Source organism: Aotus nancymaae, unplaced genomic scaffold (genome assembly GCF_030222135.1).
Source record: "Aotus nancymaae isolate 86718 unplaced genomic scaffold, 86718_ANA_hifiasm-v0.15.2.pri h1tg000036l, whole genome shotgun sequence".
Lineage (NCBI taxonomy): Eukaryota > Metazoa > Chordata > Mammalia > Primates > Aotidae > Aotus > Aotus nancymaae.
Window position 1 is genome coordinate 63,593,430 of NW_026988450.1, and position 576,716 is coordinate 64,170,145.

Sequence of the window (576,716 nt, forward strand, 5' to 3'; positions counted from 1 at the left end):
TCATGTTCTCTAGTTTGCTTCAGTCTCTTTTTTTTTTTTTTTTTTTTTTGAGGCGGAGTTTCGCTCTTGTTACCCAGGCTGGAGTGCAATGGCCCTATCTTGGCTCACTGTAACCTCCACCTCCTGGGTTCAGGCAATTCTCCTGCCTCAGCCTCCTGAGTAGCTGGGATTACAGGCACGCGCCACCATGCCCAGCTAATTTTTTGTATTTTTAGTAGAGACGGGGTTTCACCATGTTGACCAGGATGGTCTCGATCTCTTGACCTCGTGATCCACCTGCCTCGGCCTCCCAAAGTGCTGGGATTACAGGCATGAGCCACCGCGCCCGGTCCGCTTTAGTCTCTTTTCACAGCAATTTGGCAATATACAAGAAAATAAAAATTCTAAATAAAAACTAACTTCTACCTTGATTCTAAATGCTTTTGATATTTATTCTAAAGATATAATTTCACAAAATTGTGGGAAAATAGTTTAAAATATTCTATTATGGCATATTTTAATATGAAGACAAAAATAGAAATAATACCATAGTAATCTGTACCGATCCATACAATCTACAACACATTCATACAACTGAGAAACAAATAAGGTAGACCTTACACATGCTGATGCAGAATGATCATACTATGTTGTTACAGAATCCATTTATTAAATCATCAAATAACTAATGAAGTGCCTTTTCTAAAAACCGGGATACAATAGTAAAAAACAAAGTTCCTAACCTATAAGAGGTATACACAGACCATAAAAAAAAACACATCAGATAGTGTAAGTGCTTTGGAGAATCATAAAGAGCTTAAGGAAAGTGGAGAAGAAAGGTGACAACACATAAACCAGGGTAAACTAGGTTAAAATCTGATAACAAACCCCAAAATCTTTTTTTGTATAAAGCAGAATGAATACCATTCACTCACACCCTCATCCAGTGATTTTTATGTGGAGAGCTATATTTTTATGTAGTAATCACTCAGGGATCCACGTGGTGTTGTCTCTAACAGGTGTCAAGCCACAAGGGGTCATGGAGAATCACCCACTAACTTTTAAATGCTTCCATTTTTTAATCTAGCTTGTTACAATATCAATCACAGCTCCTGTTTACATTGTATTGGTCAAAGGAAGTCACCTGGCCTTACCCGACTCTTAGAGTGGAAATGTAATTACCCTGTCCCCCACACCCTGTGCCAGAACAGAGAGGGAGATCCCAATATGAGTGAAGGGGGCTGATGTCTATACAGGCTTGTACTGCCATTAATCAAGTCCCTGCTGGAAAGGTGACATCTGCACTCTGATGAGAAGGCAATGAGAGAATTTGCTCTGTGGACATTTGAAGGAAGAGTACTCTGAGCAGATAAAACAGCAGGGCATAGATGTGAAGGAATTATGCCTGGCCTATTTCAGGAAATTACGAAGGCTGGGCTGACTGAGAGAAGTTGTGGGATAATAATAAAGATATTAGGATAATGCCACGGAAGTTGTAGAAATTCAAGCACGGAGAGCTCCTGGGCTGCTTACTCTAAGGATTTGGCTTTAACTCTGAGGGGGTAAACACAAGTAAACAACGGGATCTGTCATGTTTTTAAAAGATCATTCTGCCTGCTTTGAGGAGAAGAAACTGGGGGTGGGGAGCAAAGTGGAAGCAAGGAAACAAATTGGAAAACAATTGCAATAATTCACAAGCAATGATGGTTTGGGATGGGATGAAGGCAGAAGAGGATTGGAAGTGGTCAGAGTCTGTATATATACTAAGCTACCATACGCAATGGAGAAAAAGTAAAAAAACAAGGTAGTAAATAATATATACAATATAACACCATTTGTGTAACACAGGAAAAGAATTATTGACAATGGTTTTGTCTAGAAAACGACTGGTACTGGGAATAAGGGGAGGTGGTAGGAGACATTTACTTTTATTATGCTGTTTCAAAAAATACTATTTTTTGCCATAAGCATATATATGCTTTTAAGAACTAACAGTAAACAAACTAGAAAATGTAGCTCTTGAATGTACATATTGTCAAAAACAAAAAATTTCAAAATTATTATGAACTACAAGTTAAATATTGAATACTGAATATTTGAATATAGTATTTCAATATTCAAATTATATTCATATGATCTTGATGCAAGAGAAGAGTGCATTCAAGTTATTAAGAACTATAACATAAATTATCTAATTGTATCTTTTCAACAACTCACAAACACCTATATAAATTGTATGCATTAGAGATTGATTCATTCTTTCATGCTTCACGATGCTTTACACTTTATGTATTTAACTGTATGCCTGGATCACATTAGGGTCTGAAGGGAAAACTAGATGAAAGAAGAAAACAAATGTAGCAACTAAATGTAAGTATACACAATTCATGTTATTGCTGTTTTTAAAAATTAAAAGGTGTAGGATGTTGAATCATGTGAACAGGAGTAAAACTGTTTACAAACTCAGAAGCAACTGGTATACGATATTCAGCATTTAAAATTCATATTGGTTGGGTCTTCAAACTACAGACAGATATGAAAATCTTAAAAAAAAAAAAAAACTTTTCACAGAGAACCACAATGACAATTAAAAGATTAGGAGGTAATGTTTATAAGTAAATGCTACAAAAGGGGCTTATTTGGCCTTCCAAAGAGTATGTGAAGACTGATTTAATACTGATCCTTAGAGTAACTAAGAATTCTAAAGGTCCTGGCTAAGTATTCTCTGCCTCAACCTGGAAGAGAAAATAAGGAAATGGTTTGAAACTATAACACCAAGCTAGACATGAGTAATGAGTGAGGACATTAGACACTGGAGTGAAGTCATGGCAATACTTCCTCAAGGGAAGGAGATCAATTTTCATATGCCTAAATACTTCCTAAATCCCCTTCATCCTTCTGATTCTTTCTCTGGAAAAAGGGATTCCTTGACCTGGAATCCATCCCTATGCCAAATAGCCTTCAAGGTCAGGAAGCTCTCTAGTATAATTCACCTAAATAGATCCGGCTTCAACTTGAATCCATTTCCTCTTGCTCTCTTTTTGGTGGAAAGAAAGAAGCATTTGTCATGGAGCTCCATTTCAGAGCATTTCCAATAATTCAAAACAGTAATTTTGTGTTCTGGCTTGTCTTTCTTCATGCTAAATGATTTCTATTGCTTCAATATTTCACAAATTTTGCTCACTTTTTAATCTAGTTTATTACAATATCAATCACAGCTCCTCAATTTATAGTATGCATTGCAGTGAAAATCTTTTAGAATCTGTTCTTCATCTCTCTTTTATGCAATGGAACAAGCTTTGATTAAGAATCTGCATCTCTAGGTCTCTATTATATCAAAAGATGCATACGGGCACGATATTTTTAAGCCTTGAAAGCAGAATGATTTGTTCATCTGAATATTCAGCTTCATTCCTCCACAACAAAGGGGTCAGATCTTGTATTGGATTGTCTCTTCTACTTTCCAAAATTTAAATGTTTGTGTTCCTGGGTATACTAGTCAAAAATATTTTTGCTACAAATGCCAAAAATCCAATGTGAACTAGCATAGAACAAAAGGAGAATTTATGTAACCAAGTCACAGAGGCAGGAGTTGGAGCTGAGCCTTAATTAGAACACAAAATCAAACATGACCAAGATTTTCTTCCTCATAGTCTCTTGATTCTGCTTCTCTTTGGACTCCACTTTCAATTTTTCTTCTGACTGACCATGTAATAAAAATTTTCACTTGTAAATATCAGTTACATTTGCCTCCTCATTTCTACTTTTAACTCAACAACCACCAATCTGTTCTTTATCATGTCTTATTCAGATTAACACAAGTTTCTCCTAGGATGTTTCCCCTGTCCTCGGCTTCTTTCCTCTGAATCCATTTACAGTGTAAATTATATCATGCCACTTCTCTGGTTATAAACCTCCAAAAGCTCTTATTCTTTGTCTGGTGTATAAAACTCTAAAACTCTGCAATGTTCAAGACCTTTAATGATTGGCACCCTTTGGATTTCACTAGCTCCAGCTTTTCCTCACAATTTAACTATTCTGAACTACTCTCAATTTTCTCCGTATGCAATGAATTAGCATTTCAATCTAGGCGATTCTCTCTGCTTTGTCTACTAGGTGGTATTTTAAAATCATCCTTCCAGATGCAACTTAAGTGGGATACCTTGTTTTAATGCCTCTAGTCATAGTTAATCACTACGGTGACAGGGGGATAGTATAGTGCAGCGATTAGCACCATTATATAGTTTATTTTCCAATTATTTGTTTGCCTGTTTTTCTTCCTTGCTGGGGTATATATTCTTTGGGGAGGCAAAGTTTCTATCTTTTTCGATTCTCAACTTGCACCTCACTTATAAGCTGATTCCTCAGCATCTTCACTTCATAAATGTGATAGTGATAATAGTACCTTCTCCATAGGATAGTTCTGAGGACTAAATAATTAATAAAAAGTGCTTAAAATACAAAATACCTAGCACGGAATACATCCGACGAATATCGGTTGTTGTTTTGTTGTTATTTTATTTTTACCATTGTTGCCTGGTTCATAGTTATACTCAATAAATGTTGGATAAATAAAGGAATGATTAGATCTGTGTAAGACAGAACAAATGAATAAATACATCAGGTGACCTCTAAATCTCTAATAATACTACTTCCTAAGTTACAAAATTTTCCTGAAGCTTTTAATGAATGTTAGCAGCTGGTCACACCCAAAATGCATTATTAATAGAGAGATAATAGATGATGTGTGAAAACAGAGTAGGTAATGCCACTTGGGTCTACGTGGGCATAACAAGGAGCTCTTCAAGCACAGTTGCACCATCTGTCAGGAGAGGCTGATGGCTCCCATCACAACCCTCCACAGGGCAGATTCCCCAGTGTCCCTTTAGAGAATCTGTTCTCCATTAAGTTCAAGACATACCGGAAAGGAAAACTGACATTCCAACTAGATAGGCCAGGCAATCGCATCCCCTTCTTGCATCCTCTTCTCCCCGTAACATTCTCCGTTCTATATTTCATCAGTACTCAGGGAAAAAATAACTTGCTTCTTTTTTTTTTTGAGACAGGGTCTCATTCTGTCACCCAGCCTGAAGTGCAATGGTGCAATCATAGCTCACTGCAGTCATGAACTCCTGGGCTCAAGCAATCCTCCTACCTCGGCCTCCCAAGCTGGGACTAGAGGTGTGCACCACACACTTGGCTAATAATTTCTCATTTTTGTAGATATGAAGTCTTGCTATATTGCCCAGGCTACTCTCAAACTCCTAGCCTCAAACAGTTGCTATCTCAGTCTCCCCAAGAGCTGGGATTGCAGGTGTGAGCCACCACACTGAGACTAATTTATCCTTTTTAAAGAAGCATATACACCAGTCTTTCCTCACTAAATGCTGCATTGAAGTGGACTATGCAACTTAGTCTTTATAATAATCCTAGGAGTTAGTTTATCAGTAACAAATTATCAACTAAAAAACTAATAAGCCAAATCTGTGCCCTTTACACTTTGTTGTGTTATTTTTCAAAAGTGAACTTGTAATTAAACAGAGGAAGCCTGGGTGTGGTGGCTCACACCTGTAATCCCAGCACTTTAGGAGGCTGAGGCGGGCAGATCACTTGACGTCAGGAGTTCAAGACCAGCCTGGCCAACATGGCGAGACCCCATCTCCACTAAAAATACAAAAATCATCCAGACAATAGTGGTGCTCACCTGTAATCTCAGATACTCAGGAGGCTGAGGCACAATAATTGCTTGGACTGGGGAGGCGAAAGTTGTAGTGAGCTGAGACCATGACCACTGCTCTCCAGCCTGGGTGACAGAGAGAGACTCTATCTCAAAAATGAACGGAAGGGAAGGGGAGGGGAGGGGAGGGAAGGGGAGGGGAGGGGAGTGAAGGGAAGGGAAGGGACATTGGAAATACAGATGGCATTCATCTTATGTGTCTTATATGTTTTTCCATTTTTGGAATCAGAGAGATAGACTAAGAAAATGTAAACTGTGTTTGGAAATAAATAAATATGAGAAAGAAAGGGGATAGAGAAAAAAAATTGTCAAGAAAGAGCAATAAAATTTAGACTTCAGAATAAAGGCAATGTGACTTACCTTTAATCATTCTTACCTAATTTCCATGCCTTTCTAATGATCCTCTATGTAAAGCCGTAGATTTAAGAATCATATAATGTATTTTCATCTCTGCCAATGGTTGTATGAGTTTGGGTAAATTAATTATCCTCTCTGAACCTCATCTACCTAATCTTTAAAAAGAATAAAATTATATGCTTCTTAAGATTGCTTGGTGCAAGAATGAAATTAGATCACTTACAGAATCCATAGAGTCCAAGTTCCAGCAGAGAGTTTGTGGTGTGCATGTGTCTGAAGAGAGAAAGAGACAGAGAAACAGAGGGGAAAAAATGTGTGTGTATATGTATTTCCTCCTTTTTCTCATAAATTTTCAGGACCTATCCATTTCATCACTAAGAAGAGAGGAAATAGCGATATACATATGTTATAAATCTTGTGGCTTGTGTGCTGGAAAATATCTTCAAGATAATTTAGTCCTGTGTCCTTATTTTACAGAGTCAAAGTCCTTAGAAAGTTAATCTTACCAGTCTAAATATATGTTTTATCTTCTTTCATGAACAACTACGAAAAATCAGGAAACTTCGCTTTCTTCTCAAAGATGATTAAGAATAAACAAATTCAACTGTAGATATCACAGTTATTTAATATATATACACCCCCATAGACCTTATATAAGAACAAGCTATAATAAGCTAAATGGCAAATGAGAACAGAGTCCCATCCCATCATTTCTCCCACTAATAAGGAGAACACCTCAGCTTGCAACGAAATCATAGTGGCAGATGTAATTCTCAGAGTTGAGTGCCTGGGGCACAAAATGAAGCAAGCAGATGAGGCTCTGTCCGAGGCTCTCTCCCATTTTTCTGTCATTAGTCTTGCCCTTAATGAATTGTTTGTGGTGGTCTCCTACCCTTGGTCCCAATATTGGTCTCATGTTACTATGTGGCTTCCCAGATGGGAACTTGAAATGGATATTTCTGTCCTGATACCTTTTTATCCTGTGAGACTACAGCTTCTTTATTTTATGGAGTTGAATTGCCTTAGACATTGAGGAAAGATAATAGCCATGATATAATCAATGACTAAGTAGAATTCCTGACATAGTCATAGAAATATGACTTACATAATAGAAATTCTTCCTGATCTTAAAACTGCCAATCATTTCTAACACACAGACCTCTAATAACACTTCCAAGAAAAGTGGAAAGTATTGATGTTTTCCTCTAAAAACTATTTTAAAGATTTAACTATTTTAAAGATAATAATAATAATTTCCCCCAAATAGTTATTTATTTGGGGGAAAAGATTTAAAGTTTATTGTAAGTAGATTTTTACATTTTTAAAAATCTCTTCCCTTTCAGTATTATGGTAGAAAGAACACTAATTTGGAAATGAGGTGATCTAAGTTTTAGTCACAGCTGTGCTATAGCCAACTTTGTGCCTTATGAAAAGCATTTAACTTTTTTTGTCTGTAAAATGAAGAGCAATCCAATCAAATGTTATCCAAAGTAATTTCACTGTAGGCATTCCACTCTCAAGTTGGATTATAAACCTGAGGGCCGAATTCTAATTTGATCTTGAGAAGTTCTTCAAAAATCTAGATCCTTCCACTCCACTTAAATAAAAAAAGATAACTCACACTGGTTGTTATCATAATTATTCCCTGCGTTCTTATAAAACAGCTATTGTCCATATAATAAAAGCACAGAGGGAGACTGGGGTGAGGAGAAAGGAGACTTGGACTACCTTGAGAAAAACACAATAGAGGAGGTGATACTCTCTCCTCTGTTGGTCAGAAGTAAGCATGGCACAGATTCAGGGACTACCCCTATCATGACTCTGTTCTGAGAGAACATACTAGATGTATGCCCCAGGAGGCCTAATGGGACACCAAGTGATAGCACAGCCTAGTAAGGTTGTGTGTCATATTCAGTGGAGTTTAATTGCCAAAGGGAGAAATAAAAACCTGGGCCCAGGCCACAGGATAGAACAGCAGAGACTTGAGCTATTGTTGCTTCTCTAACTGCTTGCCCAAGCCCACCCTTGACCTCCACAGGATGCTGCCCAGTCTGAGGCAAAGGTAGACACAGCCCCTGAGAGAAAGCAGAGCTGGGACTCAGGAGAAAGCATGAGGGCATGCGGCTGGCCACAGCCATGACTGTTTTGTTCCTTAGCTTTCTTTCTACGTTGTGTTTTGATTTTGTTATTACCACCACAAAAAGCCTTAATATTTACTGACTTTGCTTCTGATAAATTTATTTTTTTCTTTAGAAAATTATCTCTTCTCTAAGCCTCATTTTATAACCCTCTCCTCAAATTTTCTTAATCCTTCAATAATTTCTCACTCTCAACCACAATAACAAAACTGTATTTTATTTTCCACGCTCCCCTTATAAATGACCAGATTCAAACTTAGACCAGAAAAGTAAGTTTCTGCTCCTTACCATCCATCAGGCTTGGCAATGTCACCCCCAACACTGAACAGAATGAGGCAACCTGGCCTTAAAGATGTGGGTTTTCAGAGACAGTGGTGTTAAATTCCAAACTGTGCCCTGATATTCAAGAGCTCATGAAGTTCACCCAACCTCTGTGAGTCATAGCTTACACACCTCTTAAAGTTGAACAATAAATCTCCAGTTTGGAGGATTTTAATAAATGTTTAACTTGATAATTTTAATAGACAACACAGTGCCTGGTACATAGTAAAGGTTTAAAAAATGATACTTAATTTTAATGCTTTAGCTACTGTTATTAATATACTATGTGAAATTAAAAAGCCAAAAAATGCATGAAATGATGCAAGAAATGAATATGTGTATTTATTTATTATCTTCAAGGCATTTAAAATCAAGTAATGATGTAATTTAAAAAAAAAATTATTTCTTATTTACATTGCTAGATGAAGTTAATTTGAGAAAGAATAAACTGTTTTTACAAATTCTAAATAATATCTCACACCAGGAATAATGTCTGACAATAGTAAGTGCTCAATAAATATTTGAATAAATGAACAAATGTCTCTCTTTATAAACTTTCTCTGAAATCAGGAGACACTAAAAGATTCCCACATTTACTCTCTTTTCTTATGAGTCATTACCTAGACTACATCCCACAAGTCTAACAAGACTTTCTGATCAGCAGCTCTGTTCTTTACACTCTATTTACTCTCACTCGTTTCCTAACTGCGGAAAGTGCAGCTTTCAAGTAGGGAAACTGATTATCTTCTCTGACTGTTCACTTTGGTCTCTGCCAGGAGATTAGGGTGATTAGGTGTCCTTGAAGTACAGTAAACTGGTCATGAAAGAGGTAATGGTGCCTCTCCTTTGGACAAAATGGCCCATATTAGCACTTTCATGTCCAATCATCGGTGTTCATTTTAAAAGGAACATTAAATAAAAAAGAATAAAGTACTAAGTGGAATTCGATATTCTAGACTGGATTCTGGGCTAGAAAAAAAGGATATTCATGGAAAATCTGGTGAAACCTTAATGCAGCCTGTAATTTAGTCAATAATATTGTGTTAATGTTAATTTCTTAGGTTGGACAAATGGACAATGGTTATGTGAGATGTTAGCGTTAGCTGGAGCTGAATGAAGGCCATACAGTACATATGCCATCTTTGCAACTTTTAGGCAAGTCTAAAATTATTCCAACATTTTAAAAGTTTATTTAAAATTATCAAGGAGAAAATCCAAGATGCTGGCCCCTTAGTTGTGATATGGTGACAGCAGCTACATTACATTAAGGAACCACACAGGTTGGTGACAAGTAAAACAGAGCATAGAATTGTGGGTAATCATAATTACAGCAAACACATATAGGGCTTGCATATAGCGATCAAAGTGATTTATCTATATTAATCCATTTTTTAATGTGCTACTATTATTTCTATAAGAAATAATACTATAAGAAATAATAGTAGCACATTAAAAAAGAAGAAGCAATGTTAGAGATGACCTCAGTTTTCATTCCAGCTGTACTATTAGGTTGGTGCAAACATAACTGCAGTTTTTGCATTGTTGAAATTTGCTGTTTGATATTGGAATACATTCTTAAATAAATGTGGTTATGGTATACATCATTTTAATGTGCATTTCTCGCTTTTTGGTTTTTTGCTAATGACTTATGACTTACTGTTTATTTTATATTTACTTTAGACTACGGAAATGATGTTGCACAAAAAAACAAATTTGAGTGATTTTCTTTTTTGTGTTCAAAATGGGTCATAAAATAACAGAGACAATTCACAACATCAGTAATGCATTCTGACCGGAAAATGCTAATGAATGTACAGTGCAGTGGTGGCTCAAGAAGTTTTGCAAAGGAGACGAGAGCCTTGAAGATGAGGAGCATAGGATCATGGTGACCAGTCATCGAAAGTTGACAACGGCCATTTGAGAGCCATCATAGAAGTTGATCCTCTTACAACTACCACAAGAAGTTGCTGAAGACCTCAATGTCGTCCATTCTACGGTTGTTTGACATTTGAAGCAAATTGGAAAGGTGAAAAACTTGATAAATGAGGGCCTCATGAGCAGGGTGAAAAGTTTAAAAAGTCATTGTTTTGAAGTGTCATCTTCTCTTATTCTACACTGCAACAACAAGCCATTTCTCAATCAGACTGTGATGTGTGTTGATAAGTGGATTTTATACAACAACCAGCAATGACCAGCTCAGTGACTGGACCAAGAAGAAGTTCCAAAGCACATCCCAAAGCCAAACTTGCATCAAAAACAGGTCCTGGTCACTGTTTGGTGGTCTGTGGCTGGTCTGATCCACTACAGCTTTCTGAATCCCAACAAAACCATTACATCTGAGAAGTATGCTCAGCAAATCGATGAGATGCACTGAAAACTGCAACACCTGCAGCCAGCAATGGTCAACAGAAAGGGCTCAATTCTTCTCCATGACAACACCCAACCACACATCACACAACCAACACTTCAAAAGTTGAACAAATTGGGTTATGAAATTTTGCATCATCCACCATATTCACCTGACCTCTCGCCAATTGACTACCACTTTGTCAAGCATCTAGACAATGTTTTGTGGGGAAAACGCTTCCACAACCAGCAGGATACAAAAAATGCTTTCCAGAGTTCTATGAATCCTGAAGCACTGATTTTTTCACTACACAAATAAACAAACTTATTTATTGTTGGCAATAATGTGTTTATTGTGATGGCTCCTGTTTTTATTAATAAAGATGTTTGAGCCTAGTTATAATGATTTAAAATTCATGGTCTAAAACTACAGTTACTTTTGCACAAACCTAATATACAGTAACTAGCTGTGAAAACTTCAGCAATCCATTAAATTTTTTAAGCCACAGATTTCTTGTCTTTAAAAAGATGGTGGTGATTACCTCCAAGTGTGTTTTAAAGTAATCATTCTACAACTCTAAGGCATAATACAAGTGATACATGATTAGAATACTCTCTCCTCCCATCTTCCCCTGAAAAACATCCTAGGAAAATACAACCAACCAGCCATTTCTGCCAAAATGGGTTGCTGTGGGAGCACCATTAACATAGGCATTCTGTTAATTAATCTAGTTTAAAAGCTAAGTAATTTAATTTTTAAAAATATGTCTAACAAGTCATCTAGTATTTTATAGAATATTAAAAATGAATCGATTGTAACTAAATAGATAATGTTTAAATCGGCCGGTCACGGTGGCTCTCCCAGCACTTTGGGAGGCCGAGGCGGGTGGATCACGAGGTCAAGAGATGGAGACCATCCTGGTCAACATGGTGAAACCCCGTCTCTAATAAAAATACAAAAAATTAACTGGGCATAGTGGCGCATGCCTGTAATCCCAGCTACTCAGGAGGCTGAGGCAGGAGAATTGCCTGAACCCAGGAGTCGGAGGTTGCAGTGAGCCGAGATCGCGCCATTGCACTCCAGCCTGGGTAACAAGAGCGAAACTCTGTCTCAAAAAAAAAAATGTCTAACAAGTCATCTAGTATTTTATAGAATATTAAAAATGAAGCAATTGTAACTAAATAGATAAGGTAAATTAATTTCTAGATAAAACTAAGTGAAACATTCTGAACATCTAACTATGCTAGACAGAAAATAAAAGCCTGGGAAACAAAGGTGAATCATATGTGATTTCTGCCATCAATATTTGGAAAATGCTTACAGTTGGGGTGGCATGTGCTTAAAAGATAATAACAATAAAATGTGATAAGTGAGACTGAAAAGGGACTGAAGAAGGACCATCTAACTGAGGCAAAAGAGAAATGGAGAATGAGAAACATTTCTTCAGGTGGAGAAGAAGAAAATAAGATTCTAGAAAAAGAGAATTGTGCATGCAAAGAAAAGACTGGGAAATGGTGAAGGATCTTGAGAAGTTGGTGTGTCATTTGAATGAAAGGAAATTAAGATGGTTGGGTGTCGGGAGCATGGGGAAGTCATCAATATAAATTCAGCACCATTGGTAAATACCAAGAGAGAGAATCAGATGAGGGCTGTAAGCAGGAAGCCACTTTGATGAGATCTGATTTTGAAGAATGGCATTCATACTGTTGTACACTGACCTAATCAGGTCACATCTGGAGTATTAGGTTCAATTACAAGTGTTCCATTTTGAGAAGAGCACTAACAAATAGAAACACATGCCAAGAGGCTACCAGGATGGCAAATGAACTGAAAACCCTCTTTAATAGCTAATTTCTGCTAGTGTAGCCAAGAGCTACATCTTGCACTTGACTATCTCCCACACAATTTTGCACAAATCTAATATTAACTCCATTCCTGAGAATGTGGGTTTTAGTTTGTAAATGGGGATGCAGAAGCTTGGGGCAGGTGCAGGTGTGTGAGAGAAGAAAGAGGAAACTGGAGAAGGGAGAGGGCTGCAATAGCATCTTTACTCCACCAGTCTCATGCATTAGTATACATCCACTATGGAAAAAGAGGAAGAAGCTCATAGAACTATTGAGGGGACTTACTGAGATGACAGCGAGTAGCTTCTGGCATCTGAAGGTAACTTAAGGCAGAAAGCTGAGAAAGATGATCCTTACCTTCCCTTGGCATTGTGCATAGCACTGCTTGATCTTGTTTATTTGTTTGTTTATTTGTTTGTTGTAAGGTCTAAAAATCCTGGTAGCATCTGGTATATACTTTTGACATAACTTTGGGCTTTTCATATCGAGCAGTGATAACAGATATAAACAAGTAGACAAGTAGGAATACAAGTAGAGCTGAGGCCCATGGTTGTACTGCTTAAAAACTTCAAACTCCTTTTGCAGACCTCCAAATAGAACCGAAGGCAATTTGAGGATGAGGACCAAAGTCTGTGCCTTCACAGGTCAAAAAAAAATAATCCATAGACAACGAATTACTCATCGAATGTGGCTCACCCTAAAAGAGGGTAGACCAAAAGAAGATGATGAAATCCTGTTATGAAGAATAAAATACTAAAGGAGTGGGACTGAGACGATTGAAAAAATTAATACCGAGGCAGGTTTCAGCTGAACACAAAATAAAAACAAACCAAAACTTGAATCTGTTCCACATTTAACACTGGAACAAACTACCTTAGAAATAAATATCGTCACTGGAGGTATTCAAGGAAGAGCTAGCTGACTGTCTGGGAGAAGAGAGAAGATCTTGGGTCTTGGAGCCTGTCTGGATTTTATTCTGGTCTGCAATGCACTTGTTGTGTGATCTTTAGCACATCACTTCATCTCTGAGACTTGCATGGTTTATCTGCAGGCACGGATTATACCTACCTTTTAGTTGTTTTCAGAATTAGAGTTACATTTTATAAAGTATCTAAAACAGTGCCAGATACATAGCAGGTGTGCAATCAAAGGGAGCTGCTAGTCTCTTTATCACATAATTATGGGAGTCAATTCAAAGGATGAATTAGATAATGACTATTTAAGTCAGCTTGACTTGCCATTACAAAATATCATAGACTTGGTAACTTAAACAACAGAAATTTGTTTTCTCACAGTTCTGGAGGCTGGAAGTTCCAGATCAAACTACTAGCATGGTTAGGCTCTGGTGATGGGATTTTTTGGCTTGCAGTTGGCAGCCTTCTTGCTGTGTCTTCCTGTGGTCGTTCTGAGAGTCTGCAGTAGGGGAGAGAGAGAATAGAAGGGAGAGGAAGAGAGTGATGTAGAATTCATTTCCTCTTCTTACAAAGCCACCAATCCTATCAGATTAGAGCCCCACACATATGACTTCATTTAGTTTTAGTTACCTTCTAAAAGCCCTATCTTTAAGTACAGTCATATTAGGGATGTGGAGCTTCAGCATATGAAGTTTAGGGGGACACAACATAGTCCCCACTAAGAACTTTCCCTAAATTTTCAAAAGCACTCTATAATTGGCAAACACTTTATTCCACTTAATTCCATGGCTTCATGCCTACTCTTGCCAGTGTTACCCCCTACCTCTACCTTTCCAGTTCCCAATCATCACAGGCTTTTACACATCACTCGCCAAGGAAGTCATCTCTGAAGCTCTAGGCTAAATCAGACATGCTCATTAAGCATTCACATAACACTCTCTATGTTCGTTTGGGCCCTTCATAAATTGGATTAAACATTTCGAATCTTTTCTAAATGCTTCCTTTCACTAGTAGTGCTCTCTGCTCCATTAGGATAGAGACAGATTTTGCCTTTTTCCACCTCTGTACTGGCTGAAGTAACATAGTTCTGGCATACAATACATTTACCATAAGTATTAATTAATTAACTAAAATTATTAAGTTGGTGCAAAAGTAATTGTGGTTTTGCCATTGAAAGTAACGGCAAAAACTGCAATTTTGCACCAACCTAATTTGAGAAGCTCTTTGCTTACCTCTACCCCTAGCAATCATTGTTCCTGATACATACTTGAAACCTGTCCATTCAAACTTTATCCACTAAAATTAATTTAGTGCTTCCGTGTTCACTTTGTCCATACTAATGATATAACATTTGACTAAAATAAAGCATAACTGTCTTCACATAAACTTGCTAACACTGATGCCAGGATCTCAAAGTTTTTATTCTCAGCAATTATACAAACTGATAAAAAAGATGGATAGAAATACATTCAATACAGAGTAAGGTATGTTAGCTTTGCTAGTATCTTGCTCCCTATAACACTGGTCATAAAAGTGCAAGAACTTTCTAGAGTCTGAGACACAGATCTAAGAAACTAGTCCCACTAGTCCCTCAGGATGCTCATGACACAGTGTAATAACCCCTCATAAACCACTTAAATTCTTGTTTCTAATCCAGAAACTAGAGTGGACAACTTGGGACCTTCTGACAAATACCAAATGTGAGTTTTCCAGTGACAATCCATACACTAAATATTAGTACACTCTGTTCCTCTTATTTGTACATTAAAAATATAAACTACATCTTTGTGGTGGAAATTCAACATTTTGGAAACCACTGCTCTCCAAACCTTTTTGGTTATCCACCACATAACTAAAAATACTTTAAATGTATTCCTCCTATATTTGTGGGTTGGTAGGCTTACATTGCTTAAATATATACAACTATACCACTGTTACATATGCTATAAAATATGCATAAAATATACACCAAATGAAATTGAGACAAGTATTAAATTAACAGCATTTATGAATACTTTGTATTATTGATACATTAATCATGCCATATGAAATTAGTACATAATTAATGAAAAAAGTTATTCCTTTAATAAACACAGTAACTATTCTTTTTGATATGAATTTTAATGTCTGTCAGAGCTTAAAAAGAAATCTTATAAGGTCAAGTATATACATATTGAAGGTATGTATAGTTAGCCATTTTTTATTCTCACCTACATATATTCAAATATTTAGGTTTTAATTTGGCTGGAAAAGCTCAATCTTCTCATATAAAAAATTAACTTATCCAAATTAATACAAACATGTTGAATGTTTATTTTTAATACAGAGATTTTAAAATTATTAAAGCAACTGGAAGATATTTTTAAGTTTTTGTAAAAATTATATGTCTAAGTTTTTAAGTGTGCAAATATGAGACTTTTTTTATAGGTAACTCACCCAAACGTTATTTGGCAACAACTTCTACACAATTCTAGGCATGCTTTTACAAAATATACTGTCCATAGCATATCTGTTTTACTTTGTTTTAAATTTTTTTCATATTAACACCTTAAATGAAAATAATAAGTATGCATAAATTTTCTTGACCTTCTGTGTTGCATGCTATGAAAATCTTTTAGTCATTACAGTAAACAATACTTTGGGGATCTCATCTTTTGTAAAAGAATGTATAAATGATGTTTAAGTTCATGAATCCTTTTCAATATATGGCATGGCAGCAGCATTTCACTAGTATTCATTATTTCTTTTAGTGAGAGTGTTGCCCAACTTCAGGTGGACACATGGACATACAGCTAAAATTAAAATTTCTCATTTTCCTTGCAGCTGGGTATGGTGTGGGAGGCCAGAATATGCTACCCCAGTATATACTTCTTTGACATATGCTAAGTTGGTAATTTGACAACTAAAGATAGAAATATCTGAAAAGCTGTCGTTTTGATTAAAAAAAAATTACATCTACCTGTCTCACTAAGATAAATAATAGATGCAAGTTAAAGCTTTCTGTTAGGCCCCTTTATCTACCTAGAGACAAATAAACTTTTGAGTTTGCCCCCAAACATCTTTAACTTCTTAGGTAAAGTTCGGAGAAGTCACCAATTCTTCTGATGGCTAGTACCTAAGAGGTTTTTTATAACATGACAACCTTGGCACACCAAGCATTTCCTCCCCTCACCTTTCTATAAATAGCTGACACCATGCCACCCTCCAGGAACGCCTACATCGCTATCACTTTCTGAACAGTATAACAACTTCATTTATCTGGTCATTGAGTCTCAGGTTTTGTGTGGATCCCATGCACACATGTGCATATAACAATGTGTATGCCTTTTCTGTTAATCCATCTACTCTCAGTTCGTTTTACAGACTCAAAAGTTCGGAAAGGAGGGAAGAAAAATTTTCTTCACCGTATAGCTTTGGTGAGCCAAGAGAACAAATCACTCTACTCATTGGGAGACTGCAGATGGGATCCTGGGAAAACTGACAATAATAATTTAAAAAAAAAAAAAAAGCAAAGAAAGATAAACATTTTTGCTGAGGCCTCACATCCCTACCTGCAGTGCCTGGTTGCGGTGGGTGGTAAGAGTGTCTTCTTCTTGTCTTTTATCTTTCCAAATCTGTATTAACAGAAGGAAGTGTGTATGTAAACTAGTTCTTATACTTGTTGGAATCACTTTGGAAATAAATAAATTAGTTATATTTAAAGTAAAAAATGTTAGAGAGTTCTTATCGTAACTATCTGATCTATTGGTACATATGGAAAATCAATCTTAAACAAAAAACACTTCAACCTGAATCTCCAGGACTTTCTCAGTCTCCTAGAGATGTAAATCTTGCCATGTTTTTGAAATGTAAACATTCAGGGAGTTAACTAGACAGTCACTATACCTAATTGAACAGAAATCAGACTTAAGGCAGACTTAAAGTCTTCTGAACCCACCATCCATTCCTTTCCTCACTAAACTGCTTTAACTCAAAAGAGAAGCATTTGATTTTAGGAATTAGTTAGAAATATTTGTTTTGAATTTGTATGCTTCTTGTCTTTTGGGATACCCATTTATTAGTAATCTTTTTCCTCCCATGAACAGCTTTTGTTTCCTATTTTTATCATTTTATTTTCTATCAGTGGCATATGGATTATTGAACCTTCATGTGTAGGCACCCAACTGAAAGGTTGGGAACCCCAAGAATATGACCAGACAGAAATGCAAGTTGCACCCCATTTGTGAATAGCATATTGATGGTTGTTTTAGCTTTTCTTTCTTTTTCCCTGTCTTTGGCAGCTGTCTGGATTTTGAAAGCGCTGAGTTTTATTTTGCTTCCTCTTTAGAGACTTGGTTAAAGTCATAAAGTTTATTTGCTTTTGTCTCATGTATGCTTATTTATTTTGATCTCAAATCACTTGTAGGCATATTTTTTATATAAAACTTAGGTTTCTATTTATATTGCAATAGGAACATGTTATTTTGTTTAGCCTTTTCTCTTAAGCATAACGGAACCATATACTCTGAATAAAAGAAAAGAATTAATTAAAACATTTAAAAAGCAAACAGCTTCTAGTACAGATTAGAGAAATCTTTTGATTTGCATCATAACTGGAAATCCGCTCCCTGGTATAAAAGAGCAAATTAAAGATGATAGTGTTGGATGTATGGGTCAGCTTCTATATATCATTCAGGTTGCCACACAGTTTTTAGGGGAATTAAAAGCAACTGGCTTTGTCTTACAAATTAAATCTTTCCAAAAACAGAAATGTTTCTTTGAAAGAAATTTAAAGCCTACCTGTTCTTGCTAACCTCTAAACTGCAGTTATTTATCTCAGAATGTCTGAAAATACTGTAAAAAATCAAAGCATTAGAAAAGAGACTGCCCTGCCCTTAAGAAATGGGGGACAAAAAATTGAATAGTGATTACACAAGACTTCTAACACCCAAATATGTCCCTCAAAAGTCATTTTTGGAAAAACTTGTATTCTTTCTCTGTGCCTTTGAGATGAAAATTTTCTAACCAGTCTTACCTGAGAAACCACCCCATTTAAAATGCAATTTTGAGGGAAATTATTCTCAGAAGAAAAAAAAAGTTTAATACTGCTGTTTGCCCTTACTAAAAATATGATAAGATTTTTTTGTTATTATTTAAAGAAAAGAGCTCTATGATCTATGGTCAGAATTTGGCTTAATAAAAATTAAAAGCTGATATTGACACTGTGTGTGTGTGTGTGTGTGTGTGTGTGTGTGTGTAAGGTCTTTGTTGTATGTTTTAGATCCTGTTTTCTCTATAGGAACTTATCAGTTAACAGAATTCTTCCATGTTTGTGTATGTTTACACATGTATATGTGTACATGTATGAAATATGTTGTGACTAAATGGTATAAAATCCCTTGAAGGAATTTAGATAAATGAGCCCTCATAAAATTAAATCCTAAAACAACTAAAAATATAGATACTAACTTAAATACTTTTCAAATTCATGTGAATTGGGTAACTCTTTAATGAAGAAGAGTAGGTTAATATCATTGGTTTAATAAAGACAATTAAGTCTTCTGATTTATCAGTAAAATACTCATGTATTTAATTTTAAGGTTCTTACACATGTTATAAAAATCATTAGCAGGATTACAACTGACTTCATCTATTGTCTTATTGCATTTTAACGAGAAAAAGAAAACTAATATATAAATATATAATAAAATTAATATATAATATATAATAAAACTCAATAAAAGTGGGATGACAGCTTATAAATGCATTTTTTAACAATAAATACATTTTGTAACATGTTTGCTTAAATAGGTTTCCCAGATCCCTTTGATAACTACACCTTTAGAAATTTGCTAAGTCAAAATAAATGATGGATAGTCATTGAATATCCAGATAATTTCCAAATTAGATAAAATATTGAAACATTAATTGCTAAACACGTTTATTTACTTTTGGCTTCTTAAATTTTATAAAAGACAAAATATATTTGGTTCTGTAAGTATATAAGTCCTGGCCCACATTTAAAAATTATACAATAATTCAGCATATAGCTTTATAACTTATAAAATATATAAGTTGGTGCTTGACCACTCAAATTGCTTATTTTTTAAGGTTTTCAATAGAAATTAAGTTTACTAAAAGTTTTAATTATCACATGTAATTAAAATTACTAAAAATAAAGGAAACAATTCTGTATTCAAAGCATGGAAGGAAAGTAAGATGGGGTTTTGGTTAAAAAAGTTATGAAGAAAACATGAGGATGTTTGTTCTTGTTGAGTAAAAAGCAATTTCGTCCATTTTAAAGGATATTTAAAGGTTGTTTCAGAATGAATTTAAAAAGTGAAATTGTTAAAACTGAATGGATAGGTTGTAAAAGGTATATGAAAGATGAATCTTATAAAAAGAATTTAAGTTTGATTAAGTTGACTAAGATTTAAAAATTTTTTTTATGTTTTCTTGTAATGAGCCTTAGTATCAAAAGAACACTAATATAAAACTAGAATTAGGCCTTCTCTTTTAAACAAGATTTTTGTTTATTATTGATAGGAGATGATAAAAAAAATTTTGTTTGCCTTTTCAGAGAACTGCAAAAAGAAAAAAAAAGGACTGAGAAACAGATTCTGTGTAACTTACCCTGTCTTTTGATTACTTGGAAAAACTGATTCTCTCCTTTATCAAAGAGAAAAGATTTTTTGTTTTGTTTTGTTTTTGTTTTTTAAAACTATATAATTTTCCATGTGTTTATTTTTAAAATGTTTTAATTCTCACTCTGATTAAATGAATGACTTATTTTCCAGTAACTTGTGATTCTATTTTGATCAAGTGTTTAGAACTTTATTTCTGACAAACTTCTCAAAATCAAAATTAAGGTTTATTTGATCTCCAATTACCTTTTGGGTATTCTGAAAGGACCCCTAGAAGTTCAAAAGAGAGATATTAAGCCAATTAGGTCTATTTAATATAAGTTAAATGGGAAGCACTGTAAAATTGGAAATGATATTTAACATTCTTTGAGTTATATTTATATGGGTATATTATTGTTATGAGTGACCCAAAATTGTATGAAATTTCTAGAATTCTAAATTTTATCAGTTATAATTTTGGTTATTTTGTTAAAATGGTGTATGTAACAAAAATAACCACTTTTTTGTCAATGGCTATTTATAGTAAACTCTCATCTGATTTTTAGCAATGGCCATTCTAAGTTTTTGTTATCTATAGATAATGGCATTGACTCATCTATAAAAATCTTCTGCAATTAGCTACAGTGAAAAATTCCTTCTTCAAAAAATTTGTGGAAAGGACTCTAGCAGGTACTCTGAAACACTTCCTGATGACTTTAAATTATATTATTAGACTGGATTTCTAAAACTCTAATAATAATCTTTTAAGAATGTACTCATAAAACTGCTAACCTAAAATCTACTTTTATGAGTCCAAAATTTGTATTAGAGAAATAATTAATAAGAAGAAATAAAAATTAATTATATGGAACTGAACTGATGAAGGACTACTTTTTATGACTTTTGTTTGAAACACTGGTGCTTCTTTTAGGGTTGCATTTTCTAGATTTTAGGAAAGTTTTTTTCTCTTAAGCTTTTTTTGGCTTGCAGAAGTCTGGTAACATATACTTTTGCAAAAAGAATTGAAACATTTCTATTTTTCTCCCAGCCTAATCTCTCCAAAATGTGGAAACTATTCATGACTATTCTTACTTTATGGCAATATTTTAATCCACATAAGTTCAGTAAGAATCTCTTCCCTTAGTAATAGGACAATTGGAAACACTGGTTATATTACCAAGATTGGGACTGGAATGTGATATTCTTAGATATGACCAGACAGCTTTGAGAAACAGAGATTGACTTTATGAAGCCAATAAAAGCCCTTGGAAAACTCTCCTGGTGTCTTGAATACATGCTTTTCTTACAGGGTTCCCAGCCTTGCAGTAAAGAATGTCACTTCCCAGCAGTTCCAGGAACCTCAGAGTGTTTTAGAAACCTCAAGAAGATAGGAATTTACCTAAGGTAATACAGGTAAAACCAGATGGCAAATTCTTGGCTTAGTTTCATAGCAATGAATGTCTTTTAAAGGCCTAATCTGAGATTCCTTACGATAAATTCCAGCAAAACAAATTTTAGAAGAACCTGTATAGTTAATTATCATTCTTGTGACACTTTACACAAACTATCAGGCCACGTTTAATGAGACTAAACTCATTTTGCAAATAAATTCATCTTATTGTGATTATCTTTTGCAAAAACTGGTATGACTGGAAAGAGAAAAATTAGGTTTCAGAAGAAAACTATAGTACAATCATTATTATGTTTTAACCGTGTTCATTGATTTTGAGATTTTTCTTTACCTGAAATTTGGACTGCATTCTAAATATTTTCCGGCTCTAAGTCTCCAAACTAATTTTACCAAATTTTCTCCCATTATTCTGAGTTGGAATCACAAAAATTAAAGTCTTGAAAGCAGGAAACTGGTCAACGTGATAAATACACTCAGAGATTACTATGTCAGCTACATTTAAACTGCAAATCAGGAAAATCTGTCTGATTGCCATTGTCTGCTTCTGTTTTCACTGAAGATGCTTTGAGCCAACATCTAGAAATAGCTGGCTGCCCTTCAAACTCAAATATTAGTTTTTAGACTGCTCCAAGCATCAACCTTTGTTTTTATTTTGTTTCCTTAGAAATGTCTCTTATTAAATACCTGTTTTATTGTATCATATGGAGGCCTAACTGGGGCCCACCTGCAACACCAGTTCTCAAATGAGACACAACTGTTTAACTGAACTGACCTGTTCTCAGGGCAGAACTAACTTAATTATCAGGACTACAAGCCTCTGATATGGATTTTAACATGGGAAACTTTCTGAAAATAAAGTTTCAAAAGGAAAATTCTGGAAGGCCAGAATATATTTATTTGACATATTTTGAGTTGGAAACCCAGAGAATTGAAAATAGGAATAGCTCTGAAAAACTGTCCTGTTGTAAAGAAAATTTACATGTTTCTACCTTACTAAGGTAAATAGTGGATGCAAGCAGAGGTTTCTTTTAGAGCTTAATTTATCTGTCTAAGGATAGATGATGTTCTGACATCTCCCCAAAGCTAACATTGCCACCCATTCTGATGACTTTTATCTAAGAGATTTCATAACAAGACAGCTTTGCTTACCATGCGTTTCCTCGGCTCACCTTTCTATAATCTTTTGCCACCACCCCCCAGAAGCTCCAAGCCCTTATTCCTTTCTGTAGGTTTTAAAAACTTCATTTATTTGACTGTTCCTTAAGTCTCACATTTTGGGTGTCTCTTGTGCCCACGTTTGCATGTAATAAATTTGTATGCATTTTTCTCCTGTTAATCTCCCTATTGTCCATTTATTTTATGAAGTCAAATTATCAAAATTTCAAAAGGAAGTGAAGAAAAATTCTTTTTGCCCCTACATGGCCATAGAAATAAATTCTGACAAATGGGAGGTGAGCTTAAGTGAAATAGGATACTTTCTGATTGTATTGTCCTGTTCTTCAGATACTCTCCCTTTAATGGCTGGAAGTACTAATTTTTTATCACACAAATGAGAGAAACAGCTTGGAGAAGGCAGTGGCACAAGACATAAACAGGCCGTCTTCACCATCATTAAATTGCCATTCTAGCTAGTCCTGACTGCACATTTGGATCATTCTTTGAGGAAGAGGAAAACAGAAACAAGAGTTCTAACATGCTTTCTGCTTTACAATGTATCATCTTCATCAAATGTACTTTGGAGGACATTTTTTGGAGCAATTCCACTTTTTAGGAATATAAATATTAAACAACTGGAAAAAAAGCAGAGAGAGATCAAACAGGTTCGTCAGAAAGAGGGAGCTAGGGAACTAATTTTCTTTTTTAATTTCTTTTTGTTCTACTTTTTTAAACTTTATTTTTCCTGTTAATTTTGCCTCAAAGCTTAATTCCAAACCATTTAATTTGTTGGAGAATGGCTTTTTATTTTTTTTATGAAAACATACACAGCCTCTACCAAAACACTGCCTTGTAAATATATCATTCATGTATTATTTGAAGAATAATCTATTTAATATTTGTATTAACCAGTGTTCTCCAGAAAAACAGAACCAATAGGATAAAGACAGATAAGACAGGACTTACAGTATGCACTAGCACACATAATTATGGAAGCTGTACTGTCCCACAATATATCATCTGCAAGTTGGATACCCAAGGAAGCTGCCAGTGTAATTTAGTCTGAGCTCTATAGGACCCTACTTCTGGAGAGTAAAGTGGTCCTAAGAAGACAATCTTTAAGAACTAATGTTCTAATATAATCTCCTCTGTCCACACACAAGGCAGTGAGACTCAGACCCTTACATGAGAGATAAGCATCTGGCCACATGTTACCACATCAAACTCAGAGCCTACACCAAAATCCAACGCTCTTTGATCCTATTTATCAAAGCTGAGCTGGAAAGAAAAGGAATATTTTTTCTAGCACACTTAAGCGTCTAATCTTTATTTGATGTGAAATGTAGGGAAGATATGGTGGCAGGCGATAAAGGGGAGAGAAGAATTCTTAAAACATTTTTTTACTATAGGCCTCAAAGTGGTCGAACGTCATATAAGACATATTGTCAGAGGCATGTGAACCAGAGCAATGCCATCTTGAATAGGGGCTAGGTAAAATAAGGTTGAAACCTACTGGGCTGCGTTCCTAGACAGTTAAAGCATTCTAGGTCATAAGGTGAAATAGAAGATTGGCACAAGATACAGGTCATAAAGACCTTGCTGATAAGATAGGTTGCCATAAAAAAGCTGGCTAAAACCCACCAAAACCATATTGGCCACAAGAGTGACCTCTGGTTGTCCTCACTGCTACATTCCCACCAGCAACATGACAGTTTACAAATGCATGGTCATGTCAGGAAGTTACCCTATATGGTCTAAAAAGGGGAGACATGAATAATCCACCCCTGGTTTAGCATAAAATCAAGAAACCACCATAGAAATGGGCAACCAGCAGCCCTCAGGGCTGCTCTGTTTGTGGAGTAGCCATTCTTTTATTTCTTTACTTTCTTGATAAACTTGCTTTGACTTTACTCTTTGAAATCGCCCTGAATTATTTCTTGCATGAGATCCAAGAACCCTCTCTTGGGGTCTAGATTGGGGTCCCTTTCCTGTAACAATATGAAATTCTTTTTTAAATGGAAGGATTCTACAGGTAAGCAGAGTTAATAGCAAAAGCAGCCTCCTAAGACTAAAGCTTCTTTATTCCTTAATCTCCATCTTCCAGAAAAGAATGTTTTAAGAAAAGACATAATCCTTTCAAAAGAAATAAATCATAAGTTAAATAAACACAGAGAATTATGCAGCTCCCCTTTATCTGAAGGTGAGAGCACACCAGTCCAGTTGAAGGAGTGCAATTATAGCTTGATGGTCTAGGACACACTCTATGCACTCAATCATAAATCAAAGTTAATCTCCAAAGGAGATATGCTTAACTCTATCTATAAAAGTAAGGCCTCATGCTTGTTTATCACTTCCTAAGGAGAAGGACATCCAGACCTTGGGTGAACTCTCCCATATTTGAGTCAATCCAGGATGTTCTTGAGATATATGCTTATTATGCCACATTCCTACAGAATCTTGTAACATACAGGACCAAACTTACCTAAGGAGCATGCTAATAAATCCATATAAATCTTGGGAAAGCAAACTGGTGAAACACAATCATAGTTCCCATTGGTAAATTATGGTGACTCCCTTGAAATTCCATTTCTTTCCTGAACCAACAGGTTTTATGGAAATAGAGAGTGTGACAGGCTGTCAGAACTAAAAAAAAACAAACTAGCATCTCAACAAAGAGATCAAGACATCACTCTGATCACAATAGTCAGTGCTGGACCGGGCGCGGTGGCTCACGTCTGTAATCCCAGCACTTTGGGAGGCCGAGGCGGGTGGATCACGAGGTCAAGAGATCAAGACCATCCTGGTCAACATAATGAAACCCCGTCTCTACTAAAAATACAAAAAATTAGCTGGGCATGGTGGCGCATGCCTGTAATCCCAGCTACTCAGGAGGCTGAGGCAAGAGAATTGCCTGAACCCAGGAGGCGGAGGTTGCGGTGAGCCGAGATCGCGCCATTGCACTCCAGCCTGGGTAACAAGAGCAAAACCCCATCTCAAAAAAAAAAAAAAAAATTGTCAGTGCTATGGCTTATATGCCCCCTCCAAAACTCGTGTTGGAATTTCATCGTCAATGTGCTTGTAATGCAATATGGATCTTTAAGAGGTGACTGGATCGTGAAGCCTCTGCTCTCATGAATGGATTAATCCATTCCTGGATTAATTTGATGATACTACTTGATTGATTTGATGATTAATCCATTAATGGATTAATGGATTAACAGGATAATGGGTTACCATGGGAGTTATCATTATTGGGAGAAGAATTGGTGGCTTTACAAGAAAAGGAAGAGAGACCTAAGCTACCATGTTAGCACACTCAACCTCCTCCCATGTGATTCCCTGCATTACCCTGGGACCTTTCAGAGAGTTCCCACCAGCAAGAAAGCTCTCAACAGATATGACCTCTTGCCCTTGGACTTCTCAACCTCCATAACTATAAGAAATAAATTATTTTTCTTTTTTTTTTTGAGACAGAGGTTGCCAGGCTGGAGTACAGTGATGCGATCTCAGTTCACTGCAACCTCCGCATCCTGTGTTCAATCTATTCTTCTGCCTCAGCTTCCCAAGTAACTGGGATTACAGGTGTGCACCACCACACCCAGCTAATTTTTGTATTTTTAGTAGAGACAGGGTTTCACCATGTTGGCCAAGGATAGTCTCGATCTCTTGATTGCAGGTGTGCGCCACCACGCCCGGCCTAAATTCCTTTTCTATATAAACTACCCAGTTTCCTGTATTTTGTTATATGCTACAGAAAAGAGACTGACAGTCAGTGTTTAGCAACCTCACTGGGTATACTAATGAAGAATATTTAAAGAAACCATTGATAACTGGATAAACACATGATAGCCAATTAAATTGAAACTTGGGTAATTAACAAGAAAAAATTCCAGAAAGGTTTAGAAAGTTAAATTTTCCCTGGAAAAAACAATTGTGGAATATGCTTTAGAACTTTAGAATATCCTTGAACAAAAACTCTTGTATTCCTATCTTCTCTAAAATATATTATCTTACTTCTGTTTTGCCTTCATAACCCTGATCATAATCTGAAATAAATATTTATGTTTCATGTTTCACTTGCCTGTTGGTGTTTTATTTGTTTTGTTTTTTTGCTTGTTGGTTTTTTGTCTTCCACCCACTCATAGAACACAAACTCTGAGAATATGGGCTATATTCTCAGGATGTAAAACAATGCCTGCCACATGTAGGATATTGATAATTATTTGTTAAATGCACAAGTGTATAAACCCAAGATCAATTTCTCTTCTGTTCAACTTTTCTTTCTGTCTTCAAAATTTCACATGAATGCCTCTCTTTGGCGGACACTAAACAGGAACCATATGAGGAAGGACTCTAAGAATGCAGTTGCTTATTTCTCCTCTGCCTAAGAACATGTTGGTGGCAAACCAAAGTTGAAAATAGATAATCTGTCATGGTGTGGGAGGTTGAAATCTGGGTCTCACCACAGGCTCCTTTAGTGCTACCTCACCAAGATAGCTGTAAGAAGTTTCCTAGTATCTCCCAAGGTCCATTGAACATAAATGCAAAATCCCTATTCTGCCCTAAGAAAAGGCTCTGAAAGTTTCCAAAACAGAAGTTCCCCTAGACAGGCATTATAATAAAACTGGTACTAAATTTTACTGAGCAGAAACCAAAAGTAAAACACAGTAGGGCAGAACAAAGGAGGGTTGTTGTTGTTGTTGTTGAATTGTTTCTCTAGTGTTTAATGAGCACCACTCGTGATGTCAGAACCAGCAGAAAAGGAGTCTGGTGTGAGCTACATGCAGGTGTGTAAGCAGCTAATGGAAGTGACAGCTAAGATGATATATAACCAGAGTGTTGAAAAATGAATTATCCATGCAGTTTAAATGGGCCAAATGATATATTGGAACACCATGTGGTTTAACACAAAGCATGGCATTCAAGATGGAAGATCCAAATCCTAACTGGCTCTAACACAGACCACTTTTACAAGACTGAATGAGTCATTTAAACCACACCATGCTGTGGTTTCTCCCTCAGTCAAATCAGTGTAGCAAAATGTATTGCCCAGTCACAACACAGGATGTTGCAAGGAAACAAGGGAGGTAACAACAAACACAGCCTATTCTGAATACTGCAAGGTGCATGCACTGTGCCAATAATGACCCTCGTGTGATTGTCAAGGCAGGATTGTTGTAAAATTAATTTTTCAAACTGAAAATCTCACTTTCTTAAACTGCTGTAATACATACAAAGTATTAATGTTTATTGCCATAATTCTGCAGTTTCTCCCTTTGTATGAATTTATATAATATACCACAAACATTTAAAATTGAAAATTCCATTTCAGTTATGCTAACTGTTGCCAATAACTCACGATATTTTGCCATAACTGAAAGATCTCCTCAGGCCAGAAATATATGCATCCTTGTCCCTGTATTTACAATCTTATATTTAGACCTTGCCAACAGGCCGGTTAGGTTGCTCCAAATCAAATAAACTTTGAAGCCCACACACTAAGTATTAGATCATTACTGAGCAGGAGGTACAAAGGATGGAGGTGCAAACAAAACTCAGGGCAGAAGGGAATCACAGACATGAATTAGACACAGAGGCAATTATGGCATAATGAAAAAAGACGTGGAGTCAAAATAGCTGACTTTAAATACCTGCTCTGTCACTTATGGTATGACATTGGTCAAACTTTAGAACAAGATTTTGGACCTCATCTATAAAATTAGAATACTAGATTATGCCAAGTGAACAAAGGTAAGGAGACATGCATTAATCAATTCACTCACTGAGTGCCTATAAAAACACAAGCTTTACAGCCACATTGCATAAAGTTTTAATTTACCTCTAACCTTAACTGTGTTACCCTGGACAAGATTGTTAACCTCTCTGTGTCTCAGTTTCTTATGTTTAAAATGAGAACATTACCTTAGAGGAATTTTTTTGAGGACTAAATGAGTTAATTTGTGTAAAACAATCTGAGCGGTATGTAGCATATAGTACCATTATCATTAGTAGTATGTGCCAAAGAAAACAAAGATCAAGGAAAGCCACGTCCCAATGGAGTCACTATGCATATCAAATGACCTCCCAAGATCTCTTACAGATTCATGATTCCCTTACAATTAGTTTCGCTTTCTTTTCTTTTCTTATCACCAAGGAAGTTTCATAAAAATTGACTCTTTATCGCAGATAGACTTGTTGGCTTTATAAAGTTTCCTTCCCCTTAAAAGTTCTCACCAGTGACTGTGACATTAATTCTTTCTGACAATTGCTTTATCACAGAGAATAAACCACCATGGGAACCCTGAGCAACAGCAACATTGGGTACACAAAACTTAAAACAGTTTTCATAACCTTTTTAGAAATCAGACAAGAGGAGGCAAACAGGATGAAAATTTCGTTTTATTCTTTCCATGAATCTGCTCTTTGTTGAAGAATCTCATAGGTGAGAAACTAAACAAGGTTTAATGAACTCTAAATTAAAGATACTTTGAAAATGCTGTTATGGTAAATTTCCTAAGCCGACATTTCATAGTAATGACTCTTGTCTTAGTCCACTTGGGCTACTAACAAAATGTTATGATAACAAAAATATCATAAACTGGATGGCTTATAAACAACAAATTTTTTTTTAAGCTCTGGTGATTGGGAAGTCCAAGATCAAGGAGCCAGTGGTTTCAGAGTTTGATGCGAGCTCTCTTCCTTACAGGTGGTGCCTTCTGACTGTGTCATCTCATGGCAAAAGGGGCAAAAGAAGCTTCCTTGGGCCTCTGTTATAAGAGCACTTATCACATTTATGAGAGTTCTGCTGTGGTGACCTAATCACCTCTCAAAGGCTCTACTTCTTAACACCCAAGTGAGGGAGTAGGTCTCAACATAAAATTTGCAGGGACACAAGCATTCAGATCACAGTTACTAAAGCATTTACCCTCTTCTCACATGTCTAGCCTGCCAAGTACACTCTTTTCCCTCAGCAAACTTCCTTATGAAAGCCCATGTTTTCATGAAAGGAACACAGGGGTCATTAAGAAACTATTTTAGGCAGTAGAGATGGTAAGGAATCCTTGGAAAAGTTTCTTTCTTTTAATAAAAGCAGCTCCAGAAACGTTTCTTTTCTAATAGAGAAACGGCTTGAGTAGCCAGGTGGGCAAGTTTTGAAATACAAATACCAGCAATTAGAAACTGGTTCTATCCAATATGGTGATTCCCACCCTCTTTTCCTTGTCACCACTGTGCCAAGCATCATGGCCGCCTCCAGATAACTCCACATGTGCAGGACAACATGGGGACCTGCATTTGCATATTAAAAGACTAGGGTGGGAGGGCCAGTTTTCTCACAGGCTATGTGGATGACATACCTTGTCAAACCAATCCTCTGAGCCCTTTGCAAATCAGACACTGCCTCCTCCATCCTCCTACTATAACCCGCTGTTTTTCATGGCACTGCTGAGGGAAGGGGGGTTCTCCCTGCTCAGAACACCCATCCCTCTGTATGGGGAGCTTTTTCCTTCTTTCTTGCCTATTAAACTCTTCATTTCTTAAAACCACTCCACATGTGTCCCTGTCATTTATCTAGTCGGTGCAAGACAAAAGACCCTGATGTTCTTCCAGTTATTGGAGCTGTATCAAAATGCATACTCCATTGGCCTCCTGTCACCAAATCTACCAATTTACTTTCATCACTTTCCCATTTTCCCTTTGTTTTTGCATATCATTGTTACTTTAAGGGAAGATTTGTCTTCACTCAGGTGAAGTCTGTGTAATAAATCTCATCCAGCCTCACCTGCTATAGTTCGTATTTAATTATCTCCATCCTTTTCTGTAGCTACACTGCCCCTTTCCACTGGTTTCTCCACTTCAACATGTTATAGTAGGTAGGTAGTCAGACACGAGCAGGGCAGGAGAGAGCCCAGTCCTACCAGGAATGTCAGGCGTCCATCAGGTGATGGTCAGGCAGTTGTTAAACTGTATCTCTAAAATAATAATTGGTTGCAACTGGCTCTAGGGAAAGGCAATCTCCCAATACATAGAAAAATCCCAAAACTAGTGACCAGCAGCTTCTCAATAAGAGCTCAGGAGTTGGGTGAGTGGACTCAGGCATACACACAGAGAGGCAAAATGGTGGAGTTCAACTGGCATTTGACCTTTCTCTAGGAAGACTAGACTGATAAGGGAAGAACACCTCCAGTGAGCATGCGTACAACCCTAGTGCACACACTGCGCATGCTCCCCTTCCAAGTGCTAGCCGGCCAAAACTGCACATGTGCACAGACCAATACAAGGGAAGCAGCATGGGAGAAGAGATGCAGGACTCCAGAAGTATGCCAACGTATAAAACCCCAAGTCATAGGTCAAACCATGCACTTGATATCTCGAGTCACGCATTTGGCCCTCTTCCAAATGTACCCTGCTTCCTTTATTCCTGCTCTATAGCTTTTTAATAAACTTTCACTCCTACTGTAAAGCTTGCTTCAGTCCCTCCTTCTGCCTTATGCACCCTCAATAGCACTTCCTCTTTCTTCTGAGAAGACATGAATTGAGGTTGCTGCAGATCTGTATGGATTAGCTGCCAGTAACAAATGTACAAACTTAATAAAGCTTCCACCTGGCAAAACTTGAAAGAAAACAAGAAAAACAAAAAAGAAAATCCTCCCCTCAGACATCCATCTAGCTTCAACTTTATCTTCTCATATTCTTAAATGCCGTAATTTTCAAAGAAGTTATCTACAATTGCCATCTCCCTTTCTTCACTTCTCCTTTTCTCTTTAACTCATTCAAAGCAAGTTTCTATTTCATTGAAACTATTCTTGCTGAGATATTCAATAATCATCTATATCTCTAAGTACAGCTGACTCAGTTTTTTTCTTGCTTGACCTGGCAATAGCATTTGACTTTTCTAACCACTTCCTCCTTTAAAAAAATAACAAAACACTTTTCACTCAGTGTCAGCACACCACACCCTCCTGCTTTTTCACCTACATCTTTAGCTGTCTTGCCAAGATCTCTTTGTTGGCTCCTCTTCATCTACCCATTTCCTAAAGCTTGAAATTCATCAGCACTGTCCCCAAAACATCATGCTCCTCTTTCTCCACACACCTCCCCAAATTATCTCTCATATATCCATGTTTATAATAAATCTCACCTCTACTCTAGATTAACCTTGTCTAACCTTCAGACCCATATGGTCAAATATGTCCTCCACATTTCTACCTGCAATATCTCACAGCCATCTCAGGAAAGTTTTCTAAGACTAGTCATATCATCTCATTGACAGAAGTGCCCAAGCTAGTACTTGGATAGTAAGCTTTGAGTCTTCCCTCGTACTCACTCTTCACGTCCAATTTCTATTTAAAGCATTTTGATCTCTTCATTTCTCAAGGAAAACATCATATCCTAAAAAGAGCTTTTCTTACATCCAGAGATATGATTACCTATCTTCCCTTCCCCTACACTATATGGTCCCATAGATTTCCCTTCTTCTCCAACCCTGTTATATATAAATCTAAATTATCACTTTCTTCTACTCATGTTTTACATTTACCTTAATAAAGTATTCAATATCTGTCTTCCCCACTAAGCAACTTAAACATTTGAATGAGTAGATGATTCAGCAGATGCATGGAAAGAAAAGGAAGGAATGAAGGAAGGAAGGAAGGAAAGAAGAGAAAGAAGGGAGATAAGTAGATTTGAAAATCTTTAAAATTAAAATAATAATTTATGAATTTAAGATAATTTAAGGGAATAAAATTTTATAAGAAAATAGAAAAATGAAAGAAAGAAGAAAAAGGGAAAGAATTTAGAAAAAAACTCAGAGGCACACTAAAATTAGAGAATAGACCTAGAAAACTTGGGACTGAGGATTGTGGTCATCTAAAAGAGTTTAAATAAAATGCCCAGGGAGGTGTGTGATTTAATGCAGTGAGTAGCCCATTGGTCACTAATCATATTATTGTAAGAAACTTTCATAATTATTCTGTGTCTTAGTTACTTTATCTGTAACATTGGGTCAATAACAGCATCAACCTCAGAAGACTATTATAAAAATTACATGATACTGATTGGTACAATTTCATATAGATAATATCTTGGGAAAATGCAGAGTATTAGCCACCATTCATGTTTTTGGCTTAAGTGAGAGGGTTTCATGAACAGCTGCCTTCACAAGTCTACTCAGACCATCTGAACTTCCCTTTGCAGGTAATCACTTTTTCAAAAGTGCAGAAAATGGACTATCTATACCCAAAATAGATAATTCGGCCTGAAACACACACACACACACACACACACACACACACACACACACAATTTCAACTAATAGTGCTCTACAAATATATCTTGGAAATTAATGCCTCTGTGAGTTTGCTCACTCTTTTGCCTTCGTTTAGATATGTGTCAGGGTTCCCCAGAGAAACAGAACTAAGTGGATGGATAGTTTATATCTAAATCTACATTTATATCCATATCCCTTTATCTATCTATCTATCTATCTATCTATCTATCTATCTATCTATCTATCTAGAAAAATAGCTAGCTAGCTAGCTAGCTAGATAGATAGATAGATAGATAGATAGATAGATAGATAGATAAAGGGATATGGGTATAGATGTAGATTTAGAAATAGATATATATATCTCCCTCGGAAGAGATTAATCTTAAGGCATAATAAATTAGACTTTCTGTAACATAATATAAATAACTTTATATACCTCACACGATTATGAAGACTGAAAAATCCCAATATCTGCAGTCTGCAAGCTGGGGACCCAGGAAAGCCAGTGCTCTAGTTTGAAGGCCTGAGAGCTGGAGAACACATGGTATAGACTTTTGTTTGGGTCTGAAGACCTAAGATCCAGGTGCCAAGGGCAGAGAATGATGTCCCAGCTGAACAGTAATGCAGAGTTAATTCAAAATTCCTTCATGTACTTTGTTATATTTGCACGCTCAGCAGATTGGATGATACCTGCTCACCTTGCAGAAACAATCTGCTTTACTCAGTTTACCAATTCAAATGTGAATCTCCTCTGGAAACCCTCTCATGCACACACTCAGACATGATGTTTAACCAGTTATCTGGACATCTTTTGGCCCAGTCAAGTTGACCAATAAAATTAATCATCTCAGTCTAGAACTACTGCCCTTCTGTTGTCATCTGCTCCATTTCTCACACTTGGCCATGCAACATTGCTCACCTCATACAACATTATCCACCTCTTCTTTGTAGCTCCCAAAGCCCTTTGTTTCAACTCAAATCTAGTACACAGCCTGGGATTCAAATCTGCATTGCTGGGGTGATCTTTTCTTATTCATCATTGATTTTGTATAATTGAATAAAGAGTTAGATATAAAAGTGCTTTATTTATGTTTATTGATTAAAATTGAAACATTGAAAAATATGTAACTTGGTCATTAGTATGAAAACCAAAAATAAATATTTTAGTCTATTTTTCAAAAAGTTGGTTGAACTGTCATTAAATTTCCTTAATTCTCATAAGAGAATATTTGTGGGCCAAGTGTGATATTATATATCCTCTAAAGAAAAAATATACATTATTCTCTACTAGAAAATGGGAGAAAAGTAATAATTAAAGATTAATGGTGGCTAATGTGAAAAACTTAAAAACCTCTGACACTTATTTATAATTTTTAAAAAATAAAAAAAATAAAGAATATGACAATTCCCCTAGGCTTTTTCTTAAAAGACATAATGTGAAGTATTTGAAGCAACTCTGCATAAATTCAGGGAAAACACTGTCTTCATATATAATATTAATAGCCTAATGATGTTAGAAATAATTTAGTGCTGCCTTGAGCTAGGATGAGAACATAAAGTCTTCTGAGACTGATATTGGGCCTACTGATAAGAAATCATATAGGGAGTCTGACTCTATTCCTCTTTGTCAGGAATTTAGAGAATATTGCTAACTTTGTTCAAAGTAATCATGTTCATATGATTTTGGTTGAGCTCCAAATATGTATTAGGTAATACTATAAAATGTCAGTTATACAGAGAATATATGAAGCAGCCCCTTTTCTCAAAGAGTTTTCTGTCTGAATGGGGAGACATACAAGTAAAGCTACAAAAATATACCAAATTGTAAGAATCATCGACATTATGAAGAAACTTCATCAACTAATGGGCAAAATAACCAGCTAGCATCATAATTACAGGATTAAATTTACACACAAAAATATTGACCTTAAATGTAAATGGGCTAAATGCCCCAATTAAAAGACACAGACTGGCAAATTGGATAGAGTCAAGACCCATCATTGTGCTGTATTCAGGAGACCCATCTCATGTGCAAAGACACACATAGGCTCAAAATAAAGGGATGGAGGAATATTTACCAAGCAAATGGAAAGCAAAAAAAGCAGGGGTTGCAATTCTAGTCTCTGATAAAACAGACTTTAAGCCCACAAAGATCAAAAAAGACAAAGAAAGGCATTACATAATGGTAAAGGGATCAAGGCAACAAGAAGAACTAACTCTCCTAAATATATATGCACCCAAAACAGGACAACCCAGATTCATAAGAAAGTTCTTAGAGACCTACAAAGAGACTTAGACTCCTATAGTGGGAGATTTTAACACCCCACTTTCAATATTGGATAGATCAATGAGACCAAAAATTAATAAGGATATTTAGAACTTGAACTCAGCTCTGGACCAAGCAGACCTAATAGACATCTACAGAATGCTCCACCCCAAATCAAAAGAATATACATTGTTCTCCACACTATATAGCACTTATTCTAAAATTGACCACATAGTTGGAAGTAAAATAGTCCTTCAAATGCAAAAGAATGGAAATTATAATGAACAGTCTCTTAGACCACAGTGCAATCAAATTAGAACTCAGGATTAAGAAACTCACTCAAAGCCGTACAACTACGTGGAAACTGAACAACCTGCTCGTGAATGACCACTGTGTAAGTAATGAAATTAAGGCAAAAATCAAGAAGTTCTTTGAAACCAGTAAGAACAAAGACACAATGTACCAGAATCTCTGGGACACAGCTAAAGCAGTCTTTAGAGGGAAATTTATAGCACTAAATGCCCACAGAAGAAAGCAGAAAAGATCTAAAATCGACATCCTAACATCCAATTAAAAGAACTAGAGAAGCAAAAGCAAACAAATTCAAAAACTAGCAGAAGACAGGTAATATCTAAGATCAGAGCAGAACTGAAAGAGATAGAGATATGAAAAATCCTTCAAAAAATCAATGAATCCAGGAGCCGATTTTTTGAAAAGATTAACAAAATAGATAGATTGCTAGCCAGACTAATAAAGAAGAAAAGAGAAGAATCAAATAGACACAATAAATAATGATAAAGAGGATATCACCACTGATCACACAGAAATTCAAACTACCATCAGAGAATACTGTAAATACCTCTACCCAAATAAACCAGAAAATCTAGAAGAAATGGATAAATTCCTGGACACATACACCCTCCCAAGACTAAACCAGGAAGAAGTTGAATCTCTGAATAGACCAATAACAAGTTCTGAAATTGAGGCAGTAATTCATAGCCTACCAACAAAAATAAGCCCAAGACCAGACAGATTCACATCTGAATGTTACCAGAGGTACAAAGAGGAGCTGGTACCATTCCTTCTGAAACTATTCCCAACAATAGAAAAAGAAGGACTCCTCCCTAACTCATTTTATGAGGTCAGCATCATCCTGATACCCAAACCTGGCAGAGACACATCAGAAAAAGAAAATTTCAGGCCAATATCCCTGTTGAACATTGATGTGAAAATCCTCAATAAAATACTGGCAAACCAAATCCAGCAGCACATCAAAATGCTTATCCACCATGGTCAAGTCAGCTTCATCCCTGGGATGAAAGGCTGGTTCAACATACGCAAATCAATAAATGTAATCCATCACATAAATAGAACCAAAGACAAAAACCACATGATTATCTCAATAGATGCAGAAAAGGCATTCAATAAAATTCAATACCCTTCGTGGTAAAAACTCTCCATAAACTAGGTATTGATGGAACCTATCTCAAAAATAGTGGGAGCTATTTATACCCACAGCCAATATTATACTGAACAGGCAAAAATTGGAAGCATTCTTTTTGAAAACTGGCACTAGACGAGGGTGCCCTCTCTTACCACTCCTATTCAACATTGTATTGGAAGTTCTGGTCAGGGCAATCAGGCAAGAGAAAGAAATAAAGCGTATTCAGATACAAAGAGAGAAAGTCAAATTTTCTCTGTTTGCAGATGACATGGTTGTATATTTAGAAAACCCCATTGTCTCAGCCCCAAATCTCCTTAAGCTGATAGACAACTTCTCAAGATAGAAAATCAGTGTGTAAAAATCATAAGCATTCCTATATACCAGTAACAGACAGACAGCCAAATCATGAGTGAACTCCCATTCACAATTGCTACAAAGAGAATAAAATACCTCGGAATACAACTTACAAGGGATATGAAGGACTTCTTCAAGGAGAACTACAAACCACTTCTCAAGGAAATAAGAGAGGATACAAACAAATGGAAAAATATTCCATGCTCATGGATAGGAAGAATCACTATCATGAAAATGGCCATATTTTGCAAAGTAATTTATAGATTCAATGCTATCCCCATCAAACTACCATTGACTTTGTTCACAAAACTAGAAAAAACTATTTTAAACTTCATATGGAACCAAAAAAGAACTCATATAGCCAAGACAATCCTAAGCAAAAAGACCAAAGCTGGAGGCATCATGCTACCTAACTTTAAACTATACTACAAGGCTACAGTAACCAAAGCAGCATGGTACTGGTACCAAAACAGAGATATAGACCAATGGATCAGAACAGAGGCCTCAGAAATAGTGCCACACATCAACAACCATCTGATCTTCGACAAACCTCACAAAAACAAGCAATGAGGAAAATATTCCCTATTTAATAAATGGTGTTGGGAAAACTGGCTAGTCATATGCAGAAAACTGAAACTGGACCCATTCCTTACTCCTTATACTCAAATTAACTCAAGATTAAAGATATAAATTTAAGACCTAAAACTATAAAAACTCTAGAAGAAAACCTAGGCAATACCATTCAGGACATAGGCATGGGCAAAGACTTCATGATTAAAACACCAAAAGCAATGGCAACAAAAGCCAAAATTGACAAATGGGATCCAATTTAAGTAAAGAGCTTCTGCATAGCAAAAGAAACTATCATCAGAGTGAACAGGCAACCTACAGAATCAGAGAATTTTTTGCAATCTGACAAAGGAATCTACAAAGAATTTAAATGAATTTACAAGAAAAAACTCCATCAAAAAGTGGATAAAGGATATGAACAGACACTTCTCAAAAGAAGATATTTATGCATCCAACAAACGTGAAAAAAAGCTCATCATCACTGGTCATTAATGCAGTGCATTTTGAAATGCAAATCAAAACCACAATGAGATGTCATCTCACACCAGAAAGAATGGCAATCATTAAAAAGTCAGGAAACAACAGATGTTGTAGTGTATATGGAGAAATAGGACCACTTTTACACTGTTGGTGGGAGTATAAATTATTTCAACCACTGTGAAGACACTGTGATTCCTCAAGGATCTAGAATCAGAAATACCACTTGACCCAGCAATTCTACTACTGGGTATATACCCAAAGAATTACAAATCATTCTATTCTAAAGACACATGCACACATACATTTATTGTAGCACTGTTCACAATAGCAAAGACTTGGAACCAACCCAAATGCCCATCAATGATAGTCTGGATAATGAAACTGTAGCACATATGCACCATGGAATACTATGCAACCATAAAAAAGGATGAGTTCACATCCTTTGCAGGGACGTGGATGAAGCTAGAAACCATCATTCTCAGCTAACTAACACAGGAACAGAAAACCAAACACCACATGTTTTCACTCATAAGTGGATGCAATGAGAACACATGGACACAGGGAGGGGAATATCACACACCAGGGCCTGTGAGGGTTGAGGAGCTAGGGGAGGGATAGCATTAGGAGAAATACCTAATGCAGATGATGGGTTGATGTGTGCAGCAAACCACCATGGCACATGTATACCTATGTAACAAACCTAGACATTCTGGACATGTATCCCAGAACTTAAAATATAGTAAATAACAATAATAAAAGAAATAACTTCAATAGACTTGTTTTTATGAGTAACAAAGAAACAACATAGATAAGGAAGAATAAAGAATGCTAAGCATGAATGATTCAGGAAAACTCCATGAGAAAAGTGGTTGAACCAAGTGTTAGTATTTGTTTAAAAGTTTCATTTATTTGTTATCAAACATATTTTAATTGTTGACACATTGAACATCATAGAATCAAATAACACCTATAATCTAATACCACCACCTAGAGTTACACACAATAGAATTTTAGACTTCTTCCCATTATTTTTCCAACTACTTTTCCTTTATGTCATTAATACTATATCTTATACTGTGCTTTTTGACAGTGTATGTAACCAGTACTTCAAATAATTGTGTGAACTTGAAACTTTTTAGTAAACTCTAAATTTTTTTATAAACATAATTTTTATGGAATCATCATATGAATTAATATTTTATGGTATACTAGACCACCTTATAATGTTGCAGTTTTTTTATTGATTTTGGTATTCTAAATATAATTATTATGAAAATAATTCTAAGAAAGTTGTCTTCATAAACCTCTTTCCTCATTTAAAAGGATAATTTGGTATAGAATTCACAGAAGAAAGAATTTTGTTTAATCAACAGAATTTTTATTGAATAATCATAGTTCAACACTTACATGATGACAAAATAAGCATTTTAGGCCCCAGCAAGAGAATGTACAAAAGCATATAATCTTGGCACACAATAGTGGATTTAAGATCCACAAGCACATTATCTTGCTGTTCCATAAAGGTAAGTTAGGTGATGAGGCAAAGCTGAAGAAGTAGGTAGAAAGCAGATTATGAATACGCTTTTACACCATGATCAGTAACTTATCTTTTATTCTGAAGGCAATGAAAATTTCATAAATGTTTGTTCAATGTAATTGATTTACCCACTTAGAAAGAGTTTGCTTCCTTAAATAAGACTAGTAATGAAATTGCTAGCAAGAGTCCCACTGAAGATATTCTTTCTTCAGGAAGTTTACCATATCTTCAAAGCTGAAATTAGAGGAAGCCCTCATAGCCTATTCATTCAGGTCTTCTAAATGGTTAGTAAATCCAAAAAAATTATAGCAACAAATACTTTTTTCAGATTTAGCACAAATATTGAGTGTTAATTTATTTTAAGAGTTAGACAAATTCTTCAGTTAAAAACTTTTGGTTAAAGCCAAAGCCTCTTCTTTGATGAGATCCCTTGATTAGAGTTCTACCTCCTGATCTTTTGCATAAACCACACCCATAATTTATAATATAGGACACTAAGTTTTTCAAGATGAAGCAAAATGTTTGATATGCAAAACACTCTAAATGCAGTTTCCATCATTGAAAATGTTTGTAAAGCATATTTTTTTGGATATTTCCAATTCTCAAAAATTTTATGGCTAATTCAGTAGGAATATTTTTCTTAGCAACTCATATATAAAATCTTCTAAAAAATGCATTAATCTTAGATTTTATTGTAAAAATGTTTCATTTCACATTCATGTCATTAGGTTACTTAATACTTAATGCTTTGAGTAGTCATATTAGTTAGTAAAACTGGCTTAATAAAGGTTGGAAACAACTACAACCAATTCTTGATAAGAATCAACACCAATGGAGGAAAGAGAATGGCCACTGCACGTGGACATCAGTCAGTATGCCTTACACAGGGAATACAGGGCATTGCTAACCCAGGCAAGCCTCTTCAGTGGAATTCTTCCAAGGAAGTTACCAATAAGATTTCTCTTTTCTCCAAACTTCCAAAGCCCTTTATCTGAAACTCTCATCACTGTCTATGCAAATATGTGATTATTTAGGTACATGACTTTTTCCCCTTGACAAATCAATTTCTGGTATGTTTTTGTGTCCAGCATATGGAAACTTTCATTACATTTTTATCTTATTGTTGGTAAAGCCAAAAAGGTTGAACCAAGTCCACATGGACTTTGAAAAATATAAATATTGTTCAAATTGATAAAGACTTTTCTATGTATCCTATTACTACCTTGTGGGGAATTCCCCACATATGCTTTAGTCATTTAAACTCTTCTATGCAATAAAAGTTTATAAACTACAGATTGTTATGGTTGAGTAGTGACTTTATATTGTTTATTTATTTATTTATTTATTTATTTTTTATTGCATTTTAGGTTTTGGGGTACATGTGAAAAACATGCAAGGTTGTTGCATAGGTGCATACGTGGCAGTGTGATTTGCTGCCTCCCTCCCCTTCACCTATATCTGGCATTTCTCCCCAGGCTATCCCTCCCCAACTCCCCACCACCCCGCTGTCTCCCCGCCAACAGACCCCCATGTATAGTGCTCCCCTCCCTGTGTCCATGTGTTCTCCTTGTTCAACACCCGCCTATGAGTGAGAACATGTGGTGTTTGATTTTGTGTTCTTGTGTCAGTTTGCTGAGAATGATGGTTTCCAGGTTCATCCATGTCCCTACAAAGGACCTGAACTCCTCGTTTTTAATGGCTGCATAATATTCCATGGTGTACATGTGCCACATTTTTCCTGTCCAGTCTATCATCGATGGGCATTTGGGTTGGTTCCAGGTCTTTGCTATTGTAAATTGTGCTGCAATGAACATTCGTGTGCATGTGTCCTTATAGTAGAACGATTTATAATCCTTTGGATATATACCCAGTAATGGGATTGCTGGGTCAAATGGAATTTCTATTTCTAGGTCCTTGAGGAATCACCACACTGTTTTCCACAGTGGTTGAACTAATTTACACTCCCACTAACAGTGTAAAAGTGCTCCTAATTCTCCACATCCTCTCCAGCATCTGTTTTCTCCAGATTTTTTAATGATCGCCATTCTAACTGGCATGAGATGGTATCTCAATGTAGTTTTGATTTGCATTTCTCTAATGACCAGTGATGATGAGCATTTTTTCATATGTTTGTTGGCCTCATGTATGTCTTCTTTTGTAAAGTATCTGTTCATATCCTTCGCCCATTTTTTAATGGGCTTGTTTGGTTTTTTCTTGTAAATCTTTTTTAGTTCATTGTAAATTCTGGATATCAGCCCTTTGTCAGACAGGTAGGCTCCAAAAATTTTTTCCCATTCTGTTGGTTGCCGATTCACTCTATTGACTGTTTCTTTTGCCGTGCAGAAGCTGTGGAGTTTGATTAGGTCCCATTTGTCTATTTTGGCTTTTGTTGCCAATGCTTTTGGTGTTTTGGTCATAAAGTCCTTGCCTACGCCTATGTCCTGAATGGTTTTGCCTAGGTTTCCTTCTAGTGTTTTTATGGTGTTAGGTCTTATGTTTAAGTCTTTAATCCATCTGGAGTCAATTTTAGTGTAAGGTGTCAGGAAAGGGTCGAGTTTCTGCTTTCTGCATATGGCTAGCCGGTTTTCCCAACACCACTTATTGAACAGGGAATCCTTTCCCCATTGCTTGTTTTTTTCAGGTTTGTCAAAGATCAGGTGGTTGTAGATATGTTGTGTTGCCTCCGACGCCTCTGTTCTGTTCCATTGGTCTGTATCTCTGTTTTGGTACCAGTACCATGCTGTTTTGATTACTGTAGCCTTGTAGTAGAGTTTGATGTCCGGTAGTGTGATGCCTCCCGCTTTGTTCTTTTTGCTTAGAATTGACTTGGCTATGCAGGCTCTCTTTTGGTTCCATATGAAGTTTAAGGTGGTTTTTTCCAGTTCTGTGAGGAAGGTCACTGGTAGCTTGATGGGGATAGCATTGAATCTGTAAATTACTTTGGGCAGTATGGCCATTTTCATGATATTAATTCTTCCTAACCATGAACATGGAATGTTTCTCCATCTGTTTGTGTCCTCTCTTATTTCGTTGAGCAGTGATTTGTAGTTCTCCTTGAAGAGGTCCTTTACATTCCTTGTTAGTTGTATTCCTAGGTATTTTATTCTCTTTGTAGCAATTGTGAATGGCAGCTCGTTCTTGATTTGGCTCTCTTTAAGTCTGTTATTGGTGTATAGGAATGCTTGTGATTTTTGCACATTGATTTTGTATCCTGAGACTTTGCTGAAGTTGCTTATTAGTTTCAGGAGATTTTGGGCTGAGGCGATAGGGTCTTCTAGATATACAATCATGTCGTCTGCAAATAGAGACAATTTGACTTCCTCCTTTCCTAATCGAATACCCTTTATTTCTTTTTCTGGCCTGATTGCTCTGGCTAGAACTTCCAGTACTATATTGAATAGGAGTGGTGAGAGAGGGCATCCTTGTCTAGTGCCAGATTTCAAAGGGAATGCTTCCAGTTTTTGCCCATTCAGTATGATATTGGCTGTCAGTTTGTCATAAATAGCTTTTATTATTTTGAGATACATTCCGTCGATACCTAGTTTATTGAGAGTTTTTAGCATAAAGGGCTGTTGAATTTTGTCGAAGGCCTTCTCTGCATCAATTGAGATAATCATGTGGTTTTTGTTTTTGGTTCTGTTTATGTGGTGAATTACATTTATAGACTTGTGTATCTTGAATCAGCCTTGCATCCCCGGGATGAATCCTACTTGATCATGGTGGATAAGCTTTTTGATGTGCTGTTGTACTTTATACTGTTTTTAAGAAAAAAATGTAATCATCACAAAAGAGATAATACAGAAAATGTTCCAAGAGAATTGAGACCAGACAGTCTTTTGTTGGTTATTGTCCCTTTACAAACTCCTGCCATACATAACCTTAAGCCTCCTGCTCTGACTCCTAAGAGCTACTGCAGTCAATCTGTCTAGCTCTACAAGCCAGAGAGATTTGCATAACAGGAGGTGCCATAAGAGGATTGGGGTACAAAAGGAGACAGTGGCCAGGGAATTTTGACCCCATCTCCCACTCTACCTCTGCAACAAAGTTTTAGCAGTGGCTGTCCCTGAACAACTCTATCTCCTGTGTGGCAGCCTGGTTCCAAGAGGTTAGCCCCCAGAGGACTCCCAGAAAATGATGCTCTCTCCTTGTCCCATCAGATTTAGGTTACTAGTGGCTTCCTTAGGGGTCTTGACATCCCTCATTGCTTCTCTTAATCCCACCCATACTTCTGTAAATAACCCCTCAACCAATTTTCTTCAAGATTTCAACTGAGTATGTATTCGGTTTTCTGCCAGGACCCCTACTGATACTACCTCCAAATATTAGTCTATAAATCTCTGCATTAAGCTTCTGTTTCTCAAAGAAACTCAAGAGTTCTTACTTCTTTCTACTTAATTTGCATTGCCTTTATGTCTAGATGAGAACCTAGAGGTAAAAGCAGTCTAGGCATTTAATACAACTTGAAAAATAATTTCACAGTACTTTAAAAAATGTAGCCTGATCTACCCTTTGACCCAGAAGTTCCACTACTTAAATTCTATCATTTAGTAATACTGGCCCAGGTATTTAATGACACATCTCAGGGGTTCATGAGAACCAGGTAGATGCTATAAATGAATAAAGGCAGCTACATGTAATGTGATAGGAAAAGCAGAGACAGTATCAAGTGAAATGAGTATTAATTTATAAATGCAGCTGGTTATACACTGTTAAAACAGAGCTTTGGCAATGCAAAAACCAGACACATAGCCATTGATCTTTAGGGTTTTTTTGGAGAAGCCAAAACTCTGGATTTTCATCTAAATTGCCTTGAATTACAAATGTTGACTCTAATTTTTTTAAAACAATGTGGAATCCAAACCAGTTGAACCTGTAGTTTTGATCTGGTTTTCAGAGGCCAGTTTTTATCTTTGAAGGATGAATAAGAATATTATTGGCTGCATTATCTGTAATAGCAAATATTTAGAAACAAACTCAATGGCAGTCATAAGACAGATTTTATGATTCATATCTTCTATGTATGAAGATATGCTACATATCTTTAATTGTATGCCACAATTAAAAGAATAAGGCAGATATGTATGCATGAACCCAAAAAAAAGGATATACTATATACATTTGAGTTATTTTTAAACCAATTTCAAAAATAACATAAAAATGATTATCTATTATTTAAAAGGATTTGTGTAGTGAAATTGTGTGTGATGAATAGCAAATACTTGAAAAAATACACATCAGACTTCTGACAGTGCTTTAAAAATAGTTGGTGGGAATAGTAACAATGGAGGAGTATTTACCCTCATCTTTTTTGTTTTCATTTGTTGTGTTTGTATCTGTTATCATTGAGTTTTTGTTTGTTTGTTTTCTTTTGTTTTGAGACAAGATTGAGCAACATAGTGAGATATGTTGCCTAGCCTGGGCCCAAGTGATGCTTCCACCTCAGCCTCCTGAGCAGCTGCAATTACAGGCACACACCACCATACCTGGCTCTTTTACTTTTGATTAGTTTTCCCTAGAGTTATAATATATGTGTAATTAAAATAAATATAATATTTTGCCACAAAATAGATTTAGAAAGTTTTATTCTATTATGAACTAAAGTAATAAGAAATACTCTATAGTCACTAGATATGGGTTATTAAGTTCTGCTAGGCATGTTTCTAAGCGATGTGCATGTATGAACTCCGTAAAGCTGAGAGGTGGCTACTATTATGTTCCTCATTTACTGTGGGGAAAACCAAGAGGTTAAGTGACTTGCCCAATGTCACACAGCTAGTAAATGATTGAGCTAGTACACAAATTATTAGTTTAGCTCAAAAACCCACACACTTAGCCTCAACAACACTACCTAAATGCTGCAGTGAAACACCAGTAATTCAAGAATGATTAAATATGAAATTAGTTAATGTTGCTTGTTTTTATTCATAAATTATATAAACTGAATTATCAAAAAACTCTGAATATTTTATTCAAGCTAAAATTGCTCTTTTTTATTGGGAAGCAAACAACCCACAAAGACTTTTCCATATCTCTTCTGTGTAAGTTTCTACCAAGGCTGAAGAATTTATAGATTTACCTCTATCCAAAATAAAATAGCCAATAACTGTCACTTAAATGCTCAGCCAAAGAAGAAACACTTCAGTTTCCAGGATGCCTTGGAATGGATGCCAAAATCATGATTTAGAGAGAGATTGAGGTCACTTTATTTTCTGAGGATGAAAGTATAGTTGACCTTGTAAACTCAAAGAATAATAAAGTAGATCAAAGTATCTTGAAGACATGCCTCATAATATCGAATGTTTCTCTTAAGTGTGACCACAATAGACATGTTCTACAAAGAATCACCCACTGTTTGGCTATATGGGCTTGGTACACAAGCAATACGTTAGAATATGCTAAAGTGACTTTAGAATTTCCCCTTTATGAGTTCCCACACCTTGTTCAGCTTTATACAGCATTAGACAAGGCAGAATAAATGAGTTCTGACAAGAAGAAAGATTATAATTTTGCCATTAGTACTTACTAGAGAATAATGGCATAATTGTGCCAAAAGAGATCCCTGTGGTCTATGGTTAATTCAATATTTAAATTATACACATTTACCAACAAGTGAAACATGCCATACTTTCCTTCAGTCCTCAAGTATTCATAGTTATCACCCTAATTCAGTCAATCAAACATAGTATCTTATCTGCAGGGCATTTTCAAGGCATCAAAACAAATTACTCTTTGTTCTCACTTTCGCTTTTGCTTTTTGCTTTGCTAAAAAGATAAATAGATATATTGCATATTCCTTTATCTGGGAAATTCTAAAGTTGTTAAAATGGATTCTTAAGTGCCTTAAGCATAAGGAAAAAGAATGTGTAAAAACTTAACTCATCACCAAAATATCAATTTTAAATTATTATGTATTATTTTAAATTGAATACATGACAAATAAGAGAAGAGACACTTCTGTGCTTAATTCTGCTGAATAACCTGAATTCATTCAAGAGATAAAATGGAGTTACCAAGTTAAGACCGACAAAGAGAAAACAGTTTGAGAGAAAATCCAGCTCACTTGTTAATTCTTTTCTGTCTGCCTCTTTCCCATGTGGTCATTCATACTGAGTCACAAAACACAAAGCCATTTTCCAGAGGTAAGAGTATAACGGATGGAAGACAGGCATAAAATTATCAATTCTATGATAAAATCCTTACCTATCCCAAGGACTAGAGCTGATAGATTGCAAAGGAACAACGTAAGAAAAAAAGAAACAGACCAAGACCAAGAGGTAGATACCTACCTCCCCAGAGAAGCCATATTACACTTGCAAACCAAGACAAAAGCTACAGATAAATGGGAATAAAATATTCTAGAATATTTAACTCAAGGATTCTACATACCAGATTTAGCACTTTCTTAGCAAATCCAACTGAACATTAGAGGCCCCAGAGGTTTCTTCCGGATTAAGAATTCCAGGGATTAATGTAAATGATGATCTCTTTACATTCTATACCAACAGTTCTTAGAATGTTGAAAAAGTGGTGGAATCATGTGTCTTCTTTAGGATGTTTTAACTACTATAGACCATTGTCCCCAGAAAAAATGTACACTGCAGTTAACTACAATTTCATACTAACTGCTAAAGTCTACCCATAATCCTGCCATGTTGGGAACCACTACCCCAGATAGGTGTGAAAGATATAACAAACAAAACAAAAATCTACATTTATACTTTAGGTTTTTGTTTTGTTTTGGGTTTTGTTTGTTTTTTGAGATGGAGTCTTGTTCTGTTGCCCAGGCTGGAGTGCAGTGGCACAATCTCAGCACACTGCAACCTCTGGCTCCTTGGTTCAAGTGATTCTCCTGCCTCAGTTTTCTGAGTAGCTGGGACTACAGGAACCTGCCACCAGGCCTGGCTAATTTTTTTTTCTTTTAGTGGAGACAGGCTTTCACCATATTGGCCAGGCTGGTCTCGAACTCCTGACCTCATGATCCACTTCCCTCACTGTCCCAAAGTGCTAGGATTACAGGCGTGAGCCACTGTGCCCAGCCCATTTATAGTTTTAATCATGACTTAAATGCAAACAACTGCTAAATCTATTACATATATTATATATACATATATATATACATACACACACACATATATATGTGTATATATATATGTGTGTGTGTGTGTGTGTGTGTGTGTATAATTGCACTTTAGGTTCTGGGGTACATGTGCAGAACATGCAAGATTGTTGCATAGGTCCACATATGGCAATGTGGTTTACTGCCTCCATCCCCGTCACCTATATCTGGCATTTCTCCCCATGTTATCCCTCCTCAACTCCCTACCCTCTACTGTCCCTCCCCTAGTCCCTCCCAACAGACCCCAGTGTGTGATACTCCCCTCCCTGTGCCCATGTGTTCTCACTGTTCAACACCCGGCTATGAGTGAGAACATGTGGTGTTGGATTCTCTGTTTTTGTGTCAGTTTGCTGAGAATTATGGTTGCCAGATTCATCCCTGTCCCTACAAAGGACACAAACTCATCATTTTTTATGGCTGCATAGTATTCCATGGTGTATATATGCCACATTTTCCTTGTCCAGTTTATCATCAAGGGGCATTTGGTTTGGTTTCAGGTCTTTGCTATTGTAAACAATGCAGCAATGAACATACATGTGCATGTGTCCTTATAATAAAACTATTTATAATCCTTTGGATATATACCCAGTAATGAGATTGCTGGGTCAAATGGAATGTCTATTTCTATGTCCTTGAGGAATCACCACACTGTCTTCCACAATGGTTGAACTAATTTACACTCCCACTAACAGTGTAAAGGTGTTCCTATTTCTCCACATCCTCTCCAGCATCTGTTGTCTCCAGATTTTTTAATGATCACCATTCTAACTGACGTGAGATGGTATCTCAATGTGGTTTTGATTTGCATTTCTCTAATGACCAGTGATGATGAGCATTTTTTCATATGTTTGTTGGCCTCATATATGTCTTCTTTTGAAAAGTGTCTCTTCATATCCTTTGCCCACTTTTGAATGGGTTTGTTTGTTTCTTTCTTGTAAATCTGTCTTAGTTCTTTGTATATTCTGGATATTAGCCCTTTGTCAGATGGGTAGATTGCAAAAATTTTTTCCCATTCTGTTGGTTGCTGGTTCACTCTAATGATTTTTTCTTTTGCTGTGCAGAAGCTCTGGAGTTTAATTAGGTCCCATTTGTCTATTTTGGCTTTTGTTGCTGATGCTTTCGGTGTTTTAGTCATGAAGTTGCCTATGCCTATGTCCTGAATGGTTTTGCCTATGTTTTCTTCTAGGGTTTTTATGGTATTAGGTCTTATGTTTAAGTCTTTAATCCATCTGTAGTTAATTTTAGTGTAAGGTGTCAGGAAGGGGTCCAGTTTCTGCTTTCTGCACATGGCTAGCCAGTTTTCCCAACACCATTTGTTAAACAGGGAATCCTTTCCCCATTGCTTGTTTTTGTCAGGTTTGTCAAAGATCAGATGGTTATAGATGTGTGGCATTGCCTCCAAGGCCTCTGTTCTGTTCTATTGGTCTGTATCTTTGTTTTAGTACCAGTACCATGCTGTTTTGATCACTGTAGCCTTGTATTATAGTTTGAAGTCAGGTAGGGTGATGCCCCCAGCTTTGTTCTTTTTGCTTAGAATTGACTTGGCTATGTGGACTCTCTTTTGGTTCCATATGAAGTTTAAGGTGCTTTTTTCCAGTTCTGTGAAGAGGTTCATAAGTAGCTTGATGGGGATAACATTGAATCTATAAATTACTTTGGGCAGTATGGCCATTTTCACAATGTTGATTCTTCCCAACCATGAGCATGGAATATTTTTCTCTCTGTGTCTTCTCTTATTTCCTTGAGCAGTGGTTTGTAGTTCTTCTTGAAGAGGTCCTTTACATCCTTCGTTAGTTGTATTCCTAGGTATTTTATTCTCTTTGTAGCAATTGTGAATGGCAGTTCATTCTTGACTTGGTACTCTTTAAATCTGTCGTTGGTGTATAGGAATGATTGTGATTTTTGCACATTGATTTTGTATCCTGAGACTTTGCTAAATTTGCTTTTCAGTTTCAGGAGATTTTGGGCTGAGATGATGGAGGTGTTCTATATATATAATCATGTTGTCTGCAAATAGAGACAATTTGACTTCCTCCTTTCCTAATTGAATACCCTTTATTTCTTTTTCTTGCTTGATTGCCCTGGCTAGAATTTCCAATACTATATTGAATAGGAGTGGTGAGAGAGGGCATCCTTGTCTAGTGCCAGATTTCAAAGGGAATGCTTCCAGTTTTTGTCCATTCAGTATGATATTGGTTGTGGGTTTGTCATACATAGCTTTTATTATTTTGAGATACATTCTGTCAATACCTAGTTTATTGAGAGTTTTTAGTATAAAGGGCTGCTGAATTTTGCCAAAGGCCTTCTCTGCCTCTATTGAAATAATCATGGTTTTTGTCTTTGGTTCTGTTTATGTGGTGAATTACGTTTATAGACTTGCATATGTTGAACCAGCCTTGCATCCCAGAGATGAAGCCTACTTGATCGTGATGGATAAGCTTTTTGATGTGCTGTTGTAATCAGTTTTCCAGTATTTTATTGAAGATTTTTGCATCTATGTTCATCATGGATTATGGCCTGAAGTTTTCTCTTCTTGTTGAGTCTCTGCCAGGTTTTGTTATCAGGATGATGTTGGTCTCATAAAATGATTAGGGAAGAATTCCCTCTTTTTAGATTGTTTGGAATAGTTTCAGAAGGAGTGGTACCAGCTCGTCTTTGTATGTCTGGTATAATTCAGCTGTGAACCCATCTAAATCTATTACTTTAACCTCACTCCTGAGGTCCAGAAACATATTACTATCAGTTGCTTTTTAGACATTCAAACTAGAATCCCATGGTAGCTGGGTCTAAGTTGTGTAAACTATTTAGAAGTAGGGACTTAATATACCCAGGCTTGAATCTCAACTCCATGATCAATAATATTTCTGATTTCTCATGATAATTGTATATATTTTATTTGGTTGTAATGAGAACTAATGTGCTTGTATATGTGAAACACTTGGCACAATATCTAGCATAAAGTTAATGCCAAATAAATGTTACATTGATCACCTTCCTTATTAACAGTAACACAATATCCATATTAATGATATTAATATGAGTATTAGTAATATCAATTCAATATTTATAAAATAGAACTCTTCATGTATTCTCTAAAACCAGATACCCAAATATTTCTCTATCTTCCATCTACTCTCTCTTCTTGAAATCCTCTTTCCAACATATTTTGTTATTAATTCCTACTTTTTAAAAACAATTCTGGTTTAATATTACTACCTTTAGAAAGATTTTCATAACACTCATTTCACTAAATCAGGCAGAAATACTTATTGTTTTCTGTGCTCCATCCGCTGAATACCCATAACATACATGACCTACATCCAATGCAATAACTGCCATAAAATATTCTAATAGTTAGACCTCTATATCTATGAGAAATCATTAGTAACTGTGTCTCATTTAGCTCAGCAAGCCTAGGGTAATCACAGTGCCTAGCATATACTAAGTACTCTCAAAGATGTATTGAGTATATCCAGATAAAATCAAGAACACTTTTTTTTTTTTAACTGTTACGCAGGCTGGAATGCAGTGATGCTGTCACGGCTCAGCTCACTGCAGCCTCAACCTCCCAGGCTAAAGCGATCCTCCCACCTCAATCTCCCATATTGCTGAGATTACAGGTACAAGTCACTATGCCAAGCCAAGGACACAATTTTTGATAGTAAATAAAATATAACCTAACAATCATCCTCCTTAACCCCAATAGTAGTTCTGAGTGGGAAAATAATTTTAAAAAATTTGCTGAGAATTCCTGAGAATGGAAACATCAGAACTTTATCATTGATATATTATTTCAGTGAAAAGCAGTCACATCCAAAAATATCAAAGTGGCCCTGCCCTTTCATTAGTCATGTAACTAAGGCATTTTGCTTACAATGGCCAATTGCGTGTAAGACATGAACCACTAACAAAGTGCCGAGACAAGGGATTAAATTTATGGTCACTAACTCTCTTAATTTCTTAATGTTTGTATTCATCTAAAGATGTGTTTTCCCAAAAACAGCTCTTACATTTTTTAGAGTTTTCTATTCACAAAAGCCACATGAATCCATATTTATGATAACATATAACTCTCACATTAACATCGCTGTTGTACCCTACACATTCAAAGAGAGTGTGCCTAAATGCATAATTCATTGACATCAATTTATAGGCAAAAATATAAAATCTCTAAGAAAATGCTTTATAATGTATCTCTAACTTCCTGGCATTTGACAAAATTAAGTTACAGAATTTAACCAAAGGGGAAAATATTTCTAAATTGAATCTATTTTTGATATACTGGTTTAAAATTTGAAACTGCCAACATATTCTGTTTACTCCCTTGGCATCTGTTGCATCTGCCAACTGGTGGCCAAAAATTAGAGCAGACTTGACTAATTAGAAGGGTCCCCATCTGGTAGCTGAACTTCTTGTTTATGCTTCCTTTACATTCTAAGTACAGAGATTCGAACCAGAACTTTTGTGGTTTTAGCAGAGGAGGCTCTCTCTGGCTAGCTCACTAGCTATTGTCCTGCTGAGCTCAACTTGGCACAGATGGAAGTGTTTTCTATATTTTATGGCCTCTGTCCCTGTGTTCCCTTTGGGATGAATCATCGTCTTTGCCACAGGAGTTTCCATTGTCTCTCTAAACACTTTTTTCATTCATTTTTTTTTCTCTGTAGGCCCGGATCTAAGACTATGAGTACTTTATTGAGAAATAAAAACTTCCAAAAGAATTCATGATTTGGCAAAGTCAATACTACCCTCATAAGAATAAAACTGGAGAAAAGAATTAAAGTGAAATATTCTAGTGTAGTTTATTTCTTCATGGTTTTTCTTTAATCTTTGTGAGTATAGCTTCAGAAAAAAGCAAGCTCCTGGCAGCATCAGGCAACACATACATTTGTAGGCTTTGGATAAAGACTTCTGTGGAAATTATGGCCCTGCCTGTCATTAAGTGTGTGTCCCTCAGAAAATTGACCTAGCCTTGCTAAACCTCAGTTTCCTCACATGCAAATTTAGAACAATATTTTAATTGATATTTCAAACAATTATGAGGATTAATAATAAATTATGTGCAACATACTTAGCACCAATACTGGCATAAAGATAACTGGCCATAAGAACCTCTACAATTGTTGAGAATGAGGCAAAAATTATTTTTAAAAGGTTATAGTAATAGTCTTTTCAGATGCAATGTACCTTGTACCAATTAGTTGTTTTGAAGCTTAGATATCTTTCTATATTTTTAAAGTTTCTCTTAGAGGGATTTTGATTTCCGTGAGTACATTCCTGCCAATATTAGAGGAAGATTAGCAACATGACGGGTGGCTGAAGGAGGCAACCATGAGATGAGCTTTTTATAAAGGGAGACAGAAGTACTCTCTTCACTTTATCATCTTTTCGTCTATTTTCCAATGTTAATTTTTTCACTAGGCAAGTAAGAAGTGATAGTAAATTTGAAAAAGAACCTACTTGGAGAGTTTCATGGAGTTATTCAACATCTTTTGAACACCTATTTTGTGCCAGCCTGTTTCAGCCTGGGAATACAAAGAAGAATAAGACATGGTCTCTATTTTCAAAGAGTTTACAGTGTGTGTGGAGGGGAGAGGGGGAAGCCAGGTATATGATAAATAAATACGTTTTTGTACAAATAACCCACACCTGTGTTATAGCATCTGGGAACTCTTCTGAGAGTAGTGACTACTGAGATGAATTCTAAAGAACTCATAACAGTTAGAGGACCTTCATATAATGAACAAAAGGTATTAAAGTAAAAAAAAAAAAAAAGCATTGTGAGCTGTTATGGAGTAGAGTTGAGAAAGAAGATGTTCTGGGTTAATATAAGTAGTTTAGAATTGCTGGAACCTAATGTGCATGACTGGCAACATAGAAGGCAAAGATGAAAGTGGTGGCAGTGACCTACTGCAGAAGGCTTCTATAGGGGTTCAATGGCAGTGAGCAGCTATTGAAAGCTTTAAAATAGTGAAGCGGCAAATACAGGTTTTCATTTTAAATGACTCTCAGCAGCATAGAGGAGGACCAATCTGAAGAAGTACTCAAGATGAATTTTCTGCAACTCGGGCATTGGCTAAGGAAAAACAACCTCAATTAGGGCAGTCAGGGCCTGAATAGAGTAGTGAGGACAGACCTCAGGAAAGGATTGTGAAACAGGGAGATCTTGCTGTTCTAAGAATGTTAATGTTGGATATAGCATAATAAATCTGGTACAACCACAGGAGCAAATGAGACCAAGACTTGGAAGAAAGAAATGTGTTACATCCACAAGTCCCAGAAGGAAGGTCACCACATGACATGCAGGGCTATGAGAGAAACACCAGTGTCCATCAGGAGTCAGGTCAGAGTTTACGTCCTGGCCTTTGCTGGATTTCCCTTAAGAAAGGCAACATAGGGCAAGGTGAACAGTGTAGGATTGACTGGTTTGAATAATTTCAGCAGACTCTAAACTGTAGGACTGGTTTCTAGTACTCTGGTGCCTGGTCCTAGAAATGATCAAGGCAGAGGAACATTGCCCCCTGGGTGTACAGGTCAGACAGAGGAAATAAGGCTTCAAACTGGTTAGTTTGCATTTCAAAGCCTTTGTGCCAGCTGACCTTTTGCTACTCTAAAAACTGGCTAGTAACCAAGATTCTCTCTTTGCCCAAGTTTGAGGCAGGCTCCTCTGAAGCTTTTCTTGTCTAGGCCTCAATCTTGGTCTATAAAGACTCAAACAAGACACTAACATAGCTTCTGACAGCATAAAGCCACATCCCTAGGATAACTCTACCTTCTTGAAGTGCCTGCTTGAGAAAACACAAGACTGCCAAAATAATTTGCAGTTTGTTTTCACCAACATAACACCTTCAGATAAGACTCTGGTCTCCCATTCTCTGTGTTAACTTCAGTAAGTGCCAGTTCGCAAACCCAGGGACCAACCCCTTCTTCTTGCTTTTGTAATATTTTTTTCACTTTTCTGACTCTGTTGCACCCCATTTGCTTGCCGCCCTGTTCTCTCATTCTCCATTTAAAACATTCGGTCACTTCTGTACAAAATGAAGTCGAGTTCAGTTCACGTTGGCTTTTTTTCCCTATTGCCAAAGTATATTACTGATTAAAATCTGTCCTTATCACTTTAACTAGTGTTTGGCTTTGTTTATATATGACAGTCATCCTGGAAGGGGCAGTGTAAAAGGTTTTTTAAGATGACAAAACATCACAATATGTAGAAAACAAAAAATATATACAATATACTTGGCGACTAATCAGATATGGAGCATGTGTCAGTGTGGTGAGGGTGGCACCTTCATTTGTAAGTGGGTAACTGGGGATAGTGACACCACACACAAAACTAGAGAACAGTGGAAGAGATACCAGGCTAAGTGGAAAGATGAAGAATTTAGTTGAATTTGAAGTGCCTATTGCACATGGTGGCACAAGATAAAGGGCAGGGGGCACGTTCTAAGCCTATTGGTTACCATTAAAACCATGTGAATGAATGAGAATATCCTGAAAATGCACAGAAAGAGAGGAGTACTTCAAGAATAAAAATCTGGGGAAAAATTCACTTTTAATGAACAAAAAGAGGAAAAAGCCCACAAAGATGACAGAGAAGCAACAATGAGAAAGGAGAGTCAAGAGAGGGTAGAATCATGGAAGCCAAAGACATAAAGCATTAGAAGAAGAACAGTAGTGACACATGCATGCATAGCGGAGATCCCGTGACATATCACTAAAATGTATGGTGATAACTGGATTTTGGAGTCAGGCAGCTCAAGTTCAAGTTTCACTTTCACAATTTACCATTTGTGTGACTTTGGGCAAGTTGTTCTAAGACTGTTATATTCCGTTTCCAAGTCCATAAAAACAATGCAATATATATTCCTCTGAGATTTGTTGAAAGGGCAAAATTAAACAATGCTAGTAAAGCATCTAACACATTGCTGGGTAGATAATTCCTCCAACAAGGGAATCTATTTTGATGGAGTTTCCCCCACCCTTGAAAATGTTAGTACTATCAAATGATCTCATAGTTTAAATATCTAATCAACAAATCAGCAGTATGATCTCTGCAAGCTCATTATTTTAATATGAGTACTGTGTGTTAATCATTCCCCAAACACCTGGTATGTACTTTCACATATGTATTAATGAATGAAGCATAATTAAAAAGGCAATTTGCAGTCAATTTTTATAATCACAGGTCTAATACTTCATCAATCTGTGTAATATCTTTAGATACAATGGAGGTTAAAGAATTGCAATTATGCTTTAATGGATCTTTGATGGAGGATTTATCACATAATATGCAACATATTTAGACACTTAGGAAAGTTTGGCTCTAAAGTGAAAACAATTGCTCCCTTGCCTGCCCAAATCCTCTGTTCTCTTGCCCAAAAATTTAGGCACAAACTACCTGTCACAGATGCTCTAAAAGAAATCAAACAGAGAAACATGAGACATACCAGAACCAAAAAGGAACATAGCACACAACAAAGGCACAAATACAATTTGAGTGTTAACCAGATCAAATGCATTTTCCTACGTCCTGTAAAGTTCCCATAAAGAGACTGCCCAGGAGAAATATTCCCTCTAGTAGCAGAGACACGACACATCAAAATAAAGAGGAAGAAATCACATCAGCATAAGCCCTTTAGAAAATGCTTCATGAAGAAGATTTTATTAGGTATTAAATATTAAATAAAGAAAAAACCTTGTAAGAAGTAATTTGTTCAAGAATATATGTTGTATGTCTGTGTGTCTGGCATTATTTTTAAGGTTGAAGACTTAGAGGCAAAAAAATCTTTCTTAGAGGCAATGGGTTGTCTGCTAAGCAGCAGCTGAGTCAGTTGGGAGAAAACAGCAACCCATGCAAGAATCAGAATCTTTCAAAATATGAATATTTTATGTCGGTAAAATAACTCGTTTAATAGCATTACAATTGATATAATTGGTATGTTTCTTACTATTTCACCGTCAGCCACCTGTATACAATTTGTCAAAGTAAATGAGTAATAGATGGCCTAAGAGACTAACTTACACTGTGACCCCTATTGTTCTACTTAATTAGCCTGGATCATCATTAATTTATGTGGGAAACAATAGCAGAATACATTAAACATAGTCATATGGAGAGGATGTGGAGAAATAGGAACACTTTTACACTGTTGGTGGGAGTGTAAATTAGTTCAACCATTGTGGAAGACAGTGTGATGCTGTTTGATAACCTTTTAAGCCATAGTAGAATTTCTTTCAAGATTGGAGTCCAGCCTCTCAAATCCTGCTTTATCAACTATGCCGACATAATATTCAAAATTTTTTCCTGTCATTTTAACAATGTTTAAGCCTCTTCACGAGGAGTAGATTTTATCTCAAGAAACGACATACTTTGTTCATCCATGAGAAGCTACTCCTCTCTTTTCCTTTCTGTCTTGCTGCTTCTAGAAGGAGCTCTGAAAGTCATAGCAATTCCTTAGAAATCCTACCTAGACTTTGTATAGTGCCCCTTCTCCACTATCTCAGAATGAGCTGTTTGCCCTGGGCCTTGGTATATCATCCTCTTTTTTGTTTATCAAAATATCAACATTATTTACCTCTAGTAGTATTTCCTGCCATTATTTGTTGCTGGATTACATCACTTCTCCTTTTTGCTTCCTTAGCCCTTTCAAAACTTGTGTAACCAATTTTCTATACTAAATTCTCTCTGAAACACTGAGTGGTTTATGTTTTTCCGACTGGACCTTGGCTGAGGCACTTGAGTATTAAACAGTCCTCCTCAATCTTCCACTGGCTTGCCAGGAATGTAGAAACTCAAAAACGTCCTTCCATACAAGAATCCACAAGTCCTTTGTCATATATGTATGTGTATCAGACACACACACACACACACACACACACACACACATACAGAGTTTAAGGAACATTCTCAGAAAAGCAGATCTTAATGTAATTCTTTTTATGTAAAAATGTACATGTATACACATGCACACACACACAGACACACACAGATGTCCATGTGGAGCAGCGCATTAATGACAATTATCTTATGGTAAAGAACATTAACAGTTTTATTCTCATTTTTTATATGAAAACATGTATTTTAATTTGATCACTTTGCAAAGCTACTTATATTTTGTTTTTAATTACCTCTCACAGTCTTGAGTGTGAAAGCTACTTTTATTTTGGGAAAAAAAAACCTCTTTTGAGCACATGAATATATATTAAAACACTTTATATCATTAATTTGATTATATTAATTGTATATAACAATAGAACTAATAGATGGTAAAATACTAGATACAACGTAAAATAATGTGAACTACAATATGCCTTTCTCAAAATAGAGACAATAATGTTAATTAAATAATTTTTTTATTTAAAAGTCCATTTTATTACATTATTTTTCACATTGTCTTTTTTTAATTAAAGGATATGCTTTCATAACTCTGGTCTGATCAGTTCTAATCTGAGTCATCCTTGCATCCATTAATCTGATACCAACTGAATTTACACAATAAACAAACAAAAGACTGAATTGAAAGAAAAGAAAGCACCAAATATAACATTGGTAATTATTTCTTCCAGACACCTGTTTTTACTGAACAGCAGGATACTGCCTGACTCCAAAGAATGTCTAAAAGGAGGAATAAAGCAATTTTCACAGAAAAGTTAAAGATTGAGCGACTCCATTTTGTTGGTTTGTGTTATAAACTTAATGCTATTTAAAAGAAATTTTTATAGTGTGTTAATAACAGTAATAAAAAAGAGAAAAAATGACAACATACAGCTATGTTATAACAAGCAGATGGTGGCTGGAGATGGGCTGTTATCCAAATGTTCCCATTCTTTTTCAGTTTATGATCAGAAAAAGGAATAAACATTTGTGTTCCTCCAGTCTGCCATAATATTCCAGCTAAAGTTATAGAGCCTCAATGTTTTACTAGATGAAAAGTCCATACAATCATTATTTATATTCTAAACTTGAACTTGCTAGTCCAAACCATGAGTGGTGATTTAGAAACTTTAGGAACATTATTTTTTGGAATTATAGGCAATAATTAGAATGTTTCCATTGGAAAAGACCATCCAACAATTTACCATCATAATTTAACAAAGACGTACTTCATTTCCCCAAATTTTCTCCCATTGTAACTTGTTTCAGTGAACAACATAATGGAATATACCAGTCAAACACACTAGTGTACATATTTGCAATCTAGGTTTTGGGGGTTTTTTTGGTGACGTGAATTAACACTGATCTTTAAAATCCATGTGGAGACATCGTTAGGTAAATATACGCTGTACATCAAATAGAGTCACCTCAGTCATAGGGATTCCATGATCTGTGCTTACCAATTGGTCTTATGCCATACAACTCAACCTCTTTTCTAATTATTTTCACACCTAGGTTTATTACGTTCTTGATATCTCATTGTATTAGACTATTCCAAGAAATCGGTGGCATAGAATAAATTGTCTTTTCCATCAATGTATCATCATTTTAGAAAATGTACCTGAATTACACATACCCTTTTTTGTCATCAATAGGTCTAAAGTCCTCATGGCCCTAAGAAACCAATACTGTTCACAGGGTCTTATATAATTTCACACTGATGTATAAATGACTGCTATGCATATAACTATTACAGCTTTGGGTGCAGTTAAGCCTTAAGTCAGTCGCTTCTATGTCTATTGCACTGTGTCAGCTCAAACCCTGACAAGTTCTCATCTGGCCTCCAACAACAGCCTCTGAGACAATCTTCCTTTCTGCACAGACTGGTGTACCTTTAATCCAAGCCAGAATATACTTGTGCAATATTTTTTTTTAAAATAATTTTTATACTGTTATTCCCTCTGCCTCAAAAAGTTCACCACTCAGTTCTTGATAAAATCTATCAGCTAACCTTTCTCTAATATTCTGACATTAACTTCTACTATACAACTCTTACATCTTATATTTTAACCTTACTAAGTCACTAACAGTTTCTATACACTTGACAATGTTACATGCTGCTATGTTTTATTCAGATTTTGTTTGTTTGTTTTTTGTTTTGCTTTGTCTGGCTGAAATGAATTCCACGCTGATTCATCTATTGAAATCCTAATGCTCTTCAAGACTTAGCTCCGCAATGAGCTCCTCTCTGAAGCCTGTCTTGGTCCTTGTTTCAGAATAGCCATTCCCTCCTTAATGACCCTTATGTATACCTGTGTTTGTCTCTTTCACACATTAGACTGTAAGCCCCTTAAGGGCAGTAACTATGCATAAATCTTATTTGTCTTTCTATCCCTTACAACTGAGCATTGTAAGTGCTTTACACATATGTGTTAATTGAAGAAGCTGAAATAACGTAGTTGCAATTTTTAAATTTCAAACATCATTAAGCCAAATAGGAAATACTTTTGGGGATGGAACTTACACACTTGAAGCCATATATGTATGCAACTGCTTAATCATAAGGCTAATATACAGATAATCCATATTCCTTACATGGATACTACAATAAACAATTGCTGGGTACTTTCCCAACATATATTTACCTCCTTCTCCCTGTATTAATAATTCTCTGATTTCCCTAGCTTTGTGGTTTGAATGGGATAATTCATGCCTATTTATTAATAAAGTAAGCCTTGTTTCCATTCTTTATAAAATAAAACTTCATTCCCAGCCACGGTAATTGGTTTAGATGCAATCACATGGCACAAGTCAAGCCTGTCAAAGCCAGTGAAACTCAGTTCTGGGATTTGGTGCGAATTACCAGAGAGGTAAATTTGTGTTTCCTTATAGATGTGTAGATATAAGTAAGGAAACACATATCCCAAGGAAGTAAAGGCAATAATTCTGTGGCATGGAGAAAATAGCATGCTTTGGAATAGTGTCAGCTCTGAGAAACTAGAGCCAAATACAGGGATCTTGGTAATACAAATGAACTTTGGATCAAGCTTCCTGTTCCCAGGAAGTTTATTACAAGCCAATTTTTTAAATTTGTTTTATCATATTTTTATTTTTTAGAGAATCTGCTGTTTATAGAAAAATCGCAATGAAAGTACAGTGAGATCCCTATATTCCCTCATCCCCTCAACCCCAAATTTCCCTATTATTAACATTTTTCGTAAGTGTGGTACATTTGATATAATTAGTGAACTAACAAAAATGTCTTATTGTTAACAAAAGTCCATAGTTTACATTAGGGCTCATTCTTTGTGTCGTATATTTCTAGTTCTGACAAATGGATAATGCCATGGGCCTACCATTACAGTACTTTTCACTACCCTAAAAATCCTGTAAGCTCCAATCCTATTGTTCACCCCTTTCTCTTTGCAAGCCTCTGGCAATCATTGATCTTCTTACTGTCTCTATAGTTTTGCCTTTCTACAATATTATTAAGATCAAAGAACATGTAGCTTTTTCAGATTGGCTGTTTTCACTTATCAACATATATTAATGTTTCTTCCATGTTTTTTCTTCACTGAATAGCACATTTTATTTTAAAATTGAACAATATTTTATTGTTTGGATTTACCACAGTTTGTTTATTCATTTCTCTATTGAAAAGCAACTTGATACTTCCAAATTACGGCATTATGAATAAAGCTCTTAAACATTTATCTGAAGGTTTTTGTGCAGACTAAGTTTTCAGCACATTTGGGTAAATATCTAGGAGTGCAATTGCTGAATCATATAGTAAACAGACACTTAGCTTGTAAAAAAGCTGCCAAACTGTTTTCCAAAATCACTGTGCCATTTTGCATTTCCACTAACAATGAATGAAATTTCATGTTACTTCTTATCCTTGCCAACATTTGTTTCCTTTAGTTTTCAAGGCAGCCCTCATGTGATTTTTTGGTTACTTGTAACCGATCAAATCCTAACTAACTGAGAAATCCAGAAGTATGAATCAAAAGTGGAAAAACACATAAGTATAATATAGAGACCCAAGTCCACTGCATCTGGATTAGAATTCTAGTTCTTTTATTTATTAAATGTAGAATTTTAACAAGTTGGTTAGTATCTCTGGATCTCAGTTTTCTTGGGGGTATACAAAATAGAAGGAAATATTCTTCCCAATGCCACCATAAACCCTAACACAAATGGCAACCTAAATACTCAGTGTATTAAAAAAGAAAGTCAAGTGTTAGATCCCCTTGAGAATTTAAAAAAATGCAAATGAGGAGAAATAGAGGTGTATTATTAAATCTTCCTTTTGAATAAAACTCAGATCAATTTAATTTCCTCTTTACATTCTTTGCCTGTGTCAAAAATATTTGAAAGAAAACTAAGCCCTAAGTCTCAGACTTAATCTTGCTTTCAAAACAGCAGATCTGAAACTCTAGGACTTGTTTGCTTGCCTCTACCCTATTCACTCCCAGACACTTACTTTGCTATGTAATTAAGCATAAAAAATACCAGTTTTGTGCCCCTAGCTGTTGATACATAAACAGTAGTGTAACCACTTTTAAGTGAAGAAACATAAGTGAAAATAAGCTAATGTTAACTTTTTTTTTAACAAAATAGATTTCCTCTGCCCAATACAGAAATCCACGAAGAGACATGTTACTCTTACCTCAATATTTTCTGTTCACCTCTTCCCATACTTGTGTAAATATTTTCTTCCTTTCAATCTTTTTATTCTTCAGAAAACAGATCTTCACTCAAATAATCTCTTGGCTCTGTCATAGAGTCCCTATCCTTAAAGCTTTCTTGTACATTCTCTGATGTTTCTTAGGCCAAATATAAGAGTAATGTGGATAAAGTATTAAAATCTTTTAATATGTATCCCAATTCTTTATTTTGCTTGAGGAAGGCCTTTAGCAGACAAATCAATCAAAATTCAGCCATCTACTATGTGACTCTTTTTGCCAAGTGCATTGCAGAAATTCCTGAGAAACTACAAAGAATTGTAGAAGTGAAAAATCTCCAGCTTTCTTTCAGTATCGTTTTCAGAGTTTATTTTTTCTTAAGAATTCCGTAAGCTCCAGTAAACTCTTTAGACTAGTCTAGATAATTATTGATTTCTCATGCTTTTCTATTTATAAAAAGCTTATTTTTCCCTTTTTTGTTTTTTCTTTCTTTTCTCTGCTAAACATTATTTATGACAATTAATAAAGTTTATAATTATAAAAATTGGTCAAAATCTAGATCATAAAAGCTACAAAAATAATAGTAATAAAACATGACACAACTATAAATCATTTCACTTTGATAATTTATAGGTTGTGCTCATCTAAGCAACTAATATACGTATTGAAATGTATCAACAAATAGTGACTACCCAAGATGTGCCAGAAACTGCTGCATTAGATATGAGGGGTACCAAGTCAAATGGAGCCTATATTCTTATTTTTTATTTATTTATTTATTTTTAAGATGGAGTCTTGCTCTGTTGCCCAGGCTGGAGGGCAGTGACACAATCTCAGCTCACTGAAACATCTGCCTCCTGGGTTCAAGCAATTCTGCTGCCTCAGCCTCCTGAGTGGTGCAGATTACTGGCATGCACCACCACACTGGGCTGATTTTTGTATTTTTAGTAGAGACGGGGTTTCACCATGTTGGTCAGGCTGGTCTCAAACTCCCGACCTCCTGATCCACCTACCTTGGCCTCCCAAAGTCCTGAGATCACAGGCATGAGCCATCGTGCCAGGCCTAAGTGGAGTCTATTTTCTCAAGAAACTTACAGTCTAGTAGAATGTGATGGGAATATAAACAAGCACAATGATATGTTATGTACACTGATTCAGTCAGTATCTAACCAGAAAACCAAAAATCGCATTAAGTACAATAGGAAGAATTTAATGCAAGGAGATATTAGATGGCTGATAGGAGAAGTATAAGCCAAAGAACAATCAGCTAAAGCAAAGATTAAAAACAGTAGTAAGTCAGTTCATTGCTGAAAGGACAAAGAGGTCAGAATTGTCTAGCAGAAACTAGAATCATGGCAGACCAGCTAAGTGAGAGCTGGAGCCATGGAGGTGACAGAGTTCCTGCAGGAAAAACAGTCTGTGGAAGAGAAGGGGAAAATATCTTGGACCTCTAGATCTTTCCTTTTGAATCATCAGTCAGTGTGTTGTATTTGCAAACTGACAAAATTCAACTGACAATCAGCTAACATGATAGCTTGAGAAATCTACCCTACAGCAGTCAAGCTCCCAACGACACAGAGCAGACTAGGAGAAAGACATGAAATAGGTCAGCGGACCAACAGGCTAGACATTTTGTATTATGATAAAATCTGAGCAACATAGGGTGAGGGCATAAAAGAATTGATTAATTCTGGGGTGAGAAAGGAGAAACATCTGTATATTCTTTATAGTAATAGGAAAGACAGAGGAAAAGAAGGGAAGAAAGATAGTGAGTCGGGGAGAGAAAGACAAAGAAGAGCCAAAAATTAAAGCCATTTCATCTTCAACCTTATTTTCCAGAAGAAAAAGAGGTTACAATTTAGTGTCTACTTTCTGTTAGTAACAATAGAAATATTTCAGATACTAAGATGTAAATTGGTGCAGATAAAACATTTCTACAAGGGTAGCAGATCACTGCTACTGGTAGAAGAATGCCACTGTCATAGAGAACCTTCTTTTCTATCCAGTGTCCTAATTGTCATGACCGAAGACAGGATACTAAGAGCCTAAATCATAACAGGGGAATTTAAATATTTACCTTTCAGGCTTCAGGGGACTCCAAAAATGGTAGTGATCAACATCTAAAACAGAAATTTTCATTTTAAGTATTTATTAAAGCATTCTGAATTCAATCCTAAAAGAAACTCCAGTGTCAAATCTTTTACATATCATAATTTACTTCATTCCCAAAACCTGGCAGGAGTCAATAAAACAAGAAAAATGTTGGGGGTCATGAGATGTAATAGAAACTAAATGAAGCAGAGTCCAAAAGCTTACAAAACCACAATGAAACAAGATTGCTAAGAGTCTGAGCCTATTCAGCACAAAGCACAATAGCAAAGAATAAATTGAAAATCAATAACCTCAAATGCTGAAATTGCCTACGAACTTTGAACATTGATATTTATCTTTTCTTTTTAAAGCAATGCATAACAGGGTCATGAAGTCTTATGAAACCCACAACATAGGAAATTTTATTTCCCCTAATGACCTGCTGTATCTTATTTTGCCTTATGCCAAACATCACATGGCCATACACATTTCTTGATGTGAGAACTATGCCCCTGAAAAGACTGGAACTAAAGGCTGTAGCACACTTACAATTCTATGTGTTTTTAATTTCATGTATGTCTTCCAATTTTTTTCAAAATGTGCCTGTTAGCAACAGTAACACAAATCGGTACTTTCAATCTCCCAAATCTACTGCTATGCCTTCCTCTGTATTTGCCTTCTAGCAGAAAACAAAGCAAAGCAAAACAAAAATCCTCAAAAAAACTAATGAGTCACATCATTAAAAATACAATTTACTTGAGGCCGGCAGATCTTTTACTAAGAAAAGAAAAACATTCCATGATTTAATCCTAAATCTCTGGATTTCAATATTTCCTGCTTTGAATTTAGGTTGTCTCTCAAAATTGTCAAAAGCTATACAGTCTCTCTGATGGCCCCAATGACCATTTAGAAAGTATTTTCCCTACCCAGTGAACAGGAAATAGCATATTGATATTATCACTGTGTCTGCAAATAGAATAACTCCAGGACTATCTTTGGGGGATAGGGAAGGTATGCCAGGGAAGTGATTGCCTTGATTAGACTCTCATTTTTGTTCAGCAGTTGCTCAAGAAAAAATGTAAGATATTTCTAAAGATTACTCTGTACACCCTACAGTAGGTGAAAAACTGTAAAAGAAGCTTTTGCTAAATAACCTATAAATCCTTTCTCTAAAAGGACTCAGAAATGAGGTTCACTATAGACAAGTATTTTGCTTCAACAAGAGAGAATAATTGTAATGTACTTAATTTAGAGGTTGTGTGGTTGCCTACTTGACTGACCATTCCAATCTACTTTATACCAGCATGGTTCCTATGATTCAAATAGTTTGCCAGAGAGCTACTGAAGGCTTAAAAAAAAGTCAGAGAGGAAAAGTTCTAACCTTTCTCAGAGTCTCTTCCTTTCATGACACTCATCATTCCCATTTGTATTTGTTTTTACCCAAAGAGCTGGCCAATTTCTGTGAAAAACAGAGATACTATGAAAAGATGTAGGAAGAGAAGAGGACAGAATTTGAAAAGATCATCTGTTTCAATCCTTCAGACTGGTGAATGTCCAAGTCATCCAGAACAGGTATCTAGTTTCTTGAAGACCTCTGGGAGGGAAGGAATGGGAGAGAAAGGAGAGACTTATTGAGTGTCTAATGAATGTAATCTCAACATCTGCAATATCCCGTGATACTATATTCCATCGCCTTCATATTAAACAATTTATTCCTTGTGCTTAGTTTTAATCTTTCTTCCTTTATTTTTACTAACATTTATTGTATTTTTTTTGTCCAAAATCATAAAGAATAGCTGTTTGGCAAACCTCCTTAATTTACCATATTTGTACAGATAAAGATCATAATCAAAATACCCTTTGGACTTTACTAAGCTCACCACTCAGTCTCCTTAGTCATTCTTACTACAATATATTTTTACCATTTTAAGCATCTTCCGATTTCCCATTTTTGCTCACCTTCTTTTAATATTGAAAAGTCAAATTAAATTAAAAAAGTACTTTATAGCCTGTTTTATTCTTTTCTCTACATAAAATCAGGTAGACTTATTTCCACAATGTCCTTAAGCTGACTTATTCAGAATCTACTCAAACAAGCTCCAGATCCTTTTGTTTTTTGTTTTTATGCACAGATCGTCCTTCCTTGAACTTTATTTATGTTGACATTTTGTCCCTAAGCAAACTGAGCTATATTGTGGTTATAGCCAGGGGATGTAAGGAAATAAAGACAACAGATTTTAGAAAATCACATTGAGATTTTATACCAGTTTCCTCTTGCCCCAAATTTTAAGAGCAAGTTTCAAAACTTTTTTCAATCAATTTTGATAAATTTGCTCAGTTTTTTTTGTTTTAATGTCTCACTGATAAAAGATAAAATTTTAACATAGTCAACAAATTACTCAGCTGAGAGCTTTAAGATAATGAGGATTTACAAACAAATAAATGAATTTAAAAGAGTTGATTGATCAAAATTCATATCATATATAAAATCTGAAAATATTATGGTAACCAAGTTAAACTTTAGTATTTAGATGCAAGAATGAGAGAGAGAGAGAGAGAGAAAGAGAGAACGAACTAGCTCCTCTTAGCTGCTAGGTAGTTTTCAATGTCTGCATCCGGAACGTGTCTATATCCAAGAGAGATGATAAAAGACTCACCCTTAGATCAAAACTAAATGAATATCTTCCTGTGTGCCTGTACATGCCTCAATGAAATATAGTCTTTCTGAGATATGTATCAATTTGCAAGTATGTCCAATATTTATATAATAGTCACAAAGTCATAATTACATTAATTTAAAATGAAAACCTATTTGAATTATTTCCAGCCTGAAAACAGAGATATCACTCAACTTTTTCTCATAAAACCAAAATATATCGACTTTTCACAGATTGTTTGGAATGTATTGGTACCTCACTCAGCAAACTGCAGGACCTCAAACTTTCCTCTTCCTTTGACATAGACATTCCTCTGGTCTCAAAAGACAGATCAAAACTTCAGACATTTTTGAGTCAGTCTCTTCCTTCATTCCACATGGTTGATTATCATCAAGCATGTCAAAGTTTAACTTAAACAGTTTCTTATTCAATACTTCCTCTTTTCTCCAACAGCCAATACATATGCTGTACCTTCCTCATCTTAAAAGTCTGCCAGTTATTTTAAACTATTCTCAGGTGAATTCCATGACATTGAACGATCTTCTTTTTGCTATGAGAATGATATAACTTAAATACTTCTTTCCTAGCTTCACATTTTGTTAAAAATCTTTTCAACTTCTGTATTATTTAGGACCTCGGGTTACAAATTATAGAAAATTCAATAATGTAAAAAAAAACTGGTCACATGACCACACATAGCCACTAGGAAGGCTGGAACATGTCATGTACATGGACATCCACGTATACAGCTAAAACCAGTGACCCTGCACATCACTGAAAAGATGGAGACACTGGATACTGCCAACAATTAGCAGTCTCTGCATAGCAACACAAAAATACCTTGTGTTATTTACACATCTCTGGTAAAAGCATTGTTAAATAGAAATAATTATAGTATGATTAGTCCAAAACTTAAAAAAAAAAATACTATCTCCTGACAAGGCTTAAAATTCAGCCAAGATGCCCCCTAGCCAGCCTTTGGAGGAAAAAAAAATTAAGTGGTTAACTATTAGGAATTCTGGTCCCTCAATTTATATTCAATAAAAGTAGCACTGCTTTCTATTTTGCCTATATATATGTATAAATATATGCATATATAATATATAAAATATACACATATATAAAAATATATTTTTATTTTATACTACACAGGTTAATAATAATCATTTTCTCATCTTGAGATAAATGTTCTTCTTGACAAGCTCATCTCCATTACTTGAACAATTATTTTTTAAAGACAAATTGTACCGAAAGCCAAAGATTAAAACACTTCTTAGATATTATTGTGTAAGAGAGAAAGAAAGTAGAAAAAAATAGCCTGCTATGTACGCAAGACAAATTTTCTTAGAGAACAATGTGATTTACAGATACATACACTAGAATGATAGCAAAGAGTAACTTTGGTCTGCACTTAATGTTAGATACCAATATTTTTACCTTCCTGAAGAGTATTTATGACTTCCTATCAAGGCTTAAGTACCACTGGGAGAAAGAATGGTATTCTTTGAATTCCTTAAGCTTTCTCCACACCCATCCACTTAGTTTTTACCCTTGTCTACTACATGTTTCTTGGTATTCAGAATCTTAGAACATTTTCAATAGACAGAAATCTGACCTCTGAGGTCTAACACACAGTTGTAATTTCAATTCTGAGTGAACACCCACTCAATCCCTTTGACAGTAATCCTTGACAAAGCTTTTATACATAGGGTGAAATCTCCCAAGGCTAGAACTTTTAGAACTTTTTCTTGGCAGAGAAACATCAAGGAGATGGAATATGCTTTTTAAAAAGGACCTTTTTTTTTTTTTAATTTGTACACATTAAAGTCATCTTATCAAGGTGCTTCTTAAAAGTTTGGCCTACAATATCCAAAGGATAGAAAGTGCATGTCCCTATGAGATTTTGCTCCAATGAAATTTATTAAAGGATTTTGTGTGGTTTACACCTTCAGAAATAGCCAAAAGACTCCAGCACTCATATTCACACTCTGCCTCCAATGACCTTAATTTTCCATTTCCTTTATCAGAATTTAGGTGCAGAATCTCTATCCCTATAAAATCTTCACTCATTCTTTTTCTAATTTTACTCCTTCATTTGTGTTTATCCTGTTTTCCCATTCTCAAAATTTATATTATTCCTAACTGTGTTTATTTTACATTTTATTTATCAAAGCACCCATTAAATTCTAGGTACATGTAAAACATTATAAAGCAACCATTGAATTCTTCTAGTTATGTTGCCTCACATATTAACACTATGTGAGGTCACAAGGCATTTATTCTGGCCAAATCTAGGACCCATTTTTCTATACTAACTTTTATTTTATTTGTTCTATTTTTTTTCTAATTTGGGGATTCCATAATAAAAATTTACTCTTTTTCTCTATGTAGTTCCTCATTACTCATTTCCTTACTCTCATTCCCAAATCTGTAAATGGGTAGTCTTTTCAGTTTAAAAATCTGTTTGGAAATGTATTACATAGTGTGACTAATTTAGGCAACATACTGAATTTATTTAGCTCCCTCCAAAGAAAGCTATTTCTTTTTAGTAAACTGCCTATATTTGACAAGGTTCCTACTTTTCTCAAATAATGGAGAGGTAAAACAATAGGTAAGGCAGAGTCTCAAGGGCTGAGGACAGCATCTCAGCATCCCAAGGTAAAATCAACAAAAAAAAAATGGGGTGGGAGGGGTTGGTTCGCTCTTCTGTAATCCTGCATCTCCTTGCCGGAGACCCAACCTCTCAACCTTTTCACAGGGTTCAAAGGTATATGAATTGGAGCAGTTCAAAAGTAGTGAAAACTAATTAAATACCCAAATAACATTTCAAAAAGTTGAGATCAAAGATATGGAACTGGAACTACTATTGTTAGAAAACATAGTTTTTCTTTTTAAAAAAGGGGCAAATAAATTACACAAAGTAAAATTGAATTATCCGCCCTTGTTATAAACAAAAAAATTTAGGGAAAATAAAAAGATTAACTGGCAAGTTAACCGAGTGAAATGATTTGGAAAATTCTGGAAATTTTGTTTAAGAAGGTAACATTAGAGTGATTATATTTAATGTCTGGGATACTTTTAAAAGTATAAAAGCACATTGTTAATAATTAAGGTGAAATGACAGGTATAAATTGTGACTGACCCCAAACGAATTAAGACATATGATCATCCTTTAAAAATTACAAATAAACTTTATACACTTAGATATAAATTAGTCCCATAATTCCACAACTATTTTTTAACAAAAAAAAATATTGGCAGATGGCTGGGCACAGTGGCTCACACCTGTAATCCCAGTACTTTGGGAGGCCAAGGAGGATGGATCACTTGAGTGCAGGAGTTCAAGACCAGCCTGGGCAACATGGCGAAATCCCAAAAAGTCCCCAAAAAATAAAAATAAAAGGCTGACAGATCCCCAGATGCTATAAACAAACTAGAAAGAAACAAATAAAGATAAATTACCAAGAGACTACGTGTGTATAAAAAGCATGAAAATCTGGACAGAAGCACCACCCCTATAAAGAATAAACTAGCAGTATCCTAGAAGAGAAAAAACAAATGAACTGGACAAAAGAACTATCTTAATTTCTCACTCAGTTCAAAATGAAAATTGAAGTTAAGTTTAAACAAATTCTATTCCAAGTTAATACTTTTAAATTAAAAATAAAAGTAGGAGCTGATCACCTAAGGGTATTGGTTATCTGTATGATAGTTTATCATTAGCAATGATCAAAACTTTTATGGCATGAACCCTAGGCAAAAGAGACTCAAATATCACATCAACTATTTCATACCTGGTTAGATTTACATGCTTCTTATATATGAACACACACATAATTTATCAACAGACTTAAGGAATTTTTCCTATTAACTAAAAGGGAGAAGAATAGGTAAAGAGAAAAAAATGCTTCTTCTAAATATTTATAACCTAACTCATTTATTCGATGACTGTTTTGACATGACAATAGGCTAGACTTGTCCTCAGAATATTTAGGTCTAATTCTTTGGAACAAACATCAGCCAAATTCCTCTATAAAGACAGACCTATAAAGGTTGTAAGAATCAAAGAACTCTAGAATAAAGAAAAAATAATAATGGCTTTTAAATCTATAAATATAGAATAATCTATATATAATATATATATGATATATACAATATATATAAAATATATCTATATATAAATATATAATATATATTAAATATATAATATAATATAATATAAATTTATATTTTATAAATACATATAATATAAATATATAATATAATATAAATTTATATTTTATAAATATAATATAAATTTATATTTTATATAAATATAATAATATATATTAAATATAAATATAATAATCTATCAAGAAAACATTTAACCATATATTAAACTATATTTGGATCACCAATAATAAATGGATATTTTAAATTTAATGTACTACTCATATTTTCTCTGTTTAGAAAGTCTTATAAAATAAAACTATATTATTCATTTTATTACAATTGGAACAAAAATCAAATATTTAACATGGCACTCTTACAAGTTATTTCTACATTCAAGACTGCTCCAGTTTAAATAATCTCTCTTGTGTTTAGAAAGCGATAAGCAAATATTTCATTCTGTAATAAACAAATTAATGTTTATGGAAAAAAAATTTATAAATCTAGGTTCCCTATATCTCCCAACTTAATTTTTGAATTAAGCAAAACTAAAGTGTTCCTTATTTTATACTGTAAATGCCTTTCAGCAAACACTGAATTCAAAGTTTCCTATATGAAATTATAGATTTTTCTTTTCACACAGATAAAGCCAGAGTGTCTTATTTTTCACTGAAATAAGGAAACAAAACATGTCCCATTTTCTTTATCATAATCAGCATCAATCAGTGAAGTCATTATTTCCTTCACCAGAAAAAAAAAAAAAAATCATAAATCAACTCTAACAGAAAGTAGGGTAAAGCTATGGAGTTGGGTGTTTTTCTTAAAGATCAATACACTGACCAGAAGGTCTGAATGATTTTTTTTTTTTCTGAATCCCTGTGATGTTGAAATCAAATATAAGCCATTTCATAATGTTTTAATGCAAATAAATTGGCCACTTTTTTTGTTTTTATGCAAATAATTGAATTTAGGATCTTGTGAAATAAAAATTATTTTTTATATTTTGTTTTGACTTGTTTCCATACTGACATCTATCTTCATTTTGTGCTTCCACAGCTCTGAGATGCATGGGAATGAGAAGCCTCCTCCCTCCACACTTCCCTGCTGTGGTTTGTTTAAAACTTCCCTCATCATTTACTACTAACAAAAGTGTGGTGAGACCAAACACTGTTTGGTGGGACTATTAATTCGTTTGAGGCTATAATTTTTGTTCCAGTAACTAACACTTCATTAAGTTGAAAATCTTTCATTATGAAAGAAAATATTCACAAAGAATTTAGCCAATGAATGGAAAATTACTGTTTCCAACCAGTTTGATTCAGACTAAATGTAAAACTTGTTAATAAAATTGGTTTATGTTTTGAATTTCTTAAATTTTTTAATCATAAGAGAATAAAGACGGAAGTTATTTTCATAAGCTTTTATGTTTACCACAGAGAAGCACAAATGGCATATAAAAATATTTAATTACTCTTTAAAATGTCTTAGCATCTATTTCACTGGAACTGAATGCAAACATATGTTTTGTTTTCTTTCTTTCTTTTTTTTAACGTATTATATCCTGGACTTAATGCTACCATTAAAGCATAGAAATTCAACCTTGCTTCATTTCTTTCATGCATTCAACAACTATTTACCAAGCACACATTTTGGTCAAAGCATTGAACTAGAAATATTAAGGTAAACAAAATTGACATCCATTCTTCCCTGGGGAACTAACACTTTAAATAGAGAAATTACATCAGTCAAGGTTATTTTATTACAATCATGATAAGTGGCATGAAGGTGAAGTTATGCAGTGCTAAGTATGCTTCTCCAAAGAAATATCACTTAAATGTATAAATGGAGAATAAGCAAGTCTGGCTTAGGTAAAAGAGGAAGAATAGAAAATTAATAAGCATAGATACCCTGAGGGGAGAAACAGCATGACTTATTTGTGAAATTTGGAGCATAAAAAGAAGAAAACTACTGAAGCTAGAACACAAAGAACCAAGTGGGACTGAGTATTGACTGTAGAATAGGGGGTCTAGAGGCAAACCTTGGCTCAATAATTACTTCCAGGTTATGTGACCTTGAGCAACTTCAATTTCCTTATTTACAGGAAGGGATAATAATATCAACTCTGTCATTGTTAACATCCTCTTTAAGGATTAAAGCGTTAACACACTTAAAATCTGATGATGGTGTCAGGCACATAGGAAATACTGTAGAAATGTTAGCTCTTTTTATTATAAGGTTGATATAATCTAAATGAGAATCTAAATATATATGTTATTTATTGCACATTTTCTTCTCTGAACTATATCCTCAGTTATAGAATAGGATGAGAAAAGAATTCTTTGTTTACCACAGCAGATGTTGAACCCTTTAAAGAGGTGGGCATCACAGCCGAAGCACCTCGGTACATTTTCAAAATGCCTTTTGCAAAGACCTGTCAAACTGCACTCCCAGGAAATTCAGCTTTTGTTTTTGTTGTGGTGGTCATCATCATCGTTATTAGTAGTAGTTTTAGTTTTGCTTTAACAATGTTAAATCTTTGGGGGATCATTGTTTTCTCTATCTACAAAGTCTAGAATTAAGGTTTACTATTATTGCCAGACTCTTGTATAGTAATAATTCTTTTAGATTAAAGTAAATGTAGTCATATGATGTGAACATAGGTTCTATTAAAAAAGAACAATACTATGTAAACATATGCATGTGTCTTTGACTCAAATTATAAAGCTTCAGTGTTAATTTTTATGGATTTTCTTCTTTCCTTCCTGCTTTCCTTCCTTATGTCCTTTCTTCCATTCCTCCTACTTAATGTCTACTGTTTTATTCATTCCTTACTATGTAGAAATCATAAGCTATACCCCTCCTGTTTCTTTTGCATTTTTTTGGCCATGAAAGTGTAATTAGACTTATTTTGTTGATCAGTTAATTTTTCTTTCATGTTTGTCTATGAAGGCTGTAACATGTAGGGTCTTTTAAATGTAGAAGGATTAGCAAAACCCTTCATTTTAATGTCATTTGTTACATGCAGGAGATGATTCCAGCCCTGTTTTCTGACCTGAGGTCATAAAATTTTCACATATAACCTATAAATGCAGAATTTACTACAGAGACCAGCAAACCAACTGATAGTGATGTTGTTAGTCCAAGTATTTATCTGACATTCCTAGTGCAACAGAAATTCAGACTCTGGACAAATCCCTCTATGCTTTCTTGGAAAGATTCCCAGCTTTACTGATGTTCACTCAGGAAGAGATTCAGGATTTTTCTAAATTTATCTGAAAATGAAACCACTCAGGGGAGTGACTACAATCCATTTATAGTTTGGCTCTATGTGAACATCTATCTTGAAATTTGCCTACAATTATGAAAGACTAAAAGTATTCACTACTGAAGCCCAAACTAATACTTGTCTTATTTGGTTTCCAAATTCTGTGTTAGGGCTTTCAAATGTTCATTAAAGGCTTCCAAAACCTTATAGTTCCTCAGTTATCTTAATGTTAAAATATGAGATCCTTTTTTAAATTATAGAAAACATTATGAACTATCTCATTCCTAAGTTTGTTCTGTGTTTTTTTCTGATTATAATATTAATAATAGATAATTATAAAAAAATAAGGTATCAGTAACATACATCCGTCATTATCCATTTTTAGGAAGATTCATTGCAAATGTTTCAGCCTATTTTTTTCTGTTTCTAAAATAATTTAAATACAAGTGAATTTTTTCATATAAACACCAGAAAAAAATAGTATTTATTCATTGAAAATTAAGCCTACCATCTATATTCAACTACCTTCCCCAGTAGAACACATTGACTTTTTCTTAATCTTTGTAGCATTTTAAAATATAAAGAAGAGAATTTCCTTTACAGATGCCACTATTTCCAAGGCAGTGTATTTTTCTAGTTTGAAAAAGCACAATCGGTAAGCTACTCATTAAAATCCATAACCCTCTTTAGACAGTAGGAGAGAAAGATGCCTCAAGCTGAACAAAGAAATAAGGCAGTTTTTTTTTTGTTTTTCTGGATTACTGCATTTACAAAACAAACAAACAAAAACCATAAAAGAGTCAATAAGCTCCCCTTGACTTCTGTTGTTGTTGTTATTATTGTTGTTGTTGAGGCGGAGTTTTGCTCTTTTTGCCCAGGCTGAAGTGCAATGGCCCGATCTCGGCCCACAGCAACCTCCACATCCCAGATTCAAGCGTTTCTCCTGCTTCAGCCTTCCTGAATAGCTGGGATTGCAGGTATGCACCATCACACGAGGCTAATTGTGTAGTTTTAGTAGAGACAAGGTTTCTCCATTTTAGTGAGACTGGTCTCCAACTCCCAACCTCAGGTGATCAGCCTTCCTCGGCCTCCCAAAGTGCTCATGACAGCCAGTCAGCTTGCCCAGCCAGCTCTCCTTGAATTATTACTCTGCTTGATTTTTTGCTCTGCCAAGAAATGTTTCCATCTTGGTTAAATTACATGTCATGATTCTGGTGGGTTTTTGTTTTTGTTTAGTAAAATCGCACACCAAGTAACTGTGGTTAAATGTGGGTTCATCTGTTCAGAGAGTTTTACAAACACCTACAAATATCTGAAGTACATTAACTGTGACTATAATTGTTTAGTGAAGAAATAGCATTTCTGTTTGTCATATATGGAAATATGACCACATCCAGATAAAGGTTAATGTTGTCTCCTTTCCAAAATGCACAATTGATTTCACCGTAAGGGGCTGTGTCTACAAAAAGCACACTTAAATAAAAAGAATGACAAAGTTACTTTGGGGTTATTTAGTAATTTTGGAACTCCCCTGCTTTACTCATAGGAAGAGTAAATTTTGTAAAAACAAAGTGCGGAGTCAAGAAATTATATTTTACGTCCTTTTCTAGTCTTTATCTTAGTTTAACCAGAGGCAGAAATAATTGCTAAAAAAAGTTGTTTTTATTTTTGTCTTCTTCCATTGATGCTCATGGATCATAAAATAGATAAACAGTTGGATATTGCTATTACTCCAAATAACTATTGAAACCTAATGACTCTACGGCCTTGACAATTATTGACTAACAATCTTGAATTTGTTTAGGACCTCACTCAATTTCCATATGATTTCTGCTTTAGTACCAGGAGCATACTAGCCAAACAGTCAATATTGTCAGTACCAATGTTGTAGCCAAGTTCTAAAATCATGGAGTGCAGACTTGAGGTGGGTGTAAGAGAGAGTTTCCATTGGAAGGTAGAGAGGGAAAATCCATTGAAATAAGTCACATGTTGCATATATTTTCCTATGGGACTAACATTTTGACCATCATTGCTTAGATTCTCTCATACCTACCACATCTTTGTCATCTCTTTATGTGAAATATTAAATTTTATATTCATATCATGTAGACTAGCACTCTACACATTGGGCTGTGTGGTACAAAATCACTCATTCAGGAATGAGGAGAAAATAGTAAAACCTCTATTTATATTAATCTTTGTCTAAAAACTAAAGAAAAATAAGTCTTAATATTTACTATGTGACTAACATTGGCACAAGTATGCAATATATAAATAAATATACATTTATGAGGAATATGTATTTAAGTATCTTTACTATAGAGGCAAAAATTAGGGTGTGAGAGCATTCATCCCTACCAGTAGCTAATACAGCTCTGTTACAAAATGCACTTGGGAAAATGAGCAAAAACTCTCCCTGCCCCACCCTCACTAGCCTTCCACAAAGGAGGAAGCTTATTTCTAGTGAATTGATCATAAAACAAGGCATACTTCTATAAGGGGCTTCTCATAAGAGAGACTATTTTATGCCTGACTGAGGAGTTTTCTGGCTGTGTTTCTACAAGGACTTTTATGATAGTCTCCAAAATGTCCCCACCTCCTAAGATTCATGAGTTTGTGTAGTCCTCATTTACACAGAAAAGGGCTGACCTGTGCAACCCATATGATATTGAATAAATCATAGTGCACAACTTCCAAAAGGTAATAAAAGACATTGTGATTTCCATTTTGCTCCCTTGGATCATTTGCTCTGGGAAAGCTGGTTGCCATGTTACAGATATGCTCCAGTAGCCCTGGTGTGAGGAAATAAGACTTCCTGGAACATCCAGCAAGGAACTGAGGCCTCCCAGCCACAGCAAGCCAGTAACTGACACCTCCTGCCAACAGCTCTGTGAGTGAGCCATCTTGGAAGCAAATCCACCAGCCTCAGTCAGGTCTTCTGATGACTGTGGACCAGGCCAGCAGCTTGACTATAGCTTTAAGAAAGACACTGAGCCAGACCATCTGGCTTAGCTACTCCTGAATTAGTAACCCACAGAAATTCTAAGCTAATATGAGTTTACTGCTTTTAGCTGCTAAGTTTTGCAGTTGTTTTTCAGCAATATATAATTAATGTATTTTATTCAATAATTGCTACTCGAACACAGAATTCGAACATAAATGCCAAAACGCTGTACACACCAAATTAAAATAATGATAAAAATAAATACCCTCCTCTGACATTTAACATTGGGATGTCCCTAAAAAGTTGAGAAGGAAAACCAATGAATAAGGAGAGATGATTCTTTCTACTTAATACAATGGAATCTCAAAGAACAGAACACAAATTATCAAAGTAGGTTTAATGTCTGTTTACTCTCCCAAATTTTGCCAAAATCTTTAGTTAATAAGATTCTCCCTAATTCTAATGTCTCACAAAGACATATAATACACCAGTTTTGCTCTATCAGTCAGTGAGAATAATAAGATTTCATTTCTACTTCTCTGAAAGCTATGCACACTGCCAATTTTTCACATTTTAATCTCATTTTGAAGCTTGAGGAAAGACTGCTACTGCTACATGACTGTGTTAATCCTGTATTCCCACAGCAGTTAAATGTATTGTTTAATCAATAGGGATCTCGTACAATCTAAGAACATTTTTCAATTAATTTTTCAGATATGTTTTTAATCCTCTCTCAACAGACCAAATGATTCTTGAAAAAAGGATGATAGGTCTTGCTTTTCTGTTGTTCCCAGAGTGACTAGAAATATGTTCTGCATACAGTAAGGGTCCAATCAATAAAAGTGGTTAAGGAATGGAGCAAAACAAACAACAGCAGACTTCAGTAAGGAATGATACATAATACAGTTCAAATAAAGTAAATTAGCACAGATTAAATCATTTTGTGGGTCAAATCATGAATGCCCCAGCATAATGCATCGTAAATATTTCAGTCAGCTCCATATTGACGCTACAGTGTCAGAATGAGTCTTCTACAGATTAAACCATTATAATCAAGGTTCGTAGCTATAACAAACAGCAGTTTGTATTTTCAATAGGAGATTCAAAAAATATAAGTTCAATTTTATTTAGTATCATTAAAAACATTGAGCATTTAGTACCGGCATATTTGGATGGTATCTTGCTTACATTTGAATGACTAAGCTTGTCTGTGCAGTTTCTGTAGGAGAACAACTGTGTCCACATGAGGCCCACAGGTTTGATTGCACAATTGATCCACAGATATTTAGATCAGATATTTTCCAATGGGTCCCATTTATTGCTGGCCTGACACCTATAATGTGGTTAGAAAGTATCAATTTGGCCAATCCATTCTTGTTTCACAATCCTGAATTTATTAAACAAGGGATTATACACACTAGTTTGTGTGATTATCATGCTAGGCCATAGGAAGACTCATGAGAAAGAGAGAAAGCGAATTGATAATGGGAAAGAATAACACAGCAGACTCACTCAGAAAAGGAGAGGCAGGAGAGTCCTTGAGACTCTGAGACATGAGTCTTAGTTCTTTATATTTTTGGTTTCATTTCACGTTAAAGTTGACTGTACCTCAGTAACTATTCCTCCACTTTATAATAACTCTTTTAACCTGAGCAACTCTGAGTGGTTTTTTTATTCCTTCTTCCAATAAAAAGCTTCGGCTATGATATTCCTTTAGTTTAAATATAGGGATACATAGAAATATTACATTAGTAAAATAGCATCAATGAAGATGAATAAAAAGCTGCTTTAGAAGAATAAAAATGAAATAAACAACCTACTTTAACCTATTATTCTTGTCAAAAAAAAAAACTTTTCTATGGTAATCTCATTTACCATCATGTATTCAACAACTATATATGTATATGTATAGATGATTCTTAATTTTAATCTTCAATTCACATCCCTCTCCTAAGAAATTCAGGTTGTCTCCTCAACCCATCTACCCAAATGTCTAACAGCATTTTACATTTAACAGGTAAAAATGTACATTTATCATTCCCCTTTAATTAATTCTATTTCAGTATTTTCTATCTCAGGTGATGTCACTATCTTACCCAAACTGAAATCTAAAATCCACTGACTTCTTTGACTCCCTATTTCAGTCTTCTCCCTAGCCTCATATACCTAATATTTCAAGACTTGCCAGTTGACTTCCTTAACATTTCTGCAAAAACACATTCTTTATTTACAGTATTACTGCTCTAGGCTATCAGTTCTCCTCTGATGCAGTCAAAGCAGAGTGAAATATACTCACTTACCTATATTTTCTTGTACATAAAATTAGAAACCAAGTCAGCTTTTCTCCTCCCTCCAAATAAAGCTGAGAACCGAAGGTATTATGTGTTATTTTCTCCTCATTGTTGCTCCCAAACCATTTTGTTACTCCTTTTCTCTCCTAAATCAACCACTGATTGCACCATGATGAATGTCCTGTCATGTCATTACATTGTTTACCACTACTCATTTTTCTATCAGCTAACTCCTAAGCCTTTCCCTTTATTTCTCATGGGTTCTACTGGTTGACCACAACCTGACACAGCTTCTTTCTTACATTTTGGTGATTTAAAAGTTCACATACAAGATCTTCCCAATACTTTAGTGTTAAATTTTTATCTAATTATTTTATTCAGCACATATCAACCTTACATTACCAGAAACAGCATATCCTTCATCTGAATTTTAAAATCCCACTTTCTGATCATCTCTTTTATTCTTCATTCACATCATCTGGTTACCAATTCTAAAAATCCTTTGCCAACACTAGGACACTCCATCAATCCTACCAATATTTCACGCTCCTCATTCCCCCTCCCCTCTTTTCCATTTTTCCAGCTTAGATTGTATTGCACATCATTATAACTACCTCTTGGTATATGCTCTAAATTCCTTAGTTTTTCTCTCCTACCTTCTCACTGGCCTTGCAGAATCCAAAATCCTATATAAATAAAATGGGGTTTTTTTTGTGTGTATGTGTGCAGTTATTTTTCTTAAGCCAGAGAAAATTTATTACTTTTATTTAAAAAAAAATAGTGTGGTACTAGTATGAAATACACTTATTTATTTATTCTGTGCTATGACTGAGTAGCACAATGTGGTGAGGTAAAATGCACACATGCATTAAACACAAGTGGGCCCTTAAGGCTATATGGAAATTTGTTTATTTTTCCCTAACCCATTAAACCTCCTACTTTCCTAGATAACTATTTCATACTTTGTCCTGTTTCCTTAAATCTTCTACACATCCTTCCCACTTCTCACTCTCCACTTGGGCACCATGTACCTCTACAGCTCTGCAACTGCCCCATGTCTTTGCTCTCCTGTATCGCCAAACTCCTCAAAAGAGTGGTCTCATAATCCCTGCCTCTAATTTAGCCACCTATTTTCTCAACTGACTTCAATCAGGTTTCCAACACTGTGAGTTCACCATCTCAATATCCCCAACCTACCCGATGCTAAATCCAGATGTGAATTCCCAATGTGTATCTCATTTGACCTGTTGGCAGTATTTGCGCCCTTGCCTTCTTGAAACCTCATTATCCTGTGTTTTGGGGGACTTCATATTGTCCTGGTTCTCCATCACCTCAGACTTTATTACCGGCTTGGATTTATTCTATTCTCTTACACCACACTTTTCATTGCCAATTTCTAAACAGCAAGTTCCCCGAAAATCTGTCTTTGGACCTCTCCTTTACCTATAATCACTCCCAATGTGGGATTTTATTTGTGTCACTATTTTATATACTTTTTACATGCTGGTTACTCCCAAATCTGTATCTCCAGGCTTGACATACATCCTTAAGTCTATACTTAAATAATCATTTATTTGTTCAACATGAACACCTCAAACTCAATGCATAGAATGAATCTTTCCCATAATCCCTGAAAAATACTATTCTATTTGGATTATTTTTCATAAAAGTAAATAAATTACATTTATCCTGTTCTTAGGTGAAAATGTTGGGAATATTTATTAACTCCTGTCATTTTATCTCACTCTATCTCCAAGCTATCTTCAAATTCTGTTTTTGCAAAATCTAGAATACATTCAAAATTGGATCATAGGCTCCTAGATGGTGTTCTATACATCGTCCTTTGCTACCCACAGTTTATCTTCCACTCAGCAACTGGAGATAATCTTTAAAAAATTAATTCATAACACATCTACTTCAAAACCTTTTGAATGCTTTCTCTTTTCATTAGGAATAAAACTGGAAATTCTGGAGTATCCTACAATACCAACATAATTAATGTCTCCCCCTATGACATCTGTGACTTTTTAATGTACCAACATACTCCCACCTCAGAGCTTTGGTACTTGCTGTTACCTTTACTCATAAGGTTCTTCTCCCACTGATTTGCAATACTCACTCACTCTCTCTCATTTGTTTCTGCTGGCTTAAATAACAGAGGAGATCTCTAACCACCTGATCTAAAAGAACAAATTTTGCTTTAGGCATTCCTCATTTTACTTTTCCTTGTTTCAGTCCCTAAAACTTATCAGAATTTGACACATTATATGGTTTTTATTTGTCAATTTTCTATCTCCTCAAAATCAAATACAAATTTCAAAAGCACAGGAAAATTATTTGTTAGTTGCAGTATCTTATATCCATTATAGTATCTGGTCTATATTAAGCAATGAATGAGTATGTGCTAAATTGAATAATAAGTGAATGAACTGACTCAAGAACAGCACAGCTGTTCAGATTTTGCCCTAAGCAGAAATTTTGCCTATGGATCCAACAATATTTTAATGCAGTAAATATCTTTAAAATTATATATACAATGAATACATTAGAAGTTTCTATACCTTTTTTATAAAGTCTTTTAACTAGACCAATACCCTAAGTAAAAATAATTCTACAAGGGCCAATAAAACATATGCTAGGGACACACTTCTCTCATGATCTTGCTTAATTCAAAGACTAATTTAGAGTTCTAGAAAAATAAAACACAACACATGAGTATTACAATTTATTGTAAAAACAACTTAGAAAATATTGGCTGGCTGTGAGTTTGAGGATATAGTACTTCCTGACAGGAACCTAGGAGATAAGAACATGCTGCACCAATCAGTCAAGCACAAGTAGTTTTGTTCTTCTCTTGTGAAAGTTGAGTAACTTTTTTTTTGTTTTGATGGAGTTTCACTCTTGTTGCCCAGGCTGGAGTGCAGTGGCGTGATCTCAAGTAACTGCAACCTCCACTTCCCAAGTTCAAGCGATTCTCCTGCCTCAGCTTCCAAGTAGCTAAGATTACAGGCATGTGCCATCATACCTGGCTAATTTTTTTTTTTTTTTTTGTGTAGAAGATTCAGTGTTTAAATAAAAGGACACTCATTTTTTTCCCAGATGTGAGCCAGGGGATCATTCATGGACAAGGTCAAATTTCCCCAAACAATTAATATGAATCTATTCCAATAAATGTGAATTACCTAATCCTTGAAATTCCAGATCATGAAAAAATGCAATAATCTGAACATGAAAAAGTTAAAGCAATATTAATGTTGACCATTGATAATGAGAAACATGAAACAAAAGTCTTTATCATGGGACCTTATGTTAAAATGTTTACAAAATGAGCTTCTCCTTGAGTTGCTTTACTATCAAGATTATAAGCCATAAAACGATAGAAAGATGGAGAATCTCTACAAGTAGTATGAGATGAGTTTGGGAAGTTAAACTATTCTTTCTACTAGTTACTCGTCAGCAGAATTGGCTTTTTAAGAGCTCTCTTTGTTCAGAAAAAAAAGACATGTTATTTTATTTATTTATTTTTGCCTTTTTTGGTTCTGCTTTTATCTTCACCATTTCAATCAAATGAATCACTACCAGAACCTATCCATGGACACACCAAAACTATAAATGAGGTAATAAAGAAGTAAACTTTTATGTATAGACTAAAGGGGAATAAGTTCATATTAAAATAGGCAGAGAAAAGCATAAATTTGACTTTAATATGTCACCTTGAATTAATAATAAAAATATAAGTTAACATCTGTACTTACTAAATGCCTGGAATTGTGCTAAGCAGTTTTCAAATATTTTTATTTTAATCTAATAAAAGGGTCAGTAGACAGGTAAGGACATTGAGGCTCAGATATTTTAAGTAAATTGTCCCAAGTTACAGAGTTAATAAATGATGAAGCCAGTTCCTGAACTCACACTGGCAGTCTGTAAAACTGAGGCTTCTAACCAGGACAATCTGCAGTCACCATCTTGAGGTGAGCATGGATGTAAGCAAGGAAATTAAATAAAACTGTATGAAAGCAATGGGGGAAAATTCAATAGCTATCTACATAAAGTCAGTATCCAACGACTGGAAAATTATTTGTATTGTAACTTATACAAAGGAGATAAATCAGGATAAAACCTCAAGGTAATGTCAAAGACAACAGTGATTGAATAATATCCTCAGAGAGCAGCTGTGATGGTGATTTATTAGTTCTGACCAAGTCATCTTATCAAAGACATAGACAAGAACATCCATTTGGAGCAGAGGATAAAAAGTACAAAAAGATTTAGAGATAGATTTTCAGGGAAACTGATGCTTCAAGGATAAGAAGCATTTTGCAGCAAGTCAAGAGAAGAAAATGCATAACAGAGAAAAAAGAAAACCAGGGCAAATGTATGGTCTAATGAAGAAAATAATCCAGCAACTTCAGGAAATCAGTAGTGAGAATGGTGGCAGAGGAAGGGTTTCTGAAGAGAAATAATGTCAGCTAGAAGGCTAACTTAGCTTCTGAACAAAAGTTCCACATCTGTAAAATAATTACTATAGATAGAACCTTGCAAACCTAATCCTAGATTTAAAGTAGAGAAATTATATCATTTGTCCAAAGTGTCAAAGAAGTCTCTAAGTACATGCAAAGTGACTTGACCCTGGATAGGTTCTAGTAGTGATTCATTTGATTGAAATGGTGAAGATAAAAGCAGAACCCAAAAAAACAAAAAAACAAAAAAAAAAAAAAAAAAAAAAGGATAAGAGAAAAACAGGAAATGACACTGGCAAGCCTATCACTTTTGGGCCTAAAGGAGAACTGCATGATTAAAAGACAGAGTTAGAATTCTTTTTGTTTGTTCGTTTTAATCTTCATGAGATCTGGGTAAAACCAGACAATTCCATTTGAAGACAGACTTTTAAAAGCATGACTTGTGGTCAGTCTTTTCTGACCTAAAATCTTCAAGTTTTTTGAAATTCATTATTAATTGCTAACTATAATTCATCCAGTCAATTAACTTCAGCTTTGAAATTGTCATGACACAGGGGGCCCACCACACATCAGGGTGGAACCTCTGTACCATGACTGATGGAAAAGAACAAATAGCTGGAATTAGGAAAGTATTTAACAATCCAAAATGGCTTTGGTCACAAAAAGATAGCTTTATATGCCAAAATCTGGCTTCATTTGGGTTAATGCTAATAATGAAGTCTTCTGTACTGCAGAAAGTAAAGTGGTAAGATGTTTCAATCTATTCTACTAAGAGGAGCTACATTGACTAAACAATCATGGTTTGATTAATAGAAAGGGATTATCTTGTTATAATGGGAGGACTGGCAACAGACCTATTAGTGACACTGTAATCATACCCACTGATTATATCAACATTACTTGCCTCATTTAGAATGACTACAAGAAATAGGTGGAACTGAGCTTGCAGAAGACAGAAGGTTCTGAATATAGTATAAGCAGCATTATTAACAGTTACATCTTATTTTTTCTTCTCTTGTTATTTAATTCTGACTTTATTATTATATTTTTAATATCTGTGATTAGTCTTTGCAGGTAATTGGTGAGTTCTCAAGAAGGAACAACATAATTCACAGACCATTATAGCTAAGCCATAGCACCTACCCATTAATTGGTGCTCAAACAATGTTGAGTAATTCAAAAAACATAAAGATTATGAAGATACAAACTATAATTATTAAAGAGTGACATCAGCAAGATAGTGAAATAGGAAGGACCAGATCCTTCTTTCTCCAATGGTGACACTAACACTAACTTAACAGCAATGCACAGACCAAATCCCTTTGTAAAAAGTTTAGACACCAGTTAAGAGGCTCACACACCCCAAGTAAGTACTAAATCAGCTAGCTATGTCAAAGCCCAGGGAAAAATGTATGGCAACCTGCCAGCATAGCCTGTTTCTTAATACAAATCCACATAATCAAGAGGAAATTTTCAGCTCTCAGCTTCTTCCTGGGCAAGGAAAGACAAGACTGATGATACATCCAACATTTTGAATCTTAGGGTGGTCTGCCCAGGATTAGTTTCTGTCTCACCTACCTTGGAGCACTAATGGAACCTAGCATACTTAGATCCCAAGGGCCATAAAAAACATCTGCATAGCATGCTGTTGCTCCACAGGACTGGTGGTACAGCAAACAGAGGCAAATACAACCTCTCCACCAAGGAAAGTGAAGAATGGAGAATGTATCCAATGCTCCAGGTTTTATTTGGAGGAAGGGGGAGTTTGCTCAAGGGACTAGATTCATTTTCACCCATCCAGAGTGTAGGCAGTACCTGGCATACTCTAGATGCCTGGGAGCCACTGAAAACTAAAACGAGCTGAGTAATATGCTGCTTCTTCAGAGAATTCATGGTACAGCAGATAGACACCAAAGAGCAAAAGGTTATGAGCTCATCCACCAAAAAAAAAAAAAAAAAGAAAGAAAAGAAAACTGGTGAATCTTTCTAATTGGGAATTTACATGCCCAAGTGCAGAGAAGACATATCCACTAACAGATTTGAGAAGCAAGACTTTCTAGCAGAGCTGACTAAGGAAGGTTTTTTTCTTGTATGAAGCTAGCCTGTAAAAACTAAGAGAGAAGGATGTATTTGTAAAATGAATGAATGCTAATACAAAGTTACACAGAGCATAAAGAAACAGGGAGAGACAGCCCAACCAAAGAAACAAAATAAATCTCCAGAAAACAACCCTGAGGAAATAGAAATATATGAATTCAAATATTCATATAAAAAGACTAAGTTAGAGCATAGTGGCTCATGCGTATAATCCCAGCATTTTTGGAAGTTGATATGGGAGGATCACTTGAGCCTAGGAAATCGAGGCTACAGTAAGCTATGATCACACAAATGCACTCCAGCTCAGGTGACAGTCAGAACTTGTCTCTTAAAAAACAAAAAGAAAGAAAAAAGAAAACAGAAACAGAAAAAGAATTCAAACTAATTGCCATAAACATATGTAATAAGCTCAGGAAAAGTGGTTGATAAAATAAGAATTTCAATAAGAGATGATAGAAAAAATTTTAAAACAACTAAACAGAAATTTAGAAGCAGAAGAATACAGTAACTGAACTGAAAATTTCACTGAAAGGATTCAACAACAGACAATAAAGCATAAGAAATAATCAGTGACCTCAACTACAGCTTTATCCAGTCAGAGAAAAAAATAAAAAATTAAAAGAGTAAAGAAAGCCTAGAAATTTATGGCACACCATAAAACAAAATAATATACATATTATGAGGTCTTAGAAAAAGAAGAAGGGGAAAAAAGGAAGAAAGTTTATTTAGGCCAGGAATGGTGGCTCACCTGTAATCACAACACTTTGAAAGGACAAAGTGGGTAGATCACCTTAGAGCCGGAGTTAGAGACCAGCCTGTCCAACATGGTAAAACCCTGTCTCTAATAAAAATACAAAAATTAACCAGGTGTGGTGGTGGGCTCCTCTAGTCCCAGCTACTCAGGAGGCTGAGGTAGGAAAATCACTTGAACCCAGGAGGCAGAGATTGCAATAAGCCAAGATTGCACCACTTCACTCCAGCCTGGGTGATAGAGTGAGACTCCATCTGAAAAAGAAAAAGAAAGAAAGAATGAAAGAAAGAAAGCTTTTAAAAGATATAATGTCTGAAAACTTCCAGATCTGGAGAAGAAAATGGACATCCAGATTAAAGAAGCCCAATGTTCTCAACTAGGATGAATCCAGAGAAATCCACACTGAATGTCATTGTGATCAAATGGTCAAATGCAAGGACATAATTTTCAAAGCAACACAGTAAAGTGACTTTTCTTGTACAAGTGAAACTCTGTAAGACTATTAGTTTCTCAGCCGAAAACTTGCACAATAGGAAACTAAACAACATATTCAAAGTTCTAAAAAAATAAAACTGCTAACCAAGAAAACTCATCCAGCAAAAATGTCTTTCAATAATGAATCAGAGATTAAAACTTTCCCAGAAAGCCAAAAGCTGAGGGACCTCATCACTACTAGAGTTATCTTGCAAGAAATACAAAAGAAAGCCTGTCAAGAGAAAATGAAAAGATGCTACCAGCAACATGAAAGCATATGAAAGTATAAAGCTCACTGTGAGAGGTAAATGTATAAATACATAATCTTGTAAAACCATAATAGTGATGAATAAATTATTTTTAGTTCTGGCAGAGAAGTCAAAAGACAAAAGTATAAAACATAGCTATAGTTATAAAATATGCTAATGGCTACATAATATAAAAATATGGACTTTGGGACTGCAATAATATAAAGTACGGGAAAGGATAAGCATGTAGAGTTTTTATAAATAATTGAAATTGAGTTGCTATCAAAATAGATTGTTATGAGTATAAGATATATATCCCATGATATCCACAAAGAAAATGTCTATAAGAAATAAAATAAAATGGGAAAGAAACAAAAGCATGTCACTATGTTAAAAATTAATGAAACATAAAGATAGTAAGAGAGAAAAATAAATGAGGTGCAAGACAAAACAAATTTAAGTGGTAATTGTAAGTCCTTTCTTATTAAAAATAACTTTAAATGTATGGATTAAATTCCCTAACTACAAAACATAGAATGGCTGAATAAATTTTTTTAAAAAAAGAAACTGCAACTATATGCTGCCTACAATGGTCAAGACTAATGTTGGAGTTAAGAACACACATAGGCTAAAAGTATAAGCATACAAAAAATATTCCATGCAAATGGTATTCAAAAGAGAACAGGGGTGGCCATACTTATGTCAGACAAAATAGACTTTAAGTAAAAACCTCTCCTAAGTAACAAAGGACATTCCATAATGATAAAAGAATCAAAGATATAACAGTAATAAATATGTATAAATCCAATATCAAGCAGCTAAATAAATGAAGCAAACATTGACAAAACTGAAGGAAGAATTAGATAGCAATACAGTAATAGAAACAGATTTCAGCACCCCATTGGATATTGGATATCCCCTATTGGATATTCCCCATGTATAGAACATCCTGATAGAAGACTGATAAGGAAACAGAAGACCTGAAAAACACCATAGACCAAATAGATCCAAATAGACCTAGCCAACACACACAGAACATTCCACCCAATAGCAGAATAATATACAATCTTCTCATTTGCACATAGAACATTCTCCATGATACATCTCATGATTGGTCTTAAAAGAAGTCTAACAAATTTAAGAAGATTGAAATCATACCGTGTATCTTTTGATTTCTTGAATGAAAGAAGAAGCAAAAGAGAAACTGAAAATTTTATGATACATAAAATTTAACACTCTTAAACAACCAATGAGTCAAAGAAAAGAATCAAGCAGGAAATTAAAAAATAACTTGACATTAATAAAATTTAAACATAAATTCTAAAACTCGTGAGATATGGCCAAAGCAATATTCAGAGTAGTTTACAGGAACAAACACCTAATTAAAAATGAACAACAATCTCAAATAAACAACCTAAATTTACATCTCAGGAACCTAAAAAAGAACAAATTAAGCTCAAAATTGGCAGAAGGAAATAAAGATTAGTGCCTAAATGAATAAATTGGAGAATAGAAAAAAATGTAAAGTCAATGAAACTGAGTTGGTTTTTTGAAAAGGTTAACAAAATTGACTAACCTTTAAATAAGCTAAAAAAATGACATGACTCAATTAAATTTAATTAAAAAGGAAAGGGAAGACATTACAACTGCTGCCACAAAAATCAAAAGGATTGAAAGAAACTCTGTGAACCCGTATATGCCAACAAATTTAATAACCTAGAAGAAATAACTGCATTTACGAAAGCATACAACCGACCAAACTGAAGAATGAGAAAATAGAAAATCTTGACAGACACATAACTAGTAAGTTACTAAATCAGTAATCAAAAACCTCTCAATATGGAATACCTCAGGACTAGATGGTTTCCCTGGTGAATACTACCAAACATTGAAAAGAGAATTTATTCTGATCCTTCTCAAATAATTTTCAAAATTAAAGAGAAGTGTATTAATCTGTTCTCCCATTACTAAAAGGAACTACTCGAGACTGTGTAATATATGCAGAAGAGAGATTTAATTGACTCAGTTAGTTCCACCGGCTATACAAAAAGCATGCTGGGGAGGCTTCAATAAGCTTCCAAACATGGAAGAAGGCAAAGGTGAAGCAGGCACATCTTCTCATTGGGGAGTAGGAGAGAAAGAGCCAAGGAAGAAGTGCTACACACTTTTAAACAACCAGATCTCATAAGAACTCACTCCCTCTCATGAGAACAGCAAGGGGGAAATCCATCTCCGTGATCCAATCACCTCTCACCAGGCCTCTCCTCCAACATTGAGGATTACAATTCAGCATGAGATTTGGGCAGGGACACAAATCCAAACCATATCAGGAAGGAATGCTTTTAAATTTATTATGAATCAATATTACCCTTATACCAAAGCTAGATAAGGACACCACAGGAAAGAAAACTGCAGATCAATATAACTGATGAACGTAGATGCAGAAATCCTCAACAAGATACTGGCAAACTGAATTTAACATCACATTAAAAGAATGATACACCATGTTCAACCGGAATTTATTCTTGCTGTAAGGTGGTTTCAACATATGAAAATCCGTCTGTGTGATACACCACATTAACCAAACAAAAGATAAAAAGCACACAATTACTTCAATAGGTTCAGGAAATGAGTATCACAAATTCAACACCTTTTGTGATAAAAAATATCCAACCAACTAGTAACAGAAAGAAATTACATCAACATAATAAAGGCCATATATGAAAACTCACAGAAAACAACATACTTAATGGTGAAAATTTAAATGGCTTTCCTCTGAGATCAAAAGCAAAAGAAGGTGACCACTCTTGCCATTTTTATTCAACGTAACACTGAAAGTCTTAGCTACAGCAACCGGGCAAACAAAAGAAATGAAAAAGCATCCATATCAGAAAGGAAAATGTAACGTTATCTTGATTCACAGATGACATTATCTTATACACAGAAAACCCTACAGTTTCTACAAAAAAAGGACTAATTTAAAAATTCAATTAGCAGGATACAAAATCAACTTATAAAAATCAGTGTTTTTCCACCAAATGCAAGTAATACAAAGATGAAATTTATAAAATAATCTCATTTAAAATAGTATAAAAATATGAATAAACTTAACTAAAGAGATGAAAGACTTGTACACAAAAAATTATACATTGCTGAAATAAACTGAGAAGACACATATATGACAAGACATTCCATGTTCCTAAACTGGAAAACTTAATATTGTTAATATGTCCATGTTATCTAAAGTGAATTACAGAAATTCCTGTATGCAATTCCTATCAAAATCCCAAAGACTATTTTTATATAAATAAAAAAGAGTTCTAAAATTCATATAAAACCACAAAGAATCCCAAGTAGTCAAAACATTCTTGGTAAAGAAGAACAGATCTGGAATCCTCATACTGTCTTATTGCAAAACATTGCAAAACTACTGTAATCAAAACCATATAGCACTATATTGGTCCGTTCTCACTTTGCTAAAATTACCCAAGACTGGGTAATTTTTAAAGAATAGAGGTTCAATTGACTCACAGTTTGACATGGCTAGGAAGGCCTCAGGAGACTTAACAATTATGGTGGAAGGCAAATGGAAAGAAAGGTAGCTTCTTCATATGCTGAGCAAAAGCGGGAAAGACCCTTATCAAATCTCATGAGAACTCACTCACTATCATGAGAATAGAATGGGGGTAATCACCCCATGATCCAATTACCTCCCACCACATCCCTCCCATGACACATAGAGATTATGGAAACTACAATTCAAGATGAGATTTGGGTGGTGACACAGCCAAACCACATCAAGTACCAACATATAGACAGACATATAGACTAACAGAATATAGAGCCCAGAAATAAATGTAGAGAAACACACAATGTAAAAATGAAAATCTATTCAAAAAATTATGCTGAAAAACTGAATACTGGCAAAAAAATCAACTTGACTATTATTCACACCACAGACAAAAATCAACTCAAAATTGATCAGACACTTAAATGTGAAAAATAAAACTATAAAATCCTAGAAGAAAACATGGGGAAAACTTCATGAAATTGGTCTTGGAATGAATTCTTAGATTTGACACCAAAATCACAGGCAACTAAAGTAAAGATAGACAAGTGGGACTACATCTAACTCAAAAAGTTTGCATAGCAAAAGAAATAGTCAACAGTGTGGAAAGACAAATTCCAGAATGGGAAAAATATTTACAAAGTCATCTATCTGATAAGTAGCTATTATTCAAAACAGGAAAGGAACTCCTACAACTGAACAGCAAAAATCCAATTGAAAAATGGGCAAAATACTTGAATTGATATTTCTCCAAAAAGACATACAAATGATCAACAAGCATATGAAGAGATGTTCAACATCACTAATTATTAGAGCAATGCAAATAGAAACCACGGATAAGACATCACCTCACATTTTGGGGATAGTTGTTTCAGACAAAAAAAAACAAGAAAACTGTGAGGACTGGAAAACTCAGAATTCTTGTGAGTTATTGGTGGAATGCAAAACAGAAACGATATTATAAAAAAAAAAAAAAATGAAGTTTCTTTAGAAATCAAAAACAGAATTACCATATGATCCAGCAATTCTAATACTGGGTATTTATCCAAAAATATTAAAATCAGGATCTTAAAGAGATGTTTGCACTCCCATGTTCATTGCATCATTATTATTGATAGCTAAGAGCTAGAAACAACCTATATGTCCATAGATGGATGAATGAATAAAAAAAGTGGTATATACATAACAATGGAATATTATTCAGCCAGAGAAAAAGAAGTAAATCTTATCATAGGCTACAACATGGATAACCCTTAAGGGTATTATGTTAAGTGAAATAGGCACAGAAAGACAAATATTTTATGATTCCACTTATATGCAATATCTAAAGTAGTCAAAGTCATAGAAGCACAAAGTAGAATGATGACTGTCAGGGACTGGGAGGAGGGAGATATGGGAATTTACTGTTCAATGGGTATAAAGTTTAAGTCATGCAAGATAAAATAGTTCTAGAGATCTCCTATACAACATTGTACCTGTAGTTAATAATATACTATATACTTTGGGATATTGTGATACAGTAAGAAATACATCTTTGGTCTCTGTCCCTGCTTCCTTACACACAGCTCCTAAGATCTTTGGAATCTCTCAAATAATAAATGTATTTTTGGATGCTAAGGGATAACTGATGGCTGGGGACTCCAAGATAGCTTCAGGATGGGAGGACTGGTTGGCAGGAGAATCAACCATATAATTAGAGGGTTGGAATTTTGAACCTCATCCCTTGACTACCTAGGAAGGTTGAGGAGCTGAAGGTTGAGTCAATCACTATGGCCAATGATTTAATCAGTGATGCCTATGTAATGAAGTTGCTATAGAAATTCAAAAGGACAGAGTTCAAGAGTTTCCAGACATCTGAACAACCTCAAAGTTTGTCTGCCCAGAGGAGGCATGGAAGCTTCTAGACCCATCTTCCAAACCTTCACCCTATGCATCTCTTCCTTCTGGTTCTTCATTTATATCCTATGTCATATCTGTTATAATAAATGGGTAAACATAAGTAAAGTGTTTCCCTGAGTTCTGTGAGCCACCCTAGCAAATTAACCTTACTCAAGGAGGGGGACATGGTAAGCCCAATTTATAGCCAGTTAAATGTACAGGTCACAAACCTTGAGATTGGCATCTGAAATGGTGAAATAGGGCAGGGGTGGGGGAAAGTTTTGTGGGACTGAGCCCTTAACCTGTGGGATTTGATGCTGTCTCCAGGTAGATAGTATAAGAATTAAATGATAGGGCACCCAGCTGGAGTCCATTGGAGGCTCTGGTGTCAGAAGTGTTGTGTTGAATGGTTGTGTAAAAGTAGAAAAAGTGCTGTTTTGTTTTTCAATTTTGTATTAATTTACAATTTTGCTAAAAGGGTAGATCTCATGTTACATGGTTTTTACCATAATAATAAAAAGGATTAAAAATCATAAGAAGAATGAATGTTATTGAAACAATAAAATTAAAACAAAGAAAACAACAACTTATACAAATGATTGAATTACCTTCAGGAAGTGGGTATTGGAAAATGTAATTCAGGTGAAAAATATAAATAAGTCCAAGAAGTATTTCAGCAAATTAGCCAATAATAACCTCAGATGAAATTAATAAACATCAGACTTTTAAAAAATCATTTGAAGTTAACATCATAGTGGATAATGTGCTCTCTTAAAAATAAAAAAGTTCCCTGATGAACCTGACCTCTGCGTAATTCAGCAAGTTTTATAGCAAGGTCACTTAAACAAGCTAAAGAAAAAGCCAGAAAGGATAATACTGACACTAACGGAGATGAAGTAAAGAAATCTTTCCAGCATTTGAAAAGTTTTGTGCTCAAAAGTGCTGATGACACAGCGGGAATCAAACCTCTGTCCCTGAAGCTAAGGTCTGGTTAATATTTCATGGAATCACTGCTCTTCAGAAGTAACCAAATTAATTCAGTGGCTGCACTGAGATCTGAGAGCACACAACTTCCTCACACACACACTTTACAGAGCCCTGGCTTCCTGGGAAAGCTGCTGGAGTTCTGTCAACACAGGGGAGTTACCAGTGGAAGATCCTGTAATGTCATGCTGGTAGTAAACAAGAGTAGGGAACATACTTTGTAGAACATCCCCAGGAAAACTAATACATCCCACATGAACTCCAGAATCCTGCCAATGGTAGAATTTCAACTTTTCATATTACTTATTTGTTAGCTTGATTTAGCAGCAGATTCCACTTTTTGAATAAAGTTCTATTTGGAAATCCAGTATATCTAACTGGAAAAAGTAGATCTAAGCTGAATGAAATGGGCCAGGGAGGATAGAGCTCTGCTTATCCTCCTTGGATCTCATGTCCTCATCGTGGCTCCTACATTTTTGCTGAGTTCCAGGGCTTTATAGAACACAATTTAAAAAAGAATACATACTAACCACTTATATGAATCTTTCAACGAAGTTTTGGAGATTTAGAATCCAAATTAATAAATATTTTCACATAAATGAAATCAAAGCTAGATAATATTCACCATAATTTTTAAGAAAAGACACTATTCCTAATTGTCAACCAACCTGTTATGTAGCTGACAAAAAATTGTGGACTACAATATATGGAAAAGTTAATTTAACTATTTAAATTTATTCAACGAATATTTAATAGCATCTCTGATCCACTTGGCACAGATTAATCCTGGGAATATATAGCTTGTAGAGCCCAGACTTCATCAGATTTTATGTACAAAATTGGGTCACATTTATTAAATATCTTTTAAATCTAAACACTTTTGCACCCACCAGTTTGATTCGCAGAAGTCCACTTATTTTCTAGAAGATTCTCTCAGATATTGCTAGAAATTCCTTGTGATGTTTTCATGGTGACTTCTTAGCATATCTATCTGGTCGTCTTTGTCTTCCTGCCAGTGTGGTGAAAACTCACATGCAGTGCTGAAGGCTTCAAATCACAAAACAGACTACAAACACACACACACACACACACACACACACAACCAGTGTTGATTCAATGAGCATAGTCTATGATGCTACTGAGGATAGGATACACCTTTTATTGTTGGAGTTGCCAAAGCATTCTGAGCATACATGATCTTGATCCCCAATGGTCCACAGGGATGTGCCTTCTCTCATTGGCTTTATCCAAAGCTAATTACACAGGCAATTATGAATCCAAAAGGTGAGGGCTAAAGTGTGCCTGGCTTTTATTTTGCACTTAATCAGAAGGGTGACTGTAGCAGTGAACCCTGGCCCCTACTAAAGGACCAGGTGCTGGGAGATGAAATGGAGGCTCACCCTCACATGCCTGCTTTTACCTGGCTTAGGCTCCCTCTGTGCCTGTACTAAGCACATGAGAAATGATTTCATATAGAAGGGAGGAGAAACATGAAAGAGGAGGCAAGAGGAATTACAAATACAAAGAAGAAAAAAATGGAGAAAAGAGAAGTGTATAGGAGATTTTGCAATAGTTAAGCTGAGAAACAATAAAAATCTAAAGCTAGCAGTGGAAGGAATTGAGAAGCAGCTAAAATCTGGGTAAAACCTTGAGATATAACACAGTTCAACTGAAAAGAGCATGCAGTTCATAAGCAAAATTTGTCATTGTGATTATGTGTTACTGAGTTACGTGATGTAGTAAAGATGATGAGAAAGACTTTTTGTTTATTTGTTTTTGTTTTTTTTAGAGAGAAAGCTGAGGTTTTTATGAATCCAAGGAGAAGGTTTTTCTGAAAGGGTATTATGAACTGTGGAGTTGATGACTTTCAGTGATTTTGTGGCTATAAAACCAACTCAGGTTCCTTGGAGCGAGCCCGGCTACTCCAAGAGCCATATGTGGACTAGCAGCATCTGGGAATTTGTTTAAATGCTGAATTTCAGGCCACACCTTCTGAATAGAGCATATTATAGTTTGAGATACACTGCCATAGAGGATTAGAAAGGCAGGAATGCTTTAAAATATATGTGTCCCCTCCAGAAACATGCAAAGAGAATCACAAACGGAAAGCTCAGGTTCGTATAACCCACAGGAAAACCCAGCTCAGGAAAAACGAATGAAACATCTGCTAAATGCAGTATAAAAATATCTTCCTAACTAGACAGAGTTCCATAACATTCAGCACTAAAGTACAATTTAATAAAGGTTTAAATGCAAAATGTGAGAGATTGATGTGCAATGAGATAAATAGAGAAGTATATTCACAAAGGTAGCATTAACTTGGGCAAAATGAGCGTAAGAGAACTCATGACCAGCCACTGTAGCCGCAAAACTGCACTAGACCCCATTACTACCAAGAAGAAGGAAACTCAGAAATGACAACTGGATTTTTTAAAAAAAGAGATCCAGAAATTTGCCTCTGATTACTGGGTTGTTAATTCCTTATGAAAATAGTTCTATAATTAAAAATTGGCATCTGTATAATAAATAATATAATTAGCTACTGATATATGTAAGTAAACTGCTAAGTAAATCTGTGTGTCATTTACCTTCTGGGGATCCTTTGAATTATTATTTTTTTATTCCAAAGGAGGAACCCAATTCATGTGTAGAATTTGGCTAAGTCCCATATTTATTGCTCCTAAAGCAGCATTTCTTAACCCAACGTCCCTAGATAGATCACCTGCAGAATCATGTGAGAGTGCTTTTTAAAAATCAGTCTCCTAGAATCAACTCCAGATAATGATTCATAATCTCTGTGGACCAAGCCTAATAATAGACATACTTAATAAAATGCCTAGGTGATCTTCATTCATTCATTCATTTCAAATATTACACGGTGTCTGGCATTGTACAATAAACAAGATAAATACTTAATCATTGTGATGCAGGAAATAAAGGAGCATTCGTTCTGCTGTAAAGTGATTGGGAGATCAGGAATGCCTCTCTGAGGAGATGAGCACTAGCTCCTCAGCCCAGATGCAGAGAGGACCCACTTCAGTAGTAGCATCTGGCAAGTCCCAAAGGATCAGGTGCTGCCTCTGTGGAGTCCCAGAAGCTGGAGTGGTACATTCAGTGATATAGGAGTCAGCCCCAGACATTGTCAGTATCAGGAGTCATCACTAAATCATCTGGAACTGGAAAGAACAGGGCAAAGCTAGAGGGCATCCAAAATGACTCATGGCTAAGCACACAGCACGCTCCATTAAGATGCTTAGAACTCTTTCAGGGAAATACAGAGGTAAATAATCTATAGAGCAGGAAGAAAAGGAACAGGAGAAATATGATTGGTTGGTGAGTTGATTATGATGCTATTGTTTCCACCCCTTCACTTTTCTTCACTGGCTCTCTGTCCATTCTCCTCACTCAAATGCATCCTCTGACACATGGATTTTTAGGAACACTGAAAATAGCTTCTTAAAGATCATGTAATTTTAGGGTAGGAGTGGGCTGTGAGACACCATATCTAAATACCTGGGGATTAAGTTTGTAGATTTAGGTCAGCTTTGTATCTCTAGTGAATAGAAACATTTAGTCATAAAATAGCAGCCTTCCCTTGCTAACAGGAGCAGGAAAACCATAGGGAAGTTTTGTCGATGTTTGTATCTGTGGCTGCCTAACTAGGAAAAACACTCATGATAAGCACTTTAGGAATGTTCAATACTATTTACTGGGGAAGTCCATACTGTTACAAATTTATATACGTGGGGGCCAAGGCTCTTGGATCCCTGAAGTTTCACTGAAAAATCACTGTCATGAGGCAGATTAATAGGCATACAAATTCATTTGATGTGTGTAGATGGGAGCCTTAAGAATGAAGACCCAAAGATACAGGGAAAAATGTCCTTTTTTATGATTAGGTTTAACAAATTACAGATAGCTGTGGAGAAATATGATTGGACAAAAAGGGTATAGCCTAACGTTAACCAACGGAGTGGAGAAAGCCAGCAAGGCCTGTCTGTCTAGATTCTGGTCTCTCTGTGCAGTCTTCCTTTCTTCTGGGTGTGGGGCAGAATCCTCTCCAGAATGGGGATCTTATGACCTGTAGTCAAACAAGGTAGGTCAGATAATGTCTTTATGGTCCATTTTTACACAGATAAGGCAGAGGGTAAGTTAGAGTAGGATTTTTAGGTTTTATGGCTGGCTTTTGGAAAAGAGATTCTGGTTTGTGTGACCCACCTTAGGAAAGAAGGATTCTAGTTTCTATGTGTATTACTCAGAATCTATATTAGTCAGGGTTCTCTAAAGGGACAGAACTAATAGGATAGATGAATATACGAAGGGCAGTTTATTAGGAGAATTGACTCACACTCACACGATCACAAGGTGAAATCCCACAATAGGCCTTCTGCAAGATGAGGAGAAAAGAAGCCAGTCACACTTCCAAAACCTCGAAAGTAAGCAAGCCGGTAGTGCAGCCTTCAGTCTGTAACCAAAGGCCAAGAGCCCTGGCAAACCACTGGCATAAGTCCAGAAGTCTAAAAGCTGAAGAACTTGGAGCCCAGTGCTCAAGAGCAGGAAGCATCTAGCACAGGAGAAAGTTGGAGGCCAGAAGGTGTAGCCAGTCCAGCCCTTCCACATTCTTTTGCCTGCTTTTATTGTAGCCACACTGGCAGCTGATTTAATGGTGCCCACACAGATTGATGGTGGGTCTACCTCTCCCAGTCCACTGACTCAAATGTTAATCTCCTTTGACAACACCCTCACAGACACACTCAGGAACAATACTTTGCATCCTTCAGTCCAATCAAGTTGACGCTCAATATTAACCATCACACTATAGCTAGCCTTAGGGGAAAATGGACCTGAGAGATGGAGGGCAGAAGGTCAGAGAATAACTTTTGCTTCTGAGGCTGCTGCTGAGTCTTTCCTTCTGGGGTACTGTTTTCTGAGCTCCAACATATACAATCTAGAGCTACTTGAAAAAGTGTCAAAATATATACCTGAGCTCTCCAAAATCACTTTATACTCAAAAAGTAAAGGCATGTTCAAATGGTAAATATTTAAAAATGCATATTTTTCTTAAAATTTTATTTTAGTCAATCAATGCATTGTTGGAAGAAACCATTTACTCAGAATTGGAGCATAGGTAATACATGAGTCACAGTGCCTAGCACCAGAGGGCAAGAAATTTTGTAAAAGGGGATAATGTGAATTATCTATACAGAGAGTACATAACAAAAGCAAAATCACATGAATCAGTGAATTAGCTTTCTATCTCCTTAGTGCTATAATGGGAATAAGGTAAGCCAGGGACAAATGGGGAATATGGTTCTAGAAGTAGATGGAATTTGTTAGAAAAGATGATGAGTGAAGATGAAGAAAGAACAAGTTCAGTAATGATATAAAATAACTATTAAATGTTCAAGATGACTATGAAACAGGATAAGGAGGTTAAAATGTCATTCTAAATATAAAGAATCCTGCAATAAAGGAAGCATAACATTTTCATGAAATATATTAGAAAGAAACAAATAAAAATTCTGATAGCTGGCAAAAGTGGTATTTGAAATGCAGTACAACAGAAAAATGAGAGGATTTTAGTCTGCAGAGAGTAAGATTACATACTAATCTTACATATTATTATTAAGAGAGTGAAAAAATAATCCAAAAATGATTGAGAAAGATTATACCTCTTGCACTGACACCCAAGTAAGATTATATAATGATATTCTATTGAATATAAGATAATTCTATTTAGCAACCTGGAAAGAAACCTATAAATGTCCAAAACTGTTTAATAATTTTTTACAAAGACATTTTAAATGCATGTTGGGTATCAAAAATACAACAAAAAAGTGACAATAGTAGCAAATATGTGCATTTTAGTCATCAAATGAGCCAGTAGCTAAATAAATTCAATTTTGTCACTATGAAACATATGACTGAAAAGTGAATGAACCAGAGGATTTTATATACATATATATGTGCACACAAGTGTGTGTGTGTGTTCATTGACTTAATTTGAAAAAGATTAAATTATAATTATGTAAGAATTGAGTACTGAAAATAACAAAGAGCCTACATATCTGAAAATATTTAGTACTTATTTAAAATTGCAGGTCTAGATATTTCTTTCTTTCAAAGACATAGGTATTGCCGTTATTCATATGTAATTGGCTAGTGTGTTTTAAAACACATATGAACTTGAAAGTCTTGACTACATAGCTACAGAAATTACATGAATTAAACAAAACACAATGGGCAAAACTCTAAATCAAATACATAGAAACGTTTTATTGTATTAAACCTTAGACTTGGGACAATGGGTAGCTTTCTGAGAACACTACTTTCAACATTCTAGAACCATTTATAGCAAAAAATAATAATGATGTAATAATTAAATGGATTCAAGACACTCTTCTTGGAACAGTTTATATAGAACAGAGAGCAAGTGGAGTTATAGTCAAACAAGAGATAAAAAACTTCTGATACATTCCTCATGGCTAGAGCTATGGCTTAAGTTTGATGATCTGGAACAAGTATCTATTAGCCCCTGTTAAAATTTCTTTCCCTGGTGTGTTGTTATTATTAAACCATGAAAAGTAAAGACCTTAGCAATACACATTTCTTGTTAAAACAGAAGCTCTAAGAGGACAAGATTTTTATTGTTGTCGTTGTTGTTAACAACTCAGTGGTTAAAAGAGTGACTAGCACTCAGTGCTCAATAAGTTTACAGTGCGTGGAAACAGATGAGGAGTCAGATCAAGGTTTTATTCAGCCTAAAATATTAAGCATAACAGTGATACTATCAGTTATCCATGAATTTATTTATATTTTCTCTTACTATTATGTTTACATTTTCAGTCTTCTTCACTAAAGTTTCCTGTTTAAGTTACTACTTCCTTTCATTTATTCTACATGTGTATCTTTTGTACAACAAGAAGTACCTTTTGTGCAGTAATGTCAAGGATGAAGCAGCAAGAAAGATTACTAGCAATCATAGTTCCTCCTAGTCTTTAAAGTCCCTGGAGTTTCCTTCAACTTCTTCACTAACTTCTTGGATAGCACCTCTCTACCTATGGTTACAAGAGATGCACTAACTCCTACCCTCCTATCCATCAATGGGAACTAATTCTTCCCCACATGATCCGAGTATACCCCACCCCAGGCCAACTGAATCTTCCTGGAGTCTTTGCAGAAGTCCCAAGGCATTTTTTTCTTTTCTTTTTTGAGACACAGTCTTGCTCTGTCACCCAGGCTAGAGTGCAGTGGCTGGATCTCAGCTCACTGCAACATCCACCTCCCGGGTTCAAGCAATTCTCCTGCCTCACCCTCCCGAGTAGCTGGGACTACAGGCGTGCACCACCAAGCCCAGCTAATTTTTGTATTTTTAGTAAAGATGGGGTTTTACCATGTCGGCCAGGCTGGTCTTGAACTCCCGACCTGGTGATTCGCCTTGGCCTCCCAAAGTGTTGGGATTACAGGCATGAGCCACTGTGCCCGGTCAAGCATTTCATTTTTAAAATTCCTGCAGGTTATGCTGTGCATCCAAAGTGGAGAAGTGCTGCTTCATTTGACTTATGTTTCTCAAACCTTAGTGTGCACATCAATCACCAGGAATCTTTTAAAACTGCAAATGGTAATCCAGTAGGTCTGAATTAAGGGTCTGAAATTCTACATTTTAAACAAGCTCCAGGTTATTCTGATGGCTGCTGGTATGAACCATATTTAGAGTAACAAAGTATGCTTTAAATTTATTGGGGAAAGGGAAATCCTTTTTACTCCCCATTATTATAGTTCATAAAGGTAGTAATCTTTTTTTTTTTAACCTTATACCTACACACTGCTACTCCAGCCCTCTTCGTATATTTGGTCTAGTAGACCCTGATGGTGCTTTTGTCTTGGAGTCCAGCTCTAAAAAAATTATTTTCACTTGTCTGAGGGAAGGAAGGGAATAATATTCCAACTCTCTCAGAAGATAAGAGCAAATATTTATCTATCACAAATGCTCAGAAAAAAATTTAGAAAGTCAATTTTCCATGTTGAAACAATCAAGCAGTCCCTTCTCAGCCATAGTTTGTTAATTTGAAGGTTCTATCCTACATTCTATAAGATATAGTCAAGAAAAGAAGTCACTGGAGAGAGAAAAAACTTGAGAGAGTATATCATATATTGTTTTGAAGAAACCCATATATCTACTTATAGTAAAACATACTTCTTTGATCTATGTCTTTCCCTCTACAGTCATTTTTGAAGTAAGTTTATAACGTCTTAACTCTGAAGAAAAACAGTTAAAGAGGTTTTTTTTAAAAAAAAAAACAAAAAAAACAGCAAAGCCTAAATCCCACCTAGAATTGATTCAGTCCCTTGGGGTGAGATCCAGGCATCTGTGTTCTCTAAGTTCCCCGCTGATGCACACAGAGTGTGGGTTGCAAATCACTGAAATAGGTGGAGATGAAGGATGTACTGAGGATCTCTGGGTCACTTATTTTGAGGCCTCCAAAAGGAATTGGTAACAGAGATTGAAGAGTAGTAGTCTAATATGGTTTGGCTGTGTCCCCACCCAATTCTCATCTCTAATTGTAATCTCCATAATCCCCACATGTTGAGGGAGGGACCTGGTGGGAGGTGATTGGATCATGTGTGCAGTTCTCCCATGCTGTTCTCATGATAGTGAGTGAGTTCTCACAAGTTCTTACGGTTTTATAAGTGTTTAACGGTTCCTCCTTCACACTCTCTCTCCTGCCACCATGTAAGACGTGCCTGCTTCCTCTTCTGGCATGATTGTAAGTTTCCTGAGGCCTCCCCAACCATGTGGAGGAGAGGAGTCATGCCATGTGACTGTGAGTTAGTTATACTTCTTTTTTTTTTTTATGAATTACCCAGCCTTGGGCAGTTCTTTTTGACACTGTAAGAACAGACTAATACATAGTCAAAGTTCAAAAGATACTGAAAATGCTTCAGATAAAACTCAACACTCAATTATGAATTAAAACAAAAAACTAATAAGCAAAAAATGAAAGGGAAATTCCTCTAACCTGATTAAATATTCTATCAAAAATCTGCAGCAAATACTGTATCTAATGATGAAATTTTAGAAGTATGCTCTTTAAAATAAAAGCATATTAATGTGAGCCTGTTGCCACCAGTGTATTAACATTGTGCTGAAGTTCCTAGCTAAAGAGGAGAGCAAGAAAGAACAAGAAGAAGAAGAATCAGAAAAGAAAACAGAGACTCATATTATGTGCAGACAATATAATTATGCATAAGGACAATCTTAGAATATTTAGCAAGAACATTTTTAAAATAATAAGGTACTTCAGAAGAGTTTCTAGATGTGAACAACCTTCTAAAAAAATAGCCTTTCTATTCAGCAATAATAACAATAATTACAAAATTTTACAAAAATCTGAAAAAATACAAAAGTATGGTAAATTTTAGTACTAGATAAGGGAATACAGTTCAGTAGTTTGAACAATGAACCTCTGCTATATGTATCAACATGAACAAATCACAAAAATATAATTTTTAAAAGTTTCATAATAAAGCATTCAGAATAATACATTTATATTTATTAAAGTTTCCAGCAAATAAATTAATAGTAGATATCATTTGTTAATAGGTATGTAGCACCAGTAATAAAGGTGAGTGAGAACGACAGTATGTTTGAATAAATTAATAGTAGATATCATTTGTTAATAGGTATGTAACACCAGTAATAAAGGTGAGTGAGAATGACAGTATGTTTGAATAAATTAATAGTAGATATCATTTGTTAATAGGTATGTAACACCAGTAATAAAGGTGAGTGAGAACAACAGTATGTTTGACCTTCCATATCCATGGGTTATGCATCTGTGAATTCAACCAATTAGATATTGAAAATATTTGAGGATAAAAAGGAATAGCTAGGTCCATATTAAACATGTAGAGACTTTTTTCTTTTCATTATTCCATAAACAATACAACAACAATTTACATAACACTTACATTGTATTAGGTATTATGAGGAATCTATAGATGATTTAAAGTATATGGGAAAATGTGCACAGGTTATATGTAAATACAGAATTTTATATCAAGTACTTGAGCATCTCTAGATTTTGGTATATTCTGAGGGTCCTGGAACCAATCTCCTATGGATACCAAGAGACTACTGTTGAAACAGCAACCTCAAAATAATTATTGCCTTATGTAAGGGAGGGGAATGAAATAGGAGAGAATAAGAAAGGAAGTTTTAAATCATATTTGTAATACTTTATTTCTTAAAAATGCAAAGTAATAGAAAATCAAAATGTCTTTACTATGAATGTTTACATTACCTATGCTATTTTATATGCATGGTGTTTGTTATGATAAGAAAAATTTGCAGAATGTTGAGAGATGTGTGAAGATAACCATGATCATAGAACATCATGGAATGTGAGAAAGGAAGATTTTATGCAAAGTCTATACTGTCAAGGGGGCCGTTTGATTGGTGGTTCACAAATTCACTAATTTACTAATAGTCATGTAAATAAAGTGGATAAAACTTTAAAAATTCGTATCAGATAGACTTGAGTTTGAATTTTTATTTGGCCTCAGTAGTTGTGTGGACTTGGTTAATCTTAACTTCACTAAGTTTCCATATTTTCATCTCTAAATGCAAGTAATAGTAGCCCTTTCTAGTAGGATTATTTTGAAGATAACATACTTAAAAAAATGTATTATAAATATTGGTGACCTATTCATTTGCTCTACATCTTTGGGCCAGAAGGAGCTGATTTAGTGAAATATCTTTCCAAGAATAATAATATCAATTCAATTGGGATCCCTCTGTGCTTCCAAATAATTTAACAATATCATTAAGAAAGCAGAGTGTGGGAGAAAGACCTTGGAGTCAGATAATGGGGCTTCATGTTCAGACTTCTCCACCTTAATGACTTAATCTCCTGTTTTCTTTCCAAGTCTTAAAAAAAAAGAGATAATAAAACAATTTTTACCAACTTGTTGTTAGTACTGAATGAGATAAAGGATGCAAGAATGATGAGAACAAAACTCACCATAAAAGAGTTGTTTCATAAATGTTCCTTGTCTTTAGAAAGACGAGAATAATAGAAAATGTGAGAATAAGTCACCAGACGTGTAATCAAATGCCTAAGTGGGTGTACAGATAAGCATTCTAGGAAGAAAGAGGGCGCAATGTGTAAGAGTGTAATATCCACTACCTTTTTTATGGTAGGATTATTCCAAAGGTGTAATACTTCTCAAGTCTAGGCAAAACTGCTCGTTTAAGGAAGTGACAACATGAAATCTTCCTGTATCTCTCAAAGAAGTTCTTGAATTTTTGGCTCATTACTCCTGAGAACCTTCTTCATCAATCTTCTGAAACATGATCCCTTGAGGCTTTATTCTCATATCTTATCTAATTCAACAAACTAGTTCTGTTATCTTTTCCTATTTTAATCTGGAGCTTTCAAGACATATTTGCCTAAATTTTCATGCATCATTTGTAAAGAAGAAAATTATTAAATAAGACTCAGCTGCAGACTGTGCCTTGGTGCACGATTAGTCTGAATCCTCTGAAAAGCTGAGATAACCTCTGCAAGAGAGGCTTATCTAGCTTGTTTTTACAAATCGAAAACAAGGTGCTGAACAAGGGTTTATCTCAACCAGAAGAGCTACTTGAACAATTTAGATAACTTTCTATTTGCCAACCAACTTTCTGTTATCAGGAAATACTATAGCAAGAGGCTGACCGTGTAAAATATGTGGAAATTTTCAGCATGCATTTATATTCCTGCTTGAAAGATGATGTTGTTTAAACAACAGACAAGTGTTGAAATGCTATTAAAAGTGTACAAAGTAACTGCGAGTCAAAAAAGCCGGAGCAAACTGTCACAGATAGGCTCATATATCAATAGCACTGTGACTTTTTGTTTGCTTTTATCACAACTTGGTGTACCTGACAGGATATGGGACCGTTACCATGTTCCTCCTTCCTTTGAAAAGGTGTGTTTTGGAGTCATGTGCCTGATGATAGTCTATAGACAGAGCTTTCTATACAGCGTTGTTTCTAGAAATCTCCAAAACTTCAGAATACAATTAGGTCAAGATCAAAAGCATCCTACAAAATTTGAGGAGGCAGAGAAGGACAGAAATTTCAAAGCCTTCAAAGGAAAAAAACAAACATCCTACCAAGAGTATTTTGCAAATGAAACTAATTTTCAGCAATGGAATTGATCACAAAAATAAAAGTGGTCTATCCCACAAAGAGAAAGGTAGATGGCAAATGCTGTTTCCTGTGCCACACTTTGGCAAGTGGAATCTTGCAGTGTTAGGGAAATATCACAAAAGAATATTACACCATTCAAGAGAGAAATGTTGAGAAAAGAGGACGAAAGCCTGACAGTGGGAGGAAGCAGATGCATTTGGATGGAACTCGGCAGGAAGTTTAATAACGTTACCTCAGACCTGGCATCTATTGAACCATAGACTTAATCTAGCAATTAATGGAACATTCTAACAGTCACAGGAACAAGAAATTGGAAGAAATTCTGAAAAATAAAAATAAACTGTAAAGAAACTTCTGTATGTGGCAAACTGCAGATAGACCAGCTATGCATCTGATGGATTCTTATTATGCAAAGTGAAACAGTTCCATATAAAACAACACTTTTTTGAAATCAGCTGGCAATGAATTTGGAAAATAAAGATGAACCTCTTGATTTGACTATATTTATGAAATAAGATTGACAAAAAATGGAGAAAAGGTATAAAGTACTGGGGCAGAAAATAGCTAAACCATTTACAAATTGAAAGTTTGGGATAAATGAAACTTTTAGGGAAACAAATGTATACAACTGTGAGACTCATGATATTTATGAAAGAATTTCCATCTATGAGAAGTCATGCTAAGTGTCCTAAGCAGGATACAAATTTTTAGCTTGAGTTCACTCCTAGAATTCACATGTATTTCAGAAACAGAGTATGGACCAGAAGGAAGTGTATAATCTTAAACAGATTACTTCAGGTTCTGAGACCCAATTTCACTATCATAAAATGGAAATGATATTGATTTCCTGAGGTTGTTGGGATGATTGAACAAGTATATTGATAAAGAATTTAGTACTTTCCTGGTGTATAGCAGATGCTCAATAACTAGGTAACTGCAGTTATTATTAATACTATCATCACCTTTATTAGGACCTTAACTCACTGTATCCTAAGATCTGGGACGCAGGGGATTTTGCCTGAGTTTCAAGGGAAGGACCTATAATTAAACAGATAAGTCTTTCTTTTCTAAAGAAAATTAGCCTAGTTCAGTGTCAACAGTACGAATGCTTACATATCAACAGGATATAGTGCCATGAAGTGGGAAGCATACCGAACCAGGGAAAGACTGGTTAGGATGCCATGACACCAAAGTAATCTAAAGAAGTCTCTAGACATAACATTCAACATAACTGACTTACTTGCTGAGAGAATTCTTCCCTTTTTTAGTTTGTTGAGGACCTGATTAACACAAGGACCAAGTATCAATGGATGCTAAGATTGCTTCCATTTTAACACCTCTCTAACACTTACTAATCTCTTAAACAAAGAAAAGATCAGACTTCAGGTCTAGATTCCTTCAGGTAAGCATCTTCACCTAAAACTTAATAACACTGTTTGTTTTTACAGTATTCATTCTTTTTGTTCCTTTTATACATTTTTAATTGATACCTAATACATGTATATATTTATTAGGTATGTGTGATATTTTGATGCATTCATGCAATGTGTAATGATCAAATCAGGGATTTAGGATATCTATCACCCGTATCATCTGTCATTTATTTGTGTTAGGAACCTTTCAACTCCTCCTTTAGCTATTTTGTAATATTTAATAAATTAACTTGTAGTCACCCTACTGTGCTATCAAAAACTGAAACTGACCCCTTCTATCTCACTATATGTTTGTACCCATCAACCAACCTCTCTTTATCATCCCCACCCCCGCTCTTTGCAACCTCTGGTTATTCTACTCTTTACCTCCATGAGATCAATTTTTTTTGCTTCTACATATTCATGAGAACATACACAATATTTATATTTCTGTGCCTGGCTTATTTCACTTAACATTCAACCTCCAGTTTCATCCATGTTGCTGCCAAGGGCAAGATTTTCTTTTTATGGCTGAATAATATCCACTGTGTGTATATATACCACATTTCCTTTATCTGTTCATCCACCAGTACTGAGGTTGATTTCTTAACTATTACAGTATTCATTTTTATAAATGTCTTTTATATCTAACAATATATGGTATTTTCAATTAAGGTAATTAAAGAAAACAAAATAATATTCTACCCAAAATATACTTCTTTTGAAATATTCTGGGATGGCTATTCAGAGGGCCTATAGACAAGTATAGCCCTGAAAAGCTGCCTCACGTGGAAGAGATTGGCATCTGTAGAGAAAAATCTATAAGGTAAAGTAAATTAGCCAAACTTTCTCTGAGCTCTTCCCCGTTATCCAGATTTAGGAAAAATTCACTCAACCACAGGCTACCATCAATGCTTTCTGAAAACTGCTACCTATAAGATTTTATCTACGTAGAGAGAACAACTTTACCCCAGGCCTTCCTTTCTCTAGACCTCTCATAAGCTCTCTTTTCACAATCCAATCCCCTATTCTTTCTGTAACCTCAAAATGGTGTAAAAGTATTTAATCATTTCTTTGTGTTTCATATTTTCTATGACTCCGATACATGCATGTAAACATTAAGAAATTTTCTGTCCCTTTTCTCCTATTAATCTGCCTTTTGTCAGTTTATTTTCAGTGAGCCTTCATAGGATGAAGGGTAAGTTTTTCCTTGGCCCCTGCATAGTAATAAAGAATGTGATTTTAAAATACATATATGTATATACAAATGTGAACATGTGTAAGGAAAAATATTAAGTAAATCATTGTTCACCTTGTTATTCATTGTATGTTCTTGATGAAGTTGCTTGAACTTTCTAAGTCCTACTTCCTTATTTATAATATGAGATCATTGTATTTATTTCCTCAGGCTTTAAAAGAATTAATCTAATCATGTATGTGAAGTGTGTAACAGAATGTTCTAGCCCATAGTAATACAGGCTCAGTAAATACTGGCTACGATTTTAGAGAATGCCAATCCTTGAGAAAGTGTGCTCATTATTCTGTGAAACCAATCTTCATATTTAACAGTCTGGTTATCCAAATTATCTTCTACTAAAAAAGAAGTAAGGTGACACTTTTATTAAAAAAAAAAAGACAAAACACATACATACAGAGTTCTTAATTATTTCACTCCTAATAACTGATAGAAATGCTTTAAGAATAATGGCAAGACTGTTCAGTATATCGGAAAAGAGGAATACATAGCTATATGAGATTGATTGAGAACTAAATAAACACCAGGTATCCCAGAAATCATGTGATATTCTTCTGGGGTATGCACAGGTTGAAGAAAGTAGAGATATGAATTTAAACATTGAAGATAAACGAAAACAGAGAATAAAAGAAATATTACCAAATGACTTATTTTAAAGTGTTATACAACTTAGGGTTTTTGGTTACAAGCAACAGAAACTGACTTTAACTAATGTAAGCAAGGTTACATTTTTTGACTCATAACAGGGAAAGGCTAAAGAACCAGAATTGGAAATGAGCAGGAACAAAGGAAGCTCAGGGGCATGAAATGGGAATAGAATCAAATCAGGGTAGGGCTGCCTAGGATGTTATTATTTGGAAAGTATATTCCAACTCCATTTTCAGTGTTCTTTTCCTTCTGTTAAAATTTCATATTTTAGAAAAAAAGAATTTTCTTAGCATAGCTCATGGCAGATATCACTTTGGTGTTTCCAAGAAACACCAAAACACTTACAACATTAGAACCCCATTAGCACGGACTCACTAGGAGAAGCTCATGGTAATGTATGTATCAGGGAAAAAAATAATTTTAATAAAGGAAATCAAAGTTCTGGTGAAATGGAAAAACAGATGCTAAGCCGCCAAAGAAAACAAAGAACCGCAGCAAGAAGGATGAGGTCCAGGCCAAAGTCATTTCATCATCAAGACTAGCTTTCCAATAGCCACAGTTCTTGGCTTATATTGAATGCCTAAATACAAATCAAAGACTATGGTGCTATGGAGAAAGAATGGCCCTCTCACTTTTCCCGGACATCTTTGGTTTGCTCTTTAAGATCTTCCCTTGCTTTTCTCCAACCCTGGTCTCACTAAAATAATAATTCTGCATATTAGAAAGCAAAAAGTTAAAGGAAAATTATTAAGGATAATACACTGTGACTGAACTCCATTGACACTAATGATACAAATAGCAGTCATATTTTAACATGCTGAAGTTTGCTTGTTCCCTATTTAAATGGATTTTAATGGGGTGGGCAGGAGGGGAAGAAATGAAGAAGGACATGGGCACATTATCTTGGAAGAATACCTGCCAAAGGGACACTAGACCAATAAAATGAGAGGTAGAGATGCTCAGACAAACTTCAGAGAACTTGAGGGTCCATTGTAGTGGATGGAAATAACTAAAACAATGAACAGAAATGTACCACAATGTACTGTTGCTCTGTAATAGGTAACGCAATCTCAGATGATCAATGAGATTTGGAGGGAGATTAGTTTTGTTTTTTTTTTTAACTGTCAAACTCACTGTGATGAAATTTTATGTGGCTAAGATTTCTTATAAAAAGTCTCACTATAAACAACTTCATGTAATTTTAAAATTATTTTTAATTTAAATTTCAGTAACTGTCATAAACACTGTTGATTATTAGGTAGACTAATTCTGCTAATCTCTCAAATGACATTGGCTAGAGAAGGGAAGACAAGGAGGGGAGGTTAAGCCAGGAGTTCTCAATGACAGGAGCCATGGAGGGGGCGGGTTGTATTAGTCCATTTTCACGCTGCTGATAAACACACACCCAAAACTGAGTAATTTATAAAGAAAAAGAGGTTTGGCCGGGCGCGGTGGCTCAAGCCTGTAATCCCAGCACTTCGGGAGGCCGAGGCGGGTGGATCACGAGGTCAAGAGATCGAGACCATCCTGGTCAACATGGTGAAACCCCGTCTCTACTAAAAATACAAAAAAAAATTAGCTGGGCATAGTGGTGCGTGCCTGTAATCCCAGCTACTCAGGAGGCTGAGGTAGGAGAATTGCCTGAACCCAGGAGGTGGAGGTTGCGGTGAGCCGAGATCGCGCCATTGCACTCCAGCCTGGGTAACAAGAGCGAAACTCCGTCTCAAAAAAAAAAAAAGAAAAGAAAAAGAAAAAGAGGTTTAATAAACTCACAGTTCCACATGGCTGAGGAGGCCTCACAGTTATGGCTGAAGGTGAAAGGCATGTCTTACATGGCAGCAGACAAGAGAGAATGAGAATCAAGCAAAAGGGGTTTCCCTTTAAAAAAAAAAAAAATCAGAACTTGTGAGACTTATTTGCTAGTATGAGAATAGTATGGGAGAAACTATCCCCATGACTCAATTATCTCCTACTGGATTCTTCCCACAACATGTGGGAACTATGGGAGCTACAATTCAAGATGAGATTTGAGTGGGAACACAGCCAAGCCATATCACAGGTCTACCCTAAGCTTTGTGAGGAGACCCACATGCTTTCTGCCTCATTATTTAAAGTTACAAATCAAGCTAACAAGCTGACAAATTAAATATGTTTATCTTTATTAAACATATTACCAACTTCTTACCAACTCACAGAATTGATTCAAACTTAGAATGATTGGATTCCTCGGAGTTCCATATCAAAACATTAAGGTGCTGGTGGATAAAATTCCTGCTTTTTCTCTCTGCTTTCTCCCTTCTTCTTATCACCCCAACACCATCCCAAATGATAAAGGGCCTCATGTACGTGTATGTTGTCATGGAGTGAATTTTTATGTCCCTCTACCCCAAATTTATATGTAGAAGCCCTATCATCCAGTATTTGGAGTAAGGAAGTAATTGATATCAAATGAGGTCATGAGACTGTGACCCTGATCCAATAGGATTAGTGTCTTTATAAGAAGAGACACCAGGATGTACACTCTCTGTCTCTGAGCAAGCACTAAGGAAAGGCCATGTGAGGGCATAATGAGACAGCAGAGATCTGCATGCTAGAAATAAAGGTCTACAAGAAATCTAATTGGCTAGATCTTGATCTTGTACTTTCAGCCTCCAGAACTATGAGGAAATACATTTCTGTTGTTTAAGCCACCCAATCTATTTTCTTACATCAGCACAAGTAAGCTAACAAGTATGTGGACACCCCACACTGTACATCCACGCACTGTCCACACTTTCTGCTAACAGTCACCCTTTGGTTACCTCTTGCACACAGAAGTGTGGATAGTGAAGACACAGGATGCCATCAAGAAGATGACCTAGGCAGAGAACCATGCAGGCCCTTAGTACTTAAACATGGTCTGGAAGAGTAGACACAGGCTTTAGGTAGGCATTTACCCTTGACTCCAAAGAATCCTCACCCTACAAAGGAGAGTATGGTTAAAGCAGGTTCAGAAGAACATCTCAAAAATGTGGGCTTAATTCTTAGGCCTTATGCCCAGAGACTCAAATTTTATAGATCTGTGATGCCTCAGGGAACTTGATGTTTTCTATTCAGAATTTCTGGTGATTCTGATGAGACTTCCCCACTAGAAAACACTGTTCTAAAGAGGAAATGTTGTGTACTGGTTAAATGCATGGCTAAATGTGGTTAATTATATTCTGATCTAAAATACCTGACTTTGAATGCTTTCTCTATTGGGCAGTAGCCATGGAATTCCACACAAATTATTTAACTAATTTATGCCTAATTTCTTCACTGTAAAATGAGATAAATATAAGTATTTAATTCTTATGGTTGTTTGAAGATTAAATAAGTAAGTATATATTAAACATTTATAAATATGTTAGATACGGAATACAAAAATCTAAAAATTAGTTAACATTTACTTGTATTTAAAATAATCATGGAATGAGTGTGAAAGGAAAAAAACATATTTATCAAATCAATTCATATATTTTGCCAATACTGGATAGGTAAAGATACTTAAACTACTGTCTGATGTAAAGTTTTTAACATATGTGAAACTTAAAATCTTCAATATGTTCTTCCTATATTCATTATCTTTCTCCTTCATTAACTCTCATAATTGAAACTTGATTTTGAATATAAAATGAAATTGAGCTGCCAAAGGGATGAAGCTGTTGTCTCTGCCTAGTGTGAAAGTCATTCTGCTATGTAAACTCCTATTAGTAAAAGTGCAAAGTCCATGTACACCTTGAAAGGTCTCCCACTTGTAGGATTATCGAAATGTCCTGTCAAAGTATACTTCACTGCAAATTTCCAGCTTACTAAATTCCTAATGATTTTTCCCCCATGGAAAAGACATGCTTATTCTTACAGACTAAGAAAATGCTTATTCAGAACACAGAACTAAAAAAAGCATGCAGGCTAATGAAATAATATTTCAGATCTCACATTTCCATGTGGCAGAACAGGAATAGAAAGAAATCCTACTAAAGCTGGTACTGACATTCCCAGATGTGCAGCCATTAACACATGCTAAAACAGGCTTTTTAAAGAGTCTATGCATTTTTCTCCAAAGAAACATAAAATACCATTCTCTAAAACAGTCCATAATCCTCTGTCTTCCTTAACTTAGGAGTTATCAAAGCAGCAAGCAATTTTCTGGAACATTGCCACTGTCATGAATGTCATAAGTGGAAAAGAAGGAAGACAATGTAAATCAGCATGATATTTTTATTTCTGTTTTTTTTTTATTTTTTTACTTTTAGTCCTTACAGACCCATGCAATATTGATTTAAGGTAGGATTAGTCCACAGCAGTCTATGCATCATTGAAGGGTTTACTTGAAAGCCTGTTTATTCATTACTGTTTACTGCCACCCAACATATCTTTTGGGGATGAGTATAGGACTCTGCCAAAAAGCTAGGTTGAGAGCAAGCTGTATAAATCCACTCTCCAGCAGTACTGGTAAAGCATTAAATGCATCCCCTACCTGGACCAGGGGCACATGCTGGGCTGGAAATGGCTCTTTTGGGAGGTATTGAAGAATGTGATGTCATACAACTTCTCAAAATGTAGTAAAATGAAGTCCAGACATTATCATAATAATTTACATTACCTAGAGTCAGAAGCCATTGATTATTCACAGGAGAATGAAGCCACAAGAACTGTCCCATAAAGCCTTAGTACTCAGCCATACTTACTCATAAATGCTGAATGCAAGATAAGTTTTGATTCCAATTGTGATAAACAATAATTAAAAATACAAAACCATGTTTCTTAGGAGATTCTTTGACAAGGTTTCTGAGCTCATCATTCACTCTTCCAGACTACACTGGGTACATAAATAATTATGTGTAAATGTGAAAATGTGGAAATTTTCCAATATGTTTACATTAGGCATAAAAATATGTCTTATTCGTCATTGTATCCCAACTCCTTAGTGCATTAACTGGTCCATAATAGGCTTTTAATTAAACATTGAACTGAAATAGGATAAACTTCTACTCAATTGTCAAAGAAGCCATACATTTTTGGGGAAAACACTAACTCTTGCCTCTATTCTAATTTTCATCAAACTAGTTTTACCACAGGACACTGTCAATAAATTCCTCAAGTGGAAAGTTACAAGAAGGAATGTGGTAGACTGATTTCATTAATGCTTCCCCTCCAACTGCCCATTTCTGTGTGTCTGTCTTTTGTCATATAAAATTGTAATCTCCCAGGTTCTGACTCAGTGCCTGGTCATGTGACTGTCTTTTGCTAAATAAATGTTTATTTTTGGCTGCCACCAATTATTTGTAATAGTTTGTTATGCAGCATTATCTGACAGAGGAAGCTAGTTTAGTCTTTTTATATTTTGTCTGTGCACTAAGTCTTCTAGAAGGTAGAATTTGCCTTTTTGCTCTAAATTAGGAGAAGTAGGAATTTGGCATCTACTCTACTGAAATTATTCTTGGTCTCCATCTTTTTGGTAAAGTACTACGTAATACGTGTTATACTCTACTTTTCCCTCTTTAGTATTCAGTGTCACATCATCATTTTTTTCTCCCAAAATGCCCGTGATGCTGCTAATAAAAACCACACACACACACACACACACACACACACACACACACACACACACACACAGAGGCATCCCACAAGACAGTGAACATGAAGTAGGACATTGGTATGATCTGAATGTGTCCATCAAGGTCCATGCATTGGAAAATTAATTTCCAATGCAATAATATTAGAATGTGAGGCCTACTTGGAGTTCTTTAGGTCACAAGGGCTCTGCCCTCATGAATGAATAATGCTGCTATGAAAAGGGCCTGCTGGAGAGAGTTTGCTTTCTTCTGCTCTTCTGTCATATAAGAACACAACACTCATCTCCTTTTGGCCCTTCCATCTTCCACCATGTGAGGATGCCATAAGAAGGCACTCACCAGATGGTGGCACCTTGATCTTGGACTTCCCAGCTGACAAACCCTACAACCACTTTATTCATTTTTGTCTTTATTCATCCAAAATGCAGAAGTCTATGATGTACAAGATCCTGTTATGGTCAGAGGAGATACATCAATAAACTAGACAGATATAATCTCTGCCCTCAGAGACAGAAATTAAAGAAATAATGCCACAAAATAATAGAATTGATTCATGATTTAATATAATGAATAGAAAGTTTTAAATTAGAGACTAGCAGGAAGTTTGTTTGAGAAAGTAAAATATGAGACTTAAGGAACGAAAAGTTGTTAGGCACAGGTGCTGGACTGTACTCCGACAACTTGGTTAAGATGGGAAATCCATTTTCAAAACCTTTTTTTTTCTGAATAGTACTGGATTAGAATTGTGGCCTGAGATTTGGAAGGCCGAAGTGAAGCAGCAGTCATACTTTTTGAAGATGGTTATAGGCAAATGCAATGGTAGACAGATGCTTGTGTGTCTGGCATGTTTCACAATCTCCATCTCCTTCAGTCTACATCTAGCTCTTTTAGTTAACTACTAACACTGCCCATTGATCATAGCTACAGACCAACTATCATGTGTTTAGCTGTAGACCCAGCCAGGTTATAGCTACACAAAGCCAACAGCTTCGCATAATCCCCTCTACAAGTTCCCCCTTAATGGTCCTAAGCTGCTGAATATTCTTGGCTTCTCAGATTGGTTATGACTCCTTCTCTGCCTCCAATTTCTCCTTATAGACCTCACTGCCCCATTTCCTGTCACAATTAAGTCAAAATTCCTATAATAAAATCACTATGCCATAATGTTCATAGTCACTCTGTACCTCTGATTGAACCCTGATTGGCATGCCAGGTAATGGTGTGAGCAGGCAAATGAAGATTCTAGGCAGAATAATAAAGATTCTCTTTTATATAATAAAGGTAGTAAGAAAATCCTGAATATTTGAAGTAGATTGATATAAGATATTCTTTTTTTTTCCTTAAGTAGCATTTGCATTGATTTCAAAAGCTAATAATATTTTTTCTTTTTTATTTGAACTTTTATTTTAGATATAGGGGCTACAAGTGCAGATTTGGTACATAGGAATGTTTTGTGATGTTAAGGTTTAGAGTACAGGTCCTGTCACCCATGTAGTGAGCATAGTATCCAATACGTAGTTTTTTAACCTCCCCTTCTCCACCCCATGCTAGTCCACAGTGTCTATTGTTCTTATATATATGTCCATGTGTGCTCAATGTTTACTCCCACTTACAGGTGAGAGCATGTGATATTTGGATTGCTGCCTCCACATTAATTTTCTTAGGATTATGACCTCCAGCTCCGTCTATGTTGCTGCAAAGAACGTGATTTCATTATTTTTTATGACTGTGTATTATTTTGTAGTATATTTGTACTACATTTTTTTAATCCAATCTACCATTGATGGACAGCTGCATTGATTCCATGTCTTTGCTACTGTGAATAGTGCAACAATGAACATACAAGTGCATGTGTCTTTCTGGTAGAATAATTTATTTTCTTTTGGGTATATGCCAGTAATTCTGTGAAGCATGACATGGGTCATTTGGCAGGACTAGCATTGAATCTGTAAACTGCTTTGAGAAGTATGGCCTTTTTTACTTCATTCATTCTTGCAATCCATGATCATGGAATGTTTTTCCATTGATTTATGTCATCTCTGATTTCTATCAACAGTGATTTTTAGCTCTTCTTATAGATGTCTTTAACCTTCTTAGTTAGCTGTATTCTTAAGTACTTTGATTTCTTTGTGGCTATTGTAAGTGATTTTCCTTAAGTTTAAAAAATATTTCTCTAGATACTGAGTGGAGAAATGACTAGAAAGAAGGAAGAAAGAAAGCAGGTATCTATATGAGATATATTTGATTGAGCTACAGAAGGTAGTGGAGGTGGGGAAAAGTCATATCAAGAGTTACACTAGCCAAATTTGATCATTTGATATTGCAGTGAAATACTGATATATTAATTATAAAGTTAAACACCATAATTATATATTATATATAATTATAGTGTTCAAGCATAATTTCACTACATTTATTGCCTGGACATTTCTAAAAGAGGAAAATACTTGTGACTACTGTTTTTGCATGCCTTTTAGTAATACATATAGTACAAAAAATAAAAGTTTTATTAAATCACCACAGGTAATGATAATAAAACAATAGCATTGATAATAAAGTTGGCCTTCCATATCTGTGGGTTCTGCATCTGTGGATTAAACCAACTGTGGATTGAAAATATTTGGAAAAAAATAGCTGGCCCAAGAAACCACATTTTCCTCCTTGGCATCAGGGCCTGTGATGAGAGGCACTACTATGAATGTCTCTGACATTGCCAGGAGACATTTTCCTTATGGTCTTGGGGATTAACTTTAGGCACCTTGCTATTTATGCAAATTTCTGTAGCCTGCTTGAATTTCTTCCCAGAAAAATGGGTTTTTCTTTTCTTTTCAATCGTCAGGTCACAAATTTCCAAACTTTTATGCTCTGCTTCCCTTGTAAAACCAAATGCCTTTAACAGTACCCAGGTCACCTCTTGAATGCTTTGTTACTTAGAAATTTCTTCTACCAGATACCCTAATCACCTTTCTTAAGTTCAAAGTTCCACAAATCTCTATGGTGGGGGCAAAATGTTGCCCGTCTCTTTGCTAAAACATAACAAGAGACACCTTTACTCCAGTTCCCAACAAGTTCCTCATCTCCGAGATCACCTCAGCCTGGATGTTATTATCCATAGCACTAACAGCATTTGGGGCAAAGCCATTCAACAAGTCTATAGCAAGTTTCAAACTTTTCTGCATTTTCCTGTCTTCTTCTGAGCCCTCCAACTGTTGCAATCTCTTACTGTTACCCAATCCCAAAGCTACTTCCACATTTTTGAGTATCTTTTCATCAGTGCCCCACTGCTGGTACCAGTTTACTGTAGTAGTCATTTTCATTATGCTGATAAAGACATACTCGAGACTGGGAAGAGAAAGAGGTTTAATTTGATTTACAGTTCCTCATAGCTGGGGAGGCCTCAGTATCATGGCAGGAAGCAAAAGGCACTTCTTACACAGTGGTGGCAAGAGAAAATGAGGAGGAAGCAAAAGCAGAAACCCCTGAAAAACCCAACAGATTTCACAAGATTTATTCACTATCATGAGAATAGCATGGGAAAACCGACCCCCATGATTCAATTACCTCCTCCTGGGTCCCTCAATTCTGGAAGATACAATTCAAGTTGGAATTTGGGTGGTTACACAGCCAAACCATATTAGATGGCCTTCTTCAGTACCTTCCTATTCTATATTAACTTACTTACTACTCCTCAAATCAAGAGGTGACTATTTTTTCACCTCCCACTAAATTTAAGTTGGCCTAGTTACTTGCTTTGGTTAATAGAATACAACAGAAGTGAAGCTATGTCTTTCCCTTCTTAAAAACCAGATGCCAGGTAGAAAGTCCACTACCATGAGACTACTATGCTGTAAGAAAGCTCAATCCAGGTTTGTGAAGAAGCCACATGGAGAGAGAGAAGCAGAGAGAGATAAAGAGAGGCTCAGTTCAGCCAGCCCCTAGAAATCCTTGCTAAGACTCCAGACATGTGAGTGGCAAAGCTATCTTGGACATTCCAGCCATACAGAAGAACTGCCTAGATGAACCCAACTCAAACACAGGATTATAAGAAATAATAAACTACTATTGTTTAAAGACGCTAATTTTGGTGGTGGCTCTTTACTGAGAATAGAAAAGTCATAAAATTTGTATTTATATAATTTAATTTATGCAACAACCCCAGGAACAATTAGTATAATTATTCTTAGTGCACAGATAAGAAAACTGAGGCACTAAACATTTAAGTTAGCAAATGGTAGAGTAAGAATTTGAATCAAGGTGTCTGGCTCCAGAGTCCCCCCTCTTAACTTCCATATGTAATTGATATCAATAATGCATTCATGTGACCTGGACAAAACATTTACAGAGATTATAATGCTATTTTCCAGGGTGTGCCACTCACACGTTATTCTTTGTGAATGTTTTCCTGGATTTGTGTACCTATCTGCTCTGCACGCGCTCAACACAAAGCTATTTCTAAGGTTTTTAGCTATGAGACCCATTGAAAATATACAAATAAAAAGAAAATCTAAAGGTACACTTTGCTCTAAAATCATCTGGGATTGGTTTTTTGGCTGTGTCAATAAGAATTCGTCAGAGTACAAAAAGTGTAGGAAGCAGTGAATTTTTTCTGACCAATGTAACTGCTGAAGTGGAATTTTACTTTTATGCCCTAAGGAAAACACTTAGATTTTATAGCTCCAGAGGCTGTTTAATGGTGTTACATATGGAACGTCAAGATGTCCATGATTTATGTACTGTAGGAAAAGCTTTTCCAGTTTAACTGAATCTCAAGTTATTCTTTCCACCAAAAGCAACAAGGGTGTAAAATCACCCTGTTAGTGTCACAGCCTGGCAAAGAAATACATTGAGTAAGTAGAGACATGATTCATCCTACCTTCAACCTTTTTAAGGTAAAATCTTATTTTTGACTGTTATTTATACCTATACAAACGATTCTTTCTGGTGTTTTTGTTTGTTTGTTTGTTTAACTTTCAATAGTCTGTCATATGTTTGGCCTCCCGAGAAGTCTCAAAATATGTATCAGTGGGATCATTCCTCCTCTTCATTCAGTTATTCTAAAACACAAAGACATTTTGTCTGAAATTAAAGTAGTAATGTATTCGGTTTGGACAAGGGTTCATCTTCAAATAGCTGTGATCTAAAAACGAGTACTGCCATTGATTTTGTTTTTAATAGCCATCACTTCCCCCTGACTTCCCCTGGGAAAGGATTTGAAAGAACTTGAGATTTTCCACTTACATTAGATTGAACCATTCAACTCAGCTCTGTTTTTGTGTCTTAAAGCCATCTTGGGGATTACTTTCATGCTATATTAAAATGCTCACTATTAAAACAATGGGTTAGCTTTTTACATTATGACAGCCATACTATGTTTAATAAATATTTATTAATATTTCCATCTTAGGGAAATCTCAGCATGTAAAAGAAAATAAAAGCTAGGTATACAAAGACTCTTCTGAAATACTAGTTTGGTAAAAGTTTATTGCATTGGGATCTAAATGTCCCATGCATGACTAACAAATTTAATACTCACAACTCCATATCTGATATTGAAAAAGTTAAGCAAAAAGAACTTTTAGAAACAAAGAAGTTAGAGGTAGGTAATATATCCCTATATTGCAATATTTGTGAATCTGGTGGTTTAAAATAATCATAAAAGGGAAAAATATTAATGTTTGCTTTAGGGTCTTAAAGTGAATCATCTGAAACTAATTTTTGAAAGAGAACTTAAGGATTGACTTAAGGATTGAGCTGTTCTTGCAATCTTAATGCCTCTATTTTCTGTTATAAGTACATTTTTTTTACTTAATAAACCGCTATAACCTCCAAATGGTACACCAAATGCCCAGAATAGGCCTTTGTTGGAGAGATATGCGTGTGCTTGGATTTGTTAGGTTGGATGTTGGCAGGGCTTGTTTGCTCTTTCCGTTCTAGGAATTCTGCCATTCTGGATGTTCTTATCTAAGTTTCACCAAAATTTTTCTGTGAAACCCTAAACAAGTAGGTTAATATGTTTACATTCTAGTTATTCAAAAAGGAAGAAAAATAACCTAGTTCACAGTGATAATTACAGGAATTACCCAAAGAAATTATTTTCCAGCAATCTGAAAAATGCAAACCAAATTAGTTCCTACTGAGTATTCTGAGATTTTCTGAACATTTAACTCTGCAGAGCAACTAAGTTCTGATTTGGTCAATTGGTAAAACTGAAGTAACTTATATTTCTCATAATGTAGTTTATCCACCAATAGCATTAGGCCAATCACCAAGTACAGAAATTACTAATATTAAGAGTGTGTTATTGAGAGCAACACATGACAAATACTACTGTCAAAATTGTTCATCCATCTATGGCATTTTATTGTCATTTAATTTATGTATAACTCCATTGCTATCATTGTTGCATTTTTTCCACTGTTCTATTTTTTTCCAATTAAAAAAAAAACAATTTGTACGTACTTGAAATTACTATTTCAGTTACTATTTCAGTTACTAGGACTGTGATTACTACTTCAGTTACTCTGAAATTTAATTCTAAATGTGTGCACATAATATAATAGCCATCACTTACTGAATTAAAGCAGGTTTTCTGCATTTATGACATCTCACAATTCTCCCCTGTAAAGACATTCCTACAAGTACAAGGTCAAAACTTAAGAAGTTATCCTCCTTTTAGGACAATAGCTTTAGTATTATTCTCATCCTGCATTTATCTTGCAGGTAGAAATTTTTAATATGTCTCATCACACATTCATATTTTTTTCAGGTTTTCCTTTTTAAAAATGTTTGTGCATTTTCTCTTTTAAGAAACTATTCATATTGCCACACAGTAATTAAACCTCTATATATATATGAACACATAAGGTTGGGAATTATTTTTCCTAGGCCTCATGAAGTCCCAGCAGGACTTATTCTATTATTCTATTGTTAATGAATAAGTAGCACAATGAGATCAAGAAAAACTTAAAATGTGTATGTTGAAATAAGTTGCTGTTAGAAGAGCCCAAATCATGCTTTACAAAAAGCTGACTACTAATTTGTATAGATGTCAGTAGAATCCCAGAGGCTCTATGAAAATCCCCACAGTGCTTTCTGAGACAGAGATTTAAGTATAGCAATTATTGCATTGTTTGTGGTTACAGTGCAGTTAACCTCCCTTATGTACCCTGAGGCATAGATAGAAATTTGACATAGCAAAAGATTTTAATGATTTTCTTCCTTTCTTACCTAATATATTTACCTTGATAACTTTATCTGACAAGGTTTTTTTAAGTATAGAAAAGGTGTAACATTCAACATCTTTAAGAATTTTTTCAATATGGGTAATACTTAACAAGAATGATGACAACTATCACAGCAACCAATGAAAATGGATTTTGTCTATATGTAACTCATGAAAATGAGTTGAATATCAGCCTTGGCACAGATTCACAGTGTCAAAGAAATTTCCAGAAACCTGAAAATTTCAGTTCTTTATTCCTTGTGTCTTTGCCTGTAAGTGCATTCCTGATCTCTAGAGCTTAAAGAACTAGATAAAGCATAAACATATACATACATACATACATACATAGACTTAAACGGATCAAGGAGGTTAAAAGACAATAAAGAGTTACTAAGGTCTGAAGGGAGGGTAAATTGAGGACTAAAGGAAGAAAGCTGATTTGGAATCACTTTTGTCCTAAAAGGATTTGTGGGTCCAGGGAAATTACAATATTTGTTTTGCTCAACTTCACAAGTAAAAGGAGACAGCAATTAAAGCCTGGCATGTACAAGGTGGGAAGCTGAATAGGAAACTCAGCCAGGTGGACTGCATTCTGAAGGTATGGGTGACCCAGAAATAATAGATCTTATCGGCATTTACATTCAGATTTTAATCTCCTGTGTTGTTCACAGAAATTTTAAACCTTGAAAATGGATTAAGGCAGTACTAGGAATAGTAACCACAGTCTCCTAGCAAAAATGTTAGGAACACTGCTAAAAACTGACCATGTACTGAGTCATAAAACAAGTACCAACAAATATAAACAATTGAAAAATCATATAGATTATGTTCTCAGGCTATGGTTCAGTTAAGCTAGAAATTGCTGAAAAGGAATGAACAAAATAATTTTTTTAATTAAAAAAAGCTGAAAATGCCAATAAGCTTAGAAATAAAGAAATAAACTTATAAATAACCTGTGGGTAGAGAAGAAATTATAACTAAAATTAAAAAACATTTAAAATGGAAAAATAATGAAAATACTATATATCAAACATGTAGGATTTAGGCACAGAAGTATTTAGAGGACTATATATTGCCAAATGAATATATTAGAGGAGAAGTATAAAATTGCTAAGAATCATCTCAAAGAGAGAAAAAAAGAATAGCAGAGAAAATTCAAAAATTAGGATGAAATAAAAATAAAAGTAAAAATTCCTGAATTAGAAAATCACACAGTAGAAATATTCAACAAAGACAATTTTTTAAATTTCATAGATAAGGATCGTCACAATAGAACTAAATAAAGATATAATGAATTGCTTTCAGTCAAGATGTTACAAATTTGAAAAAATAAATAAATAGTTTAAAATCTCAACAAATTTAAGTTTTTTTCTAAAAAAGAAAATCTTGAATAGTCTTTTAAGTTTTAAAGTGACTGAATCAGTAGCATAACATCACTTTACTAAAAAAGAAAACTACCTGCTTTGACTCAGCATTTTCTATTTGGCACAATGATATTCTCTCATTTTTTAATCTCTCACATTCCTCAATGTTTCAATGTCTCTGAGTAATGTAGGGTGCCTTATCTTAGATGTACTTCTCTTTTCTCACATCCCGTAAGTGCCTACATTCTATTATGTCTATCGTTTAAGTCATCCTTAGATCTTCCCACTTCTCTTTTTTCTAACAGATCACTGCTTTTATCCTCATCCAAGCAACCATCCTCACTGCTCTCCTGGATGACTGCAGGGGTTCCTGTACAGCCTCTCTGTCTCATTCTCAAACAAAGTGATACTTCTATAATCAGAATGGTATTTCTAAAACAAAAATTTTATGGTGTCTCTTCCTTGATTTTCAAAAAAAAAAAAGTAGTACGAAAAGACAACAACAAAAAGCTTATCATCTTTCCATTTTCCAAGGGATGTAAAACATCTTTAACCTGTTTTTCAAAGATTTTAGGAATACCCTTTACTCCATTCGTTGTTCCATCTTCATCTCTCACAATTGTTCTCCTTAACTCTAAGTTTTAAACACAACATATTTTAACTTTTCTTAACAACCATGATTTCTCTTGCCTGTGGATACTTGTGTGTTCTGTTATTTATGACTGTAGCTCTCTTCTCCCATGCACTCCTTTTCAATTGAATAATACTTAGTTATCTTTTAAATCTTAGTTTCAGCTTTACTTCGAGAATCTTTCATTTACTTTCTAAGTGGGTTAGAGGTATTTCCCGTATGTTCATATAACATATTCTAACTTCCATCATAGAACTTCATAGAATGTGTTAAAAGTATATTTTCCTACTGTTGTGTATTTTCCCACTTGATGGTAATCTCAAAAAGGTTAAAATTATATCTAGCTAATATCATAATCTCAGTATTTACTAGTACATGAAAAGATTGAATCACAAGTAAAATCTAGCTAAAAAGAAAAGGATCATCACAAATATTGCAAGATATAAAATATTGTACTTTTGCTGATAGTGCAAATGTTCATATAGGAAACCTACAGAACTCCAGTTAAAACAAAAAAAGTCCTCTGAGAATTAACAAGAGACATGGCATGGCAGGTACATATTTCTTTGCAAAAATTGTCACTAGCTTTTCTCTATATGGACAATAAACAGAAACAAAAATGAGAAAGATATTTCATTAACCATATTAAAAAACAGAATATTTATAAGAGTCTTAAGTCTAAATGTTTAACTAAAAAATTCTTTATAAAGAAAAAAATAATAAAAGCTGAATCCATGGAAAGACATACCATGTTCTTAGATGAGTACACTTCATATGAATTAAATTCGGTTTTCTCAAAATTAACATATATTCAATGCAATTCTAATCAGAATGCTAATATTATTTTAAATGTTTAAATGAAGGCAATTATACTCAAATTCATTTGGAAAATCAAACGACTGAAAATGCCAAAATATTTTGAGAAAAACCATTTAAGAGGGACTATTACCACCAGAAACCATAATATGCTGTAACAACACTAAAAAAAGAAAGGAGTCAAGTGGTATTTGAAAGAAATGGGCAAATAAATCAATGCAAAGTAATAGAAAATGCCAAAATAGTTCTCTTACATATGATAGTGTAATATATGGCAAAGGTATATCTTAATTCAATGCTTTATTTAATCTAGTATATATTATTGTTGTAACTGGCTTAAACATCTGGAAGAAAAAAATGTTGCATCTTCATCTCACATTATATGAAAAAATTAATCACAGATGGATTAAGAAAAAATTTTTTAAGTTTTAAAATCAATGCCTTCTAGTAAACATTAATAACAAAGTAAGGCTTGGACATACCATCTGATGAAAAAACCCAGGAGTTATTAAAAATATATATATAGGCCTATTTGACTCTAAAGAATATGACACATTTGAGTACAAGACCTATCAGAGACACTGAAGTCCTGACGACTTACTTCCCCCAAGCCTGCTCCCTCCCTGTCCTTCCTCACCTCAGTTGATGGCCACCTCATATTTTCATTTGCTCTGGGCAAAAGCCTTAGAGTCATACTTGACTCTTCTTTCACATCTATCTTCAATAAGTCAGAAAATACAATTCCCTCTACTCCTGAAACAGATACACCTGGCTTCTGATCGTTCCATTCCCACTGCTTTCTCCCTGCTGTAAACCATCATCCTCTGAGGCCTACACTGCTCCAACAGCCACATGCAGGCCTCTCCCCTTATGCTATTATGGTTCTTTCTCATGAGGCCCCTGACATTATCCTTTTTAAAAATTTTATTTACTTTATTTTTTTTTTGAAACAGATTATCACTCTGTTGCCCAGACTGGAGTTCAATGGTATAATCTCAGCTCACTGCAACCTCTGCCTCCTGGGTTCAAGCAATTCTCCTGCCTCAGTCTCCCTAGTAGCTGGGATTACAGGTGCGCACCACCACACCTGTCTAATATTTATATTTTTAGTAGAGATAGGTTTTCACCATGTTGCAGAATGGTCTCAAACTCCTGAACTCAGGTGATATAACTGCTTTGGCCTCTCAAAGTGCTGGGATTACAGACCTGAAATTATCCTCTTAAAACACAATTTATATCTCATCATTTCTCTACTGTTTAAACCTTGCAATAACTGCCCATTTCTCTCAACATAAAAACCAACGTCCTTACCGTCACCCCCCTCAACCTGGCCCCACACTCATTCTTTCTCTAAGCTCATCCACTATCCTCAGCCTTGGTTCATTAATCACAGTAGCGATTCCTCAGGTTTCTCCAACACAGCAGGCCTGGTGCCCCTCTCACCTGCAACGGTCTTCCTCTATCATCCACAGGGCTTACTCTCACCAGTCTTTTAAATTACAGGTTACTTTCTCAGGGAGGCCTACCACCCTATTTAAAATAGCAATCGCTTCCCAGTCTCCTTCTTCCTGCTCTATTCTCTTTTTTCTCTTTTTCAACTTTCTCTTTTCCCTAGAACTTGTCACCTTTTGTATACCCTGTAATTAAATGATTTGTTATGTTAATCGTTTTTGTTTCCTCCCCTCTCCTCTCACTAAAATGTGAGCTCCTTTAGGGCATGGATCTTGTCTGTTTTGTAAACTGATGTCTCTAGAACTAAAGAACAATTAGGAGCTACCACAATTTAGGAGCACAAGATAAGTAATTTTTGACCGGATGAATGAAGAAATGAAAGCTGTATAATATAATAAAGTCAATGGACAATAACTTTAAGTAAATTTATCTACAGTGCAGATGACTGTCAAGTAAGTGATGTTTATGTAGTTTGACCTGATAATGCCATAAATATATGTGTAATATATGTGTACGAGTGTGTGTGTGTGTATCTAGCTATAAACAGAGAGAATGAGAGAAAAACAATGAGAGAAAAACAACATGGTGATATGTGATTATTATTTCTTTCATCTTTTTCTTTTCTTTTTCTTAATTTTCTTAAATTAGCATGCAACATTTCTAACTAGGGAAATATATATATTAACTTTTTAAATAACCCAGTTGAACATTATCTTCACTAACAATGCTTATTTGATCTCTCACTCAGATATAAATTCTTGTTTTTTCCAACCCATAGCATACCTCCAGGTATTTAAACCACAACTGTGACTTTTGTTGACCCAACCTTAGAGACTGTTAACTCCTGAAGAAAAATAGGTAAGCTTTCATTATTTTTGTGAGTCCATGGTATTCTCTACAGGACTTCACTACATAAAGCAAGCCTCTGTCTCTTGATAACATGTTTTACTTCTCTGGCTTTTTTTTTTTTTTTTTTTTTTTTTTGCAATGTGGTTTTTTCTTAATTTTGCAATGTCACTTAATAATAAATATTTTTTATAAATATCCTAATTCTGATCATTGTGTACTCATAAAAACCTATATTTTCATGTCTTCTCATTATTGTATAAGTGAGGTTTTATGGGTATTTTTTGTGTCAAATAAATCTCTAATTGCCACAATTTGATTTTTATAACAAAAGTAATACATATTCATTTTAGGGGAAAAGAAAACACATTCCACTTTGAAGGGAAAAATATCACTGTTAACATTTTTATATATGTTCATTCACATTTTCCTTTCATACCTATTCACTACAAAATTAAAGTAATAAACCTGATTCTCTACCAACAACATGGATTAGTAAATTTTCCTACATCAATTAATACATGTCTACCATATCCTTTTAATGGCTGTATAGTCTTCTATATTATGTTGAACATTAATGTTTTGTCTACTTTTTACTCTTCTGAGCAATGTGTATATCTTTACATCTAAATCCTTATATGTATTTTTACTTTAGAATCGATTTCCACAAATGAAAGTATTGATTCCAATGGGTAAGAATATATTTTTCCTGCTTAGTTGCTTGTTATTTAAAAGTATTACAGCCTATGATCAATGCCCTCATTTTTCCACCAGTATATTGATAACACATCCTGGTGATTTTTCAACATCTTTGTGGTCTAATTGGAGGTTCATTAACATTTTACTATTTAGATAATCCTTAGAATGAACAACATTGTCTTTTTTAATTACTTGAAGTCTAGTTGAAGCAAGTCAGAAAATATCACAAATAGTTTCAACAATTAAATACGGCACATTCATATGAAAGAGGTGGTAGTTCCATATTAAGAAGAACTTTGAAATAAATCACAATTATGTGGTGCTGTAAATGTATCCACTAAGTGTAGGAGCACAATTAAGAGTCTAATTATAAGGGAAAATGCAATCACATCCCAAGTAGGAGCCTAAGCCACAAACCTGTTCCTACTTGCGCCATTGTGTTCAAGAAACCCTGAGGCTCTTCTATTTCAATGATTTAAGGAGTTTCCACAATTTGCCCCAGTTTTATCTCACTCCTCTCTCTTTAATGCCCCACCTGTCTGATCCTTTCTGTCTCATTATCTTCATTAAATTCCCTTTATAAACTTTCTTGTTTTTTTTTAGACCATATCTCCACCTAGATTGCCCACCCAACTCGCATCAGTCAAACCCTGATAAAAAATATCATCCAAAATTTGATACCTTCTCTAGGATAACTCTCACATTAAGAAACAAGTGGTTAATGAAATAGTCCTACTGTCAACCAACTTGTCTTTCAAAGGTCACAATTAAGCAAAATCCTTTCTTCTGTTTAGCTTATAAACACAAGGCTTCACCTTCAAAAGCTCCATGAAAATGTAGAAGACATAAAATGCACAGAAGCAAATGTTTCCCACTTTATTTTTAGCCAGTGCAAAAACCTATAAACTCGGAAACGTTAGGTGTCAATTTGGGGAGGAGGTGTACATGTTTAATGTTCACAGTCAGATAATTTCAAGCAACCAGTGGATATTATTTTCATACTCCAGTAAAGCATATGAGGGTTTTTGTTGTTGTTTAGAAGATGATAGAGTTGGTGGACAAAGATAATTTAATCACTTAAATCTATTTAACTCCGCTCAACTCTTTCCCTTTTTATGCTAATATCAAGTGATGTAGCCAGTAGCAAAGACTCAATCTTAAAATATCCTTCCAGTTCTCTGGTATAACATGACATGCCTTTTTCTTTTGGCTGCTCAATGTCATTGTTGTCACTTAATTTCTAGTAAAGGGCAAAAACAAAGTTACAGAAGACAGTTACTTTCTACATAGAAACAAAACTTTTCAAATGTCCTCTGATGTGATGTTTTTTTCGCTAGCACTGTTTGCTGACCCATGGCCTTTCCAATAAATTTGGGGTATCTATTTGTTTAGACTAATGGTAGAAGTGAATTAAATATTTAAAATTAAATTAGTGTTCATGAGAATTCCAACGAGGCTCTAGAAACTCATTGCCATTGTAACAGTCTAATATAAAGTACATTAATTTGTAAGCGCCAAACATCTAAGAGAGAAAGAACTGAATTTTTGAATTCCAAGAAAATCTGATTTGGAAGGCAGTCATAGTTATACTATAAGCTATGATAGAAAGAATTCGAATATAACTTCGAGGTATTTATTTTTTACCACAGAGGAAGATGAAATCCTTTGCTGGAATTCTTCATTTATTTTTTTCTTTTGGAGAAAGCTGGAGGGAGGAGAAAAGAGTAGAGAGATTTAGCTATAGGAATGGGTTTCAGAGGTGGAACTCCATCAAGAAAAAAATTCTGTAATGAGTTGGGAATCATAAAAGAAAATGCCAATAGAAACCCCCTAAGTAGTCTGAGGATACAGGAATAGAGGGGAATTTTGATCCATTTTTCAATGGAGCTTTGGGAAGAAGCAGAGACTAGTAGCAGAGAGCTGACTTCAAATAATAGGATCCTATAGAGAGAAAGTAGATAGGAAACCAAAATCTGTTACCCTCCTAAGGGATAGAGTTGTCACATGGTCACTAAAGGCAAAATTGGAGGAAGGTGTATTGCGGTGGCAACCACCAGGCTATAACTATGGCAATAGGAAAGAACTGGAAAGACACAAGCCTCAGGAAACTTCAGAAGCAGAAGCAGCTAAAACAGAGTCTCTCAAAGACCAGGCAGAGTAAGCTTACCTCAAACACCTCCAGCAGAGGCTGTTGACAACCAGGGAGGAACCAGAGGTCTGGTCCTCAAAACAATTTGTATATCTGCCACTAAAAGAATTTTTAAAGGTTGCTTATACTCTTGCTCAAGTTTAAATTGGCATCCATAATTTTCTATTCTAGTTTTACATAGTTGTAAAATGTGTCATTTCTACTGTGCTATAAATATTGAATTTTAAAATAAATCTGTTACATTGCTCTTTTAAATGAATCAAATGCAATCTAAATACCATACAGATTTGATATCTGCCGTAATCCATCTATAAAACATGTATAAACTAGCAAGCTCCTCTTTATCAATCAGAAATTTTAGAATAGAGCATCCTTTTTTTGAACTTACATCTTCATTTTATTTTAACCTTAGAATTTAATGTGATGTAATATTATGCTTGAAAGCACTTTGTTAATCGATGTATGATACTTCATTATAATAAAATATGCATATAAATTGAAATTTTATGTTTTATTTTGACTTCTTGAGATAATGAACCTGTAAGTAAAAAAGAATAGAAAGTGTTAGCAATAGAAACCCAGTTAAATTAGGGTATTGCTATATAATGGAATACTATGCAGCTTTAAAAACCCATAATAATTATATCTATGTCTCACTATATATTAATATAGAACATATCTTGAGGTATGTCAAGAGAAAAAGAAACTATAGAACAATGTGTGAGAAGAGACAGTAAAGTTGTAATTTATAAGCAAAAGCTTGATTTTATAAGTAAATTTCTGAAACACTAAAATATTATAATAGTCTCTTTTCACACCACTATAAAGAACTACCTGAGACTGGGTAATTTATAAAAGAAACAAAGTCTAATCCACTCAAAGTTCCACATCACTGGGGAAGCCCCAGGAAACTTACAATCATGGCAGAAGACAAAGGGAAGCAAGGCATGTCTTACAGGGTGGAGGGGGGACAGCGAGCGAGGTAACTGCCAAACACTTTAAACCATCAGATCTCATGAGAACTCACTCAGTATCACAAGAACATCATGGGAAACTGCCTCACCTCCCACCAAGTCCCTCCCTCGACATGTGGGGATTACAATTCAAGGTGAGATTTGGGTGGGACACAGAGCCAGACCATATAAAATGTCAACAGTCATCACATTTTGGTGGTAGGGTTAGAAGTAGGTGGATAAGGCAAGAGCAGGAGAAAAATGTTCACTAAATAACAATTTATAAAGCTTGAGTTTTGAAATCTGAACGTTTTTATATGTGTTTGCATGTAATTATTACTAATATACCATGAAAAACATTTTGAAAATTATAAATAACTGTAAAGGTGCATCTCAATGAAAACGCATCACTTAAGATAAAATATGCAGAATTTTTCCCCAAGTGAATATTACTTACCACTAAAATGTAGGCAGAATAATTCTATTCCAGTCTTATTTTTAATGATATGGTTTCTTTGCTAAGAAACTTCTCTGTATTACAAGTAGAGAGGAAAAGAAGAAATTTTGTATAGCTATTTCATTGTTTGTATTTTTTATTTCTTTCCAAGTTTTATCCCAGAAATCTTATGACTATCATAAAAATTAATTTTAATTATGTATCAGATGACAATTAAATTACCTCCTCCCTGTACTTTGTTTAAAGCTAATAACTGGATACCATCTGATTCAGAAAATGATTTGTTACCTGGTTACCAGAATCACGTACTTTTCCATTTTATAGAAGCACATAAAAATGTTATAAAAACTTATCAAAAGACTATTAATGATACCTGTTTTTTTACTTTAATTGTATTTTAAAATTAAAACAAATTTAAATAAAAATAAAATTATTGTTAATATCAATAACTTCATCTCTATAACATTTTAATTAAGTAACTTCAACTTTTCTCACATTTTAAATGTCTTTTTTATTAATCTGGCTATGGAAAATTTATTTAATTTACTTATGTGTCTGCCAAATGATTTAATCGGAAAGGCCAATCTTTATTATCAGACTCATTAGCCTAATATGATTACTTTCTACTGGAGAAACATCTAACTTGCTATTCTTTTTCAGACAAGCATACATATTCTCATGACAATGAGCCACTTCTGGCTTCTAATTCTAAGATAGATAGATAAGGGACAAACCCTGCCAGAGCTTTGTCATCTGGATGAAATGAGTCACATGGCATTGGGCATTTCTTACCAAAGCTTTCTTTGTGTTGCAGTTACTGTATTCTCATTCAGGAGCAATGCATTCTTTGATAATAGTCAAGGAATGGAACAGGCAGAGCTTTGAATCAATAAAAAAATCATCACTCCCTCTGCCTCGCCCTGTGTTTTCTCAATTCAGAGCATCCCCATACAGACCAAAGTACATTGTTTGTCCACTCTGCACTCTTTTCATATAAACATATAAGACAGAACCCAATAAAAATACAGCACCCAAAAAGAAAAGAAAAGAAAACACAAAAATATAGGTGATCTGGTTAAAGCATGAGTTCAAAGTTCACTCATCTGGCCCCCTTTTTACTCTTCAGATCTGCTCTGAGCCTCCTTCACTGAGACTTTGGGTTACACAGGACAAAATATTCAAAACATTGAACTACACTGATTTTATTATGGATCTTAAAATCAAACTTGCAGCAACATTAACATTTAGAACAAAGTTGAGAACCTGAAAAAAAAAAAAAACTTTTTAAAAAATTTTCTGAAGCAACAGGTTCAGCACCAAGAGAGACAGAGAGTCAGGCAGCCTAGGTTTGAATTGTAGCTTGGGCATTTATGAGTGATATAGATAACTAGAATAGTAAATATATTTAGCAAGTTACTGAACCTCCATGAATCTCAGTTAAGCCCTCTATGATCACCTCGTTTACAGAATTATTAGAAAAACTAGCAATAGTAGATGCCAAGTACCTGATGTGTTCTGTGTAGCTGATACATAGTAGAGGCTCAGCCAAAAAAATCTGTGGAGTTTCATAAACTCATGAACTTTTAATTAAAGTTAATTTTAGCAAATCTCTCTTCTGCATATCTCTTCAACAAACATAGCACACTTTTTAAAGCCTATTTAATACCCTTATCTTTGGGACAGAGGAGGGAAAAACACCTAAGTGTGGATTTTTGGATAATCCAACAATGAAAATAATCCCAAGAAAGATGACTTGGGTCCAAAGAGAGGGGAGTGTTCTATCATTTTTACAGACTTTTAACACTGCATCTGATACATCAGAACACTGAGTTTGATGCTACATGCGAGAAAGAGGTGGATGGCCACAGGGAATCATGCTGCAGCAAAAGTGAATTCTGATAATCCAGAATGAAAAAGAATGACTACTATAATGCATAACAAAGGGTCATCATATTTCAAAACAGGCAAAAGATTGAACTAGTTTCAACATTTTGCATTTAAGAAATAAAGTAAATTATCTTACAAAATGCTATCATCAAAAGCACTTCATTTTTATAAGCTTTGGCACTTAAGGTTTTCAGTTTCTCCTCCAGAAAATCCATTTATGGGTTTATACATTTGCCGAAAAGTGATAGGTGGCATTGTAGTATAGTGCTGAAAAGCTGATGTCCTGAAAGCACATTGCCTGATTTCAAATACAGTCAGTAGTTGAGTTTAAGCCCTACCTATATCCATCCTTAAGTATGTGACTTTGGACAAGTTTCTCTTAACCCTGCAAAGGCTTTTACCAATCTGTGCAATGGAATTAATATTGATAAGTAATTCACAGTTTTGCTGTGAGAAATAAATGAGCTGATACAGGTAAAAGGTTTTAGTACACTTTCTGGAACAGTAAAGATTCAACAAATATAGGCTATTATTAGTCTTAGTGTGACCACTACTACTGCTGCTACATGTAATGCTAATACCAGCAATGCCACTATCACTACAGTAAAACTACAGTATAATCACTACTGTAGGACTACAGCTATAGTGGCATTATTGCTAGTATTAGCATTACATGTAGGTATTTCAATTTCAATAATTTCAAACATTTTACTAGTGGTTCCCCAACTAATGGGTTTCCCCAACTAATAGTGGGGAACTAATAGTGGTTCCCCAACTCTAATACAATTTTCTTTGTAATAGGGTCCATTTATCACTTTTTAAAAAAACCTGTCAAAATTTCTAGCAGAGTTCTGAACTTGTAGTAGGCATCTTGTAAACATTTATTGACTGACTGATACAGTAACATTATAGTTTGGTAAATGTGAATTCATTTACATTTTAACTCAACACTTAAAGAAAACACCCAGCTTCACATTTGATATCTCCATTTACTCAATTCTGTGTTGCAAACAGCTAATTAGGGATGATATGGCACTGTTTGAGTTTTGGCAGACTATAATCTGTGGGTTTTAAAACAAACAACTGCCTAATTCATCTATGCTGATCTACATGCCAAGAAAATATATGCAAATTAAAGAATATTATTTAATTGAAGAAAATCAGAAGAATGGACTTGCCTAATAGTGACTTTTGAAGTCAAAATTTTAACTTACAGAAATGGTTTTACTGATGTCTTCATTTTATGGTAAGCTTTATTTATATCATAAATACTAAAAAAGCGGTATTTTCCACCAAGGATATTCATAGGTATAGCATTAGCCAAATAAACATGTCATTAGTTGTGGTAATGTGCTCAACATTTTTCAAAGTAATATGGAACAAAAGCATTTCTGTCAAAAAATGTGAATTCTGATGTCTAAGCAAATGCCAATCTCACTGTACAAATTGTCAACGGAAAGCACTGTCTGTCTGTAAAGAGATTCAGAAGTAATCAATATATGGTTTCTAAATTACAATTTTTTCCTCTCATTTTCACTCAATACAATTAAAATTAGGGAGTTTCTGATATATTCCCTAATTTTAAGCAATTGGTACAATACAAAGTAACATACCTGTTCATAGATTTCTACATTACACAAAAATATGGTACATCATTATGTGTGTGTGTGCGTGTGTGTATACAGACCAGATATAACTAGCATAGTTAGATCCATGTAAATTATCTCTTAAAATCTATATTCAAGGGCACCAAGAAATAATATAGTTAAAATTACATAAATGGAATTAGATGACGTTAATGTTAGATAGATCATTAGACAGGTCGAGAGAGAGAAAGAAAGAGAAATTATTATTCATAATAGTCCACTTCTTCATGTCCTCTCTTCACCCTCCCTATGTTCCTTAAACTTTTTTATCCTTCTGAATACGCTATGAAGCAATAAATAATCAGCCATATAAATACAGGTTTTGATTGTGTTAATTTTATTTTATAAATAAAATAGCCCCAGATAATCTAGCTTAGATTTTTTTTAAAACAAAAGTACAAAAAGTAGAAAAGAAATTAATAAATCAGAAAGAGTTGTGAAACGGACTGGAATCTGCTTTTGATAAGCTAAAATGGATTATTTGAAGCAGTGGTAGATATTTATTGTCACTCAAATATGTATTCCATTCTTCTTTACTTGATCTGTTTAAGTCAGTAAATGTATTTTTAAAAACTAGCTAAATTTTAGTCTTCTTTGCAGCTAGGCTAGGAAAAGCCAAGTCCTGATCAATGAGATGTCAGTGGGAGAAGACAGATAAGCAGGCAGGAGCACCCAGGAAAGAAAAAAGGCAAAGAAGAAACTCAACTGATGTATCCCTTTTCCCTGTTGACCATATTGTTCCTCCTGCCTAACATGAAGCTGAAGGAATAGCAGCCATCATGACACCACAGCATGATCAGCATAAAGATGGATGCTGCATGGTAAGACTGGCTAATGCCTATTAATATATATATATATATATATATATATATATATATATATATATATATATATATTAGAAGGTTCTTTGTGAAGAAAACAGAGCCTTTTATAATAAAAAAAATGTATATTTAATAGACATTAGCCAGTCTAATTATGCAGCATCCCTCTAAATAGGTTACTTGGATACCATGTGCTCCTTCCCTCCCAAAAAGATATATCCCCCCAAAAAGATATAAATTCAGAGAGCCTTCTGTGGATGGGAGACTAAGAACAAATACATTTTAGGATGCCAAAGGCCTGCATGAAATACAATATGATCGGATTACAAGAGTCAGGAAAAATCACCTAGAAATGAGTTGTTCTCTCTGAAAATGCTAAACTCAATTTTGTAAGCCATAGTATGCTGGCAAAAAGCATAATCCACTTTTGCTTGTTTAAGTAGAAATGACTTTATCATAGCATATTAAGTGGCTTATAGAATTGTTGGGAAGGGTGAAGACATAAAATTGAATTTGAATTTTCAGAATGACCTTAAAACTACACCACAAATATGAGCCACTGATATTGAGTTCCAATCCATAATGTCCACTGGGGATAGAACTCAAGTGAGATAAAAATTTAAGGTACATTCACCGTAAAGATTGTGGAAGTCCCACCCGGTAAGCTCTCCTTTAAATTTTGTAGTCTAGGTTCCTCATTTCCTTCAACCTAGTTCCAATCCTAACATCTGTGAAACTAACAGAATGAGAACGACTAGATTTAGAGCAGACACAAATAACAGCATTAGAAAATAAAATTAAAAATGGCTAAGACAGTCTCAATGTTGGGTTTGGGATGAGGGATGGGAGACCCTTCTAAGTGTTCAATATTTTTCAAGATTGCTCAAAATGTCTGTTTTTTAAAAGTAAATGTTATTGTGTATATTTGAGGTTCACAACATGATGTTATGGGAGATATACGGATAACAAATGGTTACTAGAGTGAAGCAATTAACGTATCTATCACCTCACATGGTTACTTTGTATATGTGTGTTTGTGTGTATGTGTGTGTGACAAGGCCAGCAAAAATCTACTTATTTAACAAAAATTTATAATACAATATAATTTTATTAACTATAGTCCTCATGTTATATTATAGCATTACTTCTAATATCCAAGATATGGAAACAACCTAAGTGTCTGTCGGCAGAAAAATAGGTTAAGAAAATGTGTGATGTGTGTGTCTGGCGGGGAGTGAGGGAATGAAACATATGGAATATTATTCAACCTTTATTTGTTGTTTTTTTTTTTTTTTTTTTTTAGAGATGGGATCTCACTATATTGCCCAGGCTGGTCTCAAGCTTCTGAGCTCAAGAGATCCTCTCACCTTGGCTTCTCAAAGTGCTGGGATTACAGGCCAGCACTGTGAGCCACTGTGCCCTGCCAATTTGACCTTTAAAAAAGAGGTTCTACCATTTGCCACAACATGGATGGACCTAGAGAAAATTCTAAGTGAAATAAGTCAGACACAGAAAAAAAATACATTGCATGATCTCACTTATGGAGTGAGAGTGGGAGGAGGAAATGGAGAGATGTAGTTCAAAGGACACAGAGTAGAATATGTATAATATGAGTAAACCTGCAGATCTAATATTCAATGTGATTTTAAAGGAAAAGGTTTGACTACTTTAATCAGTGCCACTGAAGTAACTCAGGCTGTGTGTAACAAAAGCTCCTGATGACCTGCATCACAGCTTCTCGGTGTACAGGGCCAAGCCGCTGCTGTTGTGCATGACTCCATATGATCTCAGACTCACCTGGAGCAGAAGGCTTCTCACCTCAAATATGTGCCATGTATTTCTTGCCCCAGGACATTCTCTAAAGCCCCAGGAGCCGTAATGCAGCCTTAAGTGCAAGGAGCTAACCACCTCAGGGCATTCTTCTACTAAGCAGAAAAAGTAGCTGGTGTATAAATGTTCCAGCCAGAACTTCTGGAACTATCTGTGATAGAGAACCAGATTCCTTTCTCCTTATCTCCCACCCTTCTTTGTAATATGAAAAGATAACAAGAGTCAGGAAGAATCACCTAGAAATGACTTGTTCTTTCTGAAAATTTCCCTCCCTCCCTCCTTCCCTCCTTCCCTCCTTCCCTCCTTCCCTCCTTCCCTCCTTCCCTCTTTCCCTCCTTCCTTCCTTCCTTCCTTCCTTCCAGTTTTTACCACTATTGAACCAATACTATCACTTATGTAAAAGCACACACTTAAGTGATGCAACAATGTCAAATTGCTATAAGAAATTCTAAACGCCAACTCACTTTCTGAACCTGATCTTGTCATGACTGGTGATAAACGTTCTAGGAACAGACACTGGTCCACAGAGTACGCTCTAAGAAGCACTGCTTTCACCTTTGTCCTTCAGGACAGCAATTCAGGAAGGCATTCTGTACATTTCTCAGGAGATTCTGGCCAAAAGAAACATTGCTTCCCACATCAGTGATCTTCATACACATTCTTATTTTGACTTTGCCTCCTTCCGCGCCTCACTCTTACAGCTCTCTCGCTCTTGCTTCCTGTATGCCCTCCCCCAAATAAGCAACCTTACAAAAATAAGGTTCTTGGCTCTGGCTCTGCATTTTAGGAACCCAGACAAAAACACCAAGATGGCTACAGTTCTGGGATCAGGAGACTGATGTGGGGAAAACTTGTAAAATAGAGATAGTGCATCCATGTAATAAGAGGAACAAAAACTACAAATAGTCTCCAAAGTAGTAGGAGAAAGGCTGTTCATCACATTCATCACTTCTAAAATGAAGGAAACAAATTATTGACCCTTTCTGGGACTTCTCCAGTCTCTTGAGAGTTAGACCAAGATATGTGTTTTTTTAATCTGTTATTTCTTATTATTCTCTATTTTTATGTGGAACAGTATGGATAAAAATCAGGTTAGACGTATTTACCACAAGAACATGAAAAATCTCATTAAAACCTATAGATCTTGTCATTAATTTATGTTTCTAAACCTCTATGCATAAATTCTCTCATATGATAAAGAGTTTGATCTTAGAATATACTTGATATACATCTAAGACTAAAATAGATTCCAAGTAAAGCATTTGGTAAATTACCTAGCATAAATTAGGTATTAATAAATAATTATCATTTTCTCTCTCATGATCGTCTTTTTCCACTCATAATATTCCTGCCATAGTGTTTTTCTCCCTGTTTCTCAGCCCCCAGGTTATTTCCTGGTTCTGTACCTGCCTAGAATATTCTTACCTTCTAACATCTTACACTCCCCATTAGTGCTAAGTTAAAGTATGCTCATCCTTAAGTAAGCATACTTGTGATTTTTTCAAGGAAGTATTTTTGACACCTTAATCTAAGTATACCATTATGGGCTCCCATTCTTCCCTATACTTTTTCTATAACACTTATGCAATTGCAATTCAAAACCTATTTTATTATGTTTTTCTGATTGTCATTCTGTTCTCCATTGTTTATATAGAAGGACCTTGTTCAGTACTTCTTTCTGCCTCATTTAAAGGCATATAATAGATACCCACACATACGCACTGTGTAGACAGATGTTAACATTGGGTTTTTTCTGTCTCCATTTTATTTGAGGCTACATAATGCCTAGAACAAAATACCATTGGAAGTAAGCCCACCTATAAATGTAATTTGCTAGGTTACCTAAACAGAACTTGCAAAGGTAGTGTTCAAAGAGAAATTTGTGACTCTTGCTCAACAGCCATATGAAAAATCTAAATGGAATATCAGAAGAGATCAGGATGTGGGAAAGAGTTGCTCCTTCTCAGCTTAAGAAGAAGCTGTAAGAAGAGCTTCAAGAATACCCCTGAAATGATTGAAAAGTGTTCCATAAAGTTTGAGGCACACAAGACTGTGGTCTGAAACACACCAGAGAAATCAAACTGCAAGAAGTTGTGGCTACCAGACTGGGCTGTGTTGGGAGTGTGAATAAATGACTATTTCTTGCAGGACAGAGGGAGAACTCTAAGTTGAGATCCAGGATGGAATCATGTTTCCATTCTTTACAAAAGGACTTCCTAGAGTGGTTATGTGACCCTAACAAAAAGGGGAGGTCCCTGATATGCAGGGCATGGCACCTAACTAGAGGAGATAAATAATCCACATCACAAGAGGTTTGGGTAAATGTTCCAGTGGGAAATGTCTGAGGAGGCAATTAGAGTGTTTTATAAGCTGATAATTTCAATGAAATTTTTCCTCTCTCTGGCATCTTCTTCCTACCCTTGCCTAACCTCTAATCCTAGAAGAAACAAATAGTCTAGTGGTGAGAGGTTGGAAGAGGAAAGAGGAGAAGCTAAAATGGGAAGCCTCTCTTTCCAAAAACATTGCAGGTTCCAGCCTGAGGCAGATCCTAGTTGAGGAAACATTAATTTCCTATTAAGTTCAGGTTTCTAATTTTATGTTGGAGTGAAAACAATAGTTACAAAATGTCAAAAGGATTTTTTATTATGTGAAAGTGACTAGAAATGTCACAAATGTATCTCAAAATTTTATTCAGGATATGAGAAAGAAGGAGTCTGACAGAATGGGCTTTAACAGTTCTGGTGGGGTGAAGAGGGAGATGTTCTTTTCCTCGGAGTTTCTTTAAAGTTACACTCTATAGTGATGTATTCTTTTAACAGAATGGTTACCTTTGAATAAATGATAGACTGAGCATAAATAGTTCTATTATCAAATGTACATTTTAACAATTTATTGATGAATAGAGGTACTTCCTGGGATTTTAAATGGCAATTAGCTTTTCCTTTGTGCTTTAACATCATGTAGAAAAGTTAACTTAATTGATTATTTTTTGTGTGTTATAAAAGATAATCGACTGCTATATTTACTCCACTAATGACACTGAAAATTTGCAAGGCAGTAAAATGTATGCTTATAAGCAGAATTAATAACTTGACTATCTAACTTTTGCCTAGTTTATTATCCATGGCATACCACATAGATCTAGAAAAATATTGTAAGCTTCATTAAAGTTTTAAACAATTATGAAATAGCAATACCCACCACATAGTTTAAATATTTCATGAAATATCTTTAAGCACCTCTTTATAATTTACAGAACAGATTGTAAAATCATTACAGATGTGCATTAATAATTAATGTGTAATATTATCTCCTTATAAATATATATTATAGATGCATTAAAATCTTTGCTTGCAAGGTGAATAATAAAGTTTCTTTTATGACTGCTACATACATCATAGTTTTGTTGTAAACTTCTGTTTCACACTTAGCTTTCCAAGCCAGATTATTGCTATATCACATTAATTTAAAATTGTGACAACTACACTTTGGATTATACAGATAATTTCTCTGCAGTATTACTTGCTAGCACTATTCACAAATTTTCAAGTTTTCCTTCCAGATATATAGCAAGATTTCATTTTCCTGCTTCCTTTTAGAATAACCACACTCCTGTGACTTTAGTTGCCCCAGAAAGTGGAATCAGTATATTACTTCCAAGTGGAAGCTTTAGAGTACTGTGATCTTAGAAGCAAATTTCAAGCTATAACTCCTGTCAACCTGGAACTGGGAACTTAGAATTCATGCCCATTCACTTGAGTCATATAGCAAGCATGAAAAATAAATGCTCTTGTATTTAGACACAGCAATTTGGACTTTTTTTTTTCTACAGCATAATCTATATTAAGAGGTGGCAAACATTTTCTGTAAACATCCAGATAGTAAGAATTTTAATCTTTGCAGGCTATAATGTCTCCATTGCATAACTCAACGCTGCCACTGTAAAGTGAATGCAGTTCTAGAAGGAAAAAAGTAAGGGAATCAGCATTACTGTGTTCCAGTAGAATTTTATTTACAAAAGCAATTTAAGGTAGTGAGTCAGGATTTGTCTGTGAGGCCCTCGTTTGCCAATCCCTGGTCTAGCTTATTCTGACATGGTCACATAATGGAGTGATGGGAAGTTCATGAAGTTAAAATACAAATCATGTATTTTAATTTATTATCCTGATGTTTTATATTTTACAATTTAAGCTGATACTTCAAAGAAGTTTTAAGGTTCTTTGTGGTTTTCATTTTCCTTGTATTTTATAAACAGTATTTATGTTTAAATGAGATAAAATATAAACATGTTTTTACATCCTTGAATTGAAATATTCAAATATTTCTCCTTTTTGCTTAGTCTAAATATAAATATCTTGACAAGATTTGGGTAACATTCTTTCAAATTTCCACTATTCAATTATAGGAAAATAAACTATTGCAATATGTCAGTGTTTAATATGGTTGGATGAAGATACGAACTTGTTTGAATAGAATTACCAAAAAACAAAAAATATCACCACCCAACAAAAAGTATCTCCATTCTAAAACTCAGTGGTGTTATACAGGTGAGAATATGGCTAGAAATATCAAGGGTAGGTTTATTTCACTTATTTAAACATATAGCTATAAACTAAGCTGAGTCCTGCAAAGAAAGCAGCATTTTTCTCTACATGTAGGTTTCTTTACACATAAATTGCCAGATTTAAAGTTGGAGATTAATGCAGTGTTGGGATTCCTTTGGGACCTGTCCTATGGTATATATTAACATTTTAACACATAATAATACATCTGCATATATTCACACTTATACATGGCCTTCACACACAAACACAAGTATATATAGTAAAATGGCTAAAAAGGAGAATATTTGAGAAAGTATAATTTCTATCCAAGGGAGTCATAATAAGTGATTTCACTAAAAAAAAAATAAATAAATAACATCTAAATTTTTCTTATTCTTTGTAACTTACAATGATTTTTTGTTTTGTTTTGTTTTATGTTGGGACAGAGTCTTGCTCTGTGCCCAAGCTGGAGTGCAGTGGCATGATCACAGCTCACTGCAATCTTGCCCACCAGGCTCAAGCAATCCTCCTACCTTAGTCTCCCAAGTAGCTGAGACTACAGGCGTGCATCATCATGCTTGGTTAATTTTTTATTTTTTGTTGACATGTGATCTCCCTAATTGAGGGAGGTTGACTTGAACCAGGTTGGTTTGAACTCCTGGGCTCAAGTGATCCTCCTGCCTTGGTCTCTAAAAGTGCTGGGATTACTGGCATGAACCATGACACCCAGCCTACAGTTGTTTTTATTTTAATAAAATGTATTCATATTCCTCATTCTTTTTTCGGGGAAACCATCAAAATTTAAAATAAATAAAGTAAATACGGTAAAGTGTATGTGAAGTATTTGAGAGTTAATGTAATAAATAATTACATATTTTGGTGAACATACTACTTTGGGCTGTTAGCTATTATACCTGTAAGTCATTATATTTTATTCTACACATTTCAATGAATGAATTTTTGAAAAGGCAAGTTGTGTTAATTCCTTTGGCTCCATTACTTTTTTTCATAAAAAGTCTTTCAGTCTTGGAATTATTAGCATAGTAGATTCTTATACTATTAAAGGTGTTGCTAAATTGTCTGGCTTACAAGAATACTCATTTAATTAAATTTTTTTCCCATTCATATATGCTTGTTAAAATTAGGTCAAATTATACACTAAATACATTCCAAAGTTTTTAATTTTCATTCTGGTAGTTGTAAGTAGAGCTTAACAAAAGCATCTCAAAGCATTGAACTTTCTTCAGCATCGTGTGTGTGTGTGTGTGTGTGTGTGTGAATGAAACCCTCTAAGAATGTAAATTATGCACTTGCTCTGATTTTCCAGATTCACTCTGAAAGAAATATTTAGAGTTTGGTACTAAAATCATCAACATTGTGGATTTTAATGGAAATGTTGCCAAGCCTTTCATGTACTGCTCTAAATAATTAAAGATATTAAAATTCTTGGTTTGGTTTTTACCATGTAGATACATTTATTCTACTAACAAGCAGAACATTGTATACCACAGCCCAAATTAACAAAATGCAAAGAATGTCATCTCAGCAGGACCCCTGGAACATGAAATAGATTTCCATTGATGGAATTTTTGTTACAGCTCATTTGGGTTCTCTCTATATGCTGTAGTAGTAACATTTATGTGCCCAATTCTCTGGCTTAATCTTATGATTTTTCTGTATAGCAGGGAAAACATTCTACAAATAAGCTCTTTGTATGAATTACTGTTGTTTTATTTTCTTTTGAAACTTTTCCCCCACGGGCTTGTTTTGTAATTAAAATAAAGTTACTTACAGGGAGGTCTTGAGATTTTGCCCTGAAATTTATATTTTAGAAAAATGTCTTTGTTTCTAAGTAGTTGAGAAATCTTGATGACTTGGATTTATATAATTATGTCTTCATTAGAGTTATTAATTTACTTAAATATAACCTTCTAGATGGAAAAGATAATATTATGAAAAACTATTATATGTATTCATTTTTAAACTCCATGTTCAAATCTATAAAATATCTGCTGACTCTCTGCTGTTAAAAAGAGTTAGTTCTCCTATGCTTCCTGTTACTTTTCTTCCTAATAGTTCCCGTTTTTATTAATTATATTTTAAAATACAATATAAGATATTCACGTGTTTATATTATATAAGTGAAGGGTTATCACTTCACTTCAGTTACCACAATTTCCAAAATTCCATTTTAGCTACTACTTAAATTAATTCAACAAACTCCACTAGGTCAATTTGTATGGCTTCTCCTTTTCTATATTCCTTATTTGACTCATCTCTTAGTTAACAGATTTTGTTGTCAAGTAGTTCTTTAAAAGAAACATACATAGGATCCTTCTAATCCTTCCAAACTTGAAGCCATTTACTTCTTACCCTTTGTGCCTGAGATGCAACAAATGGAAAATTACTGAGGGAAATTTATCACCCCTGAAAAATTTATATATGATGCTCTGATATTATCTGGTATTAAGTGTTTCTGTGTATTTTTGGTAAGTCTAAGTTTATCCTGTTGACCTATTTTGCTTCATTTTGTTTTCCCCATGTAATTCTTTCTTCATTGTTAAAGTTGAATAGTTTTTCTGGCCTCCTTTTCACCTACAGATTCAAGTATTCCTTCATTTCAAGAATATTTCCTTAAGCAAAATTTTATTGTTATCTCTTCTATTTGTTCTGCTGTCTTCCTTATCAATTATAGCTTCTAATTTCTCTTCTATATCTTTATCTTCTCTATTACTGTTTGTGTATCTTCCTTAATGTAAGTTTTTTTATGTGATTTATCTTGTTGATCTTCAGTTGTGAAAGATGTATTTTATCACATCCAATATTTTATTCCAGCATTATTTATGTTTCTCTTTCATTTCTTTTCTGAGTTTTGCTACCATTTTCTCTTTTCTTTTCTTATTTGATTTTTTTTAATCGTGTTAACTTCATCTTTGAACTCCTGTAACCCCTGTTTGAGCTGTTAATTTGAGGTAAATCATATCATCTACAATTGATTTAAGAACATAGAATAGGGCTGGGCGCAGTGGCTCACGCCTGTAATCCCAGCACTTTGGGAGGCTGAGGCAGGCAGATCATGAGGTCAAGAGATCCAGACCATCCTGGCCAACATGGCGAAACCCCGTCTCTACTAAAAAATACAAAAATTAGCTGGGTGTGGTGGCGCACGCCTGTAGTCCCAGCTACTCAGGAGGCTGAAGCAGGAGAATTGCTTGGACCTGGGAGGCAGAGGTTGCAGTGAGCTGAGATCGAGCCACTGCACTCCAGCTTGGGGCCTGGTGACAGAGCAAGACTCTGTCTAAAAACAACAACAACAACAACAACAACAAAATAGAGTATTTCTTACCAGAATGTTCCTTTTATTCCTTGGATAAATTGTTTTATAATTTATGTGTTTACTTCTTATTTGTCTTCTCCACCTTTTCCTTATTTTTTTCTTCTTAAAAATTTTGATGCTTTGCAATTTATTGGGTGGCACCCAGTAAGAACTACTCTAGGTATTTCTAACAGCAGATTTCAGTACAAATGTGTTAGAAGAACAAAAGAAGTGAGTAGATGGGAGATCGCAATGCTACACAGAGATCACTAACTGGAGGAAATCATTCACACCTATAGGACTGAAGAGGCAAATAGGAGATAACTGTATTACCTACAGCCCATAAGTGTGCACACCACTGAAGCTGCTGGAGCAACAGTTCTGCACTGCTGTGACTGGAGCTCCCACTGTTGCTGTCAGTCACTGACCGAAGTTGCCCACCACGGTAGTTTTGCAAACCCCTTCACTGAAGGAGGAACTAGTCACCTGCAAAATAATATTTGCCAGAACAAAAATAATAGGAAAAATTATACTTATTTCTTCTTGTCTTTTCATTTCCTGTCAACATCTCTTATTGGAAGATCTTAACTGGAACCCAGCTGACAGAAATTTATGAGTTTCTAGTCATTGGAAATACAAGGGAGAGTTTAGAAGGGCAAAGGATGACTGAGATCCAAAAAGCAACAACTGGCATATACGGTATCCATACATAATTCCAGTGCTTGTTCTTTCTGATTAATGCATATGTTTTATGAGCATAATGTGAGGTGAAGTAAGAGATTATAGGCAGGTGTACATTGTAGCCATGAGGTAGGATTTCAGGATTTTCCTTTTGGAACATTTTCTCACCAAAGCTACTCTTTCTCTTTCTCCTATATATTTCTTCTGATTTTTTCCTTCAAAGTGGTTAGTGTCTTTCAATTAGGATCGCTTCAGTCACAAGCATTTTTGTTTGAAATTTGATCATGACTCCCTCCCTCTCCCTTCCTCGTTTTCCTTCTACAAAAAGGCTGTCATTGTGGCCAGGAAACTAGTGTTTACTAAATATCTATATACTTCCCCACAACCCCAGTCTCCCTTGCAAGATAGGATAAAAGCCACGTGGCTTTTTATGGAGACTGAATTGTGAACAGAAGTGATATGTCTCACTTGCCCTGGAAGACCCACTCCCGATGGCAAAGATAAAAGTGGAAAAGAGTTGTCTGAGCTGTGCCAAACTTTATACAAGCAAAACAATTAAGTCACTGATGTCACTGATACTTGTGTACTTTTCAATATGAATTGCCTTGACTAGTCAGAAACGTTAGAGGGGACACGATGGGTTCATACCACATAATTTCTCTTCTAGCGCCATCATTTATTTTATTCCATAGGCTCCAACTGGGTTTGACAGGAATAATTTTTGCTTATCTCATGAGTCACTCACAGCCCTGGATTTCATTAGTCAAATACATACATACATATATTTTTTTTCAGACAATTTTAGGAAAATATATTTCCTACTCTAGGTTTGAGAAAGATGTGTCAAATTTTAGCAACTTCCTTCTTTTACATTCAAATTTAATAGCATTATATTATGCAATTATACATTCCATGTTTTGTTTTGGAATTTAAACTATATCCTTGTATCATTCAAATATCCCTTTATCCATTTGAATATTTTGTTTGTTTAGAGAAATATTTTTAGTGAATGTAAAAGATAATTTTTTTCTCCACTATTTATAACTCTCTTCTGCAAGTCCTTCTGAAACTTTTCATGCAGTATGGCATATAATGGACCATATCAGTTCTCACAAATGGCTTTCTTTTCCCCTTTCCCTTTCCACTCTTTCCCAATATAAGCCTCATATCCCAATGAGGCTAGATAAACATAAACATTGCATTCACCCAAAATTATGATAAAATTATGCATAATAGTTGAAACAGTTATTTGAGCACATGAATAAACAATAAATACACTTCAAAAATTGGGGTAAAATATATTTCTAACATAAACTTTCCTTCTGATCTTAAGAGTATTCAAATCTACTATGTTCGTAAACTATTTTGATAGGACATATGCTCACTGCTCAGAATCTAACAGTACTTTTGACTTCTAGCTCCTAGTTCCTTTTTTAAATATATAAACACTATTTTTTGGTAGCTTTTAACAAAATATGCAGAGAGAAAAAAAAGACACTAGGTCTCTATGAAGAATTTAACAATAAATAATAACTGTAAACAGGTAAGAGTTGTTTGAGCAACATTTCTCCTCTAGATAAAGCGAGTCTCATTTAAACAAATTGTAACTTTTTTTTTTTTTCAACAGTTCATTGCTCTATCAATGTTAGGTAATTACATTTCTTTTTTCTTCTTTTTTTTTTTAATGAGAGAAAGAAAGAGAAAGAAAAAGGGGAAGAGAGAACAGGATTCTTGCTCTATTGCCCGGGCTGGAATGCAATCTAAAAATTGATATTAAAAACCTCTTTTATGCCGATAATTGTGCTTAACAACAGAGACAGGAAGGAATAAGGGAAGAAAATAACAAACAAACAGCCAACCAATATTTCATTTAAGTCTGTGAGATGCTATGCAAATGCTGAAGAGTGATTTACTTCCAATTATGTAGTCACTTTCAAAATAGGTGTAATATGATACTGAGAAAAATGTATGTTCTGTGGATCTGGGGTGGAGAATTCTATAAATATTCACTAAGTTTACTTATTCCAGGTCTAAGTTCAAATCATAGATGTCCCTATTAATTTTCTATGTCGTTGATCCATCGAATATTAACAATGTGGTGTCAAAACCTCCTGCTATTATTGTGCGGGAGTCCAGGTCTCTTTATAAGTCATTAAGAACTTGTCTTATGTATCTGGGTGCTCCTGTATGGGGTGCATATATATTTATAATCATTAACTCCTGTTATTGTATTGATCCATTTACCATTATGTAATGTCCTTCTTTGTTTCTTTTAGTCTTTGTTACTATTAAAGTCTATTTTGTGAGAGACGAAAGTTACAACTCCTGTTTTTTTTTTTTTTCCTCTCCATTTAATTGGTGAATCTTCCTCCCTCCCTTTGTTTTGAGTCTTTGTATGTCGTTGCGTGTGAAATAGATCTGGATACAGCATACCAATGGGTTTTGACTTTTTATTCAATTTATCTATCTGTTTCTTTGATTGGGGCATTTAATCCATTTAAATTTAGAATTAATATTAATATTTGTGAGTTCAGTATTGTCATTTAATGCTAGCTGGCTATTTTGCCCATTAGTTGATGTAGATTCTTCATTATAGAGATACTCTTTATGTTTTGGTAAGTTTTTGGGATGACTAATACTGGTTCCTTTCTGTTTGTAGTGCTTCTTTTAGAAGCTCTTGTAAAGCAGGCCTGGTGGTGATGAAATCTCTGAGTGCTTGCTTGTTTGTGAAAAATTTTATTTTTCCTTCGCTTATGAAGCTTAGTTTGGCAGGATATGAGATTCTGGGTTGAAAATTCTTTTCTTTGAGGATATTGAGTATTGACCCCTACTCTCTTCTTGTTTGTAGGGTTTCTGGTGAGAGGTCTGCTGTGAGTCTGATAGGCTTCCCTTTATAGGTAACGTGACCTTTCTCTCTAGCTGCCCTTAGAATTTTCTCCTTTATTTCAACCCTGGTGAATCTAGAGATTATGTGTCTTGGAGTTGCTCTACTTGAGGAATATCTTTGTGGTGTTCTCTGTATTACCTGGAGTTGAGTATTGTCCTGCCTTACTAGATTAGGAAAGTTTTCCTGAATAATATCCTGAAGAATATTTTCCAACCTGGATTCATTCTCTTCATGACATTCAGGTATACCTATCAATCGTAAATCAGGTCTTTTCACATAGTCCCATATTTCTTGGAGACTTTGCTCATTCCTTTTTACTCTTTCTTCTCTAATCTTGTCTTCTCCTCATTTTATTTCATTAAGTTGGTCTTCGACCTCTGATATCCTTCCTTCTGCTTGATCAATTCAACTGTTAAAACCTGTGCATACTTCACGAAGTTCTCATATTGTGTTCTTCAGTTCCATTAATTCACTTATATTCTTCTCTAAGTTGTCAATTCTCATTAGCATTTCATCAAACCTTTTTTCAAGGTTCTTAGTTTCTTTACATTGAGCTAGAACATGTTGTTTTGGTTCACTAAAGTTCCTTATTATCCACTTTCTGAAGCCTAAATCTGTTATTGGAACACACTCCTTCTCCATCAGGCCTTGTCCTCTTGTTGATGAGGAACTGTGATCACCTGTAGAAGGAGAGGCATTCTGATCTTGGGTATTCTCAGCCTTTTTACACTGGTTTTTTCCCATCATTGTAAGTTCATCTACCTGTCCTCTTTTTAATTGCCTACTTTCAAATTACGTCTCTAGGTGGACATCCAACTTGTTGATTCCCAGCTCCGAAATCTGAGCAACCCACTGCGCCAGCCAAAACAGCGGCATTAAGATACGTGGTGCTTTTCTGTCTGGGAATCTCCGGTCTGGCTTCCCTCTTGAGTCCCTTCTTCAATCAGGTAAATGGCAACTCTGCCTTCCCGGACCTCCAAACATCAATCAAAAGGGTACACAGTCCTGTTTACTCTGCAGCAAGAACTGCCGCGCCGGGGTACCGGCAAAACTGCGACGCCGGCCACAAGAGTCACCCTGGCGACCCGTGGGGCTCCTCGGCTGGGAATCTTCCTGTCCATGGGTAACAAAAATTCGTCTGAAGGTGTGGCATCCTCTCGTTCTGTGTGCTTTCTCTGGGAGCTACAATCCTGAGCTGCTAGTGATCAGCCATCTTGGATCTCTCTGGTAATTACATTTCTAGTGTACTGTAATTCTGTAATTTTTTTCAGTTTTTGTAGAGATTGGATAAAAGATTAAGAGCAGGATGGAAACCTAATAAAACAAGACTTATTAAGAACAAACATGAATATATTACTTAGGGAAACTTGCTTTGGCTTGTTCACATCTCATTTAGTACTTTTTACACTAAATATTAAATATTTAAACTCCCACCACTACCACTAACAGACATCCTCATATATTTTTATCCTCAGCTAAGATTATCTCTATCTGTTTTTCGAGCACCCACTACAGGACAACATCAATGAGACAGGCTTCCAAAATGTTCACTTTTTCTCGGCCCAGATTTCTTTATCAACATCACCACCTTGTAATTCATCCTGCTCCTACTATTGTTATTACTGTTACTTCTTTTACTGTTATATTGCTACTTACTACTACTCCTATTGTTATAAAAATTATTTGATGAATTTAGCAAAAGCTGTTTTGGTGAAATGATGGAATAGAACCCAAACCACAGTGGATAGAAGACAGCTAAAAATTGAGAAAATGGTGAACACAAGTAAAAAATCATTCTTTTGAGAAGACTGGCTGAAAAGGAGAAAAGAGTTATGATGAGCAGCAGCTATGAGGTCCTGTGTGATTGGCTTGTGATTATTTTTAAAAGAAAAGATACTTGAGCAGGTTTAAAAATGAGAAGTAGGTTGGGCATGGTGGCTCACACCTGTCATCCCAGCACTTAGGGAGGCCTAGGTGGACAGCTCACTTGAGACCAGGAGTTTGAGACCCACCTGGCCAAGAGAGTTAAATCCCGTCCCTATTAAAAATATAACAGCTAGCTGGGTGTGGTGGCAGGTGCCTGTAATCCCAACTACTTGGGAGGCTGAGGCATGAGAATAGCTTGAACCTGGGAGGTGAAGGTTGCAGTGAGCCGATACTGGGCCACTGCCCTCCAGTCTGGACTACAAAGAGAGACTCCCAGGAGAAAAAAAAAAAAAAAAAAGAAGAGAGAGAAAGATTCCCTTGAAAAAGGGAAGGTGAATATATAGAAGAGAGAAGGGAAGAATAAAAGGTAAAGCTTCTGAAAAGGTAGGAATAAGATGAATCTGATGCTGGGGAGAAGGAATTATCATTAGACAGAAAAAGTGAAAGCTCTGTTTTTTTCTAGCTAGGAGAAGGAAAGAATCAATGCAAATGTAGCAATTCTTTAATTTGGCAGAGGTGAGTGGGAGGATTTCCTACAGGAGGTTATCTGCTGAAAGTGATAAGGTGGAGGCAGTGCTTCGGGTGTTTAAGGAGGATGAACAAGGTACATAAATGGCCATCAAAAGGAGCTAGGCAGCAGAGATCAAAGAGAATAGCCAAGGAGTATCAAAAACCCATTTGAATGCAGTGATTGCAAATTAGCAGTGGAACAAAGGTAGCCTCTGATGCAGTCTTCTCCAGGACTGCTAGTGTACCAGCACTGAGAACCAGGTGTTAGGAAGAATGGGTTTTACTAAGAGGTGTAAAGTAAATAAAAAGGTATTTTTGTAATGACAAAGGATTGTTAAAATGAGAGTATAAAACCTGAGCTGCATAATGAGAAAAATGAAGAAATGATTGGGAAAACTAGAGAGATTAACACACTACATACTCTGAAGAGGTGGATATAACTAACGTTACAGAATAGTGCATTCCTGATTATCTTAATTAAATAGAAAATGATATAGTGTATGAAGAATGAGACTGGATATATAACTTGGACCATCTTTCTAAGGTGCAGGCTATCTATTTTTATAAAAGAGTTATTTGTTTGAGAGTGAAATTCACAATTTCACACCGAAGTTTTCATTTGTTTTTGTAAGGAGAAGGCATTAAGAATTGTTTTTTAAATGTACTAAAATACATAGTCTCAAATACACATTTCCTAAACAAAAACATACAGTTATTTGCTGAAATAATTACAAGTTCAAGTTGGGTGGCCTGATGCTTTTCATCTGAAAGTTCCAACCAGCTCTGATTCTGTACATCAAATGACATTTGGTATGGGTATATAAACATATATATGGATAACTAATTAACATTATTTATGAAGCCACAATAGTATGCATTCTTTCATAATAAAAGGCACAATTCACTGTTTTATAAAAGAACAAAAATAAACACAAGGGAGACATTTATCCCCAAGTTTAACTTCCTTGTATAATTTGAAAATATCCAAGATTACTTTTGTTTTGTTTCTAAATGCCCATGGGCTTCTGAAATACAGTTAATAACAGTTTTCTGAAAAGTGATTACATTCCTTTAATGGTAATACATGATGCAAGAAAATATCAAATGGAGGTTGCACTATCATAATTTATGAACAGATCATGAAAATATTTAAGATTGTTTGATGGTTTGATAAACTTACTTTTAAAAGTGACTAAGATCTATTCTAAGTTAAATATATTAGCTGTGTTAAAAAGAAGACCTGAGATGGGATAATAAAAATGAGCGATTTCTAGGTATGTTATGAGACAATTTTACTTTGTAATCTATCAGGTACTCCTTACTCAAACATCTGGAAAAGCAGCCTAGAAAATTCAACCATAAAGTATTTTGTCTTCCATCAATAGAATGTCTTTGTCCATTAATTTCTGAAGTGATTTCCACACCCATGGAATTTTTGAAAGTAGCAATACATAAAGCAAATCAATGAAATGCTGGATACATGTAAAAATCTTTGCTGGACCAGTTAGCTTTTTTATAATCTGCTAACATCTGAGAGTGTTCAGCAAATATGTAGCTTATGCCTCTGTTCAATGAACTGGTCTTCACTCAATAATTTGTTTATTTAATGGAAGTCTATTGTTCTTCCTAGGAAACGTAATTTATTAAAATACTATTTGTTGAGTCTAGCAAAGCGCCAACCCTCTCTGGACATTAGCCAGTTAGCAGTAATGCATGCAACTGGAGAAAATTGATAGAATCACATACGTACAGCATTACTGTTGGAAGAAACTTTAGAGATTCTTGGGCTCAACCCATTTATTTTACATAAGAGGAAATTGAAACCTAGAAGAAGTGGCTTGCCAACGTTTGTACAAGTACTTATAAGCTGGACTAGGACCAGAGCTCAAATCTTGGACTCTACATCCAATAATCTATTTTCCAGCTGATGAACATAGCAGAAAGATGGATATCATTTTTTCAACATATTAGCTCTATGCAGTCTAATAAAGATAGGTTAGTAGCCTCTTCACATATCGGAGAACAAAACTAGGTAATTAGAAGTAGCACTACAATAAAGCTTGTTATTTTTTTCCATTTTTGATGACATCATAGTATCATAAATAAAGAATATAAATTTACAAACTTAAATTCAAATTCATGTAAAACTATTTTTTTATTCTTTAGTCCTTAGGCTATTCAAGGCAATCTAACTACTGAGATTATAAATAGACACAATGGCAAGAAAAGTGTAATGGTTTAAATTACATTAAAGTATTTCACATTGACAAATATGATACATTTTTATTTTCTGGCTTGAGCAGTCGTGAATATAATATCAACTCCATTACACCCATAGGTATTAAGATGAATTGAGAATGTGCTATATCTCTATTAATAGAGTAAATAAGCAAGATTTTAACTTTACAGTCTGTTGTTACATGTCTTTAAAAAAAATTTCAAATTTATTTTTTATAAAATTTATTTTTATATATATATAAAAATTTAATTTATATATATTTAAAAAAAATATATTTCACAAATAAGAGTAGGAAAATATTTATGACAACCTATATGTCCTACTTTCACAACTTTAAGTACAAATGAGGTCTCATTTTATATACTAGTGTAATTAAAAGAATTAAGACATCATCCTAGAATAACTTTTGATTCTTGTTGTTACATTTCCTGTGAAGCATTTAACAATTAACTGGAGATGCTTACTAAGTTCTGGTCATTGTCAGTGTGTAGAGAGAAAACCAGAAAATCTGGCCACCAGTTCCATATGTTACTGCTGTTGTTAATGTGGCTGCCACATGGTGTCTCCATTGAAAACAGGAGCTGCTGTAGCCCAGACATTCTTGCCTACTGCTGGCAAAGTCTGGGCACATTACACAAACATCAGTGCATCAATTTACTGCAGGCTCTGTCCTCTGCTGGACAATTTAATGTGACCTGAGCACAACTCATTGCCCAAAACCTAATAGCTCAGAGAAGTCACTTTCCACTGAAAAATAAAACAACAACAAAAAAGACTGGGTGTCTGAGGAACATACCATTATCACACTCTATTACAGTATTTTCTCAGTGAGCAAATTTTCCAGATGAGCATAATTTGTTTTCTTCCAGCAACCTGTAGGCCTAACCTGCTAATATTAGGGCCCTTGCAGTTTATCTTAAGACCTATCCACAAGGTCAGCATGGCTGAAAAAGACAAAATCTTAATTTCAAGCTCGATACATCCCTGGAGGTAGCATCTCCTCACAAGAAGCTAGGCTTTGGGGTTAAACACATGACATCAAGACAGGGCCCTCCCTGGTCCTCTTCCCTGCCGACTACACTTACTCATTACTTTTTCATCCCTCCAGCCTACTTGGAGATATAATTCCCATGCCTATTTCTTCTCTCTCCCAAATCATTTTATTTCTCTCTTATTGGATCATTCATAACAGTATGCAAATACAATGTTTCAATCACATTTCTTTTCTTCCCTTCACCCTGCTTCCCACGTCATTTAAGTATCAATTCATTGGTGCTCCTTCATGGCAAAAAGAGTAGTAGATTCAAGACATCACCAAGCAAAGTGTTCTCTATGGTGGCTTAATGTCTATGTTGCTCCTGTGTTTTAAGTGGTTGCCATTTTTAACAGCAGTTTTGCTTTCTTTTTTTTTAATTGTACTTTAGGTTCTGGGGTGCACGTGCAGATCATGCAGGATTGTTGCATAGGTACATACATGGCAATGTGGTTTGCTGCCTCCATCCCCTGTCACCTACATCTGGTATTACTCCCCATGTTACCCTCCCTAACCTCACCACCTACCCAATGTCCCTCCCTTGCCCCCCTCAACAGACCCCAGCGTTTGATGCTCCCCTCCCTGTGTCCATGTGTTCTCATTGTTCAACACCCATCTATGAGTGAGAACATGCAGTGTCTGATTTTCTGTTCTTTTGTCAGTTTGCTGAGAATTACGGTTTCCAGATTCATACATGTCCCTACAAAGGACATGAACTCATCGTTTTTTATGGCTGCATAATATTCCACAGTGTCTATCTGCCACATTTTCCTTCTCCGGTCTATTGTCTTTGGATGTTTAGGCTGGTTCCAGGTCTTTGCTATCGTAAACAGTGCTGCTATGAACATACGTGTGAATGTGTCTTTATAATAGAATGATTTACAATCCTTTGGGAATATACCCAGTAAGGGGATTGCTGGGTCAAATGGAATGTCTATTTCTAGGTCCTTGAGGAAGCGCCACACTGTCTTCCACAATGGTTGAACTAGTTTACACTCCCACCAACAGTGTAAAAGTGTTCCAATTTCTCCACATCCTCTCCAGCATCTGTTGTCTCCAGATTTTTTAATGATCGTCATTCTAACTGGCTTGAGGTGGTATCTCAATGTGGTTTTGATCTGCATTTCTCTAATGACCAGTGATGATGAGCATTTTTTCATATGTTTGTTGGCCTCATATATAAGACATATATATACACTTTTGAAAAGTGTCTGTAAATATCCTTCTCCTACTTTCGAATGGGTTCGTTAGTTTTTTTCTTGTAAATCTGTTTTAGTTCTACGTAGATTCTGGATATTAGCCCTTTGTCAGATGGGTAGATTGCAAAAATGTTTTCCCATTCTGTTTGTTCCTGGTTTGCTCCGATGATTGTTTCTTTTGCTGTACAGAAGCTCTGGAGTTTAATTAGGTCCCATTGTCTATTTTGGCTTCTGTTGCCAATGCTTTTGGTGTTTTAGTCATGAAGTCCTTGCCTATGCCTATGTCCTGAATGGCTTTGCCTAGGTTTTCTCCTGGGATTTTTATGGTGTTAGGTCTTATGTTTAAGTCTTTAATCCATCTGGAGTTAATTTTAGTGTGAGGTGTCAGGAAGGGGTCCAGTTTCTGCTTTCTGCACACTGCTAGCCAGTTTTCCCAACACCATTTAGTAAACAGGGAATCCTTTCCCCATTGCTTGTTTTTGTCAGGTTTGTCAAATATCAGATGGTTGTAGATGTGTGGCATTGCCTCCAAGGCCTCTGTTCTGTTCCATTAGTCTATATCTCTGTTTTGGTACCAGTACCATGCTGTTTTGATCACTGTAGCTTTGTAGTGTTGTTTGAAATCAGGTAGTGTGATGCCTCCAGCTTTGTTCTTTTTGCTTAACAATTGTCTTGGCTATGTGGGCCCTCTTTTGGTTCCATATGAAGTTTAAGGTAGTTTTTTTCCAGCTCTGTAAAGAAGGTTATTGGTGGATTGATGGGGATGGCATTGAATCTATAAATTACTTTGGGCAGTATGGCCATTTTCATGATATTGATTCTTCCTAAGCATGAGCATGGAATGTTTTTCCATCTGTTTGTGTCCTCTCTTATTTCTTTGAGCAGTGGTTTGTAGTTCTCCTTGAAGAGGTCCTTTTCATCCTTTGTTAGTTGTATTCCTAGTTATTTTATTCTCTTTGTAGCAGTTGTGAATGGGAGTTCGCTCATGATTTGGCTCTCAGTTAGTCTGTTATTGGTGTATAGAAATGCTTGTGATTTCTGAACATTGATTTTGTATCCTGAGACTTTGCTGAAGTTGTTTATCAGTTGAAGGAGATTTCGGGCTGAGATGATAGGGTCTTCGAAATATACCATCATGTAGTGTGCAAATAGAGACAATTTGACTTCCTCTTTTCCTAATTGCATATGCTTTATTTTTTTTTTTTCTTGCCTAATTGCTCTGGCTAGAACTTCCATTACTATATTGGATAGGAGTGGTGACAGAGGGCATCGTTGTCTAGTGCCGGATTTCAAAGGGAATGCTTCCAGTTTTTGCCCATTCAGTAGGATATTGGCTGTAGTTTTGAAAAAAAATCAGTCCTATATATTATTGATAGCCATTGGTGAATTCTGAGCAAGGAGATTAATAAAGAGATTTGCCTACTATCCAGATGTACAAGACCTCCATGGACATTCGGTATCACCTCTTGCCCAACGCCCACCATGGAACCATTTAACCACTATAAAAAATGCCCAGAATAAGTCCAACGGCACAACTTATTAAACAAAAATGGACATATTTTGCATACAATTTCATTGGGAAGAACAAAAATAATTTTCTTCATGCAGTAGAAACCTGATGAATATTTCACATTAAATATCTCTATTCTCCTGGACACGGTGGCTCACACCTGTAATCCTAGCACTTTGGGAGGCCAAGGTGGGTGGATTGCCCTAGCTCAGGAGTTCAAGACCAGCCTGGGCAACATGGTGAAACCCCGTCTCTACTAAAATACAAAAAATTAGCAGGGCACGGTGCCATGTGCCTGTAATCCCAACTACTTGGAAGGCTGATTCACAAGAATTGCTTGAACCTGGGAGGCAGATGTTGCAGTGAGTCCATATCATGCCACTGCACTCCAGCCTGGGCCACAGAGTGGGACTCTGTCTCCAAATAAATAAATAATTATCTGTATTCTGCTCTACCATTTTCTCATTCTTCTTCTTTCTATTTTCCTGGTTTTCAAAAACAAGTCTCCTCTATCTTCTGAACAATTTAAGTTTTTAGCCTCAACTTGCACAGCCCATTCAGAAAAACAAAAGCCTGGTCGCTTCTTTCTTTTTTCTTTTTTTTTCAATCACTTTCCTTATTGGGAAAGCAATTTATAAAATTATTCAACCCTCTTAGAATAATGGGTTCTAAATGGTGAAAATTTCAAATATATTTTTATATGCATTAGAAGCATCAGAATAACATTCATTAATTTCATGAATATGTCTTGAGTACCTACTATGCTATATGCCAGCCTATCTTATTTCATAGCTACTAAACTGGTTATATGTCTTGCCATTACTAGCTCTCCAAGTTTTAAGAATGTATTCATAAAAGTGAAAGAAATCATAAAAATACACATTTTTTTTTGCAATTATGGAAGCATTGTATGGCAATTTTTTTTTTTTTTTTTTTTTTTTTTTTTGAGACTGAGTCTCACTCTGTCATCCAGGCTGGAGTACAGTGGCACAATCTTGGCTCACCACAACCTTCAGCTTGCAGGTTCACGTGATTCACCTGCCTCGGCCTCGTGAGTAGCTGGGATTACAGGCATGTGCCACTATGCCTGGCTAATTTTTTTGTAGTTTTAGTAGAAACAGGGTTTCACCATGTTGACCAGGCTGGCCTTAAACTCCTGACCTCAGGTGATTTGCCTGTCTCAGCCTCCCAAAGTGCTAGGATTACAGGCGTGAGCCACCATACTCAGCCTGTATTGTGATTTTCTGAAAAAGCTTTTTCAAAGAATAGTCTTGGCCTTTGCAAATTTTATTTTTATCTTTTTATGTTGAAACTTCCATTGTCTAATGCACTTCTACTATCCTGCCTAGAGCTGGGAAATGAAATGGATATCCTTCTTGCCCTGTAATTCTGTCAGACAAGTAACAGACTTCTCCATTAGTTATATACAGCCTCACCAAACCACTTTTTTAGAAAAATAATTTATTTCTGCACATTGGGAAAATTATCAAATAAAGCAATTTCTATTTATATAATTCTTATAATTATTTTACATTTCCAAAGTACAGCTTTGTAAGCATAGCAAAGTGAATATTTCTATCTAATTTTATCTTCTCAACCAAGGACAGGTGGTTGAAATTCTCCTCATGCTCTGTTTTGAAATGCTGCACTGCCATTTTTGAAACTAATTTGGTGAGCCTCAGTGTAAGATATATAGAGAAATTGCATTTACTCTGAGCTATTTCCTGGTGAAATTGTTTAGCCCTCCAACCATACGAAATTACAGGAGGACATTGAATTACTCCCCACTCAAATCTAAAGTTTCACTTTGGAATGTTTCCCTAATAAATGTATCAATCTGAAGCATTCCATGTTAATATCTTTTATTTGTCTAAGATAAGTATTTGAATAATATATCAAAACTATCTATACTTAAGACAAAGCATGCTTTTTAAGAACTCCCTTCAGACACAGAGTACTTTTTTTTTTTTTTTTTTGAGATGAAATCTCCCTCTGTTGCCCAGGCTGGAGCACAGTGGCACAATCTCCATTCACTGCAACTTCTGCCTCCTGGATTCAAGCGATTCTCCTGCCTCAGCTTCCAGAGTAGCTGAGATTACAGATGCTTGCCACTAAGCCCAGCTAATTTTTGTATTTTCAGTAGAGACAGGGTTTCACTATGTTGGCCATGCTGGTCTCAAACTCCTGGGCTCAAGTGATCCACCTGCCTGGGCCTCTCAAAGTAAGACACAGAGTACTTTAATATAGCTGTTTATTTTTGCACATGATCCCACACTCGTTGAAGTAGCAGTTTTGACTAATAAGCAATTATTTCAAGAAAATACAATATTTAAAACTAGATTTTTTTTTATGGAATATTTCTTTTTGTTGTTGTTAAAATCTTAATACAAAAGGCAGATACTTTAGAGGATAATTGAATTTACGTCTACTAAATAAAGAAGATTAAGGAAGAGAAGCTAAAAATTTTCACAAAAACACCTTAGGATCCATTGTGTACTTTTCCCTCCTCAGTCAGTAGGTATACATATGACAAGGCTTGAAAGAAATAATTCAAAATTCATTTTAAAGACAAATACCTGACTGGGCAAGTGAATTGCTTTCTAAACTATTATCTTTGTCTGTGAAATATACATGTAGTGTATGTAAGGTTGCTAGATTTAGCGAATAAAACTACATGATGTCCAGTTATATTTTAATTTCAGATAAACAGATAATTTTTAGTGTAAGTATACACAGTGAAATATTTGGAATGTATGTATATTAAGTAATTACTTGCTACGAACTGTATTTTTATCTGGCAACTCTACATATATGGCAGCTAAGAGAATAAAGTGTTGAGTCTTTAAAGAAAAATAATTGGCTAAAATGTAAACCTTATGCTACTTTGATGTTTGCTGAGTCACTTATAAATTGAAAACCCATTCCTAAAATGTCCCGGCAAAAGGTATTTGTGATTAATTTTAAAAGTTTGGATCTAGACAGCTGAGTGTTCTCATGGCTCATGAAATTTGAACAACTAGGTACTTGTTTTAAAAGCAAAACATTGGCTCACTAGGAAAATCTGGTAGGTTTAATCTCATGGTCTTCTTTCTCTGTTATGATTTATTCATTACCACACTTCCTCTGAGGGCTATTGGAGAAAATTCACTTCAAATGGCAGTGTTGAATTAATTTACCTACTTAGTTTTCCAAAACCCATAGCCACTTTACACATTTTCCCTTATACATGTGATCATTTTTTGTTCTGTGCCTTAGCATAACTTATTCTATCTCTTTCTCTTGCAATGTCTTCCACTTACTGATATAATTAGTGAAACTTTACTGAGTTTAGTATCACCCCATCAAGGCTTCCCCAGTCATTTCAGTTAACAGTGATTTTCCCTCTTTTTCATTCTTCTAGCACCTTATCATATACTGAAATAAAGACTTAAAACTCCTGAAGTTACAAATACATCTGGATACACATACAAGCATACACAAACTGGCATGCCCCGTTAAAGATAGTTTAGTATCCCCCTTTTATTTTCCTCACACCTGGGTGGTTTGCAAACAGAGCAAAGGCAAAGCACGCTGAGCTTGGACAAAATCAGGAAGGAAAGGAATGAGGATGTTATAAAGTATTATGGTGGATTATACCTGGGTTCCCTTTGAGGTTCTTTGACAACTACATGTAAAATGTTTGAGTTATTTTTGGCTATAGGACTAGGTTTTCTTTATTGCAACACTACTCTAAGACTGTACTAAACAGGCACCCACTTCTATAAGATTACATTCCATTAACATCCCAGTAATAGCTTATAGATAAATTGTCTTGACAGTATCTTAATGGAAAGGACTATCCTAAGTGCTCTACATGATCAATTTCATTTAATATCCAAGATAATTGGATGAAGTGTATTTTATATCTATTTTGAAATGAGACAAATGAGAGTCAAAGAGTTTTCATAAATTTCCCAAGTCACATAGCACTTCAGATTAATTCAGGAAAAATGCATACAGAGAGCTTCCTGTAACTCCAGCACTGAGCTAGATCTTTGGCATCAAAAATAGAAGAAGAAGGAGGAGGAGAAAAAAAAGGGGAAAGAGGAGCTGAGGGGGAGGACAGAGTCCTTGACCTCTTATATATTATAGTCTGTTAAGAATAATATATATGCAAACAAAATAATATAATATATATAGTATTATATGAAGATTATAAGTAAAGGAGATAAAACTATTTGTTTTCTGTGAGATAAGAGGAAAAAGGGGAACAGCAAAATATTCACAAGGTGTCTCAAAACAATAATTTGAAAAATAATCCATTAATATGCAAAGTGGTAAGCACATGCGCATATGTAAAGATTTGTGATTGTGAAACCAAATGGCATGTTGGTGACACTACAAATAGTTCAATAAAATAAAGTTGGGAAAAATCATGAAGGACCTCATATTTATGTAAATCATCTTGAGTTGTATCATAGATAAGATGGAGAACATAATATCTTATTATTCAAAATTAAGTCAAAATTCCTTCATTTGAAGTTTAAACTCCTAAGTCTAACAGTCAAATCTTTGAAGAAACTGGCCCATATTGACCTTTAAACCATTATATTTAATTATTTCTTCAAATATCCTTCTCCAAAAATACTGCTCTATTCATTCTTTCACAAAATATGTAATACATGCTTCTCTCTGTTTTTGCCATCATTTGTTGATATACTTGGAATTCGTACATGCACATACACAGAGTTTCTCCATTAAAGCTCTACTTAAATATCTACTTCTCTATGAAAACATTTCTATTACATAGTGAAATAATAGAGATGTCTTCATAATAGGCTATTACAACATGGTTTCAACACCTAATACTAGAACTCCTCTTAGGAAAGGAACTATTTTCATTCAAGAACATACCTCATGTGCTGCTTGGCGATAACAATATAACTCTGTGGCCAGGCACGTTGCTTACACCTGTAATCTCAAAACTTGCAGGCTGAGGCAGAGTGCGGATCACCTGAGGTCAGGAGTTGGAGACCAGCCTGGCCAACATGGTGAAGCCTCATCTCTACTAAAAATACAAAAATTAGCCAGGCATGGTGGTGCGTGCCTATTGTTCCAGCTACTCAGGAGGCTGAGGCAGGAGAATCTCTTGAACCTGGGAGGTGGAGGCTGCAGTGAGCTCAGATTGCCCCACTGCACTCTAGTCTGGGCAATAGAGCAAGATTCTGTCAAAAAAAAAAAAAAAAAAAAGCATGGGTGAATGAGATAATAAGAGGCAAAATCTTACTGGGCCCTCCGACGCCCTTTTGAGAAGCCTTTCATGTCTTCTCCAGTTTTATAATAATAATTTCTCCCATGTGCTCCAGGGTTCTCTAGGTTAACGTAAGGCAGAACGTTCATCCACTGTATTCTAATGGCCAGGTGACATGTGCACCCACACTCCCCACCAGACAGCAGGACAAGGACTCTGAGGGCAGGAACTATACCGTGATTTCTATTGTCCCCATAATGCTCAGGGCATAATATAGGTGCTTTAAAGATGAACAGTGAAAGAATAAACAAAAAAACACACCAAGGCAGAAAATAGTTTCATTATCACAACTACTAGCATAGTGGAGAATCACTAATTTCTTGAAAACAACAAAGTAACTTAAAAACATTGAGAGGGCTTTGAAATTAGCTAACTTACTTCCTTAGAGAGTTCATATGGCAGACGAATGTCATGTTACCAACAAAAACCTTGTCACAAAGGAGAGTTAATGACCCCAGTTGACATAAATAGGTCATGAAGGCAAATTAACTTTCAATCACTGTAGTTGTTAGTGATTGGACTGGGACCATCTCTAAAATTGTATCTGGGCAATAGGATGCTAAAGATGTCACAAGTTGGCCTTTAGGTAGCAAAGGGATAATCAGATATAGACTGTGTTCTGAACTTTAAGTGACACCAGACATCCACAGAGATCAGTAATAGTCAGAAAGTCAAAAGTAAAGTACTCAGATAAATCGTCCCTTATCTCTTTAAGATTTTCATCAAAGTAGCCAGAGTCCCAGTCTTGCTAGAAGAATGTGATAATTATGTCCAATAGTCTGTAAATAATAAAAGCAAGGAATGTTAAGTGTTTTTTAAAAAAGTTTTAATGAATCATCCTATCAATCTTTATTAGACTTTAGATTTTCATCTCTTTCATTTATAAAATAATTCACTGATTCCTTTATTCAATATGTGTTGAAGAACTACTATGCATCAGGCACTAAGTGCTAGAAATACGATGTTGAACAACACATACTTGGTCCCTACCCTCACCAGGCTTACAATCTAGGATGAGAGACATACTAGAAAGTAAATGAAGATGTGATGGACAGTTTTAATGGAGCAATGCAGAGGACTCAGAGAGCTTAGGATAATGTGATCTAACTTTACATTTTATTTCCATTTTAGAGAAAGAAAATGAGTGAATATCAGTTGGAAATGCAGCTTGCCTACCCAAGGTAAGTTGAGAGGAAGCTATACTTAATATATGTTACTTTCCTGTCATAAAGTTTAAGGGAAGAAAAGAAAAAAAAGAAAAAAACTCTTCTCATCCCCATATAGATAACTTAGTCTGAGAAGGTTTAGAAGAAAGAGAACAAGTAGGTCAACTTTAAGAGCCCCAAACTTTTATTTAATAGGTGAAAGAAATTAAGAATTAATGTGATGAAGCCAGGCACAATGGCTTACGCCTGTAATCCTATCACTTTGGGAGGCTGAGACAGGTGGATCACCTGAAGTCAGGGGTTTGAGACCAGCCTGGCCAACATGACGAAACCCAGTCTCCACTAAAAATACAAAAATTAGCTGGATGTGGTGGCATACACCTGTAATCCCAGCTACTTGGGAGGATGAGGCACCAGAATTGCTTAAACCCAGGAGGTGGAGGTTGCAGTGAGCTGAGATCAAACCACTACATTCCAGCCTGAGTGACAGAGTGAGACTCAGTAAAAAATAAATAAATAAATAAATAAATAAATAAATAAATAAATACTTAATGTGATTATGTGATCGGCCCATGAATACATTGCTCAAAAATAATAGGGCTAGGATATTTTAAAAAAATATTTGTGGCAGGTGAGTGGTCATAGTTGTAAGATTCCAGAATTTTGCACATGGAGGTGAGGATATAAAGGCTTTAAGACAAAGTACCCCCAAAAGAAGAACAGAACCCCAATATATAAAAACAGGTTGGTGTGAAAAAAGAAACAAAACCCTTCTTTAGGCAGGGGCACAAAAGGTTAGCTCCTCATTCTTTTCCAGCTCTTCTGACCAGTAGTGGCATGGAGGAGTGCCAGAGAGTAGGAGTGGAAGAGCTAAAGCTCCCTCATAATTTCTACTAGCCCTCCTCAGAATCTGTTAATAGGAAACTGAGTCTCTGTTACTCAAAAGCAATTTCCAAGACAAGTTCTCCGGCACCGTTCCCTTCCTGCACCACTCACTCTCAACTCCACTGCTTCCTTAGGACACTGCTCTTTGGAAATTCTGGAGCACCCAAGCCTACAGCAGGGATGAGTGTTGGTTCACTGGATGATCAATCATCTACCTCATATTTTGCACCGTAGAGGCCTTCCTTTGATTGACCCCTAAGTCACTGGCTGTTTAATTCTTCACCCCCGATGACCTCCATTGGTGACACACACTCCACTTACCAGCAACAAAAGGAAAATAAAGGTTACCAGTTTAAAGAAGGAGGTTTCTTTGACGATACCAGAGGTGGTGTTCAGTCCACATGCAGTGGGGAAATCTAGGGGTCTTTTGTTCTTGGATTTAATATTTAACCTTTCTTTAATCTCTCTTCCCTTAATGGGCTTTAACATTTTCCTTTTGATCTCTTGGCTTCCTTTTTTTTTTTTTTTTTTTTTTTTTTTTGAGAAGGAGAGCTCAGTTTTGCTCACCCAATCCACCACTCCTTTTTAGTGGGTTCCTCTTCAGCCTCAACAGCAGCTCCTTAAGGTACTGGCACCTCTTCAGCGGCGTCTCCCTGAGACTGTTGCCATTATACTTGTCACCTTCCTGATTAACACCTCCAGCATTCATCCCCAATTTTTAGTACTTGTGAGAGCTTTGTTCCAAGAAGAGAGCTATGCTTTTGTGAAATTTCTCCCCAAAGCCTACTTTACTGACCATCTTTCACCACATTTCCTTTAACAGCAAGAACTATTCATCCAATAGAAATTCAGATGAGAAAATCATATGAAGCCTCCACTTTAGGCACTTTGAAGAACTAAGTAAATTATTTCAGACCATAAAGCATTACCTGGTACACTGAAGCAAAACTGTAAAAACCGAACCTTCATTAACTGCTACTTGTTTTCTCACAAAGTGTTTTCACAGACGTTATTTTAAAAACCCTGTAAGGCAGACAAGGTACAGAATAGGAGGAAACCAAGACTCAGAACATTTGAGTGACTTAACAGTCTAAGGCTAATATGGCCACATAAATTAGTAAATAACTGAAATACACCAATGACAATTGGTAACTAGCTGCTGCCTTGAGAACCCTGGGTGCTGCCCCCACCTTCTCCCCTGGTCTCTCTCCTGGGACTCTTTAGTCCTTCCATAAGTCCTGGCACAATGTGGTGAGCTGTGTCCAACAGTTAATTAATTGTCAACATCTAGTCTGTACCCACTGTTAAATGTCTAGTATCAACCTAGGACCACTTGAAGATGAATTTTCAGCTTTTTAAGGGGACAGGTAGATGGAAATCACATATACAGTTTAAATTCCAGTGATAAATCTGTATGAATGGAAATTTGTAATTATGAATTTTCACTTTTTTTCCTGCTTCTGCCAGAGTCAAGGTTGAAATACACAAACGTTCACAGTCCCTCTGCTCTATGAGGGGTTTTGTTCCTGGAAAATATGTCATCCTTTGTGTCCCAATTTTATGTAAGACTTGCCTTGCTATCGTCTGCTCAACTTGGGTTCTTATCTATCTGTCCTGTCCTCCAGTAATAGATGTCTATTACAATGCAGGCTCTAGACCACCAGCGATTGGAGTTGCCTTCAAGCACACGTCGGATCTAGCGTGTGCTTACACATCTGGATTTGAACATGTCTGGCCACTGATTATTTCCTTTACTACTAGTTCAGTCATGCTTTTCATAAAACTTAATATTTAATCCAGAATTTTTCAGGTGTTTGATACTGAAAGAGCTTTCTCTGAATAGCTGGTCTTCTGTAATGTCAGAAACAGAAGTCTTTGACCCATTATTTGTTATTCTGTCCTTTACTGGCTGCAGGACATGCCATGTATAAATCTTAAGGAAAAATGAACTTGCAAAATTGGCATAGAGGAGCGGAGTTACATTTCACAATAGTGTATGGAAATGGATGCGAGGGGTCCACGGAGGCACAGAAGGCAGTGACATCACTGAAATTGCAGTCATCTGGAAAAGATGATGTGACCATAAGCCAGACACATGGATTTAAGCAAATCAAGTTTACACATTTATTAACTAAGGTTTTCTTTAGAAGAAGAGGCCTTTTTCAAAAACGTTAAAGTAGCAGCTGCCATGAGAATTCTAGTAAAAGTACATTGCAGCAAGGGGGAACCTTGGCGGGCTTCAAACCAAAACAGATTGAGAACCACCAGAAGAGAGGAAAAATGCATTCATTTCATTTAGAAAAATGAGACTGTTGTTTGATTTTCTCCTTTGTGACAGGGAGCTCATGTCTCCTCTGGGGCCAAAAGAGAGACATTCTCTGCAGCTCCATCCACAGTCACTTTTCCAGGCAGATTTTTTTCTCATCAGAAGGGATAGATCCAGCTCCAGCTGCAAGATATTCTGGTTGCCTACCTGCAAAAAGATTTCTCTGTTTAAGGCAGAATCTCAAGTTCTATATGATTGGGACAATCTCCTAAAGAATGGAGTTAAGGAAATTTTATGAAGACATAATCTCAATCAATAATTAATATCAAATATATTGGAAAAGATAAACACCAATAAACAATAAGAAGATAATTGCACAAAAATATATATAACACAAATACTTCATCTGAATACTATTGCATGCTAAGAGTTTTCTCAAGCATAAAGTAAAAAAGACCCTTAAAGGTGACATAGATAACATTGCTTATTATAGGATGAATTCTAGTGCATCAGGAGAGAGAAATTCACAGTAATTCATTCATCCAAAAAATATTTCTTGAGCTCCTCAAATGTGCCAGACAACGTTCTAACAAATTCTTAAATGAGCAAAACACAAATTACTGTAGCTGATAAGTAATATATTTTAATAAAGGTCTTTGATGATTTTTAATCATTTTTTTGCTACTATATTTTATCACTTTTCTTTCTGGGAATTCCCAGGGCTTTGGCCCTTCCCTCTCCTGGATATATGTGTGCCTTTGTGGATATTGTGGTCAAGAATAGTTTTGACAAAGTCCCTAATGCAACATGAAACTATATGGAGGACAAAGACCTCTACCCAGTTCGTATGGATTGGCCTTAGTACCTGTGAGCTTACATTCTCCCAAAAAAGATGATCCAGGATAACTATTCTGGCATATTATCTCATTAGGCCTCCTGATACTAAATGAAGAAGGCAGTTGAAAAATAACACTCCATTTCACAAGAGAGAAATCTGGGGCATGCAGAGGTTAAATAACTTCTCTAAATCAAACAGCCAGCAATTGTGCCTGAGACATGGACAGAGATCTTTAAAATTCACATCACATTCTCCATCCCTTACATAGCACTGACTTTAGATTAAGTTTAAAAAATTCTGACAAGAACCCAGGATCTACAAAGAGGAAAATATAAATATTGAATACAGTTGCTATTTCAGAATATTGCTAAAATTGGGATAATGTGAATTATAAACCAAGATTGCAAAAAAGTTATCATCCACGTAGAAATATGTTTTATAAAATTCTTGTTTTATTGATTAGATAAAGCTGTAAGATTATATTTTAAAAAGATTTATATTCCAGAAGCCTCTTTTTCCACAAATACTGATAATATGTAACACACAAAAGTCCCAGAAACTGTTTCACAATATTATGTTACTATTTGAGGTTTTAATATCCAAATTTGGAAAATAAAATGCATTTAAAAAAAGCAGAGGGAAACGCATTTGTAAATAACCTGGAAACATGAAGGAAAGAGATCAGGCTGAAACTGAATATCCAGCTGTGTAAACACATTTAGATACTTAAAAAAACTCTCAAACTGATGGTATTCATAGGGCCTTCCCAGTGCCAAAATCATATACTTCACATTAATTCTTCTGTGATTCCACATCCTTTCCACACTGCATCAGTCTAAACTGTCTAGTTCAGATGGAACCACTTGAATTCCATGAATGTTTTTGTTTAATCAAGTGAACACTGTAAACTGTTGTTCTTGGTCATACACTCTACTCTTATATAAAAATAAGATTTTTGAAGATGAAAGATTGAGGTGCAGGTGTTAAATATTTGCAAATTTCTCCACAACTCCCAGAGATCTGAAACACAGTGGAGAAGTGGGGCCTTTATTAGCTTCTGTTCCGAAAAAAAGTACTAAATTTTAGTATTTGAGAGGAAAATAATTTCCTATTAAAAGAATAACATGATTACTATTGAGACATTCCAGAAAAGTCCTTTAATGCATCAGAAGTCAATAACAGTTCTAGCCACATGTTGAAATTCCTCTTTCAATTAAATGAAATTAATGGTAAAAAGAACCCACACAGTGCCTAGCATTCTGGTAGGGGTTAATTTAAATCTTTATTGCAACCTTTATAATGATGTTGGGAACACTTTTTTTGGATGAAATTTATTACAAAGCAAATTCACATCTGAGTTCCAATAGATGCAACTGCTTTAATGAATCCAACACCTCTCTCACCCATCACCCAACTTTGGTCCACAGGGAAGTCCAAATGAATGCTAACCCATCAAATCCATGAGTCCTATTTGAAAATTGCAACAACTTAAATTTGAACCTTAATTAGTTGGTTTACAACTACATTATTGATGCTAACTATAGTTGAAGTCACAGTATTGATTTACCACAAAGGTTATGATTATGAAGCCTTATTTTACATGTTTTATATGGAAGACTTCTGATCTTATGATCCATTAGGTCCATCCTGGCATATTAAATAAGTGTATTCCACAAAAATAATCATTTTCTTGATCACACTAAGATAAAATTGCAAGATTTAGCAAACAAAAATTTATAATGCATAGTTAAATTTTAGTTTCAGTGTTTATCATTATTATTTATTTATTTTAAAGATTGGGTTTTGCTCCATCACCCAGGCTAAAGTGCAGTGTCACCATCATAGTTTGCTGTAACCTCAAACTCCTGGGCTCAAGGGATCCTCCTGCCTAAGCCTCCCTGCTAGCTGGGATCACAGGTATGACCCAGCACATTTGGCTTAGTGTTTATCATTATTCAGCAATTTTTTTAGTATAAATGTGTCCCACATGTATAGGATATACTTATACTAAAACATCATTCATTGTGTGTTGGAAACTCAAATTTGAGCATGTGCATACTGTATTTTTTCTATTATTTCACATTCAAGGATACATGTGCAGGTTTGTTACATAGGTAAACTTTTGTCATGGGGGTTTATTGTACAGATTATTTTATCACCGTGGTGTTAATCCTAGTGTCCCTTAGTTATTTTTCCTGATCCTCTCTTTCCTTCTACATTCCACTCTCAGGTAGGTTCCAGTGTCTGTTTTTCCTCTCTATGTGTCTCTGTATTGTCATCATTTAGCTCCCACTTAAAAATGAAAACATGTGGTATTTGGTTCTTTTCCTGCATTAGTTTGTTAGGGATTATGGTATCCAGCTCAATCCATGTTTCTGCAATGGACATGATCTCATTCTTTATTATGACTCCATAGTATTCTATGACATATAAGTACTACACTTTCTTTATCCAATCTGTCATTTGATTTGGATGTCAAATAGGCATTTAAGTTGATTCCATGACTTTTCTATTGTGAACAGTGCCACAATAAACATACATGTACATGTATCTTTATAGTAGAATTATTTGTATTCCTTTGGGTATATACCCAGTTAGGGAATTGCTGAGTCAAATGGCAGTTTTGTTCTTAGTTCTTTGAGGAATTGCCACGCTGCTTTCCACAATGGTGGAACTAATTTACACTTCTGCCAGCAGTGTATACATGTTCCCTTTTCTCTACAACCTTGCCAAATCTGTTATTTTTTTTAATTTACTTTTTATAATAGCCATTCTAACTGGTATGAGATGGTATCTCATTGTGGTTTTTGTTTGCATTTCTCTAATGACCAGTGATGATGAGGTTTTTTGTATATGCTTGTTGGCCACATGTATGTCTTCTTCTTCTTCTTTTTTTTTTTTTTGAAAGAAAGAAAGAAAGAGGAAGAGAAAGGGGGAGAGAGAACAGGAGTCTTGCTCTATTGCCCAGGCTAGAATGCAATCTAAAAATAGGTATTAAAAACCTCTTTTATGCCGATAATTGTGCTTAACAATGGAGACAGGAAGGAATAAGGGAAGAAAATAACAAACAGCCAACCAATATTGCATTTAAGTCTGTGAAATTCTATGCAAATGCTGAAGAGTGATTTACTTCCAATTATGTGGTCACTTTCAAAATAGGTGTAATGTGATACTGAGAAAAATGTATGTTCTGTGGATCTGGGGTGAAGAATTCTATAAATATTCACTGAGTTTACTTGTTCCAGATCTGAGTTCTAATCATTGATGTCCCTGTTAATTTTCTATCTTGTTGATCTGTTGAATATTAACAATGTGGTGTCAAAGTCTCCTGCTATTATTGTGCAGGAGTCCAAGTCTCTTTATAAGTCATTAAGAACTTGTCTTATGTATCTGGGTGCTCCTATATTGTGTGCATATATATTTATGATCATTGACTCCTGTTGTTGCATTGATCCTTTTACCAGTATGTAATGTCCTTCTTTGTTTCTTTTAGTCTTTGTTACTATTAAAGTCTATTTTGTCAGAGATGAAAGTTACTACTCCTGTTTTTTTTTTTCTCTCCATTTGATTGATGAGTCTTCCTCCAATCCTTTGTTTTGAGTCTTTGTGTGTCCTTGCTTATGAGATGGTTCTAGATACAGCGTACCGATGGGTTTTGACTTTTTATTCAATTTGCCTGTCTGTATCTTTGATTGGGGCATTTAATCCATTTAAATTTAGGATTAATATTGATATTTATGAGTTTAATATTGTCATTTAATGCTATCTGGCTATTTTGCCCATTAGTCGATATAGATTCTTCATTATGGAGATACTCTTTACCTTTTGGTAAGTTTTTGGGATGACTGATACTGGTTGTTCCTTTCTGTGTGTAACACTTCTTTCAGAAGCTCTTGTAAAGCAGGCCTGGTGGTGATGAAATCTCTGAGTCCTTGCTTGTTTGCAAAAAAATTTATTTTTCCTTGATTTATGAAGCTTAGTTTGGCTGGATATGAGATTCTGGGTTGAAAATTCTTTTCTTTGAGGATATTGAATATTGACCCTCACTCTCTTCTAGTTTGTAGGGTTTCTGCTGAGAGATCTGCTGTGAGTCTGATAGGCTTCTCTTTATGGGTAACCTGAGCTTTCTCTCTAGCTGCCCTTAGAATTTTCTCCTTTATTTCAACCCTGGTGAATCTTAACAATTATGTGTCTTGGAGTTGCTCTACTTGAGGAATATCTTTGTGGTGTTCTCTGTATTACCTGGAGTTGAGTATTGTCCTGCCTTACTAGGTTAGGAAAGTTTTCCTGAATAATATCCTGAAGAATATTTTCCAACTTGGATTCATTCTCTTCATGACATTCAGTTACACCTATCAAACGTAAATTAAGTCTTTTCACATAGTCCCATATTTCTTGGAGACTTTGCTCATTCCTTTTTACTCTTTCTTCTCTAATCTTGTCTTCTCCTCATTTCATTTCATTAAGTTGGTCTTCGACCTCTGATATCCTTTCTTCTGCTTGATCAATTTGACTGTTAAAACCTGTGCATACTTCAAGGAGTTCTCATATTGTATTCTTCAGTTCCATTAATTCACTTATATTCCTCTCTAAATTGTCTATTCTCGTTGGGGTTTCATCAAACCTTTTTCCAAGGTTCTTAGTTTCTTTATGCTGGGCTAGAACATGTTCTTTTAACTCACAGAAGTTTCTTATTATCCACCTTCTGAAGCCTAATTCTGTTACTGGAATGCACTTGTTCTCCATCAGGCCTTGTTCCCCTGTTGATGAGGAACTGTGATCCCCTGTAGAGGGAGAGGCATTCTGATTTTGGGTATTCTCAGCCTTTTTATGCTGGTTTCTTGCCATCATTGTAAATTTATCCACCTGTCGTCTTTGTAATTACCGACTTTCAAATTAGGTCTCTGAGTGGACATCAAACTTGTTGATTCCCAGTGCTGGAATCTGAGCAACCCACTGCTCCAGCTTAAATAGTGGCATTAAGATTCATGGTGCTTTTCTGCCCGGGAATCTCCGGTCTGGCTTCCCTCTTGAGTCCTTTTCAATCAGCTGAATGGGTGACTCTGCCTTCCCAGAGCTCCAAACGTCAACCAGAAAGGGACCCAGTCCCGTTTACTCTGCACCGAGAACTGCCACGCCGGCCACAAGAGTCATGCTGGCGACCCATGGGGCTTCTCCACTGGGAATCTCCTGGTCCGTGAGCAACAAAAATTCGTCTGAAAGTGTGGCGTCCTATCATTCTCTGCACTTTCCCTGGGAGCTACAATCCTGAGCTGCTAGTAATTGGCCAACTTGGATCTCTCTCCATATGTCTTCTTTTGAAAAGTGTCTGTTCCTGTCCTTTGCCTCTTTTTTAATGGGATTTTTTTTCTTGTAATTTTGTTTAAGGTCTTTATAGATGCTGGATATTAGACCTTTGCCATATGAATAGCTGGCATAACTTTTCTCCCATTCTGTAGGTTGTCTGTTTACTCTGTTTATAGTTTCTTTTGCTGTGAGAAACTCTTTAGTTTAATTAGATCCCATTTTTCAATTTTTGCTTTTGTTGTGATTTGCTTTTGGCATCTTCATAATGAAATCTTTGCATGTTCCTATGTCTAGAATAGTATTGCCTAGATTGTCTTTCAGGGTTTGCATAGAGTTTTATATTTAAGTCTTTAACCAATCTTGAGTTGATTTTTTTAGATGGTATAAGGAAGGGGTTCAGTTTCAATCTTCTGCATATGGCTTGCCTGTTATCCCAGCACCATTAATTGAATAGGGAATGCTTCCCCAATTGCTTATGCTTGTTAGCTTTGTCTATGATCAGATGGTTATAGGTGTGCAGCCTTATTTGTGGCTCTTTATCTGTTCTATTGGCCTATGTGTCTATTTTTATACTGCTACCATGCTGTTTTGGTTACTATAGCACTGTAGTGTAGTTTGAAGTCAGGTAGCATGATGCTTGCAGCTTTGTTCTATTTGCTTAGGACTGCCTTGGCTATTTGGGCTCTGTTTTGGTTCCATATGAATTTTAAAATAGTTTTTTCTAATTCAGTGAAGAATGTCACTGGTAGTTTTGTAGGAATAGCATTGAATCTGTAAATTGCTTTGGGTAGTTTGGCCATTTTGATAATATTCATTCTTCCTATCCACGAGCATTTAATGTTTTTCCATTTGTGTTATCTCTGATTTCATTGAGCAGTGTTTTGTAGTTATCATTGTAGAGATCTTTCACTTCCCTGGTTAGCTGTATTCCTAGGTATATAATTCTTTTTATGAAAATTGTGAATGGGATCACATTCCTGATTTGGCTCTGAGCTTGACTCTTGTTAATGTATAGGAATGCTAGAGATTTTTAGATGTTGATTTTGTATCCTGAGACTTTGCTGAAGTTGTTTATCAGTTTAAGGGATTTAGGACTGAGACTATGGAGTTTTCTAGATAGAGGATAATGTCGTGTGCAAACAGGGATAGTTTGACTTCTTCTTTTCCTATTTGGATGCCCTTTCTTTCTTTCTTTTGACTGATTACTCTGGCCAAGACTTCCAATACTTGTTAAATAGGAGTGATGAGAGAGAGTTTACTTGTCTTGTGCCAGTTTTCAAGGAGAATGTTTCCAGCTTTTGCCCAAAAGTATAAGATTAGCTGTGGATTTGCCATCAATGGCTCTTATTATTTTGAGGTTTGTTCCTTCAATACCCATTTTATTGAGAATTTTTAACATGAGGGATGTAGAATTTTACTGAACGTCTTTTCTGCATCTATTGAGATACTCACATGGTTTCTGTCTTTAGTTCTGTATTTTATCTGACACCCCTACTCAAAGGCATCACAATAACCAATACTAATATCTATAAAGATTGTAAAATATTTGGGCTAAGTCTATTAATTCCAGACTTATATTTTCTAAAATTAATCAAAACTCAACCTACTTCCCTGCCACTTCAGATGTATGATCAAAGTGAAGTGTTGGATGATTAGGTCAGTACCTTTTGGTCAAGTATAGTAAATACATTTTTAAAATTTAATTTTAATTTCAAAGATGAAAGATTTCTTCTAAACTGTTAAGCCCAAAGTTTGTGTCTGTTTTCCACATAAGGACACCAAAATTCAGAGGTGTATCAGGCACCCTTTTTGCACAATTTCAAATCCTCTCTGATCTCCCTCTACTCCACTTGTCTGCTCTTGGTCCTCCACTATATTCCATCTACTCCTGCAGGAACCAGTTTTAGAAAGGTTTCGACCAGCTTCATATAGCACCTCCCTTCAGGCTTCTAACCTATGAGCTTCTCCTGGATTATAGTGGGACCCATCAGAATTTGCTGGTACTCACACTATGATAGCCCACATGCACGAGGAGTTAATGTCCATATGGTCACATTGACCACTGGGGAAGAGAGTTTTCTGACATACATTTTATAAGACTCCATTGAAGGTCCCCACTGGATTAAGCCTTATTTAGTGGGCCACATGCTCCTGTGAATGGGTTTTCATTGCTTGCATGTTTTGTTCCAAATTCTCATAAGGAATATCTATATTTTTTGTACATAATAATAATAACAATACAAAATTTCAGGATAATGTTCTACTCTTACCTCCACCATTCCCAGCATCACTTGTGCATAGAACATAGCACTTCACATCTCGTAGGCTAAACAGGATAACTTTCCTCACTGACCCACCTTTATTTCCTACTCCAGCCCCAAGTTATTGTGCAAATGTCAATGACAATGAGCAACTTATGAATTTTGCATTTTAACATTGCAGAAGTTAGCTCAGTCATTTGTGTAATTCTCCTTCCATATTCCTCTCTCCTTTCCTCAATTGCTTTCTTAGTAATGGGTGGTTGCACGTAATGGCATGCCCAACTCCCAGAGGAGAGATCCCCTGGTTAAACAACATCACCTAACACCTCAGGAAGCAAAATAGGATAGTGAGCACAACAATTAACCAGGAGTTTAGACAGCTGAGTTGTATCCCTGCTTCTGCTTCTAACGATGCATTTGACTTGGGAGAAGTAATCTGAACTCCCCAGTTTGCCAGAATTTGTTCAACCTGATAGAGATTTGCTTCAAGAAGCAATAGAATCGTTATCACTTAAAAATTGCCTTTAGAAAGTGGTAAGCAAATTGGTAGATCCAATTTCCCACTGATTTTTTCCCCTATCTGAAATTTATATCAGTAATAGCTAGAAAATCATAGAAAAAAAATTGAACATATGTTATCAAGCTTATTTTCTACAAAACGAAAATATAAGTATGGGGAAATAATTATATAACTGCAAGATTTCTCTAAACATTGAAAATATCTATCAAATAATTCATATTTTCTAATGACTTTGAATTTGCCAGTTTACAAAGGCAGTTTCATTTGCAAACAGGTAGATGCAACCTGCTCAAGTAAAGAAAAAAATCTCAAGGGCAATTAAAATACAATGAAATCAATTTTTATGTTTAAGGTGTTTTTGAGTTCAAATGAATTGGTTTTTGAACTAAATAATAAATATTGCTACTTTTAAACCCAAATTTCTGGTGATGTTTCATTGTTTTTAAGTAATCCTTGATAATTTTACAACGTCACTGGTTGATTCAAAGTATTTTAACTTAAACTAATTTTTTTGAGACGGAATCTTACTCTGTTGCCCAGGCTGTAATGCAGTGGTACAATCATAGCTCACTGCAGCTTCAAACTCCTGGGCTCAGACAATCTTCCTGATGCAGCCTCCCAAGTACTTGGGATTACAGGTGCACACTATTGTGCCCGGTGTACAAAGTATTTTTAAATCCATGAATATTTAAAACTCACATTTAACTTCTTAAAATACTCTCTATATTATAAATTCCCAAAATAACTCAGGTCTCTCTTTCTACATTAGCAAATAGATCTATTATTCCAGGTGTCACCATATAGATGACCAATATATGAAGATGAAAAATATATAGTACTTGACTTTAAGGAGTTTACAATCTCGAGGGGAAAATAAGCAAACAAGCAAACAAACAATAAAAACCCAGAAGACTATAACATTAATCCACTTAATAAGTATCATTGAACACTTAGTATTTGCCAGCCACTGTTCTAAGGGGTAAAGAAATAGCAGTGAACAACAAGAAGAAAAAAACATCTCTGCCTTCATAGAGCTTACATTATCATGGAGAGAGAGATAATAACAACAAACAAAAAGTAAAGCATATTTATATGTTTTGGCTGTGCCCCCATCCATATCTCATCTTAAATTGTAGCTCCCATTATCCTTACCTGTCATGGGAGGGACATGGTGGGAGGTAATTGAATCATGGGGTTGGGTTTTCCCATGCTGTTTTCTTGACAGTGAATGAGTCTCACGAGATCTGATGGTTTTACATAAAGGGGAGTTCCCCTGCACATGCTCTCTTGCCTTCCTCCATGTAAGACCTGCCTTTGATTCTCCTTTACCTTCTGCCATGATTGTGAAACCTCTCCAGCCATGTGTAACTGTGAGTCAATTAAACTTCTTTCCTTTATAAATTAACCAGTCTTGGGTATGTCTTTATTCGCAGCATGAGAACAGACTAATGCACATATCCTATATCAAATGTTGATAAATACCATAGAGGAAAACAAAATAGAAAGATTGGAGAGAGTTGTGAGGTGGTAAAAAAAAAAAAAAAGAACACTAAAAGGATCATATTTGAACAACTACTTGAAGTAGGTAAGGAGTTAGCAAAGGAAATAACTCTGAGATAGAAGTGTCCCTGGCTTATAGAAAAGTCTGATATGGCTAAAGCAGATTAAGCAAATGAGGAGATTAGCAAGAAATGAAGCCAGTGAAGGAATCGGGCATCATATCAAAGGTGGTCTTTTGGTGATACTAAGTGTATTAATTGTCTGTTGCTGCATAACCAATTACCCTAAAACTTCACAACGTAACACATGAATATATATTATCTTAAAAAGATTCTGTGGGTCTGAAATCCATGGATCATTTGGCTGGGTGCATTATCTTAGGTTCTCTCAGAGTGTGGCAGTCAGACATCGGTTGAGGCTGCAGTCATCTGAAGACTTGACTAGGACTGGAGGATCCATTTCCAGGTTGGCCCACTCACATCCTTGGCAACTCGTTGCTGGTGCTTGTCAGGAGTTCTCAGTTCCTCACCACATTGACCTCCCACAGGGATGCTGGTACATCTTCACAGCATGGCAGCTACCTTTCTTAGAAAGAGAATGTGATCTAAGAGATCATGAGGCAGAAGTTACTATGTCTTTTGTGACCTGTTCTCAGGAATTGCAGACCACAATTTCTGAAATGTGCTATTGGTTACTTAGATCAGCCCTATTCGGTATGGGAGAAGACAACACAAGGGCATACGTATCAGGAGACAATAATCATTCAGGGCCATATTATAGGCCGCTATACAAGTAAGAAGTTTGGACTTAGTTTGAATGGGATAGAAAGTTATCAGAAGATTTTGAGCATAGTTTTGGCACACTTAACCTTTAAAAGGATTACTGTGGTTTCTACATTGAAAATAGCCAATAGTGGGACAAGGGTGGAACCCAGGAGATCAGTTAGGAGGGTACTACAACAATACCAGCAAAAATGTCCGACTAGATAAGGACAGGGATAAGAAGGCTGAGAGTAATAAGGAATGGTCAGATTTGGAATCTGGAGACTTTTGGAAGACAGATCTGATAGGATTCGTTGATGAGTTTTATGTAGGCTGTAAAAAAAAAAAGTCAAACAAGGCAAGATTTTTAACCTGAGCAACCAGAAATATGTTCATTACACAGAAGGGTTTATTGGTTGTTAGGAGAGTACAGAGACTGTCTAACTACCCAGGATAGGGAGTCAGAAAGTCTTCCAGGAGGAGATGTCTAGATTTAATAACTATATAGAAGTTAGCCAGGCTAAGAAAAGGAGAAGAGAACTAGAGGCAACAGGACAGCATAAATAATGGCAAAGAAATAGCATTACTGTGTGTGTACAAAGCAATAAAGTAATTCTATGCTTCCAGGTACCTATTACAAAATATTTGGTGGGAAAATCTGTGATTTGAAGTGCATCTTTTCCATTTGTTCAATTAAAAAGTATTTATTACACACCTGCTTTGTACCAGACACTGCGAGCTGCAGAGGGTACAATGATAAACCATGATGTTATTTCAGAATAGGGTGTTGACAGAAGAGCTAAGGTGATTAGAGCTAATAAAAAGATAATTCAAAAGCTTCTTAAAAATTGAAAAGAATGCATAGATGTTGGCCTTGGTAGCTCCAGAATTTCTTTAAAAAGTAACTTAGAAATGTGACTAGAAAGAACTTACCTTGATAAATTTTTGCCTAACAAGAACACTATTTTTACTTAGTAGTATATATGAGGATGACATATAATATTGGGAGGCTTAATAACTTCCAAGCCCATCTTGAAGTAACCATTGGGTGATTAACCATCTGACTTGTACAACTGGGAAGATACTGATGTCATTTAGTGAGGCAGTGATTTCAAAGAGGGTAGCTTGGGGTTTGTGGGAGATCATGAATTAGATTCAGCATAGAAAAAAGGTCAACATATAGCCCTTTAATATTTTATAAATAATTACTAGTTAAATAAAAATAACCTATAATATGTTAGAATATGATGTAATAAATACACTCAACACTTAATAACACTATGTGACATTACTATTTGATTAAATACACTTTTATTCACATTGAGAAAAAAGCAAATTGACCCGTGCTTTGAGGATGGATTGTGTGGTATATGCCTTGTCCGTATGTGAACCTGAAAGTACTGATTTACTTTTAACAAAGCATGTGCTTCTCATATATCCAATAATAGTTATGGATCTGTAATAATTCACCATCGGTTTTCCCTAGCCATTGTTATATTTGCAGAAGTGATACTCCAGAAAAAAAAAATCTCAGGCCATGGTCAGAATATAATGAACTTGGTGTTAGTAAAATGTTGAACTGCTCATTTTTTTTCTCCTGCCATTTGCTACTGCATATCTGGGAATTGCCATCTCTTCTAGCAGTATCTAATTAAAGCAAAACTCTAACATAAAAGAATATAATTTTGTCCAGAAATAAATTATTGTGTGTGATCAGCTATTCTTCCTTCTCCCTGATAACGGAGGTAGATCTTTGATCCTGGAGATGCTTGTATTTGCTGGTTGTTTCCAAAATTAAGTGACAGATGTGGGATTACAAGATTAGTAGAGCCTATGAAATTAAGTCGCTCTGCATAAAGGAAAGAGAAGGATTTCTAAAAATGTGTCTGGAGATAGGAGACTTTTCAAACCCATAGGTATAAAGAGGAGGAGGATCCAGAAGAAGCCAAAGCTGAAGCTTGATTTAGGAAAAAATACAGTGAGAGAATTTTGGAGTGAAATGCTATATGCTCAGTGGAGTAAAGTCTCTTTGGTCTTTCTACAAATTCTTCAGCAAAATTCAACTCTAGTGCCTTTTGGAATCAAATTGTTTTTGAGGGAATAAAGTGTTTAGTCCTGCTCCAACCAAGTTTTGCTTAAGCAAGAACAGCCCAGAGCCTACCACAAAGAACCTTTTCCTGTTTTCCAGTCTCTCTGCTTAGAAATTGAATTCTTTTTACCTTATATATTTTTTTTTCTGAATTCTTGATTCCTGGTACCTACCTGCCTCAGTTTCTCCCCTAAACCTCTCTTATTCCCACATAACCAAGCTCCTCTCCTTTCTTCACCTAACTCCTTAGTATTCATATTTCCTGTTCCCAAAATAATGTTCTCAGTTCTCATCCACATTTTGTACTTATCAGATTGCTTGCAATTTGGTATGGGTTCCTGGCTCTTTGTGATCTGTGAGCCTGCTCCTTTATATCCTAGAGGCAGATCTAACCAAAGCAACTTAGAAGATTTGTTACTGGATAAAATGTTTTCACAGTAGTAACATCGTAATTATATTGTCTGTCTTGTTACTATTATATTACTATTATCTAACATTATTACAGATAGCATTTGTTGGGCTCTTATGTCAGCACTAAGCTAAATAATCTGTAGGCATTCTGTCACTTAATTTAAAAAATACTCTAGAGGATTAGTATTATTATTACTATTTATGCATAAGGAACTCAAAGCCCAGAGTGGTGAAGTAATTTACCCAAAGTTGGAAGGCAGATGCAGTGTTCCAACCCAGGTGTGCTAATTCCGAATTACAAGAAACCATTGTCATAAACTAACCCACATTTAGCCATCTTTAAGACTGAAAAGTTTTAATAAATAATATTTTCATTATGATATCAAATACAAAAAAAGCCGCACATGTTGTGTTCTGCATTAACAAGGTAAAAGAATGAGCATACAAACAGGATTAGAGGGACGTGTAATATTGTAGAAGACTTTCTCAATAAATTGAAAAATTAGCTTACATACTCTTTTTGTGAGAAAATCCAAAAAGCTAAAACTGAACCACATGGGTAAAATATAAAAAGTTAAAAACAGACATTCATAATTCAGCTTGTCAGCTTTCAAAAATTTCATCTTAGACTAGGTATCGTAAACTATACCATGATGTCTTACAAGAGCATTAAAAAAAATTTTGATGACCAGGGAAAAAAGTGAAGTACATTTGAGTATAGTCAGCAGAATGAGAAAAACTGAGATCAGAAAAAAAAAAAAAAAAAAAAAAGGGGAGGAGAGAGAGAGAGGAAGGAGGAGGGGGAGTTTATCTAGAAGCTTTTAAGTTCAGGAAAGCCTGGGGAAAATTACTGTGGAAACATGATTAATAGTGACAAATTGACATCATTGATTATGAAATTAATGGAAGTAGGAAAAGCCTGTCTCTGAGCTTTTATCCGAAGATTTCAAATGTTTTAAAAGAGTCCCATGGTCAATTCTTTCAAAAGAGACTGATAAATTGAACATAATAAAAGCACAGATCAAGACCCTGTCAGCCAACATTCTGGGATCATTAAGTTCTCCCCGAAGGATGGCCTCTCCACCCTGATAGAAGCCTAAAAGCTGACAGCCACAAAATATTATACTGCTTCTAATGATCCCAAGGATGATTTGGCTGAGCTTCCAACCCACCTTCCCAGTGATTTTCTGTGCAAAGAGAAAGTTAGCTTGGCAATAAATAACCTATTTGCCCATAGTCAGGGAAGACTGTTTGACAACCAGATGAATAGAGACTATTTAGAAAATAGAGGAAAAATTACCCTTCACCAAGAAAAGACTGATAAATGAGATGCTCACTGGTCTCAGTTAACTGTTTAAAAAGTAGGAACAGCATGGATAGATCAGTTAGCGGTTAGACATAATCTTCAAACCATCTGTGGCATCAGGCTCTGAAAAATCCATGAGGCAAAGCAAAACGAAAGGTAAAGAAAGATATGCGTGGCACAAGGAGAACAGTTGGCATTAACAGAGCCCAGTTGGAAACACTGGGATGGTAAGATTTCTCTTGGTTTTTCAATTCAGCATAAAGCTACTTGGCTAAATAATTATAGTTCAAAGAGGATGTCTCTTTTTTTTTCTCAAGTTAAACCTCAGTTACACGGGATGAAGGAAGCAGAGCAAAACTTGAAAACTTAGGTTAACCCACTGTTGCTCTTCATTGGATCTAAGGCTGAGAGACAATCCTAAGCCATCTGGCCAAAAGGAATGAGGAATAAGGTGGCGTGAGAAGCGTTGGTTACGGGGAACTCTTTTGGGAAAATGGCAACCTGTTTTGGAAGCCTAGAAGCCTATGATGGCTAATAAACCAGAACAATACATATTTTACAATTCAAAGTCAGTTTAGTAAGTGTCAGGTTGGAAAACAGATAAAACCTATGGTAGGTTTTCTGCTTATCAGAAGAGATTCCCACTGTGCCTACAATCTGTGCTCTGTCTATTAGGCACCAATGGATTTAGTTTGACTAGGGCTCTATAAATGTACCTGAAAGTATTATCAGTGTTCTGGACTTGCACAAAAGAATTTGAGTGAGTCCAAAGTAAGAGTAGCCAAAGAAGCATAGTGCAAAGCAAAAGTACACTGTGAGACGCAGAGCAGGCCGCCCAAAGGGAAAGACAGCCCCCAGTGCCTTACGAGGAATCCCTTTTATTGGAACTTTACGTACTTTAAAATACAGGTGAGGTCAAATATGCAAAGGCAGACCTGCAGTTGCCACATGGGATCAGCATCTACGTTCTAACATGTATCACACATATCATGAGCATATAAAGTCTCAACCTAAGAGGTGTGTTTTTTACTGTTAAAATGAGGAAAGGGTAAGAATCAGCTGAAGCTTGAGCCTAGCTGTGCATGTGGGACCCTAATAAGTCCCTAGCTCCCCTAAGGCAGAAATTTGTAACTAACAGCTTCTTGGGCTTTTGGTGCTGATTGGTTGGAGAGTAGGGAAAGTGCAACATGAACAAGGGGTTCTTGTTCTCTTTCCCAGGCCATATCAGGTATCAGGAACTTGTAGCCATCTGGGGGTGAGCTGGTATCCTGTAGGACCACTTATCTTGCAAAAAAAAGTTAGGTACCGACTAAACAGGGTATAAGGGAAGTGAAAGGAACCCACAGGGCTTCACACATGGAGATAATGCAGTGTGGCATCCTCACCTTACTTACCTTGCCTCAGATGATCTGATCTTATGACATGGAAAAGGAAGACTCTATTCAGAGTATGTGGGTAGACACACACTCCATAATTCTCTTGAAGAAGCTCCATAATAGTCTTGAAGAGATACAAAATATGAGTGCATTTTATTAAGGGACATAATGACCCTCACTATAGCAAAGAATTTTATAATGAGGTGTTGATGAATAATGTAATTGGTAGCAAAAATGAGAAACATTATTTTTACAAATAATACCAGGCAAAAGAGTGAGGATTGTTTAAAATTATCCTCCATTCCTGCAATTCCCCTCTACCCAACCACACCCCCACCCTACCCAACCCCCTCACACACACAACACTGCAACCTATGATTTAAGGTTTCTGGAAAGCAAGAATATGAACTTTTGGGTAAAGGGAATAAAAAGAAAATGTTAAAGCTTTTTTAAAAAGAGAAAGATATGACTCTTATCACTATTGATGAGAGCATACATTGGAAGAGACTTTCTAGAGGTCAATTTGGCAGCATTTATAAAAATTTAAAATGTGCTTATTCTTTGACCCAGTAATTCTACTTCTAAAATTCTAACCTAGAGGAATAGCTGCAGGTGTGCACAAAGGTATGGACAATACTCATTTTGTATTGCTTATTAAGTAGAAAAATTGGATTCAAACTAAGTATCAGTAGCATATTAAATTATAATAAATTCTCATGATAGAATACTATGCAATGATTTAAATGAATGAGAATGTGTATGTTTTGATATTTGACTATCTAAATAAAAAAGAAAAATGCAGATATATATGCAGATTATATATGAAATATGCATATACATTCATCCTTCAGTATCCTCAGGAGATAGGTTCAAGAATCCCCAGAGGATACCAAAATCCACAGATGCTCAAATTTTTTATATAACATTGTTTAGTATTTGCATATAACCTACACACATTCTCTCATATACTTTATGTCATCTCTAGATTGTTTATAATACCTAATAAAATGTGAATGCTATATAAATATTTGTTATACTACATTGCTTTTTTATTGATATTCTTGTTTGTTATATTATTCTTTTGTAAGAAATATTTTTAAAATATTTCTTTTTTAAGATATATTTTTAAGAAATAAAACTGTGTCATTTTTTAAGAAATATTTTCCATCTGCAGTCGGTTGTACCTGTGAATGTGGAACCCAGACACAAAGGGCCAACTCTATGTGTTATACTATGATTAAAATAAAATATGTGTTGTTGTTGTTTTTTAATGTTCTCAGGACCGTTTTGGGAGTTTTTAAAATATGTGTTTGCATGTACATGTGATGACTTCCAAAGAGGAAGGTGACGTCCAATGAGTTTTTAAGTAAGAGGTAAAGAGAGACTTTTTAAATAAAGTTGTGTGTCTATATTATTTAAATATTTTTAAACAAATGTATAAAATTAAAAAGTGAAATTTTTAAAATAAAATAAAACATTAGGTAATACTCTTGAAAAAAGCAAACAGGACCTACTGAGGATAGACTAGGGTATGCAGTGTATTAAATAACACCAGAATGCCAGGGGGTTACATCTTGTCTAACATAGCCAAGTGGTGGCTCTGCTTTGCTTGGTCTTTACTCTGGGACTAAGACTGACAAAACACGTTCAACAGGAATACTGCTGGTTATTGCAATGGAAAAAAAGGATGCCTTGGGCATGCTTCCCATACTGCCATAATTCATTGACCCAGGCAAGTCACATGGCCATGTCCCAGTTCAACAGGACAAGGATGAAGCATCCCATAGGATGCACTGCAAGGGAAAGTGTCCAACAAACTTTGAACAGTAGTACAGCACACAGGCTCCTCAGGTCTGCAGGTCATCTGTACTAAAAGATACTTCCTAAAGTCACTGAAGTAATCCCACTCCCTCCCAGTCCTGTTAAAGCATGAAAATATCTGAGAAGCTGTCCACATAGTCCTTTTCCTAGACATACCACACCACACCACTAAACCCTTTGTGAGGTCTTAACACTGCTCCTGGAGCCTTCTGGGCTCAGATGTACATACAGGGCTCCTCCTTCCAGGTTTCTCTGATGTGTTGCCTCTGAATAACTCTGCTTCATCTCTCTTTTATGCAGGGCAGACAAATTTATTCTTTGCTTGTTTCAAAGGCATCAAGCAAAATCTCTGTAATGGATTGACCCTTTTGGAAACCCTGAAGACATTGTTTTATTCTGCTTCTTGACATGTTGGTTTCTATTCCCTAAGGCAATGAACTCTCTATCTGCTTGAAGAGGATGAAGGGGAAAGGAGAAGTACAGGACAGAAAAACCTTCCTACTTCAAAAATGTTATCTTACTTCAAATGTTGATGGTAAAGCTTTCAAGTGAAATATTTTTTTTTTGCATGACTTTGACTGGTAAAGTGCTTTTCAGGACTGGTTTGGCATCTAAATATGGTTTACCCATATTTTAATTCCTCAGAAAGGTATTTTCATTGTATTTCATCTTTCTATTTTGAGTGCCTAATAAATGTTTATTGAATTGGAATCTAAAATTATTTCACATACTCTAAAGCCAAAAAGCAAAGAAGAAAAGATGTAAGACTGAAAAATCCAGATGTGATAACAGATGGATAAGTCAAGTAAAATTTGAACTTAACTTTCAATTATATCTATATTTTTAGATATTTATAGGTAAATATCTATATTATTCAATGATGAATTCAAATGGTCAGAGGAATGGCATGCTTTTCATGTCAATATACATTAGTCTGAAAAAACATAAAATTCTGTCTACTATGACTTAGCAAAATGGTTCACCATTTTCTAAATTGATTTCATTCAGAGATAATAGATGTGTAGGGAAATAAAGATTCCATAGTGAAACAAGCTTGAGAAATGTTGCATATTATACCTTGGAAATCTGAAGGCTTTGTAGGAGAAAAGAGAAATCTTCCTCCATCACTCTCTGAAGGTTCACTGAAAATGAATTGACAAAAAACAGATTAATAGGAGAAAAAGACATATGAATTTATTTTAACATGGATAACATGATGGAATTACAAAAGAATGATTACCCAATAACTCACTGAGGTCCAGATGCTTCTATACCTTTCTTTTTAGGGGAAGGGGAGATGGGGGTATAAGAGTAGTTACTTTTTAGGGGGGAAAGAAGGTATCCAATGTTTAGGCAATTGTTCGTAAATGATTATTTTGGGGAATTAAATGAGACCTAAGAATAGACAAAAGTTTGGGCTCCAAGTGAGGTGTTCAATTTTTAGTATATTCTTCTGTGGTATGAATTTTAATCTTCTCTGATTAATGACCAGAGAGTTTAAAGGCAACTGTGTTTCTCTTTGGTGTGTCTGGTTTCCAGGTAGATGAGAAAGCTTCAGAGAAGAGCATTGTCCAGTCCTTTGGGAAAGAAAGGATTGACAAATAATGGCCAGGGTGGGAAAGCGGATCAGAGAGACCTTGAATCTGCTTCTTTAGTTTAACATGTCAAAGTGCCATATTTCAGGGTATCGTTTTCTGAGCCTCTGATTCCTGGGTATCATTTCCCAAGTCTCTCATTCCTGGGAATAACTGAGTCCAATTAAACAATCATGTCTCATTTTGGAAGATGGCATTGCATGCAAATGAATTCTCAAAGCGAGGCCTCTACATATAATGCAGTCAAATAGGTCTTTAACAAGAGACATTTCTAAGAAACAGACAAAAAACAAAAGTTAATGTCTGGACCAGTCTATAAGCAGGTTTCTTTAGAGTCTGAAGGGCAGTTAGTTGAGAAGATTAGTGGCTTTCTGGTAGATTTTTTTCTGGTTTGCATGTATAATGTTTGCCCAAATGTAATCTGTTGTGGTAATTTTTCCTTAAAGCCAATTTGACTGCTTTCAGCATCAGGAAAAGGGAAGTTTAATTTTTGTGATTCCAAGTCAGAAGGACAAGAGAAAAAGAGAAACAAAAATGTTAGTTTGGAGATGCTCGGTCAGGTATTAGAGGAAACCATAAGAAATAAAGCTTTAGTTCAAACTCCATATAAAGAATAAAATCTCAAAAACAATGAGCTAGAATCTAATAAGACGTGTACAATAGGTTTGCTTGTGAAACATGACTATTCTCTCTCCAGTCCTCCATTTCTACTAAAGATCAATTTACTTGCAAAATAAGTTTTAATCTTATTATAATTCACCTGATTACTTGCATAAAGTGCTTCAAGAGTAGTGATTGCTCATAAGGCATTTTTCTTTTTTTTTTAGTTGGTTTAGCTGAAATTTTTCACAAGGAATCAAATATTAGACTTTTTAAAACAGCTTGTCAAGGTTAAGGAGCCAGACCAAGGACTGTCATCAGACTGTGTCTAATACCTGTACGAGTTTGGTGAACACCCATCTGCTTGAGGTCCCCAAAATGTCTTGAGGTTCTTGGGCCTGCCAAGAAGTATCATTCTTTACCCACCTGTAAGGCAATTATGTGAACCATGTATTTAGCATATCAGGACGGTTTTTCAAGGAGCTTTTTATCAACTCCATAAAAGTCAACCTCCTTTCCTTAAAGGAGTCCCAACACTTCTGAGGAGTTCTTCTGCATAAAAGAAAACTGTTTTACTATTTCTCAAGCTTATTTGAGTATACTGCTACATATATTATATGTACATAATACTACATCTATTAAAATATGTATCTGATTATGCAATATAACAGTAGCATTCTAATTAAAAATATTTGGCGTAATTCATTCTTAAGTTCATAGTATTTTGTTATCTTCTATTTCTTTTCTTAATTGTTCTTTAGTAACTTATCTTCTACCACAATGAATTTTTAAATGAAGAGACTGATAAATATTCAATGGATAAAGTGGTGTGCACTCCAGTACAATGCTGAAGAGGAGTAGCAAGAGCAAATAGCCTTCTTTTCCTGATCTTAGTGGGGAAAGACTTCAGTCTTATTTTACCATTAATTATGATAATAGCTCTGGGTTTTCATAAGGTTGATGAAGTTGCCTTCTCTTTTTAGGTTTTGGAGTGCTTTTGGTCATGAAGAAGTGATGAATATTGTCAAATGCTTTGTGTGAATCTATTGAGATGATCACATGAATTTTGCCCTTTATTCCATTGATGGTATTACGTTCAATCTGATATGGTTTGGCTCTGTCCCTGCACAGATCTCATCTTGAATTTTCACATGTTGTGGGAGGGACCCGGTAAGAGGTTAAGTGAATCATGGGAGCAGGTCTTTCCTGTGCTGTTCTCACAATAGTAAATAAGTCTCATGAGATTTGATGGTTTTAGAAAGGGAAGTTTCACTGCACAAGCTCTCTCTTTGCCTGCTGCCATCCATGTAAGACATGACTTGTTCCTCCTTGCTTTCCACCATGACTATGAGGCCTCATCAGTCATGTGGAACTGTAAGTTCATTAAACCTCTTTCTTTTTTAAATTGCCCAGTCTTGGGCATGTCTTTATTAGCAATGTGAAAACAGACTAATACATAATCAAATACATTGAGTATATTACATTGATTTATTTCTATATTTTGAACTACCACTGCATTTCTGAAATAAATCCTCCCTTGGTCATAGTTGCAAGAGACTTTTAACTGGTCTGATTTCCTCTTATCTTGAACTCCATCTGGCTATCCTACTGTTAGAGGTATCTTTGCGAAGTGAAACTGTGAGCTAGTCACATTCTTTGCTTAAACTTCTTTCATTTCTCTTTTTTGCCTTTGATAAAATCCCAAACTCAGCAAGCCATTGGCTATTCCTTGATATTACCTACCAGGATCTCCAGCCTGATGACCCACTGCTTCCATCCTCCAAACACTATGATCTACTTGGAATTCTTCATCTACACAAAGTTTGCTTCCATGTTCATACCTTCTGTACATTTCCACCTACAATTGTTTTCACCATCTCTGTCCAGATAACTCTTAGTGATGTGTCAAATCTGGTTTTAGGTGTATGCTCCTTCCACAAGCTATTTCTGACATTCATTCCCCCAATATAGACTAAATCCCTGTCCTAAATACTTGTCAGTTCATTTGAATCATAATATTTATTGTGCCAAATTAAGATGATTTTTATATGTGGATAAAATTTGTTGATGTTTACTACCTGAATGCATTAATATGTAATGGATGAATGATTATACAGAATATTTTCAAGATATATAAAACCCCCATATATTTGTCATCAATTTCATTCCCTCCATGAAAATTCTCTGTGGCATTTACCACAATCCTACGTGACTATTTGTGTGTAATATACTTAACATCAAATCTCCCATGAAGGAGATAGTGTTTTGTATCTTAGCACAGTGTCTTTATATAAGAAACCCTCAATAAATACTTGTTGAATGTACAAATGATCAAACGACCTACTAATGAAACATTCTATTCAAAATGTCCTATTAAAATACATCATACTTGAAGGAAGTAAAATATTAACCAATATCTTATCAGATTTTCCTGCACAGATTAGTTGGCCTCAGAAGAGTTGAAGTTTCAAAATCATTTAGTTTGACCTGAAACTGGAATAATCTAATTTCACATCATGCATTTGCTCTTCACGTAGATAATGATTATAACTTACTTCATGTCCTGTTCTAAGATATTTGTCTAAGATAACTTTTGATTGTATAATATAAGTATAATTACTGTCATTGCCACCTTGAATATTTCTGGTTAGTCTCTCTTTTGAGCATGGGGTAAGACTACACTTCTTGGCCTTAGAACCCATGTGGCCAATGAATTTGAATATAAGTGATGTGAGTCACTTCTGGATGAATACACTTGCTCAAATGAGACCTTCCTGGGTTCTTTCTTCTCCAGCATAGCAACTGGCAACATCCAGATAGGGACTACTGTGTCCAAGTAGGTCCTTGAGCAAGACTGAAATGAAGCTGATCCCTCAGCTGATCTGAGATAAGCATGTAGTGTTAGCAAGAAACATCCTTTGTTTTTTATAAAATTAATATGTGATGGTTTTTATTGTAGCAGAATCCAGATCCTCATGACAGATCAAATTATCACCTCCATTTAGAGATGAGGAAGCTGAGATAGATAGTAGGCAACTGATTTTGCTTCCGTCATGTTACCAGTAAGCAGTAGAAATGGGATTCCAATCAAGTGATCTGCCCCAGAATCTGCACTCTCACCCTTCTGCTGCACCCTTCTACATTGACATTAGCCATCTTCTGGCAGCAACACTTTTCCTCAGGCACACAGAAACACACAGCTGCATGCATTCAAAATGAGAAGTGGATAATAATATAAAGAACCTGTTTAATAGGGCCAAACCTCAGAGAACCATTTTTCTCTCCTGATTGAGTACTCTGTCATTTTAATGGGACAATCATAGTTTCACAAATCATTTAGTTAAGACAATTTCTGGGATAATTACCTTGTCAGTTAAATTTAAAAATATTGAAATTAAGGTTGAATTTGGAAAATTATTCACAGCTTTTGCTTTCTCCTTGTTTTATAAAACCACCAATAATATCTAGAAATACATGAAAACTCTGATACTGTAAACCTGAGATCAAATTAAGTATAATCAATTTTTCACAGTGGTTAAAAAGGCCCATGGAGAAAAGCATGTTTCAGCTGACTAAACTCACAGACTTATTATTATGATATAAAGTGACTTTAGTATATTTACCAAAGTAAATTATTCAATAAATTAGAAAAAAACCTTAATATTTTAAATGACTCTTTTTGATGGTTGTAACATTAATTCACATAAAGAGTTTATAATTAAATACTAAGCTTTTTACCATAGAAACAAATGGCAAGAAAGGACATTAAGCTGCTGGTATCCTTACTTTCCCTGCAGTAGAGCAACATAGCCTATAAACCTTCAGGGAGAGCCTAGGGTTGTACAGTTCAGTGCAGTAGCCATTAGCTACATGACCTTATTTAATGTAAATAAAATTTAAAAAAAAAAAAAAACAGTTGCTCAGTCACATTAGGCACATTTCAAGTGTGGCTCTCACATAGGAAGGCAGGCTATTTCAATACTACGTGAGTGAAAAGATTGGCGTGTGCCAGGAAGTCCAGAAGAGGGGAATTTTCAGTATCTTGTTCAGGGAAATCATGTTAAGAGGTAATTTCTGATCTTAGCCCCAACAGTTCAGTAATGAGAAAGATAGGCAAATAAATGTGGGGAGGACATTCAAATCAGAGGAAACAGTACAAGTAATGACACAGACTCGAGAAATCCTTGATGTGTTTGTGAAATTAGAACCAGCTTAGTTTTGCCTGGGGGTAATGAGTGATGAAGCTGTCAAGGTCAACAGGGCCAGTCATTGAAGTCTTTCCTACGCAAAACCACTTGTGTTTCATTCTGTAAACTAAGCAGGAAGCATGAAGGTCTTGATGTAGGTGAATAGCAAGGTCAGATTTGCATTTTATAAAGTTCACCTGGCAGCGATGTAGAAGCTATTTCTAAGTCTGCCACGACAATGGGATGGCCATGCCCTGAAGAAAGATGCCTCATATGGGGCAGAGCTAAGGGATGCAGAGAGTAGGTGGCAGATTAGAAAACTGGTTAGAAAGTAAAAAGAATGGGGCTTGTTCCAAGATTGGACACGGGGTGAGAAAAAGGGAGACGGCTAGAATGTTTCCCTGGTTTTTATGATGCACTACTGTTACCTAGTGACATAATTTATTATAGGAGAAGACACATAGTTCCCATGATACAGGTAGTCAAAAATGTCTTCCAATGAACACAAATCAATTTTGATAAAAGAAATAGAAAATTATGTTTACAAAGTGACAAATAGCAAATTTTCCCCAATGAATAAAAGTTAAGGATTGTCTGTAAGTCACACTTTTTTTGTTGCCATATCCAGATTGTCGAGGAACTTCAGAAGTAACTTTTCTTTAAAACATATTTGTATCATTTCAGCAGGAAGAGGTGTGTTACAGGATTTCTGTTGATTCTGAAGTAGCTAACATCTAAGGCCCATGTCTTACTCCATCTGTGCTGCTATAACAAAATACTGTAGACTAGGTGGTTATGATAGACATCTATTTCTCATCACTCTGATAGGCAGAAAGTCTGACATTAAGACACTGGCAGATTCAGTGTCTGGTGAAGGCCTACTTCCTGGTTCATCAATAGCCATCTTCTTTGGGTCTTCCCATGGTGGAAGGGTTGAGGCATTTCTCTTGGGTCTCTTTTATATGAGCATTTATCCCATTCATAGGGTCCCTGCCCTTATGACCTAATCACCTTCAGGTACCCTACCATCTAGTACTATCTCCTTGGGGGTTAGAATTTCAGCGTATGAATTGTGAAGGGGAATTTTTGGACTTTAACAACCCCAAAATAAGTAAGTAAAGAACAGACTTGGGTTTGGCAGTTTCTCATGTGCACATTTTAGTGATATAGATTGTTCACCTGTATTTCCAGCTCTTGGTTAAATATAGCCAGTCCTTGACCCTTCATGATTTAATCAATAAGTATTTATTCAGTGGCTAATATGTTTAAAATAGTTTCAGTAAATACTAAGTTTTAGAAACAGAAAGCTACTCCTAGAGTTTCATTCTCAAAATAATTCCCAATTGTTATTCTTTTGTTAAAATCTCTTTTCATAGTAAACATTTTCAGAGTTATTAACAAATGATTCCATTGAATCTAAAGAAATGTTTACTGAATATCCACTATTACTAGTTACAGTGTTAGAAATTAAGAACAAAGAAGAAATGAACCCTGTCCTTATTGATCTTAAGCAATAAAGCATTCTTTTTTGTTGTTGTTGTTTATAGAAAGTGATTTCTTTAAAGAGAGAGAGAGAGAGAAACAGGAGAGGGAGAAAGAAGGAAACAGCTAACTCTCACACTGAGTGAGAGAATCCAGAAGGATGGAATCCAGGAGAGGAAAACAGCTTCCACACTGAGTGGAAGGGAATAGACAGAGATGGAGTTTAGGAGGGGAAGACAGGCTTCCAAGAGAGAGTGTGGAAGGGGACCCCAGAGGGAAAATCCAGGAGAGAGAAAGATGGCTTCCACGAGAGTGTTCGTGGAAGGGGATCCAAACATGGAGTCCCAGTAATTCTAATATATGTTTACCTCCTCTTCCCTTCCCTGCCCTCTTCTGTTAGATATAAAAATGTTTTCTGAAATAGACCAAAGGCAAGTAGTTGGAGAAGAAATTCATCCAAATAGTATCAGTATCATCAGTATCTTATTTTTAAAACAATGACTTGAATTATAGAAATAGATAATGGGTAGGGGAGTTTTTTTGTTGTGGTTTCCTAAAAGTAAATATAGTAAGTATCCTCTGCCCAAAGGTGAATTTTTGGTACACTTCATGATGTTTTGAAAAAGAAGGAAGCTGTAGTGATTCATAAATCTTGGATGAGAGCAGAAAAGTTTTTGTCTTATTTTGGAGTCTCCTGTGAGATTTCCATATGACACCACTCACTTCAAAATGGAAAAAAGACATTTATGTTTCCCCATAAATGTACTTTGAATAGCCTAGTTTTTACATCTTCATTTTTTTCCTCATTATGGCATTTCTTATAGCTGAGCATACGCAAGAAGTAGTGATAATTTTTGAATAATCTGGTAATTTTATCGTGGTGAATTTTATTTCAGTTGTGTCTGGCAAATAAAATTCATTTATTATTTTGTTCAAAATAGTACATTCGTGTTGTTTTATATAACTGTCATTCCTGACACTTAACATTTTACAGGAAGGAGTAACTTTCATATTTAGAAGTGAAAGCTATGAACAGTTGCAAAGAGTTTAATACTTTTTCAGATTCTTCTATATTTTACTAAGAAAAAAATCACCAAATTTAGAAATAAGGCAAAAATGATGACTGCTTGACTTTTCAATGTCATATTAAGCATCATCTAAAACATTTTTTATCTTAAGGATTATTATATTCTCTATAAGAATATACCTATTATATTTTATATCTCCATAAAGTTATCTTATAGAAAACTTACCGGACACAAATGATCTTATGTCCAGAGTAGATATAAACAATTTCTATCTATCAGTAAAGATAATTCAAAAGATTAGAATCATTATTTCCCAGTAAGATGTAAACTATGTTGTATTTAACTTAGCAATCTAATTTCTATATTCTTTTTTTAATCTTTCCTCTTTTTTTTGAACCAGCTTCGCTATATTGCTCGTTTCCTCATTAGCAAATTAATTACAACTTTTCCATGAACTTATTATCCCTGTAAGAATTATATTGTTGCATTTATGTTGTTTTTGTGTGAGAATTATATTTCTTTTATTTGAGAGTTATGTTTCAACAATTTAAAAATTAAATAATCTAGCTATTTTATTTACTACCCAAACCAATATGATGGTATACTATACATAAGGATATCATACATAAAGATGTAACCCCTAAGTAAGTTAATTTTTAGAAATGTTTATGGATAAGGCCATGTTGATTTAGTCATCTTAGGAAATAGGTGAACAGATGCCTAGAAGATGCAGTACTCAATTCTTTGTACAGAAGAATCTGCACAGGACTCCTGAAGAGCCAGCATTGGCTCTTGAATTTACAGTAATATAGCATAGATTGTTCTGGTTGCCTGCTTTTATAAGCTCTGTATATTTATTTGCAAATGGCTGCTGGTTATATGAAAACTGATTTGGCACAATGCAAAGTTAACACCATGTATTTATTTTTATTACTAACAAGTAGGTAAACAAACATCTTTAGCAGGGAAAAGCATACTGTACAAAAGGAAAATAAAGAATCTCTTTGATAGTTGATTGAATCCTAGATGTTCATTACTGGTACTCAAAATTTTGATGTTATGAAACATGTTGATAAAACTTTTCCAAGATTTCCGTTACAATTGCCTCCTGAACAGAAGTCATCATGTTAAAACAACCTATAGGATTGTGACTTGTGTTGTTGTTGTTGTTATTTTTCATGTCTTCCTTCCAGACAAAAGAAATTTAAAACATAATCCAAAGTATTAATGCTTATAATTGTATTGATTTTTATTTTATTAGTCCATCTTAAAATAATCAATTATTTAAAATTATTATGAAGGGTGGTGTGTGCCAATAAGCAGTACTCTTTCCTCTGGGTGTTTATACATTTAAGAAATATTACAATATATTTCTGTATGACATCATATCCTATGAGTTTAAATATCAACAGAGCTTCATTTCAGTCCTTGTCTTGAAAAAAAAGTTTTTGTTGACTATAAAACATTTTAGAGTTTGTTTTTGAGGTTCAATTGGTTGGAGCAGGAAAACCAAATGGAGGAAGTTTTAGTGCCTTTATATTTGAGTACAGGTCGGTGGGCATAACGTGGGAAGCAGACATTAAGGAGGGGCCTAGTATAAAACACATGCTCATCTTTCTAATCAATTATGGAAGGGATAATTTATCTACCTTTAGTTTGTTAGGGTGAGGACATTTATTTAAATTAAAGGATATGCTCCTGAAAGTTGTGTTTGTACCAAACGTTAGTTTAATGAAGTAAGGTTTAAAATGCCCCCAAAAATGGTACCTCATCAAGAATCCAATGTCTTCAAAAGCAAATGACAACCCATTTCTTCTTGGACTCTAAACTTCTAGTGAGATAACAGTGCTTGAAAGAAATTAGATAACTCAGGCCACAAAGGCATTGAGAAAAGCTTCCCTATGCTTTTGCTGGGGACAACGTAACACCAAAGTTAAAGCTTCACTGTTGTCTTTAGATATGAAACTGTCAGGGAAATCATCACCAGCTGGCAGCAGTTCTGAAAAACAGATTTTTTTCTCTGCTTTTGAAAATACTAAAGTACCAATTGCTGTCATGGGCCAGTGATGTAGGAATAACAGACAATGTACTCTAATTGTGTTTTTCAGTTATGATAAAAATTTGCCATTGATGATGAGGTGATTTACCTTAACTTCATGTTTGCATCCATGTAGAAAGTATGATTACTGGGTTACGATTTAAGCATTAATACATGACAGGAAAAACTACAGGAATTTCATTCTCTAAAAATTCTGTGAGTCATTGAGGTTCACTTGCATTAGGCTTTCAAGTTTTGATTTTAACTTAATTAGGTATCTTTAGCACCTTCTTAGAAGTTACTACAACTCATAACATAACAAAGCCTTTCCACTAAATATATTATCTCAGTTTTGAATGTATCACTGGTAATAATAGATGTATTTTTCCAATAATTCCAATAGAATTATATTAAGAAAATGGGAAGATTTTCTGTCAAGAGGACTAAAATATATAATGAACTTTAATGTGACAACTAAAGGTTCAGAAAATACCCCCAAATAAGAAAACATTTATAATAAAGCAACCTTGTAACTTCATTGACTGTACATCTGTGAAAACATCAAGAGTAGGTACCAAAAATTTAAATTTCTTTTGTGTCTTCTATTGCTCTTGCCCAGTTCTGAGTCCAGAATCAGTACTCAACAGACATGAATAAACTCACTCAAAAAACCAGCCACAAGGAACATACAGTAAAAACCTGCATTTTATCAGGTGCATCTTCAGCAATTTATAAGATGATATTAAGAGCAACTGGGAATACTGTACTTCCTGTGGTGGTCTTTATTAGCACAACAAAAGTTCATGCTATCTTTTTAAAAATATAAGAAAATCATCATTAATATGTTGAATTAACTAAACAAAATGAATAGCTGGGGCAGATTTTTATAGAAGTAATTTTTTTTTTTAGATGGAGTTTCGCTCTTGTTGCCCAGTCTGGAGTGCAATGGCGCAATCTCGGCTCACTGCAACCCCTGCCTCCCGAGTTCAAGCGATTCTCCTGCCTCAGCCTCCCAAGTAGCTGCGATTACAGGTATGTGTCACCATGCCCAGCTAATTTTGTATTTTTAGTAGAGATGGGGTTTCTCCATGTTGATCAGGCTGGTTTGAACTCCTGACCTCAGGTGATCCACCTGCCTCGGCCTCCCAAAGTGCTGGGATTATAGGCATGAGCCACCGTGCCTGGCCTAGAAGCAAGTTTTAAAGTGAGATTCCAATACCAGCTTCAGTCAAGTGGAAGTTTTTCAACTTTATCCAAATATTCAAATGCCATTGGATATAAACAAACAGTATTGGCTTATTTATTGTGTAAATTGCCTAAGTTCCTAATGGAATATTTGGGGTTTTTAACAGAGCAATAAACAGAACAGTAGTGGCACAATAAAAAAATATTTTATCACAAGAACAGCTTTTGGAGATCCCACCATTACATTTATGCATGTACTGACATCCCTGTCCATGCAGTCTGCTTTGGCAATTTTGAATAGGAACGTGAATTATTCATTTATTTTCTAAAGTCATCTTCTGCATTTGGGTATTAGATCCTATCTTCTTTTACCTGTTCACCTATTAAAGAACTATTTTCAGCTATTTCAACCTCTCTCTTCTATTAGATTAATATAGTCCTCCCTACTGCATCATCCTCCTCAGCAAAGAAATACGTTCTTATTTCATCCATACTAAATGAAAACAAAAACAAGAGCTCTCTACTAATTCAACATCTCTTGCCAGTTATTACCTCTTAGCAAAGCTCCCCCAAATGTTTTCATACACAGTTCTCCAATTATTTCTTCCTATTCTCTCTTAAATTTATTCTATCAGGCTCTCACGCCCATTTCTTCACAAAAACTACTCTCATCAATATCACTACTGACCAGGGCCAGCTTCATGGTCATGCAATACTCTCACCCTAGTTTATCCTACCCTCTGTAGTTGCACAGGGGCCATTCCTTACAATGGCTCTGAGTTTTGTTGAATGTTCTCTCACCATCTTGATATTCTTAATCCTTGAACAAGGAGGCTTTGAGTTTTCTTTTTGCTGTGGGCCCCACAAATTATATAGCTCTCTTTTCATATCAGTGACCTTCATGTTGCTAAAGCCAATGGTCGATCCATTACGTGTATTTGCTATGGTTTGTATATTTGTCCCCTTCAAACTTCATGTTGAAATTTGATCCCCAAACATTGGTGGTAGGCCTGATGGGAAATATTCGAATTATGGGGGGGTGTGTCCCTCATGAACAGATTAATACCCCCCTTTGAGGGTAAGTGAGTTCTTACTTCATTAATTCCTGCAAGAGGAAATTGTTAGAATGAGCCTGGTACCTGCTCCCTCTCTCTCTTGCTTTCTCTTCTGGCATGTGATATCTGTACACATTGGGCTCCCCTTTGCCATCTGCCATGAGTGGAAGCAGGCTTAGGCCCTCACTAGAAGCTGAGCAGATGCTAGCACCATGCTTTTGTACATCTTGCAGAACTGTGAGCTAAATAAACCTCTTCACTTTATAAATTACTCAGTCTCAGATAATCTTTCATAGCAACACAAAACAGACTAAAACAATATCATACTTCACTTATCAATAGCATATTATAAGGTCAATTACTCCCTCCTTCTTGATTGTATTTCTGTTTACTTGGCTTCTAATATACTTTACTCCTTTTTCTTTCTATCTCAGAGACTCCCTTTTGGTTTTTTTGTGTCTCCTGGTTTCCCAGATTTACAAATTTGGACCCAATTTTTTCTTCTATTCACTTTGCTAGATGAGCTCAGCCAATCTCACAGTTCTAAATATCATCTATATGCTAATGATCATCTAACTCCCAACTCCCTCCTCAGCTCCAACAGTCTACTTGACCTTTCTATGTGGATCTTAAATGTAGCATGCCCAAAATGTAACTCCTTTTCTTTCCTACACCAAATCTGATCTACCAATAATCTTCCCCAGTGTCTATGGCAGATATTTTTCCAGTTGCTCAGGCTAGACATCTTGGAATAATACTTGACCCTTCTCTTTCTTTCATATCCCACATCCAAGCAATGTAGTTCGTTCTACCTTCAAAATGTTACCTGAAATTTAAATTACTTTCTGTACTTCTTACATCTTACAGAGATTACTGAATTGGCCTCCTCCTTGGTCTCCTGGCTTCTATCCTTGTCTCCTTACGTTTCATGATTTACTTTAAGTGTAGTAGGGAATGGTCCTATTAAAACATAAATCACATAACACTCCTGTGCACAAACAGTAAATTACTTCCCTATTTCTGACAGAATAAAATCTGTAGCCTCTAAGGTGGCCTACAGTGTTCTAAATGGTCTGACTTCTTCCCACCTCGTCTCTGTGTGCATTTTAAAACACTTTTTCTTTCCTTTATTGGCCTTCTTGATATTCTTCCAATTTACTAGATACACTCTCTCACCTTACGGTCTGTCCTCTTTGTTCCCTCTTTTAAATTTTAGCTCAAATGAAACCTACTATTTAGCCTATTGAATATGGTTCCATCCACCCCACTCTGCCTTAATGCTAATCCAGAACACTTATCACTCTCTAACATGTACTGTTATTAATATATTTGCTTATTTTGTATGTTTATTGTCTGACTTTCTTCCATATAGACAGGGGTGTGGGAGTGTTTTCTTTCACTGATCTATCTCAAATGTCTGGAGTAGAGCCTAGTACATAGTAAATACTCAATTAAAATTTTTTGACCAAATTGATATTGTTTAATGAAGCCTGGGTTTGTACTATATAGTATTACCAATGAATAACAAAATAACAGTCATGCTGATTTCACTAGAGGAAAAAATCATCAAGGTAATTGTAAAAAATATATAATTATAGAAAATATACCATCATGATAACTAAACTCATGCTTTGCAAAATCACTGCTATATATATATGAATGTATATATATTATTTTAAGAATACATCAATTACATTGAGTAGTACCCACTATGTAGAAAGACAATATCTAAGTCCTGAAGAAAATACCGTCAGTTCTATATTATAGTAACTTTAAAAACTAGTGTGTAATCATGGTGGTGGCGGACATTGCTTTCATATCAGAGGTGGTACACATTATGAAACAAAGTCTGTGGTGTATTCATGGGTTTGGGTTCATACATACTCCTGAGAAACTGCTTACAGTTTAGTGCTTGTGTAGTTTTAACTTGGAAATTGACTTTCTATTTATGGAAATAAGCAATTTCTATTATATTGGTTAATGTTTTCTGTTTGTTTTTATTAAGCAGTAAGTTGGGAGAAGAACCAGCTGTTGGTTCATGTAAGTATTTTTTATAAATACTACATTTATGAAAGATGGTCTTAGGACTACTGACATCCTGAATCTATTAGATAACAGTATTATAAAACTAGAAATAAGATTTCATTATAAAATTTCTTATTTTGTATACAAATTGTTTTTTAATTCATTAATATGATCAACTGTGACATGAAAAAGGTCCTTCCTTCCATCTATTGTTCTATTTTATTTTCTACCCCTAGTATTTTCACTTTAAAATATGACATGGAGAGGACTATAAGGTCATCTTGGACATTGTCAAACATTAACTCCAGCTACTTTTAATAATTTTGACATTCCTTTGTTCATGAAAGGGTAAATTTGTTCATATCAGTGTTTTAAAAACAACACAATTGGACTTGGGGTTACAAAGATGAAGAATAAAAGTATAAAGTAATTTGCGATATGCTGAAAATAGGGTTTATTTCTCTTCTGTGCCAGTGTTCTTAGTCTTGAGCAATTTGGCTCGGAAGGAATCAGACAGGTGCAACAGCTGTGATTCTGCTGGGCTTCCTAGTAGAGCTGAAGATAGACTGGGACCCAAAACAAAACCCAGAGGAAAAGCAACTAACCTCAGCCCTTGCCCAATTTCCTGCCTGCCAGTTATCAGAGTTCACAATTGTTCAAGCTCCAGGGGTCAGACTATGGCAATCTACCAGTGGAATTTACTCTCAACAAGTGTTTTGTTTGGCTTGCAGTATCGAAAAAAAAAAAAAGTAAGCAACTAACATTTAAAACTTAGGAAAATTTTATATAAAATTCCCTTTGTCCAGTTTTTATTAAAAACTGAGACTCTGGCAAACCCAAGTAAGCATTCTCCCTTTGCAATATGCTTAGGGTTGAAGAAAGACTACTTTTTATTTTGTACAATTGGAATTACCTGGCATTTATTTGACAAGTAATTGCCACATTCTCATTTAGAAACCAGATTTAAAATATACACAAACTGAGGATGCAGCAAACTACCATGGCATGTATATACCTATGTAACAGTCCTGCACGATTTGCACATGTACCTCCAGCTACTTGGGAGGCTGAGGCAGGGGAATCACTTGAACCGGGGAGGCAGAGGTTGCAGTGAGCTGAGATGAAGCCACTGCACTCCAGTCTGGCAACAGAGCAAGACTCCGCATCAAAAAAAAAAAAAAAAAAAAAAAAAAGTATAATTTTAGAAAATAGTAAAAAAAAAAAAATTAATGGGAATTATCAGAAGAAGATGGGGTTTGGCTTTGGTTAAAATATGACAGGACAACTGAAACAACAGAGAAAGACTACCTTTCTACTTGTGGAATGAGCTCTCTAGTTCCCAAAGTCTCTCCCCAGCTGGCTGCATCCATGAAGACTACTTGCCTATTCCTTCGTGTCCATGTATGTTCTTTTTCTGGACCCCTGCTCTGTCTGCATAGAGATGGGAGACCCAGAGGTGACAGCAGGGTGACGATGCTGACTAACTCACTTTTCTCTCCTCAAATAAGGGTAAATAGCTGATGGCTACATACCCCTCTTCTAATGGGATTCTGACAGTCCTGGGTGAGAACATGTAAATTCTTTATCTGAAGCGTGGTCCTTGATGCAAGAATCAAGTTCTACATAGGAAGAGGAATCACATTAAATGTTATTATTACAGTCTTATCTAGAGAACATTACCTCCAGCTGCAAAGCAAGGGCATTCCCATTATGAAAACTTCTCAAAGACTCTGCTATTTTCAAAACAGGAAAAGACAAAGGAAGAAAAAGGAAAAAAAAACTAATTAGAAGGACCTGTTCCTTAATTTGGGCTCCCAAAAATAAGAAATGAAGATTGTGTAATGAGGGGATATACTAATGATTTTGAAAATTTCCAAACAAACCTTCTGAAGCAATCAATTATTTATATACTTTGTGTTCTGTCAAAGTGTTCTTCCTTCTGTGAAAAAGATGCAGGTGAGTCTTCCCAATGTCCTTTCCTATCTGAATCTCTTCTGCCTCATTTTTCTTTCAAAGTCATCTTAAGGGAACTTGCTCTGATTAATTCAATTTTAACCAAACAAACAAGATATTAGATATATTAGTTTAAACTTTTTGAGATGATTGATTAGGATCTTTGCATCATATTCACGTAAGTATACTGAATTCAAAGTTAAACTTCATAAGCAGGAGTTTTTACATATTGTAACATAATCATTACCCAATACTCAACACTCAATATTTGGTACTCAATAAATGTTTTTGAAATAAACACAATTTTTATTGTTAATCTTTCTGAAGAAACTAGTATATATCTTTTTACACAAAATCTACCAATAAGAGATTGATTGGTTAAAGAAAAAAAAGCAAAGCAAAACAAAATAAGTTGAGAGAATCCAGGCTTTATCAATATGAGTAATAATTTTTTAGAATGGTGATTTGATTTCACCATCTCAATTCAGCACAGCCTGCATATATTTATTACAATGATCTGTATTTCCTATTGCTAGATGGATGAAAGTGAATCCATATAAACCATACCAACGCCGTTATGTGTAACTGGTGGTAAAACTTTATTATTCAAGTTTAGATGTAACAGACATCTTTGCTGCCTGAAGATTGTTTGCATAAGAAATACACCAAGAACATGTTTGTGAGTAGAAATGAACATGCATTATGAAAACAAAATAAAACGAAAAAATTTCATGTGTTGTAAGAACAGAACTATTATAGCCAACATTCTAATATTCAAATCAGGACTACAAATTGAATTCTTTTTCTTAGCAACATGAAATCATTCCACATGAAAGACATTTTCTGCTGGTGAATATTGCTGTAAGTTAATTTTACATTGGCATTTTGAGATGTTCCCCCCTGCATGCCTCCCCCGAAAATTTCCATGTGGTTGTCAAATAGTCCACCCTAAGGAATTTGGCATTTATCATTGTGATATTTGCCTTATTGGTAGCCATTAAGAAACTATGGTTTTATCAGCCTAGTAATAGTTTTGCGTCTTCATAGTCAACACTATTGGCTGCCTAGTTGATATTTACAGCTCATCTTTAAGAAAAATGACCCCAACCTTTCTTGGCCCATGGGAACTGACAGTTTATATAATCCCCTTGGCCACATAATAATACTTGGCACTCGTATGGTGCCTTTCAACCAAGGATCTCAAAGTGCTTTACAAACAAATACTACATTACCATTATTATTATTAATATTATTATTATTAATATATTTTTTCCATTTTACAGCTGAGGAACCTGAGGCACAAAAAGAAAAGTGATACGCTGCAGTCCATATGTGAAAGAAACAACCAGAGGAAAACCAGAATTGAGTGTTGGGACTTTATGGACTAGAAGGACCATTTTCTCTGATAAAGGCTAAACATTATTTCCACGGTTAAAGTTATTCTTGTTTTTCTCTGGTGCAGGACAGAATGAAGCTTACAGCTCTCCCTTTCAAGAGAACACATGAACGTACATTATCTAGTTTCCATGTGTGGATTACTCTTGAATTTCACATTTTCTTCATCCCTGACCTGACATACTTCTGTCCTAGCATATTCCACAAGTTCTAATTACTGCAATTAACTGGGATGCTTTCTAAGCAACTGTGCCACTTTCAGGAACATGTGAGTCCACTGTCTATGAAACAGTATTGAAAAATCAAAAGGAAGTACTCTGTGAAGAAGCCATGCCTCTGCCCTTGGCCAAGTCTTTCTTTGGGAAAATAACACTGCCCTAAAAGTCCCGATGGGTGTCCTTCTATCTTCTTCTCATTTGCCTGCTGATAGAATTCCACCTAACAGTACCTACCTTTGGTTAGAATATTTAGTTTTATATTCAGGTTGCATTTCAATTCCTCAATTTTCTCCTGTACATTGGACAGTCAGCAAGCTTTCACCTTACTGGCTCACCAAAGATGCCTTAAGTGTTTGTTTTTTGTTGTTGCTGTTGTTTGTTTGTTTGTTTTTTGCCCAACCTAGAAACAGTAACTAAAGTTGAGTTCCTCTCAACTTTAGGCAAAAGGCTGGCATACAGCACAGAAGCAGACCACCAGCTTCTTTACTCCACATTTCCACCACTGGATGGCAGATATTCCCCCTCTAGAAATGCATTAATTTTATTTACTAAACAGGCAGCAGTTCACAGGTGTCAGGACCGGTCATTTTGTGATGTTTTGCAGCCACACAGCAGGAGGCTAATAATTGTTTTAATAGCCATACTGAGACTGTTCAGTTTATTAAGAAAAATGTATTTCCTCAGGCATTTTAAAATATATATACATTTAATATTTTTGGAGCTGTATTTGCATTGGATCATAATAGATTATGTGCACATGTGCAATTATAAACATAATGTGCTACCACAGGCTTCAACAAAGAGCTGTTAAAGATACTTTTTTCCCTTCTCATTAATATTACCTTAGAAAAGAATCCCCATGCTTGTTTTCTAAAAATCTACCTTTACTAAAACAGAACAGTTTAGAACAGAACATCACTATCTTAAAAGTTGATTTAAAAAAAAAATCTCAATATGTCATGTAGAGAGAATTGGGCACACTCTTTTCCTTTTGAACTAGAGAGTTATCTATTAGAGCTCCGTCCTTTTCTCATATACTTGGATTCATGTAGTGTCTCTCTCAATCCACAATGTTCTGAGGTGGGTTGGCTCTTTATGATTTTTCTATCCCAAACAACAGAATGAATACAGAGGTGAGTGATGAGAGAAAGAATGAGAAAAGGAAGAGTGAGAATGCATGAGCTGGTCCTGGCCTAAAGTTTGATCCAAAGTTCTATTTAGAATATAGAGAAATAATTTTAAAAGATTTTCAGTTTTTAAATGGCATACAATTTTAACTGTCACATCGTTTTCATCACAGGAGAAGCCTTTTCCAAGAGAGAAAATTCCTAAATCATCATGAAAATCCTCATTAATAAAAGGTTCCGTACCATAGCTCATTTAAAATTACAATTTAAGATAAAATAATTCAGAAATCTTAAATTAAAAAAATTAATTTAATAATATATTTTGAGAGATGGAATAAAGGCTTTAATAAGTCAAAAAATAAGGAGTATTTAGTGTTATAATAAATTTTTGTCTCTTTTTTAAAAAGCCCAACCTCTTCTCCACCAAAATATGTATAATAATGAAAGCAAAAATGAAAATAAAATTATCAATAATAAAGAAGTATGGAATAAGATCTATTGTGTCAATGCTATCCAAAAATATTCTACTAAAAAGTAGACTGACCATAAATATTCCAAGAATAGTGATAGGTATTTTCCAATGCTAGTCATTACTACTATGTCTGTCTGAGAAAAAAAAAACTGAATGAAAATAAAAAGGCATACATGCCAAAAATAAACCTATTTTTGTCCCACACACTAGAGAAATTGCTTAATGAGTAATTTTGCCCAAAAATTAATACTTGTCATATTGCCCAAGTTAACCAAACTTCTGGTGTTTTGCTGATTTAAGCAGTCCACATAGATAATGTTGCTTGAGGATTGCCATGATGCATTTTGTTATTCTTTTTACTAAGAAAATTAAATACTGTGGTTTGGGGAATCTCCTCTCTTTTTTAGATCTTTAATTGTCACCTCTCAAGTCTGGCTATATATTTTGAGATGCATCCATCAAAATTCCTAAGGAAGATAAATTACATCACGTAATTTGAATGTCAAAGCTCCTCATTCCACTTCTTTATTTCAGTTTATGTGAATATTAGAGCTACGCGACAGGTGAGATCAGAATAAGGCCCATTAACAATGAAACTGAAGCAGAGGACTTAGTCCTGATTTCTGTCTCTTGCTTTCTCATTTCTCTTTTTTTAATATGCAAACAAAAAATGCAAGAATGAAAATGACATCACAACATCAGAAAGACATTTTTTAACTTCATTCACTACAACAATCACGAACTGGTTGAACTCTACCTGCCATCCAACTTTAAGAAATGAAGACCCGGCACTGTGAAAAAGAAACAAAACCCAAACAAAACAAAACGATACAAAGCAACTGCGAATTAATGTAAAAATGGAGTGCAAATGCAACTACAGAATGCAATAAAAACACCAGCGTTGCAGATTCCAGCAACACTTATCAAAATAATTTCTGAAATGTTTCATATGAAACATAGACAAAGCAATAAAAAGAGGATATATGTTTATCATCTTAAGCATAACAATGTGAGTTAAGAGCTTAAAAATTAAAAAAAAAAAAGTACTTGGAATGAATAGTGCTACCCTTTTTTTCCTAAGTAGGCATAAAAATATTTTCATTTCCTTCTTGTTTTCCATACCATTATAGCAAGAACTTTCATTTGTTTCATGTTACCGTTTACAACTTTAATGCACACACACACACACAAAAGGATATCTACTGCAATAGAAATAGTTGCTTCATTACCTTGTTTGCTACATTTGCAAATGTAAACAGCTAGGCAGAGCCAGAACTGACTCTAATGCATGATGGAATATCTTTGTTGCATACGTACACTGTAGAAAATAATTATTCAATATGTCAGGCACCATTATTTGAAATGTAATACATTAATATTTACTAGAAAAATAAGTTTTTTTTTTCCTATTTGTTCTCCCAACTTCTTTAATGAAATAAGTTAATCTGACAGTGCATCCAGTAGCTTGTAATATCTTCTACATCTCCGTGGCAAAAAATAAACTACTGGTTGGGACAATATAATGCAAATTATTAAAGTCAGTCCTTGTACATACATCCTTGTAGCAAGCATTGAGGCTCGACTAACAGCACCTTTAACCAATTATTTAATGTTCAGTTATTTAGCCCTATTTCCCTGAGCAGTTATGCTGAGGAGCTTTCCCTTCATGGATAGTTTTTACAAAGCCTTAAGTATTAAAAGTACTATGAGGACATACTTCTAAGAATCCTATTTAATGCTACGTAACTAAACCTGTATACATTTAATGAAGGGATTGACTGGTACATAAACCAACTGTCAGTCTGTGGTAACGTAACCTTAGACACTGCCTGACCACAAAGTTTGGAAATTATATTTAACCAAAAGAAAATAAATAAATACAGCAGGTTACCTTGTGAAGAAATGCCATGTGTTCTAAACAAATTAAACCCATGGTCTGACATTTGTATCCATCTATGGTTTTGAATTCAGGGGATTCCTTTAGTTATAATGTGCCAAGTGAGATTAGTAAACCAACAGGAAGCTTAGAAAAGCAAATCCATACTGGTTCATTACATGCAAGAAAGAAATACCTGGCTAAAATGAAATTACTACAGAAGCATCAAGGACATTGTTTTTTAAAATGGATATATGTGTGGACAAAATGAACCTAAACTGTGAACAAAAGGACTACTGAGTATTTGAACATCTAAAGGACAAAAATATCAGAGAGGGTGTGCATGTGTATGTACAGGCAGGGCTGGCTAAAAACAGCGTGCCACCATCTGTCACGTTTCTTGCTGTACTCTAACCAAGCCTAACCACAGCTCGCGTTTCTAGGTCAAAATCTGAAATACGGCCAATGAGAGGAGACCAAATTGAGACGGCACCATTTTTCTTTCATTGCCCTGGACCTTCAATTTCTCCTCCTCTGCCTAGGGTTTCATGATACTTATAAATTTAGGGAAAACAACTATGGGTTTTGGAACAAATGGTCCAATGGCCAGCCCAATACTGCTTTAGTATCATAATATGTAAACCCTTTCACATTCTAGACAGTTTTGGTCTCTTTCTTTACAAACATATTAATTCTAGTCTGGTGATATCTCTTATGGATTATTTCCCCAGTACATATTGGCCAAGATGGTTTTGACTTAATAGGCTTTAAAACGTGATTGTTTACCATCTTCCATTCTTTCTCACTGACCATTTATCTCACTTTTTCATCTTGGTAACCTACTCATCAAAAGAAAGAATAATAAAAGAAGGGAATTTCATGTTGGATAAGGCAGGCTCTATGAAGTATTTTTTTTTAATAGGTCTTCATAAGACATTACAAGCTATTGAATTTCCATCAAGAAAACCTATTTCTATTTAATTGTGCTAAGTGCTAAGGTTTTACTCTTTAGGTTTTCCATTTTTTTCCACTTGTGCATTGTTCCTATGCAGGCCCCTCTGGATATGTGTTGTGAAGTCATATTTGTCCGTGCAAAGATGCTGGCATATGCTGCACTGGAAAGGTCCACTGTCACCATGGCAACTCATATGCAAAGCATACATCACTTCATCCAGAAAGACAATGCCACAGTGCACACATTTTGTTGAAAGTTCATCTTGAGTACTTCTATCAACTTTCTCTGTTTTTACTACATTCAAGGGACCTTCATTTTTTACATTTGGTGGTGCCTTCGTTTTCTCCTTGGAGGCACCGTTTGCAGTTGGCCCAGGTCTGGAATGCTTGATCGCCAAATCTAGAGGAATGTCATTGTCTGATCCAACAGCTGAAAAATGAGGAGGCAGATTGAAGGTGGGATAAGGCACATAGTTTTGGCAAGGATTTGGTAGGCCAGGCACGTGACTCAAGTAGTGCGGATTCCCAGGAACGGAGAGCTTATATTTACTCCAGAACCGCAGCCAATCAGCTTCACTCTGGAAGTCATTATGTACAAAGGGAAGTCCAAAAAGTGGGTACTGGTACTTTTCAATAGGGCTGCCTGGTGGTGAATAATTTGGGTGTTTCGCAGGTCTCATGTACTTTTCTATAGGACTGCCTCTCTCAGAACTTCCTTTCCCTTCAGATACAGATGAACTATTTCCTGGATCTCCAGTACTTTCCTGAGGACTTTTTATCTGAATGTGCAAAGGTTGCATCCTTTTGTGAATATCCAGAGTTTGGCTGACCAGGACTGGCTGTTGAGCAGAATGGCTTTTAGTCAATGAACCCTGGGCTTCATATTTACTTAGGCTTGGGAGCGGAATTTCTCTCTGGTGACTTTCACTTAGATGATCTTCTGACCTCCTCTCTAACGGGCTTCCATTGACTTGCTCCTCACTGCTGCCCCTCTGCTGTTTGTTGAGCTGCTCAGCCTGAAGTGCCTCTGGGTTAAGGCGCTTTCTTGTTCTTCTCCTAATAATCTGCTCACCGTTGTTTTGTTTAATGATGTTTAAAGGCCTGGGAGTCTGCAGAGAACACACACAATACATAAAAGGAAAACATTAAAAAATACATTAAAATGCATTAAAAATTCCTCACAAATATAAACCATGCTTAAGTTCAAAGCGGGGATAGGTTTTATGCCGTAGGTTTACTAAATCTCCTCCTTTTGCCCTAAGCAGGATCCGAGGAAGTAACCAAATGCACTATTTTAGCCTAATTAAATCATGTCCATCTTTGCAGGGGGGACTGAAAACTTTAATCTATTTGAAAACAGCCTTTCCAAATGCAACAGATTTTGAGATTGCATCATTTAGAGATGAAACTGTGTAGAAAGTTACTTGAAGAGATGTGATTTTTCTGAATTTTTTTTTTCAGTTTTTGAGTTGTGCACTAAAATGCCAACATAATAGTAACATAAGAGATACAGATTGATGGTAAGAGTGGAAAAATTACACATTGCCATAGGCCGAATATGTTTATACACTGAAGCCCTTAACCACGGTGTGACTGTATCTGGAGACAGGGTCCTTAGTAGGAAATTAAAGTTAAATGAGGTTGTAAGGGTGGGGCCCTAATCCAATAGGACTGTGGCCTTATGAGAAGCGGAAGAGAAAGAGATCTCTCTCCACTATGTGAGGGCACAGATAGAAGATGGCTTAGTCAAGAAGAGAGCGCTCTTCAGAACCCAAGTATGCTGCAACCCAATCTCAGACTTCTAGCCTTCAGAATGTGAAAACATAAATTTCAATTGTTTAAAGCCACCCAGTTTATGTATTTTGTTATGGCAACCTATGCAACTAATACATGCATACTTCTAAATAATAGCAAATATAAATATAAAATATTAATATCAGAGCATAAATAATCAAAGATAAACTGACAGAATTGTGAGGAAAAATATCAGGTCATATTTTATATTTGCAATATAAGATTTTACTTATTAATAGATGAAACTTCAGTTGTGTGTTGAAAATCTAAATTCATGTGTAGCTTTGGTTTAAATATCTGATCTGTCACTCTACTCTTTGCTTAAAGTAAGTGCTAACTTTCATTCAGCTTAAGTATTTTGTTTAGCTTAAACATTACATTGTTGGTATTTCTGGGCATGTTCAACAGGTATTTATACAGTATGACTTAAATCCATGGATAAGACTATAATAAAAACTTTACTTGCAGTTGGAACTCTGATGTATAAAATCAAAAGAATAAATCTGATAAATTAATGCATATTTATAAGTTACAAATTTAGGATACTCTTTGAATGGGTTAAAGTCTGATTTTTCTAAAAGATTACAAAATCAGAAAATAATTTCTACATAAAACATGACTATAAATAAAAATATAATTTATAAATATAAATTTGTGACTTTATAAAATTATACATTATATTATATAATATATAATACATTGTATATTCTATTATATTTATATAATGTATAATTTTATAAATTGTAAAATTTTAAATATAAACATAAATATAAATGTTATAATATAAATAGAATACAAATTTAAAAATAAAAATAAATATAATTTATAAATTATACCTAGAAGGGATGAACTTCAATTCAAGGCAGTACCTCTTATATCTTAATCAAGTTCAACTATAAATCCTTTTTGGAGCATTTCTGTTGTTACAAACGTACTTTGAAGTAAAGAAAGATAACACACTTGTTATTGACAATTCATTATTAGTTTAAGAGAGAAAATGCAACATAGCTTGGTTATGCCATGTGCATTTATTTTGCTCAGAAGATCCAGGTTTACAAAGAGTTCATATTAGCATTATAAACATATGGATTATTTAATTTATATAGTATAAAGAAACCTGAAATTTGCATAAATTTCTTTTTTAAACTGTCACAACTTTTGTGTCAGTTTTTGACATGAAATGTCATTTATGCATTTCAATGGATGGTTTTTAAAATCCTTAAAACTAAAAACATCTTACCTCTGGACAGACGAAAATTAAAATAATTTTTAGAAAATAGTTTATATCACAGTGGTTAAATTACCATAATCTGGCAGAGCAGTAGTTTAATTAATTCTTGGCCTATGATTGGCCAGAGTTCAATTAAAATCATTAATGTCAGTTCTCATTAAATGGAAGCTTATTGCTATGCTTAAATGGTGAAGGTTAAAAAAAAAAGGTGGTATGCGGTGGGGGGTGGAATCTTTCTACTAGCTATGTGCTAATAACTAAGGTTTTTACAGTTTACTGCCAATTAGTATTGTTAGCAGCATGCATTTTTTAAAAGAGTGCTTCCAATAGTCCATTTATGAGAACGTTTTGTCTAAAATTGTATTCCCTGTAGCCGTAATGTATTCACTGGCTTGTGCTAAGAGCTATGGTAAAATGCCAAACAAAATGAAAAAGGCACAAGGAAATAAATTTCTGTTTACTAAATGGGGGATTCTTATTTTAAAGTCAGCTCTTGTCAGCAGATGAACTTTTTAAACTAAAAAAAAAAAAATCCTTCAGGAAGTCAAATCCATATTCAGATGGAGGATTTGTGAGTTTTAATTTTCTTACAGAATTCTAACAACTAAAATTTGAGGAAAAGTAACTCAAAGGACCTCCATGAGCCGAAGCCAGCTGGAGAGCTTAAAAGACAAAGTATCTTTGCACCTTACTCTACCCTGGTGAGTGTGCTATTCGGAACTTCAGATACCTCATTGAAATACCCATTGGAGGCACTGTGGAGATTCATGTGATATTCCCTGATCCTCGTTCAGTTCAGTACTGTCCTTCCAAATGTGCCCCTCCAGCCCGTAAAACAGTCAAGATAACATTTGTGAATTCTGAAGGTAAACTAGAAAATACTAATTCTTTCCCTGCCTTATATTTTATACTGAATGTGAAAGTCCTTTTTAATTTTTTAAACTTTTTTGCATATTGCCAAAACTTCTAAAAAGTTTATTTTTTCCTAAAATAATTTCATTGAATTCTGAAAACCATTAGTGCAACTATCTGCTGTGAAGTTCCCAGAAATCAATCATTTTCCTCTTTTATATCAAAAGAAGCATAATGCATTACTAATGACCTCAAACGTATCTCCCTATAACATCTAAGCCCCTTTCACCATAAATCACATGTGCACTCAAAGTGACTGTATTAAACAACCCTGCAGGGGCAGGCACTGCAAGCCAGGGAATGGGACTTATCACACCACAGACGAGGCCAACACTGCTTTATAAAGCTTTTCCTGAAAGAGTGGAACAAGTTCTTACCGAGTGAAGCTTCTGGTAGAGCCCACACGCGTTGCATACATATCCGCCATTTGCATTCTTTCGCCAGAGAGAGGTCTTTGTGGTCAGGCAGTTGGCACAAAAAACACCAGAGCCTCTACGCCTCTGAAACAGGGGGGAAAAACCAAGGTCAGAGGTGAGTCACATGATCAGTGGAGTTAGACCAAATCAACCCAGGAGTTTTGTCTTTAGACTAGCAACAATGACAGTATAAAACCACACTGCCCATAATGAGGTCAGGTTCAATTGTGTTTAATAGGCACCACTGATTTTCATTATAATTAACCCTACAGTGATGGATGAGGTGTGTGGAACACCAAAGGCTTTTCACAGAAACAGCTTTAACTTTTTGAACTTTGGGTTTTATGACTTTAATGATGGCTCCTAAATGCTGAACCCTAAAATATACCTTTTAAAAGTGTCAAAACAAAAGTAAAAAAGACAGAACATGGCAATATGTTTAATACACTTTGGAAAGGAGAAGCACACGCTACCTGAGCTTTAAAATGCAGTCAAGTTTGGGGTAAATGTAAACCACTTCAAATCAAACTTGATGTGTGTGTTTTTGTATGTCATTCATGTAACGTAAGTATTAAGAGAATATAAGACACTCAATTCTGGTCTTTCATTTGCAATTGTAAAATCTGAAAGATTCCTCTGTTCCTCAAACCTGAGAGGGTTTTAGAAACTTCAGTCAACTAAAAATACAGTATTACTGATGAGAACCTTTATGAGATACCGACTTAAGTTAGGCAACATAGACCCTTCAATGGCTATTTATTTTATTTGACTTAGACTTGGAAATCACAAGGGTTTCTGAATACAAATTGATTCTAGTGGCCTGAGTTCTGTAATCAACAGATTCAAAAATAACCTAAGAATATTTAAAACGAGATAATTGGTATTGCTTGTTCCATTCTTGCTATCAAGTAATGATTCCATTAAACTTCTCATTTAAACAAAAGTCAGGCTGTGTTTGTAGGCACAAATACTAACAGGCAGGAAATGGAATTCTCTTGCTGACAAAAAAAAAAAGAAAAAGAAAAAGACAGCCTGAATTGCAGTTCAGCTCTCCTTTCTCTACGAAGCAAAGCCTTTAACGATAAAATATGCATGTTAGATAAGGAGTGGAAAAAGTCTTGCTGGAACCTAATTTTATTATAAATTAGATATTACAAATGCTGTAAGTCAAAATTTCAGGGATTCATAAAATTTAGGCAATTTATTTAACTCAAATCCATACTGTAGGAGAGTGGTATCCCTGCCAAGAAAATACAATGGTTATAATTGTACTCTGATACATTTCAAATGGAAAGCTTTCTGCAGACATAATTTTGGCTTCAAGACTGGAACACTTTCTTGGCATTGAAAGGGCATTTGATTCATCGGGTGTTTCACAATGTATCACTAAAAAGACCTGGTGAGCAGCCAGTTCCCTATAGGGTAATTTTTCCATCCAGATGCAAGTGCTATCAGAGGCCCTCGTCAGCTAAACTAATTATGATCTTGCAATTGCTGATGCCTGCTCACTCTAACATTCGACATCCTCCATTAATCATCAATACAAGGAAAATGAATGAAACGTAAAGAAATGAGGGCTGGTAAGCTGCACAGCCATAAAAATCTGAAATGAGAGCAATAACTTAACAAGATTGGGGGAATGTTTTTAGTGAGCACAAAGTCAGGCTAACAATTACCCTTTTAAACCAAGAACACGATTTCATTAGTGTAGCAGGTTGTGCTACTTTAGGTGATGTAATAAAAACTAGATTTTCAAAGATAATCTCTGGCTCCCCTTTTTCTCTCCCCCTACCCCACCCAACTCTGAACCAGGAATGTATTTTGAGTTTCCAAGTCTCAGTAACAGCAATAACAAATGTTGGGTGTCAGTCTGCAAGTCTCAATGAGGGCCTGCTGAAAAAGTAGACTGCTGCTTCCACCCAAATCAATGAAATATTAGAAGTTGTGTTTATCAAACATTTTGGGGACTCCCTTTATCCAAAGTAAGCTGGGGAGCCTAGTTAGGTTATAATTGTGAAACTTTCCTGAGGCTATCCTGTCATTTTCCTAGATCTAAATAACATGTTTGCAAATAAACATCAACTTGATCCACACAAGGGCAATGCAAATGCCCATTTGGAAAGTAACCCACATATATGGCTGAGACTCAAATGTGAATGTGTAACCATTCACTCCAGCCTGCTTTTCTTTCCTTATGCCCTGGGTGCTTGACACACCATGCCAAAGTGGGTGTAATCCTGATTTCAGTGAGTGTTTCAACCCTTGCACAATTTAGTGCTTAATTCTCTTGCAAAGAAAATGCCTTTCATTAGTTAAAGGGAAAATCCTGCAATTACAGCACTAGTTTCCAAAAGCATAGCTTGCTTTAAAAGCAGCACTTAGACTACAATATAGTTTGCTATATTTTAGGTAAACCATATCACATTTTAAATATATATCAGGAGTACTTCAAATACACTTGTTCAGAGTCAGTAGAGCATGGAGGTTAATAATCAGATTTAGGTGGCAGAACACTTGTATTCAAAACCTGTCTGTGCCATTTGCCAGGTACAACACTGGGAAAGGCACTTAACCTTTCTACACTTGATCTTAGCCAAAAGGCCGAGAAGCGATGGCACTTAACCTTTCAATGCTTAAAGTTCTCCAATCTTTACAGTATGAGCTACTGCAATTCTTACGTGGATTAATAGATGCAATTAAAACAGTGCCAGGGATGTAGTAAGTGCTCAAATCCTATTTGTCAAGAGGATTCAATTGTGATTTCTTTTGTATGAGAAAAACATTTTGTTAGTTTTCTTTTCAGCCCTTGAATCTTGTTATTGAACATTTGAGAGATGCTTAAAAACATATGGTTGGGTATTGTTAAATGTATTTCTTTCATACCAATCTTATCAAACATGAGAATGGAAAGTTGAGTCAGAGTGAAATATCTAGGTGTTCACACCTAGAATTCAATAGGAGCATGCTTGCATGGGGGTGGAGAGGGAGAGGCAGGTGAGAAATTTTTCACACATGAAGTTACCTCCCATCTAAACAAATTCAGTACTTTGGTAATCCTTGTAGAGCCTTATTTTTGGTGCAATTGAAATTTCTAGAAGCATCAGAGAAGGTGGGAGAAGTGGACAGTGTCCTGAGCTATGTCACGACAGAACCACATCTTTCTAAAACACCATACAGATGCGAGCCCTGACCTGGTCACACTGTGTACAATATAGCCTGGCAGAACACAGTAAGGGATATCCTTTGAAGTTATCAACATCCTTAGCCCAATCAAGGACAGGGAAGGAGCCTGTTACCAAAGGAATGCATAGTTGAAGCCTCCCCTGCCCTATTTTCAAAAACAAAGCTTGGCTTTAACTTAAAGAAAAAGAAAAGCACTAACGACCTTATTTCACTCATACTTTCTCTTGCATGGCAGTTTTAAAATACTTTGTCACTCTCCTTTGCAGTTAGCTTATTAAGGACTCCTCTTTCCTAACCGTCATTGAATAGTCTAAGGAATAAGCACCTAGGACAGTGCTCTGTTAGGTTAAACATTAAGAAAGTAGAAAATAAGCCTGCCTGCTATTATTCTATCATTATTTTTAGAAAAAATATTTTAGGAAGAAAAGCAGTGTTTCTTTTTTTAAAAATCCCTTTTAAATGTCTTCCATTCAGGCTGACAAATTAATCTGGAGTTGGACAGAGGTGGCTGATGATGTAGAAACACAATCAAGAAAATTCATTGTCCACTCCTACATTCCGCATTTGTTTGTTGTTATTCTTGTTATTCTTTTTTTTTTTTTTTTTTTTAGGAGTGTTGCTCTGTTGCCTAGGCTGGAGGGTAGTGGCATGATCTTGGCTCACTGCAACTTCCGCCTCCCAGGTTCAAGTGACTCTCCTGCCTCAGCCTCCTGAGAAGCCGGGATTACAGGCACCCGCCACCATGCTTTACATATGTGAATCTTCCCTCAGTCTGAGAGGAGAGTAAGATTTGTGCTATATTTCCCCTCAGGAATGCCAGTTGGCGTTATCTGCTAGCCACTTATTCCTGTCTTTTTTCTCTCCCAGCACTGATCTTATCCATATAACCCATAATTTTCCCCTTTCCCACACAAGGCGATGGAGGTACAAATTATTATCTCTTAAGATAGCTTGTGGAAAAAGGAGAAATTTATTATTTAAACATACACAGGATCCAACTCCTGATCCACCTGCCTCAGCCTCCCAAAGTGCTTGGATGACAGGCGTGAGCCACCACACCCAGCCCCACATGTATTTTTGAGAAGGAGCTGATCCCAGGTACTTGCTAGGTGCTGGGGGTACTAGGTAAGGCAGAACAAGGCTCAAGTTCTCCTTTATCTATATCATTATAGTCACAAATTGCTGGTGGTTCTATATGTGTCTGTGTATGTTTAAATAATAAATTTCTGGCCGGGCGCGGTGGCTCAAGCCTGTAATCCCAGCACTTTGGGAGGCCGAGGCGGGTGGATCACGAGGTCGAGAGATCGAGACCATCCTGGTCAACATTGTGAAACCCCGTCTCTACTAATACAAAAAAAATTAGCTGGGCACGGTGGTGCGTGCCTGTAATCCCAGCTACTCAGGAGGCTGAGGCAGGAGAATTGCCTGAACCCAGGAGGCGGAGGTTGCGGTGAGCCGAGATCGCGCCATTGCACTCCAGCCTGGGTAACAAGAGCGAGACTCCGTCTCAAAATAAATAAATAAATAAATAAATAAATAAATAAATAAATAAATAAATAAATTTCTCCTTTTTCCACAAGCTGTCTTAAGAGATAATAATTTGTACCTCCATCGCCTTGTGTGGGAAAGGGGAAAATTATGGGTTATATGGATAAGATCAGTGCTGGGAGAGAAAAAAGACAGGAATAAGTGGCTAGCAGATAACGCCAACTGGCATTCCTGAGGGGAAATATAGCACAAATCTTACTCTCCTCCCAGACTGAGGGAAGATTCACACATGTAAAGCCACAAAGAGTAGTTGCAGTCTCAGTCCTGAACTTCTCTAAGTTCACCTTCCACATCTATGTGGCTTCAACGGAGGGCAAGAGTGAAGGGGAATTGCCCGAAAACCCAAATCTACATAAGTCAGCTCAACGAAAATTTCTACAGACAAAACTCTGGAATCAACAATTCAAGAAAATGATTGTTTGCTTTTCTTTTAATGCTTTGACTAGTAAAATTTAGGCTGCATTTGTGTTGTCTCCAGGCCATTTCCATTGGCTGATAATTTCCTATGTGAAAAAGGCTAAATAATGGTACCAGCAGTTAACTGCAAGTTGTGAAGCCAGTGACTGGCCTGGCAAGTGCTTTACAGTGCTAAGGGGGATGTGTTTTGAACACTTGTTCCCTTTCGATATTTCAAATATTATAGCCACAATACTGATTTTCGTAACAGCAATGTAGGTGATAGATTTGAACAATTATCTATGCCTGGTTTTGAAATAGAGAATGACATACCTATCTTTTAATATAAATACACTTTAAATCCAATGTAATTTTTTCTTCCCCTTCAGTGTAAGCCAAGAAGTATAATGACTAAGTATTTAAAACAAAACAAAACACAACATCTTTGGTCTTTAGGTTCACGGCTAACACCAAAATGAGGGTCACAATAGTTGAAATTTTCTCTAAGCTTTCAAGTTTTGCTTTTTGGGAGACTGAAATCCTCAGTCGACTATATACTACTGACAAATAGCTGAGCCTTGGCATACGTGTTAGGAAACACAAATGTGACTTAAGAATTTTTTTTTTGAAAGTTTAAATTGGTTCAGCTGTTTTTATTCCTTCTTTTATTTTACTATTTGAAGACCAGCCAAATATAAAAATATTTAAGGTTTGTATATCTCCAAATTTTAAGAAAGAACTAATTTCATCTGATTAATATAAAGTAAATTTGATTGAATGATTTATTCAAGTGGCTTAACATTTACAGACATGGATATTCATCTCTAAGATGTTAAAAGTTTCCACTGGTGAAGGAATTTGTGAAGAAATGATCTTTTATGATAATTTTCTATGAATAAGAACCATACTGAAACCATGTAATTACATAACAAGCCTTGATAGGCAGAATATTTACTCACATTTTTTATGGTTTTATATCTTGGCCATTTTAAATTGAATCAATCTGAAATTTGATTTATGTAACGTTAGTCTGAATATACCTCAAATATTTTTAACTCTTTAAATATTTTCTGTGTTTATTATATCAAACATTATTTGCAATGTTCATTTTAGCAAATGCATAGATGTTTATGAGAGAAACTTCTGGTACGATTTCACAGTAATACAGTTTCAGTGGTAAATTAATTCAATGACGTTCTGGGAGTAATTAGTGAGTGTCCATCATGTGCCTGGCTCTGTGCTATAAGCCAGGGTCACAGCATAAGACAAACATGGTCTGTAATCCTTCAGATTTTCCAGTGGAATCTGCTAAAAACATACTAAGTATGGAGTTAAAGTAACACAAACAGAAATTGCTCATAAACATTGACAGTTGAAATCATGTGAATTACACAGACACTTTTCTGAAGATACCAAAGTGTTTCCCATTTATAAATCTCATTTAAAGGCTAAAAGTTACCTAATAAGAGGGCTTACTTTTCTGTGCTCCTTTGTAAAAATGTGTAATAGTTTTAGTCATTTCAGAGACAAATTAATACTTGCTTATTTTCTCATTAGTAATAACATTCTATCAATCACATTGTTCTATTAACTACCAGTAGAGTTGACATGAGTTAATGTGTTCATGACTGTCAGATATGTAGTCAATATTCAATAATTGATATCCAATAATTCAATAAATGTTGAATATTATTTTAGTTCTTCTCTCTATCATTCACCACTAAGAGACATGGAAGGCTGTGTTCCTGCCCTCTTCCCCTCCAAAATAGAATTAACCAGCTATTGACTACACACCAGTAGACCCTATGGAATATACTGAATACAGGAGCTAAATAGATGGTAATTTGTAACAAACACCTTTAGATTAACAGCCAGAATCTTACCAGGAGTACAGGCTGGACAACAATTAAACAAGAGTAGGGGAAGCATTCTGCCAACAGAAAGCAATAGTTTACCAATATCCTGGCCAACTTTTGTTTTAAATAAAATCGTGAAGAATCCCTTGAAATGGGCTGTACAGCATGTCTATGCCTGCTTTAAAACAGCCCTCTTTGCTCTCAGATTTCTTGCCAGAAAATGGAAGGGACTCTTATATGGAAATGGAAGCACCCCTCTTATAATCACCTTAGAGCTTGGAAAAAAAACCTGTTTACCCTGCTTATTAAATTCACTTCCTCAACACATCAGCAATGATAATGGAGACCAGTGTAAACTAAACTGACATCTCTGGCTAAGAGAAATAGAAGTTTTTGTTCCAGGACATGAGGCAATACATACTCTAGTATAATCATACCTTGCACTGAGATATGAATGCACCTAAGACTTACCCAACTGACAACGTCGCCACATCGGAAGCTGCCCAATATATCATGCAATGCTACTGTGCTAAACACATTAGCTCTATCTCTTCTGAGATGTAACTGGTGATTCTCAGAGTGAAATAGCACAAAATCACTATTTCCCCATGTATATCCAACTCTTTATTCATACAGATTCTTTACATCTCAGGATTCTAGAAATTTATCACACAGATATAAAACCTATTACACAGGTCTGAAGACACCATCTCCCTTCTTTAACTAACCCCATATTTGGTAAAGGAGAAAAGCAAACATCCCCTGTCATAATGAAATTACATAATAGAATCAGAATTGGAAAAACCCAGATTTTTGGAGTTCTAAGCATGCTGTTTCTGTAAGAATGCTCTGCCTTTACAGCAAGTACACATTTAGACAGCTAAAAATATGGTTGAAAATTTATGTCTGCACTGTCTTTTTTTCATTCCATGTGAAAGTCATTATTGTCAAAAGAACTACTCAAGTCTCTCAGTGCTTCTATTTTTGCCATCATGTATCTGTTTTCACCCTTCTTCAGCTACAACAATGGTTGGAAAGTAGCTCTACAGGGACTATCTACTATGCCAGTGCCAAAATCTGACACTGGAAGGCAAAAAAATACATACTAAAAGGCCCTTTGGACTCACAGTTAAACAATTTTAGCACCTCCTAAACTTCAGTGTGACAGAACAAGAATTGATTCTTTTAATAAATTTACTGCATATTTTATTTTTATATTTAATAAGCACATTTATTCTGGGATAGGTTTACATTCTAAAATTAAAAATATCAGTGATGAAGACTTTTCTAGAAAGTCCCAAAGTCCAAAGTCTCAGCTTCTAAGCATTTAATTAGAGAGTGAAATACAGTTACTAATATTTCATGTATTATACCTCTCTAGGGCTGCCTTAATAATATATATTATAACTTACAATATGTAATGATATATATTATAATTTATAATATATAATGGCTATTTTGAAAGAAACAGAAAAAAATAATAATCAATAATTCTTTTCATATTACCTAATATAATAACTGGTTAATGAAGTGTTACCACCCTCAAGTCAGTTATACACACTTCAGTGGTTCCTCAGTGGTTCCTCACACTCTTGGGAATCATAACATCTTTTGGTGAAATTTATGACACTCCTCAGAAAAAATAAAGTGTAAAATATTTTACAAATAACTTTAACATGTTCAAAAGCATGTCCCTCACAAAATGTATGCAAAGATTTCCTGTGGATTTGAGTGACCATGGATCCAGATACAAAGGTTAAGAATTCCTCACACATATTATCCCAGTTTAGATTTACAGTGAATTATTAGGTACTACTACTCTACTTTTTTTGAGGAAGTATGAAACTGACAATAGTTATCTGACTTATTTAGCATCAAAAAAGACGTTCTGGTCTCTAAATTGAGACAATAAGACAGGATCATATTCTAAAAAGCATTTGTGGCTAGGCGTGGTAGCTCATGCCTGTAATCCCAGTGCTTTGGAAGGCCAAGGTTGGAGGACTGTTTGAGGCTAGAAGTTTGAGATCAACCCAGGCAACACAGCAAGAACCTGTCTCTACAAAAAGTTTAAAAAAAAATTAGTTGGGTGTGGTGGTGGCATGCATCTATAGTCCGAGCTACTCTGGAGGCTGAGGTGGGAGGATGGCTTGAGCCCAGGGGTTGGGGACTGTAGTCAGCTATAATCATGCTACTGTACTCCAGCCTAGGCAACACAGCAAGACGCTGTCTCTAAAACAGATAAACAGAAAAGTAATTAAATAAAAAGCAGTTTGAATCACTTATCTAATAGACTCCTCTTGTTTGACTACTTTTGTCCCTTTTTAAACAATCATCATTGCACATATGTTTGCAGGATAATAGACCTAATCTTATTATCTGATATCCTCAAAATGATCCTAACAGGCAAGTATTATTATTATTTATTATTATTCCCTTCACTTTATATATGAGAAAACTGAGGCTTAGAAGCAATTTCCAATTGCTGAATAGTAGGGCTAAAATACAAACCCAGGTTGACCTCACTTCAAAGTCACAGTTAACCATGTTTCAGGCCTTATTACTAAAGAGGAGATTGGGGAATTTTTTTACCAAAAATATTTTACTGTATCCTGGCCTTAAAGAACCTTTATCTCTTCAAACCACCCAATAACAGCTGATTGAAATTACGCAAGTTTTGAGATACCAGAAAGAAATGAGTCATCCTTGATCAGATATGGCAACGAGCTGTTTTGAGGTCGACAGACACAGTCATAGCCAGAGGAACAGAGCACTTGGCTGATGGAGAGGCAGTGTTAGGGAAGGGCGATGGGTGCAGTACATGTGTTTTGATACTGCTGTGTCAAAAAAATTAAAAAAACATATGTGAAACAGGCCGCTGCTTAAAAGCAGAAGTTGGTGACACCACTGACTTAGCCTCTCATACTGCCTGCTACATGGAAGGTTAGCTGCGAATGAGAGTCTCTGTTTGCTTTTGCAGAAGACTTGGCTAGAGTCAGTGCAGGAAAAAATGGTGCTGGGGTTTTGACATGCTCTGTAAACACACATGTTCAGGTAGTAGTTTACTAGATTTCTTATATATATATGTGTATGTTCCAAGGCAGAAACCTTTAGTGATAATTGGTACCATTTTAATTCAAGATAAATTACTGCCAATTACGAAAGATGAGGTTATTTTACCAAATTCTGCAAGAATCAGATAATATAAAAATATTTTAAATAATGTTTGCTTAAAAACTCCCCCACTATTATATATAAAACTTTATGTTCTTCATCTATCTACGGTGTTTACTATATACTTTTCATATGTGATATAGTTTTACATTTCATCATAGAATGGTAAAGATAAAAATACTCCTAACTATGAACATTTTTTACAGGCTATCAAATTGAGGATTCAGTACAAGTCAGATGTTAAAATGCAGGCTTTAATCCGCTCAGCAGAAAGATGGCAACCATTACTTATTTCCATGTAAACAACAAAAATGTGTGGGAATACATGAGGTAACTATACAGAGGTTCAAAACAGTTAAAAGAGTTAATAATAAACTATGAATGCGTCTACAAAGAGATCCTGATATCAAATATGCAATTTGGACTAAATACTTCACAGACTATCTTGGGAATACCTCTGCGACTACGTCATTCTCTCTGACTTTTAGAAACATGGGGAGTGGGGCAGTGGGAATCTAAAGGAAATGAACCCGAATTTCATTTATTTTTGAATCTATAAATTGTTAAACATATAATCTCTCATTTTATTCAATTTTGTATGTCCTCAGGACATGTAAAATCATAGGTATTTACAGACACCTTTGCAATGATTAAAATAAGCACCTATTGTTATGTCATTATTCAAATGAAAGATGTGTCTTTAAATGAAAGATGTGTCTTTAAATAAGAGCTCTGTGTCCACTATCGGTGAAACTGAATGTGAGTAGATAATTTCATGATAGAGGTACTTGTGCAGACAGGGAAAACTGAGCTGATTTCTAAAGTTTTAATAACATGATTTTTAGAAGACTACATGGAATTATGAATTTCCTTAACAATAATGATGTAATTTTGTAATAACTGAAATGTTTCAAAGGAAAACTACTCCTTCAATAACTCACCCAGTCAATTACACAGGAAAGTCCTGTAATAGGCTGTTCCCACTCCCTGCCCCATCAAATAGCTCACGTACACGACTTCCTTTTCAATTACCAACTTGTCTGCAGTACCATCTGTAAAAACGAACACATACCTTATGCTGCCAGTTTTTGCTTTTGCACGTCCATTAGTGGGACTGGCTGCAGCTGCTCAAGAAGAAAGCAGTGATTGTCGTTGTTATATACATGTATATGTTCCCTCTTTAGTACCACCAGATTAGCTCAAGGTAATATATTGTCTCGGGTAGGAAACTGCACTCATATTAGCCTTACTTGCGCCCCGCTCTCTCTGTGATCTGGAGTTTATTAATCACACTATATCGCATACCAAAGTAACAACTACCTCATCGCATCAAGCATTCTGGAGACTGCCCCTCAGTCATCCGTACCAAAAGGAACAGTTAAAGCTGTTTCTCACTTTGACATTTTGTACACCGAGCAGAGTATCAGGAAACCAAAACTGAGAGCTGGCAGCCCAACTTGAGACACAAAACTCCTGGTGAGTGAGATTTTATTTCATGAAAAGGGCTCTGAAAATATAACACTGTAACTTTTCAACAACTTTATTTTCCCCTGACTCATGTTTAAATTCTTTTTCTGTTGGTATTCTTTCTCTTCTTGATGAACACATTGAATTGGTCACATGATCTCAGCAAAAGATATAAATAAATTATAGCAAGAAATTACCCACAATTATTTTTTAAAGTGATCTGTGTTAAAGAAATGTCATTTCTCCCTATTGTGAAGTAATATAGATATTTTAAAAGAAAAGAAAAAAATATCAAACTCACAAAAATATTCTGAAAAAGGATTCATAGTGTAGCTGAAATTTAAAACACATAAAAAAATGAAAAGAAAACAAAAATGCTTAGCTGTGACTTACCCTTTGCTATTTCACATTTATAAATTTACTCCCAATATATCAAAACCACTCTTCATCATAAGAGGAACTTTGTGACAATGTACAAACTGAACTTTTGGAGCATTAGAATGTCAGTTTTGCCTTGGCTTTCATATATTGAATTGTCTTAAATCACAAAATGGTTCTACTTTCTCAGCATAGGTACAGGAGACAGACTGCTGGATTGCAATTATTTACATGTGCAAGTCACATAGGGAATGGAAGTTCTTGAAGAAGGACCTACTTTTTCCTTTAATCTTTATATCATCAGTGCATTGCATATATTAAGCATTTAATTAGTGATAGCTTAATTGAATTGACCCCTAACAGAAAAGATGCTACTGCCACTTTGGATAAAGGCTAGTCTTTTAAAATACGTGTGTGTGTGTGGAGGGGGGGTGTGTAAGTACACATATAAGCATTCTGTGATTTAAGCTAAGCTTTAAGCATACCTTTATTCATGAAATATAACCATTGTTACAGAAACTAGAACTTAAGATTGAAAACAGTTTTACTTTTGTGAAATGCAAAGAAAATTAATAAATTCTGGGTCATATTTAGACTATATATTCTAGGAGAGGAGAGAAAAGGAACAGTCCCTGTTTGGGCTTCTGAGCAATTTGCAAAATTTGTAGAAATGGCATATGTTGGTGTATGTATAAATATGTACATACAAACATATATATACACATACATACACTCACATAAATGAATAAATGTAAACATTTTCAGCACTACCATGTAGTGAGATGTCACCAGTTGCTTTTATTTTCATTAAAGCAATATATTTTATAAGTGTCACTAAAACACCAACAATGTTAAGAAATTCCATGAGTTTCTTACATAGTTGAGAATAAATATAATTGGTTATATGTTAATTTCATATTTAAAAAACTGAAAAAGAATGAAGGAATAGAATACCTAGGAGAGTGCTGTAAATCCACTCCTAATAATTGTTTACTTTAATAGGAGGAAAATAAGACATTGATAACTTACGATTAATTTTTATTGCCAATTTATTTTTATTACTATGTTAGAGTTCTCTCAATTCACATACATACTCAATTAACAAACATAATTATCTATGTGAGTCTATGGAATGCCATGCTTGATATATATGAGGTATTCAGAGATCATTAAATTTCTCCTTTCTCTCTTAATTTTAGAAGAGATTGAATAATTCAACAGATGTTAGATTTTGGAAGACATTGAAAACTGAACATACTTTTGGCACTTATATACAAGTATATAACTCGATGTGTATGTTATTGTGCATATACACAAAACTTCTACAAAGGGCCTCATATTTATTTTTACAACATGAACAAATGTATGAATGGTGATCCTAAAACTCCCTTATATAGGAAACTGTCTTTTAAAAAGTTTATTACATCAACTGCCCATTTAAAAATATATGAATACATCTCTCCTCTTTTTCCTATTCTCTTCTTTTTGACTGCATTCCTAAAGACGTTTAAGAATTACATTACATAACTCTGTTTGGTGGTGACTTCCTCCATTTTAAAGATACTTCTCACACAAAAGCTAAGTTGAAATTTGGGGAAGGAATCTGGGTTCTTTAAAACTTTCTAGAACACAAAGAAATGCTTTGTAGATCACATCCCCTCATGCATGTTCTATTACGCATTTCTAGCTGCAGGTAGTTTTCTTCTTTCCTATAGTGTAGCCAGATATATTACAGATACAAAATGCAAAAATAGACATTTGATTCCTCGATTATAAATAAAGTTGACTCACTTGGGTTTATACAGACCCAGACATAGAAACCTTGCTAATTTTGAATAAATTCTGGGTGGTAGCTGCACATTTATATCCATAAATTTCATTGCATTTGGAATCTAACACTGGCAATTTTATAACTCTATATGTATGCATATATAGTTAAATGCACACACATAAACATACATTTATAATATGCATATGCATATGCACATATATTCATTACCTTTAAAAAAAAAGTGGCTTCAAGGTCCTCTAGTTTAATATATTTAAAAAATTCAGGGGTTAATGTTCTTATCTTTTAAAATATCAACTTGGAAAAATGAAGTCATACTTCTCTCCCAAGATAAGAAGTTATAACTGACTTAAAAGATGTATATTTTATTACTAAAATAGATATAAAAATATAATGGCAGAATCAGTAAGTTAATGAAACTTAAGGAATGAGCAGGTAGCATTTAATGAAGATTTAATTTTTACATAATTTTAAACACGGGCAGATACTACATGCTCCAAAATGTTTACACTCTCTGAAGGAAATGTTAAGTGGCTAGATCTGACTCAGGTCATCCACTTTCCACCAATTGTATATTATTTATTTGATCTATGATTTTATTTAAAAGTCTACAGTTTTATTTAAATAACCTATGTACATATATACACATATACTAAATGTGTTTGTGAATGCAGATGTATGTAATTTTTATTTATATTTTTAAACATTTATTTTTTAAATGCATTCCAAATGGAAGCAGTAATTCAAAAATAAACAGAATGGACTGATTAATATCAAACTAACATTGAGTTCAATTCACATTAAAAAAATTTAGGTACAGAGAAGTGTGCCTTATATATAAAAGCAATAACTTTTAAAGAAGCAGAAAATCATCATTAGCAGAGGTTTAGTTAATTAGTCAATCTAGTGCAGGATTTTTATGTGTGTAAGTTTACAAATTTTGGGAAATGACCAAATTATTCCACTTATCTCATTAACTTGACCCCTTTCAGGATTTGACCTTCCTAATTGATTTGTTTTATAAGATATGACATTGTGAACAGCTGTGCTATTCTTTCTTGAACTTGAGATTTTTTAAATGATGAAAATAGACTGAATTTACTAACACATGTGTATTCTGTGGTAACAGTGGGGGAAAGGAAGAATCAGAAATGGAAAAATAATGTGAGTTCCTATCTTAGCAAGTCATTCTGAAATTCAGAGAAGACACTCAAGTATTACAAACATTTGTGGACAGTTAAATAAATGATATAGAAAGAATTTGAAAATATCACCATAAAGTTTGTTAATATAAAGACGTATGATTGTTAAAATGGGAAAGCAATGGGGATCAGAACATTTGAATATTCTGATTTTTAAACTTCCAGTCACAGAATGGATGCCATTTTATGCCCACTGGAATCTCCAAAATGTTTGGTCTGATTAGTAAGTCCCTTTCCAGGCTTTTACTTTTGAAAAAAATATGTATAAATCAGGATTAAGACAGTCAATTTCAAAGGAAAAATTCTCTAAGTTTCTTACAGAACACAAGAACTTGCAGGCATATTGGGAATTTTAATATATCCTAACAATATCTCTAGATAAATAAATAATAGTTAGTATTGCAACTAAATAAGATTTAGTTTGATTTAATCTGAATTCTGGTTTTATTCAGAATTCTCTTAATGATAAAAGCAGTACTGTATTTATAAATGAAGTATGAAGGAAGAAAACAAACGTTTAACTCATGATTTCTACCCCTACTCAATTCCATACCAAGTTTAATCTTGTAGAGGTAGTTATGTTTAAGTGTTACTATTCTATGTTGGCTCCACAAGGCTTCTTGACTTATAATGCAAGAAAGCACTTCAGACAAATAATAAATTGTAGCACAGTACTAAACGTACATATGAAAGCTATTGTTAGTTTCAATTACACTCTTAATGCATTAATTATGTTTATCTGATTACTGCTTCTGATAGGTCCACCATTTTCCAACATCCCAAACATACTGTTCTTTTTACAAGAGGTGGAGGCATTTGCCCGGGAAAAAATCAGACAACTTTATTTCCAGTGTCTCTGGGATAATTGTTACCTTTCAACTTTAGAAGAAAGCAGTGTCTATTTTGCTCAGGGCATCTGTTTAAAGCGCCTGCTGTCAGAATCTTTTCACCCTGAGTAGAATTAAGATTATTTAAAAATGATGTTTGTATCACACTAAGCTTTCTATGGCTGTTAATAAGTGAACATGGAAAACGTTCATACACAGCATAATTAAGCCAGGGGACATATATTCAGACTCACCTTTGTGTGTATGTATATACATAAACATGTATTTTACACAAGTGACTACAAATGGTTTGACTTAATACAAAAAATTAGACAAATCTTTTATGTAGAATGTAACATCTATTGGTAGTCTGAGATATGATACTTATTAAAATACTTGGTCTTACATTTATAGATCTGAAAATTATACTTCAAAACAAATACATTTTGAAAACAATATTCATTTAAAACAGAGAGACTTCTGGAAGTTGATCCATGCTATTAACTGTATTTTGCTATGCAGTATGTTATTGTAATATAATCCCTGAATATTAGCAAAGAGGTTTTACTTTAATATTCTAACAAAATCATTTACATCAAATTACTGTAACAACAGCAATATCTCTACATTTTGTATAGAGTTACCTTTATCACTTAAGGTTCATAAAATTGATTAAAATCATTATTCAGAAAATATGTTTTTGAGTTCTTGGCTTAAATGATTGGAATTCCTTCTTTTATTAGAGAAATAGTAATTTTTAAATTGGCAATATTGATGTAATTTGCCCTTGGAATTACAGTTAAAATGCATGTTGGCTCTAGCCATAAACATTGGTTTCTTTTAGCTGCCTTCTAAGTTGATTTAGATTTTCCATAGCAACAAATGCACAGTATTCTCTGCCCCTTTATTTCTTTGAATGCTTATAACCTGTTGAAATTTTCTTGGCTTGTAGAGGGAGCAGACAGGAAAGTAATAAACTTATAACCCAAATGCCTCATATTTAATCAATAGGGAAGAGTTTTATCCTTCAGGAATTTACTACCTTATATACTCTGCCTCCTCTTCTCTTTGAGGAAAAGAGTCCACTTCCCACAAAATCCAAAACCTTTCATCACTATAACACATCAAATAACATAAGAAACATGCTCTTATTTACTTATTTATTACACATTACTGATCTATTAACACCTTTTAACACAAGCACTAACTAATTAGTTTATATTAAACAAAGATGACAAAGCCTCTGAGTTTATACTTATATTTCTACCTCTAAAGCTTCTCAGTGGTTTATATTCAGAATATTTATTATATTCTCCATCAATCAGTTTATTGACTTATCTAGCTAGCTAGCTACTGAAGTTCTCACAGTAATAGAAGATCTACTTTCCTGGACATCAATCTGATTTCAGGAAAGAGGCAAACTTAATTAGAGTAATGCTGATGAATAAGGTGGCAGAACAACCTTGGTAGAACCCCAGGGTGATATTGAAATATATAACCATCAATATGGCATGGGCACAGACTGATCAAAATTAGAACCAGTGCTGGCTGCAGTGTAGGAAGAGAATGCTAAAGACTCTCCATTAGGCACATGGTATCCCTTTACTGCTGGATGGCAGCAGTTCCCACAAGGTCCTCAGGGAAGAGATGGGGTACTCGGGGCTTGCAGGATGCATAGGGGACTCAGGGTGGGCCAGTTCATAGGAATTGAAGTGAACTGACTGGGTTCAATATGATCTCCTGTAGTGTCACTTTAAGTAAAAATCAGAGTAACTAACAAAGCAATAGTGTGATCTTATGGCTTAGAAACTAGTTTGAGACCAGCCTGACCAACATGGAGAAACCCTGTCTCTACTAAAAATATGAAATTAGCTGGGTGTGGTGGTGCATGCCTGTAATCCCAGCTTCTTGGGAGGCTGAGGCTGGAGAATAGCTTGAACCAGGGAGGCAGAGGTTGCAATGAGCCGAGATCGCACCATTGCACTCCAGCCTGGGCAAGAAGAGTGAAACTCCGTCTCAAAACACAAAACAAACAAAAAAGAAACTAGTGCTGATCATTATTCTAGAGAGTTACTACAATGTTCTTTCCGAAGTCAGCAAAACCAGAATAAATTAGCAGCTTCCTCAGGTGGTGGTTTTGAAAGTCTACACTCACTTGGTATAAGTTCTGGTATGTTTATTTATAAACGTCTTATTACTTTAAATTATCGCCTCATGTAAGAAAAGTCCAGTGCCTTTGAAGTGTTTATAATTTTGAGGGAAGTAAGGTAAATATACATGAAGCAATTAAGAGAACGATGCAAGAAAGCAGACATACCTCAATCCTAGGATTTTTACAATTCTTATACTTCTAAATGCTACAACACATGAGAAATGAGGCACACACATGCACACACACACACACATGCACACACACACTCTCTCTCACACACACACACACACACACACACACACTCAGCTAAGGAGCCCATGCAAGTGGTGAGACTTAAATAAGCCTTTAATCATTACTCATAACTGTATCTTTTAGTTTTCTTCAGTTGTTTGTGGCAGAAAATACATTCAAATTGTATGAATATGAGGGAAATTTTCTGACTCATGCAACTGAAAAACTGGGAAAAACTCTGACGTTAGGCATATTTTGGCCAGGATTCAAGTGACACCCTGAGAGCACCATTTTTCTTCCTCTAGAATATGCTTCCTCTACACAGTCTCTCTCAGACAGGACTGAATGGTAAAATGGCCACATATCTAGTGTCTTATGCTCTTCTGAACAAGTCAGATGGAAAATATTAAGTGCACTTTCTTGAGAGGTCAAGCCAACGTTCTCATTCATTTGTTGGGAAAACTTGGGTCATGTCCCTGTCCCACCGTGGCCAGGTGAACAGAATTCCCACATTGGCTCTGGTGTATAGCAGTTTCTGAAATGTACTATTGTTATTATTTTAGAGACAAAGGTCTTGCCATGCTGCCCAGGCTAGCCTTGAACTTCTGCTCTCAAAAGATCCTCCTGCCTCAGCTTCCCAAGTAGCTGGACTATGGTGTGTACCACTGCACTTGGCTAAGATTCTCAAACCCTATCTATGTTACAAATTATCCTGGGATTTGTCAAAATGCAGATTTTATTTAATAGGTCTGGGATAGGATCTGAGATCTGGCATTTTTATTAAGTTCCCAGTTTGAGTAACAAGAATGTAAGGCACACAATTTGGCTCTGAATCTAGGGCAAAATCAGCTTTATTTGAACTAGATGAAATAAAAAGAAGGCGTATCGGTTCTTAAGAGAAAATAAAGGAATGGTACCAGAAGTGAAGCAGTAAATATAAAAAAATAATAAAATCAATACATTTCATAGACACAAATGTATACATATTTTTTCAATCTTCTACATGTTATCTGTCCAAAAGAGGAGTCTTTTATAAGCAGAGCATCTGATAGTACTGCTGATCACATTTGAGTGGTCTATCCGTGCCATCTAGTATTTACTTTGGTTTGAATAATCCTTGAAAGAGTTCATCATTATCTACACTTCTCATGTAACTGTTTTCACAAAACGGATCCATGACATTCTCTTTTATTTTTTTTCCAAAAGCCACACTATGAGGAAGTAGCATAATGGTCACTATACTGCTGAAGAGTCTGTTTAGAAGAACTTGGCAAACCTTTATGGGCACAAAAAGCAGGGATACCCCTATGACAGGTGCCATGGTCCACTATTTGAGATGCCATCAATGCCATTTCCTTAGTTCACAATGAACATACAGGATACGTTGGAAGGTTCACAATAAAAGCCCTTGTGGCCAGCTCACATGAGAATTCTCCTGAAAGTTTATCTGTACTTGAAAGGCCACTAGAGCTTTTCAGTTGTCACAATGATGACAAAGGTAGCATCAGATTCTCTTCTGAATGCATATATTAACTATCCTGGGTGAAATATCAAAAAGTATTTAATGGGCTAATGATTGTTCCCATTGGTCATATGTCAAAAAATAAGTAATTGACAAAAGTCTCATCCTTTTCTTCCAGAAAGGCTGAAACTACATGAACAAGAAGAAAGTTTTGCAATCTTTTATATGAAGTAGCTAAATAGGATTGGAAGGAGGGGAGAATATCTTCTTTTCAGTACTATGTCTAGCCCTATCTCATATTATTATAAATATTAAATTTACTATTAATTTCAACTTTTGCTGTCTTCACATCCTTAAGGAGTTGGTATACTCCTGTTTTGGTTTTTCTGGTGTACAGGTTAGAGTCATGGAGAACATGAGACTACTTTCTATTTTCTTTCTCCAGAAAAGAAAAGCCATGTGTTTCATTGTCCTCTATGAGCCAAAAGCATCTTATAATCTAGCAGTGAATTTCATATGTGTTTTATGAGGTTATTAAGGCTAAAATACCAAAACATGGCATTTTTTCTATATCTAAATGAAAGCAAGTCAATATCATCAAATATGCACAAGAGTCAAATTAAAAAAAAAAAAAAAAAGGAAACTGCAAGGTTCACTTACTCCCTAAAGCATATAAACTTAGTACTATGTAGTTTTATAGGCACAGGACTGCATAAGCACCAGGGCCATGGCACACTAAATGATACAATCCTGTGATATCTATCTGTAATACATTCATTTATTCATTCATTCATTTCAAATGCCATTCATTGAGTATCTGCCCTGTGCCCAGCACCATGTTGGATGCTCCACCTGTAAAAGGCATAACTAGACACAGAACGGTAAAAAACATGACCCAAGGTCTCAAGTTGTTCAGCAATGATCAGGGAAGCCACATAAGCAAAGACCTGATAGGTGCTCTAATAAAGTCATTTTCTAGGTTCTGCTCCAGAGGAAAATAAAAGAAGAGCAAGTTGATGAAGGGTCATGAACATGATGCACATAGAATGCCTTCAACTCTGTCACTCACATGGGTGGTATTCAGTGACCTAGTTTCCTCCTTCTTAATTTATATATTTATATACAGGGAGGTGGGAATCAGAGAGTATAAACAGCAAGTCATCTCTGATGTTCCTTCTAGCTCTAGGATTTAGATCTTTCTCCAGATGGGATAGAGTAACCTCACTGGCTTTGAGATTCACATTTTCTGCCTCCCTCCCTCCCTCTCCCTGCCCCTCCTGCCTTCCTTCTCTCTCTCCCTTCCTTCTTCCATTCCCCTTTTCTGCTTTATTTCATTCTTTTTCAATTTATCATTTACAGATTGCCCACGTTCCAGTCATTATACACTGTAATTCTAAGGAAAATTGTAAATTCACAGTAAAGCAAGCATTAGATTTATACCTTTTGCTAGGCTTCAAAAATAAAGCATGTGAGGAGCACAGACGACAAGGACCTTGCTGACTTCAGTCGTGCATTTTTCTATAAATCAGCATGGAGGCTACTCACCTGTTCTATCCCTAGGACATAGGGCAGAGGCAGTAATTCTTACAGGATAGTGATTTTCATTTCATGGCACAGCACAGTGAAAATTGCACGGGGCTGGGACTTTTGAGACCCACACTCTAGTGTGGTCATACCTGGGACTATTTATTGACTAGAACAAGTTAATTGATTCCTTCTTTCATTATTTATACCTGCTTTAGAAAAGGGGCGGTATGATCTCTGCACTGCCATGTACAGTGATGCTATAAAGATAACAACTAGAACTTGTGAAATGGACATGAAAGTGAAAATCATGTTACAAAGTCAAGGGATTTAAATGATTACATGGCCAGACACTGAGCTAGTTGACATGGCAAAGACAAACACAGCAAAGTCATTACTGAATCATTAGTTTTTCAACTGGCCTGTAAGTTATTTTCCATACTACCCTTTAGGACAAATGTGGTTAACTATGTAATGTTCTTCAGGCTTTTACAAAGTTTATTTTTAAAGTAAATCACTGGTAAAACTAAAATTTATTTTAATAGTGAAAAAGTTATATTTAAAGAGCACAGTTTTTCCTCATTAGCCACAGGGGACATTTTGTACCCTGTTTACGTTATTATTAGCACTTTGCAGCTAACAAGCAACTTTTAAATACTGTTCTCTAACAGCTGTAAAACTAAACCTTCCAGCCGTTTGTCCCTTCTGCTGAATATCCAGAAATGCAGTGTTATGACATGCAAGAACATCACCCTAACTTCCTTTAAACTGAGAAAGCTCAGGATGGTAGAAAAGGAATTGAATCAACAAGAATCCTCTCTCTTACTGTATACAGTGTCTCACTCTCTGATTAGAGCCCATGGCACATTGCAGAGAGAGCAACAGCTGTTTTCTGTCTTTTCATTCCCTTCTCCTATTAATGTTATTTCAATTGTGTTATGGGCTGCACTTTAGATCTAAAAAGAAACATTTAGTTTTATTTGAATGCTTAAATGATTAATGACCCTCTAGTGCAGTTGTCCTCTCATAATTGCCACAGAGTATGCTGCAATTTACTTTAAAAATCCAGAGCTCTGTGTACTGTGGAAAAGCAAACGCTAGCTCGGGAATTGGTCACCATGTCGAAAATTCATTTTTTAAAATTCATTTATTTCCTAGTCATCTATGTGGGTGATTTGTTAAATTTTTATGTATACCAAGTCAAAGAAAAGTCTGAAAAACTTTTCCTGGAAGAATCAAGATATTGCCACATTTGTGACTTAACAGCTAGGTGCGTGCCTGAAAAGCAGAAAATGTAAGGAGAGAGAGGCTTACACCAATAGGAAGACTGACTGGCTGAGACAAGCCTTCGTGTTCTTCAAAAGGAATTCTTGCATTTCATCTGAGAGCAGCACACAGCTGTACACTGAATGGGAAGGAAGTAGTTATGTGCTCCCATCATGTAATCAGGAAAAGGTGCCTGTAAGTCATAATAGGACCATGTGAGTCTTGCATTCTTCTTTTTTATACAGGTAAAATCCTCAGATCCCAGTGAAAAGACAGCAGCCTCCGTAAAATATCTAACTGCTAAAAATATAGATGTTTACATTTCTATAATGGAAAATGTCCTGGTGTTTTTCCTCGCCAAGGTTTCAGCAATAAGTCTTATAATAAGTTTGTGTTGCTCTCCTTTCTTTTTATAAAATACAAAATACGTTAGAGAATAAAGACTCCAAGGCATTTGCGGAATATATACAATAAGACATATGAAGAATGCAAAGCAGGATAAAAACTGACATTATCAAACCACAGTGCCTGAAAGTTACCTAGATAGTACTGTCATTTTGTTATGTTTTTCTTTTTAAGTCTTCTGGCTAAAATGTTTTCTGACTTTTGTCTTGGCCAATTTTGGGCCACACTGAATGTTAAATAAACTATTATTTAATCAAATACAGGCATATTAGTCTCACTCCTGCTGACAACTTCAATTAGAATATTTTTTCTTTGTTAAAAAAAAAAGCTCATGATCTTTAAACTGTTAAGGCCTCTGAGCAACATCTGGTAACAATTTTTGATATATCCAACCATCAAACTTCTATCTCCATGAAGTGGTTTATCCAAGATTTGTTTTAATTAGCCCGCCTTTTTAGCTTCACATGGCTTTCAAAAGGCAGAATCACTCAGATGTTTAAAGCTGTAAACTTACTGAGAGGTTCAGAGGCTGTAATTAGAGCTTCGCTAAGGTGGACTATTTATGTTTATTAGCCAGATAGCTAGGTTAATTCAGTTGCCTTTTAAACAAGGATAATAAACTATTTCTAATTTTAGCACATGGGTTTTTAATTTTATAAAACTTATGGCTGCTCTTAACACCTTATACTAGTCATATCAAAAATAGTTTGGGTGCAACCTTTCCTTAGAGAAGCTCACATATGAAATACATATTTCTATACTTGGCCAGGCTCAGTTCAGTTCTGAAAGTTTTCCATTTAAGCTTAATTTACAGAAGACAAGATCAGGAAGAGTAGCATATACTTGAACAATGGGTGTAAAATTAAATCTATTTGTAGATTCCTTTTCATAAAGAATCTCCCTGCCTTCAACCATAGATTCTGTTAGATGCTGTTTTAGTAAGAAATTATGCTTATTTTAGGTGTTCATTTTGTAATATATTTGCCTCTATATAAACCTTTGGGAGTATAAAAATCTCCACTCATTTACTTGCATCACAGGCACAGATTAAAGGCAAAAAGTAATGTGGAAACTTAAACTATTTATTTTATGAGGTAACTATTTTAAAATCCACTGGGAAAATAATGAAAAATGGCCTCATTATCCCTCTTTTTTGGTGAACCAGGCTTTATTCTACCAAGATACGTCTCCCAATTGAGTGTGAGAGTGTGTGTATTTGTGTGTGTGTGTGTGTTTGAGGTGGGATGGTAGCCTGTGGCTTTTCTCCACAAGTTTTTGATGTTATTCCCTTTGAAGCACTAGCACAACTTTATAGTTTTTTATTATTATAAAACTTCTTCACAAATACAGAGGTTTCTTACCATGGTTCACAAAGCTTACGAATGTAGGATCACTGATATTTTAGCTTTTCTGGGTAAAACTGAGTAAAAATAATTGTAGTAAAGTTCATTATTTAGTCTACATGATCCAGTGCATGTAGATATTTAGGAGTTCTCGGAGAATGGACTTCAAATGTCGTATTTAGATTCACTGATATTACAGAAACAGCCAACTCCTCTAAGTACATGACACAGTGTGGGCCACAACAAACACTTTTACCCATTGATTTTCTGAAGGAAAAAATACATCGAATTTTCTATTTTTGCTTGCAGAAATATGGAAGAAAAGTAAGCATGAAGTGTCACCTAAAATTTGAAACTGTAGTGAGGTAGATACTACATTGGAAAATTCTGTAATTCTGTCTATGGCAAGAATTAGGGGGCTGCACTAATATATATATATATATATATATATATATATATATATATATATATATAATGTGTATACATGTTTTCTTCTTGTAAATCAGAATTATCTTCCTGGTGACTCAGGACCATATCTGGGTGGCAAGCGTCCGTGTGTGTGTGTGTGTGTGTTTGGGGGAAGGAAGGGGTTACACACATAGTATAAAAGGAGAACTTAATTATCAGCATTCAAAAACTGGGTGATTTGGCTGGGCACACTGCTCCTGCCTGTAATCCCAGCACTTTGGGATGCTGAGGTGGGCAGATCATTTGAAGTCAGGAGTTCAAGACTGGCCTCACCAACATAGTGAAACTCCGTCTCTACTAAAAATACAAAAAGAAAAAGTAGCTGGCTGTGGTGGTGCATGCCTGTAGTCCCAGCTACTCCGAAGGCTGACGCAGTGAGCTGACATTGTCTCACTGCATTCCAGCCTGGACGAAAGAGCAAGACTCCGTCTCATAAAAAGAAAAACAATGAGCAATTTGACATAACAATCTATACTTTTCTAGGTTTTATTGACAGTTATAATATTTCATATTACTAGGTGCATTTTCTCACATAGCAAGACGTAGCTGAGGTGGCTGTGGCTGCCTCCTTTGAAGGTGTATTCCTCCTCACTCCACAAACCTCCCAGCCTTGACATTTGCACAACCTGCTTGGCTATCATCAGCATTTAATTTTGCTACAATAACCTTCAAGTCCTTTGATATTAATTATCCTAGGCCTTTCTGTCTGTACTGCCTTGGTAATCTGGAGGTAGTGGAGCCTGCTGGCCTGGATTCAAATCCTGCTTATGACACTAACTAGCTATGTGACCTTAGGCAGGTTGCTTAGACTCTCCTCAATGTAACTTCTTCATCTGTATAAGGATATAATAATGACACCCACCTGGCAGGCTGGGGTGAGGACTAAAGGAGTTAATTCAGCGATTGGATAACATTAAATACTCAATAAATATTGGTTATGATAGTTCCATTTCAGACATTCATCCTTTCCTCAAACTCAAACTCAGCAATCCAACACCTCCTGTGACTGGCTGACAACATCATCTGGAAGAGCATATAAATTATATCTCAATGTCTATTATAGCTGTAAACAAATACTTCAACTTAGGTATTTTGTTACCTTTCTAAACATATAGATTTATAGTGTCTTCAATATAGATCTAAAATAAAGATCTCCCCTTTCCTCAAACATTTAAAGGTCCACATTATTTAGAGAAAAACAACCTAGGGTTCTCATTTCTTCCCCATTTTGTGTAGTTTGTTATTAGCATCTTATCTTCCACTAAGGTCCCCCGTCCTTACCCCTTTGATCCCTCCACAAGGGATCACATGCCATCTACATAGACTCTGTACTTCCCAGTTTTTATATTCTCTGATAGGGAATGTGATTTCTTACCATCATGTCTGGTGTCCAACATAGTACATACAATAGAACAGGTGCTCAGTTCATTTTTGTGAAATGCACAAATAAATGAAGATTGAATCCAACCGATTTAAGTTCTTCCTATCCATCTTTTTAGGTCAAGGCCAAACTAGTTCTTTTAGCTCCTCTTCCAAGATATCTCTGTCTGTCTTCAATTTGTTAATTTCATTTTATTGGTAGTTCTAACATTTTCACAGTATACCTTTTTCTACAGTGTTTGTGAACATGGCTATATCTTCCACTAACCTATGAGCTTCTAGAGAGTACCCTTTTTTGGGGGGGAGGGTCATTTCCCAATACATCTTTCAAATCATCAACGCTCAATGAATAAAATGGTGTTTCATCATCTCAAAACTCAACACTTGTTTTTTTAAAAAATGATATTTTACAACAAAGATGATTTTCTTCCCCTTTTTATTATTCAGTGTGACTCCACTGTCTTGAAATGGGCACCAACTTCCTCCACCATATCCAATCAGTCACCAAGTCTTGTAGATTATTTTTAGTATTAATATTTTCCTTCTACAAGGGATAGCTCCCTGCACTTGTGTCTTTGTTTTCCAATCCACCAATGATACCATTTCTAGGTTAAATTTCTGAAGACAATCTTAATTATATCACTTCTTCATTTATAACTTTCATCTTTTCACAATCCAGTGGATAAATTCCAAAATCCTTTGTGCCACATTCATAAGGCTCTTCATAACCTAGATTCCTCAATTACCCATCACCCTTCTCTGAACCCTCCCAGTCAAACTAGTTTATTCTAAGTTCCCTCAAACAGACCTCATACACTCCCAGCTCAGTGCACTTCATACATTGTTCTTCCTCTCCTCCCAACTGTCAGAAACTTGGGTAACCTTCAGAGCTCAGCTCAAGATTCCACATTTCATGAAACTATATGCTAAAACTGGGTTTCCAGGGCTGCTTCTTAAGAAGCTTCATGTAATTTGCTTTATGTCTACTTTGCTTTCCAAGCCTACTTCATCAGCTAAACATTTTATGCTTTCTTCCTACTTATCATTTTCTGCAGTGAGTTCTGTTAATCTCACTATTCTTAACATACATCTTGAGTTACATTCCTTTTTAAGTTGGTCCAGAGATGTTGAAACTAAATTATACCCAAATTCCTCTTTCACTTGAGGAAACAAAAGAGTCAATGAGGAAAAACAAGTGTTTGTTACTGTATGAGACTGTGAATTCTGAGAAGCAGAAAACTATGACTTTTAATTGTCTAACAAAACTTTGTTCACTAACAAAATGAGAAGAATTAAATGACTTGATAAATAAATTTAAGGAAAAGAGGCACACTAACTTAAAGACGATTTTCTTTCAATACATTGCTTTAATAAGACCCTAAAATTGTGGAAGGTGAGATAGAGTAAGCAAAGAAAAATTACTAAGATAATACCTTATTGCTGTACTGTTACAACAAACATAAAGAAAACTTACCTATAAATATCAATGCATAAGGGTTTTAATATAAAATGGAAAGAGCCAAAATTTCTGCAGGACACATTTATAGAAGTATCATTAAATATATGATGAATATATTTATTTTGAAGTTTTTTTTTCCAGTAAGTAAATTCAACTCTTTCCTGTAGAACTCTTTATTTCCCTTTTCAAACACTAATTACTTTTTAAGTCTGAGATTGGATAAAAGGACTGTGAAATGCACCATTTTGGTTTGCACGTATTTTGACTTCATGAAAAGGCAGGTACGGGTATAGGGGCTGTTTGTTTTGACTTTGTAAGGTGTTTCTTTGTAGAGTTCATTCAAAATGTAAAGATGTTTCTAGCAGAAACATTGAAAATCCTCAAATAAGTGTTTTCAAGCTTTTTGAAACATCTACATAAAACAGAATGTGTGGTGTATATATTACTTCTATATATTTATTACTCTTTGCCTTCACCATCAAAAAAATATTTTCTTTCCTATCAGACCAAAAAAAAAAAAAAACAGTTGCTTCCCCTGATCTCACACTTTTCACCTGCACCAGCTGCTTCCAATTACCTGCTTCCACCTGCAGGACCTCGTCTAGTTGTTTTGAGATTGGTTCCTGTTTCAAAACAACCACCAAAGTGACCTGGGCCTGGGGCAGAAGGCTGCTTCAGTTAGGAGCAAGAGTCTTGCATCAATTTAGTTTCCTGCTTGTTGTTCCTCTAAAATTCTTAGTTCCCCACTCTTGGCCTGGTTTCTGATCCCTTGTATTTTTCCATCCCAGATAGGCACACGTTCCTGATTTCAATCCTACCATGAATTCTTGCTCTATTCATGGCTATTCTAGAATCCTTGAATGTTAGAACTAAAGAATTTATGGATAACAATAATAAATCCAGAAAAGTTATGGGGATTACAAAATCTTATTCTGACAAAGACTGACTTATACGTTGGGCATCATTCAACTGGAGTCACCAATTCAGACTTCCCTTCTGCTCTATTCTGATGTCTTTTTATGTCTCCTTAGCAGCTTTCAATGCTTAGCCTTGTTCTAATATAGTAATATTTGTGATGACAAATTTCTTGGTCTGTAATACTGTTTTTCAAAGTGTGACCCATATGCTACCCTCATCAGAATCACCCAGGAGTACTTGTTTACAAACATGGCTTCTTTTGCCCTACCCCAAGACCCAATGAATCAGAATGACTATAGTTATGAGTTCCAGGAATCTGTATTTTTAGCAGGGTCTCCCATAGTGAGTGTTAGGCATGCTTAAGTTTGAAATTCACATCTAGTCTTTCAGCTTCAGCTGTACTATGGCCTTCTGGGTTCTGCTACATGTTCTTTATCAAAGCTACTGACTATACCTTTGGCCTATCCTTGTTCCAAAGATGCTTAGTCATGTGATTGAAACATGAGACAAAGTGGAGTTGCTCAAATTTGCTATTGAATATACTTAAAAATGATGAAATTTCACATGTAAAAACACTGTTAAGCAATTTAGACACATTTTCCACCTATATATCACTTAATATAATTTTTTATTTAATCTTACAAAACAAAAATAAAAAAGTATTTCCTTTATGTCTTTTAGAAGCTTATAGGCTACTGAGCTTTTGAGTGAAGGATATAAGAAATAAAAATTATAATAGACTTAAAAACAATAAAGCATTATGTCCAGGTGTAAATGTGAGCACAGTTATCAATCAAATCCAGTTGGTATTCCTACTGACTTAAATCAGGCTAGTTCTTTTTGGAGGAACAAGCTTCAGTTATACTTTAGAATGAGTTTGATGTTTTTAGAATGTCATATTTTTATGTATATCATACAAAATGTCAGCAATACCATTCAAAAATAATTCAGCAGATTTAAAAACACAAGTATTTTAACTGTTACCTTTTGTGATTAAATATTTAAAAAAACCACCCAAAACTTATGATCAATGTCACGTACTATGAAATCACTGTATAGAGAGCTAAGTCCATTAGTTTACTTTCATAACTGTTGTCAGAGTTAAAGTGCATTAAACCTTTGAAAATAGAAACTAAAATGTCTCAACTTTCTAAATCACATAAAAGAGAATACATTTTACGCTTGCTTTGTAAGCCTCTGATGTCTTTTCCTTTCAATTATACTAAATTACTGACTTGCCATGAAGACTAACATAAAAGGACCAAGCGAAATACTGTTCACATACCAAAGAAGATATATAGATTCAATATAATAAAGTGCAATTAATTTTCGCTTATGTAAACTAAACAACACCACCACTTGTAAGTACTATCTTAGCCATGCTCCAAACCTTTGTTTAGGAAGAATGCAAACAGACATCAGATTCACAGAATTTCATTAGTATTTTATACTTTCCCACTGGCCACGTTGCTCATATTGTTTTAGACATTTTCATTATTCTTGTGATGTTTGAGAAATGACAAAATTAGAGAAGAGGAATCTTATAAAGATACAGCATGGCACAAAAGCTATATGGATAATTGCCTTCACAAATGTAGTTCAGCTCTCATCTCTCCTAATTAGCCTCATTACCATACTTTAAGAGAGACTAGCAGTCACTCAAGACCCTGTTCTTTTCTGTCAGAACAAGTGCTGACAGCCAAATGGACAACATATGGAAAAGCGCTCTCTTTCCGGCTATTCTTTCATGCTTTAGGCCTTCGGTAGAAAACACAGGCCAGAGAAAGATTCCTAAACTCCATCCTCAAATAGGTGTCTCTAAAGCAGAGATAGACAATGCACTTCAAATGCATTTATCTGTCACTTTATCACAACTTTGAGAGGTTAGGTCATGCCTTTCAAGTATATTCTGTAAGAATTGACCATTTTCTAAAAGAACTTAAAAGTATAAGCATACTAATTCTACTAAACAACTTTATTTTTCAGACTTCTTCACCATTAAACAACTATAACGAAACTCTGACTCTTGGATATTTCATGTTATTAGTTTGCCCTTGACATAATCATAATGTCTCCTGAAACTCCTTCTTAGAGGCCAAATAAAAACTTCATCGATCATCTTTTGAAAGTGAGTTTTAAATATTAATTGTTAAAAATGTCAAGCAATCCTTGTTTACAACATAACTGTCAATACAGACTTCTTTGCTGTAGGAAAAACACTTGGAACCACATTTATTCTGCTTTCTGGTTAATTTACTTTTTAAAAATAATATTTGATGATTTAAAAGAAAGATCCAATCTATTATAATATTTTAAAAGGCCATAATTACATTAGTCACGATTATTACGATATGACTAATTTCCTCTATTATAAAGAAAGGAAAATATTTCACTTACTTTAGCTGAAATAATTTTAAGTTACAACTTAACCATTAAGTACTTCTCTAAGTACTTTCTATGCCCATTTGTGTGTGCAATCACAGGTATCTTTCTATTTCCTGATCACTTTTCCAGTTCTCTAAAAAAAGATTTTTGCTAGATTTTATTTTGCTTTTGCTGTGCAAAACCTATGATGCAATCTCAATGGCAACAAAATCAGGGAAATGGATTTTCTGCACTTTGCAGTTTGGGGAAACTAACAGTCCATTCAGCGTGACTGAAAAATACCCTGAAGGCCAATATTTACTAAGCATGGCACACACACAGGAGCCTTGTTAAAAATCCACAACAAATCTCTCATTGCAAACAAATCCAAAGGCTTCAGAGCTTCTGCAACTGTCTGAGTAATGTTGATTCTGACAGCAGAAAGCTGCTTTCTTACTAATCCAGCAGCTAGCTAGAGGTCTGTTGGCCCCACACCAAGATTTCATGATTTCTTCTTCATATTCTTTGCAACATACTCCTTTTGTAACTATCTACAGAGATGAAGAGCATAATATTAAGGTGAGGTTTTCTTACTGCCTATTTAATATTCAAATGACATTGGTAAACACCAACCAGCTATTTAAATTGATCAGTCCAATAATGGCATACACAATTAACGCTAGGTTCCCATCAGACTGCTGGAAGAGAAATAATGGTCAGAAGCATTCCCAAATAACAGGAAATACTTTGAGCTTCACACATAACACTTTAAAATGCATGTTGCCTTCTCTTGGAGATGCCAAAGTAATATGTGATTTAACACACACACACACACACGCACACACACACATGCACACACACATACACAAATACTTGGAAGAGGAAAAAAGTGAGGGAATTTCTTGCATGAACAAATTTAGTATACCAGAACATGATGCAACAGGCATATCTGTGCAGAGCCATGAGGCTGTGTGTAATGGAGAATTAGGAGAAGTACAATTCCAAAGTTTTCTTACAAAAATCTGATTATAAATTTAGTAAGGTTATTTCTGAAATTTATTTTTTGCACCCACCTATGTAGCCTGGGAAACATCTGTTCTGATCATGATATGGAGCCAGAAAGTGAATTCCAAACCCAATGAGATTAGACGATCACTACTCAGAGTCCTTCTGTGTCTGCAGGAGCTGCTCTGAATGGCACGGGCCTCACCGACCATCTTAAATGCTTTGAACATGCTTTTCATTCTTCACGCTGTTTAACTTTCAAATGCCTTACATTCCATTTCCAAAAATTAGATAATACAATTAAGCGCCTATGATTTTGTGAGGCCCACTTAAACAAAATCACTAGCTAATGCTCTGACTCTTTTAAAAAAATAACTTTTACCTCTGAATTGGGAGTAACAGTACACATGATTTTCTTTTCTACCTCTCCTTATTACAAGTTTAGAATCTGGCGGCCTGGGAAGGTCTGCGTCAGGAACTTCTTTCTTTCCTAGAGTTAGGAAATATAACTCATGTGACATCCATGCATCCCTGAATATCATATACATGAAAAAACCTGAGCAGTGAAAAGTTGTTGCACACACATGTGCCTCATTCTTGCCTCTTCTTCAATAAAAACAAATTAACAGCAGAGTCTTGGGATTGCTTTTCAGTGTTCACACCTTGCAAAAAATTTCATAGATCCATAACACATTCTTTTGGGAAAATAAGTTATATATGTTTGAGACCATTATGAAAACCCACAAAACAACAAAGATAGCCATCACAATTCTGATGACACATTACAGATAAAATTTTTCTTGTTACCCTAAAAGTGTACAAAAGGGTGGTTAGAGTGAAAAAGGACTCCTAGCATTCAGCAAATTCTTCCCCCTGCCTATTCTTTTTCACATCTTTACTTTTAATTTTATTTACAAAGATTACATGATATGATATGATATAATTATGCAAAGAAGCTAAAATCTGTATATTCATGTTTATTGATACATTAGATTGCAGTACTCTACTTAAGAGAATGGTGCTCTATAGATAAATGTGTGGCATGCTGTGTTCCTACCGCTTCTGAGTATCAGAAAATCCAAATTTGGTTATATGCACACAAATGTATTCTCATTCACTACTTATTCCTCACTCATTCTCTCTTTTTAAATGAGTACATTCTATGTACCAGACATTGTGCTAAGTGCATCATCTTGCATTTTAAACAACAAAGGAGGATATCGAAGGAAGAAAAGTGACTTATCACATACACTAATACCAAATTTCAAACAGGAATGTAACTCATGAACACATGAAAGAAAAAGACAGCAAATAATGCAACCACTTTCGCCAGTAAACACTAGATCATTTAAGGGAAGTCCCTCAAGAGTTAGTGCTTCCTGATTGATGTAATCCTAACCACAGCCTGTGGTCCAAAAATTGCCAATCAATCATGTATACATTACAGGAAAAACTGGGTTAACATGTCTTTATGCTGGTGCTTCAATGACGTTCTGTTCAACCCTGGCACAAGATACCCTCTGCAGAAAAGTCAGCCTGGTGGTGTATCGTTCGTTTGTTTTCACCTCACCATTTTGTTATGATGTATAGGCAATGAGCCTCATGTGGCCTTCCTAATCTGAAAATGAGCCAAGAGAAAGAACGTGCTCAGAAGTGTTGAAAGAAAGGCCCATTCTCTGCCCAGGGAATTGCATCTAATACAGGAAATGAACACAAGTTTGCTGTAAGCTGTCCAGCTTCTGAATCAGCTGTTCCCCACTCCGACTCCTACTCCCTCCCCCACCCCCACTTCTAGAACTCAAGCGCTAAAAGCCAATATTAAAGTTTTGAAAAATATGTTTTCCCCTTCTTCTCCTATGTTCTCTCAAAGCTGTGTAAATCTAACTTGAATGGTAAGCGGCTTTATTTTAACAAGTGTGAGTTATCAGAGTTCGCATATCAAATTAAACCCAATGAATTCTGGACTTGTTTTAAATTTCAAGCCAGAGGCCCTAACTCCCTGCATTTCACTTGGCGGCTGGCCAGACTTAGTAATAAAGTGCTAAGCAGAAGACAGGAAATACTAGAGAAGTCGAACAATGTTATGACAATGTTTATAACTTTTACAGTCAAGCCTGGCTGCACATCTGCACAACATCAGACTCTGGTCAGACCCGCAGAGAGGAAACCATTCCTTAGCTGGCAGCGTTTTGCTACAGCCAGATGTTATCATTTTACTGGTATCTTTTCACCAAACAAAAAAATACATATTATATATTACATATTTACATTTCTGAGAAGGAAATGAGGGGGGTCTCTTGTTTGAAAGAAATGGTATGTCAAATTAATTCTGCCCCATAATTGATTTTTTCTGACAGATCTAAGACAGTTTGCAGACAATGGCATCTTTCTCTTTGATGTGATAACGTTCAAACTGCTTTGTTGTAGAGGGGGGCAAAACCTTGTTTGATGCCATAGACTGAAATACAAAGGAACTTCCAAGTACCGTAGCCTTGGGATGCTTGGATAAGACTCAGATGCCTGTAAAATTAGGCAGTCACCTGACAAGTATTTATACAAATGAGATGACATTAGCGGTGTTTCCTTGAGCACAGATGTAACATAAGAATTTATCATTTTAGTTGAAACTGAGAAAACTAATGTCTCTTTTACCTAAATCATTTCAAGAGCCTGACATATAAAATGTCGCATCACCATTAATAATGCTCTAGATATATCAGTGTGGAAACAAATTTTTAACTAACCTAGGCTAACATCAAACAGAGCACATCAAAAAAGCTCAGTGAGCATTTGTGAAATAGTACAGTAATAAAATAATTTTACTTGTCATCTACCTCCAATATTTTTAAACCTAAAGTTGGATACAGTCAGCTCAGTGTTTACTGGCAAAGCACACATACACAGTCATACAAACAAAAATTCTGTCCACCATAGTGAATCCATGTCTCAATGTGCTAATAGAAGTATCTGCATCTGCACGAGTGTGTATATATGAGCATGTGTGTGTTTGTGTATGTATGTGTATGTGTAGATATTTCAGTGTACCTGTTCTTCACCTGCCTTCAGACAATTCATCACATGTCTCAGATAAAGATGAAACCTAGCTCAAAATGTGAAACATATTGTTGTCTTGACATCCTAGGAAAGCCACTTAAATCTATCAACAATAACTACTAGAAACTCATGAAAATGAACATGGTTTCCGAAATACCTTCAAAGAGTCATGCATCTACTGCAGCGTCAGTTATAAGAGACTGTCCACTTCTAAAGTACCCAAACTGTAATCAGGCAATTGATTAGACGAATTCGAGTAGATAAAATGTACAAATTTCTGTTTACGCAGAGAAAATTTTGTTGTGGTGTATACATTGGTCTTGCCCACGGTGACACACTTGAAGCCTTTGGATGAAAGAAATCTTGTAAGGAAATTTATTCACGTGGTCATTCAACTTCACTGAAGCTGAAATAGGTTGTTTAATCTAGTGGTATCCACACCCCTATTTATTAGTCTTCACTTGGCTGCTTTTAAAAAGTAGATAAATGCCTGAGTTTCATCCCCAGGTCAGCGACTCTACGATGCTGCCCTGGAAATTATAGGGTAGTGGGGCCTACTTATCTACTTTTTAACCTCCCTGCACTCCACAGTTTTGCAGTGTGTGTGTGCATCTTTGTGAACCTGAGACATAACTCACAGTATTGTTGGAACCATCAGTGTCCTCCACTCTGGCTATTCAATACCGTATTTTCAATATCACCCTAGATACAGCCATTCAAAGTGGCTAGCCTAAGAAAATTCAAATAGTTTTCTAGTAATGTTTTGAATTATCCTACTTGTACTACTGTACTTCCATGCTATGATTGTTTGTCTTATAAGTTTTTCAAGTTTTTTGGCTTTTAAGCAAAATAAGCTCCATTATGTATAAGTTGTTTTGACATATTTAATTCCACAAGAGAATTTGAATCACTATTTCTTTCATCAGCATTCACACTACTGCAATGATAGAATACTCTATTACTTAATTTTTTTCCTCTGAGCCCAAGATACTGATGCTTGATTAATCTCAATCTGATGCACTCAACAGTGATATCATTATCGTTATATTTGATAGATTGAATTATTTGTAAATCCTATAACCCTCTATTGGTTGGAAACCTGCTGAGCTAAATTTTATTATGTCATTTTCATCAAATTCATAGAATTATCTTGAAATATAGAGTTCTTTCAACAAAGAGCTCTACATAACAGAGTATAAGTACATTAAAAGATCCTGCTTTCCAAAAATTGTTACAATGCATGAAATATAAATATTTCATGGTAGAAAGATTTCATTTTAAAACTCTATATACTTTTAAAATGTATTCCCATTCCTCAAGTTTTTCATAATAATTCATTACTAGATTGTTGACAGATACATACGTGAGTTCTCTGTAAGCCTTAGGCTTCCAGATATCATGCGGATTTTGTTTTTCTTTTTATGGACTTCTATGATACTCTGATCAAATTAAACACCCTCACTCGCTGCCCAAGTTCCTTCATGTTTTCAAAGAGTTTGAGAATTCATTACTAACTTAAATAATGCAAAATATCTGCTGGTATTGTCACATTACCTTCCTTGTACTTTAAGGCATATATTTTGTATAGCGTTCGCATTGCCCAGTTCTATATAATAACCTATTTTGAGTAGGCACATATAGCCACAAAGGCAAAAGAAATGTATATAACTGTGCAAAATCTCAGGTTGTAGCACTGCCTGCATCATGATTTAATTTCACACGAGATGTGCACCTCTGTAAGACATTTTGTCCAGTTTAGTAATAGGAGGTTCACGTATTTAATGTTTTCTAGGGTTTACCATGTATTACCTAATAATGGAAGACATAATTTGTGAGTGAACAATAATTTCTAGTTTTCTACATTATTTCTGTGGTTCTCACACTTTTTATACCAGAAAAACCATTTTTTTCAAACTTTGCATGAGCGTCCAATGTTTATATTTAAAAGAACAAATGAAACTGCTAGGGGAGAAGGTCCGATGGAAGTCTGAGGATATCACTGGACTCATGCAATTAAGGTGGTTTTAGGTAATCGGGCTGTACATCAATTTATTATTCTCAAACGTAAACAGGTAATACTAAACTCATTTTCCAGACTTTGAAACAGAGCTGAGAGACTAAATAATATATCTAGTAAGAGGCCAAGACTGGCTTCAAATCTAGGTCTTTTTTCCTTTTTCCTCCAAATACAGAATTCTTTTTCTATGCCATATGGCTTCTTTCCAAAAGAAGAAAATACTTTCTTTTACAACATACAATACATACATATATATATATAAAGTATTTTAATAAATAATTGCAGTTTTTTATTAGGTAACCTGTGCAAGGAAGTATGGAATCTAATGTGAAGAAGTAAAAATTAGGTAAATTAGGCAACGTATCATGAACCTCTGTATACATCCTATTTTATGCTATTTGACCTTGAATTATATGCTTTAACCTCTCTGAGTGTTCCCTACTGCTTTAAAATTTTTAGCCCCTTTGTTTCTTGATGATTCAGATTTAACATTGCTTTTTTTCCTCAATTCTTATTCTGACCTGCAACTTGAATTGTACACTAAATAATTAACAAATAAAATATTGCTAATTTTTAAGATATATCTCCTATAAATAAGTTGATTTTACAAGATATAATATTACTGTAACAGGACTCAAAGACTAAAGAACAGAATAAAATCTTTTAGCAATTAAGTGAATTAAACTTCTTGTCCAAACTACTCATTTTGGCAAAGGTCATCTTAAGATTCGTACATTGGAAATTTTCTGGAATATTTCTCAATATATTTATGTACAAGAAAACCATAAAGAAATACATAAAGACTTTTTTTTTTTAGATGGAGTCTCACACTGTCGCCCAGGCTGTAGTGCAGTGGTGCGATATCAGCTCACTGCAATCTCTGCCTCCTGGGTTCAAGCAGTTCTCCTGCCTCAGCCTCCCAAATAGCCAAATAGCTGGGATTACAGGCATGCGCCACCATACCCAGCTAATTTTTTTGTATTTTTAGTAGAGACGGGGTTTCACCATGTTGGCCAGGATGGTCTCGATCTCCTGACCTCGTGATCTGCCCGCCTCGGCCTCCCAAACTGCTGGGATTACAGGCATGAGCCACACCGCACCTGGCCGAAATACATAAAGAAATTTTTAAGAAAATATGTGACTTTTCTATCTTAGTCCCCCAAGAAAACACAAAGTAACATGCATGGGCACACTTCTCTTTTTGATATGATGAAATCCTCACCATTTTGGACCATCTGGGTCTCATTTATTAAGAAATTTGCTAAGAGAATTACTTAGTAAAATCTTAATTATAAAATAAAGAAATATATATTTTTAAGAATTGTGCGGTTCGAATCTGTGCAATCCAGCTTCCACTGAGAAAACTAATTTTCTCATTTAATAACTGTTTACTGAGGGTCTATGAGCTAGGGACAGAGCAGGGAACAAATTAGATAACCTTTTTTGTTTACATTCTAGTGAGGGACAGAATGCTCCACTCAAATGATGTGGAGAAAAAAAAGTGCATAAAATGTAATTATACTATCTGAGCCACAATGATAGAAAGGTATGATGTGCACCAAAAACAGTTTCAGAAAAAAGAAGTGGTTAAGGCTGGACTTGGAGGCTCACGTCTGTAATCCCAGCTCTTTGGGAGGCTGAGACGGTGGATCACCTGAGGTCAGGAGATCGAAACCATCCTGGCTAACATGGTGAAACCCCATTTCTACCAAAAATACAAAAAAATTAGATGGACATGGTGGCATGCACCTGTAGTCCCAGCTACTTGAGAGGCTGAGGCATGAGAATCACTTGAACCCGGGAGGTGAAGGTTGCAATGAGCAGAGACAACACCACTGCACTTTATCCTGGACCACAGAGCAAGATTCCATCTCAAAAAAAAAAAAAGTGGTTAATTTAGACTAATTGAAGTATAGGTAGCTTTGTCCATCCAAAGATGAATGGATAAGCAAAATATGGTATATACATACAATAGAATATTATATATCATTAAAAATGAAAAATATCTGACATATGCTACAACACGGATGAATCTTGAGGACATTATGTTAAGTGAAATAAGTCAGTCACAAAAAGACAAGTACTACAGGATTCCACTTGCATGAGGTATTTAGAGTAGTCAAAATCATAGGGATAGAGAAGAATGGTGGTTTTCAGGTGCTGAAGGGAGGAGGGAATAAGGAGTTATTGTTTAATGGGTTCAGAGTTTCAGTTTTAGAAGATCAAAGAGTTTGGGAGATGGGTGTTGGTGATGGTTACACAACATTAAGAATGCATTTCATACCATTGAGTTGTACACTTCAAATTTAAAATGGTAAATTTTATGTGATGTGTATTTTACCACAATAAAAACTAATAAAATTCAAAAATGTAGTAGCTTTAAAGGTTAAAAAAGCAAAACAAAAACAAAATCCCAAAAGACCATTAAGGCTGGACCCAATTCAACATTTACAAAGGTAGAAGTGGTGACAGAAGACGAATCTAGTGATTGGCAGAGCTGGTAGGACAGTAGATGGCCCATCTAGGGGAAGGTAGGGGTGTGGAAGGGTGTGCTGACTGGCACAGTGAGAAGGCTGGCATTAACTGCTTTAAATGAGGAGAGAAATTAATGAATTTTGAGTTGGATCTTCTGTCTGTGTGTTAGGTGCAGACATCTACAGGAAGCGTGGAATATAAACTGGAGAAGTAAAAATTGCAGTCCCTTTAAGAAGTCTATGAGGTTCTGATGACTAAGCAGGGACAATGGAAAGGCCAAAATGAGGGAGGGGGTCAAATGCAAGAGAAATTTTGACATTAAATGAGGGCATATGACTTTTAAGATCCTTTTCAATTCTGATGTCCAACAACTGTATGTGAGGAAATGGAAGGGGGCAGTCAAAGATGGAATTCCCAAGGGATATGATTTGGTAGATAACAGAATAACTCACAGGAGATTGTGTTCTTAGATGGTTTATGGTGTTCCCAAAATAGAGGCACTATGGGATTGCTCAGAAAAACTGTTTTGTAAGTGGGATATGGTATATTTGAATCTAAATCTCTCTTAAGTGAGTACTTAGTCAAGTTTAAAGGATATGCCATCCATGTAGTCATCTTAATAGACATAAATATACCTAATCATATCACTAATAACAATTTAAAGCGACCAGGTCAACCGAATGGACAAAATTCAAGCCCTGTGAGCAGTTGCAGTGTCATTCAGGGAGACTTCTGTGGGTCTCATTTGTAAAAAGACAGGTTTGGATGCATCCTACTAATGGCCCTTTTCGTCTTAGTGGACTATAATTCTGTGGATAATTTTGCTATGCTTTAAAATAAATTTTAACAATCTCCTTGTAAAAAATCAAGCAGATGTGACTGAGAACAAGAGTAACGATTTATTTACCAAACACGCAGGCAGCCTGCTAGTATGGCGTCCGGCATCAGGGAAACATATTAACATAGAACATAGAACCAGCATGGCAGGCTACTGTGTTCCATGAAGGAACCACTGTGACCACTGTATTCCATGAATGAAGCACTGTGGCATGCTGTGTTCATGCGGAAGATTCACAGTTGTGTTCTTCTTTGTCTTTTTGCTTCAATAGGAAAACAAAACTGAAAATATTTGTTGTCATTAGATTTCATTTCTTTGGATCCAAGTTAATATTCTGCAGTATATTTTGAAATTCTAAAGATCAAACCTTCAAAAAATCATTCATTGTATATATGATTAAATAGCTATTTTGTCTTTCCAAAATAACTATCCACAATAACTTTTAACTAAAAAAATGAATTTTGCTCATATCTTGGAGGTTGTAAAAGTTACCTTTTATTTTTTAACCAAGTCATATTTAAAGATAGCTTATAGTGCACTAACTTATATTTTCTGAAGTTCCAAATGCTGATGTTTCTAAGACGGCTCCTCATTTACCGAGGTTTTCAGCCACTCTTCAAACAGGAAGGATATCTTCAGAAGAGGCTGATAATCGAGTAATTTTTGGGTTCGTAGAATGACAAAGTTATATGAGAAAGTTAGTGAGAAAATAAAACTATGATCCCCAAAGACTGTTAGACTGCTGATTTAGTGATCTTCTAAGTGCAACTGCCTGCCTGAATTTTTAAATTGTGAACAGGTGCTTAGGTGTGCAGAGTTCTCATTTCTTTTAATGTAGTTAGTTACACTATGAAAGCCCTATACATTACTTTGATTGTTTCCCATATGTAGACCATAATCAAATTCAGACCACTGAAGTTATCCACATGTCTCTCAAGCTAGGATTCTGCCAGCATGTTGAGTTATACAAATGGATATCCATGTCTTTTTTGTAGACCAGTGGAGTAAAGGAAAACCATCGAAAAAGTTGGCCCATCACATAATAACATTGTTTAAAATGATACATATGTAATAAGAAATTATGTAGGTAATACATATATAATAATATACTTCAATAACACACTAGTGAGTTCTTGTCAAAGACATTAACTGCCTATTAAAGTTTTCTTTTCAGGCTTACTATTAAATTACTAGAAAGATATTGCTTAGGAAGGAATCTCTATCTTTATCTTTTTTTTTTTTTTCTTTTTGAGACGGAATCTTGCTCTGTCACCAGGCTGGAGTGCAGTGGCGCTATCTCGGCTCACTGCAACCTCCGTCTCCTGGGTTCAAGCGACTCTTCTGCTTCAGCCTCCCAAGTAGCTGGGACCACAGGCACGTGCCACCACACCTGGCTAATTTTTGTATTTTTAGTAGAGATAGGGTTTCACCATGTTGGCTAGGATGGTCTCAATCTCTTGACCTCCCAAAGTGCTGGAATTACAGGCGTGAGCACAGCGCCCGGTCGGAATCTCTTTTTCTTACTGATATATCTCAAGTGCCAAAAATAGTGACTTGTATGTGGTATTCAATAAATGTTCATTAATAAATGAATTTCAAGTAATCCATCCTGTAACATAATCACTTGCTCAGTTAAATTTATTAGCCAGATTGTAGATTGAAAGAATTTTCCTTTTTCCTTTTCTAAAATGTTTGTATATTAGTTTACCCAGTACCTAAAGTCACACACACACACACACACACACACACACACACACACACACACCCCACATTAAAAATCTGATAGCTTATTTAAAGTTTAGTGAAAAGGCCATATATCAGATTAAGGTTGATATCTGAATCCTAACATCAAGTTTCTCTAGAGTTAAAAAAAATCAGGATTTTTTTTTCTCTGTTTAATCTTGGGATTTATAAAAACCCTGAATAATAGATAAGTATTTTTATTTTCAGATAATTAAAGTACTGGAAATTATATTCACAATAACAATGGAATTATTTTAGGACAAAATTTTACAACTAGATTACAGTGGCATCAGATTAGAAGTAAAATCATAAAAGTAGTCACTGACATGATCTAGAAACTGAAGGGTTTTTTGCTTAGAGTGAAGCTTTATAACCAAGACCATACTACTCAATCAAGTCTCAGAACTGCTTTTCTTTAATCAAAGGTCTAAGAAGTAGTTTGCACAACTAACCAAACTTTCCTCCTTGCCAAAACCTTTTTAGCATGCATTCATTCAAGCAACAGCCAACCATATATTGATCACCTACTATATTTTAAGCTCTGGGAATACTCATATGAATAAGAGACAATCCTTGATATTAGAATGAGTTTATCTCACAGTTTAAGCTGAATTATGTTACAAATAATTAAAATACAGCCAAGTAACTATAGCTACAGAATTATTTACAAGGCCCTACAATAGCATAGTGGCTAATAGTTTAGACTGAGAGCTTCAAGGAAGGTATCACAGTTTCACAAACATAAGAGCAATAAGGTTAACAAGTACTCTAGTAGAATCCCCTCTGCATGTCATACAATATAATGAAAAATCTGGGAATTATTGGTTATAATATTTATCATACAAATACTATTTATTAAGAATTCTCTGTGTACCAGGCACGGTACTAATTGCTTTATATGTCTTAAGGATAGACTGATGACAGATGGAAAGATAAATAGGCAGAGATAATACATACATACATATACACATATATACACAGGTAGATATCTGATAGAGGTAATAGGCAAATGATAGATAGATAGACCATCAATTACCTCTTTTGTTGAAGCAATCAATAGTTTGCATTATAGTTATTTGTTTACTCAGATGCCTTCCCTCTAAAGACACTGAATCCCTTGTGGAAACTGTCTTATTCATTCATGTGTCCCCAGCAACAGCTAAATTTCCCTCCCCATGGCAGGCATTCCATGAAGGTTTTTTTGAACCAATGAACACCTGAACCAACTATCTTTGTGCCATCTCTCAAGTCAATTATTATTTCTGTGTCTCAGATCTTTTCAATCTAGTTGGTCTCTGAGGGCCTTTTAAGTTGAAACATATTATAACGTTTTCTTTCTAAGTTCTGTAGTGAGTAACTACTTTCTAAAAACCTCAGCTAGGAGTAAAAATCAGAATATTTTTGTTTCAAGCTAAGATTAAAGGTTGTCTGCACATTCTTTATTCCTGAGCCCATCAATTTCAGGGTCACAAACTGCTTTTTGATTGCCCATAGGCCCAGTTCTATTTTACTTTCCTTAAATTTTTAAAATTAGGAATTATTTTGAACACAAATAAAAATAATAGAATGAAAGTAAAATCTAATAAATTCTAACCTTCAAATAAACAACACAAGTACAAACAAACAAACCAAACCCAGAACCAAAGAGTGGAAGCTTCCTGCTTACCTATCTTCAACATCTTTCTTCTTTCTACTTTCCAACAGGTAGCTACTATCCAAAATTTAACATGTATCTTTCCTGTCTCAAAAGAGCAAAGCCTAAGGCCAGAAATGAAATTCATAACAAGGATATTCTGGGGAAATATGATCTCGCTCTCAAAGTCTCAACAATGCCCTGGGTGATAATAACTGGCTCTCAAGGAACAAGATAGTTCCCCAGCAACTCCAGTGTCCAGAAAAGAGGGTGAGGAGATCTTTGCAGACGATCCATCAGTCACTGGGGCAGAAAACTCATTGTGACCAGTCATCACCTCTTCAAACCAACAGACTGAGAATTTATAGTGTAGTAAAGGGCAGTCTAATGCAGTAGTTACTAGCTGAGGCTTGGATCCACTGTTGCTGTTTTGTGACCTTGGGCAATCCAGTTAACCTCCCCCATATTTTAGCCTTCTAAACTATAAAATGGAGATGACAATGGTATCTACCACATTAAGCAAATTCATGAATGTAAGATGCTCAGAAGACATCTGACACATGAGTGCACAATAAATGTTAGCTTTCATTCAATTCCAAGGTTAAATAAAACAAAATTTTACAAAAGAAAGAGATTTTTGTTGTTGTTATTTTCTCTCTCTCTCACTTTTTTATTTTTTGTTTCATCATCTCAAGAAGTCAATCAGAAGCATGCACCTGGAAAAAGAAAACACACTTTTGAAGTCTTCTAATCACTGTGGCTCTATATTTTGTTGCAGTCCTATAACATGGGTATTAATAGAATAAGGCCAGGCAACTCTGTCTCTAGTCTTTGTTCATTCATTTTCTGCATCCTTGAGCACCTTACTAAGCACCAGTCAATGTAGTGTACAGTAGGGACATAGCATGATGAAGCCAGAAAGGCTACTGCCCAAAAGGCATACAGACATCAAATTCATAACTGCACCAAAATTTACCAAATATAAGATCCTTCTTTGCAGACATCAAATTCATAATTGCACCAAAATTTACCAAATGTAAGATCCTTCTTTGCTACCACAAAATTCTTAATGGTTTTGAGTCTCAACTTTCTCATCTGCAAACCAAGGGCAGTAATACCTGCTCCTCCTTCTTCATGTTGTGAGAGGAAATAAAATCGTCTTTATAACAAAGCTTTGTGAAAGCTGAAAAAACATTTAAATAAATGCATTCATGATATTAACACTTCCATTTGGCTGCTGAGATAGGTTCACTTAGAAGTATTCATAAATCTATCAAGGCAGGGAATGAATCATGAAAGCCACATGTCACAGAGCTTAGGTGGAAACCTATTCCATGACTACAATTTCTCCTAGGTGTACTGAACATAAGCTCTCCTAAAAACAAAGCCTGTACATAAAAATTAAATTTACCAAATATAAGCAATTTGAAAACTGAAGAAAAAATAATGTTCACCCTTTTCTGAGATATTTATTTTATCCTCAGAGAAAGAGTGAAATAAAACGCAATGTCTTCTTCCACTCTCCCCATAAATTGTCTGTCTAAATTCCTAGACACAACAATGACAGAATTCATGTAAATATGCCTAACCCGAGAGGTCAGATTTGGGGACCTCATGGGGTGGTGCAAGGGAGTCTGCCCAGCTGCTGACCACACTCAGTCAGTGTATGAAACCAAATATCCATCCACGACCGGCCAACATGGAATCCCTTATTGACGAAACAACTACTTTGCTAAAGGAGCAGGTTATTTCAAGTATTTCATCGATTTCGGCTCTCAAATATTCAAAAAATTTTCAATTTTAAAACAAATTTAAATTTAAAAATAATTTAATAAATTAATATTTTAAAAGAAAATGTTCCCAGCTTGCATATGAAAGTTCAGTTTTCCTTATTTCAGAGGACACACCTTCCTTTAGTAGAAATGTGGTGTTAACCACAGCTTATAAAGTACATGTGCTAGATTTGTTTCAAAGCTAGTATTTTAATAAAATACATAATATAAAATAACTAATATAACACTGAAATAAATTGTATCCACCTTCCTATAAACTATTTTATAGCTTAATATGAAATATCTCTCTACCCAATTTCCACTTTAAATATTGAAATTGCTTGCATATGCTCAGTGCTTCATATTCTTAACTCTTAGTAGTTACTGCTTAGCTGTTCATATGAAAATAAAATAATCAAATAGGTGTCCTGATTTTTTTTTTATATTTCAACATTAGCTAATTAATTTCCAATAATAAAACAGTAAAAGCCTATGAATAGAACACAAATTTTCCTACTTTAATGTAAATTCCTTGCTTTTTGTTGCATTGACATATTATTTCATCCAACTGCTTTGTCCACCCTGGCAATCAATATAAGTGGAGTGATATTAATTCCTAGATTTAACTTTATACAATGCTAGGCCATTGGATCAAGTGCTCTGTAACCTGTTTATCATTGCTTATTCCTGGATAGAATTCAGTAGAGAAAATTCAGAAACTATAATGATGGATTTAAAACAAACTATGACACTCAAACTATATTAGGAAGCCATTTGAACCCTGATAGTATAGTTCATTATTTGTGCTTGTCTCACAAGGTCACAATACTCCATGTAATTTTTCATATAATACAAAAGGTTAGGTTTGAAAACTTAGCATTACAAATGTCACATTTACTTCCAGCAGGAAATGTGCAACAATATGTGACAATCCTGAATAAAATGTTGAAACATGTTTTCCTTTTGTTTTACTTTACTCATTTTTGTAATACAACACTGGTTACTGGAAAATGCCTTACAGCTTTATTCAAAACACATGTTCAAAGATTTGAATGAAAAAACTTTGACTCTCTTTGGAACATCTAACCGATATATCATTTGTGTGCTTTAAATTTTTTCTTACTGTCAGGAACACTTTTATGTCTTTAAGATTTATTTAAACTAGTTTATTATATAATGAAGCTTGTCAGATCATAGGAACAAAGTCAAACAAGATGTGCCATATCAAAGTATAACATTTAACATATAGATTTAAGTATACATATCAAGTACAATGCAATCAAGCAAAGTTTAATCTGAAAATGCAAATGCTTCAGATTATTAAAGCCACATCTGTCCTTTGAAGCACAATTTAGACTGTTTATCAAAAAGCTGTGTAATTATTCTCTCCCACCCTAGACTTTGTAACAACAGATTTCTTAAGAACATTTCAATTTCACTTTTGAGTTGGGATTTTAAATACGTAACCACCAAAGGATATAAGAACACAAATGGAAAATTAAAAATCTTTACAATGTGTCCTATTATAGTTGCTATGCTTTGTTCGTGAATCAGGGTAATATTTCAAAAAGCATTACTCTGAGTTTTAAGAAGAAATTCCCAATGCTTCTAGAAATCAATTCCACATAGTTCTAGCATCAAAAATGTGTCCTTAAACATATTATTACAGTTTTTCAATATAAAGCTTTATATTACATTTAACTCTCTGCCTTGGCCAACAGGAAACATCAAAAGCAACATTTTAGGTAGCAAAGAGAAATTCCAAAACACTAGGGACAGAGCTTTGAATTTTAAGTACTTGAAGTTCTCAAGCTTTAAATGTATATTAAAAAAATAAGTAAGTCTGTTGTTTCTTATGTATGTTCATTGATCTATAAAATTCTCTTAAATACACCCATTGATCTTTCCATTGAAAAGATACATATACTGTCCTGGATAATATTATTAAGTCTGAATGCTTGAGAAGGAACTGAATCACTGCAATATTATCCTAGAGCAGACCTAACTTCTGTGCAAAAGTATGATCTTTCATTTCTTATCTAAGAACTGAATATGACATAGAAATTCTGGGCTCTCAGTTATAAAATCTACTTAAATATGAAGGCTCCTTTTAGCTTATAACACCTCACATCTATTATAGTCTTAGAAAGCAGCAATAACTTACAAAATTAATTGGAGTCTCTGTTATCTATAGGAAGATTTGAAATTAAATATGTGTTTTAAAACACAATAAAAGAAAACCTTATTGAACTTGAAAGTAGAGATTCACTGCTTGTCCCTCTAGATCATGAAGGATTCCTGTACAAATGCAGGTAGTAAGAAGCTCACAGTAGCACAAACTCTGCTTGTGCATTCAAATTCAATCCAGAAACTTCCAACTCCTAAAACCATAAACATTGTATATATGATCTCTTCAATATTTTATATTTAATGTATCAATTATAATCTGGCTTCAGTAATCAACATGGGAGTGAGGGAAAGTGGTGGCTGAGAAAACTTCAGCTTAACTTAAAACATTTTTTTTCAAATGGATTAACTCTCTCTGATGCCAGAGGCAAAGGAAACAAAAACTGGATGATAGCACTGATATTATATTTTTTAAAGAAACTGGTATAAATAGTTTGACTGAAAGGTTAAAGGGGAAACATAATTCTATAATATCATATACTCTCAGCATGTTCAGAAAAGAAAATTGTTGACAAATGTAATTGAGGCAAGTGCTTTATTTCTTTTCCCTAAATGTACAGAGAGCTTGAGAGTATTTCTGAAACCTTAATGCAGACTCTACAGCAAAGTGATGAAGGGCTTGGAATGACACACAGTATAGTTTCCACATGAGAAACAATTAGTATGCTGAAGAGCTTATGTCAAGGGAAACTTCTGAAATCACAAAGCCCTTTAAGACACATACTGGCTATGGATCTAGAAATACTACGGATAAAACACTCAGAGTAAGGAGGGAGCAGGATAAAAGAGAAGGGGGGGCGGGGCAAAGAGCTCAATTAACGCACTGGCATTTGAGTAGTGACTGCTCTTTTCATTTCCCTCCCATTTTACAAATGCCCAGAGGCATTTCTGCAGTGGAACATCTTTGCAAATTCTAAAAATAAAGCAATAAACTTTAACTCCTCAACTTTCATAATATTTTGACAGATTCTCCCAACTTTAATTTCCTTTTTGTAATGGTAGTGCGATTTGCATTATGTTACATTGCTTCATTTTGCCATTAAAAAAAAAAGTCAATCTCAAGAGAACTGATCTGGAAATTATGCGCTACTTTAATAGACATCCCCTCAGAATGGAATAAAAATAATTTTCTCATTGTAATCTTATCCTGTAATGGCTGGTACGATCTCACCATAGACCTGTATTGGAAGCAATGTTTGAATTTTCTTAAAGAAATTTTGAATGATATTCCCAGAACAGGTTCTTGTTTCTCACAAAAACCATTTATGTAAAAGAAAGGAGCAGAACTGATTTATTTAAAATTTGGGGAAATTATGAAGCAAAGAAAAAAATGCATTCCAATTTTCAAGTTACTCGATTCTGTCGTATGAAGTGGCAGAGTCCTTTCCCTTTCCTGTTTAAAAAAGCAGCTCTGGCCTGTGGAAGGCAAGTGGCAAATGCAAGCTTTATGGCAAAACCCACTCAATGATTTAAAAATGCTCCAGGCACACTGTGTTGGAAAGAAATCAGTGGCACTGAGGTGTGAATGGAGGATGCTCTTTAAAGGAAGGAATTTGGCCTTTTGTTAAAAAAAAAAAAGTCAGTATCTCTATTTTGCCTTTTGTATCCAAATAAAGCTCATTTATTCTGAACTTTTCTATGATGTGAATTTCTACCTATTAGGCTTTCCTATATTGAGATACGAGTGTCCAGGAGCCAGGATGGAGAATAAGAGACACTTTTTTAAAAAAGGACAAGCTAAAGGTGTAGCACTGGAAATGATATTAACAGATATGAAGGGATAAAATGGAATTGGTAGTTAGCAAGCTATAAAGTCACTAAGGGAAATGAGACTTTCAATAGGATAAGGAACCAGCCCTGAACATAAAATTTCTTATCACTACCCTTAGCTCACTGTGTAAATAACCACACACTTCTAGTACACCTAAAACTTCTCTTCTATCTAAGGAAGTAGTATAATCATTTTTCTCCAGGCTGATCATAACTTGAGCTTCTTCCTATGACTGCAAGAAAATCTCCATAGCTTTGGGAGCAACAAAGATGTTATCCAAGAGTAGTCCTGCTGTACAACATCAATTAGAATGACTGAGGCAGCCTCCTCTATAGCTGGGGTTTTCTAGATTTTTTGTGCCTACAGAAATTCTCTATGAAGATTCCACTATTCCACACTTCACTGATGAGGAATGACAAACTAGAGCACTGTTTTTGTTTCTGAGTTTAAATTTCCAAAATACTAATAGCTTAGTAATGTATGTAACTGAAATTCGAGTTCCATATATTTTTTAATTCATATTTTTCAATAGTGAATTTTCCATTATCTTCAAAGTATCAGACGCCCTACAGTTTGTTTCTGACAAATCATCAGTTTTATTATTTCTGACATCCTTACCTACTCTGCTTAATTAAATCATGTATTTACATAAATGGGATATTTGCTTAATCAAATCCAGGATTTTAAGAGGGAGAAATGTTTTAGGAATAAAAATAATTCCCCTTGCATATATGAACAAATAGTACTTTTGCATCAAGGTTGATAATAATTAACTCCCAGAATAAAGTGGAAGTAAAACTGATTAGAGGGACAGGGTGGAAAAAGTAGACAGTTTCCAGCCTTTTGTGAGTCACGTATTAACTCTATGGTTGCTGTGTCTCAGTTGTGGAGAATTTTGAGGTTACAGATACGCTCCTATGAACAATTAAAACTCTTGCCAAAGCCAAATACAAATGACTTTGAAAAAGTTTTATACCCCCACCAATAGCAGACACACACACAAAAAAAAAACCTGGAGAAGAGAATAGATTGACTAATTTACCAGCACACCACTTTGAGAAATAAGTAAACTGCTTGTTATACCAATGTTTCCCCCAAACCCCCATAAAGCATATACGCACACGGGAAGCAATTATAAACTATAGAACTCATAATACATTTTGAAAAAGGGACATACATAGTACATTACTTGTCTGCTTAAAAGCCATCGGAATTTAAGGCCAGGCACAGTGGCTCATGTCTGTAATCCCAGCACTTTGGGGGAGCTGAGGTACACGGATCACATGAGGCCAGGAGTTTGAGAACAGCCTGGGAAACATAGATAAACCCCTGTCTCTACAAAACAAATTTAAAAATAGACAGGCATGGTGGTGTACACTTGTGGTACCAGCCACTGGGAGGCTGAAACCAGAGGACTGCTTGAGTCTCGGAGGGTGAGGCTGTAGTGAGCCATTATCTTGTCACTGCATTCCAGCCTGGTGACAGAGCGAGACCCTGTCTCAAAAAAAAAAAAAAAAAAAAAAAAAATACACACACACACACACACTCACATGCTGAACCAAACAAAACTCCCAATTGACAAGATGAAACAGTGTGAAGTGGCCCAAGATTCTTATTCACAGTTGCATAACAGGCTCCTTGATCTGCAATATGCTTGGCAGCAATAGCATGAACAGATATTGTGCAAGTCACAGATTAACTAGAATGTCATTAACTGGTGCTAAGAAGACAGAGCCTGGTGTTATCTTCAGTAAACTGGCTAAATAAAAAAATTTTTTAAAGCTATGGCTTTGCCATAATGCCACAAGGAATGGGCCGCAATCATATTACCACTTCTCCTCAAAGAATATTCAATGGGCTATAGTCAGGATTTTTAGGATTTTTTTTTTTTTTTTTTTTTTTTTTTTTTTTAGACAGAATCTCGCTTTGTCGCCCAGGCTGGAGTGCAGTGGCATGATCTTGGCTCACTGCAACCTCCACCTTCCAGGTTCAAATGATTCTCCTGCCTCAGCCTCCCGAGTAACTGAGACTGCAGGTGCCTGCCACCATGCCCGGCTCATTTTTGTATTTTTAGTAGAGATGGGGTTTCACTATGTTGGTGAGGCTAGTCTTGAACTCCTGGCCTCAGGTGATCTGCCTGCCTCGGCCTTGCAACGTGCTGGGATTACAGGCCTGAGCCACAGCGCCTGGCCTGGTTTATTTTTTAAAACCTACTGCTATACCACATCAATGCTACCAATGACTATAGTTTAGTTTGTTTGAAAGTTTCTGGAAAAGTAAATCTGTCAATTAATTTCATAAAAGGCTATTACTGAAATCAGAGTGAGTATTTCCATGTCCAGTCTTGCATATGCTTTGGTCTTTGACAGTTTGACTATCTCTATGATTGGGCAACAAGAATTTTAAAGGACAATGCCTTTTTACTCTTTGCTTTTCTAGCCACAAGGAATACTAACTTAAGAATTTTCTAAGCACTTCTCATTGATGCATTTGCCTTTTTTATTGTTTTAGCAGCATTATTAGCCTTTCTACTCTCAGGGTAGAACATTCCATGAATCGGAGAGCTTTAATCATATTAGCTTTATACTCAATGTCCTTTCCAGTCTTTGACTAAGACATTGAAACAAGAAATAATGCAATGCACAATCAAAATAATTCTATGCAAGATCCGATAGCTATCAGATTTGAAAATAAGAAATTGTTTGCTTATCCTTGTATTCCATTTATTTAAAACATTTGGATGCATGCTTTTACATATTAAGAATATAATTACATATATTAGCATACACTTTCAAAAGAGATCTTTGCCTATCTTATCTTATTGTTGTCTTATTTGTGAGTGTTATGTATATAACACGACAGGAATAGTAAGTACTTGTGTGTCGTTAGAATCAGACATTTGTTTGGCTTAAAAAATAAGTCCCTTTGTTTCATCTGGCCAATATAGTTTTGTCAAAGGCTAATAATTTAAGGTATTTTAACCTTTGCCACTGAAATGGAAGAATCTATCTATTAAATACAACTGTAGCAGTATATAATATTTAAGAACAACAAAAGGTAAACAAATGTACAAATGGGTTATAGGTGGCTGTCAAATTAAAGTTAGGAACTAACATACTAATATTCATATTCTCTATGCCACAAGACATCAAAATACATTAGGTTTTACTATTCTGTATTCTTGGGACATTCATTTCAGGTGGCATTTAAGATGATTTTAGAGATATTAAGCATTCCTTTAGATGAGTGGGTCTTTAGTTTCTAATTTTTCAGAGTTTATTTCTAGGCATAGAGTCTTTGCTTTAACTGTGGGTAGCAGTTATCTCTACAACACAGTGTTTTGCTTCTGTGATTAATGCAAATATCACATAAAGATGGAACTGATTTGAGCCAGGGTCTAGAGCCTCCAAAGGCACTAGTGTATTTGTTTGTAGAGTGTCATGAAATTTCATGGGGAATCAGGTCAATCCAATTCTTCAGCACAAATCTACCTCCTCCTCAGGCTGTAGGCTATTGTATTAGTCTATTCTCATGCTGCTATAAAGAACTGCTTGAGATTAGTTAATTTATAAAGATAAGAGATTTAATTGACTCAAAGTTTCACAGGGCTCAGGAGGACTCAAGAAACTTACAACTGAGGTGGAAGGGGAAGAAAACATATCCTTCTTCACATGATGGCAGAAAGAAGTGCTGAGCAAAGAGGTAAAAGTTCCTTATAAAACTATCAGGTCTTGTGAGGACTCACTCACTATCATGAGAAGAGCAGCACGGAGGTAACCACCCCCATCATTTAATTACCTCTCACTGTGTCCATCCAGGACATGTGAGAATTATGGAAAGTATAATTCGAAATGAGATTTGGATAGGGACATAGCCAAACCTTATCATTCTGTCCCTGGCCCCTCCCAAATCTCATGTTCTCACATTTCAAAACACAATCATGACTTCCCAACAGTCCTCCAATGTCTTATCCAGCATTAATCCAAAAGTCCAAGTCCAAAGTCTCACCTGAAACAAGGCAAGTTCCTTCTGCCTATAAGCCTGTAAAATCAAAAGCAAGCTAGTGGTGGCTTACACCTGTAATCCCAGCACTTTGGGAGGCCGAAGGGGGCAGATCACGAGGTCAAGAGATTGAGACCATTCTGGCCAACATGGTTAAATCCTGTCTTTACTAAAAATACAAAAATTAGCTGGGCATGGTGGCACATGCCTGTAATCCTAGCTACTCAGGAGGTTGAGGCAGGAGAATCGCTTGAACCTGGGAGGCGGAGGTTGCAGTGAGCCGAGATCACATGCCACTGCACTCCAGTCTGGCAACAGAGCAAGACAACATCCTAAAAAAAAAAAAAAGCAGGCTAGTTATTTCCTGGATACAATGGGCTTACAGGCATTGGGTATATACACCTATTCCAACTGGGAGAAATTGGCCGAAAAAAAGGGGTTACAGGCCCTGTGCAAGTTTGAAAACCACTGGCGTGGCCAAACGTCAAAGCTCTGAAATTATCTCCTTCAACTCCATGTCTCACAACTAGGTCATGCTGATGCAAGAGGTGGGCTCCCATGGCCTTAGTTAGCTCCACCCCTGTGTCTTTGCAGGGTACAGCCCCACTCCTGGCTGCTTTCATGGTCTGGCACTGAGTGTCTACAGCTTTTTTAGGTGACTGGCACAAGCTATCCATGATCTACCATTCTGGGGTTTAGAGGACAGTGGCCCTTTTCTCATCGATCTCCTAGGCAGGCCCATTTGGGGACTCTTTGTGGGAGCATGGGGGTAATTGCTTCCCTGATTCAATTACCTCCTACCAAGTCCCTCCCATGTAGGTATTATGGGGACTACAATTTAAGATGAGATGTGGGTGGGGACACAGCCAAACCATATCAAGCATGCATAACACATCAGTTTCCCTGTCGAAAAGCAATTACTATTAATTTTTCTCCATCTTTTTTATATATATTCAGAAGAGTAGGGATGAAGAAACAAAAATCAAAGCATCGTTAATTAAAGCATTCAAGATGGTAGCTGACCTTTCACTTGTGTTGACCAAATGGCTTATGCTTACTTCAATCACTGCCATCTATCAATCTTAATGAGCATTTATCCAACAAAACACTTCACTTCTGAAATATATTAATTACTGTTTTACGTCTTTGGTTCCTATTACCCTAGCTGTACAACCACAACCATAAAAACATGGCATTTTCCAGCACAAAGGGACAGTATATGTTACGTATGATTCATGTAAGTTGCATTAATATTTAGAGGAGTGGTCTGGAATACGCTGCTGTTTTCTGACTTCATGACCTAAGGAATTCTTCAGTTTTTAGGACTAGAATCAAGTCTTTCTGAGTGAGACAACGATGCAAAGCATTCTGCTATGAGATTTTCTTTTATTTAATTTTTTTTTTTTTTTTTTGTATTTTTAGTAGAGACGGGGTTTCACCATGTTGACCAGGATGGTCTCGATCTCTTGACCTCGTGATCCACCCGCCTCGGCCTCCCAAAGTGCTGGGATTACAGGCTTGAGCCACCGCGCCAAAATCATTCATGTCGTAAGTAGAAAACCCAAATAATAAAAGAAGACTCTAAGTTTAGATGAAATACTCTGTTCTATAAATTTTCTAATGATAGAAAGCAGGGAATATTCCTTTTTGTAGTATTTGTGAGTAATGCAGGGAATTTAGAGTCATTTATTTCCCTGCTAGCATTCATATAAATAATTTTAAATTATTTTAATGATTTGGTAATGTGAAGTGCTGTAAATAACAGAGTTTTCTGTAATATTTATCGATAATTGTTCACTCTGAATTGTCAAGATCATAGTGTAAGAACCTCAGAAGTTTTGTTATTTAACTTTATTTAGGACTATAAAAAAAATCCACTGAGACCATGAGAAAATACTCTAGGATGGATGGACAGATGGATGAATAAAAGAAAAGGTTAAGTGGAAAACTTTCTAAAGAAAAAAAATCACAGTGCTGTGCAAGCTCTTTCTAGCAAATGATACTATTATAGACTTGAGTTGTGTACTTTACTTCTCATACTGTAGCTTAAATTTTTTTCTTGTTCCACTGTCAGTGAGATGAGAGAACAGATTACTGTCCTATAAGAGTAATATGTCTGCATTCAAAAGCAGGCAGAAGTGAGTAATATGATGTTCAATGGTATTGCAAACCAATTGAATTACATTTATTAAAATATTAAGAAAAAAGTATTTCTGTTACTTACATTTTGAATATAAGGCAAATTTCAATTTCAAATGCAGAAAATGTAAAGAAATAAAAATGAATTGAACAGGGCAGGTGGGAGTATTTTAAAAGCTGTACAAGTGGATATAACACTTTACTTAAAAGATTAGAGATAAATATTCTGTTTGCCCACGAGTTATAAAAGTAGCAAACAGTGATGGTGCAGGCTTCTGTCAATAGGAAAAGAGAAAAAATATTATGGCTTCCCAGAATCAAGAAGACACTAAAATTAAATGTAGAATGAACATGGCTTCTTTCTAAACTAAAATATGGAAAGTTAAGGATGATAATATTTACTGCAGAACTTTTAAAGCTCTAAGTGCATAAAACAGAGGATTAAGTGAAAAACCAGGTTCATAAAATGCATCAGTGTTATTTTAAAAGAATGCCATAACAAAAGTCATTATTTTATAAACTTTTCTTACCATAAAACACAAATTTAGTTATATATTTGTTATAAGGTTATAATGAAAGTGAATAACTTCTAGGTATAATGGAAGGTAATTTTAATATATATTTTTGACACATATATATACACACATATATATGTATATATGTTTCTTATCATGAACAAAATTACACTCAGTCATGCTTCTTTTACATTTTCCTTCCTTGTAGAACCCAGATCGCTTACTATTGAAATTAGTTGATGCCTTCTTGGGAACTATCATAATGGTGTAAGCACCTTTAATTTACTGCACTGAAAAATGGAAGACATTTACGGTTCAGGAAAATTGAAAACAAAGCAGTTCACTCTCAGTAAATGCATAGTAATACTCTGAATACAATTTTTTTAAGGAAACATTCTGAGATTCTGATATTTCATTTAATAATACAGGAAGATTATTAAGCTGAGAATAATTATACTAAATAGTAAACCACAGATATAAACATTAGCAGTGCTATCTCAGAGATTGCAATAATACCAGGACTGTATCTTATAATGAATGCATATTGAAGATAGTCCATTTAGGGCTTCACATTATCAATTACTAAACAAAAGTAGGCTCTTACTTAGTTCACTTCTATGTGGGAAGAGGTCTACATCTATCATGTTTTCCAGATTTACCATCTGTGAAAAGGTCTAGCTCAATAAACTTTAAGTTCAATAAACTTGAAGAACAGAAAGTAAAGAACAAAATTAAAACAAAGAACAAAACAACGAAGAAAACGGTAAATTATCAAACATACAACATGCTTTACCACAAAGAGGTGTTCAGAAAATATACTTCCTATTGTTTAAATACAAGGAAATTCTGCATAAAATGTTGAACCTGATTCATAAGTAACTGCAAAGCAATTGTTGGCAATCTTGAACTCAAATTGGGACTAGTAATTAGCACAACAAACTACCAGAGAAGGAATTATTTCCCTAAGAAGCATGGCAGGCTCCCACTCCTGAAGTTTGGCCAACTAATCAACCTTCTATTCAACATACAGCCTGTGGCTCCCCTTTTGCCTCAGAGCATCTATTTTTGAAGAAAATCATATTGTAACAAACAAGCAATTCTGATTGAAAATGCAAGGCAGAGCTAGACGGAAATTTGGTTTCTGCCTAACCAGCAAGCAGCTCTTGGTTTATATAGACTTTGCAATTTTAGGTCCTCAATATTTGCACAAAATTATGAATTTTTATAAATGTTTGAGTCTCAAAAGGACCAACATGATCAAGCAAAAGACAGAACCATAAAAATATCTGGTGCCACAACAGATACAACCATGCCTTTGATTACAAAAGGCTTAACAAGGAATAAAGAATATCACCCTCCAATGCTGAAAATGCACTTAACACTCAAATATAATTACTTGTTCTCTAGTTGATAAACATATTGCAAATATGGCAATCCTTCATATATCTGCATTTCTCAAAAACAACAATAATAGCCATTATCTAAAAATCATATCATAAATTACGCTTCAATTTTATAGCCTTCATTATGGAAACATAGTTAATAACACAAGGTTAGTTAGATAGTATCCTCTGCATCCATATCTTATCATTTAATAAAGTGGGAAAAAAACACATTTCAATGAATTAAACAAGAAATGTAGCACAGAAATACCTGTGGGTCATCACATCTAGATATGGAATTAGAAAAAAGTAATTAATGTGAGAGAGCATGACACTTGGATGAATAACACATTTATAATAAACAAATATGTCATAGACAGAAAGTGACAAGAGCATAAGAAATGTATTTTTTGAGCATAAAATAATTATAGGTGTGCCACTAGGTACCAATTTCCTATTGTCATACGTAAAGGACACATGCACCATTAGCTCTGAGCTAGTACGGTTCCTTCATAACTGGTAGAGGCCTAAAAGTATCTAGAAGTGCTCCTGTGTCTTTACCTTCAACCTAGCGTTTTGTAGGAATTTCTAAACTATTATTCCATGATTTCTTCAGAGCTGATTAGAAACTCCAACAGAAGACCGAATTGTAAACTCCAGCACAGAGATGAATTTCCAATCTCCAACACAGTTCAGTATGGTAAATAAACTAATCCTTCTACAGCTTACAGCCATAATCTTGGAACCAAGTCATGTCTTTGAAGTATAAAATAACTTGTATCAGCTCCTTAGTCTCACGGTTACATAGTACTACGTTCGATTAGTACACAGGCTCTTGTGTTCATCTCTGTATCCTTAGTCTGCTTTATCACATAGAAAAATACTCAAAAAAGACAACACGATCTTACAGTACAGACTGTTTCTTCAAGCTACATTCTTTTTTTCATTTAACATCATCTTATGTCAATAGATAGATCCATCTACATTGTCCTCTTTTTATGTATGTATGGTTTTCCATGTCATGGTATATTATAGTGTATTCAGCAAATCTCATGCTATGACATGTCTCAATTGCTTCCAATCTTCTCTTCCTTTCTCTTTCCAATCTGCCTCCTTTTCTCCTTTCTTTCCTCTAATACAATCAATATACTGTGATGAACATACACCTGTTTGATATTTCTTTTCACAAAATTACTACAAGCGGTCCTGATAGATTTCTGGCAAAGTATGCTGATTTAAAATTCTGATCTACATTGTCAAATACAGCCCTTAAAAGATACAGCAATTTACATCAAAGTACTCACTAGCCACACCTATGCAATGTGATATAGAAAGACAGAATTTCATTGTCATTCCAATGTACATTCCTTTTCTCAATAGTGATGTTGAAACTCACATAATATGCTTATTGGACATATATATTTCTTCATTTTTTAATTGTATTGACTCAGTTTTAGTGCCATTTCTCCATTTTTCAAAAAACAATTTTCAACATAGTAAACTGAATCATAAAAACTAAAAATATTACTAGCCTTTTGACATTGTTTGATTTCCCCATGCTTGCTTGCAGGTGGAGCAGTTAAAATTTCAACATGAGCACAAAGGATATGTTAGATAATTCTACTTTAAAAATGTTAATCAAAGCCGGGATTGGCGGTGCATGCCTGTAATCCCAGCACTTTGGGAAGCCGAGGTGGGTGGATTACTCAAAGTCAGGAGTTTGAGACCAGCCTGGCCACCATGATGAAAGCCCCTCTATACTGAAAATACAAAAATTAGCCAGGTGTGGTAGCAGTTGCCTGTAATCTCAGCTACTCAGAAAGCTGAGGCAGGAGAATTACTTCAACCTGGAGGAGAAGGTTGCAGTGAGCCAAGATCATGCCACTGCACTCCAGCTTGGGCAACAGAGTGAGACTTGATCTCAAAATAAAGTATGTATATGTACGTGTATATATATGTATATACACACATATGTATGTATATACTATTCAACTAACTTAATAAACAGTTTTGAACATATACTATGTGTAAGCCACCAGTATTTTGGGGTGATAAAGTAATAAATCGGGCATAATTTCCTGGCATAGCTTTATGTTTTCCAATTACCTTAAAAATGATTAAACAATAAGTACAATACTTTACACAGTCAATAAATTTGTTATTAAAATAATAATTATGAGTTAAATATTAATTAAACACTCAAAACTATAATTGAATTAAACATTGATCGTGCTCTTATGTAACTTGTAGTCTAGTACAGGAGGCAACAATAGAACAGATATTAACTATAATTCAATTGAAATAATATTAAGTGAGTTAAAGATTACTTTGAGTTGGAAAGCTTCCACAGAGAAAATGTATCTGATCTGAAGCTGAAAAATAGAAGCAATATATAGTGTTTTGCACAGTGAAAAAATAGAATAAAATGAAACAAAATAAAACTTATTTTCCCTATAACTTCATCATAAGAATGGAGCTGATCAGTGGGAAAAAACAAGTCCCCCACTCACTCCTCAAAAAAAAAAAAAAAAAAAAAAATTCAAACAAAAAACCTAAGATTTGACTGTTCATTTCTTAAAGCATTTGGATTTTTTATAAAATCTTGTACCTAAATATTCCCCTTTTCATATGAATATGTCTATATTTAATGGCATTACAAATTACAGACAGCTAGTATATTAATAATACATCAACAGAATAAATAAGCAGCTAACGAAAGTTCTTAAACAGAAAGCAATAAACTTATAAAAGATTTTGCTTTTAATAAGTAATGAAAGCAAAGCCAGAAGAACGATCAATGACATATGACATAAGCCCCAAATACATATCTTCGAAGATTCTCCCTGCATCACCTGATCACAGCATCAGAAAGTCCTTAGAAAAGTGTTATATTTTTAAAAAGGACCAGATAGCTTTACAACTCCCAGGTAGTAAAATGGTTTTTTACTTCCCAATGAAGCAGAGGTAGGACACATTAGAGGTGGAAGACAGCAGAGTTCACAGGGATAGAATTATATTCATCTGTATATACTCAAATGACACAGCATTTGCTTTAATTTGCTTTATGTATAGATGCAGTTCAAATGTATTCGGGCATTTTCTTCTGTTCATACTGAAGATGACTGTGGAAGACACACAGACTAAAATTGAACACAAACCCCAATTCCATTTACAAGTTTGTGATCTCAGGAAATTCAGTTTACCTCTCTGAGCTTCTCTGCCTAATCTATAGCTTTTAACAGGGAGATGAAATGAAATACCATACAAAACACTTAGCAGAGTGTCTAACATAAAGGAAGCACCCGGTAATGGTAGTTGTTAATATTTAGAAGTTTAAACATAAGGAAAGAAATCAACATTAAAATGGCTGTCTGGCAGAGTGTCTATACTCTTTTATTATAGAGTTTATAGGAGATAATGTCAGTTATATCAGTTATAATTTATGTGTGACATGGACTAATTTATTCACAGAAGGATAAATATTAATAAGACATGAGAAACCTGATGCCTTCTTCGGTATGTGGAATTTTTACCCGGGAAAAGATTGATTTTTATTGTCCTCATTCTAAGCTACCATAGGTCAGAAGTATATCTGGAAGGCTATATCAAATTGAGAAATAGTCTCTCATAATGTAAAACCTCTTATTGAAAGATGCATACATAAAGAATGCATATATTATACTCAGGGCCATTTTTTGGCATACATATATCTCTATTTTTAATCCCTTTCATTAACAAGTTTTAAAATAGAAGGCTTATTTTAAAAGATTTCTTTCTATAAATGATAATACTTGAATTGATGAACCTCTTCTGAAGTGCCAATCTAGCATAATTAGTTAACAGGACTTGCTGTTGTGTAATTTTTCATGCTAATGATTTGATTCAATATGAACTCTAAATTTATGTGCATGTCAGCCATTAAAATAAGTCAACAGAATTATTAGCATTGGTTAGAAAGTAGGCTGACGAGCAAACATTTAGATATACTTTAGGACAAAATATTAAATGCCCTTCTTTCTATCATTATAAAGAGAAAGTATTAGACTGCATTTATATTTTTACAATTTGTTATTGTCTTTTCTTTTCTATAAATATGCTGTTTATCTTTCTACAAGCCCATTTTTAAGTACGAGTGATGAAACATGGAGAAAAAGGTAATGGTTTGGCAAATAAGATATACACAAATTTGACTTGTTTGCCTGTTTACAGATCAGACATTTCAGTTTTATAAATAGCTCTTGCAAAGGCTGGTTGCCACCAAAAATTAATGAAACTAAGAAGTAAACTGTGACATAGCCAAGTACTATTCATCAAACACACTAAGTTTAAATTTCAATTTGTCTCAAAACTTTTGTGGTGCTAACAAACAGAGCTTATAACTTGGCTTATGGATCCCTCACTTCACTATAAAAATCAACCCCATCACTCTCCTACAAAAACACCCATACAGAGTAATTATATTACTTACTTGTCCTTAAATATCACAAGGGCTTAGAATATGATAGAAGTGAAGTGATATTGTTTCATAATTCAAACACTAGAGAGCCTCATCTAACTGTACCAGATCATCAAAAAAACTAGGGCATAAAAACTATTATGAGAACTCTATTCATTCTGAAATCTGAGCAACTACTTTCAATGTTTGAAGAAGCTCCTGTCTGCTCATCTCAAATAAAGAGGATAACTATTTGAGGAACAGAGATTGACTATGTTTAGAACTGCTTTCAGGAACACAGTGGAAACCTGGATAAGTATATCTGCTGAGACAGTGATCTTTTTTTTTCCTCCTCTGAGTTTTTCTAAAATATCTTGGTATAATTCAAATACCAAACTTTTGGCTTCAGCTTTCGATTATGAAAAGTTCTACTGAGTACCCTGTGAGACAAGGTACTGCAAAGGCACAGTAAAGAATATAGTGACGGAAGACAGCTCTTGGAAAATTAAATTTCAGTATGATTAGGAAGACAGTATAATGGCACAAATGAACAGAATACAGGGCAGAACAGGACAAGGCTTCCATCTGTCCCTTGGAAAATGCTAAGGAAGTACAGAGGAGGAAAAGAATCCTTGAGATAACATGGATGTTGGGGAAGTGATCCCAGATTGAGTAGAAACTGGGGACTCGGTCAGGACCCCAACTGATCTGTTTTGGTGAGCCATTCTCAAAATCAGGTTATTAGCTTTGCTCTTTGAATAACACCTGTTAATAACAACTAACCATTCAAGAAGGGTAAAATCAAATGATTTCAAGTGAGAATTAATATAGGTATATTTAGTTATTTAAAGTCCAGCTTGCTGCAGTTTGGTGATGTATAAGGCGAAATCTAACCTACACATGTAAATGATTTCACTGAATCATAACTTAACATGTAGGTAAATTTTGGCTGTAAAAAATCTTATGGTTATAAATAAGTTAATTTTTCATATTACAAAGTAGTTTTCCTTATTTCAAGTACTACAAATATGTAAAATACTTAAATAAGAAATCAACTATTCATTATAATCATTAGGAACGGCTACATCTTCTCTGGCAAACATCACAATACTAGGAGAGCACACTCTGTCCCCATACTTTCAAGTTAAACTGAATAAACATGGGGCTTTTAGTGTTTCTTAAACCCCAACAAAGAAGGGATACATCAATTTAATAGAAGAAGGAAGTCCCTGAGGCAAGGTAACTCTTTTGATTTCTTTTTGGTTCTTTTCATCAAAGATCAAACCTAGAGAGAGTATGAAAATAGCTTCAGTTGACCATCAACATGGTTACAGCAACAAAAGAAACAAGAATATAACTTCAATAACGACGATCCATATCCTGTGGGCATTTTAGATAAAAGAACTCCACCTTAACTAAAACTGAAATGCACAGAAAGACATGGGAAAACCCAGAAAGAAAATTAATGTAATTATTTCCATGTGATCAATATAACCGGTTGTAAAACTTACTATCTTTAATAATAAGCAGTAGCAATTTTCCATTTCCACATGAGTTTTATTTAACTGCCTTGCGTTGTAAATGCATGCACATTGTCATTCCATATAAGTAGGTCTTGTCCTTTTGAGGAGTGGACATCATATCTTATTCATCCTTATGTTTCTAGCACCTACCTGAACAGATACTTGCACAGAATAAACAGTCACATTCTGCTGAATGGATAAAGTGAGAAAGGAGGTAAGAAACTATAATTTTTGGTGATTAGAATGTTCTAGGCATCATGTTAGTTCCTTTGCTGATGCCTTTTTAATTTAATTCTAGGCTGAGCACAGTATCTCATGCCTACAGTCCCAGCACTTTGGGAGGCTGGGGCAGGTGGATCGCTTGAGCCCAGGAGTGTAAGACTAGCCTGGGAAACATGGTGAGATCTCATCTCTAAAAAAAATACAAAAATTAACCAGGCATGGTGGCATGCACCTGTGTTCCCAGTTTACTTGGGATGCTCACGTGGGAAGATCACCTGAGCCTGGGAAGTCAAGGCTTCAGTGAGCTGTGATCATGTCACTGCACTCCAGACTGGGTAACAGGGTGAGACCCTGTCTTAAAAAATAAAATAAAAATTAATTTTAAAAAATAAAATTAAAATTAAAAAAATTAATCATAAGTATATCCTATGAAAAATAACCATCTCCATTTTACAGATGAGATTTAAGCTCCAAGTGGTTAAGTAACTTGTCACAGATCACACAGCAAGTAAGTGGCAAGGTCAATATTAACATTCCAGTCTGTCTAATTCCCAAACATTTGTAGATAGACACTGATATTGCAGGCATGTATGAAAAGGCACTACCTATATCTATTCTGAAACTATAAGCCAGATAGAGGCACATATGCACATCTGTTGCAAATTTGATCCACAGAATTGAACATAGCAAAGAAATTACACCACCATCAGCTCCCAGTAGCCTCTAAAGATGAGTGATTTTTCAAAGGCATATAAAGGAGACAAACTATTTTCTCCAGACAGGATACTACAGAGAAAAAGAAAGGCTATTTCCCAGCTCCAAAAATGTTTTCATGGAAATACGTGTATTTGACTCATAGTTGCTTTGTAAAATACATGATTTCTCTCATTAATCATTGTCATGTCATAATTCTGGGGAAAAATATGACAATCTTATTTTTGTTACAGAATGAGATGAGGTCATCATAAATCAAATAGTTTAGAATAATAAAAGCACTTTTGCCATTAAAATAAACCAACATCAATGTATCTCAAAATAAGGCGTACTAAATTCAAAGTAGAAAATCTAAGCATTCTTCCCATCTTTACCACTATTAACTATTCCATGCGTCTTCATTAGCTTAAGCCTAAAAAAGTTCTGTTAGACAAAATACAGGTAAACACAGTATCATAGTATGACTAATATATTCAATTTAAGTATCAAATATTAAAGATTCAAAAAGGTTTAAATATTCAGTATTTCATATTTTCAGATTTTATTTGAGAGAGGCAAGTCAAATATCATGTCTCCATGATAGAAGGAATATCTGCTTCTCTAACACACCCTACAAAACGCAAATAAGGACATGAAGTCAGTTGTCCTTTGTCCTGCTTCCTTTCAGTTCTTTAGTTTCTTGCTTTGATATTTAGGGTTTGTTATCTGTTTGGTAATGAATTGTGAAAGTATTCTTCCTGAGAAAATCAGCTTCATCTAAAAGAGCTTCAAAAATTACTTTTTTTTCCTGGAAATAACACCAATTAATGTAATGTCCTACAGTGCTATCTTCAAAATTTGACAATAGGTGTAAGATGATATATTAATTTTCCAATTTTATCTCATTGATAGAACATGTAAAAAGTGCTACAATAGTGTTTAATGCACTTTAGGAAATCTTCCAGAAGAAGTTCTTGAATGAAGAACACAATGTTCTTCTACCACTAGTCTTAATGAATCAGTAGTCTTAATGAATCAGTTGTCGTAAGGCATTAGCTCTAAAATGACATTTCTTTTTGCAGTTATGGATACTGGAACTCCTTGTAGTGGGCAGAATTGTAAGTCAGCCTCCAAGATTCCTGGCTCCTCCTGTACATACACCTTCTCTTAGTTATTCAATAACACTTATCTAGGAACTGTTCTGAAGGGCTTTAACAGATGAAATTTAAGTCCCAAATAGTTGACCTTACAACAGGAGGTTATCCAGTGGGACTTGATCTAAACACACGAGCCCAGAGTTTTGTCTGGCTGGGCTCAGAAAAGGAAATTAGAGAGATCTGCCTCACCTGAAAGATGTGCCTCGCCTGAAAGATAGCACACATCTGTGAGGGCCACATGGGAACTGCCCATAGGGGCTGACAGTGGTCTCTGGCCAATAGCTAGAAGGAAAATGAGGACCTCAGTCTGACAGATGCAAGGAGATAAATTCTGCCAACAACCAGTGAGCTTGGAAAAGTACTCTGAGCCCAGATAAGAACCACAGCCCAGCTGACATCTCAATTTCAGCCTAGTGAGACCCTGAACAGAACATCCAGTCATGCTGTGCCCAGTCTCCTGCCCTACAAAAAAAACTGAGATAATTAATTTGCTGCATTTTAAACTGCTACATTTGTAGTAATTTGTTACACACAGCAATAGAACATATGCCTGTTTCGTTTTACAATGTACCCATGCTTGATGAGTCATACCAAATCCAGACAATGTAGTTACTTTATATGTTGTCTATATACATCATCAATACTATATATAGTCACTCCATGAGAGAATGGTTAAAAAAAAAATTCACCACTATCTATGCCAGAGTTTACTGTGAAGCTGAGGGGGAAAAGCACAGATATAGGAAGCATTTCTTTGAAAACTCAAGTTACAGTCTGAGTCATCAGATGATTTTGAACCAAGAGATGATATGATTTGGGAAGCTGATCTTAGCAGGAACTGCAGGATGGACAGGAGAGAGGAAATTCAGAGAAGAGGAAGACCAGGTCGTAGGCAATAAATCAGGAGTGAAGAAAAGAGGCTTCTGATGAGCAGTGGAAATAGAAAGAAGAAATTAGCCATGTCACATTTGTAGGAAAACTCCATAAAATTACCCTCCTTCATTACATAGTGACAGGCATACTTTGTTTTACTGGGCTTCGCTTTATTGTGTATCACAAGTACTGCATTTTTTTTTTTTTTTTTTTTTTTTTGAGACAGAGTCTTGCTCTGTTGCCAGGCTGGAGTGCAGTGGCGCAATCTCGGCTCACTGCAAACTCCGCCTCCTGGGTTCAAGCGATTCTTCCGCCTCAGCCTCCCGAGTAGCTGGGATTACAGGCACGTGCCACCACACCCAGCTAATTTTTGTATTTTTAGTAGAGACGGGGTTTCATCATGGTGAGGATGGTCTCGATCTCTTGACCTTGTGATCCGCCTGCCTCAGCCTCCCAAAGTGCTGGGATTACAGGCGTGAGGCACTGCGCCCGGCCCAATTACTGAATTTTTAACAAAATGACAGTTTGTAACTAGTCTGTATCCTGCAAGTCTAAAGGAGCCATTTTCCCAACAGCATGTGCTCACTTCATGCCACAGTGTCACATTTTGGTAATTCTCACAACATTTCAAACTTTTTCATTAATATCATAATATCTTTTATAGTGATGTGTAATGTGTAACCTTTGATGTTACTATTGTAATCATTGCAGTGTGCTACGAACCACACCCATAGATAGTGAACTTCATCAATAAATGTTGCGTGTGTCCTGACTGCTCCACTGACCAACCATTCCCTCATCTCTTTCCCTCTCCCTGGGTCTCCCTGTTCCCTGAGAGTTGACAATATTGAACTTATGCCAACTAATATCCCTACAATGTTCAAGTGAAAGGAAGAGCTGCATGTTTCTCACTTTAAAGCAAAAACTAGAAATGATTAAGCTGAGTGAGGAAAGCAAACAAAAAACTTAAACAGTTCTCTTGAGCTTGACGTCAAATTATGAATGCAAAGGAAAAGTTCTTGAAAGAAATTAAAAGTGCTAATCACGTGAATATACAAATGATAAAATAGCAAAATTACCTCATTGCTAACATAAAGCAAGTTTTAATGGTCTGGATTGAAATTCAAACCAGCTACAATATTCCCTAAGCCGAAGTCTAATCCAAAGCAAGGTTCTAACTCTCTTCAAATCCATGAAGACTGAGAGAAGTGAGGAAGCTGCAGAAGAAAAATCTAAACCTAGCAGAGGCTGGTTCATGAGGTTGAAGGAACGAAGCCATCTCCATATAAAAGTGCAAGGTTAAGAAGCAAGTGCTGAAGGAGAAACTCCAGCAAGTTATCCTGAATCTTCAGGTAAGGTAATTGACGAAGATAGCTGCAATAAACAATAGATTTTCAATGGAGATGAGACAGTTTTCTATTGGCAAATGATGGCATCTAGGGCTTTCATAGCTAGAGAAGAAAATTCAATGCCTGGACTTAAAGCTTCAAAGGACATGCTAACTCTCTTTTTAAGGGCTAATACAGCTGGTGACTTGAAATTGAAGCTAGTGCTCAATTACCATTCTAAAATTCCTGGAGCCCTCAAGAATTATGCTAAATGTACTCTACCTATTTTCTATAAATGCAACAGCAAAGCCTGGATGACAGCACATCTGTTACAATATGGTTTACTGAATATTTGAAGCCTATTGTTGAGACCTACTACTCAGAAAATAAAAGATTCCTTTCAAAATATCACTGCTTATTGACAATGCACCTGGTTACCCAATAGCTCTGATGGAGACGTACAAGGAGATTAGAGGGTTTTTTTTTTTCATGCCTGCAAAGATAAGATTTATTCTGTAGCCTGTGAACCCAAGAGTAATTAGGGCTTTCAAGTCTTATTATTCAAGAAATAGATTTTATAAGACTATAGCTGCCATAGACAGTGATTCCTCTGATGGATCTGGGCAAAGTCAACTGAAAACCTTCTGGAAAGGATCACCACTCTCCATGACTTTAAGAACATTCATAATTTATGGGAGGAGGTTAAAATATTAACACTAACAGGAGTTGTAAGAAGTTGATTACAACCCTTAAGAATGACTTTGAGGGTTTTAAGACTTCAGGTGGAGGAAGTAACTATAGATTTGGTGGAAACAGCAAGATAACTAGAATTAGAAGTTGAGCCTGAAGCTGTAACTGATTGCTGCAATCTCATGATGAAATTTGAACCAATAGGGAGTTGATTCTTATGGATGAGCAAAGAAAGTGGTTTCTTAAGAAGAAATCTAGTCCTAGTGAATATGCTGTGAATGTTGTTGAAATGAACAAAGGATTTAGAATATTACATCAACACAGTTGATAAAGAAGAGGTAGGGTTTGAGACAGTTGACTTCAATTTTGAAAGAAGTTCTGTGAGAAAAACACTATTAAATAGCACTGTATACTGCAGGAAATATTTCATGAAAAGAAGAGTCAACTGATGCATCAACTTCGTTGTTGTGTTATTTTAAGAAACTGCCACAGCCACCCTAACCTTCAGCAGACGCCACCCTAACCTTAAGCAGACATCAACATCGAAGCAAAATCCTCTACCAGACAAATAACTATGAGTTCTTAGAGGCTTAGATAACCTTTAAACACTTTTTAGCAATAAGGTATTTTTAAATTAAGGTATGCACACTGTTTCTTAAGATATAATGCTATTGCACACCTAATAAACTACCGTATAATGTAAACATGACTTTGGGAAGCCAAAATATTCATGCAATTTGTTTTATTTTGATGCTTATTTTATTACAGTGGTCTGTAACCAAGACCACATTTACCTCCAAGGTATGCCTGTGTGGTATAAATAAGCTACCAGTAACCCAGACATTTTTCAAAGAGCTTCTCTAGAATATTTTAGAGACCACATTTTCCCTTCTCACTCAAGATGACATTGGAGAATTCACACTAAAAGGCAGAAAACAGATATATAAGAATAAAATAGACACTTTGATAATTTAGAGTTAAAATAATCAGCTCATATAATCAGTGACATTATAAATGAGGTTAGTTTATGTATTAATATATTTCCATACTTTCAAAATGTTCTCATAAAAAAGTATGTAACATTTTAGCAGGTCACAGTTACTTCCATTTTTTAAAAAAATTTTCTAATAAGTAGTATAGTTCTTATGACTTTTAAACTCCCACCCCATCATAATAACACCTTTTGTCTACTGAAAAATAATCTATATGACTTACTTTGGCCTTCTCATCCTCCATATCCTGCCCCATTCTTATGCAAACTGGACTACCTACCTGATCTCAAACTAATTACATGTTATATACACTTTCACTTAGAAACATACAATCTATGAGATACTAATAAAATGTCAGCTTGTTTTATCACTGCATATGGGAACATACCATCTCATTTTATTTTTGTATGGCCACATTGTCCAGTTGCTCCCATTATACAAAACCAAAACAAAGACTGGGACTGTATCCCAATCTTAAAAAACAACAAGCTCTTAAGGAAAAATAGTGTTGTTACTGTTTTCTTTTTTTTACTCTGCTTTATAGAAAAAAAAAAAAAAAACAATTTTTTCCTGCAGTATGAAATCGTTTCCAATTAAAAATTTTATAGCATTCCATTGTCTGGCAGAATTTGGTTCAGTAATCACATATTTCTTGGTTTACTACTAAAGAGTTGGATTATTAAACATTAAATAAAGAGTGTACATTTTGTTTTCATTTATTTGTATCAAAAGATCATGAATTATAATGCTCTGACTCCACATTATGTTCTAATTTCAAAGCAAAGAGTGGCTGTGGCAGGATGAAAAAAATGTACACATGACATTTTGGAGAGGATGGTAAATGTTATTAGAAATATACTTTATTAGAGTACCTATTAGCATGAATTTGGCTTTTTAAAAGAACTCCTTTAAAGTTAAGGCTTTCTGAAAGACATTCATATCATTTTTATAAAAACATTTAAAGAACAGGTAAGTAATATCTCACCATTTTTAAATAGTAAAATGTCAATATTCAAATATAGGTTTCTTGATTTATCTTAAACTTATTTTTTTAATATACTATTTCTGATGCCACACATAAAAATGTTTTGTGTTGTTTGTTTCCTTTAAAAGTTACTGATCCTCAGTGCCCCTTTTTTAGCTAAATGTAAGAATAGAAGAAAACACGAATCAAATAATGTCTGTAATATCTGGCTGATGGTTATCTCTGTATTTTATTCCATTTTGTTTTACAGTTGTATTTTTATCATAGCTGTCAGCACAAGAAACACACAAGAGTCCTGTCAAACAAACTTTTTACCTTACCAAGACAAGGAAATTTTACTGGGGCAAGACCAAGTTTTTCAGGGAATTCTTAAACATCTCAATTCTCATAAAATCCAGAGATTATCATAAGCAAGAAAGTAAAACTGTGAAACAACTCTTTGCATTGTAATTTTTCTTTAATGTGAGGACAATTTAAAATACCTTTATTATAACAGGATAAAGATATATAGTTAATTATGCCATTATATGTATTACAATTCTTCAAAAATTATAAACCCCACCCTAAAATTCATACAAAATCTACTATATACACATATATGCCTGTAATACATGTAATTTCATATTCATGCAAAAATAACTTTTTCTTAATATGGATAATGAATAGTATTCTAATAATTTGGAATTCCATATTATCAATTCATACTTACACTAGAAGAAGCTATAAATTTAGTACAATAACCAATACATTTTGATCTTTTATATTGAGTCTCAGTCAATTATCTACCTTTCTGCTGTCATTCCTTTTGTCCGTTATTGCTGTTGTTAATATTCACAGGTAGATCTGACCAAATAATTAGATTGTCTTAGACCACAGAATTCATCTCTTGAAATTTGAAACTGTTATTATCTTCTTAAGAATCTTACCTTTATGTTAATATCAAGGACTAGAAAAATGTTTTGCCAGAATTTTGGAGATTGGCTTATTATTTTATAAATTTGTAAGTGATTACTCCTTTATTCAGATTAAATCCAGGAAAGATTACAGCTCTTTGAATATACAACTCAAAGGATTCTCTGCATTTGTAATATTCTATTTCTACAATTATCAAAACACACAGGATGAAGGACCAAACACCACCAACAACAAAACACTGGAACAAATACTCTGAATTCTGATTTTTCAGAAAATTCTTCAATTTTTTACTCAGGACGTCAGTTTATGGTAACAATTCTCTACTCCCCTTCTGAGATGCTAACTGGGAGATAAACAAAGGAGACATCTAAACCCTTTATCATGTAATAATTTGATTTTGCCAGAGATGGTTCCAATTTCCCTCTTTTGCAGCTTTGTTGTTCACTACTGTGTTTGAGGAGACCTTTGTCTCTCTCTTTTCTTCTTTCAGAATATCACAGGTAGCTGATGTTGCCAGCCTTCATTTCCAAATAAGGAAGTTTTGACATTTATTTACATGGGGTTTAAATTCCAAGATATTCCAATGGAAAGAGAAGTGGCAATATGTACAGGGTATTAGCACATTAGATTATTACTCATTCCATCCTGAAGTACAATTGGCTTCTTTTTGTCTTTTTAGCTTTGGCTTGAACCTGAGAGTCTTTCCATCAGTGCTACCAGACGGGATCATGGTAAACTTAGTGGAGCGTGCTGGCACATGCCTGCAGTCCCTGCTACTCAGGGGTTGAAGTGGCAGGATTGTTTAAAATTGCTTGAGCCCAGGAGTTCCAGGCTACAGGAGCCATGAGCAGGCAAGACCGGGTCTCTCTCCAAAAAAAAAAAAAAAAAAAAAAAAAAAAGCATGCATGATACTGCTGCCTACTTTCAACTCCCTGTTGCTGAGAACCCATTAGCAATAAGGCCACTGGAATCATTATAAATGATAAATATCTAGATAACAAGTTAACCAAACTAATGACAGGTTCAGATTCATTCCATTTGTATTTGAATGAATCCAAATACAAATGAGTTAATACAAATTTTTATGATAAATGAAATTTGTGGAAAGCAAATATCCTAGGGATATAGGTTTTCTTTTCATAATAACTTTTTCATAAATGAAATATTCCCAGGAGGACTTGATGATTACGAAAGGTTAAGGGTCTTTTAATTTCAAACAAATTTTCTCATAGCTTCAAATACATGTTCAAAATGTGAAAAAAAAAAAAAAAACTATTGAAATGAGAAATAAAAAATCTAGAGGGTGAGGTTTGGTTAGTCAGGAAATACTTCAAAGAGTGTGGGTCTTAAAAAAATACTGACCTTAGGCAGAATTAGAGCGGCAAGAGTGCTATTGGTTGGAGACCTCGCTAAACAAGAACTCAGAAGTAAGAAAGGATGTATGTTCAGGAAACATGGTTGGCGTGTGTCCAGGCAATAACTAGATGAGTTTTTAGGAGTTAGTTAGAGAGGCAGATCATTTTGCAGCAATAGATAGGGTCCAGTGTTTGAATACCTAAATATTTTGTCAGAAATAGGGAGCCACCAAAAATTATTGAATATAACAATTGCTATTTATTGGGTGCCAAGCACTCTGTGTGTGTGTGTGTATGTGTGTGTGTGTGTGTGTATGTGTGTAAGTTTTATTCAATCAACAAAAATAGCTCTATGAGGTGGGTGCTATTGTCATTCTGGTTTATAGATGAGGAAACAGAGGCATAGATAATTAAATGACCCAAAGTCACAGGATCAGTTAGTGGCAAAAATATGATTGGATTCTACGTCTCTCTGAAAAGTAAGGGAACAAAACTATATTGTTAGTAGGATAATGAGGCAAAGCGTTTTGTTTTGTTTTTGTTTGAGACAGGGTCTCAATTCTGTCATCCAGGCTGGAGTACAGTGGCAAGATCTCGGCTCAAGGCAACCTCCACCTCCCAGGTTCAAGCAATTCTCATGCCTCAGCCACCTGAGTAGCTGGGATTACAGGAGAGTGCCACTACGCCCAGCTAAATTTTGCATTTTATTGTAGAGATGGGGTTTCGCCATGTTGGTTGGGCTGGTTTTGAATTCTTGACCTCCAGTAATTTGCTCACCTTGGCCTCCCAAAGTGCTGGGATTACAGGTGTGAGCCACCATGTCTGACCCAGACAAAGGCATTTTTGATGAATAGGAGTTGTAAGATATTCTTTCAAAAGACCAGTCAAGTAAGTTATTCTTGAAGTGCAGAACATTAGGCCTGACTTCTAGCCTGCACCTGAATATCTGTCACCTGGACTATTAGCAAGAGTCTGGTAGTGAAAACATTTTGTGAGCCACCTTTGAACTAACAGGTTTTTAGCCTATCACCATAATAAGCCACTAGTTTTTAACTTCCATGAATTCTTTCCACTTTTAAAGACTGGAATCTACTCTATGTCACATGGCATATAGCCTTTAAAACATACTGGTAGCGTTGATATACTATTCTACCCTGTTTCTATTCTAGAAAACATTTTTTATTTTTATTTATTTATTTTGAGACAGAGTTTTGCTCTTGTTGCCTAGGCTGAAGTGCAATGACATGATCTCGGCTCACTGCAACCTCCACCTCCCAGGTTCAAATGTTTCTCCTGCCTCTACCTCCCAAGTAGCTGGGATTATAGGCATGTGCCATGACACAGGGCTAATTTTCTATTTTTAGTAGAGACGGCATTTCATCACATTGGTCAGGCTGTTCTCAAACTCCTGACCTCAAATGATGCACTAGTCTTAGCTGCCCAAAATGCTAGGATTACAGATGTGAGCTACCACGCCCGGCCTATAAAGCAGTTTTTAAAAGGTACATCCAGCATGAGATACTATCATCAATTTATATTGTTTAGAAAGCATACTGGCATGGATATTATAACAATTTGACTTGAACATTTGAAATTTTATATTAGTTTTTATGTAAACTACATAGAATTTTAAAAGTTATGCTATAAATGTGAATGTAATAGAAAGGTCATTAAATATTTAAATAGATGCATGCATTAGTTTTCATAGAGGGCTGTAGAATGGAATTATTTTATTTTACTGGAAAGAAAACACTGATTTATAAAGGAAATTCTAAATTCCATAAAAAATATATTCCACCTATCTTTCACAAGGTTCTGTCACAGCTCTGAAAAAAATATATTCGATCATTTCATTAACAAATCTTGAACTCCTGCTGGGACATCTCATTCTGAAGCACTAGATTTAACAATGGGACTGTGAACTCCAGTGTCCATGGCAACAGTAGCTAATTCTTCTTTCCAATCATGGTGGCAATTTTCTCCCATGGCTTGAATCAGTTACAAAACAAAATACTCTCAAAGACCTTTCTGAGCCAATAGCCTTGCAGCTAATCTGCTAATAGGAAATAATCTGCAGCTAATACACACATTCCAGGGCAGCAGTGTGTTTTCTTAATACTTTGTTTCGTGGGCCTCTTTCCAAAGAAAGCACAGTAAAGAATAGAAAACAGACATTCATTAAAAATAGCATTATACTACCTGGCCACTATTAATGCCTCAAACTTGCTGCAACTTGCACAGCTCTTAAAGAGTGTGCTAAAAAGCAAGTCGAGAGGAGGCAATGTAGCAACAAAAAGAACAAAAGCAAATTGGTACACCAAGAGGATAAGAGCTAAGAGAAAGAATATTAAAAGCACTGATGTTAGCGAGCCTTCAAAGTTGACAAATTTATTTTTCTTCAATCATTACTATTTGTAGAATCAGTCATTGGATGCACTCCAGCAACAAAAATCTCAACTTACTTGTAAGCCTATTTTTATTTTTTTCTCTCTCTCTCTTGTGGAATAATAGAAATGGTTTAGTCTTGAAATTAGTTTTTTACCTCAAGGGTCACATTTTAACCTCTTGAGCAATTATAATGACCTAAATCATTCTAGTTAAAGAGAGAAAAAAACAATTGTACCCCAATTCTGATACAGGTTGATGAATCAGCTCCAAAAGCTTAATACTGCTTCCAGCAAGATTAGGATGTTTTTGCTTGAAAGAAAAGCTATGAATAATCATCAAGAAAGGTGAAATACCTTTTCATCCCACTTGGAGTGGAACTTCCTCCAGGCACAGAGTTGGCATGTTTGACACAGCAATGTATCTGATGTGCTCCAGACCCTGAATTTTACCTAGCTCAAAGAGAACAGGATGACTTAAGCTTTGATGCTTCTACTGTTCATTTGGGAAGAAGTAAAGATTTCTATCATTTCCTCTAGCCATGCAGAGGATGTAGCATGGCTACTAATACAAAAAGTAAAAGTGTAGCACATTTTGCAAAAAAAGGAAGCAAAATAAACGGAAGTAGCAGCAGAATAAAATCTTTAAAGTTAAAGGAATCACAGGGTATCTCTTCATCCTCTTTAAATTCATTTTATAATTCTGGTTACTATGACAACATGATGCAACTCTGTATTACCATGACAATCTGACACAACTTTCAGAAAACAGTAAGCACTGTTTCATTCTGTTGTTCAATTGCTCCCAAGGAAACATGCTGCTATTTACTTTTGTGATGAAACCTGTATTATAGTCTGATAGATCTTATGTCAGAAAAAGAGAAGCCAAATTACGGCAGAAACTGGAGGGAAAAAAAAATATATATATATATATAAATACACATATATATATATATATATATATTTTCATTCCACTATTGAAATACCTGTTCATTCCACTATTTATATATATATACATATATTTATGTATTTATAAATATATGTATATAAAAATATATGTATATAAATATATTTATGTATACATATATTTATGTATAAAACTTATATATATATATATATAAAGGTGAAATACCTTTCATTCCACTATTTATATATATATAAAAGTATGTATAAATATGTATATATATATAAATAGTGGAATGAAAGGTATTTCACCTTTATATATATGTGTGTGTGTGTATATATATATATATAAGTTTTATACACACACACACAAACACATACACACATCCAAATTAGCCACTCACTGCATCAGAACTCTTTTTCCTATTCCTACAGAATTTGATATTAAAATGTTTTCCATTTGAAGACTGAAAACTACTTATTTACACTAGAAGGTGATTGCACATGAAAAATAGGATTACTTTACCTTTTCAGCTACTAAATATCTTTTGCCATTATCTGTACAAAAAAATGAAATCAAAGTCTTTACCAGCCCAATCTTTTGCAGAACTAAAGGGCCATAGGAAAACAAATGGAATTAACCAGAGGATCAGGTTAAACACAAGTGATAGATTATAATGAGCTTATCATAGTGGTAGTTCAAACAAAATTCTACTGTTCAAAGGAAATTCTGCACAATCCAAATTTTTAGTTCAATTGAGCGTGGTGTTTCCTGAATTATTAGACATCTTCAAAAAGGGTGTATTTGGAGTCCCTTAGTCCCCTCCTGGATGATCATTTTCAATTGTCACTTTATAGTAAAATCAATGATTTGAATCTTCTTTCTACCACTAGAACCCCCTAAACTCCCCCACTGCTTCTCATGGCTCAGAAGATAAACGAGTAGCTATATCTAGTTGGGCAACTAACTACAATTTGTCAAATACTGTGCTGTTTCTAAAAATTCATTAGATTTAATCCTTACAATAATTATACAATAAAATAGGTGTTATTTATACTAGGTTGAAAATAAAATTACAACTTACAAAGCTGAGGAAACTATCAATAGAACCCAGGTACTAATTGGCAGAAACACAATTTGAACCCATCTCCTTGGACTCCAAAGCCTAAGCTCTTTTCAACCAATGGGTTGCCTTTCAAAATAAAGCCCATTGTATTACGGAAATAAGCAATACAGTCGTTAACTGTAACAATCAATTGTTAAATACAAAACAACAACAACAAAAACCAGAGCCTGCATCTGGATAAGGTTTCCTTTGCAAACAGGTAACTGTTTTGCTATAGCAATATAAAAAGACAGAAAAATAAATAATTCTAGGCAGAAAGAAGGCAAATGTGATTAATATCCCACAACGAGTCTGTCTATTTAAAAAAGATACAAATGCATTGTTCTTTCATTCTGAAACATAAAGTCTATCATTTACTATAAAGAGCCGGGGGAGAAAAACAATTAGTAAATTAAACTCTTCTATCAGCAATTTTACTGGTTATTTAAATTCTTTTGAAAAACATAAGGTAGTGTGAATGTTTAAATGTTATGAAGAAAGGATAATGCCAATTTCACAACAAAAAAACCTCATTTAATTCTGACTTTTTCAAAATAACAAGTAGTCTATACCATGACATCCTGATTAATATTTGTTACGACAGTTAGCAGTTTTCTACATTTGTATCTCCATTTTAGATAAAATTTTAATATATAGTTATATGTATACTTAAAACTATTTTTACTCTTATATATACATCTTAACCCAAGTTTTGCAGCTAAAATTACCAAATTTAAGACTCAAACGTACCCTTTATTTCAAGTAGTGTTTTCATATGTCCAAAACAAGAAAAAAAACTAATACTAGGAAGTGAAGATTAAGAAAAATATGAGCATTAAATATGTTCACTTTGTTCATGGGAACATTCCTGTGAGTAAACACAGTGCTCTTATTCAGTTCTCATATGTGCCTCAGGACAGCGGTCCCCAACCTTTTTGGCACCAGGGACGGTTTTGTAGAAGACAATTTTTCTACAGATGCGGGGGTTATGGTTTGGGGATGAAACTCTTCCACCTCAGATCATTGGGCATTAGTTAGATTCTAATAAGGAGCATACAACCTATATCCCTCTCATACGAAGTTCATAATAGGGTTGACTCTATTATGAATCTAAAGCAGTTGCTGATCTGACAGGAGGCAGAACTCAGGCCATAATGCTCCCTCAACAGCCACTCACCTCCTGCTGTGAAGCCCACTATCTAACAGGCCACAGACTGTTACTGGCCCATGGCTTGGGGGTTGGGGACCCCTGCCTTGGGAAACATCTATTTCCTCTACTCACTTATCATATTTGGGGCTTATATCAAGTCCAGAAATGGGCTCCAGGTGCTCAAGTTCTAATTCTTCTGAAAAAGAGAGGATATTACACAAAAGAAAAATAGAGACATGATTGAAGGTGGAAAGGGATAATTCTACCAGTTCTGTTTAGGAAACAACCTTGTGACCTGAGTAGCTTTTCTGATTCATGTTGCTCAGTTTCAAAGAGCAGACCCTCTATGCCCAATTTTTCACATTACATATGACAAAAAATCAGAGATTAAAATTATGTCACATCAATAAGCCTTTGTAAACGGCATCCGTCGTATGTCTGGATTTGGATTGTGGGCATATACCAATAAAGGTGCATTCTTGTGATATTAAAATTTCTGGTTTTGAAGTCCTCAGCAGATTAGAAGCATCCAAAAAGAAGGGGATAGAGGAGGAGTAGGGAAGGTCCTTTAACAACACCAGGAATGGAGAAATATTAGATGTTGAGGAAGATTAAAAATCTGTTAGAGGCTGACAAAAGAACTCAAAAACATAATGGACAAGTGTAATATAGGTAGAACAATGGGCACTACTGTCTTATCATACCAATAAAGTTACAAAATAATTTATAGGCTGGACGTGATGGCTCACACCTGTCATCCCAGCACTTTGGGAGGCCGAAGCTGATGGATCACTTGAGCCCAGCAATTCGAGACCAGCCTGGGAAACATGACAAAATCCCCATCTGTACAAAAATATACAAAAAATTAGCGGAGTATAGTCGCATGCACCTGTAGTCCCAGCTACTGGGAGGCTGAGGAGGGAGCATCACCTGAGCCTCTAAAGTCTGTGCTGCAGTGAGCTGAGATCATGCCACTGCATTCCAACCTGGATGACAAAGTGAGAGCCTGTCTAAAAAAAATTACAGTTGATTCACTGACTTCAATTATAGGAACATTTCCAACAACACCACACATTTTTGTTGTTATTGTTTTCAGTTTTAATCTTGGAGAGCAACTTCAGAACTTGTAAAATGTACTTATATGGAAACTAATAAGCCCGAAGAACGATGTAATGTGGAAGCCATTCTTATAGATTTGAATCCTGTAGCTATAAAATTTAATGTATTTGAAAGAAAAAGCGTCACACAAAGTAATATCAAACTTTGCCTGAAAACAGTAAAGGAATTTCATGCTACATATTTCTTTGAGGAAATGCCCTGGTTGATGGAAACATGATGCATTATAAATATACTTCTTGTCACTAAAAATAAAATAAAATAAAACCCCAGACAGAAGTGAGTTAATCCTGGTTGTTTACTGAAGTTGTAATAATGTAACCTGTTTCTATCATGGGCAGTTACCTCCTGCGATGCATGGTAGCCTTCAGAATAGACTTCCTAAATGGAAATGTTCATTGATCCTTTTAATTTGCTTATTACATCTTTTAGAAAATTAAGTAATTTTAAATAAAAAATACAAAGTTTCTCAGAAATTATATACTATTTTTGACATTTAACAATGTTTTTATGTCTCAAGCAAAACTTAAAACTATTATCTCCATTTTTATTTAATAATAGAATAAACTAAAGAACAGATGAAGAGCTACTTTGACACAATGATTATGTAGGTTCAGAGAGCATAGGCTTCTTGGTTATTTTCTAAACTTCCTGTTATAATTATTCTTGTCTGCTTATAAAGTATTTTAAGATTCCTGAGGAAAAATTCCTAGAGAGTATATGGTAATATGTTAATGATATATGCACATTATGGATAAATCAATATATTGTGCTTCTTTAGAAAAAAAACAATTTTGGTTGTTTTCATAATAATACATATAAATAATACTGTCAGTGGCCAATATCTTTCTTGTGTGTTAATATTGGGCTCCTCTTTCCTTCCTTTTTCTTTCTTATGAACATCCTACCATCAAGAGGACCCTTGCTTTAGCTGGTGAAGACAAAATTTTCCATTTTTAAAAAACTAATTAAGATTTTCAAATTGGGATCTTTTACAGATCAGATCCCAATCTGAAAATCTTAATTAGTTTTTAATCTTAAAAAACTAATTAAGTTTATCGCTAAACAACAAGAAAAAAAGTTAAAATCAACAAGAATATAAGAGCCCTAATCAGAACCACAAGTTAGGGGTTGTCTCCTGAAACATACAGTTTTCTTTAGTAATGGAATCAGTCTGTCTGAAGTGTTTCTATTCTATTTCCTTGGGGCAGAAGAAATGCTGCTTTAGTGTTCATGTAGGTTTAAAAAATTAATGAACACAGATTAAGAGGAATTATTGGATTTATTTGCTGTGTCTGAGCAATGTAATTGCTACAGTACAAAAATATTTTCATATAACTAAAGGAATATGGGGAGCTAAGATACAATGTGAATTGATTTGTAATACTAGGTTAAGGCATGATGATATCTGGAAAAGCGCTGAATTTTTTTTTCTTTTCTTTTTTGTTTTTTTTCTGAGATTCAGTCTTGCTCTGTCACCCAGGCTGGATTTTTCTCTGAGATTCAGTCTTGCTCTGTCACCCAGGCAGTGGCACAATCTTAGCTCACCACAACCTTTGCCTCCCAGGTTCAAGCAATTCTGCTTCAGCTTCCCAACTTACCTGGGATTACGGGTGCAAGTCACTATGTCTGGCTAATTTTTGTATTTTTAGGAGCGACAGGGTTTCACTGTGTTGGCTAGGCTAGTCTCAAAGTCCTGACCTCATGATCTGCCCACTTTGGCCTCCCAAAGTGCTGAGATTACAAGTATGAGCCACCATGCATAGGCCTGTTTCTTAAGTTACTTAAAAAGTGCAGTGTCATTCTTAGGTCATTACCAAACAGTCAGTGTAAGATTTTGTCTAGAATTGTCTCAGCTGTCCACCTCTATTATTACAAAAGCAACTAAGTAAATGTTCAGCAAAGTATAATCCATCCTTACTGAATTCTATAAATCTTCACACTGAACAACTGTACATTCAAAAACATTCTAAAGACCTAGAACAATATTGTTAAACATTACTGCCAGTTTATCACTTGATGTGTAGAAGAACATGGAATAGGTTTTTAGTCATTTATCTGAGTCGAATATTAGATGATGAACTTGGTTTTAATGACAATATAGTCTAGCGATGGCATATATTCTTGACAATGATAAAGAATCCCAAATTTCATCTTAAATTAACCAGACATACTTCCCGTGTGTATGTAGGTCTTTCTATAGGGTAATTTATTTCATTATGGGTTTAGGTGGAGGGAGCTAAATGAACATCATGAGCAGTAACTCCTGATTCTGCGACTCTCTCCTCCCTTGGCTTCAGTGGTCCATCATCAAAGTTGTCTGACCACTCTTCAGAAATAATACTAGAATCTTAAATCATATTTTCACCAGAGTTTCTTCCTTCTCATTTTACATGCTTCTTTGGTTTATTATATATTCACTTATTTATTCATTCACTAAACTTATAGCTGAGCAGGCCCAATACCCATGTTCCAGGTACTATGTTAGGTGGTAGAGAATCTAAAAAGAATATAGACAATTCTGTCCTAAAGGTGTATACCAGCTAGTAGGGAGATAAGCATGCAAGTAAAAATGATGGTATAGCACAATGACAGTAACCTAGTTATTTACCAACTAGTGGTAAGTTTGAAACCTAAGAAATTTCAAGTATGCCCAGTTTTCAACTAACATTTAAAAACTCTAAATTTCCAAATTTTTATGATCATAGAAAAATATCTCCTAGACCCATATTCTCACCACCTTATGGTATCAAAGGCTGGATCCCAAATATGTGAAATTTCAAAGTGTTAATAAAAAATAAAATTATTATCACCATAGTGAGTCCTCTAACTAAAACCAACCAAAAAATCCTCTGTTACTTCTTATTTCTCTATCTTCGTAAATAGTACGGCTTTTCATATTGTCAGCCAGAGTCAAAATAGAAACTCATTTTTGTTTGTCACATGTGGTATCTTATCTTCCCCGGCTCTGGGTAACTTGAGGTCCTAAATGTCTATGAAACCCCACCTCCATCCTACTTCTCTAAATCTAGTCTATTGTTTTCATTAAGGTCTTTAATTGATTTATAACTTATCTCCTCATATCTGGACACTGGTTGCTACCCATTCTAGTACATCTGCATTGCTAGCAGGATAAACCTCCTAAAATGCACATCTGACCTTATCCTCCTGCTTGACATGTTCCATGATTTGCCATCAACAAAGTTCATAAAGTCTACCTTCTTAGCATCATACAGTCAACAGATATATACTTAACTATGTGGGAAAGACATCATCCTATATGGTTTAAAAGTGAGCTAAAAGTGAATCATCAGGATTACAGACACAACCTTGATATGCTGCAGATTTGAACCCCCTTTTTTTCTTAACAGAACAAAATACAGTCACAAGATTAGGGCAAAATCAATTAAGTCATGACACTCTTTTCTGAGTTACAGTTTTGGTTTTCTTAAGTACAGGCATCAAAGATAGAGAAGGCCAACAACTAATAGAATCCAATTGCTTAAAACAGATGAGAAAACCTTGAATACTTGAGTCCTATAAGGCTGAACTTCAAACACTAGAATACTGAAAGGCTTATTACCTCCAATTATCAATTCCTTCCCCTTATCTCTTTGATGCAGGATCCAGGAAAACACAGGGTTGTGAAAAGAGAAGCTACCAGTACAGAAATGTGGGCATTTACAAGACTGTAGGTGTCAAAACACCTAAAGCCTATCTGATAAGACAGCTTATAAAGTACCCATGGAAATACCAAAATCCAAAACTGAAATAAGATTATCTAGAAACGATACATGGTATTTGGCTCGCAGCAGGTACTTAACAAGCACTATGTGAATTGTGTGAGTACCAAAGAGCCAGCTGGGAACAAGCAAGAAGTGGTGGCAGTGAAACTGTTAAAAATAGCCGGCCACTTCATTAAGTTTGGACCATTGATACACACACATACATACATACATGCATACATATTGTTTTGAAAGGGCATCTCATTTATTTAATATTTAATAAAGGAAATATTCATTACTAGGCACAGTGGAAATTTTTTGACAAATTATTTTTATAATAAATGTTCAATATAAAGACCCAGAAAAAATTGCTACACAACCTAATGATAAGCCCTACTTGATGGTGTTTCTCTCTCTGTAGGCAAAATACTCTTAAGAATGACACTTAAAGATGCCACACCAATGGATGCAAATTACTATACAACTGAACCACTGTTTAGGGCTAGCTGCCAAAAACTGTCATAAAACACACACACATACACACACACACATAATAGTAAAAAGAAAAAGTTTATGACTAGGCATAAATTGGGTAAGGATCTCTTGATTTATTTTCTACATTTTAAGAAAAATGCCAGAATTACTAAAAATGCAGAAACAAAAGCACAATAAAACAAATTTAAATAACCTCAAATAGAGCAAAATATAGGGTATGTTAGAGCCTAAACCTTCAAATTGAATATACGACAAAATTCTGTTTTATTTAAAAATGAGAAAGCTAGGCCAGATTTCTCTAAGTTCCCCTGGCTTTAGAAAAATTATAACTAACATTGACAAAATTAAGAGTTTAAAAATAACTTTGAAGGAGAACAAGTATTCATGTATTAACAAAGATGCAAACCCATGTGTAATACACATTTTGTCATCATCTTGATTGATCCTGAAATTGTTTCTGAGTTGATAGAATAGAATGAACATTCCTTTCTTAATATGGTAATGGTATAATTCAAACGGCAAATTGTTACTGCATTGAAAACCATGCTATCCCCTTATATGGTATCACTGTGCCTGTGAATGAAAATTATGCACTTTTATTATTATAGACAATAACTTACATATTTTTCAAAGGGCATGTGTAAAATCTCCAAATGTGCCTTTCATTAGATTGTTCAACTGTGTTCCACATACTTCCCATACAACTTGCTTACAGTCTTGTGAAAGCAGGTTAACTTCGCTGTATTCTTGTTTTATTCCCCAAACCCGTCTCATTTCACGCTGGCATCCAATTGGTTACCAAGTGCTGAGGCTTCAATTCCACTACAATGCTCCAGCTTCAGAACTGTATTACATCTTACTTACACTATTTAAAATATATATTATTTAGTCTGTTTTTAGCCTGTCTTGTAGGAAGAAGGATTATAGGGCATAGATGTCCAAGGACAAGGGGAATGAGAACTAGGCACGATGAGTACCGAAACTCTAGAGTGTTTGAGGGACTATTTTAACAGCAATCATTGTCCACAAAAGTTTTTGTAAATCAATTATAGAATGGTCCATGCCTGGAACAAAGATTGGGAGCTGTGATTCTTACTGCCCAAAAAACAAAGTTCAGATTATTTCAGAGTATTCACAACTCCCCTGAAATTAAAACATGAACTATTTGTTTTAATTTATATCATTCATTGCCCTCATGCACACAACCTAATGTACCCAACTGAGAACTGGCCCTTGCCCTACCCTACCTTTAAACACACTTGTGTATGTGTGTTTGCTTTTTTTGTTTGTTTGTTTTTTGTTAGTGGTAGAATAGGCAGGTTCAATAATCTTGTTAAAAGAAATAATTATAAGTCAGGCCATGTGATTATGAGTTACATTGATAGCACTGAGTCACTTTTCATAAAATTATAATGTTAGGTATACTTATTCTGAAATCCAGTAAGGTTGTTGCTATTGAAAGTATATGACCTTTTACAAGAAGGATTCATTCTGTAACTTGCTAGTTAAAATATATTAAGATTATGTCATAAAGAAAATAAAATGAAAACTCTTGTTGAGGTGTAAGAAAATATCTCACTGTAACACCATCATCACAGGCTAACATTTTATTTTAATGCATAGCAGCCATGGGAAGGACTTTGGTTGGCATTTTTATCAGGCACAGCATATATATCTTCATATTCATATAGAAAACCACATCATCTGTCATTTTGGTTAAAAACATATCACATCAAACAAACACTTGTATAAATAAGAGTGAAATAAATAAAAGACAGTCCTTTCCTAGCTCTCTGTAGAATTTGGTAGAATTCTCTGAATGTTGTCATTATCAATCAGCATTTATTGATGATTTCAATGAAAGAATTATACCAAATTAACAAATGTACAGAAAAGACAACTCTTAAAGAAGTATCTTGTGAAATATAAAGCTGTCTACACCATGTTTGAAATATAACAAAATCCATGGTTAAGTACTGGGTCTGTTAACATGGTTTTACTTACAGTTTAGACAAGACAGTAAATTATCACACCCTCCAATAAGAGTACTTGCTCTTACTTTTGAAATCACAGTGGTAATATTTTTAATACACAAGAATTCTTCTGTGGCTAATAATGAGATGCAAAACCCTATGTGCTAAATTTTTTTCATGTTTGAGACAACCACACACTTCACTAGTTTTTAAACTATCACATGACACCTTTATAGTATAGCTTATGTAATAGTGTTATGTGTGACTTTGTCATTGAATGATCAGAAATTATAAAGCCTTCTGGTTTACCAATTTCTACTTATATATAGCATTCTTTGTCTAAAACTTTCTTCTAACCCTTTTAATTTTTACAAATAACAAATAAGCTAACCACTAGAGGAATGCATTTGGTTCCAATGTATCTACTCACAATTTTTGCAAAATGATCTTGTAAAGCATTTGGCACAAGCTCATGAGATTTTTGTTTACCAAAGTCAGGTCCTAAGACTTCTGGTGGCAATTTGAAAGTCTGAAAATGTAGGATGTATAGATAGAATGCATGTTTAGACTTAAAAGCTTACAATTTTCTTTTTTTAATGTGTGTGTTTAAGTGTTTGAAATGCTTTCCTTTAAAAGTTATATCTCCTAATTTGGAAAGTTGTATATGAGTAGAAGGGAAAAAACTTCAAAACTATAATGACTTTGAAAGTCAATATTAATCTACAACTTAAAAATGTATTTTGGAAAATAAAACATTTAATTACCATTATTTCTTTTGGAGTCAAAATATATTTATTTGCAATGAAAACTATCTTGTGAATGAACTACAAAGATTTATATGATGCTACTCAAAGGTTTCTAAAAGTTATTGGAAAAATTAAATTAGAAGAAATATAAAGGAAATAATTCTATAAATAATGTTAATGACCTAAGAGACCAGGGCATACTATCAGAAGATTCTGAAATTTTTTTTCCTAAAGAAACACATTTTAAGTACAACTTACAAATTTGTAGGGGAAAAATGGGGTAAAAAACATGCAGGAAAAAATAAAAACAGGGGAGCAACTTTTCATATACTGGTTATCCAGAGGTCCAGCAAATTATGTTCTGAGATGACTACATTTGAGTAATTCATTGTCAAATTTAATTGAGAATTGAAAACCACGTCTAGAACTGATTTCGTTCATCAAACTCATTTTTCCTCTTCTGTGGTAAGTAGAAATCAAATAGTCTTAATGGAATTCATATCTTATGGCATTATAAAAAAAGCATAGTTATAGAACTGTCGTTATTGTTACTATTACATTGCTTGGTGCATGTATATGAAGCATTTAGACTGTTCAAATAACTCTCATTTAATTGGAGAAAAAAATTAAATATTGGTTTAGGTACGTACCTAAGTATTACTAGTTAAATTCAAAGTAAATGAGTCTGTATCTTTAAAACTACTTGGCAGTAATAATTTATAAAAGTACCTTTTGATGATTACAGCTATTGCTTTTCTTGAACTAACCAGTGTTCATACAACACAGGTAGTTTTATTTGTGTCTGGAATTAAGGAGTGAGAAACATTCGTAAAATGTCTACAATCAACACCTGTCCCATTTTAAAATCTCGCAAGGTTTTCTTCATGGTTACACAAATCACAAAATAAGAAATTGTATTTGGTATTCTCTGAGTTCAGTCTCTGCTCTATTAAATATAACCTATGAGGAAAAAACAAAAAGGTTGAGAATCTAATCCATTCCAGTTTTCAAAACTATATTTAAAATAGAATGATTTGGGTTAAAAATAAAGATGGCTCAGTTTCATCTCCCTTACAGAAAGTAGCAGAAACTTGAGCTGAAAACACATAGAAACGGTACTCATTTCTATTCACAAAGAACTGTTCTACTGTCTGTCTGCAAATAAATCTCCTCAGTAAATAGCTCCGAGGTTGAGCTAAAGAATATTGTATGGATCAAAGAATTCATGTCTTCCTGCGTAAAGTGAACAGGCTGCAAGCTCGCTCGTTTGTCTAAAACAATTAGGGCTCATATGAGAAGAAGGGGGCTGGAACAAATAAGTTACAGCTGATTTTACTCTGCAAAATATTTAAGGGGGGTTTCAAATTAATAACCATCCAGGCCCCCAAACAGCCTAATCTTTGTCAATTGGTGCCAAATTATGCAAGGTGCTGCCAATTCTGGTTGTCTAACAAATCAAGACCAGTGTACGTTAGTCCTCGGCTGAAGCCTGATTGATTCTGGTCATTATAAGGGCTGATCTCATTTTCACACATGGAATCAATATGTGAGCCAGATGTTCATTTACAGAGAAGCACAGAAACAACTCATCTACACGCAACTTTATCCTGGACCACAGAGCACCACAGACCCAAAGGCTCTCGTCACCCATACAAAGCTTCACACAGTACAAAAATCTATAAAACATTCCCCTAATATTACTGTCAGCTGAATGACTTTTACAGTACTATATAAAGTTGACAGATAATACATGCCAGTCCTAATTTGAGATAGATCTTTTCTTTTGGGACCTCAACCATTGAACAAGCAAACAGATTGAGAGGTAACATTTATTACAACACATAAATCATTTTCTTACAACTACTATATAGGTCTGGCCCGAGGGTGAAGCTCCTGCCTACACTGAGAATCCTAATGTACTGCTTAAGTCACTAAATTGTACTGTCATCCCATGATTGGTGTGCAGAGAAGAGCTAATCTAGCTTTTCAGAAACAAGTTCTTATCAAGATATTTTTTGTTCTTTGTTCCTTGAAAAAAATGCTAACAACTTCCCTGTCTAAAATTAAAAAAAAGCAGAACATTGGTTTCTCTTGAATAGTAATGACCACCTTAACATATTTATTTAAATTAAGCCAATATGCCCAGTGCATGTAGAAATTCAGTTCATGTAGAAATTACTGCACGGTTCACAATGAGAACTAAATCTGTATTTACTACAAAGACATACAAAGAATTTTTCACTTCAAAGATAAAACCAGATGTATATCACAAATGCAATGGAATCAATAGCGATGTCATAAATTTTCCTTTGAGAAATAAATGACATTTTAAAGACTGGACAAAGAATATTAATAGAGCATCATCAAACACAGCTTCAAGAATTTCACCATTCTTTTTAGAGCTGACTGAAATAAAAATTCTCTACACCTCCTGTCAAATATTGTCGTATCACTGTCCTCAGCTGAGTAAATTTCTCTAATGCCTCTCTTATAACACCATGTTGAAAACACTTGAGTTACCTAACATGGTGAGCTTATATTTTGTATCCATTTGCTTTCCTCAACCAACTTGGCCTCCATGGAGTCTTCTAATTGCATTTAGTTCTGTTCAGTTCTGCTTGAGGATAATCCAAAGGATGTCTGTTTTTCATCAGGTAACGACCATTAAATTTGGCTGCATTTCCTTCTAAATCTTATTGAATGGCATAAGAAACAGAAGCTAAGAAACCTTTTTCTTGTAACTTTGCTATGGTTTCTGAACCTAGACCTTTCTAGAATTTTTGCTCACTACTGCAAAACTCTGAGGCCAGATCCTTTTGGAAGTGAGTCTAAATGGTCTCTAACCTTTGATATACTCTTCCTGGGGGTACTTAAGCTTAACTCTATGTAAAGTGGCCAGATAATTTCTAAAATGTTGAATCGTGAGTTTATGTTTAGGTAGCATTTGGGGCTTTCCTTCTCCTGAATTAAACAAAAATATTGGCCAATCAAATACTCCCCTCACAGCTTAAAATTCCTCTCTATGGCTCCTTATACTGTGTTAGTGTGTAAGGCTGGAAGGAAATGTGTCAGCTTTTTTTTTTTCCTGTATGACACCCTAGAAAAGTAATGATAAATGGAGTCTACACGGTGTTTTCCCTGAAGCCGAACTCCCTATTTTATCTCTTTAAAGAGGTAGAGGAGTTCCTATTGGAGCAGGACCTATTCCAGGCAAAGGTGGAAAATCACACTAGGCTTCTATCATTTAATTATCATTTATAGAACATCTGTTAAGTGCTACGAATGGAATTAAGAGCTGAGGTTATGGAAACAGATAAAAAATAAATACCTGTCATCAAGGAACTCACTGCCAAGTGTGGGGAAGGGTTCAGTGAATACCTCAGGAATCAGCAGTGAGCGTGGCACAGAGCAGGTGAAATAATGTTAGTTTAGGCTGAATATTAAACCTAAAGAATCCAATTCAATTTTTGTTGGTATTGTCAATTGTCTAATCATCTGCAATGCAGTAAATGGTTCCTTCAAGGCTAATTACTGTTCTTATCATTTTCAGAGACGAAAAGTAACCAAAACAGAATTTCCACTAGAGAAGTTTGAAAGAAGTTGATCAACTTTGAGAAGAGAGTTACAGAAAACAAATAAGGACCCTGTTGACATCCTAGTAAGTTGAGCTCGAGACATCAGTGACTCTTCGTTCTTTGAATTATCTCTCACTCAATATCCAGTGTCTCACGGGACCTTAGGAATTTTCCTTCCGTGTCTCATCTTTGCCTTTATATACAATGCCTAGGCCACCACTCTGCTGTCCTGCCTGCTGTAGCTTTACCCTGCAAGTACTCACTGTTCAACAGGTTTCCAGAGGTCTTTTTTCCACTGACCTCGACCTTTCCTGCCAATATTGCAGTAGGACTAATCTGCATGAAGCATTTTTCTCATTTGAAAACATCAATGGCTGCATCCCGAATAACAAGTTAAATTCAAATTCTTAGCTTGGTATTCAAGATTTTTACCTCTTTGACTCCAACTCTATTTCCTTAATGGAAAAATCTCCTGGATTCAAATTAGCCTCTGTGTATCCTCCTCCAGCATCCACCTTTTACCCAGGACATCCCACTTATCCTTCAAAGTTCAATTCAATCATCCATATCCTAAGTAACAACAAAGCAACCTGTGTCATACCTTTTACTTTACTTTTTAAATAAACAGTGGATCTGTATAGCAATACAAACATATATTCCAGGCTTGGCTGGTTATGGACTTATTCTTTATAATGCATTTTCAGTGGTCAAAGAACCTTTTAAGAGTTCTTAAAATTGTGCAGTTGCAGACACTGAACTGATTGATCACTCATGCCAGGGCTCAGGTCATCCCTCTATAATTCAGGCTTTACTCCAAAAACTATTAATCTGTTCTTCCTAAACTATAAATTTTAAGTTATCTATTAATACAAGTCAGTTCTCTGGGGATTTGTCTGTTAGATCCCCAAAAGAATGTTGAACTTCTAACAATGACACTGTCTCAATTGTCAATTTCTTATTGAAAGAGATTTCCATTAAGATTGAAACTCTTTGGCATTGAGTTATGCTTCATCTTTGACCTTGGCTCTTCCCAATGTATTTCACATCTTTAAAATAAGCACCTTCTTTTACCTTTTTACACAGCTCAACAAGTCAATTTGGAATTCAACACAGATGTCACATTGCTTTATTTATCAATATTAGATAATTCCTCTTGCCATACTGAAGCATTTTGTGGGAAGCTATCTATCCTTTATCTCCATTTTGAATGTCAAGGATATCAGAATTAGTTCCAGACACAGATGTTAGAAAGCTTCATTCAACTGAAGAAATAAATGTAAAGAATTTTCAGGATGTAGTAAAGCAATATTTCATCACTCATTCATGTGCTTGTCTCAAGGACTATTAGTCTTATAGTTTTTTATTTGTTTGTTTGCCCTTTACATTACAGTTGTCCTTTGTCAAACTATTTGGTTCTCCTTTTAGGTCACTTCTTCCAGCTAGTATGCATGTCAAGAACTTAAAAAGCATTACCTTTTGCCAAATTTGAAATTATTGTCTTTCTGGAGGAGAAAAGGAGCCACAGACAGGTTCTAGGTAAAACATGAACTTTTGCCTCTTTCAATGTGGATTACCTGCTAGAATAAATTTTAGCAGATGTCTATAAATTTTCTACATTACTAAAATGCTGTATGATCAGATATTGCTCAAAATAAATACATATTACTGCTGAGAAATATTCTTCTTAGGAGACAATCTAACCGGAATTATATGTGTGCACTTTATTGGCCTTTGGTCAGCAGTACTTCTTCAATTTTGTTTTAGTCCATGAAAAAATGACCAACTCCCTGCTATTGGGTGCCTATGTCATTCACTCTCTTTCCAACACTGCCCTTTCTCTGTGCCCAAAGCTTCAATCATTTCCGATCTTTTTCCTTCTGTTCTCCGGTCTAAAATTGACTCTGGTTGCAGTATAACAAGTTATCAATTTTGGAAGTGACACCTGTGGTTCTAGTCCTCATGACAGAGTTGGAACCTGACAAAGATCTGACATATTCTGGGTTTCCCCAAAGGGCAACTGACCCTTGATAAAAATGAGAGGACAACAGCTTATTCAACTTCAGCAAATCTAACTTCCAAGGTGAATCACTTGCCAATTAAATCACTAGTCAAGTTAAATAATAGGTGACGTGTCAAAAAGATGGATAAAACATGCTTCTACATTTAAACTATATTTGGTGGAGGACAAATGCACTCTAAAATTTAAAATTGTTATAGCACATACAAAATGTATGAACATACAGCTAAATCTTAATATGATAAACCAGTGTAACATATCTAACATACAACTAAACAAAAGCTCTGCCCTTTAGAAACTATCACATCAACTTGTTGCTACCATCCCTAAATACTAAAAAATTACCTTCATTCTCAAAAAGTGGCAAGATTTGTGGCCGTCACTAAGGGTGTGTAAGGATTTCCATTTAAAATTTTCTATTTTCAGGGTTTTATAAAAGCTATAAAGATTCTCTCCAAGCTGAAACTTGGCAAACAAGAACTCAGCATGAGGACAATTTTTTAAAAGCCTAAATTTAAAAACAGTATGTTCACGTACTTTTTTAAGCAATAAGAGGACAAAAAAGGAGAAAATTTTTTTTTAGGTTTTAGTTGCCTTTAAAAAAAATCTGCATTCCTTAGGAAATAGTTTGTTTTGAAAAATGAAAATCTGCAGACACTAAATTCAAATCTTCGCCTTGTCTCTTCGTGAATTTGACATAAATGAACATAATCTAAAATGGACCCTGTCATAAAGAGAAGAAATTCATTGTTCTTAAGACAACTATTTCTAGAAATAACTATATCATTCTTCCCTCTAAAATGAATGTGAAAAATAGAAAACTATGTTTCATTTTTTTATGCTAAAAAAGTCATGTTTATGAGTGAAAAAGTTCAATGAATCACATAATATTTTTGGCCAGAAAATACAATATATTTTATCTGTCTCCACCACCAACTAACTACTATATATATGAACATTTTATTTATTTGGCATTATCTATCATATCCCTAGATTTTGGTCAAAACTTACTCCAGCAAAGTTTGTGTGTGCAAATATTGAATTCCATAAATACACAGTCAAGTAAGACTACTGTATACTTGCCTACAAAAATATGTCTTAAATGTATGTCTTAATGGGACTGGTTTACTATTGCAGAAAAGACATATCAATATACAGGAGAACTTTACTTACTATTTCATCTCCAAAGACTTTTAACTATTTTGTCCCAAGTATTATTATGGGGAATTGGAATGACAAAAAAAAAAAAAAAAAAAAAATGAATAAGGCATGGGACCTGTTCTTAAGATAGTCATAATTTAGTGGTGAATCTAACAACATAAGATGTAAACACTTGTACTCACACTTTCTTACAGAAACCTGCTACAAAAATATTTTCAAAAAAGATTGTTTCGGTTTGCTTGTTATCTTACTTCATACTTTTGGGAATATTTGAAATGTAGGCAGGAACTCACAATATTAAGTATTTGAATAGAAATTAAATTAAACTTTTGTAAATATCATGTAGCTAACATGAATTCAGTTGTCTTAAATCCATGTAATAAACATGAAATGCCAATGTCAACAAAATCCCAAACTGCAGCATAAGGGAGAATGATTGGTGTTTTCTTCTTGCACCATATTCCCACAAACTTATATTTTTGGGAACCGTTTTTAAGTACCATATTTGGTTCTTCCATTATTTACATTATGATCTCCTTTGTGAACTTGGTGTAGTTTGCAATTAGGTGATTATACTTTAGACTTCTTGTGAAGAAAAGAAATAGATAAGAAGTGCTTTGTTGTGTGAGCTATGTCCATCTTATTTCTATCCATTCTAAAGGCTTTTACTTAACAGAGCAAAGGTTGGTAAATTATGGTTGCTAGATCATATACAGCCAATGTCTATATTGTAAGAAAAGTTTTATTGAAGACCAGTAATACCCATTCATTTACTTATTATGTATGGCTACATTCACACTACAATGTCACAGCTGAGTTCAGAGATACCATGTGACTCAAAAACTAAAGCATTTACTATAGAAAAGGTTTGTGAACCCTTGGGCAAGAAAACTATTTCTAATTTTCTCATAGTTCACCTTTCAAATCAGAAATTGGAGTCTCCTAATCCTCTCAATGGCACACTCCTGTATTATTGGTGACTTCTGATGACAGTGTCCTGTGAGATATATATATATATATATATATATATATATATATATATATATATTTAAGTTGTATGTATAAAGAGCTGGGTGAAAGAAATAAAAATGATATGTAATTGTAGCTACAGAGTCAGATTATGGTACACAAAGACTTCTCTGTTATGACCTGGGTAACAAAAGCCTATACGTCCTCTTAGTGAACACAAGGAGTATTCACACGATGTCTAAGTTAAAGAATGTCATTGCATCATAGTAGATCAAGTGTGATACACAACCTGAGACATTTTATCCAACAACACCTATTGCAGGGCATATTTGAGTCTATTCTCCCAATGACTGAGAGAATCGACTCCCTTCTCTAAGATATTCTCTTCTTTGATTTCTAAGAACATTATTCACTTTGGACGAAAAGAATAACATGGCCCTATGTTCAAAAACTGACTATTTTAAACAAGCTATAAGCCTATTCCCTGAACCTAGTTTTAGTTAAGAGTCAGTGTAACACAGTAATGAGGGGATTTCTGAGCTACACTGAGTTGAATCATGGCTCTGTCACTTGTCAGCTGTGTCATGTTTCGTAATTACTCTATGTTTCCATTTTGTTAACTGAAAAATGGGAATAATATCACTATACCTCTTTTACTAGCGAAAAGCATATATTTATTTTATTAGATAAGAGCATATAATTAAGTGTAGAATATACATTCTCCTTTCTCTCTTACCCCACGGTCTATCCCAAGATGTTAGCATTTTTAGGTTTTTTTTATGTATAATGAATTATTTTTAAAATTTTCTTGAATTATTAATAGAACTAAGTCTTAGACGCAAAAGGTATTTTGAACAATGAAATGAATTTACCATACTAATGCCATTTCTCATTCATATAAATTAATTTAATTTTGCAGTGAACTATGACGTGACACAATTCCAAATACTTCAACTTTTCAAATAAACTCAAGACATAGCAAAAAACAAAACAAAACAAAAAAAACAGTTTAATAACTAAACTTACTTCTTAGGATACGATAAGGAACGACTGTGGTTACAAGCTGTCATTAATATTCTCATGTTCAAATGCATGACTTCTACCATCACAAGATCTCTATAGTGCCATATATCAATTCCAATTTAGAAAAATGGATACATTTTGATGGTTTTTAAAAACATTTTTCCTGTATGACAAAGACTATTACAGCCTAAGACTAGAAAGGAACCTCTGGAGGTGATCACATACATGCTTAAGATAATTACGATGGCATATACTGTATAAGAAAAATTTGTTGAGGACTCACGAGAAACGAAGTAAGTTTCTCAGGGGCACAGAATACGCTGGGGAGAACGATAGCTAGAAGACAAGGACATATTCATTGTCTAAACTCTTTTCATTACTCTCTATTGCCTAAATATTACTAAGATCCTCAAGGAAGCAAAGGAGATCTGGTTTTCTCAAACACTAAACTTCTCTTTGGGAGTCATCCAAACAGATTCAAAAACTTAATGCAGTAACATTAACAAGTATAGTTAAAAAGTTAGAATGAGTTCACTATTTAATGTGGAAAGAATTTACGAAACTGAGATTACCCGAATCTGTGCATTTTGCAATGAAACACAAATTAAATCAAATGCCAAATCTCTTTTCCCTATGACTTTAAATGTCATTAGTTTGGCATGTAGCATTAATAAAAACAGACAAATGAACATATTTTTAAGGTAACTGACCTAAACTAGGACAGAGTAAATCCATTAATAAACTTGTATTTTCTAAATAGATCACTAAGTATTTCATACTGATAATACATTTAAAAATATTTTGTAGTTGTAAGAAGTTATATTCTAAATGTTCTCATAATACTTAGTTTAGTAATGAGCTAAAATTAAATCATGTTGTGGTTTTATAATATTTATTAAAGTAATTAAAGAGAATATTCATACCTGTACCCACAGGGTCTTAAGTTATCATGTAAAATATGATAAATGAGTTATCATGTGAAATATCATGTAAAATACTGACTGCTAATTTTAGCTGGGTAGACATTAAAGAGTCCTTGTCAGTTACTCATTATTTTGATTTTGTTAACAAAATCCATGACAGTAAAAATCTATTTGGGTTCTGAGGCCATTATCTTTAGTTTGGTTTTCTCTGCTTCCCTGAAAACTTTGCAAAGTATTTCCAATGATGTTGTGCAGGACAAATAAACTTGGCAATTATCCTTTTAAAAAAATCTATCATTAAACTGAGCATACTAGTGCACAGCATGAGCTACCACATATACCACTGTTGTCTGAATCTATAGTCATTAACCAAATTGTATATAAAATGTGGGGAAAGGAAGGCAAAGTCAATAAGTACTTCTAATTACCAATGTGTTAACAATGTTACATTAAGACAGATTTTTAAGAAAATTATCACAGTAGGCATTTAAAAATATCTAATTACAGAATGTATATATCTTTCAATAGGTACTGAAATTACCTGAGCTTCCTTTGTACAAATAAGCAAATGAACCTAAAGTATTCATTAATGAGTTTTAAATATATTTCATACTCGTCTCTAAATTTTATATTGTTATATATTCTTCTAGTCAATATTTCTAAGAAATTTAAGGCAGTAACTTTTTAACCTTGATGTCACACAATGTGAGTGAAAAAATTGGCATTTTTAATGAAAATCACGTTGAAATTTTTGGAAACACTCAAAAAGCACGATGCCACAACATTAATATTAGTTGGTATATGCATGATACTTACAACAAATTGAGAAACATTATAAAATCTGAATGACTTCTACCATGAGATTACTTCATACTTGCCTTTTTGTTTTCATTCGACTGTTAAAATCTGAAATATGAAGTGTAAAAAGACACATTAAAGTACTGTTTTAGGAAAAAAGAAGGTGAGACTCCAATCAGAAGACTTGACTCAAAGAAAAGGTTCCCACTTCAGGAAAAGAACTTTCACATATTCTGTATGATGCAACTACAATAAAATGCTTAGTGTATTCACCTTTTAAATGGCTTCCTGCTTTAACCAATGTTTTGTTGTTGTTGTTGTTGTTGTTGTTGTTGTTGTTTTGCCTGTTTAGAATCAACTGATTCACACTTTCAATAGTATGGTAATCTAGTTCTTAATCAAGGGTGATTCTGTCTCCGCCAAGGGATATTGGAGAGGGGGTGTTACTGGCCTCTATTGAGTAGAGGCCAGGGATAATGCTACACATCCGACAACATAGAGGATATCCTCACAGCCAAGAATTATCTGGCCTAAAATATCAATAACGCTGCTGTGGAGAACTTTGCTATAATCTATGAAGAAAGGACTCTATCAATAATAAAAACAAGTAAAACAGGATTTAAAAGTTTAACTGTTGCTCAGTATCTTTCTAACCAATGATGGTAATTGCAAGAATGATACATTGGCTTGTCATTTTCATATGCATTTTGTCATTTGACCCTCATAGCAAACTTAAAAGTAGGCAAGGTAGTATAGTTAGTCCCATTTGGAGTGCAGGGAGCAGAAGTTCACAGAGGTTAAAGAGTATGAATAAGGTCACTGAGGCTCAGACTAAAACACAGTTAAGCTTGATCCCAAACCAGTGTTCTTTTTACGTAACACCATGTCACTGAACAAATAAATAAAAACATAATACAATCTTATACATATTTAATAATAGTGTGAACAGTTAGTAGAACTACAAAAGTAAAGGGTAGGGAGGAAAGTCCTAACGCATCCTTATTTTTGCAAGGAGAGATAAGTGGTAAAAAAAATCATTTTCCACCGTTTCTGATATATACATTGCTAATGGAAGAAGTAATCTGGGGCAATTTCGTGCTTTTTAAACAAAATATTTCATTGTTCATCCAAATCTAGAACATTTCTGCTTTGATATTTCTTAAAAAATTGTTTTAAAACGTAAAATCTCTATCTTTCCATAATCTTCAAAGTGGAATTGCCCATCTGTACTCATTGATTCTTATTATCATTTGCATAGATATCCTAATTACTTTCTTATACAAATCATGCAAAAGCTTCACTTTTAAAAAGCCCCTGAAAAGCTTTGCATAAATACACACCTTCTCAGGAAGGTACTTTAACTAGACATGTCTCCTATGACTCTATGAATAAAGTACGATTATTATAAGAAGATCATGGTAGTTGAGACCTTTCCTCATGGAATTTTTATACAACAGTTATCATTAAAATGAAAGAGAAGGACGATGCCAAAGGATGTCACAAGAGTTCTGTGGATTAGCAACATTAGGATAACATTATAACAACAAAAATTGTTGTGAAAAGAAGCTTCTATGATTTAATATGCAGAGGAAAAAAGTCAGATTAATGGTATGAATTGATGTTATGATATATTAAAAATTATGTCTTTCTGCTTTGAAAGAAAATAACTTTAAAGCATGGTTGGTATCCTACCCATGTTCAAGTTTAAAGATCCAAATTCTGATTTCCAGACTACGTAGGAGAGACCAAAAAGTCACCTGATAATATTTCATCAATCTCAAATCTTTGTCAGTTTGACTCCAGACTCTGTGCTCTTGATCATGACAAAGAATGGCCTTGATTGTTGCAGTTTGACACTTTCATTCCTGGTTGACTGGGTTTTTTTTGATAAATGCATTTGTGTTAATTTTGATTACCTAACTACGTAGTAAAACTTTTAAGAACCCACACTAAAACTGGAAACAGAATCATTCAGCAAGCCACTCTGGTGTAGGAAAGGCTTCCAAACATCCACCAGGTGTGAGGACAGGAAAATGAATGGCCAGAAGTCATATCCCAAGTAGAAACTTTCCAACAGTGCCCAGCACTACACAATTCTTGGTAATAGAAAAGCAACAAGGTTTAAAATGCACGGATCCATAAGTTAGCCTATAGAAAACATATCAAACCTTAGAGTTATATATGAAAGAAATCTGATGGGAAGTGCTTCCAAATTGAATGGCAATACTACAAATTTAAATCCTACACCAATAATGAGTTGTAAAGCTAAAGGAAACTATCCTGTAATATCAAAAATTAAAAATACGTTTTTGTTATTGCAGGCTAAAACAAAAACTATTCTCCTTCTAGAAACTATTACAAAAGTCTCGACATATGATTAGGTGATCAAAGAACAAAAATATAAAAATGTGAGAGAAAAAGATTATAGAGATATCAGAAAGATAATGAACACAAATATTATGCTATTTTTCTGGATTTTCATGATGGTATTTGTTAAATTTTTAAATTCCGTAATTTACTGTGACTTATTTTCTCATTCTATACAAATTTTAATTTTTGGCCAAATGGTATATCCAAAATTATGAATTAGAGCGGGACTTCCAAATTTGACAAGCTTTCAGCTACACAAAACCTGGATCAACCCTTATAGATGTTAGCATAAATGGAGAAAATTATTAAGAACAGTGGATATATTTATTAAAGTTAAAGAAACTCTGAAGGCATAGCTTCGATCATCTTAAAAAAAGAAGTTAGAGGAGTAAAGGTGTTACTTTCTCTGCAGTGCTTTTTGCCAATGTCAAACTAAACTGTCAGAAATTTAAACTTCTTCTCGCACAACATCAACAAATCAAATGTTCATATACAGTCATGTGTAAAGTACGTTGGTCATAAACATCACTTGCCATTTACAATTGTCAAGGTTATCCCTCTTACGTGCTATTATGCAACACTTTCCAATGCATTTTCCTAAAGGACCACTTTAATATATGTGCAGTAGTTACACATGTCCAGCAAAGTCCTGTGATGAAAATTCCATTAAAATTTCTTTAATGTATTATTTTTAAAGGTAATATTTTAGAACTGTTTTGCCTGCTATTTTATTGTTCTTATTAACTCTAAGTAGTATTTTCATGGACAGTAAATTGGACAAGAGAAAAAAAAGAAAAAGCAAATGTGTCATTTAAAAAAATGACATTTTAGTTATAAAGGCATACATTTGCAAAAAACTAAGTAGAAACATATCCTTCAGATGAGCATAACTTCTTAACAAAATTATCAGGAAGGATTTACCAGCATAAGTGCTCAATGTAGTAATCCTTTAAACTTAAATTTTTAATTAATTTTGAAATCCACTATGTCAATTTGAAATATGTTTCCTTTAGAAATTATGTCCCAGTTAAGGGGTTGGAATAAATAAAAATCTAATAAAAAGATTCTCTTTCAAGATAATTGATTTAGTGGCTCTAAGTCCATTTCAATAGATGATCATTGGATTAAAAAATTAAGAGCTGGAATTTTAAATTATGTACATTTTGTTTTATTTCCCATGTATTTAATACACAATAGATGTGGTGCCAACAAAAAAACTACTAAATTATTTGGCCAGAAAATTCAGGACACATAAAAATATTTTCTGTATTGTAACCTCAAATTCAAAAGGTTTTGTCCCACATTGTGCAGACAACATTGATAACAATATGAAAAGAAATAAAAACTAAGCAAAATAAATAAAAAGTTCTTAAGTCTATATTTACTGAAAACATAAGATTACAGAGTAAAGTTCTACGACAGTTCAAAAGAAAAGAAAGCTCAATTATATCGAATATAATGTTTTTCCAAAATTCTAAAATATAAATTACTAAACAAAACAATCTAAAATATGCTTTTCAATAAATGCTTTTTGTAAAATTCATAACTATATTTTGACAGTAACTCACGACATTTCTAGTTCCCATTTAATTCCATCTCAAATATTCAACTCAGCAAAGAGGGAAATACACATCTAGATTCTAGGCACTCATTCACATACATACCTCTTCACTGTCAATGTAATCATAATTGTTTTGCAAATTCATCAACAGACGAGATGGAAACACCTTAAAAAAACAGCATTAATATATGTCCTGATTGTGATTGGCAGTGTTAATTATACGAGGTTTTTATCCTGTCAGCAGTTTCAAGACAATTATCCTTAGGTCTAAGTTCCAGGAATGTTCTGTACATACACACATACATTTTGTGCCCTAAGAGATCAGAAGAAATAGACTAACGAGCAACGAAAGTTCAGAAAAAAGAGAGAACATAGAACTGTATATTTTCCAGGCTTGTCTCACCCTATTTATCTTTCTGCTCTTCTCCCTATAACTAGCTATAGATTCTTGGTAAAGCCATTTAACCTGCTGGGAGATGAACTAAATGGCAAGTGTAATCTACTCAGTAGTCAAACTTATTATTTATGTAGGCTTTGACAAACTAATTTTAACATGAATATTTTTAAGCTGATATCTAATATTTTTCTGTTAGCACTGCTACAAAAAATTATGCAAAACTTGGAAACGAGGCAAAAAATAAAAAGTAGGTGGCATGTTCTTTTAATATACACTAGGGACTATATGACAGGCTCACAAAAGGATTATTTAATTATCTAAGGGAATGTACTTGTGTTTGACTTTGCTATTTACTATTAATTAAAGTTTTAGACTCTGTGAAGTTACATGTTAATTTTCTCCGAAAAAGAAATGATAACCTCAAAGGTTAATGTTCCATTACCTTATTGGACAGTATTAACGTCAGAATGTCACGTTCCTCTGATTTTCCTTTAAAGCAGTTTTTCTATCTCACTATTTTCCTTGCTAATGAGTTAAAATTTTAACATATGTTTATTCTATATTTGTACATGTGTGATGTTTCAAACTTTTTCATAACTATTCTTTGACAGTTTTGGAGGTTTCACTCTAATGCCTCCCAGAAGTGACTTACCTACTAGAAATATTTAAGCAAAGACACACTTTTCTTTGGTCGCATAAGTCAATCCAAAACGATAGAACGTAACAATATGAGAACTTTATCTTCCATAAGAGTCCTCTATTTCTCTTTCTTATCCTAATTGTGTTTGTGTTACTATTTCTGGTTCCTGGCCTACTTATTTGGTTCTTCTTCTGGTGTGAACACACCAAATAAGTTATTCCTAGTTGGGGATGGCAATGATAGTGAATCCTACTGCTGACCATTTGGTGATCTCTAACTACGATTCTCTAGTATCCACTGGATGAGAGGCAGCAGAGATTGTATTTTGCTAGCTTCTTGTATTGATTTGTGTGTGCAAGAACATATTTCATAGCCATGAAAAAAAAGAAAAACATTCACATTTGAACCAGTGAGTTTTTGTGTTTGTTTACTCTTGAACCAAGGCTGGGGTTGAAGAATAGAAGCTGAGAGCTCTCTGTGTTTCTGTGTTTATTTAATTTAGAAAGGACTTCATCTCTCACTGTAACTTTCAGATGTTTTCCTATATCCACAATGTGTTAATAAATTATACAATAATATCTCTAATAATGAGTTCTGTTATGATTGTTAAGGGAGATTAATAACCACATTCATCTAATGTTCTCAGAATTCCAAAAATAAAAAATAAAAAACTGAACTTTCAAAATTTAAATGTCCTAATACTTTATTTTAAAAATAACAATGTTTATAGAAGATGCAACCTCAGAGCATTTTTGTAGAAGGATATAAACCAGGTTTATGTAATTGAGGTAAATATTTAAATTACTATGACAATTTTGATAATTTTTGTTTGAAAACATTATATATCTTTCCCTGATTTTACCAATATTAAGTATAATCCAAGATTATGATTATTTTTAAATAAAATTTCGTTGAATGTCCTCATAGGGACTAATTAATCTAAACTTAAAAACTTATTATAAAAGTTTACTGCTAGCATTTGTCTAACAATGTAAAGCATTGAGAATGACATAAAGCTATGAATTCAACCAAAATTTTTTTATATCAACAATAATTATGTTCTGTAGTTTGTCAGTTTAAACATAATTAAGTCAATTTAATGGATCATTTTTAGTCAACTGGTGAATTTCTAAGTAAAATAGGGTATTGACAAATTAATCACCAACCTATTAGAATGATGGCATGGCTATATCTTTAAGTCCTTATAATGTAAGTACCTTTTCCCACATTAAGAAAGTGTAATATCAATGAGTATGACTGTAGGAGACCGTGTGATGGCATTTATGAGCTTTGCATATCTGTGAAAATGACTGTAAATGACAGACATATCTCAAATATCTACCTCTTAGCTCTCTCTGTTATAACTCATATGGGTGCTTCATACTTTATATAAGCAATGGGGCAGAAAAGTTCAACTATGTAACCAAGCTATGGAATATGTTCTTCATTTGTCAAGTGGAATTTTTTTTATAAAAGAAGTTTTCAAAGTAAAGTGTCTGGTTGTTTTATAATATGAAAAGTTATAGTGAAAGATAAAACTCGAGTGTGTACAAGCTGTGTAAGAGTTGAGAGCTGACTTAGTTTGATAACACCAGAAAATAATGAGTCTGAAAAGAAATAGTGGCATGTGTGAAATTTTGGCAAGTTGATAGACTTACTCATAAAATAATATCACAGAAAAAAGAGCATGTAAATTATTTGCTACTACATATTATGTTAATGTAAATTAGACATATTTTTAATAACTGTTAAAATAATACATTGTCTTAGAGCATTTAGTCTGTTCTCAGCAAAGATTAGTAAAAGGTTATTTTTTATCTTCTGTAATGAATTCAGATAGCAGGTTTGGTTTACCACCATCAGTTTCTATGCTTTGAGTTTTTGGTTTTTTGTTCTGAAACATCTACAGTTCGTTGGAATCATGTTACTTCCATGTTTATTTAAACATCTGCATTGTCTTTCCAATGAACAATTAGCCAAGCTATTGTGTCTAGGCACTTTGATCCTATTTGAATCACGCACATTCCCTGTGATAAACCTTTTGATTTTGTTTTTCCAAGATCAGATCCTAAATTTAGGGGAGAAAGAAAAATTGTTCTCAGAGAATCCGAACATATTCCAAAATATACCATTAAGTGCAAGCTTTACTCTTAACAGAAATATACAAGAGTTGTAAAGGAAAGGGAAAGGCAAAAGGCTTAAAAGGTTTCAAGCGGGGAGGATCTCAAGATGGCCGAATAAGAGGCACCTCCGGAAAGCAAAAAAACTTTCAATTTTACCAGAAATAAAGTATCTTATGGTTACATCTTCTGGCATACTCTGGCTTTAGTGAAAGCAGATCAGTTTTCCCTATGTACATACAGGGAATGTATAGTAAAATTTCTCATAAGATACAGAAAACCTATGAGAGAAAAATGTCACTAATTCAATGCCCTACAAATTGAATTTGAATGCAATTTCAAGTACTTCTAAATTCAGATAAAGTAAGAATTTGTCCATAGTATAGAGAAGCCAGGAAAGAAGCTGTATTCTATCTATAACAGGCTCGCTCAGTGTTCCACGGGTTGTTGTGGAGATTACATGCATAAACACCATGTATGCCAGTGTGTATTTCATCCTAAAAAAACATGGTCGTGGTGGAACAGGCAGCAGAAAAAAGCAACAGAAATACATTTAATATTTTATGGGTTAATATGTAAAATGATAATAACTATTCTCAATCTGATCATTTAACAGATTCCTGAAAACAATAGTGTTCATTTTCATTAACACCTTAGGAGCGTGGGAGAGTGGTTAGAATCAAAACTTCTGAATGCAAAAAGATAATGGAACAGCAATACTTATTTTTTTTATATTGCCTTCAAAGCTATTCCTAAAACTCTGATGCAAAGCATATATTATCTGGATCTTGGTGCCATACTTGGACAGTATATATTACAGAAAATTTCCAACATCACAAAAATTTCTAACAAAGAGTGCTGAAATGTGGAGGAGTTTAAAGTAGTAGAAATCTATACAGGATTTCACTTGTTTGGTATGACCAATGGAAATAATTTTAAAAACAACAATGATGGTGTGTTAAGCAAATCTTTCACCTAAAATGGTAGTGATACCACTGGCAGAGTACAGGCTGAAAAATAATGTTGAGCAATAAATTATTTGCAAAGATTTTACACTGTGAGAAGAAGGGAAGAACACAATATCAAGATAAATTAGGCTAACGTGAAAACATGCAAAATGCTTAAGAATGTTCTGGGTCTCAAGACCAGCCTGGCTAACATGGTAAAACCCATTTCTACTAAAAATACAAAGATTATTCAGGCATGGCAATGCACACCTATAATCCCAGCAACTAGAGAGGCTGAGGCAGGAGAATCTCTTGAACCCAGGAGGTGGAGGTTGCAGTGAGCTAAAATCACTCCACTGCACTCCAGGTGACAGAGTGGGACTCCATCTCAAAAAAGGTAAAATAAAAAAGAAAAGAATATTCTGGGTCATCTGTTCAAACTATGGTAATGCTGGTAATACTAGAATTGACTCAATTTGGGTCTGGTTTTCTAAAAGCTGAATATGTTTGAACCAGTAGGTAACACATTTAAAAAAAAAACAAAAAACACAAGTATTATTATTATTATCTTTTAGCATCCCAAATCTGTTCTTTCTTTCTTTTATTTTCCAACAATATAATATATCTATAATTTGGACAAAAATAAAAATGTTAGAAAGGGACTTAATTCTGAGAGAGCAAGAGAGAGAGAGAATACCTAAGTACTGGAAATTTTAAAATAACAAAATCACAGTAAAAAATCACAAATTCATGCCTTACATAGGAAGTGGCAATAAACTATGTGCTAAAGACAAAACATTAGTTCTAGTACATTAGAAAAGGAAGCCCCAGACTGTTCTGCCTTAAATTATGTGTCAAAGAACCAGACTATTTGTTTCTACTAGCAATAAATTAGATAGTCACATAAGGATTAATTACAGAATTGACCCTTGAAACACTGCCAGTAGCCCAATTTTGAACAATAACTCAAACTTGGTCTCCTACCAAAGAATTTTTAGTAACGAGAATCCAAATGGTTTAATTTCTAGGAGAGATACACTGGTGTGAGCTTCCTTTTATAAATTTTTCCAGCTACTTATCTACTCTCTAAAATGTGTATAATCCTGTGTTTCTTTCAAGGGTCCAGCATCCTTTGGGAACATAAGACTGCAATTTATATACAAACTTTCCAGAAGATATCGCATTTCATCATAAAATAAAATTGTTATTACTCACATGTTCAATAATTTGATAAAGAGAAGGTGTTGATTATATAAGCTGATATAAACAAAGACTTCAGCCCTCAGCCATTTTTTTCATTCTGACTCTGCCTTCCTATTAAGTTTTAGTAGTCCCTTAATCATTATTCTCTAAGCTCTAATCTCCCAAGAAAATATGTGCTTCACAAAATGATGACATCATTTAGATGAGTACATTACCAGCTATTTTTTAGATGTGCAAGATTATATTCAATGTACAAGGTGAAACAGTTTAACTCCAAATGTGTGTGAGGCTTTGTTTAGTTTTGGTATCAGAAAAATGAATATTTGAAGATCATTCTATTCCTGACAACCAATAATGTATTCAATTTCTTCAACATCCTTCATACTGAGTTCACATATTAAAAAAAAGAAAAATAGATTCAGTGGCAGGATTAGAACAAAAAGAATAAAAGAATAGTTATAATTCTACTCACTCCTTCACTTCATTTCTAATGCACTAATGGACAATTTATAATAAAACTGAAACTGTGAGGTAAAGGTCTCACCAGCCAATTCTACCTTCACTTGAAAATGGTCCTGAGGAGAAAAGTCAACTTTTAAAAAGTACAGTTAATAGATGAAGAGATATTTACCTCCCTAAATCCTCAGGAAAATTGAGCAGTAATAAAAAGAAGCCATTCTGGTATTTTACTTCAGCTGACATTATCTCCTTTCAGCTAGTAGGGTTGAGATAAACTGTTCCCTCTAAATAAAAATAAAACGGTCACTGTTACCCATTTGCAAAGTGTCAGAATCTGTGTAAGGCACCCCAAATTAGAACCTTTCTAATCCATTACAAGGAAATGAGGACAATTTTGTTTCCAGCCACCTGAGATTTCAACGGACAGGTAAAACCGGAAAGATCAAAGCATAATCAATTACTTGTTCATATACCCCAAATGGAGAATTTTAAGTTAGCCTGTTCTCCTTCTTGCTTACATTATCTCTGATTTTAGCATTAAGAAGCAATCGCCGCAGAACAAAGTAACTTAAATAGGCACCACAAAAGACCAATACTACCTTCTAAGAAAGCAAAACTCAAAGCTATTTACTAAACTCTATAATAAATCGCAAGCTGAGCAATTCAGGTGAAAAAAGTTAATACATTCCTCTTTTTACATAACTATAAGATTATTGTGCGTCCCTTTATAATAGGAAATTAGTTATAATAACAACTAATATGTACTGAGCACTTAGTGTCACAAAACACGATGCTTCCACAGCATAAAATCTGTATTACATTACAGAAAGTCTCCAGTGTATTTATTTATTTTGTGCCAACAATTTCTACTTCGTTGACCAGAAAAATATAAAAATTTAAAAATAGAAAAAAAATTATATAAAAATAGAAAAATAGAAAATGAGAGGGCAACCCCAGATAGTTACTTGATAACTCTAGTTTTCAGTTTCCGGTAAACCAGCATGTAGAAAGCATAGTTCCTTAACATTCACAGGATAGTAATCACATAAAAAAGACATCTAATGGTAACTAGCAGGGAAATATAAAGGTGCTTTGTGTAGAGGAGATCTTTAAAAAATTAAAGTGGCAGAGATGTATTAAATGAACAAGTTCATCAGAGAGAAAGGGGTAAAGATAGAGTAACCAAAAGCTGAGACTGCTTATGGGTTCCTATATTTTCTTCCCAATCTGAAGAACTTAATTATTAAAAAAAAAAAAAAACAAATTTTATGTTATTAGTACTTTAGGCCTTCTAATAAATCTCATAAACTATTTTGTGTCATTAATTATTCTTTGAAGGCCTGACTTTCAATGTCATAATAATATTTCACCATAAAGAATATACAACCATTTATTTTAACAGACTTTGCTTTTAGATATTTTATAAATATCATGACATGAATTAGTAAATGTGACCCCCAGATTCAGCAGTAATCTGGGAAATTTAGAGATAATAAGAGGCTTGGTTGAAGACAAGTTCCAGCCATGGTAGAATGTGCGGTCTTCTTGGGAAAAAATAGGCAAGTCACCTAGGGATCTGGTAAAGAAAGAGCACTTAATCAGTACGAGGAAACAAGTTAGGTGTATAATCTTGGGTAAGGCAAAACAAAAATAGTCCACCCTGATTGAACTTAGATACGTGTGCAAACCAGTGTGAAAATGTGGAGTAATACTAAGGTAAATGTAGCAACTGCAGGAGAAACATAACCATTTGTCAGGGTTGTCAACTGCAGTAAAGAATACGTAAAGTGATTTTCATGTCAGAACAAATAGGTCTCTAAAGAGCTTTTGGTTTGTTAATTTTGTGAATTAACAAGACAGCTGCAAAAATGAATGATATAGGTGCCTAAGAAATTTTAAGAAGGAAAGATCAGGCAGACTGAAGTAATTGTGAAAGGCTTCCTGAAAATATTAAACTGGCTAGTTCTGAAGTTTCTATTAATACTAAATAGTCAAAGCATTCTTGTAATCAAAAATCTTTGCAAATCAGGCCACTAGACAGACTAGCAAATTCAAGTAACTTGTTGATTACTGCTGAATCCATTAACTATGAGCCTAAGCTGGCAGGAACCTTTCAGCTCTAGGCCATGAGCTGAAGGAAGGGAAAAAAACCTTTAGAGGAAAATGTTAAGAAGGAAGGGGATAATTTAACATACTTTTGTGCAGAAATAAATAGATTGGTAGAAAGGAAGACTGAAAATCAAAGACTAGTGTGGAGGTCAGAAGGACAGATGAAAGAGATTAGAGAAGACCAGGTTAGGAAAGAAGATGGAGTTTCCCTGTTAGGAATGGGAGGAAGCTGAGGAAGCCCTTGTAGCAAAATAAAAGATGTTACTTATAAAGAGCAAGGGTTTAGAATACATAGCTAAGAAGGGTTAAAAAAAAAAAAAAAGTGAAGAGCCTTGTTCAGGAGGAATAACATAGGCAGTCAAATAAAGACCAGAAAGCTAGAAAGGGATCACTAAGCACAAATGGAAGCATAACAGGGAATCCAGAGCATGAAGACATCTGATGGAAACAGGCTCTTGTTTCAGAAAGGCGGAGGAAATGGAGAAGGTACAAAAAGGAATGGGAGGCTGTGGTGACAGACCAGGGTTTCTGAGTTGCTGGTCGTATGGGGCTGTTGTTGTGAGGAACGATGAATTCTGAGGGACTGCATGCCTGGAATATCTGAAGGAAAAGAAGTCGAAGGGTTACTGAAACTCAAGATACCATGATATTTTGAGAGAGAGATATTGGGAGAGTCGCTGAACATAGAAAATGATCTATAGATTAGATTATCAGACCCTGGAAAACACATATTTGCACTATGATTTTCCGTTCAAAATACCTATAATTGGTCCAACACTTCTCAAATAAGTCTACCTAGTCTAAGCAAGAAATGTAATTAAATCAGACTGTAATTTTTACCATACATGGCAAATAGCATGATAAATAGTATAGCAAATATTTGACTGATGAAAACTTAAAGTCAGAGAATAGATGAAGAATCTACAACCCAAAGACTTTTCAGGCATATTGCAGTAAATTAAAATCTACAAATATTGACTGAGGGACTACTTCAATCAGGCACTAAGTTTGGCATCTGGAATATGTGGATAGGACACAGTCCCTGTCTTGCAAATTCGGCGTCTAGAAGGGAGATAAAGCTCTAAACAACTAATTATAATGTGCAATTTTAGAAAGATCAGTTAAGTATACAGGACAGAGCTATTCCCTAATAGTAGGACCAATGAGAGAAGACTTCCCTTTAGACTTGAAGGATTGAGCTGAGTTCTGAAGCATGAATATGATTCATACTGAGACCATTCATAACTCAGGTACTGTGTGTTAATTATCTTGGTATTCTTGGACATAAAACGTGCTCAAAATCTTTAAGTAGTAAATGAATAAATCTGACTGGTCTACACAACATGAGAGGGGAATATCAGGGGATGAGGCTGCATCACAAGAGTCGTGAATACATGAAGGGACTTGGGTGCCACGAGGATAAGAAGGCAGAGAAGGGTTTTATTCAAGAGCCAAAGAGGACAATTATCAGATTTCATAAAGGTTACTCTGTTGACAGAGTGGAGGATAGATTAGAGACAACAAACCCACAGGAAAGAAGAGAAGTTCAGCAGCTACTGTGAGAGTTTAGAAAAGAGAACAGGGTCTAAACCAAAGAAGTAAAGCAGAAGACAAATTAGTGGCTGATGAGATCTGAGCCTGAATTTCATACTGGAGCAACGCTGGTGAATGCTGGAATACGAGAGTAAATTCCAGCTTGAAGAAACTTTTAATGGCTCGAAAACAGAAGATTCAGTGTTAGCTGTGAGGTTATCAACTAGGTTGTTCACAACACTGTATGAGAATACCTCCCAAATACTCTCCCTCCACCCTCTGGTTAATCAAGATCAGTAGGAAAACTAGTCCCAATATTTCTAATATTGTCAGTTACGGTAAAACCTGTATGTGATGCCACACAGGGACTACATATGTGAACGCTCGGATTCTGAACAAGACCAAATTGTAAGGGGCCTGCTTTCCACATCTAATCTGTTTATTTCCAAAAAAAAAAAATCATGAGTGAATTATAATTAAATATTTTAAACATGCAAACTCTCAACAGGGTACAATGTTTACACGGATTAAATAACATAAAAGTTTCCTACAAACTCTACACCTGCTTTTGCCCCTTAAATATCAAATGTAGTTACATTCTGTGCAAACTTAAAAGTAGTTTTCACTTTAAATTCTCTCTGAACATGGTGTCTTCGTCTGCTTGGGCTGCCAGGACCAAATACCATAGACTGGGTGGCTTAAACAACAGAACTAAATTTTCTCACAGTTCTGAAGGCTGGGAGTCCAGGTTTCTAGTGAGGTTTCTAGTGAGGATGTTCTTCCTGGCTTGCAGATGGCCACCTTCTCCTCATATGCTAACACGACCTCTACTTTGTGTGTCAGGGAGTGAGAGACAGTGCAAGCTCTCTGGTGTCTCTTCATACAAGCCCACTAATCCCCATCAGACCAGGACCCTTATGACCTTAAACCCTAATTATCTCCCAAAAGCCCCATCCCAAAATACCATCACACTGGGGATTGAAGCTCTAACCCCAATACTAGGGTGTGATGGTATTTGGGGAGTAAGGATCAGTCATAACACATAGCAAAGGACTGCTGAGAAATAAAACATGTTTTACACATGCTTTGTGTCATGTAAAGACAAAAAAGACAACTCCTCAAAACTCATCATTCTCTTTCTTGCTGTTTTTCCTTTTTGAAGATCAAGGTATATTGAGCATATCAAAAACAGTGATATTCAGAAAGTGGTAATAATACACGACACTAAACTGTTTTGGTATGAGACTCAAGCAGCAGAAGAATATGAAGAAAGAAACTGCATTACATAATCCTTTCCTTTTCAACTACCAGTTTACTAATTATTTGGGTAAAACATAAATACTAGTTTTAAAGTTACAAATACGCTAGGAACTTCCTCTACTGCCTTCTATAAAATGAACGCTTTAGGTTTGAGAAGGTGAAAAATAAAAGTTCTTTTAAAAACGTATCTAAAATAAAAAACTTAGCCTATATGAGAGTCAAGCCTTTTGATTCACCTGCTTTGGATACCAGTTAAAATTAGTGCTTCAGCTCTCATTGCTATTAATAAAACTGAAGAGCATTATAATATGAATAATATTTCAGACTCAAAAGTCCCATATTTCATTTTATGAGTGATGATTACATTGCCCACTACTACAAAAATAAATGCACTCAAGAGCTCTACCATTTTCACATCATAACATAATTTGTTATGACTGAATTGTACAATAATAAAATTAGATGATTATTACTCAAAATATAAAATTAATGAGCCAATCGGTGTAAAGCACTAAGGTATGTGTTACCAAAATTATTCAACTGTATACAGGTACATAATACAAAGATTTATTTTTACATAATGTAATTCATTTAATCCTAAACTTAAAAGGAATTGTTTTAAAATTCTAGATTACCATAAAAGTAGTATTTCACAGCATGCTAAAATGCCATTTATGTAATTTTAAAACAACTCCTCATTTTTGCCAATATTACTTTTGTATGTTCTCATTTTACTCTAATTAACATAAAAGTTACTATAAATCCAATTGGCTAATTTGCCAACCTGTTCACTGTCTTCATCCCAATTGATACTTTACTCAATTAGGCCCTGCATTTAATCCTAATGTTTGGGACTTCAGTGAGTACTTACTAAATGTAGCTAAAGTTTTTTTTTCCCCCTTAGTGGTGAGAAATATATGTATCTTTAATGTTTTAATAATTTAAAAAATATTAACATAAATTTGAAGGTCAGAATTTTACATGTAGGGGGTTCTTTCATTATATTCTATTTCAATAAAGTTATAAATTGCCTTCAGAGAAAATTACATTTGTTTCAACAGATTAGCAAAAATTTCCTATCACATCATGTATCATGAATAAAATGCTATTACAGAGCAACAGAGGGAGCTCACACATATTTGAGTCCTTCCCTGTCTCTTCCCTCTGGTTAGATAAAATTATTCTATTAGATAATTTCCCCCACCCTGCCAAAATAAATCCAAATATAATTTTTAAATCAACAAGGAATTTAACTACAAGCATATTCTTCCACTCCAAATCTTACATGTTGTTTTGTTTTCTTTTTATAAAAACTTATCTAAGAAATGCTTCTGGAAAACGTTCATAGTTATGATTCATTCTGTTTACTATGTTGTGTTAAATAAAATGTGTTCTCAAAATTATACATGTAAATGTTTGAGAATGAGAATCAAATCTTAAACAGAAGCAGCCAAAATTTCAAAATCAACTCTTACCTACATAGGACTATAAAGAAATCTCATAAACAACCACAGAAATTTAATAAAGCTAAGAAAATTACATATAAAAAGCCATCAGAAAATCCAAACAATCTTTGACACAAAACCCGTAAGTCGATGCCTATGCAAAATGTATTTAAATTCCATGTTATTATTATAATAACTTGTCTTCTGATAATGCTTTGGAGGCCCCAAATTAGTCTCCTATTAAAAAGAAAAAAGACATGTCTGAAGACTCCAAAATAAATTTTTACCTTAGGAGAAAATACATATGTTAAGATACTAAACTATAATCCAGGAAATTCAGCTGTTTAAAAATTCTATTTATTTATTTTTTTAAAACAAAAGATCCAGACTTTGCAGAAACCTGAATGTAATATGTAACTGAGCTGGACTTCGAGCAACTTAAAAGCTGGACAATCATCCTTGCTTCTAATTTGCTCCCAGTTTAATCTTAGTCACATTGTACAGAGCTAACACTTATCCTCTAGTGTTCTACTAATTGCTTGGTGCTTTGTTGACTACTGGGAATGAACCACAAGATACATCACTGTAAACTGCAGGGAGTGCCTGAGTGATCATGAGGTTAAAATCTCCCCATCAGCAGAAAGAGAGAATTTTTCAGTGGTACAAATTATTTCCAGGTGGTGATAATTATCACTTGTGATGTTTGATATTCTGGACTTTGCATCTAAATTTATACTTGACAAGTTAAACTTTTCATCGTGTGCATTTTCCCTAATCTCTCAAAGGCCAAAGACAAGGACAGATGGATTAGTGATGGGTGAAACCAATTCCACCCAAAATGGCAACACTTAATTACAAGTCTTATTGTTTATAATTAACTGTGCAAATCACTAACTTGAAAGTTTCTTTTCAAAGTATTTAAAACCAACTCTTTTCCCAGGGGGATTTAATACTGTATGTTATTACATAGTTAAGTATCATTTTGTTTGCTTTATGAACAAGATGTGAAAACGGCACATTTTACCAACTGTCTTGGTAGCAAAGTTGGAAAATGTTCATGAATTGCATTACTAGCACCATTTTGTACTTCTCAGTATTTTTGGACATTTTTTGCCTTCTATATGAAAGCCATGAAAAGGCAATCCAACTACCCAAATGATTATGAGTAATTTCTGAAAGTGGAGAATGTCAAGTCCTCAATTTCAGAAAATAAAAAATGAGCTTCCAAATGTATCTTCTGAGATGCATTCACTTTTCTGTGACCAATATTTAGAATAAAAAATTACTGAGAACATACTATCTGCCAGATACCGTATGTTTTCTAATATTCTAATTTAGTATTTTCTATTGTAATATTTAAAAAAAACTGAGAGACAAGATAATTCCTATTTCACTGATGATTAACCTGAGATTCAGAAAATGCAAATAACCTGCTAATGGCTACTGAGCCAGTAAGAGGTTATAGATGTATAGTTTGAACTCAGTTCTTCTAAATCTCTAGTTGTGCTTTTTAAAACAACATTGCCAACCTAATATCAAAAAAGCAAATTATTCACTTATCTTGTATATCTATATCAAAGAAAGCCATAGGGAAAGGAAAATACAGATGCACATGCAGTAAGTCCAAGATGTTTGAAAATGTCACATCATATTAAAACTGAGTCAACCTAAAAGTAAGGCTGTAAAAACAATTCTCTACTTTCCGATTTGTTACTGCATTCAGCTAATTTATTGAGAGCCTATAATGGCTCAGATGCTAGAAATATAAGGAATAAGAAACAAAGAACCCTTCCCTAGGCTAGTGCAGGAGACTTATCAGCAAAGAGATGACTCTAACACAGCATGATAGATTCATTGGTTATAGGTAGCAACAAGGGTTTCAAAGAACGGTTAGTGGTTCAGGATCAATTTCATTCTAATTTCCAATGATTTTTTAAAAATTTCTGGACTCTAACTCAATCAATTTATCTATCTAATTTTTGCACCATTTCTAAATCTTTTATGTCTAGTTCCATCCTCTACCCAGTTCCTGATTTTATTATTTATTATTCAAAAAGAACCAAATGGAAATTCTGTAGTTGAAGAGTAAATCAATTGAATTTGGATTGGTAGAAGCAAGAATCAGCAAACTTGAATGTAGATAAACTGAGATAATGAAATGTAGCCAGGAATAATGACTCATGCATGTATATCCAACACTTTGAGAGGCTGAGAAGGGCAGATTGCTTTGAGCCCATGGGTTTGAGACCAGCCTGGACAACATGGCAAAATCTCATCTCTACAAAAAATAAAATAAAAACAAAGAATCACCCCACATTAGCCAGGTATGGTGGCACACACCTATAGTCTCAGCTACTTGGAAGGCTGAAGTAGTAGGATTGCTTAAGTCTAGAAGCAGAGGTTGCCTTGAGCTGACATTGTGACACTGTTCTAGCCTGCAAGACGGAGGCTAGAGTGCAGCCTCTGATTCAAGAATTATCCTGATTTTGCTGGATAATTTCTGCTGTCTACATCATCCATCATCAAGAATCTGAAAGCCTGCTCCTAAAAATCATATTTCTCTCATTTTTCAAAGTCTTTGCACACTGTTTTTCTCTTGAATGAGAGTTGCATATGGTTTGGTAACAGAACCTTCAAACTACACACACCACCTCTTGACCACAACGTCTCTTCTATTCCACGTCATTTTTATGAATTCCTTAGAATTTAGAATTTAGAATTTAGAATTCATAATCTGATTTTATTTCTCTTGAGTTATAAATTCCATCATGGAAGAAAACTTAACATGCTTTAGTACAAAATAGAAGAACAGCACAACGGGCACATTTAACAACAATCCCTGAGAATTTACAAATGTTATAGTGAAATCAGAAAACTAGTGGGTAAGTATAAGTAAGAAAACGTAGTAAAACATTGATAAATATTAAGAAATATATTAAAGATCAGCAATACTTTAACAGAAAATATACTCAAAACAGCCAATTGATAATTGGTGGTTCTGTGTGCCTCCTATAAATAAACCACAATAAAATGGAATAAGTCCAGCAACGAAGAATTTAGTTAGAACTTTCTATTCTCAAAAAAATAAAAAGGATTCTTGAAGAGGTGAATAAAGATCTTGAAAATATCATTTCTTGATCTTCTATTACTGTGGAATTCATCTTATCAATTGACTGATCAGTAGTCAGTTAACTGAAAAAGTCAAAATGGGGAATCATAAAAAATGCCATAATCACCATTTTAATGACCAATTATATTATTTAAATTAATTATTTTGTTCGATCATGAATTATATGTCAAAACACATAAAATACATATTTTGACTAAACTTTGAATTACATACCAGTTGTCTTTTTTACATTAACCTGTGCACTTAATAGATAGATTCTCTAAAATTTCTCCATTGCATGCCTATATCAAAACACCTTATGTCCCTCATAAATATATATGCCTCATATGTGCCCCTTAAAATTAAAAATAAAATATTCAAATGCTTATGATCTTCCCCAATCTGTTACAATTATTTCACCCACACTAAATTTGATACTTCAAGTGATACATTTTTATTAAATCTTTCTTTCTGAAGCATTCATTTTCATGTCATTGAAGAACTTTCTTTTCATTCTCAGATTTTATACACTTAAATAATATTTAATTTATTTACATAAGTGTATTAATAAGTTCACATGCCATAACAGATTTGGAACAATTTCTAACAACTCTTGGTGAACATACAAGTCAACTAATAGTAGCAGAAGTGAATGTGGGGTACACTAGAGAACAAAGCCTACTATCTGAAGGTATTCAGCATGCTGCGGACATCAGATGGTGGTTTTACCAAGAAGGTCCAGAGAGAACTGGTTACATGGGCATGGCTTAGGAGGTTTTCTTATTGTACCTTTTAATATCTGTCTTCCTTTTTCATCATAGTGCAAAATTTTCAACTCCATCCTCCCCTCAATACACATGAATGCTTTCACCATGAATGATAAAGAACAGGAAACTATAACTGTTCCTCTTATTCTATTGTAACCAATTTTTACTGGTTATGCCAATGCAATAAAATATATTCACCCTTAAAAAGTAACCTCTCTATATAGACATACTTCCAAAATTATATCCATAATTTATTTGTGTTTTAAAATGAAAACTCATTAATTAAAAAATTAGGTTTAGAGGTCAAGTATTCCACTTGAAATCACTTGTTTTTCAGATCTGACATTTACATAGCCTGCCTTATATCCAAAAACTAATCTTTCATTAACAGCATTCAATCTCAGGTTCCTCATTTTTAAGATGAAAGGCTGAACTAAGGAGCTACTCATCCTTAATACACTTTATGACTCTGATATGGATGTATTTTAAATGACCACATTCCACTTTAAGAAGTACTTGACACATTTCAGCCAAAATTCTTGACTGTAATACAATATTTAAGTGAAATGTCAGGCATAAACTGTGTGAGAACCCTTATATCCACACACAGCAGGACCCAAAATGAGTAGCACTGTACTGAATTACACCAATAAGAGAAGTCAGAGGTCAGAGAAGACACACAGAGTCCTGCAATTGTCAACAATGCAACTTAATGTCCTTTCCATGTCCAGAACAATTTGCCATACAGCTTCTGCAAAGGAGATTAATGGTGATAGCAGCAGCAAGTGGAAGAGAAATGCAAGATATGGAAGCCTGGCCAATATTCCATTTGTAATTTGTCACATCACAGCACAATAAGACTACTGCAATTTACTATTTGCAATGTTGGCAATTTACAATTCAAATGAGCGCCTTGATTTTTCAAAGAATGAACTGTGTACACATCAGTCAGTATGACACAAAAACGCCCGGTCAGGTTCATTTTAAATGCACGTTTTATTTGGTACTGTTAACTAATCACTATCATTACTTTTACTGTTTACGGATGCAAAATTTATTAGGCAAAATGTAATTTGGAATCCTTTCTTGCACCCAAACCTAATTCATTTCCTGACTTTCCAAAATATTTATATCCTGATTAGACATATTAGGTCTTTAAAGTTGTTATACTAAGATGATTTATTTATTTCTGGGGACTGTGTTAAAAAAACTACTCTCTAAAAGGAAGACAGAAAGGAAAAATGCCAGAGTCCTTTCCAGGATATAGAAAAAAAAAGAAATAAAGATGGGGAGATACGGAGGAAAGAGGAGGAAGTCTAATTTAGGGCTATGGAAAAGGATTTAGGCGTCAGCCACTCCCAAGTTCACATCCTGCTTTTAGACTCTGATTTCCCACTATGGCCCATGGCAAGACTCTTAGCTTATATGCATCAATTTCCACATCTGTAAAATGGGTATGATGATACTTACCTCACAGACATGTTGTGAGGACTAATTAGTGCTTCTGAAATGCTTTGAAGATGAAACAGGATATATAAATGCTAACTATTATTACTGTGAGAGAACTGCCCAGTGCTATAATTACAGAGTTTTAAGGCCCACAGTATGACCTACTCAAAAATAATCATAGTTCCATGAGGGAAAAGCACAAGCTTGAGCTTTCTCCTTTCAATTTATTGAACTAAAAGAGGAAGAAGACTCAAATTTTCTTTTTTTATACTTGCAACAAGCAGAAAATATACACTCCCCTTAACTTTGACATAAACAATTACAGCAAGTCATTATGGCAGTTTTGAAGCAGGCTGGTGTCCAAAGGGATGTGGAGGCCCAAAGGACAGGGAAAAAAAAAAAAGACTGAGGATATTTTCAACACACTTAAAACACAAAGGGAAAATAAGCAAGTGGGATTGCTGTTGTTATTCTCACTATCAACTGTTACAGGAACGCAGGCATGGTCTTAAAAAAAAGACACAGCTTCAAGGATCTCAGTGTACCACACCGAGGTGATAAGGATTAAACTAAATTGTGGCAATGTCAGCTCTGTTGCTATTGCTATGGGGTTATGTATTATATATCCACCTTTAATATGGAGTTTTATCTATTGTCTCTTGCAAGATTAGGAATGACATAAAAATTGTCAAGTAATTAGCTTTCAAAAGATCCTGTAAATTTTCTTTTTTATTTTTTAGCTATCTGTGATTTTGCTTCTGAAAGAACCAAGTGTTTATTTTTTGTAGACTACTAGGCTTTTGGTTCTAGGATATGCAAGTGAGCATTAATATATTTATACACATATATATAGGTATAGATAAGTGTGTGTGTATGTATACATATATATACATATATACACAGGTTATAAAAATATATATACACATATATATACATGTATATACACATATATACACATGTATATACACGTATATATACATAGTTTATATATACACACATATATACATATATACACACATATATACACACATATATACATATACGCATATAGATGTATATATGAGTATATATACACATATATATGTATGTGTGTATATGTGTATATAGAGGTATATAGCCTGTGTATATATGTATATGTGTGTGTGTGTGTGTGTGTGTGTGTATATATATAAATGCTCACTTGCATATCTAGGACCAACATATATATATACACACACACACCAAAATCAAAGATTTAAAAATTAAGGCTAACTCTTCAGCAAATTCAAAAATAATGTCCTTATTATTTCTTCATATAAGATTACCTTTAGTAATTTGTTTAAGCCAAAAATTTTTATTCTTTTTATGTATGAGGAGAAGGTGAAAAAAATGAACCAGTTAAGTAAGAGTCTAACTTAAATTAACCTGGATTTAAAAATAACCCCTTCATCTCAGTTTATAGATGAATTACTTATCTTATACAACTCTTAGGCTTGTCCTGACAAAAATAGTTTAAGAAGTGATTTCTCTGAAATTGCTCTAACAACACGCTCAATGCTCATGTCTGCTTTAACATAGTATTGACAGTGCGCTTAATAATAAAACATAAAAATGCAAATATCCTAAACATTAAGACATGGATTTTAAAAACCGTTACTTGTAATTCATCAATAAAAAAGTGAACAAGAAAATTCAAACATAAAATCCTCATGTGGAGAAATGGAAGTTATAGTACCCATCTCATAGCATTACTGTGGGGATTTAATAAATTAACGTATTAAAATATTTTACTTGCTGACCCTGAGGAATGTCATGAATGTGACCTGTAAAATGCTGGACTGGATGCAGGTGGAAGGGCCAAGAAGCCACTGAAATCTAAGTCCAGTGCTTCCTGGGCATCAGTTGAGGATGTTTCTAGGGCTATACCTAATACCACAGTGTGCTAAGCAGTTCTTCCAATTACATCTAAAAATACTAACTGAAAAGCTGTATTTTATTGATTCATTCAATAAAATTAATAGGCATCCAGAAGCCTAAGAAAATCCATTTTATGTACAATATTTATACTAACTGAATGTTACTTCTATCAACAATAATTCAAACACAATCATTTTTGCCTGACACAGAGACACTTACATCCACCAATACTGTAACATTTGCATTAGTTGACACCCTTTCATTAATTTATTAAATCATTCTCCAGGGTAATTTCTGTAGAATTCCCAATTTTTGCTTTCTTGAAATTCTATTGTTGATAAACTTAAGACTTTACAAGTAATTGAACCTAACTCCAGGAGGAGGAGAAGAGTCTCTAAGAAAAACAATAAAATGTAACTTTTTTGGTTCCCATCTTTTAATATTTTTTCTAAAATTCATACTAATAAATATAGTCATTTAAAACTGCAGGTATCTAAAATTGCATATAAACTGGTCCTTCGACTAAGTCAGAGAATTTTATTTGCTCATTTGTAACAGTTGTATTTTTAGTATCTTCCACACAAAATCCTCTTTATCAATCTCATCATTTGCGGCTTTTCTAAGTAGTTTCCAAAGTAGATGCATGCTCATGGTTAGAAAGGATAGTTCTTGACAAAGCTTTCACACTCTTCCCCTCTATCAGAAACGACTATTAAATGCAGTCAAGCACAAGAAGAAAGAATACACTGATGACCAAGTATGCTGAAATAAGGTGCTGCGGTCTATGAAATCTCATCGGAGTTGATTCCGCTAAAGTCAGTGTGGTAATCTATCTAATTTAACTGCATGAATTATACTTTTCCTTCCTCTATTCAGGTAGCATTTTTCACCGGATGGTGAAAGACTTCATGTTTAATAGTTAACAATATGTTTTCTTAAATATTCTGTCCTATCTAGTTCATTCATATTCCTTCTTCACTATGCCTAAGAGCCTTAGACATAATTGGTTGCTACAATGTAATCATCTTAAAGAGCAGAAAGTCATTAAGATAGCACAAAACATTCAATGGTGTCAATTATTCTACTCTTGAAACCATCTGAAATTAAGGCCAAACTAAAAACGAATAAATAGACTTATACTATTTACTATACTTACTTTAAAAAGATAATATTAAAATTAGGCAGACCATTTCATTATTCATATTTTAGATGAAGATCCAATTCAGATTTATGAAAAACTCCAACACACCTAATGATCTTATCAGTCAAATTCATACTATCTTTTAGTTATACTTGATAAATCAATTTTCAACATTATTTTTAGGACAAATGACTTCACAATTTTATTTAAAGAACAGATTCAAAGAAGTAGAAAGTCATCTCAGTGAAATGCACACCTTGCAATTTATTTCACCAATTTTGATTCTTTTATGTAGGATATCATAGAGCACAATAAAACTTACAGATAACCTAAAACAGTTTATAATCTGAAAAAGTATATAACAATGACATTATACTGTCTTTAATTATTATCATCCCTCACCTAAAGAAAAAGAATGTCTTCAAATTGTCCAAATTGTGAACTTGATCTAGCATTATTTACATATAAGAACATATGTAGAAAATGTTAATGGTGGGCAGTAAGCAACTTTCAAAATAAATAACGTGCAACAAATTAAAATGAAAATAAATAATATGAATATATATTTATATAATATATAAAAATTAAATCTGTGTTTAAATACACACATATGTATATACTGTATACATACATACATATATATTTAAAAAGCATTTGCAATAATGTTTTAACAAGATTCCCAATGCTAGCTAAAAAATGCAAAATAAACAAAAAATGTAAAAACATCATACTAATAGGTGATTTTCCCTAACAGTCAAATCTATATTCTAATACAGTTAAGTGATACCTGGGTTACTATTTGTTTTTAATTTCAAAGATATAACAGTTATAGCATAATAATATTTGCTTTTGTAAGTAACTCTGAATTTGGCATATCAGTATCCTTAGTGTTTCAAGAAATAATATACATTCAATGGATAAAGTAGGGAAAAAATATAAATGTACCTCTCTGGCACATAAAAATGTGACACACACACACAGCCACAGAGTTTTTAGTGTTTAACTAATGTAATATTTCCATAATTATTTTTTAAAAATCTTTTCAAAATATCTACTATTATAAGTACCTAATATAAGCAGACATCTGTAAACATGGGCAAAACAGTTTGCATAACTCTTTACTACGGTGAGCTGAATAAGCAACGTTGATTAAAATTTGCTTACTTTTTAACCCAGAGCAGAGGTTCAGTCAAGATCCAGGTTGGTAAAACAGATGGACAGAGTTGTCACAAGTACAGACAAGAGGCAGTTATTAAATAATTCAGAGAAAAACGTCCCAATCTTATATTAACTTTTCCCACAAAGCCCAGTTCAAATGTTTAAACAGTAAAACTGCCATTATCATTGTCAACTACATTTGAAGCTCATCACATACTTTGTAATTTCCTAGAAATTAGGTTTTTAATCTAGCATCCAAATTACGGGATGTTTACTTAATTTTACTTTTTAATTATATTAAGAAATATATCAAATGGTACACCCTGATAAAATCATAAAAATGCCATATCAAATAGCAAATGATTAAAAGATGCTTTTATTACCCATACTTTGTTAAACTGACTTTCTAAGCGTTGCTTGTTTTTTTTAATTGGGAAAGGGAACAAAGAATGACTCAACTCTCTCTCTGTTTCTCTCTAATCCCCACCCTCCGCTTCCCTTTCTTCCTCTCTTCCCTTCCATATCCCTCTCTCCCTCTGTCTCTCTATCTTTTATCTCTGTGCGAAAGTGAAATAATCCATTGAGTCTTTAGCTTTATCTGGGCCAGTGAAGCATGGGGTTTAAGCTTATGGCTGTATATAGAGTGATCTGAGTGTGAATACCTGCCCCTAAAGCTAGGATTTTAAGCAAGTTATTTGGTCCACTGGTCATTAAAACCATCACACACAGGTTAGTGTTTCCAACAGAAGACAGTCTCCATAATTATCTTCAGGATAATCAGAACTTCTTTCTGGGCTTCTCTGTTTTCTCCCAGCCTGCCTCCCTCTAGAGACACTCTTCACCATCTTGTCACATTCCCTAGCCCCTTAAGCTACTCTCATCCCAGGAAAAGCTTCACTCCTTTCACTCCTGAAGAGTAGTTGCCTTTATTTTAGCCATCTCTCCACCACTTCTTCTATGCTGCACTTATTTGAGTTTTCCTTTTGTGTTCTGTTCTCTACTTTGAATAGTGAATTAATCATGTGAGAACTAAACTGTGCTGGGTTGTAAACACTAGAAATAGATTAACTTGTGGCTACTCTAAGGATCACTTCTATTTTAAGAGAAAACCTTTGCTCATAATAATCCTAAACCTGGCAAGGCACAGGCTCACATCTGTAATGCCAGCACTTTGAGAGTTGAAGCAGAAAAACCACTTGGGGTCAGGAGTTCAAGACCAGCCTGAGCAACATACTGAAACCCCCATCTCTACAAGAAAAAAAAAATTAGTCTGGTGTTGTTGGCGCATGCTTGTGGTCCCCACTACTCAGGAGGTTAAGGCAGGAGGATCACTGGAACCAAGGAGGTTGAGGCTGCAGTGAGCCATGATTGCACCACTGCATTCCGGCCTCAGTGACAGAGCAAGATGCTAAAAAAAAAAAAAAAAAAAAATGTAATAATCCTAAACCTAAGGAAATCAAGTTTTAATGGTGGGCATTTTAGAAACCAAATCGACAACATTCATTCATTTTGTTTGTTTGTTTTGTTTCTTTAGAGACAGAGTCTCACTCTGTTGCCCAGGCTGAAGTGTAGTGGCATAATCCCAGCTCCTCTGCTTCCCAGGTTCAAGTGATTCTCCTGCCTCAGCCTCCTGAGTAGCTGGGATTACTGGTGCCCACTACCACGTCCGGCTAATTTTTGTATTTTTAGTAGAGACGGGGTTTCACCATGTTAGCCATGCTGATCATGAACTCCTGACCTCAAGTGATCCACCCACCTCAGCCTCCCAGAGTGTTGAGATTACAGGTGTGAGCCACCACACCGGCCAACAACATTCACCGGGAGGACTGAGGAAGGCTGAGGATTTTGGAACCATGCAAGCCAAGATGTAAAGAGAGAAAGAAGCCAGCCAGAACTACACTAAAACCTTTAACTCTAACATTAAATTCTTATATTTCTAATAAGCATATTACTCTCCTTTGAGTCTATAATTAAAGTTTCAGGTAAATAAGACTACATTCAAATTCATAAAAGAATTAGTAAAGGATAAAAAATATTCTCAGCATAATCTGTGCTGTGTCTTATTCAGAATGCCAGTCTTAATCACATAGGCTTCTGATTGCTAACAATTAAAATCCTGATCTCCTTTTTCTAATAGATGAAAGCCTTTGTGAAGAAGATGTAAAATTCGCCCTGTCATATTACTGACAAGTGGCACTGAGCTGGTAAAGTAGTGTATTAATACTGATTACACTGATTAATAGTACCGTAAAAATTGGTTCAATGGTGCTTTAACTTTTTTTAAAGACACAGATGAGAGACATTCTGGGCAGAATATATAATAGCTTCACATCATTCTATCACAAAGAAAAATCTTTGAAATGTATGAATTAATGGGAAGGCCAAACTGTTCCTACTATAAATCAATAAATTCATTTTAAAATGGAAATGTCTAAACATCGCTCCCTAACCCTCCGCTATCAGAAACCTCTAAGAAAAGAATGCTCAAGTCTATGACAGATTCTGCTAAATTCAAATACTGTCAATCTCCTTCATGCAAATGAATATGTATTCAGCATTATGTCATTGTTATGAGAGTCAATATCAATTATGTTTCCAATATGACAGGTTCTCAGAAAAAATCATATTGCATAAGATTATAACATCAATACCATAAATTCTTCTAAGAAAAAGTTGTAAGTTTTAATACATCAATTGGTAAGAATGTTCTCATATATAGTCCATTGTACTCTAGTGTCAACCATAGATGATTAATAGAAAATGGATTCCCCCTACCCCTTTTGACAACTGAAAGGGTTATATTCCTGGAGTTGTGTAGTTCACCCAAATGTTTCCAGCTACTCAGACAGACTTAGGAGCCTTGGTCAAGTAGTTTCTCTACTATAATACTCTACCAAAAAACCAAAAAGCAGCCCTTTGGAGTTCAGATTTAAGACACAGGAAATGTTAAATGTAAATTAGAGCTTTACTGGATAAACTTAAGAATCTATTTGTTTTGGGGAGTGCTTTTCATGCCACTACTATGCAGCAACAGTATGATGGACAATGATGTTCTCATGAGCCTGGATAGGTAACACATATTGCAGAGTCTCTCCTTGCTATATTAAAGAAAACAAACAAAACAAGAATAATTTCTAGGCCAGGTCTGGTGGCTCACACCTGTAATCCCAGCACTTTGGGAGGCCCTGGCAGGAGGATCACCTGAGGTCAGGAGTTTGACATCAGCTTGACCAACATGGCGAAACCCCGTCTCTACAAGAAATACAAAAAAATGAGCCAGGTGTAGTGGCAGGCGCCTGTAATCCCAGGTACTTTAGAGGCTGAGACAGAAGAATTGCTTGAACCAGGGGCGGAGGCTGCAGTGAGCCAAGATCATGATATTGCACTCCAGCCTGGGTGACAGAGCGAGACTCTGTCTCAAAAAAAGAAAAAAAAAAAGAAAAAGAATGATTTCTAATGGTAACCAATGATCTGTGGAGCTTTTAAAGGAAAATAATTAGAAATAGCTCTGTAACAATAACAAAAGGGGGGAAGTTGTGAGCTATGAAGCCAAAGCATTCCAGCTCTTGAGTCAGATACTGGTGGACTCTTATGCTGGCTCAGCCACTAATTAGCTGTGGGGCTTTGGGTAAGTCACTCAACCTCTCTGAAATTCAGCCTCCTTATCTGTAAAATAAAGATAATAATATTTAGTGCCTAAATCTTAAGGATATTGTGAAGACTAACTGATAATTAATGTACATTCATATAAAGTACATTCTTTTAATTGCTATTTGTCATTATTGTAAATTGGAGTTGTCCAATCTAGAAACAGCTAGTTTTCAAAGCAGTAACCTCTCTGGTACTGGAAATCTTTTACCAAGCCAGGAAAGGATCTATCTGTTAAAGAACATCATGTAAGGAATTCTTGGCATTAAGTCTGAGGTTGTTGACTTCTAAAACGCTTGGTATTCTTGGAAATCTGTAACTAGCCTGCAGGTCTCTTCTGCACCTTGACTATGTTAAGTTTAACCAACCTCTATTGAGCTCCAACCATTATTCATGCAAACATTAACGAGAATCAGTCCCTTCCCTTGAAGAACTTCCTACAATTGGGGAGACAGAAACATGGACAATTTCATGCTAACATGGAATATCAGTAACACAAGTTCTACAAAATTTAGTTTCAGGAAGGCCTCCTCAAAGAGATAACCTCAAACTGAATCCTGAAGACACAACATGGAGGACTTCTGTGTAAACTTCTGTGTACAGACTCCAGCCTTAACTCTGGAAACTTACAAAAGGTACATGTATCACCCAGCCAAAGTGCAAAGGATAAATTAACAGGGACAACACTGGAAGTAAAAAGGCCACTTCACCACTATAAAACACTTTTTCCAAAACCAGATTACAGAAAAAAGATCTAATAAATTATTTTTCTTAATACTCTAAAAATATTAGGATATACAAATATCCTAAAGCAAATTTCAAAAGAAGAAAAATGCTTCTCAGAGCTTCAGGATCAAGTTTCCATACCATTCTGGTGCTAAAAAGTTTAAATTACTCCCAAAAGTCCACAGTTTTGCTGAAGTTATGATAAATATAATTCTATACTTATGATGTAGTCTTTTATTCTGGGCTTCTCGAGAGCCAGTGCTTGTGTACTGTATGTTTAATGCATGTTAAATATACATTTAAAATTACATTTATCCAAAGTAAATGTGACAAAAAGGTATGCCACTTAAGTCTTTATCATGAAAGCTGGATAACTCACATGTTTTATGTGCAGAGTATTGAGAGTTCAAAGAAGCAAAGCAGATTTTGATTATTATGATGCTTCCAGGAAAATGAATGAAATGATTCATAGTATAGTTTTTCAAAGTGCTTTTGAATAGACTTGTATCTAGTTTCTAAAACATCTTATATAGCATTAAAAACATAATTGAGCAAAATATGATTACATGGAATAAAATTCTATTCAAAGGCAGAAGTAAAATGCATTTTATAATTTAAATTGGGGAGAATACATTTGCAACACTTAATTTAGTGTATCTCCTTTATTGCTGGCTTGCTAACAGAGCAGAAAAGCAAGCCAGTCAGTCTGCTCTCACCTCCATGCAATGACTGCCTTTTGCAGGTGTGCCTTAAGGACTTCTCCTTCTTATTCTTTGAATCATCTTGCAGACACTAATGAGCATCGCTCTTCAGCTTTAATTATTGGCCCCTGACAAGTCAACATAATAGGAATCAGCTTAACCAAGCATACTCCCCAGCGACATGTTCAATTACTCAGGTTGTACTTCTCCAAGAGAGGTCTGAGGGGTTGCTAATTTAACACTGTCAAAAAAATAAACATAGGTATCACTTACAGTTTATCTTTTGACCTTTATGTCACCAAATCTAACAGGATATGAGTTTTTTCTTCCTCCCAGAAAAGATCTGCAGATTAAGTATGCTACAAGACCCTTTCAAAAAAAAATTAGTATCTGTCTGAGGTCCACATGATGAATTAAGTTACATAATGTACTTTATAATATAAAAATGATGGAATTTGTTAAGGGAGTCATTTCACCTCTTTAAAAAATGAAAAGATATTCTGATATGTTGTTTCCTCCTGCTACTTTACCCCTTCACATCAGGAGAAAGCAATAATCCTGTTACTTTAATGAATAGTAATCGTGAGTGGAAAATCAAGTGCATATTGAACTAAAAATTTTGGGCATAATTGTTCGACAGAAATATACTATACAGCAAATGGCTGTGGTTTATAGTAATATATCCCTTTGTTACAGAATATAAATAAATTAGTATTCTTAATTAAAAACTGTAACATAGTAACTTCCTTGGTAAGTTAACTAAATACAACCAGCAAACTGCAAACTGCACCATATCTGAGCCATATCAATAACACTTTCCTTGTAATTTTTGTAACCATTTGGTTGTTATAATAAGTGTTCCCATTAGCTCCTACAAACCCTAAATCTACAATTTATACAACCAGTTGAAGATACTCTGTCAGCAATTCCCCCCTGAACCCCTCTTACGTTCAAACTTTAATCCTGGCAGTATCCACAGTGAAATTTTCATCCAAGAAATGACTAATTAAATTTGACCTAGTGCAATGGTCACAGACTACACACTTCTAGAATGCTGAAATGCAAAAATTCATCACTATCTAATAGGCAGATAAGGTGTCCGAGAGAATGGATCTTCACAAAAGTATTTCATCTGCTACTAAAGAAACTCAAAGCATGTGTCTTAATGATAGTGGGCCAATTTTAAGTTTACATAAAACCTAGGTTTTTAAACAGTACCAAAATTGTATATTTTTATTCATGATATAAAATTATATAAATCATAATGTATTACATTTTTATTATTATGTTGAGTAAGCAGTCTTGTTAATTGTCTTTTACAAAGATTATTGAGACGTAACTTTTACTTGGCCAGAGACCTTGCATATTTCAATTTTGTAATCATAGTGCCCAGATCAGTATCTTGCTAGTTTAGAGTAAGTGATCTAAAAATGTTTGCAAAATAAATAATGCCTGAATCAACAAATGAATTATACATATTCTGAATGTTTAACTCACTATAAGTATAGGTAAATGCCAATCCTTCAAAAAGTAGTTTCTTAACTAATACACTAATATACTAACATGAAGTTTAGGCTAATCACACTGTTAAAAAAACTTCCTAGGATAGCACACCATTAGTGCTGCTTATTGTTTATGATAATATATGTCATTTTACAATATTCTCTTTTCCTCTTTAATATCAAAGTAACTTTGATAAGTAAGTAGTAATATATAAACAGACAATGAACTATTTAGGAGAATGTAAATGTCACTGCAACCTATATAAGCAGCTTAATTTTCAATTCCATTTAGTTTTCTAGGCTAAGACACTCTGATGATAGGTATTAGGAACTTGCATTGCTTTTCCTCTTTTTCACAATAGCATAGAATTAATAAATTTATATTAGTAGAAATGTTGACTCCTTTAGCAAGTGATAGCTGAAATTTGGAAAACTGTCTAAATTTGTGATCTGATCATAAATAGAAAACATGTGGAGTTCATTATATTCCTCATAAAATTAATACTTTAATGAATTTATTATCAGGCTCTGATAGGTGAGCACTTGCTAAACTTGAATTCCAAATTTATAGTCTTTATTAAACACTTACTTTTTCCTAAAATCCTTAAAATTTATTTGCATACTACATTTTAAAAAACATTTTTAATTTTAAAGCAACTGTTTTAAGAGTGTGGAATGTTTAAAAGTGTGAACTATTAATAAACATTTTTACAAGAATGTGTGTTGCTTTCTCATCCTCTAAACTAGTACCTTAAAAGCATTCTTAACATTAATAGAAAAGCAAACAAGAGAAGAAAATGTGTAAATCTCGCTCAGCATTTCTAGGCATTAATGAATAATAGGAGAGGATTTTTTTCTCTCTTTCTTTGAAGTCCTCAGAGATAACCAAAGCACAGAGTCCCTCTTGTCCTAAAAGGGAGTTTTTCAAAATGACAGGACAGTCAGACACCCAGGACCTACCTGGGGCCCCACCTCAGACCAAAGACACCTGAAAAGTAGAAGGGCATTTCTGTTATCCCCAAATTAAATGACCCACCCCTTTCCTAGAACCACTCTTTATTCCAAAAACATCATGACAAAACAATGCACAAAATAAAATGATTGACTCAGGGTGACAAAACCGAACCATACTACATTTTCAAACTTTCAAACTAAGATTCCTCTATCAGTTGTTATGTGCAAAATAGCCCACACATTATGGCCAATGAGGATTGCACCACAGTTTTAGATTCAAGATTTATATCGGTTCAATGGCATATCCCTCAAAGTCTGGTTAAATGTGAGATTTATCAGTGTAATAATAGAAGCAAAAATAAATTACAGTGCAGAGGCCAAAATGAAGAGATAAGGCTTCCAAACAGATTAGAAAAGGGGGCAAGTCAATGGAGTCCTGAGATAAGGGCAGCTGCTCTAGATGGCACAGGTTCAGAGGAGAAGGCCCTTTGAAAGGTGTGCCAGTGTGAAGAGGGAGAGGAGAGGCCCGGGGGTAGATGAGGAGAAGCACAAAGGAAAGAACAGGGTGACTGAGACAAGTTTGACAATGAGCATGAATGGGACAGGGCGAGAGGGCGAAAATAAGTGGTTCTACCTCAGACACTGAGGGACTCTCCTTCTACTTCCTAGTTACTGATACCTTCCTATCTCTTCCCAAAGTATCTGTGGGAGTTTCATTCCCCAAACCCTAGACTCTATTAACTGTCAAAGGCAAACAAAGTTCAACAGACACTTAACAATCACAGTTTTCACAGTCTTCTGAATGGATAGTTCCTAAACTATAATCCAGTTTAAAAATATACCAGGTGTTTTTTTTCCTGTTAACTTTGCTCTTATAACTTTTAGTAAGATATCAGGTAGAATTTCAGTAAGACTCTTAAGATTACATGTCCTAAATATAGGAGTGTGGAAGGTAAATTAAACTGATTATTTCAACATCTGCTTCTTATTTCAACATCAAGAGTTGCTTTTAAATTATTAAAAACAAGAAATAAAACCTAACAGTTTTTCCCAACACTTCCAATATGTTATCAAGCATTAATGACCTTTGCTGTGGATTTTAGAAGTCAAATTTCTGTGGAAAGTACTTCTTTTTTTTTTCTTCCAGCTGACCCGTTCCCTTCAGACAAGACTATGTGAAGCAGAGAGGGGCTGATGAAGACAGGGTAATGACATCAGTATGTGGTCAGGTAGGCAGAGATCAAACCAGTATATTTCCAGTATGCAAACCAGTCACCAGCACTCAAATACTACTTTCTGCTAAGACAATACTAAACCTATCACAGAATTTTAAAGACTAGCAGGAAGCAGTGGCTCATGCCTGTAATCCCAGCACTTTGGGGCCAAATGGGCAGGTTGCTTGAGCTCAGGAGTTCGAGACCAGCCTGAGCAATATGGTATAACCTCGTCTCTACAAAAAATAAAAAATAAATAAATAAATAAATCCAGGCATGGTAGCTTACACCTGTAGTCCCAGTTACTCAGGAGACTGAGATGGGAGGATCACCTGAGCCCCAGAGGAGGGAGGTTGCAGTGAGCCATGATAGCACCACTGCATTCCAGCCTAGACGACAGACTTTGTCTAAAAATAAAATAAAAGAAAAAGAAAAAGAACTTTCAAGACTAAGATGCTAAGTATGATTTCAATATATCCCAACTACTCTACATATGGATCTCAAATAGGGATGGTAAAATAATCATTCAAAAGGCTGATCACATCGGAAACCTCTAGGTGTCAAGGTTTCTGTTGGCAATTATTGCTTCCCCCCAAAAGTTTGGATATTGTCTTTTAAAAAACTACAGAATGACAAAACTTTTTTTAACAGAGAAACTGATGGCAAATGTAATATTCCTGAATGGCTGCTTTGAAAAATTATGATATTCTAAATTCCAAACTTCTTTTTACTGACTGATAAGTAGCATATTTAAATTGCCTATCAACACACCTGCAATGCCTCCATATCCAGTTAAGTAAAGACTGACTCTAGGTTTAAATCTCTCTGAGTCAATTATACAGGTCTTGAAAATCAATGTCCTTTTGTTGAAAACCATGGTCCTGGTGGCGAAGATGGCCGCTTAGGAGGAACTCGGGAATGCAGCTCCGAGAGAAAGCACAGAGGGTGAGTGGACGCCGTATTTCCAGACTGATTTTTACTGCCCACAGAACAGGAGATTCACACGCAGAGAAGCCACACGGGTCGCCAGCGCCGCTGGCGCCGCTGGCTTGAACGGCGCAGCCGCTGGGCCGGCACCCTGAGGCAACGGCTCACTGTATAAAGTGAGAGAGTCTGAGTACCCTATAAGCCAGCAAGGGGAGCTGAAACGGGGAGCCAGGCCAGCGCCACGAATCTCAGAGCCGCGGCTTTAGCCAACGCAGCGGCTCCGGAGGCAGATCAGATGAGACGGTGTCCCCTCTTACCCAGCAAGAAGACCTGAAACACAACTGAAACTGGGACGGTCCAGCTCTGTGGAGGAGGGGCGTTCTCCATAGGCACCCTGCTGTTCTGTACCAAGGCAATCCGCCACTACAGAGACTCCGTCACTACAGGGGCGGGCCAACATAGCGGAAGCAGTTCTAACTACACCCAGAAGTTCACACGGAAGCTGGGTGGAGCCCACAGCAGCTTAGCGAAGCCTCTGCAACCTGAGTGTGACTAGGCTGCCACCTTGTGGGCAGGGAAAACAGCAACCGCACAGGGGAACATCAGAAAACAGTAACTCCCTGGGACAGAACACCTCGGGAGAAGAGCAGGGGGTTTATGAGTTCTGCCACAGCAGACTTAAAATTACCAAAATCAGAAAGACAACAACTACAAAGTCAGCAGGTGGAAAAATCCACAAAGATGGGAAGAAACCAGCGCAAAAAGGATGAAAACACCCAAAACCAGAACACTTCTCCTCCTACAAGGGATCACAACTCCCCACCAGCAAGGGAACAAGACTGGACGGAGAATGAGTGTGATGAAATGACAGAATCAGCTTTCAGAAAGTGGATAATAAGAAACTTCCGTGAGCTAAAAGAACATGTTCTAACCCAATGCAAAGAAACTAAGAACCTTGAAAAAAGACTTGACGAAATGCTAACAAGAATGGACAACTTAGAGAGGAATATGAGCGAATTGATGGAGCTGAAAAACACAACACGAGAACTTCGTGAAGCATGCACAAGTTTCAACAGCCGAATTGACCAAGCAGAAGAAAGGATATCAGAGGTCGAAGATCAACTCAATGAAATAAAACGAGAAGGCAAGATTAGAGAAAACAGGGTAAAAAGGAATGAACAAAGTCAACAAGAAATATGGGACTATGTGAAAAGACCTAATCTACGTTTGATAGGTGTACCTGAATGTGACGAAGAGAATGCATCCAAGCTGGAAAATACTCTTCAGGATATTATCCAGGAAAACTTCCCCAACCTAACAAGGCAGGCCGAGATTCAAGTCCAGGAAATACAGAGAACACCACAAAGATACTCCTCTAGAAGAGCAACCCCAAGACACATAATCATCAGATTCACCAGGGTTGAAATGAAGGAGAAAATACTAAGGGCAGCCAGAGAGAAAGGTCGGGTTACCCACAAAGGGAAGCCCATCAGACTCACTGCAGATCTCTCAGCAGAAACCCTACAGGCCAGAAGAGAGTGGGGGCCGATATTCAACATCCTTAAGGAAAAGAACTTTCAACCCAGAATTTCGTATCCAGCCAAACTAAGCTTCATAAGTGAAGGAAAAATAAAATCCTTTGTGAACAAGCAAGAACTCAGAGAGTTCATCACCACCAGACCAGCTCTACAAGAGCTCCTGAAGGAGGCACTACACATAGAAAAGAACAACCAGTACCAGCCACTCCAAAAACACACGAAAAGGTAAAGAGCATCAACACAATGAAGAATCTGCATCAACCAAAGGGCAAAACAGCCACCTAGCACCAAAATGACAGGATTGAATTCACACATAACAATATTAACCCTAAATGTAAACGGACTAAATGCCCCAATCAAAAGACACAGACTGGCAAATTGGATAAAAAGACAAAACCCATCAGTGTGCTGTATCCAGGAAACCCATCTCGCATGCAAGGATACACAAAGGCTCAAAATAAAGGGATGGAGGAAGATTTACCAAGCAAATGGAGAGCAAAAAAAAGCAGGAGTTGCAATTCTCATCTCTGATAAAATAGACTTTAAAGCAACAAAGATCAAAAGAGACAAAGAAGGACATTACATAATGGTAAAAGGATCAATGCAGCAAGAAGAGCTAACGATCCTAAATATATATGCACCTAATACAGGAGCACCCAGATACATAAGGCAAGTTCTTAAAGACTTACAAAGAGACTTAGACTCCCACACAATAATAGTGGGAGACTTCAACACACCACTGTCAATATTAGACAGATCAACGAGACAGAAAATTAACAAGGATATCCAGGACTTGAACTCAGACCTGGAACAAGCAAACCTAATAGACATTTACAGAACTCTCCACCCCAAATCCACAGAATATACATTCTTCTCAGCACCACATCACACCTACTCTAAAATTGACCACATAATTGGAAGTAAATCACTCCTCAGCAAATGCAAAAGAACGGAAACCATAACAAACAGTCTCTCAGACCACAGTGCAATCAAGTTAGAACTCAGAATTCAGAAACCAACCCAGAACCGCACAGCCTCATGGAAAATGAACAACTTTCTCCTGAATGTTGACTGGATAAACAATGAAATGAAGGCAGAAATAAAGACGTTCTTCGAAACCAACGAGAATGAAGACACCACATACCAGAATCTCTGGGACACATTTAAAGCAGTCTCTAGAGGAAAATATATAGCAATAAGTGCCCACATGAGAAGAAAGGAGAGATCTAAAATTGACACCCTATCGTCAAAATTGAAAGAGCTAGAGGAGCAAGATCAAAAAAACTCAAAACCTAGCAGAAGACAAGAAATAACTAAGATCAAAGCAGAATTGAAGGAGATAGAGACACGAAAAACCCTTCAAAAAATCAATAAATCCAGGAGCTGGTTTTTTGAAAAGATCAACAAAATAGACAGACCACTAGCCAGACTAATAAAAAAGAAAAGAGAGAATAACCAAATAGATGCAATAAAAAATGACAAAGGGGATATCACCACAGATTCCACAGAAATTCAAACCATCATCAGAGATTATTACAAACAACTCTATGCACATAAATTAGAAAACCTGGAGGAAATGGATAAATTCCTGGACAGCTGCCTCCTGCCAAGCCTAAACCAGGAAGAAGTCGAAACCCTGAATAGACCAATAACAAGGTCTGAAGTCGAGGCAGCAATTAAGAGCCTACCACCCAAAAAAAGCCCAGGTCCAGATGGGTTCACAGCCGAATTCTACCAGACATACAAAGAGGAACTGATACCATTCCTACTGAAACTATTCCAAATAATCCAAAAAGAGGGAATCCTTCCCAAATCATTTTATGAGACCAACATCATCCTAATACCAAAACCTGGCAGAGACTCAACAAGAAAAGAAAACTACAGGCCAATATCCATGATGAACATAGATGCAAAAATCTTCAATAAAATAATGGCAAGCCGATTACAACAGCACATCAAAAAGCTTATCCACCATGATCAAGTAGGATTCATCCCGGGGATGCAAGGCTGGTTCAATATACGCAAGTCTATAAATGTAATTCACCACATAAACAGAACCAAAGACAAAAACCACATGATTATCTCAATTGATGCAGAGAAGGCCTTCGACAAAATTCAACAGCCCTTTATGCTAAAAACCCTCAATAAACTAGGTATCGATGGAACGTATCTCCAAATAATAAAAGCTATTTACGACAAACCGACAGCCAATATCATACTGAACGGGCAAAAACTGGAAGCATTCCCTTTGAAATCTGGCACTAGACAAGGATGCCCTCTCTCACCACTCCTATTCAATATAGTACTGGAAGTTCTAGCCAGAGCAATCAGGCAAGAAAAAGAAATAAAGGGTATTCAATTAGGAAAGGAGGAAGTCAAATTGTCTCTATTTGCAGACGACATGATTGTATATCTAGAAGACCCCCTCATCTCAGCCCAAAAGCTCCTGAAACTGATAAGCAACTTCAGCAAAGTCTCAGGATACAAAATCAATGTGCAAAAATCACAAGCGTTCCTATACACCAATAACAGACTTAAAGAGAGCCAAATCAAGAACGAACTGCCATTCACAATCGCTACAAAGAGAATAAAATACCTAGGAATACAACTAACAAGGAATGTAAAGGACCTCTTCAAGGAGAACTACAAATCACTGCTCAACGAAATAAGAGAGGACACAAACAGATGGAGAAACATTCCATGTTCATGGTTAGGAAGAATTAATATCGTGAAAATGGCCATACTGCCCAAAGTAATATACAGATTCAATGCTATCCCCATCAAGCTACCAATGACCTTCTTCACAGAACTGGAAAAAACCACCTTAAACTTCATATGGAACCAAAAGAGAGCCCGCATAGCCAAGTCAATTCTAAGCAAAAAGAACAAAGCAGGAGGCATCACACTACCAGACATCAAACTCTACTACAAGGCTACAGTAATCAAAACAGCATGGTACTGGTACCAAAACAGAGATATAGACCAATGGAACAGAACAGAGGCATCGGAGGCAACACAACATATCTACAACCACCTGATCTTTGACAAACCTGATAAAAACAAGCAATGGGGAAAGGATTCCCTGTTCAATAAGTGGTGTTGGGAAAACTGGCTAGCCATATGCAGAAAGCAGAAAATGGACCCCTTCCTGACACCTTACACTAAAATTGACTCCAGATGGATTAAAGACTTAAACATAAGACCTAACACCATAAAAACACTAGAAGGAAACCTAGGCAAAACCATTCAGGACATAGGCGTAGGCAAGGACTTCATGACCAAAACACCAAAAGCATTGGCAACAAAAGCCAAAATAGACAAATGGGACCTAATCAAACTCCACAGCTTCTGCACAGCAAAAGAAACAGTCAATAGAGTGAATCGGCAACCAACAGAATGGGAAAAAATTTTTGCAGCCTACCCATCTGACAAAGGGCTGATATCCAGAATTTACAACGAGCTAAAAAAGATTTACAAGAAAAAAACAAACAAGCCCATTCAAAAGTGGGCGAAGGACATGAACAGATACTTTACAAAAGAAGACATACATGAGGCCAACAAGCATATGAAAAAATGCTCATCATCACTGGCCATTAGAGAAATGCAAATCAAAACTACATTGAGATACCATCTCACACCAGTTAGAATGGCAATCATTAAAAAATCTGGAGACAACAGATGCTGGAGAGGATGTGGAGAAATAGGAACACTTTTACACTGTTGGTGGGAGTGTAAATTAGTTCAACCATTGTGGAAAACAGTGTGGCGATTCCTCAAGGACCTAGAAATAGAAATTCCATTTGACCCAGCAATCCCATTACTGGGCATATATCCAAAGGATTATAAATCGTTCTACTATAAGGACACATGCACACGAATGTTCATTGCAGCACAGTTTACAATAGCAAAGACCTGGAACCAACCCAAATGCCCATCGATGATAGACTGGACAGGAAAAATGTGGCACATATACACCATGGAATATTATGCAGCCATTAAAAACGAGGAGTTCGCGTCCTTTGTAGGGACATGGATGAACCTGGAAAACATCATTCTCAGCAAACTGACACAAGAACAGAAAATCAAACACCACATGTTCTCACTCATAGGCGGGTGTTGAACAAGGAGAACACATGGACACAGGGAGGGGAGCACTATACATGGGGGTCTGTTGTGGGGGAGTGGGGGGGACAGCGGGGGGGTGGGGAATTGGGGAGGGATAGCATGGGGAGAAATGCCAGATATGGGTGAAGGGGAGGAAGGCAGCAAATCACACTGCCACGTATGCACCTAAGCAACAACCTTGCATGTTTTTCACATGTACCCCAAAACCTAAAATGCAATAAAAAAAAAAAAAAAAAAAAAAAAAAAAAAAAAAAAAAAAAGAAAACCATGGTCCTTTATTTATTCTGTGCTCTTTTGATATTCATATGGTATACTGCTACCGTATCTGTCTAAAAGGATGGCAAATACCATTCCTGTGTCAATTCATGTGCCTGTGCTCTGCTTTAGAAAACAGACTACATATTTCTTAAGCCAAGCAGCATATCCTATTATTATATATTCCTAATATTTTTAGGTCCTTTACACACACACAAAAATCAGCAAATCTGGCAACTTAATGAAGTTGGGAAACCTTTTGTCTAAGATCTCCAGAAATTCATCATGTCTAGGGGCATTTCCTATTTTCGTGATGCTAAGTATACCTATATGCCATGTTCCTAAGCTGCCTATTATCTCATCTCCAGCATTTTTAACCCTTGCAATTTAGACATCAGCCCGTGCAAAGAACAGACTCAGTGCTGGAGTTTACTGGTTGTATTAGTCTGTTTTCATGCTGCTGACAAAGACATATCCAAGACTGGGTAATTTAAAAAAGAAAGAGGTTTAATAGACTTACAGTTCCACATGGCTGGAGAGGCATCACAATCATGGTGGAAGGCAAGGAGAAGCAAGTCACATCTTACATGGACAGCATTAGGCAAAGAGAGAGAGCTTGTGCAGGGGAACTCCTCTTTTTAAAACCATAAGATCTCATGAAACTTACTCACCATCATGAGAACAGCATGGGAAAGACCTGTCCCCATGATTCAATTACCTCCCATCAGGTCCCTCCCTCAACACATGGGGATTCAAGGCTAGATTTGGGTGGGGACACAGCCAAACCTTATCACTGGTTGCTTACGACCCTATTTCTCATCCTCATGTGTCTCATATTCAAAAGATGAGGAACCATAACTATAATGAAACTTTCTGTTTTTTCCCACAAAATCTGAAAGCCTCCTGATATGGTCTGGCTATGTCTCCACCCAAATCTCATTTTGTATTGTAGGTCCCATAATCCCCACATGTCATGGAAGTGACCCAGTGGGAGGTAATTGAATCATGGGAGCGGTTACCATCATGCTGTCCTTGTGAAAGTGAGTTCTCATGAGATCTGATGGTTTTATAAGGGGTTTCCCCCTTCACTCAATTTTCATTCTTCTCTCTCCTGCCTCCTTGTGAAGGATGTGTTTGCTTCCCATTCCACTATGATTGTAAGTTTCCTGAGGCCTTCCAAGCCATACAGAACTGTAAGTCAATTATACCTCTCTCTTTTACAAATCACCCAATCTCAGGTATTTCTTCAATGCAGTATGAGAATGAACTAATATATTTGCACTGGATCCAAGAAGAGGTTCAAATATGGCCCTTGTATGTCAAACGTTATTATAATTTCCCATCCCAATAACACAACATGTTTCAAGCACCATGGCTATTATCTCTCTTCCAGCTCAGAGTCAGGGAAGAATAATATATTCTAGGGAATTTTTTTGCTTGTCACTGACACTAAGATATACAAAAAAATACTGCTACTTGTAACATTCATAGTTATGGTACAATTATGAGGTGATGTTTTCTTAACACTAAGAAATGCTAAACTTAGAACCCAAGTAATCAGATTCCTAATTATGGGGACAATCCTAAGCTCAATTCACAAAACAGATACAATAAAAAGGCTTTGCATTTCTTGCTAAAAGATAAAACGTTGTATTTTAGTCTTCAAATTTCTGAGATACTCTGTAAACTCTAGTCTAAGACCAGGAATAAAGGACACCTGATGGTAAACCATCTTACTATAATTTAACTTAATCTAGCAGTAATAAAGATAGTTGTAATTTACTGCTAATATTGGCGAAGGTTGATGAAATAAAGATAAAATCTCCCACTGGCGTTCAATCAAAGCTCTTCAATTTTCCGACGATTATAAATGAAAATCAGAAAACAAGCCAGTGGGGAAAGAATGGCAAGTCAAGCCTTAAGCCTAGCTGCTCTACCTCCCCTAGATAAAGAGGCTGACCCACTCAGGCATCTAGACACTGGTTTTCCATAGAATCCAAGGTTAAAGTTTGGCACAACTAATCTTGCTTCTCAATATTTCTCAGTCCTGTAAAGCATTTTAGCAATTAGGTTTGAAAAACACTTACTCCTGGAAGCATAAAATTCACTTTGTAGATTTATATTCTCCCATTATTGGCCTGTACTTAATCACTGCTTTTTTTCATCATCTACTCAGTGGGGTTCTATACAATTAACATTTTTCAAATCTGTAATTATATTTCTGTAACATAGTCTTATGACAGATTGCATATGCTTTTAGGGTTATCAAATTATCTAGAATCAAACCTGCTAGATATATGAAAGCACTGTGCCAATGATAAAACAACTGTTATAACTAGAAATGATAAAGAATCTCTGGAATGCTAATGTGGTTTCTTTTAAAGGATAAGGAGGCGAAATTTACGACCACTTTTACAAAAATGCTGCACCTAAAAAATTTGATTTCTTAAGGGTAACATTGCTATCAGAATACCTGTGGTCTTCAGTTGCCTTTAAAGGCTCTTGAGCTTTATTTTAAATGTATCCACATTTCAAAATCTACTAAACACTATAAAATTTCAAGATACAATCTCTGTCTTTTACTCTTTAATGTTACTCCATCAGCATTACAAAGAATATTAATATTTATGAATAACAAAATACATTACGAAATCCTGTGAAGATGTTTTCTCCATTCCAGCCAGTTTATTAACATTAATAAAAATGCCATATTTATTATCATCCATGGCTGGTGTGAGCATTTCAATATGTTACCCAGCAGCACTTGAAATATTGATACAAAAGTGAGAGTACGTTATTCACCGGCTTGCTAAAACAAGCTTTTAGCATTTTCAATCTAGGTATTCATCTTTGATACTGCATCATTATTTAGATAGCACTAAATTCATGAAGTGTCAATCTTAGTGCTATAATAAGAACTAAGTAGGTGTGAGCTCATTCAATTTATTCCTAGGTCTCACGTACCACAAATGTTTTATGTTTATTACCCTTGAATGTTCAGATATACACAAAAGAAGTAACTTCCACAAGGGATATTTCTGTATGGTTCACTACTGAATACTCTGTACCCAGCATAAAGCCCTGCTCTCAGCAGACACTGATATATGTTTGTTGAGTGTGTGAATGCATCATCCAGCTTCATCACACTTGATGCCATATGAAAACATTATTTGTAGGGCAATACAGCGTTTATAAGTGAATTAAAATTTGAAATCAAATTTCCAAAGATTTTATTTTTAAAAAATTTCAAATTCCTGTAAAATCTGACAGTTGCTCTTGAAATGCTGTGTACATCCTTCATAGGGAACGAAATCAAGTTGTTAACTTCAATAACAGACAATGGATGGATTAACTGGCCTTTTAAGTCTTTTTATACAATTCCTTTAGTAACATTGTATACTTATGGAAGTACCTTGAATTATAAATGTATACATATCAAACCTTCATCTTGACTTTCTTGGGAGGCACTAGGTTCCCAAAGCACAAGAATGAGTTGCTTATACTTTAAGAGAATTTAAAGATGACTCTGCTCAGCTACATCCACTTTCATGTTTCTGTTTGTTAATCTGATTAATCTGTTTGTTTTCAAAGTAGAGTAAAAGTAAAGTCAACATTACTTCATTTCTCAAATCATTTCCCAAAGATAGAAAAAGGATTACTGTGGGCATTCAAAATCTAAAAAGGCTACTCTCCCAATTTATAAAACAGGTCAGGAAACTACAAGCATTAAATCAGCGATCAATATCAGGCCTGCCCAAAAAGCAATCCATGAAGAAAAATTTTATTTAGAGTCCTTACAACATTAATGAGGCAGAGAAATCATTGCTGACTAAAGCCAGAAGTTAGCAGAGAAAAGAAACAAAGACTGTTTTCATAAAATCATAACAACCACGTTGCTAAGGTGTAAGGGGCCATTTAAATATCTAGGTTACTTTGTGCCTTGAACTATTTTGAACATTCCAGGGAAATGCTGCTGAATCCATTTTAGGGAGTCCCAAATGCAAAATAAGCTGCACTGTGAGAAAAGTTAAAAGAAACTTTTAACTTAAGAAACTGTGAGTAAAATAATTTGTACATTGGTGTAAACTGCTTCTGCCCCTTAAGTTATAAAGTTTACTTTTATCAACTCTGGGCAAAACGTAGTATCCTTTCAGAAACTGGACTGGATGAATGACCTGAAGTGATACCCAATGCACATTTAGATTTTTACAATGCTACCTGGCAGACAGCATGGTAAGGAAACAAGTAACTATTTTTCACTCCTCTTTTTACTGCTGAAGTATCAAGCACCATCAGTTTAGCATAAAAAGTCCCTACTGAGTTGGTAACACCAAGTAAAACTTCAGCTCAAAGGCAGAAAACTTGTTTTAGGACGTAAACAATAAAGATCGAACTCGGCTTACTATGATTTTAACGTTAACATTTTCCTACCCCATTACCTCTAACACATTTCCTAGAATTCAAACTACTAAAACCACAGCTTTATTTTTATAAAGGCAAAAGGAACATTAACATTAATCATGGATTGGTGCAATGATTACTTTGTCCTAACAGAACGCTTTCTATCTGACTGTTTCAAAATATTTTATAAACAAAACCTCTTGGGTACAAAGTAAGATAAGTGTGAATATTACACCGATTTTTGAAATGCTTATTCTTGCGTTTGACACTTACAAATCTTCACCTATATTCTGGGCATCTGTGTGCAAGGCTTATCTTCTCTAACAGACTGAAAACACCGTGAAGGCAAGGCTTGCATCTTGGCATTTGTGCATGCAGTCTGGGGTCTCTGGCACACACAAAGCAGGCATGAGCTACTTCTACAAGGCTGTGAAATTCAATTTTAGGAAGCTGACATGAACACAGGACAAGCCACATTCTTCAACACTAGCTGAATCAGATGAAAGGTGATATTTTGTTCTCTCAACTTCCTTAATCTTCTTTTTTTTTTCTTATTTTAGAACTCCAGTAGCAACAAGGGGTGCAATTTGGGGGCATGTAGAAACAACAACAACAAAATACCTAACACTATTAAGTAATGGAAATAGTATTTTATCCTCAGTGACCTTCACAGCAGGATGAATTGAATGAAACCTGCTACAGGAAGAATGATAACCTGAACAAAGTCTAAAGATCTATCTATACTCAGTGTGCATCTTCAAGTTACTGGCTCCAATCATGCACAGCTATGAAAGCAAGCAAGAAAAATGCAAGAAAAAGTACCCAACCTGTTCTGACCACCATTAATAATACTACCAAGCATGTACTGGAGTATCCCAAAATGTACAAGCCCATCCAAAAAGAAAAGAACTCGATAGCTAGAAAAAAACAAAAACCTGGCAGTTACTAATCTAAACCGAATTTGTCAAGGGAAGGGAAGCCAACTACCTTCATCATGTGCAGACCATGATCAACAAAACCAAAAATATTTTTTGAAACTTAATGACAAAGAATTACGTTTACCCAGTACTTATATAAATGTCCCTTGAGTAATAAGCAGTGATAATACATAAAGACTACAGCAATAAGAAGAAAACAAATATAACAATAAAAAGCTCCAAGAAGGGAGGTATGAGAAGGTAATTTTTTGTAGGCAAGAATAATTTCATACTCTTAACAAACATTATAATTTAAAAAAATAGACCAATAATATTGAAAATAAAAATTCCAATTCTGTAGAGCCATTTAAAAAGTACTTAAATAAAAGAGAAAGACCACTCCCTGTATTTTGAAGCCTTCAATATTCTTTTTACTCTGATCGTTCCAATGGATAAAGAAAATAGTTATTCACTTTCATCAATTTTCCTAACTTTTTTGAATACTTTAAAAAAGTTGTTTATTTAAAATAAAACACATAGTTTCAAGATTTAGTACTTAATTCAAATCTGTAATTGGAATTATCAAGAATTATTCCCCCGTCTCTTTTTCCAGAATAATCCCAAACTCAAAGCAGTTGGTCACTGTGATTGCCAAAAAAAAAAAAAAAAAAAACAAAAGAAAGAAACAAAGAAACACCCAAAACAAAAGCTTAAACAATAATGAACTGCAGTTTATATAAGGGGAAAAATTTTTTTGTTGAATTTTAGTAACATAATTTACTTTAAAACAATTTTCAGGCTAACTGAATATAGACTATAGTCAGACTGAACAAAATTTTGAATTTTTTTCAAGTTTCGAAGTTCAAGACACTGCAGTGATAGGGTGATACACCTGTTCTATTACCAAACAACAATATAGAAGACATATCAAAGAAGAGATGGCACATAACTTTTTTTTTTTTTTTTTTTTGAAACAAGAGTCTCACTCTGTTGCCAGGTTGGAGTACAGTGGCACGATCTTGGCTTACTGCAATTTCTGCCTCCCAGATTCAAGCAATTCTTCTGCTTCAGCCTCCCAGCTAATTTTTGTATTTTTAGTAGAGACAGGGTTTCACCATGTTGGCCAGGATGGCTTCCATCTCCTGACCTAATGATCCACGCAGTTCAGCCTCCCCAAGTGCTGCGATTGTAGGCGTGAGCCACTGCACCGGCCAAATTTTCTACCTTCTAAGATAATGTGGACATAAACTATGAAGAAATGCATGCCTACACCTCCTACCCACGGTGCCTCTGTGTGTGTGTGTCTGTGTGTGTGTGTGTGTGTGTCTGTGTGTGGTGTGTTCCTCTCTTTCCATTAGTTTTATTAGATTGGCCAGGATTTGCATTAAAGGTTGCTGATCACCTAAGGCAAATAGCATGATCAAATAGATTAAATGCAAAGCAACCAGCCTCAACAAGCACCACACAATATGTGGACTGTGTGAATTAAACACTTGTCTTCTGTACCGACACATTCTACCCACTAGCAATGACTAGAAATGCATTGTTTCCAAAAAAGAAAAAATGTCCCACCCAACAAATATGCATTACTAAAAAAATTATAAGTCTTTTTAAGGTAGACAGGAAGGCTTTCAGAAATGGTGGGTGATGGTGTGCTTAGGAAGATTTTTTTTTCTTCCACTTTCCTATTGTCTGTATTTTCTTATTCACCACCTAGGGCACACGCAACTTGACACGAGTTTCTGTAACCAACCTGGTCCGGCAGGATTTCTCACACACCCTGCACAAAAGGCAAACCCCTTACAAAGTACTTATTTCAGATTTATGTCAAGGTTGAATGAATTGCAGCCAGGAAACTGAGCTCCAAACCTCATATAAAAATCTCCTCTGCTAATCACTAAACCGACGGTTAGCCAGAAGGCAGGGAAATTAAAACTTTATACTGTTTCATTTCCTCTTATGCAAATGTAAAAAAAGAAACACTATCTTAGAGAATTTATTTTTCTTCATTAATTTACATGGAAAATCTATGACTTCAAAGTGACCATACAAGTTTACTTTAACAATTTAAATCTTCCATGGGAGCCAACCACGTGATCTTTAACTTGTATTCACAGGCCCTCCTAAAGTCTTTACTGTACTCACTTTAAGTCCCCAAGCTGTCATAATGCTTAAACTCCAGCTGAGGTATTAGGTGTTATGATAACTCATGCAATGATAATGGGTACTGCTAGAGTATACACCTTCCTAAGGAAACCAATGCAGTCTTGGGTTTATTTAACATTGCCAGAGGTAAAACAGACTCTGGAACCAGTGAATTAGTTACCAAGGAATCTCCTGATTCTGCCACTGTTGGGAAAAAAAATGTGCTCTTTCCTATTGTTTCGTGTTCCCCTTTGTGCCCCACAAAATTCTCAAGAGAACCAGAAGTATCCTAACATTGTTTAATTCTTGCAGAGAACAGTGCTCAAATCTCTCTCCAATTACCCCCAGTTATGGACTGAGCCTGCCAACACTGCCGAAAGAGTCAGTGGCCAGGAATTTATGTCAAATTACACATTACACAATGATGAATAGGAGAGAAAAATATCAGCGATTAAATACAATACTAGGAGGTGCATTATTGGATTTACAATAAAGATACAACTGTGATTTTTTGACTCAATTGTACACATTGGAAAAGATAAGGTGTAGCTTTCACAGGGTATTTTTTAACCCTACATTAAGTGCCTTTAATACTTAATTTTATATTTTATTCTGTGGCCCTCTAGCTATACCTGCTTTTGTTTTCAAATAAGAAACTGTACCATAGACTACTGATAGCAGAAATGAAACAAAACAAAAACAATATATCCTGATGACACAGGTCTACTCACGCAAAAGTTTGAAGCAAAAATCAATTGCAACCATATCAGCTTATGCCAGGAGAAATGACAATTCTATGTCATGTGACTAAACAATATGGTGACAGATGGGTTTGGAAAGCTTCAAAATAATTGGTGTATGTCTAAACAGCTGATAGTACCCATTACACATACCGTATGGGTCACCAATTATTTCTTTCCAGTTTTTGTTGCCAAAATGCTGAATTCAACCAACCTCCTCACAATATTGGTACCACAAGATTTTTGTTCATTCCTGTAGCAGACTTGGATGAGGACAGCATGTTTATCTACAGTAAGAAATCAAAATACAGGAGTTGCTTACATAGTTGTGTTCTTTTCAGGAATAATACTTTTCTGGCCAGCATCCACACTCATGATATATTTGTGAACACATTAACGCCACTGAATATTACATTCATAGGTTTATACATAATGGCACATACACTTGAAAAGACTATCATTAAAAAGCCAAACATTTTTTTTCTTCATACTCTCTCTCTATATATAAGAGTTCCAAATAAACAGGCAGGTTGTAGGAGAGAGTTGAGTAGATAGAGAATACTTAGGGGAAAATAATGCATAACATGTTATTGCCCTGTGGGGATAGAGACCTTAGGCCTTTATTCTGATTTCTGATGTGACAACTCTTCGGTGTGAAACAAAGACTCCTGCTGACAAAGAGAAAGTAGTTAGATGACTCGTCACAATGTGGACTGTTTGCTGAAAGCAGTGCTGACAGCTACAGGTGTTTTTCTTGTTTAAGTTTAGAAGGCTCTCAGAAGTGGTTTTACAACACCGTCTGTTAGCAGGCTACCCTGCAAGGAGATTCAAAATTATTTCCAAAATCCCAGCTATGTGTTCCATCAGTAAAGGCTGACAGCACACATCCCTCTCAAAAGAGGTGAAGGAACATCTGTAATAGTTCATATTGCTAAGAAGACATGAATTAGATAAGTGTAATATTAGTGGTCTCTTTCTATTTAATTGCATTGGGAAAAATTACAGGTTTTTTTGTTTTCTTTATTAATAAACATACTGGAGTTCCTGTTTTGATTTTCTTTTACATTTGATGAGCCTGTGCTTTCATACATATATTAGTGAGCTTGCCAAAGTACTACAAAGTAACCACGTTTTAAATAGAAAAAGAAAAAAGAAAAAAATTCCACTCACTTTTCTCAGTTTCTGTAATTTGATTGAAAATGTAGAAGTTGTCTCTCCAAGGTAAACTAGCTGAAAAGGTGATTCTAAGAGTAAAAGCAGTAAAATTTAACCATAGCTTTACTGGCTGTACTCAAATTGAGATAATTCAACAATGCCAACCAAAATAAATATTTACTGCAGTAAAAATAACAGCACCAAGAAGAAGCATCATGCTACATAATTCTGATTGCACCAAAGGCAGTATTTCTTATCACACCAAATTAAAAGGACGAAAAACATTAACTTGGAACTTCAAGGTAAGGGAATTTCTAAGTTCTCATATGAACAACACTATTTAATCTTGTACCATTAATTTCATGTAAGTTATCCTCATACTATGACCTAGATTTAGCAAATTCACAGCCATATCCTATTTTAAAGCAAACTATACATAGTGAATTATAGATATATGCACCTACCATACCATCCTTGATACGAGTGTGTGTGTGCAGAAGTTAAGTATGAGACAAAGAAAGAATATCTACATTTAGTCTGTTCATTTAAGTCTTAGCAGGTGATCAGAAAGTTGCATGTATCATAGAATTCTGGACAACCCCAGTCTACAAGATGGCCTTGATAGAAGAGTCTAAAGTTACTAAACAGATTGCTGAAAGGCAAGTGTCAGAATTGTGGACAGAAGCTACCCTACAGTTCCTCCAAGCCTAGAGCAACAAGGGTAATACTTACCTGTTGCTCAAGGCCAGTTGACAGAACAGAAGATGGAAGTGATCCAGATCTAGAACCTTGCTAGTGAGCTCCAGGCTATGTGGCACTAAGGGAGGGGCAGTGCCAACGGCATGGTTTAGGGAAGCCATAATTTCTGGGTTTTATTGTTGTTTTTGCATCTTTCTTTTTTCTTTTCTTTCTTTCTTTCTTTCTTTCTTTCTTTCTTTCTTTCTTTCTTTCTTTCTTTCTTTCTTTCTTTCTTTCTTTCTTTCTTTCCTTTGTCATCCTCCGCCACCTCCTCCTCCTCCTCCTCCTTGTTCTTCTCCTTCTTCTTCCTCCTCTTCTTCCTCTTCCCCTTCCCCTTCCCCTTCCCCTTCCTCTTCCTGCTTCTTCTTCTCTCTTCTTCTTTCCCTAATAGCCAGCTGGCATTTTTAAGGTCAGAAAAAAGATGTGGAAAATGGAAATACTCCAGATATCAGAAAACAGAAAAAATAAAACAGAATTTCATCACTTTTGCCACTCATTCTTCAAAACATGGACAATGACTCTTCACTAAGTAATGGCAACTTGATCCTCTATTGTTAAAAATTTAAGACAGCCACAAAAGTTATAATAAATCTGGGATAATCACACATTTTTATTTGTCTAGAAGTTTAGTCAGATTATGTTTTCAAGAGATCAGTAATTAAAAATAGTTTAGTGCCTATAAATTCATCAAACCATTCTGTGAAAGGAAAGAGATAAGATGGAGAAATGAAGAGAAAAACTGATGCAAGAAACTAAGGCAATCAAAGGGCTTCAAAACCTGATAGGATACATGTAACAGTCACTCTAAAACCCACACATCTTTCTCATTTGAGAAAATGTAGATTTCTTTTCCTGGAATATTTCTTGCCAACTATGACAGTTTATGCCATTGAAAGGAAACTCTGGTTAACCCCAAATTGTATGCATCAGGTATATCCAAGATATACTTGTTCCAAATACAGAGAGACATATGAATAAAAAGATTTACCACATGTTGAAGATAATTGGTCCCAAAAATGCCATCAAGGGAATAATACATCAACATGGACACAAAAACTCAGTACATCAATTCCTAGTTACAAACATATTTTTTCCACATGTTGATTCTTCAGTTCTACCTTCATTTCCATCCTTACCTAATGAAATTCTAAATGGACACAATTACTTCTCAAATCATTCACTGTTATTAGAAAGGAGGGAGAAATCTGGCATTACCTGTCCACAATTCAGGTACATTGTCCTTGACACAGCAATTCCACTTCCAGGAATTTGGCAAAGAAGGTTCTGCGAACAAGATATCTTTGGCAAACACTATTTTTAATAGTGGAGGAAATGGTAACAGGTTGCTTATTTGTGAATATAAAATATTATAAAAGTTGATGCCTGTCTATACCAATACCAAATCTTCTTAAATATTCAGACACGGATTTAAGGCAAATGCAAGAAATATACTTTGGAATGAGCACTTCTGCAGATATTTACAATTTCTAAATAGCTTGATAACATAAAATATTCCAAATACCTAAAGCAAGGATCCTTGTCAAGAAGGTGCCACCCAGCAGATCACACCAACATAATCTAGGCAGAGAAGATTATGTTCTTCTCTGCCCAGGCACTCCAGGCACCTCTTAGTATCAGTGTGGACTACTCATGTGCTCCTTGGTCCATTTCTGTCCTGAATGTGCAACCTACCATGTTAATGATTCCCTATACTTCTGCAGCTCTTTCAGGACGGCTGTGTGGTAGAGTCTAAATCCTCTTTCAGCATTCATGATATATCAGGGATTGGAGTATTGGATACAGTGACTTTCTAGTTGTAAGAGGCTATGGTTTTAATTCCTCTGATAGGGAGAGTTTTAAACCAGTTGTGTTATATTGGGGCAACATATTTAACTTTTTTATGCCTTAGTGCCATCATTACAATTGAGCTGACAATGCCCAACATCACAATGTTATTTGGAAGATCAACTGAGATGATGACTGTGATGGTAACTGGCATAATTCCTGACATGTAGGAGGACAAATTACTGTTCTACTTCCCTCAAGGCCAATACCATGTGTTATTGACTCTTGTACTCCCCCAGCAAAAACTACATGCCAGACACGTTTTATGAATTAATGAAGAGTTAATTTGGACAACAAAAATAAGGCTTATATAAAGGTTAAGTTGAATATTACATACATAAGCATATATATACAAATATATATGTATACAATTCAGATATTTTATCCTACATTTCCTAATCCTTGGATGTCTCTAAACTCTGAAAATATTAAATTAAGATATAAATATAGACATAATTGTAGACTTTTTAGCTTTATACATGCAGATTTTACCATGATGAGAATATTCTTTTTCTTCTTTCTAATTTCCTCAAATTTAAAGTAAATTTTTAAAACATAGTTTACTATAAAAAATAATCAACAAATTAGCACTGAATAAATTGTTCTTATTTATAGTTAATTTATTTGAAAAGTCAATATTTTATGTTCTGGTTTCTGGCATGACCGCTCTGAAAAATACATCAGAAAAAATGTTTCCACAAAAAAGTTATAATTAACAGGATCAAAATTTCACATAGTTCCACATCTCTAAACTGATATAGAAATTTAATGATTATGTAACTTCAACTATATCAGCAAATACATTTCTTTTACTAGCATACATCAATATCATCCCTATTAAAATACTCTGTAAGACTGCCTACAGTATTTCAGATCAAAATAGCTTTTACTGAAATAGACTTTCCTGCCTCTCTGATTTAGCATCTCACTTTCCCTTATCAGCAGATGGTTAGCCAAGTTCTATTTAAATCCATATGTCTTCCATAGACATCATACAAATACTGAATTAAAAGATGAACAAATGTTTTAATGCTGATCAGATTAGCCTTTAAGTGAAAAAAGTAACAAAGTGGAGTTTCATTTCCTGCAAATGACTTTTACTACATCACGGTTAGATGACTGAAGGAGTTACATCCTTGTAAACTACCCAGACAAAAATAACTCACTGTATGAGACAAGATTACAGAAAAAGACTTTCCTGACTTTGATTATTTTTTCATGAATCCTTCCTCTCGGCATGAATTCCAATCCTGGCAGGCAATAAATCTGGTACCAGAGGGATACTATAGTGTAGACATGGTTCAACATCAAGGCAAAGAACAGAAGAGCAGAATACTTCACCAGCTTTCTTTCCATACAGCTATAACCTTTCTCCCTCCTTTCCTTCCACTAATTTGCTAAAGGGTCAAGAAAACAGACAAGCATGCCCACTTGAGGAAAAGAGCTCTGTGACTTTATAGATTTCAGCTTCATAAATATAACCTGTACTTTTATTCATCTCTTCTAGGCAAAGAAATGAAGATGATGAGGTTGGGTTTGTAGTACAAACATCATATGCATTCCTGAGTTCACAAAAGCTTTCAAACTCTCCTATCAAGGTTTGTCTCTCGTTAACTCATGCTGCAGGCTTAAGGAATAATATCTACTAGTATCTTTCTCTTCTTCTTATCACACTTTCTGGGCTATATGCCTTTGGGTCTCTGAGTTGGTCATAAAATGATCTAGATAAATGGTCTCATTACACATTTCCGGTTATCTTGAGCTCAGTACCTAATATTCTAAAATATTTCCCTACTTCAGAAGGAAGCAGGACATTATTAGTATGTTAAATCATTCTTCACATTTTTGTTTCAACACTTGCCAGCACTGTGCACTATAAACTAATAATGTACCTGTGCAGAAGACTGATTAAGTTCAACCAAAATTGAATCTAGAGTTAATTTTATTTTTTAAAAAAAGGTATATAAAAAAATAAATTTTGGAGTCACGATTTTAGAAAAATGATAGACTTTTTAGGTTTGAATTGAAACTTTTTAAAGCCTAGAAATGCATTGGCAGATTAAGTCTCTAGATTCCTGTGTCACAAAATTTCATGAACCTTAAGAAATCTCTGCTTCACCAGAGAACTCAGAAAAAAGATCTGTATCTATAGATATAGATATAGATCAAATGTTAAAATGTTCCATTAGAGCTCAAATACTTTTTATTTTTATATGAACCCTAAATGGCTGTAATTGATTTTTTCCAGAGTAAGTAACTCACTAGATAATGTTATACCCTAAAGGTTGTTGGAAATAATGCACAAAGTAATAATTTACTAATTTGTCAGTCCTAAAAAGAATATTCAAATAATAATCAACTTACAATTACAAACTTAATTAATGGTAGAAAATTTATACGGGCAGTATCATACAGGAATTAAAATGTGGTTTCCAAATGTTAAAAAATGCATATATCCTTACATAATTCTATTCAATTAAAGATATATTGATTCTAGACCTCCTAAAATATTAACAGTATAATAGGCCCAACAAGAAACAGAAACATAAAAATGGCACTGTCCTCAGGAACTCACAATGTGCTAATGGATAAATTAAGAGACCTAGGATTTTCATTATCTCTCATATCTTTGTTCTACTGTGTCCCATACTTGTCTAAAAGCTCCTTGCTTTTAGAGAAAAAATCTCTCTCTCTCTCTCTCACACACACACACACACACACACATTCACATGCACACTTATTTCAAGCCCAGGAAATATCACATAAATTCCAACATTGCCATGAAATTCATACGTTAAAATCATAAGAACTGGAAACTACACACATGCCAACTCAATCCCATGTAAACCAAAACCACCATGTTTGAAATTCATCATGTTTGTTCATTAAAAATACAATAACCAAAACTTCTGACTGAACCTGAATATTGGGCAGTCAATGTTGCCAGCCATAAGAAAGGTCAGACCTGCTTGGGCTGGTCCTCTGGATTAGTCCTCAAGATTGGGCCTGTGAGCCCAAGTGGAAACTCCAACTGTATCGTGGTTGTTACACATTTCCAAGACTTTCATCCACCTGCAGTTAGGTTAGCTATTATGACGCGAGTACAGATTGATTATCCTATGATTAGAGTTCATAGACCTTCAAGTTTGGAAGTAACTACCTAAAAGCAATCTAGATATAAAATTTAAAAGTTTTGTTTAAAATAATGGAAAATTGATATACTCAAGGTGGTATATACTTTTTTAACTTTTAAAATTATAATACATCTTCAGAGAATTTTCAAAAGAACTACCATAAATTCTGTGATCATCACACAGTGAAGTGTGGTTGATATTTTAAAAGGCATTTTAATTTGTACTTATTATAACAAAACTTTAAAAAGCATATATTTTTTAACATTAAATGGGTAAATAGGCTAGTAAAAAGTCATAAATAGGCCTATCTCTCAGATCCAAATTGTTTACAAGAACTGAAAGCTCTAAAGCTTGGAAGATTTTAATCAAGACTTCCATTAACCCCCTACCAATAACCCAGAGATTGTAGGAATTTTAAACAAAAGGGAAAGCAGAATGCTTTTAAAATGACTTAATGTGATACAGTATTAAGATATATAACAGTGTTAGCCATTAAACAACAGGTGATATATCACAGGCAAGCATTTCTCTTTTTTCTCAATTATAAAATAAGACATTAAACAAGACTTGAAAACAAGCCACTGGGTTAAATCTAAAAGAAATGATCAGTGAATAAATCAGAACACCAACACATCAAACTAAAATGCTAAAATCTGATAGCTCTTATATAATAATGAATCTATCAGACAGGCAGAGTAAATATGGCATTCATTTTTAAATGGGTATTCAAGAATTTTTTCATGCATATTTTTTCTTTGATAATATGTATATATTACCCCAAGTAGTAGGGTTATTTTTTATTTATGTTTGAATAAGCATTATTTACAGATACACATACTCTCCATATGCATATTTATATATTTAAAAGAAAATAAACTTTTTGAAATTATTTACATAATTAATTACGTTTTTAGACTTTGATTTAAATACCTTCTGCTCTAAAACTTACTCTTCTCTTAGTTTTGCTGTTATAATAAGACAAAGCATGCATGTCTTTGTGGTGTTTCTGAATCCTGTCAATTAGGAAAAGATTTTGATATACTCACAAGATCTTAAAATTTGATCTCACTGATGTTAAAATGTCACTACAGAGGGGTCCTCACTCAATTTTTTTACATAGATTTTTTTGTTGGAGTAAAAAGCTCAACTTCTACTTAGATTCTCCTTAGGTCTTGCACTTTGTTTCTTAAGCATTCCAAACACCACTTTTCAAGAGCCAACTGAAAAGCAACCTCTTCTGGACTAACTGCCCTTGATAGATTAATTGAGAAGAGGTCATTTTCATTTCTAAATTTTTACAACATTTTTTTTAACTATGTGGTACCTGAAACACTTTTTTCTCGTGCTGTAATCATCTTATTGAACATTATTTTTGCTACTGGTTTGCAAAAGACTTAAAGAATCAGTGTCTATAGCTTGGTCATGTTAATGTTGCTCCTATAATATTCTGAACAAACTAGGCTTTCAGTTTATATTCAATTATTAAATGAATGTCAATTAATTTGGAGGTCATTCCAACTCCTCTATTCCCTATGAAAAACTACGTTTCCAGCTATCCACAGATATTTTCATCTGAATGCTTTACAAACTTCCTAAGTCCAAAACCAGCTTCATTATTTCACCCTCACAAAACAGCTAACTCTAGAATACTGCTAATGGTATATTGAAAATAAATATAATAAAGCGTGAGAACCTTGAACCAGGTTACTTGGATGTGATCCAGTTTGATCCAGCCATTCTCTAGCTGGGTGACTTTTGGCAAGTGACGTAACATCTCTGAGGCTCTATTTCCTCTCTGTAAAATACAGCATCTATATCAAGGGGTTATTATGAGGTTTAAATAACTTGCTTCAAACAAAGGGTAAAGCCTTGCCCATAGTTAGTCTTTATCAAAGATTAGCTATTATTTGTCTCCTACCGGTCATCAAAACTCAAAGCCTCCTTTTGGTCACCGCACATATTAACTTTGCTAACTCTTGAAGATTCTCTGCCCAGCATATCTACAGAAATCACTTCCCACCTTCACTATCCTAGTGTAGGCTCCCTGTTATTACTCAGGGTAAGAGATAAGCCTACTAATGAGTCTTCACCATCTCAACCATGTCCATCTTCTTTCCATGCCAACCTATGTAACATGGTCATATTAACCCTATTAAGGTGTAATCAAATTATCCTTCACCCAAATCCTGGAATGGTTCCCTAATTTCCTTCTGAGATAAAATTTTTCAAATAAGCATTTTAGAAAACTATCCTAACCTGTACGTCAAGTCTCAGTTCCTCATACTATACTATACCTATCTTTCCATCAAGCTTTTCTTTTTTCTATAGCCTGAAAATGCCCCTTCCTAATCTCACATGGTTTCCTCTATATGGCTTACCCTTCCTGCTGTCATATTCACCTGCTAAAAGTCCAGCCTTTCTTTCAAAAACAAGCTCAGAAAACCTTTTGGGACAACTAAGTCGGTTTTCTCAACAGAATGTGATCTGTTCCTCTTTAAACAATCATACTCATTCTCGTCTCCCTTAACCTCTTTTATGGAAATCTGATTGTATTTTAACTGTCAGCATACCTGTCATATCACCTACAGCTAATTGTATATAACTTGAGTACAGAAACCTTGATCTACTCATTTTCATACCCTTTATAAGTTCTTCCACAGTTTCTGCCTGAAACCTAGCAGGTGCTAAATTAATATTTCTCAGACAATAAGAAATTTTAGAGACCAGTATAACAGGAAATAACTCTACAAAAATATCCTCTATTTTTTTTTCTATTTCTATTTCTTTCAAGTTTTAGTATAGGTTAGTTTGGTCTAGTGAATGTCCGTTCATTGAAAATAAATCCTGAATCCATATGAATATCAATACATTTTAAATTTGGACACTCACCAGCATGTATTCAAATCCCACAAACAGAAGTGTATTTTGTTAAAATTTCATGAACTACAAAATATAATGAAACTCCAGTGTTATGAAAGGACTTTGCCTAGAGAAGTCTAATGCTTGGAGAAGCAACAGAAAAGAGATAGGATATAGAATAATCTCATACTCTTTCCTTTAACACCTGATTTTCATACTTATCTTACAATAGACTGTACAAATAGCTGTAAGCAAATAAAAGTAAATTTAAATATTTCAAAATTCAGTTTGTATGCCAAACACTTCACTGAGTTGTTATTGGCATCAATTTCATGTGATCACCAAAACACATTAAGAAATGTGACACATTACGAAATGTTTTGGAGGCAGTTAAATCCCCATATATGTATAACTTTGTAAGTATATTATCCTATGAAATACTCTCTGAATGGCAAGGTGACTGAGAAATCTTTCCGTTATGAAAGTGAAATCTATACCTGACTGATTCTTTGCTGGTGCTTAAGAAATACACCTTATTCAAATTATCATAGTTATTAACTTTTCCCCTATAATAATGTTTTTTAAAAAGTTAGGGTTCTATTTCTTAACTATCACTGCAAGGCAACTCAAATTAATGAAACCCAGTAAATGATACTGTTTTCTTGTTTCTCAGGAGTATATATAAATGACTTGGTAACAACGTGACCTATGTTTGTCAAGAAACTCTACTACTGTGTCGTCCCATTGTAGGGACACCAATTCTTGAAATTTAAAATTGCAAGCAAGTGCCAATTATTCAGCTATAAAGATATTCAAAGAGGCACTATTTATAATAGCAAAAATTAGAAATAACTGTCCAACAAGAAGAAATCATGAGATAACTCTTCTAGGACAACTACTACAACATAGAGTGAAATACTGTGAAATCAATAAATATGATGTAGCACAATATACACTACTATAAAAAAGCTTATAATTTATTATAAAATAAAACTAACAGTTATTTAATAATAAACATACAAATCCATGTTTGTGTGTGCATGTCTATATGTGTGAGTGAGCATGTTTGTGTGTACATGTCTGTGTGTGTGAGTGAGCATGTCTGCGTGTGCATGTCTGTGTGAGTGAGCATGTCTGTGTGTACATGTCTGTGTGTGTGAGTGAGCATGTCTGTGTGTGCATGTCTGTGTGAGTGAGCATGTTTGTGTGTACATGTCTGTGTGTGAGTGAGCATGTCTGCGTGTGCATGTCTGTGTGAGTGAGCATGTCTGTGTGTACATGTCTGTGTGTGAGCATGTGTGTTCATGTCTGTGTGAGTGAGCATGTCTGTGTGTGCATGTCTGTGTGTGAGCATGTGTGTGCATGTCTGTGTGAGTGAGCATGTTTGTGTGTACATGTCTGTGTGTGAGCATGTCTGTGTGCATGTCTATGTGTGAGTGAGCATGTTCGTGTGTGCATGTCTGTGAGTGTGAGTGAGCATGTTTGCCTGTGCATGTCTATGTGTGTGAGTGAACATGTCTGTGCGTGTCTGTGTGTGACTGAGCATGTCTGAGTGTGCATGTTTACGTGTGTGACTGAGCATGTTTGTGAGTGTGCGTGTGTGTGTGTACAGAAGTGAATACATTAAAAATGTTGAGAACTTACTTTATTCTTTTTGCTTGTTATTTTCTAAAACATCTATAATGAACATATATCTTAATAGGAAAGATAATACCAAGAAATCCTAATTTAACATCCTTTTCTCTTTCCCTGGACTTTTCCAACTTATTTCTCCACTTAATCCCTAGCCTCACCCTAGAGGCCACCTCTTCTCCTGAAACCCACAGGAGCTAAGTAGAAATGTGGTCATTTTCATTATGACCACCCGTACTTCAAATAATTCATATATGAGTAATAACATATGAACTCCAAAGGAACATAAAGAACAAAGATAGGTTTATAGTTTTAAGATTTCAGAGGAATGAAACTGAATTATTCACATCCATTAAATAGAGTTTGAATGATTCACAGCCAATTTTATTTTTATAATTGTAATGAAACAGCTGGGATTAGAGTCTATTCATGGACTCATAAGAAATTTGCACCCCACCTACTAAAATTAGTTTCTGCATCCAAAATTCTGATTTGAACATCTGACTGTGAACAAAACAGGCATCATCGCCCAATGCCAAGAAACTGAGGAAGGAGACTTTAAGCTTGTCACTTCCTCACAGAATTATTTTCTCATTGTGCTTTCATCACTTTAACTTCATTCATAAGCAGCCCCTTAACATGATTCTTTTGTAGCAAAGTTGTTTCCAAAGAATGAACTTTCTTGTACAAGATAAATTCAAAAAATATAATTTTGAAGCTTTCAGACTATATGTGTGACAGTTACTTATAACTTATGGATTGTCAGCCACCGGTTGGAAATCATATTTAATAATTTGTAGTTCAAATATACATCTCATTGGACATCAGCATCATTACGTCTAAAATATAAGAATTTTGTCTTAAAGTTGCCTTGGGTATTGTCAATTCACAGATTTGAATGTTTAAGGTTTTATAGGAAATTTACTTGACTCTAGATTTGCTTGACTCTGCAACTGTCAAGAGATTTGAGAAACTGCATACTTCAAACTATAATCTTCCAAAGCAGGAAACAGTGTATGAGGCTTGAGTGACTCACCCAGGGTCACACGGCTAGTTAGTCACAAAGTGAGTCTAGAACACAAAGCCTCCCTTCCTCCAATCCAGAGCACTTTCCACTACATCACAAGGGAAGAGCAAAAAGAAAACATAACATCTAATTTTACCAGAAAATAAAATACAGGCAGGCCTGAACTGCAGCCAGAGTTAAATGTGGAGCATACCTACCTCCAAACCCAACTGGAACCTCAAAGGTTAGTATATATTTTAGACTCTTCAAAAATATTTAAATCACATGTGAATTTGAGGAAAGCTCTGATTTAAAAAACTCAAAAACATCCAGTAGTCACACAACAGAAAGTTATGACAGTGTGTAACGAACTTGTAGACCACAGACTGCCCATACAGATAATTTACACTTTAAAAATATCCAACTTCCTAGAATTAGTTTATAAGTCAGGGAAAGAGGACAGATTTTCCTGTATTGCCAAGGAACTTTTGGGTAGCCAATTTCTGACATTAAGATTTAGATAAGCCAAATATATGTATCTCCTAAAATATAGCCAGCATTGCCTTCAATTATATCATGCTTTCAAAACAAATATACTTCAAAAATGTAACAAGTAAGGGTTTTTTTCATTATTCAATGAACAAAAGAGGATGTTTCAAACATTCTACACTGAGTCTTTTTTTTAAAGAATAGCAAGTAATTATTTTTAAGTAAAGTGAATGTCTCTTTCAAAGGTAGTGTTGTACATTTTTAGATTCCATATAGAAGGCTGGCTTAACTTGTTGGTCTTAAACATTCATAAATAACAACATACACGTTTTCATAAATCTATGGGTAAGAGTGGCCCAAGAATCTGTATTTTTAGCATATAGGTAGCACAAATGCAATGTTAACTCAGAAAGTATTCTTGCCCCTGCTCCTTCAAATTTTCATAAGAAATAATAAGGATATTCTAGACTTAGCAATAATATACTGCATATTTCAAATGTCTAGAAGAGAGGACTTGAAATGTTACCAGCACATTGAAATGATAAATACTTAAGGTAATGAATACTCCAAATATCCTGACTTGACCATTATTCTATGTTTGCAAAAAATTCCCATGTATATCCCACAAATTATGCAATACTATGCAACAATAACAGAGAAAAATAATATTCTGACATTCTGAAAACTTTATCAAAGAAAAACATGTAACAGAATCAATGCATTTAATATATTTCAGCAACAAAGTAAAACAAAGATCATTAAATGCCATCTTTTAAAGAAAAGAGAAATCAATTCTTTTCTGTTGTACTCCCTCAAATCCTACCCCATTAATCACACATCCAACAAACATCTGGGGAAGGCAAAAAGTTCTAAACTGGCTTAAGAAAGTGTGAAGGGTAGCAGGAGTATCATCCATGGAGACAAAGCAAGAGAAAAGAGAGAAATTATTCCCCTAAGAAAGGCATAGCCTGAGTGGACTACTTTCAGTTAAAACCCTTGAATCAACTCTGCTTAAAAAAAGAGTTCTTCTTGCAAATCAATTTCTCTAAAAAATAAACTATATTGCATATGCATATAAGGTAAGCATATTATACCATTTACCTTGTATTAGGCACATACTGTATTCCACATATGTGATATGCCACTTGCTTTTCTCCTAATTTTTTACATCTATCATTAAATAAGTCAATTTACAATTTAGAAGTTAATCTTTAAATATTTCTAGGATATTATCTCCATGCATTTTTATGAGCCAACTTATTTTATATCTTAAAAATTACCCCTTTAGATAATAGTGACTTGAATATTAAATACCATTTGTTATCAATCACGTACTTTCTCATTTAAATAACTGGAATTATACTATATGAAATTATCCCAAAAAGATGATAGAGCAACAGAACAATATGTACAAGGAGGTTCATCAAAGTGTTCTTTATAAATAAAAATTGGAAGTAGCCTAAATGTTCATTAATAAGGACTGTCTTAAACATACCAGGTTATCACTATTCCATGGTCTAATGAGGTGCAAAATTAAATATTGTGGGATATATTTGTAGAAGAGGAAAAATGTCCACAATATATTGAAAATTTAAAAAGAAAATTATAAAACAATGAGGTACATTATCCTATACATTAATAAAATATATATTTAAATATATATAAAGGATACATTAGATGCAAAATATGAACAGATAAGTATTGATAGGTTGGAATTTATGAGTGGTTTTCATCTTCTTTACAGTATATTGTATTATCTGATTCTTTGTATATACACACATAAAAACGTGTATGCTTAGATGAAACTAATTCTGAAATTGTAGAAAGTCCCCTAGCATTTATTAGTAACCATATTGAGCCAACAGGGGCTATGCAATGGTTATGACTGGGGACTCTAGAACCGCCAGGGCTAGAATTTAATCTCTGTCATTATAAGCAGTATGATCTGGGCAAAATACTTAATATCCAAGCCTCAGTTTAGTCATTTAAATGATAGGGATAATAATAGTTTCAACCTCAAAGAGTTCTGGTGAGGATGAAAGGCATCCATCTGTTAATAAACTAATGGAAAGGCAGTAAACTTAATCCTACAAACTGTATGTTAAATTACTTCGCAACTGGTTATAAGTATCCATCTATTTTAATCAAATAATTTATTTTGTAATGCTTTCCTACACAATTGCTTTAAAAGTTTCACCAGATTTTGTTTTCCTCATTAAAAATTCAAATTTGATAGCTACAAACAGGTATTCTTGTGCTACCCAATGCATATAGCTACACTCAGAAAGTTAATTCTCTGGGATTTTATGTGCTTTGTCTACCAAGACTCTTTTTATGACGGAGCCTCAGTCTTGCATACAAAATTTTAAACCAAATGTAACACTACAGGCAAATGCAATTCAATAAATCATGTTGTCATGGATCTTATCACTTCCTTCACATAAAATATTGTTTTAACCAGAAATCTATTTTAAAAATCTTTTCTATTTTGTACCTTAATGATTCATAGTCACTAACTTTTTTAATGTTACCAAAATTATAAAGTGTATTTTGCCTTTAAAAATAGATATCTATACTGTATATACTTAGCATTTTCTGTTTATTCATAATGTTCCACATATATAAATTTCCACGGTGAAAATGGTTTATCCTTTTCCTAATATGTCTAAAGTAAATCTTCAAAATTAAGAAACTACCTTTTTAAAAGAGACAAGTTAATATATAAAATTACAATCGAGAGGAAGCATTTGATCATTCTGACATGAATAATGATGCCAAATGCTGAATTTGTCACAAGTGTGCTGTTCTCAGAAAAACAAAACCAAACTAAGATCCCTTTGCTTCAGTTCTAACCACTGATACAAAGTCATGTTCCAGACTTCAATGTATTTGTAAATTATAGTTCATTATAAAAGTCTGTAAATGGTGTTGCTTCTCCAAAAAAAAAAAAAAAATAGGGTCTTCAAACATCAGTGAAACAATTTGCATGTCCTTAAACTAATAACATAACTAGATACAGCAATACCCAGCTTGCCAAGCTTCCTTGAGTTAATTGGGAGAGCAGTCTAATAGTCTTTGCCTATAAACATTTAAGGAAAGTTTTTGAACAGGATCTAAGGGAAGGGAGAATAAACTATATATGACAATGGAAATAATATTTTTTTGGTGAGAATAACAAAATCCACAAAAATCAAAAATAAAACATTTTTGTGGCATTTTAGATATTCATGTGTAAAATTGACCCATCAGACCAGGCTTTGCCAGAAAATTACCAGATTCACATCAACACTATACATCTCATTTTTGAAACATTCTGCCCCTGTGGTCCTGAAACTTGGGCCACCTTCTGTATACTTTTCACTTCCAACAACTAAAAATGTTCAACAATGGGTTATTTTGGGGACCCTGTTATCTCCTGGCTCATGCAGTCCACGGAAAAGAGAAGCCAAGCAAAAGATAGTTATACAGGAAATAATGAACAGATACTGTGCTAAAGGATGACATTTCACAGTGACTGCAAACCTACAGTCCAATTCACTAAGATACATCTGTTTCACCTGCTTTAGAAACCTGGACCAGCAGAACTACGCCAGACCTCATAAACAGTCTAGGTTACAAGAAGGTTGTTGTTGTTTTTCAAGTCCTTCTAATGTTGGTGGGAGTGTAAACTAGGGCAGCCACTATGGAGAACAGCATGGAGGCTCCTCAAAAAACCGCAAACAGAGCTACATACATGTTCCAGCAATCCCTCTACTGTGTATTTTTCCAAAGGAAAGGAAATTAGTGTATCAAAGAGACACCTGCACCCCCATGTTCACTGCAGCACTATTCACAATATGGAATCAGCCTAGGTGTCAAATGACAGATAAATGAATAAACAAAATGAGGTAAATACACACAATGGAATATATTCAGTCATAACAAAGAATGAAATCCTGTCATTTGTAGTAATATGAATAGAACAGGCGAACATTATTTTAAGTGAAATAAGCCCAGAACAGAAAGTTAAACGCTGCATTTTCTCACTTATATGAGGAAGCTAAAAATAAAATAAAATAAAGTTAATCTCATAGAAACAAAAAACAGAACAGAGGATATTGGAGGATAGGAAGGGTGGGGGAAGAGAGAATAGGAAGAGATTTGTTGAAGGATATGAAATTATAGCTAGATGGGAGGAATAAGTTTTAATGTTCTATAGCACTGTGGGATGACTACAGTTAACAGTAATATATTATGTAGTTTCAAATAGCTGAATATTAAAAGTCCCTCATACAAAGAAATTATAAATGTTGAAGTGATGGCTATGCAAATTACCCTAATCTGCCCACCTCACATTATATGTATCACAACAACACTATGTTCCCCATAATATGTACAATTAAAGCGTGTGCATAAAAATAAAGTGCTTTAAAAAAGTGTGTGGGCTAATGAAGCAGATTTATAGAAAAGAAATTAGATTCTTAGAAAATCTCATTAATAAAACTAATAAAAACAAACTTCTATACCTATGAAATTGGTTTTAGTTGTTTTCTACTGTCAAAAATGGTATATAAATGTAAAAGATGAATAATCAATAAATTTTAAAAAGCTACTTAAAGTTTACATGGTAAAACAGAATGTTCATGTTTACTATTACACATAATGAATTTGATACATGGATTGCATTTTCAAAATCTAAACTCAAACATATTTGAGTTTAAATCATATATTTTTCAAATAGATGTCAACAGAAATACATCTATATAGCACAGAAGCACAGACATGTGCAATGATTGCTCATCTCTGCATATAGTCAATAGTTTTTAATCATTTATTTTATTCTCAGGCAAAAAAAAAATACATCAACTGCTACCTAAAGAGAAACTATCAACAGGGCCTAAAGTCACGGCTTCATAACCAGTGTTAACAGAGGTATATACTTTCCATTTTTCCCGATATAGTCTGATCTCTTTGGTATTTTACATATACACATGTAAAAGTTCAAATCGGGTGAGAAAAACAGTTATGTACATAACCATTATGTTAAGTCAATGCTACCGCTATGATAACTGGAATTTTGTTTTCATTTTAATTAAATATAAAGCAAAATATCGAATATCACTTTTCACTTCAGACCATGTCTAGTTTAAAAAAGCTCCTGCAGTCTTCTGTCAGTGGTTGTAAAGGCATTCAACATTGTCACTTGTTTAAATGTCTGTTTGGCTGCCAATGGACTGTCCCCAAAAGAACATTTTTGCATCTCAATAGTCTGTCCGGTATCAACAATCTTTAAACTATAAATTTAACGCCGCTGAAGAAAAGGGGAAATAACATTCACATTGTACTGTCCTGGTATCACACTTACAAAATGAACAAATAATCAGACTATTTCCACTTATCTAGCACTCTGCATCTGAGGATCTCAAATGGCCTGACAAACGTTAATTAACTAAGCTGCACAACACTCCTGTGAGGGTGGCAGGCAGTTTGATCCTCTCCAAGGGACAGATGAACGGAGATCCGGGGAGGCCCTTCCTTTGAAAGTCAGTGGCTCAACTTGTAACTCAACTTCCAAACTTAGAACTCAACTCCCCAAGCCCATGGTTGAGCATCTTTGCTGAAGCCAAGCAGCACAAAATGTAGATGTTAAAACTGACAGATTCTTCTAAAAAAATTTAAACTGGAAACCAAGATCAATCTCAGGGAGATTTATCTTTCCTGTGGGTGCAAGAAAAACTTGTTCTAAAAACTACAGCATTTGAACCTACAGAAAAATCTGAGCCTATGAGTTAGCTATGACACTCTGTTTTGAAAAATAACATGGATGAGTTTACCTGAATGTTGATTTGCCATGAACTCCCCCTAAAGATTCACCCAATAAATTAACTGTACTTCTGCATTTTTATTAACAAATGAAAAACTATATGATGTTGGTTTCTTTGTGTGTGAAATTTAATGACCAATTTTTGGGTCCTTATTCATGTAGTTATCAGATAAAAAGGCAAGTTTTCTGCAATGTAATATCCAATCTAAAAATTCCACCACAAAAATAAAATCCAGAATTTCTTATTCAGGAAACAATGAGATTAATGCAGTTGCATCTACATAAGAGTTTATCTAAAAAATAAACACCTTTGTGTAGATGTACATCATAAAAAACCCTGTCAGAAAAGAACACAACTTTACATAAACCCTGACTATACTACACTATACTATTCCACTTAGTTTAAAATGATTAAGAAATATCTACTGGAATATATAAAATAATTTACTTATACTTTTAGCACAGGTAATTTTAAACATGTTAACCTCTTCACAAACCTAAACGTTAAATCTAAATAAAAACACTGGGTTTTCAAAATAATATTAATAAATATTGGTGACCATTTTCAGGAGGTGATTCATATTTTATAAGATCTATTCTAGAAATGTTAAGATAATAAAGTTGTCATATAAGCTTGGACTATTTCTAGCAAAGATTCTAAAGGCCTTAATATTTCTTCCTACTAATACAAGAAAATACCCAATAATTTTGTAGAAATATTGTGCAATTAATATGCAATGAAAAGTCTCGTTTTCCTAGAGCAGTTTACATCAGGTTTAATCAGATCAAGTTTATGGCAATGTGACTTTTGTCACACTCAAAGCACAGTAGAACACAGGAGACATACACAACCTAAAAATTTTTATATTAAGATCAATTTCATACTAACAACAAGGGGAAAATATACACATTTGCTAAATATAAAATACATAAATGATATCATATTGAACACAAAACTAAAAGCCAAACACTGACCCTGACCTATGCCAAAAAAAAAGGAGAAAACCACTGATGTTAAAGAAGAGAACATTTCGAAATTTTAGCTCTTCTTGTGATTCTTTTATTTCCTTCCTCACTTTGAGTAGTACAGCAAACTTTCATTGCTAAAACCAGTTAAAAAAAAAAAGTTATCAGAAAGACTAACATGCTGAAAGCAACATTTTAATTGTGTGCTTTGTAAAACAATCCCAACTACTTTCAGCCTTTTCTTTTAAAATGTTTCCATTACATACCAGCATAGTATTGAACTATGTTAAATCAACATTTTCTGTTGGGCAAGTTTTCCATACTTAATTCTTGATATCACTCTGTACGGTATTTTAAAATGACTAAGTTTTACTTTTAGTATTAAAAACTGTATATATAAATGTTAATATACTTGCTCTTTTAATGCTATGTTGAATAAACTACTTAATTAAAAAGGCACTTCTAAAATCTGATAGTTTACATTTCTTAAATTGCTTACAATTTCTGAATAATTGTAAGGTAGTTAATTTCAAGTTATAGTTTATTGTTTAAAATATAATTATGCATTCTGTAGGCATATATTTATATACTACTGTAATTTTTGTTCAAAACATGTAAATTATATTTGTATATTTCTATGGTGTGAATTATTACAGGACACCTTCACTAATAACTGTGCCTCTACAACTACAAACTTAAAGTACTTATTATTATTATTTTTTTTTTTTGCCGTTAGTAAACATGACCTCAAAATTCTGCTTTTTTTCTACCACCAGCAGGGTAATGAATTAGAGGCATGTATTTGCTGTGATAAATACCAACTAATGCCACCAAACTAGAATTTGTGCCAAATTCACAATCAGAATGGGCTACTTCTTTCTGTTAGATGTCTTAAAAAGCTCATCATCTAAGATATGTACACATTGAAAATTTCACATATAGCTAATAACCTAAATGTTGTACAATAAATTAAATTGGCTACCCTTCCTATTCCAAATGTCTAATAAAATTGGTGATTTCCGAAAGCACTATTCAAATATAAAATGTGAATCTTTTAAGATTTAAATTTTAGTACAATCACAGAATGACTCAATGCTTTTCCTTTTATAAATGTATATGCACATATATGCATACATTAATGTAACTTTATCTGATCTCTGAAATTTAGTAAATTACAGTCTTTGAAGATAATAAATCATAGGGTGAGGAATTTGGCTATTATTGTGGATAACAGCTAAAGAGTCTCCTGTTGAAGGTTTCCTACTTCAGCAGCTAATGTGGAGGAACTGAAAAGGCGGTTAAAATGATGCAACAGAAACTTGAAATCAGGGATTTAAGGAAGTGGAGGAATTGAGAAAAACAATTTTTTAGAAAAGTATTATCATCTCCATTTTGCTCAAAAAATGTAACCACTATGGTCACGTTTTTTATGCCACTGCTTAATTGTCATTTCAAAGTCTTAGAGTATACAAACAATAGCAGAAAAGGTAATATTCTAGAAACAGTCAAACAATATGGCATCAAATGAAGATGTCATGGATGAAAACAATTTTAAGTGGAAAAAGGAAGGGGGTTCCAGTAATACAGATATAAGGCCCCCAAATATACCATACTCTCAAGATAAAGTATTAATTTAATAAAACATAGGACATTTCATTCCTGCCTTATAACCAGAAGCCATAAGTCACTTGATGCCAGAAGAGTAATGACATGCTAAGAAAACAGATACTGACAATTATAAAAATGCAGCTCCATGTATATTTATTTGAAGGGAGTTCCCTAAATTGAACCCTCTCTTGAAGCGCACAGAAACTGTTTCTCTTTTTTAAGAAGTTACTCATAATAAACTTGCTTCTTCCCTGAAAGAAGGAGTCTTTGTTTCTCACTGTACAGGGGGCATCTCCTCTTCTGTATTCAAGCCCTTCTCTTAGCTCCAGGGCATGACTACAGATGGGAAAGGTAACAGCTTTTATAATTAACTGTGCACCTCTAAGGGGTGTTTTTCAACTCTGCTAGAGAATACTGAGAAGCACAGATAGGCTTCAGAGAATCTGCAGGAAATGAGAGCAGAGCAGCCAAGCAGACATTGGGAAGAGCAATTTTTCTCCCCTGTATACATCCAGAGAGAACTCACTGGTCTCTGACTCGCAGGTCAAAGCACTGGGCTAACAGAATTCTATTTCCTACCTGGATCTTCTGTAAAGGTATCTAGTTTCTGATCCTACCTTCTATGCACAAACAAAGCTTGAAAATCATCCAGAAAGCTCAAAACCTTCACAGAGTTAAGGTAAAATGTCCAAGATGTGGTGCCTCAGGCATCGAGCAACTATCACTTATTGGGAGCTCATAAATTTTCAAAATCTAAGATTTTTTTTAACAATGTTGAGTCTACATAGTATGAAGAGAGTAACTGAGGATCTTACCTTACTCAGAGGTTTTGTTTTCTTTTTCCACATGGAACTAGGTCTTTCCCCCTAAAAGATCCTGTTCATGTAAAATACATGGTACTCTGGCTGCTTTTCACACTATTCACGTTTAGCTTTTCTCATTTTTTCCACTCTTCTTGGCCACTCAACAACAACAAGCATTGTCATTTGTACATAATTATACCATGGCTTTAACAAAAAACACTATATTTTTGTATGAACATCTCATCAAGGACATTACATTCTTAGTGATTTAAATCTCTGCTGACTTCCTTATTAACCATATACTGTCATACTAGCTTAAAATTTAAAAGTCATTTAGTTATTTCAATGTAACAGATGTGCATCCTTCTGGGATTCTAAACCTCCCTTCTCCAAATATGGCCTTGTTGTTTTGCATAATCACCAGGAATGATTAACCAACATTCAATCTGAGCTAAGAGCAAAGACAAACAAGTGACTGTCTAACACGGTACCAAGTAAGTGCCCAGCACACACAAACACACATGAGCTACTTGCTGCCACATTGGCCTTAGGAGGTTAAATCCCCAGATTGAGACAGATCATTAAGGTTCACTTCACACACAACACAATCCTATATAGAAAGAATGTGTGGTCCTCCTTTTGCCCTTCAAAACAAATGAATTATTTAAAAATGAAACCTTCCTACCCGTAACAGGGACTGGGATTCATCCTTGGACTTGTTTTCTCCCGATGCAGGATACTGCTGGGGGAGGGCCCCAGACTTCTCTCCACCAGCTGGCACCCCCTGCAGGAATCCCTTCGTCTCCACAGCCAAGCCATATATAGGTCGCGCCAGGTGGGCAGCTTCCACATTGGGGCTATCCCTCAGAGTCTTTGTCTGCTCTTGGGTGCTGGACACAGGCGTCAGCAGCCCCAGGCTTGCTTGGGTGTATGACGGACTCCCCCGCAGGATGTCTGCCCCTCTCCAAGTCACGTTGCGAAGGTCATCACTGGAACTCTCGGTCCAAACTTTCTCTTTGAGCCCATCCTTCTCTTCTAGCTTCTCTCTCTTCACCACACTCTCAGAAACTGGCTCTCCCATTTTAGAGTCTGGGGTTAGCAGATTGTAGACTTTGAAGTCAATTTTGGGCTCCTCCTTGATGGTGGATATGGCATGACCGTCCTCTTCGCCGTTGGCTGTAGTGATGTCCTGTTCCTGGCAGTGAACAGTGTTGAAGTGCTCCAGTAGTGACTGAGTATCGGCAGCTGTAAAACTGCACTGACGGCATTTGTAGCAGCTGTGTGCTCTCCTGGAGAAGAAGAAAACAGTCATTGCAAAGACAGCGTTCTGAAGGGTTGTTTTATTTTTAATAGCCTTTCAGCACCTGAATTTTCTACCTACTCAGGCAATGTAGTAGATAGAAAGAAACGCAATATTCTTAACACCCAAATCTGGAATGTAATTAAATGGCATTTTCGGGTCTATATAAAGAATGCAAAGTTTCCTTGTTATATTAACAGTAATAGGTATCTCTCTCTCTCTCTCTCTCTCTGTCTCACTCTCTCTCTCTCTCTCTCATACACACACACACCACACACGCACACACTCTGCTCGTGCTTGTGCACATACATTCCAGGTGATTAGCATTAAAACTGGTTAGTCTGCATTATTGTCAAATGCCCCACTCTGTTCATTTTACCTTGATAGATGCATTTTACCCTGATGGATAATCATTAATTATATTATTTAAGTCACTATTCTTATGTTTTTACACCTGATTTCAAATGCCCTTTCACTTTCTGTTATTTAAACTAAATTGAGGATTTTCCCCTGTATATGCAGTTCAATTTCTAATGCTGAAGCACTTTGTACAGCTTTTTCATATACTAAAAGGAACTAAATTTAAAAATAAAATAAATCATTATTAAATTATTAACTAATTTTTAAAAGGAAATAAAGTGTTCTTTTGTATCATCAAATTCAAATCCATTTAGTGAATTAACTATGGCTGAATGTTCTGTAAAATCTAGAAAATAAGGTGCATTTATAACCCAAGATTTTTCTCTAAACGAATTCTATCCATCTGTGAGAACATATAGACATTCAACAAATTGAGTGTCTGTTGAGTGTGAAACACTAAGATAGATGCCTTACAAATATATTCATTATAAGGGTGTGTGTGTGTGTGTGTGGTGCGTTCTCTTTTTAAATGGCATAAGACAAGATAATTTTATTATCAAATTCCATAGCATCTTCTGCTGTTAAAGAAAGAATAGTAACTGCTACATTAGAACAAGTATTTGATTGATAAAGAAGAAGTATAGCATTGTAAAAAGCATATCCGAAAGATACACAAGTGATATGGAATAAGGCATATTTTGTTTAACTATAAAAGCTGTGTATGGCTCTCTAAATAAATATCAGGAAAACACTTTCTACATCCCTGATATAACTTGCTATGAGTTACCTACTTAAAGTAACAAAACAAATTTTGTGAGCTATTACTTAAAGCTGTAAGATACTGTAAGATACATACTCATATATATAATTTTAGATAATCATCAAAATATTTCTTTGCCAGGCACTGGGTACACTTTGGTGAATAAAAGATATATAGTCGTTGCCCACCTGGTGATTAGAGTCTAGTCAAGAATGACTAGACAGGAAGTTTCACACGGCTATAAGTCTGTAAGTATGAAGAGTGATATGACCTAAGAATGAAATGGATGGTAATTGGGGTAAAAGTCCTCATAGGTAATCAGGAAGGACTTTCTGAGGGAGATATATGAAATCAAAGGGTGAAAAGAAGCTATCCTTGGAGGATGAGGAAGAGGAAAGGAAACCACATTCTGGCAAGTCTGAGACACTGAAAAGAGGACATTGTGGTTTTAAAGGAATAAATGAGGGATGTATGTCAATTGACAAGCTTGAAGGGTTATCTAGAGCTCTGTAAATCATGGTAGGGATGGGGATCTCTTCAAAGGTAAAGGAAAGCAATCAGCTGGGGAGTAGGTACTCAAAAGCATGTTTTAATTACTCTGGGACTGTAATAGTTTATCAATAACTTCATTCCTTTGTAAGACATGTCAGACAGCTGAAATTCCAAAGGAATGTTCCTATTTTACAGAAGCAAAATTCAAAGGTGTAAAACATGTAACAAAATCTCAAGTTATTTGTTGAGAGGGTTTAATGTAGCACACAAGAGCTTACATTTTGTTGAGTAAATATGGATATTTACTTTTTACAGAAGATTGTTTCCAATATTTTCTCCTATTTATTTGATTATCTAAGTAGTAAAGATAAATACAACAAATGACAAATAATGGGAGGATGAATTGACCATAAAAGCACAATAGTAAAAGTAATTTTCTCAAGTGGAAATAGCCTAATCTTTAAGGTGAAGATGGTTATGACCAAGAGGAATAATCTTGCCACCAATATCAAAGCCAGAAAATTCAAAAACAGGATTAAGAATATAAAACACAATAGACAATACCTAAAACCTAGGACCTAGAGCCTCGTGGATCTCATCTACAAAAGCTTCTTATCAAAACCACATTCTAGGTTGGGCCCGGTAGCTCACGCCTGTAATCCCAGCGCTTTGGGAAGCAAAGGCGGGCAGATTACCTGAGGTCAGGAGTTCGAGGTCAGCCTGAACAACATGAGAAACCCTGTCTCTAAAAAAATACAAAAATTAGCTGGGTGTGGTGACGGGCACCTGTAATTCCAACTACTCGGGAGGCTGAGGCAGGAGAATTGCTTGAACTTGGGAGAAGGAGGCTGTAGTGAGCCAAGATCATGAGGCTGCAGTGAGCCAAGATCATGACACTGCACTCAAGCCTGGGCAACAGAGTGAGACTCCGTCTCTAAAACAAAAACAAACAAAACACACACACACACACACACACACACACACACACACACACACACACACATTCTAGTTTAACTAATGGGAGATAAACACATAAATCCAAAATTACCCTACTGAATATATTCTACATAATGTATTGAGTCATGGAAATCAAAACAATAACAACTTATGAAAGCACTTAGTGAGCTATGATTGATTTTCACCCCAAGATGTTTATAATGGACTCACTGCCCGCTTTGGCATGTTTTGGTTCTGTGACATGGTGAGATCTCTGCTTGAAATCTCTAATGAGATCCCAGCCTATAAATTAAGACTATAAATTACCACTGACACTTCTACTGAAACAGGTAACTCCAGTGATAAAATGCCAAAGGATTACAGTGATTCTATTTCAAGATATTAAGACTGTAAATACCAGGGTGACAAGGAGGAGAAAGGATCAACATATACAAAAAGAAATACAAAATTCTTGTGGACCACACAACAAAATTATTTTCAAATGGTATACTATCAATTCTTACTGGTATAACAACCAAGCACACATAAGAGTGTAGATTTTTTTTTTTTTTTTTTGAGATGGAGTCTCACTCTGTCACCAGGGCTGGAGTGCAGTGGCACGATCTTGGCTCACTGCTACCTCCGCCTCCCGAATTCAAGCAGTTCTCCTGCCTCAGCCTGAATAGCTGAGATTATAAGCATCAGCCACTATGCCCAGCAAATTTTTTGTATTTTTAGTAGAGATGGGTTTCACCATGTTGGCCTTGGCCAGGCTGGTCTTGAAATCCTGAACTCGTGTTTCATCCACCCCGGCTTCTCAAAGCATTGGAATTACAGGTGTGAGCCACTGCACCCAGCCCAAGAGTGTAGACTCTTAAGGAGAATACTTAAGCTTTAAATTTTGGCTCTGTATTCTACAATGTAAGTAACTTTAAATAATTTACTGAACTTGTCTCATTTTTCTCATCTGCAAAATGAACATAAAGTTGTCTCTTGATAGGATTCTTGTGCATATTAGGTGAGAGTTAACCAGTATAAATCCTAAAATTAAATAAAGCCCCTCTGTTCTTTGTGAATCCATATTCTGTACTGTTTCTGCAAAAGTTTAAACTTACAAACTGGTGTTTTGGTATCATTCTTTGCCATTCCCCCATTTACCTCAACCATGACAAAAAGCAATTTTAAAACCAAGCTTATGTCCTAGAAGATCCTTTGCTTCAGGGCATGGCCAGGTAGAATATATTCTTTGCTTTTCTGCTTCATCTAATGGTGTTCAATGACATGAAGGAATGAGCAGTTTAGCCTTTTACTGCTTAATTGACAAGCTTTACTCCTTTTTTTCGTTAATAGCAGTCAGACCCAGTATCTTCAGATTCTAAATAACAAAGACAGTAAGGGCATTACCTGTGTTTTATTAAAAACTTGGGAGGTGAGGATGTTTTACGAATGTATGAACGTTAAAGTTTTTTAAAACATGGAATATCTAGTAATATATCAAAATAATTAAGATTATGTCGCTTCAATATCTACTGATTCTGAATAAAGATGAAGGGATAGGGGTGGCTTAAGAATATTTCTAGACTGCAAAATCAGTAGATACTGCAGCTACATAATCTTCACCTATGATTTAACTAGTACTTCCTCCCTATTATATAAGGTCCTAGGGCCCTGCCCAAAACATGAGTTCATCATAGGGTATCACACCCTGAGACAAAGTGTCTGAGTCTTCTAGGATTTCTAGTTTGAAGTTCCTGTAGCAAAGGACAACTCCCTGACTCCTAGCAGGTCTCAGCAGGAGCTGCTCTGATCTGCCCAGAGAGGACCTCAGGAACCAACAGACCAAGGCAAAACCACCCATGGTACAGGTGCTGGAGAAGTGCAGGAACACAGAGAAGAGTGGGGATAGGTATAAAGTACAAAGGAAACAGAAAGTGCAGGGGGTAAGTTTTCCATGAGAACCAGGTTTTATGTCAAAAAGGAAAACACATTTTAACAGGAAGGATATTACAACAAGGTTGTAAAAACAAGCTCAATTCACACATCTTTTCTTTGAAAGTTCAAAGCACTCATGTCTACAGGTTCTCACGCTCCACTGAAGTATATGGCCCATTTTACAGATAGTAAAACAGATAAATAATGCCTTGCCTATTTCATCTATATCAAGTCAAGAACACAGGGCTTCTAAGTCCTGGAACAGTTTTATTTTTCTGTTTTCCACTGCCTACTTTTCTAATTTTATATAAAAGTAAATTACTGACGATATGCCAAATGAAACATAGGGGATGGAAAAGGTCTTCAAACAGATAAAAGAGAAACTGACTACAGCAATGGTTTGCAAAACAGGTTGGGCAGCATTGCAACTTAAAGAGTTTCTTTCTCGGCAATAGAGATTCCAAGTCTTCCTTGTCCCACTGAACCAGAATATCCTGGGCATAGCCTGAGAATCTAAATATTTAACTTTAACAAAGTCCTCAAATGATACTAACGCAGGGACCAATACCGATAAACCAGTATTACTAGCTATATCATGGCTCTAAGCAACTTAATGAATAAACTCACAAGACATCTCCTTCCTCCCAAGGCTTTAATAAAATACAGGCAAAGACCTTATTATTGTTGTTATTCAGAATCTTAAGATTCTGTGTCTAACTACCATTAATGGAAAAAGAGTAAAGCTTGACATTTAAGCAGTAAACTGCTAAACTGCTCAATCTTTCAGGCTATTGAACACCACTAGGTGAAGCAGAAAACGCAATTTGCTACAAAGTGCTCTTGAGACTTGAACAACTCCTTTCTCCTTATATTATCAGTCCTAAATGAATGACAGAAAACATATTAAAAAGACAACATTACTGTCAAAAGCCTGGAGCACTATAAACTTTACTAAAATCTAGACCAGTGCTTCTCAAACTAATGTGTAAAAATCACCTGGGGATTTCATTAAAATTCAGGTTCTGATGCTGGAAGACTATGGTAGGATCTAATATTCTGTATTTCTTTTATTTCAAATTTTTCCAGATCCTGAGAATACTCTGTACTTCTTACAAGCTCCTAGATGATGCCAATGCTGTTAGTCTCCAGCTCACACCTTGAGTAGCAAGAATCATGCAGCCATGGTCAGAAATAACTCATGACAAGTGTGTTGGCTTGGAGTGGACTCTTAACATACCTGCATAAACTCAGCACTTTTAGAACATTCCCAAATAAATTTTTTAAGAGATGAGGTCTCACTATGTTGCCCAGGCTGGACTTGAACTCCTAGGCTCAAGGGATCCTCCCACCTCAGCTTCCTGAATAGCTGGGATTATAGCCACACATCACCATTCTCAGCTCCAAGATGAATTTTTTATGAGTGACGACATTGTTTTCCTTCTTAAATCACATACACCTTCTGAGTCAACATTCACAGCTTTATAGAATAAATTACAAGCACAAAATTGTCAGGAATAATCCCAATTCATTTTTTCTTTATCAGTGTTTGGGGATTGTCTTTAAATATTTTTTAGAGCTAGGTCATTTAAATATATTGCCCACAGCAATCACACAAAGTATAGATTTCCACCCCACATTGCAGATAAGGAAGTGGAAGCACAGAAGAGCTAATTAACATAAATATATTGAAGGAAAAATAGAATATTTTTGCTCTTGTCTATGGTTACTGTTTCATGTATGTTATTTGATAGTTAAGGCAATGGTTGTTCAGGAATTAGTTCCTAAAAGATTTGAGCATATTCTCTGACATGTATCATTCTCTCAGTTGTAACTGACAAGATCTTCAATATAATGTCACACTTCCAAATAATAAGACTAGATTATAATAAACCACACTAAAAGGAAACTTTTCTCAAGAATAAAAGTTTAGTCATTGTGAAAGTGCATTAGTTTGGAACCTCCTCCAACCTACTGAATGCATTTTCTTTTCATCAGCATTAACATGAAAACTTCAAAGACGTTCAGGAAATTTTTCCTCTATTTCTCAAGACCCAACTTAACCACCCCCTCATCCATAAAGACTTCCCAAATGATTCAATCCAAGAATAAATCTAGTGTCTTCCTCATTACTCTAAATCCTTGTATTTCTCCTCAGTTTTTTTTCACAGATGGTCTTTGATTAAAATCAAATATATGCCTCACTTATAGATATGTGTAATTACCCTAAGGTCAAGACCAAAGCTCACACATCTATTTATTCCCCTCATTACAAAGCATCCAGATACATAGTAAGTATCTGCTTAAGAACAAAGAAATGGACAATCACAGCTCGGAATGTTCGGGATACTGGATTAAATACATACGGTCACAAAGCAGCAGAGAAATATTAAGATGTACACAGTTATTTTGCAGATGGCATATTTTAAGTGGTCCTTTGAATAAACTCTTCATTATTTAAAAACTCTAAAACTTCTGGCTACATTAAATCAAACTAATTTAAAAGATTTTATAAATATATGCTTTGTATTAATTTAAATTCTCTATCTTCCTGCCACCCTGATAGCAAATACTTTCTTTATGCTATCTGAGGAGAAAAGACGTCATTTTATAGGTCTCCATAGCATAAGCGTAAGGTCATCACATAAAACACAGAATGCTCAGTTCAATTTAAATTTCAGATAATAAATGAATATTTTAGTGTATGTCCCATATATTTAGGACATACTTTTATAAAATCTCACTATGTCCCAAACAGTATTTGACAGTGTGGAAGCAAGTCAAAGAAACTTTGATTACAGAACTAAATCATGCTTTCTCTCCAGGCAGATGACATCAAGTTGCCTAAAAAGATCAAATTTGAATTCAAGTGACTTAGAATCTCTGTGAAAAAATATGTGTTATTCCTTATTCTACTTTATAGAATTTTCATGTGCTATAAAAAAGCATTTGTTTTTTGATCCTTCCATGTTTCAATGCACAATGGCCTTTTTTCACAATAGTAGTATTTCTTTCTTTAGTAGAGAATATTACACATTATTTTCATAATTCATAAAGCATTGAGGAATGCTTCTAGAAAAAAATCAGCTAAAAGATGCTACTCCATTACTAAGCTCTGATAATATTTATATTTTTATGATAAACCAACCCACAGTGTATGTGAAGTACAGCTCTGAGGGATGACTTGTTTTTTTCTTTTAAATGTTAACTTCTTGAGATTTATGTCATCACTTGAAGAGTTCTTTCTTTTACTAAATAACTGTATATTACTTTCAATAATGTTTTAAAATCTCAAGTATAATCAATGAATAATTTTAACCACAGTTTTTATTCCTCAATGACTAAATGAAACATCAAAGTAAATGAATAAATCATAAATACTAATTAATTAGACTTTGAAAGGTATTTTTTGGTTATTACAGAATCAAACAACTACAGATAAATTATCACAGAAGTGGGGTAAAGGAAGGTGATTCAAATACTTAAATTTAAATCTAGTTCAAGTAGGTCTGACATCTAGTAAAGAAGTCATTTTTGTAATGTATGTATTGCTGGTATAAATGTCTACAACGAGTAGCATGTAGCATTTCTGCCACTGTAATATGATAAAATGAAAAACGAGAAGACAGTGGCAGGAACAAAGGCAAAAACAGAATTACAGATGGATTATCACTCAATCTTTTAGAACTGTAAAACAGTTAAAAGTGGAGAAGCAGTCTGCAGATCATAATCTAAGAAAAATTAAAATTCTGAATGAAAATAATTATGTTGTTTACTCATCTTGCATTTTTAAGTTGAAATAATCTGATTAGTATTTACTCAGCAATAGTAACTGGCTTTTGGGGAGATGGGATGAGGTGCTTTCATCTTTAAGTGGTAGAAAAAATACTACTAACTCCATATCTTAAAAAATCAAGCTTAGGATTCCCTTTCAAAAGGTAAACATTCCTACAAAATGTTCATAAAGATAAGTTTTCCTATAAAATAGAAAGTAAAGAAGGAATAGAAAATTATTTATACAAGTAGAAATGGAATAGAAATTGTGGCTAAAATGTATCATATTCCAAGACTTGAAAACTGTTCTTGCACAGTATTCAGAAGCATTAATTCTGAAATTTTTAATAAATAATGTATACAAATAAAGGTAATGGCTTTGTGAGTTTTTGTTTGTTTTTTGATGAACTGTAATATCCTGGGTAACTTTTTGTCTCACAATGGGTATTTTCTAATTGAACTATCATGCCCATTTCAAGGTATTAAAAGCAACTGATTTTTTAGGTATTATTATTTTAAATATGACACATAACATATACAAATTTAGATGTAACCATGAAGGTCCTCATCCTATTAGAAACTCTGTATTGACACACTGTATACTTGGAATGGTCAAATGTGTTCCCAATTAAATGCTTATAATAAAAATCCCGTTTTCAGAATCAGCAGAGCACACAGTCCATATTATTTCACAGAGGTTTTGTGAGATAGATTGAGCAGCAGCTGTATTAACCAATTAGTCAACCAATGTCAACTCTTTCAGTCTGAGTTTACCTATTTTATGCCTAAAAGTTGCAAGAACTGTTTAAAATTTAAAAATGCATTCATAAATCTCCTAAAAGAATCTTGTCATTGCATATACTACCAAAATATGTGTGTGGTTTTCCACATTTTAGCCAACAATGAAATTTTAATATTTGTACTAGACAATACTTATATTACTGAGTCTGTAGTAGTTCTTTACCAGTGAGTTCTTTAATAGTGAGATTGATCATTCATTCATATTTTTACTGGACATGGGCACTGATGAGAATTGATGCCTCCTTTTTTATTTTAAAGTTATACAATTTATGTTAGTGACATACAAAAAATACACACACATATTCATTTATATCTAAGCTCACAAACAAAAACTGAAACAATTACAGAATTATAAAATGTGATTTTACATAAGTAAATAGAGATCTATAAGTGTGTAGACAGGAACAGATTCTATATGGATATAGATATGATTATATATGATAAAGTACTATTTATGGTAGAGTAGAATACATGTATATCATATACATTTGATTATCACATACATATGACTAACATGAATATCATATACATATGAATATGATATATATGAATATTTATGATACACATATATCAACTATATACAAATACTCAGATGTATATCATATGTATACAAATACAAATATTCAGATGTATATCATATATATACAAATGTGTACATATGATATACATCTGAATATTTGTATATAGTTTTATTTTGCTAGTTTTTAAATTTATATAAAACACTATCCCACTGTGACTTGTCTTTATCTTGTTTTTATTCAGTCAAAATTATTCTTATAAGATTCATCTATGTTGTAGTCACTTGTCATTTATTCAAATTCACTACTGTAAAACATTCCACTGCTTGAAAATTCTACAAATAAATTAATCTTTTTTGGATAGACAGAGTTTTTTCCTATTTTCATTTTAGACTGATTTTGTTTTGGTTGTTTTGTTCTTTCTAAAAATACAATTACGAGTATTTTTTCACACATTTCCTAGCAAACCCATATAAAAGGTTTTCTTCTGAGAAGTAAAATTATGTAGTCACCTAGAATATGAACATCTGATATTTCCAAATTTGCCTTCCAAAGTTGTATGTTCCAACCATGTCTATGCCTTACAAGGTGTTTAATCATAAAGTCTGTGTTTTCTGAGATTATAAAGTGTCTCTTTTTTGTTTGGTTAGGATTGGCCCTGTATAATTTCATCTATCCTTATCTTGTTGTTATTGAGATCTAATTTGATGGCACTGAGTTAAAGGATATGTTCTATGAGATACTGTTTTCAGAAATTTAATTTATTTTTGGCTTAATATGTCTCAACTTGTAAAACTACTCTATATGTGCTTAAAAAGCATGTACATTCTCTAATTGGTATATAATGTGTATATTTTTATTAAATCAGGTTTGATAATTTGCTGTTCAAATCTTTTCAATTTTGAAAATTTTTTTGTGCTTAACTTTTAATAAGGAATTTTCTTAAAACTTTATCACTATGATTGTGGTATGTCATATTTTCCCTGTAGTTCCTCTATCAATTTTTGCTTTACTTATATTTACATTTTGTGTATTTAGAATTATTCTATCTTCCAAAGAAGTTAAACCTCTTATTATACAATGATCCCTTCTTTCCTTCATATGCTGTTTGTAATAAATTCTTAAAATTGTATGAGATTAATAAAGAGACCTCAATTTTCCTTTAGCTTGTATTTGCTGGTATAACTAAGTCTATTCTTTTCCTTCGAACATCCAGAGACTTATGTTTCAGGTGTATACCTAGTAGGCAGGATACAGTTACATTTTCTTATTCAATATCATCTGATATCTTTTCAGTGGAAAAGTTTAATACATACATGTTAAACAAGACTTTTGATATCTGCAATTTTTTGTAGATTTTACTTTAAAACTTCTATATGTCTAACTTTTCCCACATATTTTTTCACCAGTTTTTTAAATTGATTAAATCTGACAGGTGTTCTTTATTTCATTATTCCATTTTTCTCTTCTATACTTTTGGAAGTTATGCATTCATTTCCTATTCTTTTATTAGGTATTATTAAATTTTTCCCAGTATGCATAAGAAAGTCCTAGCTCAGTAACTCCCAACAATTCAGGGGTCTTAGAATACCTTCATTCTAGTCATTTTCCCTTCAAACTTCATAGTAGCACTGCCCAATACCTTAGTCTTTGTCATCTAGGCCAGTGGCATGATCATGGTTCACTGTAGCCTCAACCTCCTGGGTTTAAGTGATTCTCCCATGTCAGCTGCCTGAGTAGCTGGTAGCTGGAACCACAGGCATTCACCACTATAAACAGATCATCTTTTTTTTTTTTTTTTTTTTTTTTTTGGTAGAGACGAGGTCTTGGTATGTTGCCCAGACTGATCTCAAACTCCTGGGTTCAAGCCTTGGCCTCCCAACTGCTGGGATTACAGGTGTGAGCCATTGTGCCCCATCTAGTCTGTTCCTTTTTTAACTGCATAAACAAGACAGGTAATGTTTGTTTAGATTTGCTCAGATGTTTCCCTAGTCTTCACTCATTAGAAAATGTCTTTGCTTTGCTCTTATTCTCGGAAGATAGCTTTGATGGGCAGACAATACAAGGTTGAGTATTTGATATTTTTTCAAAACTCTGAATAATAATATTCCTCCTTCCTCCAGTTTTCATTCTTGCTAATAAAAAGTCTGTCAACCTAAATGTCTTTGTGAGTAGTTGATTTCTTGGTAGTCTCCAGCTGCTCTTAAGGATGTCTCTGCCTTGGCATTTTCGCTTTTGCTACAATGTGTGTGTAACTGAATTTATGTGTATACATCATCCTGCTTAGTGTATGCTACGCTTCTTTGTATCTGAGTATTTATGTCTTTCATTAGTTCTATAAAGTCTTTTTCCATTTTCTTCTCAAATACTGATTACCTACTCTCTATATTTTCTTTCTTCTAAGACTCTAATTAGATGTATGTTAGAACAGGTCATTATATTCCATGTCTTACTATATGCCCTTGACATTTTGCATCTCCTTGATCTCTCTTAAATATTCTAATGCTTCATTCTGATTAATTCATTTGTTCTTTTTAATTGTCTAATATGTAGTTTAATTAATCCATATGTTTTAAGTTTCAAGAGTTACATTTCTTAATTGAAACAATGTTGTTAATTTTTTGGGAATCTTGATTTTTTTTTTTAATTTTACTTTAAGTTCTGGGATACATGTGCAGAATGTGCAGGTTTGTTACATAGGTATACATGTGCAATTGCTGCACCTATGAAGCTGTCATCTAGGTTTTAAGCCCAACATGCATTAGGTATTTGTCCTAATGCTCTTCCTTCCCTTGCCCCCTGACTCCCCAACAAGACTCAATATGTGATGTTCCTCTCCTTGTGTCCATATGTTCTCATTGTTCAACTCCCACTTATGAGTGAGAACATGCGGTATTTGGTTTTCCCTTCCTGTGTCAGTTTGCTGAGAATGATGGTTTCCAGATTCATCCATGTCCCTACAAAGGACATGAACCCATCGTTTTTTATGGCTGCATAGTATTCCATGATGTATATTTGTCACATTTTCTTTATCCAGTCTATCATTGATGGGCATTTGGGTTGGTTCCAAGTCTTTGCTATTGCGAATAGTACTGCAATAAACATAAGTGTGCATGTGTCTTAACTACAGAATGATTTAAATCCTTTGGGTATATATCTAGTAATGTGATTGCTGGGTCAAATGGTATTTCTAGTTCTAGATCCTTGAGGAATTGCCACATGTCTTCAACGGTGGTTGAACTAATATACCCTCTCACCAACAGTGTAAAAGCGTTCCTATTTCTCCACATCCTTGCCAGCATCTGTTGTTTCCTGACTTTTCAATGATCGCCATTCTAACTGGCGTGAGACAGTATTTCATTGTGGTTTTGATCTGTATTTCTCTAATGACCAGTGATGATGAACTTTTTTTCATGTTTTTTGGCCACATAAATGTCTTCTTTTGAGAAGTGCCTGTTCATATAGTCTCATGTTGTTTAATCATTTTTCAATTGTAACTTTCATATATTTGAATGCTTACTAGTATTTTATAACTGAAAACTCCTGTATCTAAAGTGACTGGGTATCTACATCTATTATTTGTGTTTTCTTCTGATTTCACCTATGGTGGCTTATTTTCCTGTTCATATGGTGAATTTTCATAATAGTGAGCTCATATAAAATTTATCTGTATCCATCAGTATCTTGGAGGTAAAAATTGGAGTACTTTTCTATATACAAATTTGTGTTTAATTACATCAGAAGTCAGAGGAAGGCAATAATGTAAAAACCCTAGCCACCTTCAAGATCTAAGTTTAAAGCAAAATTCAGATTCAACCCCTTCTCTCTATGAGTAACTCCAGGCTTAGTCTTCTGATCAAATGCAGTATCGACATGGGCATTTTCCCTCAGTATAATCTCATATTTCAAGCTTACTCTTCACTTCTCCCTAGTCTGCATTTAGTGCAGTCTCGGTGAAAGAGAGAACAAAAGCTCCAAAATTTTTCCTTAATTTGTAGAAGTCTGGAAATGCATTGCAAAACATGTTTTATCTAGTATAGCTGTTTCGTAGGGAAGTAATCCTCCTACTTCTACCAAAAACATTATAACTTATAACACTGAAAATTTTGATAAGAAAAATAACAGTCAATAGAAAACGGGTACACAGTTAATTAAATGATACATAATAAAAGAAATGCAGCGAGCAAACCACTCATTAGTGGAATATAATAACTCAGTCATAATATGAGTTTGGGGTATTCTAAGTAAATACTAAACATTAAGAGAATGGACCAAATCTGTTGCTGACTAGATCATGTTTGCAGTTCCACCATGTTTAACTTAGTTCTTAAAAAGAAAACACCCATGCAATGGAATCGATACTGAGATTTTCACTCAGAGCTCTAGATCAACTGTTCTGCTTCTCAGCTATAGTCATTTTATAGCTAAATGATTTCACATATTATGCAGTTCATGGTTTATGCTAATTTTTACTATACTCTTAAGTCTTCTATATAAAGCACTCAAAAGCATAGAATATTTCACAATAACACAGAACCATGGTAGAAGTTTCCCAACATGAATAATCTGAGTAAATAAATTTAATTATAAAGATAATATGTGATAAGGTAAACTTGTCCTCTTATTCTATCTTAAAAATGGGGCATTTTTGAAAAATGCTTTGATAGCAGATCAAGTTCTAAACATCCATGTGACTATGTCCTTTCACATCTCTGGGGCTACCATTACTGTTCAGCTTTCAGTGGAGTCTCTTTATCGTTTTTACTAAGCTGTGACTTCTGAAATTGTAAGGCTCTAATTTTCAAATATCTCTGTAATAACTCATAAACAGATTAGAGATAAACTACTCAACACCTTAAAGGATCTCTGGTCAGACAACTACATCAGGATTTAAACATAAGTGCAAGAATATTTTAATGCTCTAGGGACAAGTGCTATTTAACTTTTTAGCTAATAAAATGCTGAGAAGTTGACTTAAATTCAAAACGAACAGACAACTGTCATTTGGTATAGAAGCCTAGGTCCTCAGAAGGGTTCCAAGATCATATAATAGTGAAGGATTAAAATGTAACTCACCTTGGAAATCTCAGCTTATTCATAACTACTGTGAAGCCAAAAACTCACAGGGATCTCATTTACATAAAGATATTCACTGAGCTCCCATTAGGCATCCTGCCACTGTGTTAAATCGTGCAGATACAGTGATGAACAAGAAAAGAATACTTCTCTTTTCTCTGGAGCTTACTTTCATCACTGAATATTAACTAAATTCTGACATTATTCAGTAATAGTCTTATTCATACTTTTATTTCTTCGATGATTACTTTGTTTACCTAAAGCATGTGAAAACCCTGTTTTCCCAGACAGATTCTCAAGAAATGCCTCAGCTGCATCAATAGAAAAATAACTTGTCCAAATGTTCTGGTAGCTAGATGTATCAGAATAAGTGTGTGCGTGTGTATGTGTGTGTGTGCATATGTGTGGGTGTGCAGGTCCATGATGTGTGTATGCTCTGGCTGGTTTCCTCATGATTAAAGAAAATCATGATGATTTCTCCAAAAAAAAAGCTGTAAAAAGAATGGGCTATCTGATTTTTATATCACTCAATAAATGTACATGCACAATGTGCGCATGCGTACATATCCACACTAGTAAAGCTCAGAAAGCAGCTGATGTCTGCGAGCCTCAGAAATAAATTAACATGCAGCTAACATCAGAGGAGCCAGAAACACTCATTGCAAGTGTGAACACATATTTGATTGCAGGACTGTGTCTTTCCCAGGGCTGACCTTATAAATTAAACAGTGTAAATCTCAAGTAAGTGTTTTCTGAACATTTTGATTCACTGTGAACATTGGGATGCCCTTCAAAGTAACATTCCACATTATTAGCCTATTGTTGGACATGAACTGCTCCATCATTGGTGACTGAAACAACATACACACTCGCACTAATATACAACTTTTAAAGGGAATGGAAGAAACCGTTTAACATCTTGGGATGTAAAAATTGCAGTGAATAGATTTTTTAGACTGGGATATTGACATAGTACGTAAAGCTTTCTACTTTGATGCCCAGAGGCATAATAATGAGAAAGTACCTAATGAGCAGTAAATAATACCTGAAAGCAGGGTACCGCCACTGTTTTGATGAACTAATTCCTATTTATAACCAACTCTCAGTTTAAATGCTCCTTGCTCAGGAAGGCATTTCCTAATCCACCCTATTCGGTTATGTTATCATTATATTCAAACACACTGCCTTGTACTTCATCTTTTTTTTTTTTAATATTCACTCGCTATAGAGACTGTCAAATATTGTCAATGCCGACTATATTGCAAGTTGTCACGGCGGGGGATTGAGAAAAGTTTTCAATTAGCAATAATCATGCCTCGGATAAACCTCATTGGCTACAATACTGCCCCTGTGCAAAGCTTGTACTTCATCTTTTATAACACTTACTATTCTTGTAATCATCTAAGTGTCTCATATTCCCTATAAAACTGTAAGTTCCATGAGGGCACTGGCTATGTTTTCTCTTGCATATTCAATGCCTCGTACAATAGGATTTTTGAAATTAATTAATTAAGGATTGAGTACATAAACAAAATAAAGATACATATCCTATACTTATCTCTAGAAATTATAAAATATTAACTGAGAAAGTTAATGTTTATAAAGAGAATAGGGTGAAAGCAGAAGGAAAACACAAACATGTCTCACATCCATTCAAGAATCTGGAATAACTTAAGCAGTTTTACCTGCTTGGAAGGGCAAGTGTACATACAAAATCACACATATTACAAAAATTCTCACCTTTAGATTACTGTTTGTATGCCAAACAAGGATGCTGCAGAATTGTTCAAAGCTAGAAGAATATATAATCTCATTTTAAAATAAAAATGAGCAATGCTTTCTCAAAATTTTTTCTCAGAATAGAGAATAGGATATATTTATAATAGTAGCTCTAATTTGGGAGCTGCTCTGTCAAAAAATATAGGATGTGGAGTCACATTTAGTAAGGACAAATAAATGGACTACGGTAAATTGGTAAACTAATCAGCATTATTAGAATCACTGTGAATTAAAAAATATACTCAGTAAATGGTATAAAACAAGTATGAAACACGAGCGCATAGTCCTAAAGAAGGAACCAAATAAAAATCTACAGTGATCACAGCTCTAACTATATCACCTGCAAATCTCTGATGATCTTTTATGTGGTCTTCTCTTATAACTTCCCCAAGTCATCAGAATCACTCCCAACAATTCCTGGTTCAGCCCTCTTTCTGTGGATTTCTTCTATTATTTTGTTTCTATATCCCTCCCACCCTCCTATGACTTACCTGTAGTGTCGGGAAATCTCTTCCTCCACCTGGGTAATAAAATCACATTTGGTACATGAGTGTTCTTTGCTTTCCTTGACAGTCTGCTGCCCATCCGATCCTTGCAGGTGATTTGCTTCTTGTTTGACATCCGACGCTTGGGACTCATGCACGCTCTCATAGTGAAAGAGGAGTACGTCTACATCAGGGGTGGTGAATGAACACTGGTGGCACTGGTGTTTGACTCGCGAGCTTCCAGCCGCCCCAGGAGACAAGTGCAGAAGCAAGAGTGCACAGTGGGAACAATTACTTTTTCTACAAGCAAAGGGATAAGTAATTTCTCCAAGGTGCTTTTCTGGGCTGCAAAGTCCTCTGGGACAGAATGGACAGTGTTTAATGGTACACTTGTGAATGTTATGGAGCTGTTGATAATGACGGAGAAGTGGCCCCACTACAATTACATCGGGGCCATGGCTTTTGGAATATCGGAAGTCACAGAACTGACAATTATAGCTCGTTACCATATTATCCTCGGCTCCCTTGCTGGAGAAGTCCTTCTTTTTAGCCCCACTTGAACTCTTGTCTGCCTTGGTCATTGTCTCTCCTTCTGAACTTTTGGCTAGATCATTCTGATTAATGACAGAGCCCCTGGAAAGCTTATCATTCAACTCTGGATTAAGGCCGCCTGACTGCACTGCTCCGTGCTGCTTGCCATAATGTTCTAGCAGTTTAAGTGAGCTAGATGACTCACAGCTGAAACTACAAAATTTACACCAGTAGTAACTGGTGGCCTCTGTACCATTTTGTCTTGAGGAATCGAGGGGCTTGATGGGCACCGAGTACCCAACAGGAGTGTCATCTCCTGCTTTGACTGTTATCTTGTCCTGCCATTTTCCCAAGTCTCCAGAATCACTGGATCGAAGTGCAGGGATGGACTTATTAGAGTTTTTCTCTGAAGGTTTTGCAACCTCAGAAGAGGGGAGAGAAGCTTTTATTTTGTTTGGGTGAGTTTGAAGAAAATGTTGTTCTAATTCGGTGGATGAGTTGCCCATATATGTAAAATTGCAGAATTTACAGCGGAAATACTTGGTGTTTCCTTGGCAATCTGGTGTTTTCCGTCCAATGCCAATGAATGTTCCACCTGAAGTCACCTGGAAAATAGAAGAAATGGATGTTACTTCCAAGGTATCATTAATTCAAGGGGCTCTCTGCAAGGGCGGGGGAGGATACTGCCAAGTATTGCACATCAAAAAATACAATAGTACTCCTGCTTATTATGAAATCACTTGAATAATCAGAGCCAAATAAATTCACTCTTCATTTCTCAACAGCTACTCTTTGAGAGGCTCATTATGCTAAACACTGGAGGCCAAAGTAACAGGTGAAGGTAAGTAATAAATGCACTATAATTTGAAAGACTGAATAATATATTTTTTAAACTAAGAAAACAATTTTCAACAGGGTATGATTTACTATTGCCTCCTTCAAATCACATTTCTTCAGAAGCATCCAAATCACATGGGATGTTTTTTCAAAAGGTAAAGGGTTACTGTCAAAATTAGAGGCAGTTGCTCAGAAACTACTCAATGCAGATGTTCTCCAAGGAAATATTCTGTTCAGTTCCTACAGCAATGAGGCTTCAGGCAAAGATGAGGTCTCTGTTTTGGGTAAAAGAAAGGTACTCAAATGACCACCCCAAATGGCTTATAATTAAAGCACAATGAAACTACAAAAAAAAAAAAATGAATTGAGTATGCAGGAAATACTAGTGAAGGAGAACCAGTAAAGAATTTTGAATGTTTCCCGACCTAGAACAAACAAAAAGAAGAAAAATCTTCCATGGCCTTATGCCCTTATTTGTTTAAGGTTCTGTCTGATTGCAGAGGGCTCCCAACTTCTCATATGAGTAAGTCATGGAGATGTTTGAATGCTAAAATAAAATAATTCCCCCATAAAAAATCACTACATGTCTGCTTTCTTTTGCAAATTATGAAATTACATGGTTATCAGGACTATGAAAGCCTTCAAAGGGCACTTTACATAAAATCCTTCCTCCATTCTCAGTGTGTACCTCAACAGGCAGTACAATTAAGCCACCACCGAGCAGCCAAAATTCAGAGTTTAAAATAGAGTTTTTGAATGAAATATTCCAAAAAGGGAAAAATTTTCTCTTCCAACCATCATGGAATTTTTAAATTTTCCCAGCGACCAGATGTAATTTATTAAGCAAATGGCATAATCATGTTCTGCCTTCTTCAACAGCTGTTCAAAAATGACACGTGTGATCACTGCTCATATCCAAATCACTCCATGAGAAAAGTCTCAGGCATCTCAAAATCATGTAAAGGCTCTACTTGAAATGCAAATAACATTTTGGCTGTACATTGAGAGATATGTTTGTACCTCTGTAGTACAGGACTAAAATTGAAGTCTTCCTTTTGCTACCTAAAATGATATGTGACCTTGATCAAGTTGCTTAAACTCTCTGGCCAATAGTTTATTCAATTGGGGCAAACACTAAATTTATGTCCAGTATTATAGTTCTAGGAAATGTACATTAATACTTAAACAACTCAACATTTACTGCACATTACGATAGTAACTTACAAAAGTTTCCCACAGTCTTTAATCAAAGGATGTAATGTTTCACATTAGGCAATGTCTATAGCTGCCACCCCAAACACATAGAATTCAGTCTGTCGATGACAGAGCATCAACTAACCAGAAAGTTAAGAATGGGACACCCTTCCAGGCAGCAACCTGATAATCATTCAATAGTGTGAGAGGAGGTGTCAAAGCCATACACTCAAGGATACAGCATAGAACACTCTTAATTCAGCATTTAAGTGACTAAAGCAACTAAAACTTGCACTGAAATATAATTCATCTATTGTAAAAATCTCTACATATATTTCCCAATTCACTAGAGGCAAAGAGAAAGTGTATCTGCAAAGAACAAAATATTTAAATAGACGACCATCAATCAGATTATTTGTTCCGGAACTTAAACTTGATTCAAAAGGGATAAATTCAGATGTAGCCCCCTCTCCTTTAACATAAGCGAAGAAAGAAATCTAGAGGTAAAAAAATTTCTTGTTTAAGCTTTCACATTGCTTCAGAGTTGTCAAGCTTCCCCATTATAAAAAGCTTTGAACTTCTGCTTGTTGAACCAAGATTCCCAAGAAACCACCAGGCATCATCACTATTTCTTTGATTTTGCAATCTTTAAGCCTCATGTGCCATGACCACAGTGAAAGGGCTGAACAAAGAGCATACATATACTTAAGAAATCCCCAACATATGATTTTGACGTGAATTTAAATTATTACTAAGCATCCTAACATCCTTTTTAGGTTGTTGTTATTTAAAAACAGCCTAAGAAGTCAGAAAACCCAGGTTACGAATCAATACGATCAGGTGAAGGGACTACAAAAGAAAGGCAATTTTGTGAAAAATTATCAGTAAAGCATTTTGGTTTAGGATTACCTAAGCTATAAAAAATGAGTTAGGTCTTCTAAGTTGGAGTACGTGTGTAAGTATGTTTTCTTTTTTTTTTCTTAACCCAGGGAAAATGTGCCATCTTCATTATTTAAGAAGCTTTTAAGGGCTATATATTTTAATTATGCTAAAGAAGAAATACCTCCATACAATTGACTGCTCTTTCAAAAGTCAAGTAAGCAAATGAAAACTCACAGATCTCATTTAATGGCAAGAACAATACTGACACTTCTATAGGCTACATATTTGCCTTTGGTTAATATCAGTAAATAAGGTTTGTATTATATATTATTAAAAGCCAATATAATATTAGAATCATATATTTTAAAAGGCAATTTTGAAAAGCATAGTGACAGGATTCTATTCCTTTTTTCTTTCAAAAAGAAAATCTAAAAGCTATATTTGTGGCAACTTTTCTACTTTCTATACTAGCAGATATACACTGAAGTCATAGTGAAATATAACTGATATACAACATTTAAATATCATTCTAAAATAAAACATAATTTATTATTTTAGAAGACACTATTGGTGTCTACTGACCATATTCATTTTATTTGCATGCCCATATTTGCTATTTTAAATCTATTCTTTTCTAGAGTAAAAACAAATATACAGTGAGAACAATTATGCAAAATAAGTGTTTGCAGCAACGATTTACTGCAACTTACTGTCTGGAAACAGTGCCTACACATTCATAGAATTATTGCAAACTTTTCAAATGGCTGAATCCAACACGGAGTAGAAAAATTTACTGCTTCTTAGCTATGACTGTACTAAAAAGAGATAGCAAGCAGAATAGAGGGTATAGCTTTCAAACTTCCTTCGTTTGCTAACCAGAACTTTAATTATAACCCATTAAACCTAGCAGTTCATTTGGTAGAGATGTCCAAATTTTTACAATTATATTAAACTGTAAATTCTGCTTGGGCCTAAAACTACACGTATTTATCCATCTAATTAGTGTAACTAAGTGTTCTGCTTGTATCAGACTCCATGATAGATATTAGGGATATAATATTGAAGGAGGTAGATAACATCTCTGCCTTAAAGATACTTACATTTTAAGATAAGGAAAATTGTAAATAACACCCTTTATTCATTTGTATTTATATCAGCCTGTATTTATTTGCTTCTAGAGGAAGTTCTCTAGCTCAACTTCTACGAAAACATACATTATTTAACCTCCTGGCACCTCAGTTTCCTGGTCTCTATGGATATAATAGAGTACAACTTGCCATTTTATAGGATTATTGTGAGGATCAAGTAAGAACTATAGATTTGTGCTAATAGTACTTTCTGAAATGATGAAAATGTTCCATAATCTTCCTTGTCCAAATATGGTAGCCACTAGAAGAACTAATTTTTAAATTTATGTTCATGTACTTTTCTTCTTGTTTCATTAATTTATTTGTAATTAACTGAGATTTATTTATTTAAAACAATTCTTTTTCTTTTTTAGAGACAGGGTCTCACTCTGTCACCCAGGCTGGAGTGCAATAGCACGATATCCACTCATTGTAACCTCTGCCTCCTGGGCTCAAGCCATCCTTTCACCTCAGCCTCCAGAGTAGCTGGGAATATAGACACACGCAACCACACACAGCTAATTTTTGTGTTTTTTGTGGAGACAGGCCTTCACCATGTTGCCCAGACTGGTCTTAAACTCTTGGTCTCAAGCTATCTACCTGCCTCGGCCTCTCAAAGTGCTGGGATTACAGGCATGCACTACCATGCCCAGCCTAAAATTTAAATAACCACATTTTGCTAGGGAATACCATATTAGATAGCACACTCAACAGTAACATGTACATAGATAGGATTATTATTTAATAAAATGAATCATTCAAGTAAATTTTTCCTGCAAATGGGATAAAGAGATTAAATAGAATGGAAGTGATAAATTCATTCAGTGACAAACTCACACACTTGTCACTATCAATATTCTTAGCTGTAAATGCAAAGGTTCAATCTGCTGTTACTAAGCTAATGCTTCTGTTTATATTGCTTCTTGAGCTACAGGAACAGTCTTATTCATATCTAGAAGAAAGTCAGGGCTCAATGCATTTTGATTGAATGAATGAATAAATTAAGGAAGATATGAACAGATGAAAATTTCTCACCAAAGCCCCTGAGTTACCTGAGATATGTTGGTCACAGTATTTCATGGCACCCTTACCACTGACTTGACCTGACATACGTGGGTTTCTTCAAGACACTACAAAATGCATCTTTCACCCACAAGCAAATGATGGACTATGGAGTCATTTGATTGTGAATTAAAGTGATGTATAAAAACCTAAAAAAAATTAAGGCACAAAAAGGAACAGATTTTAAAGTCTTTTTTACTGACTAAGGACTGGCATAGCTTTTTATATTTGATTTTAGCCCTGGTTTTAAAAACTATTCCTTCCATGAAGTGTTTTCCATGGTTTCATTTATAATTTATTTACATATATCTTTTCACACACACACAAAAAAATGTTTTACTGTAGAGGTGAAAAATATAAAAGGATTGGTTTTTTTCAAGGTCATTAACCGCCATTTCTTTCTTTTCTCCCAATAATATGAAGCAAAATCTAATAAGAATAATATCTAAAATAATCTGTCAAAGGAAAATATTTCTTAAAACCTCAGAGCTCTTAATATGACACTTTAGCACATGTACTTATTTTCAATGTAGCAAAGAAAGAGTTGTTTGAACTAAACACAAACCTTTTCTCAGATGTGGTTCATTTTCAAGTACTATAATTGATAGCAACAGAGACAATTATAAAGGTACTAATTTAAGAGAACTTGAGGTTATGGGCTGATAGTCAAAGAGTTAAAACCTTAAAAATGAAAAGCTAAGTTGTTAAAAAAAAATACTGTTCAAATACTGATATTTCAAATAGCTTGAAAAAAAATCTGAAGGGGCAGATCTTGGCTGAAAATAACTACAGTCAGAATTAATCTGCTTACATACATCAGGAATGTTTCTGCATGTACAGTGCTTCAAAAAAAATTCTAGAATATAGAGTGTGCTTCAATGATATATTTTTGATGGAGAATAAATGCTTAAGAATTTCAATAACAAATCTAATTATATGACAATCATCTTGCTCTCCTGCCATGCATCGCTTATTTCTGAGGTCTATTCCTATCAGTGACAACTCCCTTATTTGGATTTATAATGTAAGAGCCCAGTTGGCTGGGGAAGGTATGGGGGAAACCAAAATGTAAACACCTATACAGGGCACACTGAAGAAGAAAATACTGTATATTCCTCATTAAGCACATTTTTATTACCAGCTTTTTGCATTACAGCAATAAACTGTTTACCCTAAACTGGTTTTCTCATTTTACTCAGTATAACTCTGAATTAATTTTTCTATAGTTATCTGGTATTTGGGATGACAGAGTACCAAAAAATCTTAAAGTTCATCTTAATAGGCCAGGGGCAGTGGCTCACACCTATAAGTAATCCCAGCACTTTGGGAGCCTGAGGCAGGTGGATCACCTAAGATCAGGCGTTCAAGACCAGCCTGGCCAACATGGTGATACCCTATCTCTAATAAAAATACAAAAATTAGCTAGGTATGGTGGCAGGTGCCTGTAATCCCAGCTACTTGGGAGCCTGAGGTGGGAGAATTGCTTGAGCCTGGGAGGCAGAGGTTGCAGTGAGTTGAGACTGTGCCACTGCACTCCAGCCTGAGCAACAGAGCAAGACTCCCAAAAAAAAAAAAAGTCCATCTTAATAATTTGGAAGACAATCTTTTATGGGAAAAATAAATAAAAGAAAATGAAGTTCAAGTGAGTTACAAAGCTAAGCGAATTTCCCTAGCACTCCTCGACAGAATCCAACCTGCAGTTGCTGCTGGCTCATAATGGAAATATGTCAGAATTATACGTGTATTCTAAAGAGTATCTTAATAGGAAAAGAAAAAAATCTAATCTCTGAAAATATAGAATATCCTCTCTCCAGGGAAGGGTGCGGTGTTAACACATCTACTATGTGCCAAGCACTGGAAATAGAAAAAGAATGACATAGTCCAAAATGTTAACATGTCTGTGGTTTAGCACAAAAAGCTCACAACTAAAAAGATGACAACAGTGGAATACATGCTTCTGCTGAGACACGTAACAGGTTCCATGACAACACAGAGGAAAAGCCCCTAACCCAGACTGAGGAGTCAGCAAAGGCTCCCAGAAGTAACAACTGAGCTGTGAACAGATGAGCTGATATTTGAAGATTAGCCTCAAAGGCAGTGATCATGGAAAGGCATTTCAGGTGAAGGAAACAAAACTAGTAAAAGCATCAGTGAGAGTAAGACAATGCAAGCTGCTCTCAGGAAATATTGAGGAGGGTAGAGACATTATCAAATCTTTAAATGGAATCTGCTACATAATGGTGCTTACTATGTAACAAGTTATATAAATGTGCTAGCCTTATTCTTACTATTATCCCTTCTAGAAGAATAGTGAGATTCAATCTGGATAGGTAATGTTGTCTTATTGGATAGCTGATGTTTACATATGCAAGTATAATTAGATGATACGTTTTAACAGAAGTAGACCCATACTTGCTATAAAATGAAGGACAAATGATCTATAAATAGAATTTTTAAAAATTAAAGGAAAGAAGGAAGGCGAGAAGATGGGAGAAAAAAGAGAAAGGAAGGAGGATAAAAAAAGAGAAAGAAGAGAAAAAGAGAGAAGGACAGAAGAAAATAAAAGAAAAAAGAGGCAAAGCAACATGGTGAAACTCCGTCTCTACTAAAAATACGAAAAAAAAAAAAATTAGCTGGGCGTGGTGGCGCATGCCTGTAGTCCCAGCTACTCGGGAGGCTGAGGCAAGAGAATTGCTTGAACCCGGGAGGCGGAGGTTGCAGTGAGCCGAGGTCTGGCGCCTGGTGACGGAGTGAGATTCTGTCTCAATTAAAAAAAAAAAAAAAAAAAAAAAAGCAAAGAAGGAGAGAAGAAGAAGAGGGAAGGAGGAAGGAAATAAAAACAGAAGGAAGAAGAAACAAAGAACAGAAAAAAGAAATCAAAGGAAAGGAGAAGAAGATGAGGAGGAGGAGGAAGAGCAAAGAATGGGAGGTAAGAAAAGAAGGGAAAGGAAGAGACAAGAAGGGAAGATAAAGATAGAGAAACAGAAAAGAAACCAATAAGGATTTACTTGAAAGAAGTAATTTTTTACTTGAAAGAAGGATTTACTTGAAAGACAATAAACAAATAAAGAAAGGAACAATGGGGCACGCTACTCAAGTGTTTGAGGAGTGATATCAAAAAGAAATCCAAGGTAACTCCAAAATTTCCAGCCCAACGTCGTTGAAATCAGGCGTAAAGAAGAAAGGAGGCAAAAAGAAAGTTGTTGTGGGGAACTTCACTTCTACACATGTTGACTTTGAAGCGCCAATGATTATCAAGGCGGAGCTTTGCACCAGCTGGAAAAACAGGTCTTAGAACAAATCATCGTTTATAATAAGATTCCCAAATATGTTCCTGGACACATGAAAGGATGCAGGCATTCTTTAATCTTATATCAACAGTTCACCTAAATATGAAAGGAGAAATGCTAGACCAGGAGACTCTGTGAATTCCCAAGCTCCTCACTATGTCCCGCCCCTCTAGCACTTTCTGAATCCAATGAAATCACATGGCCTCAAGTATATCTGCAGAATCCAGCACACTCACATTGGACACTCTAAAGGTATTCCTATTTGTTCTCTGCTTCGACACCCATTCCTGCACTAAATGTAGGCAGAGGATAAAACCTTAATTACACAGCCTTGGAGGACATAAATGAAAATGGAGTGCATCTCCTTAACATATAATCTGCACGGAAAAAAACAAACTAAATTGTGCCTGGTAACTAGAAGAGCATAAGACAACTTTCAGACCATCATTTAAACCATAAATTCCTAAACAAAGTCCTCTAAATAAGGGGAGTACAAAGTAAGTCAAACACATGGATGAAATATCCCTTAATTTGGGGATTGAACATTACATCCTTAATTGATTACATCAAAATTTGCACCTTACTCACTCTACTGGAACTAGTTTCTGCAGCAAAAGTACCAGGGAAAAATGAATCATAGCAATTTTAAAAAGACAAGTAAGCAAATTTAATTTTCATTTTACTGATTTCAAATAGAAGCTTAGTAAGTTCAAATAAAGTAGCATTATACTACACAGAGCAGATAACATACAGTCTCAAAGAAATCACACCAGTCCCCAAAATCAACCTGATTGAGAGACTGCATCAAACAGCTCTGATTTACCAGTCTTCTACCTCCTCCCTTACATGCAATTGGCCTATCTGCCATTGCTTTTCTATTGGCAGTAAACTCAGACTCATGTTTGGCAAGGCCATGTATCAGTGTGGTTGTGAAGACAAGCTTTTATGGCCTGTCTATCCTGGTTTACATCCCATTCTCTCTACTTATGCAACTCCGTGCTCTTGGGCAGGACACTCTAATCTATGCTGTTTCTTTATTTTTTTTTTAAATGGATATAAGGTTAGTATTTACTTCTAGGGCTTTTATGAAGATGAGTTGATTAATACATGTAAAGAACTGAGCTCCACAAATGCACGTAAGAAACACTTAGTAAATTTTAGCCATTATTAGATGTGAATCCAAAATTGAAGAAAAATAAGGGATCTGTACAAATGTTGATTATGTAAAATAAAAGATGAAAGAAGTATGAATCAACTTTAAGACAGAAAAATAAATTTTTACATTTGGCTTTCAATTAAAATTAAACAAGGATTTACATAATATTCTGAAAATGTATAACATTTGCTTCAGAATGTGGATCACGTGATGAAGAATTCAAGAGCTCTATGGTCTAATGATTGTCTGAATTGGACTCCACGAAGGAAATTAGAAAATGAAACGGAAGAACTTTTCTCTCCAAACTTTCCCCGTATTGACATACTACTTGTATATCTGTGTTTCTAACAGCTGCACGTATGCTATAATTAAAATGATCCAAGGAATAAAAAACACTGAATAATCTCCAGACTTGATAGGGTTAGCAGAGCAGGCCATTTGAGAGGTAAAGCTTTTTCTTAGGAGTTGAATAATGCTAAATTTGATTGGATCCACTGATAACCATTATTTCTTCTCCTAAACATTCTGCCTACAGAGAAACACTGATATTCAACAAAATTATACATGTTCTTTTAAATGATAACAAATAAACCAAAATCAAAGATCATACCAAGTCTCATGAACAAGGTCAAAAAAGATTTAACTATCATGCAGGTAAAGGGATTAGTAATGATAGCTGAACTATTCTACCAGGGTGACTACATTATCCAGCTCTGCCATCTCCACTGATGAAAATAACCTGGTAAATACCAGAACTTTCCCTTGCTTTATGGCCTTGGGGTGAGCATATGTTTTATTTTGCACACTTTATTACTTGTTAAAGAGAGACAGTCCTGAAAAAGAAGTGTGGGTTCATATGCCAAGCATTCTGTATTCTACAGACAGTCTGAATTGATTAAAGTCTCATTTACCAGTTTTTCTAAACTGCAATTGTCTTCGACTCAGAAAAACAAAGAAACAGAACCTGCTAAGATCTACAACTTCCTTCCTACTCCAGATCAAAGAAAATGCCAAGGAAAAACTAAATGTTTAGAAGTAAAATTCAACACAAGTCAAATAAACCACAATGAGATTAATAGTCTCTAATTTTTTTTCAAATCAAACTGTAATCCCCTGCACAAATGAATGTACTGATACATGTTCAAGATCTATAAAACTCATACAATTAAATATGTTGAAAATACAAATCCAAAGGATTACTTCCTCTCTCTAAAATCTGTTCTTCCTGCTTCTAACATGACATATTGTGCAACTCTGATAAAAATATTTAAAACACAGAAATGTAACACTCCTAGCTCAAACAGAAGACAGTCCTTGGTAAGTTAATTATGTGATTTTCTATTAACCTTAGAATTTCAATAAGGCCCAAAATAAGTTTAATAGCTGGAAACCAGTAGCTACCTTCTTAGAGTCCTGAATAATGCAGTAATAAAAAGAATTTACTAATATGAAAAGGCAACATATATATCATGAGCTTATGAACTTGGAATAGCATAAACACTTTCCCGTGGGAAGCACAACTTGACAAGACTCCTACTTTTATAACCTGATCTGAGGGCTAAAAGTTCCCCCATAAAGATGATGCCAACGCCCTAATGCACAGCACATTAAACCCTAATGAAACAGCAAAGGCCACGTTGTTAATGCAGGCTTCCATTCAGCAATGGTTTAAATATAAGCATAATAAAGCAGATTAAAAAGAAAGAAGCTGGCCAGGTGAGGTGGCTCACTTCTGTAATCCTAGCACTTTGGGAGGCTGAGGTGGTGTATCACAATGTCAGGAGTTCAAGACCAGCCTGGCCAACATGGTGAAACCCCGTCTTTACTAAAAGTAAAAAAAAAAATTAGCCAGGCGTGGTGGTGCGCACCTGTAATCTCAACTACTCAGGAGACTGAAGCAGAAGAATCACTTGAACCTGGGAGGTGGAGGTTGCAGTGAGCCAAGATTGCACCACTGCACTCCAGCCTGAGTAACAGAGTGAGACTCCATCTTGAAATAAATAAATAGATAAACAGATAGATAGATAGATAGATAGATAGATAGATAGATAGATAGATAGATAGATAGAAGCTATAAATACTTTTTTAAGAACTGGATCTCTTCTAGGATCAGTCTCTATGTGAGCCTCAATGGCTCAATACAGATACTAAATATTACATGAAGAGCTAACCAATCACTCTGCATCTATTATTTTTAAAAATTTAAGCATGACAATTGATAGAACATGCAGGATAAATGAAAAACTGGGAAACTAACATCCTGGTCAAATCAGTTAGCTCTAAACTAGCCATTACAGCTTCTCTTGTTTTCTTGTAAAGAATTCACATGTCATCTCCTTTCAAGGCTGGGCATGCTAGCTTAAGGTGTTGGGGGGAGAATCCGATAAATGTCACAGACTTAGAAAGGACAGTCCTGGCTTTCTTATGGCTGTTTATAGTGACCTCCATTATCCGGCTGGGGCTTTATCTACTATGTAGCACAAAGAAACATTGTTATTTGACAGTACTTTTACAAAGTTGTAATTCTTTGACTCAGTCATTTGTGATGTAATTTGCACAAAAGTGGATATTATCAGTACAAGTATGTCTAAATTTCAATTATTCCTCCAAGTATATTTGAAATAACTTGCACTTAGAACTAGAAATCTTAGAATTTATTTAAATTACTGTACTTCTTTTTCCCAACTGTATCTTATATTTGCACTCAAGTCCATTCAAATTATTTAAAACTATCCATGTCAAACCAAAATATAGATCAAAGCCATAGAGTCCCTTAAGCCTTTTGCTTTTGGCTTCAGCTCCTTTTGTCTTGGCCTAAAATGTCATAAATCTATCATTAACCACCAACTGTTCTGAATGTTGTTTTAAAAGCAAGTTTAATTGAAAAAGATTAATGAATTCTTCATCTATTACTTCAATTAGCTTAAATTATAGATTTATATAAATAATTCCTAAAATTGAATGCTTATTTGTCTGTAATACTCATCTTTACCAACATCTTTATATCAGAACACACACAGGCCATTAACTTACGATATATTTCTGACAAAACTGCATCAAAGAAATTCTATAGTCAGCATTTTATCTCCCACAGATTTTAGTCTCCACAAAGTTTAACCACCAAGGAAAGAATCTCTCAAATAGCATTTCAGCAACACAAACTTGTCAGTAAAAAAGGAAATTTCAGATCTGTTTTTATTCATTTTATGCATATTGAAAAACTGTTCGATATTTATTTCAGCATGCAAATATTAATAAGTTACTTATCTTCAGACATTTTTCTGCATCAGTATCTGGCATATGTGCAAAGCATTCAAGATTAGCATTTGGCCTACAAGTATATTCAGTGTTATCCTCACAAATTGAAGTTAACCCTTTAGACTCATTTCAAAATGCAGTCGTTTGTTTGAAACAATCACGCACGGTTTCCACAGATTACTTTTTTCCATTTTTAGCAATATTATTTATCTTGGAAAAATTTTGATCTTAACAAGATTATGTTCCTGCATGCTCTTTCCTACCACTTTTTGTCTTCCTTGCTGTGTGCTGCAAGGATTTAGTAGACAGCATAGTCTAGGATCAGCTGTTTTATTTCTAGTTCTATTAGTTCAAACTCAGATAGCTCACACATCTGTTTTACTTCTAAAATCACTGCCCAGGAAAAGTGTCCAGCTCCTTCTACCCAAACATAAACTTTACTATAAATAACTAAGAACCTAACAAATAACTGTTTGGGGGAAATGGAAGTGTGTTTAAAAATCTGAATTCCTCCAAACTATAGGCCTTAGTAATCTTCTTTTTTAGAGCCTTCCTGACAGCCTAGATCAGCTTCCCTCAGAAGTTCTCCCCAGAGTGAACAAACTGAAACTCCTGCCGGAAATCCAGGTATTAACATCATATTATTTGCTAATTATAAAACACCATTTCACATACTGACATTATTCACTTCCAACCCTTTTATCTAAAACACGTATTTGCTTTCCAATCATAGTTTGACAGCATAGTGTATCTGACATAAGACAGTGAAATGATCTTTAATAGACAGCAGTTCAAAGCATGTAGCTTTCATGCATAATAACTATGTTGGCTTAATTTGCTGCTCTGCAGAAATAATTCTATTTGTGGAAATTCACAAACTAAGATGGAATTTTTAGAGTGCTTTACGAAGATGAAACCGGCGTTTTAAGAGTTCTTCTTTATATCTCCCTTAAAGTGATAAGATTGCCATCCTGACATTTAAAGGACTCAGAAATTTTTCTTCTGATTCTTCTTACAAGTATTGCAAAATATGTTCACTACCTGTTATTTATAACCTCTTTGCCTGCCTTTCTTAATTCGCATTAAGTCAACAGAGAGGTTTGAAGCAAATGAGCTGTAGCTATCGAGTTGATAAAAATGACTGATATTTTAAGGGATTTTTTTCATTAGTTCTCTGGTACCTCTAATCATTCCTAAAAATGGTTACTAGTAAAGCCAATATGTTTTGAAATCCCCCTGGCCTTATAATACAATAAAAATCTACAAACTGTAACAAAAACTAATACACATTCTCAAGCTTACCATGAGTTTTAACGATGCCAAAATTACTAAAATTAAATGTATACATTTATTTAGACTCAGTTCTGTGTTTCATTCTATTCAAAATGTAAGAGTTTCTTTTTTTCCATTTCAAATATGCCATAAACTAAAGACAGAAAGATAGATCAAAGAGGTATGCTGTTTTTAATAAAAGTAAAAATCTAAATTATTACTAAATGCTTTCATAAATTATTGCCATTTTCCTTAAATGCAGAAAGGAATGCTTTATTGGTCTGTACCAAGGTCATTCTGGTGTCCCTAGTACTTACAAGCACATTTACTTCTTTTTAATCAATGTAAAATGTTATTTCCCAGTTTTCATTTGCAATTATTTTGCCTTTCCAAAAGTATGTCTTTGCAACCATCAAAATGGCCCAAATCTAGTCAGGATGAATATAAAATCATATTCTAATCCAATATACAGGAAAGATCCTCACTAAAGGGAAGATTATAGCAAAAACCTTATAATCTTGAACAAGGCATGAATTATTATCATGTACAACCATAAAGATTAATAACATTTCTGGAAGACTGTGGAAACATCAAATTACCATGAAATACATCCAGAAATGTGATGCTTAGTTAATTTCATGAAAAGACTTTTCCCAAACTAAAAAAAAAAAAAAAAAAAAAAATGCTAGGATTGTTTTCTACAATAATAGGCTAAGAGTTGTCTTTAGACAATTCCGAATATACTTGTATGAAGCAGCTATGGAGCGTGTCCATCTCTTCTGCTAGATCTAGCAGGCTACCTGTCTGGTATTGGGACCTTGGTTTTAACATGTATTTAAGAATTCACATTTCATTTCTAATAACTTTTTCTGTCCAAAGAGACAAAACAAAGTACAAACCTGCACATCGTAGGTCCCATTTAGTAAAACAGGCCTTGAAGAATTGATGTCCTGCAGCACACCAGAAAACACTGAACGATTGACCTTCTGGAAGTCTTTGGAATGGCTGAACTGCACCATGTTATGAAGGGCCAAGATTTTGCTGTCCAGCTCAGCATCCTGCCTGGTGCGGTTATGCAGTCCTAAGTGATACTTTCGGAAGTGCTTAATCAGATCTGTGGGGTCGTTGCCATAGTAACCATATCCACAGATATTGCATTTAAAGTCCTGAAGCTCTGGAGACAGAGGTGCCGGGTCTGGGTTATCATTCACCAGTAAGTCAGTTTTGGATTTATTCAGTCTTACACCCCCATCTGAAGGCACTTGTGGGTTTTTTGAGGCCACTGAAACTGGGCTCAAACCTTGACAATTGGCTTGACCACTGTGTGCTTGCCCTGTTTCCTCCGTAGCCTTTGGTGACATCTTCTGATCTTCCTTTGTCTCCAATGAGTCCCCTGAGGGGGTGCAGGCCGTATCTTGAGGGTCATCTGCCTCTGCTCTTTGAGGAGACTTCAAGGGCTCACAGACTCCCCCAGCAGCTGGAGATGAGAAAGCCAACATATTTCTGTCTGTCACCTCATCATGCGGAAAGGAGGGAAGGTTTCCTCCCTTACTGGGGCTTTCATAATTGAAGCCAGCCTTCTCACTCAGGACTATGCTTTTCAAGTCCTTCTTACTGCTAGAAGATGGATCTTGAACATGCAAGCTATGTTCCTCCTTATGATTTACTTCTGCAGCATCACTCTGATCCGTATTTTCTGACATCTGATCTGCAGAAAATTCTTTGTTCTTTCCAGATACCTTGCTTTCTGTACCTATAGGCTCCAGGATCTGGCCCTCACCTTCACTCGCAACGTTTCTCAGAGGGGGGTTCTTTTTCCGGACCATATCTGCAAAGATACAGGGAAAAGGCAGATACAATGTTATTTGAAAGTTACAGAGATATAATTGAATCTGGAAAATTTTACTTATGCAAGTTTTTTAAGGTGCATAATCAAATGCTTCCTCTAGGAAAAAAGTCAGTTTTAAAAATAGCAAAAAGTTGAGACTAAAACTAACAATTCACATTTAGAATTACTTTTATAACCAAGATTGGCTCACTTATTATTTTAAAGTTGTTTTAGGAATAATGAAGATTTATTTTTATTACTAGGTCTACCCTCCCTATTACTTATTCTTTCCTGAAAATATATTTTTGTCCAATTTATTCTTTCGATTGTAGCTGATAATGTATATGCATGCTTATATATTTATACATGTTCTATATTATGTATAATATGTATACATGTTATGATTATAAAACATATATGTGTTTATTTTTATAGAAGACATATATTTATTTATATGATACATATATGCATATATAAATAACATAAATTGGAATTCAATATTGTTACCCCATGCAACCAGGATGTAAATATAGTTTCAAACAAAATATCTTCATAGTCAAAAAGACAGAAACAGCCATGTTATAAACAGAGTGAAAACTGCCCCATCACTTTCAGGAAGTGGAGGATGACAAATGTTCCAGCTCTGACCTACCAACAAATTTCTTTAAGCCACATTTGGGGCTTGCCTGAAAGTCAGAAGGAAGACCTGGTATACATCACAGTGGTCAGATCAGGTTTTCCTAGGACTCTGTCCAGCATGCTGGAGAACCTAATAAGCTCTGGGTATCCATACACAGCCTGATGAAAACAGTATCTGTTCCACCATCAAGAGCACCCTGGAAACTGACTAAGAAAGAATATTGAGCTGAACCATATGACATTGTCCTTGTATAGCTCAAAACAGCAAAATATTAGCAGCTTCCTATTGTTCACCTTTACACATTAGCTCAAACATGTCTCTCAAAGTTAAGTTAGTGGCATCAGTGGCGTCAAAAGAAGAATACTGGAGCAAATTCTTCTGCTGGAGTAGAATGAGTCAGAACTCTAAGAATATAAAAAACTAAGAAACAATTTGTGTAGTGTCAATCAAAGAATGCATTAACAAAGGCTGGATGAGGTCTGGGCTCCGTGGCTGCTGTTTCTTAATCACTCAGCTTAAAAAAACTATCGAAGGCTGTGTAAGTCATCACCACAAAGGTCTCTTGGAAAATTCCACCTGTGATAGTCTAATAAAACAAGCCTTCTTTGTCAGCTGACTCCACCATAAGGACTAACAGAGTTAGTTATACCTCAATTATCCAAAACATGCTGAGAAAATCCAAATTAATAACATGGTTTAGTCATTTTCATCTATAATTTCTCAAAAGTACTGAAGAATCACACTGATTTTGACTATACAGTTGTACCTTTGCTTCTGAGAAGCTGGTCATGCAAAATTTTTATAATATGAATTACTGAACAAGAATAGTGCACTAGAGTACAAGGAATCGTTTATAAAGTAAAAATGTGCCATAGTGAATGATGTCAAAAATGGTATAATGATACTTAAGAAAGTACACTGGGCCAGAAGCAGTGGCTCACGCCTGTAATCCCAGCACTTTGGGAGGCCACGGCAGGCAGATCACCTAAGGTCAGGCATTTGAGACCAGCCTGTCCAACATGGCAAACCTAAAAATACAAAATTTAGCATACCGTCTCTACTAAAAACACAAAAATTAGTGCACACCTGTAATCACAGCTACTCAGGAGGCTGAGGCAGGAGAATTGCTTAAACCCAGGAGGCGGAGGTTGCAGTGAGCCGAGATCGCACCATTGCACTCCAGCCTGGGTGACAAAAGCAAAACTCCATCTCAAAAAAAAAAAAAAGAGAGAGAGAGCGAGAGAGAAAGAAAGTATACTATCCTTCTGAGACATCAATAATGTTATTCATCAAGAATCTATAGAAGCTCCTCCCTCTTGTAACAAAATGTACATATTCAGGATGAAAGAGTAAAGTTTCAAGTGAAAGTGATGGTGCTGAGGCAATGTAAATCTGCCTGAATTCTGGAGGCAGGAAGAGGAATGTGAGTTTCTTACCTCTGTGTCATTCCATTACCCTAAAATTAACTAAGCTTGATAACCACTGTTAAAAAAGGAAACACTGGTAAACCAATTTTTTTTTAATATTTGCATTTCAATGTCTTACGTGTTATGTCAACCTTTGAGGAGTTCTCTATTCTTTTGTCAAAAGTGACTAAAGAAGCCCTGGGACGTATGAAAATACACAGAAGACTGAAGGGCAACTTTATTAGTAGTCAATAAAAGGAAAGGGGGAAAAAGACTAAATGGGCAAACTGAAGTAATTAGTTATCATTTAAAATATAAGTTTGAGCAAAATATGCATGGTTTTAACTTGGCCTAAGGAAAATCATATTTTAGGTTGTAATCAGACATTTCTACACATAAAAATGAGGAGGCTTGATACAACTTCTCTTACCTTTCCCTCCAGAATTTCCTGATTGTTAATACTTTTCAGTACACATAATGTCTTCAGTAACTATTACAATATAATCTTCCCTTACTGAATAACTATATCATTTGTATTTTAACTGTTTCTTCTTAAGATGACTGCAATCTAACAACATACCACCTAAATGAAATGAATAAGTTAACACACACAAAAAATACAAAAATCCTATATTAAAATATAGGACTCATGAAGAAGTCAGAAAAAAATAATCTAATTCATTAAGGTTATCTTTCCTTTAAAATGAAGAGAAAATGGTTTATGCCCATATGGTAATGCCAGTGTGAGTGACTGGGAAAACGACAACATTTTAAATAGCAAAGGAACCAAGATAAAATACTTAAAAGTGAATAGATCTAAATACATTAATATTTTAAAAATTAACTTATTTTTCAAAAAAAAAGGAAGCTTTAGATCTTGTTGATTTGTTGTTACACTGAAGAGATATAATGGGTCACTAGTTTAAAATCTACTCAACCAGCATCTTTAGTGACTGAGAGAAAATACAACTTAATTAAATCATCATCTTTCTAAAATTTCAGTCCCTTCTTCTACCCAAGAACAGATACTTAGAACCCTTAAGACTCATGACTTCTTATGCTGAATATAGTCCTTAATAATATACATTGCAAAGATCCTTAAACTGCTAAAACTTCAAAGAAATATCAGAAAGGTCATTTGGGTTTTATTTTGCGTTGTGGGGGCAGGAGTATGTTCTTTTAGTTGCTGTTTTAAAAAATCTATGTGCTTAATTTAGTTGACTATACTTTGAAGTAGCTATAGAAAAAATAATTTTTTACTAGAATTATATCATCATAATTTTTCAGAATGACAGATTATATAAATATAAGCACATTTGTCATACTTCTAAGTGGAAGAAACTCTCCTAGCAAGTTGTAAGTCAGATACTATTAAGACTATAGCCACCCTCAAGTTATTATCTCTAAGACAAATAACAGATTGCACGATGTTTTACTATGTGCCAAGAACTTTTCCAGTTAACATTTTCACTTGAAAAAATAGATCACATACTTGTAAAATCATACCCAGCATTGACTTCATAAGGCATGTGGCTTTAGAGTGCTTTTTACAATTATTAATTCTATTAGTCAACTAGCAGGAGGCTAATGCAATTGTCTTAGAAGACGCTCGGAAGACACAGAAGACATTTTGAGAGCTGATCTGTACATCTGCAAAACAAAGCAAAAAAATATTTTCCTTCCTAAATGATGTAAACATAGTTTAATGTATCACACCTAAAATACATTAATATGCCAGCATCATAGGCTGCCTGAAAGACATAAAATCATGAGCAGATTTTGAGCAGATCCTCTCCCTCCCCTGTGTTTTAATAAAGCAACAAGAGAAGGAGGAACGTGATATAAAAGGCTACAAGACGTAAGTTATTTTCATAACAGACTGTGATGTTGGTGAAATTATTTAACCTCTAAAACCTCTTCAGCCCTGATGACCATAATACTTACCTACATTGGGGTGTGGGTAAAAGATCTTAATTTGTAAACACCAGCAAAGGCATTTATAGGGAAAATCTTAAAGCAATTAAAATACATAATCACATCAATGAACGTTATCATTAGTTTTGGCAAATCTATTTTAAACTTTACACCTTGCTACATAGCAATATCCTTCATGCAGACTACCTTACCCCAAGAAAAGTTTAAAAAGTCCATTAGAGTAAATCCACTGTGAACTGCATTTTAGATAATGGGCTAAAAGTGAAGTTGACAAAGAGGAGGTAAAGAATTTAAAGGAGAACTGCAAAGCTCAAAATTGCTATTTTAAGTCCCCTATTTAATTGTGAGATTAAAAATTGAACTCTGGGGCTATGCGATAGTGAGCAGGCCTACATTTACATTATTCTCCACCGAAACAGTCCATATAATGAGAAAGCATATTATACATGCCACGATATTTAAGCAGGTTAAAAATATATGTAGCTTCCCCCAAATACTTATTTGTATTCATTTTCATTGCTGAGCTATGAGCTATTTTAAGATATTCCATCTGTAAAAATCATAAATTTCTACTCTTAATTAACTGTATTTCCTTCTAAGCAAAACAAATTTAAAAGCTTTCTTTGCTTTCTTAGAAAAAGTGTTTACTTTTATAAAAATAGGGAAGTATATTATTTGTTACAGTACAATTTAGACAGATTTATGCAATAGAAATAATCAGCATTAGAGCTTACAAAAATAATTCTGATAACTATTTTATCTCACTATTTAAAGTGCTTAAATACATAGAAAAAAAAAACTCCTGTAGAACACTGATTCATGTTCTCAAGAGAGCACCTTTACAGCAAAAGGGATTCAAGTTTTCTATCATTACCTAGATATTGTAAATTAGCCGCTAGTGAGTTAGTTATACTTCATAAATTATATATAATATAAACATATACATGCATACAATTATGACATATTCTTATTCCAACTAACCTTGCAATAGATAATCAAATAAATTATTTAACCAAAGAAATCAGCTACCCCAGTAATTTAACAACAGAGCTTAGATCACACATCAGCTCAATGCAGAAGAACTAAAATTTATTTCCATTAGATGAGAAACTCCTTGAAGGTAAGAGATGTAAATCTATATTCTTTGTAGTATCTTTACCCCAAGCAAAGTAAAGAATCAAAACCTGAGTAAGACTGGCATAGAAACTGCATATCCGGTTTCTGCATCTGATTTAAATCACCTGCTCATGTGATCAAGAGCAAATCCATTTGCTTCACTGAGCCTCTGTTTTTCCTGTACAATAAGGAAATTTGAATAAATTATTTCCAAAATTCCCCCACCTCTGTGACTCTATAATGGTTCTGGTTAATGGTACTTCAGTTTTACCTTCAAAATGTTTGTCCAATTGCATTGAAAGACTATAGAATAGTGAGCCACCTACTACTAAGGGTGGTCTAAATACCACTGAAGCCTATCTTTAACTCAATTACTCACTTCCCCCAATATTCATTCGTTCAGTAAATATATCCAACCTCAGCTATGTGCAAAACACATTAAGCAAGATGACTTTTATTATTTGTCATTAATTTAAGAAGGAAAGATATGTTTAAAAAGCAAGGAAAATGACTACAAGGAACTCCTCTTTCTCAAGGAAAATTGAAACTTTTGAAAATCTTTCCAAATATCATTTCACATACATATATGCATGTGCATATATATGTACACACACACACTACATTCTGAATAAGACTGTAAAAAATCAGGAGGGCAAGATCCTATAATTGGACCTCAGTTTCAAATCTTGTTGCATATAATTTTTAATTATAAGTAGCAGTTCTTATTTTCATAATATATAATGACAGACATTTTCTTTTTGTTTTTCCAGATTACAAAACTTTCAAGTGTTTGAAATCAAAGCTTAGCACAAAAAGAAAAGTCATCATGGTCTTCACCTTAATAAATATGTTTTCTTCCATGCTTGCTTGTATCACCAGCATAAGAATACTGAGTTATTAATTACACATTTCATGTAGCTTTTATTTTTATAAAAACTTTTAAGGGAGAGAAAAAAAGTTTCTTTTGATCAAAAGTCCCCACAAAGAATTTAAAGAATTAAGCAAGTGATAGCAAAATAAAAGGAAGGTCAAATCTTGAGCCTAGAGCAAACTAGATAGCTTCCATATGAACAACATATACAGTTCAGTTTTGAAAGAACATATGTGTTTGCTCATTGGTTTAGGGGGAAAAAAAAAAAACACTTGAATCCTGTCTACTCCATGTATACAGATCAAAATCAGATTGCTTAAGTGAACTATAAAATGCAAGAGAACATTGTTTATCCAATTCGCAAACCCAAGAATCACTGAAGGAGTTTAGATGTTTTCTATTTCTTCAGATTCCAGGGCAATACTTCAATGGTAGATCGCTTTTTTTTGTAAACTGCTTCAAACTTCATAAACTCAATGTCAGATCCTGTTCTTTCCTACCCATTTCTATTTAATTTGCTCTCTCTTAATTGACTGTTCTCAAATTTTTTAAAGGTATTTTTGGACATCTTAAATCTTGTTGAGTTTTAAATGTCATCACCTTCAAACAACTTCCATCAAATAAATCTCTTATTAATTCACATCAAATTAATCCAAAATGATCACTTCTATTAACATATGCTTCAGAACACAAAAGCCCATTAATAGTCATCTGGACACTAGAACTAACCCAAAGCTCTCTGAGATAAAATGCACACTATTTAGATATCTTATTTCAAAGAGTTTTGATGCTAGCCCAAACACATTTTATTAGGCTTTTATTTCATCATGCTATGTTCTTTACATTTTATATATCTCATTTCAAATGCGCTTGTCTAGGTAAAAGGAGATAGTGTGGTAAGTAAATAATAATGTCCTCTTCGCCAAAATGAGTCTTCATATAGCCAAATGCATGTTAAAGAAAAAATTTCATTAACCATTGTACTTCCATAAGAAAATATCTTTAAAAAAATGCACCTATTTCACTAACTAGGGAAACTAAAATAGAGCAAGACCACATCACTGAGCCTCAAAAGGCAAGGCAAATTGATTATTTTTCCTTTCTTAACAGGTGAGAGGCAAATGTATTAAAATCCCTGATTTGAATAAGATCACCATTTCACTGTGCAAATTGAGAAATGTTACCATTTGTTTCCCTGCAGAAAAGTAGTTTTTCCTTTCGATTTCCTCTCAAAAAATAAATAAATAAACAATTAAAATATCTGCAATGACAACTGTTGATTCACAGAGGCCAATCAATCTGACTTTGCATTTGCACACAAGTCAATTTTAACTTCATCCCTATTTCTCTGTTAAACATAGAACATTTCAACTGCTCTCTGGGCAAAGAGCCAAGCACAGCACTTAAGTTCAAAAAGAGTAGCTCATCGAAGAGTATAAATGTTTCTATTTATCTTGATTGTTATGATGTGAATGGACATTTTATTGTATGTAAATTAGATTTTCACTCATAACAAAAATAACAAGTGCTATGCTTTGTAGGAATGCCTTTGACTATGTTCCCAGCATTTGGTGAAAACTATCTTTGGATACTAAAGGTAGTTTATTTTTTTTAAGCATTAATGTTGCTTTTTTCTGTTTTCCAATTTGTTATTCAATAGAAAAGAGAATCCCAATTATTAACTCAATACACCAATATAACTAACAGCTTTCTTAGTTCTCTCTTAAGAAATCTGTGTCAATTACTGCAAATCCATTTGGTAAACTGACACACTAGTATAGTGAATCTAATAGATGTTTACCATAAAGATAACATAGTGCAATTAGAATGCTCGCTGTCTTCACAGCACCAGTAAGCCAAGTATAATTGGTAAGGTTTATTATTATTATTAATAAAAGTGCAAAATTTAATGTAAGATTAAAACAGATGTTGTGAAGACATACTGAGAACTTATACTTGTAATGTACTCTGTATGTGTGCATGTGCATGGGTGTATATCTCTAAAATGAAGTGAAGTAAGTTTGTGTCTTCATATACAGCAGTTCTTCCTCATGAAACTAGGAAATAACTCACAAACCACTGTGCTGTAAGACAGGGAGCCATTTAAATGGCCTGCATCCATCTGACACCAGTGGACTAAGGACAACCATAGAAATACCCAACAGATAACATGAAAACATCACAATGAACCAGCTAATGCATTCACGCAACAAAAGTGATTTAGAAATAAGTTCAGAGTGTCAACATATATAAGTTCCACAAGGCCAGAGATGTTTATATTGTATGTATTTTTTAAGTCCACTTAAATTAATAAGCAATACTGATAGACATCTTTCACATTGTAATGAACACACACTATTGATACAAAATTTGCTTTAGAAATCACACTATTTAGTGCCAACTACTTATTTTAACCTAATTAGCATCATTTTTCCTTCTGACAAAAACAAATTAGACACACACACACAGGAGTCATTTTCTCTCTTTTGTTAAGTACAGAGAAATTTTTCAAAGAAAATTGATCTTTACAAAACTATACTTCAAAGTCACTTCTAATAATAAGATTAAATCACTTTTTCCTGACTTCTAGGGTATGAAAAGCTTTATGTATGGGAGGAAAAAAGGTAAACATAGAATCTGTTCATAATTTGGAGCTGGATAAGTAAAAGGCTTAGAAATCTTCAACTATAAGAACCTTTTTTGAAAAAACATTATGGTATTTCAGAACATTCTGCTTATGCTCACCACAAGTTTAGCTAAGTTCTGCCTGGGATTTTAATATGGTAACTGTTTAAGCATAGATGACAAGAAATTCAAGACTTGTCTCTACATGCTTCCCATGATATTAGCTTCAAAAAAAGAAAACGAAAGGAGATTCCTTGGACAAATTAAGTTTAATGGAAACTGTATAATATATATCCCTCCTAGAGATCCACAATGTACATTAGCAATTACAGTTTTACAAATAGATTGGAGAGGGTGACGTCTGTTCAATTTGGACTGGAATTTCCCAATCTCATTTGGCTTTATGTCACATATTTGGCTTAATGTCACATAATTTACCCAACAAAACTAATGTGCTGCTGAATACAGTGGGAAAAACCGCTCTAAGACAGTAACGTTCAAGAAAGAAATCTAACGAAGATTTCAAAGCATGTGTAGTTAAGGAAAAAAACAAAACAAAGCAGTATTCCTTCATTAACTTGGCAAGAAAACTAAGATGTTTTGCTATGAAGTGGCCTGTTTTGAAGGATTTGTTTTGTTTTTTGTTTTTTCCATAAGCGCTATCTATGTTTAAAGAAGACTGAGGTGTATCATCATGAAAGATTTAGAATCAGAATTTTTTGGAAAGAATGTGTAGTGGCAGAGCATTACAGATAGAACACTGGATTTTAAAAAGGGAATGGATAAAGCATCTAGGTAAAATAAAATCCCAGTTGTCCAAATTAAACATTCACAAACACATGTGGATAAAAACTCAATGTTATCTTTGAGCTAAATAGATTATACACCTATCACTGCATAAGGAAGCTCTAAGTATTTTTTCAACTATGGTTTCTAATGCTGTCCAACTACTGTGATTCATTTAAAACCTTATATGCTAAATTTGTCATTATTTTATAATAACTTAACATTTTATCTGATTAAAATTGAGTCAGGAACCAAAATATGGCAAAGGCTTTCAATCAAATATAGAATGTGGAAAGACCCAGGATGGCACTGAGGCATCACAGTTCATATAGTTAAAATCAGTAGTTCTCAAATGCTTGCAAATACCTGAGATCTATCCCATGTGCTCCTCCCTGGTTATTAACAAATCCTCTCTTCCCCACTCCACTCAGTCTGTATCCCCAGACTCACCTGTACTAACAATGAAGGACAGAAAACCAATGCCTGGGATCACAAACTCATGTCTAATACAGACCTTATCTCACCCTTGAAAATCCCAAGCACATCCCACAGCTTTATGGGCTTTTGGATTTCGCTTTATCATTATTGCATTGTCTTGCATCCAAAGATTAAAACAAAAGATCAGAAATAAATAAATAAAATAAAAAATAGGTTGGGTAGATGTTAAAGTAAATCTGAAACAGATAATTAATCTTAAATTAATTTTAAACACAAAGCCAGATAGAGTGGTGAGATTCAAGCCAGAGAGGATAACCACATATCCAAGTTCCCTCTGGACCCACACAGACTCTATTTTACACATTCACATATAAGAGGAAAATAGTGATGTCATATATATGAGTAGGAATACAGAATTTGGGTAGAAATTAGCTCACTTGTTAAGTATTTTGTATAGGCAATCTAGTCAATCTTCACCTTCAAATTCAATATAAACTTAAGATTCTATCTAAACATTCACAGAGCTATATACACACACACACACCTTTAGAAAAGATTTTCACCATCTGCACCCCAATTATTAATTTCTCTATCAATCTTGTTGTGGACACCTGTTTTAACAGAGTAAGAGAAATATATACATATAATTCCAGAATCAGGTGTTTTACAATATTTCTATCAGAATTTAATTGAATGTTGAAAGAAATTGAAAGTCATAAGTAGACTTTTTTAAGGCCCACAATCTTCAATGTTGATACATATTCTAAGCTGAAGTTTTAGCTAATAACAAAAATATTTCATGCTCTTATTACTATGAGCCAGGAACTGTGCCAAGAGTGCATTATCTCATTTTATTTTAATTTGGATGAACAATCCTTTAAGTACTGTTTTCACTCACATTTTACAGATAATGCAGCTAAGACACGGAGAAGTTAAACCATTTGCTTAAGCACAGGCCTAGCACATGAACAAGTTGGATCTGAAGGAATCTAAAGGCCATTGGGTTTCCCAGTGCATTTCTTTAAAACACTTTAACAAAAGTTAAGCAATGCAAAAAGTAATAACATTTTAAGAAACTTACAAGAGAACACAATCTACAAGATGCCATGTTACAAAGGCTGCTATCAAACATATTTGTCTGCCTCTATAGTCATGTCAAGTGAATGAATATACAATCTTCCCAACAGTCTCACAGACTACCAGATTACCCTAGCTTTTGAATCTGTCTCATAATGCCTAACACACCACCAACATTACCAAACTACGTGTCTCTAAAATGGATTCACTTCTACAAAGCCCTCTACAATTTTCACAAGCAAAACTTAGTCTTCTCCACCATCATGTGGGACCTTATGCATATCTTCTCTTGAGGTATTTCGCACTTCACATGGAATTATGTGGTTATGTTTTAGGCTACCCCACTAGACTGTGAAACCCTTCGAATCAGAAAATATATTATGATGCATATTATCATTGTTAATTCAAAATATTAATAGATATCTTTTCATATGTGATATTAATCAAAATATTGACATATAATAATTCAATATATGTAAATAGCTATATCTCATCAGTGATCTTGAGTTTTTTCCAGGTGTAACACATCTGAGGCTCATATTCATCATTAGCACTGGCAGACTATGATGGTGATTACTGCAGAGAAAGTATAATAGCATATTGGCAAAAGGGACATGCAAGTTTTTAAAAAGCCGAGTAATACTAATATGACCTTACTCACAGTGGCAGGCCTACAACACAGCAGGCACTCATAAGAGTTCTTACTGGATGGACAGATGTTGACACACTTAGAAATCTCTACATACTGCTTTTCTCTGCAAGGAAAGTCTGAATCTTTTGGTATTAAATAGGCTCAGGAGACTAAAAGCTAGCAAAATGCTAAAGTTGTCTCAACAACGTAATAACAAACCAAATCAAGACATGCAAAGAAACAAGGCATTAATTTTCTCCTTATTTAGGCTGAAAAAAGAATCAGATATCATAGCTCTAGATCCATGGGCACAGAGCAAGAAATCTACAAGTCATGAGAAATAAGAACTATTGAATTTATTTTTTAATGGTAAATCATAACCTTGTTGGTTTGATTTGGGTTCCATTCTATATAACCTTACATATCAAAAATATCTGTAGACTGATTACACAGAGGAAAGTTCATTAAAAATTGGCACACTCTCTATATAGTGATAATTCTATAATAAGAGCACCATATCAGTAAAATGAATTTGTGTAAGTTTGTATATTTGCATGATTATGTATGTTTTATACATGAATATCATATGGTGTTTAAAAGGTTTATCAAATATAGAACATTTACTATAAATATATACATTTATACATCTATGTTTTATTTACAAATTTTTCATTCTGTATTCTCCAACATTCCAAAATTCAAAATATACTGTGCAAGTAGCATAATACATAAAAAATACATAGTTTATCTTTTAAGACAATAGCCGGGAACATAAAAAGAATACAGAAAAGCTTCAAACATCTGGATTAGACTCTGAGAAACTTAAAACATTCGGAAGGACACAAAACTAGAAGTTTAATTTTAAAATGCATGTGTACTCACACACACACACGCGCGCACACACACACACCAATTCTCACAGTATCATTTTCTGAATTTCTCAAACTGGAAACAATCGGAATATGTATCAGCAGTAGAACAGATTTTAAAGTTGTGGTATATGATTATACAATACAATGCCTGTTCATACAACAGAATATTATGCTACAATATAAACAAACAAACTACATGCAACATGAATGAATTTTACAAACCTGATGCTGAGTGTGACATGCCAGATACAGACGAATGCATACTTTCTACGTATATGAACATGTGCAAACTTCAAAAACAAGAAGAACTATCTAAAGTGTTTAGCAGTCAGGAGAGTGACTGATTCCGGGACAAGGAAGAGAGAGAATGGGAGGAGCACAAAGAGCTTCTAGAGTACTGGCAATATTGTATTTCTTGACATGAGTGATAGTTACACAGGTGTATTCATTTTGTAATAATTCACTGAGCTGAGATTTACACACTTTTCAGCTAAATAAGGGTGTGTGTGATTTTTCAGTGAAACAGCACTTGTTCTGCAGAGAGTATGAAGGAATACATTGAGGAGAAACCTTTAAGCTGCTATATTTTGATGAGCAAATCAAGGAATCCAGTGGAGTGGAATGGGTCATTGATGCCTCAGGCTGAAATGCAGGGGAGCAAGGGCCAGGATGTGCCCTAGCAGGCAACAGGTGGTAAAAGAAAGAAGAGAAGAGAAATTGAGAAGAAAAGAAAATGTTCTGAACAAAAGGGATTTCAAAAAGTGAAGGGTTTGAAAAGACAGATGAAGGGCAAAAACAAGAGCAGAAAGCAACAGACAGCCTAACAGAGGAGAAGATAATCAGAGACAAGGAAACAGGAGAGAGAAGAAGAGCTCTGTCTGTGATTCTGCTGCTGCTGGTGGTGGTGGAAGGGTGAGCACAGACACACATCTGTAGATATTAAATGTTCCATGAGGATGCACTACCTTGATTATACCACAAAGACAAGCTACATAAAGGTAAAAGAGAACTAATATTTATTGAGTACTTATTATGTACCAGCCATTTGCTTACTGGCTCACGTAATTTCCCCAATTAGTTTTCACCAAAAGCCTCCTAGTTATTTAGTAGTCCTATTTTACAAATGAGGAAACTGGAACTGAAAGGGGGTTAAGGTAGCCTGCTTACTGAGAAGACCAGAGGGAACAGATGAAAGAGAGCAAATAAAACAATACTGTGGCTTTTTCAGAGAATTCATTTATCTAAAGTTCTGAATATTTTTATAAGGCTGAATAAATGCTGTATTTAAATGAAGTGTGTGCCAGATTCTACCTTCATCTAAGGTGATTGCTGTAAATCTATGTAATACAGTAGACCAAGGCATCCCACCTCACAAACAGAATAATGATGGGTGGTTTCTTATTTTGCATAAAAAAGGTAAGTTAATAGGTAAAATTCCATCAGTTTTAAACTTTATACCTAGTTAATATTTTCTTAAGACTTTGGCTTCTAATATCAAATGTCTTCTAATGTGTACTAGAAAGAAAAAAAGAAAGAAAAAGAAAGAGAGAAAGAAGAAAAAGAAAGAAAGAAAGAAAGGAGAAAGAAAGAAAAAGAAAGATAAAAAAGAAAGAAAAAAAGAAAGAAAGAAAGAAGGAAAGAAAAAGAAAGAGAAGGAAGGAAGGAAGGAACAGAAGGCAGCACACAAATGTTAACAGGAAAACTTGAAAATCTTATTCCTCAAAACTGTTTCATGTGGCATCTAGTCTTTGTTTTGTGGGTACACACAGATAGAATGCAATCACATTTTACTGTACTAATTTGCCCCCTCTTTGTATTATATGATAGTTTAACACTATTCCATGGAGCTTCTCAAACAGAACCACAAAGTCCAAGACTACAGTCACCTAAACAAGCTTGAGAAATTTGGGTTTAAGCAAATAAGAATTAGTTGACTGATCTCCCATCTATGAATGCTTTACATGTTCTAGAAGTCAAAGCATGAATAATGCTTTACATGTTTTACGGCTATCTACAGGAAGTAAGCCTACACATGGATAGAAAAGGGTGTTAGTGAAAGAAGTAACATAACATGCAGGAAAAAGTATCACTCTATAGTATTATTTAAAATTAACCACTTTCATTAGTCTTTTGAACTTTTTGTAAAATAGTAACAGTGTTACCTGATTATTTCAAAAGCAAATTACTACAGATTTCACCTAAACAGTACTGATACCTGGTGGTATTATCACCATTTTCATACCTGCTAATGATACCTAGTTTATTGAGCCTACAAACCTGGGTGCTATTCAGAAAATACAATACTGTTTTTTAAATGACTTTGTAAAATAGTTAACATATCATGAGAGTACCAAACAGTACTTTTAATCTTGTTATAACATTAAGAATGCCCTGTTTTAATATCGAAATAGAACAAGTTATATTAAATGTGAGACATAATGGCAGTGATTAAGAAAGAAAATTGTAGCCTATTAAGTGCTTACCATCTTCCTAGGTTAAAAAAAAAAGAAAGAAAGAAAAGAAAAGAAGAAAGAAAAAAACAGGTTGTTGTGAGGCCCAAAATATCCTGCCCTGGTTTACTGAAATAAAAGTGGAATTCTCCTTCATGAAGTATCATCAATGTAATCCAGATGAGCCAAAAGAATAAATGAACCCAGACAAGTAATGTATGTAGTCCAGGGTATGAACAGTGAAAAAATCACGTGAAATACTTTGGAGAGTGCTAACCAGTTAAAAGATAGCATTGTTCAAGAATATTTTCTGACGACCAGAATACTGCTTGAGAGATGACTGCTATAGTCTTTGATAAAGTAAGTTAGAATAAAGTTAGTCATATCAAAAAGTCCTATACTTTATCCATTTGTACATCTATAACTTTCCTTTCATGAAAACTCTGCAAATAATTATCCAAACAAGCTGATATAAGAATTTTTTTTTTCCAGAAACCCAGGTCAAATATATTTGCTGGCATCTGCACTAATTTTGCAGTAAATCCTATTTTTGGGAAAATATTACAAACTGACCAAGTGATATGATACCTGATGCTCGTAAGTCAAAACTGACATAATATTCATTCAGCATATTTTTTGAGGGCCAATTATCATTGAGTAAAGTGTTGAGTAAGGTGTTGAGGATACAACCGTGAACAAGGCAGAGAAGAAACTACCCTGAGTGAGCTTAGAGTCTAGCTGGAGAAAAGAAATAAATAAACAAAAAGAGCAGTGCCTGGTCCCGGTTTGGTATAATGACAAGGGGTTCTGTGGGTAAAAAGGAAGAACACAAATGAGGATAGCAAAAACTGGCTAGGTGAAAAGAGAGGATTGAGTGATTCCAACAGAAGAAATGGCAGAAGACTTGGGAAATGCCCAGATGAAGAAAGAATGTGGCTGAGAGAAGTTCAGTGGTATTAGCAATTTCCGTGGTGTTTGGTTAAATTTTTCAACTCTATGAATTAAAAGATTAACATTTACATTTTGTAGAAAATTCCTATTTTCCTGAAAATATTAGATAATGATGTATCACATGTATTCACAAAAGTTTACATCAAGTTTTCATACAAAATGTTTACTACTGGATTATGGATAGTTTTTCTACAAATTTATGTCAAGTAAAAAAGCATTACTGAAACGACATAAATTTTTTATTAAAATATCCTCTGATTTTGATGCAATTTTTCATTGTCTGATAAGATGTCAATAATCCTGTTTTTCTCAATTGTCAGGAATATATATAACCATGTAAATATAATCATTGTTCTATATATTTACATATTAATGTTTATGTACATACATATAATTCATTTTAAATTGATCTCTTCCTAAAAGCTTAACATTCCAGCTATGAAGCACAAGATGACACATTTAATTTCCAATAAGGTTCCTGTGTACTGTGCCACAGATGCAGAGGCATTGATGGCTCTAAAAGTCACTTTTGTCTGAGAGCTTGGAAAATAAAGTGCCAATGTAACATCAAATGTCATATACACATCTACTTATGGTCAAGGGCATTTCAGACTTCTAGAATTTCCAATCAATTAATTTATTCATACACTATGTGTTTATTGGGCATATAATATGTTTAAATTCAAAGAGAAAATTATTGCTCTCTAAGAAGCTACCTACCTTTGTTAAAGAAACAAGGCTTATATTAATCATCTCAGTAATAATACAGGACGAGACATTATTTAGCACCAAAATGAGCAGTGCAAACAGTAAATTCCCTTGAAAGTAATCAGTAAGTACTCGGCTGTGTGCGTAATCCCAGCCTCATGCCTATAATCCCAGCACTTTGGTAGTTGGAGGCAGATGGATTGCTTGAGGCCAGGAGTCAAGACCAGCCTGACCAACATGGTGAAACCCCATCTCTACTAAAAATACAAAAGTTAGCTAGGCATGCTGGCAGTTGCCTTTAATCTCAGTTACTCTGGAGGCTGAGGCAGGAGAATCGCTTGAACTTGGGAGGTAGAGGTTGCAGTGAGCCGAGATTGCACCACCACACTCCAGTATGGGAAACAGAGAGACTTTGTCTTTAAAAAAAAAAAAAAAAGGTAATCAGTAAGTACTAAATGCTTGCTATTCTTTTATGGGTATTACTATTTCTATTATTTCTTTTGTTCATAATAAAATAACCAATATGGTCAATGGCAGAGGAGACAATAGAGATGACAGTGAAGATTATCCTGAGAGAGAAATAGGAAGTGCACAGCTACAGGGGACAGAAAAAGGGATTCTAGCAAACAGGAGTAAGAGTAACAAAAGGTTGTTTAACAATCTTAACATATGCCAAGAAACAGAGAAGAATCTAGGTTTAAAACAAATGGCTCACATGGAAGACGTGGTTGCCAAGGTTAGTAAGATAGAGTCTTGAATCCCAGTTGATGATGCTGGACCACTTGCAGAAAGCAGGAAGCCACTTGAAGTTTCTAAAAAGAAGAGATTAGGAACACTAAACTAGATGTGGTGTGATGTGTAGATTGAAGAAGGAAAATGTGGAAATGAAAAAAGTTATAGATTTCAAAACAAATCTTTGACTCTGATCATAAATGGAAGACGAATATTTAAAACCTCAGAAATACTGCACAGGTTCAGATGAAAAGATGGAGTGACTGATCTATCTGTGTGAGACATTAGTGATGCTGGATTTTTTCAAAATTTATGTGCTATAATCATCTTTATATAGCTAAACTGGAGTTATGACTATCAATATTTTATTCATCTGTTACATTATTTGTATTCTTGCCTGGAGAGTATTCTTTTGTTGTCATTCATGTTGATAATCTCACAACATAGTAGTCTCCCATAAGTGAGTAGGTGCTGTTTAATAAATATTTGCTGCATGAACTTATTGAAGTTATTCATGTTTACTGAATAAGCTTCATGAAACTTACTGAAAAGACAGAGGTAGGACTTAGCTCTTGACACCCATCTATTTGTTTCCACTGATTGCCTGACTGTACTTAGTGTTTCATTCTAATCCTGTTTATCCTGATCCGTTATAATTCTTAAGTTCTTATACCTGCATTATTTTATCAGGTTTTCCAAATTATTTAAAAACATAAATGTATGTCTCCCAAAAAGAGCCAGATCTTCCCAGTCCCACTGGAATCCTTCCCAGAACTTGGTCAAAACTCAATGTTGATCCCCACTAGTACATCCCACATAAATCAGTACATAAATAATGGCCAGGAAGTCTTCAACACAACACCTCTTTATTTCAAGTCAGATCTACAAAAAGGGAGACTTGACAGACCTCAGATTTAGGTGCTAAAGGTTAATCTAAAATTCTATTTTATACCAGAACTCCCTGGAAATCACTCAAGTCTCCCAATGACTCGCCATCCAGATGGAGTTTGATTTTGAAGTAGGAACGCTCTAAAGTCAGGGTACTTTTAGACAGAGGTTAGTAATCTTCGTGTCCATTCCAAAACACTTCCTTTAAGACATTGCAGTGGAGAGCCCGAAGACATGAGTGCAATGAATAGAATATACTGACTTGTGAGTTTGTGTTAAGGTCATGAAGGTACCTTTAGGCACAAGTCAACACTGCCTTTAAGGCCAAAAAATTTGACATTGTTCTTAAGTGAGAGGTAACAGACTCCACAAAAAAGATGTGGGCAGAGATCTCTTTGTAGTTCCAAAAGCAAATTCTGGCAAAACTATCCCTTTCCCAAACTTGGGCAGGATACAGACAGAAATACACATACTTACACACACAGTTTCTCACACACACACTCAGGAAGCACACAGATTTGAAGGATTATGCAAGCACATTAACCAAAATGAATGGTGGTTTTGGCCAGGTTTTTACCCTCTTCTTTGAGCTTACTCACATCTTTACTGTCTTAATTCCTACGATGATACACATAACTGGCCTGTTTTATAAAGTTTTTTTTAAGGGAATAAATAGAAAAAAGGAGTAAAAATTAAATGAATAAGATAATGTACACTGAAATAGATTGTAAAATGCAATGTGCTCTAATTTCTTGTATTCCTCCTGTTCTTCCCCAATTAGAGTATAAACTGCTAACAGGTAGCACACAAAGTGGCCACTTTACATATACTGAATGAAGATACCAGCATCCAATGGGAGAAAGAGGTACGTTTTGCACAGGTAAATTCAATCACTCTATGATTTAATTTAATTAATTAATTTATTTATTTTTGCTGGAGTACAGTGGCATGATCATGGATCATTCCAGCCTTGACCTTCCAGACTCAAGCAATTTTCCTGCTTCAGCCTCCCAAGTATCTAGGATGACAGGCATGTGCTACCCTTCCAGATTGATTGAATTTTATTTTTTTTTTGTAGAGATGAGGTCTCCCTCTGTTACCTAGACTGGTCTTGAACTCCTAGGCTCAAGCTATCCTGCCACCTTGGCCTCCCAGAGTGCTGGGATTACAGGCAGGAGTCACAATGCCCAGTAGTCAATCATTATATGATTACAAAATGCAGGCAGCCAAACAATTTTGGGTGAAAGGATAAAAGCAAATTTGACCAGATTTCTCTTGTTTTCACATTTCAAAGTCTTTGACTCCTATGCTTTAAAATCAATGTTCTCTTAAACAGCTTGTACACTAAAAATACAGAATAAATCAGTGTCAGGCATGGTGGTTCATGTCTGTAATCCCAGCACTTTGGGAGGGCCAAGTCGGTGGATCACTTGAGCCCAGGAGTTGGAGACCAGCCTGGGTGACATGGTGAAACCCCATCTCTAGTAAAAAAATTTAGCTGGGCGTGGTGGCACATGCATGCAGTTTCAGGTACTCCAGAGACTGAGGCAGGAGGACTGCTTGAGCCAGGGAGGCAGAGGTTGCAGTGAGCCAGGATCACACCACTGCACTCCAGCTTGGGCAACAGAGTGAGATCTCATCTCCAAAAACACATATATATTATAAGAATAATGTCTCTTTTGACAAACTGAGAGATCTTAACTTCTTAAAGTAGTCAATAGTCAGTAATTACATGTATTATTGACAGTATAGTAAATGTATAGCATGTTATAGTATTAGCAACATATACTTTCACAGTATCAAAACATCTTGATTGCATGGTCTCTGTATCCAGAGAGTCTTAAGCAAGGAAAGATTAAAAAATAATTTAAGGATCAACTTTACACTTGATAATTTCAAAATTTTCCAAGAAAAAAACATTCTCTATAAAAGGCACTTTGCAGAAATTCCTCACGATGGATTATTAATTTTATGTACCTCTTTCTACCTGAACCTGGTTTCTCCTAATATCCATCTAGATGTTAATTGGAAAAAGAGACACAGGTTCACTATGGGAATGATAAAACAATATCCTCTGACTTTGAGAATGATCTTTTCTTTCGTGATGGAAAATAAGCATTTTTTAAAATCACTGAAGGAAACAATATTCTCTCCCAATTCCCCAATTCCTCCCCAGGTCTGCCTTTAGGAATCTTTGCAACAACAAAATGATGAGAATGGAGATTTAAGCTTTTAAAAGACATAGGTCTACTGTTCAAAACTGTATCTGTCAGTTTTATTCATGTTCGCAGGAGCAAGCAAATCATAGTGCTAATAATGAACATGCATACAAGAGCAGGTCTTTGGGAAAAACCCTGGAAATGAATTGTTTGTAGCTAACACACCTACAGTACCAATGCCTGTCTCCAGTACGTGTTCCAAGGGACTGAAACCAATATAACTTTACCTCATTTTCTTGACTCCTAAGGTTTCTGTAAGTGTTGAAGGACTTTGTGTATGTTCAAATTTGGAGAGGTTTTCAGTTAGAGGTAAACCCATATATGGAGAATTAAGTTTTGGATAACTACAGTTCAACATAACATTCTCATTTATACCCACTCTCCCTTATATAACAGGTAAGCCTCTGAGGTTCAGAGTCTGACAATGGAACATCTACATTCATTCAGGTATTTAGGAGCCACCATGTCCGAAGCAATTCAATTGTTTAAACTTGATTTTGCTACTGAACTTGGGGGTGGGGAGGTATTGCAGGGAACAGTCTGGATTCATCTGTATCAAGTTTTCTGTTTTGTAATATAACTTAAAATATTTTTGAAGAAATATGGTAAAGTGATTATCCTTCTGGAACTAGATACACCGACACTGTCACATTAACTCACAGCTTGTTAAATACCGTGCAATCTTTCTATAACATTCTTTGTTATGAGACTAGAATCAGCATATGGGAATTGCTCTTTTCCTGCTAAACTGAAGTCATTACTAACTACTCATCTGTGACATGTACTCGTTCTTGTAACCAGGAATTTTAGCTTCACAAAATTTAGAAACTGCCGCATTGTTTCTTGGCATTGCTTTCAAATGTGACATCATTTAAATTTTGGAATACGCTGTTTTAGCAAATACACTAGTTGGTGCCAGGTTAAAGATAACTGCCCATAAAGGGGCAGCCAGGTCTCTGTAGGGAACAACCACAGATTATTCTTTCAGTCTATACCATCCCACGCCTTGCACCAGAGGCACACTGAATTACAATGAGCTCAATAATGCATTTCAAAATGGGTTATCAAATTACCAGCCTATAGAAATGGCTTCCAGTCATTGAAGATATGTACTGAAAAACGACTGTGATATTGAAATGAAAACTCCATTTTCATTTGGGAGGCCGAGGCAGGCAGATCATCTGACGACAGGAGTTCGAGACCAGCCTGGCCAACATGGAGAAACCCCCATCTTAATTAAAAATACAAAAAATTAGCCGAGTGTGGTTGCACATGCCTGTAGTCATAGCTACTCAGGAAACTGAGGCAGGAGCATCGCTTGAACCTGGGAGGTGGAGGTTGCAGTGAGCCGAGATCTTGACACTGCACTCCAGACTGACAACAGAAGTGAGACTCTGTCTCGGAAAACAAAACAGCAAACAAAACAAAACCAAACAAAACAAAAAACTCCATTTTCAGTTTTCCTCATTTCCAAGGTCTAAAATATATGTGCAATCCCAGCACTTTAGGGGAGCTGAGGCAGGAAGAATTCCTTGAAACCAGGAGTTCAGGATCAGCCTGGAAAATACAGCAAGAATCCATCTTTACAAAAAACTAAAAAATTAGCCAGACATGGTGGCTTGTGCCTGTAGTCCCCCCTATTAGGAGGCTGAGGCTGGAAGATCCCTTGAGCCCAAGAATTCAAGTCTACAGTGAGCTATAATCGCTCCACAGCATGCCAGCCTGGGTAACATAGCAAGACCCTATCTCTCAAAAAAGAAGAAAAGAAAAAGATACATATATATACATTCACTTATTAAAAACACTATATACATACATAATAGTCATATATATAAGTATGAATACAAGCAGAAACATATAGATGGACCTACTGACTCATTTATTGCTGAGCAAAAAAATAGAGAACTGCATTTAAATGACTAAGATGACAGAAAATCAGTATCATTCACAGACTGAAAGTCTTATTTTGGAAATTTTTGTATGATTTCTAGAACTTCTTCCATGATTTAAAAATTTACATAACCAAAAGGGTAATTCTAATCATCTCCTCAATACACTCTGTGAGCCTCCAGTTACGAAACTTGTGATTTTTATAATCTAAATACAATTCAATAGCAGCACCTACCAACAAAAATTTAAAATTGATACCTCAGTCAGGGACATCTTTTCTATCAAATAAAAAGTAACTCCAAAGGTGTAATTTCCCCTAGAAAATATGAATGACATCTGTGTCAGTGTTTAAAAAAATGCTTTGATAACCTAACCCCAGCAAAAACATTAGTAATTTTAATTATTTTATTATTTCCTAAAAAGACATATTTGGTTAATGTTTTATCTCTGATATTAAAAACATGTTTATTTCATGAAAAAAATATATATATACAGGCACACCTCAGAGATACTATGGATTCAGTTCCAGACCACTACAATAAACTGAATATTGCAATAAAGCAAGCCACACAAATATTTTGGTTTCCCAGTGGATATAAAAGCTACATTTACATTATATAATGATCTATTAAGTGAGCAACAGTATTATGACTAAAAAAGGTATTTACTTAAAAACATTCTTTATTACTAAAAAATACTAACAATCATCTGAGTCTTGAGCAATTTGTAATCCTTTTGCTGGTCTTGCCTCATTGTTCATGGCTGTTCAGGGGAGGTCTTTGCTGAAGGTGGGGGTGTCTATGGCAATTTCTTAAAATGAGGCAACAATGAAGCTTCCCACATTAATTGACTCTTATTTTCATGAACGATTTCTTTGTAGCATGCAATGCCATTTGATAGCATTTTACCCACAGTAGAACTTCTTTCAAAATTTGAGTCAATCATCTCCAACACTGCTGCTGCTTTATCAACTAAGTAGACAGAATATTCTGAATCATTTGTCATTTTAACAATGTTCACAGCATCTCCCCCGGAGTAGCTTTCATCTCAAGAAACCACTTTCTTTGCTCAACTTTAAAAAAAAGCAACACCTCATGCATTCCAGTTTTATCAGGAGACTGCAGCAATTCAGTCATACCTTTAGGCTCTACTTCTAACTCTAGTTCTCTTACTATTTCCACCACATCTGCACTTAATTCCTCCACTAAAGTCTTGAAGCCTTCCAAGTTATCCATGAACTGCAATCAACTTCTTCTAAACTTCTGCTAATGATGATATTTTGACATTCTCCCATGAATCACAAATGTTCTTAATGACATCTCGAATGATAAATCCTTTCCAGAAGGTTTTCAATTCACTTTATCCAGATCCACCAGAAGAATCACTATGGCAGCTATAGCTTTACGAAATGTATGTCTTAAATAATGACTTAAAATTAGAAATGTCTCCTTGATCCAAGGACTGCAGAATGGATGTTATGTTAGCAGGCATGAACATAACATTCATCTCTTTGTACAAATCCATCAGAGCTTCTGGGTGACTGCGTGCATTGTCAATGAGCAGTAATATTTTTAAAAGAATCTTTTTCCAAGTAGTAGGTCTCAACAGTGCACTTCAAATATTCAATAAACCATGCTGTAAATAAATGTGCTATCCTTCAGGCTTTGCTGTTCCTTTTATAGAGCACAGCTTGGTAGAGTAGATTTAACATAATTATTAAGGGCACCAGAATCTTTGAAATGCTGAATGAGCAATGGATCCGACTTCAAGTCATCAGCTGCATTAGCCCCTCACTAATCAGCCTGTCCTTTGAAGTTTTCAATCCAGGCATTGACTATTCCCAACTAGTTATGAAAGCTGTAGATGGCATCTTCTTCGAACAGAAAGCTGAAAATCTCTGCTGCAAGTCTGTTGTTTAGTGTAGCCACCTTTATCATTGATCTTAACTAGATCTTCTGGATAATTTGCTACAGCTTCTCCATCAACACTTGCTGCTTCACCTTGTACTTTTATGTTATGGATATGACATATCTCTTTAAACCCCATGAACCAGCCTCTCCTAGCTTCAAACTTGTCTTCGGCAGCTTCTTCACCTCTCTGAGCTTTCACAGAATCAAAGAGAGGGTCTTGCTCTGGATTAGGCTGTGTCCTAAGAGAATGTTGTGGCTGGCTTGATCTTCCATTCAACCACTAAAACTTTCTCCATATCAGCAAAAACACTGTTTTTGCTTTCTTATCATGTGTGTGTGCAACAGAGTGGTATTTTTAATTTCCTTCAAGCACATTTTCTTTGCATTCACAATCTGGCCATGTTGCACAAGAGGCCCAGCTTTTGGTCTCTCTCTCTTTTGGTATGCCTTCCTCACTAAGCTTAATCATTTCTAGCTTTCAATTTAAAGGGAGAGACATGAAACTCTTCTTTTCACTTGAACACTTAGAGACCACTGTAAGGTTATTAATTGGTTGAATTTCAAAATCATTGTGTCTCAGGGAATAGGGAGGCCCAAGGAGCGCCAGAGACACGAGGAAACAGCCAGACAGTGGAGCACTCAAAACAAACATATTTATCAATTAAGTTTGCCATCTTATATGGGCACTATTCATGGGTCCCCAAAACAATTACAATAGTGACATCAAAGATCACACACCACCATATCAGATATAATGTGGTAACAATAAAAAAGTCTGAAATATAGCAGGAGTTTTCCAAATGTGACAAAGAGACATAAGGTAAACACATATTTTTGAAAAAATGGTGCAGATAGATTTGCTTGATGCCACAAACCTTTATTTATAAAAAAGGTAACGTCAGCAAAGTGCCATAAATGAAAGTGCAATAAAACGAGATCGCTTGCACATGTGTGTGTGTATATATATTGTGTGTGTGTGTATATATATATTATATATATGCATATATACACATACATACATACATACATACATACACTTAGCTTGAAATTTAGGATATGTGGTTATAAACTTATCTCAGAATCACGTTGCCGTAGAGCACACCCTACAGTGGCTATGGAATCACACAACTTCTATTTACTGTTCTCCTGCAGAAAAACTGGGTGATCTCAGTAATTACAAACCATTTTTATCAAAGTGCTTATGATCATGTAGCATATATCCCAAGTATTCAAAAAAATAAAACTTCTAAAATATCCACACAGAAGCATAAAACATTATCTCTAAAATACTACCCCTCAAGAAAGGTTCTGATGTATTCAAAATTTAAAAAACCTACTGAAAAATAAGACAGTCATTAATTTTGAAGAGGAATTTTGTGGTCATTTTGGAGAAAAGAAAGAAATTTCATGAAATTAATGCAAAAAACTTCCTATGAGAGTTAATACCTAGCTATCAAAAAGTTACATTTTTTAAGTCACATGTAAAAATTAAGTACTAACACAAATATTTTTAAAAAATTAATGATAGCATAGGTCATTAAAGGTCCAAAGAATAAGGCAAAGATGAACAATGTGAAAAAACAATGCAAAAATACTTCTTGCAAGTTTCCAATTTAGACCTTGAACTCAGCAATACTGAATACTAAAGCTTATAGAACTGCAATTGAAACATAACAGAGGTTTTGAATTTAAGGCATATATTCTACCAAGGGGATGACACTGAGCTAGCTCTTTGGGATAATATAATGCCACTCTTTTCTACAATAGCTGATGGCTAGAATCCTCAGTTTATTCCTCTCCATAAATATCCTAAAAATAAATGTTAAAATTAAAAATAAAATAAGGCCTTAGAAATACTATTTTGAATAGTCTAATAAGCACTCCCATAGTTAATGATATACAGAAATTACAAAGATTAGAAACAGAACAATCATTATCATTATTTATAATAATAAATACTCAGTCCTTTGACATTCACCAAACCTATTTTACATGTCTTATCTAAACTGATTCTTCTCCCAAAACCTGTGCTCAGGTACTATTTACTCACAGCCTATGGGTGAGAAGACGTCACTCTAGAGAAGTTACAGAATTACTTTAAGGCTAGTTTTATTCCAACAGAGCCACATCACAAAAAAGAAAACACAGCTAAAACCTACGTAACTTCTAACCATATCTGGACATAAGCCTATTCCAGACAATGGCATGTCCCAAAAGGCACTGTGATGACTGAACTGCCTTTCTTTTAATTTATATTGCCCATATCTGGAGAACAAATAAACTTGGAAAGAGGTCAAAGTGCTCAAATTATGGAAAAATGCAAAGTAAAAGAAAAAGTTTAGAAAATATTGTGATCCACATTTATGACAACTGAAGTAATAAGTATGCCCCCCTTATTCCAGGAGTGGCTCCTCCAGCCATGAGAAAAAGATATGATGGAGCTAAAGTCTTTATTATTTGTATATTAAACCCAGTGTTTCTGGTGCTATGCTTTCAGTACCTTTCTTCTAATAAGGAAATTATTTAGTTAAGATGTTTGAGGACAAACTGTAGGTATTAATAATTGGTTTAGTATTATTTTTATCATAAAGTCATGGTTTGCTTTTAAACATTTTACTTTAAAAAGAGTTGCCATGCTAAATCATCTATTAAAGGGACAACTTTTTTGTAATAAAACATCTCAAGTTTTAAATGCTGTAACATAAAATCAACTCATGTTATCAACTGAAAAATTCTCCCCTACAGAAAGCAATACTAGAAGTTGAAATGTTACAAGTTAATAAGAAGAAACTAAAATTCCTTATTTTTAAAAATTTATTTAATTAATGAAGGAATCAACAGATAAACTCTGTTACCTACAAGTTAAAATGGCCACCTCACATCCAGTTACATACCAATTATTTTCTTTACCTAACGTTAGGCATCTTGAAATCTCAAGGCAAAAATGAAGCAGTTGGATACAAATTATATGAATCAATATAGCTCGGTCATTGCAAAATATGTCTTGAAGAAAAAAATTTCAAAACAACTCTATTAAAAATAGTAATTTTCATGATACGGCCTTACTAATATGGACTTCTAGAAAAGGAAATAAATAAAGAGAGTGTAAAAAGCAAGCCCTGAACTAGAATTAATTTAAAAATAAGCTTGATGATGTAAAGAAGGCAAAAACTTGATAGGGATCCACGTATAGCAACTGTGTTAAAGTTCATAATTTAAGAAAAATACAAAGGCCTCAGTTCCCAGAATGCTAAAAATACAGTAACCTTAGCCACTCCAAAAGGCTTCATGTGCTTGTAAAACTATTATATTATCAGGTAAATTTTGATTTAGTGAATATGACTTTATTTATAGTTTCTGATTGAGAATTCATGAGACACACTCTTCCATCTACTCAAGAATGTTTGTGTAAGTAAATATACTTCAAAAATATCAGAAATACTTTAAGCAGATCCTTGAAAACTCTAAATAAGAAAGTACATGACTGATTTAAAGACTAACAATATATTTTCATTAATAAAAATACTAGTACTTTATCTCAATTTTAGTTATCTCAATAAAAAAAATGAGCAATTTAGTTATATTCATTTGGGATTATTTTTTCAGATTGTCCTTTGCCTTATTCCTTGCCTCATTAATAACCGATGCCATCATTTTAAATTTTTTGTATTCGTATTAGTGCTTAATTTTAATATGTGACTTTTAAAAAAATGACTTTTTGATAGCCAGAGATTTCCTCTCATGGTAAGGAACTCTTTGTCTGCATTAATCTCATGCCTCTTACAGATTGCCCAATGATCACAGGTGAATAATAAGATTTAAAGATGAGTAACTGCTGATGAACCCAATTTGGGATCCGTCAAGAGGAAATTAGAGCGTCAAATCAAGGAGGGGCAGCAGCAAAGAGGAAGCAAAAGAGAAGACTAGAGGGAAGAGAGTTTATGGAGAGAGGAAGCCAAGTTGGGAAGTGGGGAGAAGGGCAGGCTGGCCAGGGGATGCGACGCGACAGGGCAGAGGGAGTGGGGAGAGGCGGGCAGGAGGCGGCCTTCAAGCAGCTGGCAGGGCAGGCAGCGCCGTGAGAGGGAGGAGGAGAAGGAGGCTGCAGGCACCGCGCAGCAGCCGAGGACGAGCGAGGTAACCGGAGGCAGCGGGCGCGCACAACTGCTTCCGCAGGACTTCCTGCGATAACACGCCCACAGCCCGGGCGCGGAGCACGCGTGGTGGCGGCCGCCGGCCCGGGGCTCCTGTAAGAGTGAACGCCAGCGACACACACGCAGCTCCTGTTGTGTCGCGGCGGCCGCCCAGGCAAGGCTGCAGACAGCAGCCTCCTTCCCAGCCAGCCAACTCACTCTCACCGTAGCTGCTCCAGAACCCAAGAAAAGAAAATGGAATGTTATTTCTGTTCCTGATATGCAGTTCTGATTTTTTTTCTTCTTAAAAAATAAAGGGAAAAATAGTTTAAATAAAATGTATTTTTTTTAAAATTTCTCTGGCTACACTATTCACTATAGCACGATGTCTTTAAAGCTCTTTAAAAAAAATCTAACCGACACACTGGATAATAACTGATGAAAGTAGTTTTTAAAGTTTAACCGAAACCACGCTTTCCTTTTTTGTCTTTGTAACACACACAAACCATCTCAGAATTCAAGGCTGTCAAGACCCCATGTGGAGCAGGGGTAGTTACCCAGGAGTATAAATACACTAAGAAATACAAAGCCATAGGATTATCAGGAGAGTACCACATCCATGTCATTCAACAACTTCCTCTTTGGAGAGGGTGCTGATCACAGACTTTTTACTGTAATGGAGCCAAGAAGAGACAGTTACTTAAACTAATAGACTTTTTTTTATTATTATTTTTTCAGTCGTGGAAAAGTACAGAGGATTTTTAAAACCCCTACTTATATCTGCAACTATCACTACAGAAAGAACACAGGTTGGATGTTTCCTGAATTATTACTAAAAACATTTGTTTAAATGCCTCATACATAAAGGTGATGGGTTTTATCTCTCTGACAATGAATTAGGGCCTAAGGAGAAAGCAAATTGGAACAGTGTTAATGCTAAAAAGTCACCTTGTCTTTGAAATATTATTATAATAATACCTTGGAAGATACAGCAACTCAAATCTTATTCACCCACCAGATAAGAAACAAAGCAGAGGGAGCCTCAGCTCTTAGGGTCAGGCTGCCTGGACTGAAATCCTAACTCTCTGCTACTTGCTACCTGTTGTAGCCTAGGTAGTTTATTATACTTTCCTGAGACCCAGTTCTCTCCATTCTATCTCAAGTGAAGACAACACACAGCAGACTGCTCAACAAATGTGAACCAGGATCAGCACTTTAAGGCAGCCCCTGATGGAAGACTAACCTGTTGGAACAGAATGCAGCCTTTCCCTGGTAAACTTAGCTCACCTATGGCCTGTGGTTGCTCTCACTTTTATTTAGTAATCGGTGCTTAGCTGCATATCTACCAAGTCAGTTGTTACTACACGTAGCTCATTTCTATGCAAACCGCGTCCAGCCTTTGGGCAAAGTTTGCATGCCCTCTGCTCCCTGATGTTCACAAGTGAAAACACTAAGCCCAACACATTTAATAATGTCCTCCTTCCCATCATTAAAGGGCACCACACAGCTTTAGCAGACAGGAAACTAGCCCAGCACACATGCTGTGCAGCTGGCAATAGAGGCATCTTCAACAGCATCCCCTCCTACATACAGTCTGATAAGGAACATTTTAATGGAGCCAAAACATCCATTTCCTTCCTCTATTTCTGCAGTTAGCCGACAGGAGAGCTGGACAATCATATCAGGGATTATGAAATGGCAATAAAGAGATTTCTAAGCCACTAAGGCTACCAGAACAGCAGGTCTAAATTTCGCCTACTCACTTTCTACCAAAAGTATGCACCCTTTCAGTTGTGGAAAAGTACAGAGGATTTTTAAAACCCCTACTTATTAACTAGCATGTACTCTACAGTGAAATTGTTTCTACTGTTGTTTAATTTGCAAAATCCAAGCAGATATTACTTTTAAACATCCAACTATCTCTTTCAAAGGATTTGTAAAGTTGCTCAGAGACATAAGGTGACATCAGAAAAGCATGTTGGTATAATGCAATTAGCTAAGGTTTCTAGGAAGCTTTGGAATGTTTTGTTTTTAAGGAAGGAATAGATAAGTGCAAGTCCTACAAGTAATGAACTGTCCTAGAAGCAAAGAAATTCATTAAATAGATCTCCTTGATTTCTCCTTCATGGTTCCACATCCGTACAGATTTGGGAATGCACAATAATAGCAAGGCTTAATTTTCCAGAGCTGTTTAAAGTAATATTTAGGTGCTTAACAGAGTTAAATGTTAAATCAAAGGGACTTCCCAATTCTCAGATAAAATAATTTTTTTGTTTGTTTGTTTAAAAAAAAAGGTCTTAAACTTCAAAATTGTTCCCAGGCTTTTAAGATTAAATTAAAAGTGATTAGTAAAAATCAAACATTCAAAGAAATCTCAGAGGCATTGTTGTTCCAACATGAAAAATGTCTCAGTAGCTATTTTCAGTTATTACTTGATTGGCTATCTCTCAGGGAAACACGAATATTAAAAATGTTTGAGCAAAGAGGAGTCCACTATCCTCTCGCTGCCATAAATCTGGGCATCTCAAAGCAACTTACGGTTGTGCTCAGCTCCTACCCCTACTCATCATGTTAGATCTCCTGAGTCTAAATCACCCTTGCCCCCTCAGCATGCAAGCATTGGACCCACTTACAAGTAACTTTCATCCTGAAGCCAAGACATAAGCCATTGTCATCAACCATCACAACGTAACCTTTGGGCCTGAGAATATTCAACACATGCAAGCTAAAAAGGCACATTTCTGACTCATGACCTTAGAGCCTAACACTGTTACCCTCAGTTAAGGACACATCATTTATCATCTTGCATCTCTGATTACTTCATAGTGTCTCAGATATAATACCAGTAAAGTACAAGAGCCTGTGTTCTCCTTTTTCTATACTTTTCAAATGAATCCAGGCTTCCCCTTTGCCTCAGTTTCACTGACACTGTCCTACTTCACTAAATGACATTAATTGATAAAAGGCAGGATTTGAAAGTATACTGCAAAATACAACATGCTACATTGCAACCAGCAGTATTCTACGTTATGTTAGGGCAAACATCAAGAAGTATCTATAATGTATGCAATACCAGATAATCTTTTTATTTTCCTCTGAATCCTGACAAACCAATTTCACAATTTTCTCAGTACCTGAAAGTCTATGTTGCCGGCCAAAAGTATTCTTCCCCTATGTTCCTATTTATTGCAACACTTTTGAGAACTACTGCATCCAAGGCATTTGTAAAGGGAACAAACATGAATTAAGTATGCTCTCACTCTCCTCAGGTTCATGATGCCCAGTAGCTTCTGGTATGAGCAATGCTAAAGCCGCACATAAATGGGAGCACAGAGCAGGGATGTTTAAACCTAAATGAGTGTAAGTAGAAAGTTTCAGAAAGAAGAATATAGAAGGTAACATACTGAGAAGCAGGTAGAATCCCTGTAGTTAAGGTTGCAGAGAAGGCATTTCATAAAGAAGGAAGAATATGAACAAAGGTCAGTGTGAGAATATTCTAGGACTAGAAGGCACTATAGTAAGGATAGACTACATGATGCACTACAGATGGAACTGGTAAACTGGGGGCAAATTGAAGGGTCCTGAATGCCTAGTTAATGATGATAAACAAGTTTCTTAGCAAGTACCTATGGAGGCTGAAGATCACTGATACTGGAACTCAGAACCAACTTAGGTCTAGAGGTGAAGGCTCTGGAGTTATTTCATTTGGATAAAAAGCTAAAAGCATAAAACCCTCCAAGAAAAGTGCAGCAATTAAGAGAAAATTCAATGTCAGAGCAGAGATGCAGTGTCTGGAAGCCAAGCCAGAGGAGATACTCAAGAGAACGGTTGGCAGCATCCAATTCATCTGAGAGATGCAGTCAGATGGAAAGACCATTGGGGCTTGGCTTCCATGAGGCTACTGGAGACTTCAATACAGCAATGTCAACAAACGGAGGAGCCTTGGCAGATACCGCTTAGTTGAGAAATGGAGATTTACATGAAATGAAACCCAGATTCGGGCATTCAGTCTTTTCTCCACTCCGAGGTTATTTTTACTTTTATGTCTGAATAGGTTTATCTTTTATCTGAAACAGAACAAACTCCATATCTGACTTAAAACATTCTAATTAATAAATCTCAACGAGCAATGTTTTAACTTTATGCTATCACACTTGCAAGTTGAAATCCATCTGGAAATGAATAAAAAGTAGCCGTTTGTTTTGTTTTACCTTGTCTTGTTCTAAACTTTCAAAGGAGCTGATTCAATATTTGTTGTTACCTAAAATCCATCCCCTGCTTAAATCCTAATCTATCTCTCAGCTTCCTTAGCCGTGTATAAGCTACAGATTTGCATTTTGACTTTTCCTAGATTCCAACAATGGTCCATAATCAATCTACAACTGGATTATAATCCAAATGGGCAGAAGATAATGCTATTTAACCATCTTCTATAAAATATCCACAACAGTCTTTGTTCACAAATATGCCTCATGAGAACAAGTCTAAAATAGTTTAAAGAATGTCTAAAAAGGACTTTTCCAAAATAGGTGACTACATTAGCACAGTTGTGATTCAGGGGAATTAAAATACAGTTAAGTGTACACTGATATATCAGGAAGGCAAATCCCTTTACAGGTGAAAATAAACATTAAAATACAGCAACTCATCTTATTTAAACCTTATCTGGATATCATCTGTTACAAAAACCAGCAAAAAAGTAGTACTCTCTGATAAACAAAGCCTAGAATAAGAGCTATTTTGCCTTATTTGGATCTGCAATGCCAAGAGTACATGGAAAGGTTCCAATCTCTCAAAGTCAAAAAAGAAAACAAGATATCTATATACAGGTGAAGAATCATGTAAAAAATAAATAACACTAACAAAATCATTAAGAAAAACTAGGGCTGATAAACACCAATAGGGCTTCTTTTAGTTCTATCACGTATATAATGAATGATAAATTATAATTCACAGTCTGGGTGAAAAATAATTTTTGCTAAATAGAGGTAATACCCACGGGACGAGAAGGAAAAAAACTAGATGATTATGTAATAATAATGGAAATTTTCAGCCTTTCTTCATATAGTATGCTCACCACACCAAGAAAAAGATTTTACGTGGAAAGATCAGCATAATAGTCAAAATGGTTCCTTAACCCATTTTAAAATTGCTTTTTAGTGTTAAAGATCATTCTATAACTTTCTGTTAATTGATTTTATCTGATAGAATAAGTAGTATTATTTGCCACCAGTAAACTTTCATTTGAAAGGAAAAACTACTTATAAGCTATTTATAAAAGGCTTTTCGCCTGAAAGAAACATTAAACAAAACAACGAAAGTTAAGAAAAAAAAATTTTTTTTAATAAAAATAAAAAAAGACAAGGCTGCAAGGCTGCCTTCTGGCTAAGAGACAGAGAGGAAAACCCATGCAAATGAAAGTACAATATATCTTCTTCACCCTGCAACTTAGGATGAACTGGGTTCAAATACAGACCCTGGACCAGTCCAGCCGTTTCTATGGCCTGACACACCTCCTCCGGCATTTCAAAGTCCTTTCTGGAGCTATGCTCTGAAAGAGCTTGGAGATTGTCTTAGGTTCAACATTTTTCTCCATGGTATTTACCACAATTCTCTAAAACCCAGAGGTGGAAATGACAATAGCACTGGTGTTGTAACGTGAATTTCACCTATGAGGGGGCATTCACCATTCAGACAATACAATGTAACAACTAGGTCTGAAAGATAAGAAACAAGGGATTTAAGTAAAATACTTCAGAAGTCTAAGAAGACAGGGAATTATTCCTGTATTTTCACTCCAACGAAGTAAATGATTAAAATTAGCTTAACTATAATCAATAAACATAAATTGCATCCATGTCATACAGTGGAGTCATGGCAAAAAAATGGAAAGTTGATAAATTCTAAAAGAAAAATAGAGGTATTAAATGTATATTTTAAAATATTTTTCCTCCATTTGAAGATGAAATTTATCATTCAAAAGACAAGATTCATAAGAAAAGTATTTAAAATAAATGAGGTTATTTTATTTTTCTTTCATTAGTTTTTTTATAAATGCAGAGGAGTTTATGTAAAATACCACTTATGGGTTTCCAGCCACATTTTAATAACTAATTGCACATTTCAAGCCTAATCTCACAGATGCCGTCTACAGTTTTTCAACCTGCCAAGGGTACTATGACTGTTATGAATAAAGAAATGTCCATTTCATGGAATATTAAAAATATTCTTAATTCAAATGGACTATTTTTCAAAATATTGGTCTCTATGTAGATAAATGTTAAAGCTGCTTTAAGTTAACTGGAAAAAGAGTAATACAAACTAGCTCCTTATTAATGACTATTTTCATAACCAGTTTTTCAGTACCAATTAGATTTTATCTAAATAAATCCAACATTTCTATTACTAAGGTGTTTGAAAAAAAGCATTAAGCTTAGATTTTTTCATACTAACTCTTGAACTTTCTGTGATAACTTCTAAACATTTGATGCCCATATCTAAAGGTACTGGTAAAGAAATCATGTGACTATATCAACTGATTCATTATATGATCATCAATTTCTCACTGCATCCTAATAAATGACATTTTAATTCTACTCTCATATCCATGTGCAAAAAGAAAAAATAAAGATTAATGAATCTAAATATTAGACAGATTTCCTCAGCAAACATCAAAATCATCTAGTGTTTTACATATCAATTAGGAAGGTGAACAGACCCAAGTTCTAGCTCAGTCCTTTAACCAAGTAGGGGCAAGTCACTTTTATCTTCAGTTTTCTTGTTTGTAAAATAAGATTATGCAAGAATGAATAGTAGCTCAAGTCCCTTCCATCGCTCAGAATAAAAGATGACCTAATGGTTACTCTGATATACCTGAAATAAAGAAAAACAAAGAAATAAAACCAAACTTGAACGGCAGATTTTAGACTGACCAGCTGAAGACAGTTCCGCCATTGAGAAAAGAAGTGTTTCCTTGGCCAGCGTCTGTTTCTCCATAACAAAATGTTAGAAGAATCTCAAGCCTAAATCCGTACTTTTTTCCTTTTGTGGGAAGCTAAACATTGTACATTTTTGCACAATGTGTCCATAGCAGAATAGATGGTGGCCAGCTCTTACAGCGAAATCACAGAACTAAGGGAGTAATCTCAGAGACTACACCATTTACCCTACATCTGACTTCAGATAGATGATTTAATTTATCTTCCATTTATTTGTTTTTGTACATGGTTTTATTAATGTAACCTAATGAAACAAAATGTACATTCTATTAGGCTCTGAAAGTCAGCTAATACATTTAGGTACATGATCTTTTGTCAGAAAAACAGTTGATCAATTATTTTTACAATGGTGTTTATGAAAATAAACCCCCACTTTCTCCCACATTAAGAAAAGATAAAAGGAGCTATTGAATTTTTCATAGTTTATCTGTACATAGAGGCTCTGAATTAAATAGAAAAACATCATTCTGCCTCTTCTATTGTATTCCAAATGGGCAAATTTTTAAAATTATACTTTCAAAATAACACATTAACATAATTCAAAGTCAGTATATTATCTTAATTACACAACACCGATGTGATTACATCGGACCAAACGTTTTGGCAAAATGTTTGCCTAACATCACAGGAACCAAGCAAGGGGGTGGCTGGTTGAAATGCCCAAATTTCAACCAAAATATTATTAAATACACTCTACTAGTACTGGAAATAATAACCTCTCTCAGAATCAATTCCACTTTTCAGGGACTAGTATGGGTAATGTATTAGAGATACTAAGTTTGCAGTTGGGTATCTTAAATTTACTTAGGGCCTAATGCATTTATTCCTAATGAAAATGTTTTCTAATAGTATTCAAGATGTATGTGCAGAGCTGTTAGTTTATAGTAGCAGCTTATTTGTTTTTACACATAATTATAATTTAAGAATGCTGATCATCTCAAGCAAAGCAGCTGAAAATACAAAAACAGCCCCAAAAAACAGAGAAAGTTTTCTTTATTCTAAAATGTCTTTACATTAAAATATATCGGGTTAAAGTCTCCACTCTACATACAGATTTAAATTAAACTCTGTGTTTGGGCAGTACTTTAAATTTTCTTATCACTTTTAGAGAATTCCACAGAACTATCTTAAGCTAGTTTCAAGCCTGGTAAAAGTTATGGAGTCTTTTGTTTGCTTTTTATTTTTCCTCCCATCAAATTTTCAGATATAAAATGCATCATGTCTAAATGAGAAACAACTAAACATCATATTATTTTACATCATTCCTAATTTTCAATTAACAACAAAGAATACTATATGATTTTCCAACATCACTCTTTTTTGAAGTGAAAATGATTTATGAAAGGAGTTCCCTCTAACTACTCCTTAGAAATGACCAAAATATCTTATCACAAAAAGGTGTGACAGGAGAACTGAAATTACTGATCTATCAATTTCTGATGCATCAAAAAGTTTCTGGAAAAAACAACACAAGAGAAGAAAATACAAAATAATTGCAAAATTTATTTGTGTTTTATAAGAAATAACAAGGTTTGTGTAATAAGAAAACCTTGAAAAGAAGTACTTTCTCTCCTTTCTGAAAAGCTTTAAAAGAAAAAAACTAAACTAAGTATTTCAAAATCAATGGACTTCAAGTAATCCAAGAGAATTTGGAAAACATTTCTCTAAAAACTAATCCAGAACACAAGGTGTCAATTTGGAAATAATGGAAGCATATTTCATTTTAAAAATCTAAAACTTTTTAAAGACAAAAATTCAAGCTAACATCCCAGTGATTAACTCTGGAACTGCTTAGCCAAAAACAACTTCGGCACTTAAAACATAAAACTGTCAATTTCCTCTGCTTGGAGACAAAACATACAAAAAGCAAACATTCACTGTTATATTTTCCTAGACATGAAAGATAGAACTAACTCTTAGAAAAGGTGATCGCTCCGAGTATTTCTACCTGATATGATATTCGTGTCATTGCTCCTAAAAATCATTTACAAATTTTAAACCTCAGAACTACTAGATGGCTACTATTCTAGTTTACGTTACTCCCTAAACTTGATGGAAATACAATCATTTGTTGAACTACACTAACTCAACTCATAAATATGTTAAGCAGCCTGTGACTGATGTTATTGAATTTATAAGCTAACATAAGCAAGGAAACTCCTTACTATAGACCTCAAAGCGTTGATAACATGATACTTGGCATTCTACTTCTTAGGAATTTAAAACATACTGATGGTGAGAATCTCTTAAGTATTATTCTGCCCTAAATGCAGAAAACGTGACTTTCAAGCATCATCGATGATTGAATGGTCAAATTCATATTTATAAACCTGGAATAGAGTTTGATGGAAGTACCAGGTAACTAAAATTGACTTTTTTTTTAAGCCAAAACTATGTCATAGTTAGTGCTTATAACTGTTTCAAAATTACACAACTTTATTTAATTCTATTCAATGCATTTTCTCATAGAAATGGAATAGCAAACTCCTACTCAATAGCAAAAAATCAAATCAAATCAAATCAAGTATGTAAGCTTCTTCCTCTTCTTAGACACTGCCCCCAAAATGGAAAAGTTATAAAGGTAGTTATAAATTAGTTATAAATCTTGAAGCTTACACGCTTTTCCACTGAGAAGGCAAATTCTTACTCCCCCAGAAAGTAAAATATTAGACCCCACAAAGTGGGGGTGATGGAGGGACTAGAGGTTTGATAAAAAAGAAAAAATGATGATAAAGCAGGGCAGAATAAGCCAAAGGAAGCATGCTTGATCTCAGCACAATTTTCTGTAGCATCCTAAAATCAACGATATCACTCAGCCCATGATCTTTGCTCACTCTTCTGAAAACCATTTAGAGGATTTTCAAAATGTAAGAATTCTAGTTGTGCTTCCAAATGCCAAATTAACATACAGGACCTTCCACTCCTAAAGGAAAACAGCACAGTAGCACACCAGAAGCTAGAGAATGCTCTCCGTCACGCAAAGCCGGAACTGATGAGTGTGACCCCAATGGGGTTTATCTAAAATTCCCAAGTACAACAGGCGAAGGGGTCAAAGTTTTCTATGTCAGAGATATATAAATAAAGCCACGTGCAGCAACCATTCCTTATGTTATCATGGATTATACAGCATCCTATTCCCCCTTCTGTTCAGATATATACAATCTCTCTTTTACAGAAGGAACTGAAAATGGGGAAAATGAAAAATGAGGGAAACTCTAACACTAATATCTACCTCCAGTTCTCCAGCTCTAATCATTATTGCTCTCATTTTCAAAATGTCAGTATTGCCAAGGATACACTGCATTGTTCAGGAAGTGAGAAGAACATGTATGTGCATAATTACATGCTAATCGTGGTTTACTGAATTATTCTGGGAGTAAAGACTACACGATGTACATAAAAATACACAAATACATGTAATGCTAAATACAAATATGTGTAACACTAAATGTACACAAATATGTGTAACACTGAATACAAATATGTGTAACACTAAAGAGTTAAATGTTTGACACAGTGAAGATGCAAGCTCGTGTACACATATTTACACATAAAATGTGTACATTATGATTTTTACTAATGACCTAAAATCTTCTTACTGACAGCTTTCTTAAAGCTCATCAAAGTAAAAAGAAAAGGTAAAATATGTTATAAATAATTAGGGTATTCCTTCAAAAGCGTAAGTTGTCTTAAAAACCAGACTTCAAAAATAGAATAAACAGTAATGGGATAGAATAAAATAGTTTACTATAATTGAGATTTAGATGACAGTGAGTTTCTTACAGTAATTTACCACATCATACATCCAAAGAATGTAACGCAAATGCATTCGAAATACAAAGGAGAAACACCTCTTAGTGTTTGTTTGTAAGTTACAGAAAACAGTATTTCATATCTTTCAACCCTTGAATGTGTAACTGCTTACAGTGACCACTTGTAGATAAATTATGTTTTAGAATCTTCCTAAGTTTGCAGAACTGAGGAGCAAATTTTGCAATAATCTTTTAAAAAGATGTACTTCTAATATTAAGTTAAAGACAGCTTAACATCATTCGTATTTTTCTGTTTATAATTTAAATCTATTTACTAACATAAAACTTCAGGAGCCAAATACAGGTGAAACATATGATTTTAAAAGACCTCAAAGGTTTATCAAAAAATAATTGATACAGAATTATTAATAATACATCAAAGAGATGAATATATATTGAAAAGTTTAGTAATATGGGCCTTGATTAAAATTAATATATATATAACCTGTCTTAACTTGGCATCAAAAAACAAAGCAAAAACAAACACAAAACTTTCTTTTAGGAACTTTTATATGTTCAGAGCTACTTGACAGTATTGAGAGAAAATAGGCTGGTGTATTTATTTCCACATCTTGCAAAGCTAAAGATGATGTGCAGATAATGACAGCACAGAGTAGACACAAGTAGAATTTGCTTTTTAATTTGTTTTGTCCATCATGCTCTCATTTCAGAACCAAAATTACAATTAAATTAACCCTCGAATAGGTGTTAGGATGCATTAAGTAATTAAAATGGTCATTACAAAGACTAAAGTCATTTCAAAAAATATGCCGTATGTTTAAATTCCATGTAGTGCCTGTAATGTAAAAACATTCTATGCAAGTGAGACTACAGATATCCTGCACGTACATGTACGCACTTAGTTAATATGAAGCCACAAATTCATATGTTGCACTTGTGCATAGCTCAGAGAAAAAAAGTTAAAACTAGATTAGTAATGCTTGATCCCTGTGCACATGAAGTGTATCCATGTAATAGAGAAATTAGATTCTACAAACTAACTTCTCCCATATATTTTACACTATTTATAAACGTATCTGATGTTCCATATGATACACATAGAAATTGAAATAGCAATTCACAAAAATTCACAAAAAGCCATATTGTAGAATCCAATCAGGAAGCACATGTTATATTATGAATGTTTATTGATTTGTAAGCTTTATACATTCTGTCCAAATTCTACAAGTAAAAACAGCTCTGAAATCCTTTTGATCTTTCTTTTTCTACAACTAAGATATTTTTATTGCTTAAATAGCAGTTGTGGTCTTATCTATTGTCTTCTACAGTACTGGATTCATTCCTGGTTACTATAACACTCAATTTAATAACTAATAATGTTTTTTTCAAGTGTAGGACATATAGAATAGATAATATAAATATGTTTAGTATTCTTTATTATACTCTCTTACTCACTATCAGGAATAAAAAGTAATTAATACATAAAGCTATTATTAATGCAAACAAGAGAACCATGCTCCCCTGAAAAAGAAACAAAGAAATGGAACATAAACTGTAGATACTTGTATATTTCCTTCTAACACTGTCTAGTATAGAAGACAAATAGCTAACGATAAATCATTTGTTTATTCATGTTAAATAAATTTAATATGTACATTAACTTCTGACTTACTTAACAGTATATGGAATGTTTTCCAGAACCTATTTGACTGTGTCAATTACCCTAGATACCAAAGTTGTTGTATTGTGTTGCTTGATGAAATAGGACATAGAGCAACCCTCAAAACCAGTATTACAAGCCTGGCAAATAGCATCACATTTGGGTGACGCACAGAATCCATCACCCTAGGGAAAAACGCATTGGGTCATAGTACAGAGTCTTTACATGTTCCATATTATTTCCACATAACGTTTTGAGATGGCAGAATTGTAAACTATACAGTGGTAGCCCATAAAATGACATACTCACAAACAGTCCTGTCCCTTAACTACTCCTCTCAATAGAAATGCGACTTTTAAAAAATGACCTCAGATGCATTTCTTAAAATACACTGAAAGGTGGCATTTTGATTTATAGATTTTTCCTTTAAAAAAAAATCCTTAGTAAATTCAGAGCAGATATAAGAGTATTATGATAACAATTGATTCATTATGTTTAAACTCCATACTCATTTCAAACTTTTAGACTTCATAACGTAGGTCATGTAACTCCTTAAAAGATTCACGTTTCAAGCATAGAGCTAATAGTTTAGCATTCTAAATTTCACCATCAAGATGTGTCTAAGTAATATCTGTCTACATACATTCCATATATAAAATACATCTATTATAGCATGCACATATATTGGCATTAATTCAAATATAGCAAAGCTATCGTAGATACTTCAAGCATTTCCAGGCAATTACACTGCTAGAACTCCTCTCATATTACAGGTATCCTATGACTAGCTACTAAAAGATTACACAAATCAAAATGTGTTACCTTTGTTCAAATATCAAAATGTGTTACCTTTGTTCAAATAATACTGCTGTTCATTATACAACAGAAAATGTTATCCTTAATCTCTCAGGAACCAAGATAGAGGTGGATTCTTGGAGCAGAGATGGTTCAGAATGGTTTGAAGCAAAACCGAAACATATTGTTTAAGTAAACCTTAAGGGGAGGGGAGCATATGCGCAATCGATGGATTTTTTTTTTTTTTTTTTTGGTATCATCTTCCACAAAGCCTCCCACCAACCCCTCCCCACCACTTACCAGTAAACAATCTGCTGATATTAAGGGACTGCAGCTCTAAACACCTCCTTTTGCCTTCTTTCCTTCTTGCTAAACTATTACTTTTCCCTCAGTTTTGAAGTAACAAACAACATTCATTAAATAAAAATTTATTGACAGATGCAGCCATAACATGAAATAGATGTTTGAAAACTTTGTAATAAATGAAATTAATCTAGACTTAACTCCAAGAAACTTTCACTATGCTGTTGTGAACAACACATAGATTAAGTTCCTGAAGTTTTTCCTAACAAATCTTTAACTAAAGGAGCCATGAGCAAAACAGGAACGTCTATTATTTGAACTAGAGTCTGTAACTCTCACAAGAAAAACTGAGAAACCTATCAAGTAAATCAAAACTGTCAAGTTTCTAAGCAGAGAACAGTTCAATGCCACTAATATGCGGAATGCTTTTTGTGATCAGTTTAAATGCCATAGACTATACTCCTCCCTGTGTGACACTTAATTTTCACTATGTATTCCTTAAATGAGCTCTAGGTTAGGAAGGAAAACAAAATCTATCAGGAACAATTCGGGTTAAAAGCAAAGTCCAGGACAAGTAACCATAAGATTTAAACCTCAGGAACAATTCACAAAAGAAATGTCCAGACAGTACTTAGTTCTGACCCATCGAATGGGGCAGAGGGCCCCATTTCTGGGTGGAGTATCTTTCCTCAAGGAAGGGAATACTAACACAAATCTTTTTGCCCCCTAAAAAGATTTTCCTACTTGCCAGCTTCTGAAGTTGCCCTGATGTCAATCAACATCACCAAGATGTCTCTTAACTGAAGAAAGCTCTGTTTGCCTGTGCAAAGTCAGAAAGAAAGAAATGACTAATAATTTTTAAAAAAAAGGACAGAAAAGAAACTTAAAATATTGCTTGATAATTAGGGTAAAAGATTATCTAAAACTGTAAGAAAAAAAGAGCTGCCCGTAGAAATGCACTGACCCTTAAAATTAGTGTTTTCAATCTAAAAATGTATTTTTGTAAAGTTTCACCTGTGCACGTAAAAATGATTAACGTCACAAGTAAACTTCCACATTTTAGGCTCTTTCTAACAGGTGTCGCATTCTTTATATAAACATTCTTTGACCTGTGGCCATTGATGACCTTAATTAATTAATCTCAATTGAAACAAAAACAAATGGAGTTTTTTCTAAATAAGAAAGAAATAATGCAACGCAAATACCCACCCTCCCCAAAACCCAAAAACTGTTTAAGTTACGGTAACCTGAAATGCACCAGCCATCACAAAGAGCAATTGGAGAAATCCAGCAGTGCTCAGCAGGAAAGATTTTTAATAACAGATTGAAAAACAAGAATAAAAATAACTGCATCAACAGAGCCTTTCTTCCTCAGGCCACAAGCCCGTTCTTACTTGAACTTTTTTTTTTTTTTTAAATGGCATTTTGGCCACTAAAACCAATCCAGAACATTATTAAAAGTTAAAAGCTACCAATTACTTCTGTCTGTTCTTTTAAAGCAAAGTTTGGCATTACGTCAGTTGGTTTAAAGAAAACAAGAAAGAGAGAGAGAAAGAGTAGGAGAGAAAGTTTCCTGCTTGTATAAACTAAACCACCAGGGAAGGTGTCTAGCCACTTGTAAAGTATTTACTGCAGGCTTTTTAAAAGCTAGAAACATTTTAAAAATTAAAAGTTTTTTTATTATTATTTTTAGTGAAATACACTTAAGAACGACAAGTGTATCCTAATGTCTTCTTTGGGGTGTCTTAATGTTATTTGTATTTCAGGTATAGCTTGGAATCAGAAAATGACTTCAAACGATGCTACAAATTTGAAGTACATAGATAATTTCACCTTTAGTTTTGCTATTTGGATTTGTGCTCTTGGAAAAAGAAAAAAAAAAAAAAGTAGGATAGCAAAAAGTAGACCGCTACGATAATAGCTACTATATGCTGCAGGAACCAGTCAAGTTTCTTCACCTAAATAATGCTTAACAATTCAAATGGTTTTCACCTGTAGATCCTACTGCAACTTCAGAGATTCCTTGAGCTCAAAGATCTCTTTCTAACCAAAGTCAAGTTCTACATTATTATGTCCATCAAAAAAGCAAACTTAAGGCCAAATTCAGTTCTCAGGAATAGGAGAATCACTGAGCATTATGACAGCTCAAAAAGTGATCATAATAATAAAATTGGAAATATTATCTATAAAGGTCATAAATAATTAATAGAATATTTTATACAAACAAATGACATTGGCCCTACTTACATTGGAGGATAAATTTTAAAAAATGGTTATTTCCTCTGCAGCACTATTTGCTATTGAACAATGGTACAAAACAAGACTTGGTATTTTAGCATATTTACTTTAATCTACTGGTTACAGTTTTCAGGAGACAAATTATTTTTAAAATTACATTACAACAAACCTCTGCGTTAATTTTTTAATGTAAATAATTGCAAAGCATGTTAGTCTTTTCTATACATGACAAGTATTCTTAAATAATTAGATTAAATGTCTACTTGGCAAAGGCTAGAGAAGAGCATCTTTATATCTAAGGGGAACTCAAAAATTCCATAAATCATAACGATTACAGTAACAAAGAATTCACTGATTTCTGTATAATAACAAAATATAAATGTCGTTTTCACATAGATAAGCCATCAAAGTAAAACCAAGTCTATGTTGTCATTAATTTCTCGAAACTTCAACAAATAGTAAAATAAGGATGATAAATGAGTAAACAAGACTCAGAATTAGTTATCAATGGTATTAGTAGTTATCATCAGCAAAAGAGGGAGAAAAAGAAACCTATTACCTGAAAGCTTGACCTAGCAAGGATGAACGACAAAAAACGAGCTCACAAATCTTGCCTTTTTTTATCAAATTGATTGTAACTTGTGAGCTTCAATATTTGGGAAAGAACTGTCTGAGTTTATAGTTTTCTATGCCTGCTAAAAACAGATGCAGACTACCACACTAGCTGTCCTGCGGAAACTAAATTAAGGAAAGGCAAATACCAAGCGGAAAGTTGTCAGCCTGTTGAATGAATGGCTTCATTTTACACACCAGAGAAATCTTAATAAGAATATGCTTTAATGTAAGCCAGTCATTTTATTTTAAGTTCATCCCTTATTACAAAAATAATTTTTCCTTTAAATCAATTATAGCCACCTGCCCATAACTTTCTTAAAGTCTACTTTGTTTTACACACAATAGCATAGTGTTGTACATTATCGCTGCTATCAAAAGAAGAACTTAAGTTAAAATAGAATTATTTTACAACGTTTGTGTTAGGAAAAATATTTAAAGTCCAGTTATCAGTATTTATTCCAATTTCAAATGTGAAATGAAGTTCTAGCTCAGAAACAATTTGCTGTAAGTCCTCTGAAAACTTCCAGTAATGTTTATTTACTTCAACAAAGAAGGCAAGACAAGAGTTTATAAAAATCTACAGTCTTTGGTTTGCTTTCTTAATAAAAACGTACAGATCATTAATCACATATTGTGGTTTGTATCTCTGTACATACATATACATATACATCTAATAATAGTAGTGATAATAGAACCATCACTGAAATGCTAGAATCGTAAAAGCTGCTTTTCTACAGATGCATTCATTTCCCTGTTCTAAAGGTTTTCCTTATGAATGAAGATTTCCTTATAGGAAAGATCTATATGATGTAAATCAGAATAAACTCAGGAGTGGTAGGTGACTTTAATAATACTGAAAATATGGTAGTAGTATGTGTAACTCATTTAGGATTAGCACACTGATTCAGAGCCTAAACTGGTTTTCGAACATGTATGCAGAAAGCTTTATAAAATCATTTAAAATATTAGTGATCGAAATCCTAAACTCTAAACTCAGCTCAGACTTCACAGCTACTATGACGCTCTTCTCCTTCCTTTAATACTACCTTTAAGAAACAAAGGACAAAACCTAAATAGTAGCACAGACCCTTACAGCATCTAGAATTCAAAGGAGCGGCAAACTTTGTGTTAGTAACTTGCTACATTCCACCACTTATTCAAAAGTGTTAAACTTAGCTATTATGTGTGTAAAAGCAGTCTATACATATATATCCTAACATCTAACATACATATCAGGAAGCCATAAACATCAGCTCACTGGTATAAATAATGCTTTGCCAACAGAGTACTAATGAAGCTTCTGAAGGCCTCACATTTAGAGAAATCAAGTTATAACGTTGGCATTAAGACTCTATTTCCCCCTCAGGAGTTTTATTTTCACGTTATTAACATCCAGAAATAATCGTCAAACTTTGGATGTTAGTAGCCCTGTATATTAAAACTGAATCCAGAGATGTTTTTATCCAAAGGTAGAGCTTTAAAAGGAAGTTATGAAATCCAAGGAAAGAGAAACTCTAAGAATATATTTGACTTGTGAAGATTAAGCACATCATTAATAAACTTTCACTTAAAGGTAAAAAAAAAAATCCTCAAAATGTTGGTATCATTTCCAGACTGTCCTGTCAGCATCATAACTTACAGGAAACGCTTCATCTTCCCATACAAACCCTGTATTTATTCACAACCCTGGCATACTTGGGGAAAGAAAAAAAAAGCCCACACGATTTTAGATCCTGTTTGCTTTTTTACATTAACTGGTGGAATATCTGAGAGAGCCTTCTAAGCAAATGAGCGGCATGTAAAACTTCACAACAGTGAGTTCAGAAACTTTCATTCTCATTTTGTCCACGTCAAGAACTGGCTGCCCGCATGACTTTCCTTTGCTGTCCCTTGCATTTTTAACTCTGGCAGCCTTTTCTAAATGATCAACTTTTTCTAAAACCAGCAGGAAAGTAACATGATGCCAGCAAGATCCATAGGTCTTAGCTTCAGAGCTGGAGGACTTTGAAGAATTGTTGGAAGGCTCCTATTTTATTTTTGCTTTGAAAAATCAAGTTTTAGCCAACAACCAGGCCTAGAGTTATCATTCCTTTGTAATTTTGTCTCAGGCCCTATCTGTATTTTTCTTTTGTACTTATTATCTCTCCCAGACCCTTTCCTGTTCACCTGGTACGTTTACAAAAGTTCAATGAAGCTACAAAAGTTCAATGAATAGGCCTAACTTGACTCAGATTTAACTTCTCCGCTGAGCTTCTCACTTCACTTACCTCGCTTAAACTCTAGCCGTGATTTTCCAAAATGGGATAAGAATGAATATTCTATCATAATTTAGAGTCATCATTAAGATCCATGGCTTACTAAAGAACTTTCAAAGCATCAGTTCTGAGGCCTAAAAAGATAGAGGGAAGTAAAGCAGGTCCTAAAATTTAATAAGTCCAAGATTCCCTCTGAAACCCACCAGTCCTTCTCACCCTCTAACTTAAATTGCTTTAGAGTCCTGGGGCCATAAAACAGTTACTGACTTCCCTGCGGAAAGGGGGAAACACCACCATCTCAGACAGGTACTAACAGAAAAGCTTTCTCAGCCACAAAAACAGCTCTGAACTTCAAACAGCTCCCACCTCCGCCTCACCCTCAGATTATTCATGGGGTCCTATTATCCTGGAGTTATTTGGAGGGACAGGGGTGTTTGCCTTTGCCATTCAAAGATGCGTTTCTCTAGATCCCAAACAGGAACTAGACAGAAGGCAAAAGCGTCTGTCCGCCTGGATGTCCCACTGCTGTCAGGCATTTAATCACCGGCCAGTGTCCCCTGACCCGCGCGACACATGGCGCATCAACCGCACCGCAGAGGAAGTCTGCCCTTTCCTCAGCCCCTACGGAAGCGCCCGGGCTGCAAGGCCCTGCCACATGGTATCGACAGGGTACAGACCCCTCGGCCAAGCTGTCCTGGGCCGCTCTGAGGCGGGTGCACCAAGGGATGCGACACCCGCCTTCTCCAGCCCAGCTGGGCCTTTAAGGGAAAAAAGTTTGAAGCCTGCCTTTGCAAACTCTTCAAAGCCAAAGGCAGTCCTGTGCTGTTTCCCCACTTTGGGGACCACACGGAGGCCCCTCTCTGAGACCCTCCCGACCCTCCCGAGTTCGCCCAACTTACTACTCTGCATGCTGGTGGCTAGTCTGCGCCCCGCTTGTCAGGAGCCCCCAGAAAACTTGCAGGGGCGGCGGCGGCGGTGGCGGCGGCGGCCCCTCGGGTCCAACCACCTCCAGCTCCTCCGCTGCGCCCGGTAGGAGAGAATTAAAATCAGCCAGAAAGAGACAGCGAGGGGGAGTGGGGCCGTGAGGGGGAGGGGGCACCGGCCTGAAACTTCTTTTTTTGGCAAATGGGGATTTGTTTTTCCTCCTCCCGGCGGCTGAACTTGACCCTGCTGACTCCAGGGGCTACTGCAGTTTGAAGTCGCTGGTTTCTAAGGCTCAGATGCCTCAGACCCACAAAAACGAGGAGAGGAAGGGGGGAAAAGGAGCAGAAGAGAAGAAAGAAAGAAAGAAATCACACGCGCAAAAAGGAAGAAAGAAAATGCATGTGAAACCCGAGAAGGCTGCGCTTGGCTTTCTGCACACTCTCCCTCGGCTTCTTTTTTTTTTTTTTTTTTTTCAAAGAAAGTCACTTTTAATTCCCAGGGCTCCCCGCTCGCGATCGCCCACATTTTGCGCACACACGAGCGGGCGCTGCACTCGCGTCGCGGCGCTCCGGGCCCGGCCGAGGGGAGCCCGCGCCCCCTGCGCCCCCCGCGGCCCCCGGCCCCGCGGCCCGCCCGGGCCTCCCCTCCTTACCTGTTGATTAATCGTCAAGAACACCCTCGGCAGCCCGAAAGATGGTGGCGCGGCGGCCAAAGCCATGAACCGTCTTCTGTTGTTTGCAGAGTTGATCTTGGATTATTTTGTGGGGGGGGAGAGAAAAAGGTCTTTCCTGCCTCCCCCCCTTCCTCTCCCTCCCCCCCCTTATTAAAAAAAAAAGAGAGAGAGAGCGAAAGAGAGAGAGAAAGAGAAAGGAAATAGAGCAAGGATGTGCCCGGTGCCGGGTGGGAAAGGGGAGGGGGTGTTGTTTTTTGTTTAAAAAAAAAAAAGAAAAGAAAAGAAATAGGAAGGCGAGAGAGCGATCGAGAGGACGCGAGGTCTGGAGAAACGAGCAGCACCAAAAAAGAGGACGCTAGAGATTGCAGTGAGATCGGGTCTTTATCAGAAATGTTATCGCTTGTCAGGACCTCAGTCTCCGCGCATTACGTCAGTTTCAAGACACCAACACTATTAATATCAAAGGAGCCTTCGCGGAGGAAAGCGCCACCCCAGACCGAGCTCTCCCTTAAAGAGACAGCGCGCGTCCCCGCGCCGCCGCCGCCGCCCCGCCCGGCTCCGAGCACCCGCCGCCGCCGCCGCCCGCCGGGACCGGCCCCGGCCGCGGCGAGCCGGCTGCGCGAGAACTTCGCCCGAGTCGGAGCGCCGCAAATGAGAACGGCGCGGTGCAGCGACCCGGCTACCTTCCCGCCCCGCCTCTCCCCCTCCTCCCTCCCCCACCTCCCGTCTGCGAACGTGCGGGCTGGAAAAGGAGGAAAAATCCGAACGCGTTAGGAAGACTGTGATAAAGACGAGGACTTACCTTGGGGGAGTGGGGGGCAGGTGGGGGGCCGTGCGTGACCGCCCCACCGACGTTCCCCAGGCACTCAGAGATGCTCACAGAAACAATCACAAGAACTCTCAAAGTCCTTCTACCTTTTCCGTGGCTACTTTCCCTTCCCTCTCCCAATTAAAGGACGCAGGATGTGTGTCTGTGCGTGTGCGCCCCCTCCCCCGCCCTTTATCTGTGGCAAGAAGTCTTAGGACACCTAGTTGGTGATCAGCGTTTCCCATGCTTTTCATGGCAAGAAGGCTTGAGGAGAACAACTTGAACTCTATCCTGAGTTGGAGAAGTGCGGACTGGGGTTGCTATGGTTTTTTGAGCTAAAGAGAAGCCAGAAACTCAATGGGTGCTTTAAGGGGGTACCACAAAATAGACAAAATGGGAACATTTTTCAAATGCCGCAAGATTAATACGTGCAGTTTGGGGTTTTAGTAGCAGATAAGGAACTCTGAATTAACCTTGACATTCTTTTTTACCTACTTTACATCTCCATATACTCTCATTGTTAAGAGAAATTGCCTCAACATAAAGTTCACTGGATTGAGCTTTTTTTTTTTTTTTTTTTTTTTTGACTTCTGAAGATCAACAATGCATAAAACATTACCATGACAGGATTCAAAGTATAGTAGGTGTTAAAAACTAAGTAAACATTTCTTGGGCGTTTGGACTTCATTTTCTTCAGTTGGGTGACTTTAAGTGGCATGTTTTTCCTCTGGTGAAGTCAGTTTAAAGTAATTTTGTACTAAAAGGAGAAACATCTTTCCTTTTCAAACTACAAAATGATTAAAATTAGAGTTTTAGAGAGGTACAATCATGAACCTGAGAGCCGAAGATGAAGTAATTTCCTCCAAAATATTTTTCACTTAATGATTCTTGCATCTTTTTAAAGAAAAGATGGGTATATTTTCCTAACATACTATTATCAGAAGTGAAGAAGCCAATCACATTAAAAAATTAAAACTGAAGCAGGTGCTTTTAGAACCTTACTCTTTTTTCTCTATGGTCTTTATTTAATATACCTAGTCAAGCAGATACGTGATTTTTTTGTAGCACATTTATTCCAGAAGTATTTTGGTACCGTTTCCCATACACTCTTTATGAGTAGAAAAGCAATAATTCTTTTGCAATAGAGAAACTAGTCAGGTGAAAAAGTAGTCAAAATACAGTTTCACAATGAAGCAAACAATATATTCCCTGAAGGAGAGAGAAGACAATGAACCTCATATGCTTGGAGTTATTCATATGTTATCATCCATTGAAATTAATTTGGGAACAGAGTTAGATTTATATATAGTCCTGCATGCAGGGAAAATTAATATCAAAATCTTCAGTAAATCTCATAGTCAGCTACTAATGACCACCTGCATATTTCCACACTGGAGTCATTTAATACTGTCCACCACCAATTTCCACTGTAAAAAGTATTCATATATTAAATATAGACCTTTTATTTTCTTTTTTTAAGCCATAAATTAACTTGCCGACTTTTATGGAAATATGCACGGCAAAGTGAAAAGCATTTTTATTAAAGGAGAAAAATAAGGATCTGAGTGAAACATTCTTTAGCCATGACTAACTAAAAATATCAAATAAATTTTGAAATATATATTCAAATAGTCAGACTGTCTGTATTTAAAGGGTTAATATCACCTAAAACTGCTGAAGCTGGTATCTAATTGATAAAATCTGGGGCTATAGCATCTTAGCAAAGTTAAATCGTACAATTTATCACAAGGCTTAGGCCCCTAATCTCCCTCTGCTCCCCAAGATTTAAATGACATTTTAAAAGGGGAAGTGATCTTCCTCTTCATCACCCACAAATCTAAGGCAATCATCAAGACTGTAAATTTATTCACACGAAATAATCATTGATTAAATTGGTTCAAAAAAAAAAAATGAAATTACACACTTTTGCAAGCACAAAGCCCTTGAGATGGCTGGTGTTTTTCCACCTGTAATAATACAAAATTTGACCATTAAGTGTACCCAAAATTACATATTATATGAAAAGTTAAAGCCAAAGGTCTGAGGGTGAATTATGTCTTTTAATTGAAAGGATAAAGTTACACTTCAGGTACTGAAGCCAACAAATTCATGGTCACTTAAAAATTTAATGAATGAAGTTTCACGGACTCAATCTTGCTGAAGTTTTCCTGAGAAATGAAGAATCTCTTCATGTTACTTTTTGTATTTCAAGTTAGAGTAGAGCAGATCAAACTGCTGTCTGTATCAATTCATTTATATTAACCACAAAGGATCTGTAGAGAACTTAATAAAAGCACAAATATTTTTGTAAACTTTTTCAAGCAAATTATTTATTTATGAAATAATTTATGAAGAAAATTTTTACCTTATGCTTTAGATATATTACATGTGCTCTTGATTGACCCAATATGTTTAAGCTCAAAGGCCCTCATAGCATTTTTTAATTCTAGTAGGAATATTTCAAAACAACCAACTAATACATGAGGTCATAATTGTTTGACAGTTGTTTTTAATATATAAAATAAGTTACGTATATTGTTTTCCTTGAAATGTTTGTTGATTTGTTTTTCTAGGCCTGACATTTGCAAGGCAGAAACTGAATTAGGGGAAATATTAAAGATTTATTTACATTTAATACCTTCTGCTGTCAAACATATGCAAAACTCTTAAAACTATTCTCTTATTTGCAACACATTTCTGAACAATGAGGACTGGATGTTAAAATGACAACCTGTGCTTTTATAGGACACACCAGAAAATAAAGACATTATTAAGAGAAAGAAAAAAGCAAACAAAAGAAGCAAATTTTAATTAAAATAATTTCCTTATAATCTTTCATAATTTCTTGAATTATGGAATCTTCTCTCCTGGATGTAGCACTGATGAAACAGTTCCTCAAGCTGTATTATTAATGCATATTATTTATCAAAATGACATACTTCTTCTATTTTATTATTTAAATATTCTTTTTCCCCCTTTTCTTGTAGTTTATTCAGCAGAGATACAAAGAGGGATTAGTAGTTAAGCACAAACATACTTGTTTTACATTTTCAACCTTTTAGCGACTGCTTACTTACAGTTCCAGTGCCTGTAATCATACCTGATGGAACACGTATTTCAGAAATGTAATCCAACTGTTTACCCTAACACGTCATAAATTGCAATTCCTGTTAGAAACCTCAAAGATTGACAACCCTTGGTCCTAAATGCCGACTGCTTTAACATATACTATCAAGAAAACATTTATGTATTATTTGCTTTCTAGTTAGTCCTACCCCATACGAAATGGAAGACCATTTGCCTCCCAGCATATCAAAAAGAATTATTGAAATACTCTGCCTTCCTTCATGGTAACACCTGAAGGAACAAAGGCATTATCAGAGAGGAACTAGCCTGAGTCTATATCTTCCCACAATCACTTGGCAATCACAACCTTTAAAAATATACTCTTTCACACAAATTATGATCGTTTTCCAAACTACCTATGGCTGAACACCTCTGGGTGAATTTATTAAAGAAAATTTCAGCTTTAAATAGCCTGTATCTGGTATTCAAATTCACACTTATATTTGCCAATCTTCCCCCTGCAATATCAGGCAATTGCCTAGTTAAACAGATGGGCCTTGCAGCCCACCCTAAAAGCCAACAAACGTGGGCTTTATTTAATTAAAAAGGGAAACAAATTTCTGAAGTGCAGATACGCACACGCACACGCGCGCGTGCACACACACACACACACACACACACACACAATTCCTGACTAGGGTCAATCCCAGAATAAAAATATCGATTCTTGTTTTTTCATTAGGTTTTATGAATGTCCAACCATATACTATCCACTGGATTGAAAGAACTAAATGAGATCATTCAGTGGTGTATACTCAAACCAAATCTCTATGGGAAATAGCTGAACTCATTTCCTTTCTCTCAAGTAAGAGAGAACATTTACATAGGAATTAACCCAGATTCAACTCTTCTCCCTCTGACATTGAAGAGTAGGTGTTTTCCAATGTTCTTCCTATTTCTACCCCCTGCTTCGTTATCCTCTGCTGCTTTGCTTTCTCGTCCCACCCACTATTCCATACTTACGCAATAAACGCTCAGTTGTACATAACCAAACTCAACAACTGATTTTGCCTGAATTTCAGGCTAAAATATTCCACTAGAAACTCAAATTTAATATGTTCAATATCATAATTAAGGAAGAGGAGACTATAAAGACAGACAACATGGAAGGAGGAAGGAAATAGACAAACCCTATCTCTGTTCAAAGCGTGAGTCATCCAGACCAGAAACCTCAGGATTTTGACATCTTTGGCAATACCTTCTCCCATAGGCCCCACATCCATTTACTAGTCCTCTATTACTTCTTTTTAAAAGGTGTTTGTTCCTGTTACCACCTTTCTTTTCATCCACAGGGATCCTTCTCAAATTCAAAAGTTAAAATCTTTCTCAAGACATGCAACTGAATGTCTCATCCCTGCTCTAACCCCTCATGACCTTATGACAAAAATTTCATGACTCTCCACTGCCAGAAGAATAACGCCAAAAAGCTTAGGGCCTTCAAGTTCTTTCATGATCTAGGCCAAAATGGCTTTCTGGCCTCATTCTTCACTCAATTCTTCCACACAGACCACTCTCGACCATTGACTGACGCGCCATTCCCTAGATACAACTAACATTTCAGAAAGTCTTGGCTTATCCTTACACAGCCACCTCACTTGAAAGGCTTTAAAGGGCCTTTTATGCCAAATCTCCATGTGCATATCCTCTCCTCTCCTAAAGTCAAACTGAGATTCTGCCTTTTTCGTAGCCTTCATCAATTTCCAAATCATCATCAGCAGTGTGAGAACTAAGATTCTGTAGAATTTGCTTCCATATCTAAGTAGCAGTTCATCACAGTAACTTCTATGATATTTTCCTTTGACTTATCTCACTCCCCTGCTAAACTGAAAGATTCCTGAGGGCAGAAAACCATGAAATCATGGTTACTCAGTAACATCTGTTGAATTTGGAGATTGGATCAACCTCTTTAAATTCTACCTAGAAACACACCTTTGAGCCCAGGTTTCAAATGTTCTATATGGCTCACTCTTTCTTTCATTTCCTTCCCTCCCTCCCTCCCTTCCTTCCTTCCTCCTCCCTACCTCCCTCCTTCCCTCTCTCCCTCCTCCTCTCTCCCTCATCCCTCTTTCTTTTTTCTTTCTCTTTCTTTCCTTCTTTCTTTCTTTTCTTCTTTCTTTTTCTTTCTTTTCTCTCTCTGTCTCTCCATCTCTCTCTCCCTCCCTCCCTCTCTCCCTCCCTTTCCCTCTTTCTCCCTCTTTCTTTCTTTCATACATATGGGCTGATGCATCATGTACTAATTGAAGCTTCTGGGTGGTCTTCATCTCAGCTACATATTTTTGGCAATGTATCAGAGGAGACGTTTGTCCTCTTCTGAAATATTGTCCTCATTATCATTAAGTTTTGGTTTATAATTCCACGTTGCTCTAAAAATAGAGACTTAAATGATTCTTAAATCCAAGACATTAAAATATGGGCGTATTGAAAATGAGGCTGAAAGCAGAGAAATTTTAGATGGAAAGGGATTATTTGTAGTTATAGAAGCCAGGAGTGTGAATTAGGAAAGTTATAAAAGAAAGGTAGGAATAAGCAACCTCTTTAGACATTAATAGGTTTTTTTTTCTCTCTCTCTGTTGTTTAACATTAAAATATTGAATCGTTTCAGCATAGTTCAATCTATTCATAGCTATTAAGTTTTGCAGATGTTAAACTCTCAAAAGTTTATGTGATATTTAATTAATTTTATACATCCAAATGTCCAGGTTCCAGCAGAGATCCCACTTCATAATGTTCTATGAATCCTACGAAAGTGTGTGTGTGAGCATATTTGTGTGTGTATACGTGGACATATGTCTGGGAGTGCATGAGCATCTGGCAAATGAAAACCCCTGTTTAGCTTATGTTCCATCTTGGAGGTCACACAATTAACTTATCCTCAATACATCCAGACAAGTTGAATGGACTGCTCCATCAAGAGCCACATAGGCATTGCTAAATGATCACGTGATAAGTAATAGTTATTATCTTCACTCTAAATTTTATTCATCTGTAATTCTACACTAATTAGAAGACACTAAACTGTCAGCTTCTGGAAGGAAGCCACTTTCCACATTCTCTGCTCTGTGCCATGAGAGGAGGAACACTTTATCACCTGGTCTCTCTTGCCCTCTAGGTTCTGGGGGCTTTTGGCCAGTGGTGTCATTAGATCAGAGAACAGGAAGAGATACAGACAATGTACTTATCCCCCTGGCTCCTTTCATATTGGGCAGCCCTTATTTCAATGGCTATACTTACAGGGTTCTAGTACTAAGTTCCTCCCCTGTGGTTTTAGTCCTGAGGGTTGAAGCTTCTTCTGGCTGTTACTAGGCCCTGGGTGTTTCGCCATCTCATCTTGGCTTCCTTAATCCTACTCATACCTTTTTGTAAATGACCCTTCATTAAATTCTCTTTAATTACTCCTTTGAGTGTGCCTTGTGTTATCTGCCTGGATTCTTATTTACATAGAGGACTTGTGATAAAATCATCTTTGTACCCTAGAGTCTAGCATCATTTTTATAATATAATTCAGTAAAACAATTACATGTTGACTAACTACTGTGTGCCAGACACTGTTAGATATTGGGTACCCCAGTGGTAAATGAGCTGACATGGCTCCTACCGTATGGATTTTATGATCTAATTAAGTGCTTCATAAACAATCTTGAGTATTTTAAAAATACAAATGGAGAGGCCTCACTTACTGAATGTACATCCCTAGAGCTGGGATCGGAGAATTCAATTTTAATAAGCAGACCATGTGATTATTGTATTCATTAAAGTATGAGAGAGAGAGTAATCTTTTGACTATGGTAAGTACTGAATAATCTGTTACAAATATAAAAATACAAAGTAAGGACTTAATAAATGTTAGTTGAATTAACATATGAAGGCATGAATTAATGTTAAGAAGAAGGTGGTTGAGATATGGAGGGTGAGTTCATTAATAGTGGTTTACAATGCTTAGGGTACCACCTTTTTCAGGGGGTGGGAAAAAGTTGAGGGTAGTAGATGCTCTACATACTGTGCTAATTGTTTTTAATAATTGGGCTCCATTGTATTCATGCATATCCCTGTTCCGTCCTCTGTAGCAAGTATTCACAAATCTACTGTAGCAGTCCCAGCTGCTGGGTTTCCCCAGCAGAGCAGAGCCCTGGGCAATTGTTCCAATTTGCTCTAGTCTAGACTCTGGAGACAGCTCTGTCTCAAAAGGGAAGCACGGACACTGGTAGTCCAAAGCTAATTAAGTTAGCAAGATAAACAAGGTAAGAGTCCTGGGAATAAGGGGAATTTCTTGAGCCTCAAAAAATTCACAAATTAGAGACTGAAAACACTGGTAATATCTGAGATTTCTAACTATATTATTCACCCCTCCCAAAGACACCTGAGCTTTTCAGATAAGGGGCATGCCAATGATATGCCAGATGGCCGCTACATGATCATTTAATTACCTTTTCATTAAATGAGAATATTTATTACTTTCAAAAATTATTCACAATTGTAGCCTTCGTTTTTAAATAATAGGAACTATTTAATTTGTTCTCAATATTCTTGAACTCTTATTGAAAGGGGTCCTGAGCAAGATCCTTGTATTACTCATATACCAATTACTTTACAAGTCAAGCAGTATAACATGACACGATACGTACATAGTCATACAAATATTTACATGTTTATTGAGGCCCTTTAAACAAGGAAACATAATTGAAACATATCTCCTATTATCTCTCCCAATCACAAGGATACATGAAGACTACAACTACTGCTTCAATGTCATAAGCTTCCAGTTGCTATATATTAGAATCTAACAGAGTCCTGGCACAAATTTAAGGTACTTCAAACCAAATCTTATTTTATTTGATTTAAAAAGACAATGGCATTCGTATCTTGATGTTATATTAGGTCAATAAAGGTAATTTTATCTTTTGACCACAAGAGTCAAAAATGAATATGAAGCAGCCATCTAGAAATAATCAATTCTGTGGAATGCATCTGAACAATTTGTATAGATTGCAAATGAAACATATTGTAAAGATGTTGAACATATTGGCTGCAGGTAAAAGCTTCACAGTCTGCCCATAGTACATATGATATAGTAAGCACTGCTCCCTTATAATGTCATTAGACAAAACTTAAAATGTTGCTCAGTGGTTCATCACATATCCAATATAATATTCTATTGATACAATTTAGCTGAGGATCATTCTGCTTTACTAAGATTTTTTAATGGCTCAACTATAAGCTTCTCTAACAATTTACCTATTTCTTAGCCACATTTTTGGCAATGGTTTTCTTTTCTCATTCAGAATACCAAAAGAGAAAAGTTATATAATTTCTACTGAGGTCATGGTGAAATTTAGTTTTTTCGTGCTGGGCTTCAGGACTCCATCTTCCAAGTCTCTGTATGAAAGATGATTCTAGAGAATAAGAATCATCCAAATGTCTGTGAAGGCACAGAATTGTGGAACATTGACTTTACAATATTACAATGATTTTACAAATAAAAGCACTGACTCTTCGACAGTAAAAGACTGGAATGATCAATAACACACCTAAGTAATAATAATGCTTAACACTTATGCCATGCTTACGATATGCCAGGTTCCAAGTTTTTCACATATATTAATTTAGTCAATCTTAGCAAACACTTTATGAAATATCCCTACTATCCTCATTTTACAGATAAGGACACTGAGTCATATGCAATAACATAGCCAAGGGCTACCAGGCAGGTGTAGAACTAGTTGGGTCAAGGGTCAAACCCCACTGTATTCTATTTTCATTATGGTGGCAGAATTGGGACTAGGACCAATGGTTTTGGCTTGACAGTCATGTAATTATGAGTCTGTATGTATGTGTATATGCGTATGTATGTATATGTATGTGTGTGTGTGTGTGTGTATATATATATATATGAACACTTTCTACTTTTTAGCCACCAACATTCATTCTTTCATTCTTGTTTCCTTGGCAATAGCCCACTGGTTTCCCTCTGAAAGTTTATCAGAGAATGACATTCAGGATCTTTACACAGTTTGGGGCAAGGAAGCTTTGGGAGACAACCAGAGAGAAAGCCTCGATTTTTTATTGCATTACACTTGGACCAACAAAGATGTAAAGCTGGAGCTCTTGGGTTTGTCTTGCTGCAGAAAATTTGAGCTAATTCAGAGAAAGCAGAGCTTAGACAAAGAAAAACAGATTCTGGGTTCTGCAGCATTTTTTGGACCCCTTAGTAATGCCATACCTCAAGTCAGCCATAACCCCCAGAGTTCTCCGTTTATGTTCTTTTTTATGGCTTATACCTATGTGAATTGGTATCAAAGAGAATTCAAATGAATATACCAGATTTTAATTTAGTATTACTAGATATATACAGATATGTAGAACTATAATATTATGAAACTTAAAAAATGTATATAAATACTTTTCAATTATATTCAAAACAATAGGTTTTTATGCTGTTTATTCAAAATAACATTGCACAGATTGATAACCAATCTTATTTGCCAGACTTGGCTCCGGTAATTTTTGACAATAATTCAGTATCAAACTCACCCTCAATGACAAAGACATGAAGATATTAGAAACTATTTTGAAATACAGTGAACATACCCAAAAGACAAATTCCAATAACTGCTGTGAACAATAGCAGCATCTTTGGAATATCTTGTATTCTCTCAAGCTCTAGGAAATGTGTTTTAAACAGCAGTTTTATTTAATAATCTTAAATTGCGTTTGTCTTTGACTTCACAAATTATTATTATTGTATTAATAAAAGGCTGGTGTTTTGTAAATACCCTTTTAAATGAACTGAATAAAATAATAGACTAATTGGCCATAACATGCATCACAACGTGTCGATAAATCCTTGATATTTGAAAGGCTCCACATGAAGATGATCAAAGAATTCAGATCTATATAGAAATGAAGATTTCATAGGAAGTGGTTAGTGTTCATCAAATGATAAAGCACAGATTAAAACCTGTTCCAATGAAAGTTGAGACATTTTTTGTTAGCCTGAGTAGGTGAATGATGATTACACACATCAGGCATGTTGTGAGTTTTGAAGTCTAAAAGATTATTAACCTGAGAAGACCTAGGGAGACATAATCTCAAGTGATCTTTTTGATGTTTCTGTTATCAGTTTTAACAGTGATTAAATACTGACTTACAACATACTTCATTATGACTCACTTCACTCTATGCAATGTGGCTCTTGTGGTGTCTATTTTACGTTTACCTAAAAACACAGCACATATTAAAACAAGGTTATTGTGTAAAAATGGATGAGACACTAAAACAAAGGATATCTAGACTGCATGTGATGTGCGATTTATAAATTCAGTTAAATCAATAAGATATTTGCATTATTTTCACTTTCTAATACGTAATTTCCAATTTATGTATAGGATTTTGCTTATACAAATAAAACTGTGTGGAGAGGCAAAAAGGAAGATTAGCTTACTGTAGTCCAAATAAAATCACAAGCTGTGGTGGCCCGGTGGCTCATGTCTGTAATCCTAACACTTTGGAAGACAGAGGTGGGTGGATCACCTGAAGTAACGAGTGGGAGACCAGCCTGGCCAACATGATGAAAACCTGAAAACTCATCTCTACTAAACATACCAAAAAAATTAGGTGATATGGTGGTGGACACCTATCCCAGCTACTCTGGAGTCTGAGGCAGGAGGATAGCTTGAGCCCAGGAGGTGAAGGTTGCAGTGAGCCGAGATCACACCATCGCAATCCAGCCTGGGTGAAAAAAGTGAGACTCTTTCTCAAAAAAAAGTAAAGCAATAAAATAAAATAAATAAAACCATAGGATGTTAGAAATGAAATGTTCCTTAAATATTTTTTCATACAACTGTTCCCTCTTAAATGCAACAACTTAAAAATCAGAAACTGAAATAAAAATAGCAAAATTAATAATGATTACAGAATATTTACCCTGTGTCAAGCACTGTGTTAAGCTTTTTATGCTTATTGGCTCCTTTATTCTCAGAACAACTATTTGAGACAGCTACTGTTATTATTCCCATTTTAAGATGAGGAAAATGAGTCACAGGTAAGTTACTTGCATAAGGTTACATGACTGGTGAGTGGCAGGACTGGGATTTAAATTCAAGCAGTAGAGCCCCAGAGTTTCCCTGGGAAAATGTAAGATATTTTATACTTTTTTATATTTGGTGATAGTATTGTATATTGCTAAGTTAAAAATAATTACATTTTCAACTACTAAAAATTAGCCAACTATATACAGTGTCAATGTCAATTTTTTTAATCTTTAGAATAAATTTTTCTAAAATACAGAAATATAATTATTGCAAGTACTCTTGAGCATTATTTCATTATTTTATCTTTGATCAACTTTCCTTAATTTTTATATTTTGACCAAACTACCAGAGGTCATGTAACTAACATGTTCCAAAGCACATGACTGTAAAGTATATTTGTACCAGTTATATATTTTTGAATCCAACTTACATTGGCATGCCTCAAAAGATCTTTTGGGCTAATAACTCTGAAATATATTTTGTGATTCTCTGAAAACTTGAGCCATATCATGTCAAACACCTCTACTCAAAGTCCTTTAATTGCCTTTCACATCATTCTCCATAAAACCCAAATTCTTCACTGTAACTCACAAAAAAATCCCACTCACAACTCCACTTTGCCTCTAAATGAGTTTCTCATTACGCTCATCTTTTTTCACTGCACTCCAGCCACTGGCTTCCTTGATATTCTTTAATATGGAATCATATTTTCTCCTTTCAGCCTTTGCACCTGCTGTTCCCTCTGCTTGGAATGCTCTTCCCATGAATATCTCCATGGCTCTCTCCTTCACTTCAAGTATGCACTTAAAAGTCAACTTAAGGGCTACCCTGCTACCCAACTTAAAATGCTACACTTTATATACTTCTTCCCTGCTTTATTCCTTCTTCTTGGTGTCTATCACTCTATGTCATATTATGAGTTTTACTTACTTGTCAGATTTGTCTGTCTCTCTAACTCAATTCTAAGCTTCATAAATACAGGGTTTTTGTCTATTTGGTTTGCTGCTATATTCTCTGCATTCATAATAGTACCTGGTATATAATAGGTGCCCAATATATATTTGTTAAATTAATCAGCTAATTAATTGTAGTTGCTTGTACTGAATTATTTTAAGCAAAAGGGATTTACATCACAAATGAGATAAATTATAATGTCATTAACATGAATGCACCTTTCAGTCCACCACTTTAAATATTTGAGTTTAACATTTAAGTATTTTCTTGGCAGCTGTGATACTAGGACTTTTTATTTATAAAGCATCTCAATCCAATTTATATCACCATCTGCTGGATTTTCTTCGGCTTTCCAGAACAAGTTCTGGAATCTTGAATCTAATCTACTGATTGATTTGTTGAGTTTTTCATTCAACAAATATTTATTGAACATCTACTATGTATAAGGCATAGGATAAGAGCAAGAAATTCAGGACCAGCAGGAATTTTTCTCTCACAGAGTTTAAAATCTTACAGGGAAAGATTGGAACCAAGAATTGAAGCATGAGTAGGTATAGGGCTATTACAGTATTGTACTTAGGTTGAGATTATGGTGATGCCTGATGAGATAGAAAAAAGTGGGAAGACTTGAGAGATACATGGCTTGCATAACTGGCAGACATTCTTGAAGGACTGGATATAAGAAATAAGAGAAAATGGGGACTCAAGCATGCCTTCCAGCATACTGATTTGAGGAAATAGATTAACAACGGTGATACCATTTAGTGGAATGAAAAAGATGAAGAAAGAAACAGGCTTTAGTCTGATAAATGTGACGTTCAAGAAATACAATCTCACAAATCCAAGTCCTGAATTCAGATCTGGGAAGGAAAGATACACACACAGAGACACACACACACACACACACACACACACACACACACAAGTCATCAGCATACAAATGGCATTTCATTTCAAGCCATGATAATATGTTACATCATTTATGTCATGGTTATAGAAAGATGAGCACCTAGGAGTGAGACTTCAGAGGTCACACATAGACAAAGATTTCTTCTCAACGCGCAAGGGAGATTGAGAAGAAACAACCAGTGTAAAAGAAGGAAACACAGAAAAGGATGTAGTCAAATGATCCAAGAAAAGAAAAGTATTTTGAGATAAAGGGAAAGCTAAGTGCTTGAATTATTTGAGTTAGGTTTCAGGGCATTAGGTTGTCAGAGGGTTACAATATGTTCCAGTGGAATGATGAGGGCAGACATTATAATGTAGAGAGTTGGAGAATGAATCAGAGATGAGAAAGTGGAAGCAATATGAATAGATAGTAGGATGTTTGACAATTAAAGAGTCAGAGGCTTAGAGTTCCTTGCAAGTGTGGGTGAAGGCATGAATCTTTTTTTTTATAGATGACAGATGCATGAGCATGTCTGCAGAGGGGAAAGAGCCTGTGGAAAAAGAAAGGTTGATGAAACAGTGGAAAAACAACATAATGTGAAAAGCCAAGTCCTTAAGTAGGTGACAGATGGTACATTCTCCTTGGATAGAGAAGGGTTCATTTCCTTCACGATGTCAGAGAGAAGGTAAAGATGAGAGTATGAGTGTCCATTTGATGGTGGGAAAGTCCTTGGTTGCAAGCTGACTAGATGATTAAAAAGAAAATAAATTTATTATAAGTATACCCTGCAGCTGAAACAATCAGTAAGAACCAACACAAAGCTTACCTTCTGGAAACAATACCCCAAACTATCTTCAGAGTTATACTGATAAAGAAACCATCACTAATACCATTGAGCTCAAGGTGTGACAGTTGTACACTTTTACCTCCAGAAACATGGCCATCCCGCTGCCACCACCGTTGCTGCCACCAAGAAGGAATATTCTTCTTCACTTCTCTCTTGCAGTAATAACTCCTTATTAAAGTCTGGTACTGGAATATCTGATGGTGGAGGCTGTACTTAATGTACTTAACCCAAGGAATGCTAGAAGAGTAAATATCTCACATGATTAGTTTCTATAAAAGGAAGGCTTTTCTTTATTTCTTATAAAGATTCATAAAGTGGTCCAGGGACAGTGGCTCACACCTATAATCCTAGCACTTTGGGAGGCTGAGGTAGGTTGATCATTTGAGGTCAGGAGTTCAAGACCAGTCTGGCCAACATGGCAAATCCCCGTCTCTACCACAAATAAGAAAAAAATTAGCTGGATGTGGTGGCAGGCGCCTATAATTCCAGCTACTCAGGAGGCTGAGGTAGGAGAATCACTAGAACCCTGGGGTCAGAGGTTGCAATGAGCTGAGATCGCACCACAGCACTCTGGGTGACAGAGCGAGACTCCATCTCAAAAAAAAAAAAAAGAAGAAAAGAAAAATTTTATAAAGTGAAAATGTGGACAAGTGAGAAAAAAAAAAACTCTATCCCACAATGATGTTCCAGGATGGACAAAATATACTAGCTTAAAAATATTAATAACAATTTTTTTAAAAAAAAACTAGAGCAGTGTTATCCTAATAACATTGATATGAGACATGATAGTTACCTATATTCAGGAATCAGTTGTACGGATAAAACATTGAGTACTTATGCACATTTGCAGACATCGTAATTCTGGATACTAAATATATTTCTATTTAAAAAATAAATATTTTAATTTAATAGATATCAATCGATATTTCTATTAAAAATAAATTTCTATTTTAAAAAGTAATTCCAAATTTTAAGCATGATACAAAAAGAATACTCACAACTGCCACAGCTATTGACCAGGTGTTCTCCATTCACTTTTAGCTCACCATAAGCTACAATATTCTTTTTTTTTTTTTTTTTGGTGTGAGATGGTGTCTCATTGGCTACAATATTCTTTATCCATTTTATTGTTTTAAAAATATTAAAACCTATTAATTTTGAAAATTTCAACATTATAGAAAAGTTTCCCCAAATAATGTAAAAACCACCTTAAATCATACCAGTGCATTTATAACCATTGACATATATGTATATAATTTTACATAAATGGTGTACTAGGTTTCTGGTCTCTAATTTCCTTTTAACAATTAATAAGATGTTGTGGGCATCTTTTCATTCCATTTATGTCATTATTTTTAACAACTGCTTTGGTTGTCCTCCCCTTACATTTTATATCACTCGCAATTTTTCACCATTGTAAGCCACACTATCATGAACATTCTTGAATGCAGAGCTTTTTGCACTAAGTGTTACCTTCTTAGGCAAATTCCGAGAAAGGGGATTACTGGGATACAGAGTATACACATTTTACATCCTGATAACTATTGCCAAAATTGTCTCTGGAACAAATGTACTCATTATATCTTTACCAGCATGGCATGAAAGTGCCCATGGGAACTAGACTAATTTGAAGAGACTTGGAGGGAATGGGCAGGGCTATATAATTTCATACCATCTGAGGAAGCTAACCTAGATCTTCCAGGGTTGCTGGGGATCTATAATCAAGTTGCCATTTGCTATTCCTCTCTGTGTGCTACAGTCAGTGGAGTAATGTAGCAGCACAGGAAAAGCAGTCAGCCGGTAGCTTTAAACTTCCTTGTGGTACTGGGATTCTAAACCAAAGTTCCACAGTTTCTCTTGAGTCTACTTGGTCATCTATATTCCATGTGACAAGTCTCATAGAATTTAGTTATGTGAAAGAGCATCCATCCAGTCCAGTCTCTTCATTTCACAGCTAAGGAAAAGGAAATCTAGAGATATTTAGTAACTTTCTCAAGTGCACAAAGCTAGTTGTTGAAGAAAAGTAGTAATAAAACCAAGTTATAGCTCCTATGCTATTTTCTCATCCATTTCTATGTTAGATTACATCATATGAATTCAAGCCATTCTTAGATATGTTAGGCATTTGGAGAAGTAAGTTATCTCTTTCAGAATTTGACTTTTAAGTCATATATCACGTAGCATACCTCTTCCCTCAACCTTTGACAATTATCTTTAAAAAGTTGGCAAATTAAAACCAGAATATAAATTAACACAAGTAGCATTCCTGACAATTCCTTCTAAAGTCTTACAAATCAAATAAATTTAAACATATCATGGGAGCATGTGACTAAGACTTTGATAAATATTTCTAGGCAAAATAACATTATACGATGGGTAAATTTGGCCATTTGTACTCTGTAAGTTTTTACTTGAGACAAATATTGAATATAGTGCACATCCAATGATAAATTCTGAGGAAGGAGTAGTAGTGTCACTGTGCTGCTTGGTGGATGTTTTTTACTAAGTCCTCACTGATATAGTCTTCCCCAATGTCATATTTTGGTGCCTAACTTAGCTTAAGTGACACCCAAAGTGTCACACCCTAGTAAAAACTCTTACAGTCTTGAAAGGCTACATTTTAAAGAGCTGTGTGTTTTGATAATGAAAAGACTTTGTTTTCACATAGTATGCCAGATCACTTCTGGACAAAAATCAAATGAATACTTTTCTTTCTGGTGGAAACCTTAATTTAGAAATTTTCACAGAGCTTCCACTACTATATTGTTTGTTGTCAAAAGCATAATGGCAACTGTCTTTTAGGGACTTACATGTTCAGCCCTTCATAATATATTTTGGGTAAGACCATGTGACACATTCATATCCAGTTGCAAAAATATTGCTAGTCAAATACTATCAAAAATTACAATGTATCATTTAACACTAGATTTTCTTTTCTTCAAGTCTGCCAGCCAAATCTTCATCAAACTCCCTCCCATTCCATTTTGCTGTGTTATTCACTCAAGACGGGCTATCGATTTGGCTCACTGACCCAGCTTCCAGACATCCGGATTCTGCAAGGCTGACAAAACTATTCAATGAAAAAGTACATTTTAAATTTTGTATTTCAGTTTTTTCTCTGTATCAAAATCTTCAGTTACTCCTCAATATTTAATTCAAAGACAGTAAACAGCATGAATTCTACCCACTGGGTCACCACATTCATTGTACTTTTTCCAGCTCTGCCTTGAAAATCCTATCCAGAGCCAATTCGTAATCTTTGTTAACACAAATTTCAGGGCATCCACTATAAATCAATCTATCTGTTGATCAAATAGTAAATCAGATGTGACATGTGATATTTGCTCTCCTAGGATTTCAGAATGAAGTTTCATCCAATTGACCCAGGCTCAACATTTGCCCACATCTTTTCTTAGCAAACTTTCAAGCCCTTTTCCCAGAAACTCCTCATGAGATCTTTATTTCAACCACACCAGTCCACAAAAATGTCTTTTCTTTTTCACTCCTGTGACTTCTTACAGCATTCCTCCCATCTAAAATGCTACACCCTACTTCTTTCAATCAATATGACTTTGGAAAAGTAAAGTTTCATTTCTTTGTTACAACCTTTATAGTCCAGGCCAACACACTGTAATAGACTCCATGCCTAAATCTACAGTCCTGTATGAGACATATTTGATAATTAACCATGATACCCTTGACATTTCTTGTTACTTAATGTTGTATCATTACTTAACTTTTCATTTCTCTGTGTCTTGAATCATTAAATGAGTTGTGGGTTTCCGGCTAATATATTTTCTCCATATTTTACAGTACCATGGGAGCTCATGAATACAAGTCAATGTTCTAAGTAATTTTTGTTTATTCCCATGGGAGTGGAAAATGGTAAAGGCAAATATCGATAATGCAAGATGGTAATATAGTAGAAGACTATACAAGTAAAACAAGAAAACTATTAATATAATTAGAGCTTTTAAAGATAACAGTAATGAAAACTTACATATTGTGACCAAAAAGTGAGGTTACCATGCCAAAGACAGTCTGTCCTTGGGAAACAGAAATCATATCTGGAGTTTATAAGCAAGAACATGATATATGCTACAACAGAGAGACAAATTACACTAACTCTTCTTTCCCTTGGAGATATATTATCCAACTAACTGCCTGTGCTCTGTTTAGTTTTATAAAACCAAATGAGATCATCCATATTCAGGCTTGTTCAACTCTACTCTCTCAAGTAGCAATCAAACAGCTGTCTTCAGTTGCAACTTTGTGACTCATAATACATTCATCCCAAAATGCCCTTGTACATCTTGTGGACCATATCATCATAATCATAATAATAGTAACACTTAAGCATTGTGTACAGTCTTCTTCATCTTCAAAGCTTGTTTAAATTCTATAATGCACCACAAACGTGACAAGTTGAAAAGGTATGGAGAGTTTTTTTACTGTTATAGGAAAAGGGTGTTGAATGCTGCAACCCTGATTATAGTGTGCAAACCCTGAGAGGGTCTGCAAGTCGGCAGTGTGCACACAAAATAAAACTTCAGAGCTGAAAATTATTAGGTTGAAATTACCTCTGCCTTTAGTGTAAATAGAATAAAAATCTTAGCTGTTAGAGAAGTATCAACTGGTAATGTGATTATTTTCTGAAATGTAGTACTAAGTCACCGTCTAAGCTAAGTATTTCATTAAATTTCATCTTTTAAACAAATGAATGTTTTGCTGCTCATTTACAAAAGCTGTATGCTCTCTTACATGCTCCTCTTCTGGAAATAGTTCTACATATTCAAGCTACATTTAAAATTTTAGTTACACTGTTATTCTTACCAATCACCGGACTCTGTTGCACACTAATCTTTCTGCAGGCTCCACTTGCTGTAGCTTAAATGACACATTTTTTTTTTCGTCTAATGTATTCTTGAAGTTTCATTATTTTAGTTGTTTTTGGCTCTCATTTTGAAAAATCAAAATTGTCACACATTTCCTTAGCTGGATCTTGGAGGGAGGGAGGGGGAGAGAGAGAGAGAGAGAGAGAAGGCGAGAGGGAGGGGAGAGAAAGACAGAGAAAGAAAGAGACAGAGAGAGAGAACATTCTGTTTCCTTTCTGGACTTCAATATGTTTCTTTGACAACTGACTGTTGACCATCATTTTCTATCATCTACTACCCTGCTTCTCAATTTTCTCTCAGGGAAGCTATAAACTGGTTATTATCGTCTTTACTGGTTGGGCTAAAAGAGTTTCTAAAAAAGCTACACCCTTGCTTTATTGAAATTAATATATAACAAGAATTATTGAAATAAAATATTTCATAGGCCACTGACTCCCGTGAATCCAGGTAGGTAGTGAGAAGTGTAGATGTAAGCCAGCTCTGTAGTGAAAGATGCTTATGTCACGTTGATGTGTAAATCCTGATCTTCAGCCCTGCAGCTGTGGCCCAGAGAAAGATGCCTAAGCACCCCGATTTTTCTCCTATTTCTTTTTACTGGTGGGTGGGGGCAAGGAACCAAAATATACCACCTTCCCCTGCACCATTCTGTGTTTATCTAGGAGGTTAGGAACACATTATTCCCCTGAGGATCCTCCGTGACCCCTCTGTAGACCCTCAGCATCCTTAATCTGGGTCATGACCCAAGGAAGGGAACCAATGATCTATGACAGTTCTTAAGTAATTCCCTAGCTCACAACAAAATAGTGTATTTTCATTTATTTCCACAGATATCATGCTTTATAGTTGTTTGATTTATCTCATTATTTTGGTAACCATTTCCAGTCTTAAGGCATATTCACATTTTAACATGTTTCTTAGTGTTGACAATTTAATAAACTGTTGGCATGCATCTAAACTGCATTAATATAGATACCTTTCTCTGAGCTTTAAGAAGCAAAAGGAAAATGTACTTGTAATCTTCTTTAAATACATTTATATAACAAAATAGACTGCCACTTAGCATCTTTTTGTATTTTGGCCTCTCTCCCATGTAATTTTTCTTGCTGGATAACTAATTCAACAAGTGTTATTTGGGAAAGAAAATTAATGTTTCACTGAAATATGAATGTATTACCTTAAGTTTTATTTCATTTGGAATTCTTTTGCACAATGCTGTTTTTCTTTGAACTAATCTGCTTTTATGTTATGATGCCATTTTCTAAGTCTTTACATCTTAAGATTATTTTTTCTATTTATAGTTTGATTAGTTTCATTACAGAATTATATCTGCAGTAACCCTTTTCATTTTTGAACAATGATGAAATTCATTACAGTGTTGTATACAGGATTTGAGAGTAACACCTAAAATAAAGAGCAAAGAAGTAAAGTAATTTTTTTTCTTTTTTATATAGTTTGAAGGTCTTGAAGTTGGAAAGGCTGGGTGGACCATGATTTACCCTTTGGCAAGTCTGAATTCTTGTTGTAATGTGATGTATTATACATGAGGTTTGCTGTACTACATTTTTTTTTTCTATCCAACTACATAGAGTAACTTTTGCCTATAATGTAATCCTCCTATGAGCACTCCTTTATGGTGATTAAATTACCTCTCCCTAACTTCAGCAAGCATTGAAACTTATATAATGAATGTGTAAAGTCATGTAGGCTAAGTTTCTTATATTTTGCATATGTTCAAAATATTCCTTGATGTTATCAGTCCATAGTCAAGTTTATTAAATACTTATGGTGTAGTGAGCGAGATTTGTAATACACGATAGAACTTTCTTTTTAGTTTTGAAGGAAAACCTTCACATCTTTCAAACCAGTAAATTAACTTTTCCCCAAAGCTTAAAACTCACCATTCCTATAAAATATGCACTGAAGTACTAGCATTTTTAAGATTGTGTCCTCTATTTTAGAGACTTTTTTTTTTTTTGCACATGGTTTATTGATTTGAATGTACATTTCAAAAGTTTCATCTTCAACTGACATAAATTTCCTGAATTTGGAGTTCAAAAATTTTATAGCTATACAACCTGTTAAGCTCTATCTTACTACATAGGCTGAATTTGAATAACTTATAGAAACTGAGAGTAGACATGGTTATACTTTTTATACTGTAAAAGCCATAGGTATAGTCAGGAACCATGGATATAGGAGTCTTACTTTCTTTGGGAGTTGGCTTTCTTGGTAAGAAATTTTTAGCAGAAAAGGCTTTGAGAATCCTCAATCAATTGCTCATTTCTGAATCTAGGAATCTCTATTTAACTAAACCAGTAAAGAGAAAATGATGCCAAGCTTGCATAATTATACAATTTAAACATGTTTGTTTTGTAACAACAAATTAGATAAATATCAATATATATATTCATCATTAAGATTACATAAATGTTGTGCCTGTGCCAAAAAAAAAAAGAAAGCTAAAATAAAGTTTTTTCAGGTATAATTAGTATGATGACACCTGAATGTAGTTTTCTATGGCAATGAAAACTACTATATTCAATAAACCTTTACTAAATATTTAGCCACTGTTCGGGATATTTTGTTCTTGGTTTTTTGTTTTTTTTTTTTTTTTTGGTATCCAGTATAACAAGTGGCTGTTAGAAATCTTTAGAATCAAATAATCATAGATTGAAAGTAGCTTAAAAACATGACCAGTTGCCCAAGCAATGTAGAAATCCCTTTGTTCTGTTCAGTCTCTGACTGCACACTCCCAGTGACAGGAAAATGATTGCTTCATAAGATAGGCGGATCCATTTTTTTGGTATTTCTAATTGAAAGAAACCTCTTCCCTGGTTTCCTGCAACATCCACCAATTGTTCCTGGCTACGGATTCTGAACCTGCTCAAAACAATCTATTCTCTGCCATGTTCTTCTCCTTTACAACGCTAAAGATAATTCTTTCAATCTCTTTGTTCTAAATCCCTCAGTGATTTGCCACTGTGATTGAAGCCCCATTCATCAGCCTGGGTCATCTTTGGACAGGCTCCAGTTTGACAATATTCTCCAGATGTTAGTGCCACAAAAATTGGAAACAAGTGTCCAGATGAGCTCTGATCAGTTGTAGGTGCAATGGTAATTTCTTTTTTCCTTTACCTGAAAGTGATAGGCCCATATTGTAATACTTGTCACTCAATTGGTTAATATTGAGCAACTTGTCAATTAAAAACCTCAAGACCTTTTCCCAGGGCTCTTGTTGTACACACTTCAACTCATCTGGAACTAGCAATCGGTTTATCACCTAAAAATATCATATTGCTTTGTGTTCATGTTGTGATTTGTAATGATAATCAGAAGTGCAGTAGTTTGGCAATATTCGTCTTTAGGTTACCCATGAAAATTGCTAGCAATGACTGCATTTTTTCCCATTTAATTATACATCATCTATTTGATAACATAATCTTGAATTTGACTGGGAGTTGACAAGTTTGCTAGCATGTAGTTGATGTAATTTGCTTTTTCCCCTTTTAGAGAATTGGGAAATTTTCATATCTCTAGTCTTTTGGCACCTCTCCTGCTGTCCATGATTTCTTAAAGATTACCAGCAGTGGTTTCATCATCTCTTCTGCAAGTTCTTTCAGCACTATGGGATGTTATTTATAAAGAGACCTGAACGTATTTGAAGTGCTAGCTACTTTCTATTATCTCCTCATCTATTCTGGAATCCCATTCCCTCATAATGATGTTTGTTCTAACCTCACCAGTTTGAAGATCATGCTTCTTGATAGAAAAGTTGAAAAAAATGTTGAATGATGATGCTTATTTTTTATTGTCTTTTAACATTGCATCTTTTCTTAGCAGTGAATATAACCCTTCCTTGCTCATGCTCTAAAAGAAAATAGCAATATTAACAAGAACAACAAAAACTATTTTTATTTTTACCATTTTGATCATTAATAATTAAAAGTCTTAATAGTAAAAATTAGGGTATTAATTAGGTATTCTTATACTGTGGTCACTGAGGACTCTATAAGGTGGAAATCACTGAAAGAATTAGCATATAGACAAATCCACGATGAAACCTGTATTTCATATTATTCCATCTAAGTGAAATGAGGATCTCTAAAAAATATTTTCCTTTAATTTACTTCAAACTTGATGAGTTGCTGTAAAATCAGGAGACAGTTCAGTTTTCAAATTGAAGAATAAAATGATTCAAAATCAAGTCTTTAAGATATATTAGCAAATGTGCCCATTTTTGTGATTTAAACTTTGCATGTTGAAAAGCTCCCTTTTCAGATTATTCTTCTAGATAGAAAAGAGTGTATTCTTAAACCTTTTGCAGATTTTATACCGGATTAATTTCCATTAATTAATCTATGAAGACAGTATGTTCATGAAGTTCTATGAGAAAAGAGTGTATTCTTAAACCTTTTGCAGATTTTATAACGGATTAATTTCCATTAATTAATCTATGAAGACAGTATGTTCATGAAGTTCTATGAAGACAGTATGGATATGCGACCCTGTAGGAGATAGATTTATTCCTCAAGTTTAGTGATCCTGGAGTTAACAAAATAAGCAGGGTTTTAAGATCCTTAAAACACTTTTGAAAACAGGTTATAGGACATTTGGGATTTTCTCCTCAGTGTTTAAGAGATAATATGCATTGATTGCTTAACATATGGTTAAATAGATTTATTTACACAGGTTTGCCTACACTAAATACATGTCAATATGTACACATTTATATATGACTCTCCGTCTAAAGAAAACATTAATTAGCAGCTCTGCATACAAATAGGCACTTTCACTACATCACTTTTTTAACCATCCATATAAAAACATTTTGAGATGTGCTATAAAAGTGCTAATGTTTCAGAGAAATGTTTTTACATATAAACATCTTCATACTTTGTTTTTATATATAAACATCTGCCAAAACAGTGTATTTTCAGACAAAATAGTTGCAAAACGTGAACTTCTTAAAGATATAATTAATAATACACACAACATGTTACTATATCAAAAAGAAAGGTAATATTAATACTGATTTCTCATATTAAAGAATTTGTTAACATCTTTTAAGGAAACATCTATATAAATTAAATACACTTGATAATAATAACTCTAAAAATGGAAACATATAGAAATATAGCATCGCATTTCAAAAATAGACAAAAGTTTGCAAGGACACTTTAAAAATTGTCATAGTGGGGCAGAGTTAAATAGTAGCACAACCAGTAGGAATAGTTATAATATGTCTAAACATAAAATACCTTCTACAAAAGAAAGGGAGATGGCTGTTAAGTTACAGAAAGGCTTATTTATGCACACAGTGATGAATATCTTCCTGGGATGTATGTAAGGGGTTATCACCAGACACCAGGAAATACAACAAAACATTCACCAACAGCCCGTGGGATTTAAATCCGTTGCTTGCAAAGACATTCTTCTGGATCAGGCTCAGTCCAAGTAGGCTGTCAACATGACTTATGTCATCCTTGCTCTTTCCCCACCCTTGTGAATCTACCTCTATGAAGTTTTATCTACTTTTCTTTTTAATTCTCTGCTTGCCTGCATACTTTTTCCCTTCTTGGTCAGGTTGCTGATGCTACAATAATAGACTTTAATCTACTTTGTTTATCTCTGACTATTATAGTTGTCAGGAATAAATAATTCTAGTATTAATTCAACTTTTGCAAACTGTCTTTTAGTAACAAATCAGAGAAATGGGACTAACCCTAGGGTGGATTAGTTGGATTCATTCTGTACCATGATTACAAACTGCAGGCCGTCTCACATCTAATGGCACTGGGCACAATGAAAATAGAAAAGGTTAACTATATGCCTGTGATTGAAAAGCCTGCATCTCCTTCTTTACTACTACATCCTTGTCAGTGCTTAGCACATAGTAGGTGTACAAAATACATACTGACCGTTTAGCAAGTCAGTTGGTCACTAAAAGTCTAATTATTACATGGACTACTATGGTGTTTCTGTTCCATCATCCTAATAAAAATTATATTAACTACAAGAACAACTTAATTATTTCTGTTCTGATGTACATATTCAGTTTTCTGTCTCTTTTGTTCTGTCTATGACTGTAAAAAAATTAGAGTTATCAAATTGAAAAGGTCCCCAGATGCCATTTTATAGATGAGAAAATTGAGGTCTACAATAACTCAAATCTACAACTAGAATTTAATACTCTTAAAGACCCAGTAAATATAAATTTTGAGCATCATTACTGTATGCCAAGCTATAGCAATAAATTAAACTGACAACATTCTTTTCATCATAGAATTTACATTCTGTCTTTCCTACCAAAGAACTTGATCTATAAAGGATGTGCTATATATAGAGTCATGCATCCTTTAACGATAGAAATATGTTCTGAGAAATGCATCCTTAGGTGATTTAGTCCTTGTGTGGACTTCATAGAGTATACTTACACAAACCTAGATTGTATACACTTTGGCTAAATGGTATGCCTATTGCTTCAAGGCTATAAACCTGTACAGTGTATTATTGTGTTGAATACTGTAGGCAGTGCTAGCACAAGGGTACGTATTTGGTGTATTTACACATAAGAAAGGTACAGTAAAAGTATGATATAAAAGATAAAAACATGGTACCTCTGTATACATCACTTAACGTGAACGGAGCTTGCAGGAGTGGAAGTTCCTCTAGGTGAGTCAGTGAGTGGTGAGTGAATGTGAAAGCCTAAGACATTATTCTACACTACTGTAGACTTTTTAAACACTGTACACTTGGACTTCACTAAATTTATAAAAACATATTTTACTTTCTTCAACACCAAATTAATCTTAGCTTACTGTAACTTCTTTCTTTAACAGTCTTAAATTTTTTTTTTTTTTTTTTTTTTTTTTTTTGAGACGGAGTTTCGCTCGTTACCCAGGCTGGAGTGCAATGGCGCGATCTCGGCTCACCACAACCTCCGCCTCCTGGGTTCAGGCAATTCTCCTGCCTCAGCCTCCTGAGTAGCTGGGATTACAGGCACGTGCCACCATGCCCAGCTAATTTTTTGTATTTTTAGTAGAGACGGGGTTTCACCATGTTGACCAGGATGGTCTCGATCTCTTGACCTAGTGATCCACCCGCCTCGGCCTCCCAAAGTGCTGGGATTACAGGCGTGAGCCACCGCGCCCGGCAACAGTCTTAAATTTTTAAACTTTTGATTTTTGTTTGTAACAATGCTTCGCTTAAAACACAAATGCATCGCACAGCTGTTCTAAAACATTTTATGTATTTATATTCTTATCGTTTTATATTTTTTAAATTTAACCTTTTTTAAACTTTTTCAACTTTTTTGTTAAAAATTAAAAACTAAGACACAAATACACACATTAGCCTAGGCACACACAGAGTCACGATCACCACTAGGTGATAGGAAATTTTCTGCTCCATTATAATCTTACAAAACCACCATAGTATTTGCGGTCCATTGTTGACCGAAATGTCATTATGTGGGGCATGACTGTACATTAGATACATAACTATTGCTCACCCTATTAATTATGAAGGTGAAATTTTCATCCTGGTCTCTGAACTCCTAATATTTGTAATTTTTCCAAAGCATTTTGTTGCCTCTCTGATAATTCCCAAACTATAATTTTTAAAATAAGTTTGAGATGAGATAGTAACTTTTAAATTATACTTAACTTTCTGTAATAGTTACAAAATAAGTGTGTATTAACGGAGGTGGGAAAGGATGGACTATTCGATCTACTATATGGCAGGACTTCTCTCTGTATAGTTTAATTGAAATTACGTGTGTGTGTGTATATACATATGATCTCAATTCAATTACATACATTTGTGCATATATGTATACATATAAAATATGTGTGTATATATGTTTATGTGTGTGTATCACTTAATTCAATAACTCTACAAGCATTATTCATCCTATTTTACAGATGCTCAAAATAAGATTGAGAAAAAAAATAAGCATATCTAGTTATTGACATAAATGGATTTTGACCTCAGAGCTGTCTGAATTCAAAGCCCATACTCACGATCACACTTCCTACAACTAATCCTGCACTGCAAGCTAATCTGCCAGGAAATTAACCTTTACAGTGTGACTTACTCTCCAAGGGATCTTCAGGCTACCATGCTACACTGCACCTGGATTCATCAGGTGCTCATCTTAGGGAATTCCACTGAAACCTAATGCAATTTTCAATGCCAGAGAGAAAATTAAATGCTGAGTAAAACCACCAATATAGAGTGTATTTTTTGACTCAGACTCAGCTATGATTTGTTTCACTTATAAAAGTAATATGAGATATCTAGCAGAAGACTATGAATTTGAGTCACCTTAAGAAATTAATATTCCTGCTTTCAAACTAAAACGCGTGCCAAATCCAGTGGACATAAATCTTCCTGGAACCCTGCTGCATTGGAATTTGTTTACCACACTCTCCTGAAACACTCTCTTCCTTCGGCTCCACATGTCCTGGATGTCCTCCGGTATCTTTGACTGCTCTTTATTTCTTCCCTCAGTCCCTGTTGCTCTCAAGAATTCTGCATCTCATTGCTCTTCTAAGTCAACTTATTATCCCCATATGATCATATCCTCTGTCCTGATTTTAACAACCAAAAAATAGATTGATGGCTCTCATATCTTCATCTCTATCCAGACCTTTTCTGGGATCTACAGTTGTGTAAGCCCAAACACCTGATGAATTTCCCGATGTTGATCTAATGTTTTTCCCATCCAAATACTAAAATTATCATCTCCCCTATTTTATTTCTTCTCATCTGTTTCTTACTCCACATTTGCTTTGTAAAGTATTTGAGCTTCTCTGGTCTTTGAAAGCAAACTAGATCATTTCCATTTATCCCTATTGTTTATTAGTGTGTTAGCCTCTAATGGAATACCTGCACCACTTTCACCCCTCCAGGCCTAGATTCACTCTTCTCAATAATTTGTAAATCAAACCCATCACTTAGCCCTATTCAGTCTAGACAAGAGTTCCTTGAATCATAAGGGGCATGCAAATAACCAGAGAATCTTGATACAATGGGTTCTGATCCTGTAGGGTTAAAGGGTGAGCCTCAGAGTCTGCTTCTGGGTTACACCCATGCTGCTGTCTGCAGACCACACTTGGGAATCTTCTCTTTCCTCATCTTGTTGCCTCCAATTCTCTTTCTTTTGTCAGTCTCTCCTTACATTGATTCTAGAATGAGCTGGAAAATTGGCTAGATCTTCTGCTTAAAGTCTTTCCCTCTCAAGCATTCTCAGTCAAAATTTATGGCTTCCTGGGTCTAGACATCCTGCAACATCTCACGGATTTTAATGCACTCATACTATAAGACCCATCTTAGGTGCCTTTTCCTCCAGAACGCCTTCTTGGATCTGCAGCATCTTCATTCTTTATTCCCCACATGTCCCTGGAAATTTCTTTCCATGAAACACATGAAATTATTTCCTGTTTCTGCAGAATAAGCTTTTTAAGATGAAAAACAAGTTTTTGGTCATATTTGTGATCCACTGTGCCTAGGATAGTACTTCTATACAATTTATGTTCAGTACTTGTTTGCTGAGTTAAACAACATATTCAAAATGTTTACATTCCACTTTCAAAAGTACATCAGCCTCTTGAAGGCAAAATATGAATATGCCATCATATTTTAGTGGAAAATTACAGAATAAGCTTGGAACATTGGACCACTTTCAGAAATAGTGGCAGAGAATGTTTTAATAAATTAATTAGAAATTTTATTTCCTTATAGCACATTTTGCTCATGAACTTTAAATAAATATCCTATTTTTTATCATCTGAAAATATAGAAAAATATATCATATTACCTGGAAGTAATGGCATGTTGATGAACAAATTTGTAATTATAAATGCCAAATGTTACTAAAAGAGAAGATATAAGGACACGTGGAAAGTACGCTAGTTAAAGCCACGAAGTTAATTCAATAGTAATGAGATGTGGAAAAAAAAAGATTAAAAATGCAGCTTATTGTAATCTCCAGAATATGTCATAACATCTCTTCTTGTAAAAGTAGTATTAGTGTTAAACTATGTTGTTTCATTTTTAATATGCAGACATCTTATTTGAAATGCATAATCCATTCAGCTAAAACATGCTGATGTCAGCTACAATCACAGATGAGGTAAAAAACAAAGTTTGGATTTCTTTCTGACTCTGTCTGGATGACTTATTAAAATGTGCAGGTACAGAAACGCTCTTATTGGTAGATTGGCGGCTGCACATTTCGCTCCCTGCTTCGGCAACATACCAGGGAAAATTTGTGATTGACGATCTGTGGAAAGATTAGAAGAAGGAAAAAAATATGCTACACTTGCTTCTCTACAGGCAGACTGAATTTCCTTTTTTCAAAAGTAATATTTTATTCTCGAAGTTGTTTCCATGTAAGCAAATTCAGTTGGCTTTCATATCTTTTTTTTTTTCCATGAGAAAAATATAAAGATAAATAACTTGGTTTATGGACAAATGATCCTTATTACATAACTGAGATATCAAGTTTTCCCTTTAAGGTAGCGCAGTCATGGACTTTTGAAAGTTCTTTAAAGAAACAAGTGATACTCTTAGCAGAATTATGACATGTGTCACAAACATGAAGCAAACCAGTTTCTATGAAATGGTCATTTATATAACTTTCATATTTGCACTTCCTTTCTTTGCAATGGAAAAAAAATGTTATATAATTTGCTCTTACAATTTAAGGATTGAATTCCTCTAATTTTAGAGGTGAAACGGTCTTTAACTCTTTACACTTTACATTCTTTCAAATGGGCGAGGACTGCCCCCAAAGAGCATCACTATCTTAAAGAAACAGCTTAGTTCCCTTTTCCTTCTCTTCTGCAGATACCATGTTTTCTTTGAACCATTCTTACTACCTTGTAGAATTCAAATAAGCATGATTGGTGCACTTAAACTTTTGTAAGGAAAACAATTTCCTAATGATAGTCTCTTTAAAATTGATTGTTCAGGTGGAGTTTGCATTCTGATACATGACAAGATTATTATATTCTTAAAGGCTACTTAGCAGAGTATTTGTGTTTACTCTGGGCTCTTTGAAAGTTGAAGACAACGCTGCTCTCTATTCAAAACACATTAACATAAAATTATCTATTGAAGAGCCATTGGCAAAGCTGGACTTGTTGGAAAGCATTCTTAGTGGAGTGTTGAAATGGTAAATGGATGGGAGAGGTCAGAGTGTCTGCACCCATTCCTACCACAAAAAACTTACTTCTAGAAATGATCCCCTTCTGTGACATGTAAACCTAGTAATGTTCACCTAACTCACTTAGGGGAAGTAAAGTTTAATTAAAGCATATTTGCATCTAGCTGACACCTTTTATCTAAGAATATTTATGGAGTATCATTATGACACAAAATGGTCGATAAAAATGAAACAGGGAAGAAGGAAAAACAGTGTTCTTAGAAAGTTATTTGTACTGAGATTTATATCAGGAAATTTTAGTAACAGAAAAACTATCCTCTAATAAAATCTTTCCATAGTAGCTGCTTTTAAATTACCTTAAAAATATTAAATCAACATTTTTAAAAAGTTGGATTGGGAGCCTGGAAAGGTTCTATTTTTTGCTGAAAGGTTAAAATTAAGCCCAAACTCAATTTAATTTTTTTCATTTTGGAGGAATATAAGAAAAATGAATTCATAGAACTAAGAAAGAGTATCAAGTAACATGTAAGATAAACCGATGGTTGAATTTTTTAGGCACTGTCTTTCGTTTAAGATTACACAACAATCAAAATAGAAATGCACATGGTTTAAAGAAAATATGCTGACATTGGATTATTTTATTTTTAAGAAGTAGCTATTACTGGGAAGAAAAATGTATGGCAATTTTAAAACAGGCCTCAGAATACCCAGTTGATGTATGTTTAAATTATTGTGAGTAATACAATTGTTGAATATTCAAAATAACATTCACAATAAATTGCATTCTTCTACATCTAAGAAGAAAGTTGTAATGGGAATAAATATAATTTTTTTAAAAATACTATTTCATCTATTGCAATAGATAGCACTCTTCCATTTTGTCCAAATGCAATCATCTTCATTGGACCTCCCTGCAGCTCCCTCCTCCCATCAGTATTTCTTTTTCTATTCAATATCGGAAAGAATGAGAAAATAAAATTACTACAGTATTTTCTCCGTTGGTTCAAATAGCAACATTAAGTATGTTGATCGATGTTGTTAGTTGAAATTCCCCCACCAAGAGCCAACTTCACTTCAAGATAGTGCCGATCAGGTGTGGATCTTATGAAATTTTCTTGAAAGATAGAGACAAATAGAGAAATGAAATCGTGCAGACAAAGCACTTAGCACAGGGCCCTGCACACAGCAGGAACTTGGGACATTTTTGTTATGATGTTGATGGTGATGGTAATGAATAACGATAATGATAAAATACAAATATACATGGTACAGGTAGTAATTACTATAGTGTATCTAATTGCAAGCAAAATTTACTTACATATTAAGGTATAGAAAATATTACAAACTTCCTTTTCAAGGCATCCTATCATGAGCACATGAAAAGATACAATAGATACACACTAGCAGTGAATGTTGTTAATATTTTTAGATAAATTATGCCATTTAAAAATTAAATTTACAAACATTTGTGTTTTTTTATTCAAGTCAATGGTTAAGTATTTAGCTTTACCCTTTAAGAAAAGAAATTCAATGTACAGCTTGAATCCACTGGTCCTCACAAATCAGAAATGCCTTAGCAATCCATTGAGCAAAAACTTTAAAATTGTGTAAGTTGGCTTAGGGAAAAGTATTGTGTATATTTCACTAGGGAGATGTCAGTGTTTTGTTTAGGAAGTTAGTCTCTGAAATGTGTCTGACATATTAAATAGTTGTATGAAATATATTTTAAAACACTCAGAAATGATCTGGCAACTACAAACACTCAATATTGTCAGGAAATCATAAAACATTGACGGTATTTCTGTGCTAGAGGAATTACTGTTTTTAATGACATTTTCTTTGGATGTCCTATTTGAATGGAGTTTTAAAATCTTTCTTATGAACCTTGTTTTGTTCTTGTTTCCTAAGAGTGAAAATAATAATAATAATAATAATGGCCAAACTTTAGAAACAAATGTTTGGGAATTGCTCAGATATAAAACTTAGCAGAGCACACTTGTCTAAATATTTTTTTAAAAACTTGTGATATGTGAAGGCCAGACGTGAATGCTATTCCTTCTTTCTTGGATGATTTTGAAATGCTGAAATGAGACATTGTGATCCTGTGATCTGCTAAATGTTCTACATGTCCATATTACTGACCCAAAATTTAGTAAGAAAATAATGCACTTTGCTAGCTCTGTGAGGGAAACTTCCCATAACAGTAATCTAGCTCATAGAGAATTCCATTTTCTGCCTATATTTCATTTATGATCAAATAACTTTTAATCATAAATGTTCAGTTTTGTTTTTCTCTAGGAATTATTTTTTAAAATTCAAATGAACGATTTGTATAAACAAAGAGAATTAATCCTATTTCATTCTTTAGGGGACTGAGAGACAATTTGGCAGTACTAAGTATTAGTTAACATTTAGATTTCAGATTTTAAAATAGGACAAAAGAGTATTTGAAAAAAAGAAATACAATATTTTTAAAAGATTGTATCAGAATAAATCTTTTTGTTTAAAGGTTATCTAGTGTTTGTTTTCTTTGCCAATACTTTACACATTTCCATAAATAAATACTCTTTTTTCATCTCTAATAAAATCCGCATACCTGATCTCAAATTACTAAATCAAACTGCTCTGTATGTTTTGGATAAAGTTACTAAGCCAATCCAGAGAACTGCTGCTTGAGAAACACCAGAGTGACATGGTCTTTTGTTAGAAAGCAACTGAAAGCACACTAACAAAACAGTGTTCTAGAAAAATGCAGTAGTAGCATGGATCTTTGATCAGCTTTTAAATCCAGTTAGGATGCTTGCCGAAATGAGTATTTATAAAATATTTCCCTTTGCTCTTCCAAAACTGTCCATTGCTTTAAAATGTTTGCTACTGTGATGTGACTGCTTTTTAAATGTTGTCAGCTACTTAGAATGATGGGGCACTCTTTGTTTGTCAGTTCATTAATTTATTTAAGATGTGTGTATGGTCAGATTCATGAAGGTAATAAATCTCTTTTGTAGAGACAGATAATTACTTTAACATGGCAAGACACAATAACATAGAACTTAATACAAAGTAAGCTTAGCATATGCATGATAGGAAACAATAGAATCCAAATATTAATAGAAAATAGAAAACAGTTCTCAATTACATAATAATTGAAGAGAACACATTTAGAAGTTGAACATTTGATATTTTCTCCCTCTAACAAGCTTGCCTTATTGCTAGATACTTTCCCACATTAAAATTCCACCAATGCCTCCGTATTCAGATCTCTAAGGAGCCCTTTCCCCTCTTGAAAATATTTTGGGGTTTCACAAAAATCGTTTGCCTGTCTCACTGGATTGAACCTCAAAGACTCCTTTGACGCAAGTGTTATTTTGACCACGTGAACATGGTTTCCATTTTTTAACTAGATTAAAACATGCATGAACAAACTGCTCATTGAACTTTAATGTTGCTTTGTTGCTTTGATGGTTTACAGATTTCTGTTTCATCGATGGTTTTCCCCCCATACATTCTAAAAGTGAAATGATACATTGTAATTTGAATGATAATTTTGTTTTGATGATTTAATTGATAGCAGACAGAGGGATACAATCCCTGCTTTTCCATTTATATTATTCCCCCTGCTGAACAGATGAGACAACCAGGAGTTTCAAAAACATCTGTAAATAATTAAGGGATGTTACACTAAACTGTATTTCCTTTACCTTCACCCAAGCTTTTCTTGAGGAACTACATGGTAATCCTAGTTCAGAGAAAGAGCACCTTCTTCTTGTCACTCAGAAATCCCTGCCCTTTCTTTTTGTTAGTTTAGGTGATGATTAAAGGCAAGCTTCCCACACTAATTTTCATGACGCAAGGGAACATCTTCCCACATCTTTTACTGTTATCATTCTGATAGTCTTTGCATCTACTCCTTTCACCTAGTTCTAATTCATGCTAATTCTCTCTCTTTCTTTCACTTTTTTCAAGTAAGGTTTTCAAAGCCATTCTTATGCTTTTGACAAACCCATTTTCAAAACATACCATGCAAAATGCTGGGGAAAAATCAGAACATGGCTTCTTCTAATCTGTGTGCTCGATTCTGTGACAATACCACATTTTAGAAGATATGTTCATCTTTGTATGGACACGTACAAAAAGGAGAGTGCCAGCTGTTCAAACCTGCTCCACCTCTGTTGCATCCAAGAAGCTATTCATTTCCCTTTATCAGCTATTAAAAAGATTAGATTACATCCTAAGTGGTCTCTGACATTCAGTGTGGAGCATCCTCAATGGACAAAATATACATATACATATACATTCTACTACTAAAATATCTCTATGGGTTTTTCAGTCCTAACAGGAGCTTACAGACTTGTAGAAAGAAAAATTCTATCAGCAAACTGAAAAACAAATCAAAACACTTTCATTGAATGTTGTTTGGTTATCCTAACACACATAAGGTCAAAGATTGAGAAGCTACTATATATTTATTTTGACCTATTTCCTTGATTTTTTCTATGTTGTTTTCTATTTATGGAAAGCCATAGCCTCGGGAAGTCTTTATGGCATTCACTAGATAAACTGTTTTTCTCTAAGTTCACCTTCTAAATTCCTCTCTCCACCCCTCGCCCCCAACGTCAGGAAAGTTTGTATTATTGATGGTTAGACTTTTCCACTGAAAAGTTCAGGAAAATGGAGTGAAATTTTTAGTTTTAGTCATTAAGATATGTATAGGAGGCAAAAACATAGTTGGGGCAATACCTTAAACCATGTTTTAAAGTCTTTGATAAGTCTAGTTTTGATATTGCACTTAGACAGAAATTATAATTTACATACAGGCTAGTATACCTAAGTAGTCAGCTAAGAGAAGTTTTACAAACTGAGCACACTCATACATCCAATACACTAGACAAGAAACAGAATAATGCCAGCATCTGAGAGGTACCCGTCACACTCCTTTCTGCTCCCCACTCCCAACCAATGGCAGCAACTATCCTTTTACTTAATATTTTTAAAGAACTTAGTGAATAATTATAAAGCAAACACCCACTTTACACACACAATCCAGGTCAAGAAATCGAACTTTATCAGCCACTTAAAAACTCCGTGTGCTCCATCCTAATCACAGACACTTGCTTTCTTCAAATGTAACCACCCTCCTGACTTTTACATCAATCATTTCTTTGCTTTTATTTTTCTGTTTTTGTCATGCGTGCATTAATTCCTAGACATGAGAGTTTAAACTATATTTAATTTTCATACCTCTGACTGTTTCCTGAGCATTTTCAAGCAAACAAATATATAGAATGTTGAATTGTATTTACTTGCTATTGACAAAACTTTAACATTGGCACTGCGTGCTAAAAACCTTGATATTAAGAAGCTTGCAAGAGAAATAAGTTGAAGTGTGCTGGACAGTGGTCTGGAAGAAGAAACAAATCAGTAACTAGCACTCTAACTCCCCTTCTGAAGAGGCTGGGGAATAAAGCAGCAGGGAGGAAAATTAACTACCTTCTTTTAACTGGGTTATACCCTAAGGCCAAATTTTTGATTACTGACAGACAGATTTGCATTTTGCCTGTTTGTACCTTACCTGGTATATGAATGAACAGAGAACTCCAGTCTCTAGCCCTGACAGTCCCTTTTACCTTGTAAAATCACATTTATTCATCACCTCATTAAATTGAAGAAAATGAAGAAAATATAAACAAGGTTGATGGGAGAACACTAGGGGTGGTCTTCTATTAATTCTAAACTAGAAGAGATTGCCTCAGGAGCAGGTAGGGGATAAGTCTTCATGGCCATTGAAAGTCTTTCCTTCTTTTATCATTAGTGTTTCATTCAAAAATGGGCCCAAGACTTGAGACTGGAATGTGTTGGTGGAAATAGAGTAGACACACAAAAAGTTACACACACATACATGCCTGGAGAAAAAACACACAGCTTCCCCACCAAATGTGCTTGTTGCACACAGTATTTCTTTTGGCAAAGTTTAGACACGTCTTTCTAGTTAACAAATGTATTCTGCTGTCAGCTCCTTTAAAAATTACACCCCATGCTTCATGCCAAATAACCTCTTTAAATATTAATAAATAACTCAAGGTATCTTAGACAGTCTGTGCTTGAGGAATTATGCTAATACTTTCAATGGAAATGACAGAGGGAATCCCCCTTTCAATATTTGCCCCAGTAGCAGGCTTCCTCCAATGCAGCCTCCAAACTGGTGCACTCCTGCAAAAAAAGGGGTGGGGAAAAAAAAAGGATGTCAGTTTATTTTATTCCTATGAGCTATGTTTTGTGCATAGACCTGCTGCAGGCACCTCCTGAACCTTGTGGTTTCTTTGCCAGAATTCTCTATTGTTAATCCAAACCAGGACATTTTGATCCTAGCTGTACAACCGACATCCTGACGTTTACTGCTTAGATGAGCAAGAATAAAGAGTCATCAGCAGATCATTAGAAGAACTCACTGAGTCTGCATCTACTGCTTGTGTCCATGTGGTAGGACCTTGAAGGAACCCTTTGATTAATTCCACAGCCATGGGGATATGGCTTGGATTTTAAGCACAGCCATTGTAAAATGTATACGTGTATGTTTTCTCTAGTTTATTCCATTCAGCTGATTTTATTTTCCAGCCTATCTCTCACAAATTTGCATTAATCAAAGCAAAAAAAAATTGGCTTTTCTCTGAGTTATCTTTAAAATATTCAAATTATCTCTTCAGCAAATCACCCTTCTCCATATTGACTTTGCCCAAGAGTTACAAACAACTTTGTAGATAGTCATCAACTAAGCTTCATGACATCAGCAAAGGCTGAGATAATTTATAGTGGAGTGTGAGGATACAGACAAACGATCTTATGAGGTGACCCTGTGACTCAACTTTCTTCAGAGAAAGGAGGTTAAAAGAATCTTGACTCCAGTCCCAGCTTCTCCTAAACAGAATATCAAACAAGAGTTTTCTAGCTATATCTCCCTGTTCATTGACAGCAGGATTAAAATAGAAATTAAATGCTATTTAGTTGCATTATTCATTCATTTTGAGATTAATATGTCTTTAAAACAAAACAGATGCCTTATTTAAATGTTTCTTTCCACTTTGCTTTGTTCTGAATTGGGAGTATAGGACATATGGAGTATTGTCAAAGATGATTTAAAAATTGCTATTCTATAATGCAAAAATATAAAATTAATTAATATTTGGGTGTATGTATACAGGTGTTATTTTTGCTAGTTATTGCTACTAAGATCTGTTTCTAACTTCTATTCATATTCTAATACCAAATATGTGGGTTTTTTTCTCACACTAATAATTCATTCTCCAACTCTCTGGATACCAACTGGGTGTCCAACAATTTACTTCTTCAAACACTACCCAGAGTTAGCACAAGACCCCACAGGTTAAGGGCTCAGTCCCACAAGACTGCCTCAACTTGACACCAATCACATGTCCAGGCCATCTGTACTTCTTACTGACCAGCAATAAATTGGCGGTTCCCATGATCCTCTCTTCAGGTTTCATAATTTGCTAGAACAGCTCACAGAACTCAGACAAGCACTTTACTCACTATTTCCAGTTTACTACAAAGGATATTAGAAAGCATACAAAGGAAGAGGGAGATGAAGAGTGTACAAGGTGATGTATAGGTATGTGTAGGGTATATAGGGTGATGTATAGGTATGTACGGTGTATAGGTGTGTATAGGGTGATGTCTGGAAAAGTCCTGAACATAGGAGCTTCAGTCCCCTTGGAGATGGGATGTGCCGCCCTCCTGGCATTTGGCTATGTTCTATGAGCCTGATCTTTTAGGGTTTTTATGAAGGTTCCAATAGTAGGTGTGATAGATTAAATCACTGGCCATTGGTGATTGATTCAATCTTCAGTCTCTCTCTCCTCTTTATATGTCCAGAGGTGGAGCTGAAAATTCCAACCCTCTAATTACAGGGTTGCTTCCTCTGGCAACTGCCCCCATTCTGAAGATATATGGAGATCCACCAAGAGTCACTGTGTTAACATAAACTCAGGTATGGATGAAAGGGGCTTATGAATAACAAAAGAAGCTCCTTTGGCCTATGTTATTCAGAATATTCCAAGGGTTTATACCAGGACCCAGGGTCAAAGGCGAAATATATGTTTCTTATTACATCACAATATCACAGTTATGTTCTGTTAAATTTGTTATGAACACTGAATTAGCAAATTCTGAAGCACTATATAGGGTCAGGTTCCTGTATCCCCTAGCCGAATTTTCATAAACTGGTCAATATGTAATCTTATGTATTGTGTATTTCTGCTCATGTATGTTTCTGTTTAAAAATAACTTATTTAATGTGTATTCTTGAGTTATTAACATTGAACTCATGGCAAACAGAATTGTACCTCGTTCATGAACTAATTTTATCCAACATATATATTTTCTCCATAAGGCACATCCCAGCTTTCTTGCACTTAGTGCTTCAGTACTTCCCTTGGGGAACATTCTAAACAGTGAAATCACCAAGAAAAAGCACAAAAATGTGAAAAATGTGGCATTAAGTATAGCATTTAAATGACCCTTCTCTACTTCACGATAGCTGAAACGAGAAGGTGGATTGTGCCCTCGCTTGACCTCAGCTATAAAGGGTGCATCAGGTGACTCAAACTTTTTGCTGCTTCACATATATTTCTTCAAATGGCTATGAAAATGCCATGAGAATTGATTGGAGGTTATGAATACATTTTAGTGAGTAAGCCAATTTACAAATACAGACTCCTTGAATAATGAAGATCAACTCTCTATCATAACAATTATATACATATATAACTACTATATATATACTATATTAAAAGTTATAATAATAGTGACAACTATATTAAAGCACTGTAATTGGCTCAACTGCACCTCTATTGTTGAAAATTTTTTTTCTTCTTTTTTTTTAATTGCATTTTAGGTTTGGGGGTACATGTGAAGAACATGCAAGATTGTTACATGGTACACAAGTGGCCGTGTGATTTGCTGCCTTCCTCCCCTTCACCTATATCTGGCATTTCTCCCCATGCTATCTCTCCCCAACTCCCCACCCCCGTTGTCCCTCCCCTATTTCCCTCCAACAGACCCCAGTGTGTAGTGCTCCCCTCCCTGTGTCTATGTGTTCTCATTGTTCAACACCCGCCTATGAGTGAGAACATGCAGTGTTTGATTTTCTGTTCTTGTGTCAGTTTGCTGAGAATGATGGTTTCCAGGTTCATCCATGTCCCTACAAAGGACACAAACTTATTGTTGAAAATTTAGGTTGTTTATATAATTTGGTATTATAAATAAGGCCTCAATGGATAACTTTGTATAGGATTCTATGTCCACATTTCAAATTATTTTCTTTAATGGAATTTCCTGGAAGTCTCATATCTGAATCAAAGGGTATGAAAAATTTTTAAACATTTGCAACATATTAAAGATCTGGCTAAATTTATACTTTTACCAGTAGAGTGTAGATTTTTGTTATTTTTGTTGCAGAAGAGTGGACAACTCTTTATGATCCAGGTCTTGGCTATCTCTCTAGAATCATCTCTCTCCCCACCAGCAGCTGACAAAGGATACCTCTATCAGCTTCCAGCAGCTGTACCAAACTACCCAGAGGCCTGTCAGTACCCGACATGCTCTTAGCCTCCATGTCTGTCATCTTTGCCTCCACTACTTTCCCTTGGGCTAGCACCTCTTCATCTTTCCCATTACATAGTATATGTGGTCATCTAGCATGCTGTCCCTGTTTCTCTCCAAGACTGAATCAGACACTCTCCTTTTTTGGTTTCATATATTCTCTTTTTTGCTCCTACTGTAGCATTTACCTGGGTGCCTTGAACCAGTCTCTTCTTCTGAATTTTAAGCTCTTTGAAGACGAAGATTCTGCTTATTCATCTAATATCTAACTACCTAGTACATTGCATGGCATAATAAAAATCTATTGTAGGAATAAGCCAAAGAATAACATATAAGTAAATTGCATAGTTTCTTACCAAATCCAGGTAGTGAAAATGAGTGAATGCTACATGGTCAGTGCTGACAGTCAAAGATTTTAGATTCACTTCTCTCTGCTTGCTTCTTTTCCATTCTCCATGGGATTCAATGTAAGGCAGAGGTCAAAATTACAGACTTTGGCGTCAACACCAGCATTAAAATCCCAGCACTGCCAATTATTGAATGGAATAGCTTTTGTATAAATCATTTTACTTCTCAAAGCCTCAGCTTCCTCATCTGTAAAGTTATTGTTATAGCACCTACCTTTAAGTACTGTTGTGAGAATTAAAAGAAGGCACTTATACAAAATATTTTACATTTATATAAAGTCCTCAATATACCCTTGGGTTTTTTAAATAATCTCAATTCATCCTGAACTCTGCTGTCAGATTAAGCTTTCAGCAACTATTTCTAGATATTTCATACCTATGTCCAAAAATATCTTTTAATCTCCTACTGTTCATTCCGTGACCTTTTCAACATGTCCTCATTTCCATCAGGATCTCTAGGACACTTGAACTTATCCTCTCTTGTCTGTCTTCTACCAAACTGAACATGATGCTCATGCCCGATTCCCTCTGGTCTTCCTCCCCAAGAGAGCTCATGTGAGATTTGTTCACCTTAATATTCCCAGCTTCTTGTGTGATGCATGGCCAACAATATATTCACAATAGATTTCAAATGAGTACTTTCTCCTTCTATTTCTCCTTATAAAAATACTTTGAGGTCCATGTCCAAGGCCACAATAATAACCCTCACTGAAGCTAAACCAAACTACTCAAATCAATATCTCACACTCTACAAAGTTTTTGAACTTTGACACAATCAAATTTTATTTTGATTACTCCTTCTTTGAATCCCAAGGCATTTTATTTGTAACCCCTCTTACATATACTAGTCTTTTTCATCTTGTATCATATTTATTTGTGTCATTGTATCAACAGCTGTTCAGAATGCATGATTCTCCAGCCATTACATCTCATTTATCCTAGTGGCTTCTGTATCTGTCAAGTACAATGTCTTTTGCATATTCACTAATAAATGGATATTTGTTGAATTGAATCATTAAAATGATAGTAAGACTAAGTTATTTAATACTATGGGAAGTACCCACATGATTTCTTTAGTTAGATATTATTAACTCCATTTTACAAATTAAGAAACAGAGAAAGAAATAAATTACATAACATGAAATTTTTTTGCTACACTAAAAAAAATTGTGTCTGGAATTGTCACAGCCAAGGGGCAAGATACATTGATTGCAATTTAACTTATTATACCTGTACATGCATGCATTTTTATTTACATATTTTATATTTCTTTCCAACTTCCTGTTACTTTATTATTCAGACACTTGTGACCATCTACCTATGCTCCTAAAATCTTAGTTTCCAAAATCCTCATTGATTTATTTTCTATGGTCTGAGATAAAGGCAGTAAAAGTATGATACATAATCTCAGCCTTTCTGAACAGACTAAAAATACTATTAATAATCATAGGAATACATTATCCTTCCATGCTACTTTATAGTGTACATATATTCTGTAATTTGATCCTCACAACCACACAATGAGGCATTTAAGGCAGGTGCTATTATCCCTGTTTTGCAAATGAGGAAGCTGAGACAATTACATGAGAGGTTAATTGATATTCAAGGTCATTCAGGTGGTAAGTGGCAGAGATATGACTCAAGTCTAAGTTGTCTAACCTGAATTTCTTTTCATTCTATCCCGGTGTTTTCTTAAGAATACTCAGCAGTAACAGTGAGAAGAGAAAGATAAAAAGAAATGGGAAGAAAGATAGAAGTATTACAAGAGTGATGGAAATTAGATTAATTTAGGAATATTTTAGGCATCTGTATGTTGAAGGGAAATTTTAGTTTAAGAGACTGTATTCTGAATACATGAATTAATGTTGCAGAAATTTTATTGAAATTTGTAGGGAAGGCATGTGCTCTCAAATCTGACTGAAAACTAAAATCTGTAAAATCAATATGCAGGATCAACTTGGGAATCTGTTATTGTAAAACTCACACATTTAACTCAGGTTTATGTCCGCCATTTTAAAAAGTTAAAATCACAAGAAAGAAAAAGTAGATCTTGCTTCTTGCTCGAAATTGTCTTATAATTCAATCTTCAAGCTTAGTATAGAATGAAACTTTTCTTCTAAAAAAAAGCTGAATACATAATTTTCTCAAAAATAAAAGTTTTTTCGTGATTACATTTTTATAAAATCTATTCGAGCACTGTAGAAAATAAAGAGAAGGTTGAAGAATATCACCTTCAACTTCGTTATCTTAGTCACATGAAGGCTTAAACACATAGAAATATTCCTTGCTTTTTTTCCCTTAAAACAAAAATTGGATCATCTCATGCATGCTGTTTCGTGCTGCTTCCCCCTTCCAGACTCTCTCTAGCATCCTCCCCTGAGTGGAGCTTAACGTCTGGCACCTGCATTCCTTCAGCTCTTTATATATTGAGTCAAAAACAGTGGAGCCCAAAGGAAACCACACGTGTTGAATCCCTGACATGTGAGTTAAACTCAGAGTGGGATGTTACGAATATGGCTATTTTTTTCTGGTGACAAAATTGCTGGGGATTAAATTTAAAAGCACGAAGCAAGCTGATAAATATAAACTCTCATGACAGATACCCTGAAATGGCAATAAAACATTTCTCAGAGAAACAAAAAAGATATTCTCAGAATATTAGGAAGAAAATAAATTTTAATTCCTGGTTTGTTCATGTCAAAAGACCCTGGAGTGCCACCTAACATGCAGACTCTCATCAAAATTTATAGATCTACAGCTTCTGGTACAAGGTATTTATCAATCAATACAAAAGCTTGCCTAATTTGCTTGAGATTTGAATAATTTATATGAAGTAATCCACTATGCCCAAGAAAACTCGTTATTTTCTTATATGTTTCTTTTAAAATTTTAAATGTTTTCAGGTTACAACAATAGCTTTATAGTGTCATGCTTAGGAAATCTAAGTACAGTATGGACTGGGAAAGCATCTTGATAACAGCAGGTTTACCAAAATGCCTTTTGCCCACTGCTCTATGTAGTAAGATGCAATCAAAGTATACTCAAGCAAAGTCTCTCAAGGTATTTAAATTACTTTGAAAATTTTAATCATAGTCAGAAGGGCTTCAATTTGTCATAAGAACAAGGAAACATCCTAGTTAGTGAGTAGTCTAAATAATAATTGTAAGGAAATACAATCATTGCCTTTAAGCATGAGGCATTTTTTTAGTATAAGATATTAAATTAAAAAGTATTAATCAAAAATTGCAAAAATACCTCATTCTCCCAGCAAAGATATTTCTAAAATAACAAAAACAAACACATGAAACACGCTTGCTATCAGAAATAGAAAACAAATGCCAAATTCATGAGAGAGATGATTACTTGGAGAAGATTGATAAATACAATACCAAAACAGCTTTTTAATTCATCTCTTTTGAAAGTTCAAGTATGAACTGTGATGTTTTATTGAAGTAAGAAATATACATATAGAATGTATAAAAATTGGGAACAATATTTAAATAATAAATTATAATCTAAGTAATAACAGAATTATGATGTTTCTAAATTAGCTTCAATTTTGAATTACTAAGTGGCTATGACATTTGTCCCAGCTATTGCTGAGCATTTTAACAGATGGGCTATTTTGTCACCCTGAAGAGGAAAGAACAGTATCTTCCTTTGCCTTAAGGTCCAATTTTCTTTAAGGCCAAATTCCTGGATCTCTATGAAGTGGCCAGGATGGGGAAAAGCCAACTGTAGAAGAAACAGATTCTGAAATTCTTCCCTGAATAGGCTAGTGTGTAGCTAAGTTGTTGGGCCAGGGTCAAAAACTCTCAGATTCTTGAACAGGAAATTATTCCTTTCTTCTTTGTCATACATAGTTGTTCTGTATTAGCCGAACAACACATACATGAAGGAAAATAGATTTTTCTTAAACATCATTGTTAAACTGAACACCTTGAAAATTCATTGAAACATGAATTTTGTCTAAAATTCTTAAAACTAGTTTTCCAAAATTATTTGGACAAGAGCATCATTTTTCTGCTTACTCTCTGAGCACCTACATCTAAACTAACAAGCTCTTAGGCATTCTATTCTGTTTGGAAGTTCATGACATGCCCATTTCTCCCGCTGGTTAACTATTTGAAGTGAAGGTAACCCTCAGAATACTCAGTGCAATTTCTTCCATAAAGCACATACCTGAATTGTGCTGCTAGCCAAATTCAGCACTTCTGATTAATTTTCTCCTCCAAACTCTCTTTTCTGTGGGCTCCTTTGGTGGTTTTCCTTCTGTGGCTCAGTCTCTCTCTCTCTCTCTCTCTCTCTCTCTCTCTCTCTCTCTCTCTCTTTTCTTTTCTTTTCTTTTTTTTTTTTGGTGCTCCTCTTTTGTCTGACCTCAGACCCTGGAGTTTCTCAGAGCTCGGTCCTGTGGTTTCTCTTCTGCACACTCTATGCACATTCTCCTTAGGCAATCTCCTATATTCACATGGCTTCAATTATCATCCATAGAAGCAAATCTGAAATTTATCTCCAGCTCAGACCCTTTTCTGAATACCAGACCATGTTTTCAAATGCTTACTTGTCATCAACAATTGAGTGTCTCATAGGCACCTCAACAGCAACATGCTCAAAGCGAACTTATCTGACTTTCCACAAATTTGTCTTCCTCCAGATTCCTCAAAGAACAACCCTATTCATCCAGGTGCCCAAGACAGAAACCTAGGAGTCTATTTCTATTCCAATATCTAAACTAATATCCAGGTCATACTCAGTCTACATTCTAATTATTCTGTCTAGAATGTTTCCAAATTTCTCAACCTTCCCAGCCAGGTCCCTAGTCTGAGTCACTGCTTGGACTATTGCAATACTCCATCACAGTCTCTCTGCTTCTACTCACGCATGCCCTTACATTGTTCTTCATGCTCCATCCTGAGAATGATTTTCTCAGAAGCTCCTGTTTAACACACTTCTCTGGCTTCCCATTGTACTTGAGACTCAAAATTATGTCATTGCCTGTAGATCCTGCACTATATCTCTTGACTAGTTTATGGAAACTTCATTTTATGCTGATTTTTACTTTGCTCTTCTCTCTTACTCCTCTAATGCTCCCAATACCTCTCAGGGGTCAGGCCCTTCAAGTCATTGTTATCTTTTCTGAAATGCGTATCCTTTCCTTCTTTCCCTCTTCTAACCTTACATTCACTCTTCTTCACCCTTCACCTTTTAGCTTACATATCACTTCCCCATGGAAATCTTTTGATTTTGCCCTCTGGAGTCCTGTAATCTTGTAAATTCTCATTGCAACTTTCCCTTATTTTTAACAGTCTTCACCACACACCCTTATCTTTTATAACATTAATCACACAATTATCTAATTGATGTGACTCTTCTCCACAATAGACTGTAAGCTCTATGTAGGCAGAGATCTCGTGGTCTTTCACATTGATGAATTCTTTGTATCTAACACAATGACTGATACATAGTAGGTACTCAAAAATATTTGTAGGACAAATGAAGGAACAAATACATGAACAGAAGTTCAATAAATGTTAATTGGATGAACGGTTTTGTTTCCAATTATGTATTAAGGAACTCAGTTAAGTGTATGTACAATATAGTTTTGGAAAACCCAAGAAAATAATCAGTTACATTTCATTCTTATTCTTGTTTTCACAACGGATTTAATGTGACTACCTCAATAATATTAATTCCAGATTCAGTAACAGACTTGTATGCTTAAGGAATTTTTAAGATAGTCTAATTTGCTCATTATTGGTGGGCACATACTTGCAAAAAAGAGTTTCATCTTTTGCAGAAATGAGTTCATTATCTTTGACTTTTCAGCTGAAAGAAATCATCTGTTCAGATAAAAAGGCATATTAGAAACATGCATTTAGTTCTATTGTAAATATATTAAGAACAATTGCTCTAAGTAACTCAGAGAAAAAGAAATCTCATTTACTTCCTGGCATTTATTGGAACAAAACATCATAATATTACAGCTTCAGGAAGTAGAATATATTCTATGGTATATATACATATATGCATAAACATAATTTGTTACATTTATCAACCAAAAATTTAATGTGGCAGAAGAAAATTATATTGCATGAACTGATTTTTTAGTGTACTTTCTTCTGGGGCTAAAAAATTTAGCTACTTTTCCCCAGATAACAAGCATATATATAACTCCCAAATAATAGAATACTTACTCTGAAGGAAGGTCAGATTGGCTAATTAATTTTTCCAATGAGAAGACAAAAGAGATAATATGATCAGTCTATTTTTTAGTATATTACGTTTTTCAACAATCACACAGAACTTTCACACTTTCTGATTTTATGGAAACTTTTTGTTTAAAAATTGTTAAGTCTGGCTCATTTAAGGTATAAATATCTGCAAGGCAAATACTTAAGCCAAATTTATGTATTTGGTAGCAAAAGGTCTACATTTGGAAGTGTACTGTATAATAGGTAAATATCAGAATAGAAAGGTTGGGGTTTGGATAATTTTGCTTTAAAATGTCATTTTAAATTTTTTATTTTTCATTTATATTTTCTTTACAGAAAGTTTGTAGCACTTAGAATTTGATTTTGAGCATGGCCTCTGATTATATTTATGAACAAACTTTTTTTCTTTCCTGCCAAGATAAAGAGTAGATTAGACCTTGGTGAGTTATTAAAAAAAGGAGCTAGTTGGAAATATTATCCACATTTAAACTTTAAACAAAAAGGCAGTAATCCTACGACACATACTCATTATAAAGCCAATTTTGTGTATGAGAAATTGGAGGCTTTAGTGCGGGAAACTGATGATTTCCAGTACGACGAAATGCTAGCCAATGAGTAGTAAGAGCAAGGCAGCAGAATTCAGACTTAAAGCCATGCAAAGTCTTACAAGGAATTAATATTTAAAATAACTAACTTGAGTGAAATATCAATACTATTGTACAATGAATGACATCCAGGTCTCCTTTTATACAGTATATCCCTGTAGATACCATTATATCTTAAGCTCAAATTCCTCTTCCTTCCAACCCAAGGTAATAAATCAAAAGGAGCATTTCAGTTTACTTATTGGAAACTATTTCAACTCCTACTTACCAACAGATTAGAGCAGGTTGAGCGGGTATTTTATAGAAGCATTATAATGATAAAGCCAAATATCAATCAGTTTTACTGCCAAAACGAATGTGTCTGAACTTAAGGATTGAATAAAGGTGTGTTAGTCATGTCAGGAGACAGGCAGCTTTGTGGGCATGACTCAGAAGGTATTACATGCCTACATCACCATGTATGTACAAGTTGTATTTCAGCCTCAAAGCTTTCCTTTGATGACCATCTATTTATGTAGCACGTTTCTTTTCATAGGCTTTTAAAGAGGAGGTTTGCAAAGCAGGGATCCCATAATTTGCATGTGGTGGAAATACACACTAGTTCTGTGTCAGGAGACACAGCCTCCCTTTTCTACCTTGTCACTGTCCTACTAAAAGATCTCGGTTGAGTCATAAAGCAGTGAATTTCATATATGAGATCTACTTTAAATTTCATATGTGCCAGATTACCACTGGCCCAAATCTCTGATTTTACATTTGATTTTACAGATGACTATATAAGGACCAGATAGTCTCAGTGATTGGATTCAGACCATTTAACGTGTTTATTAGCAGAAGCAGGACTTGAATGTCCAGCTTCTCACTCCCCAAATAGGCCTCTGTCACCTTTAACAATTATCTCTAGACTTGTTTTCACGACTAGTCACATTTTTAACACTCAGAATCAATATACGCTTGCCAACATTTTATTTTGCCAGTGGGAGACATTAAAAATATATCCACCAACCAATTATTCTTACTATTATTTCATAGAAGTTAGAGTTTTAACACACAAAAGGGGAAAGAAATTGCAATAAACACAAAAAGGAGTGTTCTAGATTAAATACTTTTGATTTTACAAATGTCTCACTGCATTGTCTTTGTTTTGCTCATGTTGTTGTAGGTCAGTAAACACTTCTTCATAGATCAGTATTTACCCCTTATTATTACATCCTCATTTAGGAGCTCTTTTCTCTATTTCACACAAGAAGAGAATTCCCTTCTGAGAATAAACTTAAACACTAGATTAAAAGAATTATAAAATTGATTTTTCTTTACCTCTTTCTCTTTTTCCTTCTTCAACTCTGATAAGCATATCTTCTTGATATTACATTCTTATTTTGAAATGAGAACACCTTTCCTGGTATAGCAGTTTTACAAAAAGTTAGGGTGCATGAGGTTAGCCACTGACATGTGGTTATTATACACTTGAAATGTGGTTAGTCCAAATTGAGATGCACCGTAGGTGTACAATAGTCACTGTATTTTGTACAAAATAGAATGCAAAATATACATGCATAATTTTTATATTGATGACTTGGTGAAAAGAGAATTTGAATATATTAGATTATATAAAATATGTTATTACAATTATTTTGCCCGTTTATTGATTTTTACTTTTGAAAATGTGAGTACAAGAAATTTAAAATGATGTAGGTGGCTCCTATGTATGGGCATCCTTACATGTCTGCTGGGCAGTGCTTGTCTGCAAGGAATAAGCACTGTGGGTAATGTACCCAGGCTCCCCCCTTTTTCCCCTACCTTTCCCCATGGCTATCCTCAGAGGTCACACAGAGCTGAGATTCCTTTCTCACAAAATGAGCACAGCCTAACAATATTACACGTGTCATATCTGGCGAGATGATGATTCAGGAGGCATCACTGCTAGAACTAATCTTGCTTCTCTGTGCATTTTTTTTAGCCATGTGTAAATTCTGCCACTCCTATAAGATCTGAAGGGATAAAGCAGAGGGAAGCACTAGGTTCTTCGAAATGCCAGGAGCATCTAAATAAATTCAGGTGCTTATCCATACAGGCTTCCAAAGTAGATTCTGACTACTCTGTAGAATACAAATAGGAAGCGGTACCTTCATCCTGGAAGCCTTTATTACACTGTCCACATTAGTAAACAGAGCACACAGGCAGAAACATTCTGAAAAAGCAAATAGAAAAAGAATGTGAATCTAGAAAGCTTTGGGGTGCCTAACAACATTAAATTTTTTTCTTCCATTTTCTGAAATTAAAGATATTGTCTATGACAGCAAATGGAGGGATTTTTCCTGTAATTTGAGTGACCACAGAAACTGTTTTTCCTAAATCTTGATAAACTCAACCATTCTTCAATTAGTGGATTCTATTGACAGTAACGTATAACAGTAGATTACTTTTTTCCTTAGCATATAATTCCATTTGCTGGTTGGATCACAGTCTGTAGTTTTATAGGTTGTATGGCTGGTCTGTGGCATCACAGACCAGCCATTATTCAGCACAGTTTTTGATGATAACATTACCCTACCTTCCAGGTATATGCAGCTGAATACACAGTGAGACTGTCTGAATGCATTGTTTAAAATGACTCCAGTGACTCACTGGTCCATGGACTCTGTCCAGTTAAACTGGTAATCGCCAAGTTGGCAAGCCCATGTTTTTGTGTTATTTTTTGGAAGGCGTCATAGAAATGGTGGTTGCCATGCATTTTACATTAAAAAAAAAAGTCCAGGCCACCATCATTCCACACCTGGATTACTGTAACACCTGGCAGTTGGCTTCTCTTCCGTCACTTCACAAACTTAATCTATCCTGTATGTGACTGCTAGATGAGTCTTCTTTTATCTTTTTCATCATGTCAAAACCTACAGAGTATCCTACAAGGAGTAGCACATTTAATCTAATCTCTATCTGACATCAGAGACTTTCATATCTAAACCTTCTACCCATATCCAATCTCATTTCCTGCAACTGGAACCTCTCCTTACTTTGGTTACCCTTTATAATTCTGAACATCCTACCTTCACATGCCTGCTCTTGCACTTCCTACTGTAGAAGTTGCCATCACCCTTGCTCATTGACTATCTGTGCAAAACATCTTTCAAAGTCCTTTTCCTATGACTCTTCAGTCTCTCAAAGATACTAACGAGTTTATTACTAATTTATATAAACCCTTGAATTCTTCCCTCTGGGCCCTGTATCTATGGGTCTTTCCTCCCCATTGAAATCGTAGATTCGTTGATGTTGCACATCAAACTCAGCACAGTTCTAGACTCATGTGTTAAGTCACGTTTAGTGCGGGGATGTGTGTTCTCCTAGACCTGCCTCCAAAGTTCTAGCTCTAAAACTGACTGAACCTCTCTAAGACACAGTTTTATGTTGTCTGCAAAATAGTGATAATAGGGCTTAATTCACAGTTGATGATTAATTAAGATGTCCATAACAGGTTTCCTCTCTTTTCCAAAAGACATTTTGAAAGAAGAGGGTGAAAGGAAGTGTATGAAACCACTGGGTAAGTAGCATGGAGTAAAATGAGTACACTAGAGCAGGTAGAGGTGCAGAAAAACAAAAAAAATTGGAGTAAATAGCAAACGTGGATAAAAATTCATTTTGCATAAGGCTGGCTTTTGTTATACCTATTACATTATATTTCTTTTAGGGTAATTTAATAACATTATTGCATAGATCTGAAAATTATAATATTATGATTCTTCTGTTTAAAAGTTTTGGAAAGTTCTCTATTACAGGGTTAGCGCTACATGATCTGACCCCAACATTCTTCTCTAGTTTAATGTCTCCTCTCACCTGGACAGTATACACCGTGTTGCAGCTGAATACAACTATCTTTTTCTAAAAGTACTGTTGTTTTTGAGCCTGCATTTCTCTTTCTTTCTTTTGTTTCTTCTTTTCTTTCCTTACTCTGTACTTGGGAACATCTAACTGATCTTCTAAACCCTAACTTGAGCTCGTCTCCTCCACAGATCAAACTCTCCTGAATTTTCCCATGATTATCATAGAGATCCAATTGTAAAGTGAACTTTCCTCTCAAGATCTTCCCTCAAAAAAGAGGAAGAACACCTTAATATTTTTACAAAGCATCTTTATATTGTGGGGAATTCTCTCAATTTCTATTTTGAGTAACAATTTATTGTTTAGAAAGAAGTCATGTTAACCAGAAATTGCTACTGTTGGTGCTGAGAGATGTCCCTGATGATACTGTTTTTTAAAAGATAGCAAATACATTTACACCAATTCATGACTTATTTTTCTACTCTGATTTCATACCTGAAAATAAGATACCTTGAGTAAAGCCTTTTAATGATCATTTAACAATGAAATACAGAAAGCCATTATTATGGGGCGATCATATAATACATATGTAGATGATAATTTTTAAAAAGATGCCAATATTTATTTATATAGGCTCTTGAGACCTTGAATAAAAACAAATAAAATTTCAAAATATAATTATAAATTGATAAAAAAAATACTAAATATAAAGTATGAGAAACTTTCTCTCTCTGTTGCAAAATATTTGGAAATAAGTTTGCCCTTTGAATTAAATTAAATCCACATACAATGACTTTGATGCGTATCAGTAGAAGCAAACCAAAAAAAAAAAAAAAAAAAACAAGATAGGGTCTTTAAGGGTGTAATTAAAGTAGTAGGAGAGAGAGAGTTCAAGTTCAGTCAAGGTGATTATGAAGTAATCCCAGAGAGGGAAGACAAAATTTTAATTTAATAAGCGGATATATAATCAAGGAATAGGTTGATCAGAAAGAGCAAGAGGCATCATCAGAACTGTTAAGAGAAGAAAAATGTGAAGACCTGAGGACTGTAGTTTCCTTGACAGTGCTATCCCTATAGTAGAGGATAAGCAAACTAAAAGCCAGCATTAGCTGAGAGATGCTTTTTAAATTCACGTAACTTTCTTTTCTCAGTGCTTCTAGGCTTTACAAGCAACCCCCTGAACATAGGCTTGCTTGAGGGCAGTGGTTCTCAATGGAGGACAATTTGTCTCTCAGGAGATTTTTGGCAGTAGTAAGGGACAATTTGGGTGTCGTAACTGAGGGAGTGCGACTGTTACTGGCACGTAGTGAGAAGAGGTCAAAAATGCTGCTAAACATGCCACAGGATACGGGACAGCTCCCCCATAACTATGATGCAACCTAAAATGTCAGTAGTGCCCAAGTTGAAAAATCCTTCTCTTTTTTATTTTTGAGATGGAGTTTTGCTCTGGTACCCAGGCTGGAGTGCAATGGCACGATCTCGGCTCGCTGCAATCTCCGTTTCCCAGGATCAAGCGATTCTCCTGCCTCAGCCTCCGTAGTAGCTGGGATTACAAGCACGTGCCACCACATTCAGCTAACTCTTTGTATTTTTAGTAGACGTGGGCTTTAACCGTGTTAGCTAGGATGGTCTTGATCTCCTGACCTCATGATCCGCCCACCTCAGCCTCCCAAGTGCTGGGATGACAAGTGTAAGCCACCACGCCTGGCTCTCTATTTTTGCTCAAAACAATAACAGAGGAAGAGAGTAAGAGCAAGAGTAAAAGAGGAGCATACGTTAACCTTTCAAAGTCCAGTTGCCCCTAGTGGGAGTTCACCAGGAGCTGAAGAGTGACACCTGGCTGAGAGCCAGCAAGAAAGCAGGAACTGTAGTCCTTCTGTCTCAAGGAACTAAATTCTGCCAACAATATGAAACAACTTGGAGCAGTCTTTCCTCCAGAGCTTATAGATAAGAACTCAGCCTGACTTCTTGATTTCAGCTTTGTAACACTTTGAGCAGAGAATCGTCTATACCATGCCATACTTCTGATCCATGAAGGTTGTGGTTAAATTGTGGCATAGCAATAGAAAACTAATATAATGGCCAAAGGTACCAATGCAATGGTCTGGCAGATTCGAATATATCCCGTTTGACTACAACCTTCCTGTGGGCAGCAGTTGGGCCTGTTGTGTTCAACATTACTTTCCTTAGCATTCATATAGTGTCAGGACTATGGTAGCCTTCAATAAAATTTGTGGACTCACTCACTGATATTCCTTGGCTTCATACATTTTTTCCTTCATTGTCAAAGTACACATAGGAATTCCATGACACGCATGAACTATGTTTACCCATCTGTGAATTGTTTAACATGAACCTGAGTCAAGGAGTTGGACCCATTTCCATTGCACCAATAAATAGAGGTTTCTGGTTGGACAAGGTATGGACAAAGCTCTGGACAAAGTAAATTAACCATGGCAAAGGTAACTTTGTAAAGGAATTGACCAGGTTGTCCTTACACAGGTAAATTTACCTTTCTGGGTGAAAACGATGGTTAATTTTATGTGTCAACTTGGCTGGGCCATGGTGCACAGCTATTTGGTTGCACATTCTTCTAGATGATTCTGCATGGGCATTTTTGAATAGGATTTAAATTTAAATAGAAAAACTTTGAGTATAGTAGATTGCCTTCCATACTGTGGGTAAACCTCATCTAATCAATTGAAGACCTGAATGGAACAACATCCACATATTTAAAGTTTTAACTGGATGCATTAGATTACATGACTATTATGGGCTTCTATGGGCTATATTATTTTAAACCTGAAAAAACATACTTGACAAAAAAAAGTCCTTTTCCAAATTCAAATTTCAGTTTTTCTTACAGGAAATGCTAGCACATGCTAATTTATTCCCATAAAACTTTATGGCAGGTGTGAAATGTGAAATATGAAATGTTTGTAAGTGAATTGCAAGTATCTCCTGGGTCAGGCTCATTAGAAAAAAAGTTGTATTTGAAAACGTTATTCACCGTTTCAAAGGGAAAGGAGCCCAAAAAGCAAAAAGGAAATATAATTTTTTCAATGTACCACAGAGAGGAACAAATGAAGATGAAATAAGCAAACTTGTCTATCAGAAGCATTGATTACTGTTGGAAGAGGTTGGAAACAGACTGAGTAAGAAGGAAAGATAGTATAAATCTTGGTGAACCATTACTTTGGGTGGAATGAGGTACTAATGCTCTCCTTTAAGGAAGGAGATGGGAAAATCCCAATTCAGTAATATTTAACAGGGAAAATAAAAGCAACAGATGTTGTTTTTATCTTATTATCCTGGTAAGAATATCCAAGAACAAGACACAGTAGACAGGATCCAATATCACAAATTCATTAAATATGAAGTTTTGAATATTTAGATGAAATATTAAACTGAGAATAATAATAAAGTTACTGAGGATTTACTATGTTCTAGGCATTGTTCCACATACTGTAGGTCTCATTCTACATTTGCTCCTGCTAACAATCTTACGAAATAAGTACAATTTTTTATATCCATTTTACAAAATACATCTATCAATTTTAAATTTTACCCATTTCTATGTGCTACAAAAAGCACAGAGAACTTAAAGAACTTGTTTAAAACTAGTAAGCATGGGGTTTGGAGCTAGGGTTTATTTCACATTCTCTAGCTTTGGAACTCATGCTCTTAAATATTAGGACATACAAGTCTCTTAAATGTTAATTATTTACTACACAGCAGGATAAATTTACCAATATCTTCTAAAATTGTAACATCCATCTTAAAAACATGAAACAATAAATAGAATATTGAGTTAAATCATATGAGATGTCCAATTTGTAGGTCAAAAAGATCAAATATTAATAAACTCTTATGCTTCAATATGTAACAAACCCATTGTTATTAACCTAGTAACCGGAAAACTTCATTGATGCCTTCAACATGCTGACTTTATTATTTAATTTTAATTAATTTAAAGATTCAGAAAGGCGTCGCATTTTGAAGGGTATGGTTTTGGCCCTATTGATTATATTTTTCTCTTATAAAAAGCCTTAACTTTTTGTATGACAATTTTTCACACCTGAGTGTTTTCAAAAAACTAATAGTATTTGCTGTCACCTGGAACTTTTGAATCACTAAAAATATTACTCTAAATAAGCCTTTATCTCATCTACTCAGATATGAGACCCTATTAAGTACACTACTAACTTAAAAATTAGTTTATTGTTAATTACTTCTGCTTTAGCAGGTCACCAAATTCAGAATAAAACCCAGATGTAACAACTTTATAAGACACTCTTAAAAATGTAATGGACTGGCCGGGCGCGGTGGCTCACACCTATAATCCCAGCACTTTGGGAGGCCGAGGAGGGTGGATCACGAGGTCGAGAGATCGAGACCATTCTGGTAAACATGGTGAAACCCTGTCTCTACTAAAAATACAAAAAAAAAAAATTAGCTGGGCATGGTGGCGCGTGCCTATAATCCTAGCTACTCAGGAGGCTGAGGCAGGAGAATTGCCTGAACCCAGGAGGTGGAGGTTGCGGTGAGCCGAGATCACGCCATTGCACTCCAGCCTGGGTAACAAGAGCGAAACTCCGACTCAAAAAAAAATGTAATGGAAACTTTTTTAAAGCAATGAATATAATCTATCCTCAATAGATATAATTGATTATCATTTTAAACACAAACTTCTGGGTATCTTTCCAATATTTAACAACTTTTTTGGCCTATAAATTTGTTACATTTATTTTTCGGGTTGCCCCAACCTTGATTTTTTTCTACTCTCAGAGTTATCTCTTCACCTTGGTGTCACCATGATCTGTTACATTCTATCTCATATGTCTCTATTTCATAAAGCATTTTCTAATGCCTGTTTTTGAAAAACAAATTCTTCTCTTTGAATTCCCAAAGTATGTTATTTTCACCTCTGCTGTGATTCTTACATTTTCCTTTTCACTTATTTGTGTTCATGCTTTTCCACCATACTAGCTCCATCCTCTATGTCTATCTCATTGATTTAGTCCTTTTTTTTTTTTTTAAACGCTTATTTTTTTTTTTTTATTGCATTTTAGGTTTTGGGGTACATGTGAAAAACATGCAAAGTTGTTACATAGGTGCATTCATGGCAGTGTGATTTGCTGCCTCCCTCCCCCTCACCCATATCTGGCATTTCTCCCCATGCTATCCCTCCCCACCTCCCCACCCCCCCGTTGTCCCCCCTCCCCCCCAACAGACTCCCATGTATAGTGCTCCCCTCCCTGTGTCCATGTGTTCTCCTTGTTCAACACCCTCCTATGAGTGAGAACATGTGGTGTTTGCTTTTGTGTTCTTGTGTCAGTTTGCTGAGAATGATGCTTTCCAGGTTCATCCATGTCCCTACAAAGGACACGAACTCCTCGTTTTTAATGGCTGCATAATATTCCATGGTGTATATGTGCCACATTTTTCCTGTCCAGTCTATCATCGATGGGCATTTGGGTTGGTTCCAGGTCTTTGCTATTGTAAACTGTGCTGCAATGAACATTCGTGTGCATGTGTCCTTATAGTAGAACGATTTATAATCCTTTGGATAAGTCCTTTAAACATGTAATCCTTCTGTCCCTTTCCAGTGGTCTCTCATTTAGATTAATTACAATAGGTCTAAAGGAACCTCTTGTTCTGTCTTCTATCTATCACTTAGGATGTTTTCAACCAGAGTAGCAAAATTCCTCATTCAAACCAACTTAAATAATAAGGATATTTACCCTCTCCCATGGGCAGAATTTCAGAGATAGAATGAGTTTCATCAGGGCAGAAACAGCAATTTAATATGACTGTCATGGATCCTGGTTCTTTCCATCCTCAACTCTGCCAACTTTGCATTTCAGCTTCACTCTAGTGCCTGTTCCTTTCATATTTGCAGGACTGCTGCTCATTGGTCCACATGTCACATCTAGACTAAAAAATGTTCATAGAAATAAATAAAATAGTATCTAACTTTGTCTCTTTTTTAGGAATGAGGAAGCTACTGAGAAGACCTCCAGAAAACATCTAGTTATGTCTCTTGTGTTAGTATTGGATCTTTCTCAGTTTGCTGAGGTATGGCTTATGCTACCATAACAAGATACCTGAGACTAGGTAGTATGTAATGAACAGAAATTTATTTTCTTACAGTGCTGGAGGCTGAGAAGCCCAAAATCAAGATGCTCGTATCTGGCAAGGACCGTCTTGCTGCATTCTTACATGATAAAGGCAGAAGGGTAAGGAGGAAAAAGGGGGGCAAACTAGCCCTTTTGTAACAACATTAATCTGTTCATGAGGGTGGATCCCTCATGACCTAAACACCTCCCATTATGCTCCACCTCCCAATGCTGTTGCATTGGAGATTACGTTTCCAACAAATGGGTTTCTGAGAATCATATTCAAACCATAGCAGAGTTTCACATCTTTTCCAAATCAACTAATGGCAAGCAAAAGGGTTGAACACAGTGGTTCAGGCTAATGGTTATTAACTAATGGTTATTAAATCTAGCAGCATACAAGTATTACCTGTGGAACATTAAAATTTTTTGAGGCCTGGGATCCACTTCCATAGATTCAGATTTAATAGTTTGAGGGTGGATATATGTATATCTCCAGGCAGAGAATAAAGAGTTGACAAAAGAAGTAAAAATAAGTGGTGGCTGGAGAAGTACAGGGAGAATATGAGAAGTGTATTACAACATAAACTCCAAAAGAAGAGAATGTTTTCCAGAAGAATTTATCAACAGAAGAAAGTGTGTGTGTGTGTGTGTGTGTGTGTGTGTGTGTGTGTACTATTGATATATGGAAGGATTATGGTGTGCTTTTCTGTTAAAGCCATATTTAAGTTACTATGTAGGGATGTTCAGGTGAAGAATGGGATAAGATTATTCTGTGAAGAGGAAAGTGCAGGTGTCAAGTCTCTCAGATGGGAAAGAATCTTGCTCACTTAATAAATTCAGTAAATGTGAGTGTGGCTAGAGAAAAGTGGGAGAGGAAGAAACTGGAAATAATGTTGAAGGTCACATCATGCATTGCCTTATAGACATTTCCTTTCCTTCTTTAGACTTTTCATTTCATTCCAAATTTAATAAAAAGGGTCATGTTAGAAAATGGATTAGAAGGAACTAGGCACAGAATAGATTAATCAGGAAGTTGTAATCTAGGACCAGAAATGATGATTTAAGTTGGTGAATTACAGACATTTTAAGTGTAGAAACAAAAGGAATGGATGATTATTTGCAAGGGTAAAGGAGAGGGAGGCTTCAAGGCAGACTTGAGTCCTCTGGCATGAGCTTTGCGGGGAATGGGAATGTCATTTACTGAGAAGGTTAAAACTATAAAAAGAGCCTTTGAGGGAAAGGAATATCGAAGATTATAAGTTGATTTTAAACATGCTATATTTGAAATATGCAACTAGATATTTCAAGGAGGTTTTTGTTTATACAGATTCAAAGTTTCAAAGAGTTGAACAAGCTGGAAATAGAAATGTGGGAGTTACTCCCTTATAGATAGCATTCAAAGCCATGAGAGTGGAGGAAAGCACCTGGGAAGAATGTGGAGAGTGAGAGTAAAGAGGACCCAAGGTTGAGGCCAATGGAATGCCAGGTAGAGAAGAAAGGGTTAACAAAAGAATTAAAAGAAGTGTCTGGAGAAGTGTAGGGAGAACACCAAAAGTGAGTCATGTTATACATGCCAAAATAGCAGAATGTATTACAGAATAAATTTGGGAAGAAAGGAAGGAATGGAAGAAAAACAAAGAAAGGAGAAAGAAAAGAAAAAGTAGAAAGAAAGAGAGAAAGAGGAAGAAAGAGAGAAAGAGAAAGAAAGTGAGAGAAAGAAGAAAGAGAGAAAAGAAAGAAAAGGAAAAGGAAAAGAAAGAAAGAGAAAAAGAAAGAAAGGGGTGGAAGGGAGGGAGAGAGTGAAGGAAGAAAGGAAGGAAGGAAGGAAAGAAGGAAGAAAGATTCACTCCTACTTAAAATAGAATTCATTGATACCATTTGAAGTGAAAGACTCACTTCATGGGAGTATTCAAAGGTAAAAAGATGAAGATCTCTACTGCAATGTCTTAGAACTGTCTTCTTTTCTGCCCAACTTGGCACTATCATAAAATATTGGAAGCCATGAAATATTTAGAAATTGATTATTAAATAGGCTTTGAAAATGCTTTTGTGTCTGTCTGCTTGCATTTTATTTGATCTCTGCAGTCAGTTCTGCATTAGAATACGCACTAGTTAAAATGTCCATTATTATTACAAATAATGAATTAGATGACGCATGAAACCTATGTCTTTTAAAGTCAGACTCTCAGAAGAAAATAAAAATTTTCACTATCTGAATGTCTGATGTTATATGGATTACATGGTTAGACTGTGTACCCACCCAAATCTCATCTTGAATTGTATTAAATTCTCCCATAATCCCCACATGTTGTGGGAGAGAACTGGTGGGGGGTAATTGAATCATGGGAGCAGGTTTTCCCATGCTGTTCTCATAATAGTGAATAAGTCTCACAAGATCTGGTGATTTTATAAAGGGCAGTTCCCCTGCACACACTCTCTTGCCTGCCACCATGTAAGGAATGCCTTTGTTCCTCCTTTGCCTTCTGCCATGATTGTGAGGCCTCCCCAGCCATGTGGAACTGTGAGTCCATTAAGCTTCTTCTTCTCTATAAATTACCCAGTCTCATAGTACTTTTTCACAGGAGTATAAAAACGGACTATTAGAGTAAACTGGTACCAATAGAGTAGGATACTGCTATTAAGATACCCAAAAATATGGAAGTGACTTTGGAACTGGGTAACAGGCAGTGGTTGGAACAGTTTGAAGGGCTCAGAAAAACACAGGAAGATGTGGGAAAGTTTGGAGCTTTCTAGAGACTTGTAGAATGGTTTTGACCAAAATGCTGATAGTAATATGGACAATGAAGTCCAGGCTGAGGTGGTTTCAGATGGAGATGAGGAACCTATTGGAAACTGGAGCAAAGGTGATTCTTGCTATGTTTAAACAAAGATACTGGTGGCATTTTGCCACTGCCCTAGAGATTTGTGGAACTTTGAACTTGAGAGAGATAATTTAGGGTATCTGGCTGAGGAAATTTCTAAGCAGCAAAGTGTCCGAGATGTTACTTGGGTGCTGTTAAAAGCATCTGTTTTATGTATTCACAAAGATATGGTTTGGAACTGGCACTTCTGTTTAAAAGAGAGGCAGAGCATAAAAGTTCAGAAAATTTACAGCCTGATGATGCGATAGAAAAGAAAAACTCATTTTCTGAGGATAAATTCAAGCCTGCTGCAGAAATTTGCATAAGTAATGAGAAGTTAAATGTTAATTACCAAGACAATGGGAAAAATGTCTTTAGGGTGCTTCTGAGGTCTTTGAAGCAAGCAGCCTCCTCCCTCACAGGACCCGGGGCCTAGGTAGAAAAATGGTTTTGTCGGCCAGGTCCAGGGCATTACTTTTTTGTGCAGTCTCAAGACTTGGTGTCCTGTGTCTCAGCCATGGTTAAAAGGGGCCAACATACACCTCAGGTCATTGCTTAAAAGGGTGCAAGCCCCAAGCCTTGGTGTCTTCCACATAATGTTGGGCCATGGGTGCACAAAAGTCAAAAATCTGGGAAACCTTGGCCTAGATTTCAGAGGATGTATGGAAACTCCTGGAAGTACAGACAGAGGTGTGCTGCAGGGATGGAGTCCACTGCTAGGGCAGTGCAAAAGAGAAATATGGGGTGGGAGCCCCCATACACAGTTCCAACTGGGGCACTGCATAGTGGAGTTGTGAGAAGAGGACCACTGTCCTCCAGACCCCAGAATGGTAGATCCACCTACAGCTTGTCTCATGCATCTGAAAAATCTGAAGTCACTCAGTGCCAGCCCGTGAAAGCAGCCAGAATTGGAGCTGTACCCTGCAAAGCCAGAGGAGTGGAGCTTCTCAAGGCCATGGGAGCCCACCCCTTGCATCAACATGACCTGGATGTGAGACATAGCTTCGAAGGAGATTATATCAGAGCTTAAAGATATGGCTGTGCCACTAGATTTCAAACTTGCATGGGGCCTGTAGCCCCTTTGTGTTGGTCAATTTTTCCCTTTTGGAATGAGTATACTTACCCAATGCTTGTATCTCCATTGTATCTAGGAAATAACTAACTTGCTTTTGCTTTTACAGGCTGACAAGCAGAAGGGACTTGCCTTGTCTCAAGATGAGACTTTGGACTTGGACTTTTGGGTTAATACTGGATTAAGAATTTGGGGGACTGTTGGGTAGGTATGATTGCAATTTGAAACGTGAGGACATGAGATTTGGTAGTGGCCAGGGATGGAATGATATGACTTGGCTGTGTCCCCACCCAAATCTTATCTTCAATTATAGTTCCCATAATCCCTACATGTCATGAGTAGGACCCAGTGGGAGGTAACTGAATCATAGAGGCAGTTACCTCCATGCTGCTGTTCTCATGATACTGAGTTCTCACAAGATCTGAAGGTTTTATAAAGGGCAGTTGCCCTACATATGCTCTCTTCTCTGCCACCATGTAAGATGTGCCTTTGCTCCTCCTTCACCATTCTCCATGATTGTGAGGTCTCCCCAGCCATGTGGAACTGTGAGTCCATTAGACCTCTTTTTCCTGGCCAGGCATAGTGGCTCAGGCATGTAATTCCAGCACTTGGAATTCCAGCACATGTAATTCCAGCACTGGAATGCTGAGGCAGGTGGATCACCTGAGGTCAGAAGTCTGAGACCAGTATGTGCAACATAGTGAAACCCCATTTCTACTAAAAATGAAAAAATTAGCCAGGCATGGTGGCAAGCATCTGTAATTCCATCTACTCAGGAGGCTGAGACAGGAGAATTGCTTGAACTTGGGAGGTGGATGTTGCCATGAGCCAAGATTATGCCACTGCATTCCAGCCTGGGTGGCAGAGCGAGACTCCATCTCAAACAACAACAACAAAATCTCTGTTTTTTAAATAAATTACCCAGTCTCAGGTATTTCTTCATAGCAGTATGAAAATGGACTAATATGTGAACAATGCTCAATCCCAAGGAATAAACTTCTAATGATGGGATTTCAGGCAGTAGGCATCAAGTACAGAAGGATGTATTAAGGTAAGGTATGAGATGATCTCACCTTAGACAACTGCCTACATTGCTCCTGTCTTGAATAAAAATGTAGATAAAATAATGCAAATAGAACTTATTTTTGCCAAAATTATTCTCTTGGAATTTCAAAGAATGCATTATCTGTATTAGTGATGCTGAAACTGAAATAGTTTCAAGTGGGCAAAGTTTGATAAATTTAACTTACCCATCTCTGAAGGCCACTTATCCATCTTTGAAAAATCATACTCCACCTTCTCTACTCCTAATGCTACCACCACGAATAGATCAAGTTTTAGAGATTTTACTCCACACTCATGATGCCAAAGGGAATGATCTTGTGTTGTACCTAAGGTTGGAATATATTGAGTGTGATTTCTCTTTGGAAACTAGAAAAAATGTACATCTTATATGTTAAGAGCACAGGCTTTAGTGTCAGAGTAAACTGGAGTTCAAATCACAGCCCCAGTACCTACTAGTTGAACTGACTTGGATAATTATTTAACTACTTTAAGCCTGATGTTGTCTCAACTGTAAAATGATGGTGATAATATTATTAATGATTAATTGAGAATCTGTGATTTGTTGTGGTATTAAATGTGCTAATGAACCTAAAGCAGTTCACATAAATAAATGCCATTACTACTGCAATTATCAATAACAGCGTTAGTTATTTCTAAACATAGGGAGAGTGGTGAGGATTCCAAGCTGCTCACCTGTGATATAATTTCTATCACAATTACTCTCTGTATTTGCTTTCTAAAACTGGAGAGATGGTCTAGGCTTGGTTCTTCTTTCTGTGGGAGGAATCCAATAACAGGTGCCTTTCTTTCTCATCCCACAACCATCACCCCATAATTTCTTTCTTGGGTACTGGTTTTGGGGAAAGAGTGCTGTTTAGTCTGCTCTGGTTCTAGTATGCATAAGTCTATCTAATCCATACAAAAATAGTGCTAGTAATCCAACCTACATCATTGAAATCCTACATGGAGGTTTGGGGCCAAAGCCTTAGCTAGTAATGAAGCCTGATTTCCCTAAACCCTGAGAGGGGTACTGAGCAGTATGGTGGCTTTCAAAAGGAAGCATTTCAAAAATGCTCACCAGGTTCTTCCTTTCCCTCTCTATATAGAACAACCACCACCCCTTTCCCTAACAAAATTTGCAAGTTTTGTCTTCCATTTATCCACCAGGTATGCCACCCCATGTATTTGACAAGTCTCATAGTAATTCCATGCCTTGGTATCATCAATTAATGAAAAGTCAAGATTAAAAGGAAAATGTGATGCATTTAATTTCTCTGTCTAAAATATGAACTATTTGTATAGGTAATATTATTCCCAACTTTGTAAAATCTGGAATGTCTTTTTGCTTCCCTAAGTAATATCACACACACTAGATCATTTGAACATTGCAATCATCCTATGAAATAGTAGCTGTTGCATTCGTTTCTTGAAAGTGAGGATGAAAAAATTTCCCAGATTTTTCAAGTAAACATATATAGTAAATGATGAAAATGTCACATGAGCCCACATGATTTTGCTCCAGTGTCAAAATGTTTTTCTGTACCATACTTTTAGGTTTTGGTCCTTTAGGAATAGGACAGTGAGGCCCCCATAAAGCTTAGAAAACAGAAAAGCAAACTAACTAAACTTTTTATGGCTTAGAAAGCCCAACACAATCTGTCCTAGGAGGCACTCAGTCCTCATCCCCAAACTCTGTTCAAGTTGACACTGCTCAGTCACAGTAGCTATCATGTATTTATAGAATACACAATGCTCATTTCCATGTAAAAATATAGCATTTACTTCCAGTTATCTATTCCTTTATTAAAGCCACCTCCAAAGTCTGTGGCACATAACTGTTTTATTACTCTCATGGGCTCTATGGATCACAGATTTCTACAGGACACAACAGGGACCTCTTGTTTATGCTCTACTATGTCTGGGTACACAGCTGGAAAGACTCAAAGGCTGGGAGTGACTCTACAGCTGGGGATTGATATGATTTGGAGGCATCTCTGTGCATTTGTCTGCGGTTGATACTGGCTATTGGCTGGGAACTCATTTGGCACTCTCAGCTAAGACACCTGCTTTTCTATCCATGTGGTCTGGAGTTTCTCACAGTGTGGAAACTGGATAGTAAAAGCAGGCATCCCAAGAGAATTGGGAAGGCATTGCATTGCAATTTCATGACTTAAACCCCAAAGTCTTTTAACATCACCTCCACCACACCCTGTTGGTCAAGGCACAGAACAGTCTTCCCAGGTTCAAGAAAGTAGTGTCAATGTCACATTGTAAGTAAAGCACATTGAAGGGGGTATATTGTTTTGGCCAGATTCCAAAAATAAAAGCTGCCACACACTTGCTATTCTTTATTTCTAAATAGGTTTTGTTTCTGTGTTTACATTGTTGGCTGCTTCATGTCATTCCAGTGTTTGTTCAAATATCCCTACCTATGCCAACTGTTTGCAATAGTACACTTCTCTTTTTTGCAGCTTTCTTTATCTTCCTGCTCAATATTATTTGTTACCTGATTTTCTTTCTTTCCTTTTCTTGCTTTGTCACTTTCTCTCTCCCCTCTCAACTCTACTCCTTTCTTCTCCCTCCCTCCCTTCCTCTCTTTCTCTCTCTCTTTCTTTCTTCTCATCTTTCTATCATTGATTTATCTATCTATATCTATTTTTCCATCTCTTTGTCTAAACTACCCTTCTGCCTATCTTTCTGCTTTTATACCTCAATAGAAGTAGTCTCCAAGAGAATTTTTAGAGCAGTAAAACCAAACTCTGTGATACGATAATGGTAAACTCATGTCATTATATATTTGTCCAAATCCACAGAATGTACAACATCAAGAGTGAGTCCTTACGCAAATCATGGACTTTGGGTAATAATTTTGTGTCAAATTACATTACTCAATAATAACAAATATACCACTTTGCTGGGGGATGTGGTAATGGGGAAGGCTACGCATGTGTGGGAATGAGAGGGAAATGGGAAATATTTGCATCTCTTGTTCAATTTTGCTGTGAACCTAAAACTGCTCTAAAAAAATAAAGTCTATTTTTAAAAAGTAAGTTCCATGATGGCAGGAACATTGTCTTGTTTGCCACCATATTCTGGAGCACAGAACAATGCCTGGAACAGAGAGAGCAGATGCTCAATAAAAATGTGTTGAGCTGGGCTCACTAAAATACAAAAGATTAGCCAGGCATGGTGGTGCACGCCTGTAGTCCCAGCTACTAGGAAGGCTGAAGCAGAAGAATCACTGGAACCTGGGAGGCGGAGATTGCCATGAGCCAAGATCATGCCACTGACCTCCAGCCTGGTGACAGAACAAGAATTTGTCTCAAAACAAACAAATAAACAAACATACAAAATGTGCTGCATAAATGAATGCATGAAGGAATCTATTGATATAAACAAGGTCATCAGATCATTTTGTTTTGGAACTAGACACACATAAACCAGCAATAAAACCACTGAGTACTCAGGAAAGATATGTACTGAAAGGTAAGTATCCAAGGGCTAGTGGGAGAATGTACAAAAGCCAAACTCTCCTGACCCAACACTGACTCTCTAAATTCCCAAATTACAGTATTCTGAGGAGGCTTATCAGCCTTTTTAATGTATGCAGGATATAAGAAGCTTACCATTCTCTATCATTTCATCACTTACACTTGTTGTTAATTCAATATTCGTGTGATACTTCCTTTAATGTGTAAATTTTATTTCACCTGTTACTCATTCTCAAAAATGTTTTTCTCTTCTTTTAAATTGTTCTATTTCATGACTATAGATGATCAAACCAGGGTTTGAAAGTGTCACCTCAAATTTTGTCTGGCATGATATCAAGAGTTGAGGTTTCTTATATAAGAATGTTCAAACTGCACTTAATAAATATTTATGGTAATTTAAAGCTAAATAGCAGTGGAAAAGACAACCTGATACTCCCCTACATACCAAAATTATCTTCTATCTTTAATAATGAGATACGTATTTCCTTCTAAGAAATTGCCATATATTTAAATCTAAATGATAATTTCTAAATTACCAACTTTGAACTCAGGCTTTTATCTTAAAGGCAAGATTTATATATTCAATTAGTTATTGGATATTTTCATTTTGATAACTCACTATAACTTGACATATTCAAAATTTATTTATTTATAGGTCTATTTTATACTGGTCTGCTTTTTCACAGTTTTTATCTCATTCTTGGGGGAGAATACTGACTTCATAATGGCTATCTATTCTCATCCATCCATTCATTTACTTATTGAGAAAGTATTTACAGAACCTTCCGTATGGACTTGTCACATTTCAAGTTATTGAAGATACAGCAGGGGAAAATTCCCTAAACTCCTGAATCTCATGTTTTAGTGAAGTATAAGATTGGTCCTGGCTTCTTTAAATGAGAGTCTTTGGTAGATATTCTTTCAAATCTTGATTCCAGGAATGATTACATCCTGATCAGTTTGATTATCCTCTGGATGTAATAATTATTGGCTTCTAGGAAGCCTACAGCCAAATTTGTATACTTTAGCTGTTGATTATAAGTGCATGGTATCCTTTTTTATGTTCTATCTAATTTTGAGTTCCGTTAATATTCCCTTTGCTTTATTTTTAACATTACTTATAATGTGTTGTGTCACTGTGCTGTATACATCTTGGTAAGAGTCTAAAATCATTTTTGAGTGCAACATTGAGTATAAATCATGAAGCATACAAATAAATAAAAAGTACTCTTATCTTTACCCACTGTCCTTTAATTTTCTCTTGCTAATAATTCTCCTTACCAGAAGCAACTTTCTAAAAACTCACTTCCATCCTATTATAAAAATGTCTTATACCTTTGGTGGCTCTCCAGATAGGTCCTTCACAATTTATTCTTGTTCAGCTACCTTATTTTGGCTATCTTCCTCCCCACAGCATATGTCCCTACTTTACTGAGTGATTTGCAGATTTCCACAAGTGTTTTGCTCTCTCTTACCCCTAAGCTCTCAGATTTGCTGTTTCCTTTGTTAAAAAGCCCATCCCAGCCACACCCTCTCATCTGGCTTGCTCCAATTCACCTGGTGTCATCCTCTCTGGGAAGCCTTACCCACTGCCTTAGGCTTAGTTGGGTGCCCCTCCTTTGGGTTGCCATAGTAACCTCTGCTTATGTCTACCCTGTACTTATCACTGTATTATAAGTGTTAATTTGCCTGTTCTTGTCTGAACCTAGACTGTGACCTTCTTCAGGGAGGGGACTCTCTTTCATCTGTATGTCCCCAGGGATTAGCACAGTGCTCCATAGAAAGTGTTTAGGGCAGATTTGCTGGATGACTCAGTGAAGGAGATACATATTTCCAAAGGTTGCCTAGAAAACTGGCTCACTTCCTAAAGTGGTTCTTATTTCCCCACAGTTTCAAAATGGTTTATGATTTGCTTCTACGTTTGGAATCAATGACTGCACCCCTTATAATTCCACCTTTTGGAAGCTTGTTCAAAGAAGATAAAAGAGGACCCCAAGGAGAATTCAGCTCATTCTTTTTTTAGATTATGACCACATTGACTAACACTAAACCTAGCACACAACAGATGCTCCATAAATATGGGTTAAATAAGTATTAGTTAAATAAATGACTCACGAATTGAATGAATGAAAGTGGAATTTTTCCTCACATCACATAGATGGCTTTATAGTAAGCAGAACTGATTGTTGTCTGGTGCTGGGAAACCTGTACTTGACCTTCTACACCATTGTTAATGATTGACACATTGGGGTTAAGAATTAAGAATAAAGGCTGCAGTGATGGTATAATACTGAGTGACCTTAGTGAATAAAATTATCTGGTTATTTTGTATGTGAGTTCAGAGCACACACAACTGGATTGCCATGGGGAGGGGGATTGAAGGCAGGATTGAGAAATGTGGAGGAGGAATCTGAAAAAGGACAAACACAGGAACAGTGGAGGCTAACCCTGCACGAAATTTTAACATCTTTGCTTAAAACAGGCTCTGCCAATTCAATACATCACTATTTTCTTCTCGCTTTCCCTGCATGCTTTCTCCAACAAATATTTACTTAGGACTTGCCATACGTCAGCTACCTTGGAGATGCAAGGGGTAGAATGGGGAGCAAAATAAAGGCAACTATTTTTTTCATAAAGTTTGCAGCCTAGTGTGGGAGACTGATAATACAGTAAGTAGAAACACAAATTATAATGAATGCAATGAAAGGGGGATTTTCAGAAGTATGGGAGCATAATACAAAATATCTCATGGGTTTTCAAAACTTCTTTGGTTCCATGATAGGCTGTTCAGGTTTTATATCCACATAGTAGTGGTTTGAGTAGGGGTCCTTTGAAAAGCTCTTGTGTTTGGCAGAAGGTTGGGGCTAAGGTTGGAGCTAAGTAAACAACTCTTTTAATGACTGAAGTGTGTTGACTCCCCTGAGGTTTCCTCAAGGTGTCTAGACTCAACCATTATTCGCTGATGAAGACTGTAAAATTTTCTTACATTATTAAACTGCTTGACTTGTACACATCAAAACATCTGATATCAGGAAATCCCCCAGGTCCCACATTTCCCTTTTTAGAAGTGAGAGTAAGGGTAGATTAGTTTGAAAATATAGAATTCTTTTTTAAATTATCTATTTTATTAAGTTAAACAGCATGACCAAAACATAAATAGTATGCTGAGTATTTACCAAAATATTCAAACCGAGTGGTCACTTCTGGAAACCTCAACATGACTGAAATAATTCTTGGAAACTCAGTTGATCACATGACTGACTATTGGTTTAAGCTTTTTATGAATCAGTTGTGGGTGGTTTAAAAACAGGTTTATCAAGATTCTGAAACTTGTTTTTTTCTTCATTAAAAGCATACTCAGTCTGAGACAAAGTGATATGTTCTCTGAATAGAATAAGCATAAAATTTTGCTTCGGTGGCCAAATTATTATTTTATCAACAAATATTATGCATATTCCTATAAAATATGAGATTAAATACAGTATCACCTAAATAGGCCACATCAGTGTTTTATATTCTTAGTACTATGTCTGCAACAGCACAAAGAATTGACTAATTTGGTAAGTCAGGTCAATTGCTAACACTCAGAAATAAATAAACTAAATAGTAAAGTAAATGAGGATATAATTACTTCTATAGCATTGCATTACAAGAAACTGAGGAGTTTGACTAAAATTTTCTTTTCTAAAGATAGGATCCTGAAATGGAGATATGATCCAAGTGCCTGGGTGTTGGCACAAGCCACTGTGAAAAGGAGACTTCATTCCTTACCTACTGCTTGTGAACTACTTTATAGGAAGATTTAATAATGAATAAATATTTATAAAATTGAAATACTGCAATATGAATGGTATAAAGAAATCATAAGACAGTTTGCTTACTGTCTCCCTAGGCAAACAAGACATTTAAAAAAACACATGAAAATCTAATTAATATAACCAGGTGAAAAATGATAAATTCCCGCTGAGTATTATGGTCAGTTAGTATTGGTTGAGTTTCGAGAAGGGAAAAGGAGAGAATATTTGGGTCTGGCTGCTCAGGATTCAAAAAGTTAATAGATGAGGCAGAGGGCATTTTGAGCAGGAGAGAAGGACCCAAAAGTGGCACTGTGTTTGAGAGATTGAGGGTAATTAGTTAATCTGGAGTGGAGGTTTTGATTTTTGGTGTTTGAGAGGAAAAAAAGAAAAAGGCCAGGAGGAACTGTAGGTTGATTTCAAGATACAGAGATTAGTATTCCTTCCCAAATAACAAAAGACAGTGATTTACTTAGAAGCCAGCCAATGGGTAAAATATTGGGCAACTCAAATCCTGTTTAGAAATGTGGATTTCTAAAATAATTTTAAAAAATACATTTTTATACATGAAAATATATCCAACAGCCCTGATTTTTCAAAAACTCATTTTAATTTTATTTTTAAAATGTTGTTTTGATACTTACGTTCTAAAGAAACAGTATCAAAAAGTGCTATTTCCTGGGCTCTGTATTATATAATTCTCATATTTTGTTTCAGTTCATCCTTACAATGATCCAATGAAAGCACAGTATCTTACTTAACTCTCAAAACAAATCTGTCAGATAGAAGATATCATCATCCTCATCTAACAGATGAAGAAACTGAACTTCAGAGACATTTTGCAACTGCTCGAAATCATAGATCAAGGGCTTGGGGTAGGCCAAGCTTGACTTCAAATTTTATGCTGGAACCACAATGCTAGCTTTAGATATAGATAGCACTAATCAACTGTGTAGGACATTCATTGTCCCAAACACGGACCAATGCTGGGTATTATGTCAAAATGTTGTAACTGTTTGAATCAATTATTTCAAGATAACATACTTCCATTGTGCAAAATCAGGTAACCAAGTTTCAGAGAGCAAAATAAATAATGAACCCCAAAGATACCAAATGGAAACTGAAAGTGTTGGTTTTTCCATGCCAATGGATGATGTTGGCATTGAAAATGCTGCAATTAGTGAGGTTTCAAATATTACCATAGAATATGTGAAATGACTCCTCACTCTTTCTCAAACTCCTCTCAGGCCTCAGCATCTAGTTTAATGTCTGCAAGCTAGAACTACATGTTTGCACCCAGCATTGGTCATCTTTCTAGGTGACTAAGGGAGAGTCTCTTTTACTTCTCCAAGTCTCAGTTTCTTCTTCTGTAGAATGGGATTAATACAATTTACTTTAGAGCACTGATGTGAGAAGGAAATGTAACGATATATAGAAAGTACTTTGCGCGGTGCCTGGCACAGAATTAATACTCAATAAATGGTAGTGATTATTAGTCATTTTGGGCACACTGGCATTGTTCCTATGAGGAAAGAACTGTTCAAAGGGAACAATGAAATCAGAGTGGATTTCCTGTTCTCTGCCTTTTAAGCTTTTCATCAAAGGCAACACAATGCAGCAGAGGATCTGAGAACAAGCCCAAGATTGAAGCCTCCTTCTCTGATTAATGCAGTGCTTTGAGCACGAGCAAATAATGTGAAGACGTTAAATTCATGCATGGCTTAACTTGAACCAAAGTGGTCAAGGATTGTCACAGGCTCTGTGGAGCTGAATAATTCTGGCAAGGATTGGTTAACTCCATAACATAGCCAGAAATAAATTTAGAGACAAAGTGTCATCAAGAAAATGGCAAAGTTTTGGCATTATGATACCGCCAGTAGCATATAAACTTATTTGATAATCAGCTTGCTTATTTAGGAATGATGACTTTATACATTTAACAATTTTCTTTTCAATTCTGGAAAACTATCAGCCTAGCAATAAAATAAGTTATTTTTCCCCAACCCATATATATATATATATAGAGAGAGAGAGAGAGACAGGAGATAAGGGTAGTGAGGGGGATAGTTCTATATACAAATATGTGATAATATCATATATTATTGTATTGCCTTGGAGATCAATAAGTGCATTAATATACATTATCTTACTTTATTCTCGCAGATCAAGGGAAGAAAATGAGTTCAATAGAGATTACAGACTTGTTCAAGGGTACACATCAAACCTAATGAAAAAACCTCCATTGAAAGCCTGATCTTCAGCTTAGGTTCAGCTAATTTTGCATCATATTATAGTGCCTGAGCAGTGACTCTTACTAACTTTTATGTAGTGCTTCACACACTATAAGTCATTCTGTGTACATATTCCAACCTAATTCTCACTTTATTGTAGAAGCAGAGTAAGTCTTGTCCTCACTTTAAGGACCAGGAAATAACATCAGAATGAAAGGCAAAGACTTGCACTTTATGGCTTTAAATACCATGCATTTATTAATTCAACATATACCATTGAATACCTCTTCCACAGCAGAAACTTCTTTAGATAATGAAAGTATAGTGGGGAATATGACAAACCCTTTGCCTTATGGAACTCAGATGCTAGTGGGGGAAATGAACAATAAGCAAATTAAAAAAATAAAATATTAGTTAATATCAGACAAGGTAAGTAGCATCAAGATAAATAAAAGGGCATGAGGGTACCGGGAAGAGGTTATTTTTGGTAGAGTGAAGGTAAGGCTTTTTAAAGTCGAAATGTGAATAGAGACCTGAATGAAATGACCAGCAAGCCAGAAGAACAAGCAAGGCTTTCCAGGAAACAGAAAGTCAAGGTCAAAGGCATTCCAGCTTGGTGTGCTGGAGAAACCACAAGATGACCAGGCAAGAGAAGTCTTTGGCTGAATATGAGGTGATGAGTTTGGAGTGATAGGCAAAGCATTGTAGCAGGTGGGGCTTTGTCATAGTGCATCATGACTTTTTTAAAAAAGACCTTACTAGTTTGGGAAAAAAATACTCAAGCATGATGGCCATAAGCCCTTGCACATTTCCTTTTACTATCAATTCATTTATCTTTCTGTCCTTGACATAATCCCTCCAAGCCACTTCCATTTTTACCAGCTTCTTGCATATCATTGAGGGCCAGCTGAGCAGTGGTTTCAGTATCATGACTATTTTAATGTTATGTGTAGCCATCTCATAAGCAGGATGTCATGTCTCTTGCATTTTGACTTTGTATTTACTTGTCATGAGCAAATAGTTTTAAAGAACCAGGGGACCTGAATTTAGTATCCCAGAAGTTCCTCCAAGGTAAGTGTATAACACAAAACAAAGTAGAATCTATGAAAATAAAGACATTTAACAATGCCAGAGGAAAAGCATTGCAGCTATACTATAATTTATATAGATTCATTGGAAATCAAGTTTTCAAGAAAAATTACTGGTGATATTAACTTGATTGTTTTCCAACTTGAAGAAGCCAGACAAGAAACTGAGAATCAGAGTTATAAAATGCGACCATCAATGTATCTTGCACATTTTTAACAGTTATGTATTAACTGTTACATATTAACAGTTTAACTTGTTATGTATTTCTTTTAAGTCTTGTTTTATCTCCAGCATTTGTATAGCAAATGTTAAAGTAGCAAAGGCCCTCTCTATTAGCTAGCTCTGATTAAAACACATCTACTAACAAAGAGTGCATTGGGTAATGTCCAATAAATATCTTAGTGTCTTTGCCATGTAATTAGTGAGTTTCTAACCTAACTTACTAAGAAGTCAGCTATGAGACAATGCTTTTTGATATGTGGTAGAACAGTTTAAAAAGATACAGCTGCAGGAATGGAAGAGAAATTTATTTATATAAACGAATCAGCATGTAAAAAAGTGACATGAAGATTTGTATTTAACAGGTAGCATGGCTTCTTATTTTATACTACTTTTAAAGTTTGCTCTGAATATGGGAAGTGCTGGTCCATTTAAAGCTTCAGGATGACCATATTGACCTTAATATTTGCAAAAGATTTCTTCAGAGGGACTTCGAATCTCTAAATCAAAACGTGCCCACCATCCCGTAGTTTCCTCTTAAAGGGTAGTAAGTGATCATTTTAAGTGATGTTTTCAGGGTTGATGAGAGTGTTTCTGAAAGGCAGTCACCAGCCACCTGATGCCTTATCCAGGGCTTCTCTCCCTTTTCCTTCAGTCCTTCCGACTGACTGACTCAGCACCATGCTGCATCTTCCTAATCATCTAACCATGGACTTACTCAGGATCATGGGATCTCAGTTCCTGTAGGGGTCTCTCATCACTATCCCCCTGCAAGGAAACCAGTATCTGTGAGTGTATATGAAATGCAAGAGGGACACATACTAGTTGGTCCTCTTTCTCCCCTTTCCTCTGCTCCCACTACGTCTCAATTCAACAGCACCAGTTTAGGCACACCATGTTGGGAGCAGCCAGGTACACTTAAATTAAATATATATACATATATATATATAATGTGTGTGTGTATATATATGAATATATGTGTGAATTTATTTTAAATGAACAGACAAAACTATATATTTATTGTGAGTCACACCATATTTTGAAGTATATATACATTGTAGAATATCTAAATCTACTAATTAAAATATGCATTACCTCACATAGTTATTTATGTGGTGAGAACATTGAACATCCACTCTCTAAGCATTTGTTTTTCAAAACACAAGATATCATCATTAACTACAGTCACCATGCTGTGCAATAGCTCTTGAACTTATTTGTCCTATCTAACTGTAATTTATAAAAAGACAAAAGATAGCAAACGTTGGCAAAGATGTGGATAAAAAGGAACACTTGCATGCTTTTGGTGGGAACATAAATTAGTATGGTCATTATGGAAAACAGATGGAGGTTTCTCCAAAAATTAAAAATAGAATTACCGTATGATCTAGCAATTCCATTACTGGGTATATATCCAAAGGAAATGAAATCAGTATGTTGAAGAGACATCTGTACTTTCAATGTTTATTGCAGCACGATTCTCAAAGCCAAGCTATGGAATCAAACTAAATATCAATGAATGAGTGGATAAAAAAAATGTGGTATAGCTACATAGTGAAATACTATTCAGCCATAAAAAAGAAGGAAGTTCTGTCATTTGAAACAACATAGATGAACTTGGAGGATATTATGCTAAGTGAAATAAAATATCAGGCACTGAAAGACAAATACCACATGATCTCAGTCGTATTAAATCTATAAAAGTGGATCTCCTAAAAGTACAGATTACAATGGTGGTTACCAGAGGCTGGGGCAGTTGGAAGGTGAGGGCCAAAGGATACAAAATGACAACTGCACTTTTAGAAAACAGCCCTGGTAATCTGTTTCATCAAGGATAATGAGGATTCAAATGTGTGCATAAACAGAATTAGAAACATGTTTATCTTAAGAACCTCTGAGGTCAGCTGCAAATACCTGAATTATTGGAGGCCAAAGAGCTACTAGCGTTGGGTTTTCAGAACTCTTTCACTTACAAAACTTCCTTCTATTTCAAAAGATCCCTGCCAGGCAGGTGTAAAAGGCATTAGAAATGGAAAATAACATTCTTCTATTTCATAAGTGAGGTAACTAAGTTTCAGAGATGGCCCCCAAGCTCTACCTCCAACCAAAAGGCAAATGCTTCTATCTTGATTTAAGCCTACTTCCCTCCTGCTATATTAATTTGAATTAAACTATTTGGTGACTATTTATGAAGAGATGAGTCATAGGATACAAAAATAAACCTAAATGTCCATCAATGGATGAATTAATAAAGCAAATGTGATGTATATGCAGAATGGAATACTATTTAGTCATAAAATGAATGGAATCTTATTATTTGTGGCAACATGGATGCGTCTGGAGGATATTCTGTTAAGTGAAATAAGTTAAGCACAGAAAAAAAAATACTGCATGTCCTCATTCGTATGTGGGAGGTAAAAGAATTGAACTCATAGAAAGAAAGTAGAATGGATGTTATTAGCAGCTGGGAATGGTCAAGATGGGGAAGAGAGGATAAGAAGAGGTTGGTTAATGGATACAAAATTAAAGTTAAATGGGAGAAATAAGTTCTAGAGTTTTGTAGCATTGTAGGGTGAATATAGTTAACAAAAATTTAACATATTTTTCAAAAACTAGAACTAGGGGAGGGACAGCGGGGGGTGGGGAGTTGGGGAGGGATAACATGGGGAGAAATGCCAGATATAGGTGATGGGGAGGAAGGCAGCAAACCACATTGCCATGTATGCACCTATGCAACAATCCTGCATGTTCTTCACATGTATCCCAAAACCTAAAATGCAATAAAATATAAAAAATAAAATAAAATAAATTTTGTTCCCCCCAAAAAAGATAATATTAAACATTTATAACACAAAGGGATAATAAATGTTTGCAGGGATAGATATCCTACTTACTCTGATTTGATCATTACATATTGCACACATGTATCAGAAATTCACAAGATATCCCAGAAATATGTACAGTTGTTATACGTCAATTAAAAATAAATGATTCAGAAGATCATATGAGGCAGAAAAAAAATAATAAATGAAAAAAACTCAATAAAATGGTAATAATAACCAAGGTTTGTTGAGCACTTACTACATATTTTGAAGTTTACATGGACTTTACACTGGACCTTAGTTTTGGTGTATTATCATCAAGGTTCTTAAATAGCATGAGAAGCTATGAAAAACACTTGACAAATATAAGAAATATTATGTAAACATGTTATTGAATTTGAATATATTTGAAAGAGATTAAAAAATAAAACTAAAAAAACAGGTTTTTAAAAATATTAATGGAAGTTGTTTTGATAGCTACTTATTGCTTTTATTGAGTGATCAATTCACTAGTTATCAAGATTTAGAAATTATTATTATTATAATCATTTAAAATTTTTTGTCACGTGTATTTTGCAGATACAAACTATACCGACTTAGCCCAGATGTTTGTTATTTTGATTCCATCTATTGATACAAATAAAAAGTTCAGTTAAGCCAGAAAACCACCTCAAGTTTGACTTCCTATTAATTGTTGTCTTGAATTTCTTCCCAGTTTTTAGCTGTTCAAATTATATGAGATCTGAGAAGCTAGAATAGGACACAGGTGAGAAAAATAGAAATGACACAAAAATAAAGGTTAGGAAGAATAACCACTTATGCTATAAAAGGTAAGTTTGGAGGGAGAATAACATGATGGGTAAATGCTGGTAGCTAGAGAGCCAAAATATACATCACCCTTCTTCCTGGGCACAGAGCTTGTCCATGTTTCCCAGCCTTCCTTGCAGCCACATGTGGTCATGTGACTGAAATCATGCCAGGGAAATTTGGGCAGAAGTTAACAAGCACCACCATGTTCTTTCTCCAGCCTGAGGACTGTAATGGAGAACATCACGCCAATCTTGGAAGAAAGGCATGAGTTGAAAATGGCAGAGTCTGCCTTAGCCTACTTTTCTGAATGATTCCTCATGGAGCAGAGTCATTGCCAACTAAAAGCCTCTGTCTTGGCCTGTTTCACAAGAAAAAGAAACTTCTGCTTTATAACATAATTGATTTGGGGGAGTTTAATGGTGTCTGTAGCTTAGCCTACTCTGATAAGTATAGTTTATGTTGTTAATTCAGCAAAAATCAACATAAAACACATGGGATAATGACAGAGTATTAGAAAGCAGAATATGGAAGCATACGTCATCATAAAATGCAGAGTGCAGAAAAATATTAAATGAGTTTAAATGCTTTAGTCATATTTGAAGAAAAAACTAATACATTTGAATTAAATTATATAGTGTGGGGCCAGGCACGGTGGCTCCCACCTGTCATCCCAGCACTTTGGGAGACTAAGGTGGGAAGATCACCTGAGGTGGGGAGTTTGAGACCAGCCTGGCCAACATGGAGAAAACCTATCTCTACTAAAAATACAAAAAACAAATTTAGCCAGGTGTGGTGGTGGACTCCTCTTTTCCCAGCTACTCAGGAGGCTGAGGCAGGAAAATCGTTTGAATCTGGCAGGCGGAGGTTGCGGTGAGCCAAGATTGCGCCATTGCACCCCACCTGGGTGACAAGAGTGAAACTCTATCTCAAAAAAAAAAAATATATATATATATATATACACACACACACACACACACACACACACACACACACGTATATAATGGTTTTATATATATTATAGTTTTATATACATATATATGGTGCAATAATGACACATGTTCTGGATCTACTCTCTGGACTGCTATATTTTGTAGACATAGTCAAATAAACATGCTAGTATCTTAGAAAATGCCAGTGATTGCCAAAAAGGCAATAACAACATTTTGGAAGGGAAACGTAGAAAGGGTACATTTTACTAAATCTAAGAATTAGTTAATCTTCAATTTAACAAATATCTCCATTTAGTCTATTGAGAAAGACTTAACTTTGTTCTTGTCCCTCCCTCCAGGGTAATAAACTGCCTTTTCTTTCAAGCTAGGAATCCTACATTGTATCCAGTGTCCTCATATTCCTTCAGTTTTTCAATAACTCCTTTTTAAAATGTCATGCTTAGCGTTTGCTTTTGTAGGCTGATATTATTTAAATACAGACATTCAATAAACACCTTTAGATACTTTTGGAAATAGTCCTCTCAACTTTGTATTTTGTTTTAGATATTTTTATATTTCATTGTGACTAATTATTTGGTTTTACAAGCATAGCTTCTCTACTTAATGCATGTAAATTGACGTGCCGAATTGACACATAGAAAATTCAGTCCTAATAATGCATATGAACATATAACCCATCTTTAGAAGAGGCTCACTAATATTAGCCAGATTTTTGAGGCATGTTTCACATTGCTTCACTCAATATGTGTTTAAAAGCTGATGAAGTAAGCAAGAAATATGATTTCTTTAATAATAGATCAAAACAAGTAAAACGTTAAAATAAAAAGCCTAAAATGTGGGATTTCTTTTGGGAATTATGACAATATCAGTTAGAGAAAACATGTTTGGACATATCTAAACATAGAGTGAAAAACATCTCTTAATTCACTAGAAGAAAGAGAAATTAGAGTTACAAGTACCAAAGCACAAGAATCAACTACTTAGCACCTGAAGCCAGGGAAGCAGTTGATTGGGAATATACACAACTGACATTAAGTCCTGACACTCAGATAGTAACTCATCTGCCTTTAAGAATAGAACAGATTCTCATTAGATGTGTTCCCCCTTGTAAAAAAAAATTGTGAAAGCTCACCATTTCTTCCCTCTTTAACATACACAAGGCAAAGCATTGGGAAAACATGTATGTGGAGAAAAAGAATCAAGTTTCATAAAACTCATATATACATCTGCCTAAACTTCAGACCGAATTGCTCTTCCGTTCTGCAATTTTCAAGGGCCCACAAACTAAGATACTGAAGAAAAGTGGGGGTGCTGACATTTGCAAAAGGAATCAAATCAAAATCAGCTTGTAAACAACTCGAAGTGAAAATCAGATTGTAAACGTCAGTTTGAAGACAAGAAATAAAGAATTTTAAATGATGATACAGGTGAGAAACAAAAGTACTGGAAGGAAAATATCAACGTGATACATTTTTAAATATACTAGTCAGGAGGACCCATATGAAAGGTTTGACATGACTGATCTTTGTTCCTATCTGTTTCAGTAACTAATATTGATGCAGCACAATCAAATTCCAAACAATTGGATATAAGAGGAATTGTATTCATATGTCAAATTTAGCTTTAGCTGTACTGAAATCAGTGAAACATTGATAACAAGATTAAAAGGATCTTAGACAGAAGATCTAAACTGTTCTTGATTAAGGATAGATAATATGAAGCCCAAAAAACTGCCTTGTCTAAAGTGACCACAAGCAGTTCTGGCAGAACTGTCTAAAATTCACACTTAGTCCAGTGCTCTTTCCTCTATATCTCATCTGCATTTCTTGAGGCCACCTCTAATAGTAGATCAAGGAATTTTAAAATATTTGTATTTTTCATATTGTTCATATTATCATTTTAATATAATAATAATAATAATGGCCACTATGAGTTTATGAGCATCTACCATATAATCTGATAAACATATAACAACTCCAATTTATTATGTAATTTTGTTATAATCTCATTTTGCAGATGAGAAAACTATGGCTCAGAAAATTAAATAACTTGTGTAATGGCACATAGCAGAGCTGGAATTGAGATAGAATTTTATCTGAATCCAAAGTCTATATTCTTTATATTATGCATCACTGCCTCTTTTAATATTTTTGTGTGTTTTTGAGATATTTCAAGAAATCCAAAGCAGAACTGATAATTGAAAGCTTGGCTAATTCTACCAGAATCTGCTGTGTAGCCATCTAAATATTATCAAAAATTGATTGTTCTAATCAAGATTATGGAGATCCTGCTTCTAAAATGGCTACCCCAACTAGAAACATTAGCTGCTTCATATACAAAGAATAAATTAATTTTATTTTTAAAAAATCATTATAAAACAGTAGTCGCCGAGAGAAAGACTGGTGAAAATTTGATGATCTGGTAAAAATCTCTGCAGGCTGGTGATTTTACTATCCTAGCTGACATAGCTTATGTCAGCCTTGCAGATGGTGTTTAAAAAAATAACCCTATGTGTATATGAGATCAAAACACCAAGACTGAATTTAACCCAGATGCTTGGCACTATGTAGACACAACCTATGTCATATCTTCCATTTACAGTTGGGAGGCAGCAGAAGAAGGGTGTGACTATCCACAGTTGTTAACGGAATAATATTTCCAAGTAAGCTTGCATTAATGTTTTAGTGTTTTTTTTTCTTCCTCCTCTGTTTGAATTCCTAAAATGAATCAGACCTCATGAGTTTCAGGCAGACATACTCTGTTAGGAATTGAAGGAAGATTTGCACATTTCTTCTCTGACATGTGGACAAGCAGACGCTCAATTGCAGGGCTTCAACTGCTGAGTGACTTTCTTTGTCTTCATTCACACATACATCCTGGCCAAATTCCCACTAAAAATGCCACTGCAGAGCTTGAAAATTTTTTGGAATGACTCTCATGGCTTTCAATCTTCTTGACAGAAAGAGAAAACTTAGACAGTCTTACTTCAAAAAAGAAGAAAGCAAGAAAGATTGAAGACAGGGTTCCTTGTCAGCACAAGCATCATGAAAGCACTTAGAGATAATGGGTTAAGTGTAACTGAATCAGAAACATACCAGTTTGGCAGTAATCTCATTCACAAAATGTTGGAGTGGTTGTAGGTGATGCCAAGTTAAACAGGATGATGGACTCAACACAATACATGTTTGCAACACGAATGGGTCCTCAGTTCAAGGCCAGCCACTTCCAGGTGGCGGGAAGTGAGGGCAGCTGCCCCAACTCTGGAGGGTCAGAGAGATTTCCTGCTCACACAGACAGATATCCTGGGCCTTGAAAGAGAGACAGAGTCCCTGTCCTTGGTGTTACATGATCCATAATGGAAGCAACATTTATCCTTAGACTGGGGCATGGCTTGTAATTAATTTTTGATTCTTGGGGTAAACCAAGAAATAGATGTGTAATAGAAATGTTTTACACTTTCTTTCATGACTATGGCCTTAAATAGCTGAATATTAAGGGAAATATTAAAGAGGCAACCAGACATTTTAAAGCCACTTGATATATATGACACCTTCATCCAGCACCCAGATATTTTCTTGTCTCTTTCCAAGCCACTGTCTCCTGACTATTTTGTATAATGTGCTGTTTGTGCCCAAGACCAAACATTGTCAGATGTGATGTGAGGACCCTCTGACTCATGGTGTCTTCATACTGATGCCATTCATGACTTAGAACTCCAGGGCAGACCCAGTGGCACAGGCAGTAGGTAATTGTCTCATAGAGAGAGGATTAGTTGAATGTCTTCTAATAGGTGAGCTACAAAAGATTACATTTGTAGAAAAGGACCTTTTATAATGTGATTTTGATTTTGAGTAATTATAAAAGAACAATAATTATAATATTGAATACTGATTAGCTAATTCTAACTGAGTCAGTAGTACTAATAGTTACCATTATGTCTCAGGCATTCTCCTAAGTACTTCACACTTATTAACTTGCTTAGTCTTCCCAAAAACCCATACCAGTTTAGAGATGAGGCAATTGAGACACAGAGAGATTAGGTTACCTGTCCAAGTTCACTCCAGCAGGAAAGCAGTAAAGGCATACTTCAAGTCCAAGGAGTCTGGCTCAAGAATATGCAATATTTTCTGTTTATATCCTCGTATTCAGCAGTAAGCTAGACACAGATTAAAAAAACTAGGATGTACATGTATGATGCAATAAGACAGATTTTTTAACAAAATGAGGAGGAATTATATTAAAATTTAGAACCATCCTTTCAAATTAGTCACCTTTGGAAAAATGACAATGTGCCACTCTTTATAATATGCATCACTACTCCCCAGCATTGCTTCCATATTTATAAATCACACAAGAAAATCAGCACCCATTATTTAGATTCTCACTTTATTCTTCACTAGAATCTGAAATGTCCTTCTAATCACTAAATGATTCATAAATCCAGTCTCCAAATGACTCCCAGTCACTTCTAAAACCCAGATCTATCTTCAAAATTCAAAGCTTTGTCATTAAGCATGAAGAATATTCTAAGGATTGTGCTGAGGTGTAGGTTCTTAGGACAGGCCCCCAGATATTTTTGAGTTGTGGCAGCTGCCTTGCCATGCATGTGCACTGGAGCATGTTGGCTGTTTGTCAACTGAAGGCTCTCACTGGACCTAACTATAGGCAAATTATCTCTATAACTTTATGGTCAAATATCATCTATAGTTACCCACTGGGACTTTACATTGTTATTGGGGAGGTAATCTTAGATATGAAAAAGAAATCAGGGGACAATGCATGGAAAATGAAAGCCAAGGGCCAACATATATAGTATAATATAATTAAAAAGTTATATGGGAAATCATCATGATGATGGAAGAGAAGGCTGAAAGCAACAAGTAAATCATGAAGGTTTCACTGAAGGGGTGACTCTTGACTGAGCCATAAGTGGAAAGGAGCATTTGGACATCATCTTAATTATTGTGTTAAGAACTATTAACATGGTGAATGGATGATACATATTTGATGACTGAGTTTTAATTCCTGTCCCTCCTATGTTTGCAGAAACACTAAATGACATGAACATTAGTTAATTTCTATCTTTAATCAGTCCAAAAACCATGTTATGTTTCTCTTCACTGAAATAGAAAAAGGAGAACCAAAAGCCAAATAAGCCTAAGAAGGAGGAAAAACAACATTCTTAGAAAGTGATTAGGAAAAGTTTCGTGTACCTGCTATTTAGAATGTGAGCCCTATCAAGGAGAGACAGGACTAAAAGTATTATTTACAACACATTATGCCGGAAAACGTTTACTAGAGTTGCTCCTCTAGAACGTGTTGTGGGATCACAAAGATGACTCTTGATAATACTAGAAATACTTAAATATGCAAGGATGATAATGACTATTTCCCTCCAAAGATAGATATTGATTACTCAGATGCTACAAGATTTAAGTTACATCATAGTGATAGTGGCATAATTGTTAACTATTAATTTTCTAGTTGACATCAATGTCAAAATTCAGAGAAACCTTTTACTGATTTAGTCATGCACCAGTAGATTGAATACCAATGACCAAATCACTCACTCTAACATATAAACATCCTTTGGGTCAAGTTAGTTAAGCAATCTAAAGATTAATTGACTTGGTTTTGAGGACCTTTAAGTTTCCCTCTGTTTCTTCAGGTATGACTTTCTGTATGTAATTAGATCTAATTATAAAATGTAATTAGATCTAATTATAAAATATAATGAGACTATTTGATCACAAAGTATTTTCCCTTTCTCCCTTCCTCCTCTCCCTCTTCCTTCCTTCCCTCCCTCCTCCTTCCTTCCCTCCCTCCTTCTTTCCTTCCTTCCCTCCTTCCCTCCCTCCCTCCTTCTTTTCTTTCTTCTTCCTCTCCTATCAGGACACCTCCAAGCCATAATGGTAAAAGATCATTAATTAGGAACGAGATGTGTAACTAATCCACTGGAGCAAAACAAGATTTATCTTAATACAGTGCTACTGGTTGGGCTGTGTTGAAAGCAGCTGCAGGATTTGTAAATAACCATTTGATATGATGAGTTGCCATGAGGTGACCACAAAAAAGGTGAATGAAAGAAGTGTTTAAAGAAACACTGTCAGGATGGCATTTGTTTTTTCCTGTTGGCACACAAGAGCACATGCACCAGCTCAAACTAAAATGTCAGGTATAAAACATTCTAAAATCGGGAGAATTTTAATGAATTAGACTGTGGCTATGATTATGACTAAAAAACTATTCACTAAGTTTCTGCTGTATAGGGTTAATAATGAGAAGATATAAAGACTACAGAGATGCCTTTCAAGTTGCTTGTAATACGGATGGATGAATAATGCATGAAGTCATCCTTAACATGAGGCTAGTTAATATAGAACAGTGGAAATGCTAACTAGACTGATCATAGGATTAGGGTGTGCTTGGGGACATTTGTAATGGGAGATAGTTCTAACCATAGATTAAAAAAAATACTGTTAGCTTTTTGCCAGGAATATATCATTCTTCTCTCTAATTCCACTGGAGGTGCCAAAAGACTCCCTCCCACTGTCAAAGGAGGTAATCCAGTCTGTCAGTTTTGTATTCTGAGTGGATCCCCAGTGGGAACCCGCCTCTCCTGCATCTCCTGAACTGCAGCCGCTGTTGTGGAAAGGTATAGGGGATGTCAGCTAAAGACCATCCTGCCAAAGTTGAGAGACCGTAGCAATAGTCATTCATTAAATATCATCCCAGAGTGGACACAATAAAGATATATGGAGAAAGAAGCAATTCACGTCAACAAGTGTTTTTTGAGCCCTGATTTTGTTTGCGGGTACCAGGCCGATATTATCAATAAAATGGTGTGCCTTGTTAGCCTCAGAGGGAGATAAAATCTTCCTGCAAGTTTGGGGATAGATGCCTGGGTATGCTAGGTGTGTTCTTTCATCTCATCCTTTTTCTCCTCCTATCAGCTCAGGTATTATAAAACCTTCCAAAGGTTGATCATTTCCCCTCTCTAGTCTATCCTGGGCAGCTTTACTATCCTGTGGCGTAGAATTCAAGAGTGTGGAATTGATCGAGCAGTGCCCGTTAGTGTGGTTAACTCCTGCTATTCCCTGTGAGGCTGCCTGAAATCATTTCAAACCATTGCCCCTTCTTTGTCAACTCTGGCTGTGCTCTGAAGCCATGGCTAAGCACCAGCATAGCATCCAAGGGCATCATATGGGAAACATGGATCCCACATCAGCTTTGAGGTATTCACTGGCGGCTGACTCAGATTCCCCTTCCTAGAGACAGGATCTCAGTTTAACATTGAAAACCTGTGTGCCTTGGAGCAGGGCTACCTCAATATAGTCATCTGTCATGGGGACAGTCACTAAGACCAGGACGGGGACATGCTGAAAGGCCAAAGTGCAGAGGTCCAGATGTGACACCCACCATTTTCCTGCCTCTTATTCCTGTAGCAGTCGCTGAAGGAAATTGGATTAGTTAGCACAATAAAAGCAATCCAACTTTAAAATGTGACAAAGCAATAGAGAATATCAGAGTGATCATTTTGGAAATTTTAATGTTGCCACTGAAACAAAAAGGTGTCTGGGAGTCTGTTGGTCCTGTAAGATGCATGGTAGATATTGGAAGTTAGCAGTAAAAATTAGGGTGATACATGACTGAAGAGATAATCGTAACCTAGTGACCTCTAGCTAGAAACTTCACCAGTACTCAACTTAAATCAGAATCACAGAACCTGCAAGCTATTCAGGATTCACTATACATTTTCTATGTGTCTATAGGGTTAACCGATGGTACACAGAATTCACACATTACATGTAATGTTTACTTTCTTCTTTTCTTCTTAATTGTTTTTTTGGTCATGTAGAACCATAAGTCGAAATCAGCCTTTTAGAGTATATTCAACCAACATGTGGTATTTCTCTCTTAGAGAAAGCCCTGAGTGAATTGACTACATAAGCATACCACTGACACTACCACTCTGCTTGTTTATGGTAGATATTTAATACATGCCAGTTTATTAAAATACATAAGCCAGAAACATACATGCTACAGGAATCCTGAGGAGATGCAAACGCCATCGATGTTGAGAGGACGGTAATTAATTCTAATCTGGATGGCCAAGAGTCTTCCTGAAGGTAATGATGGCATTTGACCTGAGCCATGCAGGATAGGTAGCATTTGGACATGCAAATGTGAAAACAATGACTCCAGGTGGTTGTGCTGCTCATATGGGTGAAATATAGGTGCAGAGTTGGAGCTGTGGGTAAAGAAGTTCAGGGAATTAATTTAGTAGTGAAGGAGAGAACTAACAGGGATTGAAGTGGAAAACATATAAGCCTAAAAAATGCTAAAGTATCTGGATTTTAATATATAAGCAATGAGGAGTCAATGAAGATGTCTAAGCAAATAAGGAACCTAATCAATGTCATGACTGAGGAAAATTTATATGAAAGTATGATGTGAATTAACGAAGGAAAATAATGTAATTTCTCCCAGTTCTTGGAAATCAGGGTACAATTTTCATGCATACGTAGTTTCAAAATATCACATTTCCTTTGCCATATTTTCATATATTCTAGCAAGAAGTGAATGGGAGTCATCAATATGTGGGTGTGCATGTATGTGCTCAAAATATATTATTATTACTATTCAGCTGGATGCTGCTGTCACACACACATACATACATGTACACCTACTGGCAAAAATTAAATGCATACTAATATTTATTTAATGTACTGTTTATTTTACTTAAGAGTGTCTGCTATGTACCAAGTACTATTCTGGAAGCAGGGGAAAAAATATTAAATTCAAAATCAGGAGAAAGACAAGCAAATGAAGAAAGCAATTGTAGTGGTGTCAACAAAGTACAATGAAAAACATAGAAGGTGACCAACAACTACTTCTTTGGGGACAATAAAGCAGGCACATTTTAGTAATTAGATATCCTAAATCTTAATTCCTATTCTGAAACTGACAAGGAGATATAATCCTGAAGAGTTCTGTCAGTGAATATTCCCCACAGGTAGAAAATTAGCTGAAGGAAATTAGCAAGGCATAGAAGATATGTTTTCTCCTAGTTTTATTCATGTTTAGCTATTATTACAGGTACATGTGTTTCCATTATTTTAATTATTTTCTGCATTTCAATGCTTTGGTGTCTTCCTAACATTAATTAACAGTGGAGTCCAGGCGCGGTGGTTCATGCTTGTAATCCCAGCACTTTGGGAGGCTGAGGCGAGTGTATTACCTGGGTCAGGAGTTCGAGGCCAGCCCGGCCAACATGGTGAAACCTTATCTCTACTAAAAATAACAACAAAAAAAAAATTATCAGAATGTGATGGTGGGTGCCTATAATCCCAGCTACTCAGGAGGCTGAGGCATGAGAACCACTTGAGTCCGGGAGGTGGAGGTTGCAGTGAGCCAAGATCATGCCATTGCACTCCAGCCTGGGCAACGAGTGCAACTCCGTCTAAAAGAAAAAAAAATTAACAGTGGAGAGCAAGGAAAATATGGAACAGAAATGACTGAGAGGGAAGTGGAGATTCTATGATCTAAACAGAGCTTTTGCAGGAGGAATCGCTGAGGTGAATTTGTATGATTCTAAAGGTATTGACAGAAATAGAGATATACGTACTTAAAGTAGCAAAACTTTTCAATAAATTGTACTTCTTACCCTAGAAAGCAAAAATAACGCCTAATGCTCATTTCCTACTTCCTTTCTATTTTGTTTCATTCTTGGAACATAAAGCTTATGTGAAAATGCTTCAAGTTACAGGAGCTAGGATTTATGGAAAGTGAGGGTAAGAGTGAGATATAAGACTATATCCTAGCTACACTGTAATCACAGAAAAGCTGCTCTCACTAGAATGCTTCTTCAGGGGTTGGTATTTTGGGAAGCTATGCGTAGTGTCACCAAAACAACAAAGGCAGGTGCAATCTGTATTAGAAGCAAAAACGTTGTAAGTCAGGACTATTTTTTAATTAGTTAATGAAGGAATCCAACAACCTCATTCAACTGCTAGTTACGAAGTGAATAAAAAGCTTTCAACTCACTGTCACGCATGAGAGCCTCAAAAATAGAAAATATACCCATTGAGATGACATTTACTCACATAATTCTGGTTTAGCACCAAGTCATATTTGCTTTTCCAGCTTTTCTTTTCTATTTGCTGGCACATGGAGATTTTCTCAACAAAACAGTTTTGTTATGCTCGCTTTTAACTCAAAGCTTTCCAGGTCATGCTTAAAACATATGAATAAGATTTGTGAATTGGTTATGTTGTAGTATTCTTCATATTGCCAAAGTGTAAAAGTCTGCAAATCATGAAAGAAAGTCCTTATTGAATGAGGGCCACAAAATAAAGCACTAATGTATGATGCAGGAGAGATACTGTCAGTATATATCCAGACTTGTCTAAATTTTTACAAAACACGTTGGAAATGGCCTTTGATAAATACTGTCCAAAATGAAATTGCCATTCCTAGAATGTTGTTTTCTTCCTTTCTGTGCTTGAATCAGACCATTTTTTAAATATATATATATTTTATTGCACTTTAGGTTCTGGGGTACATGTGCAAAACATGCAGGATTGTTATATAGGTACATAGATGGCAAGGTGGTTTTCTGTCTCCATCCCCCTGTCACCTATATCTGGCATTTTTTCCCATGCTATCCCTCCCCAACTTCCTTACCGCCCCCTGCTGTCCCTCACCTATTCCCCCCAACAGTCCCCAGTGTGTGATGCTCCCCTCCCTGTGTCCATGTGTTCTCATTGTTCAACACTTGTCTATGAGTGAGAATATGCAGGGTTTGTTTTTCTGTTCTTGTGTCAGTTTGCTGAGAATGATGGTTTCCAGACTCATCCATATCCCTACACAGGACATAAACTCATCATTTTTTGTGGCTGAATAGTATTCCATGATGTATATGTGACACATTTTTCTTGTCCAGTCTAACATCAATGGGCATTTGGGTTGGTTCCAGGTCTTTGCTATTGTAAACAATGCCTCAATGAACATACCTGTGCATGTGTCTTTATAATAGAATGATTTATAATATTTTGGATATATACCCATTAATGGGATTGCTGGGTCAAATGGAATTTCTATTTCTAGGTCCTTGAGGAATTGCCACACTGTCTTCTGCAATGGTTAAACTAATTTACACTCCCACAAATGTGTAAAAGTGTTCCTATTTCTCCACATCCTCTCCAGCATCTGTTGTCTCCAGATTTTTTAATAATCGTCATTCTAACTGGCATGAGATGATATATCTCAATGTGGTTTTGATTTGCATTTCTTTAATGACTAGTGATGCTGAGCATTTTTTCTTATGTTTGTTGGCCTCATATATGTCTTCTTTTGAAAAGTGTCTGTTCATGTCCTTCACCCACTTTTGAATGGGTTTGTTTGTTTGTTTCTTGTAAATCTGTTTTAGTTCTTTGTAGATTCTGGATATTAACCCTTTGTTAGATGGGTAGATTGCAAAAATTTTTTCCCATTCTGTTGGTTGCCAGTTCATTCTAATTATTGCTTCTTTTGCTGTGCAGAAGCTGTGGGGTTTGATTAGGTCCCATTTGTCTGTTTTGGCTTTTGTTGCCAATGCTTTTGGTGTTTTGGTCCTGAAGTCCTTGCCTATGCCTATGTCCTGATGCCTAGGTTTTCTTCTAGGATTTTTATGGTGTTAGGCCTTATGTTTAAGTCTCTAAATTATCTGTAGTTAATTTTAGTGTAAGGTGTCAGAAAGGGGTCCAATTTCTGCTTTCTGCACATGGCTAGCCAGTTTTCCCAACACCATTTATTAAACAGGGAATCCTTTCCCCATTGCTTGTTTTTGTCAGGTTTGTCAAAGATCAAATGGTTGTAGATGTGTGACATTGCCTCTGAGGTCTCTGTTCTGTTCCATTGGTCAATAACTCTGTTTTTGTACCAGTACCATGCTGTTTTGATTACTGTGGACTTGTAGTATAATTTGAAGTCAGGTAGCGTGATGCCTCCAGCTTTGTCCCTTTTGCTTAGAATTGTCTTGTATATGTGGGCTCTCTTTTGGTTCCATATGAAGTTTAATGTGGGTTTTTTCCATTTCTGTGAAGAGAGTCATAGGTAGCTTGATGGGGATAGCATTTAATCTATAAATTACTTTGGGCAGTATGGCCATTTTCACAATATTGATTCTTCTTGACCGTGAGTATGGAATGTTTTTCCATCTGTTTGTGTCCTCTCTTATTTCCTTGAGCAGTGGTTTGCAGTTCTCCTTGATGAGGTCCTTTATATCCTTTGTTAGTTGTATTCCTAGATATTTTATTCCCTTTGTAGCAATTGTGAATGGCAGTTCATTCTTGATTTGGCTTTCTTTAAGTCTGTTATTGTTGTATAGGAATGCTTGTGATTTCTGCACATTGATTTTGTATCCTGAGACTTTGCTGAAGTTGCTTATCAGTTTCAGGAGATTTTGGACTGAGACAATGGGGTCTTCTAAATATACAATCATGTCATCTGCAAATAGAGACAATTTGACTTCTTCCTTTCCTAATTGAATGCATTTTATTTCTTTTCCTTGCCTGATTACTCTGGCTAGAACTTCCAATACTGTGTTGAATAGGAGTGGTGAGAGAGGGCATCCTTGTCTAGTGTCAGATTTCAAAGGAAATGCTTCCAGTTTTTGACCATTCAGTATGATAATAGCTTTTATTATTTTGAGATGGGTTCTGTCGATACCTAGTTTATTGAGAGTTTTTAGCATAAAAGGCTGTGGAATTTTTTCAAAGGCCTTCTCTGCATCTATTGAGATAATCATGTGGTTTTCTGTCTTTGGTTCTATTCGTGTGGTGGATTATGTTTATGGACTTGTGTATATTGAACCAGTCTTGCGTCCCCGGGATGAAGCCTACTTGATCATGATGGATAAGCTTTTTGATGTGCTGTTGCAATCAGTTTGCCAGTATTTTATTGAAGATTTTTGCATCTATGTTCATCATGGATATTGGCCTGAAGTTTTCTTTTCTTGTTGAGTCTCTGCCGGGTTTTGGTATCAGGATGATGTTGGTCTCATAAAATGATTTGTGAAGGATTCCCTCTTTTTGGATTGTTTGGAATAGTTTTAGAAGGAGTGGTACCAGCTCCTCTTTGTATGTCTGGTAGAATTTGGCTGTGAACCCATCTGGACCTGGGCTTTTTTTGGTTGGTAGGCTATTAATTGCTGCCTCAACTTCAGCTCTTATTATTGGTCTATTCAGGGTTTCAACTTCTTCCTGGTTTAGGCTTGGGAGGATGCAAGTGTCCAGGAATTTATCCATTTCTTCCAGGTTTACTGGTTTATGTGCATAGAGTTCTTTGTAGTAATCTCTGATGGTGGTTTGTATTTCTGTGGAATCAGTGGTGATATCCCCTTTATTGTTTTTTATTGCATCTATTTTATTCTTCTCTATTTTCTCTTTTTTAAGCTGGCTAGTGGTCTGTCTATTTTGTTGATCTTTTCAAAAAACAAGCTCCTGGATTTATTGATTTTTGCAGGGATTTTTGTGTCTCTATCTCCTTCGGTTCTGCTCTGATCTTAGTTATTTGTTGTGTTCTGCTGGCTTTTGAGTTTTTTTGATCTTGCTCCTCTAGCTCTTTCAATTTTTATGATAGGGTGTTGATTTTAGATCTTTCCTTGCTTCTCATGTGGGTATTTATTACTATAAATTTTCCTCTAGACACTGCTTTAAATGTGTCTCAGAAATTCTGGTACATTGTGTCTTCATTCCTGTTAGTTTCAAAGAACACCTTTATTTCTGCCTTCATTTCATTGTTTACCCAGTCAACATTCAAGAGCCAGTTGTTCAGTTTCCATGATGTTGTACAGTTCTGAGTTAGTTTCTTAATCCTGAGTTCTAATTTGATTGCACTGTGGTCTGAGAGACTGTTTGTTGTGATTTTCGTTATTTTGCATTTGCTGAGGAGTGATTTACTTCCAATTATGTGGTCAGTTTTAGAGTAGGTGTGATGTGGTGCTGAGAAGAATGTATATTCTGTGGTTTTGGGGTGGAGAGTTCTGTAGATGTCTATTAGGTTTGCTTGGTCCAGATCTGAGTTCAAGTCCTGGATAGCCTTGTTAATCTTCTGCCTCGTTGATCTGTCTAATATTGACAGTGGAGTGTTAAAGTCTCCCACTATTATTGTGTGGGAGTCTAAGTCTCTTTGTAGGTTGTTAAGAACTTGCTTTATGTATCTGGGTGCTCCTGTATTGGGTGCGTATATATTTAGGATCGTTATCTCTTCTCATTGCATTGATCCTTTTACCATTATGTAATGCCCTTCTTTGTCTCTTTTGATCTTTGTTGGTTTAAAGTCTATTTTATCAGAGACTAGGATTGCAACTCCTCCTTTTTTTTGCTCTCCATTTGCTTGGTAAATCTTCCGCCATCCCTTTATTTTCAGCTATGAGTGTCCTTGCATGTGAGATGGGTTTCCTGGATACAGCACACTGATGGTTTTTGACTTTTTATCCAATTTGCCTGTCTGTGTCTTTTGATTGGGGCATTTAGCCCATTTACATTTAAGGTTAGTATTTTTATGTGTGAATTTGATACTGACAGTTTGATGCTAGCTGGTTGTTTTGCCCTTTAGTTGACACAGTTTCTTCATTGTGTCAATGCTTTTTACTATTTGGTATTTTTTTTGGAGTGGCTGGTACTGGTTGTTCCTCTCTATGTTTAGTGCTTCTTTCAGGAGCTCTTGTAAGGCAGGCCTGGTAGTGACAAAATCTCTCAGCAGTTGCTTGTTTGTAAAGGATTTTATTTCTCCTTTGCTTATGAAGCTTAGTTTGGCTGGATATGAAATTCTAGGTTGAAAGTTATTTTCTTTAAGGATGTTGAATATTGGCCCCCACTCTCTTCTGGCTTGCAGGGTTTCTGCCAAGAGATCCGCTGTGAGTCTGATGGGCTTCCCTTTGTGGGTAACCCGACCTTTCTCTCTGGCTGCCTTAGCATTTTTTCCTTCATTTCAACCCTGGTGAATCTGACGATTATGTGCCTTGGGGTTGCTCTTCTTGAATAATATCTTTGTGGTGTTCTCTGTATTTCCTGGACTTGAATATTGGCCTGCTTGCTAGGTTGAGGAAGTTCTCCTGGATAATATCCTGAAGAGTTTTTTCCAGCTTAGATTCATTCTCCCTGTCACATTCAGGTACACCTATCAAATGTAGATTAGGTCTTTTCACGTAATCCCATATTTCTTGGAGGCTTTGTTCATTTCTTTTCACTCTTTTTTCTTTAATCTTGCTTTCTCATTTTATTTCATTGTGTTCATCTTCAATTTCTGATATCCTTTCTTCTGCTTGGTCGATTCGGCTATTGAAACTTGTATATGCTTTGTGAAGTTCTCATGTTGTGTTTTTCAGCTCCGTTAAGTCATTTATATTCTTCTCTAAGCTGCTTATTCTCATTAGCATTTCATCAAACTTCTTTTCAGGGTTCTTAGTTTCTTAGCATTGGGTTCGAACATGTTCTTTTAGCTCAGAGAAGTTTGTTATTACCCACCTTCTGAAGCCTGTTTTTGTCAATTCATCAGACTCATTCTGCATCCAGCATTTTTCCTTTGCTGGTGATGAGTTGTGATCCCTTGGAGGAGAGGCGTTCTGATTTTGGGTGTTTTCATCCTTTTTGCACTGATTTCTTCTCATCTTTGTGGATTTTTTTACCTGTGGTCTTTGTAGTTGGTGACTTTAGGATAGGGTCTCTGAGTGGACATCCTTTTTGTTGGTGATGAAGTTATTTCTTTCTGTTTTTTAGTTTTCCTTCTAACAGTCAGGTCCCTCTGGTGAAGGACTGCTGGAGGTCCACTCCGGACCCTGCTTGCCTGGGGATCACCTGTGGCAGCTGCAGAACAGTAAGGGTTGCTGCTGATTTCTTCTTCTGTAATCTTCATCCCAGAAGGATACCCGCCAGAATTCAGCCTGAGCTCTCCTTTATGAGGTGACCCTTTGGATATACAGGGATCAGGGAGCTGCGTGAGGAGACAGCCTGCCTCTTATAGGAGCTCAAGTACTGAGCTGTGAGCTCCGTTGTTCTGTTCAGAGTTGCTGGGCAGGTACACTTAAGTCTGCTGCAGCAGAACTCATAATCACTGTTTTTTCCCAAGTGCTCTGTCCTGGGAAAGTGGGGCTTTATTTATAAGTTCCTGATGTGCTGCTGCCTTTTTTCAGAGCTGCCCTGCCCAGCGAGGAGGTAGCCTTGTCACAGTCTGCCAGCAGAGGCGTTGCTGAGCTGCCATGGGCTCTGCCCAGCTGCTGTGTGAACTTCCTTGCAGTTTTGTTTATAGAGGTATAGTTAGAACTGCCTCCATAATGGCAGTCTACCTCAGTAATGGTGGACTGCCTCTGTAATGGGGGACTGCCTCAGTAACGGTAGACTGCCTTGCTAATAGTGGAATGCCTCAGTAATGGCGGACGCCTTTCCCCTAACAAAGCTGGACCGTCCCAGGTCCAGCTGCACTTGCTGTGAAACTCTCAATCCAGAGCGTTTCAGATTGCTGGTCTTTGTGGGGGTGGGACCTGCTGAGCCAGATCACCTGGCTCCCTGTTTCAGCCCCCTTTTTTTCAGTTGAATGGGTGGCTCTGTCTCCCAGGCATTCCAGGAGCCAGTTGAAATGGCACCCAGTTTTCTGTGAGTTATTGTGCAGAGATCCACTGCTCTGGCCATGCTGGGAACTTGTGGTGCTTTTCAGCCTGGGAATCTCCTGGTCTGTGGGCAGTAATAACTCATTTGGAAATGCTGTGTTCACTCACCCTCTGCATTGTTTTTGCTGGGAACTGCACTCCAGAGCTGTTCCTATTCGGCCATCTTGGATCCACCTCTAGAATTTTTTTTTTATACACTTTTATTCTTTCCCCTGGAAGATATTGAGTGTTTCAAACATCTCCTTTTGGGTTTTGGATGATTTGTAGCAATCAGTAACAAGCAAATGGTCTGTATTGTTATAAAAATTCTTTATGAGGGCTAGGCATGGTGGTTCACACTGTAATCCCAGCACTTTGGAAGGCCCAGGTGCACAAGTCAGGAGGTAAGGAGTTCGAGACCAGCCTGACCAACATAGCGAAACCCCATCTCTACTAAGAATACAAAAATTAGCTGGATGTGGTGGTGTGTACCTATAATCCCAGCTACTCAGGAGGCTGAGGCAGGAGAATCGCTTGAACCCAGAAGTCAGAGGTTGTATTGAGTCAAGATCTCGCCACTGAAATTTAGCCTGGGTTACGGAGCAAGACTCTGTCTCAAACAAAACAAAAATTTTTTTATTAGAAGTTATTACCCTTTTACTTTTGCAATTTGTATTGCAAATGTAGATATCAGACAAACTTAACCAATGAGCATAAGCATTCTAACTCAGCTTGCTATACACTACTTACTTTTGAAGACATAATCCATCCTATATTTTAAAGTTAAAGTGCTCAAAATATTATTAATGTGAATACTTCTGACACCTTCAGTAAGCTTTTAGGGCTTGAAGAGCACTATTCTAAGCAGAAGTCCTCATGTTGGTGGCATTAGGGCGAGCAGCAAAGTTTTTTTTTTCCTCTTTTTTACTTTTTGTTTTTAGTGTTAGAACTAATTACAGTTGATTCTCAAGCAAGAACCAATTTCTCAAGATGGGAGACATCACCGAGAGAGGAATAAAACCCTGTATAGAGTTAATTTCACCTTGTAGTTCTTTGTTAAGATTGTACAGCACACATTCCAAGTGTAAAACTCTAACAGGAACTGCTGATTTTTTTACAGAACAGATATTAGGCAGCTATTTATCTTCATGGACACGTCTTTCAAAGAGACTAGCAAGGATAATAGTAGTCCCTGGAATGCAATGCCTCCATCAGAGCTGGAAGAAGAAAAGGAAGAAAAGAGAAAAGGAAGAAAAGAAGAGAAGAAAGAAAAAGGAAAGAGAAATGGAAAGGAAAGAACAGGAAAGGAAAAGAAAGAAAGAGAAGTGAAAGGAAAAGCAAAGGGATGGGAAGACAAGGGAAAGGAAGAGGAGGAGAGGCAAAAAATGGGAAGGGAAGAAAGGGAAAGAAACCTGGAGAGTAGGAAGGATCCTGGTTCAGCTCCATGTAGTGAAACAAACCATTACTCCCACAGGAGATTCAAGGCATTCTCCCCCTTCCCTCTCCCTCTACAATGATGCTGGGTCCAGAGTATGAGAACATATGGCTTGCTTAGAAACTATGTTTCTATCTTTCTTAAGAAATTTTAAATCTCTGCCAGCTGAGTAGATCAAGAATGTTGGCACCAGTGTCTACAGAGAAATCCAACTAGGATTCCCAGTTGATAAGCTTGGCTCAACAAATTCTATGCAGCAAGAGAATGCCATGCTGCAGGACTGCAGGAGATAAAGCCAGGACAGATCGCTTGATCGTTTCCATATCAGGTACATAATCAGCAATTTGTTCTAGAAAGAGCACTGCGTATCTGGTCAGTATCCTCAGGAATAACATTTGAGAAGCATCTTGATTCAAGTTCACTGCTGAGCTTCCCTAATTTATACCTGGCAACTTAGTTTTCCTAAAATCATGAGGCACATGTCCCAACCAAGCAGACCTTGATCCGTTTACTCTAGTTTGGATCTGTCCTAATTGTCTGCTGTGACCCCAGGTGGGCAGTAACTGTGAAGACTTGGCTTGAGCTCCTTCTGTGGTAAAATTCCTCTAAGAAGGACTGTATGGAACCTGAGTTCTGCGGAAAGTTCATGGATTTCCTGTAAACAGAAGTTATGTCTTCAAATTGCAAGCAAGGTTCTTTACAATGGCACCCTCAGAAACTTTGCTATGCATATTACTACTTTCTTTGAGGGGAATGGAGAATGTAGTGTTTTAAAACTGATCTTTTATTTTTCTCACAGAGTATCAGAATTTCTGAGGAATATTAGCTGAAGAGCACTGTTTCAGGTGGTTCCACACTGGAATGTCTTCTCGTGTACCACCTACCCATGAAACATCTTTGAGAAATTCCACAAGCCTCTTAAATATTCTAAAACAGTATCGTCTGATAGAAAATTCTGATGGAAGTTTTCTAGGTTTCCAATACAGTCACTATAGCCACATGTAGCCATTGAATACTTGGATGTGGTCTGTGTCTGAGGAACTGAATTTTAAATTGTACTTACTTTCAATTAATTTAACTTTTGATATCCACATGCAGTAAGTAGCTACTGTATGGGCAGTGTGGTCTAGAATATGACATGTCAGAGGGGTGCTGGCAACACACACACTCATTCATACATTCCTGAGACTTGCAGTGACCTGTGGGCTTGGAGATGGGTTTCTGAATTGAGGTGGGCATGATAATTCTGACTTTCAAACAATAGTTATTTTCCAATCTAATGTTGCCCTAAGTTGCCTGATCTTCCTTCCCCTCCCTTCCCTTCCCTTCCCTCTCTTCCCCTCCCCTCCTTTCATCTTTCTCTATCACTCTCTCTCTCTTTCTTTTTTAATAGCAGTTTCCAATATGGGCATCAGTTCCTACCTACTTCTTTTCCTCTCTTCTCAGATACTCTGATCCACAAAAGGTAATGACAGCAACATTCAAACCTTTCCATACAAATCCTGAGCCAGGGACAGTTGGCAACTACCTTGTCTTCTACTACAAAGGACTCCACCAGAGACAAATGTGCCTCTGTGGCTGGGATCAGCTACATTCTTCACATACCTTGCCCATTCATCAAATACTACTATTTCAACATTGACTGTGGCACTCTTCTGTCCCTGAGGCTCAGTACCACTTGGCACACCAATTTTTTCCTGTTAGAGCCTCGGATCACACTGCTTCTGCAGGTTGGCACCAGATGAAGCTATTACACGCAATAGAATGAAAGGAAAACTTGAACATTTTGGAGAGCTTTCCCAGTAAAGAGGACAACACTTCAGTTCCATTTATAAGTGGGAAAAAAAGGGGAGTAGGGGCAGTGTTATATTCTGGTTCCAAGATCTGTAAATGTGGAAGGTGTGAGGAAGAAGACTTTCAAGGAGAATATTTTCCCTCCTCAGCTCAGGCTGTGGTCAAACAGCTTAGAAGCTTCACAACTGGCTTGTTCTTTCTCTTGTTGGCTGATCTGGTTCCAGGACATTGCAAAAGATTTATTTAGAATCACCCAAAGAGCCAGAATAGCTTCACCTTCATCTAGGAAATAATAGCTGTTTTGTGCTATTTTATTCAACAACAGTGAGTCATTATGTAGCACTAGGCCTTCCCTGATACTTGTAACTCTCAGGCAGATTTCCTATGGCTTGTTCTCACACAATAGACCTATTTTGTCAAATTAAACTTAGAGGTGTATAATTATCTGTGTGTGTAGATATGAGTGTACTGACTTATATATAAGGATGCCATGTATTTATTAGCACATGTTTCTACAATGATATCATTCCAAAATGCTTCTTGTAGCCATTGTAGGAGTGTGCCTCTGAGGATCCATTCCATTGGTCATCTCCATATGACTAACAGAGCTTGAATGGAGTGGTGGCTTCTGTTGAAAATGTATGCAATTATTATTCTTCAGATCATAGAGGTGAGTTACATTGCTCTATTGCTTGGGGAAAGAGAGACATGGTGGGTTTTCCATATATCTGCTACCAGTTCAACAAAAGGAATTATTTTGAATCTTATCTCTATTCATGAAGGTGTTAACAATATAGAGACGGTTATAATATTCAATTATGAGAACTCGTCTCATGCTTTCTTATCTCTGTATGTCTGTTTTTCAGCCTCTGGAACCAAATATGCATTCTATGAAATGTAGAAAGGGAAATATCAACTCTCCTCATGTTCAAGACTTTATAGTTTTATCTTAACTAATTACAGAAGTGAGTCTTTCATTTGGTATTTTAGTCATTTTAATTTAGATATAAGTCATTTAACCTACAAGCAATAAAGTAGACCACATCTTAACTACTCAATCTTCTTTTGAATTAAAGTAGGAAAAGTAATATGATATAAAATAACCATATAAGGTACTGATTTCTTAAGCATCATTAATCAGGACTTTTACTTCAAAGTTCAGGATGAAAAAATGATTTTTTTGAAGTGAAACAAGCAATCTCCTTTTCAAGCAAAAGCCTAGCAGAAAATTCTAAATTACCTTAAACCACTTGTTTTATACCAATTTGATTCAAACTTAATGAAGTACTCAGGACTAACAACCAAATATCTAATTACTTATGGATTCCCATTGATGTTTAAAAACTCTTAAAATTATTCAGCAAATGGGGAATTTAGCTTGTAAAGACCTTTGTGGCCTGAATAGTATTACCTTACAAGTTGAGCATAGTGATTTGTCTAAAATAATTATCTAAATGAGACCAAGTATAAAATAAAAGTCAGAGCCACTATGTACACAACAAATAAATGTGAACCAGGTAATTTCTTTAATGAACTTGAAACTCAATATTAACCTAGACTTATCTTTTCTAAAAATCAGCATTAATTATAAAAATGATCTCCCTCAATTTACTTCTGCTTGAATTTCATCTACTAGCTAAACTGCTATTGACAAGAAAGATATATATAATTTTCAAATATTTGCATATTTTTTACATAGGTATTCATCCATTTGTTCAAGTCAATAGACTAGGGCAAGTTTAGCAACAAAGAAGCAGGTATTGAAAAAAAAGAAAAGAAAAAATATCTTAAGATTTGGCTTGATTGAAACTCTATGACTCAACAGTGCAATGCACAGCCAAAAGAATTAATGCAATCATAAATTGTGTCGTTGATGGTATCTTGAAGAAAGAGCATCAGATTTCCTGCACACTTCAGATCTGGTCTGGGATACTTAATTCATTTCTGGGCAGCATGTTTTCAGAAGGATACTAACAAATTAAGGTATACTCAAAGAGAATAACCAGAATGTTGCCAGATATGGAAATCATTACATAAGAAAAGTAGGGATTTATAACACAGAGAAGTAATGATGCAAGATTCGGGATATGTGTTTATCTGACTGTGTAAAGATCTTCACATCCTTGAAATATTTGCATGGTGCTTATAGAAGGTGGAACTAGTATCAAAGATGATAACAGGAAGTCAAATTTCCTGTGATCATAAAAACTTTCTAACTGCACATGGAATAAGGTGCAATGAATTACAATTTTTCGGAAGAAATTATGGGTGAAACTGTACATGAATTTCCTCTGAATTACAATTACAACATGCTGTAAAAGCAAATAAGCCTTAGATGGGACAAGTAATTGGTTTGACTGCCTCAAGAGACTTCTTGTTTTACATCCTTTGCAATATCTACTGAGCATCTACTGTACACTCATGACTTTTAAAAAAAGAAATTATTTCAGAAATTGGTTCATAAAAGAGTGAAGAAATACATTGGTAAATTTTTCTTGTGACTGACATTGTGAACCCATGGTATGCAGAGACCTCTGAAAGTACAGCAACAAAATTCAAAGATGTGTGGTGCTTGTTAAACAGAGAGAAATTATGCAGAGAAAAATGCATTTCATTTATTCCAAAATTCACTGTGCAGAGAAAGAAATAAGTGAGAGAGAAAAGAGGAAAGAGACTCTGGGAAGTTTTGTATCAGTCATTTTGAATTAAGATAAGTGGTAGGGGATTTACAGATAGTTTAAAAAATGTGCATCAGTTTGCAAGAAGCATGTTAGGATCTGCTGATTGTGGTTCCACAATAGCTTTGAATGTTCTGGGTCAAAAGCAGCCCAGTGAAGGGAGTTGCCATTATTTCCGCAGACTTTGAGGCCCTGGGCTCTGTATTGTTTCTTCCTTTAGTTGTCATAGATGCCTGCTGCAGCAGGAATCTCATAAACAACTTCCTGTCTGAATCAGGTCTTAGCCAAGTTCAAGGTTGCTATGTTACAGAAACCATGAGTCTGCAGCTGTTTTCTTGACTGGACACCTTGCTGTCATTCACTGCAAGTCCCCTCACTTTCAACTTGGGAGCCCTTTCTCATCTCTGGTTGGGTGCTTGATTTTTCATTCTCTGCTTTCTTTCAGCTGGGATTTTGTGTTTTCTCTAGTTTGTGACAGCTTACCTTTTAACTTTGACTTTCTCAGCTTCTTTCTAACCGTTATCAGTCTTAACCTTAGTTCTACCATCTTTCCTTGCACCTTTGTTTCCCTAATCCACTGCAGAGCCTGGGTGCTGCTCTTCCTAGAAATGATCAGATATTATAGGTATTAATTTAAAGGTTTTAACCTTTGAAATTAAAGGTTGAGAACAATGTCTCAATTCAAAATGCACTGTCATCCCCTGGTAACTTGGACTAGTTAAGGTTCTAAGAAAAACCTAATGTGAAGATGTGCATTAGGATTTTAGGAAAGTGCATACTTACTTATTCAAGAAGTATTTTCTGAATGAACAATGTGCTAAACCCTATATCAATTACTAAGAATAGTGCATTGGGTAGGGAATACTCTCTGTTCTTGGGTAACATCTGACATTAGACTTATTGTGGTATGTAAGTACTTTATTTCTCTCTGTCCAACTTACTAAGTTCTTGTGATACTGTATTGCTTTACCTCCACTGATATCCTCATTTTTCTTTTTCCTTTTATACATAACTAAAAACTCTGTCACTCCTCATGTATTAAAGAGTGCCTCCTCTTTGACCTTTCCAGTCTCCTAAAAACCCATTTGAGATTAAGAAAAGCATCTTGAACAGGAATTTAAATATGAGGTGGGTGTGCGGGTGGTAAATCACACACAAAAAGCATTTGACAAAGCAATTTATCACTAATTTTTAAAGACATATATATTTCAAGTGAATTCAATTTGCATATTTTCTGACTCATTTCCATTCCATTATCATAAGCTCTTTTTAAATACTTGCTACATTTTTATATTTTCAAAGGAGGCATTTGTGTCATCTATGACTTCCTAACCTTTGCTTTCTGGAATTTGACTATCAGAAAATTCTTCCTTTGTCTAACTTCTTAGGGAACACTCAGCTATCTTCTGGAACTAAAGAGAGAAAGTAAAATCCAGTTGGGTTTCTCTTCTGTCTGAAAAGTCAGACAGTTGACTTTGACCTTTCACCTTCAAGGTTTTATTAAAATGCTTTCATTATTTCAGTACCATCTCTGAGTGCTTCACATTTATCAAATTGTGAAAGTAAAAAGTAGCCTAGATGCTTAGTTGATTAGCATATATTAAACGGGTTACCTATCGGCCTCGTTGGGGGCACTGCTTCTCTATAATTTGATAGCATTTCCATTGATTACAATATTGCTGATGTGGACTTTACAAGTGGCCTATTAAAACTTGTGTCCTATTGTATGCTACATAAATAATGTCCATGTTGAAACATTTGTGTCATAAACAACACTTTATTCCAAACCGCTATTTTAAAACAATTAAAAAACTAGACTGTTTTCTTGAGGAAGGATACCACGTTATATTGCTTATATCTCCAGAATTATCCCAGTGTGGCAAGAAGAAGGCATTCTCTTTTTTTTTTTTTTTTAAACCCCAGTTCATGGACAAATGATAGCAAGTGCTAACTTTATTGAATGTTTACTAGGTGTTAGGTCTTTTTTTTTCCCACCTTGAGACAGAGTCTTGCTCTGTCACCCAGACTGGAGTGCAGTGGTGCGATCTCGGCTCACTGCAGCCTCTGCCTCCCGGGTTCAAACAATTCTCTGCCTCAACCTCCTGACTGGCTGAGTTTACTGGTGCTTGCCACCACGCCCAGCTAATTTTTGTATTTTTAGTAGATACGGGGTTTCACCATGTTGGACAGGCTGGTCTTGAACACCTGACCTTGTGATCCACCTGCCTTGGCCTCCCAAAGTGCTGGGATTACAGGCATGAGCCACCACACCTGGCCTAGGTGTTAGGTCTTATGCTAAGCTTTGTACATGAACTATTTGATTGAATGCGTCCCAAACATCCATGGAGCAATTATCAACCTCAGTTTGCAGATAGGAAAAGTGAGATACAGGGAATGTTACCTAAGGACATACATTGTTTTTGAAGCAGTGGAGCAAGATTGCAGTCTTAGATAGGCTGATACCAGAGAATGAGTTTCACTTAAGACAAAGTTGCTATCATAGTCTTAGAACCGGTTGCGCGTGCACGCACGTGCGCGCACACACACACACACATACACGGATAATGCGTATAATGCACGTTTAAAAAGAAGTCAGCTGCCTTTGGTTCTGGGAAAACACTGGCTAGGAGTCAGGAGCTCTTGAATTTCACTTTTTGTTTGTCTTTTAAATAACAAAATGTCTTTAAATAAACTACCTTACTGCTTCATGTCTTGTTCTTCATCAGCAAACTAAGGATCGAATTAGAAAGAAAAATGCTTTGGCCTATAACCTTCCGTGATTCAATGGTTTTATAAAAGAGTGTACCACTGAAGGTGTTTGAAGCCAGGCAGACCTCTGGGTTGGATTCTGAGCTATGAATGAGGACAGAGCACAGAGCTGTATCTGTTCTCCCTGTTGGTCTTAATGCTGGGTATGGCTTGTCAGCTGTTGCTTATTTTCCCTGCTCAATCTTTTCTTATCAGAGGCAGAAGGCATAAAGGATGCCATCTGGGATTGCTTGTTCAGATACAGCATGGTGTTAACAAGTTTTCCTCTTTCTTGTTTATTGCTAGACGCAAGGAGCAGCGATACACATGTCCAAATGCAGCCATCACCCAGGCTCTGTTCTTCGTCATGAACTTTAGGAGCAAAGGACAGTGGAAGCCACAAGCTCTGAGTCATCTAGAGGGGAGGCAAGAAGTGCTAGGCTATGAGTGGGCACTACATTCTGCAGCACCTAGAGGAACTTCAAGATCAAGATATTTGAAACCGTGAAAGAACATGCATGAGATTTTACTGAAATCCTTTCTGTGAGTAACAGGAGACTCCATATTCCTTGGAATCTGGAGGCTGGTAAAAACATGGCACCTCTTAACCCTTTTAAGAGATTTTGAGTTTACAATATAGTACAGTGTTAAGAGCATGGCTTTGTAGTCACAGGATTTGAAGCCAAGTTCTGCCACTTGTGCGCTGGTAGCTAATACTGTATTTGCCCTACCAAGATTCCATTGATCTGGACTTTGCATCTATAACAAGCTGCTGTGAATGTTGGCTGCTCACCATGGTCACAATTGCCCCATGTATCCCTCCATACAATTGTCCTTAGCAAAAATGAAAAGACTTCTGGAAGTGATAGAATGACTGTCACCTGACACAAAACATCTGTCTCCTTGCCACAAGGTGGGATCAAAGCTCTGGGACACTTTGTGCTTTGGCACTCTCATGGGATGAGGTGAAGGAAGATTTTAGTGGAGGCCCCAGTCTTCCCCTAAATAAGTGATTGCTTCTAGCCTGCTTCTACGAAAACTGACCTGAGGCATTAGGTGACTTAGGGAAATAACTCAGTCTCTCTCTGCTTCAGGTTTCTTCTTTGTCAAAATGGGATTGTACCCCTTGGGATTGATATTAGTGATCTTACAAATTTGTTCTAAGTATTAAGTGTTCACATGGTGCTTAGCATAATACCTGGCACATAGAGTACTTACAGTATCAGTCATGTTATTTGCTATGCTATTAGCTATATGGACTGGAGCTTCTGATACAGTGACACCTTCTCAAACATTTGGGAACACCAGCAAAAAGGCTGGTTAGCTCCCCCACTCTGGAATGAGAGTAGTTATTGCTTGAATATCCTGGCTCCTAATTAGATTTTTAAAAGGCAGGGAGGGGAACAATCTCAACTGAGTCACGGGAAAGATCTTGAGCTCCTAGTGCTCAGCCCTCATGCTACAAAGTGATGCATCTGTGCTCTGTGTGTCCCTCTGTGTGCTTATAGCTGCTGGCAGCAGTCTCTGTTTGTGCAATGGAAAACATTGCTCTCCTCAGACAGAAAAAAACATATATATATAAAATAAGTCTCCATACTGCTGGTGTCTAAATTAAGAAATGTAAAAGCCAATTCATGTAAGCCAGCAGGCAAAACCAACAGCAGTGCTGGCTGTGAAAAGAGCAGACTTCCCAGACGCGGAGCCTTCAGTGGTGCCTCCCCCATTGGGCTTGTGGGTCCTTTCCAAATTGAACCTTATAAACTACATGGTACCTTGAGGCAGATGCTCATTCAGAACACAGTTACTTGAGGAAGGGTCAAAGAAATAAGGAGGGGTTAGTGTTGCTAGAATAGGTTAAGAGACACAAATTTCAAAATAGGGTTAACTATGCCAATCAAAGAACCCATAAAAAGGGATTCCGATGGCCATTGCAAAACTTCCTCTGCAATTATGGAATTGATAATGCCCACCTACTATTTATCAACTGTTTATCAACTGTTAGTGATATCTTTCTGGGGCCCTTATCTCCTAGGCAAGAGGGATTAGAGCAATTTGTTCATTTAATTAATAAAATTTTCTCCTTGAGAATATGCCAACCAGCCTATACTGTGCTTTAAGATAGAACCAATAGACACCATCCCTTTGCTCACCAGTGTTGCAAAATAGAACATAACTGGTAACACCCAAAGTTCTACTAGTCCCCAAAGTTGAGTTTCCACCTGCCAGGGAATTTTGGTGACCTGTAAAAACTGTGTACAGCTGGACTATAAAATTCCTAAGACAGGGGAAGTCTTTTATTAACTGTTCAGCTAGCATGGTGCTTGGTACGTAATAAGTGCTCAACTGACACAAGACTTGAGTTGATTTCCCGATCCATTTGTGGTATCTGGAAGAATTAGTATAGACATGTGCTATATTTCAGCTAAAATAAACCCATGTCGCTTTTTGCTCCATTTCATCTTCAGTACAGCCAGTGCTGAATTTCAGGAGGGTCTGTCATAATTTTCCAGGGCTGCCATAGCAAATTGTCACAAACCGGGTGACTCACAAAAACATGAAGTTATTCTTTCACAATTCCAGTGGCCAGTAGTACAAAATCAAGATGCCTGCGGCCTTGCTTCCTTCTCGAGTGTCTCTGAGTAAAAATCTTTTCCCTACTTCTCTCCTAGTTTCTGGTAGCTGCCAGCAATCCTCAGTATTCCTATAGTTTCATTCCTATAGTTCCTATAGTGCCAATAGTTGCATCACTCTAAACTCTGCCTCAGTCTTTACTTGGTCTTCTTTTCTGTGTGTCTTTTCACTTTTCTTCTCTCACAAAGATACTTGTCATTAGATTTAGAACCCACCCCAAGTCAACATGATCTCACTCGAAGTTTTTCAGCAATTACATCTGCAGTCTTTTTTTCCAAATAAGATCATATTCACAGGTTGGACATATCTTTTGAGGGGCCACCATTCAACCCAGTACACGGTCCTAAAGTTTCCAAGTGAATTACTGGGAGTGGCAGTTGCCTAGCAAACCACAGACCCAATATTTAGGATCAGCCAAGGATGATTGTGAGGACATATGGGACTTGGAATGAATGAGTCATATAAACCATGTGATTAAGTATTGAAATCCAGCCAACTGATCATCTCCTAACCTAAGGCTACAACCAATCCAGATTTTTAGCACTATCCTCCTCTTTCATCCACATTTTTGTTTCTTCTCTTGACTTTCTTATTTCAGTGACATGGTAGTGAGCATTTGGGTAGATGTCACGCAATGCTTTGTCTTATCCTTTGAAACAGAGGAATTCTGAATTCCACTGCTTATATTTCTCTGTCACACCTTTCTCTGATATTCTGATCAAACTTTTTCTTTTCATGCCTTTTTTCCTGTTGAAGCTACATATAATCTTTTAGATTTAAGCAATATGTGATGTTCTTATTTCTAACCTCTCTACCCTTAAACTCAGTTTGCTTTAAGAACTCACCAATGTGCCTGTTAAGGAGATACTAGTTCCTTCTTATGTGGAATCAGAATTTCAAAATAGAGCTCCTGTTAGAAAATAAAACAGAACTTCTCTTTTATTTTTCTTTGTACATGCTTCTTATCAAGAATATATACCCCAAATAAAAAATCAGGTTGCAAAGAAAGCCCAGTAAGTTTCTTTAGAGAATCTGATTTGAGTACACTAATGTGTGAATTAAATCTGACAGAAAAATGATTCTTCTTTAATGAAATATGTCTGCTAATTTGCCCAGCAGCCATAGACAGGCCAAAGAAAGATAAAACAGCAAAATCAAACCTTATGCTTGCTGCGAACTGCTGATGTTGAGCTTTTCCTCCTTTGCTGATCAATTTGACCTGTTTCGTGAGAGCAGAACCAGAAGAAATCATTGGAACTATTTTGGAGACTGAGTTTTCTCCCAGAGGGTAGCTGTCACCACTTGTTCAGGGTTTTATCGCCTTAGAAACTCTGCCAGGAGAGGACACACCCTGGTCGGTGCTGATGGGCTGGACTTGCCCTCTTGTTTGTCATGAGCAAACTTGATCATTTTAGTGATCTTAAATGTAAGCCTCCTTCTCCCTCAGTATTTAAAGTCTGCAGGATAAAAGACACAAACTTGATTTTTTCTCTGTCTAACCAGACTGATCATTGTGTCATTTCAGAGATACATTCTTCGCATGGGAGATGAAAAAGCGAGTACCTTTGTCCTTGCTTTAAAATGCTGATTTAATCAATGCTTCTTATTACTCTTTTGCAGTGATCTCCTCTCTCCAATACTCTTCCTAAGCCCACCACTGGTTTTATTTTATTTTTTTTTATTTTTTAGCCAAGGTACATTTTGCACTTTATATTCTATCTGCCTGTAAATTTCTACCTTTGAACTGACCAAAGTACCCTAGAGAATATTTCACAAAATAAGACCAGCTTGCTTAAGACTTACTTTTAGCTGAGCATCATTTTTTTTTCCTTAAAAAACTGTGCAGAGCCAAGGACAGTGGCATAATAGAGTGTTTCATAAGTACGTTTCTCCTATATTGTGTTATTTTATTCACAATTTGGATTCAGAGTTACTTCTGAGATTATCAGTTCCTTGTGTATTCAGGCAGTATGACCCCTCTCTACAGGAAAAGACAAAAAGAAGAAAAAAAAGAAAGAAAAAGTTCACAAACAAGCGATTCTGTTTCTTTACATCGGTATTTGGTCTCAAACCGTATCTGGAAGGCCAATTAGTGCACATTTCCTCAGGGCACCTGGGAGTAAGTATGAGAAGAGAAAATTTATTTTCTTGGTTTTCCTAATCCTCCTGCTGCTTGTTTTCATTCGATAGAAAGGCCATTAAACATTATGTAGCCCAAGCAGATTTTAGAGGCACAGAGATGGGCTTCCTCTGGCCCATCAAGAAAGCTCTTTCAGAAGTGTGTTTTGAGCCTTTGACAAACTTCGGGCATCATAAACTCCTGCTGCTTTTCCTCTCTTCCCTCCCCCTCAGTCATCTCTCCCCTTCATGCCCTCTCTCTTACAGCGAGCTCCCTGTTTTTAGCTGAGTCACAGCAGCTGGCTGGCACCTCCAGGGTCATACTGTACGTAACACAGAATCCTCTCTGTTGGCTACCATGGTGCTTCAAAAGAGGGGCTGTGGCAGCCGCTGAAAAGCATCCTGGGTACTCCAGCCGAGCGCTTCTTTGAAGCCCTGAGCAAGCAGCAGGCAGAAGGGGCCAGGGACAGCTCAGGGATCCAAAGTTCCTGGATAACATGGCTTCACTGAGCCCCAGGGCTCCTGCTGCTGCCGAGATGCTGCTCAGAAGCAAATCCTGAAGAAATTCAGAACAAAATCCAGACAGAAAGAAGCAGAAGCCTATGGCCTTTGCAAGCCAATGGCTGCCAAGAAATAGTCTTAAAACTGCCAGAGCCTTGGCAAAAGGCCTTGGGCTCTGCCTGAGGGTGAATAGGGAGTAGGAGTGGTGGTCACATTCTCTTTTTCCAGTCAACTGGATTGTGCCTGTGCACGAAAGAGCACATGTGGAATCGGGGAGCAATAATCTATCACTTTCTCTCCTGAAAACAAATGCTGGCCTGTGTAAGCAGAATATATGTCCTCACCGGGTGGAACAATGCAGGTTTCCAGCGTTCAAAACACAATCTTTTGGCTTTCAGATACGTAGAACTGGACTGCTCCCAACTTCCAAAAACTGTCTTCAGCCTGAATCTTTTACAAACTGTAGATCCTACAGCCCTCTGGTTGACTTATTTGTTCTTTCTTCCCACTCCTCCCCCACATTATTGATCCCTATCTAATTCTTGTTCTAAGAAACTTTTCTTTTACAAATTTATAAACCAAATATAATGATGATGATATCTAAGCCATGGAGAATTCTTTCTGCAGGATGCTGGAAGAATATTTGTAGATTAATATTAATTGTGTGTGTGTGTGTGTGTGTGTGTGTTTTAATATACTCTTTGGCCTCAAAACAAACCCAACTGAAGAAGCAATTAATCCTACATGAAAAATTTCAAATCATGAAGAAGCCTGGTGGCACATTCACAACATGGCTTGTTAAAAAAAAAAAAAAAAAAAAAAAAAAAAAAGGTGAAATAGCTGGGCACGGCACGGTAGCTCACGTCTGTAATCCCAGCACTTTGGGAGGCCGAGGTGGGTGGATCACGAGGTCAAGAGATCGAGACCATCCTGGTCAACATGGTGAAACCCCGTCTCTACTAAAAATACAAAAAATTAGCTGGGCAGGGTGGTGCGTGCCTGTAATTCCAGCTACTCAGGAGGCTGAGGCAGGAGAATTGCCTGAACCCAGGAGGCGGAGGTTGTGGTGAGCCGAGATCGCGCCATTGCACTCCAGCCTGGGTAACAAGAGCGAAACTCCATCTCAAAAAAAAAAAAAAAAAAAAAAGTGAAACAAATTTGTCTTTGCAGCTGTACCCTCCACACAAACACTGAGTGGTAGAAGAATTTAAAAAGACAAAATAATAGAGGGCAGCAGCTGCTTTTGGTAGCTCCTTGGAGACATTGATATAAACTTATAAAGCCAAATACCATGGTATATTCACACACAAATTAAAGTGAATCCTAAAAATACAGTAAGAAACACATCATCTAAAATATTTATGTTTTTTTTTTTTCAATGAAAGAAGCTCAGTGAGATACAGGAGATAGAATATTTTACCTTAAATGCCAAACTTTTTAACTAGGGATGGTTTTCTTTAGCTGTCAATGCCAAAGAAAGCCAAAGTTAACCAAAAATTTCCCTTAAAAGACAATGACTAGGAAAGCAAAAAGTGACGCTTGAGATGAGTCCCTGAGGAGTTATTAGTAATTGCTGTTCCGAGAGGTTAATACCTGCAATGTGTGACAGGACAGGTTCATCTTGCACTCAACGTGTTAAAATATTTTTATTCCTGGTTAAGCCATTTTTAATAAACAAAATAAATTATAATTGATCTGCTAAAAGGCGGATAATTCATCAGTAAAACAGGTGTAAATATTTTAGAATGTATGATCATCCTGTACTTAAAATTCTGAACTATTTTTTCCCTCATAAAAATAATCTACATTTTCCTTTTAAACATTATGAGAAAAAAAACACAAAGTTCTTACACATCTTGCCTGCTGCCTTTGAGAAAAACATAAATTCAGAGAAGCTCAAGATTTCCTCTTCTGAAAGCCTTCAAAACACATATGTGCTGAGTATGTCTCTCTATTATACTATTAGCACAAAAACTTTACATGTATCACTACTAAAATATTTTCACATAGCATATAATTATTATGACCTATGGGTCTCATCAATCAGACAGTGAGATACCTAAGTTAGGAACTAATTAATGTATGCATATTCATTTGTGGATTCTCAGAACATTGCACAATGTCCAGTACTCCAGTAGTTGGTAGATGTTCAATAAATGTTTGTTGAATGAACAGTTATAATAGATAAAATTGCCTGACATTGTACTAAGATTTTTACACCTATTATTTCATTTAATCCCCTTGACAATCCAAGGGGAGAAAAATAGTATTATTTATCCCCATTTTGTAGATGAGGAAACTGAAGTCATCAAAAAATTAAAGAACTTCCCTAAAGTTACATAGTAAAGGGATAAAGCTCAACTCCAAGTAGGGACAGACTGGCCATCTCTCATAAACATGCAGCTGAAGGGCCAGGCACAGTGGCTCACGCCTGTAATCCCAACACTTTGGGAGGCTGAGATGGGCGGGTCACCTGAGGTCAGGAGTTTGAGACCACCCTGCCCAACATGATGAAAAACCTATCTCTACTAAAAACACAAAAAATTAGCCAGGCCTGGTGGCTCGCGCCTGTAATCGCAGCTACTCGGGAGGCTGATGCAGGAGAATCATTTGAACCTGGGAGGCAGAGGTGGCAGTAAGCCGAGATCGCGACATTGCACTCTAGCCTGGGCGACAAGAGCAAAACTCCGTCTCAAAATAATATAAGATAAAATAAAAATAAAGACGCACCTGAAGAAAGAAATGAATTCAGGGTCTTCTCTAACTTATGAATGACATTGTGCTTGTGTGTGTGTGTGTGTGTGTGTGTGTGTGCGCGCGCGCGCTCATGTTTCATGTCCATGATTTCCCATTCCTCCAAATCTACCTATCTCAGACTAATCCCATACTGTCAAAGGCTGAGGCTCTAGGTCATTAAATTGCCTCCTAATTTTGATTAGGCCTCACTGGTGCCACTTTTCCCTACACTATTGTAACTATAATAAGTTGGCATTTGGTTATCATGATGTCTGCTGATGATCTTATATTGATTTTTCTGGTCTTCCCTACTGGATTAGACATTTCTTAAAGTATTGAAGCATAATCGATATATTTACAGTATATTTAAAGTATATTATTCACTAAGTTTTGATACACCTGTGAAACTATTATTGTGATAATCAAGATAATAAACATATTCATCACACCAATAGTTTCCTTGGGTCTCTTTGTCATTCATCAGTGTTTCATACCATAACCAGATGGAACAGCTGATCTATTTTCTCTTACTAGAGATTAGTTTGCATGTTCTAGAAATTTATATAATTAGACTCATACAGTGTGGATTCTATTTTACCTGGTCTCTTTCACCCAACATAACTATTTTTCAGATTCATTCATTTCATTGCATGCGTCAATAGTTGATTTATTTTTCTTGCTGAATAGTAGTCCAGTTTATGGCTATATGACAAATTGTTTACTCATTAGTCCGTGGGTAGACATTTGCATTGTTTCCAGTTGGGCTATTACAGATAAAACTACTATGATGATTTGTGTGCTGAACATTCACTTACAAGCCTTGGTGTGGACATTGCTTTAATTTATATTGGGTAAATACCTAGGAGTAGAATGGCTACATTATATGTATTTTTAATTTTTTTATTATTCTTATTTCATTTTTAGAGCAAAATTTTGTTTTACTGAAATAAAAACAAAACAAAACAGAAACAAAAGTTTGTTCTTTGAGACAATGACACAGCTGATATGTTTTTAGTAATAATGAGAACAAATATTTATTCTTATGTTTAAAATTTGTGGAAAGTGCGTTACATTTAATAAAAGTGTGTTTCTCAATGCGATCCAAGGAATTAATCACAATCCTGA

At 35.4% G+C, this 576,716-nt stretch overlaps 1 protein-coding gene and 1 non-coding gene across 4 annotated transcripts; both read right to left on the reverse strand.

Moving 5' to 3' along the window:
- Positions 1-203,206: 203,206 nt before the first annotated feature.
- Positions 203,207-465,340, reverse strand: TRPS1 (transcriptional repressor GATA binding 1). Of its 3 annotated transcripts, XM_021671340.2 has the most exons (7): positions 464,403-464,878; positions 419,453-419,610; positions 414,986-415,914; positions 399,484-400,613; positions 381,953-382,556; positions 213,280-213,402; positions 203,207-210,074 (listed from the first exon to the last, which is right to left on the reverse strand). In XM_021671340.2, the coding sequence occupies exons 2-7, from the start codon at positions 419,487-419,489 to the stop codon at positions 209,013-209,015; spliced, it is 3,885 nt and encodes a 1,294-aa protein (XP_021527015.2). In that variant the 5' UTR covers positions 419,490-419,610; positions 464,403-464,878; the 3' UTR covers positions 203,207-209,012. The 3 variants fall into 3 exon arrangements, with proteins under 3 accessions (XP_021527015.2, XP_012298713.2, XP_021527016.2); XM_012443290.3 differs by lacking the exons at positions 419,453-419,610; positions 464,403-464,878 and adding an exon at positions 465,226-465,340; XM_021671341.2 differs by lacking the exon at positions 419,453-419,610.
- LOC135278227 (U4 spliceosomal RNA) lies at positions 398,433-398,573 on the reverse strand. The gene has a single exon (XR_010345763.1). It is a non-coding gene; the product is annotated as a U4 spliceosomal RNA (small nuclear RNA).
- Positions 465,341-576,716: the final 111,376 nt, after the last annotated feature.

Bases quoted from the DNA above. Each gene is read 5' to 3' on its own strand.
- TRPS1 (XM_021671340.2), bottom strand. From the start codon at position 419,489: ATGCCTTATGAAGTCAATGCTGGGTATGATTTTACAA. The intron at 415,915-419,452 runs GTATGTGATCTA...GTATCTTTGCAG, and splicing joins TGCTGGGTATGATTTTACAA to ATATGGTCCGGAAAAAGAAC. The intron at 213,403-381,952 runs GTAGGAAGGTTT...CCCCTGTTTCAG, and splicing joins AATCCCAGTCCCTGTTACGG to AGGCGTAGAGGCTCTGGTGT.